Source organism: Aulonocara sp. 'chitande type north' Nkhata Bay, linkage group LG16 (genome assembly GCF_057382095.1).
Source record: "Aulonocara sp. 'chitande type north' Nkhata Bay isolate Kocher_YH1m ecotype deep benthic linkage group LG16, A_spYH_male_GT1.1, whole genome shotgun sequence".
Lineage (NCBI taxonomy): Eukaryota > Metazoa > Chordata > Actinopteri > Cichliformes > Cichlidae > Aulonocara > Aulonocara sp. 'chitande type north' Nkhata Bay.
In genome coordinates this window covers 24,878,936-25,453,954 of record NC_141359.1, presented here as the reverse complement: position 1 = coordinate 25,453,954, position 575,019 = coordinate 24,878,936, and the positions used below count along the sequence as shown (strand labels likewise).

Here is a 575,019-nt window from a genome sequence, read left to right as displayed (position 1 = left end):
GAACTAAAAGCCATCTTATTGTAATTTGTATCAAACTGGCAACTACCAAGGCATGTTTTTGTGTGGCGTAAACTGTTATCTTCCTTTCATTGTCATGATGTATATTTTAGCAGGTTACTCTCAAACTATTCACTATGATCTGTATTATCTGTGGCCTTGAAAAAAGAAGGTGATCTCTTTCCATTGGGGTAGTGCTGCAGAAAGACCCTGGTTAGACACATGATATGAGGTTTGGCACCAGAAGTCGCATTATGCCCTCTCATCTCCATACTCAAGGCCCTGGGAGTGATGCATTGATTTAGCCTTCAGTACTCCCTTGACTGCACCATGCTAATTCCAACTGCATAAACTCTTTGGAGAAATCCTACCCACAAGGCAGGACATGGAGCAGCCACTGAAACTCTCTGGGAAATGGCAGTTTAAGCTCATACACTCCAGAATCGTTTGCTACTGCTGCATGGAAGTCTATTCTGTTAGAGATGATATGAAGAAAAATGCCTTGATGACAGAAGTCAATTCAAATACATTCTGCTGCTGATTATTGACAGAGGGGGCTCAGATAATTTTCTAATAATAGGAGAACAATGTCTCAGATTACCAAAACTGAGTGTCCATGCTTGTAGGAGCGGCCAGTGAAAATCTCTCTGTGTTGTGGAGGTCACGGTGAAAACAACAGCAGTGCATATCCATGTGTAGCTTTGTCCGGTGTCTCCTTCCTCATATGGGCATGTTCAGTATGTGCCTTTGTCCTTGTGTCAGCAGGCAGGACATTCTAAATTATTTTGCTCAGCTGCCTCCCTGAACTCTTGCTACAGCACGTCAATACACACATCATGCAGACACCTGCACATACAGCTACATGGAGCACAGTTCATGTCCATCACACACTTGAATCCTTGACACATATCAAACCCTCAGAAAAAATAAGGTTAGCCAGATATGATTTTATCTATCTATCTATCTATCTATCTATCTATCTATCTATCTATCTATCTATCTATCTATCTATCTATCTATCTATCTATCTATCTATAAAATTTATGTATTTGAGTTTCTAAAAAGGATATATTCAGTATATTCATTTATCTCACAGAATAACATCAGTTTAAAAATTATAATGCTCATGCTTGAACACTTTTGAAGTATAAAAAGTTTATAAATTTAACATGCTCACACAGACACACAAAATGCACACACACACATAAGTGCGCACACGCACGCACGCACGCACGCTCGCGTGCACACACACACACACACACACACACACACACACACACACACACACACACACACACACACATACACACGCAAGCTGAAATTGTTCATTTCCCCAGGAATGAGGTTAGGGGTTTACATGGCATGTGACTGGCTGTTTTTTAACCTTCTGCCTACAGACTCTTATGTCATGTGTGATCACTTCAGCAATGTTGCTGGGCATTTATTTTTCTCTGCCATGAAACACTGACTCTGGAGAAACCAGCTGCATGCACCGGGGCATACAACTTGATGTAACAGTTTAAATTCCCCAGATCAGTGGTTTGGAGAGTTATTGACTGAGCTTTACTGCGATTGTTGTTTCACAATAACCATAGAACAGGTAGTGTCACATCTTCTAACAAATGTAACAATATATTGAGTTCTTCCACCAGCTCTCAAACAAAATATTTTCCTTGCTTCACACTGTGTTTATGTTCTCTATCATTACACAAATTAACCAAATTTGATTTGGGGCTCTTCATAGTGTAAACAACATAATTTGCAGAGCTACTGTACAATATCTCTGGGCTATCAGAGTCAGTGATTCTCATCTTCAATAGAGATTTTACACACACTTAAGATGCTGCGGCATTGAAACATTTGGCTATTATAGCGAGAAAGATGTGTAAATAGTGAAAAATTACAGACTTGATTTCCCACAATATTTCAAGATGTGTATCCAAGCCCCTTTATAGACTTATGCTAAAATCCTAATAGCGACAAGCTTGAAGTGAATAGAGCCCACAAGAGGATAAGCTACTAAATCTTGCAATAAAAGCAATGTGATTTACAGTAAATTCCGCAAGGCTGACAGTGCCAAAGCTGAGGGCATAAACACTCTTTTCAATGCTGCGCCTCAGTTCTGTCTGCTGTGAACTACAATCACACAGGCATGCTGCTCAGCAGCAGTGACTTTGATAAATCACCAGGAAGTCCCACTGTTGGCTTAAAACTAGAACTTGTTCAGTTGCAATTCTGCATTTGTCCTTCTTTAATGTGTATGGAAGTGGCTTTAGCAGTAATCTGTCAGTGATTGATTAGGTGTGGCCAAATCCCCTTTCCGTTCTCCTCTGTTGACTAACTGTTCAGCTACTGCAGTGTATTTACAGAAAGATGGCAATATTAAGGAAGAGACTGCCTTATTTACCTGCAGCATAAACAGAGTTACTTCCACTTGGGGGACTATACACTCAAGATGCCTACAAGTTAAAGAAGAAACAAAGAGTGACATGTGTTGTTGTTGCTAAATTTATGCACCAATAGATAAAGAAATAGGCTTATAGACCTATGACTCAGTTCCTTTGGGAAGCAATAGAGTCTGAAGCTGTCATTCATGCTTGTAACAGCAGAAAAAGTTCAAATTATATCTCAGTGCATCACAACCACGGTTTACCCTGTGTTATAAAAACAGAAGTGGAGCATGTATGCAAAGACTGAAATATATTTATTTTGTATGTGACTCGAGAGGTTGAAAAAGCAATTTAGACAGGGTGCTGGATATTGATCACACTTACCAGCAGATCCATTTTAATTAAATATTAAGAGAGTGTGAGGCATTGATAGCAACTGAGCCGCAACTGTTTCTCGCTTTTCTTTTGTCATCACTTAAAAAAAATAAAAAACATACAAACTAAAAAAGAATGCATTCTAATAGCATCCATGTAATTATTTTTGAAGTGTGAAAGCAAGGCTGTGTTATATCTGATGCATTTTGTATTCAATGAATACTTTAGTTATTTTTAAAAGAAGGTCTGAGTATGAACATCCGTGCATGAATTTTAATGGAGATACTTAAATGGTAATTATTCCACTCAGGCTCAAACGTAGGTAACAAATGGAATTCAATCAGTGTCCGTGCATAATGATGGTCATTAGGAGAAAGAAAATAATAATGACATCCTATCTGCATTAAACCTGCAGACACTTTACACAATGATCCTGCAGCCATTATTGATCTCCATGGAGATAAGCAATTGTCACTTTTCAACATTGTGCCTGAATGTTAAATACAGCTCATTTTGTTTTTCCTGCAAACTATTTCAGCCAACACTAAATTTTCATTTAATTTACTTCACTACTTGAAATCTGTGGTCTAGTTTCACATGATTGTAATTTGGGTTCATTGTCACTGCTGCCTCTCCAGTTCTCACTATTTTTTTCCCCTCCAATTCAAGGCTTACATGAAAAGAACATCACACCTGTATGTGGCTGTAGTCATATTTCATGATCTACTCTTGTGTGTTCACGAAATCTTAGTATGTTATATGCGATGCAATGCTGCTTTCACAAAATCAATGCACACATAGAAAATGCTGTAGCTCCCTCCTACTCACTGCTGAATTATGTTTTGCTAAGTAAAAGTGAAGACAAAATGCCAAATGGTTAAACCAGCAATCATTAGCGCTAAAATTGGGAGTTAAAAAAATGAAGCGAGAGCACATTTCCAGCATTTTATGTTTGCTTTTTTAATGTATACTCCCCACCCCCCCCACCCCCCCCCCCCCCAAAAAAAACAGTGCATAAAACACAATTAGTTGTAAGTAACTCATTATTAGTTGAAGATTGTAACAGTTGCTTACACATATTGTACAGTAGACAGCATGTATTGAGTCTTAGCCAAAACGGCCACTTGGTTGAATAATTAAATAAGAACTCCAATCAAATGATCCATGATTTGCATGCCTTCTGTTGCCAACTAGCTCCATCTGTTTGGTTTTCAGAGCTCTGACACAGTGGCTCGTGTGAGTGAAACAGCAATAATGTAATTGTGGATGTGACAGATACACCAGATGATGCAGGGACTGTTTGGAAGTCTGGTCCAAGGCATACTGTACAGCATGGTGTCATATGGTCTGCAAGAAAGCATGACAAAAACAGTTTCATGAAGACTCTCTACTGTCTACTGATCCTGATTAACTTTAGTGACTGGCTCATTCATTCAAATGTACAGTCCTAATATTGGAACTGCGCTTAAAGGCTCTCTTGAAGCATGCATTACAAAGTTACTGTATCTTAATTGAATAGCAGGCTTCAGAGCTTGGAGGGTGAAGGACAATAGGAGCAGGGCCAGTCTGGCTGGGTGCCAGTGGACAATGCAGAGCCGGCCTCAGCTCTCAGCAGCAGGCAGAACCCACGCTGAAGTCCACATCAGGAGAGACAGCCTCTGCTGCTTTGATGGATCTGTCATAGCAGCCGGTGTCTGCCCTCAGCTGGAGTTCAGGTATTCACCACCAATAACATGTTACTATAGTATGATAGGCTCTTATTCAGTATTCAGCATTTTTTTTTATTTATTTATTTGCACATATCATGATGTGTTTGGAGGACAGCGTGGCATCTCTGATTATATTATTATTAAGACATCCTGTTAGCGATCTTATTAGCAGTCCATTAAAACTGGTGTTCACTCAGTTTTAACCCAGTTTCATCTGAACATTAAGACGCTCTCGTGTCATAAATTACTGAAATCTACACTAGCATTTCTATAATTTTTCCGATAACACAACAATTAAACAAAGCTTTCACTGACAATAAACAACATTCAAGACTCTGTCAAAGACCTCAGTGATAAGATAGCCAATGAGGCAGAACTTTCTCCAGTTTTATTCTTTTTCCATTGAAGTGCATTTGCTTAATAAACCAGTAATGCCAAGGTCATTCAATTAATGTCTCTCCCTTTTTATCAGCTTCAGAGTAACTGAGTGCCACTTTGCCCACCACACTTAAGTGCTTTTGTGTCCAAGTAGAATGATCATACAGTGCAATTTTTCTTTATTCTGGCTGATGGAAATGGAGTGAAATAATTAAGATATCTGAATTGAAATTATGCTATTTTTCTCCTTTTGTACAAACTGGGTGTTATTTTCACAGCTATCATTTGTATTTGCCATGAAAACATTTGAATCAGGAGATACACAAAAATGAGATACAATGCCATGTTTTTTTAATATCTTATTTCATATATATATATATATTTTAGAAAATCATAGATGATATTAAAAATATGACAATAATTTCTCAGTCCACATGTTCAACCCTGTATGCTGACAATAGCTTTTGTAGATGTTTGTCATCCACTTTGCAGATTATGCTAGAAACATATGACATAACTAATTTGCAAGCTAAAGGTCACATAAGCAAATAAGCATTAGTTAAATATGGAATGGAAACCCAGATAATATTTTGAGGATGGTCTTTTTTATCTAGTAGTTATATACAAGTAGTTAGACAAATGTGTAAGGAGTGGTAGTTTTTAAAACTTTACACTCATACATTAGATCATACTCCATGCACTACAAATGATTATGCCATTTTTGAAAAAGCTCACAATATTCCAATTTATTTATTTATTTTTAAAAGCACTTTCTGTGACCCTGACACAATGAATAAAGACAATTTCTTTAACAGCACATTGTCACAAGAATAATATGCCAGGTTCACTGCAGAGTTGCACTTTTTTTCCCATTTTTGGATGCCTCTGTTAACTCTGAAAATGAAGATAAGGCTGAAGCACGTGATAATGAGGATTATACTCTTTGTGAAAAGTAATCAGTCAAATATTTCAGACATACTTGGTGTTTGAGAATGAGTAGTTTAATACTAGCTCAAAGGTCAAGAGTTTAAAACTGTCAAAAACTGCAACCCACATATGCACAACAAGTAATGTGACAATAAGTGTGATTTGTCATTATGCAGACAAAATTTAATTGGATCTATCTATCTATCTATCTATCTATCTATCTATCTATCTATCTATCTATCTATCTATCTATCTATCTATCTATCTATCTATCTATCTATCTATCTATCTATCTATCTATCTATCTATCTATCTATCTATCTATCTATCTATCTATCCATCCATCCATCTGTCTATCTGCCTGCCAGACCATATTCACAGCTGCCTACTATAGTGAAGACAAATGTAAGAGAAGCACATATTAGTGAAACACAGTGACCAGAGTTGGATTCATTTTGCAAGGCAATGCTTTTCCAAACAGCTCTAAGACTTCCTGATCAGCTGTAATCCCCAGCTTTCACACATAAGTCATTGAGAGCGATGGAGTCCCCTCTGTTTACTCACTCCAAACCAAATGATCTTTCACAAGTAGACCACTTCAGATGTGAAATGGAATTTGCCAGGGTGTTCTATCCCAGGTCCATTTCTCTGTACGCTTTACCAATTCCCAAATAGGGTTCGGTCGCTCACAGATAATGTCTGTGAGGATTGAGCCTGGCTCCTCTGTTGTTTTAATGGCCCACGGGGAAAGGTATTTGACGGAAGTAAAGAAGTTCTTTTGAGCACATACACTCCGTTGAATTTCATTTTGTTTTAGTTGCTGAAATGCTTTTGTTCATGGGACAGTAGGGAATGTCTATGATAGTGAGTGAGCTTATTATAATATAGCACTATTGTTCACACTGAGTAACTATATGTATATAAATATATATATATATATATATATATATACTTGCATATACTTGCATGTTAGAGTTTAGAGCGATTAGAACTGATGGCTTTATCTTCGCAGTCATTGACAGTGTTATTGCTGTGGTACATAGTTATGATAAATGGTTGTTTTAGGAGGGCTGCATTTACTTTGTGGAGTCATTATGAGAATATTATGTATGAGAAAACAGTCATTAATATTCATTATAATTGCAAACTACTGAGCTGAATGCTGATGGAGTCTGCTCAGTTGCCAACACGGTCCTGCTTTTTCACTCATTGCATTTGTACGGCATTCAGTGTAGGTGTCTGTAACATAATATGACTTTCCCCCCCCCCCGTAAGCTCATGACACCCTTGTGGGAAGTAGAAATTAATACAGTTATCATACCATTCTCTTGCAGTACACTGCAGTTCAGAAAGATGACATGAGATTATCAGAAAAAGATCAGTTTTTCTTTTTTTCGTAACTTGTTTTGTGATATATTTGACTGACTTTTGTGGAAATCAGTGCATTAGCTGCTTCATATTCTCCAAAGGATTCAGTGTTCCTATTCCAGTTGATAAGGGCTCCAATTTTGTTTGTGTCTGGTAATTGGAGCAATGTTGAAGCGAGGAGCACTGATACATTTCCCAGTCTATGTGTGAATGAGGCTGGCTATGGAAGGGAAAGGTCAGGCCCTGGACTTGCCTTCCTCCCTCAGGGCCCTGAGCAGTAGGGGCCGGAGAACACCACAAACAATTAAACATGTTGCTTCTCAGGGTAGAGCAGCCCGACTCCTGTTGGTTAGAGAAGTTTTTACCTCAGTGGGTTGTTGTTGGTCACTCTTCAGAGCAATAATCTGCAGGTCTGAGCAATCAATACAGCTACGACAGCTTCAGCCTCCATTAGTGCAGGTATCTCTTGAGTGCCTGTGCATGAGCAGAAGAGCACAGAATAGACATCAACAAGCACTTCCGTGCACGAAAACACATATACACATACAAACATATATTCAAGCTCATGCTCTGAATTGCTCTTCACACATGTACGCACACTCACACACAGACACTGATACAGGGATGCAAAGACCCTTCACAAATTCACATTACATTTATATTCAACTGCAGCATTTAATTCAATTTCCACAACATTTTGATGCAACGCATCAAACACATGCATGAGATGGGAGATTATTTAGATTTATATTTGTTTAGATTAGGTTTAGTTTAACATCATAAGATTTTCTCCATCATAATTCCTCTTCACTGCACTAGCTGAACTCGACCGTAACAATATGTTATCCTGAGCACAGAATGAAATTACTGATGCTGTCGTTTTCTTGGAGGGGCAGCCTTTTTTTCCTCTGGTGGAAGGAAAGACTGCGGTCGTCATTAATAGCTATATGAGTCAAACAACATGAGATTACATTATCACCCTTATTTAAACAAAAGCACCATCATTCTGTAACCAAGCCCTTATCAAATGGCTTTTGTTTGTTCTGCCCCACCCCTCATTCTGAAAAGATTTTCTGTAGTATCTAACTCAACACATTCCTATGATTTCCTGTGCACATTTACTACAAGACTCTTTATTTCATCAGTACTTTAAAAACTGAATAGAAAATCTAAGCGCATAAAAAGTACAAAATTAACCAAATCTAAAGACTGAAATAATAATAATGATGATAATAATTAAAGGGCCAATACAAAACCTTAAGCACTGGACCCAAGACCATGACAATTTTTGAAAACCATTATCTGTTCTCCTATTCCTGCTCTTGGCTGCTTTTTAGGTAGAACAATTATAGACTCAACAAGTGGAATGCCACTAGAATATCTCCATCAAAATCTAGTACAACAGTAACTTTACATTTATGCAAACACAGACATACCTTGCTAAATGCTTCCTAGTTGAAAATCACAAAAAAAAAGACATTTTTTCTTTAGTCCTTGAGGTGAGAGAAAATACAGGTTTCTTTGCCTTTAATTCTTGCTACTTGTAAGGTCCAAAGGTTAACTATTACAATAACATTATTACTGCAACAACAACAAAGAGTAAGAATAGGATGCACCACATGTTTCAATGGCAGACCTTGCTGATCACGTAAATAATATAAGCACAACGAAAAAATAATTAAAAAAAATATGTTTCCTTTATTTTGGGGGTCTTTCGTTTTCCTTTCATTAACAACACAGCATGCTAACGAACAGAAGAACACATTTTGGGCAAAATTCATTGCAGTTGATTGTTGGAGACAAATCCTGTATGTGGAAAAGTCTCAAGGTTGGTTTAACCCTTGTATGGTGTTCGGGTCTGTGAGACCCGTGTTCAGTTTTTTTCAAAAGAAAAATTAAACAATTAATTATTTTTTCACGTGTAAATGTGTTGTGTCTTTCCACTCACTCCACTTGATTATAACTGATTTATTTATAACATTTTATATAAAAGAAAAACGAGAAGCACATTAATTCATAAATGTGATCTAACAAAGGTAAAGGGAAAAAATTAACCATGTTTGCTGTTCATATGTCTTGTAATTGGGATGAAGTAAACATCTGTTGAGTAATTTAACATAAAATTGTTTGATAGTGTTAATTTGGAAAGCCAAAACTCTAGCGGGTCCACCAGACCCATGAACACTGGCTGAGTAACAAAAATACGAACACCACACAAGGGTTAAAAGAGAGATTTTTTTTTTCATTTGCATTCTTCTTTATACTTGGTGATGAAAAAAGCCCTTTAGTAAAGCGATCAACGATCTGGGTATATGCATCAGAATGACATGTTTACATAATGCAGAACAGATAATGATTAACAAGTGATTAATAGAGTCAATAGATCCAAACACACCTTACAAATCTATTTTGAGAGGACAGGTGTGACCGCAGATTTTAAGGAAGCCAGCTCTCTTTTTTGTCATTATATACTCATTGTCCAAGAATTAGCTTAAGGAAACTGTAGCTTTAAATGTCAAAAGACACATGGGGTAAAACCAATGTGATTGCTTTAAAAATTATTTGTGATTTGTGTCACTGTAGTTGTCTCTTTTTTGATTTCATTTAATTCTTAAGATACTGCAGTTTTTATTTTTCTCGCTTAAGACGAGTCAGCCTTTGTCTTTTGACTTTTTTCCCTTATCAGCTGTGTGTAGTCACAGTTCCCTGCAGGTTCAATTTCCCTTAATTGTTCAGTGACCTTTCTATATACCCTTAGCAATTAGCTGATGAGTTTGTCTGTACAGTGGGTCAGCATCACCGAGTTGTAATCAACACAAACGCAAGGAGGTTGGTCAGAAGAGAGATGAGCTTGGCATTCAATGGCTTGTACCTCACTATACTTTATTAATTACAAAACAATAATCAAATGGTTTTTGATGAAAGGGAGGTACATAACAAATGCTGACCAAAATGGCGGATAGAAAAAATACAAGCAGAATAATCAGAATTAACCCTACATGTCCCTGTAATTATTTGCCACTCCAAATGTGTGTATGATCAAGAATGCTTCAACTCATAATCATACACACTGATATCCATTACCATCAAGATTCTTGTAGCGAAAATACTTCAAAATGTTTTACATCTCTGGCCTCATGTTTAAAATCTCGACATAAGGAATCGTGCATTTACTTTCAGGTAAATAGTTGTGAAATGACACACAACCAAACTTTAAAAAAAAAGAAAGAAAGAAAAAAAGAACATCAGTTTTATAACTCAATTTCATCCAGTTTTTATTTATAAACCACCAAATCACAACAACATCGTCTCAAGGTGCTTTATAATGTAAGGTAAAGACCCTACATGATTCCCTGTATCACTTCTCGTGGCAGCACAGCTGAATGAGTGAAAGGGTGCTCCGCTGCCTGTCCAGTCAGTTGTGCAGAGGATGGTCACTTTATCTATGATAAATAACAATATTTTCAGCGACTTTCTCTCCACCACAGCTTCAAAAGTGTCCAGTTTGCAATCAAAGAGCTGCCTCACTCATTAGTTTATTCAGTCTGTTGGTGTCACCAGGTCAGATGCTACTCCCCCAACAGACCCCAGCACACGCCGCTCGCCACAACTGAGTGATGGAAAATCAACATTTTGCTGCACACACTGAATGATCTCTTTAGGAAATAGAACCTGCTCGTCCCCTTTATCTACACAGCTTCTTGATGTGAACGCCCAGTCGTCTCAGCATCCAGATCAACAAAAGGCTGAAGTGGCAACTGGGAGATATTTCTTCCCAGACCACTCCATTGTATAGTAAATAATAATACTAAAAACCATTTTACAGACAATTTTACTTTCTTGTACGGTAGTTGTAATTTATTGTTGTGTTCGATTTGTAGAGTTTCATCATAAATTTTCTTGTTGGTAGTTTGCTATGTCCTGAGGCCAACACACTGATCCCTGACAAAAACATACTACGAATAAGAAACACGTGCTCTGGAGTGATACTAGTACCAGTTTGGAGTTGAACCGGCTCATTCTCCATTTACTAGAGAGCCACCATGAAAGCACATCATTATTTCACCCTATATGTGTATTTGAAAGCTCGTTAGGTTATTGAAGCCCACTTTAGTTTATTTTATTTTCCCTTCTGTTAAATGTTTTAATATCACCAGTTGGCATTTATAAACGCTGTTGCAAAGGGTGCCTTCCATTTGCATAAACACCGACTGGTGATATTTAAACAAGACAATCCCGCTCCCAGTCCCTGACATAAGTGGTTCTTGGTTCTAGACCAACAAAGTGTTTGTGCCGCTCTCGAAATAGTTTTCCTGGCCCAGAGCCATCAAAATGTGAAGGACTGGTTCAAGAACAGGCTGTACTCATTATTGACTAATTCAGCATTTACCATTTTGTACAGTGATAGAATTGATTATTCAAATCAAGCCTTTGGCAGCAGAAGGAGAGTGGTCATGGTTTCCAGATTTCCTCTTTGGGGCTCTGGAATCTGGCACGTAGTGTCACCACATAGTACCTTACTCCTACTTGAAGGGCACCAAACACACACTGTTCTGGTTCTGGTGAGAGAGCAAGATACTCATTTATGTTTAACCATTGAAAATGGATTTTAAATGGATTTAACAAGGATGTACAGCTGTAGAAACTATTAACTGAGCTACTGTAACCAAGCCAAACTGCAGTACTGCAGCCAACATATAATTGTCTACATTCCATAAAATATCACTTACTAAATATATAATATAAAACTTTTGGTTATTAGACATGGGGAGATGTTTGTCAACGTGACACACTGTGATCAAGTACACCGATAGTTTTCCCACCACCTGAGTTGTGATATTCCTTTAAAGCTGCAATTATCAGAAGATTAACAAGTTCATGCTGCTACAACAGAATGCTGTGGGAATGGATTTTGGTTCCAAGAGAACTTGGCTGTTTGCCATCGCTGAAGGTGACAGAAATCTTGCCGATCTTGCACGACTCTGAAGGGGGATGGACAGAGCTGGCTGGGTGGAGCTTATGAATTTGAAAGTCATTACTGTTTGGGCTTCCACTCTGCCCTGACTGCCCCAGTCCACCAGATCAGCTTTACTCAGCAGATTCTTTTCCTGTGGGAAACAGAGGAGAGGCAGCAGACAGCTCAAAGTGCTCTAACCTAACACGTGGCTAAAGCTCCTACTGTCCTAACGCTAATTATTGATCAGATGATTAAGGCAGATGAAGAGATTTTTTTTTTTGAAAGCGAGAGCTGTGATTGTGCATCTCACAGTTGTCTAGAGCTGCAAAACATCAATACTTTCAATCAAGCCAGAGACCTCTTCTGTCAGTCACACTGAGTGAGATGATTACAACTGAGTCTTAAGACAATGAAGAACTTTATGGGGCTTCCTTAGGCACACTTTGACTCCTTGCAGGGATTCTAATGAACTCAGACCTGCTAAAGAGGTCTTCAAACCACTTCAAAGATCCTGAGATACTGGCCCAGCAGCACTACTTCCAAATTCACAAGCTCTCCTTTGAGGATATGCATTGCACACACACACTGAGCACGCACAAAGAGAAGAAGCAGCTAAACTGCATCCTTTCATGATTAAAAAAGAGAAATAGCACCAGTGTGTATTGAAACATAATGTGCTGACAACATTTGAAATACTAAGAAACAGAAATAAAAAAAATAAAATAGACAGAATGACTGAAATTGCACATTTGTAGAACGGTTAAAGCAACTACTATTGTTTTTCTATTTGCTAAAGTAATAAGTAGACAAACAGAGTATTGGGATTTCTTTTTCTATTCAAGCCCATGGCTGCTGTGCGTTCACTTGTTTTGACCTGAAATGGAATGTATCCAGGCAGTGGACAATTTAAAATAAGGTAAAAAATAAAACAAACAAACAAACAAAAACAATAAGGGTTAGGGGGGGAAATTGTTACATTTTTCCCTCTGGAAAGATATTAAATGATTATGCGTCACTGGAATCTCAAGTATTATAGGTTTGCTTTTCACTTTTTTTCTTTCTGGGAAGGAAAAATGTTTTTACCACTTCTCGGCGCAGAAACAAAGTCTATGCAATGATTTAAGAAATTTAAAACAGCATTCCTTTATTGCACACATTTTTAATTTACCATCATGCTGAGTAAAGACACCTGCAAGTTTTGTGTTGGGAATCTTTCTGTCTTTAACAGGCCACATGTAACAGCATTCATCCCTCTGTGGCTGACACCAGCCTTTCAGGGAGCAGGTGACTTGTTAGTACTCTAAGCAACAACGGGAACAGATGTGTCCCTGACAGTGGATGGATGGTCAGGGTCCATCTGGTCAGTGCAGCCCTGGACAGGAATGATGAATACAGCTTCATCAGTGAATAGCTGTCATCAATCGCATAGCGTAGCGATGGCCGGTGACAGCCACACGCCGGCCCTGGGCCCCAGGTGTGGTGAGGAGAGAGCTGGCTGGCTCTGGAATGCAGGTCAATCAGGCAAGTCTGAGCCAATGATACATATTGCAATGTAAAGTGCATGCATTACAAAGCGGATAAGTGCATTGCTTAGTTGGAGTGCAACGAATCTGCTAGTTCTTTGATGCATATAGGCAGACTGGGTCACAGATTTATTTCACCACAGGGCTGTTACTGAGCCATCGAGCTAAGGACGAGTACCAGGCGTCTAGACAAGTCATGGCTCTACATTGTCTTCCCTGGCGGTCCCAGATGAAATGTGCTGCATCCTTGTCTGCTTCAGCGCATAGACATGGAGAGGTACTAAAGCACTGACCTTGCTCCAGACCATTCTGAATATGTTATGGCTTTCGGTTCCCTTGAACTGTCACAACTTTAAATCGACCACTTCTAATGGTTTCATACACTGTATGGTAATATCCGAACAGAACTCGTACTGTACCTCCTTGCAGTGGTTTTAAAAAATAATTATGTAATAAATGATAGTTGTAAAAAAAATGTATCGAAAAATTGCAAACATACAGAGTGGATAATGTTTCCTACTTAAAGCACAAGGAAGTAAAGAATGAACACTGAACATAAAGAAAAGACCTGAAACAAATCCCTCTACACAGAAACTTGAATGCTCATTCATTTATTTATTTTTTTCAGTCACAGATTGATAGTTATCTTTACACAGCTGTCACTGATGTTAGATCTCAGTGTGAGGATATAAATAGCCTGGCCATGTGGCACACTGTCGAGGAGAGGGCCTAAACACAAGTGCACATATGAATGGCCTATTAGAGAGCAGAAGAGTAATACATATTTATTGGCACATTTCACCTTTACTCTTGCTGAACACAAGGCTCAGCTACTTCTAATGCCTTCACATGTGCTGAAAGGCTCAATCATTTTATCATAACCCAATTGACAGTTATACAGTTAAATCAATACAGACTTTAAAAAGCCTTTTTTCATATGTTGTTTGTTAATATTGAAACGTAAGCCTCTCTTGATCTTATGTATATGTGTATATGTATAAGGGCCTGGTTTGTTGATAATTGGGTTTTCTCAATTATCTAAGTATTTATTCATTTACCTAATGAGATTTGTGTTTAACACATGCACTGTCCGTTTTATTCCCAATGAAAATACTCAAAAACCACTTAACAGTAAAGCAATTGTCCGAAGCAACAGCACACTCTCTATTACATTACAGGGGGAACATATTTTCTCACAAATATAAGAATTTTACAATTAGAAACCAACAAAGCTGATATTAGCAGCAGTGACATAATTCATAGGATTTTCACCCAGGAGAACAGGGTTTGACTCCTATGGTGGTGGTTTTTCCACTTTTCAGCTACTTTAATGTTATTATAACATATACCAAATGAGGTCAGGTAACTGTTGCCCAATCCTGCTTTGAAATGCATGCTTGATGTTTTTTTTTAATCTTAACTGAATGATGTCAATATATAATACAGATGGCAAAATGCCTTAATAAATTACTGTTGTGTGATTACTAAATTATATAATGAAGACATTTGATTACAGTATAAAATACATTGCTTTGTAATGTTTTATGTCCATCGATAGATAGATAGATAGATAGATAGATAGATGTCTTCCTCTGTTTTTCCCTTCCCTCTTACAGATGCTGCAGATGACCATCTCAACAAGAATCACTCTCATGTTTAAAGCTACACTTTGCTTTGTGAGGCTCCTTGGAACTGACATTAATCCACTTTTTCTTCTATAGACTGACAAGAGCATGGAATGGAGGTGCCACACTTGCAGACAGTGGAGGGGGCAGTTCAGCTTTGACGGCCCTGCTAAAGTACTGCAGCTGCCTGTAACAGTCAGAGCGCTGCAAATTGGAAATCCAGAGGAGATCATCTGTAAAGAACACGTCTACCAGTGGTGTAGGATACAGCCATATCAGAGAGGGAAGATGAGAAAAAGGCACAGCAAAGCAAGCAGGCTGTTATAAAACAAATAAAAGCATTCCGCTCATTCTTGCAGAATAGAAAAATAATTTTGCACATAAGTGACATTGTGTCAAGACCAGCCATTCTTGCACTCATCAAGAATGTGCGGTTCACATCTTGCTGATCTTGACAAAGACATTTCTTACGTTCGCTGGAGTCTATAGTTTTGCCAGGATCCTCAAGTATTTATTGGAGCAAATAGAACATGTGGAGCAAATTGCATTACTTAAAGCAATTTGACCAGGTCAGATGCAAAGATTGACTACACGTATTAAAGTAATTCTTTTCTTTGGAAGGAACATATTGGCTTCTTAGCAGGAATGCTCGTTATGAGTTCATTCAATCACTGACCAGTACCTTGGGATTTCTGAGGCTTCACTTTTCTCTTACAGTATGTTATACAGCTTGTTGGCTTGATAACAGGGTCAAAAGTGTTGCTTATTCATACCTTACATCAGTAAAACACACTGCATGTTAGACTTGTTGAAAACAAAAGTGTAAAATTTTAAAAATTAAAAAAAAAATTTTTTTCATTCACTGATTTATAAAAATATTTAACAAACAACAATGAGAGTTTCTAACAATTTCCATTAAATATTTACTTTAAAAACAATTTAAAAAAGTTTTCAATAGAGGAAATCCTTTGTTTCTAGCAAATCTATTCTGTGGTTTGATTCCCTGTGTCTTGTGGACCACCAGCTACAGTGACAGCTTTCGTCTGTGATCTAGGTCGAGATCTTTGCTGTTGGGTAGAATCAGTTGAATCATTTGGATGCCTTGCTTATCTAATGGTTTGGTGATGGCAGAAGCCTTCAGCTTGCATTAAAGTAGACATCAGCCTACAAGAGAGACTGGCCCGGGAGAGAGAACTACAGTACAAACTAACAATGGCAGCTCCAGTTTTTTTATATTTATAGCGCCCAGCAGGTGTCAGCCACAGCAGTCTCTCTGCCCCCTTTGACACCCCATGGCTGCTGTGTTCCACCATATGAAAGAAAAGCGAGGGGGAGGGTGGGCAGCTGCCGCCTGGGATTAGGTACCTGAATCCAATCTTGAGGAGCATTGGGCTCCAGTGGCGTTAAAGTGTTTTCTGGAGAATTTCTCATGTTCCCCACTAGCTGATTATTTCCAGATTTTAGTTCTGCCTCAACGGAGATGAGCTCCACACAGTTTTGCCAGTTGTGGTTAAGATGTAGCTTGACACTCACAGGGCACAATCAGATGAGTTGTGTAATCCCACTTAAGGAAGAACGTCCCACATGCAAAAAAAAGAAAACAAATCCTAATATTAGTATTTGTCAACACACCTGAGTACATTAAATGTTAATATTACATTTGAGGTATATATGAAATAAGTTAGCTTTTTTTTTACCATTCATTTCTTCTCCAACCAAAACAAAAAACAAAAAACAAAGGCTTTCCTCTTCACCCCTCTTTGCCTTCGTCTTTCAGTGTCAGCACAGCTCTGTCTACTCTTGCTCATTAACCTTGCTTGTTCTTCCACTTCATAGCCCAGCTAATATGACCCCCCTCTCCCACCCCCTAACTCTTAGAAGACCCTCAAACCCTTTGAATAACCAAAGGAAAGGGGGTAGTTTTGCAGTATTTTGAAGCAACTTCTTTCTATGTTTTGTTTTAGTTTGATTTCATCCTGAAGTGTAATTACACAGGACCATTTCTGGGAATGTGTTTACATAGATTTGTTTAGCTAAAACTTGAATCATAAGACTGCATGTGCTGCGTGAACTGTATTTTGGCATTTCAATTACTGACATTATGGCAGATTGCATCCATTTGAAGAGGTATCTTTACATAGTATTTTTCAATACAACTGCAGACGTTTTCACGTGTTAAAGGATGAAAACCACAGCTATTAGCAATGTTAAGTGTCAAAGTGTTTGGAGTGTTAAAATTAGCTAGCAGAACTAGATTACCAAAATAGAAATACACAAATATCGATTAGAAGACATTTGCATTTTTGAAACCTTTTTGAAGCTTTTCAACTACATGATAACAAAATGTCTTATTTGAAGAGAGCTGAGCACATGTTGATGACAGTGCAGCCTTTTGTCATTTATCATTTTATCACTTACCATGTGGATTGACTTTATTATTTTACCGGTCTCATTTGATAATCAATCTTTCTAAAAATAGAAAGAAAGTAACAAATAATTTTAAGCAGAGGTTTATGGCCCTACATCTATCAGTTTACCTCAGAATATATTTTGATATATGACAAATAATTACATTTGACCTTGGTAACTTGCCGCATTGATCAAAAGTTCGTGACCATTCGAGTGAACTGTGACTATCATTATCATTTTCTAATTTCCCCAATAACAAAATGTCTGTTTTTCTAATTTTTATGTCTTTTTGTTTGTTTTATTTTGCATGAGCAAAATGTCCAACTAGGGTGAGCAGACAAAGAGTATAATGACACCTATAGGCAGTTAAACAGTTCTGTGTAATTGCCAAGCCAAGTGATTGTAAAGGAAACTCTAAGTAGGTGTAAAACGTCATTGCGCATGTGTTGGGTAGCATGGCAACTGCATAACCTAGACCTGGGACCTGTCATTACAATTAACCTCTTTCAGCTTTTTACATTTAGAAAATTTCTTATTGTGTAATAAGCTATAGCCCTTTCACCTTTTGAATTCATTAGCATGTCTTTCATTTTTACATTTGGTTTGTTAGATTTACATACATGCTGTTGAAAGATCAGACACCTGGAATAGAAAATGTGACATACTCATGACACAATTAAACCTTGTTAGACCTTGTAGCTTTAAATTATTTCCATTACCTGAGTGTGACTGAAAGCAGAATAACAAAAACATTTTTTATACACAATTAATTTGGCAAAAAACATTGGTGATGATTGCTATAAATCCTAATTATTAGTAATACAATTATTTTTCATGACATCCTGGAATCTTCCTGTCCTCACTTTAGTGTCAGCTTCAGCTACCTGCAATTTCAGCCAAACAGAGAAAGTAAAACAGGCAAAATACCTTACTGGCACTCAAATTAAATATAATTATTGTAGCAGTGGGAAAACATTATATTAGCCCTGTTTAGCCAAGGCCAATTTTGTCTTGTACTGCATTTACAATTCCTCTAGTTGCCAGTGTATTTTTGTATTTTTAATAAGTTTAATAATTTGTGATTTTAACATAAAACACAATCAGAAACCTTTAAACGCCTACAATTACTTTGGTCCAAGCCACAAACTAGAGAATGTGTTACAACACATCTATGGAATGAGCCATCGTTCTTGATGAGTGGTCACATTAATAAAATAGTTAGCCCCACTTGTACATTTCAAGTTGTACAATACATATTGCTGTAGTGTCTTACTTCTAATGAAATGAATTGAAGAAATGCTCAGTGATCTGTCCAAGTGCTAGACAGACCACCTTCGCATTCAACTGCCCAGTAAGGATAAGTTTAGCTCTAGCTTACTGGTTTTGTTTAGAAAATAGTTTTAAATCTACATCATTTGTATTCACATGCATTACTTCGCACTTACAGTTCATCATTCAAACATTGTATAAAATAACACTTAAAGAGCTCCCTGTCATTCTTTTAGAAATAGGAAAGCCTCGAGGAGCATTTGTGTTATTAAAGGAGCTTTTTTCACTTTGGGGTTTGCCTGAAGAACGTTTAAGTCTCAATTTAGAAGAAAATATTACTGCGGAGCCTTTTTAAAAGGGGACTCTTAATAATTGCCAAAGTACACTTGTGTTTCATGGGTTTTTTTTAATTAAATTTTTGCTTTAGGCATTGAAGTATAAATAAATACCACAGTAATAACTATAGTGTTGAACCTATATGCATAACTGCTGTTTTTGACCGACAGGTGCAATCAGTAAAAAATTTCAAAAAGGTGTGCAGTGGGCGCATCATCCACTGTAGACGTACACAATAAGCAACAAGTGAACACAGTAAAGGGCTGAGATTCATCAAGTGGACAGAAATATGACTTTTATCTGCAAAAAAGCAACTATTTGCAAACTATTTCAGCACACCAGCTTAAAAGGTGCTAAAATACTGATCGCTTACTTCACATACTTGCAAGAATTTATAGTCTCATCTCACAAAAAAAAACCCACTTTGAAGAAACATTAACAATACTATTTTCTTCACACAGCTGGCTGACACAGTCAGTTATTTTACATATTTGCTGTAGAGCTGAACACTAATTTGATATCGCAGCTTTAGCGTTAACCATTTGATTTCCATGTCATATGTTCTTTTCCATGAGCCGTTGACTCCCACACATTGCTTCATTTTCTGTTGGTAAGTGTGCAGAAGATTTAATTGTTTGTTTGTTTTTAGTTTTTTCTGTCACCCATTAAGGCATGTATATATTGCATCAGATGTTTGTAAGACAAGTGGTGGAGAAAATGGATGGATGAATGCTTGGTTTTAGTGCAATTTAATGTAATATAACTTCAATGGTTCATTAGATTGAATATGTGGTGTATACAAGAATAATATTGACCTCGAACAGTGAACACCTAATAAATTCCAACAAGCTAACATTTATTTCAGTGTCAAAAAGGATAAAATGGAAATTTAAAGCCTGTGATTGCATTTTCATAACACATATATTTTGTGAACTCTATGTCTTTTGGGATTTTTTTTACTCACTGTGAGTGTAAATCTAGTTTATATTAATTCAGACTGAGTGCTAAACCTCATCAGCACGATTGAAAGTTTCCGTAACGAACATGTTAACATGTAACTGTTGTCTTATAAAAGAAGTTCTCCTCTTTGAGGTGTCTAGTTAAATGACTTGTCTGAACAATGACAAAAGAATGTAATTAGTAGGTACTGATTTGTGAAAGTCATATTGATACAGATGACTGAGTCAGAAATAAGATTAAGGAGGCCAAGACATCTATACAGAGCTTTAATTCTTGGCTTTCATGAGCATTAACAATATGAATGCCAAGAATTTAAGCTCTTTGATGTCACTCTTCATTGCAAGGTGGTGGCACATTCAACACAGTGAAGCATCAGTGTTCTTGCTAATGATGACAGAGGAGGCCAGGATGCCAACAAGATCCAGGGGAATTCAACAAAAATCCCCATTAAAAGGTCTAATAATTAAAATATTGATTAATTAGTCTTACATTGATTTACAGTCACACTATATCAAACCTTGAGTCTCTAATTACCGTGCCATTATGCCACAGGCTGACCTTCTCATTTTTTGTCACATGTAATGAAAAAGAACATTTTTTTAACTGCCTTTTAAATTTTTGACCTGTAAAATTTTAATGGGGAGTACAGTGGGTGTCGAATCTGGATTGGCAGTAAAGTCATGGGTGGCTAATGTCTGTGAGTCTGGTTAAGTGGCTGTACACACCGGGAGCTGAAACACCTCTCTAGAGGGATTGGTCAGGGTTACTCTGTTTAAACAAAATTGCATCCACCAGTCTCTGCAAAGGCACAATGAATAATTACACCAAACTTGACTTTTCTAGTGTTTCAGTGCACTTTTTTCCCAAAGCATTAAAACATCTGTGAAATATTCCCCGAAATGTTTTTAAGAAGCATGGAAATGAAGTTATCAAAGTTCTTTGATACAAGCACTTTTTGTGGTTGGCATTTGGTGGTTAGTTAATGAAGAGGTGTTGAACAGGAATTGAATCCTATTTTCCACTCCATAAAGTCAGAAAATGGTACTTCAGACACTTAGGAATCCTAATTTTCCTCCTGAAATTGGAAATGTGTAGACATGAGAGTGAGGTGCAAATCATCAACAAAGTTTTGGTTGACCAGTGGAAGGGTGCAGTGCTGGATTCAACTATCCTCAGTTCCATCTATCTATCGGTATGGGACAAGTAATGCTACGCAAAGTAATTTTCCCCAATCGGTATAAAATATCAGTGAAGTTTTGCTTGTTTCAGAGTGTACTCCACAGATTTAGCATTGCACTCCCATAACATTTGTGGACTCGGGGTGGATTTTATATTTAATTAATGTAGGAGAAGTGGAGTCATTTTTTATTCCTCATATTGTTCCATTTTATCAAAACTCTGCCGCTGGACCACCAACAGTTTGAGGTGAGATGCATCACAGTTGTGTATTCCTAGTAGTTACTGATGGAGCCATAATGCTTTTATACACTGCGTTGAAGTGTTTTACAGTAGAAATGAGGTCCAGCTACAAAGGTCTGCTAAACTTCTAGCTAAATTTTTTTAAAGCCAAACTTTGACTTAAATCATTTACACAACATCCAATAATATTCAGAGTATTCAACATGAATATATTTGTCAAATGGGTGTTGTTGTTTAATACACCTTATTTCCTTTGACTTATGTTGGAGTTTCTCTGAAAAACTGCATTAAACTTCACAATGATTGTATTTTAAAAGTATATTTGGCATTTTTAGATTTTTACAGAGCAAAGCCATTTGAGAAAGAAGTAAAAAGGAATTACTTCAAGCGCCTCATGGTGGTAAGTGTTTGACACGTGAGTTCAAGACTAGAAGATCTTTTCAAAAAGCAAAAGGCTATAGCAACAATTGAACCACCATCAAAGCAGACAGCAAACCAAACATAGCGCAGAAGATAATCCTCACTCCAGTGAGCCATACAGGATTGCAAGACTTAAACGGAATCAAGGGGTGGTTGTTTATTTACCTTAATGTGACTTATCCACATGTTGTCAACTGTAAAAAAACAAAAAACAAAAACATAAATAAAAATTCTAGTCGTAACAGATTTTCATAACCACCCATTATGCTAATACATCAGGTCTCCCACCAACCTCCCATCCAACTTAAAATGCTTCAGAGCAGCCTGTTTATAAGAACCGCCAAAATACAGTTAGCTGTAACCTCAGATAAACAAAGCAAGAAAGGAAGATGGAAACATCTTTTTAATGTGACACACAAGATGTTCTCCTCTTTATAAAGGTTGATTTAAACAAACAACCAAAAAAAGTCAAATGACAAAACCCCTAAATCACATCAACTCCATAAAAAAAGACCGGGGTAACATAAATGATATTTTTTAAATATTTTAATGAGATGTGAACAGTCAGTAATACACCTCTATGATTTTGCTGAATCAGAACATATATCCTCCCTACCTTTGTTTGCACCCTGTATTTGCATTTCAAAGGGAGCCCCTGGGAAGCTGCTTTGCATATTTACATCTGATTAACAACTTTAAATTAACATGTCAAAATCTAAAGAAAAAAAATGTTCATCACTGACAGAAGACTGCACAGTTTTTGTACAAAATAATGGAACATAAGAATGAACACAAACTGTGATTATAGGCTGTATGGAATTAGTGTAAATGAAAACTAGAACTCCTAGCATTATATTAATTTTATATTTTTCTAGTAGAGTGTATACTTGAAAAAAAAGAAAAAGAAAAGAAAATCAGACAAGAGTATTGTGGATGTTGAAATTTTGAACACTGCATGAAAGCAAGTAAGCAAAATGAAGTATGAATAGAAGGATAATATTGCTTTCTTGTGCAGTTGTTTATAAACTACAAATTTAAAACTGTAACTGAACTATTAACTATTGGAAACTACAAATCATGTGGAAAGGACTTAACTGCTCCAAAGATGGCTCTAAAGCAATGCTTTAATTATTTAGCTATATGTTTTATTTCATGACGTATTCCTCCAACACTCATTCAGATTTCATGACCATTCCTTAGTGGTCCCATTATTATGTATTTTTTACACATCTGCCCATAATGGTGAATTAAAAGGAGGGTGAAAGAATGGTCAAGCCACCACATCATTAAAAGAAAACCTTCAAAATCTAGCATTCAGAGGAAAGAAAAACACAAAGTTCACAGTGTTAAGGTAAAGCTTGGTCGTGGTTAGGAAAAAACAGGTTTTAAATTTCTTTGTTCTACTGAGCTCTCTATAAGATATAAAATATGAACTAACTATGTGATTATTAATTGGACCCATTGTAATTTGAGGATTCTGGACTGCATATTGTTGGCAGCTCTCCATGGGGTCTATCTGTGCAGGAACGTGTCGAGGGGGTACCAGCCAGGATGCCTCAGCCATTTAGAGAGCAGCTTGCCACTTGCGCATCAGCATACAAATGAGTGGGGTTAAAAAGGCACGGCTCCTCTCAGAGACAGCCCTCCTTCTCCAGCTCAGCTCCAAAGGGTCTCCATGGACTAATTTCCAAAACCATCTCTTAATGTGGGCTTGTGTCAATCACCTGAACAGACAGCTTTATCCCCTGATATGGAGTAGTCACGGAGTAGAGCCTAGCAGACCAAAGAAATACAGTATTGCTTTACAGTAGCAGTCAAATAAAAAATAAAGAAAAATATTTAATGCCAAATAGATTATTATTAAAAAACTATGTAAAAAAATTGTAAGAATATGAGCTCTTACTGCATAGTGCATACTATCATGTTTACAACAACATTTGTATCATAACTGTCTTCTGTACTAATATACATTTAGTCATTTTTGTCATAACTGGCTGTGTGATAACATGGACACGCAGTGCATCACAGTACAAAAGAGCTATACATAGAAGTCGACAGCAGTAGGCTGAATAGAGATACAGTTATCTTCCCTGATTCACAAACAGCAACACATGCCACTTAACTCCTAAATACAACTTATCTCACACTTCATCTGAAACCCTTTCACGCTCTGGCTTCAGTGAACATTGAATAGCCGAGAAACCGTCCCTCATACCGAGTTTTGCTTTTTGTGTTACAATCCAAGATGACATACGACACGAGAAATGATGAGAAAACTGTGGGGAGGCTTACTGTAGATTGATTCTCCCATTGCTTCATTCTTTTCTAGTTAGTCTTTTATTGGCTACAAAGGTAGAGTCGTTGTGAAGCTGAGTGAGAGAGGAGTGAACCAGCCTGCCCTGCTTAATCCATGGGGCATTGAAGGAGGGTGATCACTTCTTAAGAGCACAAAGGCCTACAAGGAAATCAGTGCAGTCTATGAGATCCCAAAGCTGATTTAAAGGGGAGATGTCCCAGCTTGGGCTCCAGGCCTTTAGCAAGAATAAGGCCATCCGGTACAATAACAATCCAGGGCTCCAGAGGGTAGCACTATTCATGGTCAAATAAGAAGATTTCAGGTATGGATGGAAACCCTGTGTCCCTTATAGAAATAAAGATGTTTGCTTCTTAAGAAAAGAAAAGTAGATCTGAATGATTCACTTGCAGCATCACACACAGCATTCCCAGATTTGCTTAAATCTGCTGAAGTAATGTAGTTAGATTATATGGATTTGGGGTGTATACTGCATAATACAAATTCAATTACATGTACAGTATGTTCAGGCAAGAGGCAAATTATGTGTAGTCATTTCTCTCTTTCTTATAAGGCGGATCAGGTCTATCTTTATCCAAGCATCAAAATGAAAACTTACATCTTCCATTTAGCAACAGAAGATAAGGTTTTTCTTTGTCTGACTGTATGATTAAGTGAAATACATGGCCTTCAGATGTAAAAAGATTAGTGACACAACTGTTAGCTTTACTGCCAGCGGCAGTTTTAGGAGATAATCATTACTCTGGGTTTTCCTGAGGCATTCCTGTTTTTATTCCAAAGGCACTGATTGCACTTCGGAACGTTTATCTACCTGATGATGTGTATTCATTCACACAAAGTTAACATTATCCCTGGTTTGTCATCTATGTAATTTATTGAAACTAACCCATGTGGACAAAACCAGCTTTAAGGCAAACACACAACGAAGAGGACAAATTTAGTCCATTCTTTCACAGTTCTAAAGACCAAATTCAAAATTAATGAAGCAGATCTCTGATTTTTAGTCATTGTAAAAATGTCATTAATGTTATTATTCAGTCACCTCTGTGGTTCTGAATTTATATTATCGTCCCTTCATCTGTTGAATCTTGATAGTATGCATTTCCATTTTCGCCACACATCGTGGGACACTGAGAGCTGAGAGAGGGACACCCGGGATGCTCTGTATGGGAAAGGCATTAGTGAGATCAGTGCACTGCACAGGGTTTTCTTTTCTGTCTTTTATTCTACCCATGTAATCCAGAAATTTCTCTTTAACATGCTTTTGTTTGAATTCAATTTTGTTTGTCACAGTATTTGAAGTGGAAGCATTCACACTCCTTTACTTGTTGCATGCTTTCCCTTTCACACTTTTAGCACATAGTGGTAAATTGTAGAATGCACAATCTATATGATTAATGAAACTAGCATTTGGTGCTGTAAGAAAAATTTAGGAAAAGTATTTTTAAAAGCTATATAATCTCTTAAAACACTATTTAGTCACACATGTATTAAGACAGTAGCTTACACAAAAGTAATTTTTGAAAACATTTTCTGTATGAGAAGTGTTATGTGCTTAACATAACAATCCAAAAGCTGAAACCTTTAGAAACTCCAAGTGCAGCTGTTCAACACAACCTACTGCATCACCTTTAAACATCATTACTCGTCTGGCTCTCTACATGTCTCTTTATTACTTTACAGCTCACCATAGTTACCATCGGGACACTGTGTGGAGAACATCTAGTCCAAATGGCCTTATAAATTTGAATGAGGTAAATACTTATAGGTCAGGTGTTTGTTAAATGTTTCTCTTTTTGTTGAGTATGCATTTTTATCTTCTTTTTTTTTTATGTTTTCCAGGTTCTCCATCCTTTGTAAGTAGCAAGGTCACATTAATTTTAACTGTGAAGTGATGCACATTAGAAGAACTGAAAAGATTTTTTTCTTACAAATAAAGTATTTTTTAATATAAAAGGAAAAAAAATTATATCATCGGTGGAACTTCTTTGTAAGACACTTCACGGTGTCAAATGGACAATATTAGAAATGGATTATAGACTTTGTGCTAACAAAATTCTGGAATATACTCGGATATGCTGTAGGTTCACCTACTTTAGCTTTACTAAATAGCCCAAATCATTTTGTGACTCTGTAAGATGACCCCTTGAGCCAGTTTTTCACACTTTCAGGGTAAATCTCATTAAATCTTCTAAATATTAATTAATAAATTCTGCTCAGACAGGTGCAAAATTATTTGGAAGTTTGGTTGTTTTACTTCATTTGAAACATACATCGTCACCTTTTGAACAAATGAAAAAAAAAAGTTGTGTTTGTAACCTCAGAGAACAAGCATACAAGAAGATCTGCATTTGCAAAGTATGACTGATACTAACTGAAATTTGACATTTGGCACAATTTGCAATTTACATGTAAGTAGTGCTTACACTTTATCTTTGTCAAAAAGGCCCCTGTGCAGCCAAAAACAGACCTGCATTAACTATCATTCTGAGTTCTCACGAGAAGCATTTGGGGTTTTAAGCTGTACGTTAAATGTAATAAATGAATCATTATCTTTGTAATACGTAGGCGTGCAGATGTGCAATACATGCATTTATTCTGATTTGTTCTGACTCAAACATAACAAAATATCAGCAATGGGTAAAACACGAATATGTTCACATACCATTATAATTTAAGGGATCATTTAGAAGTCCCTGCACTATCCAGTTTCCAATGAGTGGTATTTAACTTTGACAATTATTAAAATATTCAGGAGTGCCAGAAATCTACATTAAACACTTTAAATTTGAGGACTAATTCCTTTGGCAGTGCTAAAACGGCGCTATCCTAACCTCAGCTTGCTTATTTCAACTCAACAACTGCTTCATACAGCAGATGTGAGCATGAGAAACAACCTGCTGTGGAAAAAAACACAAACAAAAAGCATTAAATTATTAATTTTGTGGCTCTCCAACACCTATAGAAAAGGTAAAGAGTACCCATAGATACTTGATTGGATAGAAAAACCCACATTTTGTTTGTTACAATCTCATAATCTGCACATCTCAGAAGGTAAATTTAACAGCATAAAGTCATGAATTTGTCATCTGCCATAAAAATGCTGACCAGGCGTACAATTTTCAAAGTTCTGTATCAAGTTATTTTTGGTGTGTACAATACAGAGCTGGAAGGGAACAGCGCCCTATACATGAAACAGCTTTGTAGCCATACATAACTCTTGATATAGCAGCACCAAGAACACAGTACGTTGTACATTAATTGACGTGAACATCTCTATTTCCATGTTTTAAATAACACACAGTAGCCAAAAATTTCAAAAGCAGAAAGTCATTCCCATTTATTGTCATAGTTAACATTCACAATACGTTGTATTTCTCATCATGTTCTTTGCTCAAACCTGCAGCCTTTGGGTCCATTTAACTTTCAGGTAAATTGTACTTTGAGAAACTAAAAACAAACTATTATAGACTAGACCTCCGTCAGTTACACTGAGGGACACACAAACATGTATTGGCAAAGATTATAGCCAGTAAATTTTTATTGCCATATTTCAGCCGTTGCAGAAATATGAGAGCAATTACTCCACCACCATGTGAATTGACCACCTCTGCAATCCATTACACATAAATGTGTTGTGATCCCTGTGTTCAACAGCCTGTTATGGACAGAGATGCATTCCTTTCCTTCTAGTGTGCAGACATGTCTGAGGTCATGGCCATTTTGTCCATATCCCATTTCTTGGTGTATCTTTAGCAAGCAAAGCAAACCATGTGCTGTAGCTCAGATTGAAGCCTTTCTCTGTTCTTGGTATATATGGGTCAAAGAGGAATCTTTTGAAAAACAGGAAGATAGGAAAACTGCCCAGCACTAAATGAAAGGGGTTTACAAAGCGGGAACTATTCTCTTAAATGTCTGACCAGAGCGAACTGATAGTCAGAAGAAATACTCTAAGTGCAAATATTGCTACACCTGCTACATCACTTTTGTACCTTCATACACACAGAAGCATCTGGAAGGCAATACTGGACTGAGATTCAATTAACTTGTGTTATAATAAGGGGCAAAGACTGGGAGTTAGCAGTACACAACTAAGGTCCAGAGGTATGATTGACGTTCGCCTTCATTCAACCTCAGCGTGAAAGGAAGCGCTAAGTAAACAAATAGCATGCAATCAAAACATTTTCTGTGTATCAAATTGCCCAAAAAACCCAAAGATTTTTTGGAAACATGAAATGATGTTTGCACAGGATTATAAGGTACCGTTGCTGTCTGCAAGATCAGAGCTGGAATGTGTATGCATTGTGGTTTGTTGATGAATTGAATAAGTCTGCGAGCTGTGCTGTAAATCTTTGAGTTGAAGGACGAACAGTATCTCATAAGAGTACTGGCCGCTATCTGAGGGAAGAGAAAGCCTCTAGGCGATGATAGAGAGGTAGAGGGGGCAGTCGAGGGGACAACTGGTAATTTCAACAGTATCTTATTTTGAATATATTTCTTTATGGGGAAAAAACATTGCCCCTGTTGTCTTCTCTTATGGCTTATTATTTGCTTTTAAAATCAAAATCTGGTGAGGTATAGTGAGAAATTATGATGGCCTGTCATAGAATATAACCCAGTGAATTGCTGCTGATTTACTGTATTGTTGATCATTTTTGTTACAATAAATAGTGTAATTTACTCAGGCAACAGTAAATGCTTACTTATCCAACTAATTACATCAATTTTCATAGTTGCAGATGAAAACAAGCTTTTAGTTCCGGGCTTTCCGAGGGTCGTGCTAAGACCCCGACTACTTAGTTGCAACCCTTGCTAAATGACTGACAGTGTCAAATCCTGTCTTGAAGTTTTTATGTTTCACTTCACTGCACATATGTCAGAGAATATTTTGATCTTAACACCACTGCTAAGAGGAAACACTTTGCACACAGCATAATGAAAACTTTTAACAAAGCATCACTTGAACAGTAATTCCAGTGAAATTTCAGTCAATAATATTATGACAGCATTGCTTTCACTACTAAAAGGGTAGTAAAAAGTAAAAGGCAGCCACTAAGTGTGTAAAATAGATTCAAACACTATACCTCCATGACTTTAGCTTTAACAATAAAGCTGTCAGTCAGGTAGTGCAGGTATGCAGTGTAGGTCATAGCTAATCAGTGGGTCTGTGTTACATATATCAGTGCTACTTTAATTGTCCCAAATTGCTGTAGAGCTTATGGGAGAGCACCTACCCCAGGAAGTATTGATCAGCTTTAAAGTGGTGATTAGTCAGCAAAGTCTCAGCGCTGCAGACTAAAGGAATGGCATCACCAATTTAAATAGCATGACTCCTATTTAAGGTTTTATTGGAATTTATTTAATCTATAGTCAGTTACATCTTCATTTTATTTGTTTGTCCCTGTACAGCTTTTTCCCATATTTTAGCTTGAATTCCAAGAATTAAATATGATATATCTACTGAATCAATTCTCCAATACCATCTGGCCACTGTTGCTAATTTTAATCAGAAGTCACATTTATATTTACATGTATCATTTTAATGCCACTGACATTTTACAGATTGTTTTCATTTTGTTTCCAGTTAGACTTTGATCTTGTGAAAATATTTTTATTTTTGTCTGCTTTATTTGCCTGTTCTTTAATAAATATTATTTGAAATTAATACAGACACTAAATGAGTGTACTTGCATCTCATTATTATGATAGTAAACATTGATGGCATTATCATAAGTGTCTGCCTGTACTGATTAATAACATTTTCTTCACAGTACTACTATTGTACTCTCTGGAAAATAAGTAAATGTATAGAATAAATTATTTGGGAGTTTATCTAATAAATTTGAAATTTATTAGATTATGTACTTGGACACTTTCTGCCCTCTTGTGGTGGTATTTTGTAGAAAAAGGACTCAAATCTTCATCAGTTAGAAGATCTGAGCTACTAAAAATTAAATAACTAGCAGTATTTCTACACATGAGTATGAATGTATATATATATATATTAGATGTATGAAAAATATAAAGAATTGAATAATTTTTTATCATGGAGTTTATATTTGTAAAAGGGGAATAAATACTGATGCATTACATAAAATCCATTTATAAATCCTATAGGCAGCTCTCTGTTTTATAGCACATGCACTGTTGTCCATTTAGTGTCAGTTTAATTTTTAGGTTCTTGTTTTGTCAAATTTGTGGTACACAACCCTGACTGTAAAACAAAAGATTTTAATAAAGACATCAAAGAAAAAGTATGAGCAGAATAGATTACCATAATTTAAAATCAACAACATGATATAGTAACACCAATCTTCCCTGACTCTGAGCCAGATTAAACAGAGAGTGAATCTGCTCACAAATGCCCAGCAAAAGGTCAGCACGGTATTGAATTTTTCAAAATACCTCCTGGCATTGCAAATATTTTTGACCACTGCGTAATACTTTGGGGAAGGATGAATCCCCACTCCTCCATGCCCCCATCTCTCCCTCTCTCTTACACACTCACACACTCACGCACATACACACGGATACCGCTACACAACGGCTGCCAGTCTGCACAGAAAAACACCGCTCTGGGTTATTCATCGATTGACCATTCAAATCCCAACATATGCTGCTCTGCCTCTATTCCACTGTGTTCTCAGAAATGGACGATTTCCTAATTCTTCCACAAGGCTTCCTACTCTGTTCAGGAGTCTCTCACACACCATGTAAATGAGAAAATGTAGGAAGGAATTTAAATTGATCCAGTACGTGTGCAAATGCGCTGGTGAACGTGTAAATGTGTATCTGTGTGTAGCACGGTGAACATTTTGGCCTATTTTGCAGAAAAAAATACTAGTACAATATATCATCCTAATTTGTGCCCTTGGAGTAAATTGTCCCGTGATATATATCACATGAATGGAATGAATGGAATGATAGCTAAAATAAGAAAGGGAACCTGAGAGTTTCGGTGTACTTTTTCAGTGTACAAAAATATTCACCCCAAGTGCTGCACGGTCAAGCATATCAGCTGTACTTTGCTTTTCATGTCTTTCTAGCTTTAGTCCAAAATGTTTTCCTCTCCAAGACCCCCTCCTGGTTTTACCCCTGTCGTTTTCCTTTTCTTACCCATCCTTTTGATCACCTAAAACATCAGCCCATCACCACCAGAAGCTGTGGTTTATGTCTCCCTGCTGTCCAAAGCTTGCTGTCTGCCTTCCAGTGAGAGCTCCTCCCTGCTGAGCAGCTGCCCGTTTGCCAAACTCAAGAGTTTGTGGGAAAAGTGAGCAGGTTTTACATGGAGGACTGCCTTAATGTTGTTCAGTTGGTGGGAAGCCACACAGGGCGCTGCACTTCAGATTCTCTGTTTGTTCAACTGTGCAGGGCCAAACTCAGTCCCGCTCTCCCTCCTGCTCTCCACCTCACTCCCTGTTCACGAGCACTTTGTTCTGTCCCGTTGTACGTTAATCACAAAGAGATTAATGTAGATTAATGAGATCTGGATAAAACAGCCAGAATGAAATGTTTCATGTCGTGATATATGATGGGATGTGTAGAGACACGAAACATTTTCATCTAAGTAAATGTTTCACATTTGGTGTACTTGGATAAGAAATACTTTTCATGTAAATACTTGACTTGCTGCATTGTTTCTGTTTTCTCTGAGCAGTAGAGGTATGCCTTTCAACTGGGGATTAGGAGGGGATGTGGCCTCTATAGGACTCCCTCAGAGCAAAGCCAGTCCTCCCATGTTAATTTCTCAAGGTCAAGAAGAACCTCTGCAATGTTTCAGCTTTGAAGGTGGACTGCATATACAATAACAGGAACCCTGCTGTATAGGAAAACAACAACAACAAAAAATGATTCAATACCACTATGTTCTTGTTTTTAAAGATCAAAAAGGCCACATTCAGAGGCGTTTCAGGCCTAAAAAGAAAGAAAAAAAAGATTTGTCTGCTGAACGCGAGTTCATATAGGACTTGGTGCTAAATGAAACTTCTGGCTTTGACATAATAAAAGTGGTAACTTTACTGTGCCGCAACATCTCTGTTCCGTTATGAAGAAGCATTAATATGACAATTTACCACACTGTTATTTTTCAGGAACAGAGCAATACACTGTCTATGTATAACTGGGCTACTTTACATTGTAATAAGGCAACAAAATTCAACACATTAAAGCACACTGTGTTCCCTTATGTATTTAAAAATAGGGCTTAGGAAAAAGCTACATAGTATGTGTCCCGCCTTTTGAGATTTAATGACTATCCTGTGACTCCACAGAGAATTACTGCCAGTAATTGATTATTAAAACTTGAAATTGCCAACCACATCCATTATTTGACAAGTGCATTTGTTATCCTTGTAATTAACAAAGCTTGGCACTTACCGTTTGCCAGTTCCAAGACCCCCAGAAAAATATATCAGAGGTTAGAAAGGCTACTTATAGAGCAAGCACTGTCTGAGCAATTATCTGAGACATAATACATTACCAAAGATGCTCAATACACCAAGAAATTGCGCCTCACACCACGGCACAAACCACGCTGTCAAATCTCACAGTCTGTAAGTATAGAAGATGCAAACTGGTATAGCAGCTACTGATTAACAACAAATTTATTCCCATTGTTGTTGCTGTGTTAATGTATACATTTAACAACCCACAAATTATAACTTATAAGTCTTATTAGTCTTAATTACTTGTTTGTTTGTTTTTTAATTAATTATCCAATGTTTGAGTCCAATGTTTGTTTTGTGAAATCATAATTCTAAACAAGAAATAAACAAAATACTGAATGACCTTTCAGACATACAAAGAACAAATACCATCTTAACAACTAATAATAAGTTAATAGAATTTAATCTAAAGCTGGTTACTATTTAAAACCATCTACATGAGCCAGTCTGCATACTCTCTAATAAACATATATAGCTTTATAGTTACCAGTCCTATCTTTTTGCATGACCCCAACAGCTTCTGATTTTATTTAAAATGACAATTATTTTATTTATTTTTACTAAGAATAATTTTCCTCTTCACAACATTAACATACAGAAAGAGCAAAAACACTAGAGACCAAATAACACTCAGTCTAAATATTGTAAATTATTCAATATAAGTAAAACAAGGAGTCCAACATATTTTAATATGTATTTTACCCTGTATCTGTAATAATGCCATATATTTCATAGTTTTTCTTTCAAAGTGACCCATAATTATTGCTGCTTAAGTCCACTGTAGCCACCATAGTGCTTCTGGATTTGCTTCTAGCTTTAGATATTTATGATGGGAATTCCTTTTGCAAAAGAACAGTTAAAGCCTCTAACTGTTACGCATCCCTGAAACAAAACTATTTTCATTTCATTTCATTTCGACTCTGCCTGGACTCAAAACCAAGCTGAGATAATGCCCTTTTGTTGATCAAGAGCAAAGCAAACAGCAAGGTCTTCATTTCATTGGAGATAATCAGTAACTGGCTGAAATCAGATAATTGAATCCAGACTTGGGGAATGCAACATGAGGGTCATTTAAGAACAGAGCAAAGTTGACAGTTCTCAAGTACAAAACCTGAAGTCATAAGAGTAAAAGTGCACGCAGGAGTAAATTCAGTGCAGTAGCATGAAGTGTTAGGAACACTGGTGGTTGTCCATGAGGGCCAAGACATGGCAGAGAGGTTTTCTTTACTGGGAGAGATGGTGTATCCACAGGCCGTTTGGGCAGGATAGAGGAGGATGAATTCATTAAAGGAAGCGCAGTCTCTCCCAGCTGCCATCTCTCCCCCTCCAGCCAGACTCCGATCAATGGCAGGAATACATCCAAAACAACATTTAGCACAAGACCTCGGAAGCAGGGGTGCATTTAAGACTTCTCTGTGTGCACTCATCTCCCTTGGATGTGCGCACTGTTTCAAAATGTGCTACTGAAGTAGAACAGGGGAGGTATGGGGGCAATGTGTTTGTATCACAACAGAGAAGATTGTTTAACACAGATGCTTCGAGACAATTTTGTTCTGTTTCATTTACTGCACAGCCGTCGCGATCCCTTATCCTTTGCTAAATTTTTCTAATTCTATTAATCCTTTAAAGTCAATTGTAGGTGACATAATTACCTCAAATACATTACTTGAAACTGATATTAATTCACTAACCACTGGTGTATAAAGGCAGTCAGTGGCATCCAGTCAGTGTAAAATTCATTGAATTATTGCAATATATATCAACATTTCGATATTTCTTCATGCATTTTATCATTATTAGCAGATTAATGCAATAACAGTTAATGATATTCAATAATTAAAGTGTCTTACTTCTATGTCTTAAGCAACTTTAATTTTACACAACCCCAAATAGCATCTTTATCACAAACTGTATATGTATTATGTAACTAGGATTGCACCTGACCTATTATTTCAAACATAAACTTCCACAAGCAAAAGTAAAATGCTTCTAGTACCATCTAGTGGTTGTAAAAATCAGCCAGTGCTGTTGAGAGAAAATAAATTACATATATATATATATATATTGCCCCAAAAGTTCAATAATTAATTCCAGACAGTATTAGCCTGATGAGAGCCATATGCAGACTATATAGTGTGGCTAAATTTAACTCTGAGCTGGATTCCATTAGAAAATCACGATGTACGTTGGCACAATAAAAATCTTTCTGACCAGAGCAGCACCCCTCTGTGTGCTGATGAGTCGGCTCAGGAGGAATCTTATACTTTGCTCAAGTTTAACTGCATTTATATGATAACCCTGTATGCCCTATATTACTCAAAAAGACAATAATATATTGTTCCAGTGTACTGTCATATGTTACTGCTATTTAAAGAAAGGGTGAGTTTGTTAGCATAGTGGTTCCTGCACACAATACCAGATCTTATCTTTACAGGTATATGCATAGCCAGCAATAAAAATTATGTACAGACCATGTATAAACATTAAGTGAATTTCTAAGCATCAATTCGACCTACTTTATGGTGGTTTAACAAGCCATGTGTTTGCCTTGCAGCCTGTTGTTAAAACAACCAAAACAATCATACAAAAATCACACCTTACAACAGACAGGTTTATATGAGTTTATTTACAAAACTGCATTTCAATGCACTGTTGTCCAGCCACTGTGATTTAAAATACCTTGTTCTTACATTGTTGCTGTTACAAAAAAAAAAAGATTGTATGAAGCTGAATGTCAATGTTAGAAGGACTAACATCATTTAAAAAAAAAAAAGTATCTGACACCGTATATCCACAGATGTGGCTATAACGTCAAAAAATACAATCAGCCCAGGTGTTGCAAATTGTCTGCCTGAATCTCGGGAAATTACAAAACCTAAATTTCAATTTACAGTGAATTCAAATATCAGTCATTTCTGATTACATGTAAAGAAAAAAAATCTTTAGCATTTATTTCATTGCTCTTACTTCAGGGGAACTTTTTCACTGATTCCATGGATACAAACAGTTCACTTAATCATAACTGTATCTATATAGTTTATGCAGTGCACAATGCAAAGTCAGTGAGGTTGGAACCTCTTCACCGGGGCATTACAGCTCTTTGCCAATCCCTTGTAAGGCATGCGCAGTGAAACTTGCTCAGAGGTAATTTTATCACTTCAAATTAAAAAAAGAAACAAACAAACAAAATGAGTAACTTTCTTAAAAAATACGAATACCTAGCAAAAAAAATAGCTTAGTATAATAATAGCTTAGTTGTTCCCAGACTTGACAGTGTAGAGCCATACTACAGGTTTCCACAAGCATGTCCTTGTAGGGATTCAGTCATCATTTACTTTTAACAGACCGTAAATGTCACATATTTACAGCACTTTTGCTCTATACATACTGCAGCACACGTTCTGCTGGATTATTTTCAATGAACACTCAAATTCCTGCTGCTGTATCTCAACTACTACCACCACATACTTACACCAATACATTAACGGGCCAAAACGTAATCCACATGATCTTCAGCACCAGTAGTTATTTATTTTATTGTGAAATTCACCTTTTTCTGAATAAGAAAAAATAAGGTTGAGTCATGTACCACATTATGAAAACAACTATTTATCTTTTTTTTTTCCAAGGCACAAAAACACCATTGTGTTTCTCCAGAAGAACCAGGAATTAAGGTGCATGTGGGACCTCAGCTGTCTTTTGGGTCCCTTGTTCACAGGGTTATCCGAGCACAGTGATGTCTGAGCTTGCATGGAAGCACCCCACGGTTTAGCTGGTAAAAATCCACCAACTGGATCAAGTCAGTGAACCGTGTTTGACCATCATCAAGACTGTAAAACAACTCTCCTTCATCGTCCACCTACAATGAAGCATACACACAGACATATACAAATCCATGTAGAAATGAATGACACACAAAAAACAGGTCACTTGGTGCAAATGAGTTTAAATATTTCAGATAATTTTTCAGAGATTAATGAAAAACGTGCAAAAATACTATGTACTATGCAAAAGTTATAGGTAATTCAGTTGTTCCAGGTATAATCAGGTATCTTATCTGATTAGTCCAAAATTTATTCTGCTGTGCTATTCTACAGAGGATGCTAGTTGTTAATGTCCAGGAAAACACCGAGACAGCCTGACTCATCAGAAGAACTGTGGCAAGTTTTTGAGGATGCTTAAAATAACCCACGTGCCGAGTACTTTGAAACGGCTGTAAGTTTACCAAGGTACACTGCGTTTCGAATGCAAATATATTCAATACAGTTATCTCCTTTCTGTTGTATGAAGGTCATGAATGAATAAAGGGAAAAATATTTTAGGGGTTCTTTTTTTGTAATCAAGAACCACTTTATTTTTGAACCTAAAACCTTTGCACAGTAATTTTCAAATGGTTAATTATACTCACTGGTAATATTTGAAAATGTTTAATTTTTTGCATATAGCACAGTGAAAGTACAAATGTCTTAGGGTTGCTCTGGCTGTCCCTCAGAAGAAACACTCTGAAACAAAGAGAATAAAAAGTATAGCAGTCATTATAAAGACTTACCAACATTAAACGGACGGAGTGAACTGCCTCATATGGTAAATTACATCACATTAGAGAATATTGTGTTGCTTTGCTTTAGTGCAAACATGCTCATGTTGATGAAAAAATTATATATATATATATCTGCAAATCAAGTTTAATGTCTTAAATGAGCCAAAGCACAAATAGAAGTGTATAACTGTTTACCCATCAATAAGACCCTGTTGAGCAATTAGACGGTGAGACTCTTCACGAGACAGTTTGCCATGAAACCACGGCTGAGCCACGTGGATAGCTGAAGCAGAGATGCTACGTCAGAAAATATCTTTCAGTTGTACATTAAAAAAGTGAAATTGATGTTTCACACACCTATGTTTAGCACAGAGCTCTGGGCTGTGGAAGGGCTCCCATGACCACTCAAGCGGTGGCAGCTTTTCCTCTGTGGGCGAAGAGAATTACAACTAATGAGTGAAAATAATGTTAATACATAGTTAATTTATGATGTTTCATTTTGCATAACATTCTAGCTCATTTGCAAGTTGCTTGAGGCATTAAGATTTTCTCACGCTTGACAGTCGCATTTACTTTTGGGAAATATTATTAAATTTAACATATTATTTGAATATATTCAATGAATAAAACAACAGAAAGATGTTTAAACTAAAGTGAAGCATTATTAGTTATTAGCCTAAATTTTATGCTTTCTTTCTGTTAATAGAACCAGATTAAGAGACATTAAGACTTACCCTCCACGACAAGCCTTCCTCTACAGCTACTGAGAGCACCTCAGATGGGTTCTCGATCACCCGACTCTTTTGGCCAGAAAAGTCCATAGCCACCAGAGAGTTCTCTGATATGCTTCTCTGAAATGGCACAGTTTGCACTGATGTGTATTTTAAAATATTAATACATTTTTTCAGGACTTTTCACACACCTGTATATGTGGTCATATAAAACTAAATTCAAGTCACGTGATGTGTAATTCAAAATACCCCAAATTCTTGCAATTATTTTGGTTCACTCTCTATTTTGTACTATGAAAAGGGAGTAGATTTACTTCTGCTGCCTTGTGGTATTGCATTGCCATCTAGTGTTTGAGTAACATGACTCCATCTTCATGTTTTCTAGATGATTCCAGACACACACACACACACACACACACACACACACGAACACACACACACACACACACACACACACACACACACACACACACACACACACACACACACACACAACTCAACTGAAAAGGGATTAGAGAGGTTTTGAAAGGAATTACACTTGGGCACAAGTTAGACATTAAGCTGCAATATAGTGAGTGTCTCTAAATAAAACTGCAAACACACCTAAGAAAATTCTTCTTCAGGATTACAAAGAAATACTAGATTCATCTCCATGCTGGCCAGTAAGTTTGCAATTTAAGTAGCTAAAACAAAATTATTACTTTTAAAGCCCCTCCTATTAACAGTGCTGCACTTGAAATGATATAAAGATAAATCCTATTACTTATAAATGTGCTAATCAGCATAAGAGCAGGGCTTTGTTTTTAACTCAGTGCAATGAAGCAGTAATCTAGTATTCTAGTTTGTCTAAATAGCCTGACATTGCATTTAAGATATTCATTTATTCTCCTGTCTTTCTAGCAAATCCTCTCAGTAAAGTTATTGGCAACACATGACACTCCAACACTAGAGAAGAGGTGACAAGTTGTTAAATCTGTGGACAGCTGATCACTATGTATTTTTAGAAAGCGAGTAGTTCATGAACATGTTCATTACCCATAAATAGACTGTGTCTGCTGTTGCAAAAATACTCTCAGCACAGTCTAAGGCTATTCTGGGACACCGCAGATTCCTCATTTGCTCCATACAATTATATTGCTACACCACTATTTGCTGGCTCATGTTACTTTTGTGTCTTTCAAGCTACACCAGACAGAGGGGCATCATTTTGAAGATTTATATTTCACCAAATGAATGTATGTCCAGTGCACTTTATTTTTTAGCTTTCGTAGAATCTGATAACTTTTTACCTGCTAAATATAATACTGTACTTCCTAACTGTTTGCTAATGTTATCTGTTTGTTTGAATTTTGTAGGCGTTAGATTCTGCGCTATCAGGATTGTGGGCTAGAGCAACAAAAGCATGAGCTTAACTTGGGCAAATAAAGCTTTTTAAAAGGTTCCTTATTATTGAAGAAAACTGAAAGTTTGTCAGTTATAGAAATACTTCACAGGAGTCACACTAAGAAAAGCAAAAGGTGTATAGGTGATGGCTAGATTCTACTTAAGTCTTGCTTTTGTGGATGGCGTTTTACTGTCAAGGGTTAATGGGACACAAAATTGAAGTGAACCATTATTATTTCACCCGCTGTTTGCTTACTGTGACAAGTCAAAACGTCTGCAGTGAAAAGGTCCATGTAGGGTTGCCACACTAACCCGCTGGTTCACACAATCATTCAAGTTGTTGCTAACCAAAATTGTGTTTAAAGTAGCTTTAAAAACAGGTAACTTGCCACATATGAGACAAAATAATAAAATATAAAGCTAGTATAATTACTAAAACAAGAAAAACATTAACTAACCATTGGTGAGGCTTTTTGCTTCTGGTGTGGCTGAATGAAATTTTGGTAAAGTTGCATCCCAAACTAAAACACAGGAAAAAAGAAGTGATTAAAATTGTGCAATTTAATCCAAACATTTGTTGTGTGTTAACCCATAATCCTTCCAGACCAATGGTGTAGTGATTACAAATGGCAGGTACAAGTAAATATGTTGCAATGCACTGTGTATATAATTTGTGGACTAGCAGGGGTGAGTAATGCTCTAAATTGTATCCAGATTATATCCAGACAATGAACACATGCTGCTTCTATCAAGAGTGGGAGTGATCTTCCAGCATCACTCAAAAGCTTCCCTTGACCTCCTCCCAAAGCTAAATCTGATTCAAACACTGACTCAGCATTCCTACTCTTAGATATCACCCAGAGTTATTTATCAGCAAGCCAACCTTTAACAAGCGCATGGCTGTAATCCAGCAGGTCCTGGTCTGCTCGTCATCTGCACAAAGCAGCTTCAAGTCCCGGGCAGAACTGCATTTTGTGGACTGAGGTGAGAAGTTGGAAGAAAACAAAACAGCCCTGTGAATCAGCGTGCATCTGCTCCTTCTATACAGTTTTGGCATGTCTCTGTTTTATAGTAACAACATCAGTTACAGTACTGCTCTTACCTTCACACAGAAGCCAAATTCTGTAGGTGCCCCGTGTAGTTTTTTGGCTGCCAAAACAGTGTAGACATCACTGTCACTGAAGTCAGCAAAGAACTGGAGATGTCTTGGTTCCTGTTAAACACAGAGAGGTCATAATAAGACAAAGGTACAGAACAGGTATGGACTGGAGGTGTGAAGTATAAAACAGCACATGAAACAATCTTAAGCCTTCATGTCTATACCTGGAACACAGGAACATCTCAGGTGAGTGCTGAGTGTATCTGTATTTGAACATTTCTGTGGTTTTTTTGATGTGATCACAAATGCAAAAAAAATGAAATACTAAAATAATTGAAAATTACAAAATAATTAAAAGTCTTAAAAAGGAAAAACTTGTATATATTTAAAAATATTCACATTTTAAATTCCATGTCAGCAACACGAGTTTGGAAACTGAGATCATATTTGAAAAGCAAAATGTTTTTTCCACTCTGTCTTAATACAGAAAGTCAGCTACTCAAAAGCTTGCATCTGTGCCATATTTTCAGTATCATAATGCACCAAATGCTTTTAGTGGGTGGCAAGTCTGGATTGCAAGAAGGCCAGTCTAGCCTCTGGATGCTTCATGGTCCACTCTTACTTAACCCTTGGATACACAACCTACCAATACCTACACTCTTCCACGAGTGGGGTCAAAAATGACCCCAAATAGAAACAATGCATTTTGCTATAAACTCGGTTGTGATTTGTTTTCAGTCAGTAGGCTCTGGTCCTCTTGTCATCAAAGTGCAAGAAACGGCGAATATCTTTAAATCTTTGAATTGACATAGTGGCCTTGTACAATGGGTTATGCAGAGGACTCCCAAAACCACACTGACTGGTACATCCCAGTTCTTCTCACTTCCTGCAAGAATGGTCAATCAAATGAAGGCCAGGAGCTTTTGTTTGATTACATTTTTCCACTCTTTTCCCCTGTCGGTTGCTACTCTTCGTGCCTCCGTGTTTGTGCATGTCAGCACCTCTTCTATTATATTATCAGACATGAACATCTTCCACGCATCTATTGGGGAGACAGTACTAGACCCAGATGCAAGCCCTGGCCTACTAATTCAGAATATTGTGGCTAGAGCAGTAAGAGGGGCTCATTCTGTTAGACTCAATATCCATTTCCTCTTCAGAGGACTCATCAGAGGACTCCTCTGTATCTGACTGGCCTTGTTCAGAGGGGGGGACAATAGTCTGGGTCCTCTATATCTGAGATGTCAGATTCTGAGTCAATGCCACAGATGGGCTCTTCATCCCATCTGTCCTGGATCATTTGTAGGGCAAGGTCCACAGGGATCCTAGCTGGCCTCATAGCAGCCATGTTACTTTAAATATAAAAAATAAAAAAAACATCAGAAAGGACAATGTTTGAAATGCACAGGAAACTATAAACAGAGCTGCACATAAATGGTCCTCAGGTGCGCATTTGCTGTCAAAATAAAAGACGCGTACCAGATAAGAAGTTGGAACACTCGTTTACGTACATTAGATGTTCTGGAGGAGGACGGACATTTGTTCAGAACTCTTAAAGATGTCGAAGAAGCAAGCTCGTAAGCAATTACTATCTCCACCACAAAAGAGGCACATATTCTCTGAATTTCCGGGAATACTTTTATTTTGACAGCGAATGCGCACCTGCGGACCACTTATGTGCAGCCCTGACTATAAATCATGTATGTTACTGTGTAAAAATTAATTCTTGATCCATCCATGTAAGTGGGACGGTTGGAGTTGCTAAGAATGAAAGTTTCATAAAAGATTCCATAGGAACTGCTTGGGGTCATTTTTGACCCCACTTGTGGAAGAGTGGGGTAGTGATACAAAAACTGCATTTTTTTTTTAATTAATGAAAAAATAAATAAAAATGCAAATGGCCTCATGTTACAAACATATTTTATGAGGAATACCTGGAATATGAATATATTACAACTTTGCATTTTAAAGATTTTGAAGAAAAACAACCCATGGGGTCATTTTTGTTTTTTATTCCTAGAGTTTCCAAGAGTAAACGTTCTTTGGGAGGTAGGGCCTTTAGTTATCAGACTCCACTCCTGAATCAGGTGACCCTGAATGACCTATTACTATGCTGTCATAGAATCCACATGCTGGGAACACTTCTTCTCATTTACCAAACAGATATTAACTTATTACATTGTTCTCCAGTAGTTTGAATTGTATGTTGTATCTATGATCTTCTTTGCAGTTGAGTTACATGGTTACCCATCCCTGAGCCTGCTTAGTTGTAGATTTTTTTCCAGTTAAACAGTAAAACAGAGTTCTTCCTCTTCACTGTTGCCAAGTGCTTGGTCATAGTGGATTTTGAGGAGTTCTCCTACAACATTGTAGGGTCTTTAATTTACAATATAAAGCTTCTCTGCAATATTGTTGTGGTGAACTGTCGTGTTGCTAGGGTTGATTTCAAAATGAGCTATTTTCCAAAGACAGGATTTAAGCAATTCATGTTATCTTTGGATTGCAATGTAATTAAAAGACCATAACATATTTGTTTTACAAGAGTAAACGATAAATGATATCTACATTTATGTCAAAGCATGCTTTGGATGATTGTATATGATGGGTAAACAGTACATTTTCATCTAATAATAACACATTATCAACCATTCTGGGTGTGGTTACTCTCTTAATGTAACCAAAAGATAAGGATAAATTTAGATATGTTGATAGCGGCTGTATTGAGATGGTATCAATAGCTATTTTGTTTCAAGGATAACTTTACAAAAAAAAAAAACCCTCACAGACTTTCATTGTCCTGCTTTCATGTGACTCACTATTCCTATGTCTTTTTTTTAATGTTACGCCACAGTCATTAGTGTCTGTGGTAACTGACTAGCAAACATCTGACCAAAACCAAAGAAGAAGAGTAAACACGATAGACTAAAAGTGGGCGCCTTGCCAAGGTCAACCTGCACTTAACAACAAAAGGTCTACTGTTGTAGAAAATGAAAGGAGTTGAAAAGTGGATGTGTTGGCGTGCCTGGTGGCTAGGTATAAGCTTCAATTGTCAGCAGCATTGTGAGTACAGTTTCTGCATGGCTGCTGGCACAGCAGCCATGCAGAAACTGCATGGCACAGCTGACCTAATGAAAATCCAGCTCAACCTGTTTCACTCTCCTCTCGCAACATGAGTGAGATGTAGCCAGAACATGAAGAGGTGGCCCAAAATGCACAAACAGAGGTCGTGTATCAATCCCTAGAAATTTAAACAACAGTATAGTTTTCCATTTGGAACAATGCATTTTTCATCCTATATCTTTCTTCTGTAAAGTACCCCTCGTCCAATGTACAGATGTGGATTTTTAGAAAATGAACTGGTGTAATGCAATAAGATTGGTTGTATGGAATAGCCCACTTAATAATATGTTTTTTTAAACAACCTGTGATTTTCCCATAATTCATAATACATTCTGTGGACAAGTTATTTTGTTCTACAAACCTTGGAAGTCCCCTTATTGGAGAAATAAAGCCCTGACCGCCGCAAAACAAAATAAGACTTCTTCCAAGACTTCCTGCTTTGCTCTTTGGCGTGAAGGTATCCATGGATCTCAGGACAAGTGCTGGAATTCAGAAAGGTCTGCGTTGGGTAGAGGAATATTTGTTCTTAGTTGGGTGTGTGCATTAAATAATCACAGTAACAATCTCCACTACAGGGCAGAGAGAGTGCAGTGCAAACATAAAGAACCTAAGAACCTGATACCTGTATAAGGTCACAGTGATCCACCATCCCATTGGTTTCACTCGATATGGAAACCATGTGATCTGGGAAAAAGTCCTATGAATATGAAAGAGACATCAGTTATTAACTTCTTCCACCCACATAATTTTGGGCTAGTACAAAGAGACTTGCTGTGTATGACTATAGATATATATACATAGAATTGTATAATTACTAACTCACCAGTGGTTTCCTAAAGAATTCATATTTAGCATAATTCTTCCTAAAATACAACCGGCTGTCTGTGTCCATCGCCCAGCTTGAAAGTACTTCCATAACGTACTCATGGTCTTCCAGAGCTCTTTCTAGTGAGAGCAAGAACAAAGAAATGACATGTTAACCTGTTTTGCTGTTGCTGTTTTTCCTGTTCTTTGTTTTCCCTCTTATTAAAATATACTATCTAGAATCAGGTCAAAGCAAGGTTGAGGACATGGAATTAAATGTTCTTGAAAAATAGAGTAATCTCTGAAAATGATTCCCCAGCAAAAGTTGCATTGAGGAAAAGAGTTTGATTATTAACCTTACATTAATGTGTAACCTCCAGCTATGGGCATGGCAAGAGGTACAAGAGGTACAACATAAACAGTTATTTCCTAGAACTTAATTATTTCCTAGAATTTTAACAGATTGTTGAATAACTGGAAGACATATTGCATTCAGCCAGCAGTGTAAGTTGAATAAATATCAGTGCAAGAAGGTTATCAGATGAATATACTTGTTACTGACAACAATCTTGATTTAATTCAGGTTAAAAAAAATGCTTAATAAACAAAACCCACACTCACTGACAACATCTACAGAACAGATTACCAAATGATGAAACAAATGATGAAACTAGTTTGTCTAAAAATGGCTAAATATGTGTTCTCATCTACAGCAAATTAGGTGTATCCCTGGCAAATTCACATGTACACGCACACATAGATGGATAATTGTATATTGTATACAAATACAGTATCTAACAGTAAATAATAAAGTACCGTGTTATATAAATAATTACAGTTACAGTCATAGTCCATGGTTACATAACATTATTTATTCTGTGTCCTTCTTTCTGACAGCTTATCATAACTAGTGTTGAGACATTCAGGAATTTGTTGTTGTTTGTTTGTTGTAGCTCTTCTTTTTGACATCATAAGCATCATTTAACCTTGGCCTCATTCCCCAGTCACCAGTTTCCCACTTGTCCTTCCTTAGACCACTCTGGGTAGTTATTGCACACTGCAAAGTGTAAAAACAAAGACCTCCTGCTTTGGATATGTCCGGGTCTAGTTACCTAGACATGGCAATTTAGCCTTTATAAAAAGGTCCACTTACAACAAAACATATCAACAGGTTCCAATGTTAGTGGTTTTAGTGGTACGGCTTATTGGTGTATTTTTTCATCCTTCATTGTTAGAACTAAAGTGCTGAGATCAAGCTGATATTTGTGAGTTTTAACTGCATTGAAAAGCACAACTGATTTTTTCAAAACCTTGAAACGGAGTGTTAAAAAGAAAAAGAATCATTTTGATAGGATTATTGCAAGACTTATGGGTAAACTTGACTGAAAATGTTGCAAATAATTTTTTGCCATCATTGTTTTTAAATTTAGTATGATGTAAATAACTGGGTAGCTGTTACAGCATCATCTTACCTATTCCTAGATGGGAGAGGTGTTCAAAAAGTGTCCAGGCGTGATCATCAATGCAGTGATTCTTCAAGACAAACAGCTGACATACATCCTGGGCAGTTACATCAGAAGGAACTTCTACAGCTTTGCTGGTATTATCTTCACTATAAACTTTAATTACCTGAAGCAGAAACATTAAATTAACAACCATTTCAGGCAAGCAGTGAGAGACGTTAGTGACTTTTAAAGATACATAAGTTATGTTTTCAGATTGGACATACTGTAAAGGATTGTGTTATAAGTACCATACAACCCAATCAGTTTCACCTTCGTATAGTAAACAGGTAGCTCATTTGCCTATTTGAACAACATAATAGGTAAGAAAAAAAAGACACAACACAAATGTCCTACAAGGCAGAAAACAGAATATAAAGACTCAAGCCTGCAGAGAAACACAAAGAACACAAGACACATTAAACAGGAACTTACCCGCTTGTTTGGAGCCAAGCATAGTATTGAGTTTGGGCTAGTTCTGTAGCCAAAACATGGCTGAGTACAAAGCATCGCAAATGAGAGCTTTTGTGAGAAATATAAACACTCTCATCAGACAGCGCAGCAAGTGTCAGCTGTCACAAGCAGCCTTTCTCTCGCTCTCTCCTTATCTTGCTCTGTGCCACAGTGAAGCTGAAATTAGGCAATTAGATAAAACTCCCTCTCAGCAGATTTCTTTTCTGAATCCACATATGTGTATCACTGGTGCTCGATACCAAATCACCTGCCTCCTTTTCTCACCACTAAGAGTCAGGAAGCCAGAGATCAATCTGCTTATTTACTAGAGGGTGGAGAGAGAGAGTCACATGGCTCCAACCCCCTTAGAATTGACATGCACACACCCAAGGCAAGCAGATCTCCTACATAATGCCCTGTGTGAGCCCAAGAGCAATTACAAAGGTGCTGGTTCAAGTCAGTCTAAAGCTGTCAGAGGCAGGTATGGAAAGTGTAGGAGCAAAGACCAAATGGCTGTCTCTTTTCTCTGAGTGAGGTCAATTGGTAGCTTAAACCTGGACAGGAAAAGCCTGACACCTTTTCTGTAGAGATAGGTCAGAGCTTTTCAACAGGGCTGAGTGAGGTTCAGCAAATGGGCCCTCCACCTATGACATCACCTCTTAGTGTAAACCACTTTGTAATCAATCAGGTCACGAAGTGAGTATAAGAGAACTATCTTTTAAGAATGGTTTATTTCATCACTCATTGTTTAATGTAGTCATTGCTGCATATTAGCACTACAGGTTTGTTTTCTAAAATGGTTTTTACCTGAATAAAAGGAAAAGAGAAGAATTGATAATAAAGTGCAAAATCATACGCAACAAATTGATTTGTTCATTGTAGTTCATATATATATATAGTTCACTGATTTTAATAAGATGTGCATTTACTGCACTGCTGGAGGTGACTGTATCAGGGGCTTTAGCTGAGTTGCTTCAAGGATGTGGCTTTCTGATAATTGGCCAAATCAAATCATCTGGGTATCAGATTTCACCGAGAACAGGGTAGGGTCTGTCAGAGGCGAAGGAGTCTTTGTGGGCCATTAGCATTGCAGATGTGCTTTATGTTTGCATTACTCAGCAGAAAGTTGCTTTCATGAACAGTTTAGGTTGGACGACAAGATGCAGTATATACAATGAGTAAATATACCCTTCAAAAGGGTAATTTTATCTGAACCATGAGACACAAAAAACAGTGGTTTTTTTTTAAATTTAAAACAGAAAATAATTCATTAAATAATAACTCGTGCATTTAGTTTGACTACTATAAACTAATTATGTTGCATGATTTGCCAGTACCGTTAATCATTAGTAAAGTGTTTCCAATACAAGACAAGGCCACACACCCTGCTGCAGGAGCCATTGATGCCTTTATCAGTAAACACAGAGTTGCAGCCATGAGCAGGTAACCTTGATGCAAAAGCCCACATGTTTTCATCTGGAAAACATTTATGTTTTCCTTCATGTCTGTCATGCCAATCAAGTACAACTTATGTGTTACAGTGTGCAAAAACAGAGAAAATTACCTGGAGAATATTTTTCTCCTATGGAAAATAAGAAAGTGCCACGACTGCCTAACTAAAAGTATCAATTTACTCAGTATAGCAAAAGTTATGGGTACAGTTATAAGGAGAGGAGATGCCAGTTAAAGTGATGCTATGAAAAGTGCAGCGATCAAAATATTTTCAGAAGTGCATTTACATGTGTGAAGACTTTGAGTTTGATCTTATATTTATCTGAATGAATTAAAGCTAAAAAAAACCTGATGCTGCCACACAAAAACTGCTATCATGGTTTCCCTATATATAGTTCTGATTTATAAAAGTTAAATCCACATAAATGTGAATAACGGTAATAATGGTCATTGCTACTAACTTCAACTGCCAGTAGTCTGTCTGATCAGTGCATGTGGTGCACTGAGACAGCTATTTTCTTTTCAAGTTGGAATAGTAAAATTTTCAATTCACTTAAAAAATCTGCATAGTAAGTCCAAATTAAGGCAACCTTACTATTTATACACGTATATGTATACTTACTTACACATATGAATAGGTGGTGAGCCACTACTGATCCACCAAATTACTGTTGAGGATACACTGGCACAATTTCCCAATATAAGCTGCATTTATCAAACTATGATGGCAACAAGGCTGTTGATTTCAAGAGTTGTATCACAAGGGTGAGAACACATCGTGCTGTGTCATAAAGGTCTGTGATGAAAAGTAAAAAAGAAAAAAAAAGAGTCTGGAACAGGAAGACTAAGTCCAGATACTGGGTATGCAGCACTAAATATAGTCTTATTGAACATAAACTTCTCTATTAGACCTTCTTATCTCAAGGACAGGACAGAGTGATCCATTTTACCAATTAGCCTTCTCTGGTTAAACCTTGAAGTGCACTCCCACAGCTGCAGCTATATCACTGAGTGGTGGTAAAAAGTTGGCCTCCAGCCTCGTCTATATAAGAAAACGACAGAGAATAGTTCTCTTAGCTATCCACTAAAATAAAACTTGAAAATAAAGAGTTTTAAATTATTATAAAACCTCCTTTCTGGTAGGTAAACCTGTTTACAACTGGATCATCACTTATAAGATTACATATCCAAAACGTTACTATTGTCCCGAGACCTAGAAGGAATTAGATCATTTGGAAAGTATTTTTTAGACCGGTGGAGTCAGTGTGCAACAATAAGGAGATGAATTAGAACACTAGCCAAATGTTATCAGCCAACACTGATAAGCCTGCTGGGAAGCTGTAGTTGCTACTTTGTAAATTACAGTGGCTGCTAGAGGACTGGGCTCAGGTATTTCACATTAAACTTAAAAATATGTAATTGTGGTTTTGCTTGTGAACAGTCTACATTTTAATTAGATACATCCTATAAGATACTGAAACACTTTGTACTGATGTCTAAATTAAAGTATGAACATCCCTGCTTTCCCTTGTTCAGCACTGATATTCCATATTAAAGAAAAGTGACACTTCACCAGATTCCATTTGTGATATGAAAGTGCAGGCTACTTTCTGCTTTTAATACATCTTAACATCTTCAAAAGGCTACTGTAGTATTGATGTATAATTAATAGCAAGAATGTGTTTTATGGTACAATTATTTTTTTTAACAAAGTACTGCAAATATCTCAATTTAAATAAGTAACAATAGCACAGCCGAAGCACTGTGAACACCATATGTGAGCAGAACATTTATGAAGATTAAATCTTTGAGAAGTTTTAAACATTGTAAGCCTTTACATAGTGGTCACGGGAGACCAGATCTAATCCAGCACCATCTGGAAAAACAGCTTAAATTTAGAACACTAAACAGAAACAAAAAGCAGCCCTTCGCTAACAGGGAGGGAGACAATACAAAAACAAATCCATATAAGATTCCTACCCGCTTCTGCAGACAAAGAGGTGTGATGGCAGGCAACGTGACTCTTCTTGCATGGAAATTCATGCTTCTGCCTTACCTGCACAATTAACTATGAAAAGAAATATCCATGCATAGTAATTGAAAGTAAGGCTAATGTATAAATTATAGTTGGATATAATATGATAGTATTAAAAATAGTTTATATATATTTCTTTTCTGAGCCGTTCCAGTGCTAACAGTGTGATTCATCAAATTGCAAGTGTTAGAAACCAAATGTTGTTTCCTCACCACAGCACAAACTCCTCCTCTGTCCTTGGGGATGTAAAATCTCTTTCCTTTTCTTTCCTTTTAGAAAGGGAGTTTCTCAAAGTAAAAAGTTTCTCATGGTGAACACAGTTAAAATATACAGCCCAAGGCCAAAGAAACGTTAAATATTTATTTTTAAAAAGAGCAATTTTAGCCTAGCGATAATGTAAAACCAAAACAAGAAGCTGAAGAATTTCCCAGAAAGCACATGTATCATATTTTTTCATTCTTACTTTGTAGCCAGACACTACACTGCTATTTTTAGTCTCTGATCCACTTTTTTTTTTATAGAGAACATTCACAAGCATGAATATATTCTTGCTAATTATCAATGTTCAGTTTCCTTCTGAGACAAGGAATTTGGAAATGAGTAGCTATCAAAACCACAAAACTACAAAAACAAGCTCATAAAAACTAGGTTAATGTAGATCCATAAAAGTACATCAGATCTCAAATTAGTTGTTTTCTCATTTTAAAATGTTGAAAACTGTTAAAATCTGTGAATAACATTTATAACCTGCCTGGTGACTTTAAATGACTCTGAATGTCACATTGTTATTGGTGTGAGACTGGCTGCTATAAGTAGTTAAGAAACTGCTGATCTACTGGGCTTTTACAAAAAAACCACAGCTAAAGTTTAGAGAGAGTGGTCCGATACGAAAATAGCCAGTGGGCAGAAGTTCTCCAGGAGAAAGTGCCTTGATGATATCAAAGATTAGAGGAGAGTGGCAGACTGCTTCAAGCAGACAGGAAAGCAAAGAATCACTGGTTATAAAACAAGTATGCAGAACAGCATCTCTGAATGCACAACAATGTTAAACCATAAGGCAGAGGGGCGCCAGCAGCAGAAGAGCACATCAAATGGCAAAGTGTCAGTAGTTCAGACTGCTGTAATGGCATGGGATACATTTCTTAACTTTGGGCAAGATAAGGATCATTGAAACTCATTTCATCAAACCCAACTGAGTATTTTGCTGACCGTGTCCATCCCTTTATGACCACAGTGATCACAATTCTTGAACGTGATAAATTCACTGTACTCAAATGTGACAAGATCTCAATCTAAAAGGCTAGATGTGAAGTCGACTAATCTGCAGCTTTCTAATGCTATTAAGTCAAAATATTACATTTTGAGGAATGTTTCTGGCATCTGTGCCATGAGTAATTCAGGCAGTTTTGAAGGCCAAAGCCTCCAACCCACTACAAGCAAGGTGTGCCTAAAAAAAAGTGGCCAGTGAGTACATAACTAGACTCTATTAGACTTTTCATTTCACAAATTACACCCACTATGATTTGTGCATTCATCTGAAAGGAGGAAACAGTTGCAAACTTCCAGGATGCTGGAATTCATTATCTGATAAAAGTCACACACATACTGATGTGTTATTGTTGGATATCTGGTCAACTTCAAGGTAATGTGTGGATTCATGATTAAATACAGTTTATGTTTCATTAAAAAAAAACCTCTGACCTTGAGACCCTGCCTGCCTACCTGGAGGGGCGATGACATTATGCCATCAGCCTTTTACAGCTAAGGGGTAAAACTGATAAAATACTTTTTTAAAATGGTAGTTTTAGGTATAGTTCTCTGCGTGACACAACCTGGGAGCTTCTCCTACACTGAGATAAAGCTGTGACTTCTTAAATCCTTGAAAAAGAATTTAATTTTCTGCATCTACAATAAATTTCTTGTATCTCTTCTCATCGCTATATTTCATCACATTTACCCTCATAGCATGAAACATGGCGGTTTGGCTAAAGTTACTGTACTCTCACGCTCTCACGAGAACACACAGGAAAAGAAGAACCGGCAACAACAGACTTCATGTTTATCTGGAAACACAGTACATTGACTTGTGAGAGCACAGACAAGCAGACGCTGCTAGTTATCACGCTGCTAAAATGAATTGGAATTAATGGACCCAGAATGATAACAGAGTCGCCACAACTCCCATAACAAAGCTAGCGCCAGACACATTGTCCTTGACCATAGCTGTTTCAGACAAGACCCCTTGCAGGCTCTGTCAGAGTAAGACAACAGCCAGCGATGCAGCAGGCCAGTGGTGCATATATGAAGGTATATAGTGCATGCTAACCTCTGGGAAGGGAGATTTTTAGTGCAAAGCAAGGACCCCGCTGTCCATGTTTCATCGCTATGTTACTTTGTTACTTGTTAGGTTGCAAGGAAAAAGGAACAGCTTCTGCTTTTTTACATTTTATTTTATTTTTTGGATCCATCCATCCATTCATTACCTTCTGTTTATCCAGTTCAGAGTTCTGGTGGGGCTGGAGCACATTGCAGCTGTCAGGGCGAGGGACAGGCAACACCCTCAACATGCTGCAAATCTATCACACATTCATGCTATGAACTATATGTCAGAAACTGCTGAGGCAGCATAGGAAATTTGCACACCATTATAAACATTAGTCCAAGAAATCACAAGGTAAACAATATTTTTGTATTACCTGTCACGGTTCTGGGTCAGTTTGACCCAGTATTTTGAGTTGTTATGTTTTTGGTGTGTTTTTGCATTTTGGATTCTTTTCTTATTATGATGATAATGATGATTATGACTCTATGTTTCGGTTATTCTTGTTTAGGGATTAGTTCGTAGGTTTTTGTGTTCTCATGTTTATTGCAGGTTTAGTTCAGTGTCTAGTCTGTCTCTCTGTCGTGTCTGCGTGTTTGTTTAGTGGTGTCTTGTTTCCTGTTTTACTCTGAAGGTTCATGTTCCCGTCTTATGTCAGTGTTTCTAGCTTTGTTCCCCCTGTCTCATTAGGTCTTATTCCTCCCAGCTGTGTTCCCCTTCTGTCTCTAATTCCTTGATGACTTCCTCAGTGTTTTTAAGCCCAGTGTGTCTTTGTGTCAGTGTCAGATCGTCTGTTATCCTCACCTTGTATTTTCGTAGTTTCCCTTATTGTGACACTGTGTTTCATAGCCTGCTTAGTTACTCTGTGTTTATAGTTTTTTCCATAGTTCCTTCACAGAGTGTCTTAGCCTTTTTAGTTTACACAGTGTTCTCTGTCTTCTTAGTTTTCCCAGTTTCAGTGTTCCCTAGTGTTTTTGTCATGCCTTCAGCCACAATAAAGGCTTGCCTTATTTTGGAAACCTAGTTCTGTCTCCACCGTGTCTGCTCTTGGGTCTACCTCATTCTTCACACCGGCGCACCCCGCCGTGACATTACCTCTGTAATTCATTCATTTACAACTCTATTTCCTTCTTGTGGAGTCATAATCAATTTTTTGCTTGTTTTTTAAAATACAATGAAAGCACAACAGCAGTGCTAAACAAAGCGATGTCAAGCATTGGGTCTTGCCACAATTCTGCAAAACCATTCAATTAAGAGAAAATGTGGTAAGTTAGAGAAGTACCACAATGGCGAGACTCAGTATCAGTTTCCTTGGCTGCCTGTTTTATAATCGAATGCCATCTCTAGAGGAATATTATTATCTTTAGATAATTATGATTGATAATAAAAATTACTACCCAGAAAGGCTCACTGGGAAGCCAAATGGACAATTTTGCGGGTGAATGGTGGATGAGGGGACAAGTGCAGCACAGTTGGAACAATGATGTCATTGGCTTTTTGAGTGCCTCTAAAAGGAGGTCACCATGCTGTGCCATTAGGACAGTGACATAAATACAGCTGTTCAGCCTAACATACTGTCTTTATCTTCCCAAGGATCCTGGTGAGACTAAGAATAAGCACATGGATATACTGCTGGTGTTACACTATTGGCCAAGTTTTAAATAATGAGGCCAGTGTAAGCAAAACCTAAGAACTGACACTTCTTTAAACATTTGGTTTCCAACAATTTCTCTCTACTCTTGAATCTATTTAATGCCAATGCGAGGATGTCCTTATAGCTTTGATGGAAAAATAAAAGAATGAAAATATGGTCTTGAAAATGACTACAACAGGTTCCCTTTAACTTGATTTGCAGAGAGCGAACTGTTTCTCTCTCTCGCTCTGATAAAATAATTTTATTTTCAGTCTAATAATGGCATCCTTCACTTTCATTAACATGTCTTTGAAACTCATATTGAGAACACCAGTGAACAGCTATCAAATTTAAATTCCTTATTTTTGAGTCAACTCCTGATCTTTTATCTGTTTAATGTGTCACATAATAATGAGGAAACAGGTTTCACCTGTCCATGAAACTGCTTAACTCAGTTGCCCAATTAATCTGAAAATAGGGAACTATGTAGAAAAAAATGGACTGAAACAGTTGACCCAGTAAAGCCTGAACTATGAAATAATTCCCAGAAACAAGTGTTTATTTGACCTTCGGACAATTTTGTAATAAATAAATAAATTAGTAATTTGAATATATGAGCTTGAATTTGTATCACATTTAATATGCTGATGACGTAGTCTCAAAAACTCATGCATCATTTACAATACTCTAGGCATTAAGTGCTTAATGCAGTGCAATGCCTGCACTTCAATCATATATTCACAGTTTTTTTTAAACAATTCACTTGCAGCACCATTGTCCCAATATTAACTCTAGACACTTAGCTTAAAAGACTAAACCATGCATTTCTGTGCATATATTTCATCAACGGCAACAGACACATAAACACATAGATAAAGGGCTCACACTTACCAGCAGCTATGCTGCTGATAGCTGCTGGTGAGTGCACAGTGCTATAATTTTTATGTTTTCCGATGAGTCATTGCTGTGAGGCGACCCCCGCTGCTACACACACACACACACACACACACACACACACACACACACACACACACACACACACACACCACAATGATAATGAGAAACAGTCAACTCCAGCTTAGAGTATAGGGGCTTTTGGTTGGCAAACCAAACTAATTTAACAGCCCTGGAAAATATATAGGCAAACTCACTTCACATTTGAGGCAGACCAATGATTGCTAGCTTCCCAAAGCAATGAATGTGCTCTTGTTTCTGAATGTGCCAGTGAGTTTTAAAAATGCATAGTCAACAACAAATCAATTTTTGCTTTGCTTGATAAAAAAAAAGTTTTCTGCTGAGTTGTATGAACTGACTAAAAAAGAGGAGAAAAGAAAGTCTTCATAAGCTATCAATTCCTTGCATCTGTACAATTTGTTGTAGCTTGTTTGTAGTGTTAACAAGGCAAAAATACTTTAATTATGGGGAAAAAATGGTCATTGTCTATACGTAGTCTCAGTAGTCATCCAAATAGCCTGTGAGACTAAAGTGGGGGAAAATCTGAGAGGAATAAACGTTAAAATTGCAGAAAAATACTTTAAGGATTTTTACTGACAGAAAAAAAAGTCCTGCCAGCATAATTCTGCTGTCCTACAATAAGCTGCAAATAAACTATGTACATCTATCTTGCTCACTATATAAAACAACTTAAATCCACAACTTAATGCACTACATTATAATGCAGCACTTCACATTACATTATTTTAGGCCATGGTTCTTTGCATAAGACTAACAACATTTTCAAACTAGTCAAGAATTCTATGCTACCAACACACAAGTTTTAACTACTGAGTTTTTCAGCATCAGTAGGTACTTCCTGATTTTCAGTGCAAAGTAATCACACACCCTGTGCTAAAACAAACAATAGCGCTGTTAGGCTCCAGACCTGATAATTGTAAACCATAAAAGTTCTTCTGAAAAATCTAAAGGTGATGTAAAACACCCATTGTCCATTTTGTGGTGGCTGCTGCTTTCAAATACTACGGTATAAAAACCTGAGATTGAAAACATAAAATCACAGACTTTGTGGCTTATCTAAGCATGCTGACACAGCATTTTTAACTCCTGACAGCAACTAATTTCCTTACTCACATAACCGGTTGGACCATTCATATGGTGCTAAGGTCAGATGACTTCAGCAAGCTAAATATTGCATTTTTTCAATTATTCAACTTTAACAAAATGTTGTGCAATTTTGTTTTCTGACATTTGATCCACTTAAAAATCAGCATTAAGTGAGTACGTGAAATAAAACATCTAAGTGGACATGACACAGGTCTTGTATCATGATAATCATGGACCAAAAACTGTCAATATGACACTAACCTGAGATGTACAGCTTTTGGTCCATGGTAATAAACATTCAGAAACAAGAGGGTTCAGGGTTGAGGTGAGAAGCTCAGGAAGAGGGGAAGAGAATGATGCCTCGCTCTCTTTAGTGCTCCTGAAGGACAAAAACAAAGAAACAAGAGACAGAAACAAACTTCAATGGCCTGTAAATGGTAAATGGCCTGTATTTATATAGCGCTTTACTAGTCCCTAAGGACCCCAAAGCGCTTTACATATCCAGTCATCCACCCATTCACGCACTGGTGATGGCAAGCTACATTGTAGCCACAGCCACCCTGGGGCGCACTGACAGAGGCGAGGCTGCCGGACACTGGCGCCACCGGGCCCTCTGACCACCACCAATGAAGCAAAACTGTGTAAATTTTCAGGCAACAAGCATATTTTGATGACTCAGCCATAATATAAAACAGCTTCACAGAAGAGTTGTATGAAGCACATGTTATCTGTCATATAACAGATGCTTCAACATTGTAATGAGTCATTTCTTGGGTGAAGGCATAGGGAGATCTGACCAAAACAAAAGGCATGGCTCCATTCTCCTCTAACAAACGTAATTCACATTTTTTACTACCGGGTGCCTGCTTTCACCACATCACCAAAACTCACATTCAAAGGTTTATTTCTAAGCCTTATGTGTACTGTTGACATCATTTTGAGGTCATAAAGGAGTGAAATATCCCCCACAAGAGGAAGAAACCCCCATAAAGAGACCACCCTTAGGACATATAACTCCACCCCACCTGTTTGAAGTAGTTCAGATTAAAGGATGTGACAAGACATGCATACAAAGAGTTCTTTTTTAATGACTAAATGCTATGATAAAGTAAGAATAAATTAGATTTCAGTATGGTTGCATGGTATGAGGTGTATTTTAACATACATTTCTTTAGTACAAAATAGTTAACAATTATTATGTTATCATCTTATCTCTCTTAAAGTTAATATTAAATGTTGCACTGCACTACACATTGCAGCTTTTAAACAGAGATCTACCTCTTCTGCAAATAAGACTGTGCTATTCTTGTGCAAGGCAGCTTACACTGTAAAGTGTAGAGTAGAATACACTTCTTGTGGTTTAGTGCAAATTAAACCAGCCTGATTAAATTTTATAAACAAACTTCTTGTCAAGCATAAAGGAAAATGAGACCTACCTGTTCCCCCTGCAGAGTTTAATGCTGATCTTCTGTTTATTTGGTGTTATTAAAGGCTCTTGCAACGGGAAGAGTTCTGCGCTGGGAAAGCCACTCACATTACCCTTGTCACTCTGAAAAATCTCTGCTTTCTGTCCGAGGCTTTGAGAAGTGTGTATCTCGTCCAGTGCCTTATTCATATCACTCATGTGGGCCAGCTAAATCCAAGGCATCATCTGGAGCAAATAGAAGAGACAAGCTTTTAGACTGGAGTATGTGCAGACCACAGTTGGAGCAAGCTGCCTGGCGGGGCTCATCTGCTCACAGCTCAGCAGAGCACACACATACATACACACAAGTCTCATCTGCTGCCCACAGGGCTGGCCCAGTGGGGCAAAACGATCCCTCCTACCCAAACATGATCCACCACATAAAGATATTTTTAACACAATGACTCCCGAAACAATCATCCTCGCTCTGATGCAGTCAAGTATTATCAATCATTAAAATTTGCTCTGCCACCTGTTTTTTGTTTTTTTCTTTTTATTGCTTGCCTTTGATAATGTTTATATGCACACTGGAAAGCAATAAATTACCACACAAAGCAGACTCTCACAAAAAGAGGTTGGTATTGAGTACAGGTGGGTTATGACTAGAGATGGCACGATACCACTTTTTTATGTCCGATACCGATATCATATATTTGGATATCTGCCGATACTGATATGAATCCGATATAGTGTGTTTTTAATCAATAAAACTGTTTTTTTAATATCTTGCTGCATTTTGTATAAGTTCAGACAAGTCTCGCACGCCACGGCCGCTCTATCACGCGACGCATACTGCTCCAACGTGCTGAGTTACGCCATGTCGCAAGTTTTGTGAGGTGCTTTCATGATATTTAATGGATCGGATTACATTTTTTATTTATCTCCAATATCTGATCCAGTAATTTAGGTCAGTATCGGACCGATACCGATATGTGATATCGGATCGGTCCATCTCTAGTTATGACTACTATAAAATGAACTGCTCTTTTGTTATGGACTTTGCACAAAGATTGCATAACATAGTACACTGCGGAATGCCTGTGGTTGTAAAGAGTAGCCAGCCCAACAGAATGGCTGTGTGGTTGGAAGTGTCATTCAGAGACTGGCTCTGTGTGGGGGATGGTGGGGATGATAACATCATTCTCAAAGGTAATGTGTAACAGAGTTTGACCAAGGGAGGACAGGCTACTGAAGGAACTTACTAACAGGCAGCATGGGGAAAGCAATAACTCACCACCCAAGGCTTACTTAATAATGTCAGAACCTAGTTTTGTTTTTTTAAAGGAAGAAATACAGAAAATGTAGAATATAGTATAATGCTCCACCTCAAAATGATAAGGGACCAAGGGGAAAGTTTTTACTAGACTGATTGTTTTACCTGTCTGGCTCCAATCTTACGATCTACCTCAGCATCCGTTACAATAACCCACTATACATGCTTGTTTTTTATATTATGCCAGTAGGCTATCACCATGGTGTCCTGTAGATACCCATTAATCGACTGCACTTATCTGAATGTTTGTATACCAATTTATTACAAGTGGCAACTTTATGAAAACATATAACATAAATGAACTTTATATGAACCCGCCCCCCACCCCGGCCTCACTGTGGTCATAAAGTGATGCCCAACAGATTCTTCTTCTGTTGGTGAGCTTGTGTGAATTAAAGTTGGTGCCATTCCCTTTAGCTGAAAGGAGTGGCACCAACTGAATTTGTGGTCTTGTCCAGGTGCTGTAGCCCATCGGCTTCACAGTTCATGTGTTGTGCACATTCAGAGATTCTCTTCTGCATACTGTGGTTGCAGCCAGTGGCTCTTTGAGTTACTGTTGCCTTCCTATCAGCTCAATGCAGTCTGGCCATTCTCCTCTGTCATCTCGTATCAACAGGGTGTTTTCTCCCAGAAAATGCTGCTCACTGGATATTTTTTCTTCTTCTAGCTATCACTAAACGCCTAGTAGCAGCAACCCCAGTTTGAAGTTTGCTCAGTTTGAACTGCACCAGGTCATCTTAACCATGTCTATACACCCAAATCTTGGAAGCTGTTGCCATATGATAGGCTGATTCTTCAGCCACTCCTACATTTGAGAGTGCTGCAGCCTACTTAAAATACAGAAAATCCTAATTTTAATTTTTACTATGATTAAAATATTTTTTCCTTAATAATATAATTTAAAAAACAAATGACACAGTCCGTTAGCTATAAATTGCTAATGCTACCAAGTCATATGTAAAGAGTTAAAACCAACATGTGACCCACCTACCACTGGGACACAAAAAAAATCAATACAATAGCAGTGAATTTAGCTCAAAGTGGTGAGCAATACCACAAAAAAAAAAAAAAATCCACCCCTATTACAAGTTTTAATTTGCTTTTTATATTAATAAACATGTTTCAATAAACACTTAACTGTACATACTTAGGAGTAATTTCAAACGGAGTTTCTGCTATTACTGCTGCCCACCAGGGGGCCCCAGCCCACACTTTGGAAGTCATTGAGATATTTGTATTACGCTGAACAGGTGTGCCTAACAAAGTGGCCGTTAGGCATATGTTCACATGGATTCTAGTAGTAAAATGCTTTTTTCTTAAATATTTGCTCTGATAGCGCTGGAGAAAATCATTAGCCACATAGTCCAAGGTTTAATTTCTAAAGAAATCGTATTTGTTAATTCTGAAGATCTTCTTCTTTTAAGTAAATAAGTATAATTGCTTTGTCCACAAAGCAACACTTCAAACTTATGGAGCAGGGTGATTCTTTCTGCTTTTCCTGCGCCCTGTACACTAGTATGAAGAGACATAAGTTTAGAAGGGTTACCTTTATACCTCCTTAAATGGGGCTGATAATGCAAGCATTCAAGCAGGTCCCAGTATCCCAGCAAGGAATGAAACTCACTGGACTCACATGTAAGAGAAGCTACAGGTAAAGTACAAGCTGCTTTAAGTCATGAAGTGGGATCCGGTTTTACCTGTTGTGAGCGAGTGACTGTTTTCAGTCGGATCCAATTTTGCTCTGCATCATGTGTGCAGAAATCAAAGCAATGATTATAATAATAAAGGCAACCGGCTTGATAAAAGCTTTATTCATAACACTGCTTGCCAATGACAATAAGTGTACTGTACACATCAGTGTCTTTCTGCATATAGATTAAACAAAACTCTGTAATACTTAAATATAGACAGGTCTGGTCTAAACATCCAGTATTATTTAGATAATACATTTTCTTAATACACCCAATAATATTACAACTCAGGAAATCACTAATAATTTATCGAATTGTTCTTATTTATCATCTCTGAGCACTCGAGTGAAAACAAAATAAAAATAGAATCATTAAAATGTGCAGCCGGGGTTATATCGCTTAATGATGTGAGAAAATAAACCAAAATTTAGCAATTGTTAATTAACAAAATATATGATTTTATGTATGCTGTTGGAAACTACTAAAGAAAAAAAAAAAAGGGGGGGGGGGGCTTTCTTCTTCTTTGTCCTGGGATAAAGGGCTCCAGAGAAGTCAAAGCAGGCAGGACAAGTTTCTCCTGAAAGAGAAAAATATGTTTCATTCAAGTGTTGTGGAAACATTCAAGAACTTCTATTGTCAAGTGTTGGTTTCTGCTTACTGTAAATGATATGCAGTCAGAAGAATTAAGGCACTGCTATGGACCGGACTCTCCCGTTTGAACATTGTCACTATTAGATGGCGGTTCACCCTCTTCGCTCTGTAAAGTAGAGCCATTGCTATCCACCTCGCTATGTTCACAGTCCTGTAATGCACAGAAAAGAAACAAACTGCAATCACTGGATTTCACTGCTATTTCAGACAATATAAAAGAGGTAAAAGACTGCAATATCTTTTAAGGTATTTCCTTAAGATGTGGGCTACAAGTGGGATTTGTTGTAGAGAGGGGAAAAGGATCATCCCTACACAGTATAATACAAAAAAAGTCATACCAGCCATTATGTCTTTTAAGTATAGCTATATACATCGTTGAAAAAAGAAAGCACACAACACTGCACCATTAAAATGTGGACTATTTCCTGAGGGTTTGAAATTGTTACATGCTTCACTGAGTTAATTAGAATTAACCTTGATTTTTCATCTACGCACAATAGTCCTTTTTATTTACTGCCTATTGAGAAAAGTTAAAGATTAAAAAGGAATTCACAACTTAACTCTGTTCAGGATGCATAATCTGATTTGTGAATTACCAGCAATATATCCAAACATTTCTATCATGTGGCATGCAAAAAAACAAATAAATGTATTAAATTTATTTACTTTGTTATTTGCCTAATAAATCTTTTTTTTTTTTTTTCAATTTTAAACTAAACTTGAAAGTTTTTGACAGATTTCTAGGATGTTTTCCTATTTTTATGAAAGGCAGAAAAATAAATTTGTTAGTTACATACTGGTTAGTATTAACTGATTATGTGTGCTTTTAATGTACTGGGAGTGACAAACAAACCAAATTCTATATTTGTTGCTCAGTTATTAGAAAATTGTTGTCTTAGGCCACAGTTACAAATCACACTGATCAAAACTCAGACAGCATGCGGTTATGAAACATGCAGTCTCATCATGTCCACAACATCCCGCACAAATAATTAAGAAACCGTAAAGTGGCTTGAATTGTTTAGTTATTCATTGCCAGTGGATTGCGCCACTCACTCATCCTCGTCTCGCTCACAGCTTCTCTTATCATTTCCTGAAATTAACTATTAACATACAAAATGCTACACCACAACCTTACTGATCTTTAATTTCAACAGGACAAGATAAACATTCAGTCAGGTAAAAACACGCAAATCCCTATGCTTTGCCTTTAAAGGCTTTGGGAATATAGCAGGTAATCTATATTAAAACCAAAATTGAGTTTTAAAAATGGGTCACATGAACTATATAACAGTATTCCATTATTCATCAGAGGTTATAATATTTCTGAGACTCCCCACGGGCCAAAGCGTAACAGCCTTGCACAATACCAAACCAAAAAGCCCAACAGCATTTGGAAAACAATATTGTTATAAGACGAATGTCTTGACACTCTTGTCTACATCTGTAAACCTCTTAATGGAAAACCAAGTGGATGTGTTAACCATCATAAAGGAGGCTATATGTAGTATAAACAAGCTACAAATAATAACTGTAGTCACGTAAGTAGATGATAAATTTATTTTACTTTAACTTTTTACTTACATATTTTAATGTCAGTGTGAAGCACTATGAACACTAACCTTGAGTTTAGATAACTGCTTTGACTCTGTGACAGATGAGAGACTTGGAGTTGGAGAGACAGGTGGTAACACGGGTGAGAGAGGTGGCTTTGGCCGATAGGTAACAGAATGACTCCTTTTCACAGCCGAGGACACTGCCTGAGCAAAGCGGGACGGGGTGGCAGGAGAATAAGGCCTGGGTGCTGCAAAGCTTCGAAATTTTTCCAAGCTTAGCCCAGTGCTTGGCTCTCTAGCTGGCAGACTACTTTGCCTTGTCATTCTCATGAGGGGCACATTCCTGTTGACCTGTTTAGGGGTCAGCTGAATATTAGCGGCCCCTGTTGTCTCCTCGTCACACTGCGCAGGAGGAGGAAGAGGAGGGGGTGGTAAGTTTGCTCTTTCTGCACTTCCTTGAACTTCCCTCAGGCCAGAGCTAGAGTTGGCGCCAAGACTCTTCTCTGCTGCTGAAGTTACATAATACCCAGGTGTTTTTTTGTGCTGTGACAAGCGGAAAGAGGCAGGCTTAGGTTTCGTTGCAGGTGGAATTTTCATTTCCTTGACCTCTGCTGGGGACCCAGCTGGAGATGCCCCAACTGAGGATGACACCTTGTCTGTGTTACATAAACTTGTCGGTGATGACAACTGAGTAGATTCAGGTATACCTCCATTAACAGTGTGTTGATTAGTAGCAGTGTTAGGCAGTCCATCTTCCCTGTGTAAAGTAGAATGCAGCTCACTTTTTTCCTTTGAGACTTCCTGTTCCATCTGTCTTGTGCTCTCATCTGAATGAGCAGAATCAGTATTGAGTACCTGTTGTGAGGCTTCAGTAGGCGTCTCCAGTGTCAATGCAACTTCAAAATATCTCAGTTTCTCCTGAGATTTCGGAGGCACAATAGTATACGTCGTCATCCCCACCTTGGGGATGTAGTCCCTTGTAAGTTCGTTGGAAGGCTTAGGCTTTGGCTCAGAGTCTGTGGCATACATAGGTGGCACTTTTGCTGTGACAGGGGCACTTGGTGTTGAATCTTGGCGTAATGAGGTCTCCGAGGTGGGGGGTAATGCTTGCTCAAGCTCAGGAGGTCCCAGATCCTCCGTCAAAGTGGCCATATCTTTTTTCCCGGGTGATTCACAGACGGGGGCAATTGCTGGTGAGGAATCTTCGTCCGCGTTGTTTGGCGGGGGCACGGGGAGCTGTGTGAAATTTGATTGCACTTGAGCATCTTCTCCAGTGGAGCATGATGTGCTGGTGGCCACCGAATTCTCCCTGAGGCTTTCAGCGTTTGCTTGAACAGAGGCCTGTGTCTCCGCATCCAGCATTACAGGCGGTGGGAGGCTGCTAGTTGTAGTACTGCATTCGGTTTCAACACTGTGAGTTGCAGACTCCTGACAGATGGAATTTTCAACTTGAAGTGGGACACAATCTGTAGAAAAGGGAGAATTTTTCATGTGAAACAGGCATTTTGACCTTCTTTAAGAGCAGACTTGCTTAATTAAGGCAAAATGTAGAAGAAAAAAAAAGTAGAAAACAATATTGCAGTGCAAACCCACTAGTATCTGCCAGTTCAGATGAGTCTGCGCCATCAGTTTTCCTCACAGTCTGAGTTACAGAATCATTCACTGTGCTCTGCTGTTGACTGGGAAAATAAAACAAAGAATTAAAGGTATTGCTAATGCAAACATGTCAGACTTGAGTTTCATTACTAGAGTTAATTTCGTACTTGCCATCTGAAGACAGATCAGGGGACTGATCTTCCACTGACATCATGCTCTGTATCTCAACATCTGGGGACGGGGAATGTGGCGAAACATCAGATGACGTGTTGAGGCTGTCGTCTACTCCTTGCATTTTACTAGCAGTTGCAGACATTACAGATGCAGTCATCTCCTCTTGCTCCCTTATTTCTTCCAGTCTGTGAGCAGCATCACCTGCTGGAAAGCATGATAAAATAAAAAGCAAGGTCAGTCAAAGGCCTATTCTAATACAGAAAGGACTCTAGTAGCGTATCCAACATCATATATTTATAAAACAATATTTGGCCAAAGGGATGTGTTGGCTGTAAATTACACACAATTTTTAATACAACTAATGCTATTATAAACTAAATCTGCCACAAGGAAGGTGCCAAGTTTCTAATTTAAATGGTTCTGATAAATAAACTCCACTGAACGATCCTTTACACTTCATTCTCCCTTCTCCAGTTCTTAATTTAGCGCTACGGGAAGCACTCGCACAGGGGCGCTGAGCTAAAGGAATTTCAAGGCCATTTAAACAAAGCTTACTGTTCTCACCCTCTGATCTCAGCAGCCACTGAGCCACACTAAGCTACGGAGCAGACGACCTCTCTCTGTGAAGTTAGCGCTGGGAAAGATCAAGAGCAACCAGTGGATGAAATGATAAAATGTTTAGAAGGAGAAAGCAGTGACTGTGCATTCTGTAGCTGTGAGTTATGACTGGGGGATAAGTGACGAGTGAAGGGATTTTGGATAATAATAAAAAAAGGAGTTCTGAGACTTTTTAACGTCAAAGTAAAAGTAAAGAAAACAAAAAGAATCACAAAACTTACTTTAATAAAAGCACACCACTAGATATCACCAAAATATGGAAGCTAGAAAACAAGCTGTGATCTTCGTTCTGTCTTTAACTGAAGAATATAAGCCAACCTTTTTTTCCCTCAACGTCAAATAACAATATTTTTAGGTTTTGCTTTAAATTGATCTATATACAGGACGGGCGGAGTTTCCCCTCACAGGACAAATACAGCAAAGGTTCACTGTGTCTACACAATCGCAGGAAAGTATTTCTCAACCAAGAGAAAAAATGTTAAAGAATTCAAAACCTGCAGAGATTTGGAAAATAAGAAAAAAGCTTCCTTGTGTATTTTCAAAATATACATGCTTTGATATTTTCAAAAAGGAATTTACAGGTGTTTGAGGACAAAATACTAAATATAGTCAGGAAAACAGGGAGAATAAGCTCAAGAGCAAAAACACTAAACCACAGTAGAAGGGCAGAGATTGTGCAAGCAACACCATACTGGCACAAACTCTTGTTCACAAATGAAAAATAAGACATGCCAAAAGAGCCACTTTTAGTGTGTAATTGTGCATGCTCTGAGCAGTGTATACAGAGGTTCTCGGGATGTAAAATGAAGCACTTTGCAATTAACACCACTAGGAGGCACACAAACCAAATGAACAAAAAACAAGCTTTAGCAAAATTCACTGTTGAGCCCTTCGCACACATGCCAAAATGTCACACATTTAATCCAAATCTACACTACAAAGTCACTTTTATTTATTTTTCATTATCACTCAATGTAATGTAAATAAAAGACCAAACCTTGCACATTTTCATCTGGAAAAACAGGTTCTTGAGCAACTGCACTTGGAGATGCAGGAGGAGGCGGCGCCTTGCGTTTGGTTCTCTTCAGTGAAGACTCTGCTGACGACCCATGACTCAGGCCACACACCTACATAAAAAACATTTTTATTTTAATCAGCGCTCAAAAATAAAAGACGTCGCCTTTTATCTTGTCAGTTTCGAATTTTGTCAGAGGTTTGCTCAGATATCAGACACACCATGTTAACAGTGGCCTCACCTGATCGCCGTGCAGTCGAACATTCGGTTCAGAGTAGAGCCTCTGGCGAGTCCTAGGGTCAGAGGTGCAGCTCTGAGATACGAGGATCGGAGGCTGGGGTGCACGCCTCTTCTTTGGCGCATCAGTCGAGATTGTCGGAGAGCCGAGCGGAGACGAGTTGGAGCTGGGCAAAGCCATACTGAGTGGTCGAGGCTTGCTCACGAGAACAGGAGAAGCTGGGGCACTGGCTGTCGTTGGCTTTAAAGAACAAACATCCAATCAGAACATGATAAGAAACCTGTTTCCAAACAACACAGTGAACATTAACTAATAGCAAACCAAAGTAAACAAACCTCCCTCTAAAGATTTCAATGTACTTTGTGATACAGCAACATCCCAATTAGTAAAATTAAGATACTTTTTCTAAGTCACATTTACCTGGTCAGATTTTTTCTTGCTTTTTCTGAACACGCCAAAGAGGCCTTTATTTTCCTTTTCTTTTTGAGTTTTATCTTTGCCCGGTGTGACTGTTCCTGAGAAACAAAGAACAACCCCCAAAAAACATGCTGTTATAAAAACAGAGAGACATGTGATGACTCTGTTGGTGGCGATCGTGTGGTGAAACTGAAATACCTGCATAACTCGGTGAGTCTGGACACACAGGCGTAGCAGGTTGTGCTGTCGAGTCAAAAAGCATGAGGTTTAGTGCAGAACGTGAAACACACAACAATGACACACAACAAGCAAGCTGGAAAGGTAGAGCAAGAAACACATGGGATAGCCAATATGCAAAACCAGTGAGTTTGGCCTTTTACTATAGTAGCACTCACCTTGTGTGTCTCTTGCATAAACCTCCCGTATTGCATAATCATTAAGAGAATTGGACAAGTTTAAAGGGGTCCTTGATTGGACATCTTTCAACAGGATTGTTGTCTCTACGTCAAATTCGCATTTCTCACAGATTGCTGGTAATAGTTCAGCAAGGGGGACTCGAGGATTTACTCGCAATATAGTTTTCTGGGTCTTTTTGTAGTTTATCACCATCCGAACAGTTGCCTGGAGAACACAGAAGGAGACAGGTTGATAATCTGTTGTGGTGTTTACTGTGTGTGAGACTATAACGTTCAATGTATTCATGTACCTCGGGCATCTGAGGACCTGTCTTCTTATTTTTATCCTCCCCTTTAGGTTTAAGTATGATCTTCTCTGCATCTAAAGTTCCTATGAGAGCACTGGGTTTGAGCTTGATGTTGTTCTTGTTGGAAGTAATCAGCTCTAAAGTGTGACTTGAGGGGTTCAAGCGATACTTTGCACAGAGTGTCACCAGAAGATCCATTAGGGGTTCGCTGAAAGATACACAGAAATAAATATGTATGATTAGTTCAACATAAGGAAAAGGAGACATATCATAAAGAAGCAAATGAAAGTTCATTTGAAAAAATGTGACATAAAGTCTCAAAAAAAAAGTAATGAAAACTATTTTTAAATCAATTTTTTTTCACTGTAAGTCCTTTAAATTGCTTTAAAAAAAAAATATCAGAAAAAACATTTAAATCCCTTATTGAAAAGGTTACTAAAATTTGAAGATGATCATCTAATAATCTGTTTACCACGGCAGATTCAAATCATCCATGTAAAAAAATAAACAAACAAACAACAAAACTTATGTCACGCAGTGACAGAACTGATTAAAAAGCTGCAAGAAACAGTGCAATGGAGAAATACAGGGATTTAAGTCAGCAACAGCCATGCAACATTGTAGCTTTACTGACACTGTCAATATTGTCACAATGTAACAATGTACCTTGAAAATAACCTCTGTTGTGTAGCAACTCTAAAGAGGCTTAGACACAGGAAAAAAAGGTCAATTTAATCTGATCACACTGGATTAGTTTCGGTCATTTCTCAACACACAGTGCGAAGTGCAAAAGATAACTCTGAAAGAATATTTATAAACTGTGTGCATTGTGAGAAAGATAGTGATAGCTTAAGTAAACGCTTGACTAAAAGTTTGACACACATGTGATTACAATCATGCAAGTCAGACTTAAGAGTCTGAATTTAGGTGTATTTAAATGCTGCATGGTGCTATTCAATACCAACTCATCCAGGACCACAAAACTACGCTTTTGAGGGAAAAAATATTACATTAAAGCAAAAAATTAATGAGGAAACACTGCATCTTAATTTAACTGGACAAAACCAGATCCTTTATATTTACATGAAGATTGTGTTTCTTTCTCGCAACCAAACTTTCAGTCACAGAGCTCACTTTTTAAAATAGTCAATGACGATTTGAATTTCCAATTTTTAGGAAAGGGTTAACACTCACTGAAGGATGTAAAAACCTTAAAAATATCATCATTTAATCATTTTACAAAATAGCCTTTTTTTGGTAAGTGGATTTGTATATTGCTTTTCTACTCTGACTGAGTACTTTTGTAATGTAGTACTTCTATTAACCGATTCAAAACATACAAAAAAACCACATTGTACAGTGTAATATTTTATGTCACATTTAACCATCACACACGCGCGCGCACACACACACACACACACACACACACACACACTGAGCTATTTAAGGGTCAGTCTCTTGCACAAGGACACTTTATAAACTGAAGGTGCCTGGGATCAAACCACCAGCCTTCAGTTTAGAAAACCTCACATACTTCCTGAGCTACAGCCTCACCAGAGAGTGCATTTCACTCTCTGTAATATGTATTCCTTTGATTTCTATTTGGTAGGCATTTGCACTCTTTTGACTTCATGGGTTTGGATCTCAAGGCAATACCTATTGAGTCAGTTTTTTATTGGGTTCTAGAAATTTGCAAGTTACAGCTTGCAATGCTGCCGTTTGTTTCTAATTAGATGATGTCATCTTGTTCCATGTATCTGCACAAAATCTCATCTCATTTTATTAGCTCAGCACGCATACGGCACATCATTTCGCAATTTTAATTGAATCTTTTTTACGAATTTCTCACATAATTGCCTACAGGCATTAGTAAACCACGCAGTATGCAAAAAAACAACACTCCAGTATATTGAGTTAATCCAGACTGATGTCTGAATAAAAATAAAGAGACACAAACATGCCGTCTAAAACCACAACCTGCAGCTATCCCACCTGTTTGACTCATAGACTTCATGCACTGACTTAGTTTACATCAGTGTCACGATTTAGTGCTTAATGTTTTGAGTATTAACACACACCACGTGGAAGCAAATAACAAAAATCATCCTTTACACGCACACTAAGTATATACAGATATAGATAAAGTGATCTGTACCTTCCATGAACTATGGCCGTTGTTTCCACTCCACCAGGCAGAACCACGGTCAGAGAGAGTTCTTTATCAATAAGGTTCTCCTTCTGGTCCATCTTTAAATAAGGGTTTCCTGGGTACCGCTGGGAGAAACCTGGGGACTCCAGCCTCTTTAATCCAGGCGGGGATGGTGCTTTGCTTTTGGTCGACACCCTGAAGTTGGACAAGAAACAGTAAATTATTTTCAGGATGGCTTCATTATTCATAAAAAGTCTGGCTTCTGCTCTGACAAAGCCAGACAAATGAACATTTTAGAGTTTACTGGGGTTGCTTTCCCTACTTGTGTGTGCATTATAAGAAATGTCATTAAATGGTTTCTGGGACTTCAGACAATATTCTGATTGAAAATCAAAATGCACTAGACAGAATGAAAGAAATCTTTCTTCCTCAGGTTTTCACTAAGCAATGAGGGTAATACATGAAAGAGATCAAGTTCACTTTGCAAACAAGTCACAAGACAACCAAGTGAACAGATTTACTCATTGAGCCTGAAGAAATGGCTCTGAATGGACAGACATGTGAGAGACTGATAAAAAGATCCAAGCTACAGAGCTCAATTTCAGTCACAGAAACCGTGCAAGGGAAAATGTAGTTTTATAGTGAAGTGCTGTTCCGTGTGTACAAGACTGTGCATTAGTGTACAGCACTTGGTACAGTTAGAAAATTTCTCTCCAATGTGTGCAAATATGACAAACACAATTTGAGTGTTTGTCAAGGCTCAACATTCCTGAAAACTATGTAAATAAAGTGTGGTAGAGAGCAGTAGCAGTTATCTGAGCTTTACAGGCTGATCTGGCTGCCACACATGCACACACCCACACACACCTTTTATTCAAAGACTTTCTGTCAGCTGGCCATCTGTTAGACATATTTAAAACATCTGTGACAAGTAGAATTTCAAATAATGACACCGTTTCCACAAAGCTTTTGACTATAAATTAAAATGTTTTGATTTGTCATTATAAGGTTTAAAGATTAACTGTTACACATTTTGTTTTGTATTGCCTTTTGTCTGAAGAGAAAAAAAAACCAAACAAACAGCGGATGCTGTCATAAGAAAGTCGAATAAACGGCACATCTAATCAGTGAGTCAGTCAAGATTCGCTAACTTTAGAAACTTCCAGGTGTCATTTTTTTTATTTAGTTGGCGTAAGCGTAGATTAACACAAAGTTCTGCAGACCAAGCGCTGTGAATTACAGCCTGCAAAGTCTTACGTGGGGGCACGTCTTATTCAAACAAAGGAATCCAAGCAATGCAAGGTCACTTGCTCCACTCAGCCGAGTCTACCAAAGGACTATTAGTATCGCTCTGGGGGTGGATGTCCTTAAACACTATGACATTTATATACACCACAAACACACACATTTATTTAAAAAAAAAAAAAAAAAAAAAAAAAAAAAATACAAGAGTAATGATACTCTTCAGACACTATAAATCATAAAGTAACATATAGGACTTTACTTATACTAAGTTGTATATTATGAAGTGCAGAATCTTTAGAATGAAATTTTAAAAAGAATACATTGAAAATGAAACATGCTAGTAAACAGCGCTGCAAACATATGCTACATGACTATGATTATGAGCCTACTGTTCTAAGACTGGGAAGCTGGAAAAATGCATCTGCAGCCAGGGGCTAAGAAAACTAATTTTTAATATAGTAGATACCAAGACCTCCAGGACTGATGACTGAAAATATTCAAAGTTTACAGAATCCTGCGTATGCCTGCTATGTAGTGTTGCTCAAATTCTCCAGTTATCAAAATTGCCACAATGCACTGTAAAAAGAAATCAGAAAGTGATGGTTACTGACAACATGGCTGATAGGATTTGCTTGCCTTCAAGCCTTCCAGGCAGGAAGATTCCTTTTCTTTTATATTATTCTTGGTTTTCAGCTGCAGTTGTGTTAGGTTTAGGAAAAGATCATGATTTGGGTTGAAACACACCCTTTAAACAATGTTTATCACCCCCCAGAGAGCCTGCCTGGCATGAAAGCCTTCAAGGCAAACTTCTCCCATGTGCAAAAACCCTACCATCACAGTGAGTGCTTTTGAAAACTGACAACACATTGCATGCTTTACTAGTGAATACTGCGCAGCATTTACAGCATTATTGTTTAATAGTTCCAAAAGCATACACTTGACAGGATGTATTACCTTTAAAACTGAAAGGAACAAATAAATTCTGAGTGAACAAAACAAGAAGGTCAACTGCAAACCTCACTCAAACCAACATCCATAATGTAATCCATTAGTTTGTGTGCAAAGTCCTTTTCTGACCTCTTGGAATTGCTAACCAGTTTCAAACTTGTAATTGACATCAAATACATTATTAAAATATAACCTTGAGATAATGCCAATCAAAGTCGTTATTTAGTCTTAGCATTGCTGTCAATGTACAGCGTGTATTATGAGGGAAAAAAAAAAAAAAGCTCCCTTGTGCATCATCACTAAACAGCTATTTTATGTCCTGTTAGATATCTCCACCACCGCTTTGCCTCTTAAATCTTCAGCTGATTCAGTTACTGTAACAGTTTGTACCTATATCAGACTCATTAAAACTTTGTCCATTAGAAAGTTGTGCACATATAGACTTTACATTAAGGCCAAACTTGTACTTAAGAGAATAACATAACAGTAAATCCTCTCAAATATAGTTTTAGAGCAGGGGTGGGCAACTCCAGGCCTCGAGGGCCGGTGTACTACAGGTTTTAGATGTGTCCTTGAACCAACACAGCTGATTTAAATGGCTAAATGACCTCCTCAACATTTCCTGAAGTTCTTCAGAGGACTGGTAATGAACTAATCATGTGATTCAGGTGTGCTGACCAAGCGTGATATCTAAAACCTGCAGGACACCGGCCCTCGAGGACTGGAGTTGCCCACCAGTGTTTTAGAGTCTTGAAATAAATATGTGATCTGCACTTCAACCAGACTTGAATACCATCGTCTAACTTGCTTTCACAATACACATCTGAAAATGTTAACATCTAAGTAGGCGAAGGGCCTTTTTAACAACACAGTGAAAGAGTTTGGCGATGCTGTGACATGAAGTTCTCTTGCTGTCCTGACTTTGCCTGTATTTCCACAACACACATTTAACTGCACTGAATTACATTGATGTCATAATGTTCACCAAATAAAATCTGGAAAAACCTGTTCCAGTGACTATGCAGCCTTTTAAAATCCATAGACCAGAGCACAGAAAGAAATCTTAAGTAAGAACCAAATTAGATTTACTTTTTTACACTTTTAGACCTCTTCTACTTTGAGAAAAGAAAAAGAAGGGTTTACTAAATTAAGTGTTTGACCTTTGACCAAAATTCCTATTAGAAAACAACAATGCATCAGTCTTATATTAGAATGAGTCAATTAAAAGCTACAATGTCTTCAAATGTTTTAATCACTGACTGTTTGGATTTTAACCAGACAAATCAATACAGTTCAAAGTTCAGAGGTGTAGTCTGCTGATTTCAAAGCTTTGTGTCGACACCATTTTTCTAAACACGCTTATCCTCCCCATCTTTGTGTGTTTGGTCACATTAGAATTGTGATTTTGTTGTGAGTAAATCTCCGATAATTGTACAAATTTGCCACGCACACCAGTTCCTCTGCATGTTTCTAAACTGACAGGTACATGCGTCGCAGTGGAGGCAAGCTGTCGCTTCTGCAGCACCTGGAGCAAAAGCATTTGTCACACTCCTTTTGCATGAATATTGCCATCTTTACTTTGAGTTTTGCAGGACGAAGAGCAGTAATGAACAGTGTTAGATGAAAAATAATAAGCAGGCTACAAAGATGGTCCCGGATCACCACGTATAACTCAGGAAATCCCTACAAATGACAATAGAAATTCTAGACAGACATTCACGCTGTTCTCTGCTCTGTGTACAAAGTGCTGATTCCATTAGTTGGGGTTACTCATTTGGCAAAACATTTGGAGGATAATCTAAACCTTTTTTAGATACCCTGTAAATGAACCCAATAGCAAGATAACTAGTTTTACTCATATGCTTTGTTCAGTGGAAAAAATGCATCATGTGATATTTGACTGAATGCGCCAAACAGAAGCAATTAATAAACCCCTATGGAAAAATACACAACAGCTTTGCATCGGTTCCAGAGTCAGCTCGGTTTATACAGCTGTGTCATCAGTGATCTTTATCATCACATATTAGGTAGGTGACAAACCCAAGACACACAAGCTGGTTGGTTTGTGCCATCCCAGCCTGTGTTGATGAGTGGCTGAATGAGACGGAGACATGTTGAAGCTTGACTGTGCTGTTTCATTTACAGGTTTCTCTGGGAGGTCCAGCACTCAAAAACAAGCCCATTTAGCATCTGAGAACAAGCCTAATGGACATGATCACAGACTACCAGGAAATAATAGAAACCTGTTGCTGCTGTGCCATGTCTTCTACTTTATCATAAGATAGTCTTGTAAACTTTAACAGCAAAAGCAAATGAACTGGAACATTCACTATGATGCCTTGCCTTCTTTCTCGATATAATGGCAACAAATTTGCAAACTGGAATGTGTGCAACATTAAAACAGATAAAGACAGACACGTGGCAAATTAAAATAAATAACAACACAAACTATCTTAATGAGGTGTAGGCCACCATCTGCCACTAATAACACAAACTAATTCTTCCTTGGCTTTGACTCTGAGTTTCTTGATCTCCACTGACAGGATATTCTGTCATTTGGTGTTGTGATGACGGTGTTGGTGAAGAAGAAGTTGAAAATCTCCCTATTGTTCAACTAGGTTTTTATCTGGGGATTTGGAGAGTCATAGCACATGATTCACTCATACTCATCAAATTATTCAGTGCCTGCCCGAGGGATGGACACGCACTCATCTTAGAAGAAATCACTCCCATTTGGCAGTCTTTCAATTATAATACAAAAAGGTAATCACTCAAAACTCCTTTTTTACTGACTTACAGTACAATACAGTCTTCAAGCATGATAAAGTCATCAAAACCCCTCAAAGGTTTCCAGTTCTATATGTCAATAACAGACATAAAAAGTTACGGTTAGAGGTCTTTTCGCCATGTTTCACACAAGATATCTGGTGCTAGATCACAGGAAAGATGCATAAATTTATATCTCCTTGATCAGATTTGGGAAAACAATAAAGAGAGATGTAGGCATAGAATAAAATCTTAATTAAATCTGTCATGCAAGTGCTTCTACAAATTGTTCTGCATGTCATATATGGAAAATATTTTTTAAAAGACAGACATCAGATAAGAAAGATCGTGTATATAGACACTTAGCTGTGCTTTACAATAAACAGCCAAACATGAAAAACATAATCTGACCATCAGCAGGAGCAAACCAAAGGATACCCAGATCCCCCACATAACATACATGCTAGGCCACACTTTTACCAGGAAAAAAAAAATGTAATTGCATATGTATATTTGTTTTCTACTAAAGTCAGTTAAATGGAAGAAGGATCAAATAGGACTAACTCTGAAGAAACTAAACCAAGAATAATCTAAAACACAAACACAAAAACATATAATGATAATGAAAATAATAATAAAAGACTACTGTGCTGTACTAGCAGCTGCTGGGTAGCTGGATGGCCCCTTAGGGAATGATGGGTTCATGCACGAGGAAGCAAACAGTTTCTCTTTTTTTTTTTTCTTCTTTTTCATAGAAGCCCTTTGGTCATACTATCAGACAACACCCTGATTATTTTAAGAAGCAAGAGCAACAATTCAATGCTCCAATGACCAAAACACCCCAGATCTCAACCAGCAGTAGCTTACTAGCAGTCAAAAGTACAGGCTCAAACATGCCACAATGCAGGAAGTCCCACACACCCTCAACTTCAAGTCAGAACACACATACTGCTAATAGTCTGAATGCAAAAACAGTGAGTACACAAAAGCCTTTCAGGGTCCTCTCCAACGCCCTAAGAACACTTAAGTAGCAGCAGTGTTACGGTGTACAGATAATCACACAGACGGAGCAATGAGAAGCAGAAATTAGAAGAGCAGGTGAGAGACCTGCTTTTCCTCTCAGTGTGCCAGCAGTTCATTCCAGGCTCTTACCTCTTCACCTAAAGTTGTTCCCGCTCAAATAACTTCCATTCTGCTGTGTGTCTCCCATGAGTAGTCAGACAGACTAAAATCTAACAGTATAGCTTTAAAGGGCCCACCTTAAAGCCACGCCCAAAGCTGTGACATCAGAAATCTGCCTCCTGTACCCAAATCCTATCAGCCCTCTTGCTGTGCCTCTGAGAGTTTTAGCACTCTCCCAGTGGCCATGAGCAGAAAGGTAAGCAGCTTTGCCTCCCTGGGCAGAATCCGTGGGCGGAGCCAATGGACAGTCTACTGGCACACGCTGCAGCATGTGTGCTCACAGTGCACTTGGTAAATATGCTGAATTGTCATGTGTTTTAATCATGAATGATCTACTCATGATGGCAATGATGCAATTATGGCAGTAAACAAACGAGAGAAGTCAAAGGGATTGCATGCTAATTTATTTTATCTTCTCACTGGGGCTTAAACCCATCCTGGAAATTTTCCTGCTCACTAACTTCCTCAGGTGGTGCTGCTGTGTTTACTTTTCATTAAGACATTGCCAACTCTTCAAAACCACACCTTACTTCTGCAGAACTGACTCACTCCCAAACCATGTTAGACGAGTTGACAGTTACGCAAAACAATAATGATAGTGCTACTTGATAATCAAAGGTATGAAAATAACATGTACTTTGTAACAGCATGTAGTTCCTCTTCATAAAACCGAGAAGCCCGGGATTTGGATTGCGTTGAAGCATTAAGTTCTGAAGTTTCACCTAATTTTCCTCACTTCAAGAAGAAAACTCTGAACACACACTAAGTATACAACACTAGAACTAACAATATTCTAAAATAAATAGAGATTTCCTGTGTTAATTTGCTCCAAACACTGTGACCGACTTGAAACTCTTTATTTTTAATTTTTTTTGCTTTATTTAGGAAACTGTACACTGTCTGGTACGGAATACATTTGATTTTCTATTGTGAAATGAGTGCTTATTGCCAGTGCTTTATCAGCAGGTCTACACTTTCACTTTAGAATGTGCAATCCACTCTACAAACACCACCACCAAATACCATCGAATGATAAGGAGGATAAAAGATGAATGGAGATGTTGGTATGTAGCAGACTGGAAGGACAGAGTTAGGGAGTTAGCAAAAAGATTAGTTGCTGCATCTGAGAATCTCAATCTAATTACATCATCAATCCATCAATACTCCTACACTTACATAACCCATATACAGTCACACAAGTGATTCTCTTTAAACCCTAACCTATTATGACAAACTTGTCCCATTTTCAAGATTTCCCACCCTCATTTCTGCCTTCTTTACTCTATGTTTTGTCTCCCAGTCACTCAAGGACAGCCTAATAGATGTTGGGGCTCCCCCACAGTCAAGCTGTCTGTTGACTGCCACTAAAATATTTCATTACTAGAGAAGGCAAACACAGTGGGCCACCTCTGCAGATGGCGGCTAGGTGACCTAGCCACCACATTCAGTGTCCTCGCCGTGAAGGAAAAATCCCTCCTTAGTGGGGTGGCAGCTCCCCCATGCTGGATTTTCAGCCAATTTGTTAAAGACGGTCTGATTTATTCCTGCGCACTGCAATCCTAATATAGCCAACCCCCATCTGTTACCTGCAATTTGTGACTTTGAGCTTCACCTTCCTGCACCACCCCATTTTTCAGCCCACATTAAACAGAATCCCTTATCTTCATCCGCTTCATCTCCCCTATTCCCCCTTCACAGAGAAATCATGACAACTGCATTCACCCATTCAAAAGACCACACCTACACTTACCTCCTTGCTCAAAATATATTTTTATCACTTGTATAACAATTTTTTTTATCGCAAAAAAAGTTATAGAGGCGCATAGCTGGAGAGACGGCGGTTCCCGAAGAAAGACAAAACACAGGGCCAGAGCCGCAGCTGGTAATTTGGTAAGAGGTCACTCACTGTAAACACAAGCTTTTTAAGGAGGGTCTGGAAAGGCCATTACTTCCTAAGCAACGTGGGATGGAAAGAAATTAGGAGGAAAAAGAGCACATGGACCCTATGAGAACTCGCCACCTCCTATGTGTATCGTTTATTACTGCAAGCAAAACAAAAACTTGTTCCCACAGCGCTTTTTTATATCACCTGATCTAACTCAAATTCTCCAGTGTCATTAACATAAATTTGCAAACTTCTAAAAATATCTAAAGACCGATCTTGTGACATTATTAGCATTTTGCTGTAGTGTATAATATCCGCTTGTCACAATCTGCCTTAGGCAGTTTGCATGTTCACCCTGTGCCTAATGCTACTGCAGAGCCAGAGTAAGCTTGCGGGTCAGTTAGATAATGACATCTGGGTCCATTCAGTGCGATTTCTCGACATAATTCCAGCGGTGAACTGGACCTGCTATGGTACATTACCCTCACTTTATCACTAAGCAGCTCAAATATTTTCACACCAAACATTGCACCATAACAAAGCCACGGCTATGTAAAGAAAAATATGTGTGCCAACCATAAAAGAAAGAACGCAGAGCTTTTTTTTCAGGCTGTCTGTGTTTAAATGAATATATTTCAATTTAATAAATCTGTCAGAAAGGTGAACATGAAAGAAGTCGACTGGGCTGCCAGGAATTCTTTTCAAGATACACATAATAGCCCCACTCTGGAAACTGCACAGAAAAGATAAGGCCCAGTAATTATTACTTCAGTCTCTGTAGATTTCACTAAACACAGATTTATTATTTTTGTTTTTTAAAGGGACACTTTAAATAAAGTTACTTAGCGAGAGAGCAAACATCCCCCTCGAGTCATAATTTCAGCTATCACACGGTGTCCTCTTTTCTGAAACAATGCAGCGTTGTTTTCAGTGGGGGGGATCTTTCAAAAGCACGGCATGCATTTGATTTTTTGCTGATCACATTAACTGAGACTCTTTACAGCATGGAGTAATACACTATGTCTAACTGCAGTTTTTACAAAACCATGCCACAAAAAGCACCACAGCTGGAACAGCCACACTGCCTGGATCCACACTCCAAAGTATTTCAACTTCCTGCTCAGTTTCAGTGTGAATGCCCTCGCTGAAACTGCTTACGTGCCTGTTTGTGTCACCCTGCGGTTCATTAAGTTGCTACACTGTATGTTAGCAGATGATAAGGCTCACAAGAATATCAATTCATTAGCAGTCTGACAACTAGTAAAATTCAACATAGGAACTGTGTAGTGCTTCAACGCGCATATGCATGACAAACATACTGTATGCACAGTGATAGTGCCCTCTAGAGAAATATATCATGGTGTACAACTTCATATTACACCTGCCTTTTATTGTCCTGATGCCAGTTTAAGCTTGTCACTGGGAGAATGTCTTGTTAAACAGATCTGCAGTAAACTTAACTCACGCCTGTTGTGATTTGCTGGCCTTTTTCTATATCTCATCTAAACAACACAAACACTGATAATGAAGGTCATGCAAATGAAGGGAAATTGTTCTTTGTGACATAAAATGTCTGAATGTTGTTGGAGATATGTAAAAGTTTCTATTGAGGCCACACAAAGGCCTGATTCATGCGAGGTCACCCTGAATGTTACACAGGCTGAGAGTGGGAGGCATCCAACTGTTATGCCCTGGAAAAGTGCATAACAGAAACAAAGAGGGGCTACATGCAGGCAAGATCTGTGCACTAAACTCACTTAAACAGGTTGGTGTGAACCTCAGCGTTTTAAAACTAGAAAAATATTTGGGTTTTTTTTTTTTTTTAAAGAGAAGAAGAAAAAATTTGAACTAATATTCTTGTCTGTTTATTAAGAAGTTTTGCTGGTATTTACGGTCAGTGCCTTGGATTCAGTCTGGTAACAAAGACGAGCCATTCTTCCCCATTTTCTGGATGATAGCCATTTTGACTGGTTTAGCCTCTTCAGTTTGAAAGCATCCATGAGATAAAACACCCAGTATTCAAACACACACTAACTCATTACCCGTAACAGCTTGTCGTTTTCTCATTTTCCTCTTGCTTCATTGCATCTAGTGGGTGGACATCTTTAAATCACACCCTTTGTCTTGCCGTTTGAGCACACAGAATCTGAGTGGGACTTCTGATGGCACCATGCTGTAGGCCAAATTATAGATTTTTCTAAAAGACGACAGACGTGTTGTCTCTAGGTATAATTTCAACAAAGAAAGGGGAAAGACTCTAGCCTATTTGAGGCCCTGTGTTTTCTGTACCTTTACTTTGGTCACTGTGTTTCAAATTCCACATGCCTGCATTCTTCAAGGGTCTCAGTTTGATCTGTCAGTCTTGTCATAGTTTTCATCTGTAACTCGTGTGAGCAGCTGTGCCCTATGACTGCCTGCACGTCAGGGAAACAGCTGTGGCGATTCCCAATACCTTAACTAATTCCACATTTTACCCCCGAGGGAAGCCAGCCATGTGAGATCATGGTTTAAGGTGTGTCCAATTAGTGGGGCCAGCTCCAAGCAGTCCACTGCTGGAGTAGGTAGGAATTAAAAAGCCTTCTTACTGGACATAATAGTGATGATTACAGTTAGAAATGGTTTTCAAAACTGTGTTACTGAAATGCTAAAAGAAGACACTAAGAACTGAAGGAGGAAAGAAACACTACCTATTGTCAAAATAACATGTGTATGTGCTAGCAACATCTCTGCTTGAAAACAAATGACACATAGGTTTTGAGGTCAGTGCAGTCACACATAAATCTTCATGTATGACTGCGTTTCAAAAAGCAAGAAGCAGTGGGTTAAGTCACCCCAATTCTAATAAGCCAGAAATAAGACAGGGAACACATGTCTTCATCTACACCCCAGCAGCTTATGGAGGAGTGTGGTTTACTTTTCCAAATAATACTCAAACCACAGAGAGATTTAGGTAGTCTGCTACTCCCCGTTGCCAGGGAGTGTGGCTGTGCTCTCAGATGACACAATACTTATGAAATATGAATAAAAGTCAGACTGAAAGAGCTGTGTTTTTTTTTTGCTTTTTTTCAGTGAACTATAATGTGCCGGAATGCTATTTTAACAAATGAGGAAATCACAGTATGCAGGGCAGGACTGGAAACTTTGTATAGCTATCGTGGAAGACTGAATTGGAAACTGTCATATGCTCAAATTCTCCATCTCACCTCTAATTTCAATCTGAAAATCTCGGCAGATCGCCTCTGAATGCCAAAAGAGTGAGGAGCGGCTATAAAAAAAAGCTCTGGAAACTCACTCTACCCTTTTAATGATTCCAACCACTGGAATACAAGCAGCTGACATCATCTCCAAGGCTATGAACCAAAAGCTGATGGGAAATTCCATCCTGTCATATATGCACAGCATTTTTTAACTGCAATTCAAACGTAACAAATCAGTGTTTGCATTACAGAATATCAGTTTCAACCCCAACACACACACACACACAGGAAAAAAAAAAAAAAAACCCCACAAAAAAAAATGCCTCCAGGCTCATCACAGAGACAGGGGGCAGAAGGTTTTGCCTGCAAAATAGTTCCCATGACCTCTGCATATGGTCAAGGCAATTTCTCAGTAAAACTCAGAGAGCAGGAAATGAAGAGAGTTCAAAGGTTGAAACATCTACAACAACTGACTCTGCTAAGATGTACTGAGTGATAGGAATGTTAGCTGAAAGTTTCTTATGCAGATGCATTAATTTACTGGTTGTTAAAAAACAGCTGGCCATGAGCAGCCAGTTGTTGTCAGAACCCCATTTGCTAGCGTTAGGTGGAAGGGTATCACTGTGATATTATATTTCTCCACAATGGGAAAACTGATACACAATTCCATGTCATTATTTCAGTCTTTCCTACTTCTGTTTTCTTTATTCATTATTTTTATTATTATTATTAGTTTTTTTTTGCAGATCAGCACCACGGAGATTGTTCAGTTAAAAAAAAACAAAAAAACAATAAAACATGATTAATGGGCATAACACTTCTGCTGGAACACGTTAGATCCTAATGATTTCTGTGTTGGCTGACAGATAAAAGTTATTACAGCTGGCAATCCAAATGACTGCTCTACATACCTCAAATCAGAGCTCCGTGGATGAGACTGGGATCCATGATCATCCATTACTAAATTCATTGGTTTGACAAACTCTCCCGGACTAGTCAAACACAAACAAAAAGCACAATTCATTTTTAGTGGGAGCAAGCATACTAAACGTTGTACCAGTTTGTCAAACCTGCTGCTTTCAAGTGATGCAATCGGGCAAATACTGAAATATGGGCGAATCCCACATGAGGTCATCAAATTATCATTCGCATCCAGTCGTTTTCCTCCTTTCTTTGTATACAGAAAATGGCATTATGATTTAAACTGATTACTAATCACGCCTTACCATGAATGCAGCTGGTTTTCTAAGCAGCTTCCAACTTCCATCGGTGTTCCCAAAAAAAAAAAAAAGTTAACCTTAGTTGTGGAGTCCTACTGTCTCGATAAGAGATCCATGACCCCGTTTTGCAGTGCGGTCGTTCATTTTTCTGCGGACCATCCTAGAGTAGTTTATCCTCCTCCGTCCCTCCCTATGAACCACATGCAGTCATATATGTGTGTCTATTGACACACTGCACAACTCTGCCAACTTTTCTGTGTACATGACGCTGCATCGCAACACTGAAGCGCAAAAACGGGGCGTTTCTCTCATTTGCTCCCTATTACTAATGTGGCTTTCAGAATATAACGGCAGCGCATTCAACTTACAACTTGGCATGAACACGTGAAAAAACAACCCAGCACGACCATCCCGTAATAAAATCCACAAGCGTAGCCCGTCAAAAGACTCAAGAAGCCTAGTTGTTTTTTTACTTCCTTTTAATAAACGCTTTATTTGTCTGCAGCGACATCATGAGGGTAAATGTGGAAGCCAACAATCCCCCATCCATGCATATAATAAAGTTAAAAGTTCCAGTCTGTTAAGTCTTAAAAATAAATAAATACATAAACACTGTAAAGCGTATCTTGGAAAATATATGGTGTGTTCAGTTTCTGAAAGATCTTGACTGCAAATAACATTAAATCACACCTGAAAAATAAATGAGAGTATTGTATTTAAATCTATGCATTTTCCAGGGCTCCTAAAAACAAACAAACAAAACAAAACAATATTTCATAGACGTTGCTTGTCTTCCTTTCTCCAGTCTTCCTGGAGCATTTGGGTGCAAAGTGTCTAAAACCTTTAGAATATCACTCCCCAGCATATGTAATCATTTAAATATTATTTTTTTCTGACTGATGAAGCATGGAGCTTCATCTGGAGCTTCATCAGTAGAAGCTCCATGCACACAAACTCAACAAAAAACATTACACATAATGCAAATGTCCATCAAGAATCAAGAATCCAGGATTCTTGATATACACTTAGAAAAGAGATCACAGGGCACTGCATCCATTAAACACACGAATAACAAACAACAGCACTAAAAAAGCCCATGTTGTTAGGAATGAAAGCAACAAGAGAAATAACAAAATAGAAAAAGATATACCACGCATTAATTATTTATGTCTTACTGATCGACCTACTTGATACCCACAGTAATTCCCACCATGATAATTTCTAGCATCTCTGTCCTTATTAGCTACTTGAGAAGATTCCCGTAACCACTTCAGTACAGTACTCCCTCCGGCACGCTGGGGCAGACACAGTCTCTTTCTCTCTCTCAGGATTTTCCAACAGGAATCTGTGCCAGAAGAAGCGTGAAGCATCATAATCGGACAGAAAGGCTTATTTTAAATCATTTTTAAAAGAAAAAGAAAAAAAGTTCTGCTTTTTCAAGTAATTTTCAAAGTGAAGTCTGCACCTGTTGAGGATGGAAAACTAATGGTGAGTTGAAATCACAGTGACTTTTTGTCCAAAAAAAACCAAAAAAAAAAAAAAAAACAACTTTCCAAGCGGTCTCCTGTAGTTAGACTCATAGAAGAACTCACCTGCTTCTTCAGATATTAGTGGGGCTGGCTCAGTGTCAGGAGTGCATGGGGAGATGAGAGTGGGACAGCTAAGCCTGAGCCAGTCTGTTTGGCCTGACAGCAGGTCAAGTGATTTATTTTACAGCTGTACAAAGGGTCTGCTTGCACCAATTACATCATGGCTAAAATAAAACAAACACATTATTTTTGTTAGAAATGAAGTAAGTTTCTTTTTGCTCTCTCTCCTTTTGCTGTCTTCCTAAAAGTCTTTCTCCTTCTGTAGTTTAAACCAAAAGATTACATAATCTGTCTGTACAGTAAACATTCCTTATATCAGCTTTTATGACAGTAACAGCTTTGGAAGGCCTGGGGGATGGAGGGGAGATGCTGAGAAGTCAGTGTTACATTTAAGAGACCCTTTCTTGGTATTTTAATCTAAATTTATTGTTCATATGTGCACATGATTTTTCAACCTTGGCAGTGCAGCAGTCTTCATAGCTACATACACATTATCGATATCAGTTTTTATGACAGTAAACGCATCGGAAGCTCTGTATAGAAAAACACGATGGGCAACAACTAGAGTGCAGATTGTGGTTCACAATATATTACAAAAGCAAATGGGCATGGCAGCATTTACTCATTTCATCTTAGATGACTTCCTGTTTGCCTCACTGTTCATGCCATTATTAGATTGTTGTCAGTTAGAGATGGGAGTGTCCTATTTGGTCTTATCCACACTGTATTGCAGTCTGGCAGTTTTTTCGTGAAAGCATTTAACATTTAAGCTGGAAGAATATATTATTTGAATGTAATGAAATTATATTAATCACTAACCTCATTGTAGTCATCTCCAGGTGTGCAGTATAATAGGTGAGGGTTGACCAAAACTAAATATTTAGAAGTTAAATTCTCATTCTGTGTGACAGTTTGTACAGTGTGAACTCTCATCCCCCAAACCACTGCCCTGTTGCACAAATATTTGCATATTTTATTTCTTTGCTTTGATGCATTGTTTAGCAAATGTGTTAAACGATGTAAACGTGAGCCAACAGATCTGCAATACAAACATCTTTAGGGGAAGTGTCTGAATCAGGGGCGTAATTTCCAGGGAGGTTATGATCTCCCCAATAAAATTATGAATTATCTTGTATAAATAGGCTGTTAATTTTCTTTACTCATTTCAGTTATTACCAGCAAAATAGTTGCATGTTTAAGCATCTGGGAATTTACCCAGATTTATTTAGACAGAGATTTTGACCCCCTGCCCCCCCAAATGTTCAGCACAAAGTTACGCCGATGGTTTGAAAAGTTTAACCCACACAGCCCCCAATTTTAAACCAAATCACTGATAACAAATCGATATTAGCAATATAGGACTAATACTTTATCCTACAAGTTTAGTATGTAGCCCAACTAAATAAAAATTTTAAGAAAAAGAGTAGATATTCTTCAAACATGCACTATGAAAAAAACCCGAATCAATATCTTAACTGGGGCAGCACGGTGGTTAGCACTGTTGCCGCACAGCAAGAAGGTGCTGAGTCAAGTTAGGTCTCCCCTGCATAATTGGTTTTCCCTGTGTCAGTTGCACGTACCGGGCTGTTGAAATCATGGACAAAGAGTATCCCACATTCTTGATTTTTAGTTCACAAACACTTGCTGTAATGACTAACTACTCCTGACATTTTCCTGACAATAGACTGAATGCAAAAACATTGGATAAACCTATTTTTCTGAATAGAAATTTATAATAAACTCTGAGTCAAATGGGTAATATTACATTCACAATACTTTCATTTTAATTTTCACTTAATGTCATTCATAATATATTTTAAAGATGTCTACAATATTTGTAATATAGAAGATATAAAATGATTCCATGAAAAGTACAATACCTTACAGTGTATACAGTGTATATAAGTATGACTAGGTCATTGAATCAGTGTCTGTTGTGAGTCTCAAGTAAGTTGCCTGCAATGATATTTAAGGTCCAGCAGGTGTCAGTATGGAGCAAAACTGTGTCGACACAGTTTGGGGAATGTGCTGAAACGCTTCACGAGGCCTCATCTACCCATCACTAGGAAACAGTTGTCAAGGTCCACCCTACTATATGCCACATTATGATAAACGCAAGAGTCCTACTTACCACTCTCTAAAGGGCTAAACTGAGAAGCTTTCCTGAAGAGATCTACAGTGCTTAGCTTCCTAATGCTCTCAGCCACCTTAGATGCCTCCTTCTGGTAGTGAAGCGCAGCTGTTTCTTATAAGCCCGCTAATTGTCAACTGGGAAGGTGTGGATGTTAGTGGTGCATTCCTGGACATCAGGTGAGATCCTACCCCAGAATCTACTTCACTACAAATTCATCTCATGTAAACAATAACGTGGCGCACAGCTTGACGTGAAAGGCACATACCTTTGACATTGCCTGACACACACACACACACATAAATGCAAAAAAGGAGTTTTGAAAAAATCTCCGTTTTCGGTGATTCGAAACGCCATTTAGGTGTGGACGAAACAGCTGCGTTTTCAAAAATACCCGTGTAGGTGTGGACGTAGTGTAAAAGAGTTAGTCGTTTATTTTCTTACTACCTGTCATTTATTGCAGATTACTTGTATTAGCTTAATTGTTTACTAAATGTTTGAGGTGTGAAATAAACCACTATGGAGAAAAATATGGATGTGTGTGGTTGGAGGATGTGTGTGTGCGTGCGTGCGCGCGGGGGGTGGGCTCGATCATTTTTCTTGTAAAACAAAGGGGGGCCTAGCAAAAAAAAGTTTGGGAACCTCTGGGTTAATTGGTTAATCCAAATTGCCCATAGGTGTGAATGGTTGTATGTCCCTGTGTGTTGGCCCTGCGACAGACTGGCGACCTGTCCAGAGTATACCCTGCCTCTCGCCCTATGACAGCTGGGATAGGCTCCAGCATCCCCCGCGACCGTGAAAAGGATAAGCGGAAGTGAATGGATGGAATATCTGAACTGTCACGTCTATTTTATTTACAGCCCATAGCCTATGGAATCATGGAAACCTTGAAACGAAACTGAAAAAAAATATTGTAACTGAAATAAATGTATTGAAAAATCTTGTATCGAAACCAAAAAAAAATTGATAGTGAAAAACAATTAATTGAAACTGTTTTCGCTTACAATTTTTTTTTCGGTTTCAATCCATTTTTCAGTGTCACTCTGCTGGCACTGTTTTGGCGTCCGGGTGCGCGCTGGGGGGGGATTCCGGCCCGCATGTATTTGCATACATTATAGAGGCCACTAGTGCTGACCAAGCTGCCATCTTTCTCTCTTCCCGTCTTTCAATGCCTGCTTCAATTTCAGCTTGACCCTCCAAACCGCAAGTAAGTAATAATTTTTTTGTCATCTTTCCTTGCTGTCCCACTGGACTGGACATTAGTTTAGTTTTTTTTTAGCTAGGTATGGTGAAGTTGTGGTAAAATGCTGGTATTAGCCTATTCATCGTAGCAAGCTACCCTGAAGCTAATATTTGCTAAATTTAGGGACACCCGTGCAGGGGCGGAGCGTGGGGGTGGCTTACTGGGCTTAAGCCCGGGTTGTTTTGTCAGAAGCCCGGGGTCTTTTGGAGTGTAATTTTTTCATAGATGCCTGGCTGACAACTGTATAAAACAAAAAGTACACACAATATTCGAAGCACATAGTGCACACTTGGGGGAATTTACGACTGTGCGTGAATCCCCCCTGATATTGGTATGATCCGAGCTCAGGCACTAAGCGACTGAGCGAGGGGGCGGGGCAGCTGCTGCCTGTGTGCGCTGTTGGAGAAACGGAGCCAGCCATACCAAGGAGAGCTTAAGTTTGACCAGTTACCAAAGCAAATCATTCGTACCGTACAAATAATGTAAATATGACGGTGCATCACGAAAGATTGATATCAAACTGATCACTTGACCAATATTACGTTACTTGCTCTTCAAGTGAATCAACAAATGGCGAAATGAAAAGCCGAACAAATGCTATTTTTTTTAGAGAGTCTTAGCTTACGTGTGTTTATTTCATATTTTCAGTTCTTACCCTCCCCGACTAATTCGGTTTCAGTTATGTACTGAAACATAAGAATGGACATTAGAGGGTTCTTTCAAAGAAAAAACTCAGGTAAATGTTATTTTATATATTATGCTTTGTATGTTGTTCAGTATATTTCTATGCAAAACAAGAGGGATTTCAGTACACAGCAGGATATTCACATTTGTAACCAGATATTTACACTTTAGGGAGAAAACATAAAACATTTTTACTGTACAACATCAATTTAGAGTAAACTTTTGTTTTAGATAAATATTGAAATATATTTTGAATTAGTTAAATGTCAGAATAAAGAGAGACAGAGCTTCTATTTTTTTATCACTTTCATCAAATTTAGGAGTACATGTACACTAAGTTTATTGTTAATTAATAAGAAAACTCCAGACGATTCCATTCTGAGCTGAAGAAGCTTCTGATAGGTTAGTAGAGTCCATGTGAGTAAATTGGTGGCACAGCTGTGGATGCATATAAGGCAAAACACAGAGCCTGTTTTTTTGACATGGGAAAATCAAGAGATGTCAACCAAAACACCAGGAAAATAATTGTGGAGCTCCATAAGTGTGGCTCAATTTGAATACAATTTGGTGCCATTTACAATTAAGAAATACAGATAGTTTCTCTCTTTACTCTTAAAGTTAACAAATATGTTTTTTATATTTATCAATCTAAAAAAATAAACATTTAGTCTGATTTGATGTTACAATTAAAAAGTGTTTGTGTTTTGATCTGAAGAGTTTGTAAATATCTGGTTTCAACTGTATATTTGATGATTGTCAGCACAAAGAGGGAGAGAGAGGAACAGAGAGGGAGAGAGAGGAGAATGAGGACAGAACAGAGATGGAACAAGAGCAGGTGAGACACACATGTTAGTCAAATGGTTGTTTACCAAAAGTATCACCGTATCATAGGTCCTCATGTATCTCGTACCTAGTGTTTCTTTTTAGGTTTGTTATTTTTCAAATTCTATATTTATTAAGTTATGCAGGCTTGTTTGCACAACAAGGCTAAATAATTATATAAACTTTTCTCAATCTAAATAGTGGACTTTGGTAGAATTAAAAAAATAAGTGTAGTGTGTTACACCCCTGAAAACAGGGGGAAAAGAATCACGAGAGTGATTATGACTTGCGTCTCTCATGCAGTAGTTTATTGCAGTCAAAATGAGCAGAAACGTTTCACATTCTGTACTGCTAAATGTCACATGGTGGAAGAAAAACACCAAACAATAAACCGAAACACCAAAGTGCTTATCATACATATACTTGAGCAGGCCTCCTGATAAAATGGCTGACAACCGCGGCGTTCTTAGCTCCTGCCGTTATCACAATGGCCATTACACAGTACAAAACACAGCTCAAAACCGCCACGTATATGTGCACAAAACTGCAATGTAATGCTTCTAACGCTTACAAAACAATGAACGGTTACCTCTTAAATATCTTAACAGTGTACACATTGGAAATATATCAACTTTTAAACACTTTTACCTGAAAACAGGGGGAAAAGAATCACGAGAGTGATTATGACTTGCGTCTCTCATGCAGTAGTTTATTGCAGTGAGGAGAACGCGCGAAAGCCCCCTAGTGGAGAATAGAGACACTACTAATCGAGCCCAGAAAAGGCTTACTAGCCGATCACTGATGTATAGATTGTAGTTCTCTTAAGTAACATGAAAGCCATTAATATAACATGAAAAATAATAAACTCTTAACCATTTTCTTACCATATTTACATTATTTCCGTCCTTATATTATTTCCGTCCTTATATCAACTGATATGAATTAGTATTAACTAAACAGTTTTATATGCAATACTCATTCAACCTGTCACACTCTCCCCCACTCAAAAAATGTCGTCCCGACATTATACCAACAAGATGCTTTTCAGTCTATATTCTCTTGTAGTCAGGACATCAACAGTAGAGTGAACCAATGTCCTCAATTCTGTAGGTTTAACACCTGTTTCACCACAGTCCATCACTGGTGAATGAAGACAAAGTCTATAACCAGTCCATATGTGAGTCTTCACAAAGTCTATTGTCTATGGTTATAATCCACAGATGGGGAAAAGTTCATGTCTTTTTCTTGATGACAGTCTGTAAGTACAGTTCTCAAGTCATCAGTGAAAAAGTGTCAACTTACATTTGCTGGAGTCCATACAAACCAATGGGCTGGGTGCAGTATGACTGCACAGCTGGAAACCATGGAACCAGGCCCGGGTACACAGGAAGCAGTTGCGGTGCTGGCTGAACACTGTAGCAAGATGGGGTGCCCAGTTGGTCATACGTCATCCGTCTTGGCGGGTGTCTCTCTCGCTGTGGCCGCTGAGGTGTCTCCTCCTCAAGTCTCTCGAGTACCACAGGTGGAGGAGGGGCAGGTATGTCACCTGCAGTGGGCTCTGCCTCCTCACAAGTTGTCTCCACGGCAGCTGGGTCAGGCGCCTCCAGATGGTCTCCAGCAAGGGGCTCTGGTGTTGGTGCAAGAGCAGGGACTGAAGCTGCGGGCTGAGACGTTGCTGTGAGAAGTTCTTGTTCTGATGGCTGGGACACAGGTTGAGGTGGTGTGTAATGACAGCGGTATTCATCAACACTGCCCTCATCATCAGAGTCTGGCACAACAGCGACAGGTTTATCAGTCTTTTTCTGTTCATGTCTTGTACGATTATCTTTTTCAGGCACTTTTTCAAAAGGTAAGTGGTCACATGACATAAGCAAGTTTCTGTGAAGCACTCTAGAGCGCCCTCTGCCTCTCTCCGGTCTTATCTCATAGATAGGGAGGTCAGGCCCCATTTGTCTGACTACTGTGTGAACAGTGTCCTCCCAATAGTCTCTCAGTTTCCCTGGGCCTCCTCTAGGTGTCAGGTTTTTGACCAGAACTCTCTCGCCAGGTTGTAACACAGAACTCCTTACTTTTGTGTCGTAGTGTCTTTTGCCCTTTTCAGCAGCTTTCTTTGCATTCTCATTTGCTATAGAGTATGCTTGTTCCATGCCCTTTCTCCATTTTTCAACATAGTCTCTGTGGTCACTAAAATCTGTTTCTGAGTACAGTCCAAAGAGCATATCTACTGGTAGCCTGGGTGACCGTCCAAACAGTAGGTAAAATGGGGAGTAGCCAGTGACTTCACAACGTGTGCAATTATATGCATACATTAACTTGTTGATAGATTCCTTCCAGTTTGACTTTTGTGTTTCAGTTAGCGTTCTAAGCATTTGCAACAATGTCCTGTTCATACGTTCAACTTGACCGTTCCCCATTGGGTGATAGGGTGTTGTCCTAGAACCGGCCATGCCACACAGTTTCTTGAGCTGACTGAATAGCTGATTTTCAAATTCACCTCCTTGGTCATGGTGAATGCGACAGGGGAAGCCAAACTTTAGGGCATAGTCATTGAATATCAGGTTTGCAGCAGTTTTGCCTGACTTTGAGGTGGTGGCATAGGCTTGGGCAAAACGTGTGAAGTGGTCAGTTATCACTAGAATATATTCATAACCGCCTTTGCATTTTTCAAGATGGAGAAAGTCTATACACACCAGCTCAAAGGGCTGCGTAGTTACAATGTTTGTTAAAGGAGCTCTTGTTTCATGGCTGGGCTTTTTCTGCTTTACACAGGAACAAACGTTGGTCACATAATGCTCGATGTCTGCCTGCATGTGTGGCCAAAAGAAGCGTTCACGTATCAAAGACACTGTGCGATCAACACCTTGATGGCCCATATTATTGTGCAGCTCTTCAAGTACAGTCTTTTTGAACTGATCTGGCAGGACTAGCTGTTTCCGGGCAGAAGTGAGCCTGTACAAGATGCCATTGTTATCTAGTCTTAACTTGCCCCACTCTCTGAACAAGCATTTTGTCTTAGGGTCAAATGTTCTTAGCTCTTTGGGCAGTGGTTTTGAATCTGTCTGTTTACACTGTAATACAGGGCTTATAACAGGATCAGACTTTTGCGCTTCATTAAGCTGTTCTTTTGGTATGGGTGTGAATGTTGCTTCTGCTGGCTCACCGTCTGCTGTGACTGACATTGCTGCAGCTGAGAGTGTCCATGCGGCAGGTGTGTCTTTCTGTACCTCAATGGCCTGGATAGCAGCTGCAATAGTGTCCGGTGGCACTTCCTCAGAGCAGTCTCTCATCAAGGTTTCGACATCAAGTGGCATTCTTGATAAAGCATCTGCATCACTGTTTTCCTTCCCTGGTTTGTACTTAATGGTGAAGTGAAAATCAGCGAGCTCAGCGACCCATCTTGATGTGGTGGCATTCAGTTTGGCTGTTGACAGAATGTACGTTAGCGGGTTGTTATCGCTATAGACAGTAAATGTTGGGGCATAGTACAAATAGTCTCTGAATTTGTCAGTGATAGCCCACTTCAATGCTAAAAATTCTAGTTTTCCTGCATGGAAGTGGTAGTTTTTTTCAGCCGCTGTTAGAGTACGGGAGCCATAAGCAATAACTCGCAGCTTACCATCTTGTCTCTGGTACAACACTGCGCCTAGCCCTTTGTGTGAGGCGTCTGTGTGTACGATGAACGGCTGTGTGAAATCTGGGAACCCCAGCACTGGTGGGTGGAGCAAACAGTCTATTAGTTCCTCAAGCGCACGTTGATGCTGGTCAGTCCACACGATTTGTTTTGAGGAGGGCACAACTTGACTGGTTCTCTTTGGTCTTGCCCTTGTCCCTTTTGTGGTGTCTGAGTTCTCTGTGGTTTTGTCAGCTTTTAACAGTTCATACAAACAACCTGCTTTTCTGGAGAAGTCTTTTATGTATTGTCTGTAGTAGGAGAGAAGGCCTAACATTTTTCTGAGCTGACCAACATTTTGTGGTTTTATACCTTTGAGTGCTTTGACTGCTTCAAAATCTGCAGGATCCACTTTACTGCCCTCTGCAGACACTATTCTGCCCAAATAGCGCACCTCAGACTTAAACATGTCACACTTACTTGGCTTAAGCTTTATACCAAAGCCTCTCAATCTCTGGAGCACTTTTCTCACGTCCTCCAAGTGATCTTTGAACGTTTTGCTGTAAACTAATGTGTCATCCAGATAGGGGATGCAGATGTTGTCGCGCAGCCCATCCAGGCACTCTTCCATACAGCGCTGAAATGCTGCAGGGGCATTCATAAGTCCAAAGGGGATGCGAATCCACTCATATAATCCCCAGGGGGTCACAAAAGCAGTGAGTGGACGACTTTCTTCTGACATGAACCCCTGGTGGTACGCTTTCCCCTGATCTAAAAGCGAAAACCAGGAGTTTCCACCCAAACTGTCCATAATGTCCTGGACGCGTGGGATGGGCTGGCGATCAGGATGGGTTTTCCGATTCAGGTCTCTGTAGTCTATGCACAGTCTTAAAGTACCATCTTTTTTTCTAACACAAACAACTGGTGAGGAGTATGACGAGTCTGACTTCCTGACCCAGCCTTGTGCTATTAAATCATGCAGGTAACTTTTCATCTCTTGGTAGAGCGGCCGTGGCACAGACAGGTATGTTCGTTTGACTGGTTCGTTGTCTTTGAGTGATATGGTCATTTTCAGTTTTTCAATACAGCCTATATCATTGTCTGTTTTAGAGAAAGACTGGCATTCCTCTCTGAGCATCTGTTTTGCTAATACTCTCTGCTCTTCACCCAGGTGGCTAAGATCTACAGGTGGGTCCCACTCTTCGCTAGCGCTACACTGGGCTTGTGTATTTGTCTGGTTAACAGTAGCTACAGATGTGGCTTTTTCAAACACCTGGGCAGGTAAAACAGCTGTAATAGTCTGAACCGAGCCAACTAATGTACGGCCTGGAATGACAATTTCATGGTCAGTTGGGTTAGAGACACCTAGTGTTATGACAGGTAAAGTACCCTTCTTAACTTTAACCAAAGTGTCAAAAAACTCAAGATTGTCTGGCCACTGGGGGTTTAAGTCTGGCTCAAATATCATGACCATATCTTGTTTAAATGGCCCTGCTGCTATACGACCCTCAACATGCATGTGGCTTTTTTTTGGTACAGTAATACAGTCTTTCTTTGTCATCACTTTGTACTCGTCAACTGCATCTGCACTAACAGCCTGTATAAAAGCTTTCACCTTGTGTCTTTTGAGGCTGGGAAATGCTTTTCTCACTGTGCTGTACAGTTTAGCTTGGTCAGTCTTATTCACAATGTATTCAATTACATTGTAGCCTATAATAGGGCATGTGAGCTGAAAGCCTTTCATTACCAACATGGGGATGGTCAATTTCTCAGTTTGTTCAGTTCCGGAAACAAGTTGGAAGGTTGTCTCAACCCACCCAAGATATGGCATGTTGGTCCCATTTGCTGCGGTCAGGGTGAGTTCAGATGTGTCCATAATATCTGCTACATCTCTCAGCTCTGTGTGTGGCAGATAGTCCTTTTTCCACTTCTCATCGATGATTGATACCTGTGAGCCTGAGTCCCATAGAGCTTGAAGCCTGTGGCCGTCCAGAAAACACTCAACCAGACATTGCCTGCCCACCAGAGATGTGACTTTGTGAGGGGAATAATTTACATGAGCTGGCGACAGTGGTACCTGGACAGTCTCATTTTCTTTCTTAGTCTTTAAGCCAGTGCATTGTCTCTTATGTTGTCTCCAGTGTTGTTTCTGGCATGTTCTTGAACAATAAAGTGCGTTTTTACATGCTGAACACTGTCTCATGCCTGACTTTTCTTGTTTACAGTTGGAGCAATGTTGGGACTTGTGGATGATGGGCATGGTTAACACTCGTCCCTCGGTGGTAACCATTGCTGGTTTAAATGTTTCTCTTTATATGGTCTCATACCTCTGCTTCTACATCCGGCCTGAAAGTGTTCTCTACTCCCACAGAGGTAGCAGTGGGTGCAGCGCTCGTTGACTCCATTCTGCTGGCAGATGTGGCACCTCCTCTCACGGCGGGCTGGACTACCTGTGTAGTGCTGTACAGGATACTGAGGGGGTGGTGGCCTTTGACGGGGGCCCTGGAAGCTATAATACTGCTGGTCCCTATCATACTGCATAACTGGTGGTGGGGCATATGACTGAGGACCAGCCACCGGCTGCTGTAGAGTCTCTTTAATCTGAGCTATCTCTGCACTGAGACCTTTCAGGGAGGCTACACCTGTCTTAAGCTCCGCTAACTCAGTTAAAAGCTCGGGTGGTATCTTAGCTTTAACTTCTTTCACAGGGTTCTTAGCTGGTGACACATCATCTGACTGCACTGCACTCACACTTGTAGCAGTCTGTGATGCTAAACATCTCTTCTTGTTTTTCCTTTCTGCCTCATTGGCACAAGCCATATTTAACCTCTCTAACAGGAGTTCATCAGGTGTCTTAGAGTCTAACAGGAGTGGCTGCATATCTATCCTGACACTGTCACTCTGGAAGCCTGTGAGTATGGTGTGCAAACACATACGCTGAACTAAAGCTGGGTCGTATTTGAGTCCTGACTCAGATTCTTGGGAAGCAAATAAGACTTTCTGCTTTAGATCCAAAACTCTCATCAGGAAGCTTTGAGCAGTCTCTTTTGGGGTCTGTACCTCAGAGGCAAGTTGTTTATACAGTTCGGTGGCGCTCTTCTCCTGGAAATGGGAGCGCAGTATGCGGCGTAGAGTCGGAAGGGTGAGTTGAGCTTTTCCCTCCAAATAGCTGCGTAGTTGTAGACCTGGCAAGATAGCTCTGATGACAGCATCTACAATGTCAAGCTCTGAGTAACCTCTGCTCAGTCCATTTTCGATCTGGTGAGCAAGACTGGAAAATGTCAGTTTGTCTTTTTGACCTGGTTCGCCAATCTGGCCTGATATTTTGAAATCTTTCTGCCAGTAAGGGCTTGGTCGTTGGGGGGTACTTGACACAGATGAGTTAGGGACAAAGCGATTACCTTGGGAGTGAGAAATAATTGCTGTGTTAACTGCATTAGCTGTCTCTGTTACCAGTGAGGTTGCAGTATTTGGTTGCTCTCTGTGTCCTGAATCACCCTCTTCATTTGCATTTGGTTCAGTCTCAACAATTGTCTCTTTCATTATTTCAGCAATCTTATCATTAAGCAACAACAGTTCTGACATTCCTTCATCCTCAAGTACTGTTATACCTTCTCTCTCAATGTGTATTTGGATGTGTGTTAGCAGTGACAGTCGTGTTTTTCTGCTAACATCTATTTTCTCTGCAATGCCAAGGAACTCGCAGATTGACACTAGTTGGTCTTTGGACAGAGTGTGCATTTCACGCACAACCTCTTCTCGCAGCTCCTCCACCGAAGACATTGTGGCAGTAGGCTGGAAGAATTTTGCATGTACGGGTGACGCTGAGCTGAGTCGCTTTTGCAGCCCCTGATGATCTCTGGCTGGCCTCAGGAAACATGCGCTAAAACACAGCTACCAGTTCGCCTCGACAGCAACACTTTCCTCGCTGCAGTCTGCCTGGGTTGTAGTGGGGGGATTTAGCTGGCTTGGACTACGATGTGCAGATTGTGGACACCGGACATCTAAGCAGCTATCCCAGCGGTGCCTCCAAATGTTACACCCCTGAAAACAGGGGGAAAAGAATCACGAGAGTGATTATGACTTGCGTCTCTCATGCAGTAGTTTATTGCAGTCAAAATGAGCAGAAACGTTTCACATTCTGTACTGCTAAATGTCACATGGTGGAAGAAAAACACCAAACAATAAACCGAAACACCAAAGTGCTTATCATACATATACTTGAGCAGGCCTCCTGATAAAATGGCTGACAACCGCGGCGTTCTTAGCTCCTGCCGTTATCACAATGGCCATTACACAGTACAAAACACAGCTCAAAACCGCCACGTATATGTGCACAAAACTGCAATGTAATGCTTCTAACGCTTACAAAACAATGAACGGTTACCTCTTAAATATCTTAACAGTGTACACATTGGAAATATATCAACTTTTAAACACTTTTACCTGAAAACAGGGGGAAAAGAATCACGAGAGTGATTATGACTTGCGTCTCTCATGCAGTAGTTTATTGCAGTGAGGAGAACGCGCGAAAGCCCCCTAGTGGAGAATAGAGACACTACTAATCGAGCCCAGAAAAGGCTTACTAGCCGATCACTGATGTATAGATTGTAGTTCTCTTAAGTAACATGAAAGCCATTAATATAACATGAAAAATAATAAACTCTTAACCATTTTCTTACCATATTTACATTATTTCCGTCCTTATATTATTTCCGTCCTTATATCAACTGATATGAATTAGTATTAACTAAACAGTTTTATATGCAATACTCATTCAACCTGTCACAAGTGCAGGTCTATGATGATTTTTAGTGCTACTATCATCTAGTTCTGATTCTGGTTCTGTCTTGGTTAAGTCCTCAGTAGTCCTGATTTTGAACTGTTGTAGTCCTGTTTTAATTCTGGATCAGTTCTGGGTCTGGTTGAATTGGGGTTTAGTCCTCGTGTCTTGATACAGCCCTGACCTTGTTCTGCCTTGCTGCCTAATTAAAAAACTAGTTTTAGGTGTCCTGCATATGATATATATTTTTCCCTATATGAAGTCATTCTTCTTTGAACAAAACTCAAAACAGAGCCAATTAATCTTTCAGTCATTTCTACCCCCCCCCCCAAAAAAAAAAAAAAATCCCACATGCATACTACCCTTTTTGGCTAAGCCCCGGGTGTTTCAAATGTCTGGCTCCGCCTCTGCACCCGTGTCTCTTTAGGAGTTGGAGGCCGGTGTTGAATGGCCCAAGATCTCATCAACAGGCAGTGTTGGATGCACGTATTTAAAATACAAAATATGAGTAAATGTATCCGTTACAGTTACTGTTCAATAGGTGATATTGAGAATACAGTTAGTTTGTTGAAATAAATGGATTACATGGTGGTATTTTCCTGTTTCATATGTTAGGCTATGGTCTCTCTATTTTTGGTAATTCCACGCTGGTGGAAACCCAAACAAAACTCGCAATAAGAGCCTCTAAAAAATATTATACACAATGATTTAATATGAAGGCAATAGCAGAGTGTTACAGGCATCGCCCTAAACAATGTAGCCTCATGGGCAGTGTAGTCCGTGCTGCAGGGAGAATGGACTGCCATACCCGTTATGTGTCTGTGAGCGAGGGAGGGAGAAAAAGGAAAAGTACGAGCTGTTACGGAGCAGAAACGGGAGCTGGAAGCATGTAAATATAATAATAACCACTGCAGCCAAAAAGAGTGCCTGACGAGCCCAGCTGTAAGTAAGCTGTTAAGACTCGACTGTACATCGTGTTCGTGTTTTGGTCCGAAACAATAAGCAGCCTTTCAACGCCTCTCTCTGTCTCTCGCTAGCAAACTTGACCCAGACAACAAAGTAAAGCTAGTTTTCAGCTAGGAGCCCGACACGGACCCGACATATTAGCCAGAGGTCCCTTTACTACGGTTCGGAGCCGCGGACCTGTTTTATATATGCGCTGAATAGTTTTCTACACGAGATCGCTGCAAAAAGTGCAGCCTTACCTAATGTCCACCCTACTGTTACTCATTTATATTAAGATTTTAACATCTAGTTGGTATTGGTATGGCGAGTAGCCTTCAGTAATAGTAATAAATCACACAGCAATAGTACATTCATGTAGTTGTAAAGTATTCAGAATACATTACTTCTATAATCTTTGGTAGAATACATTTTAAAATTAACCTTCCCAACACTGTCAACAGGTTAGCACCTCATACCACAGTGCACCAAAGCAGTCTCATGAGTGCTGGGAAGGACAAGCCCAGAGCCCAAAACAGACAGTGCAGGAGATGACAAGGTTAGTAATTGTATGGTGAAAATTATACTTCTAGTTATCTTGATTGGCAAAAGAAAAGTAAATACAAAATCTGCTTCTCACATATACGGCATATAGGGCATTTCCAAGATTTTTTTTTTTTTTTCCAAAACTTCTTCAATTTCTTTCATTACAGCTGTCCTGTGCCAGATGTTCTGTTGACCCACAGTGAGAGGAATCATTTCAGAAACACCAGGAAGACTGAAACTCGTCGCTGGGATCAAGCAGGGCTCGTGATCTTCACCAGCAGCTCCCTCACAAGAAGGATAAACCCAGCATTTCATGAACACTGATGGAGACCTTTGCTTTGTGTAATGTTAGAAGTACTCCGATAATCCTCAGAGGGTCTGGACTTTGACATAATATCATATCTTTAAGTCCTGTAGAAAGTTAAATATATGTTGTGCTCTCTGGTTACTCTGGTATGAATGACTCTGAATTACTTTATGATAAATAACACACTATTGTCAAAAAACAGGGAAAAAATTCCAGATCAAGTTTTTAGTTCAAATACAAGTAATAACCTTTGACTTTAATCAGGTTTTATTTAATTATGTCAGAAAAAACATCATGTGCTCTTCATGTAGCTGAGTACATTCAGTGTTTAAAACAGAAGTTGTGCAGGTCTGAGATCAGCAGTTTTCTGAAACACCAAACTGAGGTACTGTTAATGCTGATGTATAGTGACACAGTTACAGGGGTGATTAATCCTTTTGACTTTTTGTCTTTAAATTTATCAATAAAACAGCTGCAGCTTTCACTGACAGCACATGTGGTACTTTAACCTTTGTACTGTTTTCTTCAGTTAATTTTGGAGTTACTACAAAGATTGAAGACATAGGATGATCTGTCTGCTGTCACTGGGTGGTGCTGAGGTCTGAATCTGAGGATGGCTCCTGTAATCACAAACAGAACAGAATCATCACAAACTGAATGTTACGGTTCGGCGTTGGCAGTGTATTGTTTTAGGCGTTTTGTTTTGGCGTGACTGTTATGTGTTTCCTGTTTTACTTTGAAATTCTGTGTTATCTTAGTGTTCAGTTTACGTTTCCTTGTCTCGTCAGGTCTTATTTGCCCCAGCCGTGTATCCCTCCTGTGGTCCATTCCCTAATTGCTCCTTCTATGTATTTAAGCCCTGTGTTTCTGTATGTCATGGTCGCGATCCCCCCCCCCGTTGTAAATAGTTTGGCGCCTTGTGTTTGGTGATGTAAATAAATGTTGTATCTTGCTTTAAATCTCGTCTTGGGATTATTTTTGTGGAAGTTGCACGCCGGTTGCCTAGGCCGGGGTGTAACACTGAAATATAAAGTTTATCTCAAATCTGAAATAGAGCTGATCCTTCTCTGTCCTCACACACTCGGGATCTGAAGTTGTTCAGTCCTACAGTTCTGCCGACAGCTGTTTATTTTTTATTTGTTTTAAAGGCCTTATATACTAACACATTTTCTAATATCATGTTTACCTTTGAGTTGTTGATGCTTTATAAATGGACATCTGCAAAGATGAGATGATGGAGCAGGTTTCAGTCGAGGTTCAGTCTGCTGCTGCATCCTGGTCACAACATACGGAGGTGTTATCAGCTCAGTATTGAACAAGAAATATTAATGTTTCAAGTTATTTGTCCTAAAGCAGCGGTCTCCAACCTTTTTTGCGCCACGGACCAGTTTATGCCCGACAATATTTTCACGGACCGACCTTTTAAGGTGTCGCGGATAAATACAACAAAATAAAACCAATACCGGTACCGAAAAAAAGAAGATTTATTCATAACACACAAAAGACTCAGGAAAACCAAGTTAACGATAAAAACGATAACAAAATAACGCTGAAAACCCATAAAAACCCTGAAAACCATACATTTCACACCTGAGCCTCAACTCTCGCGGCCCGGTACTGGTCCGAGGCCCGGGGGTTGGGGACCGCTGTCCTAAAGGATGCAAGCTGTACAGAGTACTGCACATGTGACTTTGTGAACATAACTCATTAAAAATAATTCGGACAGTTTTTTAACCTGAATATTTGTATCAAACTCAGTAAAAAAAATGCTATAAAAAAAAAAATCAGTGTGTGATTCTTACTCTGAATCTGAATAAGTACGCGGGACCACTGCGTGCAGTAAGACCATCTCTTTTACTTCCTGTATTACCATTCCCCCGGCATGCATTGCCAGTGCGTAACATGTAATTACACAATCAAACAATGAACACATACTGCCCATACAACAAATGTACCAGAGACAATTATGAATACACCACATCTCCCCTTTTAAACAAAAACAGAATATTACTTTTCTCAGGACAGAACTTCCAACCAGACTACCTCTTGATTCTTTTTTTTTTTTCTCTTTTTCAAAGCCATACAAGAACATCTGGCAAACAATCTGCATTACATTTTTAACCTTTTCTTTTTCTTTTCTTTTTTTGACAACTCTCTTTAGATTTATTTTACTGTGCTCTACAAAACCATTATAACACAGTTATATAACAACAACTTTTTTTTTTTTTTTTTCCTCTTACAGATCTAACTTTTTAGGTTTGACTATTGGCCTCCCTGACTTGGTTCTGACCACATCAGTGTTAACAGGTGTAGCAGGGATCACACTGGGTGTTTGAGGCTTCTGCAACACAGGCACATTAGCAGGTTCATGCACAGGTGAACTTAAAGGAATCAAATACACACGATTACGCCTCACAGTCCCTTGTGGTAACTCCACTGTTTATGATCGGGGTGTAGAGTGATTTTGGATAAGAGTGCCTGTAGTTTTGACATCAGTCGCCCAAACTTGCTCTCCTGGGGACAGGCTGCATAAAGGTTTTGCGCGGTGGCGCCTGTTGAAGTTTGCTATCTCCATCATCCTCTTCTCCCTTTCCTTTTGAGTGAGCAGTGCGTTGTCCGGCAGTGTAGGCTCCAGCTGCGATGGAAGCATCGGCAGTGTGGTTCGCAGACGTCTGCCCATTAAAAGCTCTGCAGGGCTGTATCCGGACTGCAGTGGTGTAGCTCTATAGGCAAGAAGAGCTAGATAAGGATCAGCTGCTTTTTTCAGAAGATTTTTTACAGTCTGCACAGCACGTTCTGCTTCTCCATTACTTTGCGGAAACTTGGGACTGCTTGTGATGTGTTTAAAGCCGTATGCTGCTGCAAAGTCTGTAAAGATTTGACCTGAATACTGTGGCCCATTATCAGACATGAGGACCTCTGGGATGCCATGACGGGCAAAGAAAGATTTCAGGTGAGTAATGACATCGTTTGATTTTGTCCTGTTTAACAAAGCAATCTCAACAAATCTAGAGTGATAGTCAACAGCGATAAGGTAAGTTTTCCCTCCCAGCTCGAAAAGATCTGTGCCCACTCTCTGCCATGGGCGGGCAGGGTATTCTGTTGGCATGAGTGGCTCACTGTTATTGTGTCTTTCTTGAATACACGTTTTGCCCTTGAGCACAATCTCAGAGATTTGTTGACTCAGCCCGGGCCACCACACTGTTTGGTGTGCACGAGCTTTACATTTTACAACACCTTGGTGTCCTTCGTGTAGTTTTTCCAGCACCTCGTTTCTCATTGCTGAAGGAATGATAAGCCGTGTGTCTTTTAACAAAAGGCTGTCTTCAACAGTGAGCGTGGCTCGGTCAGGCCAGTAATTTCGCAGTAAAGGCTCTTGTTTTGCATGTTCTGGCCAGCCTTCGGTGCACATGTCCATGACGCGAGCACACACACTGTCGCTTTTCAGTTGTTCCTTCAGTGTTTGCATATATGATGAACTGACAGGCATGTTTGCTACAATACTGTCCACATATATGTCTGTGCTTTCCATTAGCTCTTTGTCTGACAGGTTCATTGGTTTTTTTTCTGAGGTGAGCGGGACAAAGTATCTGCTGTCCAGAGCGATTTCCCTGGGGCGTACTGCACAGTGTACGAGTAACGCATGAGTCTCATTCTGAATCGCTGGATCCTGGGTGGCAAGAGATCCAGAGCTTGTCCTCCCAGTAAGGAAACGAGAGGTTTGTGGTCCGTTTCAAGACAAAAATGTTTACCAATCAGGAAATCACGAAAACACTCACACGCCCATGTTGATGCCAGTGCCTCTTTTTCCACTTGTGCGTATCGTGGTTCAGTAGGAGAAAGGGACCTCGATGCATACGCTACTGGTCGCCATCCTTCTTCCCACAGCTGCAAAAGAACACCTCCGAGACCATAGGATGAAGCATCTGCTGATACTTTATTGTCTCTGTTGGGGTCATACATTGCGAGCACTGGGGGTGAGGTCAGGGCATCTCGTAATGTTTTGAAAGCTCTCGCTTGGTCAGTTCCCCAATACCATGCGTTCTTTTTGGAAAGAAGATCTCGCAGGGCTTTGTCTTTTTCAGCTAAATGGGGGATGAACTTGCCCACTTGATTCACCATGCCCAGAAAACTGTGCAACTCTGACACATTAGTTGGCTCTGTCATTTCTGTAATTGCCTCCGTTTTCTTCGGGTCAGGACTGATACCTGTATCCGCTATGATGTGACCCAAGAAAGCAACCTTGCTCTGGGAGAGCTCGCATTTTTCAACATTCAGCGTTATGCCTGCTTTTTCCAGTCTTTGCAGTGTAGCATGGCGACGGGAATCATGCTCCTGATGGTTACGTCCCCACACCAACACATCGTTAATGTGACACACCACTCCTTCGAGACCCTCGATGACCTCCGCCATCATGCGCTGAAAGTGTTCGGGCGCTGAGTTGATCCCAAACGGTAGGCGGTTAAAGTGGAACCGCCCAAAGGGTGTGATGAAGGTGGTGAGTTTGGCAGACTCATCGGACAGGGGAATCTGCCAGAAGCCCATGTTGGCATCCAGTTTGCTAAACACTTTGGCTCCTGCGAGCATTCCTAGACTTTGTTCAACCGATGGCAGCACATATTTTTCACTGCACACATACTCATTTAGTCCGGTAAAGTCTACGCAAAGTCTTAGCCTAGGGCTGTTTTTCTTTGGAACAACAACCATGCCGGCACACCAATCCGTTGGTTCCTCAACTCGGGTAATGACACCAAGCTCTTCCATTCATTGGAGTTCCTCCTTTACCCTTCCCATTAGAGGCAGAGGAATCCTTCGCGGAGTTTTGAGTGAGTACGGCACAGCATTCGGTTTGAGTTTAATGTGATAGGCCCGCTGCACTTTCCCTAGACCATTGCAAAGTTTAGGGTAAGTAGTCTTCAGAGTGTGCATTGAAACCGCGTCAACTCACACCAGCAGGCCAAGAGCTGTAATGGCGGGCAGGCCTAGCAGTGGAGTGCTCAGGTTTCTTACAACATAGACCTTCTCTGTTGTCTGTTTCGCTCCGTAGTTGAGCTGTAGCTTTGTAAAACCTGCAACGTCCAGTGGTGTTTTTCCAGGGCCTAACAAAGGTTTTTCTGGCTGCTGGAGAACTGGTCTGTGTTCGTTAGCAAAAATCTTTGATAAGTCCGAGTCAGCAATTACAGTCACATCTGCTCCAGTATCCAATTTGAAAGTGATTTTTGCATCTTTCACTTGTATGATGGCTGTCCACGCCTGGCCGTCACTTGAAACTGAGCCTAGGAAGAAACCTTGCTCCTCTTCCTCCTCAATACTTTGCACTGTCTTGCTTTGTCTGCAGAGTCGCTGGTAGTGACCTTTTTTTCCACATAAATGACATTTTGCATCATTTGCTGGGCACTCAGGTTTCGGATGTGGAGAGCCTCCGCACTTGTAGCATTTATTACTTTGTCTCTTGCTATATTGCTGTTGTGTTTTGACAGTTTTATTTTTGAACATGTTGAACTTTGTTTTGTCGTGCTTTTGTATCACTCTGTCAACTGTTTTTGCATTTACATGCATTACATTTGTTTCACTTCTCAAAGCTGACGGTTGCTTTTTGATTTCTTCTGACTGCCTGGCCATTTTTATAGCTTTATCCAAGTCCAAGTCTTTTTCCATCTGCATGCGCTCAGACAGCCTCGTGTCGGCCAAGCCCACTACTATTCTGTCTCTTATCAGTTCATCATGGAGCGGTCCGTAGTTACAGTGCTCTGCTAATGCATGCAAAGCAGTCACGAATGCATCAACAGTCTCATTCGGCTCTTGTTTGCGCATATTAAAACATGCGCGCTCATAAACAACATTTTTCCTGACAATGAAAAAGTTGTGGAAGCTATCTCTCACTTTAGCATAGTCCCGTTGGTCTACATCACTTAACTTTAGTCCTCTCAGGACGTCATCCGCTTCGTCTCCCATACAATATATGAGAGTGTTCACTTGGTTTTCCTCCGAGCTCGCAGACAGATTACTTGCCTGACGGAATCTCTCGAAGCGACGGACCCATCTTGTCCATTCGTGTGGTTTGGAAAAATCAAAGGGCTCCGGTGGTTGGATGCTAAACCTTCCCCTTCTCCTCACACTCAGCAGATGTATGGAGTCTTACAAGTCACACAGCACTTCTGACACCATGTGTGATTCTTACTCTGAATCTGAATAAGTACGTGGGACCACTGTGTGCGGTAAGACCATCTCTTTTACTTCCTGTATTACCATTCCCCCGGCATGCATTGCCAGTGCGTAACACGTAATTACACAATCAAACAATGAACACATACTGCCCATACAACAAATGTACCAGAGACAATTATGAATACACCACAATCAGATGAAAAATGTAACATTTTAACTTAAGCTGACAAGCGGAAGTAGTTGGTTTCAGTACATAAGTATCGGGCTTTGCTATTTAATCCATAGCTATTGACTAATGAGGGGTTACTGAAGGTTTTTAAAAGTTGGCGTTAATGTCCTTCCACATGTGGAAAGCGACAGAAAACATGCTGCTGTTTGCACATATTTAATAATCAGCTCTGCACAGGAGCAGAAGCAGAGTCCAGCCTGTTGCTCTTACAGTATAATACTCATAATAAAAGTACAGTAACCGTGGTTAGTCACTAAGCAGCCCGGTGCGTTTCTCTTGATTTCTTTAGTCATGGTAAATTCATTCACCTGCAGGGGTTAGCTAAACAAACTTTACAAAACAAGTTTCTCCGAAAGCCGAGTGCTCATTTTAGCTAGCTAAGGACCTAAATTATGGATTATCTTAAAAAACACATTTAATTTACCAAAAATATTGCGGTGGGGCCTCAGGTCCTCCTGTCCGGTAGTCCAATTTACTGAAGAACACCTCAGGCTGTCACTTTGAAATAGTCGGTAATGTAAACGCTGGACCTCTCAGCATCTGCCATTCCCAAACAGACACGTGCAAGTTTGTCCGTGACCGCAGCCGCGTCGTCAGTGTTTTCTCCAGTCATTGGGCAGCATTATAATATATGCAAATACATGCGGGTCGGAATCCCCGCCCTCCCAGCGCGCCCCCGGACGCCAAAACAGTGCCAGCAGAGTGAAACTGAAAAATGGTTTGAAACCGAAAAATGGATTGAAACTGAAAAAAAAAATTGTAAGCGAAAACAAAAAAAATTACAGTTTCAATTAATTGTTTTTCACTATCAATTTTTTTTCCGGTTTCAATACAACATTTTTCAGTACATTTATTTCAGTTACAATATTTTTTTTCAGTTTCAATATTTTTTTCGGTTTCGTTTCAAGTTGGCATCGTTCTGATTCCATAGAAGAGCAAAGACGTGGAGCCGTTACCGACATGGTGAGCTGAGCTCAGAGTGAATGAAAACATGATCCATAACAGCTGCGCTGTTCCTGTAATCACCACTAAAACCTTTACTGGGAAAATGTTAGCGGGAGTTATTCATCAAAGCACCTCATCAAGAAACGCTGAGACGAAGAAAAGCAAATTTTGTTGATGCTCCATCCACTGCCCTTTGTTTTTTACACAGCGAAAAATCTCCAGTAAGCCTCAAGATGTCGTATTAAAATATGCAGATGAACAAACAGGGGGGAGTCTAAAGGCATATTAATTTCAAAGCTTTCTTAACATTTTTCAGATTGAAAGTGAAATATATAATATATTTTTTAATGTATGAAATTTTATTAAATGGCATTAATATTTTAAAATATAAAAAAGAGGTTTATTAGGCTGGACACTGAATTATCATTAATATTAATTAATGTGTAAAACATCATAATGTCTGTTTTCAGCAACACAAAAAAAATTGCCTCCTATTAAGAGACAACAGAGAAAAGGTCAATTGTTTATGCCTTAGTTTAGATTATTTTATTTGACTTTGACTGTACTTGATATTATTTATAGATTTTTGCCTTTTCTGTTTTCTTTAAAAAATGTGATATGGGATGGGATGTACATTCAATCAAAGGGTTTAGTTTTTGCTTTTATTGTTGTTTTTTGACATATGTTGCATGCAGTTGAAATCTATCACAAACCACCTCTTATCTCATCTAAGTACAAAAACACACTTTGAGGTCATACAAAATTAAATATTAAAGATTGGTTACTGATAAACTAAAGAAGTGATACTGAAGCTTTGAAGTGGCTCATATCTTAAGCTGTGCATAATGAGCTGTACGCTGACAGAATGATGCATTCCTGTTTAGAGGTTACTCACTGCAGGCTGAGCTACAGGAAATCAAAGTTTATTTTATGTTTGCAGAAAATCATGTTTCTGCTTTTTAATTCCCTTTATACAGTATTGGTTTATTTATATAATACAGCAGCTGGATCTTTAGCTAGCAACTCACCATGCGACAAAATGCAACCAAACAGTTTGTCTACTTACTGATGTTTGTTAAGCTGATAGAAATGCTGAATTACCTGCCAGTTAAAAAGAAACATCACTCACTTCATGCTTCCACCTCTTCTGTAGAGTTAGCTAGATGCTGAAGTAGTGTAAACACAACTTACAGTCACCTGCACTTTCTTAAACGCTATAAATGATGCTCTTGAACCTAAAGTAACAAGTCCATTTTGAAAATGTAGTAGAAAGTACAGATATTTGTTTATAAAGGTAGGGAGTAAAATTAAAGAGTTATCAGAAAAATAAATACTCCAGTAATGTACAGATAAAAAAAAGTGTTTCTACTTCGTTATTTCTGCCCTCTGACAACAAAACACCACTTTCTACAGTACAATATTATTTATTCAAATACTGTTCGTGAGCGTATTGGATTACGGTGTGGTCAAACACTACCTGTTTATGCCCTGTCCTTATCTTCAACATCATGCTGCTCTGTTGTATCGTAATTGCTCCTTGGGGATAAATAAAGTCTTTCTGATTCTGACTACTTTTACAACATCAACAACAACAACAAAAAAAACCCTGTAGAATGAAGGAGGGCATCACATAAAAGCTTCCAGTTCATCAAATCTGACTGAGCAGTCCTTACCTTTAAAAACAATCACTTTTCTTCCTTGGTAAATGGTAAATGGCCTGCATTTGTATAGCGCTTTTCTAGTCCCTAAGGACCCCAAAGCGCTTCACACTACATTCAGTCATTCACCCATTCACACACACATTCACACACTGGCGATGGCAAGCTACATTGTAGCCACAGCTGCCCTGGGGCACACTGACAGAGGGGAGGCTGCCGGACACTGGCGCCACCGGGCCCTCTGACCACCACCAGTAGGCAAACATGGGGTTAGTATCTTGCCCAAGGATATTTGGCATGCAGCCAGGAGGCAGCCTGGGATCGAACCACCGACCTTCTGATTAGTGGCTGACCTGCTCTGCCACCTGAGCTACAGCCACCCATCCTTGCCTGTTCTGTATTATATGTTTCTTAATCTCTGGTGAAGTTATAGCACATTTTCTAAAAAAGTAACTTTTAGCTGCCCCCTTATTAATAGGGGGTCATCCCCTATATATGATGTGTTAGATTTTTACACCAGATGTAAACTGCTACACAATAGAGCTACTATCTGACTTTCTCCCAAGGAAATAAAGCAGCTGTACCTTTAGCTTACAGACAGATTGTGCAACACACTGAACAGAAACAGTGTGTGCGTTTTTTGATATTTGTTGAGCTGTTTGAAATTTGCTTCCGTGTTTAATTGCCACTTAAAAAAACATTACTCCCTTTTATCCTCTTGTGTGACCCTAGAGAGATGCGTAAGTGCCATGACCACAAGCTACTCAGATCAGTACTAAAACGCTGTTCTGGATCATTCCAGCCCACTTTAACCCCTGAATGTACTTCTATAAATGATGCATAAATTATGTGTGTGTGTGGGGGGGGGGGGTTGTTTGTTGGTTTTTTTCCCTTTTTCTTTTCTTCATTGAGATAACAACTGGTGATGGATACACTAGAGGCTGTCTTTTATACGTTGTGGCTTCCTCCATTTAGGTTCAAATTAGTGTGATGCTTGAAAGTGTCCAGTGAAGCGCAATTACTCCCAGCAAATGTCTTAAACCTAAAGTACAAAGTAACAAAGTATTTGTATTTCATTATTACCCATTTCTGCTCTTGGAGAAAGAGAGTACATTCAAACTCGAAGCTTTTTTTTTGTTGCCTTTCGTTTCACACACACATTAAACCACAAAGGTAAAACTGAGTAACGAGGACAATTGATAGACCATTGAGTTTGTGACAATTGCGATTGCATTTGTATCATGCTAAAGCCAGAGAGAGGAACCCAGACAGATAGTAAGCAATCTGTGGGGCTTTTTAGTTCAGCTCAATTGAACCTCAACTTCAGTTCAATTACATTTTATTTATATAGCACCAAATCACAACCCCAGCATTCATATTTAATAGTGCATAGGTATTTCTAACACATCGTACCAGTCAGACCTATTAGTAGATCTAATTTTACCACAGCTGAAAGGAACTTGACAGGTGCATGACAGCTCATAATACCCCCAGTTTTCCTCCAATCAAAGAAGAGAAACAAACCTACCTTCCTCTATTCTACATTAAAACAATTGGTCAGTAAAAATCTGTTGAATTGCAAGTGATTAGTGAGAGGCAAGCCATAACATAACAAGTTTTCATTTGCATCTTTTAGCCAAATAATGGATGTAAAGACAATATAACTCTGCTGTTTATGCTGTTCTGTTTATCATATATTTTCTAACCCTACAGACTTTTTTCTTGTTGGAAGCTAGCTGTTCATTCTGAAGGTGTAGCAAGATGCAAAATGTGGCACAGTTGTTTATGCCACCAAGTCCAGACAGCTTCCGTCCCTTTAGTCGCGAGTCCCTTAAAGCCATCGAAAAACGGATTGCTGAAGAGAATGCCAAGAAACCCAAACAAAAGAAGGAAGAATGCAAAAATAAAATTAAGCTTACACCCAGCCGTGACCTAAAGGAAGGCAAATCACTCCCCCTTGTATATGGGGACATTCCAGATGGCCTGGTGTCGATACCACTGGAGGACCTGGATCCCTACTACAATAATCAGAAGGTAGGTTTGTTTAACCTTGAGCACTAAGCTCAAAGTTTAGATCACTGCTCTGAACACAAGAGAATCAGGATTGGATTGTGCCTCATAAGGAAGAAGGCTATTGTGACAAAGAAAACATTTTTCCATTTAGATTAAGTCATCATTTGTGACACTGCATGCAGGTATTATTATGGTACTTTTGGCTTTAAAATGTAAAAATGATTTTAATGACATTTGTCATCAATATATAAAGGTGCTTATTAATTATTGCTGACATTTAGTAAGCAAGATATAACTACTCTTATATCTTAGTCAGCTGGCAGTAGTGTGCAAAAGTCTTGAACCACACTTGATTACCACTGCAAAGGAGGTAATGTTTTTGATATGTGCATGTGTCATTCTGTCTGTAAACACTTTTGATCTGACTCTGTTTTAATATTGATCTGAAGGTTAAAATAAAAATACTGCTTTAAAGAGCTATTTAAAATTCAAAACTACATTTCTTGCTGGCACTGATTGTATTGACAAAATATAGGTATACAGGGAATGATACTGTCATGGTCCTGGGTCATTTTGACCCAGTGTTCTTAGTTTTCCTGTGGTATTGTATTTTGTTCCTTATGTTCATTGGATTGTTTGGTTTGGTATTTGGATTCCCCCTGTGTCCATGCTTTTATTGTGGTGTTTGTTATGGTACCGTGTTCCCGTCCTTTGTGTTCTGTGTTCTCCTCATCCCCTTGTGTATTCATCCTTGTTCTCTGCCTCTCTCTCTCTCGGCCTCTTTCTCTGTGTACTGTGTTGTGTTTAAGGTCCACATCTTGGTGTCAGTATTTTCAGTTTCGTGTCCTCCCCGCTCGGTCATGAGTAATTGTCCTCAGCTGTGTTCCCCGTGTGTTCCCACTTCCCTCATTACCTTCTGTGTATTTATGTCAGAGTATCCCTTTGTTCCGTGTTGCGTTGTCCCTCTAGGTCAGGGGTGTCAAACTCAAATACACAGTGGGCCAAAATTCAAAACTGGAACAAAGTCGCGGGCTAACATTAATATTTATTGGAAAAAAAAAAATCTTCCTCTAGATATAAGAATGAATCTTTTCTTATGGACTCAAACACGTTTTGCTGAAAAACTGAATATGGAACAAGCAAAGCTTAATACTAAACAATATATATATTAACTGTATAATACCAGTAGGCCAGCTCTAATAGTAATTTGGTATGGCTTCGCGGGCCAAATGTAATTAGGGACAGAGTTTGACACCTATGCTCTAGGTTGTGTGCGTTCCCCTGTGACTTCCCAGCGCCTCAGCTTTAGTTTCTCCCAGTATAGTTTTGTATCACTTCTTATGTTCCTATTAATAAAGACCTGCCTTTTGAGTTTATCCCGCGTGTCTTGAGCCGTGCATTTGGGTCCTCTCTTGCCTTCACATAGCCGCCGCATGACAGATACATGGTAATATCACATTACTTTGACCTTATTTGACCTCTAATTAGAGGTCAGATGTTTGAACTTTCATAAAATGTTTGTATTAGCAAAATTTAGGAAAGGACACTAGTATATGGGGATTCTAAATTTCACATTACTCCATACTTTATGTGACCTCTGATCTCACTTTTATGTTTTCATCATTTTACATCATGTGATATAGAATGTATTATATTTATAAAGAAAGTATTGTCAGCGAAAGAAAATTAGTCTACATAGATTAAAAAAGAATAGAAAATAAGTATGCTTTACATTATGCCAAGTATATTAAAATGTGTTTCAACAGGGCAAATAACAAATGGCTGCACTATGTACTTGCTTTTACCACACTAAAAACATCTTAAAATACATTTAAAAAGAAGAAAGAAAATAAAATGAAGATGTACAAACATAATGCGGTTTCCTTAATAGTAAATAACTGCACAGAGCTGCCTTAGTGGAGGTTTGGACTTTTTGCTTTCAAGGAATCAGACTTTCTTGTCACTTGTAATTCTTGCAAGTGGTGTTGAGCAATAGTTCTCAAGGCTTCCTGAAAATTTTTCTTTGGTCATTGGCTGGTTTTACACTCATTTTCAAAAAAATCCAAACCTATATGGCCATGTATGAAAAACAGATTGCCCCCTAAACTTAATAACTGATGACAAAATTACCCCAAGAGCGCATCGATCATTCATGAAAGAGGTCACAAAAGACCCCAGAATACATCCAAAGAACCGCAAGTCTTATTTTCCCCACTTAAGGTCAGTGTTTATGACTCCACCATAAGAATAGAAAAAGAATAAAACAGAATAGCTCTTTATTGTCATTGTACATGTACAATGAATTTATGGGTGTTCCAAGCAAACTGTGCAAAAATTCAATATAAATAGTAAGGTGAGGAATAAATAACAAACAGGAGAGATACACACAATCAAGAGGAAAATATACAAACTAGAGGAATATATGCAGGGGTGTCTTCAAAATGCCTTGGAAATAGTGACAAGGTTTGAGTATAAAGTCCATGTGTAGGTGCCTTGAGTGATGGAGAGTTACTCAGACCGTGGCTCAGATTGCTTTCTTTTCATCATCACCCTTCATCTCCATTTGTCACGTCACATCTGCCCTTAACAAATAGGAAAAAATCCAGCCAGAATAAATCCTGACACAGGACCTGAGCAAAGCATCTGGTTGTTGACTTCATAAACAGCCATCTGTAAAACATGGTGAAGTCTCTGTCAGAGCTACATTTCAGCCAGTGGTGGTGGAGATCTTGTCAAATTTAATGTAATTATGAACACAGAAATGTGCTGACAGATTTTCTTATACCTTCCTATACCATCTGGAAAGCGCATGACTAGTAATCATTCACATTTTTCTGCATGACAATGATCCCAAACACACTAACAATGAAGTAAAAGCATACCCAGATTGGAAAACACACAGTGAAATACTATCAGGTCTCCTAGGAGCCCAAAGCTTAAGATTACTGAAGCAGTTTGGGATCATCTTGACAGAACAGGAAAAAAAGCAGCCAACATCCAAAGAAGAGCATTGGAAGCTCCCTCAAGAACTATGTCTGAAGACTACTTAAAGCAATTCCAATGAAAGCTTGCCTAAGACATTTCAAGCTGTAAAATAAAGGTGGTCATACCAAATATTGACAAACTCTGCACAAACTCTGTTTTTGCCTTATATATTGTATTTCTATATATGTTTGCAGATGTCTCAATAAATCTCTCAATATTTAAAAATTTTAAATATAAAAAGTGGCTCAACACTTTTGCAAGTATTATATGTTATATAGATGTAAATTATAATGATACAATGCAAGACAGCGAAAGAGTATCCATATGTATAAGAGTATAAAGATGTATAAATGTCTGTCTTTTCTCTCCCAGACTTTCATTGTATTAAACAAAGGAAAGGTCATTTTTCGCTTCAATGCCAGTCCAGCCTTGTACCTCCTGAGTGCCTTCAACCCTCTACGAAGGCTATCAATTCAGATTCTAGTACACTCATATCCTTTTATTGGGATATGAATCTGATACGCATGAATAATGTTGATGCTGAGCTGTCTGCTGATGTAAGCCCAGGGTTTTGATGCATTCTCAATCATCCAGGAAAGTAAATCTCCAAAAGTTGATTCATGGCCATTGATCAGTGGTCTTTGATCAGTGGGTTTTGGTCAGCGGTTGATGATCAATGGTCATGAGAATTTGCATAATTAAGATTACTGACCTCCAAGCCCATTGTTCCTTCAGTCATTATGCAAATGTGCTGTTTATAAGATTGGGGAAAACTGTAGTCAGCTTGGATGAGTGACGAAATGTTTCTCCCACAAAACGCTACGTCCAGATGAACAGAATCAACTTTTGGAGATAAGCCCAGGGTTACATGTTCACGTTGTTACTTTATTTATACGGGAAAAAAAATACTTTCACAACAAAATCTGTTACTTCCTTGACAACAGCCTGTAAATTGTTCAGCGTGGTGATCATGTGCACTATTCTCACTAACTGTGCATTTATGACACTGAGCGATCCCCCTGAGTGGGCAAAGAACGTGGAGTAAGTGTTCTACAAACATACATAACATACACACAGTGTAGATACTGTGAAGAGTAACTGGTGTTCCTTTTTCTAACAGGTACACATTTACAGCGATTTACACCTTTGAATCCCTCGTTAAAATTTTAGCTCGGGGGTTCTGTATAGGAAAGTTCACATTTCTAAGAGATCCCTGGAATTGGCTGGATTTCTCTGTCGTTGTCATGGCGTAAGTACAGGGCTTTTTCATTATTTTTGTAGTTTTTGTCACACATCTGGAATTGACTCGCCAAAGAAATAAATAATCAGGCTTTTATAAACAGAGACATTGCTTGTTGGTGTTATTTTTTGGTACTGACTGTAGCTTCATTATTACTGTTTTTGCATGGTTCTATGTTACACCTACTGTCATCTCTGTAAATTTTCTAAAATAATTATAATTGTTCTTGCAGGTATGTACCCCTGGGCAATGTTTCAGTCCTTCGGACATTCAGAGTACTAAGAGCTTTCAAAGCAGTTTCTGTCATTCCAGGTAAGCAGTTACCATTTTTGTTTTGTTCTTTTATGTTTTAATAATTATATATAATAATTAATTGGATCCCTTTTGGTGCGTGGATATTTTCCTCTCGCTTAACTGTGGACCTTTCTGTGAGCTACACAAGAAGAGCTAATTTTGTTTGCACAGTTATTCTGTGAACTGTGCAATTTTGTTTGTCCATGGAGCAAAATGCAAAACCATGTACTGCTCTACCACTTGGATCTCTAACTAGTTTATAGTATAATTTAGCCTCCACCCACTTTTCATATGGTTAAAGAAGCCATACTATTCCATAAAGGGTGGTCTTATTAGTGTCTTATTGGTGAAGGCATGTCTTCCATTTTACTGTTTTCTGGCTTATAGACACATTCAGATTTCTTAGATAAATCAATCTCGAGTTAGAAAATACATGTTAATAAATGATAAGTTGGCTTACATGACTTAGGATGCATGTCATCTTATGACTGGTTCTATAGATGGCAATAAAAAAGACAAAGAGTGCTCTCATTCTAAGTCCATGAATGCTCAAATGAAATCAAAGGAGCTTGCAAAGAAAAGCGTCTGTACTTCTTTAAGTTGCTTGAAGACGTTTCACCTCTCATCCGAGAAGCTTCTTCAGTTCTAAGGTCAAATGGTGGAGAGTCCCAGATATAAACCTAGTGGGAGTTTCCCCCCACAGAGGGACAAAAGGACCCCCTGATGATCCTCTAATCGCCTGAGCCAAGGTGTGAAACTGGGTGTGGGTCCCAATCAGCCAGAGTTTCGGGTGAGCTCATTGTGAAACCTGGCCCCACCTTATCATGCGAATTCCTGAGGTCAGATGTCCCAGTGGGCATTAAGGCATCTGGGAAGGGATCTCAAAACTGGATTATAGATGGCAGAGAGTTGGTGTCTTAACAATGTGGTGTATGCTGTACAGTGCAGCGAGGAATGCCCAGACCTCTACATTGGAGAGACCAAACAGCCACTTCACAAGCGCATGGGACAACACAGAAGAGCCACCTCCACAGGACAAGACTCAGCAGTCCATCTGCATCTTAAGGATAAAGGACACTCTTTCGAGGATGCCAATGTTCACATTTTGGACAGAGAGGACAGATGGTTTGAAAGAGGAGTGAAAGAAGCCATCTATGTCCACTGTGAGCGACCATCTTTGAATAGAGGCAGGGGTTTACGACACCAACTCTCTGCCATCTATAATCCAGTTTTGAGATCCCTTCCCAGACGCCTTAACGCCCACTCACATCCTGGGCCATCTGACCTCAGGAATTCGCATGATAAGTTGGGGCCAGGTTTCACAATGAGCTCACCCGAAACTCTGGCTTATTGGGACCCACGCCCAGTTTCACACCTTGGCTCAGGCGATTAGAGGATCATCAGGGGGTCCTTTTGTCCCTCTGTGGGGGGTTACTCCCACTAGGTTTATATCTGGGACTCTCCACCATTTGACCTTAGAACTGAAGAAGCTTCTCGGATGAGAGGTGAAACGTCTTCAAGCAACTTAAAGAAGTCCAGACGCTTTTCTTTGCAAGCTCCTTTGACTACGATGACCTGGATGACTGAGAACCTTCACAGACCTATAGCTCAAATGAAATATGCTATAAATACAGCTACAAAGCCTTCTAAAATTTCCAAAAATGGATTGAATAATGGCGGCACCATTGAACAAGGAAAAAGAATATATTGAATAAAGACGCCATTGTTGACAGTAAGTGTTTCTAAAGATAAAATCCACTGGCATCACTTTGTATTGTTTGCTTATACATGTTAATAATATTTACTGTTTCTTAACTGACTGTAATCAATTTTGTGTTTGACAGGCATAAAAGCCATCATTAGTGCATTGTTCCAGTCTGTGAAGAAACTCACTGATGTGATGAGTCTCACCGTTTTCTGCTTGAGCGTCTTTGCCCTAATAGGGTTACAACTGTTTATGGGCAATCTGAAAAATAAGTGCATACGAGAAGATTTTTCAAAAGGTTATTGGAATAACACAAATGCGACTGTGGACTTTGAAAACATGAGTGAGTATTTGATTTTCCTCTTTAATGCTTTTTTAACACTGTCACAGTACACACACACAAATATATTAGGGGTGCAACGATACACAAAATTCACGGTTCGGTTCGGTTCGATACTTTGGTGTCACGGTTCGATATTTTTTCGATACAAAAAAATGTTCATGCCTCTTTAATTTGTCATTTATTAAAATTATAAATATATATTTTAACTCAAAAGTACAGTTTTTAAATTTAACCCTAACCCTTGTGCGCGTTTTTTATTTTGACAGCGAATGCGCACCTGGGGACCACTTATGTGCAGCCCTGGTTATTTAGCTCGTCATATTGCAGCCACAGAAATTCTTTTGTCCATGAAACCATAAAGCTGCACTTTCTTTTTGCCTTATAGTCTCATTTGTCATAACTTCTCCGTTTTGTGGTAAGCTTTTCTTTGGCTGTCACTTCTTCACCCCGACCTGTCTTATTTGGCTCAGCAGAACTAAAATATATATACTGCTACTTTTACACACGGACTCACATAAGCTCAGCGATTCTCTGCGCGATCAACCTCTCACATGTTTAAGCTTGCTGCGGGAGATTTCACTTGTCATGTTTGCATAGTAAGCTAACGATTAATAAGACGATGTCAGAGGAATTGGTGCACAAATTATCATCACTCACAGATCAGTGCTGTCATTGCAAAGTGAAAGCAAAAAAACGCGCAAATTCAAACGCGATTTCAATATGTCACATATTGACAGTGGCTCACCGATGCCAATGACATAATTACCCAGCTACATTTCTGAAAGAATGCAAAAGCATTGACATATATTTTTCCTACAATAGCCCGACGGGCAGGGAAGAGATAGATTTTTGTAGCCCGACTGGAAAGATCGCTAGCTCCAGGACGTCAGGCTAGCGATTTTGCAAGCCCTGTATCTGATTGAGGAATCACTCATCTTTGGAAAAGAGAGTTTATTACAGAGAAATGTCTCTTTCCAAAATAAAAGCTATACTATCCGCTTCTTCTGGGCTATATTCTCAGCAGCATAAGGAGAATCACGTGCTAACAGCTGTCTAAATGACTCGGCTAAAGTTAGTAGCATGCTTGTTGTTTTTGTCTTTGCACTAGGATGATGTCGGCGTAAATGTGCAGTCATATTCGTTGTGTTCCCACTAGTGCTTTCAGGTTAATCTCGTTGAAATGACCTTAACGCCACAACACGGCAAATCTCCGTTAACGAGCTACCGCCGATCGCCCCGTGCATGGGGCTAGACGGCCAACACGTTAACGAGCTAACTGCGCTAACACACTAGTTCACACCAATGTAATTAAGCATTGCATGGCACATCCAACATACTGTTTTACTTTAGTCCATGACTCGCTTACCTTCAGGGTCATACGTCACATGAAAACCAAAATAATTCCAAACGCCAGATCTGAATGAGAGTGGGGGAGGTCCATCTTGCAAGGAGAGCTTAACTTCTGTCTCGCTAGCTTGCCCTGCGCTCTTCCTCCTGACTATGCTGTCTGTGTTGAGCGCTCAGTGGATCTGCGCTCGACAGTGCAGCCTAGGCGGAGTAGTCGAACGCAGATTCACTGAGCGCTCAACACAGACAGCATCGTCAGAAGGAAAGTTGATAAAATAAATTACAAATGTTGTATTGTTCGATACATATGCGTACCGAACCGAAAGCACTGTATCGAACGGTTCAATATCGATACGAATATCGTTGCACCCCTAATATATATATATATATATATATATATATAAAAACACCCAGCACGCCCCTGCGGGCGGTTCATCCTTCAAGCTCGGGTCCTCTACCAGAGGCCTGGGAGCTTGAGGGTCCTGCGCAGTATCTTAGCTGTTCCCAGGACTGCGCTCTTCTGGACAGAGATCTCCGATGTTGTTCCCGGGATCTGCTGGAGCCACTCGCCTAGCTTGGGAGTCACCGCACCTAGTGCTCCGATTACCACGGGGACCACCGTTACCTTCACCCTCCACATCCTCTCGAGCTCTTCTCTGAGCCCTTGGTATTTCTCCAGCTTCTCGTGTTCCTTCTTCCTGATATTGCTGTCATTCGGAACCGCTACATCAATCACTACGGCCGTCTTCTTCTGTTTGTCTACCACCACTATGTCCGGTTGGTTAGCCACCACCATTTTGTCTGTCTGTATCTGGAAGTCCCACAGGATCTTAGCTCGGTCATTCTCCACCACCCTTGGGGGCATCTCCCATTTTGACCTCGGGACTTCCAGGTTATACTCTGCACAGATGTTCCTGTGTGTATGTATATATGTATGTATGTATATATATATATATATATATATATATATATATATATATATATATATATATATATAAGAGAGAGAGAGAGTCAGTTTTAACAGGAGAAGGTGGCATGCTCCCCCCTGCCTGTTTATGTAAGAGACCATTCCACCATATGTGGGGGTATTTGTAGCTGATCAAGCGCTACGACAAAACTGGCTTACATAAGGACCGCTCCAGGAAAGAAAGACCAAGAGCTACCTCTGCTGCTGAGAGAAAATTCATCTGAGTCAAGCCTCAGAGTTGTGCTTATTTGTAGTATGCTTTCATTTCAGAGTGGAAAGAAACAATAATCTGCATATTTTTCAATAAAAAAAATTGGGGTGTTCTAAAACTTTTGAGTGGTAGTGTAGTAGTGGTGGGCAAGCAGAGGAAGATAGCTGTAGTGATAAATGTAGCTATACCGAGTGAGAGCAAAATCAGGAAGAAGAAAGCTTGAGGGTCCTGATCAGTATCTTTGCTGCTTCTAGGACTGCACTCTTCCCAGCAGAGACCTTGGATGTTGTTCCTGGGATCTGCTGGAGCCACTCACCTAGCTTGGTGGTCACTGTACCAAAATAGTTTGATAGTAATAGTGATAGATGTCTTCTTAATTCAAATAAATCGTGGGCCATAGAGTAAGAATGTCAAGGTCCTGGGTCTGCAACCCGGTATTTGTGTTCAGGCTCTGAATGAATATTCTTTGATTTAGTGTTATTCATGTTTTCCTTATTTGTCTCCATGTGTTATATACTTTTCTGTAGCCTTTAGTTTCCCTTTGTGCCACATTTAGTTACTTTCATCTCTGTGTTTCATGTTCCCTCTGTTCCCCTCATCAGTCATGTCTCTATGTCCCAGTGTCAAGTCTGGGTCTTTATGAATGTCTCATGTTTCCTGTTTTATTTTGATAGTTCCTTGTCCTGTGTGCAGTGTGTTCAGTTTTGCTTCCTTCCTGTGTCTTTATGTGTGATTCCCAGCTGTGCTCTCCTCCTGTGTTAGATTCCCTTGTTACTCCCGTATGTATTTAAGCCCAGTGTTTTCCTCAGTCTGTTGTCGTGTCATACCCTCTTTGCTGTGTGTTTTCTTCGTGCTCCTGGTTTTTTCATCCTTCTTCTCCAGTTTCCAGCTTCCTAGTTTTATAGCCTCCCAGTGTTTAGTTCTTAGTTTCCGTGTTCAAGTATTGGTTTGTTTTTTGTGAGTTTATTTCATGGATTATTTTTCCCAGTAAATAAAGGTGCCATTTCGAGTTTACTTTTCCATGTACGAGTCCTGCATTTGGGACGTTCATCCTGCTTGCCACACAGCTTACCATGACAAAGAAGCCAAAACGTCCCAATAGCTTGTTGTTGGGCTGTGTATGTTAAGCTCTTAATATGTATTTCACTCTTCTCTGATTCAATAAAACATTTGCAATACAAGAATGATGCACTCTTGTTGTCTTCTACATTGCATAATTGTAACCTAATTCTACTTCTGCTGTTTTATGTATTGTTTTGGACTTCTAACAAACCATTCTTGTCATAGTCTCCCCATGAATTGCATACAATAATAAATAACTGCTATTTTCCTTCTTTCCCCATCAGGTCTTTACTATTACCTGCCTGACAACAAAAATCATCCATTACTTTGTGGCAGCAGCATTGGAGCTGGGTAAGCAAGTTGGCTCTCCAGTTATAAGAGAACTGAATAAAATACAAAATGAACACAATCCTGGTACAGCCCCAGTTTTACAAAAATGTCAGTATTGTGTATGTGTAAAAAACAGACTGCAGTAAATTTCTAATGTAATAAAAATATATTTTATCTACAACAGAAAATAGAAAAAGTATCACTGTGTAACATCCCCTCATCTCTAACAATAATCAATAAATGTCTGGAAACTGAGAAGGCCAGCTGCTGAAATTCTGGAGAGGAATATTGTTTATAGTCTTTTTTTTGTTTTGTTTTGTTTGTTTGTTTTTTCATTTTAGGATGCACAGAATGTTTTCAATAGGTGAAAGGTCTAGACTGCAAGTAGGCTGTTTCAGCTGAAATATGCAAGGCCTTCCCTGAACATCATGCCATGTGGATGGGGGCATACACTGCTCATTTTCAAATTGTAAAACATTTTCTGGATCATGTTCACAGACAGCTTCTTCTTTTTTTTATTTGTGGATGACAATGATGTCTGGGAGTGTTTGCAGTGATTTCCATGGCAGAATCATGAATGCTTTTTTTTTTTTTTTTTTTTTTGCAATGCCTGAAGATCATGAGTTCTAATTTACGTTGTTTTATACCTTAAACACTTTAGATTGTCTGAATCTTTTGAGGGTTACGTAATGTGGATGATAAGATATTCAAAGTCTTTCAAGTCAATTTTAAGTAGAGGAACATTTTTCTGGCCAGGCAATGAATGCAGTACAATGAATGTAATTAAATCATTGTTTTGTTTTTATTTACATTTTGCACATTTTTTAAAATTATTTATTTATTTTTATTTTATTATTGTCTATTTATTGTTATGTTTTGTATTTGTTGTAACTTCTGCTATCTACTAGGTAGCAGGAGGGAAATAAATCTCATTCGGGACATCACCAAATGAAAAATACAACAACAAAGATATAGGATTGCTAGAATGCTAAATCAGCCAAAAATGGGACAACTTTCCTTTCCCAGAAATCCAGCAACTGGTCTGTTCAGCACCCAACTTTTATGGAATTAGTGTTGTTTCATGCATTCTTTCATAGTATTGCATTGACAATTCTTTCAGATCTTAACTGATCTTTTCTTGCAGGAAGTGTCCAGAGGGGTATATGTGCAAAAATGAGGGAAATAACCCAGACAATGGTTATACCAGCTTTGACACATTTGGCTGGGCCTTCCTTTCTCTTTTCAGACTGATGACACAGGATTGTTGGGAAAAGCTGTATCAGCAGGTAGGCTAAAAAGGGAAACTAAAAGACAATAAAAATGTAAAATGATTGTGTACAATTTTAGTAATGCTCATTTTGGTAAATTTTCAGTGTGTTTAACTTTTGCATTATTCAGGCTATTGGTCAGTTTTCTAATAAAATCCCTTGTTGTAATATAAAATTTTACATTTAACATTCAATTTATTTTATTTCTTTTGCTGATCACTTACCCCGTGAGAACATGTTTGGTTGGTTTTGATAAGACATTTAACCTGTAGGTTCAGATTACTTCTTCTCTAGCCATATAAAGAGGCGGGGCTTGCTGTGTTTGCAGGAAAAGCATTCATCCACCACCATATTTTCTTTAAAGATAATATTTAGAGGTTTCTGTATGACACTCTCACTTTTAGCACTTCTTACAATTAAGTAGCAAAATTGAGACTATTAACAAGCTCTCTAATGACAGTATTTCTCAGTCATGATATGAAACATAGGTTGACACAAAAGCTTTATACTAGCATGGTGGATGGATTTTATGAGAATGGCCTAGTGTGTCACTGTAAATAATTGTAATTGTCACTATAACTAACTGTATTTATTTAATAAGTTTTATATTTTGCTAAATTTCTTGTAGGTTTGTTACTCTTGAATATACTTCAGGTTAATATGGTTAATATAATTTTGGTAAATCGCAGCAAAAATTTCTGGCACAACTTCACCTACTTCCAAGGTGCATGGAGAGGATGAAAGAATTCACAATGCAGGAACTCCAGCAACACTTGAGGGAAGATGAACAACTTTAATAATTGACCAACGCGTTTCAGCTTGTGGCCTTCATCAGGGTCATAGTAAAACAAAAACAGAAAAAATTTCAAATTAACCAGTCAAAACTTCATAGATAGATCAGCTGACGTATTGGTTATTTGGTTAATTCGCACCCAAGTAAATACTGGACTAGATCATTAATGATGAGGAGGGGGGGAAGTGACAAAACCCCCACCTGTCTGAAAATAACACATGCATGAAATGCATAAGAAGGATACTATAAATATACACAAAAAAAGGGGGGGGGGGCAGTATTTAATTATAAAAGCACATTTGAATTAAAAAACAAGATTACATCATCACATGGGAACACATTTGTTAAAAGGTCCTCATTTATGTCTCTAAAATGCTAAAATCTCTAAAATGTAGGCTTAAAATATAGACTTAAGATGAGATGTCTAGAACACTACTCCTTCTACTCCAGCCAAAGAAGGCTTGGAACCAAGCTCAACTGGGTTTTTTATTCATTGTTATTTGTTCTAGGAAATTAAGCTCAAACATTATCTTGATCCATGCCCCATAAGTCAGGTAAGGAGATCCCAAAAGTGTTGCTTCTGTTCATCAGGATGTAGTGTTTTTAGTGGGAGAAACGTTTCACCAGTCATCATCAGTTTTGGTCAAGTTACTTGACAACAGTAATTAGTTACTAATTACTTATCCAAGAAAGTAATGTTGTTACTTTACTGATTACTTATTTTCAAAAGTAATTACTTACTTTAATACTTAGTTACTTAAAAAAAACATGATACACAACCTGATCACGTATTAATGCAATAGACCTTTCAGGCCAATTCAATTTTTTCTGCATAATCCATCATATAAAATTGAAAAAAAAAAGTATTTTTTTAAAAGTTGTTTAATTAGTTTTAATCTTTTAATTTTATGCACATTGCATCAAGCAAAAGTTAAATTATATGCAACAGTCTTTGACTTGAAGAAATTTCTTTAACATTTAAACCTATTTTGTGCATATTCCAGAATATAAAATACATTAATTCTTTGTGTTTATACTCACTCTTTCAAATAGATGCAAGTAAAGCACAGCAAAAAATAAATGAAATCAAAGATTCCACAGCACAAAGTCCTGTCATTCTGAAATTTATTTTCACCTGTTTACCTGAGGTGGGGCCGGTGGAAGTTTGCCCGGTGCCGCAGCGGTCATGTCACTGGGGGGGATCCCACATTCCCATGGCAGCATGCAAGGTGTTTGCTGAGATTTGAAGAATCAGAGTAACTTTTTTGGGAGCTCAAAAATTTGTGTCATCTTCTTTTGTATAATTAGATTTTTGGCCTTTTCGGGCTTTATTGACAGATACAGTGAAGAAATGACAGGAGAGCAGAGGGAGAGAGATGAAGACATATGTGGCAAAGACCTGCGGGTCAGATTCGAACCCAAGCTGGCCCAAGCCGCTCTCAGCCATATGGTCACCTGCTGAAAGCACTGAGCTAGCTAGCTAGCTTTTTCTGGTCTTGCCTCTGTCTTGTCATCAGCGTCTCCTTTTGTAGTCTGTCTAGTCTCCATGTTTTTGTTATCCTTTGCTATGTTCCTGTGTCTGTCTGGTCTCTCTGTGTTCTATTTGGTCTCATTCTATTTGCATTCATTCATTCATTTCCTGATTTATTTAGTGTCCTTCTTCAAGTATATTATGTTCAATTTCGCTTCCCCTCTGTCTCGTCAGTTAGATTCTGTTCAGCCTAGTTCCTTGTTATTTCCCATCTCTCTGATTACCTGCTGTGTGCAGACTCCCCTTTGAGGGACAGTGTAACAATAACCAAACTGTGTGCATCCCTCTTCCATTTCAGTTTCTGCTGGTCAGATTATGTGCTCTGAATTTAAGTTCTTATTGTAATAAGACTTTGGCAACGAAGCTGTTCGAGGTTTACACATTGTTTTCAGAGTCTTGCATTTTGGGTCTAATTCCTGCCTGCCACACATCTGAGACTTGATGATTACTTTATAAAAAATGAAAGTGACAAATTTACAGGCACCTCAAATTTGAGAGCTTCTAAAATAGAAAGTATTCACTGTGAAAGGGTAGAATTTTATAGCCACATATGCCAAGTATCAATACTGTATTTTAAGTAACTGTAAAAACACCAAATTCTTGTTTGTTTTTCCAGACTTTGCGGACATCTGGGAAGCCATATGTGATCTTTTTTATGCTTGTAATATTCCTTGGTTCCTTCTACTTGATCAACCTGATCCTGGGTGTTGTAGCTATGGCCTATGACGAGGAGAACCAGATTGTCAAAAAGGAAGCTCAGGAGAAGGAGGAGGAGTTTCAGGCCATGCTTGAACAGCTGAGAGAGCAATATAAGGAAGCTCAGGTACACTGACTAACTCCTTTATTTTTCCCAAGATATAATTTGGCAAGTAGCCTTCAGTAATAGTAATAAATCATACAGCAATAGTACATTCATGTAGTTGTAGAAAGCATGAAAGTATATTAAGTAATCGAAAGTATTCAGAATATGCTACTCTCATTTAGAAACATAACGGAATACGTTACAAAATTCGTTTTGGGGCATGTATTCTGTAATCTGTAGTGGAATAAAAGTAACCTTCCCAACACCGTTTAACACAAAGCCCGGGCTGACACAGGACCATTGCTCACGCTGCACAGCATAAAGGCCCTTTCGTTTGGATGCAACATGCGCTGCACTCACCGCTAACTAAGAGCAAAGGATCCAAATTTGTTGCGCTGGCTGCTACGCTCTGCTTGCATGTCGTTTTCTTACAGCCACTCCACATGTACTAGCCTGGTCCTGGTCGTTTCAAAAAATGTATCTCTCTGACTTTATATCCTCTACGAGAGTTTGTGTTGTATTATGTTCAAATGTTTAATAAAAGCATAGATCGCTCGGAGGTAAACAATCCCGTTACGAGAGAGACAGAGAGGGAGAGAGGGGGAGGGAGCAATACACACACGCACACACAATAACACACATGGAGGCAGCCTGGCGAGGGCTGTCGGATCATGACAGTACCCCTCCTTTAACGGGAGCCTCCCGGCGACTGACCAAACTTGTCCGGGTGCTGCCTGCGGAATTCATATCGTCATCGAGAATAGCGGATTGCGGCACCCAGCAACGCTGTTCCAGACCATACCCCTCCCAGTCCATCAAATATTGGAAGCCCCTACCGCGCCGCCTAGCGTCCATAATCCGGGCAGGTGGTGGGGAACCAGCAGGTGGGCACAACGGGCTGGTCTGGACTGGTTTCACCTGAAAAACATGAAACACATTATGAATCCGCATATTGTGGGGCAGAGACAACTTCAACGTCACAAGATTGAGGACCGAATGAACGGGGAAAGGCCCAATGAAGCGGGGACCCAGCTTTTTGGACTCAGTCCGAAGGGGAATGTACCTGGTTGAGAGCCATACCTTCTGGCCAACCTGGTAAGCGGGTGCCGGGGTGCGGCGACGGTCTGCCAAGCTCTTGTTCCGTTCCGCCATCCTCCAAGGGTGGAGAGCTAGGAACTTTGTTCTGAGCACAGATGGTACATGCAGCGACATACTCCTGGACGTCTTTCGCCAGAGCAGACCACCAGAACAAGAGTCTTAAGAACTTGATGGTACGTTTCTTACCCGGGTGGCAGGAGAACTTAGCTGTGTGTGCCCAATGAATGACCTTGCCACGGACAGCCGTGGGAACATACTGTCAGCCCACTGGGGTGAACTGGGATCAGGTTCCAGTTGCAGAGCCTCCCTGATCAACTTCTCAATCTCCCACGTCACCGCACCCACCACACAGCTGGCCGGGATGATAGTCCTCTCCTCCTCCTCCCCACTGGGAGCAAACTGGCGCGAGAGGGCATCTGGCTTTGTGTTACGTGACCCTGGCTTGTAAGTGATGACAAGATCAAAGTGAGTAAAAAACAAGGCCCACCTGGCTTGCCGGGCATTGAGGCGTTTGGCTGTCTGCAGGTACGACAGATTCTTGTCGTCCATCCAGACCAGCACCAGATGCACACTCCCCTCCAGCCAGTGGTGCCATTCTTCCAAGGCCAACTTGATCGCCAGCAGCTCCCTATCCCCGACATCATAATTACGCTCTGCCTGGGAAAGACGACGGGAGAAGAAGGCACAGGGATGAAGTTTACCTTCTGCTCGTTGGGAAAGGACTGCTCCCACAACAGAATCCGACGCGTCCACTTCCACAGTGAAGGGTCAAGATAAATCTGCTTGAATGAGAATGGGGGTTAACGAGAATAACAGTTTCAGTTGCACAAAAGTCTGTTGGGCCTGGGGTGACCACACAAACTGCTGTTTAGGAGACGTGAGAGTAGTCAACGGCAACACCACAGTACTCAAGTTACAAATGAACTTACGGTAGAAGTTAGCAAAGCCCAAGAATTTCTGGAGTGCCTTCCGGGTCTTAGGCTCCAGCCACTCCACCACTGCCTTGACCTTAGCAGGATCTGCTCTCAACTGTCCCCGGTCAATCACAAACCCCAGAAAAGACGCTGTTGGGACTTGAAATTCACATTTCTCACCTTTGACGAACAGGTGATTCTCCAAAAGCCGTTGAAGAAGCAGTCGGACGTGTTCAACATGCTCCTTACAAGTCTTGGAAAAAATGAGAATATAATCCAAGTACACAAAAGCAAAGTGGTTAATGAAATCCCAAAGCACGTCATTCACCATAGCCTGAAACACTGCTGGAGCATTGATTAGACCAAAAAGCATGACCAAATATTCGAAATGGCCCAAGTGCGTGTTGAATGCGGTCTTCCACTCGTCCCCTTCTCGAATACGAACCAAATAATAGGCATTGCGAAGGTCCAGCTTAGTAAAAATGGTGCCTCCCTGGAGCAACTCGAATGCGGATGCTAGCAGAGGGAGAGGATATTTGTTCTTGATGGTTATTTTGTTGAGACCACGGAAGTCAATGCAGGGGCAAAGGGATTTGTCTTTCTTTTCGACGAAAAAGAATCCTGCCCCAAGCGGGGAAGTGGACGGTCGAATTATGCCTGCCGAGAGTGAGTCCGTAATATAGCGCTCCATGGAGTGGCGCTAAGGCTTGGACAGGCTGTACCGGCAGCTGGTGGGCAGTGTAGCTCCTGGAAGCAAATCAATGCCACAATCATAAGGTCGGTGAGGCGGAAGCGACAAGGCCAAACTCTTGCTGAACACTTTAGCTAGACCATGATACTCAGCCAGAACAACAGAGAGATGAGGAGCACAGACAGAGTCCTTCGCCGTTGTCGGCGTCAGATTGGGAACAGCTGACCGTAAGCACTGCTTGAGACACCACTCACTTCATCCCCCCACACTACCCTGGGCCCAATCTATCTGAGGGTTATGACGTTGAAGTCACGGGTAACCTAACACCAATGGAGTATCAGGCGCCTTAAACAGAAACAAACTTATCTTTTCAACAAGATTACCAGAAAGAACCAGTGTGATTTCATGAGTGCGATGCATGACTTTGGCCAGCACTTCCCCATTGAGGGCAGACACATGTAAAGGAACATGCAGGGAAACAAGCGGGACCCCCAATTTCCTGGCTAAAGTTTCATCCATAAAGCTTTGTTCCGCACCTGAATCCACTAGTGCATTACAGGAATGAGTTATGGACCGAAAGATAAGTTTGGCGGGGCAGCTGAGGTGGGGTAACACATCTCCGGTCGCACCCATTAGTAACCCCGCCGCTACTGACGGGCCGAATCTTTCAGCCGGGATGGGCAAGAGTCTGCAAAGTGCCCCTTCTTTCCACATGCAAAGCACTCACCCATCTGGCGTTTCTTCCTCCACCCCGGCTTGCTGAATCTAGCTCGCCCTAGCTGCATTGGCTCCTCCTCCGTCTCCTCAAGCTCATGCTACCCTTCTCCTCCCCCATCGGAAGAAGCGCTCAGCCAACCACCTGGGCTTCCTATTGCCCTGCGGGCTTCCTCAGACCGCCCTCCGTATTCTCGCATGTGGTCATCAAGGCTGACACACATATTAATCAAAGCATCCAAAGATTTGGGTAATTCTTTGGTGGCCAACTCAAGTCTGAGTCCTTCATTGAGGCTATTGAGAAATGCCCCCGAAGTGCTTTTTCTTCCCAGCCAGTCTCCACAGCCAAGATCCAAAAATCCACAGAGAAATCCGCCACACTCTTTTTGCCCTGTTTTAATTAGAGATGGACCGATCCGATATTACGTATCGGTATCGGTCCGATACTGACCTAAATTACTGGATCGGATATCGGAGAAAAATAAAAAATTTAATCCGATCCATTAAATATCACGAAAGCACCTCACAAAACTTGCAACACGCCGTAACTCACCTCAGAACGTTAGCACGTCGGAGCAGTATGCATCACGTGATAGAGCGGCTGTGGCATGCGGGACCTGTCGGTGGTCTGGATAGCATGTGGAGCTTCGCTAGCAACCCGGCATTTCATCTCCGACAAAGTTATCCCCGAGAGAAGTAAAGCAAGTGTGTAAGTCCATCTCTGAATGTTTGTAAAGCATTCCTGCGTTAAGCTTACCAAACGATATATGGAGCGACTGCTTCTTCTGGCTGCTACTTCAATCATGAAACTGCTTAACGATCAGCTGATCGGCTTTTCTGTCGCGAGTCCGTCTCTCTGGTTTGTTTTTGGCCCACTTTGCACCAGAAAGAGGAAACCATCGGCTGAACAACAGCAGCACGTTTAAGCTTGATAAGCTGTTGTTAGAATTTATTTATTATTACTTTCTACTCGAGGATCTTTTTCTACGTAGCTGACGGCTGGTAACTGTGCAGGGGCGGATCTAGCAAAGTTTAGCCAGGGGGGCCGATAGGGCATGAACAGGGAAAAGGGGGCACAAAGACATACTTTTCTTTCTTATTCTCATTTAAAATGTCTAGCTTTTAATAAATAATTATCCGAATCTTACACCCAAAGTTTTAATTTGATGTAAAATGAATAGAAGTCCATTACTGTATATAGTGACTATTAAGTCTAATATATATACCCTAGTAAGCTATAGTACTTTTTCCTTTGGGAAGGTACCATCTGTGCAGTCTGCAATTTTGTTGAAGAAAGATGTTGAATCTATTTAATATTTCTTGAAAAATAATTGATTTCTGTGCATTTTTTTTCACACTGCATCAAATTAAGGTTGATTACGTTGATTAAGCATCATGAGGTGGAGCGTGAGGGGTGGTTCCCTATTTTTTATTTATTTATTTTTGTTGTTGCTGGGAGTTGGAACCCTATTAGTTAGGTTGCTTAATATTTACGCTAAGTACTCTTTAAAATACCAGAATAGGGAGGATGGTGTAGGTTTAAGTTTATTAGATTGATCAGTATTGCTGAACTATGAAATATTTTTTTTTTGCATATAGGTATAACAGAATAGCTTTAGTGTAGTTGTTGTTTTAAACTTGAGTATGAACTTATACAAAATGCAGCAAGATATTTAAAAAAAAAACAGTTTTGTTGATTAAAAAACATTATATCGGATTCATATCGGTATCGGCAGATATCCAAATTTATGATATCGGTATCGGACATAAAAAAGTGGTATCGTGCCATCTCTAGTTTTAATGAAAACAAATGGTGAGCAGCTGCATCCGGATTAGAACCTTTATCAAAAACACAGCGGAATTTGGTCCGAAAGTCAGGATAAGAAACATTGGGGTTGGAACACAGCACTGCCTGAGCCCACTTCAGTGCTCTCCCAGTCATGAGTTGTACCATAAGAGCAATTTTGGCACCGTCGGTAGCATAGGCTTGAGTCTGTTGGCGAAAACTCAAGTCGCACTGGGTTAAGAAGCCTCTGCACTTATCTAAATCCCCTGAAAATTTTTCAGGCACAGGTAAGGTGTGGTCACGCATGGGTGGAGGTGGAGAAGGAGGAGGGCAGGCGGCTGCCACGATTAAGGGGGGTAACTGAGGTACTGAGATACCAAAGCAGTTTAAAACTAGCTACTGGTAGATAGCAAATACCTTTCTGTGCCTTGCTCATGTTTTGAGCCATGTGCCTGTTCATCTTAGCCACTATGATGAACAGGAGCCTGACAGGAGCTTCCATACAGTACTAAGGCAGGTTACTGGCTGGTAGTTGATGGGACTGTTCCCATCTGGGGGTCCATGGGGGTCAGAACTGTCCAGCCTTCAGTTATCCATTCTGGGTGTCTGCCTGTGACTAGTAGCTGGTTCATTTGTGTTGGAAGATGTTCATGGTGTGCAGTCAGATTCTTCAGCCAGTAGGTGTGAATCATGTCAGGGCCTGGTGCTATCCAATTCTTCATACTAAAGAATCTTTCTTGTCTGCAACTGTGACGCTTAGTGACTAGCGGCTCTCAGAGCAGACCACTTCGAGCTGTATGTTTGACACGACGTGTGGCAGCAAGAAAGCCATTGCTAAGACATCAGAATAAGACAAAGAGGCTTGCCTGGGCCATGACATTGGACTACTGAAGGATGGAAAAAGGTATTATGGACTGAGGAATCACAATTTGAAATCTCAGATTCATCACACAGAATCATTGTATGCCATCGAGTAGGCGAAAGGATGATTCCACAGTATGTGGCATCAACTGTCAAAAATGGAGGAATAACTGCGAAGGTCTGGGCTGTTTTCCTGAATCCAGGGCCAGTGACTTGTACAGAGTGAGAGGCACCCTGAACCAAAACGGCTACCACAGCACTCTGCAGCGCCATTCAATACCCTCTGATATGCGCCTAAGTGTGAATTATACAATTATGCAAATCCAAGTTATGCCAGAAATACCGAACAAAACGATAAGCTTGAAAACATGCAGTGGCCACCACAGTCTCCAGCCTTGAAACCCATCGAGCTGGTTTGGGAAGAACTAGACACAAGAGTGAAAGCAAAGCAACCTACAAGTGCTGAATATTTATATATTATGTAATATATATGTTATATGTATATATATATATTAGGGGTGCAACGATACACAAAATTCACGGTTCGGTTCGATACTTTGGTGTCACGGTTCTATATTTTTTCGATACAAAAAAATGTTCATGCCTTTTTAATTTGTCATTTATTAAAATTATAAATATATATTTTAACTCAAACGTACAGTTTTTACATTTAATGTTGCTGAAACAACAAAGTAATTAAAAAAATAAATCTATCTGATCGAGAAATCACTCATCTTTGGAAAAGAGTTTATTACAGAGAAATGTCTCTTTCCAAAATAAAAGCTATACTATAAGCTTCTTCTGGGCTTTATTCTCAGCAGCATATTAAACATATCAGGTCCCCATAAGGAGAATCATGTGCTAACGGCTGTCTAAATGACTCGGGTAAAGTTTGTAGCATGCGTGCTTGTTGTTTTTGTCTGCTTCCACTTGTCTTTGCACTAGGATGCTGTCGGAGTAAATGTGCAGTCATATTCGTTGTGTTCCCACTATTGCTGTCAGCGTTAATCTCGTTGAAATGACGTTAAAGCCACAACACTGCAAATCTCCGTTAACGAGCTACCGCGGATCGCCCCGTGCATGGGGCTGGACGGCGTCAACACGTTAATGAGCTAACTGCGCTAACACACTAGTTCCCACCCATGTAACTGAGCATTGTGTGGCACATCCAACATACTGTTTTACTTTAGTCCATGACACGCTTACCTTCAGGGTCATACGTCACATGAACACCAAAATAGTTCCAAACGCCACATCTGAATGAGGGTGGGGGAGGTTCAATTTGCCATGTTGCAAGGAGAGCTTAACTTCTGTCTCGCTAGCTTGCCCTGCGCTCAGTGAATCTGCGTTCGACTACTCCGCCTAGGCTGCACTGTCGAACGCAGATCCACTGAGCGCTCAACACAGACAGCATCGTCAGAAGGAAAGTTTAAAGAAAGATAAAATAAATTAAAAATTTTGAATTGTTCGATACATATGCGTACCGAATCGAAAGCACTGTATCGAACGGTTCAATATCGATACGAGTATCGTTGCGCACCCCCCCCCCCGTGTACTATCATTGTCTTATCTTCCCACTTCTAGGCAGCAATAGCTGCTGCTGAAGAAGGAGCTACCGAGACCAGTGATAAAGTTGGTGGCAAAGAGAGTTTCTCTAAGACCTTCAAGATGAGCTCCAAAAGGGCAAAGGAGAGACGCAGCAGGCGAAAACAAAGAAAGGAAGAAGAGAAAGTGGCTGAGAGTAAGCCTCCTAAATCTGAGTCAAAAGACAATATACAGACGGCTTGCAGGAGGTCATCTACACATCAGGTAATTTCCTATGTGGTATGATGTGATATGAAAGTGTTATATAAGTGATCTTTTCAGTTCTAAAGTCCCTTTCACTTCTTCATTGGTTACTTTATTGCACTTTGTTACTGGTATTCATTACTGCATCTTCACTACATGCATTGTAAATTACAATATGACCTAATACCAAAAAGTTTGGACACCATTTAAAATGTAAATAAAAATAGAATTCAATGAATGTAAATCTCATGAACCAATATTTTTAGTCACAAAAGAAAACAGAAAACATACCAGATGGTTAAACAGAGATATTTTACAATGACTTTGACACTTTAATGTTGAAAATTAGGAATTTCCTGTTTCATCTACTGTCAGGTTTATTGTCTGGAAGCATTGTTACAACAAAAAAGTAAATTACCAAACACAAATTCCCTTACTCTGTGATGAGTTTTTAATCAGAAAGCCTTTATAACCCTTGTCAACAAGAAGATTCTCTGGCTTTTGTCACCTCTTGCTGGGCTCCTGACAGGCAGGAAAAGCAATTGGATTGATAATCTGACTATCCAGTTCTGAATTATGTGTAGCCATTTGAGATAACTTTTAAATTTTTTTCTCATTGCCCTTATCATCTTCTTTGTTTATGAAAATTTTTAAGTTTTTTATAATTGTATATGCCATCATCAGCATGTTCATCCAATAATTCATCACAATGATCATCATCACCACCTGCCGCATATTAATAATTTCCATGGTGAAGCCTAGGATGTGGGCTAATAATAGCAGCAGTTTTGAGGACAAACTGAGTCGGAGGGGCTAGTCACCAAAATGAAGAAAATGATATTTTCAATCAACTTTCATAGTGGACTGAGCAAATACAAGTTGTACGAGAAAAATAAGTAGTCAGTCTAATTGAAGTAGAATATAATTCTTGAGTTGCCTGATGGTACTCTAATTATAAGTTAATAATAAATAAATAAATTATTATAAATAATGAATAAATAATTTTCTTTAAATATCTAAATATTTTTCATTACAGCAACCTGGGTGATTCCATCTAATATTTTAAAACACTCTTTCTTAACCCTTTAAGACCTACCATAGGACGAACTCCGCCAGAGCTTATATTATATTTTACATGCTGTAGTGCAATTTTTGGGAGCATTTCAAGTTGCTATACATCAATACAATCATTATAGTCCAAATTCTTATAATATGTATGCATTAAGTGCATAGTAATTACATAAATTGCAAAAAAGTGCAATAAACTACAAAAAAATTGAAAATCATTTTTGTTTTTTTAACATATATTTCTAGTTAGAGAAATTTAAGAGGTTTATCCCTCAAAACTGTAAATACAAAAAAGTTGCACAAACTAGTTTCCCACCAAAGGAAATTTATTTTGAGTGTTTTCATAGTTTTATTTTTGAGATACACCAATTTTCATATACTACAGGAAAAACGAAAAAATATATTATAGTGCAAATTTGCAAAATTAACAGCATATGCATCAAAATAAACTATTTCCAGCAGTGAAATATGAGTCCTAAGCATCCCAGAAACGACACAGAAAGTCATGAAGTCAAACATAACTTTTAAAAACACAAGTATAAGCTCATGAGGCCACGATGGTAAAAAAAAAAAACTACATTTCCGCAAAATGACGTCACTTCCGGTTTCGGGCAGGTCATGGCGGTCATGTGATAGTTCGCGCTGATGGACGTAGGAAGTGTTACAAACAGCTGATCGGATCGGCAAAGCGTGTTTCTGGAATATTATGTTTTTGTTGCTACAAGCGCTTTTTATGCAGTTTTTGCAAAGCTATATGTGGAAGGAAACTGTGACCGAGGACAAGCTGATGGCATAAGATGTAAGTACAATTACTCCGGTTTCATATGCAAAAAAAATTATAGCGCTAGCTCACGTGGTTGCAGTGCTACCGGGATTTAAAAATAGTTACGCAAAATGGAGCGTGTCCGCTCCTACCGGTTCTAAAGGGTTAAAAACCACAACAACAAAAAAACTACCCCAGGCTAACAATAATAACAAATGAGAACCACCTCCAACACACAAATCAAAGACGGGTGCAAAATGTGTGTGGCCACAGGGTTAACCAATAAATAAAAATACCACCGACCCTCTCCCCAGACCTGCCTACTAAAATCTTAGCCTACTTAGCTTCTGGAGTGCACCAGGCGCACAAAGCACTGACAAGCCTACCCCCGACAGGGAACTAATCCCCACCCGGGATTACTCCAAAAATAAAAAAGGCAAAATAAAAAAATGAGTGCCTGAAGGAGTAGGTTACACTCAGCTAGACACTCCCCTGTGCTAACTGGAGAGAGAACGTAGTAGATATGATACAACTAAACAAGTGACCGGCAAACAACACACCAAAACTTAGTCGCTGTTCCTTCCATTCATTTCCCAGACAAGCCCCCACATTGTTACATCCCCACAAAGAGGTCTAGGGATGTGAGTGTGGGGACCAGTAACAAATGGGTCCGGAAATAGAATAAAAAGGAAAACAGACAGAGTTGCTCTATAATAATATAGTTTTATTACAAATAATATAGTTTTATTACAAATAACCTTAACTTAAAGAGCCAGCAACGCCATTCTACCAATAATGCCAAAGAAACAAAGGAAACAATCACAGCAACAAAAGAAAAAACTACCTAACAAATAAGGGACGCACTTTCCACACTTCCTATTTTACTCCTCGCCGCGGGGAGACACTCTCAGGGCCCACAAGCCTGTCTACTCACTAGTCGAAGGAGGCTGTCTGTACAAAACCTAGCAGAAAAAAGTGTAGAGCCACAGAGGGGAAAAACCACCTCACTCACAGTTCATCCCCTGCTTATATAGCCTCAGAGGTGACTGCTGACTGGGCCCAAGTGGCAAACGAGGCTAATCAAAAGCAGCTGTGTCCTGGGGAGAGAGGAGAGTGAGAGAGACAGAGGGGGTAGGAGTGGCAAGAGAGGAGGAGGTGGAGAGAGCGGGCAAACACCCAACCCCCACACTCCCATAGCCTCACAGGATGTAACACAGAGTTACCCCTACTAAATGTTACAGCAAATTGCCTATTGGTTAAATAACTCTTAATCCACTGAACAGCAGACCTTTCAAAACCAAAACAATTTAATTTATCCAATAAGATTTCATGATCAACTGCATCAAACGCTGCGCTCAGATCTAGCAACACTGTTCCAACAATCGTTTTATCTTCAATATCGCTTCTCCAAAAAGTCGATTCTGTTCATCTGGACGTAGCGTTTTCAGTGGGAGAAACATTTTGTCACTCAGCCAAGTGACCTCTTCAGTCTCAGCTGACTGCAGGTTTCCCCAATCTTATAAACAGTACATTTGCATAATGACTGAAACCAGCCCACTGAAGGAACAATGGGCTAGGAGGTCATTTCCTTCATCATAATTAATTCCTTCAATATCACTTATTAAGTCATCAGTTATGTGAGCCAAAGGTGTAGTTGTAGAATGTTCTTTTTTTATATGCATGATAAGCAGAATTTCATTCATTAGTCCCAAAAGGTTGATTCTGTTCATCTGGACGTAGCATTTTCAGTGGGAGAAATGAAAGTGACTTCTTGCCACAGCGCGAGCCATCAGACATAGATTGGACCCAAAAGACAGATTCAACAGAGATGCTCAAGATACGTGACATGACTTTTACTCACAAGACTTGAACAGCGGCAGTGCTTGTGAACATAAACAGCGACTATAAGGTTAAGTGACACTATTATGGTATTAAATATGTAGGTCAACACTAGTGCAGGGGCAGGTACTATATACAGGGGCAAGAGCAAAATACTACTAAGAACAGTGACAAACCCTGAGCTGTGACGATCATAAAATGCTATAACTATGAAGACTATACACAGGAACATGAGCTAGAGCCAGAGCTATGACATGGGCAAAAATACTACAACTATGCCATATACAGAAACGATGCTATCTACAAGAACAGGAACTAGACACTGATAACCGAGATGCAAGATAAATACTGTGAGTAACTGGGGTGGACATGAGCAAGTCAGCGGGGTCCTAGAGTTAGATGAGATGTCAAAGGGAATATAGGGTCAGGAATGTGAGTGGGAGGACCAGTGATCAGTCACTGCAACAACAGGAGAGGTGAGTTAGAAAAGAGTAAGGAAAAGACTGAAGAGGTAGATCCATTTGAGGATATTTCATGGCTTACATTGTCTGCAGATGGAGGTCTGTGAGAGGGGGAGGCAAGGTCATAAAAGTCTTGGTGAGTATGTGAATGATCCACTCCAGAAAGGTTCCAGTGGTGAGACAGGGAGGCAGGCCGATGAGAGTGGGCTATTTTCATTTATTGTGCAAATGTACTGTTTATACGGTTGGGGAAACCTGCAGTCAGCTGAGACTGAAGTAGTCACTTGAATGAGTGGGACACTGACAGTGATTTATGTTAGTGCTGTTGTTTATCAATGGCAAAATACAACACATTTTTTGTATGGTTACATTTCATATATAACAATCTATCCCCAGGCTGACACTACTGACACAGACTACAGGCAAAGTAATGGAGGAATAAGCCAGGAATATATGGACTTTCTTAAGAGCCGAGAGGCCAGACAGAGACCTCAAAGTCTCACTAGTGTAATTACGGACACAATAGAGGGTAGGTGTTTTTTTACAATTGCATGAATTGCCATTCTTGTCTTGACTACATCTACAATGTCATTGTAGCTTCACACAAAAAATTTTCATCACTTTGCCATCAGAACTTGAAGAGTCAAGGCAGAAATGTCCTACTTGGTGGTACGATTTTGCCTACACTTTCCTCATCTGGGAGTGGTGCCCAGGGTGGCTGAAATTCAAGAAAATCATTCATCTAATTGTGATGGACCCATTTATGGACCTATTCATTACTATTTGCATTGCACTCAACACATTGTTTATGGCCATGGAGCATTATCCAATGAGTGATGGGTTCCAAAGCATGCTTAATATCGGTAATAAGGTAAGTCAAATTAAGAGCTGATTATTTTTAATCAAATATAAATCAAATATAAATTTTATCAGTGTTCATTATTTGTGTGTGTGTGTGTGTGTGTGTGTGTGTGTGTGTGTGTGTGTGTGTGTGTGTGTGTGTGTGTGTGTGTGCATAAAGATATTCACCGGCATCTTCACAGCTGAAATGGTCTTCAAGGTTATTGCACTGGACCCATTCTATTACTTTCAGAAGAAATGTAATATCTTTGATGCGATCATTGTTAGTTTAAGCTTGATAGAGCTTTGTTTGGAAAAAATGAAGAATATGACTATCTTGAGATCATTCCGATTGGTAAGTCTATAAATGCACATCTACGATAACAAGCAGTAGTAAGTGAAACCTTTGGAATTGTTAGCATCTATGTATAAATTTTTCATAAATCAGCACAACTGGGAGCACCTGGCCAGCCTCCCTGGATCCTGTGACAGTTTTTGATTGGTTTTCATCCACTCAGCAACATGTCAATTATGTAGTTGGCTTTGGTCATGTTACCTAATGCTACAGTTAGACTACGGAAAATAGTCGTTGGAGACATGAACAAAATTATTGCAACTGGGTGTAATGAATTTGTAATCTCATGGCGATCAAATTCAGAACGAGAATACTCTACTAATCCCAAAGAAAATTATGTGGTCACAACTGATCCAAGACACTAAGAGAAGTAACCAAACAAAATTAAATAATACAATGTATTACAAAGTTGCAAAATATAACAAAATAGATTTTAATACAAATACCTCTAATTATAAATATCCCAGTATATTGCCTAAAATTAAATATATATAGTTGAGATTGAGGTTCCCTTCTAATCATATTGACTTTGTAATTTTTCTTTGTTGAGGATGTGATATTGAGGGTGTTCACCTATTGCAGTGTGTACTTGATTAAAATTATTTCTGCCTGTGGCTATGGCATTCTGTGGTGCATTTGGGCAAGCTAAATCTCTCAAGCTAGGCATACACTGTACGATTTTTTTCAGTCACGTTATTCAGCTCCTGCTCAAACTGTACGATTGACTCGCAGGGGTTAAAAGTTCGTAGGTCACGATGCAGGGTCTCACACTATACGGGCCAATGCTCTGATGCGACCTGAGTGCTCACACTGTGCGTCCCTAACATGAAGGTTATAACACAAAATCTGTCACTCGCTCTCTCTCTCTCCCTAACTGTCTTTCACTCATCCAACTAATTTTGTCAGGCCAAATCAAAACGGCTTAGATGAGCTTGCCAAAGTTCTACAAGTTGTGCTTTCATTGCTTGTGTCCAGATCACACGCTGCACTGCCGTGCTGCTCCGTCTTTTCACTTTCATTTCTGTGTTTGCGCGTGTGCAGTGTGAGAGGATGCATTGACCACCTCAAGACAGCTGATAGGATTTCAAACAGGTTTGATTTTCTTACGACCAAACGATTGATGATCGGGATCTGGTCGTGGGGTGTTAATCGCTTCTCGTTACACCATGTATACTACATGATGCACGACACACGATGAAGCCGAAACTCAGGCCGATCACCAAAACAGTCGCACGACTGAAAAATTGGCTCAAAATGGGCCAAAAATCACACAGTGTATGCCCAACATTACTGAATGTGCTCCTGTGAGTGGCAAGCAGGACATGGAGAGGGCGGGAGGCATTATCCAGTATTTCCTTTATCTTGGACAACATTTACCTCAGTGACACCACCTTTAGAGAGTCCACCCAGAAAGAGTGGCCTGATGGTGTTGAATGCACTGGTAAAGTTTAAAAAATAATATGACCCCAGGAATCCACACAGATACAAAGCTTCTCAAGAACACTAAACAGGTCACCTATTTCCAGCAAGCTTCTCTGTAACAGAATCTGCACACAGATTCTGCAGAAATGATAGAAAAGCTTTTCTATATAAAGGCAAGTAGCACAATCACAAAGGTAGGAGCCAAGCTATGTTAATTGTTTATCACAACTCAATTTCGCTGTGGGATGAATACAGTCTCTCTGATTCTGCCACTGAGCCACTCCCTTAAGTAGTGACTCCATCGAGTTCATCAAAGACAGCTTACCAGCGGATGTCCAGAAGGCAGGAACCTGAGCTGAGTCCCTCCACTACACAAAAACCAAGACACCAATACACACACAAACAGGGATAGAGGAGAGGTAGAAAGCATAAGAGGGAGAGACAGATGAAAACGTAAGGACAGAGGGACCATGAAACTGCAATTGTTGGGGTAAAGGTTGTTTCCCAACTTTTTAAACATAGTTCCAAAGGACTCACCTGCTTCTTCTTGCCACTATACATCATGGCCTGTATGTTCTGGTGTTTTGTGAGTTAGGTAATGACTTTTTTTGTTTTTGTTTACAGCTTAGAGTATTCAAGTTGGCGAAATCCTGGCCCACTCTAAATAAATTGATCAAAATAATTGGTAATTCATTGTGGGCTTTGGGCAACTTGACACTGGTCTTGGCCATTATCGTCTTCATCTTTGCTGTGGTGGGCATGCAGCTATTTGGAAAAAAATACAAGGACTGTGTGTGTAAAATTTCTGAGGACTGCACTCTTCCTCGTTGGCACATGAATGACTTCTTCCATTCATTCCTCATTGTTTTCCGGGTGCTTTGTGGAGAGTGGATAGAAACCATGTGGGACTGTATGACAGTGGTTAATGAACACATGTGCATCACTTTCTACATGATGATCCTGATTATAGGAAACCTTGTGGTAAAACTTTCAATGGTCAATTCATTAATTTAAACTCATTAAACTGATTAAAAATGTAATTCTTATTTAAGTAATTGTACATAGTGCAGTTTTACAGTAATATGTGTTTTGTTGTAATCAGTTTATAATAGTTTCAATATAAATTTTACCTGTCCATGTCATTACCTGGCAGGTCCTGAACCTCTTCTTGGCCCTGCTGCTGAGTTCATTCAGTACTGACAATCTAGCATGGGCAATGGATGACAAAGAAACAAACAATTTGCAAATTGCCATTACACGTATATACGAAAGCATTTCCTTCAGCACTAGCTGCAGCAGCGCCTGCCTTAGAGAGAAGAAACAAAAGAAGGATGAGGAAAAATCTCTGGATGAACTCCACAAACCTTTAGGGCCGAACAGTATCCTAAACCATGGCAATGGGGAGGTGATCGGCGTAGAAAAAACTGGGGACAAATACATGGTCAGCACCAAAAGCAATGATTCCCTAACATCTTTCATCAACAACCCTAGTGTGACTGTCACCATCTCTATGATTATGAAAGAACCCGATACTGAGGACTTCAACAGTGCTTCATCAGATGTAGCAGGATGTCCTGCGGTAAGGATGTTCTTGGTCTCAAAAATCTCTACAGATGCCTGATTTTTGTTTTAAACCAAGCCTTACAAAAGTTATTTATGACACGCAATGCAACCACATAGTGTAAGAGAACACTGTTGTTGGCGTAAGTTAGGTATTTCATTAGTAAAGGTGAAGGGATCAGCCTAAAATCTAGTCATGGCAATGACATGTATCATACACACTTGATTCAAAATCAACCAAAAAACATAAAATCCAATTAGGAAAAAAAAATTTTTTACTGTAAAAACCACTAACATGTTTATCAAACCACTTTCATAATTTGAAATGCAAATATAAATTGTAAATTTTAAACACTTATTCACAAATTGTGAAAATAGCAAAGTCATATACAAATAATTACCTAAAAATGCAGCCAGTGCCTCAGGTGTTTTTTGTACAACTATTTAAAATTACTACTAAAATGACAGAACAATCTGTCATTTTGTGAAACTAGTCTTACTCAATGGCTTTGTTATATCAGCTCATCCAAGATTTTCATCTACACTATTGATTTCATCCACAGATTATCATTGATGATGGACAGTTCAGCTGCTCAGATGCAAGCACAGTGGATGATGTACCAGCTGGAAAGAGAGGAAATTCTGCAGACTTTGAATTAGAAGATGATATAGATCCTAATGCTTGTTTCTCTGCTGGTGAAACTAACACCTGCTATAACTTTAGTTTTAATTTGAATCTGCATTTTCCATGTCTAAAACACCATTCTAACCATTTCTAACCATCCTAACCATTGTCTCTTTTCAGTCTGTGTGCAGGCGTTCCATTGCTGTCAAGTAAATGTAGATGTGGGCTGGGGTAAAATATGGTGGGCACTACGAAAAACCTGTTATCAGATAGTGGAGCACAACTGGTTTGAGAGCTTTATCATCTTCATGATCCTGCTTAGCAGTGGGGCCCTTGTAAGTATTTACATAAAAACATCTGGCATCTAATCAGGATCAGGCAGTTCTTAACTGTTCATTTTTAAAACGTTTTTCATTTAATATTACTAAATCAGTCTCTTTCGGTGATCTGTTCTCACGTCTGTTTTGGAGCAAATCCTAAGATATTGTCTGCAAAGTACTATTGATATTTTTAATGGAAATTTCATTATGTGCATGTTTGGCATTAATACACTTTCCATTTGTATTTACACTTACCTGTCTTTTTCCTCACATTTAGGCATTTGAAGATATCTACAATGAGCAGAGGAAGACTATTAAAACAGTTTTGGAGTTTGCAGACAAAATTTTCACTTGCATTTTTATTCTGGAGATGTTAGTGAAGTGGATGGCATATGGATTTGCTAAATATTTCTCAAATGCCTGGTGCTGGTTGGACTTCCTAATTGCTAATGTACATCGAAATGCTGCTTAGACAGAAACACACAGTTTAATATATCTTTGCTGCTTATAACGTATTTGTAATTGTATTTTTTCCAGATCTCACTTGCCGATCTAGTAGCCAACACATTAGATGCTAATAATTTCGGTCCCATGAAGTCTTTCAGAACCCTACGAGCTCTAAGGCCACTAAGAGCCCTGTCACGCTTTGAGGGCATAAGGGTAAGAGCTGTTGGAACCACCTATCCATTCAGAGTCACGTTGAACTATCTACCACTAATCCAGTACACTAGACTACAACCTAAATCTCTTAGGTACACTTTGTTAGTTCTGGGTGGGCCTTCTTTAGCCTTCAGAACTGCCTTTATTCACTTTGTCATAGATTAAACAAGGTGCTGAGACTTTGGGTCCATACTGATACGATAAAATCACACGGTTGCTGCAGATTTATTAGCTGCGTATCCAGAATACAAATCTATGGTTCAAACACATCCAAAACTTGCTCTGTTGGATTTAGATATGGTGACTGTGTAGATCAGTCTGAGATTATTTGAGGTTTGTGGGACATTATCTTGTTGGAAGCAGCCACAAGAAGATGAATACAGTGTGGACATAAAGGAATGGTCATGGTTGCTTATAATACTCAAGTGTGCTGCGGCATTTAGGCAATACTTAATTGGATGGATCGATTAATCAGTACTGAGAAGCCTAAAGTCTGTCGAGAAAATATAATAATAATAATAATAAATTTATTTATGAGCGCCTTTCAAGTCACCCAAGGACACTTTACAATAGGATAAAACAATTAGTAAAACAATGGCAGAATAAGAACAATAAAATAAAGCACAAGATAAAATGAACAAACAGTGTATTCACAGTGAATATGCAGATTTGAACAGATGAGTTTTGAGTTGGGATTTAAACTGGGGGAGAGAACCAATATTTCTTATTTCAGGGGGCAGAGAATTCCACAGCCTGGGAGCAGAGCAGCTGAAAGCTCTGCTTCCCATGGTGGTGAGGCGGAAGGAAGGTACAGTAAGCTGGACAGAAGAAGAAGAACGAAGTGAACGGGCAGAACAAGTGGTGGTTAACAGGTCAGAAAGGTAAGAAGGAGCGAGGTTATGAAGGGCCTTGAAGGTGAGCAGAAGAAGTTTGAAAATTATCCGGAATTTCACAGGGAGCCAGTGAAGTTCCTGAAGAACAGGGGTGATGTGCTGGTAGGAGGGGGTTCTGGTGATAATGCGAGCAGCAGAATTCTGAACCAGTTGAAGCTTATGGAGGGATTTTTGGGGGAGACCATGCAGAAGAGAATTGCAGTAGTCAATACGGGAGGTAACAAGACTATGTACAAGAATGGACGTAGACTGGGTGGAAAGAGAAGGAAGCAATCTGTTAATGTTACGTAGATGGAAGTAGGCAGAACGGGTGAGGTTATTGATGTGTGATTTATAAGAAAGTGTGCTGTCTAGGATGACACCAAGGCTCTTAACCTGAGGAGAAGGGAGAACTGTGGAGTTATCGATGGTGAGTGAGAAATGGTTTGCCTTCAAAAGGTTGGATTTGGTGCCAATAAGGAGGATCTCAGTTTTATCCTCATTGAGCTTTAGAAAATTAGAGGTAAACCAGGATTTTAACTCGGATAGACATTCTGTAAGGGAAGAAGGTGGGAAGGAGGAATCAGGTTTGCAAGAGAGATATAACTGGGTGTCATCAGCAAAACAGTGAAACTGAAGATCAAATTTGCGGAAGATGGTACCTAGAGGGAGGATGTATATTATAAAGAGAAGAGGGCCTAAAACTGAGCCTTGGGGTACACCAGAGGTGACGGGAAATAGACGAGAGCGGAATGATCTATGCACCACACCCTTGCACTACGACCACCAGACTGAACTACTGGTATAAGGAAGAATGAATCTAGGCTTTCAACTTCTTGTCCTATCATCCAAATGTCACAACAAAAATCAAGACTAATCGCAGCAGCTTTATCCAGTCTTCTTTAGTCCAATTTTGGTAAACCAATTTGAATTCTTGCTCAGTTTTCTTTGTTTAACTGAAGTAGTGGCATCTGATATAATCTTCAGCTTCTATAGCCCATCTGCTTCAAGGTTGGATGTGTTGTGTGTTAAAATATGCTCTTCTGTTCACCTTGTTTACAAAAACTGGTCATTTGAGTTACTATTGCTAACCTGTAAACTAAGCAGTCTCTGACCTTTAGCATCAAAAAGGCATCATTATCCAGAGAACTTCGGCTCACTGGATATTTTCTCTTTTTCAAAACATTATCTCTATTTTTTCTCTTATGAATCCTAGCAATGGCTGTAAGGTCATCAATTTCTGAATTTTTTTCTCAGCTAATCTCATCAAACAAGAGAAATCCCAAGATACTGTTCGAAACCATAAACTCTGTTGTTTCCCCCATGGTCCCCCCAGTAGCCATGTCTTCTGTATCTGACAGTAATGACTTTCTAAATTTGTTTGTGGATAAAGTTAATAATGTCCAAATGAGCGTTTGTCCTTCAATACCATCTGTTTGTGTCTCTGGTCCACCTCCCCCTCATTCACTGTCGGTGTTTAACCCAATGACCATACATGATCTTTCACTTCTGCTGGATAAAATGAAAATCACCACTTGTCCATATGACATTCTACCTGCTGGACTGTTTTCAAAATGTTCTCTCTGCCATTGGCCCCTCTGTTGTAGAGATATGCAACACCTCTCTTTTAACAGGTGTGGTGCCTAGGTTCTGTAAGTATGCTGTTGTTGAGCCAATATTAAAAAAACAGCAGTTCAAATCTAACACAGCTTAAGAATTACAGGCTTATCTCTAAGCTAAAATTGTGGCTCTGGAGTGGTTTCAGTCATACCTCTCCAATAGATCTTTTAACTTTTGTGCAAATCAGTTTATGTCACATCTGACGTGTGGAGTACCGCAGGGTTCAGTTCTGGGACCTATTCTTTTGCTCCTGTGCATGTTACCTCTAGGACTTATAATTAGGCAGTTCCCTGATGTGTCTTATCACTTCTAGACTGATGACATTCAGCTCTGCTGCTCTTTTAAGCCAATGGAAGTCCAAAAGTTGTTCTCTTTAATAAAATGTTTAGCTTCCATTGAACAATGGCTTTGTGACAACTACTTGCGGCTGCACTCAGAGAAGTCAGAAACGGTAATTATTGCTCCCGACAGCCAAATATCTGTAATCAAGCAGCATCTTGGTTCTCTTGGCTCCTCTGTTCAGCCAAGCCTCAGGTACCTCGATGTTATTTTTGATTCTGCGATGTTGCTAGAGCAACACTCTCAAGCAGCTAATTAGTAACTGCCTTTTTCAACTAAGGATTACAAGGACTACATTGATGTCCAAATCTGAATTGGAAATACTGATTCATGCTTTTATTTCATCTCACTTAGATTATTGTAACAGCCTTTTGTCTTTGTTTGAGCAAAAAGAATCCTAACCGTCTCCAATCAGTCCAGAATTCCGCTGCAAAGCTCTTAACAAAGACACAAAAATAGAGAGCACATTACACCGGTTTTATTCCCATTACACTGGCTTCCAATATATTTTAGAATTCACCTCAAAATTTTAGTACTGACTTTTAAAGCTCTCAGTCAATCCTGCCTACATCTTGGATCTTATAGAACCCCATGCTCTCCCTTGCAGCCTGAGATCATCAAAGGCTGTTAGTAGTTTTAAGACCAGAGGAGATTGATCTTTTAGAACAGCAGCCCCCAGGTTGTGGATTGCTTTGCCTCCATCTTAAAGTTGCCTTGATTTTATTTATTCTTTCAAACAGCAGCTAAAAGCTCAAAACCTCAGACTGGCTTTCTACTAGAGTTGTGCTGCAGACTCGATTGTGTTGTTTTATGTACATGTGTTTTATATTATTGTGAAGCACTTTGTGGTTCTTATCATATGAAGATGAGTAATCACAAATCTCAAATTATCGAGTTACCGCGGATTGCCCCGTGCATGGGACTGCACGGCATCAATGCATTAACTAGCTAACCGCACTAACCCATTGATGCCGTGCAGCCCCACGTCATCAATGATGTCGACAATAAAATTCATCTACATGGAATTTTATTGTTGACTTGTCATATACCAATACCACATAAATGGACAAGACAGCAGGGTAATATTCACAGGTTGTCAGACGTGAGCAGGTGAGGTACTGGAGCCTACAACAAGAGGTTAGCTCACAGAAAGTGGAGACAGGAGTTATTAAAGTAATCGTTAACTATTCGACCAATCTAAGAAAAATTGGCAGATTTGTCAACTACCAAAATAAACTTTAGTTGCAACCCAACGCAATGGCACTTAAAAATGTGTTTTTTCTTCCTTTTTTATTTATTAATTTATTTTTAACCATTACCACAGTGTACAATATCATGCATCAGTTTAGATTTCTGTGATCTCTGTCTGCTGTACAGATATGTTATGTGATTTGTGTATTGATGTGCAGGTGGTTGTCAATTCCCTAATGGCAGCCATTCCCTCCATCTTCAATGTGCTGCTGGTATGCCTCATCTTCTGGCTGATCTTCAGTATCATTGGAGTCAACTTATTTGCGGGAAAGTTCTACTATTGTGTCAACACAACCACAAATAAAAATTTCCTGGTATCAGAAGTGAAAAATATGACAGACTGTCGGCAAATGGAAAATGGAAGCGCTCGAGTGATGAATCTTAAGGTCAACTTTGATAATGTTGGCATGGGTTACCTTGCACTGTTGCAAGTAGTAAGTATTTTGTTGCAAATTTTGTAATAGAAGAACATGTTTTTCTACCGTTGTCACTTGCTGTATTTTTTTCTATAGGCTACATTTAAGGGTTGGATGGACATCATGTATGCCGCTGTTGATTCTCAAACCAAGGTGGTTATTTTTATATCTCACCATATAAATGCTTTAACCCCTGTAAAATGTCAATGTTTTATTAAAATCATATTACACTTTCTTTTGCTGAGGCAGTGACACATTTCTGATGAAAAATTTGTAACAATGTAAAATATATTTTTTGAAGTGAAGGGTTGGTCTAACATGAGCAAGAGTTAGCTTTATCTTAAAGATCTGGATGACCTCTACTGTAATTTCCTACTTCTAAATTCAGATAAAACAGGTTATTCTACGGCCCTAATAATCTTAGAAATATGGTGTCTAACCAAATGTTAACTCTGGATGGCATTACGGTGGCCTCCAATAACATTGTGAGGAATCTTGAAGTCATTTTTGGCCAGGTAATGCACATATTAAACAAATATGTAGGACTGCTTTCTTTCATTTGCGCAATATCTCTAAAAATTAGAAACATCCAAAACCAGTTTATGCAGTCATTACCTCTAGGATGTACCACTGTAATTTATTATCATTAGGATGTTCTAAAAACTCCCTGAAAAGCCTTTAGTTGATTCAAAATGCTGCAGCTCAAGTTTTTGACAGATACTGACAGGGACTAGGAAGACAGAATATTTTATGCACTGTACACACAGTGCTAAGTAAACAAATACCACCAAGGCAGAGTTTTCTGTAAAATTAAATCACTTAAGGCACACATCCGCTTGGCCAGAACAGTAATCTAAAGGATGTCTCTTTTTTAATGTCTTGTTTTTTTGTTATCATTGTAGCCAGAAGAACAACCAGACTATGAGATCAACCTATATATGTACTGTTATTTTGTTGTTTTCATCATATTTGGAGCATTTTTCACACTCAATCTTTTCACTGGTGTTGTTATTGACAACTTCAATCAGCAAAGGAAAAAGATAAGTATCAAACCTCTTTGTAAAAAGAAGAATTTGTATTTTCTCTTTTTTGATTTAAGTGATTTAATGTGCCTATCATGTTTTCTTTACTTAGGAGGTCAAGACATCTTTATGACTGAAGAACAAAAGAAATACTACAATGCCATGAAGAAACTGGCATCAAAGAAACCACAAAAACCGATCCCTAGACCATCAGTATGCGAGTCAAACTTTGACTGGATTCAATATGAATTTAAAATTGTATTGTTTTTCTTCTAAAATATATTCTTGTTTATTTTACCCATGTCTATCTGTTTCAGAACAAGATTCTAGGATATATTTTTGATTTTACAACCAAGAAATCTTTTGACATTGTGATTATGGTTCTAATATCACTTAATATGATTGCTATGATGATGGAAACTGCTGAACAATCAGACTACAAGAAAAACGTCCTCTACTATATAAATGTGGTATTCATTGTCGTCTTCACTGGAGAGTGCTTATTGAAGATGGTCTCGCTCCGGCACTACTTTTTCATGAATGGCTGGAATATATTTGATTTCATCGTTGTTATTCTGTCAATCATCGGTATGACTCACCTTCATTTACAGTTTCTCTCTGACAAGTTTTTAATATTGCAGTAATCTGTCATCCAGTGTTTAATCATTTCATTTCTTTCTTTAGGTTTGTTTCTTACTGAGATAATAGAAAAATACTTTCTTTCACCAACCTTGTTCAGAGTCATCCGACTGGCACGGATTGGCCGCATCCTCCGCCTTGTTAAAAAAGCCAAAAGAATCCGCACACTCTTGTTTGCCTTGATGATGTCACTTCCTGCCTTGTTCAACATTGGTCTCTTGCTCTTCTTGGTGATGTTCATCTATGCCATCATTGGCATGTCAAACTTTGCATATGTCAAGAAGGAAAGAGGTATTGATGATCTTTTCAATTTTGAGACTTTTGCAAACAGCATGATCTGTCTGTTCCAAATCACCACCTCAGCTGGATGGGATACCCTACTATATCCCATTCTCAACAAAAATGGAGATGACTGTGACCCTGAGATGGAGAATCCTGGTAGTACTTTTAAAGGAAACTGTGGAAATCCTACAGTGGGAATTATTTTCTTTGTGAGCTATATCATCATCTCTTTCCTTATTGTGGTGAATATGTACATTGCAGTCATCCTGGAAAACTTTGGTGTAGCTACTGAAGAGAGCGCTGACCCACTGAGTGAGGATGATTTTGAAATGTTTTATGAGGTCTGGGAAAGGTTTGATCCTCATGCAACACAGTTCATTGAGTATAAAATGCTTTCAGAATTTGCAGATAATCTGGAACCACCATTGCGCATAGCCAAGCCTAACAAGTTTGACCTGATCTCTATGGACTTACCCATTGTGAGTGGTGACCGCATTCACTGCCTAGACATCCTGTTTGCATTCACAAAGCGTGTTCTAGGTGAGGGTGGAGAAATGGACATTCTAAAGGAGCAAATGGAAGAGCGTTTCATGGCTTCGAATCTTTCAAAGGTGTCCTACGAACCCATCAGTACCACCATCCGGCGCAAACAGGAGGCTGTTTCAGTTGTTGTGATCCAGAGAGCATTTCGGAAGTATGTACGGGAAAGTCTAAGAAAAGACACAAGACTCCATGAGACATCAAGTAATAACAATCAAAAGGATGAAAAGCTCATTAACATGGAAAAGGATGACACAGACAAACTTTAAGAAAAACTTCCAGTGCCGATACAAGCAAACTGACACTTTCTGCGGCCTCTCAGCATTCATGTAGAAATAAAAATAGAAAATAGAAATAACAAATAGAAAAAACAAATAGGAAAAAGACAAAAGTGAAAAAGAATTTGTGAACAAAGATGTCAAAGAACAAGATATATAAAAGGAAATCTGTGCTACACCAAAGACACTGTAGTGAATGCAAAATGTTTACAACCTTTCACAGTGATCATGATATCCACTGGAGTCTCTTTTTTAATATGGATATCTGCTATTTCAAACTGACTGTAATTTTTTTTATCTTAGAGAATAGACAAGTGTCATTTAGGCTATAGTATGACTCACTTGGAAGGATTAAGGAGCAAGGACCCCTTACGTCTGCTAAAGATGGGCATCATTACTTAAAGTGTTATGAAACGCATATAAGTTAATCCTTTAACTTGTATTGAAGCTAATTTTGCTACCTGGTGTCTTTAATTCACTAGCTGTGACCTGACTAACCTAAATGGATCCTGACTTAGGTCTGACAGCATTCCCAATAGATAATTGCAGATGGCAGAGCAACAGTTAAGGCTAAGGTTTGGGGAAGGCTTCAGAGAAGAATGGTGGCTTTCCAGCCAGGCATTTCCCAATGTAATAATGAGAGACGAATGATGATGATGCACTACAAACAGCTTGTAGTGCAGGGCATATATAGTCGTATACAGAGAACTAGAAGGGGAGTGTTTGTCCCCACTTCAAAATGCAGATAAATTATCTCCAATTCACTAGCTGGGACTGCATCCTCATTTAGATATGACAGCATTTCTAGTGGAAATCAATTGAGGCTGCTGCTTGGGGAAGGCCCCAGAAGAGACTGGCTGCAGCTCCTGGGCTAGGCAGATCCCCAAAGAAGGAATTTCCAGGAAGCAGTGATGAAAATGTGTGTTGCAAATGTCAAAGATGGTTGCAAATATATGATTGGTAGATTGACCTCATGACCTCAAACTGGTGATTTGTGATTTCACTGACTGAAGTGGATCTAATGGCAGAAATGCAGAAAGAATAACTGGAGAAGAGATCCGAAGTATTCCCGATGATGAGAGAACTTAAAGTTGAAAGTAATGGATCAAAGGCTAGTAAATCCTTAGGGGTGAGTCTATCTTGAAATAGAATATGAAATCGGGATTACCTGGCTGGGTAGTTTACTTCATTTTGCATTAGGCACTGATGACTACTGTGTAGATTTCGTAAAATAATCAAGGTGACAATAAGCAGTTTTGTAAACACTGGTTGAATTTGGAAGAACAATTACTGGAGAACCACCTTCCATGACAACCCCATGATAACATCTATGATAACCCAGAGAAGTAGGAGAAGGGGTAGAGCTAAATGTCGTCAAGTGTGAAAGCTGATAATCATATAAGAAAATGATGCCAATTGATATGGCTAGCAGATATTGGTGTCCTAAAAAAAAAGGGGGGGGGGGGGTAGCTATTTGTTTACAAGAGGAGCAAGAAAATGCTCAAACCACTCAAGGAGGAAATTAATGCCACTGGGTTTTCCCATGGCCAGAGAAACCTGGAACCAGACGATGTTGAGGGTCAGTGGGGTTGTGTGGGCATGCTGGGCAGGAATGACGGTGTCTGTAGAATGAGCAGGAGTCCAGGTAGCGGCACAGACATAGAACTTGTGAAGTCATTGAAATAATTGCAAACTGTGCAGTCTCCTAGTTGAATGACGAGTCTACCCTTACTATCTATGCCAGGTGGCAAATGAATGCTCGCAAGAGATTGTGTGGGTTTGAATTTTTGGAGGAGCGGCTGGAGCTAAGGAGCTAAGGTGTGACCAGATGTGCAGCTTATGAGCTGTGAGCTATTTTGGACTGGGATGATATAAGGTAAAGCAGGATGTGAAGGTGCTCCACATATCAAACAAAAATGAGAATAAACAGCTTGTAGTACAGAAGGGTCATATATAGCCAAAGAACCAGAAAGGGCGTATTTCAGGTGTGACTCTGCTCCTGAAATTCTAAATAATTTTCTCCAACTGTTGTTATACCACTGACTGTTATATTACTCAAGCATTTATCACTAAATAAAAATCATGATTTGGTTAATTTTCTTTCTATATTTATTTTTCTTTTTTTTTACTCTTTCAAAATGGTTCTATCTTCAGGTATAGGCTTTCCACCAAAAATCACTACTTTAAAAGAAAACTAATGGCACAGTATGATTATGCATGGCAGAGTGCGTGCCATGATTTGTCCCAGTCCATCAGGTGCAAAAATGTCATGAGGAGGCTGTTTTTTTTACACGTTACAGAAACTTTCCTTGTAGTAAAAAAACAAATCCAAGCCGAATTTGTTGATTATCTTTGATTATCAGTGTCAGAGCAGAAACCCTAGAAAAATACTTTGCAAATTGTTAGATCATTTTTTAAATTGTTGACATTCCTGTGTTCCAGCTATCTAAAATTTAGACTATTGCTAAACATGTATACATTTTACCATTAAAGGTTCCATACAATATGAAGTAAATGTGTTTAACTGCAGTTTTTACAAAAGCATTCACTCCAGCTGGAAGAACCACATAAAATGTCAACATTCTGGCCAGTGTGAATGCCCTCACTGAAACTGTTTACATGCTTGTTTGTGTCATGTTGTGGTTCAGTAAGTTGGTACAATGTATGTTAGAAGATGATAAGCTTTACTACAATATTAGTTCACTCTAGCAATCTGACATTAGACAAAATTAAACACAGGAACCGGTGCTTCAATAGGAGTACGCATGGGTACATGACAAACATATGCATAGTAATAGTGCACTTTAGAGTAATTTGACAAGGTATGCAACTTTCCCATTTTATACCTGCTTTTTGTTGTCCTAGTACCAGTTTAAGTCTGTCACTGGCAAATAACTGTGTAAGCAGCTTATTAAACTAAACTCATGCTTGTTGGGATTTGTTGGGATTTTCTGTATCTCATAAAACAAGACTGATAATGCAGGAAACATAAATCAAGGCAGTCCATTTTTCTGTTACATAAAATGTCTGAATGTTGATGGAAAACTTGTAAAAGTTTCTATTAAGAATGCACAAAGGCCTAATTCATACAAGTTCATTTTTAATGTTACACAGGCTGAGAGTGGGAGTGGTCTAACTGTAGTATAACAGACACAAAGAAGCGCTATCCGGTAGTTAGGTGATGACGTGACGAATACTACTTCCGGGCCTAAAGTAGTCTGTGTTTAATATGGCTTTTGTGTTGTTAACATGTTTAATGTTATGTATTTTCTTCTATTTAATCTCAAAAAGCTCCTAAAACAGTCAGTGATCACTGTTGACCTCCCTCGGCTTTTATTACCGCTAATCATTTATTTAAGCTCAGTTTTTAAAACCTTAGGATGTAACTACAGCCCAGCCCATGCAATGACTAACCTCGTATTGTGGATGGATTATCTCAGTTGTTCTCCTGGCTGAAGTTTGGTCCTTTTACAGCATCCTGCCATGTAATTACATTTGTTCCTGACCACCGAGAACACTCACGTTAACTTTTATCGAGTGGAAAAAAAGTTAGCTTGTTTATATTATGCTAACATAGCTGTGTCGCTCACGTAGCACATCATTGTATACCAGCTAGCCAAACTTCAGTAACCCTACAAACGTCACTGCTGTTTAGTTTTCTGTCTTCATTTATGTTGGAAGTGATAACAGAGCTGTACGTTTTAATATTGTTTCCAAAACCCCGCAGTCAGGACATGCTATATTGTATTTAGATAGAAGCTAGCGAGCTAACTTCCTGCTAACTTCTAACTCCGTTAAATGTCATAAACTCCGTTTTCATGGATGCCTGGATGTTAAACTCAATTGTTACACCTGGTAGAGCAGAACGCTGATCATTTTATTAAAGATGAAAGACTTTAGACAGTTTTTCAACTCTCAGTAATGCAATAGTGATTGTTTGATATATGGACCTGCAGCGTAGTTTAGGCCCAGACACGGCTAGTGACGTCAGACTTAACGACAGGATAGCCAATATACAGGCAGGATCTACACACTACTGTAAAAGTTAAACAGGCTAGTTTGAACTTCAGTGTTGTATAAATAGACGATCATGAGGTGTTTAAGGACAAAAAAAAAACATACATGAATATTTACTGAAAGGTTTCACTGGTACATACAGTTATTGCATTGGAATCAGTCTGGTAACAAAGACAAGTCATTCTTCTGTTTCCTGGATGAACCAGAGATGCCTCTCTTCAGCTTTTCTCTTCCTGTTATCCCTCTGCTCCCAGACCACCAAAAAAACAAACCAAAAATAAGCAAAAAAACAATTTAAACATATCAAAAAATATTCAAGAAAATACAAATCACAAAAACACAATGTAAATATACAATATAGCATCCTCAGGTTTCCCAAAGAATAAAATAACTAAATGTGTATTATTAAAAATGAGGTCTCTCTCCTCTAAGTCCCTGTTAATCCATTATTTATTATTCGGTTAAATGATTTATTCTGCTTCATAGAATAAATCAATTATTAGAATAAATAGAATAAATCAATTTATTCTTCATAGAATAAATCAATAAGTCAACACCCCCAAGTCATGCAAATTACCAGAATCCTTGAAGCACAGGCGGAGGAGTAACGCACACGAGATAAGGGACTATTAAAATAAAACAGAAAGTAACTAATAGATATAAATTTGACACAAATAACAGGGAAACCAGATAGCGACACTAACAGCAACACCAACAGGACACACAGACACCAGACCGATATTGGGACATGACAGGAGACAGAAATGGTGGAGATAGTGGAGGGAAGACAAGGAAAAACTGATACTCAAGAAAAAAAATTGAGCAATTACTACAACCTCTGAGCTCAAAGGTCTTGATGCACGCTCAATCATCCAGGTAAGGAAATCCCAAAAAATTGATTCTGTTCATCTTGGATGTAACGTGGACACTCTTTCAATGATGAGGATGAAGACCCACAACCTCAACAATTAATCAACCATAGACTCAAACAGAGTTTTAATTGATTTGAAAGACTAACTCTTAGTCTTGTCCACCCTAATTGGAAAACTCAAAATCCATCTGATTTCTGATTTCAGATAAAATAATAATTGAAGATGATTTTAACCCATATAGATGCTGAAAGTAACATCCTCATAGCAGCATTTAATCTATTATTGGACTCAATTAACTTTTCTAAAAAAAAAAACTCCACCTAAACTTTAATCACACTCTGGATCTTCTTCTGTTATATAGTACAAAAACTGAACATTTAATAGTGTTCCCTAAAAACCATCTGATCATGTCTTAATAACATTTACATTTACAATAATGGATTACAGCAGTGGGGGGATACATTTCAGTAAACTAGATGCCTTTATGAAAGTCCATCCTTGTCAGGGTTGTGGGGGCTAGGCTAGGTGGTGGGATCAACCACAAATTTGATATAGCTGAGTGGTGGGATCAACCTTCTTGCTGTGAGGCAACAGTGCTAATCACCACACAACCATGCTTTCTCAAAATTTTCTTAATGAAAGTGCTTTACATGAATAAAACTGAATTTAGTTGAATTGAAGACCATTTTCTCTAGTTTAGCTTCTTCAGTCTCAAAACATACAGCCCAGTATTAAAACACACCATAGCTCACTATCAGTAACAGCTTGCTAGGCCTTAATGCTCATTTTTCTTATCCTGTATTGCATCTGCTTGGTGGATATTGTTAAATAATACCCAAAATTTTGCCTTTTGAGCACAGAGAATCTGTGTGGGATTTCTGATAGCAGCATGACATTTCTGGACAGTTAGCAGTATCATTCAATGACAGAATAGTGATGGTTACAGTTAGAAATACTTTTTTTTCTTAAATGCGTTATTTAATTGCTTATAGAAGACTGAAGCAAGAAAAAAATTATGCCTATCGTTAAATAGTATACGTGTATGTGTTAGCAACAACTGTGCTTGAAAACAGTCAGCCTGATCATTCTGGCATAGTTAGGATTTCGATAACAAATAACACAGTTCTCAGGGTTACATAAATCTTCACATATGACTGAGTTTGAAAAAGTGAGAGGCAGTCGCTTAAGTCTCCCCAAATATAAAAAGCCAGAAAAAAGAAACACATCTTCATCCACACCCCAGCAGGTTATAAAGTAATTTAATTTATTTTTCCAAATAATACTCAAACCACAGAAAGATATAGGTAGTCTGCTACTCTCTATTGTCAAGGAGTGTGGCTGTGATCTCAGATGACACAATACTTATGGAATATGAATAAAATTCAGACTGAGAGAGCTGTGTTTTGTTTTGGTGTATTTTGTCTTGTTTGTTTTTTTTTTTTTTGTTTTTTTGAGAATTATAATGTGCCTGAATGCTATTTTAACAAATGGAGAAATCACAGCGGGACTTGAAGTCAGGACTTGAAACTTTGTACAGCTATTGTGGAAGACTGAATTGGAAACTGTCATATACTCAAATTCTCCATCTCACTTCGAATTTCAATCTGAAAATCTCATGAGATGGCCTCTGAATGCCAAGAATATAAAGACCAACTATAAAAAGCTAATTTTTATGATTCCAACCACTGGATTACAAGCAGCTGACGCCATCTCCAAGGCTATAAACCAAAAGCTGATATGAAATTTTGTCCTATAATGTCTTAACAGCATCTTTAACTGCAATTTGGACAGAAAAAAAAAACATTTGTATTACAGAATATCAAATCAACAAACTTAATCCATGCACCATTTGCAAAAACAGCAACAAAGAGATGCACTGTAATTAAACGTTTTACTGATCACGCCTTGCTGGTTTTCTAAGCAGCTTCAAACTTCCATCAGTATTAAAAAAAAAAGTTAACCTTGGTTGTGGAGTCCTACTGTCTCGATAAATGATCCATAACTCCGTTTTGCAGTCCATCCTAGAGTAGTTTATCCTCCCCCCTCCCTCCCTATGAACTACATGCAGTCATATATGTGTGTCTATTGATACAGTGCACAACTCCGCCAACTTTTCTGCGTACATCTCTGACGCTGCATCGCAACACTGAAGCGCAAAAACGGGGCGTTTCTCTCATTTGCTCCCTAGTACTAATGTGGCTTTCAGAATATAACGCTAGCGTGTTCGAGTAAACTGACAACTTGACATTACCACGTAAAGTAACAACTTAGCTCAACCACTTATAAATAAAATCCACAAGCGACTGTGTCCATTTAGTGAAATAAAGCGCAGTCCGCCAAAAGACACAAGAAGCCTTGTTGTTGTTTTTTTTTTACTTCCTTTGAATAAACGCTTTATTTGTCTACAGCGACATCATGCGGGAATATGCGGAAGCCAACAATTTCCCTTCCATGTATATAATAAACACAAGTACCAAGAAAAGTCTGTAGTCTAAAAGAATCACAATAATAATGATAACTTAAATTAATTTATTAGAATAAAGTAAAACTAAAAGGATTTGAATACCTTAATATCACACTCATCCATGATGAGTATTCCCAAGAACAACAGTCGGCCACCTAGGTTGTGGCCACCATTAAAAATTCTCCCTTAAAGTTTTTTTTTCTTTTTATGACAAAAGTTTGAAAAAACTATATAACCTGATTTTTCACTAAAATGTAAATTCATGTTAATGGAGGGCCCTTCCTCTTCCACCCTACAGTCTGAAATATAAGGCAAAGCACCAATAACCTAGCAGCCAATAAACATATAACAGAAGTGAGGAAAGTGTGTCCGTATACATTAGGAAAACAAAAAAGTTGGGTTTTTTTAAGACATCTAAATATTTGACACATTATTTTCATACAGGTGGTACAGTGCTAGAGGCATTGGCATCTGCACAGTAGAACATCTCCACTCCATGTGAACAGCCTTGTGGGTAGATGCCAGTCATGATCAAACCAGTGATCATGATGAACAAGCCGATTATTATTAACACCGCGGGTATCACGTTTTCACCATCGAACCAGCGGCCAGAGGAAAGCTTAAGGAAGCAGGCAGATGGGATGATGAAGATCAGAGGTGTGGCACTCAGAGCACCCTGGATGGAAGAAGATAATATCAGTAAGATAAAGAGAAGAATGAATTAGCATACCTAAATAAATAATTTTATGTCAGTGCAGACTTACATTCAGTTCCAAAACAACTCCTAGACAGTCATAGGCCAAAGATACTGATGTGCAGACTGCAACTATGAGCATGGTTATGGCTGCATGTTTAGTTTTTGAAAGATCTCGGCTGCAAATGACATTAGATACTACCTGAAAAAGACATTTGTGAGAAAATGAATATATTTAAATATATATGCATTTTCTACAGCTGTTAAAAGATTTTTAAAAACTAAAACAAAATTACACTCAGGAAGCTGCTGAAGTATTTAAAAGACGTTGCTGTAGTCTTTTTATTTGAGAAGTTTTGCTGGAGCATTTGAGTGCAAAGTCTAAAACCGTTAGAATATCACTCCCCCACATATGTAATCATTTAACAGTTATTTTTTTCTGATTGGCCTGTCAAATAGTATTACTTACTTCTCGTGTCACAAAGCACTCCAGTGGGAATGTTGTTATTATACTGATGCCAAAACAGAAGCGACCAAATGTTGCCAGGTTATCATTTCTACAGTAGTTCTCAAATATGTCTCCTAAAAAGCATAAATTCTGATATAATTAAACATGTTTTTGTGGCATTTAAATTGCACAGACACCTGCTATACATTATGTACTACATGGTACCTTGTGTGTAGCCAGTGAAAGTTGTGTAGCCAGCAACGGCAAATCCAGCACTGATTATTAGTGCTGAGCCTACGGAGATGTGAGTGACTTGAGACCAGTTAGCAAGAGTGGGCTGCTCCAGTGAGCCATAGATAAGAAAGCTGTTGTGGTGGCATATGAAGGCTAAGGACAAAAACAGAGCAGAATATTGAAGTTCAGCTGACAAAAAACCACGCTGAAGAACAGTTTGAGGTGTTTCACACATGTGGTATTAATGGTAAACTGAGCATATTATTTATGTTACACTTTTACTTGTCCTAGCTTTCCAGCATATTAAAAAAAAAACATCAAAAGAGGCTGACAAGAATGCAGCTTTCCAGTAACAGCATTTTTTTTTCTTTTGTGGCTGAGTGTCTCAAAATAATAGGCTTGATCTTCTTACAGTAAAGCTGGGTTGCAGGTCAGAGCTATGATGGATTTTGAAATTCTGAGCCTTAGCACTTGGATACTGATGAATAAGCAGTAATGGCTTAGTTAATACATTTTGGTCCCTTTTGATCAGGAAAACATGGACATACATGAGGCTCACTTAGTGTTATTGCCATGTAATGTAATGGTCTAATGACCAACAATTTTACAAAAGGAAAAAAAAATGTTGCAAGAAGATAGTCAGCAATAAGCCATCATGTTTCCGGTTTCATAATTAGTCCATTATCTATAAGCCTTAACTTGTTTGGTCTCTAACACTTCCTGAAAAAAGTCTCAACCACCAATCAAACTCATGTTGGTGTTAAGCAAATGACACACTCTTTCATGAAATTCCTGATGTCATAAGGCTGGTGTGCATGCTGTGCTTTTATTGTACTATTTTCTTTTCTTGTCTTGTGGTAACATACAGTACTACTAAAAGTGTTCTAGAGATGTACAATATCAGTAGAAGCTCAATGCACACAAACTCACCAAAAGACATTACACCTACTGCCTGAATCGCATTCCACTTTGCAAATGCCCATGCATCATCTGTGGGGAGGCTAGAGGGTACATTTATATATTCAGTCATCAAAGAACACAAACATACATCAGTTTGTCTGTAAAATTGATAAATAGGTGATTTTAAAAAGAACCCCATGTTTCACACACAAGTGCAATAAAGCAAAAATCTACGTGGATTAGCAAACTAGAGTATTCATTCATACATTTGGGGTCCAAAGGTAGCTGCTCTGATGATTACAATGATGAGGATGATAACTGTCAGCACCATTGACAGGAAGGACACCTGGTAACACATGTGAATATTTTATAAGCTGCTTTAACATCACCACAATGCACTGGATGCTATAGAAAAACCAGACTTACCTTCCCAAGTCGCTCTATGTTTCGATAAAGCGAGAGGGGGAACGTGAAAACAACAGTTGATAATATGATCACAAAGTGACGCTCCGCGAGTATGTGATCTGGGCCAACTGTAACATAATAAATGTGAATACAATAAATGTCAGTGTTTATTTATTGCACGTTTTCTTATTTATAGGCAGAGATTTCACGTTTCACTACACCTCCAGGAATTCTTTGAAAGACTTTGGTCAGTGTGTCACCGATTGTGATGTTGTAGCTGATCATCGCTGAAGGAGAAAAGTTCATTTTATTATTGCAATTCATTTTTGTTAACCAAAAGTCAATAGATGAACAGTAACAGGAATACTGCACTAAACAAATACTTTTCAGAGCATTAGCCAGAACATGCTAAAAGGCTTGATTTAATACTGAACTTACCAATGAAAGGATAAAGAAACTGCAGTCCAGATAAAATTACAAATCCAGGGAAACCAAATGTGCTGTGTACAAGTGACTGATAACTGTTTGTCCCTGACAGGTTTCCTCCTTTTATAAGTAGAATGATTGAGTAATCTTCCATGAAAGACAAAGTAAAAAAATATGTTATTTGTATTGGTTGCTTTTGTTTTGACTCATGTTTCGTGTGTTTTTCCACCATAAAGATAAAAAATAAAATACATCTTTAGTAGGCTTACCTGTGATGAATCCAACAACTATCAAAAGAAGAAGGCCAAAGGGAAGCCCTGCCTGGTTCAATGCGTATGGTAAACCTGGTTAAATAAATAAATAAATAGGAAAATGTACTGCTGCAGCTGATAATGTGTATAATTTAAATTTACAATCTCCAGAAAGCAAAAACTGCAGAGTACAGAAGCAGCACAACATCTGCACTAGTTCTTAACAAACACATTTCAGTCTTTTTATTACTTATTTTAATGGGGTAAGCATAACAAAGAGTTAAATTTATGAAAGAGGGCAACAGGCGCTTGTCATATGATACAGCTGTGGGGCTTGAACAGTATGAAAGCTTCTCCTTGTTACACTGAAATGAGCAAAACTAACTGATTATTCAACAATATTTTTACAGAAATAACAGTTTGAAGTCTTTCAAAGGTTATCATCCAAGTAACTGTTTGCATATAATTTAGTTAGTGTGATAAAAGCTAAAGGCAACCCAATTAAATATTTACCTATTATTCCAGATCCTATAATAGAATTGATAAAATTAAAAGATGCAGATATCATTGAACTTCGCGACTTTCTGGCATCTTTTTGTAGAGGAATTAATGTGGTCCCTTCTTCAGAGTTTAACTGAAATGAATTTTTAAATGAAGAAAAAGAAGAAGAAGAGAAAATCAGTTAATAAGAAAGACTTTAGTCTGCTATTAAAATCCTGCAAGCATCATTTTAGACATACCTGCTGAGCCATTTTTGAACACCTGTTGTTGTCAGTCGTCTCATTCTCGCTTCTGTCTGTTTAGATGTTAACTCTCACATATTTGTGGGTGAAGTTTGTAAAAACGCCCCTCTGTTTCAGTTACTCGATTCAAAGCAAAAACGAAAATAACTCAACAGCGCCCTGGGTCGGTCGTTGGAATACGCTGCAAATTAAGCGTAAATGCAGTGATGCAGAATAGGGGGGGATTCAGTTATATTAATTTTGTCAATGAGCCAAACCTACGGTAACTCAGTTCTTAGGGGAGGAGTAGTTTGCACTTTGACACTTGTGCCGAAATATGTTTGGACGCATGCAAGGAAATTGCGAATTAAAGGATTTATTAAAGGATTAAAGGCTCTGTTAAAGCTCCCGTTGTTGAGAAAAAAAAAGATATACTGTACAGTACGTGTTTGTCTCACGTTGTGGGTTGTAAATATGAGATCAGGCGCTTTATTTCTCTTATATGCTAAACTACCCCCCAAACGATACTGAGGCCACCACAGCAGAATCAGACGTAAAGGAAAATGTGCTAGTAACGATAACTGGTACCCGTATTTATTTATTTATTTAATTACTTATTTCCAAGATTAAACAGGAATAACGAGTTTAATATTGTTGAAAGTCTGATGAAAAAAGCAGGTGTCAAATTTCGAGTAACAATTTTTTGTATTTAAACATTTATTTCTCCTTTGTTTTGTGTAGGTCCACGTTTTAACCACAATTCAGCCATTAGAAACACCCCATACTATACCACTATATGTATCCAGCAGAGGGTATCAGACTGACATACTGACTCTTAAAACTCCTGACTCACTCATCCACCCAACTTTATACAATAGATTCTTACAAGGAAAACGACGATGGTGCATATATAGTCTCCTGCTGTGCTACCATGAAGCGATAAAAACAGCTTTTTTGTGTGTTTTTTCAGCGATTACAGCATTTCGGACAGAACAAACCTGCCACCAATGACATCACGCCTCTTGGGCACAAAGAGAGTTGTAGAACACAATCAGATCTATTACTGTGGCTTAAGTTGTTACTTTCTGACTGAACTCCAGAATCTTATTCTGGACAATTACACGCAGTGATTTTCACCATAATAATATCTGGTGGTCTGCCCTTACTCGGTATTATGGAAGCTCCCCGGAATCGCTTTACTACAGTACTCCCTCCTGCGCGGAGGGGCGGACACGGTCTCGCTCTCTCTCTCTCTCTCTCTCTCTCTCTCTCTCTCTCTCTCTCTCAGGGTTTTCCTACCGGAATCGTGGAAATGACCAGGTCTGCGTCGGGAGAAGCGTCAAACACCATAATCGGATTGACAGCCGTATTTTAAATCATTCTAAAAAGTTTCATTTTTTCAAAATATTCTCCAGAGAAATCTCCACCTGGCAAGGATGGAAAACTAATGGTGAGTGGTAAACACAGCAACTTTTTATCCTAAATTTCCTAAAAAAAAAAAAAAAAAAAGAAGACGAAGAAGAAGAAAAAGTGTTTTTTTTTTTTTGTTTTTGTTATTGTTTTTCTTTAAGTGGTCCTAATTATGAGAATTGTTTTAAAAGTTATTTTATTTTGGTTAATCATATAGAGATGGTGGTGATTGAGAAGTCTTACAGTGTTACATTTAAGAGACTATCTATCTATCTATCTATCTATCTATCTATCTATCTATCTATCTATCTATCTATCTATCTATCTATCTATCTATCTATCTATCTATCTATCTATCTATCTATCTTGTTGCCTTTATCTAAATTGAAGGTTATCCATATATCTGCACAATATTTTTCAACCTTGGAAGTATGGCATAGTCTTTGTAGCTACATAAATGTTACTGATATCAGTTTTTATGGAAGCCCTGTGTAGGAAAAACATGATTGAGCTCTCAAGACAAGACAAGACAAGACAACAGATTGCGGTTTACAATATATTACAAACGTTAATGGCCATGGCAGCAATTATTAACCCACACTCCATTTTAGATGACTTCCTGTTTCCCCTACTGTAAACATCTTTATTAGATTGTTGTCAATTAGAGATGAGAGTGTTCTGTTCAGTCCTATCCGCACCGTATGGTAGTCTGACAGGTTGTTCATAAAAGCCTTTATTTCAGAGGTTGTTAACAGCTATTCTGCCAACGCCCTGGATATGCCAGACTGAATCTTGACTCCGTACCCCGTTGGAGACAGCAGCAGGCATTAGTTGTGAGCTAGAAATGTGAGTGTGTCACAAACCACCTCTTATCTCATCTAAGTACTAAGATGCACTTTGAGGTCATACAAATTAAGTTGCAGTAATGTACATAAAATATTAAAGCTTCTGTTTGACGCTGTGTTTAATAGGCTAGGTCAGTCATCTATTGAAACTTATTACCACGAGTCAGTCTAATGTTTGGCGACTAATCAACTCCAAATAAATTTTTTTGGCATTCTGTTCTGTTAGGGGAACAAATTTCTCTGTCTTAGGTCAGTACGCAAACGCCTGTAATGCAGACTGGTTACTGATAAACTTAAGTGGGCACACTGAAGCTTTGAAGTGGTAGTGGCTCATATCTCAAGTTATGTATAATGAGTTGGGAACAGACTGACACAATGATGCATGCCTCTTTAGAGGTTACTCACTGCAGGCTGAGGTACAGGAAATCAAGGTTTATTTTGTGTTTGCAGATAATCATGAGACTTTTGGAAAGTTTGTCTTACTGTTGCAGCTGTTTTTTAGTTTGTGTCAAATAACTAAAAAATGTATGGTACTGGTACTGAGTGATTTACTTTTATATTGTGAAAGAACATGTCTCAATGCTATAGTCTATGAGCTGTCAAAGGCTTAATAGCTTAATAATAACTTAGGGAGCTAGAATATGGTAGGGCTACATGGATACAATAAACAAAAAAATATCTTTATTTTCATCCCTTTCTTATGTATCTTACTAGTACAGGTTTGAAATCCACTTTGCATTCAGAACTGCCTTAATTTTACATGGCATATATATATATATATATATATATATATATATATATATATATATATATATATATATATGCCATGTAAAATTATGAGTTATCTTTCTCGAAATTTGACTTAGTTTTTTTAAATTTCGGCTTATTAACTTGAAATTTTGATTTATTAACTCGAAATTTTGAGAGAAGTAACTCGAAATTTCGATTTAGCTCTGCCAATCCGTAATCTACGTGGAATGCACACTCAGAACCAGATCACAAATTGGTGCTTTTGAGAGTACGTTTGCTGATAGTAACGCCATGTGATTCAGCTAATACCACAAGGATTTCATCATTCGTGAAGCCACGCTGAAAATAATCAGCAATTTGTGCATTCATGAGTGGCTGTAATACCAGTAGCTTAGCTGTAGCATTTGTAGCTGTGGGCTTCAGCTTCTGGGTAACAAGGAAATTATGTCATTCACGAAAGAAAGATGGAAACTTTTTTTCTGTTGTTTTTTAGTGGCGGAAATGGGCTTCCATAGTTTTGACATCATAGTGTCACACAGTTGTTGCAGATTTGTCAGCTGCTCATCCAGGATGCAAATCTCCCATTTCGCCACATCCTAAAGGTTCTCTGTTGGATTGAGAGGTGGTGACTGTGGAGGTCATTTGAGTGCAGTGAACTGATTGTCTTGTTCAAGTGACTAGTTTGAGGTTATTTGAGCTTTCTGACACTGCATTACCCTGCTGAAAGTAGGCAACAGAAGATGGGTCTACTGTGGTCACAAATGGATGGACATGGGTCATCATCAATGGTCAGGTAGCCCGTAGCCTATAAAACCATGCACATTTGGCCCAATATTAAGAAATACCATTGCATCACCATCTGCAGCCATAAACGTTAATACGAAGCAGGATGGATCAATGATTTTGTGTTGTTTATGCCAAAATCAAATGAGTGTCTAATGACTGTAGTTATTTAAGGAATAGTGAGGTTGTTGTTAGATTTCAGCATCACCTATACAGTATTTATAAATATTAGGAAGGTTTAGCTTAGTGTGATGGCCAGAACATAAGAGAAGTGCTCTTTGGGTCTTGTTTTGTGCTAAACATTTCCTCTTCAAGAAGGAACTTATCTTCACCATATAAAAGACAGTAGCAGAGAGTTGCCACTGGCCTGATGGTTTTATTTTGGAAACTCTGGCCTAAATTTCTTTTATGTTGAATTTGGATTTTGAGCTGACAGATGAAAACCACAGATGAACTTTAGTTCAACCTGAATTCTAATTCTGATGAACATCTGTTATTTAGTACAAGAGTAGAGAAAAACACATTTAAAATGTTGTATCTACTCTTGCCCACATATAGGCAGATGTTACATGAGTTATCTTCTACTCTATGACCTGTCTAGCTGATTTCCTTGAAAGTATAAAGCCAAGGTGGAATTCAGTGAGTGAATCTGATTAGCATCATCATCTTAAATTTAATTTGATGTCTGGTACCCTTGATGTGACCTAACACTGACCATGAACACTACAGCTGCTCTACACCAGTTCAACATAATGCATTACTGTAAAATTAACAACAGAGATGCAAACTAACCAGCATAGCCTGCATTAAATCCCATAGTATATTTTATTCAACCTTTGAATAACAGAAAGTTAATATACACTCAACAAAAATATAAACGCAACACCTTTGTTACTGCTCCCATTCCCCATGGGATGGACGTAGAGACCTAAAATTCAGTCCAGATACACAATATAACCATCCCTCCCAAACAGTGGTCACAAATCAGTCCAAATGTGTGGTAGTGGGCACATCTGCCATATTGAGATAATCCATCCCACCTCACAGGTGTGCCACATCAGGATGCTGATCTGACATCATGAGTAGTGCACAGGTGTACCTCAGACTGCCCACAACAAAAGGCCACCCTGGAATGTGCAGTTTTGTCTCACAGCAAAATGCCACAGATGCCACAAGCAATGAGGGAGCGTGCAATTGGCATGCTGACAGCAGGAATGTCAACCAGATCTGTCGCCCGTGCATTGAATGTTCATTTCTCAACCATAAGCCGTCTCCACAGGCGTTTCAGAGAATATGGCAGCACATCCAACCGGCCTCACAACCGCAGACCTCGTGTAACCACACCAGCCCAGGACCTCCACATCCAGCAGGTTCACCTCCAAGATCGTCTGAGACCAGCCACCCAGACAGCTGCTGGAACAATTGGTTTGCACAACCAAACAATTTCTGCACAAACTGTCAGAAACCGTCTCAGGGACGCTCAACTGCATGCCCGTCGTCCTCATCGGGGTCTTGACCTGACTCCAGCTCGTCGCCGTAACAGATTTGTGTGGGCAAATGCTCACATTCGATGGCGTCTGGCACGTTGGAGAGGTGTGCGCTTCACGGATGAATCATGGTTCACATTGTTCAGGGCAGATGGCAGCTGAGAATGTCCCAGTTCTTGCATGGCCAGCATACTCACCGGACATGTCACCCATTGAGCATGTTCGGGATGTGCTTGACCGGCGTATACGACAGCGTGTACCAGTTCCCACGAATATCCAACAACCTCGCACAGCCATTGAAGTGGAGTGGACCAACATTCCACAGGCCACAATTGACAATCTGATAGACTCCATGCGACGATGTGTTGCACTGCATGAGGCAAATGGTGGTCACACCAGATACTGACCGGTTCTGGGTCCCCAGACCCCCAATAGCGCAAAAAACTGCACATTCCAGGGTGGCCTTTTGTTGTGGGCAGTCTGAGGTACACCTGTGCACTACTCATGATGTCAGATCAGCATCCTGATGTGGCACACCTGTGAGGTGGGATGGATTATCTCAATATGGCAGATGTGCCCACTACCACACATTTGGACTGATTTGTGACCACTGTTTGGGAGGGATGGTTATATTGTGTATCTGGAATGAATTTTAGGTCTCTATGTCCATCCCATGGGGAATGGGAGCAGTAACAAAGGTGTTGCGTTTATATTTTTGTTGAGTGTACTTTAGTTTCCTTTGCAGGAAGTTTCCCAATGTGGAGAAAACATACTGAAACTTCAGCAACACACTGTGTACAGATCGAGTATTTAAAATGATTGAGGAAATTACAAGCTTTACATTTCCAATTCATCAAATGTCACTGAGCAGTCCTTACCTTTAAAAATAATCACATTTCTTCCTCTCCTGGTCTAGTCATTTTTACAACTTCATTATATCAGACAAGCTACTGCCCCTTGTTCACAAGGGGTTTGCTTGTATGTTTGATTTAGAAGATTTTTACACCAACTTTCCTGTGTCTCCTTCCAGTAATGAAGCAGGAGTCTTTTGCTTGTTTCACAAAGATTTCCTGAGAAATAAAGCAGTGTATCTTTAGCTAGCAGACACACTCTATGACATGCTGCACAGAAACAGCTTGTGTGTTTGTTGATGTTTGCTGCGCTGTTTGAATGTTTCATTTGAAATTTCCTGCCACTTAAAGAAACATTACTCGGTTTTATCTTCTACTGTGACACTAGAGAGATGCTTAAGTAACATGACTGCAACTTATTGGCATTGGCCCCAAAACACTGTTCTGGATCATTCCAGCCAACTTTAACCCTGAACATACTGCAATTGTGATACATTAATTTTTTAACCTTTTTCTTTATGTGCAATAAGCACCGGGAATGGATATACTAATAGGGTTTTCATGTATATTTTACTTTTTCCTCCATTTAGGTTCAAATCAGTTTAATGTTTGAAAGTGTGCAGTGAAGGGAAATAATAATGTTCCTCAAATTTCTCATTTGATTATTTTACGAAGTAGAGACAAGAGACATTTAAAATGTAGGGAGTAAAAGTAAAAAGTTCTCTCTTGATTATTATAATTACATCACACATGTATAACTCGATGATAGGAACAGCTGATTGACCACTGATTTAGGGATTGATTTCTTGCATGTGTTTGATCACTGCACAACATGTCGAAGTTGTCTTTGACACTGTTGCATTTGGATCATTCTGAAACTCTCTGGCAGGGAACCCAGAGAGAGATATGGCACAGTCTATGAGGCATTCATATTTAATAGTGCATAGGTCTTTGTAACACATCACATTAGTCAGGCCTATTAGTAAGATGGATCTTTTCCTCTCACTGCTCTGTCTCAGTGAGGGAAAAGCAGACTTTTTCCATTTTGAGGGATGGAAGAGGAGTTGAGTCTCACCTGGAATTGATCATTGTCATGTAAAATCTTAATTTTATCTACTGACGAGCAGGTAATTAGATCTAATTTTACCATAGCTGAAAGGAATTTATATGTATGACAGCCAACTCTAGGCTCATTATAGCTTCCTTTTTCCTCTGACCTAAGAGCAGAAACAAACACACTGTTCTTTCTTCTCGATTAAAAGTTATTAATGAGAGGCAGGTCATAACAAAATGAATTTTAAGTTGCATTTTTTTAGCCAAATAATGTTGGATGTAAGAAAAATATAACTCTGCTATTTAAACTGCTCCCTATATTGTGTCTTTCTAATGCCAGAGGCCTTTCTGTTGCTCGAGGCTAGCTGCTCACTCTGAAGGTGCAGCATGAAAAGATGGAACAGCTGCTTGTACCACCAGGTCCAGACAGCTTCCGTCCCTTTACCCATGAGTCACTTAAAGCCATCGAAAAACGGATTACTGAAGAGAATGCCAAGAAACCCAAGGGAGAGAAGAAAAAGCGCAAAAATGAAATTAAGCTCAGACCAAACCGTGACCTGGAGGCAGGCAAACCACTCCCCCTTGTATATGGAGACATTCCTCAAGGACTGGTGTCGATACCACTGGAGGACCTGGATCCCACCTACAGTAATCAGAAGGTAGGTTTGCTTAAATTTAAACTTGAACACTAAGCTCCAAGTTTAGATCTTTTCTCTGTAGTGTTCGAGTTTACATTAATTCATTATTTATGAAATTGCACGCAGCTATTAAAATTCCACTGTTGGTTTTAAATCTTAAATGAGAAGTCAATAAAAATGATTCATATGAAATTTGTCAGCAGTATATAAAGTTGTTAGCAAAATTCTCGAACCACCCTTAATTTCTTTATGTTTAAAATGCTTTAAAAATAAAGAAATGAGGAGTTTTGCACAGTGTTGTATGATGTTGTATACTTTTGTAAACTATAATGCAAGACAGTCAAAGAGTATCCACATAAGAGTATAAAGATGTATAAATGTCTGTCTGTCTTTTCTCTCCCAGACTTTCATTGTATTAAACAAAGGAAAGGTCATTTTTCGCTTCAATGCCAGTGCAGCCTTGTACCTCCTGAGTGCCTTCAACCCTCTACGAAGGCTATCAATTCAGATTCTGGTACACTCATATCCTTTCATTAAGATATGAATCTGATATGCATGAATAATGTTGATGTTGAGCTGACCTAAGCCCAGGATTACATGTTCACTTTGTTCCTTTATTTACATGAAAAAATTATTTTACTTTCACAACAAAATCTGTTACTTCCTTGACAACTGTGTGTAAATTGTTCAACGTGGTGATCATGTGCACTATTCTCACTAACTGTGCATTTATGACACTGAACCAACCACCTGACTGGGCAAAGAACGTGGAGTAAGTGTTCTACAAACATACATAACATACACACAGTGTAGATACTGTGAAGAGTAACTGGTGTTCCTTTTTCTAACAGGTACACATTTACAGCGATTTACACCTTTGAATCCCTCGTTAAAATTTTAGCTCGGGGGTTCTGTATAGGAAAGTTCACATTTCTAAGAGATCCCTGGAATTGGCTGGATTTCTCTGTCATTGTCATGGCGTAAGTACAGGGCTTTTTCATTATTTTTGTAGTTTTTGTCACACATTTGGAAAAGACTCACCAAAGAAAAAAATAATCAGGCTTTCATAAACAGAGACGTTGCTTGTTGGCGTTAATTTTTTGGTACTGACTGTAGCTTCATTATTGCTGTTTTGCATGACTCTATGTTACACCTATTGTCATCTCTGTAAATAATAATAATAATGGATTGCATTTATATAGCGCTTTTCAAGACCCTCAAAGCGCTTTACAATTCCACTATTCATTCACTCTCACATTCACACACTGGTGGAGGCAAACTACAGTTGTAGCCACAGCTGCCCTGGGGCAGACTGACAGAGGCGAGGCTGCCATATCGTGCCGTCAGCCCCTCTGAATTCTAAAATAATTATAATTTTTCTTGCAGGTATGTAACAGAGTTTGTATCCCTGGGCAATGTTTCAGTCCTTCGGACATTCAGAGTATTAAGAGCTTTCAAAGCAATTTCTGTCATTCCAGGTAAGCAGTTACCATATTTGTTTTGTTCTTTTATAGTTTAACAGTACGCTCATCCAATTGCCCACCCTTGAGCAGCTATGGACCCACCAGTGCCAAATTTATATTATCACACCTATTTCACAGAGTTGTTTCACCAGTATGAAAATGAACAATTCTTAACAATCCCAACCTATAAAATGTATGTCATCTTATAGGTGGTTCTGTAGATGGTAATGAAAAAAGAGAGAGAGAATCTGCTCTTATTCTAACTTATTTCCAAAAGATCAACAAGATGGATTAAATAGTGGTGGCACTGGGTTTAGACAAACAAACAAACAAAAAAATATACTAAAAAAAACATGGATGCGTTCTAAGTGGATTACCACTAAAGGAAAAGCTCACTGGTATCCCTTTGTATATTTACTGTCTCTCGACTGACTGCAAGTGATTTTGTGTTTACAGGCCTAAAGACCATTGTTGCTGCATTGTTCCAGTCAGTGAAGAAGCTTGCTGATGTGATGATTCTCACAGTTTTCTGCCTGAGTGTCTTTGCCCTAATAGGTTTACAACTGTTTATGGGCAATCTGAAAAATAAGTGCATACTAGAAGAATTTGTACAAAGCTATTGGAATAACACAAATGTGACTGTGGACTTTGAAAATAAAAGTAAGTATTTGATCCCAGAAAAAAAAAAAAATTTAAAAATTAACACTCAAATCTCAAATTAACACATAACAATTAAAAATTTAAATGAAAAGTGTATATTGCAACACAGAAGTCACAGCTAGTCGAGATAATTTACTCAATCACTGCTGTACATTGCAGAGCTGTACCCCATTTCTACTGTTGATACTTACATCAGTATTTGTGATTGACCTCCAACAAACCACTGCTATTAAATACTACTATTTTCTCTCTGTTCCAAACAGGTCTTTATTATTACCTTCCTTCGAATAGCAAAGATCCACTGCTTTGTGGAAACAGCAGTGGAGCTGGGTAAGCAAGCTTCCTCTCCAGTTACCAGAGTACTGAATAAGGTCCATATTAAACACAACCCCAATGCCAAAAAAGTTGAGACCATGTGTAAAATATAACTAATAACAGAATGTAACAATTTCCTCATATAACCAAATTTTATCAACATGGTTAACAGAAAACACATCTCAGCTTTAAAATGAGAAAATGTGCCATTTTAAGAAAAATTCTGGCTCATTTTGAATATAATGCGTTGTGGTGCCAGTTCCTTTAGAGCTTAACAGAGTCGATTTCTTGCAGGCATTGTCCAGAAGGGTACATATGCTACAAAGCAGGAAAGAACCCAGACTATGGTTACACCAGTTTTGACTCATTTGGTTGGGCCTTCCTGTCACTGTTCAGACTGATGACCCAGGATTATTGGGAAAACCTTTACCAGCAGGTACATTAAAAATGTTATTGTTGTCGGTGATCCTTGTTCTTCTTCACTGGCCAACTAGTCTGATAGCATTTGTTGTAGACAGACTGTTCATACATCAAAAGACAAGCTTGATTGTGCTCTCGGTGCTTCTATTAAGATTTTTGAAATTTTAGACTATTTCAGAAATATTCCAACCTCTTTACTTTCAATTTTTTGGCTGCACCAGAAGCAAACTACAATCAACAATGCCACTGCAGTTTCTCCAGAAATTGCGTTTAGTTAACTTTGTTTCTATGAAAACATCTTTGGTTGTTTTTAAAAACACTTTTAACCTCACGTGGTTCAGATTGTTCCATATTTTCTTCTCTGAGGACATGAAATGGCAGTGCCTGCTGTTTATGGGAAAAGCATTCTCCTACCACAGTATTATAGAGAGTATTCAGAGCTTTCTGTTTAAACAAACATCTAAATGCCGTGCAGGTGCATCTTGGTCAAAGGAAAACAAGAGTCCTACTGAGGCAAACATAGGCAAACATAGTTTCAATGGCTGCAAAAAAACATGTGGGTGTACTGCAAATAGGCTACTGCCTACATTGTACTATCAAGAAAAGCAAACAGTAATACAATAAGACTCCCATAAGCAGGTCTTTTAAGCACTCTGCACTAACTTTGACTAATAATAAGCCATCAAATGATCGCATTTCTTGAATGTGAAATGGAACAGAAACGGTTTTCTTTGTTTGATAGTTATATGTAAAGTCATATTAACATTTATCCATATACACATACAGATTTGACAATCCATCAAATAAAAAAGTACTTAATATATATTACTGAAGAAAAAAAATGTAGGTAATATGCAACTCTATTAAACTTTTGTCATATTCCCCTTCTCTCCATGAGACATGTGACAATAGCATCATGGATGATTTATAACACTAAACACTAGAGTCCAGTGTGTCACTGTAACTAATTTTGCAGTGTATTTATGTCATAACTTTTGTATTTTTTTTTTTTTTTTTTTACATGTACTACCAGATAATTTGGCTGATATAGTTTTGGTCTCAGGCAAATGAATATAAGAGCAATTATGTTTTGTTGCTACAGCATAATTACATAGATGGTAGAGTGGCTATTTCAGTTTTAGAGCAAGAAATAACATAAATGCAAAATGTGGAATTCAAAGTTTAAGGTTTTTACACACGCTGAATATGAAAACATGGAGTTTAGAGGAGTAAAATGGACAGGCGGGATTTGTAGTAAATTAGCTGACAAGTTATTAATCTTCGTTTTGTTGTTACTATTACTCTATAACAATGATGAATGAAAGAAAATCAATGTGAAGATCAATGAAAGACATCGACTTTAGATTTTGAAATTTGAAACGGTAATGAAAGTGATTTGTTTGAGGTTTTACCAAGCTCTACTGTGATTTTCTTTCATACCTAGAAAATTCAATTTTATTATGTGCAATCTTTAGATACACCTCTATTTGAAGGCCCTCTAACTTTTAAAATATCCACTGTATTAGGGTGGATTTTTGCATGTCTCCACACTTTAGCACAGTGTAGTCATGTCAGCCAAAGGCAGGTATATAAAAATATTGTGAAAAATTGTAAAAAGTTAGAATAAAAAAAGAAATACGGGAACCTAGTGTTTTATGTTAAGTATAAATACTTTATTTGAAAAAGTGCAAAATCTTGTTTGTTTTTTCGTTGCAGACTTTGCGTGTATCTGGGAAACCCTACATGATTTTTTTTTTGCTCATCATATTCCTTGGTTCCTTCTACCTGATCAACCTGATTTTGGCGGTTGTAGCCATGGCCTATGAGGAGCAGAACCAGGCCGCTGCAAAGGAAGCTCAGGAGAAGGAAGAGGAGTTTAAGGCCATGGTTGAGCAGCTGAGACAACAACAAGAGGAAGCTCAGGTACATTGATTGAGTCCTTAAATTTCTCTCAAGATATAATTTTAGTTAAGTCAAAATGCATCTTCTTTGAAGTACTGTAAATTCAATCAGAATAGAATAGAATAGAATAGAATAGAATAATAATTTAACTGTCCCACAAGGGGAAAGAAACATACACAATTTTTTTCATACATATTTATATCCAGGACAAATGTTACTATAAACAGAGTACTGTACAGTTATTAAATAAAATAAAATTAACTACAGATAAGAGGCAAAGCCAGGTTGTAGTGCAAATCGGTTGATTAAATTATTGCAGTTACAGAGCAGATGTAAACATCTATGATTGTTGGGAGCATTTTTGATTGTACAGTCTGACAGCTGCAGGGAGGAAGGACCTGCGGAAACGCTCCTTCTTGCATCTAGGATGTAGCAGTAGCAATCAGTTTTGCAATTTTGTATTTTATATAACTGTATACTGGTTGTGTAGTAATTTTATATAATATCTACACGTTTAAGTGGTAAGTGTGATTTATTATCTATATAGTCATTCGAGGGCTTTTCCCTTTTTTATTTAGGACACTTTTTTTCCTTTCTATGTTTATATTTTACCAGTAGAGAAATCCATCCACACATTCTCATGATCATTTATTCAGCTAAGGTCTCTGGATTTGGGCTCCTGTTTTATTTAAGACTTGCCTCTCTCTTGGGAGGTCTATGGGGGTTGCAAATCTATCACTATCAACAACACAACTATTTACACCTACAGCACATTTTAAATCTCAACCAATAACATTTGGAGGCAATTGGATTACCTGGAGGAAGCTTGCACAGGCAGACTGGCAGAATGCACACATGCAGAATGGGCCTAACTCTCCAGGAGGTTCACATCAAGAATCAGACATTTATCAGCCTGTTTACCATCAGTGTCTTATCTTCCCTCTTCTAGGCAGCACTAGCTGCTGCAGCAGCAGTGGGTGGGGAGGCCGGTGATAAAGTTGGTGGCACAGAGAGTTCCTCTGATGCCTCTAAGCTGAGCTCCAAAAGTGCAAAGGAGAGACGCAACAGGCGAAAGAAAAAAAAGGAGGAAGAAGGAAAAGAGACCGAGGGAAAACTTCCCAAATCTGAGTCACAGGACAGTATACAGAGGGCTCGCAGTCGCTTCTCTGTGGATGCAAACCTGCTCAAATATGACATGAAATGCTCATCTGCACATCAGGTATTTTTCTATGCCATGAAAGCGATATTATCTTTTCGGTTCTAAAGCTCCTTTCACATCTTCATGGTGTATTATATTTTATTACTATACGGTACTTTATTACTGTAGCTTTACTACACTTATTGTAAATTACTCTAGAATGAAACAATCCTAAACAGTTGGGACCCTATACAAAATGCAAATAAATACAGAATGCAATTTTTACAAATCTCACATTTTATTCACAATAGAACACAGGAAACATATCATCTGTTTAAACTGAGGCATTTTACTATTTAATGAAAATTACTGTCTCATTTTGATGGCAGCAACATGTTTCAAAACTGGAGGCAACAAAAACTTAAACCTGAACCTGTCCTACTTGTTTTTCGATATATTGCTGGCATTGAATTTCCGATTTAGCCATTATATTTCTTAAATGGCGCTTTTCCAGATCAGACTTTTGTTATGTTTTCGATCTTCTACTGTGAATACAATTTGGGTTTATGTGCTTTGCAAATTAGTGTATTCTATTATAAGTTACATTTGTTCCAACTCGGCTTGTACAAATCCATTTTTTTCATAATTTAAATTAATCTTTTTTTATTTATTTAAATTGCCAAATTATAGTGGCATTTAATGCAGTGTTCAATATGGTGAAATATTCATTGTTGACATTTTTCAATATAACTTTATTTCAAAATCATGTAAAAAGTACTGACAGTACCAGTTTTAAATTCACTCCAGTTTCAGTAATTTATTAAAAGACGACTCAAAATGACAGTCTGTGATCACTCTCTTTAATTTGAATGGCAGATATATATTCAGAAAGCTCTTTGTAAGCCTTGTCAGCGAGAAGATTGACTGACTTTTGTCAAACTCTTGCAGGGCTCAAAATGACTGAAAGGCAGGAGAAGCAAATGGACTGACAATGTGGCTACCAAATTTAAACTTACACATTGCAGCCATTTGATTTTTTAGGTTGTATGTGTATGTATTATAATTTTTTAGGATATTTAATATGGATTTACTAACTTTTCTAAACATTCATGAGCTGCTAACAAATTGTTTTGATTTCTTTTATCTCATGTCATTAATCTAAATGCAACCTTTTCTTTACTGCCATCACACTTTTATTGCCATCGGTTTCATCACTTTCATCATCATCTTCTGTCTTCATCAAATTCTTTAGTTCCTATCATATGCCATCATCAGGATATATTTTTTATGAGCAATTTCCTTCTTGCAACAATTCATCATGATCATCGTCATCATCCCCATAATCATCATGCTTTCCTTCTCCACTATCATGATCATTATCATGATCTTTACTGTTCTCATTAACAGTTTTAATTTTGCATTTTTATTGAAATCATCATCATCGTGAAGTTTTTCTCACCAAAGAAATCGTTCCTTTTTTTCTTCATTTGTACATATGAAGATCGTTGTCTCTCTCTTCTGTCCTCTTTTTGATTGTCATATATCACATCCATCGGAGACTATCTTTCTCTCCTAGTCTTTTCTGAGTTTTCATGGACCCCTCTTCTCACCCAGAAGGAATAGCAAGACCAGCCTTTTCAGTTTCCAAAGTCAAGCCCAGGATGTGGGCTCAGAAAATGAATTTGCTGATGATGAGAACAGCATTTTTGAGGACACCCTGAGTCGGAGGGGCTCTTTTTTTCTTCCCCAAAGGTGTGATCGACGCAGCAGCAGTATGAGCCAGTGCAGCTTCTTTTCACATCGCAGATTTCAGCCCCGTGAGATCAGGCACAGCTCTGTAGACTGCAATGGCGTTGTGTCTCTGGTGGGTAGGAATGCACTCCCTTCATCACCCGGGGGGCTCCTTCCACCTAAAGTGACGTTAGATATGGCCTCCACTGGAGACAATGTAAGAAAGGGTTCTGTAGCCCAGACAGCCCAATAACTTGCTTACTGTATTGCTCTGTTTTTGTTTGTTTATTTTGGCCTTTTCATCTTTCTGGCTCTTATACACACACATTTATTACACACATATGTCACAAACTATGCTTGTCAGTTTTTTGTTTTGTTTATTTCTCAGTTATTTTAGCAAGCTATGCAGCTTAGCATGTCAGAAAATATAAGTCACAACTTTTCTAAACTCAAATGAACCTTGGAATTTTAACTTAAACTTAAACTCTTCCTGAGTCTATCAATGATACAATAATGGACTCTTGGTTATTGAAATGGCTCAAGTGCTTTTGATTTATACTGCTGCTTTGTGCTTTTGGACAATGATAGGCAGAGCTGTAGCTTCTAACTATATGATCAATGTACCAATACTATGTCAGTTATTCCAGAGCTTTACTGTAAGATATTCTTTTTGGATAGTTTAAAGATATGCAGCTTTCAGTGGAACAGTTTCCTCTGCTTTTTTTTTTTTCATTTATTTAGTAAATGTTATGCGATGATAAATATTTATGCTTGTACTGTAAAATGCAACATATTTTTGTATGGTTACATTTTATGTGTAAAAATTGTTTCTATCCCTAGGCTGACACCACTGACACAGAATATAGACAGAGCATTGGAGGAATAAACCAGGGATATATGGACTACCTTCAGAGCCCAGAGGCCAGACAGAGAGCTCATAGTATTGCTAGTGTCATAACCACCACAATGGAGGGTAGGTGTTTTTCACCATGGCATGAATAGCCAATCCTGACTATATCTGTGGTGTTAAAAAAGTTAAATTGTACTTTCACACAAAATATGTTTTGCAATCAGAACTTGAAGAGTCACGGCAGAAGTGTCCTCCTTGCTGGTATGATTTTGCCCACACCTTCCTAATCTGGGAGTGTTGTCCAGGATGGCTGAAATTAAAAAAAATTGTCAAACTAATCGTGATGGACCCATTTATGGATCTATTCATCACCATCTGCATTGCACTAAACACATTGTTTATGGCCATGGAACATTATCCAATGAGTGATGGGTTCCAAAGCATGCTTGCTGTTGGCAATAAGGTTAGTTCAATTTAGAGAATATTTTTTAAATATAAATATCTATTGATTTTATTAATCTTCACTGGGGTTTTTCTTTGTATGCGTCTGTGTGTGTGTGTGTGTGTGTGTGTGTGTGTGTGTGTGTGTGTGTGTGTGTGTGTGTGTGTGTGTGTGTGTGTGTGTGTGTATAGATATTCACCGGCATCTTCACGGCTGAAATGGTCTTCAAGGTGATTGCACTGGATCCATACTATTACTTTCAGGAGAGATGGAATATCTTTGATGGGATCATTGTCAGTTTAAGCTTGATAGAGCTTTGTTTGGAAAGTTTGAAGAACATGTCTGTTTTGAGATCATTCCGATTGGTAAGTCTAAATATAATTTAAACTTGCATCAAGAAGCAAGCGAAACCTTTGGAATTATCTGTATCTTTGTATACATTTATTACAGTGTTTGCCTGTGTTTAGTATATTCAAACTTGCAGTCACTTAGCAAATAATACCAAAAGATCTGAGTTGGTTAGGAAATACCAAACCTGAAGAGCAGGTTTACTCTGCTATAATTAAATAAATAATCAAACAATATGTTACAAGATCCACTCATCCACTCAGCACCCTGCTGTTTATTTGGTTAGCTTTGGCTTTGTTACCTAATGCTATAATCAGACTATGAAAATAGTGGTCGGAGACTGTGGCATGATCGAAATTATTGCAAATAAGTGCAATGAACTTACTCATTGCCTTTGAAATGGTTAGTTCTATGCAATTACTGGGCAACCACAGATTTTTTTTCCCACTCTCAGCCAGAGGTTGTCATCCTATTTTTACTCTAGTGTGACTCAGCCATTAGATTTCACACCCCTGACATGCTGACAGAAAGAACATGCAGCACAGCATACAATGTAAAAATCCCAATGTATACCACTATAAAAACATTTGATAATAAAAATGAGGGAGCATTATAATTTGAGGCTGGTTTACTGTCACTATCTCTGGTTAAGCACTTAAAAAAAAAAAAAAGGAAAGACAAAACTTGGATCTACATAGTTCCTAAGGATTTATATGCTTCTATTTGTAACAAATGCAATAGCATGTATGTTGTGTTGTATTTTGAGTTAGGAAATAACTTCTGTTTCCTCTTTTTTTACAGCTTAGAGTATTCAAGTTGGCTAAATCCTGGCCCACTCTAAATAAACTGATCAAAATAATTGGTAATTCAGTGGGGGCTTTGGGCAACCTGACACTGGTCTTGGCCATTATCGTCTTCATCTTTGCTGTGGTGGGCATGCAGCTATTTGGAAAAAAATACAAGGACTGTGTGTGTAAAATTTCTGAGGACTGCACACTTCCTCGTTGGCACATGAATGACTTCTTCCATTCATTCCTCATTGTTTTCCGGGTGCTTTGTGGAGAGTGGATAGAAACCATGTGGGACTGTATGGAAGTGGCTGGGATTCCCAAGTGTCTCACTCTCTACATGATGGTCATGTTTATAGGAAACCTTGTGGTACATTACATTTTATGGTCAATTCATTAATTCATTAATCTGTTTAAAAATGTAATTCCCAATTTAGTAACCTGTTCATTATTCAGTTTTACAGTAATATGTGCTCTTTTGTTATTATCAGTTACAAATCTTATCTTGTATATCATTACCTTATAGGTATTGAACCTCTTCTTGGCTCTTTTGCTGAGTTCATTCAGTGCTGACAACCTGGCAAAGCAAGAAGATGACCCTGAGTCAAACAATTTGCAAATTGCCATGGCACGCATACACAAAGGCATTGCCTTCACAAAGTCGGTGCTTCGAAGCACCTGCAGCAGCGCCTGCCTCAGAGATAAGAAACAAAAGAAGGATGAGGAAAAATCTCTGGATGAACTCCACAAACCTTTAGGGTCAAACGGAATCTCCAATCATGGCAATGGAGAGGTGATTGGCGTGGACAAAACTGGGGACAAATACATAGTCAGCAGCAGGAGTGATGATTCCATAATGTCGTTCATCAACAACCCTAGTGTGACTGTCACTGTTCCTATTGCTATCGGAGAGTCTGACTTTGAAAATCTTAACACTGAGGACTTCAGCAGTGCATCATCAGATGCAGTAGGATGCCCTGCGGTAAGGATCCTGTTGGTCAAACTGCTCTCTCTAGATTCCTGATTTCTGTTTTAAAGCACATTTTTTAAATGACATTGCAAGTTAAATGTTTATGACATGTAATGCAATCACATAGGACTTTGGTTTAAAAGAACACTGTTGGTGAGGTAAATTAGATATTCATTACCATACAGCAAAGGACAGAATTGTTAGTCGTCTATAACTTTTCACAAATTTTTCCAAGTCCTGTTTAACAGAGAAAGGAATTTTAACACATCCTAGTGTTCATTTCCAAACATCCTAGTTTTTTTTTTATTCTTACATTATTTTACTTTGCACACAGAAACAAAATTATTTCACAAAAACTTAAAAATACCAGGTTCAAAATTCCAGAGTATTTGAAATTCTTCTCTTGCTACATCTGCCAAGCTTGTTCTGTACTGTGTGGCTCTCTTTGAATTTCTTGATGAAATTTCTTCCCTTCCTGACACTTGGAAATGCAGTGATCACTTTGTATATCCATCTCCTGAGCATGAACAATTGCTTTTCTCTAAACTCTTTTGTCTAAACTCATTTATTTTGTTTTTGGTAAGATGCTGTCTCAAGTGATGGCTCAAGCCCTACCTGAGGTTTTCATACTGTGTGTAAATTGGAAGATAACTTTCAGGTTTAATTGAATTTTACAAGCTTTGAACATGAAAAAAGCTCAAGCACCTTATTGCACAGCAGAGGTTTATAGTATGGCTCAATAAAAAAAGGTCAGTTTTTCAGGGCACTCATTATAGTGACACTGGTCATTTGGGGGGTTTTCCATTCTTGTATTGTATGCAAATAGAAGAAGTGAAGTGAAGTGAAGTGAAGTGAAGGACTTAGCCTACAATCTACAGTCATGGCAATGACATGTATCATGATACTTTCCCTAACTGCACATATACCATAGCCTTCTAACAAGAAGAGACCATATAGACGGGAAAATACCAGTGTGCACATTACATTATGAGCCATTTAAGTCTGAGTGCTAGGGAGCTTAATCCTCCTACTAAGAGGACGGTGTTTTGTGTTGTAGGAAAGGAATATATTGAGTCTCTATAATATTACTGTTGCATTGTTATTGCTGCTGTCCGTGAATGTATTTATTATTTGGATGGGTAACAGAAAAAAATAATATTTCTTGGCAGTATTTTAAAGGAAGGGTTGTATTGTTTCTGCTTACTTGTTGTTGCTTGATACAGATGCTGTAAGAACTCCTTACAATACATCAGACTCATCGAAGAGTGCCCTGCTTATGAGAAGAATCAAATAACCCTTTAACAGAGATTAAAGGGTTATAATTCTTTGATGACTTTAATTCACTCACTTGATTTGTTTTTTCTAATATGTTTCCCCCTCCCTCGTGTATGTTAATGATTAAACAATTATTTATTTAACAAAAAGTAAGTCAAAATATATATATAGAATTAGCATGTGACATGTACACCCCATGATTCAGTAACTTACTGAACCACTTTTAGCAGCAATAACTTGAAGTAACTGTTTTCTGTATGACTTGAGAAATTTTAGCCCACGTGTTTACAACATTGCTTTGAAGGCCTTCATTTATGAACACATTTTTATAGCCATTATGTTGTAGATCTGTTGATGTGGTTGGGACAATTTTCCTATTTGGGCCACGTTTTAGCTTTTGGACAGATGCACTCACATTTGACTGCAGAATACTTATAAAAAGTAGTTTATGTTGGACTCTATGACTCTTTGGCAGTTGGTATGATGTGTTTGCTTTTCACCAAACGTGGCACTGTGAATTATGAGCAAACATGTAGTTTGTTAAAATTCAGTTTTTCACGAGTTTTTCAAGCCATGCTGGCACGTTATTTTTAAAGACCAGAGGCTTTCTCATGGCAATCCTTCCAAACACGTCATAATTGTTTAGTCTTTATTTAATTGTACTTTCGTACTGTCAAACCTCTTGAGTTTTTTGTAGTTTCCCTGAGCATTGCATGGCCTGACTTTGGGGTGAATTTGCTGAGATGTCCACTCCTGGCAAGCTCAGCCAGGAGTGGATGGTTTAAAATGATTTCCACTTGTGGTTAAACTTTCTGACTGTAGAATGATGGACTTCATACTTGTTCAAAATGCTCTTATAATCCTTCCCAGATGTATGGGAAGTAAAGAATGCTTCTCTAACTTCACTGCTGATGCCTTTCCTCCTTGGCATTGTGTTAACACATACCTGAGTGCTCAGACCAGCAAACTGCCAAAACGTCTGCTTTTATAGATGTGCTCACACCCGGAAGTGTGTAATATATAACGTTTTGTAGTTCATCTGAGGTTGTATTAATTAATGTGTTATTATGTCCTGATACACATCACCTAAAAGGAGTACTTTCTTTTTACAGTGACTGTACTGATAGACTATAGCCCAGTGTACCACTAAACATAAAGGATATTTTTAATGATAAATATCCTGTAAGGTGTTAATATGGTGCCTATGATTTTTCAGGGTTAGTAAAACACAGTGGTAATTAGCCATTATTTCTGGATTTCAGCACACAATGAGTTAGCTTTGCTATAATACTGTTGATTATTCAAAATAGTTTGTATTTTAAAATCAGCCATATTGTGTTGATTTGTGACTCTTTGTTTTCCATAAATGTAACATTAAGCTCCCCTTTTCAGATTTACAGTTGTAGAATGGATGTACAAAGCATCATTATATTAACAGTAGGGCATACAATGTATCAGAGTAACATGCTTACATTATTCCCTGTTCTGCATTAGCTGGTCCCAGGGCAGCCAAGTGCTTCTGCATTCTCCAGGAAGACATTCAAGCTGTTTTCATACTAGCTATTAGGAGACACGCCCTGCAGATAGCTATACAACAACAGGCTAAAGGAGTGAACTTATGGCTACTGCAAAGCATTGCCAGGCTTTAAATTTACCAGTCTCTCTCACTATCTATCTATCTATCTATCTATCTATCTATCTATCTATCTATCTATCTATCTATCTATCTATCTATCTATCTATCTATCTATCTATCTATCTATCTATCTATCTGTCTGTCTGTCTGTCTGTCTGTCTGTCTGTCTGTCTATCTATCTATCTATCTATCTATCTATCTATCTATCTATCTATCTATCTATCTATCTGTGCTCTTCCTCCAGTAATATGGAACTGAGCAGGAAATGCAGACTTCTTGGTGCCTTTGCTCTTGAGAACCACTCAACTGTTCTTTGGAGTCAACGCACTAATAGTTTGTTGTTTTGGCTAAAGTTTTGCATGTGTTTGTGTGTGATCATATATCTGCTTTAATTTAACGATCATATGTTATAACTATTTCTGTGTGAAAATAGTGCTGCTCAATAGCTCTGTTGTATTTGTTCACCCAACACTTCTTTTTCATCCACATTCTCTCATAAACAGATCGTTGAAGATGATGATGATGGACAGTTCAGCTCTTCAGAGGGAAGCACAGTGGATGGTCTTCCAGCTGGAGAGGGAGCAATTTCCGTAGACTTTGAATTAGAAGACACTATGGAGCCCGATCCCTGTTTCCCTGCTGGTGAATTCACCACCTACCTAACCTTAAATGTAATTTGAATCTGCATTTTCTATGACTAAAACCCCATCTGCCCATTGTCTTTTTTCAGCCTGTGTGCAGACATTCCGTTGTTGTCAAGTAAATGTAGATGTGGGCTGGTGGAAGACATGGTGGACACTACGAAAAACCTGTTATCGGATAGTGGAGCACAACTGGTTTGAGAGCTTTATTATCTTCATGATCCTGCTTAGCAGTGGGGCCCTTGTAAGTATTTACATGAAGAAAGCAAATGTTGCATTTGGATGACTAATTTGGTTTCTTTTGTGGATTTATGTGAGATATTTTATCTAGGATCTCTCATCAAGCAATAGATTCTCAAACGGAAATTTCATTATGTGCACGTTTGGCATTACTAAAGGTTGTCTTTTTCCACACATTTAGGCATTTGAGGATATCTACATTGAGCAAAGGAAGACTATTAAAACAGTTTTGGAGTATGCAGACAAAATTTTCACTTACATCTTTATTCTGGAGATGTTACTGAAGTGGGTGGCATATGGATTTGCCAAGTATTTTACAAATGCCTGGTGCTGGTTGGACTTCCTAATTGTTGATGTAGGTTGAAACTCTGCTTACACAGTGCTGAATCTGTTCTTTGTTGTGTTGAGACGTAGAATGAAACTGCACTGTCTTTGATTAATGTGTGTAATATTTCTTCTTTGCTCATGACATGTGTTGCATGTGTTCTAGGTCTCACTGGTCAGTCTGGTAGCCAACGCATTAGGTGCTAATGAACTTGGTGCCATCAAGTCTCTGAGAACTCTAAGAGCTCTGAGGCCACTGAGAGCCCTGTCACGCTTTGAGGGCATGAGGGTAAGAGTTGTTGAAAGTACTTATCCATTCAGAGTCGTGCTGTCTAGCACTAGCTCAATATACTAGTGCAGAACACTTCCACTTCATTAGGTACAGCTTGTTAGCTCTAGATGGGCCACCTTTTTGCCATCAGAAATTGCTTAATTATTGTAGCACAGATTCAACAATAAAAAATACAATTTGTTGCATGCAACCATTCCTGTCTTCTCCCAATTCCCTTTCTCCTGCCTTCATTTGTCATCCTGGTAAGCTTAAGTATTTTGTTCTACAAGTTGAAAAAAAATCACTTTTTTCCTCAAATATACACCAGTGATGCAGAATTTTGATAAAAGGAATAGTTTGACATTGCGGGAATTTCTTGCTGAGAATACAACCCCATTATATAGTGCTTTTCATAAGTAAAAAAAAAATGCTGTTTTTAATATTGTAAATTTGTTTTCATTGACTCAAGAAATGTGTTTGTTTTTTACAGAGATAATACACAACATCTAATAATGAAAATAAATCAATTCAAAATCAAAAGTAATACAACACAAAAAATAAAATCCTGTAACTCGAAGGTACAAAGAACTTAAATAAATAAAAACAACAGCTGTGAAATAAATAAAGTCAAATAAAGTGCTACTCTAACTCTTAAGAAACAAAAAATAAATAAATACCAAAATATCAAATTATTCTTATATCACTTTTCTCTTGTGATATCTAACGGCATTAGAGTTTTTTGCCGTGCTATGCAAGCATGGTCTTATCAGGTTGATAACTTATGTAACTGAAGAGACAGCTTTGTTGGCTGCTGAAATCAATAAGGCAGGTATTGATTAGTTGCCTTCATATTGTGGTGGTCTAGATTTACAGCACTGCTACAGTGATCATCTTTCCTCACGTGGTAGCCAGAGTATTCCCTGATTTGCATGCACAAATTCTCATGTGCGTCAGTAGTGCCATAATAGCTTCCATGCCAGTATCGCTGTTTTGATATTGTTTGTTGCGTATGTAACATGATCTTCTTTATGTTTTATGTATTTTTCTTTTTACAGTAATCAAATTTTGCGGCATCCTCCTTTCTCTACCAGGTGTTCATTTCAATGTTTATCTAAAATTTAAAACTCATCTGCTGACTCCTCTCCTGATTCTGTTTCCACCTTTACCATGTAGTTGTGTTGGATCTTTGGCGTTAGTCATAGCTGTGATGAGGTGTGATGTCAATATGCATGTTGGCACACATTTGTTTTTCCCCATTGCCAGAGTATACAGTGTGGTACATCACTTTAAGATTCTGTGATCCCTGTCAGCTTTACAGATATGTCATGATTTGTGTGTGCAGGTGGTTGTCAATGCCCTATTGGGAGCCATTCCCTCTATCTTCAATGTGCTGCTGGTATGCCTCATCTTCTGGCTCATTTTCAGCATCATGGGGGTCAACTTATTTGCGGGAAAGTTCTACTATTGTGTCAACACAACCACAAATGAGCCGTTTACTGCATCAAAAGTGAAACATATGAAAGACTGTAATTTCACGGATTCTAAGGTGAAGACCGTCAAGGTCAACTTTGATAATGTTGGCATGGGTTACCTTGCACTGTTGGAAGTGGTAAGTAACTCAGTATTGTGTTTCATAATTAGTGTCAAATTTTGTGCCAGTTTTGTAATACAACAATATGTGTTTTTAATGCCACTTGCTGTATTCTTTTCTACAGGCTACATTTAAGGGTTGGATGGACATCATGTATGCTGCTGTTGATTCTCAAAGCAAGGTGGTGATTTTTTTAGTATTTCAGTGTTGAAATGCTTGAACTCCTATAAAATATCAATGTTTAATTAAATCATATTACACCTTCTTTTTTGTGGAGATGACACGTTGTTCACGAAAAACATATAACACTGTTAAATTAATTTTAGATTATCCTATTTTGTTTGGCCACGTTAAAGCTGTGGAACACTACACCTGATGCATACCAAACATTTCCTGCTGTTGCTGCTTAATCATGATCAAAATGCTTAAAATGTATTTACAGATCAGAATCTTGGTAAAGATAAAATAGTCCAGTTAGCTGTTAGTTCAAAGTTTGAAGGTGACAAACTGCATCAGGCTTTGAAGTCCTTTTTATTTGAACAAAATTATTTTGGGGGGCGGGCTTTACGGTAATCTAAATGCCACACAAGTAGGGCCACTCCTCATGAGGCACACATGAACTCAACCAGTACAGAAATTCAAAGGATGACTCTGTTTTAATGTCTCGTTTTTTCTGTCATCTATGTAGCCAGAAGAACAACCAGACTATGAGATCAACCTATATATGTACTGTTATTTTGTTGTTTTCATCATATTTGGAGCATTTTTCACACTCAATCTCTTCATTGGTGTCATTATAGACAACTTCAATCAGCAAAAGAAAAAGATAAGTATCAAATCTGCTTTTTAAACAAATTTGTGGTATTTTGGCTTCCAACATGTTGTTGTGATTCAACATGCCTATCATGCTTTCTTTACTTCGGAGGTCAAGACATCTTTATGACTGAAGAACAAAAGAAATACTACAATGCCATGAAAAAACTGGGGTCAAAAAAACCACAAAAACCGATCCCTAGACCATCGGTATGTAACTCAAGCCTTGACTGCATTCAGTATGAATTAAAACCCTCACTTTTATTTAATCCAAAATTTATTGTTGTTTATTTTTCCTATGCATGTCTGTTTTAGAACAAGATTCAAGGATACATCTTCGATTTTACCACCAAGCAATCATTTGATATTGTGATCATGGTTCTAATATCGCTTAATATGGTCACTATGATGGTGGAAACTGATGAACAATCAGACTACAAGAAAAACGTCCTCTACTATGTAAATGTGATATTCATTGTCGTCTTCACTGGAGAGTGCATATTAAAGATGCTCTCACTCCGGCACTACTTTTTCATGAATGGCTGGAATATATTTGATTTCATCGTTGTTATTCTGTCAATCATCGGTATGACTCACCTCCATTTACAGTTTCTCTCTGATACATTTTTAATATTGCAGTAATCTGTCATCCAGTGTTTAATCTTTTCATTTCTTTCTTTAGGTTTGTTTCTCTCCGAAATAATAGAAAAATACTTTCTTTCACCAACCTTGTTCAGAGTCATCCGACTGGCACGGATTGGCCGCGTCCTCCGCCTTATTAAAAGTGCCAAAGGAATACGCACACTCTTGTTTGCCTTGATGATGTCACTTCCCGCCTTGTTCAACATTGGTCTCTTGCTGTTCTTGGTGATGTTCATCTATGCGATCTTTGCCATGTCAAACTTTGCATATGTCAAGAAGGAAAGAGGTATTGACGATCTTTTCAATTTTGAGACTTTTGCAAACAGCATGATCTGTCTGTTCCAAATCACCACCTCAGGTGGATGGGATACCCTACTATATCCCATTCTCAACAAAAATGAAGATGACTGTGACCCTGAGATGGAGAATCCTGGTAGTAATTTTAAAGGAAACTGTGGAAATCCTACACTGGGAATTGCTTTCTTTGTGAGCTACATCATCATCTGTTTCCTTATTGTGGTGAATATGTACATTGCAGTCATCCTGGAAAACTTTGGTGTAGCTACTGAAGAGAGCGCTGACCCACTGAGTGAGGATGATTTTGAAACGTTTTATGAGGTCTGGGAAAGGTTTGATCCTCATGCAACACAGTTCATTGAGTATAAAATGCTTTCAGAATTTGCAGATAATCTGGAACCACCATTGCGCATAGCCAAGCCTAACAAGTTTGACCTGATCTCTATGGACTTACCGATGGTGAGTGGTGACCGCATTCACTGCCTAGACATCCTGTTTGCATTCACAAAGCGTGTTCTAGGTGAGGGTGGAGAAATGGACATTCTAAAGGAGCAAATGGAAGAGCGTTTCATGGCCTCAAATCCTTCCAAGTTGTCCTACGAACCCATCACTACCACCCTCCGTCGCAAACAGGAGGAGGTTTCAGCTGCTGTCATCCAGAGAGCATTCAGGCATTATACAAGGAAGTGTCCAGGAAAAGACAGAAGGTCCCATGACACATCCAATATTAACAATCAAAAGGATAAAAAGCTCATTAACAAGGGAAAGCATGACACAGACAAACTTAAAAACACGTCTAGTGCCAATAAAAGCAAACTGACACCTTCTGCTGCCTCTCAACCTTCATGTAACAGTGTGACAACAAATGGAAAAAACAAATATAAAAAAGACAAAAGTGAAAAGGAGGTTGTGAGCAAAGATGTCAAAGAACAAGATATGTAAAGGAAATCTGTGCTACACCAAAGACAATGTAGTGAATGCAAAATGTTTACAACCTTCCACAGTGACTAAGACATCCAGTGGATTCTCTTCTGTAGTATGGATATCTACTATGCCAAACTGACTGTGCTTGCTTGAGTCTAGAGGAGAGTTTCTAAAATAGAAAAGAGCCATTCAGGCTACAGTATGACAGTATGACTGTATGACTCACTTGGATGAATTGAAGAGCAAAGATCCATTATGTCTGCTTGTGAGGTGAGACGACATTACTTAGTGTTCTGAAAGGCATATTAGTTACTGCTTTACTTGTATTGCAGCTAGTTCTGCTACCCAGTGTCTTGAATTGTTGTTATATCACTGATTGGTGTATTACTCAACTTAATTTTTCAAGCAGGAAAAAAGGAGAGTTATATGCTATTGCTGAAAAAAAAAATCATAGTTTGGTTAATTGTCTTTTTATACATTTTTTTACTCTTCAGAAAGGGTTGTATCTTCAGGTATAGACTTTACACAGAAATGCACTGCTTTAAGGTTATTTTTGCTTGTCACTAATAGTACTTCAAATCCTAGAGACATTGTCAGTGATTATACATGCTAGAGTGTGCGCCATGATTTGTCCACCAGATGCAAAGAAGCCTTGATAAGGCTGCTTTTTTATTACAATACAGAAACTTACCCTTCAATCGAAACAAATCACAAAGAAGTTTGCTGATTATATTTGATTATCAGTGTCAGATCAGTAACCCTTGAAAAATACTTTGTACACTGTTAAATCATTTTTCAAATCATTCTCCATATGTTGTTGTATTTGGCCAACAGGGGTTTGATGCATCCAATAGGAGCTATAAGGTGAAAATTGCAATTGTTTATAAAAAACTTAAATATGGTTGGAAATTCTTATTTCTGAGACACATGGATACTGTTGTCATTATATGTCCCTTCTGTTAAGCTGTTTTTACATAATCTTCAATGGACATTTTGTAAATTATAACTGTAAAAGGGGTGGGGTGTTGTTTTATTTTATGTAAAAAGTTTTCTCAGAGTGCACCATTAAATCTTTTTATGTTTTTTGTCTAAGCCAAGTGAAATATGGCTCACAATATTCTGAATGACCTCAAGGATATGGCTTTTCACATCTCACATGTCCTAAGCTATTTCCTACTTCTGTTTACATTTTATATTGTGTTCATTTTTTCAGTTATTCACACATCCAATCACATCCATCCTAAACTGTTTCATAAACTTTTCTCGTTCTGTGTTATAAAAGTATAAATCCATTCATGTAATTACATTCTGCATGTAATTAAAACGTTCAACATAAAGGTATACTGTATGCATAATGCAAGAATGTTTTGATTACAAAGACTTTAACAACTCCCATCATTTATATGCATAATGCTTGTAGTGTATAAATTACCTGCATGCAAGACAATGCTATAACCTATTTCACTGAAAAGCTAAAGGAATAAAGATTACATTTAAGTCAAGTATGCCTACAACATTCATTTATTTTATCACGGAAAGTAAAGTATGAGCGGCATTATTTAATTCATGACTGCTTAAGTGGAGTGTGAGGGTGGAACTGGAAGGGGATTATGGGAAAAGCTATTCAGTGAGACGATTTGATTGCATTAGATTATAACATTTGTCTTCTTATCATTCACAGTATTTCCTGGAATAGCAGTGTACTACTTTCTGCCTTTTGTCCATTCAAATGTGTTTGTTAAGAACTACTTCCATCTTTATTTATTTTTGTTATGTGTAATATGCTTTGTTTACCCATCTACAGCCCTTATATTTTTGAGATTCTAGAATGACTTTTTCGTTGTACTCTAAAATTGGAGGGGGGGGGGGGACAATATGGCTGAGCCATATATAGCAATTCCTAAATAAAATGACCAGTAAGAACAGCAATGACCACAACAAGATGCATGTTTATCTTATGAGCAGAGAACATACACTTTGTTTGTTTTATGGGGGAATAAAACTGTCAGAATGAAAAAAAAATAAATGACTTAAAAAATATATTAAATTCCTTGTATTATGTAGCAAAAGTAATATTAAAACTATTTGTATGTAATAATTATTTTATATAATGTGATATAAATTGATATTTATCATTTATTTTGGTTCTGTATCCATTTGTGTTCATTCCTCTATTTATTTATTCACTATTCCCCCAAAATTTCTGTGTTCTTATTTTTTGCATCCAGCTATATTTACATTTGTATTATTTTCTGTCTTTATTTTCTTTCTTTGTAATTTAATAGTGCATGTTTCCACAACTCAAAAAACAAAACAAAACAAAAGTTCAGCTTAAAACGCTGACTTTAACTAATTTAATTGCATGTCAATTTTCCATAAATTGACTGGTATACATTAAGTTTATACATTCAGTTTATTTTAGGCACATTTTCTTTCATTATTAATTTCCATGATTAATTATTTGAATAAATAAAATGTCGATTTTGTATATTTCTGTTGCATTTTACTCAGAATTATTGCTTCGTGTTTATTGAGGGTGAGGAATCATTTTTGATTGCATTTATTTATGTACTTCTGTATTCATTTCTTGTCCTTCAATATGCAAATAAGGAGGGGGGCATGCAAGGTTGGTCATGGATTAAACCTTTTACTTGTTGACTGATCGACACATTAATGCATATTAACATGTCTCGTTCAAACGTAACCAGTTCACCAATCTCATGACACAAATGGTTTCCTTGTGCTAGTGAACTGAGGCACTTAAATAATCTAGCTGAAAACAATACTGTCTGTGAGAGGCTTTTTTTTTCATGTCTGGTGGTACAAGGCAGATTAATCATACTATATCTCAAAGAGATCTTGTTTAAATAAGTTTTAAATTTGTATTGTTGGGCTATATTTTATGTAAACATCTGAAAGTTGCAAAGTGAGAAAGTCAAACCACACCTACAGTGAGTGCTTACCTATCACAATTGAGTTAACAAAATCTTTAATGTTGAAATTTATGAAAGCCAGTTGCCTATTTTGGTTTAATTTTATTTGTATTTATTTACTGTTGTCACTGTCATCAGGCTTGCCAGTTGAATGAAGCTGATGAGTACTTTTCAGTTGCATGAGAGTATTTCATCTTGAAAAACTGCTCTAAAGTGCAATGATGATTCAAAGGCATTAAGCATCAGCTTTTACAGTAACAGGCTGTAGAACATTAACAGTGCTGACAATTACTGAACCACGATCAACATCTATGTTACTTGAGGACCGGTAAAATGGTGAAGCTATCATGATCTCTCGCAAATGCAAGATGTAATAAGAACTCTAACTGTAAATTGGACATCTTAATGTTTTGTATTTATTGGAATATTGAAAGCAATTGTGGATTTATGAATATCAGAAAACAATCTTGAGCGATCGAGTGGTTTGCAAAGCTTTTTTTTTTAAAGTTTTTTAGCCCGTTGTTGCCAAGAAGTAAGCTTCACAACTTAAAATATGTACACTACAAGTTGATGATATTTTCATTTAAATGCAGTTTCAGAAAACATCAATGAAAGAAACTAGAATCTGCTTTTTGAGAGTGCTTTGTGGCTTCTGCCGGAAACTATTAGCATCTTAAGTGTGTGGAACATTTTATTAATTATTAATGACAGTCCAAATATTCATTATAGTCCAACATTGATTTTGCCTACTGTGGCTGCCTAACCCTGTGGGAAGTAAACAAGAGGCTGATGGCAAAGTGCTGATTATTCCTGCCATTCTGTCTAATAATGATTATGTGATTATTACTTTGGGCCACACCCAGTAACTACACTATGGTAAAGATTTGGTTCCTTTTACACTCAAAATAATTGTTTAGTTCTTAATAGCTGTTTATAAATAAATTATTCCTAACGTTGCTCTCAGAACATCACAATTTTTTTAACTGTAAATGGCAAATGTCAAGATTCCTTTTCTTTAAAAAACAAACAAACATTTAACTTAATATGAAATGTATTTTATTAGAAAATGCCAGCTTAATATGAAATGTAGCCAAAGGTTGAAATTGGCATCTTCACTCACAGCAACAAGTGGAGTTAGGCCTTCAGTTTGCCTGTTTTAATGACCAGTAAATCAAGAGTGATTCTGCAGATTCTCCTTGCTGGTTGCCAAGCAACATGACATCAGCCTCCTTTGTTAAACCATATTATGGTGGAAGGTCGGAAGTCGATCTGGTGCCCCCACCCCTGGAGTCTCACAAGATGGGCTATAACACATGGGCATGTTTTACGTGAAAGGATGTATTGGGCTTAATATTTCGCCACTGGTATGCACAGAGGAGAGTAGTAAAAGAAAAAAAATCATTTGCGAGAGAAATTTGAGAATGCTACCCATTACAGCTTTGTAATTGTATTTTCTGTGGATAGATGGGAAGAAAATCCTATTAGATTATATAGTGGTGAGTTCCCCTTCCCCTCCCTCCACCTTCCCACTGCACTAATAGAACGACACACAGACAGGCAACCACACACGGACACTCACTGTTTATCTCAACCTCTAAATCGTACACACCTATATGCACACACAGACACACACTTTGTTTCCAGTGAATCACTCCCAACTCAGAATAACAACTATCACAGTTTACAGACAAAGTGTGCACCATTTCCTCCTTCATTTCCTTTTTAATTATTACAAGAACAAAATTACTGCAAATGTTGACTCACTGGACACTTTATTGGGAAGATGTTGCTAGCACTGGGTTGGACCTCTTTTTGGCTTTAGAACAGCCTTAATTCTTTATGGTGTCGATTCAACAAGGTGATGGCAACACCCCTCTGAGATTTTGGTACATTTATAAGATATTTATAAGATATTTACATTAATTAGTAGTAGAACAGATATACCTAATGTACTGTTTGGTTAATATAGGCCTATATACACACACATGTAAAATAAATGTAAGGCTCCATTTCTATTTATCACCTGTTTCGCCAGTCAGCGCTCTACCTGAAGGTGTATACAGGGAGTGCAGAATTATTAGGCAAGTTGTATTTTTGAGGAATAATTTTATTATTGAACAACAACCATGTTCTCAATGAACCCAAAAAACTCATTAATATCAAAGCTGAATGTTTTTGGAAGTAGTTTTTAGTTTGTTTTTAGTTTTAGCTATTTTAGGGGGATATCTGTGTGGGCAGGTGACTATTACTGTGCATAATTATTAGGCAACTTAGCAAAAAACAAATATATACCCATTTCAATTATTTATTTTTACCAGTGAAACCAATATAACATCTCCACATTCGCAAATATACATTTCTGACATTCAAAAACAAATCAGCGACCAATATAGCCACCTTTCTTTGCAAGGACACTCAAAAGCCTGCCATCCATGGATTCTGTCACTGTTTTGATCTGTTCACCATCAACATTACGTGCAGCAGCAACCACAGCCTCCCAGACACTGTTCAGAGAGGTGTACTGTTTTCCCTCCTTGTAAATCTCACATTTGATGATGGACCACAGGTTCTCAATGGGGTTCAGATCAGGTGAACAAGGTGGCCATGTCATTAGTTTTTCTTCTTTTATACCCTTTCTTGCCAGCCACGCTGTGGAGTACTTGGACGCGTGTGATGGAGCATTGTCCTGCATGAAAATCGTGTTTTTCTTGAAGGATGCAGACTTCTTCCTGTACCACTGCTTGAAGAAGGTGTCTTCCAGAAACTGGCAGTAGGACTGGGAGTTGAGCTTGACTCCATCCTCAACCCGAAAAGGCCCCACAAGCTCATCTTTGATGATACCAGCCCAAACCAGTACTCCACCTCCACCTTGCTGGTGTCTGAGTCGGACTGGAGCTCTCTGCCCTTTACCAATCCAGCCACGGGCCCATCCATCTGGCCCATCAAGACTCACTCTCATTTCATCAGTCCATAAAACCTTAGAAAAACCAGTCTTGAGATATTTCTTGGCCCAGTCTTGACATTTCAGCTTGTGTGTCTTGTTCAGTGGTGGTCGTCTTTCAGCCTTTCTTACCTTGGCCATGTCTCTGAGTATTGCACACCTTGTGCTTTTGGGCACTCCAGTGATGTTGCAGCTCTGAAATATGGCCAAACTGGTGGCAAGTGGCATCTTGGCAGCTGCACGCTTGACTTTTCTCAGTTCATGGGCAGTTATTTTGCGCCTTGGTTTTTCCACACGCTTCTTGCGACCCTGTTGACTATTTTGAATGAAACGCTTGATTGTTCGATGATCACGCTTCAGAAGCTTTTCAATTTTGAGACTGCTGCATCCCTCTGCAAGATATCTCACTATTTATGACTTTTCTGAGCCTGTCAAGTCCTTCTTTTGACCCATTTTGCCAAAGGAAAGGACGTTGCCTAATAATTATGCACACCTGATATAGGGTGTTGATGTCATTAGACCACACCCCTTCTCATTACAGAGATGCACATCACCTAATAGAATAGAATAGAATAGAATAGAATAGAATAGAATAGAATAGAATTCAACTTTATTGTCATTGCACAAGCACAGGTACAGGGCAACGAAATGCAGTTTGCATCCATCCAGAAGTGCTTTAGTGATATAGATATATTACAATATATATTAGCAATAATATAGATATGTGAGTATATTACAGAAATGGGTCTATTATGGTATGTTATAATGTACACGGTATGAAGTATGTTGTGAATATTCTATAACTATAAGTATGTACAGGCTGTAGTGAGTACAAGCTATGTACAGGCTATGAACAGGATATAAATATGAAAAACTATACAGAATATGAAATAAATAACTTTACAGAATCTGAGATACACAGCTATACAGAAATGGGAACTGTGCAAGTTGTAAACAGTTGTAGGATTAAAGATTATCGAATGTACAGAATGATTATTTACACAGAGCTATACAGTAGTGCAGTTAAGATAAGTGAGGGTGTAGATAGTTTCTACAGAGGCTATATAAAGTGCTAGTGGTTGTGAGTGGTGGTTCAGTCCATGTTATTATTGTGTGTTTGAGGGTACAGTTGTCCATTGTGGGTGTGTGTATGTTCAGTCCATGAGTTTAACGTGGGTCAGATGTCAGGAGGCAGAGTTCAGGAGTCTGACAGCTGTGGGGAAGAAGCTGTTCCGGTACCTGGTGGTCTTAGTACGGAGGCTCCTCAGAGGATGCGGGGGAGGGTTTGGTGGTCCTGTAGTCTGTAATGGTCTGGAGTCCTTGCCACATGCGTCGGGGGTTGGAGTTGGAGAAGTGTTCTTCTACCTTCTTTTTGTAATGGTGTTTGGCTTTTTTGATGCCCTTCTTTAATATGCTTAATTGGTAGTAGGCTTTCGAGCCTATACAGCTTGGAGTAAGACAACATGCATGAAGAGGATGATGTGGACAAAATACTCATTTGCCTAATAATTCTGCACTCCCTGTATGTGGTTACATAAACACAGAAATTGGTACAGTTATCCATCCATCCATCCATTCACTACCGCTTTTCCTTTTCAGGGTCGCGGGGGGCGCTGGAGCCAATCCCAGCTGTCGTAGGGCGAGAGGCGGGGTATACCCTGGACAGGTCGCCAGTCTGTCACAGGGCTAACACAAAAGGACAGACAACCATTCATACTCACATTCACTCGCACATTCACACCTAGTGACAATTTGGATTTTCCAATTAACCTATCCCCACAAACTGCATGTCTTTGGACGGTGGGAGGAAGCCGGAGTACCCGGAGGGAACCCACGCAAACACGGGGAGAACATGCAAACTCCACACAGAAAGACCCCGGCCTGATGGTGGAATTGAACTCAGGACCTTCTTGCTGTGCGGCAACAGTGCTAACCACCGTGCCACCGTGCTGCCTACTGGTACAGTTATCAAGCTACTATTAAATATTGGAATACAGTGGTTAATGCAACATTTTCTAAGAACCTCAGCTCACTAATGTCCATGAGAGTCCATGAGATAAGCACAAAACTTGTACGCTTATCTCAAAGGCACCTCACATAATCTTTGCGCTACTGCTATAAGGTATGATCAGCTCTAAGAGATTGTACCAAAGCACCATTTGCTCTACATCCTATGGTCAATGGAAAAGTAAAAGATCAACCCAAATGTTTATTCAGAACTTTCCAACTGGTCCTGTGCAAGCTATTCAGCAGTCTAAAAGTAACCTTCAGGAAATGTTCATTACTCACCCAAGGAACTAGTCCAACTGAAGACAGGAAGACTCTTAGTTTGTCCACCAAGCATCTCACCTTTGCAGGAGTTGGCAGATTTTAAAAGCAATTAGACACATGGAAGCATCTCTAGACACACTATTAAGTCCCTCTTACTTCTGAAACAAAACTTAAAGAAGAGCATGCCAGAACATACTTTTTATGCACCCACTTAAAGTTTTCAAATAACAAAGAACCTTAAGAGTTTCCCAGCCAAAGTTGGGCCAGGCGAAAGATACTTCCAAACATTTTGGCCTGGCTCCTAGACAGAGCAGCGTAATACAAGACAGTGCTTCATACTATAGCTGACAAGATGGTGAATGACAAATTTTGTTCTTTGAACATAATGTCCAAAATCCTGCCACATTTTCTTTATTCATCAAAGAAAGAACAAGCTTGATGTCAAACCCAGGCTGAATCACTTTCGCAATGTCTGTTCACCACATATGGACTCTCTCTCTCTGGGTTTCTCTGGAGTCTTGTCACTACACTTCCTGCTCTACTTTAAGTAAATGCCATACTTCTTCAGTAGTGCCCACACAGGTGAAGATGCCAACTACGACCACGTGTTTACAATATACTTGGATTCTGGGTCTATATTAAGGGTTTTTAAAGCAATATTTATGCTGGATTCTTAAAGATGACATTTTACAAGGTCCCCTGTATTCTTAATGATAGGTTCTGACACCTTAATATACACTACCAGTCAAAAGTTCGGACACACCTTCTCATTTAATGGTTTTTCTTACGTTCCATGACATATTGTAGATTCCATTCTCAGATCTCTTCTGCTTGTTGCTTTGCCTTAGTAGTGGTTTCTTAGCAGCTATTTGATCATGAAGGCCTGATTCAGTCTCCTCTGAATAGTTGATGTAGAGATGTGTCTGCTACTGAAACTCTGTGTGGCGTTTATCTGGGCTCTAATCTGAGGTGCTGTTAATTTGCAATTTCTGAGGCTGGTGACTCAGACAAATTTATCCTCAGCAGCAGAGCTTACTCTTTGTCTTCCTTTTCTGGGGCGGTCCTCATGTGAGTTTCGTCATAGCGCTCGATGGTTTGGTGACTGCACTTGGGGACACATTCAAAGTTTTAGCAATTTTCAAGAGTGACTGACATTCAGTTCTTAAAGTAATGATGGACTGTTGTTTCTTTTTACTTAGCTGATTGGTTCTTGCCATAATATGAATTCTAACAATTGTCAAATAGGGCTGTCAGCTGTGTACCAACCCAACTTCTGCACAACACAACTGATTGTCCCAGCCCCATTGAGAAGGCAAGAAAGTCCACAAATGAACCCTGATAAGGCACACCCATGAAGTGAAAATGATTTCAGATGACTACATCATGAAGCTCATTGACAGAAGGCCAAGGGTTTGCAGCACTGCCAACCAAGCAAAGGGTGGCTATTTTCAGGAATCTCAAATATAAAACATATTTAGAGTTATTTATCATTTTTTCTTTGCTACATAATTCCATATATCTTGCTTCATTTAATGTCTTCAGTATGTATCTAAAATGGAGAAAGTAGTAAAAATGAAAAAAAAAAAAGATATAATGAGAAGGGGTGTCCAAACTTTTGACTGGTCGTGTACAGTATATCAATAAGGACGTGTTTGGATGACCATTAGAACAGGTAGCCCTAGTAAGCTGTATAGGCAGAGATCACCCACACTAACCTTTGCCTTTGATGGCCACTCAAAGCAGGCTTCAATATCAATAATTTATTTCGTTTTCTACAATATGTCAACCACAAAACAACTGAGCTATGCCTTCCTGCTCAAATTAGACTGATCTTCAGGATTTTGAAATTTTGACATTTGTGGGATATATGTTAATATTTTCAAAAGCAATTCCTATATTTTTAGTACGCATGATATAGTATCTAAAGTAAAAGGATCAAACAACGCCTTCTGCTAGTTAATGTCTATATAATGAGAATACCAATAACATTTCTCAGACTGTTATTTTTTTAGTATTGTTGAAACATTTTCATATACATTTTCATATACATTTGTACAATGTTGCTCCAAACAACAATTGCATTAAACGTATTCAGGTCTAAAAATATTTTATTGCCTTTAAAATATACTGGGAAGCACCGTGTTGACGTCACCACTACCCTCAATCAGACTGCTACCTCAAGAAACATAACAGAACATAAAATACAATCTGTAGGCCAGAGTTCTATAACTCAAGCGGTGGAAAGAGTGCATGCATATAAGTGCAAAGCAATCATCAAATTTCAGGCAACTTTTTTTCTTAACACTTGTGGAAAAAGAAATAAAGGGCTCATTAGCAAGTGAGCTGCTTGTATTAGTGGGCATGGTGCTTTGATCAATAATGGTCTGTACAAACCACAATGGATACAGCCATTAGAATGCTATAGCAGCATATCCCAGGGGGTCCATATTCCGTCGTCTTTCACTAATAGGTTTTTAGATGCATTCTCTGGATGTGCAACAACACATGCAGTATTTATTGCTCTTTGCTAAGTACAACACCTCAACTTTCTACCATGTAAGTGCAATTACAATATTACTATCAATTCTATATGCTTTGTTTGGATTTATACAATAACAAAAGGTACTATTAATAACAATAGATGCTAAATTCTTGGTAAAATTGTTTAGCATTTGTGTTAAATAATCTCTGTGAATAAAACTGTGTGGTGCACTACACAGACATTTCCCATTGCTGCACATGCACAGAGCTCAATACCAACCTGATTTACTCTACCATTGATGTGTGCTGTAGAGAGTAATGATTATGTGCCAGAGTCAGTGCTAAACAGTATCTGACAAGGCATGGAAAGGTCTCTCTTGGAACAGTTGCACCCATGCTCCTGCCGTGGATTCAACACTGCATACTTACATACAGCTGATGAATAGTGTTGCATAACACTGGGCCACCAATTATCACTGTGTGCATGTGCGTGTTTTTATTGCAGAGAGTAAATGTTACCGGTGTGATTCTGCGTTGTGTCTGATAAAAAAGGTAAAAGAAAGAAAGACCTCCAAGTAAATAATTTGCCCACTCCAGCTCCTCTCCCACAGGGGAATTGTAGAAAAAGGGGCTGGCATTTATTTTTACATTAAACATAAAATATGCATTTACACGTAACATATTTGACATAAGATAAAACAAAAACAACATGAAATCTGACATACCTGATAAAAAAGGTAAAAGAAAGAAAGACCTCCAAGTAAATAATTTGCCCACTCCAGCTCCTACGACCAAATACAGACAGTGGGGAAGAGGATTAGCTCAACCCACCACAGCTCCCAAGCTAGCAAGGAATACATATTCATGCTATCATTTATGGCGCCTAAAACACATTTATGACACACACATACTACACACTTATAACATCTTACAAAAACAGGCTCAATAATGACAATAACTGAATTAAAATCGCAATCATAAACATCAGGGTGGTTAAATATGAATTATGTGTGCTTTAAGGTGCTGGAAAGAAATGACACCCACCTCTCCCACAGGGGAATTGTAGAAAAAGGGGAGAGGCAAAAGGGGTACACTGTATTTATAGTATTGCACCAAAGAAGAAGAAAAGAATGAGGAGGGACTCTAACTGATAATGAACACAACTACAGGCTTGGAGGTCCTAAAAGTCAGGTATAAAAGGAGAAGTTTGGGGGTTTAGAACACATTTTGTGTAATTATAACAATGTTATTTATGACTCTGTTACATAAACTTAGTAAAAATGTGCTAATGGGTGAGAAATTTTAGCATGAGCTGAACAATTATAGTTTATAATACACAAATAATAATAATACAATTGGTAAGACTTTAAGATTAGCCTTAATTGATGTAAAACTGTGAAGGAAAACTGTAAAGATCTAGCAAAAAGAAGGCCAGCCACACACAACACCCGCATTAACCTAAGCTGTAACATCAAAATGTAATTCAATCCATGGAGCTCGCACACATCATTTCCATGTATTCAAAGTAGGTTAAACTTATTTTACATTTCACATGCTCTATTTTTTTTTTTTCTTCAAACGCACAGCTTCGAAGGTGGGACCAACTAAATAAGTGGTGAAACTGGTATGTGATATTTTTAAAATTGCAGTTCAAAATATTTTGACACTTACTGGAACAAACTCAGCTTATGTTAATTTGCTTATACTAGTGGCAGCAGAATAGATCACTTTTTATAAAAGGGACGATTGCGCCACCTTGAGATACAAAAGGGGAAATACCGAGTCCAAAACGTGAAAATGGCGTTAACAGTGTGTTTTCATTACCCTGAGTATTGTCTGTAAGGCTTCATACACGCCCTAGATACCTTTGGTACTTTGCCAGTCGTCGCCCGAAAGACTTTTCTTAAAAATACTTTTTAAATTGCAAAACGGATATGAACAATGTAAGGCTTTTGATCTGTTTCTTACTTTAGAATGCTAAGGAAAAACAAGAAGCTGTGGACTAAAATAATGCCTGGCAGAAATAAAGTAGGGATTAATTACCTTTCATTTCGCCACGCTCCTAAGTTACCAGGCAACAGTAAATGCGTTAGTGCAAGATGGCGAAAACCCAAACTAACAGTACAATAACATCCTTTTTACCCTAAAATAAAGTGTAGTTCCCGATCATTTCCAACTGATATACTGAAGTCTGTTACTGTTGCCACTTGAAGCGAACATGGAGGATGAAGAGACAACCCTGGTAAGCAAATTCGATAAATGCTACACCGTCCAAGGCTTCAAATGAAAGTGAATGGCGTATTTAAGCTAAGATACGAAACATAAGTAACATGTATAACGTGTGGTTGACGTATATCTCTGTCCAAAAAGTTCAACAGTGATAACAGCATTTGCACCGGCTAACGTTTAATGCCGTTGCGCTTACTAGCTAACAGAGGAGCTATCTATTTTAGTTAGCATTTGATATTTGGTCTGCTAGTTGGAAAATGGTTTACAAACCGCTTTTGCTGACACCACGGTGTCCTCCGTATGCTTTTCCACAGGCTCTGATTAAGTACTATTGCTATGAGAAGTATTTCAATCACGCGGTGAACGCTGCAGCGGCTGCTCAAAAGAAGTACAGCAATGATGCTGTCTATACTTTCTTTCACGCATACGGTAACCTCATGCAAGGTAAGCTCGAAAAAAATCTAATTAAACGTTTTCAGGTCGGATTTGTTGCCTCTCATTAGTGCATTTCTGTCATTATTTGTTTACAGATCAAATTCAAGAAGCTAAGGTAGAACTGGACACTATAAGAGATCATCGAGAGCTCTCTCTCTGCACATTAATGGCTCTTGTATATGCAGAGAAAAAAAAGACAAACCCAGGTAAGACAACATTTTCACACCATCCATTTATTTTTCCATGGATTCTTGTGGAAATGGATTGCCAACAAGTGCTTCCAGTCTTATGTGTCTCTTTGTGTTCCCAGACAGAGAAGTTATTCAAGAACTTGATGCTAAGGTAAAAGAGGATCGTAAAAGTGCACCTCCCAAGAGTCTGTACTATGCTGGCACCTTTCTTTGGCTATTAGGGCGAAATGATAAGGCAAGAGAGTACACAGAGAGAATGATCAAACTTTCCAATGGCTCGAAAGAGGTGAGATCGACATATCTATTTATTTAGTTATTGTTTCAGTTTGAGAAATCAGCATTACTCTTCAATTTTTATAAAACATTTAAGCCTGATAAGTGTTTGCACGTTTGTCAAATGTGGACTGATACGTATTCTTTAGGGATTAATCCTCAAAGCCTGGATAGATGTGACATCTGGTAAAGATGCCTACGCCAGAAAGGCTGGGAAATACTTTGATGAGGGACTGAAAGAGAGAGCAGATGTTTTCGCCATGATGGGAAAGGTGACATGGGAAATACAGATCCACATTACATAGTCTTCCTTAACCACAGCTACATATGTTAGCATGTTATTGTTTCTCTAGTTGTTCTTACAGGCCCTGTAAATCTAACATTACTTATTGTATCATTATTTTAGTTATTCATTTGACAGATTGTTGTTTGTGATTACTCATTAGTAATGATTCTAGTGATTTTAACCACTCAGTGATGCTTCATGTATCCCAGGCACAATACTGTGAATATCACCAGATCTACTCTGGAGCATTGGAGATCATTAACCAAGTGATTGTGAGCTTCCCTGTGTTTTTACCTGCTCTCACCAAGAAAATGAAACTGCTGCTGAGCCTACAAGACTGGGACCAAACCATAGATGTAGCACACAGGTGATTAAGCTAGTTCAGAGCTTTCTCCCAAATCAAATGTAGGAATAGTCTTTCATTTTGTTTTGCAAGCTTATTTCTGCTCATTTCTTTTCTTTTTCTTAAAAAAAAATGGTATTATCTCTGTAAGATCAGGAAGTGCAATAAAATTTATAATCACCAGGCATATAAGAAAACACAGTTTGCCTTTACAAATGGCTCAGCATTCAAGTGCAAATGAAACACCAACGTGATGCCTCAAACCAGTGCACACTGACTAAGCCATTGTTTGTGCTTGCCCCCCACTCCCCACCCCCCCTGGACTTTAGCAAGTGGCACATAGTATAAAAAGTCCTTTGAGCCAAAGTGTTGGAAAGACATACAATTCCAAGGAGTTGCGGTTCAGGTTTACAGAACAGGAGGAAGAGTGATTTCTCAGGTTGCACCATGTTCTGAGCCTCTGTGGTGCCTTAACTGTGATGTTATGAAATGGGAGGGGTGCAAGCAGCAAACAGTATTCATTACATCCTTCAAACGCCTTCACAAGTCTTTTTATCTTTAATGTTATTTGCCTGGGAGCTCAACACACTACTGCAACAGTATCAGATATTCTATTACTACGAATAAAAGAAGTCCAACCTTATTAAGTGTAGGAGATGGACTTTATTCACATCTCCTTGTGTCATGTTTCAGGCTTTTACAGAAAGATAAAAATAACCTGGAGGCACTTCGGATGTTAGCCCTGCATTCTTTATGCCGAGACGGCAATATTATCGAGGTAGAACTTACACATTTTCACACATTCATACTTTCATTTCATATTGCAGAAATTGGACACAAATACAGATAAACTATTTGTTTTCATTAGTTTGTATAAATTGTTTTTATGTCCCCAGTCAGTAAAGCATCTTTCAAACCTCATCAGTAGCTTGGAGATTTTGGAGCCACGCAACCCTGAGCTTTTTTACCAAATGTCACTGGCCTTCACTCGGGTCGTAAGACAACTTTCAGCGTTCTTTCTAAAATCACAATGGTATAATTTAATTGAATTACAGCACTTTGTTGGCTTGTTCTTTAATTATTATCATTACAGTGTGGACGAAATGAGAAAGTGATTGAGCAGACTTTCAGAATGGTGGAAAGAGCCTTTTCTCTGGCACAAGGGGATTCTGACTTAGCCACAGAGCTGGGCTACCAGATGGTGCTTCAGGGCAGAATCAAGGAGGCAATGAAGTGGTATAAGACTCCTTTTACCAACAGGGATCACAGTAGTGTTTCTGCTTTGACTGGTAATGTGTTCAGATTATTTTTCTGTATGTTAATTTGGATCAGTATGTCACAGATTTCAAAAATATCTTTGGAAATAACTTTTCCCCCCTTAATTAGGTATGATTCATTGCCAGCTGATAGAGGGAAATCTTGAAGATGCAGAACAACAGTTGGAATTTCTGACAGAGTTTCAACAATCTATTGGAAAATCAGCGGTAGGATTTTTTTCTGCAGGAATACGCAAATTCTGGTCAAATGTTTTGGCTTCTGGCAGGATAAGCAACGGCGGCTTCATTGGGTCTTTCAGTGACTTTTCACTGTTTTCCAGAGTGACTGTTTAATTTCACAGTGATGCCTCTTATTCATCTTGTACTCTTGTCAGTTTTTTGCAGTACTTTCTGTTCATTTATATCTATTTCTCTTTCGTTCTTTAAAAAATATATATGTGTTAAAGGAATTATTATACCTACGTGCTGTGCTGGCAATGAAACGCCACCGGTCACAGGAAGAGGTCACCAACTTGCTGAATGATGCAGTGGATGCACACTTCTCCTCCTTACATGGGCTGCCTCTTGGAGTAGAGTACCTAGAGAAACTGAATCCTGACTTCCTGTTGGAGATTGTCAAAGAATATCTTGCCCTCTGCCCTGCCAAGGTACAGCTGGAAGAATCATAAGGGACAGGATGTTTGTGTGTCCTACAAATGTTTATGTGAATTCTTTGCCTCAAGTTTGTGCATTCCCAAAATAGATACATGGGTACAGATATGGATTCTAAGAATATAATAATGAGGCTTAAAATAAAAAAAAAAACAATACATTTAAAAACAAACTTTTTATTTTTTTGCCAAAGCCTCCTGCTCCAGGCCAACCTGCTGCTCCTCAGCTCCAGCACTGTGCTACTGTGTTGGATAAAGTAGTAAAAATTGTGCCAGGTCTCCTTCAAGCAGTGTTCTTGCTTGCCAAAGTTAAATATCAGTCAGGTGAGTACCGCAGTTAAAATATTTGTGTTTACTTTTCTTAGATAGCTTTTTAAATTACATTGCTTCTGTGTTCATTCAGGGGACATTGATGCTGCTCAGAGTACTTTACAACACTGCCTGGACCAGTGTCCTTCTCATGCAGATGCTCATCTGTTAATGGCACAGATCCATCTACTGCAGGGTAACGTGAGGCTGTGCTCTCAGTCCCTTGAACTCTGCCTCAGCCATAACTTTGAGGTAAAATCACCATCAACACCGCAGTTTTATTTGCAGCTAAATCTGTATAATACACTGTTTCAATGGCTTATTTGACCCGCTGCCAGATAATTAATGTTCTATTTTTATAATAACTTATATATTTATGAAGCAAGCCGTTGTCACTAGCAGTCATAGGATATGAAGTGTTGAAGTATTGCCTTGATTTTTTTTATGCATGCATAATGACAGTAAGGAGTCTTGAATTTTTTCCAATTCCAGATTCGAGACCACCCACTGTATCACCTGATCAAAGCTCAGACTAAGAAGAAAACAGGTGAGCTTACTGAGGCTATTCAGACATTGCAGATAGCCATGAATCTTCCAGGTGTCCGCAGAGCTGGATCCTCGTCCAAGTCCAAAAACAAGAAGTCAGAACTGAGCTCTGCGGACTGTGTCTCTGTCTTCTTGGAATTAGCTGAGGCCCTTTGGCTCAATGAAGAACAGGTAAAATAGTGTATTTTGACTGGCTAGTCAAAGCTGGTGCACTTACTTTGGGTTTCAACATACACCAAAAAATGGAAGAATTCAGTATAAGCTCATGAATGGATTTCATATTTCAGCATGAAGCAGCAAAAGTGATGCAGGATGCCATCAATGAGTTTTCAGGAACACCTGAGGAGCTACGAGTCACTATTGCTAATGCGGACCTGGCTTTGCTGCGTGGTGACACAGAACTGGCACTGAGTATGCTCAGAAATATTACCCCGGAGCAGCCCTATTACATCCAAGCTAAGGAGAAAATGGCAGACATATATCTGAACCACAGAAAAGAGAAACGCCTGTATGCAAGCTGTTACAGGTGAGCACTAAATCTGGACTCCAGTGAGCAAAATACAGAAATATTAGGCATTAGTTTAATATATGAAGACACATACTATCTGAAACACAATGTGAATTTTTAAAGAGAAATAGTTGAAGTAGTTTAAGTTGATTGATGACATAACCTTGTAATATCTTCCGAAAACAGCTGCTACCTGTCATCAAGTTAAGTCTGTAGTACAATTTATAACATCACAAGATTAAACTAAATGAAATAAAGGCAACCAAAGCCATTCAGCTGAAAGGAAATGAGCAGTTTCCTCAAGTCTTGAAACTGGTCTCAGATGATACTTATTATTGACAGCTGAGACTTAGTAAAGTGTGACTGAATCACAGACCAGCACAGACATCTGTCTGCATAATGAAGCACGCCATATGTGATATGATACCTCTATTTTTTCTCCAGAGAAATGATAGAAAAGCTGCCCAGCTCTCACACGTATGTCTTACTTGGTGATGCCTACATGAAGATTCAAGAAGTAAGTGCAAGATGTGTTTCATCTGTGTCTTTTGGACAATATAACAACCAACTCAAGTTTGGCTTTAAAATGCTTGTTCTTAATGTAATCGAGGTATTCGAGAACAACAAGAATAACAAAAAGGCTGATTGTGCACTTGCTGTGCAGTTTTGAGCATAATGATGAAACATAGTTTTACTAAAGCTTCATTGCTAAAGCTATAAAACCTAAAAACCTTGCTTGGTAGCCACTTTAAGGTGGTTTAGGAAAGGCCACGTCTCATGAAATGAGCTACTGAACCAAGAGTTTATCCCTTGAACAATATTGTGTACAGTTTGAATAACATTATTAAAATCACAGGACATCACATCTTTAAATACTTAAACAGGGAACTGACTCAGAGGCTGAGGGGGTGTAAATAGTCATCCTAAATAGTCATCCCTGTTGCTGGAAAGGAAATGTAATTCTCATTTTTGTAATGCTCAAATTTCATAATAATTTATCAAGTATTTTCAGACCACATGATTCATGTACATTCACTAGGGATCACTGGCAGCATAGAAAGTCATCTAATCATCTCCCTACTGTTTTTAACGTGAATATGGTGCACCGGATATTTGCAAGCTCACACGCACCTCCATCAAATAGCAGCTGAATTCAGTGTGTTATAATGTCTTCAAGGACATGTTCTCCATTATCACACACTAACCACTGATTAACAACAGCAGCGTAACTCTCACTTATCATTTAAAGTTAAACAACAACAGCTGGTCTCTTCATAAAGTTCTTCATTAAAGGTAGACAAAGGAAAAGAACAGACTATCCTAGTGACAGGTTAATCCTCTGCTCAACTGATTAGTAACCTACATAATTTTATAGGTGGCAGCTTAATCCTGCTATGATTACTTGTGTTACACATATTTTGGTTATGTTGATAAGTGAGATGACATCATTGAAGGTTAAAATGCAGATTCCCAACCTGGCTATCAGAAATTGTTTCTTGATTCAGTTTCCTTTAACAGCTCTTACTCATGCAACAGCTTCTAAAGTGTTTACCACGTGTTTATAGCCGTTTCTAATATTTACAAAAACTTAAAGCAACACTGCTTATCTGCATGTGTGTTTATCCTCAGCCGCAGAAAGCAATTGAGGCTTACGAGCAAGCGCTGAAGAAGAACCCTAAAGATGGTGCTTTAGCCAGCAAGATAGGAAAGGCTCTGGTGAAGACTCATCACTACATCAAGGTTTGTGTCATAAACTTATTTAAAAGATAAAATACAAGTCAAGTGGAGACAGTCTTTTGTTGACTCTAGTCTGCTTTTACACAGGCAATAAATTACTATGAAGAGGCCCTGAAGACTGAGCAACAGAACTTCCTGCGTTATGACCTGGCAGAGCTGCTGATGAAAATGAAGCAATATGAGCGCTGTGAAAGGGTCCTGCATGATGCTCTGGCCCATGAACAAGGTGCTTAAGACGTCACACTATTTTATATACAGTGAAGTCTTGACGTTAACAGTGAAATAAACAAGAGAGCCTAGTCATGATTATATTTTGTCCATAGCCATGACGATACAGGTAGTGTTGATTGTGGAAATTCCACACTGCTTAGATTTTATAGAACAAATCAAAACATTTCTCTGTTGGTTTTTTGAAAATGCTTTTACTAATTGTTGCCATTTTCATTATGCATTTTTTACACACAGTGAATCAACTACCTGTGCTCTCAGACGACTGCCGTTATCTGGTCCTGTTAGCCAAAGTCCAAAACAAAGTTGAGAAAACAGAGGAGTCTATACTTTCACTACAAAGAGTAAGTAGGCCCAGGCATTTGGCTTTCTCTTGGTCCTCTTTACACACAAAAACATCTTAACCATTGTAAGACTTGTCTCTTTTTTTTCGAATAATAATGATGATGCTGATTGATGTTATTTCCATAATGATGATGTTCTGTTCATAGGCTCGGGATGTACAGGCCAAAGTGCTGAAACGCATGCAGTTGGAGCAGCCTGATGCTGTCCCCATGCAGAAGCAACTTGCTGCTGAGATCTGTGCTGAGATCGCCAAACACTACACAAGTCAGAGGGGCTATGAGAGAGCAGTCAAATTCTACAAAGAGGCTCTTGTGTATTGTGAGACAGATCGCAAGGTCAGTGCAGCTGAATCAAAAACGTTCTGTGTACTTACTGCAGCTGTGGGTAACAAGCACTGGTGTCCTTTTGAGTCTTGCCCAAGTGTTTTAAAATTTTAAATTGTGATCTTAGTTGTTGGTAGGTTTATCTAGGCGAAATGACTCATTACAGTATATAGTCATTACTGTACCAGTAAGGTTGGTACATCGACTTCATTATTAGAATGTTTCCCCTGTTCTTAGGTGATGCTGGAGTTGGCATGCTTGTACCTTACTTTAGGTGAGACTGATGCATGCCAGGAGCAGTGCAGCGTCATTTTGAAGAATGACCAATTTAATGAAGATGCGACTCTGGTTTGTTCTGATCGTTTGCCACTACAGTTTTGACCATAACCTTTTTCTGAACCATAAATAACAACCTGTGTCTTAAATATGTTTGTCCTTAGATGTTGGCAGACATTATGCTTAGGAAGGAGAACAAGGAGAAAGCAGTTTTCCATTTTCAGCAACTGCTTGAACGCACACCAGGTATAACAGGGCCATCTTTCTCTTTTTTTTTTTTTTAAATCAAATGTGATTTGGCATTGTCTAAATGGAAGCCATAATATCTTGCATGTGTTGTTTTCAGACAACTACCACATTCTGTCACGTCTTATTGAATTGATGAGAAGGGCTGGGAAGCTGGAAGACGCCTCCAGATTTCTTGATATGGCAGAAAAACATTCTTCAAGGTCTCGATTTGACCCTGGGTTTAACTACTGCAGAGGACTTCATCTTTGGTAAGTTACAACAGTGTCTTCCAGAGATTACAGGAACATTTGTGTCAAACTCAATGACTAAACTTGTGCTTTTTGGTCAGGTACACAGGACAACCTAATGATGCTCTGCGACACTTTAATAAGGCACGAAAAGACAATGATTGGGGCCAAAATGCTGTATATAACATGATTGAAATCTACCTAAACCCTGACAATGACACGGTTGGAGGAGAGCTATTTGAGACATTAGATGGTGAAATTGGGTAAGTGGTCTTAATTAAGAAAATGTAATACATAAGGGAAGAAATACTAGACTATGCAGTGTAAGCTTCTGTTATAACAGATTTGCATTTGCTTGGTGTCGCTCTCCAGGAACTCTACAGAGAAGCAGGAGTCAGAGCAGCTTGCTGTGAGGACAGCTGAGAAGCTGCTGAAGGAGTTAAAGCCTCAGACTCAGAGTGGACACGTACAGCTCCGCATCCTGGAGAACTACTGCCTTATGGCGACTAAACAGAAGGCCAATATAGAGAAAGCCCTCAGTGTTTTCACAGATATTGCCAACAATGAGGTAAGTAAGTTCTAGGTCCAGCATGACTCTCTCGTAGACGTTATAGCCAAAGTAGAAGCTTTTCTTCCTTCTCTTTCTCCAGGCTCTCTTTTGTGCACATACACTGTACATTACACTGTATCCAACTAAGTATTCATTTAATATTTGCTTAATGTTAATGGATTGTCATCCATACATGTCATCTGTTGTATGGAACTATAAATGAAGCCATTGACAATTTGAGTGCAAACAATTAGAAGTGGCATAGTGGTGCAGTGTTGTCAGATTCATCTCGTCTCACCGATATTCCTGGTTTCCATTCAGAAAGATCATGTGCCAGCCTTGTTGGCAATGGCAACAGCTTACATGATGCTAAAGCAAACTCCTCGTGCCAGGAACCAGCTCAAACGTGTAGCTAAGATGAGTTGGAGCATTGCTGATGCAGATGAGTTTGAGAAAAGCTGGCTACTCCTGGCAGACATCTACATCCATTCAGGGAAGTACGAGATGGCCCTGGAACTCCTAAACAAATGCATCTCCCATAACAAGGTGAGCCTGAAAATGTCGTCACTATTGAAATATGAAATGAGGACAGTGCAGTTAACATATATATCTGTTTTTCTGTGTGCTTTTTTTCTTTGTTATGCAGAAACTGACTTAAGTAAATTTATAATTGCACAGTTATTTTATTTTATTTTTTTCTTCCCCAGTCATGCAGTAAAGCATATGAATATAGGGGCTATATAATGGAAAAAGAGCAGTCATTCCGCGATGCTGCATTGAACTATGAAATGGCTTGGAAACATGGAAATCAAACCAACCCAACTATTGGTATGTCAAAGTCGCACGTCTAGCTCTGTTACTAAGGACAAAGATTCAAAGGCTCACATTTCTAACATGTATGTCCATTTTTATTTCAGGGTACAAGCTTGCTTTTAACTACTTGAAAGCGAAGCGATATGTCGATGCCATAGACGTCTGTCATAAGGTGAGACACGTTTGGATGTTAATAGTTTATATCTTCAACATGTTTCTGTCCTGTTAATCTTGTTAATTTTTGTTCACAGGTTCTGGCTGCTCATCCAAATTATCCAAGAATAAGAAAGGACATCCTGGACAAAGCTCGGGCCTCCCTGAGATCTTAGTGTTGGACCTGTATTTTTTGTGATAGAGAAATATTTTCTGTAACTATTTGATTGAATCCACATGTATTGTTTTGAATTTTCTGTCAAGTTTTCTGACCATGTAAATAGTTGGTAGCTGACCATCAAAAGAGAGGGTGGGAAAAAGTGTAAAGATATTCAAGCACAACTTAAGGGATTTTTTTCCCCCATAGACAGAAAAAGAAAACTCCTGCAGTTTATAGTCTTTACGAAGTCTGTATGAAAGTATCTTTGAAGTTTATTAAGATGTAAATGTGCTTCTGCATCTGTTACAATCTATGATAACTGGATAACAATAGTGATTTACTGACTTATTTTCTCAAGCGTAAAACAGAAATGTAGACAACTGTCTTTGTCTTTTTCTCCAAATAAAGTTATTTCAGATATGGTGTTGCTGTGGCCTGGCTTTTATCCCCCTTCAAACTTTGATTTATTGTTCAGAAAGCATGGATACCTGCCTAATAGAATGAAAACACAATATGACTAGACGGTTTACATCACCGGTGCTGACACAGAAAAACAGTTACAAGCGTGACTAGAATAGGACACACGGTAAGCATTTTAATGGACATAATAAACTGGCTGCCTGCCGTGGGTAGCGAGCTGCGGAGAACACAGTCACTACAGATGGAGTCACTGTGCGAGTCAAAAAGCAGAAAGACTTCAAACTGGGCACCAGAGCAAGCTCCCTGCAGGCGGAATCCACGTCTTTACTCCTGCAAGCATCCAACTCTTTATGAACACAATCCGTTGTGGGAAACGTGGAACATTTCAAGGATTAGACAAGCTGCAGTGTGCGGTGGTGAGTTTCTAAGCTTTTTAGCCAACAACTTTTATTCGGAATACGGAAAGCTTTTAATAATTATTCGCGTCTTCGCTGGGAGGGATGCGTAACTTTTCCAGATTTTTGTGTACCATGTGCGTTATCCGTTCCTCTTGAGTTCATAAGTTTAAGCTCTATGGCCAATATGCGGCGTTTCTCAGAGACTTGATTGGATGCGGTGGGATATATCGCGTTCCTCCGTTATTTGTAACCCAGCAACTGTCCCAGTGAATGACCACTAGAACAAATCCTATTAATGACACCTTTAAGCAGCTCCGCGCAGAGGAGTCTCAAACATTTCTCGAGGAGCTCCAGACCACTTTAGCGTATTTATATAATAGTTTGTCGCGATAGCCCAAATGTTCCATTCAGCAGTGATTGTCAAATCTTTGATTTATTTAATTATTTATCTCTAAAGGTTTTAGCGAGTTTTCTTCTGTCGTAATGGCCTTTTTTTTTGTTTTTATTTCAGGTGTGGATTGTGTCCTGATGCACTATTTTGATACGCAGAAGTTTTCTCTGCGCAAGCGCACATGTACGTCATAGCCTTTTACCTGAGAGGAGCACACCTGGATCCAACGAGACGGAAGTTCACTGGCAATCTTTGAGCAAATCTTTTGACTTTTTTTTTTTTTTTGGGCTTCTCCAGGAAGAAAAGTTTTGTTTGACGTGAAAGCGATGGTTTCCAGCTAAAGCGAGATGGCGTTTGTTTAATTTTCAGAGAGCAGTTTAAAGGACGTTGTTAGCCTTAACTTGTTGGTCAGCGATTCATGGTGCGTTGTATTTTTTTGCTGAGGGAATCCAGACCCGAGGTTGTTTGCTGATTTCACCAGCCGGTTTTAAATATGTGATTTTTCAATGGAGCACAGGAAGCTTCACGCCTACCTTTTTATTACCAAAAGGTAAAATATACCTAAAGTATGCAGGCAGCACACACACACACACACACACACAGAACATTTCATTATGTTCTCTCTCTCTCTCTCTGTGTGTGTGTGTGTGTGTGTGTGTGTGTGTGTGTGTGTGTGTGTGTTGTTTTTTTCTTCAACCCTTTATGTCATAAATCCTGAAGCCACATAAATGCTGTTTACTCATCATTGTTCGGATTATGAATATTATTGTTTGTTACAGCTGAATCTCAATCCAAAGCCAGCCTGCTCTACATTCAAAAAGAATGCCAGTTCTTCGCAGACTACTCCGAAGGCGCCTGCACCCACTGAAACTTCTCATAGTGGCTCTTGTCTTTGTCACATTTGTGTTCTTCATACAATGGGAAGTCGGAAGCCAAAGCCAACAGGAGGACCCGTGGCTGAAGGAAATGGCAGTGAAGCGGGATGCCATGCTGGGAATGGTGATGGGAGCTGTCAATAACTTCAGGGATGCAATGCCAAAGATGCAGATCAGAGCCCCTGTACGTCATCAGGAGAAAGCAGACGGCACGTCTTGTCTGCCAGGTCACTACACTGCTGCTGAGCTCAGGCCAGCTCTGGAGCGGCCACCCCAGAACCCTCTTGCCCCCGGAGCTGCTGGGAAACCTTTCAACACTGACTCGCTGAGCCCCAATGAGCAAAAGGAGAAGGAGAGGGGTGAAGAGAAACACTGCTTTAACTTGTATGCAAGTGACCACATCTCTCTGAGCAGAGACCTGGGTGCAGACACAAGACCACCAGAGTATGTGTACACTCTCCAGGCTTCTGATGAACCTATGTAAAATAACAATTTTAAAAGATAGTGTTATTAAGGGACATATTAGATCAAACGTTGACTTTATTTTTAAAAAATCAAGTATTTATACTATCCTGTGGATATGAATTCAGTATTGATGCTACTCTTTCTGTCTAAAATATAGTTGCACTCTGAAAAATACCCATATAAATTATTTTAAAAGTAGTTTTCTTAATGCAACAGCGACCATCTAACCCCAACAAATTTTTCTCAATTTCTGTTTTTTGTAACTGGGGAAAATGTCAGGCAGAAACCACAGAGATGATTACTGTGAGAGAGACTTTGTTTCAGCATGCCTGGCCAATTATTGTGGTTAAAATTTCAGGAAGAAGCAACGTTTTGCTTGGCTTGTTGCAGTACATCCAAACACATGGAAATCCACATGGGCTTCTCATGTCAGTTTAGTCGATACAAGGCAGACGCATAAAGCCGGTCCATGTTCTGGCAATCTCCCTAGGCTGAATTACAAAGTTTGTCCTACTCTAATATGGCAGGTATTTCAAAGGTTGCCACACATGCAGTGTCACAGCTGAAATGGACTCCCCACAGGGGAGAGCTTGGAGATGTAATAACTATACTGTGCCACTCAGGAACTGTACAGGATAGTCAGATCTTTGTGCTCTTTTCCCTCCTTGTACAGATGCATTGAGCAAACCTTCAAGCGATGCCCCCCCTTGCCGACCACCAGTGTGATAATTGTGTTTCACAATGAGGCCTGGAGCACTCTGCTAAGGACGGTATACAGTGTCCTTCACACCTCCCCCGCCATTCTCCTCAAAGAGATCATCCTGGTGGATGACGCCAGCGTAGATGGTAAAACCTCAATGGGCTCCTTCATGACTGTCCTGCTAACTTTTGGGTTCAATTTCATGCAGCATGTTGGGTGGGCAACTCACTGTGTGCCATGAAACATGCAGAGGGGAGCTCCCTGCTTCTTCTTTTGTGGCACCTGATGTGGGTTAACAACAGGAAGCAAGGGGCCCCGCGGTGAATACTTTCCTAAGAGGAATTAGCAGTGGTTGAGCTTAGAGATGAGTCAGAGTTAACCATTATAAATGGGTCAGATGTAGGAAGGAAACGTAATCCTGGAAAGGACAGAGGTTTCAAAGAATGAAGTTCAGCTGACACCTAAGCTCAGCTATTTGCTGTGAGCAGGCAGATTGAGTCCTGCAGTGCAGCAGATTTCTTGAAAGCCAGCCCAGTTAAACATGGAAGGAACATAAATTTGTTCTTAATCTGTTTAAGTCTTCTTTTTCGGGCTAGGGTCTGTGAGATTAACTAGTAAGCAGTTAAGCAATTATTGTTATTTGATTTATTTTGGAGTATTTTGTGTTGCTTTTTATCTTGTATTCATCAAATTAAGCATCTCTGTATCTCCAACTCTAACGTCTAATTGATATCCCACGCTTTCAGATGAATTAAAGGACAAGCTGGATGATTATTTGAAGCAGCTGAACATTGTACGAGTCATGCGCCAGCGAGAGAGAAAAGGACTTATAACTGCTCGGCTCCTGGGTGCCTCCGTGGCGACCGGTGACACACTCACCTTTCTGGATGCTCATTGTTAGTCACCACCACTGACACTACTCACACATTTAAAAACTGGTTTGCACGCCCTTAAACACACACCCGCACAATTTGTAAACACTGCTTACTCCTTTATAAAGCCATTTCTCATGTGGATTTGTGTTCTAAACAAAGTAGTTTAGTGCTTTTTGCAGAGAAAGTAGTAAGTGATGCATTTCCCTATGTGGGTGTATTAACAGGTGAATGCTTTAATGGATGGCTGGAACCTCTGCTGGCTAGGATAGCGGAAAACTACACTGCAGTAGTGAGTCCTGATATTACTACTATTGATCTCAATACTTTTGAGTTCATGAAACCGTCCCCTTATGGCCAGAATCACAATCGGGGGAACTTTGATTGGAGTCTTTCATTTGGTTGGGAGAGCCTACCAGATCATGAGAAGCGAAGGAGGAAGGATGAAACGTATCCAATCAAGTGAGTCAAAGTTGTGCATGTATACTGGATATCGACTTCATCTGAAACCCAATCTTCTTTTGAAGCTTCTAAACATTTAACAAAATGCATCCACAGGACTCCCACGTTTGCTGGTGGGCTCTTCTCCATCTCCAAAGAATATTTCTACCGTATCGGAAGCTATGATGAAGAAATGGAAATCTGGGGTGGGGAGAATATCGAAATGTCCTTTAGGGTAAGGTATTACCAAGCTGTCATTATTTGTGCAAATATCTTTTACCCTTGGAGCCATTCAGTTATTCAAACTGCTGCATGGGCGTGTGCGTCTGTTTTGTCAATCATTAATTTGAAGGTATGGCAGTGTGGAGGACAGTTGGAGATAATTCCTTGTTCCATTGTTGGTCATGTTTTCCGCACCAAAAGTCCACACACCTTTCCTAAGGGCACACAAGTGATTGCTCGCAATCAGGTGAGACTGGCTGAAGTCTGGATGGATGACTACAAAGAGATCTTTTACCGACGTAACCAGCAAGCTGCGCAGATCGCAAAAGATGTACGTATAGCTTCTTACTCCCTTCCCCCCCCCCAGATGTTAGAATTACTTTACTTTTAGTTTAGTAGACACCCAAACCTTAAAACAGACAACTGGTATTTAGAGTTGAATACATTTTAAAATCATGATCTGGAACAGTCTTTAGGATCTCCATGAATGGCATCAACATGCTCATCCAGATGTTTCTGCTCCTGGTGAAAGGCTCGCATTTTCCTCCAGAATTTGATATTTATTTATTTATTTTGCATTTGAAGTCCTATTCTATTCTACTCTGTTATGTGATTCTTTGAATTTTCTTGTTTGTTTGTTTTTTAAAAAATGGCAGCAACTTGCAAATTGGTCTACAGCAGAAATTTTTCCATCTGCTTGTATCTAAGTGTTTTAAGGCCGCTCATTACTGTCCCAAAAACACATAAAGCTCTTGTCCAATGTTTTGCATAGAAGAGGCATTATGTCTGCTTATCAATAACTTCAGATACTCTGCAGAGAAAAACATACCTCTCTTACCAGGGCAACCACTGCAGAGTAAATTGAAATATTCCATAAAAGCTGTGGGTGTGTGGGTGCTATGGGGGATGTGGGGCACGTTTTGGGGGGTAAAAACCAACAGAGGAAAAAGAGGCCTAGAAGGAGTCATCTCTGGTAAATGACACTGTCTCTCAGGGTTTCCCAACATGTGGTCCCACAGGTCCTATAAACATTTCCCTCCGGGCGACACCTCACAGAGCAGGCCAGCCCTCACCCACTGGCTTCAGACAGACACGGCTTTGTCAACAGGATCACAGAATCCACTGTAGTTGCTATCAGTAAGCACTAGTGTGAGAAGCATCCTTGTCATTATAGTAAAGCCCTCATTATTTAGGTGAGTTAGGCGCCTGCAAATCCTTTGAAATGAGTCATTACTCTCCACTCGCCACTCCCAGTTTAAAAAGTGCAGTGATCAAATACTTGTCTGTAGTTAATTTATCAAATGAGTAATTATACTACCAAAATATACCTGCTGACTTAAGAAAAACAAGTATGATAACAATCAGCAATATTTTGATTTATTTTAAACAGAGTAATATTACTATGTTTTTGTATAAAGAAGTAATGTGTCTTTTCCTTAATGTAATTTTATAAAAGTATGTAGTGTGAAAATGCAGTATCTATACTATTAGCTGGTGTGAAATTTCAGACAGAGATTCACACAAGGCTTAGGTTTTAGCATCAGGTCAGATGTTCACTGAATATACTGCTTTTTGATACTGAGGAATGTTTTTGTCAGATATCTAACAGCAGGAATAGAAGCTAAATACAATATAAGAACCCAGTCTGGGGCATTGTTGCGTTGCAGCAAAACCAAGGTAGCATTAAATATGCCAGAAGTGTACTTTGACAGTTTAAAAAAAAGTTTTGCCTCTCTGTTATAACAGGGAGCTTTTGGCGATATCTCCAAACGTGTGGAACTCCGTGAAAAGCTGCAGTGCAAGAGCTTCTCCTGGTATTTGCAGAACGTTTATCCAGAAGTCTTCATGCCTGATCTCAACCCACTTCGCTTTGGCTCAGTAAGATCACACACCAGACCACCAGCTCTCCTTTTCAAACCTCACAGCACACTGTCTAGCCACTGTGGGTTTCCACTTAGGATCTCCAGAGGGTACTGAGCAGTTCCAATTTAACACCACTGAAAGCACTCTAGAGGCTAAAGTTGTTTGAACAGCTTGCACTGGATGTTAGTTTTTCATTTTGTTTCCTCTCATTGCTTTCCCCTTCCCTCCTCTTCTCTGTAGGTGAAAAATGTGGGCAAGGACTCATGTCTGGATGCTGGGGAGAACAATGAGGGTGGGAAACAGCTGATCATGTACCCATGTCATGGTCTAGGAGGAAACCAGGTCAGTGGGAACACGTCTGTTTTATCTCTTTTTGACAAGTTGAGCAGGTTTACTTAAAATACATTATTTGTTTCTATGCCGTAGTATTTCGAGTACTCCACACATCACGAGATTAGACACAACATTCAGAAGGAGCTGTGTTTGCACGGGGCGGAGGGGGCTGTGAAGCTGGAGGACTGCCAGTACAAAGGCAAAAAGACAGTGGTGGGAGCAGAGCAAAAATGGGAACTGAAAGATGTGAGTTTAGTCTTTTTAGTCTACACTAATTTCACAATCCCTGCATTATATTATTGTTAAAGTAATATGTGTGTGTATATATGCATTTTTAAATTTTCATATAGAACCAGTTATTCTACAATCCTGGATGGAACATGTGTCTGAGTGCCCATCACGAGCATCCTTCTCTGGCTCTTTGCAACCCTTCTGACAAATACCAGCATTGGTCCTTCGTCTGAGTGCACAAAATACCACTTTAGAAAAAGCTAATCTGTGTGAGGAACAAGCTAGGACAAAAAATACTATATGCAGTTTCCATGCTGATTTTTTTTTTCTTTTTTAATTATTTTTAGATAAATTATCACACTGATTTTTTTAATTTATTTTTATACAGAGATGAGCTGAAGGAAAGTTTGGGCTGAGTATATGAACAATGAAGATGCACTTTGCTGACAAGTGCCTCTTTTGTGTTTGACATGTTTTCACCACTCCAAGTCTTCACAACCAAAACACACAGTTTTGGGTATTTAAAGCTAACACTAGTAAGTTCCAGAGACAACTATCTATAGGAAAGCAATGGGAAGGAAAAATAACACGTGTTATAGGGTTAAGGTCTTGGGCACAAGATCAATTGGTTCATCAGGTCTCCGCAGCATTGAACTCTGTTCTTCTTAGAGGTAGTCCCTGATTTATCTTGTGATGCAGTGCAGAACAGACATCCAAAGCCTCCTATAGAAGTCGAACTGGATAAAGGGACACCAAAGGCAAAATGTGATTCACATCATTTTAATAGTAATTAAAATAGAAGAAACCTACTAAAAAATATTGTCATAGTGGGCTAAGAGGTGATTACTCATGACAATTTTACATTGCTTTGCAGTGACTCTTTTCTCCAATAGTTTAAGTGGACCCTAATCATGCCCGAAAACAGTCTCTCACTCTATAACTAAGCCAAGGATCCCCTCTATGTAGGGTGAAAAGGGTTTTTCTTTTAATCTGTCAACAAATATATGAATCTAAAATGAAGAAAAAATTGTGTATTGTGTATATCATAAAGATTCAAAATGACAAGTCAAAAACACATTTTAGGACAAGCAGTGAAAACATGACACTGACAAGAATGATGTACATTGTGCCTTTTTAAAAATGTGTTTTTTGGACTGAAAAATCTCCTATTCAGTACCGTCCAGTGCCTTGGATAATTTTTTGTTTGTTTCTGTTTTTTATTTCCCCTTGGACAGGAATGTGTGTCAGTGTTGTCAGCGCGGGTGATGGTTTATTGAGGTTAGGGTCAACAGATTTCTGTCAACAGTGTTTTGGTTCATTTTATTTTTTTTAATCAAAAGGGCCTTCAGAGCAGGACTGAACTTTATACACTTCAGTTGATTCTGAAAGTATCTCTATTATTGTTGTTATTATTGTTTTTGTTTTTTTTTAGTCTTCCATATTTTTTTTTATTTTTTGAGGGAAAGTAAGTTGGGTCTTAAACATGTATTTCAATCAGTTAATGCATAGGTTTTTGTTTTTTAGCATCATGTATGCAGTAATGAATACTGTCTTCTGAGATATATTATTTTTAACTGCAGCACAGTTTTCCTGTATTATTTAAGTTTGTGCTTTGGTGGGGTCTTTTTAGTTTTTATTTTTTTTTTAATTTATTTTTTTTTTAAGGAAACTGTGAATGGAAAATATTGTGCCCAAGGGAGTCCATTTTTACAGCAGGGGTTCTCAAATGAATTTCTGGTGCAGGCACTAGTGTTTAGATGGCTGTGGATTAATGTAAATTTGTTTTAGTGGCGGAAGAATGGATACAAATGTTCTGTGTTAGAGTGCCTTGGTCTAATGATTATATTTTGAACTCAATAAATTCAGTTGGGTCCCGCTTAGAGCTATTGCATTTCAGTTTTTCATTTAGCCTGCAGAGGGCGCTTTGAAACTAGAAATCCAACTTTGCCTCTGTTTCAGTAACCTCCTCACTTTGTGTGCTTGAATATGAAAATATATCAAGTGATTTAGATACAAAAGAAATTTTAATATTTATTTCAAGATCATGTCAAGTGAAGTTGTCTATCTACAGTTTGAAACCAAACACAATGAGAACGAAAAAATTACCATTTTGTGCAAAACATATGCATTTCACAGAATACGAAATCGAATTAAATAAATCAGGCACATGATGTTTTACAACTCACAACCAGCATGAAACAGAAGACTTTTTTTAAGATAGAGAAGCAATTTACTCAATACAGACTTTTAATAAACCACAATAAATACACATTTCATTATATCATTCGTAATAAATACTGGAACATAAAACCAAACACAGGATTCCCACATGGATGTCATCATATTAGCCTTCTCACACTGTATGCTTTGGCACAGTTAATCAGAACTATTGGCTTTGCCGATGCCACCGAATGCCTGAAAGCAGTCCGTATACTTCCTTCGTGGCACGTGGCGTGACAGGTCCCAGCTACTCGAGTGTCGCACAAAACCAGCCAAACTCTTGCGCCGAGTCTTCTGATTATAGTGATGTTGCGGATATTTGCAGCTTGGAAGTGGGACAAATATCAGTATTCATGCAGGAGCAGGGAGCTCAAGGTAACACCAGCATTACAGCAGCGCTGTTTACTGAAGTATTGCAGTCCTCCACTTGTTGAGCAGTCACTTCAATTTCCATCTTGTCTGTGATTTTAAAGGTTATTTATACATTTCTGGTAAATATTCTTTCCGTATCTGGTTGTCATTTTTGATGGCTTACAGGACCCCAGGAGCCCTACTGTGTACTATTTGAAAATAAGTTTTGATTGTCAACCTTGAACATGTTTACCCCTTATAGTTTTAATAACTGTATATTGTTAACCAAACAAACAATGCTTAAAATACAAATATAAAGCACTGTTAAAGTGATGAAATGCCCCATCGGCTGATTTTACTAAGGATTTTCTGTAGAAGAGAAAATCTGTTTAAACCATTAGTCATACAAAACAAAAATTAAAATCTTTATGGGATTTACGTAAATAAACATCTAAGTTGTTAGACAGTATAATGTTGAAATCCCATAAGCATTACTGGCACATTTCTAGAGGACATATTTTGTCCACTAGACCAGTTACTGTTCAAATTAATTCTATTTTACTGATAAATATTTCATAGTTTTTGGACATTTGTCAAAGTGTGACTTCATTAATATCCCTGTATTTAAAAAAAAAAAAAGTCTTCACATTAAAAATCTTCTTTTATAGTGACACATGCTAATTGTGTTATTCTAAGAGTAAACAGCGGGGAGAAAACTGAAGTCATTTCAAACCAACTGCATGCCACTGGACCCCAACACAGCCCCAACAAGGCTGTGAATTGATTTTGACATTTCCATTGATATCATATTCCAAACATACAAATAAGTTTTCAGGCTTTTTCATGCTTTCCAAAACCATAGAAAAGCATATAATTGTGACGAAAACAAGAAGAAAAATGTACATTATGTATACAACACTTTTTTTTTTTAAATATAAAACAATGGCATTTTTTCCCAAACATCACTGAGATTCCGAAAACGGCATGCGTATTGTTATCAAAACATTTACAATAAGTATACACATACTTCAAAAACAATAAATAAATTGACAATAAGCCTTTTTTTTTGCACATTTGACACATATAGCAGACATAGAAAAGTTCCATCTACAGTACAATATCTGCTTAAAACTAGAACTTTACATCTGAAATTACAGGATACATTGCACAGCGTGACATAAATTATGCTTTGATGTTTTTTTTGATACGTTCGATTTTGCAGTTAAGCACACGATGTACTGGAGACAGCGAAAAGCACCTCAAAGCCTTTTACATAATGAACTTGTGGCTTTATAGTTACAGCTGAAAATGCATTACGGCGCAGTGAATTGCTTTGAAATTTAAGGTCAGATAATCCAAAAAGGCCATGATCATGTTCCTCTTGAAGACGCAATACTACTTAAAGAATACTTAAAAAGGCGAGGCACACTAAATGGCTGTGACCTCAGGGCAGTGGTCTGGTAAAGGCAGGTTCTTAGTGTTGTTTGCTAGTAAGGTCAGGTCAGAATGTCCGTTGAGACTTGACTCTTGTGGTGGCTGCTCAGTTGTCATACATGAGTTGTGACTGCTGTAGGAACTCTGATTGTTATTGTTCAGGTAGTTTTGAAATGGAGCCTGGTTCTCGTTTTCTGCCTGGTCCTCAAACGCCGCTTTGGACAAAACTTTATTCTTCGGGTCAGGTGTATAACAGGTCAGCGGGGTGGTAGGGGCACCACCGCTCAGAGTAAAATGGTGATTGACTGCGTATTGTTCTTCAGCATGATTAGAGTAGTCTGTGTACTGCTCAGCAGTGACGCTGAAAGGTCTCTGGGCCACGTTCCCGTTGGTCGTACTAACTGGATCTTGGAATGCCAAGTTTTCCCCATAAGGTTCACTAGGCTGGCTGGTTTGGCCGTTGGAGATGGCGCTCGTGCCCCCCAGCTGATAGTACTCAGCCGGAGAGGAGTTCATTAAATAAGTGTTCCCATTAATGTGGTTGTCATGTCCCACAGAGCCATCACTGTAACACAGCACAGAGGATAAGGGCACAACTTCGGTATGAGAAACCGACGGTGTCGTCATGTCGTCTTCAAAATTCTCAGACTTCTCTTCATCATCGTCGTCCCCCTCCTCGTCCTCAGAGTCGCTGTTAGCCAAGCTTTGTGTGCTGGAATCAGACAGCCCGCTGCAAACGCTGCTACTGTCCTCCTCATCGTCCTCATCTTCGTCGTTTTCCTCTTCCTCCTCCTCCTCGTCCTCTTCATCTTCTTCCTCGTCTTCATCATCTAGTGTCTCCTCCATGTCGTCTGCAGCTTGAAGGTGCATGCTGGCCGCCTGTGGAACTGCATCTGACAGAGAGTACTCCAGCCTGTGCTGTGATTGAGCAAAAGGGTTTCCACTTCCCAGGTCGCTTGCTTCGCCGTGGTACCCGTTGGTTGGGGACGGCTGCTGCTGCTCACGACTCTTCTCCAGTTCGAGTTTCATTATAGTGTGCAAGAAATGCGTTCGGACGCGAATGGGATTGAACTCCACTCTTCCAGTTGAATTGCTGCAACCTTCTTTTGTGCAGCCACATGGAAATGACATACGATCCACCTGAAAGCAGAAAAGCAAAAAAAATGTACAGATTTTGTTTTAAAATAACACGTAAGCAAGTTCTTTCATGTAGTCTATAAATTATTCATGTAAGCACATTCTCTTTAAATGGGCCGCATGTTTTTTTTCTGTTTACAAGTCAGAAAATAGAACATGAGGCTATAGCATGTGTGTCATAGGATTTACCTGGCATTTGATCCCTGCAATGCTGCAGGCGCAGGTCTCAGGGTCACAGAAAACCCTGCAATCACAGCCACAGTCCTCTCTGGACATGCGAATAGCCCGAAGTTCATGTTTTTCTTCCACATCAATCTTCTTTACCCCAGAGGAGCGCAGCAGTGCCCGACGCTTTTTAGTGGTAAGAGGCTGCAGGAAGAAGTACTCGTCTACTTCTGTGTTGTCCAGATCAATGTCATCATCAGATATGTCCTCTGCTGTGAGTGTGTTGGCCTCTTCAGACTCCACTGTGCCATTCTTAGTCAGCTTTAAAAACAAAAAGGAAAAAATATTCAAGCACAAATAATAAGCTAAACATCAGCATCAACAATCTGGTTTATTTGAAACGATAAATCATTCAGGAAAAATTCATCACAAACAATGACATCTGCTGAATGTAGGTCATGAAATCCACAGTAAAAAAAAGATTTACAGGTAGGATTTTGTTCAGAAACGAATAAAAATGCTTTCACCTTAAGTTTGATTGAGTTGAGTTTCTCCTCCTTCAAGTGGTCTCTGAGCATGTCTCTGTGGATCCTCTTCTGCTCTAGGGCAAATTCACCCACGGAGTACTGCCTGATCCAGCTGTGCCTGCTGGACATGCCCAGTGTGCTGCCTCCCTGGCTGGGCACGCTGGTGAAGCCCTGCCGTCGGCTGAAGTAGTACACTGTCACATTCTCAAAATGCACCCTTCTCGTCCGCAAGCGCTTCTCCCTCTTTAATATTGAGTTAGCTGAAAAGGAAAACAGGAAGTCTGAACACAGTACAGTGTATGCATGCAATTCTTGTTTTTGTTGTAAAATGGTTTTGATAATTAACTTACGCCACGTGGAAAGGATTACAGCTCTACTTCAAGAGCTTATAACTGCTGATTTTTTCAAATATATTTTTACCATTTTTTCTGCTAGAGTAGAACTATTTTACATCCATGTAAAATAGCCTCTCTCTTTTATATGTCTACATCTATCTATTATATAGAGAGATATAGCTATAGATGGATATAGACATATAATGTCGTGAATTAGCACAGATTTTCATCATGTCTCTGTGCTTCCACTTGGCATGCAAGTCTTTAGTGTGTCTTTTTAAGGAGTGCTCTACAAGGGGGAGGTGCAGAGAAGAGGGCAACACTGGAGCATAAATAATCCCCTGCCTGGCCCAGAGATGGAGAGAGCTGGTTCACAGGAGCAGTGTTCCCAGTATTCACCCCCCTATCAGACAGACAGGACAAATAGAAACCATCTGGTTCCAACAGCTCTCCACCCCATGCAAAAGCAGACAATGCATTTCATTACACGTGTAGAGCTAAGAGAGCAAGACTGCTGAGAAGAGCAGAAGAAGCGAAGAGTAGCATTACCTATAAAAACAATAGATAAACAATTAAAAGATGTTAAGAGCTATGTAATCAGATTTCATATGATGAATATATTTCATATATGAAATTTGTCCTAACAGGTCTTCTTTTAAATGCCCCAGACTCTGATCTGACTGTTTCGTAGACACTCTAAAAGAAACAGACTACAGATGTTTTTCTTCTTCTCTGCCCAACACCACAGCAAAGGATGTAAAGCAAAGCCACTCAGGACTTAAGTGTTTCATCTGTCTGCCAAGCTACTCAATCACTACATGCATGTTACTTCACAAGAGCGCTGTCTCCCAGTGTGCAGCTCTCTTGTTGCTATTAGCTGACCTTCGAGGCCCCGGTTACCGGCGGCTGCGGTTGACACAGAGGCCAAGAAGAACCTCAAGAGATGCAGTACAAAACTTCTGTCTCTAAACTCCCTTACTGAGGAAACGGCCCCCGTCCCTATGTATGTCATTCATACACGCAAAAAGGCATCATCAAAAACTCTTATTTCACATTGTTTTCTTTCTACCTGGCTTACCTTTTATTTATTTATATAGCACCATAATCCCAACAACACACACATCAAAACGCTGTATATTGGAAGACCCAACAATAATAGTAACACCAAATTAACCAAGTAAGCAAACTGTGCAGAAACACAGGAACACAAACATGCTGCCCAAATGTGGCTCTTTTCTTTTTTAAGAATCACATTACTGAGATTTTTCAGCCAGCATCTGAATGTTTTCAATATCCCCCGAAGTATTAATGACCTAGTATTGTTTAATCTATTTCATTCACATTCCATCGCATGTCTTTAACCGTAAGATTCACATGTGCACCGTGTTCTTTATTAGAAGTGACTTCAGTATCCTTTGAAACCTGGAGAGGAGACGTGTCTTTTGTGATAGGTTTCTCTGAGACTGATTTCTTTTATTCAAAGTCGTTTTTGAGCCCAGACATACTGTGAGATCTTTTAACAAGGGGGCTCCTCTGAGTCACCTATAAAATCTCAGCTCAAAATTATATTTGCATTTCTTTAGTGGCTTCTTCATTTCACTTGTCTACTTGTATCTCACCCCTATCCTATTAATATTGGACTCTAAACTACAGCTGAGGAAACTCATTACTTGACTTACAGAAAAATAATCTGCAAATGTTTCAATGGATTCATCATAAAGAGGTAAATATTTTAAAGTGCATTTGATGATTTCATCTTTCTGTCTAGAAATGTGCTGGGGGGTTTGTTATTTACATATATTTTGAACTGAATATGTTTTGTTTTTGCTGATTTTATATTTTAAGAAAAGACTAATAAAGAGTTACACTGGGATCTAGAAATTGTTTTATCTATTTTAAAGACTAAACAATTAACTGATCAGTCAGCTGATTTCAAACAATTAATAATGCATAACCCACTATGCATGAGTCTGTTCTCAACGGGGCTGCTCTCATTAAAAACAAACAAACAAAACTAGATTGCAATAAGCAATCATTATTTAAAACAATAATCTTGTTTTTAGATACGTTAGATAGATATTGCATTTACATGTGCAGCACCAGTAATGTTGCACTCATGCAGCTTGATACAAAATCAGCTATTTCCTCTGGCTGGGCCAGTACACTGATGATGTTACTAATGAGGGAGGCTGCTTGTGCATGCTTCCCTTTTATTACAGCACCAGACTCTTTGCCTCCTCTCCTCTCTAATGCACAGCCATGACTGTAAATTCATATTACATTCCGCTATCGACAGACATGCACATTTGTCTTCTTTGAGCAGCATCCTGCAATAACTGTAGGCTGCAAAATAAGGCTGGCTCAGATTTTGCGTAAAAATCCCTTTCAGTCCTTTAGCTTTGTCTATCACGAGGCAAAATGAAAACATTAATCTTACTGTCACTGAATATAATGCACAAATTTAAAAGATGCAGGCACTCACAGGTGAAAGGGCCTGAAGCAGAGGGGTTGACACTGTCGCTGCTATCCCCACTCTCACTGTAGGAGACCTCATCATCAGACTCCCGCACGGAAGAGCACGGGGAGGAGGAGGCTTCCACCTCCTCAAATTTCCTCTTCAGTATTCCGCTCATGGCCCGCCGCATCTGCACCTGAAACCGACAGACAGCAGAGGGGCCACACATTATTTAACATCCAGTTCGGAGCCCTCATAATCTTCAACTCGCTCAATTAGCAACCAGCCAGACTCTCCCACCATCACTTTTACTCAAACATGCACAAAATCTCCACTGCCACTGTCTCAGCTCCCAGGCACTCTCCTGGCAATTGATCACTTGGCACAAAGGGGCAGAAAAAGAAAGACGAAAGCTGCGAATTATATACTATGTCTTCCTTACAGGAAGTTCATTCCACTCTCTTTGATTGAGAGGTTCAAAAAAAAGAGAAAATGGACCAGCTTGTCTAGCGTTTTTACTTCGCAGGTTGAAGTTATGTACAATATGCAAAATCTAAGGTGTCTGCAATTTAATTGCTGCTATAAAACACAGAAGTGATTAAAAATATATGCACTGGTCGAAAATGATGTCTTTCTCTTAAAAGAATACACTAAAATTTTCACTTACATGGGATGTGGAATTTTAATACAAGTGCAAACCCAAAGATGTTCATTTTCATGTACAAGTATGAGAACAATTTCATGTCTAGTTTCCAGTCCCCTCTGTACTATGGGCTAATCGTGCCGCTCTTGTTTTCCTCCATCACTTCTGTTTTCCCACACGTTCAGATTCACCTCATTCAAAAATGTCAACATCGGTACTCTGGTCCAGTAAGCTACCTTCTTCAAACAAAACTTAGTCCTTGGTCTATAAAGTCATTGTAATCTGTCACACTCCCTTTCAAGACGTCAATCGTGCATCACTCTTCCTCTCCTTTTCCACCTCATCTGATTGTCCACCATCAAAATCTAGACCCTGGGACATCCAGTCACTATCTCCAAAAACCCCCTGAAAACAATAAAAAAAAAACAAAAAAAAAACAACTTCAATTTTGCATGTTCCAATTTCCTGCATAAATTGTTCCTCTCTTCAAAATGCTCTGCCCTTATTTGGAAAAAAAAGAAGGCTTCCTGCAGAGGATAAAGAAAAGGCCTCAGGTGAATGCAGTTAGAGCCATCGCGAATTGGAGTGAAAATCTATACTGTGAAAAGCTGTAACTGCTGAAACAATGTTGAAAAATGCACTCTGTAATCATGCATCATAAAGCACCGCAAAGATATTAGCAACAATGGAATAATAGACATGATCACTGCAACAAATCTTCCAGAGAAAGCCGCCACAGCGCTGCTATGTAAACATATTTTAAACATGAGCTCTACAGTAATATTGGACAGCAATGTTGTGCACAGTTTGTTATCTGCGTGTAGGTTCAGCTGGCTGTTTGTGGTTAGCATGTCATGCTGTGTTGTAGTGTTGCAGACCACTTCAATGTCAACTGAGAGGGTCCATTAACTCCCCTGAGTGATGATGCAATTAGACAAATAAACAAGAACAAGCTCATCAGTCAAATAAAATAAAACTAATTATGATTACAGAAACTGGCTCTACGACACTGCAATAACTATCAGTTTCTCCTTTTTCCTTCTTTTTTTTTGATAAATATCCTGCCATTATTCTTTAGTGTGTAATTAATGACCTGCAACATTGTAGGACTTGTTTAGTGGTAATCAGTATTTACATGACATTGATTAGGAACGACATTTTAACATAGTAAATTACTTGTTTTCCCTGCTTTAACAGCAGTAGTTGGAACGTCTTGTCACATTTCAAAATAAGGCCAGTGAAATAGTGCTGCAGTAGCACAGCAAGGATTGCTATGACTGGCAGCTTTTCCCTTGCTGCCTTTCTCTCTGAGAACCTGGAATCAGTAAAGACAGTGTGCATCTTCACCCAGTCCCACTCCGTCTATCTGCCAGAGCAGCTTGTGGGGGAGTTCCATTCACAGACAGCCTCAGTGTTTCATCTGGGCTCTGCTATCAAATCATTACAGATGCAAATGCTGCCTGAGAGACATGCTGCCTGTGAAAGAGGTGCAACCCAGAGAGGACTAGCACTGCCAGCAAGAGGGTCATTGTTCCCGGGAGGATGTGCTTGTTCAGTGCAGTGACATGGCAACACCAGCATTTGGAGAACCTCCAGAGTCAACAGCTCTACCTACAACTAAGGAATGTGAGGCGTCCTCCATCTGGGAGAATGTGAAGAGGAGAGGAGTCAGTCAGGGTAACCTCACTGAAAAGATTTCTCACCAAAGAGAAATATATATTTATTTATTTTAAATAGAAATGGGAGCCTGTATCCTGAGCTTGTAGATTTAAAAAAAAAGAAAAAAAAAAGAAAAGTGAATGAATGGCTGACAGGAAACTCAAGATCAAAATACTCACTTTTATTACAAGAATAAGATTAACTGAAGACAGACTAGATTACACGAGCCTGCCCTGTGATATTTTACATTTTCATTAACAGAATCTGCTGGTCTCAAATCAAAAACAGCAAAGAAACTGGTTTATTTCACAATCCACTTAATTTGTCAGCCAACAGGAATGGAAATTTCCACCAGAAATGACCTGTGCAATTTTAGTCCATTTTCTACTGAGGGTCCTAATTAGACACTATTGTTGGAAACCTATTCGTATGCTTAGCCCATAGATAAGGCTGCACTAGGCTTTGATACCAAAAGTGGTTTCCATGGAGATTCTAATGTACTCTCACAACTAGTGCTTTCCCATATGGCAATGTTTCCAGTCTAACATACTGTGTACAATAAAACTCTGACGTTAGAGAATGAAGTTAATATTTAAGCAAATTCTGCTGATGCATTTATACACAGTTTCTCCTTCAGACGAGTGTATAATAGTTCATCTGGATTCAGCTGTGATAGCATGAAAAGTTAAAATCTTAACACTGCATACAAATGACATCATAAACCACAGAGCTGTGGGTAACATGGGGTGAACCTCTCTCATCGTGGCTAAATAAAAAACAGAGATGGTTGCTGCTCTCCAACAGCTCTTTCTTTGTCTTCACTGTTGCCTTACCACTAATCATGGCTGGGCAGCACACACTATGGTACAAGAGAGAAAATCCCAGAGAAAATAATGCAGCAAAAAAGCCAGCTTGGAAAGCCCCTCCCTGTGTTTGCCTCTGTCGGCACACACATCAACTGTGGAACCCAACTCTTATCCTTAATCAGCTGCGCGCACAGCACTGTAGCACACTTGCATTATGAATACAATTATTTACCCATCATCATTCACAAGGTTCCCACAATAACAATAAGCCGATTTGACAACGCAAAGCTCAAAACACTCATCCCAAGTGATGCCAATAAGCCTGTGGCATCTGGAGCAAGTCATGACACATCAATCCTACAGTGGCCACATTTCACTTCTGTGCATGGCCTGCCCCCTCACAGGAACAACTGACCTGTATCCACTGGCTGAGTGTGACTCCGTTCACCTCTTCTCACAGCAGTACAGCAGCACAGTCACAAATGTGGCTATTCAAAAAAAGTGAAACATGATGAATGAAGAGAGTCCCATTTTGTTTCAGTCCACTGACTTGCAACGACCCCTGAGCTCCACGGGCATGACAAAAAAGGGTGCAGGAGTGTGAGACAGACTGGTAATTTTCCTGTTCTGACTGCACTGTCGGTACCGTATGCTTTATTGTTGCAAGATGACAGTCTATCTCATTTTAACTGCCTCTCTCTCTCTCTCTCTTCTTCTCTTTCTCTGTCTCTTGCTGTCTTTTTTGGCCACACAAAGGCTCATTAGCTGCAGCCGGCTGAAAGGCAGGAGCCTGACTGGAGAAGAGTGGAGCAGAGCAGAGGCAGTCTGTGAGATCACATGGGTGGGATGTCTGAGAGAGAGAGAGGAGGGGGGAGGGAGGGAGGGGGAGAGAGTCAGGCGTGCCTCTGCTCCTGCTGTCTGCAGATATTTTTACCAACATGAGCTGGAGAGAGGAGGGGGCAGGGAGCAGGGAGTGAGGTGGGAGAAGTATGAGGGGTAAAAAGAGTAAAAAGGAGAATGAAAAAATATGGGAGAAATTTATAAGGGGGTGGGGGGGGGCTATGTGAAAGATGCTGGCCAGTGGGAAAATGGGATGGGGGGGGGGGGGGGGGGGGGGGAATGCAGAGAGCATATCGAGAAGGGAAGGGTGAGGGGGAGAAGGATAACAAGGAAGAGGTGGAGGGAGGGAGAGATGAAAAAGAAACAGAGTGAGGCAACAAAAAGGAAAAGAGGAAGTGTTCAATGCCAAGAACAACACAGCAGAGAAAGATGGGAAAAGAAAGCATTAAGCTACACAATCAAAATGTGCTGATTTGTAAAGACTATCCTGGATAAAGGTAGCAAAAATAGATCGTTATCTGTCTGCAAGTAGCTTGGAGCTATAAAGATGCTGTGTACCTGAAAGAGGCTGACAAGTGAGATCCACAGGAAACAAGATTTGTCAGTGCTGTAGAGAGCGTGCTCCTAACACTTCCTATGCCAGGAAGTTCTGCTGAAGAGTCAGTGAGGCCTCGGCTAGTGCAGTCGAGGAGCCAAAACATCATTCTCGCACTCAAAAGGATCGTATGTCAACATAAAAGTCCTGCACTTCCTCTTACGGGATAGTTTTAAGACAAGAGGCTTTTTTCCCTCCCAGATAATACAGTATCGAGATTGTAAAACAAACAGCTATTTCTGGACACAAACCCCACATACAGTGCAGTGGAAATAATAGTATGTTATAGACTCTGAAAATCTACAACCACAGGACAGACAAATGGTGGAAATATTGAGTTAGCAACATTGTTTGCATCATTGACAATATTAAAGAAATCCTCATACTCCTCAGCTTTTTTAAGCTATGAAGTGGATATTATTTAAATACTGAGTTAGTTTATACAGTTTCAATTAAACTTATTAGTTGATAATATCACGTCAGTGAGTTTCTGCTGTTTCTTTGATGTGAATTCAAGGAAACAGAACTAATCTGCTCCTGCAATTTTTTGTATCGTCATCTGTGTCCTCGCTGAACCTCAGCTTGACAGCACTGTGCTCCTCCTACTCTACAGATCTCTGTTGTCTCCTCACCTCTTTCTTCCATACTCTGCCACATTATTTTCATGCACATTCAAAGACCACAATTGGTATTTTATGACTTTTATAACTATAAACTCACATACTACTTAATAAGGAACACGTTTTGTTATTGTATAATGTTTTGGTGATGTTTTAAGACCTGATTGATGATTTTTCCCTTACCATATAACATGCTACACTATGGAAAACAGCAGTAGCTGCATTAGTAGTAGTATTAGAGTGATTACACTGAGGATTGATATTGACGGTCAAAATCTTTTTCTAGAATGGAAGTGGTCATTGAATTGGCTCTTTTTATTTATTTACACACATATATATATATATATATATATATATATATATATATATATATATATATATATATATATATATATATATATATATATATATATATATATATATATATATATATATATATATATATATATATATATATATATAGTTACTTACTGCAGAAAGGAAGCCAGAGGAAGAGTACCAACAGTGCAGACTTCAACAATGCACTCAGAGATTACAGTTCGCCATTATGGTTGAATTAGAAGGACCAAAGAACAAGCAAGCATTTTAACAACTGCACCAGTAAAAAGGTACAAGTAACACACAGACACAACAACAGGGTGACCTGTTCAATCTAATAAACCCAGTAAGACCACAGTCTGGTGAAAAAGCAATATTTCTAATTCTTAACTGCAGGACAACAATAAGAACGTTCATTCATTTTTAAATCTGTCATTTTATATTTTGCTGCCTTCATTTTCCTTGATTGAGATAAGTTTCTCATTTTTTAAAACATGGATCGCATCCATTGCATGGTTACTGTACTGAACTGGAAAACTGCATCTAACCGTATATGCTCTTCTTTGATATAAATGAGCATACTAATGGAAAGCCTGAACTACTTATCCTCATACTTTGTTAAATATAAAAATGATTGCTCTGCTAACGACTCTGAGAAAATAAATGTCAATGACTTGGCATATATTGTTATATTGATAGGTGGGCACATGAGAAACACTGATTTATGCCTGCTGGCATCGAATTCTGTGTTGCAAAGCAAGTCTTGAAAGCAAAGCTACTAAATGTACCATCTTTTCCATTGTAACTTAAAAAACATCGATATTAATATATTTCTGTAAAAGAGGCAAGTGGTGATATACCTACATCAGGTTTTATCTTATTCAAATCCAACATGAATTTTAAATAAATCACATTTACACCTTCGGTATTTATGTATATATATATATTTTTTTAAATTAAAGTTCTTTTACAATACCAGAGTATACTACTTCTACCAGTGGGTGTAATATCTATTTATTAATAATAAAGCAAGATTCCTCTCTTAAACAAAAGCTTTACAAAACCTTTGACATATTTCATTACAGTGGTTTACTCCATCAATTGATCCATTTTCTTCTGCTTATTCAATTTACGGTTGTGGGGGGTCTGGAGTCTGTCCCAGCTGTCACTGGACGAGCGGCGCAGTACATTCTTTACAGGTTGCCATTCTATCACAGGGCTAACACAGAAAGACAGAGAATCATTCATGCCTACGGCCACTTCAGAATCACCAATTAGCCTAAAAGTCATGTCTCTGGACTGTGGGAGGAAGCAGGAGTTCCCGGAGAGAACCCATGCGCACTCTACACAGAAAGCCTCAGCCACCCAGTCTATTCAAACCCTGAAATTCCTTGCTATGATGGGACCACTAGCCACCTCATTACTCTTCTATCATTGCTAGAATAAGTAACCTGAAAACACTGACACAGCAACTTATAAAAATCAGGACTTCTTCAACCTGGATGCCATGGATGTCTTATCTTTGCAGCATGTTTAGCTATATTTTCTACTTTACCAGCTTCTTTCTGAAAATGGGAACAAAGAAACTAACCAACCTATCCCATTTCCAAATTTTGTTTTTGTTTTGTCAGAACATAACATGTCATAACAAAATACAAGTAATATTTTGGCTGCAACAATAAAAATATGTCCTATTGTTATAATGCATACACATACAATTGTTAGTTTTAGCTGTTCTTATTATCACTTTCTACAGAACGTTTCATGAAATATGCCATTTACAGCCTTATCTATATTCCTTTAATGATTTACCCATGAGCATTATGGATACTGTATATGCTCTTCTATTACATAAAATAAGCCACAGAGTTGGCATTTGTTACACCATTGCACCAGTGGTGGTGACCTATATTTGCTATGACTCCAACAGCCTTTTTCATTTATCTAAATGTAGGAAACTGAAGAATAAAAGAAACTGAAAAAAAAATAAATAAATAAATAAATAAAATAATATATATATATATATATATATATATATATATATATATATATATATATATATATATATATATATATATATATATATATATATATATATATATATATATATATATAAATAAAAGAAAGGTTTAAAACAAATGAACTGCCTTAATGCAGCCCTGTTGTAATTATAGACAACATGAAAAGCTTCTACTGTAGTGAATTAAAAGTAAATCATGACATCTTAAAGTCCTGCTTTTTAAATTTAGCAGCTATAGTGGAGTAGGCAAATCACTGTTGCCAGGGCCTTGCAGACAAGACCTGGATATGCATGTTTTCAGTTAACATCCAACATTTAAAACTAACAATTACATAAATTCTTCAGTAATCTTACTAAAACATTTGGCTTTGAACTGTCTGTCTTCATGAAAACATATCAACAATTCATTGGCAACGGTGGCCATGAATCACAACGTTTATTTGAGGAAAATAGAGTGAACCAAGGATGAATTATTGCACCCACCTTGTTCATCACCTTCATCATAGTCATTATCCTTCTTGGCACCCAACAGAACTATTTCACAGTATGTTCAAATACATAAAGACCAGATGGTTGATTCTTCAGCCTGTCGAGATCAACAATGACCAAGTATCTCCCTCAGGTGTACCAGCAGGGCAGATCACAATGTTATCTACTGTCATTCACAACAAGCACTTCAGTGCTTCCATTTTGCTTTTCCAAAGGCAAACAACAATAAAAACAATATGTTGAGTAGATTCAAATTTTCAGTATAGCTTCATATCCAAGTAGTTAGCAGTTTGCCTCCAAAGCTAATACTGACAATTGATGTGAGGGTGCATAAGCAAGCACTACCACTGTTATGTGTTGCAAAAAGAATAAAGAATAAAGAATAGCAAGTCACCCTGTACGCAAGGTGTCCCTCAGGGTTCAATTCTAGGCCCCCTGTTATTTTCACTTTATATAAATGACTTGCCCAATGTGTGCAAAAATGCGGACACGATTATGTATGCTGATGATACGGTAATTTTTACACAAGCCAAAACTGCTGATGATGCAGCCCATCAGCTTTCATTGGCATTACATGATTTACAAAAATGGCTGAATGACACATGCCTGTGCCTTAATGTTAAAAAGACCATGTCAGTGTTTTTTAGTAAACCTAAAAGAAAAAAGTTTGCTTGGGTGCACAAGAACTAATTAATGTTGAGGAATTTAAGTATTTGGGAGTGCTACTAGACTCAAAATTATCCTTAAAACACGTTAAAAAAAGTGGTGAAAACTATAAATGTTAATATACAGAACTTTAGACATAACCACACATCATTAACAGACACAGCGATTACATTCCTGCACTCTATGATACCGGCTCATATTGAATACTGTATTACAAGTTGGTCTTATACGAGCTTTGCTGCTATTGGGCCAATCAAAGTATGCTACAAAAGAGCATTGAAAATATTAGATAAAAAAAAAAAAAAAAAACTTTTTCATATCACCATTGTCAAATTTTAGATAAATACAAGTTTCTAAATTTTACCAATTTCAAATTATTTAAGATTGCCTGTCTAATATACGAAGCTATACGTGGTCTGGCGCCTCCACCAATAAGTGATTTTATTAAACAAAAGTCTAACAGTGTTGCCGGGTCTCGACTGACTCGAGCCACTGTTGGAGGTGATTGTGAATTGACATTTAGACGGACCACCTTTTCACACAATGCTCTGTCATATCAGGGAGTGAGCTTCTGGAATAGTCTTCCACTGTCAGTGAGGGAAAGTACAAGTCACCCCTCTTTAAGAGTCACTTAAAAGGGCGGCTGAGGGACACACAAACATGTGATCATGTTTAATAATCATGCTTTATATTGGACGTGAAAAAGAGTTAGTGTATTACAAAAAGGGAAACAACTATTAGTGTAATGGGTCAGTGCAATATCAGGACAGTCAGGGCATGTGCAATACTGGGGTTTGTGCAATATAATTGATGTGTTTCCGTTATTGTTATCTATATTGTCCTCTGTGTCCACTCTTCTTGTCATTGTTTGTTCTAGTATAATGTGATCACCGCTTTTGTCCTTGTCACATGACCTGTAAATAGTGTCTCTGTATGTTTTTACTAACTTGTGTTTAACACCAACCTGCCAGAGGGTCTGCAGATGGAAATTAGTCCAAGGCTATAATCTGGCATATTTACATTTGTTAAAATGTTCATTAATATGTAGTGCCCCTCTTTCTAAATAAAATAAAATAAATAAATAAAATAAAAAGCGTAGAAAGAAAAGTATTTGCTAAGAAAAGACAAAATGAAAAAACACCAGATAAGGTAGGTACCCCACTCACATCTGCAAAGAATGCAAAGATCAACGCACCACGAAATATGCACATCGGCACTGATGGAATCACTGGAAAAGCACATCTTAATGGAGAATAGTTCATAAAGAAACAATACTGAATGATGGATGACTCCAACAGGCAGCAGCAGACAAGGCAGATCGATGTTACATCACCACCACATCTGCAGTGGAACCCATAGTTTCAACGCAGAATAAGTCTCTCTTAGTTGATTCGTGGAACAATTTGTATTAGCACAATACAGTGTACCACAACCGGTTGATTAAGGTTAGACTGTGATTGTCATTTTGACAGTCTTTTCTAACAACTTGACTTTTCTGCAACTTAACTACTTAACCACTGAGTGACATGCATATGTAAGTTGAAGGAGATAATTACCTCTATATGCAAAGAGCACACACCAAAGATTAATAAAGAAAAACTGAAACCAAGATCCAAAATGGTACACTGTTCATTTCTATGACTGCTCAGTGGGCACATACACTGAAAAGCTTTTTTAAGCTTTTTTGAGCTTTTATGTTTTGTGGTATACACAGAAATGTCCCGTGGCTGTTCTACTTACTTACAGTTTTACTGGAATCAAAATGATTACAGAGTGTAATCAGTGCAATAGCCAGTACAGGCCTTTTTTTATAATAGGAGTTGGCAGAAACCAAAAAGACAAGTGCAGATTGGATTGACAATAGTCAAGAAGCCAAAAATGTGATTCTTGTGAAATGGCCAGATAATAAAGTTATATAGGCTAAGGCTAATTTTGACAAAAAGCTGCTTTAATGACACATACACATACAAAGGTTGCCAAATGGGTTAATAGGGGAAAGGTTGGGTGAGTATAGACCGCATATACGCTAGGAAATCTTGCTTTCTTATTCCGTCTGCATCCATAAAATGCCCATGATATTCAATATGGCTGGTAGCATCACAGCCTACTAGAATTTCCGCAGTGATGAAGTCCACATTTATACAGCCCAGATGGCTTGGCAGATCGTTTTATTCATTTTTTTTCCTTTCCATCTTTCTTTCTTGATTATCAGATACATTTATTTTCATTGCAGCAAACTCTGTCTGGGTGACTGAGGGAGCATTCCAGCAGAACCAATTGAGGGGGATCACAAAGCACAGAAAAATCCCGAAACCACAAAAGATCCTCAGCCATGCAGGCAGTCTGATGTTGTGTTCGAAGTCATCTATCACTGGTGTCACACTCAACCATAAACGGCAACCTTGAAACAGAGAAAGAAAGCTTGGCAAAGAAAGAGAGAGGAATAAATAGATAGAGGCAGAAAGAGAGAGAGACCAGGTCTCAGCTGGACTCCCCTGAGGAGAGGCTGTGGCCTGGATGATTATACAGCTACAGATGATGTCAGTGGAGGATCCCTGCCACCGAGTGACACAAACGCAATGCTCACATATTCCTATTTTTTAAAACGTTTTCTAGATTAGAGAATACAGTAGAATATTTTTGTGTGGGGTGAAGTGTCGTTTGTCCTAAATAAACACCCTCAGTAATAAACATACTAATTTCCATTCTGTACTTGGAGACCACACAGTCACGGGGATCACACACCAAACATAATCAATACAGTGGGTGGTTAGAATAAAAAAAAAAAAAAAAGAACTAAATGTTAACAGAAAAAGAAAACAAGTCATTATAAGTTGTCTTTTTTATATAATGGAACTCTCTTAGATCATGGAGCTGTTTAACATATTAAAAAAATGATGTGCAAACGCTGCAGTCAAGCTTGAGCTTTGTTATATTTGCAGTTGGTCTGCCATGACACAGGTTAGGTGCAGAGCAGTAAGCAAACATCTCATAATTTTTCCATTGCGGTGCAATAAAGGTCAGGTGGACAAATTTTGCAAATAATTGATCCGTTGTCAAATAGAGTCGTTCGCATTCTCAATCATCTTTGAAAGACGTACACAAGAATGCACATGAGGTGGGGAGAAAAAAAATATCCCCAATTAAACACAAGGGAATTCGTTTAAGGAAATGTTGCGACATCTACAGATTTATGCAAATGAGACTTCGCATGCGCTCTGTACATTTGTTAACTTGCACTTGCCTCGGGCTGCAGACAGATCTGCTTCACACACATGAAAAAAAAAAAGGGGGGGGGGGGGGTGGAGTTAGAAGAAAGAGAGGGGAAAGGCAGGGTAAGGGGAGAGGGAGTGTAGCCCACTGCTCAGCACTCAGCACACGGAGGAGCTACAGCCTGGTGATGCCTGCTGCAGCCTCTGCAGCTACAGTACAACCCGATGTTGGGAATCATTGATCCGTTCTTCCTCCTTGTACAAGAATACAGGAAGCATGGATCCTGATTAAACGCATGGGTCGACAGAAAAGGGTGCTCTAATGTAGCACATTTAAATGCACCACTGTTCAGTCACAAAGAGGTGGAAATAATTGGCAGTCATACGAATGACTGTAATTATTATTGTTGCAAATTACTGTTGGGAATATTCTAGGTATAGCTTCATGGGAGCTTCACACCAAACAGTATTAACAGTGTTTTAATAAAGCAAAACTACAGGACTGAACTGAAATTGAATCTTTAAGAAAACATCTCACGATAACTCCTTTTGTTGTTGTTTAGTGTTAATGATCAAAACACAGCACAGCAGACAAGTATGAAGACGAAGACGCTCCACATTCAGACTGATGTTTTGATTTGCTGTAATTCAAGTCTCACACAGTGGAGGCACAATCAGGTACCCTCACCCTCACGTCAATCACAATGATGAGCTAAATTATTCATGCCTCTATATTTTATTTATGACTGTATTTTCCCATGCCTCCTGAAAGTTCGCAAAAGCCGGTTTGTTGGCAGACACAGAGCTGCCGAAGCATTTCATAGAGACAGGGCTGCTTTTATCTTTCACGCAGGCTGGGAAAGCTGTGGGATGTGGAGTTCATATTCTGTAGACAAGCCTTATCATTTATATATAGCCAGTATCATGTTGAGATCTTGAATATTTTTTTATATGCAAAACATTCACTGTTATCTGAGAAAAACGGTTAAGTAGGCCAGCTTTGAATGTGATTACTATATGCGGTGACTTTGAGTAAAAGAAAAAAAAAATGACACAAAATATCTCTTGATAGAAATATGTATTAATTAGCATCCAGGATACACACCTAATTAAATTATGTTTTAAGGTATTGTTAGTTAGGATTATAAATTCTTATATAACACATTTAATTTATAATATATAGTTCAAATAATATATCCTAGCCTTTACTGAGAGTAACTCCACTACAGACATCCATTCACAGATGCTGTCTTATGTACACCAGTTCAACTGTTATTAAACACAAATATCTAATCAGCCAATCACATGGCAGCAACTCACTGCATCATGCAGCAGAAGACACATCGTTTGCCATTCTTATCAGCTAAAAACAGGGAACTGAAGCTACAATTCAGACCAAAATTGGACAACAGAAGCTTGACTAAATGTTGCCTGGTCTGATGAGTCTCTGAAGAGTTCTGCTGCAATATTCAGATGGTAGTGGTGTAATGTGGGGGATATTTTTTTGGGCATACTTTGGCCCTCTTAGTACCAACTGAGCATTGTTTAAATGCCACAGCCTCTCTGAGTACTGTTGCTGACCATCCATCCCTTTATAACCACAGTGTACCCATCTAATGATAGCTGCTTTCAGCAGGATAAAGCACCATGAAGCTCAAATCATCTTATCACAGTCCCTCCAGCAGAGCATCTTTTGGATGTGATGGAACCATAGATTTGCGTCATGGACACGCAACCAATAAATCTATAGCAGCTCTCTATAGCAATGCTCTCATATCAGTATGGACCAAAATCTCTGAGGAAGTTTTCCAGCACTGTGCTGAACGCCACAAAGAATTCTGAAGAGGGTCCAGCTGGTACTAGCAAAGTGTACTTAACAAAGTGACTAGTGAATGTGTATTGCTAGTCACATGTAGTTCCCACCTTTTGACATAAAAACATTTATATTCTAGATTCTGCCATTCACAATTATAGGAACAGATAATATGCAAATGATTTAAACCAGCTTTATAAGCAAAAATAGCACAAAGACACCATATTGGGTTTTATATGTAAAATACATGCTCATGCAGTATGGTGGTGCAGTGGTTAGCACTAATGCCCTAGAAAAAGAAGATCCTGGGTTTGAATCAAGATGCCAGTTAGGGCATTTCTTCATGTTCTCCCTGTGCCTGTGCGAGTTCCTCAGCCAATCACACCACTCCAAACACATGCTTGTTAGGCTAATTGGTGATTCTGAATTGACCATAGGTGTGCATGCTTGTCGGTCTCTGTGTTAGCCTTACAACAGACTGGCAGCCTGTCCAGAGTGTACCCTGCCTCTTGCGCTGTGACAGGATTCGGTTCTACTGCAATCCTAAATTGTATAAGCAGAAGAAAATATTTGGATGGGTGCTCATTTTAAAATTGAAGCCAGCAACACATTTCTCACAAGTTGAGAAAGAGCCAACAAATCACACAGATACATACCTGATGTAACTATCAGTAAACAAAGCTTGTAACTACATCCTCAAAACACTCCAACAAGCAAAGAAATAAATATAAATATAAATATAAGTCATTCATTTAAAAATTATGGAGGCGCTCTCCCCACGAGAGGTTGGCAATATCCCATAGTTTAGAAGTCACTGCTGCTATGTGATGGTGCGTTAGTGCGTATAGGAGGGGCACTTTACTGTACACATATGTGATAGCACCAGGTAATGCTGAATTATATCAAGCACATATGCTGCCATCCAAATGTCTTATACAAGTAAGGCCTTGCTTATTTTAGTATGCGGGACAATACCAAAGCACATTGTGTGTCAAGGTGCTAATCCAGCCTGTCACCTGTCAGCCATTCACAATATTATGAAATGAAAACTGCTCCAAAGGACTGCTGAGCTTTCGAACAGCTGAAAAGCTATATCAAGCAAAAATAGGGAAACATTTTGCTTTTAAAAGTACAGGAATTGGTTTCTTCAGTTCAGAGAGATGATGCAACACAGACGCAAACATGCCAAAGTCTCAACTTTAAAAAACTTTTTCTTTTTTTCTTTTTTTATTAAACATCACCATTTCTTAATTTCTACATTTGCTACATTTTTCCACCATTTTCATGTAAACGTAGCCTCTTAATGATTTGGAAATGATTGTTTTCTCTTTTCAATTGTCGTTTTACATTAAAAAAACAGCATTTATTTTCAATTAAAACTGAAATATATCCTGTAGTAATAAAATGAAATGTAAAGTTAAAGCACATAATTACAGGCTCACTTAATTCACTTAATTCTGTTGAAATGGCTGCGTTCACACTGGATATATAAAAGCATTTATGCAATGGTTTACTTTTCACTAACAAATAAAACTCATTAAGCCAGAAAGATGCGTCTTCTTTTTTTTTTCTTGACATTCGATTAGCTGGCGACAGACAAAAGATTCCAAATAGGTGTCATGGCAACATCTCAAGAGAGCACAATCCTGAACCGTGAAAACTCGGCACAGCGCAGCCAGGAAGGAGCCAAAGACACACACAAAAAAATCACTTCAAAAGCTTCTAAATTGGAACCACAAACCCTGCTGAGGGACACAAAGCTGCTATGTAATCTAAAAGGTTGATATTAGTTCAGACTCCATTCTTTCTATACAAGCTGTCGATGTTATGATTTAAATTCTGTGTTTGTGAAGAAGAGAGGCATCAATTAACACGTGCAATTAATGAAAAACACATTGGGAGGTAGAATTACTGAGTAAGCCAATTGGTTTTTGTTGCCAGAAGGTAAACTGTGTATAACATACAATAAAGACACCAAAAAATGTTACATTTTCTAATTCCTGCAATGTACACACACCTTTTATATCTTCTGTTTGTGTGGCAACTAAGGAAAGGCTGTCTAGTGTGTCCGTATATGGTAAATGAGCTGCATCAAGATGTAGTTTATGTATAAAGTAATGTATTTATTTTGAGAGTGTTATTTTAAATTTAAATTTAGTGTTTAGCCTGATGGGAATGGGAGGGTGAAACAGATATTTTTCAGATATTTCGGAAACCTTGGAAAATAGAAAAAAAAAGAGAGAAAGAACTGCACATAGTCCAAAAATTACGATGTTAATGAAGAATGAACAGGAATGAGAGGACTGAAAAGCAAAATAATACATTTCGAATTTCAGCATATTCTTTGACTTTTGTTTAACAAATACTTTTTAAAAAACCAACAACCCACAAACTTGTTAATCCTCAATGCAACAGCTTAGAGTTTGACCCTTAACCCAACTCAGAACATCTCGCCTAACCTTAAGGTCAAATTTAAAGCCACAAATTCTTGCTGTTAAAAGGACACAAAATAGATTTAAACGTGCATGTGAACTTTGTGTGCAGACAGCTCACCCACACCAGCCTCCTGCTGAGAGACTCCTCTAAGTGCTGCTAAGCCATCACACCTTTCCTGCGAATCTTCAATGGACTACATTTACTGTTATCGAGCTTTAGCCATCTGTGCTACAGTATGTAATACCAGCATGGCTGAATCAGTTATTCAAATAAGCCAGCTTAATGATACAGCTTTCCACAAGTAAATACATCTACTTAATGTTTCAGTGTCCTTTCACTCTGTGCCACATGTACTAATTAAATTCTGTTCCTCTGAGGACTGGATGCTGATCGTCTGAAACAGATGGATTGAGGAAGAAAAATACACAGACACAAGAAGAGAGGCCCCATTCCCCAAACACACACTCGCACACATGCACACACACACTCACACAAAGCCCACCTCCTCACCTTTCAGATCTCAACCGCAAATATGAAAAATGGTTGCATGTACAGTACATGGCCGCATGCTTGGACACGGCTACAAACTTGGACTTAAGACTAAAAAAATACTGGCAGATGAACAATAAAGAAGGCTGTGCTGGATAATGATGCTGCCATGTTCAAGTCTGGTGTAAAACAAAAAATCTGACAGTTCAAATAAGAATAGATTTGCATTACATACAAATACATTAGAGCTGCATGGTGAGGTCTTTGTTTGCTCTTTTTGATTGGTGATTTATTGAGAAAAAATAAAGACGAAACATGAAAAATAGCATATTCTATAAAGAATATGTCCCCTTTTCATCACAGTGATATCAGAGGCATCTCTCTCTAGTATAAACCAAAGAGAATAGCGCAGCTGTCTGTATTCACTAAACACTGTTGTCTGCATCAACATCACATCATATCTTGTTATTAGAGGGTCTTTTGTGGCAGCATAGCAACAGTTGTGCGAGCTTTGAGCACCGTCTATTTCACAGGCACAAATCCAGTATGTTAATGTGTTGTGAAAACTGGCAATATGATGTTTCAAATAGCATAAGCAAGATTTTCTCTTACCTTTAACTAGAATATCAGACTGCAACGACCCGCTTCTGTTCTGTAAGGAATAAAGACGAGAGATGTGCATAGTATTTGATCCTCTGCAGCAAATCTAATCTGTCTTTAGGACAGCTAGAAAATCTATAGAGACTGTACAAAATGTGCCCTTAAGAAATATGTTTTTATGGAGTTTGCTGTATCATCTGATGTAAAGTGCATCACAATATTTACTATTTTTTTCTCCTTTCTTGTTGTTATCACACCAGCCGTACACAGGCTTCGCCAGGGAAACTTTGCCATATCAGCACTGACATATGAATGATTGACAGAGCTTTATCTAAATCTCTTTGTGAGCTACTCTTTCCTTTTATAGTTGGGAGGCAGAGGGGAGGTGGGGGTATCCCTGGGGAGGAAGGAGGGGAAGAGCCTGGCTGCCTCCCCTGCCTGTTCTGTACAAGGCTCTGCAGGGGACTAGACTCTCTTCCTCTAGCAGTCCACATGAGAGGACAGTTGGCCATATACCAGTCTGCCTGTGTTACCCACATGTGCTCACTCAAAAGTGACGCACAAAAAGGAGCTCATAGTATTTTTTTTTTTTATCTAAACACTGAGCTGAACTCTTTGTGCGCAAAACGTTTGAGCAATAAAATGGACACCAGTTTAATTTGAAGAAAAAGTATTAAATCGCTCCTAAATTTTAATGGCTATTTAGTTGTAGCAGATGTCCTAAGCAGAGTGACTGTTGAGCTGTGATGCCCAGTGTAGTTAAACAAATGTACCATCCAGTGCACTGACAAACAGCTGGCAAACGTAAAATCGTCAATTTACCTCAGGAAATAGTAAAAAGACGCGAGCAACAAATATAATCCGTCTGTCCGTAATTTCATCAAATATGCAAGTGTTCAAATATAGGCCTGTTACCTGTGATTGATAATACTCACCATTCATTTCGTTACTATCATCAGTATCCAGTCAGTCAATGACGCCCTTTTCTCAATGGATTTCACAGTTTTGCCCCCAGCACCATGTCACGGCTTTGCCTCTGCGGAAATCACCCACCAGTGTGAGACCGTTAAACCCGGCCCCGGATTCCCGAATGATACTGGAAGTATCGGCACAACTGAGGTGTACAGCGGTGCTTAGACAGGCACTCCTTCCGGCTGCTCGGAGAACAATGGTGCAGCATCAGACTCACAGCTTCGCGGCCAACGTGACTTACTCCGTCCAATCAAGGTTTTATAAACCAGGAATCAGCCGCAGAGCGCTGCTGCTGCCTGCCCACTGGAGCCTCAATGCAAATCGCCGTGTGTCACCAGTGGAAAGACTGTGGCCGTAAAAGGTGTGTTTGATGAGAAAAACATATCAGGAGATATTAGAGTGCTTATAATCCAGGCAGAGTTCCTGAAATGATGCTAAAACTGAAAGAAAAATAAATATAGCCTAAACACTTCTCACACTATTATCACCAATACGTGTACAACCATATAATATTTTACCATAAATGTAGTCTAGAAATATAGATGTACCTTTGCTAGGGTTAGAGTGACTTTTTAGCTTAATACAGCTGCAGCATTTGTGTAACATCCTTCATGTATTGCCTGTGGAATAATTATGGTTTTCAAACATGTCACACGTGGTAATGAAACTGATCGAGTTAAGAGGCTTATAAAAAGAAACAGCTGCCTTGACAAACACCCGTAGTCCAATGCATTTCAAATGTAATTAGTCTGTGCTTGGTTATGTAAGGTAAGACGGTCTAAAAGAAAAGGACGTCAAAACAAACAAAAAGGGGGTCTCTGACAGGTCAGCGCGGGATGCAGTTGAAAAGCTCTGTTAATTTTTATGTTAATTTATTAAAATAAATCAAATATTCATCATAAAGTCCTCATCATAGGCTCTCTTGAGGGTTGGGAGTAATATAAATCAGTCAAGCACACTGCCATCTTGTGGCAAAACTACTGTTTTTCAGTCTCAAGCAAAAAGAAGAAAAAAAAAAGGGGGGGGGGGGGGGGGGAGAAGTCACGTTCATTTACCAGCTGATCCAAAATGAGGTAGACCGGCCTCCATCAATACCATTACTATTAACCAGCACCCTAATTGTCATACATGAGTATTTGGTCATACATTTTTTTTACATTATACATTTTTGTGCTGCAGATTAATGGTTACCTTTATTTTATAATGTATCAATTTAGTAGAGGTTTCATAAATTATGCTCTACAAAGATTATCAATAGTTAGACATAAAGCTCACCAGTATTTATATGTAAAGCTCAACCTGTCGCTTCTTTATTTATTTATTTTGTTTGTTTGTTTTCCCCAGTATGAATAATCCAGATTAATCACCACGGCTGTAGATGTGCCAGCATTGGGCAATGAATAAATGTTTTCCCCTAACCTTATTTTACTGCACCATATATATATAATATGTGAAATGCAAATATAATTTTCCAACTTTGCTCCAGTCTCGTATGTTATTTCATATATTTTGGCTTCTACTTTGCTCTCTTCCAAGAGAGTGCCACTATACTTTCACTAAGCTCTAACATGGCAGTGTACCTGATATGACACCTTTCCAAGGTTTATATCCTGACCCTGTACAACATGTGGCACTGACAATAATGTATGATACCTTTAAACTGCTACAGGCTAAGTGTACCCGGACACTACTGTACCTGATACCTGTTATATAGACTAATATGATTGTATACTACAATAACCATAATTTTCTGGAGTAAACATAATTATATCCTTCCCATACACTAAGTATGTATGGCAAGTATGTTGTATGTATAGGAAGTGCTGGGTTTTGTATAAGGCTGGTTCTCCATCTGCCAAGATTAAGAGGAGAGAAAGTAACATTATTTCAGTGCTTTTGGTTCTGATTTATGCACATCAAGGAAAACTAAATGACAGCTTTTCAGAATTATACTTCAAACCTCCAGTGAAAGGCCTTTTTAAAACCAGACATTATGAGTCATTGTAAAATCACAGGCAGTACTAGAAAATTTACTTTGTTCTGTTGAATATCCCAGTCAGCCATGAAAGCGTGACAGTGAGCATCCATCCATCCATCCATCCATCCATCCATCCATCCATCCATCCACTTTCTTAACTGCTTATCCAACTAGATAATTGGTCAAGAGTGTACTCCCTCTAAATGCAGCTCAGCCATTATTAATCATTTTATGCACATTTGCTTGTCCTGCTGTGACAATACAGAATGTCTTCAGTGAAAAGGGCTATATTGTCAAAACTATTAATACACAAAGCTGGCACTCCCCACCTTTTCCACCCACTCGCTTCCTTAAACCTATCCCGTCAGTCCATTATCCCATTTGCTCTCCTGCTTCCACAGATGTCTGAATAATGCTGACCTGATTTAACAAGATCAGACCAAATCCCTGCTCTCCTCACAGAGAACAGCAGAGGATGCTAAAGAGCTCACTCTGGGATACATTTATGGTGTGCGTTAAATGGAGAAAACACAGGCACAAGGTTAGCAGACACAGTGCAGTGCAGCTGTCCACAGAAGTAGCCACGCTCTGATATCCTCTGATTCACATTATGTTGAAACAGGGACAACCCTGTTTGCTTATTTCAGAGTACACTCAAGTGTTTGCACAGATGCCACTTTTAATAAGGTGGTGTTAAAACACAGCCTATCCTCTCTGTAAGGAGTATTAAATGCACCGGCATTTCACATCGTCTGTCTTTGGTAGCAGCAAGCTGAAAAATATTCACAGGCTTTATATAGAAAACAGCACTACCCACTTAAACATTTATGTATATCACATTATGTTATGTTCATGGCTTTAGATTAATAAAATAGTCCCTGAGGGCCAAGCAGCTTTGATAAAAAATTAACCTATTACTACTTTATTACTACTGTTATGCTCTGGTAGCCAAAATACCCACAGGATTTGGTTAAAACAAGCAGTATGAATATGTCATCTTCTGCTTAAGAACTCTGTTACATGTTTTTTTTCTTCTGTTTTGGATCCATGTTTAGACGCAGTATTCAGTTACAGCCTTCCATATGACTCTCCTTCTTATATGTCAGCTACAAAATTGTGATAATAAACCAAGATGAAAGAGCTTGCGTATTTAAAATGCATCTACACCAAAAACAGCACAATTATTCACCATAAATGAGCCTTAATCACAGCACATTATTTAAAAAAGAAACACTGTCAGTACATTTAATGGGAGATAAAAATGACACTGATCCAACTTGTGTGACTTAAATGGATTCAGATGTGTTTCAAAAGTTTTTAAATTCCCATATATTACTACGAGCCCAGCTCTGTTTCAGCATGCTAATGAGCGTTTTTTGATCCTGTGAAATTAAGATGACTACTATGATTTGGTACTATATAAATAAAACCGAAATGAACTGAAATTAATATTGCCTGTTGTGTTATCACAAAATACAGTAATGAGAAATGTGAGTAGCATGAAATCACAGTTGAAAGGCAGTGTGTCATTCACCGATCCCCCTCATCAGCAAGGTTTACTCTAAAGGAAAGTGATCAGCTGCCTGTCAAAAGCACCAGTGTAACCTGATGGCTGTGAATGGACAAAGGACCAGGCTGCATGTGACACTCTGCTCTGACCTGTTCTGAATTATGCATTCCGCTCAGGTTAACAGCCGATATCCAGTGTCCTTCATTTAACATAACTCAGAGGATATATTTATCGTGAGTATTTTCCAGAAGGTTTTTTTTAAACATTTTTATTCTATATCAGAAATAGGAAGGTTTTAATGTGCGCATCTACATGCCCATTCATATTTCTGCCTTGTGTTATTCTATTTTGTCTGTGTTACTAGGATGTGATGATGTGCACATGTCTGTGCTTGTTTGGGTGTTTGCATGTGTGTATAAGGATATTTGTAGTACCAGAAACATTAACTGAAGCTTTCTTCAGAAAGCTCTAGAGAGCTTTTGTGCACAGTCTGCCAATTCTCTGCCTTTATAAAGCTGCTGATAGAAGCCCCTAAGGCTGCAAATAAAGTAGAACCCTGTCGAGTGTGGTGACCTGTGTCCACTCCCTCCTGCAGTTTGAGCACCTGGTGATACAATTGCACCACACTGGAAATTCAATCAAGAGATGGACCGGAGTGACTAGCAACCGCTTTCCTGTCTCTTTCTCTTGCTGGCCCGCTAATCGATCAATTATTTTAAAAGGGAACTTTAAACACGTCTGATTTAAAGAGACTTCAGTATTGGAAGGTGGACTGGGGAGAAGAACATCAACTTCACTTTCCCCAACTGTGAGTACAGTTATTGATTTATTTATGTGTGCCTATGAATGCAGTGAAGCTGATAATGGTGTCAGGTCATTCTATTGGTACTAATTACCACTTGGAATCAAAGGCTGATATAGTAAAACATTGCTAATACCATGCAGTCAGTGTTGGATTTATTGCTACTGCTGTACACCAGTTATTTTCAGTAATGAATGTGATTTAGTGAATGGGTAACCTTGACATACTGTGCTTAGTTGCATTAGATTTGTTTCTAATGTCATAGAAATCCACATGTGGGATCATTTAATTAAAATGATCATTTTAAATCTGAGATTTATGTAGCAGATGGTTAGGCTTGTAGCAAACTCAACTAAAAGGCACCACAGGTGCATTTCTGAGAACACACACACACACAAACACACTCACAAACACACACACAAGAATTTTCACTTGTTCCGTTCAGTTCCGCCTACAGTTTATAATATTTAAACCTTATATAAAGCTTCTGAATGCTACCTCATACAGAAAACTCCAAATAGCAAAGTGAGCACTAGCCAGGCTAACATAGGAGCAGTTAGATGCTAAGGAGTCAGATATTTTTCTCAGTACTCAGTGGATGTCCAAACAGAACTGTAGAGAAAGTGAAAGTGTGACATTTTTCAGTCGTGGATGCCATTTTTGCAGTTCTGATTATAGCTTTCTTACTGCCTCCATGTGACTAAAACATATCGAATGCTTCATAAACTGTTTGGATGTCATCTAAATGCCCCATGAATCCAAAATGTAACAAGATGCTCAGATGGTCAAAACTATTTAACTTTATAAGGTTTCCTTTGCTTTCAGCATGTGATGTCCTGTGCATGCCAATTAACACTGATGATAATTCAGTGCCACCTGACAGCCCTTATTATGATAGATTCCCAATACAAACATGGGAGCTCAATATCTTAAGAGGGCTGTGGTAAGATCCAACCCTGGATACTTTAGCCTTGTATACATATATCAGGAGTGTGTCTGCACAGTGAGCACAAATGTAGAGTAGTTCATTTTTTAATCTCTTTTAGTTTTGGCAATACCAAACAACGGGTCTGATGAATGTCCTACAGCTAACATGATTTTGTAAAATGTGAGTAATGGCAACTTCTCATTGCATGCTATTGTTCCCGGTAATTTTACACTGTGAGAAGAACAATGAGCATAATCACTCCAACATGAGCGATTCTAATAGATGAAGACAATCTAGCAGAGCACAAAAATGCATGATTAGCAGTGAGTGGGAGCCAGTCATGTCACATTCCAACACTGTGGACTCCTGATGAATTCGAATGACAGCACATCCGTCTATCTTTTACTAATTAATGTCTGCACGGTGCTAAATCCACATTTAGAGAACAGATGTGGGCCATGTCGAGTACTAGCCTCTTGGACTGACATTTTTCACATCTTTCAGGTCATCTAACAGCATGCTGCCAGTTCCTCTTTTATATAAATAACTGAACCAGATTAACACTATACTGTGTGTGGCTTGCTATTGTAGGAAGAAACTGTAGGATCTGAATTATTGCTAAAGCAGATTAGCTGAATTTATATAAATGTGGCTCATCTGTGTTGAGACTGGATGAGAACAGGCATGAGATTCAGTATAATAACTGATATATATGTGCAGACTTCCTGGTCCTGTAATAGAAGTTTGTTTCCAAAATCCTGCATACTTTAGTGGGTCAGTGTTGTATAACCAAAAGGGTGTTTATGGTTAGGGTTCAGTAACTAGCACCTTACAGTTATGAGAACAACATTTTTCCCAAGTTGATCTTATTCTCGCATTAGCTGTGCAGCTGTCTCTTTGTGTTTATTCTTAAGTATGTGGGAAAAGACTCCCAAGGCCACATGACCCTGAAAATGTCACGTGAATCAAATGTTGTAGTAACAGTGATTTACCACAAGATGGCTGGCAAGACCACACATGGATGGCAGAGATCTGTTATCATAGGTTTTTCCTGTTCTCCTCCACTGGATGATGCAATTTGGCCAAGTGTTTTTCCCCATAACTTTTAAAACATTGCAAAGCAATTACACCCACCCCGCCACACACGCACACAAACCCGCGGAGGCTTTGTTTTAACTGGTCGCCCCACTTTAACACAGCATGATGAATGAAAAAATAAATGACTGAAATGTATTAAATCCAAATAAAGATGATGTGCTTCTCAAGCAACATGAATAAAACATTGACTATGACTCGGCTGCAAATCTTCTGACTCTATTATTAAACTCCCTTGAGCTTGTTTTTTTTTTCTACTTTTAAGTTCAAGCTGATGTGTGTTTTGATTAAATAACTCTCGCTGCAGCAAAGATTAATTAAGCGTGATATATTTTTGCATAATGGACATTTGTGTTTTGTAAACATTTTCAGTTAATATAAATCACTGTGGAAAGTCAGGTAATTGATGCTGGGGAAGAAGCTGCCTCTTGACTTTCCCCCAAAACACTGCAGAGCAGAACTAAAGCTTGATACAGTCTGCTGGATATGGATTCACTGCCAACATGTTTATACTGCTCACTTGCCATCAGTTTAAAAAAAATTAGATTATCTCATAACTATATTGCATTATATTGTATGATATCATTTAGGATCTTGACTAGGCAGCACCACATTGCAGCAGTGCTGAAAAATCTAACTTCATTTCCAGTTCTTCCCATAAATACACACACACACACATATATCTATATACATATATATAGATATATGTGTATGTATATATATCTCTATCTATCTATCTATCTATATATATATATGGATATGTGTGTGTGTATATATATATATATACACACACACATATTGTAGCCAATAGAAAATATTTTTTTCCATTAAATTGTCAGATTGTTAAGTTTTGTAGGTCATCATTAGGTCTCAAAGGAAAATGCCTTTTAGGATTTTGTTAATGGGGAAAGAGTCAAACATGCTCAACAATATGACATATAGTATATTCGTGTGTAGCAAATTGGGATACATAATAATATCTCAATTTGTACAAAAAAATACTCATTCCGTGTTAAAAGAACCATGTTGAATCAAGGAAACGGTGTCGAAATCAGAGTATTTTCAGAGAAACCCTGCTGAAGAGACATAAGAAAGCCTTTTGGAACTCTTGTAGAAATGTCATCATTAACATTTAGATAAGAGCATCACTGCCCTCTGTAGCTATTTTACTCCCCAAGAGTCACTTCTTCACTCGGCCAACAAGTTTTGGAGAAATGCTGGGAACATTTTGGAATCAGCTCAGTTTTGGAGTGCCCAAGACTGTTGCTTCTTTAATGTGAGTGTAGCACATCATACTAAGTAAGAGCATGACTAACTAAGCAGGCTTCATCCAAGTGCTGGAGAGCTGCTGAATATATAGCCTACACGAATGGAAAGAGGGATTTTAAGCTGCTTGGCCTCGAAACAGCTTGCAGGAGAGAAATGTGACCAGTATGAGATGGAAAAATGGTGTGCAAATAGATTTCTGACTGATGAGTGTGGAAGGGTTGACAAGTGGAAAAGGGACAGAAGTCACAGAAGATGAATACCATTGTCAAAAAATGCCAACTTTTACATCTATTATCTGCGTGAGGAGACAGTGAATTATGTTTAGCCATATTCACTGATAAATGTGTAACCCGGTGGGGGAACTGTTTTTTTTTTTTAAACAAGACTTTCATTATGAAAGTAAACGTAAAAGCCAAGCAGTCTATTACTTTGTTTACTTCACACTGATTGCCACAGAATCTCTTCTCTCGATTCAGACCTATAGAGATTTGAACAAATTTGCAATATGAAGAAAATTGAATGCACTGAATATTTTATTGACAGCAATGTAGGTCACCCTTTTTTGAGTCATGGCGGTTAGTCTTTTGTCACTTGAGACAGTTATTTTTAGGTCTTTTTGAGTTTCTGTGGTGGCTATTGGTGCCGAGATTGGGTGTCAGGCATGACTATGTCATAGGACAAGCAGGGGCTAAATATATGTCCTGTTGCTATGAATGTTGCTTATGCATTTTTGCAAATTTAAATGTGTCATTGTCATCTTATTTCACACTTTTCATTCGTGAAAAGCATTTGGACATTTGCAGGTGAATCAGCCGGAATAAAATATCATGGTTTCCCTGAACAATTTTCAGCTCTGTTATCGAAACATGTCAACATTTGTCCGCCTGGATTGTTGTTTCCTTCAGGCAGGATTTGTCAAAATAGCATGTGAAGATCTTTACCACTGGATTTTTCTACTTCTGTTTTTCAGCTGTTCATCTGTGTTGGTTGCACCGAGCTTCAAAGGTTAAGGAACAAAGTCTTGTCAGATATGGGGAAAAGGTTGACAGAAACCTGATACCCTAATTGATGGACAGCAGTGAGTGGAGGCATTTAGGAACCATGTGCACCATTTGCCACAGTCCCACATTGTAGGAAACACATACTTGCTATTTGATTTTAATGATGTGTCTTCTCTGCAAAAAATGTCCCAGATCCAAAAAAGTTTGCCTCTGGTGTTGTAGTGTTTTTGTTTTTTTCAGGTTCTTCGACTTAAAAGTTAAGGGTCTCAGAGTGTGTGTGAAGCAAAATAGCACAGTCACGGTAATATTTTAAAACATTCTAAAGAGTAACCCTCAAAAGAAACCAGGTCACTTAATTGGTAATGCCTTATAATCCTCCTTTGGATACCACAGATCTAATGGGAAGAATTAGTATGTACTTCTCTTAGTCCTCTCTCTTTTGTTTGCTGTAATCTGCTGTCAGTCATAAACAAAGAGTTGTTACATTGCTGGTGCGTTTCTTAATAAAAGGTCGGGATTTATCAAAAATGTCTTTTAATTTGTGCCTCAATATTATCTTCCTTTTTTAAAACAATTGTAAAACTGCATTAAAGGGAAACTGGTGAGTCCTACTAGAGGTTATTGAAAGCTTTCTCCAGTTCATGGATGGTGGTGATCATGCCCCAAACATGTTGAAATATTTGTAATGCATTCCAGCCAGATATTAAGCCTCTGCATAGGGGAAGGCACAATAGAAAAGCTTTGTGCTGCAGTGTGTTTTTCTTCTGTTAATGTATTTATTTTTATTATCTAATTGGAGGAAAAGGTTTTGTAAATGGTAAATGGCCTGTATTTTTATAGCGCTTTACTAGTCCCTAAGGACCCCAAAGCGCTTTACACATCCAGTCATCCACCCATTCACACACACATTCACAACATGATCAAGACAGAGGCAGTTTTATAAAAATGGACCAAAAAAGAAAGAGAAAATATGTAGTAAGTGGCAGTTGTCTTGGTGAAATTGTCTTTCTGATGCCAGCTGTTAGAGGAGAATAACCAATAAAGTGCCTGGGTGTTGAAAGGAAGGCAGCGGTGACTCAAATAACCACTCATTAGGGCCAAGGTATGGAGAAGAGCATCTCTAAATGCGTTGACCCTTGAAGCAGCAAGAACAAGAAACTGAAGCTACAATTTGTACAGGCTCATCAAAATGAAGCAGTAGAAGATTGGAAAAATGCTGCCTGAATTTGGTTTAAACACTTAAATCCACCCTGGTTTCTATCAGTTGTTTGTAGTTAATAGTGTAATGGTGAGGATGATATTTTTTGTCATGCTTTGGGTCCCTTACTACCAACTGAGAATAATTTAAATGCCACATACATGTGCATCCCTTCATGTCCATCTTATGCTGGCTGCTTCCAGCAAGATAACATCTCATGTCCAAAATACAATTAATGTCAAACTAGTTTCTTGAACTTAACAGTGAGTTCACTGTATTCAAATGGCCTCCTCAGCCACCGGATCTCAATCCAATAGAGCCCCATAGGGATATAGTAGAACAGGTGACTGGCATCATGCATGTGCAGCTGACAAATCTGCAGCAACTGTGTGAACATGGACCAAAACCTCAGAGGAATGCTTTCAGCACTTTGTTGAATCTATGGCACAAAAAGCAAGGCAGTTCTGAGGGCTAAAAAGAGAGTCCACCTGGTACTAGTTTGTTTACCTAATAAAGTGACCATGTAATGGACATTGAATGAATGTCTTCTCAGATACAATTTTTCTCAATGTTAGCCCACTGAATTAATTTAACCTGTAAACATTTTAGTTTAGTCAACATCAGTTAAGTCAGTGACAGACTGATTGGTAGACCCAGTGCTGAAAGTCCCAAGACATCACAGCGAGCGCATGCACTGACATATCTGTGTGCCCATGAGCATGTGCGTGCACGTGCGCCTGCGAGTGTGTGTGTCTGCGCTTTTACTGGAGCGTGAACAACTCAAAGCTTTCCCTGTGCCATTTGCTCATGAGGAAACATCAGCCATGCTGCTTTATTAACATACATCCAATTATTATCACACACAAACACATATGGATGCACGGTGCACACACGTACACACACCCACACACACACACGTACACACACACACCTACACGTACACACACACACACACACACACACACGTACACACACCCACACACACACACGTACACACACCCACACACACACACCCACACACACACACACACACATTGTCCTTTGAAACATTATTCTTTGTTCTCAATGGCTGGCGCTCTGAAAGCTGGCTGCAGGGAAGACACTTGCCTCTGTGTATCACAGACCTCGGCCTTATGTAAAGTGTCTGTTTATTTTGCAGACATCCCAGCGTTTTCATTGTTTTTTAATGAGCGTGCGAACTCCCTCGGTGTCAACATGTAAGAAAGAAGGAATCCTTGGACATGTTTGGACAAACTAACATGACAGCATTTGGAGAGTCTGAAAGATGCTGCACGCAGTTTGATGTGCATTTTTCCTTAGCAGCTGCCTAAAGTTGTCCTTTGTTACTGTGAGACAACCAAATACAAAGCAGTTTAAATGTATCCATTCACTGTATTTTAGAAAGCAATATTTCTGCTCAGTAAGCTGAATGCAACTAATTTTAAAGCAAATTTAAAATTAGGTGTAGACAGTTATGCTTCGATTGTGCATGAAATGATGAGAACATGAATGAGGACAGAAAGCTGAAGCATAAATCATGCTTTCCTCTCTAAGAGATTCACACATGAGCTGCTTCTATTCCACCCATCAATATCCTCCAATGAGGCTTTTCCTAAAGGCCAGCTTTGGACAGCTGGGAATGAGAGATTGGAGCTTTCACAGAAATCCCTCTGTCTTCAGTGTCTTATGAGGCACAAACTCTAACAGCTCAGCCTGCTTCTGTGATGTACAGAAAACAATAACAGCTGTAAGACTGGAGGCACAAATCTGCAAACTCTTGGAGCATTGTGCACCTTTTAACAATACAATGTGTCTAAATCTGGAATTTTAAAACATTTTTTTTGTTTAAATGTTTTGTTTGAAAGGCAGGTTGGACCTTAAGCTGAGACACTAAAGACGGATACAGTAACATCTTTAACGGAGATCCCCGTACTTTCTCGGATAATTACTTATTTGAAGAGATTTGTATATTTTTATATTACAAAGTTGGAAAGGGAGCTGTTACATATCAAAATTTGCATTGGATATAGCCAGGCTTCATTTTGGTGGCACAAAGGGGATTTTTCTATATCTTTTTACCACTCCATAAATCCAAAAATACTGTCAACAGCCACTAAAAACTCAATTTTCTCCATGTTTTCAAGAATAAAACATTCTATAAATCAGACCAGACTAAGTGGCATATGGACAAGCCAGACTGTAAAAAAGTTCAGGACATAGAAAGCTGGAAAAAAAAAAGTTTGATAAAATAAACGCCTAGAAAAAAGCCCAAAAATGTTATTTTTCAAAAGACCTTTTTCTATATAAATGTATCTTTTTTTCAATTTCTGAGAATGGTCTCTATTTTATTTTCATTTATTTCTTAGCTGCTTATTGGATGTGTCATATAACATTTAAGGGTTTCTCTGTTTATAGCTGATGGCTGTAAATAAGTGTTTTATTTTGAGTGTTAACCAAAGGCTATCAATCCCTGCAACACATTATTGACATTACCAAGCTGCTTCTAGTTTAGATGATGCAACATGAAATTACTTGATTTAAATACTGCAATTAAGCTACTGCGATATTGCGCTTACAGTGAAAGTTAATGATATGTCTAGCCGATCCACAGCATTCAGTTTACGTTATATTTCACACTTTTTTTTGACTATGTGTGTGTTGCTGGTATTTAGCGATGTTGGAAACCACCTTTCTACAGCACCCAGTGACCCAACACCAAACTAAATATATCAGGGACAAACATAGAGTCTTGGAAGCTTTGCCTGCCCAATACTATAAACTACTTCAAGGTCCAAAATGAACATCTAATCTGTGCAGAGCAGCACTAAAATGTCAAAAAATAGACATGTTGGCATGGCAGGTAGAAAAGATGATCTTTATTTATGCACCGAGCAGAAGCTTTTGCATTATTTCATGAGAGTGGTAGCTGGAGAGATATGAGATCACAGTGTCAGCCTGAAAGTAAGCATAGAAATGTTGAAGACATTTAGGAAAGATTCATTTTGATCTGATGGAAGAAGCCTCACAAGGATCTCTGCTTTCTGTTTCTTCTGTCCATGACGCAGTAGCATGTTTGGTATTTCTTTACAAAAATTACAAAAATTCTACTTCAGCTTTTAAACTTTTTTGATGTGAGGTGGAGTTTTGTGTGAGAAGGTTTACTTGCTGTAGGTTTGAAGCAAAAGGATGGCAATGACTCGATTTCAGACTTGTTCTGCCCCATTTTCCAAAAAAGTAGCAGCTCCAGGGTCTTATTCAATTTGCAAAGTGTTTAAAAACCAAAGGAGAGGTATTTCTGAACCCTCTGGTGCCGTTTAACAGTTAACCACTATACCCTATCCTCCCTGCTGTAATTCTGTTGTCCCCCTTAAGAGCATATACATAAAGATAAAGAAGTATGCATATTCTTATCTGAAAGATAAAGATAAGATGAAAGATTGTTGTGTCCATTATAATTATCTACTCCTGTAGAGTGTTTCATCTGCTTTTTTGAAAAAGTAAAATTACAAATCTATGAATATCTTGTATGTGCTGTGTGTAAGTCTATGCAGGTCTGAGAATTAGAACTTGCCTTGTTTCCTAGAAAAAGCTCTTCAACCTCTGATTCATTGCTTCTCATTAACAATTCATGTATCACTCATTACAGCCATTAATGTGTCTGTTTTTAAAAAGCATTCGTGGGTTATCCAGGCATTTTATAGCCGTACCAGCACAGCACCATGAAAAAGTTCACTTCACATAATAATAATAATAATAAATAACAGTAGTGATAAGACACCAACAGTTGCACACTGCAGGTAGATCAGGGATAACATGACAGAAAATGAGTTTTGATCATTTACTTGTGGCTCATTCCCAAGTAATATAACTGTTTTTGATGATTTCCTTTTCTATAATGTGACAGCAAGTTAAAAATCTGATACATTTGGCTTGTTGCTTCTTGAATACTACATCATACTGCATACTAATGGCCCACACAGACTGGCAGAACTCATATAGGGCATGCTGCGTGGTTTGCTGCTGCATCTGCAAGCTGCTTTGCATCCTTCCTCTGGGTTCTACTTTTAATGCTGTGCTCGATTTAATCAATGTCATATCATTTTCATTGGGTTTACATAACGAAAATGACATTTTTGAATAAAGACCTTTGCTCTTGAATCTTGAACTGCTGATGGTAATAACAGACTGATTTTGACAGTAGTGTTCCTGACAGAACTAACTATGGTCACATGCTTTTCATATACACACACCAACCACTGTATTAGGTACACATCTTTAAGTGCTCGTTAGCACAAATATCTAATCAGAGAATCAGAATAGGGAAGAAATATGAATGTGGTATGGTTGTTGTTGGAAAACAGGTTGGTCTGAGTATTTCAGACTCCGCTGATCTACTAGGATTTTTTTGCAGTTTGCAGATTCTTAGCAGTTCTTTGGGCAAAAATGCATTTTTAATGCCAGAGATCAAAGGAGAATGGTCAGATTACTTTAAGCTGGTAGGAAAGCCAAAGTATCTGAAATAACCACTTGTTACAACCATTGTTTGCAAAGGAGCATTTCTGAATGCACATGCCCAGCCTTAAAACAGATGGACAGCAACAGAAGACCTTACTTTGTGCCACTTCTGTCACCTAAAAACAGGAAACAGAAATGTTGCCTGGTCAAATGTGTCTTGATTTTTCCTGTGATATTTGGATGATAGGGTCACAATTTGGCATAAGCATCAGGAAAGCATGGATCTAACCTTGCTTTTATCAATGATTCAACCTGCTGGTGTTGTAATGGTGTGGGGGATATTTTCTTGGCCTTTAGTAACAACTGAGCACCATTTAAACAACACAGCATACCAGAGTATTATTACTGCCTTTGGGATGTTGTGCAACAGGTGATTCATGGATGTGCAGTCAACAAATCTGCAGCAACTGTGTGATGCTATCATAGCAATATGGACCACTCTCTCCAAGGAATGTTTCCAGCACCTACCAGTTTATAACGTTTACTCAATTCAAATTTGCAACTAAGATATACTCGAGACTCTATTATAACTAGCTAATTTGGTGTTACTGTGTCACTGGTGATTTAGGCTCAGTACTGCGGTGCCTAGGAAGTCTCAGAGACATGATATCATGACTGCACACTAACTTGTTGAAAGGGAATAGAATAGAATAGAATAGAATTCAACTTTATTGTCATTGCACATGTCACAGGTACAAGGCAACGAAATGCAGTTTGCATCCATCCAGAAGTGCTTTAGCCATGATATAGATGTATTACAAATATATATTAGCAATAACATAGATGTGTGAGTATATTACAGAAATGGGTCTATTATGGTATGTTATAATGTACATGGTATGAAGTATGTTATGAATATGCTATAACTGTAAGTATGTACAGGCTGTAGTGAGTACAAGCTATGAACAGGATATAAATATGAAAAACTATACAGAAATATGAGCTATACAGCTATACAGAAATGTGAACTATGCAAGTTATAAACAGTTGTAGAATTAAAAATTATCGAATTGTACAGAATGATTATTTACACAGAATTATACAGTAGTGCAGTTAAGATAAGTGAAATATGTGGATAATTTCTGCAGAGGCTACATAAAGTGCTAGTGGTTGTGAGTGGTGGTTCAGTCCATCTTATTATTGTGTGTATGAGGGTACAGTTGTCCATTGTGTGTGTAGCTGGTTGTGGGTGTGTATATGTCCAGTCCATGTGTTAACGTGGGTCAGATGTCAGGAGGCAGAGTTCAGGAGTCTGACAGCTGTGGGGAAGAAGCTGTTCCGGTACCTGGAGGTCTTAGTACGGAGGCTCCTGTAGCGCCTCCCAGAGGGCAGGAGGGTGAAGAGTCCATGTGATGGGTGACTGGGGTCTTTGATGATTTTCCCAGCCCTTTTCAGACACCGCTTCCTGTAGATGTCCTACATCTACAGGAAGCACTCCTGCAAGCTCCTCAGAACACGCTCTGAGAACACGCCCGGGGATGCCATCAGGACCTGCAGCCTTGTGGACATTGATCTGAAAAAGTCAGATTAAAAAAAAACTGCAGTAATTTTTGTTTTCAGTTGCCAATGTTTCATAGTTTTTAAGGACAAACCAAAGGAAATACAAAGAGCTGGGTGGTGGGTGTGCTGTGCGCCTGGTATAAATTAAGTTGTGCAATGTTTTGTGGCCTGTAAGAGACCTTGGTTGTCAAAGATGAAAGTCTCTCTGATAAAAAACAAATATCTTGCTCTCATATTTGGCAGCCTCTGTCTGCCACCAATAAACAACGTGTGTCAAAGACACATTGTTTACATTGTTTTACTCCTGCACTACTCAGTCCAGATTGAAAAGAGTGCAATTTAAACATTATAATTTGCTGATTGGAATAATAAAGATCATTTTCCATCCCTCGTCATCACCATTCCTTATATTATAGCTTTTTGTAAACTAGCCATTTTATTTTTAAGTGTCCCTGATAGGCTGGACTAGTGTGTGGCTTCCATCAGCGTTACCAGGTGGCCTGCAGTCAAAAGAGTGATACTATCTGTGTGTAGCACAGGCAGCCACACACAGAGCAGCGACTATCGGGAGGTTCGCAAAGCTGCTGCTACTCTACATGACACCACAGTGTACAGGACTCTCAGAGCTCAGATGGTTTCTTAAAATATGGCCTATCAAACCTGACATCATCTTTTAGGCATTTTCTGCTTAAGGTCTGCATCCCTCATCGCAGCTTCTGCTTACTGCGCTATAACACGTGTCTTGTGATGACAGAGCAAATCAAAGCAAATCATTTAAAAAGGAAAAAGAAAAATCACAAAACACCGACAACTGGTGTACTTTTAGCCAGACAGCTACAGTAGTTTACATTCCTAATTTCGTGGCTATGGAGGCAGTCCTATTCATCACTCTAAATGGGAAGCTAGTTAAAAAAAAGAAAGGAAATCTGGACCAGGATAAAAGGCTTTTCTTTGTAAGTGTGTGAATCTTTTCATAGGCTCACTTCTAATGGCATCTGACGGAGATGTGGCTCATTGTCATGCACCCCATGGTGCCACCAGCCTGTGGTCGGCATGCAGCGCTCACTGATGTGAGCTACACCAAGACTGGAGAGAGGATCAAAATGAAAACACTGGTTTCAATATTCTTACAGAATACAGTGAAATAAGTGCCATCCAAATGATCCAAGTTATGGATGAAACCACATGGTACAGATGAGACGTATGCATATTTATCAGCAGCTGCGTAGCATAGAGCAATAAAAAAAAAAAGGAAATTCGTAGTAAATGTCATAATTCACTGCTACATATGCAGATATATTGTTGCAAATTTATGAGTCATAACATCTCTTAATTAGCAAGAGCAGATTTCTGCACATTTCTTGATGCAATCTATAAAATAAAAATAAAATCTATAAAATGGCAAAGGGCTGTTTGCAATACAATTATTGCAATAAAATCTGAAAGTGCTTTCTGTGCATTATATTTGCTTAGATTTGTCACACTATTTACCACACAGGAAACCGCTTTGATTGAGGATTTATGGTCACATTTTGTCACATTTGCTGTAGATATTTGTGTTCGTATTGTTAAATAAATAAAGCCGTCATCTGGCTATGACATTACGTTTTTACAGTCTTCAGATCATCTGAAACCAAAAAGCGCTTCAGTATAGGCGTCGCACAGTACATCAGACAGAAATGTCTGTCAGCCTTTGTGAGTGTGACATTTTCTTTGTTTCAGAAATCTAATTAAATTTTGCAATGTAAACAGCTCAGAGGCTTTTCCTCTGGGCCACTCACTTATTTAATCAGGCACTGTGACAAAAAGCTCAAAGATATTTACAGCAACAGCCTGGGTGAGTAGTTGCAAGAGCAGAGAGGTTTACAAATTCACACTTTAAAGCTCTCCACCAAACACTTGTGTTGGCGAGGTGCCACTTCTCAAGAGGAAGCAGCCAGTGGTTTAGTGCCTTGCTTAAGGGCATGTTGATGTAAGTCTTTCAGAAAGATGAGAGCGTTCACTTACTTGTCTGTCTTTGTTGCATGTAAATTATTCGTTTTTGTCAAGTCTGTGCAACATCCCAAGTTACTACTCACTTTCCCCATGTTCACGTATATATCTGTATACTTTGAGTTGATGCCCACGGACCTGGACAGTTGCACATGTCTTGTTTTGGCTATGCACCAGGGCAGACTGGATTAGACTGGATCAGATTTAAGATTTAATCTGTTGGTGCTATACTGAATAACACGGGAATTTGTAGCCTCATCTGCCACACTACTCAAAAACAAGTACCGTACAGCTGGAAATGGCTACGATCCCACCTGAATGATTTATTTTCACGGCGGAAGAAAAGTATGACCAGCAACAAACACTCACAGAATTTCTACATTTTTTCATTTGTTCAAAGTGTCTTCCAGCACTTGTTGTAAACACAGACATAGTAAATGCTGTCCATTTACTGTACAAAGTGTTTGTGAGGACTTTCTGTAGCAAAAGAGACTCTATCAATTTACACTGATCTATTTATTCTGGAGACACGTGGACTCGGTTTGAACTGTTCTACAGCCAAAAAAGTGTCCGTCTTTCTTTCTTTCTTCTTAACATGTAAAATCCTGTAGTTTCGGGTAAAAATCGCTTCTATTTGCCAGTGCTGTCAATTCTTCCTGTGCGCATGTGTGTGTGTGTGAGAGAGAGGTGGAGTTTAATATGCTTCCTTTCCTTTTCCTCTCACTGCATGACTTAACCCTGCTATGGATCACAGAGACATGACTTCAAGCTGAATAAATCAGGGTCATCGTGAAAAGAACAGGAGACCTTGAAATATCTCTCAGATTCTCTCGTAGCCCTTTCTCGCTCTTTTCAAGATCTGACAGTGAACATCTGGGAGTAGATGCAACTTTACTATCATATTAGCCGCACTGAAAAATTGATTTAAAAACACATTTATTTTGGACATTTCTTGTGTGATTTTGTGGAAGCAAGAACCAAGAGTGTCTCTTTAAAAAACAGCTGGTTGGAATTGCAGGTGTGAGTTACACATGCTGAGCATGAAGAGGGTCGTGATGGTCTCAAACTCTGACCCACCATCCACAAGTACCAGTCAGGCTGGCGCCACCGTCTGCAGCTTGGCCAAACGAGATGAGCTGGTGGGATGAGAGGTGTCTCCTGTCGTATTTATGGCCTCCTTAACCCTCCTTACCTTAACAAATAGCATTACATCACTGACCCTATTTCAGACCAACTGCAAAGCACAGCGCATGGCCAACACATTTCAACACCGTTTAACTGTCACTTGAATTTGCACCTGCCTGACATCCACTTTGCATCGCGCTGCGGGATTATCAGGAGCAGTGAATAATAAGAGATCCTCCACGTATTTGTTGTGGATTTGTCTGTGCATAATTCTGCGTATCATGACAGGCGGTGGCAGCTGCTGGAGTATGCAGTGCACTCTAATACAAAGTGATGATGATGATGAAACCAGGGTGACCTGATTTATTAGTACCCAAGCATCGGCAGGGGAGTCACAGGAAGTATTTCCATATGGATTTTTTTTTTGGGGGGGGGGGGGGGGACTTGACATGGGAGGCTTGGAGGCCTCACTCTCTAAAAAAACCCAAAAAAAAAAACCCAGGTCCATCCTTTGCATGTGGGCGGAGGGTCTAAAATAAAATCAGCTGTCACTATCTGCTTGTTGGACAGAAGTGAACACATAATACTGGAGCTGGTCTCCATCACTGACTGGGATTTGCTTTTGGGTTGGACAGACCCCGCATGCCGAGGGTGCAGTGGCCTTTCCTTTGGGATTTTACTTGCTGAGTTTTTATTTTATTGTGTTTATAATTCACCATCTTCCTTCTCTGGTAGGTAATGAGCAGTCTCGGGGAGGTATTTGTGTATGTGGAATGAATACATGATTGATTTTGACTTAAGAAATTCTGAATGCATAGAAACTTTTATGTGATACAGAACATTGTTACATTGTTGTCTTTTTGATACCTGCAGAGGAAACTATGGATTTGTGTTTGTTTGATTCAACACATCAATATTGCCTTCATGCTGAGCACCTTTTCACTCAAAATACAGGACACTGGGCCAAAATATAAATCAAACCGTGACTAAAATGCTGAATTAACGCTGAGGATTATTTTTTATTAGCTCGAGGAGAGTATACATTCATTACTTTAACTAATTCCAAAGAGACCAAACTCTGAGCTGCTAAGCTGTTTGTACCAAGGCCAACCCTCTAGGAGATATGTCGCCAGCTGAGTGATGAAAAAAGGGAATACTGACGAGTAGTTGGGCATACACTGATGTGTATATATGGTTTATCTTGATGTTTTTGTAAAGGAAAATCGCGTCCCCCATAGCTTTCCTCTATATTTCAAAGAGAAACACGACCCATCACACTTAAGTTTAAAATAGGCGTGATTTATTTTTGCACGGCGCCGAGATTACTTCACTTTCTTGTTATTTGAGCTCTCAGTCAGTGTCATGAGATAGCCTAAGCATGTTTTTTCTACAAATTTTTTGTTCCTATACCGTAGTGATTGAGAGTCAATGGGTCTATGGCCTTGGAGGTATTTCAGTGGGTTTTTTTGTTTGTTTTGTTCTGTTTTTTTTTTTTTTTCAGTTTAAATGCTATAAATTGAGATTTGAAGTAACAGTAATAGCCTAATTTAAAAGTATTTTTAATGCACTAGCTCATTTACATGTTAACATTCCTCCAAGGCTAAAATAGTAGACTGGTGAGCTACAGATCAAAAATAGTCAGCAGGGAAAATAAACAAATATGCTAATGGAAAAACTAGTCATTAAAAAATGCAATGATATTTAGTTATTTACTCACAGATTACCATATTAAAGAAGTTTGTCAGCCCACTATTGAGCTTGCATATCTGAATTCCTGTTCTCTGGAGCTTGGGACTTGAATAAGAGATACTTAGGAAATGTGTGGATATAGTTATTAGAATAGGATGCTTATACAATCATAATTCATAAAAGCAAAATCTTTGTGTTGTTAGTGTTATTTCAACTTCCATTGTTAGTAATTGGTCATTATATGAATATTTTGATGTTGTACTTTCAACTGTACAGCTATAAAAATGCAAAATCTATCCTTCTTATTTCCACATCCACAGAAATGAGGTGTGAATGCTTTCTATGTCCCAGACATAGAAGGGATGCTCTTTTCAGCAGCGTTGCTATGTTCAATTTATTATTTGGTTTCTGGAGGCTAATAACGTTCCCAATATAAAACATTTGTAAGTTACCAGGTTATACATAATAATAACTAACAGGGCTCCAGCGCACTCATGTTGCACTCCTGTTTTGACCTGATGAATAATGTAAGTGCTTTTAAAGGGGGGCAGTTCATTAATTAAAAGATACATTAACTTTTCTGCTTATGATCCTCTTAAAAATTCATTGAGATCTAAGTGACCATTTCAATGCACCACCATACACCTGAGGTACACTTCATTTCTGTTCCACTCAGGAGCCATGGGCCAACATGACAGCAAAGCATGATGATGAAATCCACTTTGTAGAGCTGTTTATTTCCTTTTAAATAAATCCTGCACATCCACCAACTTGATGTCAGGCAACAGGTGTGCAAATGTTTTAAAGGACGTCATTTGTGGGAGCACCACCTGCATCGTAGCAGTCCCCTGTTGTCGCCAAGAATATATTTACAAATGAATGATTTTATGTGCTTTCAGTTGGAAATACTTGTACAATATTTCCTAGAAGATCAATATATAATCCATTTATATACAACTTAAATTTGTATATTTATACCCAAACTCTTGTTCTTTATGCACAAATGACAGGACAATCATCAAAGCTTTAGATACTTTTAATAATGCTTTAACTGAATTTTTTGTAGCGTCACTGTGATGTCATGTTGTCCTTTAATAATTTGATGACAGCAAATAAAACACACAAATAGCAAATTCTTAAACAGTTGGCTTCTTGTGCCTTAGCTGCTGGCAGCAAAGTTTTAACCGGGGCAGGACTTCCTGTAAGATTTAAACCAGAGGAATCGGGATTCGCTCTGTGGACTCAGAGGTCATCCCACCGGTCAAGTGTGAGGCCATGTACCAGGCAACTGTCTCCAAGCGGGCAGACAACACCATCCCCAGCGGGGTACTTCAGCTTCTGCATGGACATGTATCAGCATGTAGCTATAGTACCTGACAGACCATGCGGTATGCGTAATTAGAAACTACGATTCTGTAGTCAGTTGTATTGCTTTTTTTGCTTTCTTGTTGGAGAGTCTCAAGCTGACTGTGCTGCACTGAGCTGGTATTCCCACCATTATCATTGGTGATGCCATGCCATATTAGTGAAAGACCAGTGCAAACATTTATAAATAGAGTGGAAACATGAGACTGCCATTGCAAGGCTTACTATAGAAAAAATGTTCAAGAAATGCAGTATTATTGTTTGCTTTACTTGGCAAAAGCTTTCACAAATTGTCATGCCATTCTAAAACAATTACATAAACAGAACATAAGTTTGTGCCCGCCTTTGCGTGTGTCTGCAGACACAAAAAGCAAACCGCATTAGCTACACCATGTTTGACGGCAGTCTGTGCTGCATGCATGCCAGACAGAATAACCCTATTAAGCAGCCGTTTGATTTCAGGTCATGTAGAAGTGGAGGCAGCTAACGATATTTCCTGCTTCATTAGGTCATGGAGGAGTTGGGGGTCTGTTCCCTGCCTGGGGGACTTGCAAGTGTGAGGAAACAATTTGAGACCCAGGAAACTGCATCATCACATAATGTAACCCAGTTTCATTTCCATCACAGAACCGTGCAGGTACACATTACGCAGAACAAAGCATTACTTTACTTTCATCAGGCTGATACAAAAAGCATGAAAGCAATGCCTATGATTAAATCATTAGAACATTTTCTCTGACCTGAGCTGTTTCCGTTTTCCATCTGCATCACTGCATGAGGAACTTTGCAAGTAAAAATTCAAAATTCAGACTGAATGTTAACAGTGAGGCTCTTAGTATCTCTTGTTGCACGAGTACCAAAGTGTGTGGGCTTAAGTTACAGACACTGCTTGACATTTTTAACAGCTTCCATGAAAACCTCCCGGGCATTTTCACTTATGCTGTAGCTCATTTTGCTAGATAGAAACTTAGAAACTTTGCAAAGCAATGGATTTTTTTTCTTCTTTTTTTTTGCTATAGAAGAGCATGAGCGAACAGCTTGGCACATTCTTTGTCATCTTGCCTCCATCTGTGATTCATCATTTGAAAGTGCAGTAAGCAATCTGGTCCAACATCTTCTCTGCATGGTATACAGTTGTGTGCTATTATGCTCTGGTTGGATGGAGTTGTAGTGGAATTAGAATGGAGTCAAGTCACATCTGTGGCCATGACAAGGACAAACATATATTCATGTAGATGTGTGTACATGTGGCATGCGCACAGTTTCACCTTGTTTGAATGCCATGCCCTTTCTCTTCACAGGAAATGTCCCATTCAGAGGTGACAGAGTCAAGTGACACCAGACAGGTCCTCCCAGGCAGTCAGCAGCTAAATTTCAATCAAGAAATGATGGTAAATAATAATTCCACTCACTGTTTTCTTGCAGGCAGTGCAATAAGGCTCGCTAATGATCTAAACTCATTGATTGCTTTGTTGAGTAAAAACTGTAACTAATAGAAATCAGTTTGACTGGTTTAATAAATGTGTGTTTAGTAGTCTTTAACAGCTTGAGCAGAGATTAAAAACATTATTTTTAGTGGAAAAATGTGCAGGATGTGAAGGATGATGCTCACTTATTACATTTCTGTCTATCTCTGTGCAGTTTCCCCCCTAATTTCTCTTTACCCGTTCCCATTTTAATTGCTCACAGGTGTCATATAGCGACAACAACTTGGCATCCACTTATGAAAACCATCAAAATGAAACAGGTAGTAATGCTTTTTCTATAGGCTTTTCTGTATCAGCTGTCACTACTGTGCTGATTAAAACCTTGCCTTTGTTGTTTTTGGCTGTGCTGACTTTTAGAAGAGGATTTTCCCAGGTACACAACAAAAGAACTGAGGGATCACTTTGAAAAAACAATAGAAGAGGCCGCGCCACAAAAACCAATTAAGGTAATGATTTGCACTTAACCATTAAGAACATGAAATTAAGGAATCTTTACTTTGGACTGTTTAATTGGAACTTGGAACTGTTACATTTTTTAAAGTTACATGAAGTTAAAGCTGTGTAATTCTACAGGTTGGGCTGTTTAATTGTCAAAAATACAATGGAAGCATTACTTTATATGTTTATTTATTTAAATGTAAACAAACAAACACCAATGACAGTAAGGCTCTGCAAGGGGTTGGAGGTATACAGTCTCACTCCCGCAACATACCACTGGAGTTTCTGCCTTTATTCTTTAAATGCTTAGAACTGATCTGCTGTCGAGAACTGCAGAAAATAAACATGATCTTGTATTCTTGACATATTAAATGAATAATGTGACAAGGCAATAAAAGTCTGCAGATTTTGGCCATTTGAATATTTTTAATATGAAGCAACAGCAGTAGGAAAAGTTCTGTTTGCATAATCAGTAAGCACTGAGGCAAATAACTGCTGTAGGAGATCTGCAGAAATGCTGCAGTCCTGCATACATCTCCATGTTTAAGTTGAAGGAACCAGAATCCAGTGTGGCAGTGACAGACTCTGTCACTACATTATAACACTACAGGGAGAGACAGTTGCTAAAAAAAATATTAGCAAAATAGAATATTTTTGGTCAAAATATTGATAATAGTACTGAGAAGGTGGTTGATTTAACATCTTTAGATATAGCATTAACTCTTCTTAGTGATTCCTATGCTTAAGGGAAAAAAAAAAGATGAACATCACACAGTTCCATTTATTTTAGTAAACTGTCAGTCTGCTGTGTAGTTTCACAACTCGGTCAAGGGTAATTTATATATACGAAATCATGCCAATTTAAAGGAAAGACTTACCCCCCTTGACCCTGACAATATGGGAACCCAGTCACTTTTTAGGTCCAATTGTCCCCTTGGTGCAGGGTGAGGAGAAATTTTTTCCAAGAGGCCATTCCCAGGTTCTCATGTGGCCCCTTGGAAAAAAATTATTGCTCACCATACCTTTAAAGAAATGTGTCAGTACAAAGTTGCTCTGAGTATTCATGTTTATAATATGATGATTTGTTCTTATCCTGATGGGAGTGGTCTATACCAGGATGGCAGTGTTCCCTTCCATATGTTCAAGAGGGGTCATACAGTGCTTTATTGAAATGCATGGATATGATGTAAATCATATATCTTGACCCAATTAAATAACAGAACACTGGCTCACCTAGATACTTTCTTTTCAGTAAATATGTCACTTATCTGTAATTCGTTGTAATTTGATGGATCATTTACCTGTTAATGTCATTTTTGTTCCTTGTAAAGACTGGACGTGACATCAGTCGATCAAAGTGGTCCTCAAGTGCGACTCAAAACAACATAGTGGCTAGTGAGGTGTGTGAAGCATCCCATACTGAAAAACTGCAAGACACAATGGTTGTAATGATGGATTATGAGGACTTTCCACCCCCACCAGCTGAGGATTCTGACTTCCTTCCACCCCCACCTCCAGACTTATTACAAATGCCACCAGACAGCGAAAATGTTCCAAAGTACCAATATGCACATGAACCAGCAAACCTATCCAAATACTCACTCAACAGAGAGGCTTACATCAAGCAGAGGAGTATGAATGAGCTGAAACGTCTTTACAAGCACATTCACCCTGAGGTTCGCAAGAATATTGAGAAAGAGTACTACATTGATTATAACGAAACCGAGAACAACCAGGTAGAGAGCCAGGAGTACATGTATGAAGATGATGTTGGCAGTCCTGATGATATTAATGATGAAGAATATGCAGAATGGGAGGAGATCCTTCCCGGGGACGTGCAGGCAATGCGTTGGAAGTTTGAAAACAAGCCACTGGATGCCATCAGAGATGAAATTCCAGATGACGATGAAGACAATAAGAAAATAACTCAGCAGGAAATCATTCTGGGAAAAGATGTAAGGCGAACAGCATGGATGTTTGAGACCAAGCCAATGGATGAGCTGGGCTCACAAAACACAAATTCCACAGAATACAGAAACAAATTTAATAAATTTGATAAAGGAGATGTCCGCGCTGCAGCTTGGTTGTTTGAAACTCAAACTATGGACACCCTAAACAAAATGCATAAAGAGGAGGATTTGACGAAGGAAATTGTATTCACAGAGGAGGATGGAAATGCTACCATTTACATGATTGACAATAAATTCATGGGAGTCCTTGGGCACACTGAGACCATTGATGAGAGCCACCTGCTGTGTCTGCGGTCAGTGTTAGAGGAGATTAATGGAGATGTGAAAACAGTAACAAGTACATTTGACACTCAGTTCAAATGTATTATTATGGGACAATCAAGTCAGATGCTGGAGATTAAGTCTGTGCGCAAAATTGAAACTGAATTGGAGAGCTCAATTGCTTCACGTTGGCTTTTTGATACCCAACCTCTGGACATCACAAACAGAGAAAATGCTCCTTTGAAACTTGTGTGTAGTCTTTCCATGGAGGACAGCAATAAAGGAGACTGGGGCAGGTGGCTGTTTGAGATAAAAACATTAAATTCTCTCAGTGAGTTGGAAAGCTCACAAATGGAAACGACAGAGATCATGGGAGCTGATGTGCGCAAACACTGCTTAGTGTTTGAAACACAGCCAATGGATTCTCTGAAAGATGACTCCAATGCCAGACCTCAGTCTATCGAGGAGATTATCGGGGGCAATGTTAGATCTGCAAGGCACTTTTTTGAAAGCAGCCCTCAAGCAGTCAGGAAGAACTGCCCCGAGGTTGGAAAACTTAAAAAGGCAGCAATAAGTGAAGAAATAAAAGGGGATGTGAGACACCAAAAGTGGCGCTTTGAGAGTCAACCTTTAGAGGACATAAGAGAAGCGAAGAAAGAGGTCACTCGAACAGTGAATGTCGAAGATGACCTCACACAGGAGGACGGCACAAGCTGCAGGGCAGATGTACGCAAGAACTGTTGGGTATTTGAAACCCAGCCAATGGATACTTTGAAAGATGATGCAAATGCACGTCCTTTGACTAAAGACGATGTCGTTGCAGGTAATGTCAAATCAACCAGACATTATTTTGAAACAATTCCAGCAGAAGAGTTAAAGGAGTTGGCAGAGGTGGGAAAACTGAAAAAGACTGTAGAACTTGATGAGGAGAAGGGTGATGTTAGACATCAGAAATGGCGATTTGAAAGCCAACCTCTGGAGCAGATTAGAGAGGAAAAGAAAGAAGTCGTCCGAACAATTGACCTGGAAGAAATTGATAAAGTGGATGTGTCAAGCTACAAGCAAATCTTTGAGAGCACAGATTTAAACAGCAGGAATGAGTCTCAAAAGATTCTAATAGAGGGAGTAACATCTGGCTCTGTGAAATCAAATACAGAATTGTTTGAATCTACTCCATTGTATGCCATGCAAGACAGCGCAGGTCACTTCCACGAGGTGAAAACAGTGCGTCGGGAGGAAGTTGTTAAAGGAGATGTAACAACATATAAATGGATGTTTGAAACAAAACCGATTGATCAGTTCGATGAAAGCATCGACAAATATCAAATTATCAAGGGCATATCCAAACAGGAAATTGAGTCGGGTGATGTTAAAACTGCAAAGTGGTTGTTTGAAACACAGCCTCTTGACGCTATCAAGTACTTCAGCAACATTGAAGATGAAGAAACTGTGGGTTCAAGTAAACATATTGATGTTGTGAAAGGTGATGTGAAAACCTGCAAGTGGCTATTTGAGACCAAACCAATGGACATCTTGTATGAAAGAGGGGAGGTAAAGGATGAAAACGAATCTGAAGAAATGTATAAGGGGGATGTTAAAACCTGCACTTGGCTTTTTGAGACGCAAGCACTTGATGCTATCCATGATGAGACAGAGACAGTTCTGAACACGCGCACTGTAAAACAAGAGGACATCAACGGAAAAGATGTAAGAATGGCTTGTTTTCTCTTTGAAACAGAGAAACTGGAGAACCTCACTGGAGAGGAGATGGGAGCTTTTAAACGTGTCACAGAGATAGACATTGCATCTGGAGATGTGTCTAGGATGAAGTACATTTTTGAGAATCAAACATCTGATATCACCACTTCTACATCTGAGGAAGTGATGCAAAAGCTCAAGAGAGTTCAGACCGAAGACATACAAAAAGGAAATGTTGTGAGCTGCAAATGGCTCTTTGAAAATCAATCCATTGATGCCATACACGACAGTCAAGCGCAGACGATGAGCAGCCACACAGTGAACGACGTACAAGGAGGAGATGTGGATAAGGGTCGTTTTATTTTTGAGACCTACTCCTTAGATAAAATTCAGGAGGTTTCCTCTGACGTGGACACAGAGCTGAAGAAAATCCAAAAAATTGTCTGTGATGAGGAGGAGAGGGGCAATGTAGGAAATTACACAATGATGTTTGAAACTCAGCCCCTTTATGCCATCCAGGACAAAGAGGGCCACTACCACGAGGTCACCACTGTCACAAGTGAGGAGGTGACACAGGGAAATGTTGTAGGAACGCGATGGTTGTTTGAAACAAAGCCCCTCGATGCTATCAAGGACACAGATGAGGTTTATATAATTAAATCCGTCACACAGCAGGATGTGCAAAAAGGAGATGTCGTCTCTGCTAAATGGAAATTTGAGACACAGCCTCTTGACAAGATTGCTGAAGAAAAGAAGCCTTTAATAAAAACAGTAGAGGACATTCAAGGGGGCGACGTAAGAATGAATAAGCATCGCTTTGAGTCTGACACTTTGTCACAGGGATGTGTTCGAACTGTTAATGTGAGTGAAATTCAAAAAGGTGACGTCAGAACTGCTAAGTGGAGATTTGAAACTCAGTCCATTGACAAAATCAGAAGTATGAGCTCTGAAAATTTGATTGAAACTGTTAAAAAGGAGGAGACTGCAAAGGGAGATGTTAAACATTCAGTCTGGCTGTTTGAGAAAAATCCTCTTGACCACATTAAAGAGGCAGATGAGGATGAGGAGGCAAACATGCCTCAAGAGGAGATCCCCAAAGCGGATGTAAAGACAACAACTTGGCTCTTTGAGACGACACCAATTGACGACTTTAATGAGACAAAAGTGGAAAGGACGGAAATCCTGGGCAAGAGCGTCAAGGGAACTCTCGAGGAACTTTATAGTCAGAAAATGGTGAAATCGAAGGGAATTCTCATTGAAACTGATGAAATTGGTGACGTTAGGATGGCAAAATACCAGCTAATGAACAAGCAGGCTCCTGAGATTCAACGAGAGGAAGTAATCAGGGGAGATCTGCAGACTATCATGATGAACCTACTGAACAGACAGGAAAGACAGGATCAGCAGATAGTCATAGATTCAGAAGAGAAAGGTAATGTCAGCTCAACGGTACAGCAATTATTTAGCCAAGAAAGAGTTAGCACTGTTGAAAAGGAGGAAATAATACGCGGTGACATCCAGGAGGCTATAAACAAACTTTTCAGTGAGGATGGATCAGCAAAACATGGAATACTCATCCAGGAGGATGAAAAAGGAGATGTACAGATGACATTATATTCGCTTCTAAATAAACAAGAAAACCTTTCTGCTGAAAAAGAGGACATTGTAAAAGGGGATATAAAGAGTGCTCTTCAAAGGCTGTCCAGCCCAGACAAGTCAGATCGGGCAGTGAAGATAAGGGTAGATGACACTGAAAAGGGAAATGTCAGCTTTTACTCTACGTGCATTGAATCTGGGGCTGTGGACTATCTTAAACAACTCCAGTTAGAGCCTGATGATACTCTGCCTGAAATAGCAAAAAAAGAAGTGATTGTTGGGGGTGACATCAAGGGCACAAAACTCATGCTTGGCTGTAATCAAACTCAAATTGAGCGTACAGTTGAGGATGTTATACCGGGTGATGTTCACAACACAGTCAAGGTTTTCATGTCAGAGCCAGCTGCCTCATTGGAAAGGATCCAAAAGGAGGAAATTGTGAAAGGTGACTTAAGAGCTGCTTTGAATTCATTGTCTGAATCAGTGAATCAGACAGTCATTGTAGAGAAAGAGGAGGTGGTGAAAGGCAACATACCGAAAGCTCTACGGTGTTTGGAAAGGGCTCAGAAGAGGCACAAGGAGGTGGAGAAGCCAGATATCATACCAGGAAATATCAAAGGGACTCTAAGATCTCTTGAGAAATCAGCAACATCAAGAGTTGAAACTGTTGTTGAGGATTTAGTTGCCGGAGATGTGAAGGCAACAATGAAATCTCTGGAACTGGCGAAGCAAGCAGTGAAGGAAATTGAAAAGGAAGAAATTGTGAGGGGTGATATTCAGACAGCAATGCAAAGTCTGCAAGATGCATCCAGTGAGATGAAAAAGTGTCAACAGGAAATAGATGTTCAGGGTGATGTCAGAGGGACGATTCAGCTCTTCATGGAGTCCCCACCTACACAGAGGGTGCAAAGAAGCTCAAGCCTTGAGGGTGATATAAAGGGTGATGTCAAGATGTCAATTAAGTCATTATATGAGACTCAGGAGCAAAGCCAGCTGGAGAAAGAAGAAGTGATAAAGGGGGATGTAAAAGGCACTATTAAATCACTGCTAGAAACAGCGCAGCGTGAAACTCCAAAAGTCCGTCTGGGAGCATATAGAAGAGTCAAGCAGAGCCCACCCATTAAAAATCTTAAAACTGATGCACAAAGAAACATACAGAAGATTAAAACGGTAAATGTTGTTGAAGCACCAAAAGAAAATCACACCATCTCCAATGAAACCATTACAAAAACATACACTATGGAGCAGTCGGCTCAGCAATCAACAACTGTTGTGGACCACAAAACTATTACCCAAAATCACGGCATCAAAACATTAAAGACAGAGTTTCGTAACCTTAAATCTAACCCAAAGGCCATGATAAAAGTTGGTAAAAACAAAGTCAAAACTGATGTTTACGTCTTAAAGCCAAAAGCACCAGAAGCTGATCTGCCTCTCCCACCGCCTCCACCGGTGATAGATACTGACCTTCCTCCTCCTCCTCCTAGTCCTCATCCTCCTTCCGCTGATACTGACATCGATCACCTCCCTCCTCCACCACCACCACCACCGCTAACTACTGAGCAGGACTTCCTCCCACCTCCTCCATCTCAACAAGAACTCGAGACCATGCCAGCACAACCAATTCATCCTTCACCAGCAAAGGCAAAAAAGATGACAGTCAAAAAAGTGAAAGCTCCCGTTTTGCATCCAGTGCCAAAGCTGGAACCTAAAGTAGAATTCAGCAAAACACAAGAGGTGGCAACAACTACTGAGAAACAAGTGGAAATGAGCCAAAACACATTAAAAACAACAACAACGCATACATCAAAAACTATTTCACATGAGATCCCTCCTCCTCCTCCAGAGTCACCACAGCCATTAAAGAAAATTTACATTGCTCCCATGAAATTTACTCCTCCGCCATCTCCTCCTCCTTTTATGAGAGGGAAAATGAGCAAATTTAACACACCGTTAATAAAAGCTGAAGAAAAGTACCGGAAGCTGAGGGAGGAAAACACACCACCAACCACTCCATCGCCCACTTTTATATATGACTCAGTCACCTCTGCTCTCCAAATGATTTCCACTGAAGATGCAGAGCAGTCAAATGGCATCAGCTCAGAAATCACACAGGGCAGCAATGCAAAGATACCAGTGAGTGTTCATTCAGAGTCACTGTCATGTAATCTATCTAAGCAGATCATAGCCACAAATTCAACACGGAGTAATGCAAGTGAGAATATCCTCACAGATTCCACAATTTTATCTTCTGCTCAACAGCAAATCGCCTCTAACGAGTCTTCCAAGGTTGTCTCTATTCAAAAGACCACATCCACTTCAGCTGTGAGACAACAGATGCATACAACTATGCAGAAAACTGTTTCCTCAAAACAGTCGGCTCAATCTGTCAAGGTGGAAAAAGTGCAGACAAAAGTAATTGACGTTGCAAAAACAGACAGCACAGCTAGTCGTACAAAGAAAGACTTGAAAAGTCAGAAAACAAAGGTGTCCAACAAATCTGAAGAAAAACAAGATGAGAAAACCACTGCCCAGAAACCTGACATAGAAACAATGCATGACCTGTCCAAAAAGGAAACCAAGGAATCCAAATCATTGGACTATATCAACAAGAGCAAAGCTGATCCTTCACCTTGTATGAAAGAAAGCATTCCTAATCAGCTAACGCAAACAGAAATGGCAGCTGCTAATGCAAATGTTAAAACAGGCAAGCCAAACCAGAAGGCGAAAAAGAGCAATAAACAAGAAAAGCAAGCAGAGGTAAAATCGTCCAGTGAGACTGAGAAACAGAGTGTTTCACAAGATTTCAAAGTGGAACCTGCTGAGGTGAAAGTGATCGATGAACCCAAAGACATAAAGACAGAGTTAAAGCAGGAGATTAAGAAAGTTACTCCCTCTCCTCCTCTTCCACATCCTCCCCCTGTTGGTGTTGCTCCACCTGCTGTTATTGTAAGTACTGACAACCAATCAGAAACCAACAACACAAATCCAGTGAAGAAGAAAAAGAAGTCAAAAAAGTCTAAAGGGGTTGCACAGTTAGGTCAAGGTAAAGATATTCTCACCGACTCAAAGACAGAAGTTATAGAAACCAAGAAAACAACATCTGAGAACACTCAGCAAATGCAAAAGACAACTGCAGTCACCCAGATTCACAAAGTAGAGCACATAGAAGTCAAGAGAAAAGTCGTTACCACAGACAGCACAGATGATCAGGATTCCACACAGCAAAAAACTGTTCAAAAGCATGTAGAAGGATCTCAAAAGACAGGTTTGACAGCTACTCAGCAGAGTGGGAAAGAACCACCAAAAGAAAGTATGGATGTGCCAATTACAGTGACTGGCGAGTCAGAACAAAATGAACCGATTAAGTCCACAATAGCACAAACAGAGGAATCTCAAAAGCAGGAGGTCCAAATGTTAATCTCTCACTTCACAGAGATACAAAAGGCTTCAGAAAAGACCGATGCAAAATCTGCAAAGAGTTTGCTCAATCAGGAAAGAAAATGTGAACTGGAGGGATCTGAAGATGCAAGGGATGCTCAAAAAAGTACAGATATTGTTTCCAATGTAAGGAGATTAGCAGAGGCCAAGCCAATAGATCTAGAAGATGAAACCAAGGACAGGCGTGAAAGTGAGCCGGCATCTGAGAGAGTGGTTTCTGGTGCAGCATCGCCAAAAATATCCAAGATCAGCATCGGTTCAGCCAAAGTTGAGAGCCAAACCAAAAAAGAATCCTCACATGAAAAAAAGAAAGAAGAAGTGGGTCTGTCCAAGTCCGTCGACCTTCGAGCTCCCTCACCCTCACTCAGGACACGTTCTCCGTCACCGATATTCATCACCATCGAGTCCAAACGGAGAACTGACTCGCCCCAGAGAGTGACGCCATCACCCACCCTCCTGCACAGGCCACCCACACCTCCCACACCGCCGCTACGCAGGTGTGACACTCCAACATCACGTATCACTAGAATCACACCTTCTCCAACTTTTGACAAAGCTGAAAATTTGGCTCGACTTAAAGACACAACAGCCAAGCTCTCGCGTGGCGTCACCCCACCACCACTATTGCCCAGCCCAATCCCAGAAAAGAAATCTGAGATTGTGGAGCCGCCTGCTTCGTTCCATCGACAAATCAAAACCGAGTTCCAGGTTATGGAGGCTTCAGGGATACCGATGGCAACGGAAAAGCCCCGAAAGAGTTTATCCGAGGAAGTTCTGCAGGCTTGTGTTAATAATACAGCAGTAGAGGATAAAGGTATCATTTCTCAAGGTTTGAGTGCAAATGAAATACAAAGTAAGTCTGAGACCCATATGCCATTGGGTCAAAATGACCCAGATCTTGGTGAAGCTTCAGAATTATCATCTGCATCTGTCAAAGAGAAGAAAGAGTTTTTTGAAGAGGCTCAAAAAGCAGGAGTTAATAAGATCTATGTGCGCAAGGAACCGATTGCTATTCCTGAGCGACTGGGCCCAGACGTCAGTGAGTGTGAAGCAGAAAATAAGAACAAAGAAAAGGATGAGCTTCCCAGGGCTGACTTGTCGAGTCTTGTAAACAAATTTGCATCACCAGAAGAGAAAACATATATCAGAAAAGAGCTTATCCCACTCACGGAGCGCCTTCACAATGACTCCAAAAGCAAAGATTGTGACAAAGAGAAAGCAGACGGCCTGGAACAGGAAATGCCAGCTTTTGACATCCAGGCTATTAAAAATGGTTTTGAACTCGGTGAGCAAAGTTCTTTATTCAGAGAAGAGATAAAGGATCAGGAGGAGCTTGTGTCAAGCCTGAGTGAAACAACAGCAGACACTTCAAAGCAAGAAAGTCCTCAAGAGACAAAGGGAGGCTCAAGGCAGAGCACTCCCCTCCCTGTGCAGAAAAATGAGGTAGGAACTGTGCCAGCCGAACCATCAGCCCTCTCTGAAACCGAATCAATCACAGAGCATTTCTCACATCTTGATGAATTTGGTAACAAGGTCACCGGAACAAGGACAGCTGTCACTGTGCACTCTGAGAGTGTGTCAACCCTACCCAAAGCTCCTTTCTCCTATGCTGATGCAGTGAAAAGAAAAGCTGCTGCAGCGAGGCGAACAGAAACATACGATGAAGATGCTACAGAGAAGTTGCTGAGGAATTTCCATAAAACATGGACGGAGAGCGAGACAGTCTTCAAGAGTCTTGGATACAGTGTTTCTGAGGAAACAACATCGCAAATTGTGTCGCACCAGACGAAGATTGCCTCATCTGGTAAAATAAATGTGTGGCATGAAACAGCAGAAACTAATGGCATGGATTACGGATGGCTTTTCTTTAAAAATCAATTTGTGCCGCTGTGTTGGAAAAGTATAATTTCTACCTGTTGTATTGTTTGGATTGTGCAGGCAGTTTACAGCCAAGCTGCACTGTGAAATGGTCCAAAATTTACTCTTTAGATTTGAGTTCATGTGCATCAATTCTAATCTTTTTTTGTGTGCATGGGCACCATAATTGCTTCTAACACAGGCAATGAGGTAGCATAGTTCATCAAAGTGGTTTAAAAAGTAGTGCAGATTGTTGCAACAGTGCAAATCTCATGTCCATGTAGACAAACAAATAGACCACATTTCTGAAACCCATCTGAGTGTGCTAACATGCTCAAAATAGCAATGCTGGCATGATGATGTTGTTTTATTTGTTTCATGCTAACAAGAGCAAAACAATAGTGCAGCTCAGGTTGACACAAATGTTTTTGGTATTGCATCTGCTTGATCATAAACCAAAAGATTATATGAAGTAAAAAATAAAGGCTTTTAAAGCTTTTCTCTAACTATGCTTAAGGACAGCTTAAGTGCTCTTTGTTATAACAGATTATCACACGGGGATGTATGTCAGTGTAAATCCATCCAATCTATTCAGTACAATAAATGCACTGAAAAATGTTGCAATGCAGTGCGCTTCACATTTAATCACTTCAAACATTAACATGACCAGGTTACATTAGGTCACATAAGCTTTAGAAAAACAAAACAAAAGTGTGTGTGTGTGTGTGTGTGTGTGTGTGTGTGTGTGTGTGTGTGTGTGTGTTTTTGAAACTGGAGCATTAATTAAATGTTCTGACAAAATAAAAAATTTGAAAATATAGATATAGTGTTCCCATATATGAGTTTAAGTAAACAAAAAAAAAATGTATCAACTGTGATACATTTGGGAATACAGGGTTAATCTGCAATAGAGATACATGGACATCTCTGACTGCTCAGGTGAATAACACTAAATCCTAACCAGTGTTGGTCAAGTTACTTGAAAAAAGTAATCAGTAACTAATTACCGATTACTTCGCCAAAAAGTAATCCCGTTACTTTGCTGATTACTTATTTTCAAAAGTAATTAATTACTTAAGTTACTTTTTAAAAACACGATTTACAACCTGAATAGGTGATAAAGCGATAGATCTTTCAGCCCAATTCTACTTTTTCTACATAATCCATCATACAAAATGTAATCAAATGGAAAAGTCTCTTTTTTTAAACTTGTTTTATTAGTTTTAATCTTTTAACTTTATGCATCAAGCAAAAATTAAATTATATGCAACATTCTCTGACTGGAAGAAATTTGTTTAATATTTTATATGTTTAACCTATTTTCTGCACATTCCAGCACATAAAATAATTTTTTTGTGTGTTTACACTCAGTCTTTCAAATAGATGCAAGTAAAACACAACAGAAAATAAATAAAATCAAAGACTAGCAGTCCTGTTGCTCTATTTTCACCTGTAAAGCAGGAGTGGGGTAGGCGGAGGTTTACCCTGGTGCAGGTGTGCCGCAGCGGTCAGTGGAAGAATCTCTGTGAGTTTCCCATTACATCGTTGTGCACTCGGTGCTTGCTTGGAAGTTTAGGGGTTTTTTTTCGCTGTAAAAAGAAGTTTTCTTCCCACGCACAACGGACACTAATGTTTTTGTCACTTTTTATGGAATCAAACTTAAAGTAAGGTCAGTACTTCCACGCTTTAAACGCTGCACGCTCATACTCTCTCCCGCACTCGATATATTATCCATTGTTAATCTGCACACAGCTGTTGTCACAAACGTCGCACTCGCTTACGTCACCGTCATGAGACGTTCTCGCAAAAAAAAAAAAAAATCACAGTTTTAGTAACGCAGCGTTCCTACGGGAAAGTAACGGTAATCTAATTACCGGTTTTGCAATAGTAATCCCTTACTTTACTCGTTACTTGAAAAAAGTAATCGGATTACAGTAACGCGTTACTGCCCATCTCTGATCCTAACAACCACTAAACCATTTGCTCATGTGACTACTATAAAAAAAAAAAAAACTACATTCAACATGTGACTACTCTTAAGAATCCAAAGATAATCTATTCTGCTGTTTTTGTATTAGTTTAACTGTAATAAAAATGTGCGATTATGAGGCAACCCAAAGACTGTTCACGATATAACCAATGTGAATTTTATCTCCTTGAAACAGGTTCGAGTTCCGAGGTCGGAGCTGTGCACGGTGTGCCGGAGGAGAGCCTATCCGATGGATGCTCTCATAGTGGACAAAAAAAAGTACCATAAGTCCTGTTTCTGCTGTGAGCACTGCAGGAACAAATTAAGGTAAAGGCTGCCATTCATTCAAATAAATGTTTATAGGGGCTTTCTGAGCACTGCAGTATTGGTAAACGCAATTGTGTTTTAATGACAACATAATGGTTGCCACCATGTCTACAACATACAGTATGTATAGTATCCAGTCTTCCTGTAAAGGAAAAATCAATAAAGTAGGACTTGTGGCTCTAAAATTACATTAAAATAATTGTTAAATAATTGATGTAGTGCATCTCTTAACAGAGGATTTTTCATTTGTTGTGTGTAGCCTAGGAAATTATGTCTCTCTCCATGGACATTTGTACTGCCTACCCCATTACAAACAACTCCTGAAGTCCAAAGGGAACTATGATGATGGACTCGGGCAGAGACTCCCCGCAGGACGTGGTGGACCTATCCCCTCAAATCAGAAACTTGAATGGAGATATTTTGAGAGCAGCATGAGTTCAGTAGAGAAAGCACACAGTGTTGAAAATGAAATGACAAAAATATTTAGTGAAAGCAAACCACACTGCAACAAAATATCTGTAGTTTGGCCCCCACAGGCCAATCCCCCAAAGAAAGCCTTTAAAATAGAGGAAGACATTCAGCTAACTAAACCACAGTGGCCCCCTCCAGAAAGCTCTCCAAAGTCACCCACACAGCAACACAGAAAGACTGTTCCCCGGAGTGTTCTTTGAAATAAAGTCACCCAAAGTTTAGTCTAATAAAACCAAAGAAGAGGCACAAAAGTCTAAATGGTGCAGTAAGAGGAAAGAACTGTCCCATAGGTATAATTAAGGAAGGGTTTGGTTGAAGGTTATGCAGCTAAGTGATTTAAAAGGGAACTTGATAAGTAGGAAAATGTGTATAATATAAATGTAAATGGTGTGGAAAGGCAGGTTGTAATAGTAAGTGCTCGAGAGATAGATGCAGACAAAGTGTGAAAAGCAGATGATGTTATGTGCCTTTATCTGTTGTTCTTTTCCCGTGTGTCATTTTTCATTCTTTGCAGTTCATTCACATGTTTTTTGTTTTCCTAATAATCTGATATACCGAACCACATCAATAACCAGTATCAATCGTGATATCAACCTAGTTTCAGTAAGTTATAAAGGATTATGGTTGATTGAATTATGATAAAAACATGACAAATTTAATATCTGCATTAAAATAACACCAAAACTGTGATTTTAAATTAACTTATGTGCTTAATTAGTCATTATTATTGGATTTTAAACTTTATAACTCTCACTGCTCTCAAACTTTTGTTTTTTGTTTTCAAATATAATTTGGCTCAGAACTTGTTTGTTTTCCACAGTCAGTTCATCTTGTTTCAAAATGAATTGGATTGTTGCATAGGTCTCGCCATTTTTTTATACTAAGCGCACTTGAGCTCTCTGAAACAATCACCCTCTTTGGACTCTGATTTTGTACCATTAACCTTTCAACCTATTCACATTTTTTGCATTTTTCTTTTCTTAGCACCTGGTGTGCAGACTACTAAAGTATATCAGAATTAATTTATTTATGATATTGCAAGTATATAATATAAACAAGCAAATTGGTTATTGTCATTTTTGTTTTGGACATTTGTATCCTATTTTGGAAAGCAAATATTTTGCAACAAGGGAATATTATTTTTTAGATTACATGATTGTATCTTGCTTTATACAAGAAAATGATGTCATGCTGTTTCACTTACTATATTGCTGATCTAAGAGCAATAAAATGTTGAATTTCATCTTTGCATTTGTCTCTTTCACATTCTAACACAAATCTAATTCTTGAATCAATGTGCTATATGTGAAATGCTACATGTCCAGAGTTCATCCATATCAAACACAAAGAGGCAGCAGTTTGTATTTCTCAGGTGTATGGATATAAAGCATCTACTGTAGACAGAGGAAGGCTAGTAGACTCCTCTTACACTGTCAGTATAATCTCCTTTTTAGCTAAGCTTACAAGGAGGGGATTTCAGAGCTCAAAGCACAGGTGTGTCTGGAGTGGACCAGACTACCACTATCATGTAGGGATAACTGGATACTTAAGACTGAAAAAAGGCAAATGAGAGGCAGTTTTAACACATGCAGTGTGATGTAGCAGCAATTGAAAAGAAAGTGTTTTACAATATTGTGAATTTTAAACAAACCCAAATGTGGTTCCTTAGTTCCTGGTTGTTCCCCGGTATACACGATGTGGACAAAAATGCTGGATCGTCTACACATTACACCTACAGGAGCTGCTCAGCCATGGAAACTCATGCCACAAAGCTCCCAGCACACAGTTTCTGTGCTAATGTTAATGTCAGAGGAAATCTGGAACTCTGCAGTTACTGAATTTGCAGAGCATTGGCACATGGTCTGCCACATCATGGCTGAGTTGCTGTGATTGCTAAATGATTCCACTTTGCAATAATAGCACTTTCATTTGATTACGGAATATCTGGGATGGGAGTGATTTAACAAATTCACTTGCTTCTACAATGGCATCATATTACAGTACCAGACGGGAAATTAGTGAGCTCTTTTGAATGACCTATTCTTTCGACAGTGCAGCCTAGGCGGAGTAGTCGAACGCAGATCCACTGAGCTCTCAACACAGACAGCATCGTCAGAAGGAAAGTTGATAAAATAAATTACAAATGTTGTATTGTTCGATACATATGCGTACCGAACCGAAAGCACTGTATCGAACGGTTCAATATCGATACGAATATCGTTGCACCCCTAATAAATATAGATAGATAGATAGATAAAAATTTATTTTATTAACTTTTCTTCTGACGATGCTGTCTGTGTTGAGAGCTCAGTGGATCTGCGTTAACTAGGCTGCACTGTCGAGCACAGATCCACTGAGCGCAGCGCAAGCTAGCAAGACAGAAGCTAAGCTCTCGTTGCAACATGGCAAATTGAACCTCCCCCACCCTCATTCAGATCTGGCGTTTGGAACTATTTTGGTTTTCATGTGAAGCATGACCCTGAAGGTAAGCGTGTCATGGACAAAAGTAAAACAGTATGTTGGATGTGCCACGCAATGCTCAATTACATGGGTGGGAACTACTGCGTTAGCGCAGTTAGCTCGTTAACGTGTTGACGCTGTCCAGCCCCATGCACGGGGCGATCCGTGGTTAATGGAGATTTGCCGTGTTGTGGCGTTAACGTCATTTCAGATTAACGCTGACAGCACTAGTGGGGAACACAATGAATATGACTGCACACTACTCCAACATCATCCTAGTGCAAAGACAAATCGAAGCAGACAAAAACAACAAGCACGCATGCTACAAACTTTACCCGAGTCATTTAGACAGCCGTTAGCACATGATTCTCCTTATGGGGACCTGATATGTTTAATATGCTGCTGAGAATAAAGCCCAGAAGAAGCTTATAGTATAGCTTTTATTTTGGAAAGAGCCATTTCTCTGTAATAAACTCTCTTTTCCAAAGATGAGTGATTTCTCGATCAGATAGATTTATTATTTTTATTACTTTGTTGTTTCAGCAACATTAAATTTAAAAACTGTACTTTTGAGTTAAAATATATATTTATCATTTTAATAAATGACAAATTAAAAAAGCATGAACATTTTTTTGTATTGAAAAAATATCAAACCGTGACACCAAAGTATCAAACCGAACCGAACCGAACCGTGAATGTTGTGTATCATTGCACCCCTATTAGTTAGTTAGTTAGTTAGTTAGTTATGGCAATGGATTGAAAATACACCCCACCCCAACCCTAACGGCTGCACCTCCCAAAGAATTTTGTCTGGGCTCTTATCTCACTTTTTTATTTCAAACAATCAACAGAAAATTTCACAGACATATTTTTACGTGAGGTTTTTAAGGCTGTAGTGTTAATTTTTAAGTAACACGAGCCCAGCCGCAGCAGCAACGCTAGGCTAACACTAACTAGCTAGCAAGATTATAAACCTGGTGCTAAACTAAGAGAAGCCACAAAATCAGTTTGAATAAGAGTAAACATTTACTCACCAAGTCAGTGTATCAGGTAAAGATCCACAGCAATGACAACAATAATATCTTGAGCTGACGCTTTTCCAGGTTTGCTCAACATATTCCATAAAAAATGATGGTAACAATGAACGTGCGGACTGATCCGAGAGGGAGGAGGGCGGTGGTGACATGGCATTTTCAAAACACATCTTTCATCCTTCCGCACTGAGAAGCAAAACTTCCATCTCACTTAGTTTTTCTAAGTTAAGACAACTCAAATAAATTGAGTTTATCAGCGTTTGCATAAAAAGTACTGTTAACTTATTTAAATCGAGTTCTAATAACAAATTGATAAAAACTGAGTTCAGCCTATTTAATATTTTTAATTAAACACAATATTACATTTTACAGTGTATTGGTAAAGGCAGACTGCAGAGCCAGGTGCTTGATTTTATATGCCCGTGGTAATGAGAGTGAAAACACCTGAATTCAAAGAGTCATTGGATGAAAACTTTTATCCATAGAGCTTAGGCCACAGTCCACTTTGGTTCCTATTAAACTGCCAAACCGCAAATTTTATTTTATTTAATAAAGAAAAGAAAGCATCTCTGGATAGAAAATGTATATTAAGAAAAAATTAAAAGTGCTAATATCCATCTAGTGTTTCAGCATTATTGCATATGGTGCACTTTATATCTAGGTACACATTTTCAACATTAACGAGGTGCTTATTGGCACGGATTTTAGAAATATACTGGCTCCTTTTTAGTCATTGCAAAGTGCTTCTTGACAGTCTAGTAGTAGTCAAATACTTTAAAAGAAAAAAGAATAGGGAAGATGGTTTAAATTTAATCTGGAACACTTAAAGTGTCGTTTTTGTGTATTAAGAATTTATCTGTTGATTATTGTTGAGGGAAAATGGTTATTCAAGTCACCACCTTGTAAGATTTATGCCTTTAAGGCAAAATAGGAATCCAGTTCTTTTTGTACTTGTAATAAGTACAACCTCTATACTTACTACCAAGAAACATTTGGCAGTAAGTAAAGTTATTAGGAGGTTAATAGAATCTTCTTAGTTACCTTATAGAATAATGTCACAACAACTACAGTACTAGACCTATTTGTTACTTCGGGTTCCGTGACTGGCTATGAGCCAGAACCCGAAGTAACATCCAGAGGACCTGCACAGTCATTCAATTAAAAAATAATATTAAATAAATAAAACTAATAAATAAAAAATACACACATCTTACTGATCTCTGCAGTCAGTAACATTACACATAAAGTGCAAACATAATAGCAATTGTATAAACACACACACAAACACGCCTTTAAAGTTTAAAGGCGTGAAATTGGACGGTCTAGTTCTGATTAGCGTCACCGCTGTCTCGGTGGAGTTTAATAAACTCGGCCGTCTGCTTCTTGCTATCTAAAATATAACCAGACACTGGTGTAAATTCTCGACTGTCTCATACTTCTGTTTAATAAGTTTTCTGTTTGACGTTTAGTCAGCTGTGTGAAAACCAAGGAGGAACCCACCCGGGGGATTAATAAAGTTTTATTTTATCTAATCTAATAACTTTAATCTCAGCCAAACCGATTTACTCACGAACAAACAAAACACTGAAAAAAGCCCAACAATAACATTTTTAGGTTGTCTAAGTGACTTATATATTACGTTTAACCCGAGCAGCGAAACTCCGCGGTGATCTGAAAATGATGTGCCGGGAGTTGTGCCGTTCTCGGCCGCATCAGTAACCCTCGAGCTCCCGGCTAGCTGTCGAGCTGGTGGGTAGCAGACGCCTCTGAAAACGTCGAAGCACTTTTGCAAATATGGGATATCTTGATAAACCGAGCAGATATTTGATGTTTACACAACTACTTTCTCGCCTGAAAATATGTTAAAAGTTTATTTTGTGACCCAGAAAGATTAGTATGAGTAATTTTAAAACTTAGTAGCGGCCGCCATTGCTGGAAACTGGAGTTTGGCTGGGCCGCGCTATGAATTCTGGGATATGGTAGTAATTTGGACAGCCTTCGGCGCGTCGCTGTGACGTAATCGGTCTACAAATGCGGCCTCAGGAGGATGCAGCCCATGAATTGTATAATATAATCGCAGTATAATCGCAGCCTTTGCGGTTAGAAAATTGCACTTGATCATGTCGCGATATTATCGCAAATGCGATATATCGTTCAGCCCTAATCTAAATGCTCTTTATGTGTGTAAAGAGTTTATCTTCTAACCAGGATTCAGTTCATTTTAATCCTTCAACTTAAACATGAAAATAACAATGTCTGCCTCAGTTTTACCATATCTAAATCATCAAACACCCCAAAAGTCCTAAAATGATCCTAAACCCATTTCAACTTAAACCTTAAATCCCCCCTTTATTTTGACACATTTCATGTGTCAAAATAATGTACAAAACTAAAAATGCTCAGTTTTCCCCACTCATGATCCAATCTATGTCATGAAAATGAACTTAAAACAGAACAGTCATCAGTCATGTGCTTAGCCTTAGTCCAGTCTTTACCTCAGTGTCCAGTTGGTCCAACCTTAGTTCAGTTCGTCCGTCCAGTCACCGTCCATTCATACGTATTCACACCAGGTATTTCCTCTTTCTTGCTGAGACAACAAGAAACTGTTCCTCTTTCACAGTTGCGAGTAAACATAACTAACCTCTCACCTATAAATGATTCTCTCTAACTAAGTGTGTGTGTGTATATGTCGTCCTCAAATGCTCTCTCATCTCACCCGTTGCACTTCTGACCTTCCACCAGACCAGAGGCTCATCAAATAGCCTCGTCTAACCTGCTCCTCAGAATAACTTAGACTCTGCTTTCATTAATGCAAACTTTCTGCAACTTAGTCTTTCTGAAAGACACACACTGTTTAAACCTCTGAATGCAATATCAATGCTGCAGATTATATTATTAATGCAATGGTGACGATGACGATTATTTAACAATAGCAGTAAAATAATTTCCCTGCTCCACACTCCCTCTCTCGACCTCTGGTACACCAGAGGTCGCAATACATTGTGTCCTCGCTCTGACCCTCTCTTGTGGTCCATCCGGCCTCGGGCCTCCAGGATCCTCACCCCCTGTGGTCGCCGAGATCTTCTGCAAAGGAAACAAAACACCTTTTCCTGCATCTCCCTAACTTATCATAGTTGGGACTCTTTAATCAAAAGCCTTATCCTAATTATGTTCTTGACTTATAGACTTGTATTTATATATATTCTTCAACGTTACTCATCATTTTACCACTCTCTTAAAACGCTGACACTAACTTCATTTTAAAACCTGTTTTTGATATAGCCTTTTTATTTCATTTTGCTCCTTTTAATGTAACAATACCTTATAATTCTAGTTTATCAGACTTAATCAAAACCTATGCTTTCCTTCCTTTGGTCCTTCTTTAAATCAGAACATTTTGTCTTCTGAAAGTTTTATTTCTGCTTCTGCCAACATGTTTAGTTAACGAGCTCGACTGGACAGAAACAATCACAACTGCTGAACCTGCACTGTGCTCATGGTTAAAATTCCACAACATTTTGTCTTCTGAATATTGTATTTTTGCTTCAAAACTGCTTCTAGCACAACAAGAGTCAGCAGAGGCTGGAATGACAACAACAACAACAATCTTGTGCTTAACATAAAACAAAAAATAACACAAGTAACAAAAACAACACAAGTAACTTAAAAAAGCTTCAGTCCACATTTCAGTTAGTTGAGCAAAAATCACAAAAAAATGTTGAGATCTCCTGCCTTTTCTTAGCCCTGTTGTGTGATCTGCTGAGGTGAGACTTCAATGCCCCTCGTGTCCTGAACGAACAGACGCAGTCACTGTAAACACAGGGCAAATGAAATCCTCTTCTATGTCGTAGCTGGTGATGTCTTAAGAGTACTTCTTGGCTTGAACAGACAAAAGAGCAGAACTGGCACTGCATACAAAAGCTATAATGAGAAGAGAGGAGAGGACAGTGTCAACAATTCAAAAGAAACCTGAATTAATCTCAAATTACCAAAGTTACATTACCTGATAATGTGTTTGGGGCGGGGGGCAGGCACTCCTGTTCTGATTCCTCTCCTTACCAACTCCTCATCAGTCCCTCATAAATCAGGACAAGCAGTGGTCTGGAGTTGGCTTTTAATTCTCTAAATAAATAAAAATAGCAATTAGTTTTAAAATAAAATACCAGCTTCCTGACATTACTTAAGAATTTTTTTGGCTCACTAAAGTGAGCTGATTCTGCCTTGTAAAATGCCATGTGAAACACAGTAAAACAAATAATTTACAAAACATACATTACATCAAATGTTTAATTTATTTAATTTATTATTAACAAATTGTATTCTACATGGAATGCACCAACAGTATACTGGGATGTATTATGTAAGCCAAGGATAATTTTGTGTGATTGGTTTTACAACTTAGAATGACAAACATTGGATTGAGAGTATGAGTGGGATAAAACTCCTGAAGCATCTGTTTAAATTATCAGTGCATTTATTAATGGTGCTCCATAAATAAACCAAAACAATGTTGTTTTGTGCATAACAAAAAGCTCACAATTGTGCAGTCAAAATGTAAAATAAAAGATGCTGAGCATAATAACAAAGACAGATTTTGCAGCTGCTCTGTTTCCAAGTTCTACTGCGCAACTGACAGCCTGGAGTTTGAAATTCTCTTTGTAACCGTGTCTCTTACAGGTGCCATTTATGGTCCTTACACACATAATATGGTAATATTACGTTGAAGCAGAGTACGTATCACTCTGCGAGGCTCCTCGGTAGCCGTAATGCTCCAACAATCCATCAAGCAGTGCAGCTTCATAGCTTACCAAAGTCGTACCAAAACATTTTTTGACATATTTTTTTAAGCTGTGTACCACATAAAATTGGTTCGAGGTCAGTAAGCACAACCAGAATTCATACATAAGGCAGACTGTCGATTTTTGAGATGAAAGGATTTTAGGCCGTGCGTCAACGCGTTAGCCCGGTTAGCTCACTAACGCCACCCAGCCCCACGCACGGGGTGATCCGCGGTAACTAGTTAACGGAGATTTGCCCCGTTAATGCAGTTATGGCATTAACTTTACGCTGACAGCACTAAAATAGTCATCTTCAAATGTTTTCTTTTTACCGACCAGCTCCTCTTTGATAGCTGCCGTGTCCATCTTGTCGTTGCCTGCAGGTGAAGCGATGGGGGAGGGGGAGTTGTGTTCAGTGAAGGAGAGAGGCGGAGTAACACAGCGTAGAGACAAAAGTGGACGAAAGAGAGGCAAACTTGCGGCTCCACGAGTATAATGATAATGTAGACTATATCGATATAAACTATATTGTCACATCTCATATTTCATTTAGTGGAGCTCGCTGGCCATGAGGACTCCACCACCCCGTTCACACAGAAACTAAAGCACACATTTTATTGGCTAGATGTGATTCGAACAAATTAAACAACATGGCAGCAGGCGCCCCCGAACTTTATTTTATTTTATTTAAATAGCGGCGGGGGGTTGCTGCCGTTGGTCATGAGTGAGCCAGCCTATTTTGTTTCGTTCGGTGGTATGGCGGCCACAGACTGCACTTCATGAAATACGCATAGGGGGTGTCGCGGAGGCTTGTCAGATATGAGCGCGCCTCTTTAGTAGCGAAGTTTGTCGGATTTTCATTGGTTTGTGACATGGAATCTTAAATGATATAGTAAACACATACCCATAAGCCACAAGGCTTCTTAGCCAAGAAAGTAATGCTATGCTAAGTTTCGGAAAAATACGAAGAACTTCAGTTGTGATATTTCTAACAGACAAATTGAGACTGTTCAAACATATACTGTCTGATATAATAAAAGAAACATTACTTGCCTTTAGAAACTTGAGATGAACGATCTATCCAGCTCCTAGCCTCACGTTCTCATTAAGGCAGACGGGCAGGTGGCTTTCAGTCCTTGCAAAAGCGCAAAGTAGACCCCGTAGCATCCAAAAATATGAGATGCGCATGCGTACTCAGGCACAGAAAGGCGCCAACAGCTTCAACTCATGTAAAACTTGAATTCATTCATTTTGCCAGCAATAAATTTCATCTGAGACCAACTTTTGCTCCAAAACGTTAAATGATTAGTTGAAACCCTTAATGTATTTGAGTTTATGGGCCAACTGAACTTTTATTGTTGAATTGTGAAAGAAATGACTGTAAGCTCAACAACTGCAAGTTTGATTTTTTACAGTGTGGCGAGGTAACATATATTGCTCGCATATCGTTGTCATTGCCAATAAGTTAGTCTTTTGGACTGATAATGAACCTTTTCCCAGGGTTACCTGTTGTGTTATTGTGTTTGAGGGTGATCTCGCTAACCTTGTATTTGTTGTTATATTGTTACCTGTGTTTGCCCCCTGCTTTATCTAAACATCATGGCAATAAAAACAAAACAACAAAAGCACACAAACCTTAAGTGTATCTTTAGAAAGACACAAACTGAAACACAAAATACCTCAGTACTCACTTCATTCACTCAGCTGTTTTATCTGCGGGATGAACGTGTTGTCTGGTTTGAAACAGTTTGCAGGAGTTGACGATGAATTCTCCCACAGCGTCAATCTACCTTGCTACTACAGTAGTATCTCTGAGCAGCCCTCACTCTCTCCCTTAGAGCGGATTGGTGAGGCTTGTATCGGATTGCGCTCTGATTGGTCGTTCGCTTCTCATAGAGCGGTACGTCAGTCCAGTTGCACCACCGCCGTCATGTTTCACCCCCCTCCTCAGTCGAACAACGGTGCTTTTTAGGATGCTGGAGCAACGCGGTATCATATCATCAGGACCACAAGTCTGAGTGGGATGGAGACAGTGAGTGAGGTATGTACAACGAGGACGGTTTTCCTCTTTTCCGTGCCAATAAGCAGTGAAAGATTACGCTTTTCTTCTCTTGTGGGATGCATTACGCAGGGATGGTTCTACTTTTTAAAATTTCTGCAGTATGAGTGGATTCATCCGTCCTCGCATCATCTGTCCTTCCACATTTCCGAGCGCTCATCCGCAGGTTTTCGGGTGTCCCCTCTATTGTTGAGCTTTGGTCTTTGCTTTAGTACGTTCGGGTTATCGGGATACCCGCCTGGGTCTTTAGGGATGCCGTTTGGCGACTTCGGTGCAATCCCAGCTGAGCACTCCCTGATCTCCGTCCTCTTTGGCACGGCTGTCACCTCTGCACTCACCGTTAGAAATGCGTAGTTTGTCCGGGGCAATGAGGACACCAGGTAGCCAAGTTACAATGCACCTGAATCAAAGTTTAAACGGATGCATTTATTCAATTTTTATGCGATTTTTTTTCTCGACGCTCGCTTGCAAAGAAAATAGATCTTGTAAGAAAATATTAAAATTTTAAAGATGGGCTATATTTGTCGTGACTGATGAATAATATAAGCTTTAGGAAATCGTTTAGATATATGGAAAGAAAAACGTTCTGCTGGATATTTTGCCCAAAATATATAAACCTTTAAATAAATGAAATAAAAGTCGTCTTGTATAATTGTTAGTGTTGTATCATAATTGTTATTTATTATCTGTTGGTAGTAAGTGATGCTCAGTGGATCACACTTTGGTGTCCAGTGGCAACATCTCCAAAAAGAAGAAAATGGATGCTCTTAAATTTCCCTCACATCACCTTGTGAAAAGACCTCTTTTTAGTGAATTCACATAAGCTGTGTGAGCTTCCTTAAACCTTAATACCTATGCTTAATTTGAGGCTTTACTTAGTCTCCATGGTAATATTGAAATATCATTTTATCACTTATGTAGCAAACAGTCTGATGAGAATAATAGGAAGGCTTAAAGTTTAGAGCCAAGAGACTGCAAGCTCTTCCTAAGAGTTGTGTTTCTTGCTGCATCTGCTGGGTCATTTTAGATCACTAGCTGGATCAAACGCTAATCCTCTTTGTGATGCAGCCATATGATGGTTTCCATTGCATGTCCATCTGCCCATACAGCCATTAACGCTCACTGCCAGACTGCCTCTGCATCTAGCAGCGTCTTGTTGTTTACGTTGTATGCAGCTGATCATGTGCCTATACTTGCTCATATAGGTTCGTGTACGTGTCTGTGCTCTGCTTACTCTGACTGCTTTCACTAATCACATTTCTGCAAGGTGTAATTAGTCGCGGGAATCTAAAGCTTTAATCCTTGGTTAAAGTACTGTATCTTTGCTTAGTCAGTGGTGCTTCCCGTGTTACACTGGGCTTACAATCAGCATTTATTTAGAGCACGTGAGTGCATTTTACATCGAGGCTGTTCGAAATAAATGGCAGCATACAAAAGAGATAATGTCAAGCTGACTCTATTATTGAATAGAAATCATCTGTAAAAATAAGGGCATTGTCATATATTAGATTAGTGATTCTCAGTGGTTGGAGAAATAGGTATAGTTTAGATAAATGCATTGTATATAAGAAATCTAATTATACATAAAAAGCTATCATGTTTATTATGTTGATCTGTGTAAAAAATCACAGTTCTATTCTTGCACGGTAAATTTTAGCCATTCAAAGGGCAACTGAATGAAGTCAGGACAATAGCTCTGTATTTACCCATCCAAAACAGCCAGGACTTAGGCTGGCTAATAATAGGCTGACATGTGCACAGCTTATTTTCTTGCTGTATTTGTGCCAGCTCTTTCTCTTCCCTAAAAGCACAGATTGACAGACTCTTTACCAAGAAATGTACATTTCCTGGCGTATTTGAGAATAGCTCATTCAATAGGAAACAGCAGTTTTTCCCCATAGTCCAATTAAAACACAAATAATAGTAAAGTAATGATCCAAGGAGTAAACAGTAACATGGCCACAACCAAAGCAGCCCCATAACATTTAGGAAAAGGTGCTGTAAAGAAATCAGTGGCTACCACAGGACCACAATCTATGGATCTACAGTAATTTCTTGAGTGTCACTCACTCTGCTACTGTAAATCAGGATGATATACCTGCTTATACAGAGCAAAGTTATGGTTTCATGTACCTAGTATGTTTCTGAGAGTGGCTCTTCCCTATCTTCCTAAGAAATGTAATGCTTTTTTGTTGAGATGTTAAACCAATAACATGAATCTTTTACAGTGTGAGAATCTTAGTGGGTGTTTTGTGTGTAAAAGTGAGCCATTAGTCTATTAATGACCCTTAGTGAAATTGCACCATGTAAGGAGCATGGAATTGACTGATTGAATTAATGAAAGCAACCACAAGAAGCTTGTGTTTTGAAGTGGTGATCATTTGCACATACTGTGACAACAGTCATAATGATAACAATCAGGGATCACCGTGGTACCATTCTAGTACTGCGAACTGCTTCTTTACTGACGTGTGTCTTTTGTTCTAAAATATTCTGGTTCTGACAGTTTGGCTTTTTGCCACTTTGTTGCTGTTTGACTGTGATGACACAGTGTTATCACTGTTGTGCATGTTTTGGGTGGATAGGACTGTTTAAACGTCGCTTCTGGGTCTTAAAAGTGGAAATGCCTAAAAGCTTCTCCTGGACTCCTGTAGTAGCAAAAAAACCCTTTCAGTCGTATAGACGTTTATGGCAAACTCCATTAATAATCATCAAATTGTGTGTTTATAAAATTTTTAACATATTTAATGGATCTGTTGATATATTTATTATCATGGATTAAATTTGTTCTTCAGCTCTGAAAATTTCAGTGCTCCCTATAATGCTATCTGGCATACTCTAAAATAGTGTTAAATTTTGATTCTACTTTGATGGCCTTTAATTCGAGAATGTTATTGGATGGCAAATAAATTGAGAACATGCTGCGTTGGCAGCAGTAATCTTTTTTAGGGGTGGACCTTTATTGGCTGTACATCATTATCAGCCAATGATCACTTTCCTGACTGCCAAAAAAACTGGCAACTATCACTGGTTGTGCATTGTATCTCATCAGTTTGCAGTCTGGGGTCGAGATCATAAATGTGCATGATAGAATTTCACTATGCTGTCATGAAGGACTGAAAGACTTTAAAACAAGGCAAGTTTATTTGTATACAGTGGGGCAAAAAAGTATTTAGTCAGCCACCGATTGTGCAAGTTCCCCCACCTAAAATGATGACAGAGGTCAGTAATTTGCACCAGAGGTACACTTCAACTGTGAGAGACAGAATGTGAAAAAAAAAAATCCATGAATCCACATGGTAGGATTTGTAAAGAATTTATTCGTAAATCAGGGTGGAAAATAAGTATTTGGTCAATAACAAAAATACAACTCAATACTTTGTAACATAACCTTTGTTGGCAATAACAGAGGTCAAACGTTTACTATAGGTCTTTACCAGGTTTGCACACACAGTAGCTGGTATTTTGGCCCATTCCTCCATGCAGATCTTCTCGAGAGCAGTGATGTTTTGGGGCTGTCGCCGAGCAACACGGACTTTCAACTCCCACCACAGATTTTCTATGGGGTTGAGGTCTGGAGACTGGCTAGGCCACTCCAGGACTTTCAAATGCTTCTTACGGAGCCACTCCTTTGTTGCCCGGGCGGTGTGTTTTGGATCATTGTCATGTTGGAAGACCCAGCCTCGTTTCATCTTCAAAGTTCTCACTGATGGAAGGAGGTTTTGGCTCAAAATCTCACGATACATGGCCCCATTCATTCTGTCCTTAACACGGATCAGTCGTCCTGTCCCCTTGGCAGAAAAACAGCCCCATAGCATGATGTTTCCACCCCCATGCTTCACAGTAGGTATGGTGTTCTTGGGATGCAACTCAGTATTCTTCTTCCTCCAAACACGACGAGTTGGGTTTATACCAAAAAGTTCTACTTTGGTTCCATCTGACCACATGACATTCTCCCAATCCTCTGCTGTATCATCCATGTGCTCTCTGGCAAACTTCAGACGGGCCTGGACATGCACTGGCTTCAGCAGCGGAACACGTCTGGCACTGCGGGATTTGATTCCCTGCCGTTGTAGTGTGTTACTGATGGTGACCTTTGTTACTTTGGTCCCAGCTCTCTGCAGGTCATTCACCAGGTCCCCCCGTGTGGTTCTGGGATCTTTGCTCACCGTTCTCATGATCATTTTGACCCCACGGGATGAGATCTTGCGTGGAGCCCCAGATCGAGGGAGATTATCAGTGGTCTTGTATGTCTTCCATTTTCTGATGATTGCTCCCACAGTTGATTTTTTCACACCAAGCTGCTTGCCTATTGTAGATTCACTCTTCCCAGTCTGGTGCAGGTCTACAATACTTTTGCTGGTGTCCTTCGAAAGCTCTTTGGTCTTGGCCATGGCGGAGTTTGGAGTCTGACTGTTTGAGGCTGTGGACAGGTGTCTTTTATACAGATGATGAGTTCAAACAGGTGCCATTCGTACAGGTAACGAGTGGGGGACAGAAAAGCTTCTTACAGAAGATGTTACAGGTCTGTGAGAGCCAGAGATTTTCCTTGTTTGAGGTGACCAAATACTTATTTTCCACCCTGATTTACGAATAAATTCTTTACAAATCCTACCATGTGGATTCATGGATTTTTTTTTTTTCACATTCTGTCTCTCACAGTTGAAGTGTACCTCTGGTGCAAATTACTGACCTCTGTCATCATTTTAAGTGGGGGAACTTGCACAATCGGTGGCTGACTAAATACTTTTTTGCCCCACTGTAGCACAATTCAACAACAAGGTGATTCAAAGTGCTTTACAGAGACATTAGAAACAAAAACAAATAAAAAGCATGATTTAAAATTGATTAAAACAAGCAAACAAACAAACTAATTAACAAACAAACAAAACAGTATATAAAATCAAAACAGATAAAATCAGAACAATGGATAAAATCAGTAGTTAAATGCAAGTTTTGAATACAGTTGTATTTCATAATGACTGGAACAAAATGGAAGATACAGAACAAGAAGACCAAAACAACCACATAAAAACCCAAAAACTAAACACACGCAAAAACATCAGTATCAACCAGGGATGCAGATTGTGAAATTCTGGGATATAAAAATCTGGCTGCTATCCAATGCCAGTACTGATATTTAATTTAGCCTCTTTACTTTGTTTTGTTTTTTTCCTTTTTGTGTGTTTTCCCCCCAAGGAAACAAAGAAATATTTTTTATTAAAAAAAAAAAAATAGCTGTGATGTGTCTTAAGGTTCTTTATCACACTTAAAAAAATGTAACCGGCAAAAAAAATGATATAATCAACATTATTGGCCACTGAGTTCAGTTAATGTCATTTTTTTTCCCAGGTATACCAATATATCAGTCAACCGGGCCAGTGTCAAGTGATACTGATATTTGGATCTTGTATTAAATTAAAAAATGTCAAATAAATTGTTTTAGCTCAAACCTGCATCCATCGATATCAAATGTGAAATGTGATATACTCTCAGTCAATCCAGAGAATATCTAACGTGACAGATCACCTCCAAATCAGATTTACATATTTCTTCCTCTGGTTTGTAGTGGAATTTATCCATGCAGATGATTTTGTTGAGAATGGCCAAGTTTTGGAATCTAAAATCCCAAAAAGCAAATAAAAAAAAAAAACCAAAAAAAAAACCTGTAACAATCCAAAAAAAATAAAATAAAATTAGGGATATTTTCTTTCTACCCAACATCATCTGTCAGCCAGAAGAGTGCAGTTAGCTGTCATGGCATCACTAACATCTTGTCAGTGGGAGGAATTTGTTTCTGCACAGTAATTCAATTGGTGTGTGGTCTTCCAGGGGAAAAATCTGTTCCTTTAAAGTTTTTATAACATTATCAGTTCTCAGACATATCGAGAAGTACTTGCTTTATTGATGATCAGACAGGGAGCTGCTGCAAGATTAAACAGAAACCAAATCAATCAGCGCAGTAAGAGGCACACAAAATATTTAAATAAGTTCTACAGTTTTATTTTGAAAGTGTCAGGAAAATCCAACCAATAATTTAAATCAGCAAGGCTGTTATGGGGTCTAATATTTAATGATTTGAGGTACGGAAGATCCTAAATTGAAGTCACTGTCTAATATTTAATGATTTGAGGTACTGGATTGTACGGAAGCTGAAAACCTTCAAGAGGTTGTCGCACATCAAGTTAGGCTGAGAGGGAAAAGAAAAATATGAGCCTGGAAAAAAGAGGCTTCATAATGCACAGGATCAGTACCTTTTGAGGTCCAACTTTAAGAAAGGAGAGCTCAGGGAGAAAAGTGAGGGATGGGTCAAAGGATGAAGCAGAGTTTGCATTGATGTGAAGAGATCTGTAGAGAAGGATGGATGAAGGGAAAGGCTGTATGGGTGAAAGAGAAGAATGGGAAGCCCTCCAGTACCTGAATGCTTACAGCACATATTTGCAAAGTGCACAATTTGAAGTACTTTGCAAGTATTTTTCCCTTAACATTCCCAGTAGCCTGTCCTCTTGGGAAAACACCAAAATCATTCAGAAAAGTTGACCTGTTTAAACTCAGTTTGTTAGATGACATTAATAACTGTTTTCAAGAACCCCAGAAGATTTACAGCACTTAACATCCCAATCGCAGAAGCCATGTAATCACTCCCTCCAGTAGTAATGCTTTTACTTTAGCTGTTCAAATACCTCATGTTCAGAGTAATGAATTAAAATGTCTAAATCCCAAAACTGTAACATTTTATATGTCCTATTTTTGTGTCTATCCTGATCCATACAGTTATATCAGCTAAAGTAGTTATTCTGCTACTTTTACCACAATAAAATTAATCCTAGGGAAACAACTATATTAACCATAATAATTGTCTTGTATACAATTCCTTCTTTGCAGCAATCTGACTATGATTTCTTACTTTGTAAGACACAGCCTGATACGGTTTCTGTTATGCATGAAAACAACGCTAACATGCATCCATCTATGGTTCGTTTTTTGGCATTGTACTGTGACCACTAGATAACGTTAGGGTCTCGGCCATGTTTGCTGCGTTTTGGTGGAAGAAGTGTGCAGTACGAAGTGATTTAGCAAGTGAGTGATGACACAAAGGTTAGAAAATTATATTTTTACCCAGTGTATCAAACCTAATGTATGCACGGTAAAACCCATTCTCAGATGCTAATCACGACTAAAAACTACTGACATTTACAGGAGGTTTAATGCCAGCAGTGTCAGCTTTGCCTCCTCTAGCCAGTGTTGGCAACTTAGCAACTTTGTCGCTATATTTAGCGAGTTTTCAGACCCCCTTAGCGACTGTTTTTCTAAAAAGCGACTAGCAACAAATCTGGCGACTTTTTTCTGGTGTTATTGGAGACTTATTTATGATGACTTTTTGATGTGAAAACAAGTATCACTCTTCTCAACAAGCAGCGGGTGCTGCCGTGGGCACCTTGCCCGTGCCAAAACCCTCATGGGCAGAGGATAGTCCTCTTTCTTTCTCTCCTACAACATAAGTTACAATTACATTAGACAGGCCAATTATGCAAATTAGGCAATGACACCATTTTGCGACTTTTAGGACAACCAATAGCGATTTTTCTTACTGTGGAGTTGGCAACACTGCCTCTAGCTGATACACAACTTCACACAGCTCCCTGCAGACAGGCAAGTAGCATTAAGGTAGTGACTAGCAACTATGGTTAATAACAAAAACAATAAAATGAACATGGGAGCTAGGCAGCATGTGCCCTGGCTCTCTACAACTTTATAACAGATAGGGTTAATTCACATGGTAAACCCATTATTTGTTAATAAAATGTGTTGTTTTTCAAATGCTGAAGCTGAGAAAAGTCTAACATTAACTAGACAGAAAAAGTAGCTGTGTAGCTTAAAAACGCTAATTTGATTAGCAATAAAAATGTGGAGGCAAGTCCACCAGAAGCACTGCAACACCTCAGACAAACTAAGTAGAAATGTTCTTTGTTTTTTGGCACAACCTTTTTTTTAAGACAAACTTAAAATATTTTCATATTTACACCTTACATTTTTGTTAATATTTATTTTTATATATAGAATTATGCTGTCACTGATATCTTTGTTGTATTGTATTAAATATATTTTTTTAAATGCCTCTTAATTTTATGTCTTTTTTTTTTTTTGCCTCGGTGGTATAGAAAAATGGCATGGAGTATTTTCAGGTCAGTGTTTGCTTATGACTTTTCTAACAGCTAGCAAATACTATTTGTTTTTCGCGGTTGATGAGATACTTTGTCTTTAGCAAAACAAATCCTACTTATCACCGGAAAATTCCAGCCCAGAGGCAGTGCGGTAGCAGCAATGAAACATAGATTTAGAGGATACAAATTTAAATGCTGATGGTGTTGTTTTTCAGTGGCAATTACAAAGAACAAACAAAATAGATTTCAGAATAAAAAGTTATAGCAAAAATGCTGTTCAATGTCTTTTTAATGCTACAGCTAAACTAGATAAATGCATCACGCAGAAATGTGCCTTAACTTCGTCGGACATTTAAATTTAAATTTTTACATTTTAATATAAAACTCCATTATCTTCACTGGACTTTGACTTGTTTTCTGTCTCCAACATAATTGTATTTTATGGTCCTTTATCACATATAGCACTCTCCTGCTTTTCAGCGTCTTGTTAGTGTGTCTCTGCATCCGAATGTTCCCAGCTTTAATCATTCTGATCCTCCTACAGACCTACTGTAATTACTTTTTGTTTTCAATCTTTCAACAAGACTCTGGAGGAGCCTCTGTGTTTTTTCCCTCTCATTAGTGATATTCTTCTCATTTATGAGAATGCATCAAGAATAAAAAAGCCCGTCATGATTTGGAATGCAATTCTAGATATTTCCTGTTACTTACATTTTGGATTTGTTTTGTGCTAAAGTTGCACAAATTCCTTAATGACAATATTGGTTGATTTCGTCAAGCTATTTATACAGTAAATTCTGATCTTGCCTTGTTTAGCATACCACATAAAACTTGTGGCGTTAGAATAAATCTGATCAGCGTTTCTTTTACTCTGTTTCATAAGTACAAATACTGAGATAGAAGAATTGTATTTTACTGAGAGGTACATAGGAACAATTCCAGGCAGTGACTGGTTTTGAGCTACCTTATTAGAGGAATGAGCCTGAACTGGGGCCTGTTCTTGTGTGACTTGATTTCCCCAGTGACCAGCAGACCAAACCATTTTTATTGCCGTGACAAAAAGAGCCATGAACAAGTTCTTTAGGAACCATGACCCTCAAATGACAAAGAAGAAAAGTTCCAAAATCAGCTTTAGCAGTGCTTCTGCAAGTCATATAGCTAGCAAGATTGTTTTAAGGAGCAGAGCATGAGAAGCATTAACAGTATTTTTAGGCTTACATTAACTGGTGTGCAAATGTTTGTTTTTGGGTGTAGTAATCTAAATCTATTTGCTGGCAGCACATAAAATAAAAACAAAAGCCAAACTAATACAGCCAAGGGAGAAAATACCAGAGCAGAATTAGATTCCTATTGATTTATTAATAATTTCTCATTACTGCCTAAGAAAAAAACATAATGATAAGGTGTGTTATTAATACAAATTAATACTTACTACTATAAATACTAATAGTGCTACTAATATGTTCCACTACTGTTTGTTGCTCATGGATATTTCCACTACAGTCCATATGCATTAAGATGCTCTGTAGTCAACCATAACTAAGCAGTGTTGTAATCCTTCAGCATATATTCTCTGACTGCCAGTCAGTCTCAGCCACGTCCCGGCAGAGCAGCTTCATCGTCTTTAACAGTTTCTGAATTTGTTTCAAATCGGATTTATTTTCCTCATGCTTCAGCAGTTCACAATCCCTACAAATTTATTCTGAAGTAACAAATTACTATGCACAGAGAGCAATTTTTTTTCCTCTCTACAAATAACCCAAATGACCCTTGGAGGGATTGAATAGCCATCCTTATCTACCTTAGACTCTTGAAAGGATAATAGAATGGATACACTACTCAGTGTTCCTTTATCCAGGATACTGTCATAGGAATTTTGTATTCCTTATCAGACAGTTTGTCCAATTCCAGTCTTCAGAGATGTGCCCTTTATACAGAGTAGTATAAAGTGGAAAGCAAAGGTTTTGAAGGTCAGATTACTGATTACCGTTGACGATGACGTATAGTTAGTTAGATATTTCTGTCCCTACAAACATCTTCACGGTGAATTGAGAGTTTGTGTATAATTTGATAATCATTCTATGGACTTATGACTGATTTTTTAGGAATACTTTATAATTCTAATAGTGAGGAGAGCTATGCAGGCAAAATTTCATCCACCTCCGTACTCAGTTAGTGGAGTAAATTTGGTCTGTTTACCAACAGAAACCAGCCACTCCAGACTTATGTTCCTTTATTTAAACTCCAATTGAAGGGACACACTCACACAACGCTCAGTGTGATGTGATTGTGCCCAAATCAGCCAGTTAAACATTTACACTCATTACATCCTTTCTAGGGATAATCTCTGGACCTCATCTTGATTTTGCTGGTTCGGTTTACCCTAATTCACCTTACAGAGTAGAATAACAACACAGATTAAACACAAGATAAAGACTGCCTGTGACAGTCACTGTAGGGAGGGAACCCAAATGCAGGACAGACAGGAGGCAGGGTAGAAGTCCAGAATCCAATCTTTCATCTAAAAAACAAACAATTATTATACCTACAGTTCAAATGAAGAACAGGCAAAAGTCAGCGTCAATAAAACAGTTCACACAGTCATAAGCGAAGAGATAATACGTCAGGGAAAACAAAACAACGAAAACATGGAGGTATGTAAAGAACACAAGGAATAGAAGTAAAGTCTGGATAACTTGACTAAAGAAGGAAGGAGATAATCTGTTTAGTTTTAAGTGAACAACAAGATGTATATATATTTACCAGACATCTTGCTACTGGGTTGGAACCCCTTTTGTCTTTGTAGCTGCCCTAAATATTCATGTCATAGATTTAAGGTGCTGGAAGCATTACACAGAGAATATGGTTCATATTGAGATCATAGCATCACACGATTGCTGTAGATTTGCACAATATCTGTGCTGCATATCTATGATGAAAATTTCCCGTTCCACCACATCCCAAAGGTGCTGAAGTGGATTGAGATCTATTGACCGTGGAGATCATTTTATTACAGTGAATTCATTGTAAGTTTGAGAGGATCTGAGTTGTGACATGGCACATTACCATGCTGGAAGCAGCCATCAGAAGATGGGTACACTGTGGTCATAAAGACATGAACACGGTCAGTAACAATACTCAGGTAGGCTGTGGTTTTTAAACTCAAATTCTAGCCCTAAAATCTGAACGTTGTAGTAGTCCATCTACTGCAAGGTTCAACCTGTGCATTTAAAAGATGGTCATCAGCATACTTGGTTGTAACAAGTCATTATTTCAGTTACTTTTGCCTTTCTGGCAGCTTGACGTGCTCCTCTGGCATCACGATACACTTTCACCTTGAGAGCTGCTGCTCGCTGGATATTTTTCTCTTTCTCAGACCAATCTCGGTAAACTCTAGAGATGGTTGTCTGGGGAAATCCCAGTAGATGAGCAGTTCTGAAATATTCAGACCTACCCGCCTGGCACCAACAGCCGTGTCATTTATTATTCTTCATTCTGATACTCAACTTGAACTTCAGCAGCTTATTTTGTCCTTGTCTGTATTGTCTAAATGCATTGAGTTGTTGCCATGTGATTGGTTAACCAGATATTTGTGTAAATGAGCAGATGAACAGGTGTATCTAACAAGGTACATCGAGTGTATACTGAGGGGGGTTGATAGGCTAATTGAACACAGGTGTGACTAATCAGGGCAGGGCATACAATCACAAAGGAGGGGGAAAACTAACAAAGACAGGAAGTTAAAGTGACGGAATACACAAAGGCCAAGAATAACAAAATTAAAGAAATTACTCAAAACCAAGACAATATCGTTCCATCAGAGCTAAAACTGCTCATGTGTAGATTGGGTGATTGGTAATAATAATCTGACCTTCCACCAATCAACAAAAGACTGATGTATGCATGCTACTAAGTTTCCCCAAAGTAACTCTGTTCCTCCTCTTAACCTAAAAGTAACCTATTCTAATAGTGTGACTTCCTGAATTACATTTTCTCATTCATTAAAGAATCCAAAATATTCTCTGCTGCCTTTTCACAGGATCACAGCTTTGTACTGTTGCCAAAAGCCAAGAACAAAAAACACCACAGCACATTGTTGCATTGTCAAGTCAGCCAACATTTGAACTGTGATTGTATAACAGCTGGTTGCATAACACCAGAAAGAGTTCAAACTTCATGTCGATAGATTTAATTGGTGTTTTTGCTGCTGTTTTCCAAAAATATAAATGTTCCAACCTTATATTTAAAGTTATGAGATACCAAAATAGATGCTCTCAGCGGTGTTTGAATTTCATTGGAAATAATGAAGTCTGTCAATCTGTGAAGATAAATTATTTACAGATAAAATGTGAAAATCACAGATTGCTTTGACTGGCTGTGCTTGTCCAAGTTACACAATAAAGGCCTGGCATAAGTGTAAATAAATAATAGCAACATATGATATAATGATAAGTTAACAGCCAGGTAAATGTTCTCTGCTCATTTATACATTTTAGCTGATTCAAGGTATAAGCGCGAGCAGGTTAAAACAAAATGATCCAGTTTGAGAAATTCTCCAGGCACTGAAAGCTCAAAGTGGCAAAGATCTGTTTGGTTGTTGACCTTGACTGAAGAGCATTTGTGTCTTAAAACATGAACTGAATTCTGACAGCAGCCTTGCTTTATCCATATTTATATTGGTGTCATTCAGGGCCCTGTGTGCCAACATGGCAAGCAGACAAAAGAAAGCTGCCCACAAGTGAACAACGCAGAGCCTTTCAGAGAGTGAATAGGTGGTTTCTGGAGGTCTCAACTAGTTAATATTCCAACTATATACAGTATTAATTCAGCTATATAGTGAAATACCGCAGTAAACTAGAAATAATTGATCCAGAGCTGCTACTACAAGAACTATGAGCTGCCTGTGATCTCAGTGCCATTCTTCCCTCTCAGGGCACAGAGTAATGGAACAGCCTGTGAAGGTGACACTAAACCTGCACCTTTCACCAATCAGTGTGCAGCCTGCTTGGAACTGATATTTCCAAGAATCCCCAGACAATTAATGAAGTGGAGCCTTGATGGTGACTGCAGACCTCTTAAGTCCCACATCATACAGTATAATGTGCTTTGTTGTACAAGTTGAGGTGTGTCATAAACATATATATATCCTAAAGCTTTAGGGCTGTCATTGTAGTGGTTGCTTGAAAAGGGGGCTTCTAGCTTTGAGTTAAAGAGAGCAATTTTAGTCAAAGGAATCAAGCATATGATCTTTCCCTTCAAGTTTTTCAAGCACTTCTTCTTCCAGCATGCCTGTGGAGAACTGCAAGGAAGCTAGTGTTGTTGTTGTTTTTTTAGCTTTTCCTTCATACAAACATTTTCCTTCATCAACTCAGTAATTGTAGATGATACATTTTTGAACAAGGTAATGACGCCCCCCGAGTTTTTGTAAAAGTCACTTATTCAGGAGGCATTCTCCCTCGGAGGGCAGATAGGTGGGGAACATGTATTCGGTGATATTATTTTATATTCAGTGACAGTAATAAGAGGTGTTGCATTTGAAAAAAAAGGAATGAATCCCCGACAAATTAAATAGGCTTCTTCAAATAATGGGGTTGAAATCGTCTGTTATCACTTTGCTGGGGAGATATTGGATGATAGTGTCATGTGGGGAAAACTCTGTTATGTTTTCTATCTGCTTACAGCAAGTTGAACCATACTAGACCAGGATTAAATATCTGCTCCTGAAGGATATTTGAAAGCTGAAATGAGGTACAGAAAATATGCCAGGACTGAAAGGAAGAATATGAAACAGAAAGAAAAAAAATATTATTATTATTATTTTAAACTCTAGCCTCCAGCCAAATGAAAATTTCTTTTGTAAACAGGATATTTTTGAGTTGAATATAGCTTTGCAGCTGTGGTGGGGCATGATTGCCTGGCCAGCCTGGGGTGCTGTAAAAGGCTTTCCTCCAGCCCAGTCACTTACTGTAGGCAGCAGGAAAAACAACTTTGACAGATCAAAGAAGTATTCATTAACATATTCAGCACATTAAAATAGAAAAAGCATGTGTAAGTCTCAGACCACTTGGCAAAGTCACTTTAAAAGCTGTTTGACATAGTCAAAGTCATATAAACAAAGTGGGTAAACTGTATTAAAATACACATTTTTTCCCTCAGTCACACAAACAAAAATCAAATTTGCCCTTACTTACAAGAAAAAAGTGACATGACAGTCTTTAAACAAGTGTTCAAATAAATGTATATCTCATGAGTCCAAAACATATCCCAGTCAAAACAGTCAAATCCTTGGGGGGTTCGACTGTTTTTGGGAACTTTTGTTTATATTTGAATATTTTCTGGTTGAATTTTCAGTTTGATTCGTAATATGTTTATATTATCATCTTTATGTTTGTCTTTAGCATTCCTATTTGCAGTCACTATTTTTTTTAACGAGAGTATTAGTTCCCTGAAGTTTTCCCTTCATGTCTGCCTTTCGTTTTCATTTCATCATGTGAAGTTTACTATAGTGTTTGAGTCCCTTTTTAGCTGTTTCCTGATTTAGTTTGGCGGTTAGTTGTCTCGTGTGTTATGCATTTAGTATTACTTCTCCACTTCGTTATCCTAATTAGTTTAGCCCGTGCCTAGTTCCCCAGCTGTGTCTAATTCCCTCATTAGCCCTCAGTGTGTCTGTGTGTGTCTATATAGCCCTAGTTTCCCTTTGTCTCAGTATTATTTTCCCTCTATTAACACATTCTTCTGTTTTCCTGCCATTGAGTGTGTGGATCTCGGGTTTCTGTTTATGCTCTTTACCATTACACATAAAGAAAGGTTGTTTTTTTTTTTTTGTGTGTGTGTTTCATGACACTGAGGCAGAACAAGTCAATTGTTATGTAAGTGGAAATGCCAGTCTTTCAGGTTGCCGAATGCTGTTAATAAATAATGCTTAGTATATGGTCTTTAAGAAAACAAAGTTGTTTCCCTGCAGAAATATTCAGTGGGTCATAGTGGGTCAGGGTCATATTTGTTTATTATTATTTTTTACTGATCAGAAGTTAAGATTTCATTGTTTTTATTTTGAAGCTTCTGGGCCTGTCATTAAAAACCCCTAAGATTTACAGCTGACAAGTCTCACTTTAGTGTTTATGTAATGAGAGTTAGACCTTTTCAGCTGTCTTAAACAATAACAACACCAGCGATAACAATAAAAATAGTCATTTTACTTCAGTGTTTTAGGCAGTGTAGTTAGCAGTGGTGCCAGCTGTGCATTGAGAATTTCAATGTCATCCCAGTGCATTCAGGGGATTTAGTCATAGGCACATCAAAGCAAAAAATATTATGTTGTGTGAAGCAGTAGCTGAGAAGCACCCAAAAGTCACCTTGGTTGGAAAATAAAACACTTTCTGAGCAACTGAATAGCTCCAGCTTATTAGCTTACTAGTTTGCATTAGTTTATTTCTTCATGCTTATGTAAAATATACACGACGTATCATGAAAATATGCTTATATAAGTTGTATAGTAGAGGTAGCTGTTTTCTTCTGTGTTGTGTATGTATTGTAAGCCGCAATACTTACACACAAGAAACGAATGAGGCCAGTCCAGAGCCACAGCTATGAAGATTGACTCAACTATTTATACACTGACTTCTTAAACCATAGAGCAGAATTCACAACATGCTATTAATTGTGTGATAAATCCATAAACATGACAATTTTACATTTAATTAGACGTTACAGTAATATTCTTTCAGGGACTAGTGCGCTCTTGTTAACCTTCTTTTTATCCCTTTTCCATCCATTTGCTTTGGAGGTTTTATTAAGTGTCAGGGGTATGAAACTAGAGGTCATCACTTTAATTTGTACGCTAAGGTTTGGGCTGTTTTTTTTTTTTTTGTTTTTTTTATGGGGGGGGGGAGGGTGTTAATGTAAGGTTTTTATATTGGGTTTATATAATTCTGTTGTTTCCAAAACACAAGTCATGACCAGTCGATCTGTGCAAAATGTTATCAAGCAGCAATGAGACTAGTTTCCTTGTTTAGTCTGGTAGCTCCATTTGAAATCCTCCAAATATATCCTGCTCCGTATTTCGTGGGGGCTTTTTAAATTTTTATAGAATAGGTAGAAACCACCATAAAAAGAGAACTTACTAACAGGACCAACTGATACTGTAAAAACATGTTCATGAAGTTAGCAGCCAATCAAAAGCAATCTGGCTTAAACGGACTAAGAAGGAACTTAAAAAAAAAAAAAAAAAAAAGCTTGTTTGATGTATTGGGTGAATTTAGGGGCTACACATGGCTCAGTGTAAGATTATAAGATTAATTTGAACTGTGAGGCATTCAGATCTACTCTAAGAGAGCCCAAGAATAAAAAATGTGGTGCTGAACATGAGCAAAACGGTTCCATTTAATGAACAGTAAGCTTTGATACATACTTGAAATAAGTATTAGTAGCCATACAGTAAAAATTGTTCTCCTAAGGGCCACATGGAGAACATGTTGCCCAGCTCACCTATAATAAGCACATCCCCAGGGATAATATTATGGAAAGAAATATGCATTCACCTGCCACTGCCTCCTCATTAGCCAGGCCCTGTCTGCCCACGAGGTTATGCTGCTATGTAGCGCTGGGTCGAGGGAAGGAAAAGCAAAAGCCTTGAAGCGAGTCAGAGTGAACGTTAAGAAATACTGCAAACAAATTGTTTTGTTTTTTTTAACAATCTAATAAATTATACCTCAATTAAAAGCCAGGGATTTGGAAAATAATTCATTTTAAATGAAAGGTTGGAGCAGCCAAGAGAAGTACTAATGAATTAAAATTAATTACAGTGCATTTACTAATCTGAAAAATGAAGGCTGTTTAATTTTTTTTCTGGTGCTGTGCTGTATTTCTTAATGCTTTGTATTTGTTTGTCAGAGCACATTTCACCAGCTTCTTTGGATTAAAATTGACAAAACGTGGGCGTACGTAGCCCACATTATGTTCCTCCTTGTTTCAGGGCACATTTTCTTGTGAATGTCCCCTCACTAATGATGTCTGACAGGGACAGGTTGAAAGATAAAGGTTAATCACTCTGTGTCCAAGTGCTTAAAGACCCAAATCCTTTCTGCAGTGCCATCCTTTGTATTTCAGGAGAGTACCTGCCGTACCTCCCCATTTCCCTGCGTAATTGGTTTGTAGAAGGGGAAACGTTTCACGACAAAGTGTAGATAGAGAATGTTTTGATGTGTTTGTAATGACTTCAGAGTTGCAGAGGGTTTGCTCTCTAGAATAACAACTCATTTCTAATTTCTTATTCAATCATTTTTCAAACAGGCCTGCAACTACTGGGACTAATTATGGATTGGTTGCTGTCCTTTTGGATTTCACTGCTGAAAGCTGTCATCTTCCTTTTGGTGGACAAGAGTATATTAAACCTAAGATGTTAAATCTTACATTTGTTTGTTACACCTCTATAAATTATGGCAAATATGGGAGAAGACTGCAGCGGACAGTGAAATAGAATATTTCTCATATAGCATGAAGGAATCTAGAAAGCAAGTATATGAAATGGGTTTTTTTTTTAACTGGATCAGTGGTGGAAAATGACTCAACTCTACACCCCCCTTTTTTTTTTTTTCAGAATTCATTCAAAATAGAGCATTCATTCAATAACACAGTGTAAATGATTTTTAACTTGTTGGATCCTTGGACTAGTTGGACCACGCATTCCCTCAACCTGACATTAGCAATCAGGCTGAGACATCATAGCAAGTTCACAACTAGCTTTCTAAGTTAAACCATGTTGTTTTTCTGCACCTTCACTTAAAAGGGGTGGCATTGGCACCATTTGACTAATCACAATTCTGGATAGTGAATACTGCTGATTTTTCAGAGGAAGCTGAAACTACTGAGAGAAAAAAATATAAAGGGGATAAACACACATTACACATGGAAATAAACACTTGCTACAGACTAAACAGCGGTGTAAGTGTCTGTGTTTGACTGTGTGTAAGAAGAAAAGGCTGGAAAAAATGCTGACAGACAAGTTGACAGATTTTTCAATATGATGAGTCTATCATTAATGCACGGATGAATTATAATCAGTATTTCATTGAACTGATCTTTAAAAGACAGTTTTCCTTTCTATCCTTTCAGCTGCATCCTCGGTGGTGTTTTAATGATCTGTGAGCAAAGAAGGAATAAATGTAAAAAAATAGAATTCCAATGTAAGATTGGTCTACCTGTATATTTGGAACGAGCTGAACAAGTGCAAATTGGTGCTCTGTTCTTAATGCTTATAAAACAGATGACAGCCAACAGGGAGGGGAAAAAAGGAATAAATATGCATTTAAGAATCTAATTCATTACTGATGTTCATTTAAGAAAGACAAAGAGTTGAGATACTATTAAAAATTTCAGACCCTGGTAGGGGGATCTTACAGAAATGCTATTCCCCAAAGAACTAATTGGTCAGTAGGCAGCGATTTCACATCGGTTGATCTCTAATCTGGAGCAGGTTATGTCTGCAGCGTAGGTTACCATGGCGATGTACCCTGGTAAGAAGTGAACGGCCTTCATAGTACAGAAATGTTAACCCTGAAGTTACCTGGATGAGACACAATCCTGCTTCATAGTACACGCTCAGATGGGCCAAACCAACTGATATCTCCAGCTGAGTTTTCCCTGATACCTTCAGGGACGTCTTGGAAAACAGAGGTCAGGGGCCATCACATCAGCAAATAGCATTCTCCCAAACATTCAGGTATTGTTCCCTTGGAGTTTTTCTACATCAGCTAGCTCAGCGAAGAGTAATGTGATTTCACAGTAATTTACAGAGCTTTTGTTGACTCTCTCAAGTGCACTGACTTGTGAAGCGCTAAATTTAAATAATCACAAAACAGAAAAGCAGTCTATCAGCAATGTGTTTTTCAGATTTTTATAAAATGGCTGTAAAAAGTGCTAAACTGTTCAAACAGCAAACATCTACTGTATATAGTAATTCATGCGATGCAGAAATACTTCCAGGTATCAGCTGAAGGTTAAAAATAAATTACTGGTCCTTTCATACAGAGTTTCAGTTATTGGGTTTGATTGATAGTGTCAGTACTCTTGCTGCAATCCATCATATGGATTGCACATAGTTTTGTTGCTCACATTATATGCCATGCATCCAGTAATGCCTCTGTGTGATTTATTGCTCTTATGTAAGGTCTGTCAGGAGATCCTTAGTTTTATTTGAAGTGGAAACAATGAGCATATACTGAAATTTAGAAAAGAGTTTCTACCTTTAAATCTTAGACTGTATATAAAAACGTTAGTTCAGTGGTGCTGGGAGTGTGGTGTACTTTATTTTAAGAATTAAGAGGTGAACAAAGTGTCAGTGTTCAGTTTGCAACTGGCCTGTTTTTGACAGTTTCACTGTAGTTTGGCCTTGAAAAATCATGAAAAATCATGAAAAAACAGTCCCCTCAAAACACGAGCTGATTTTCTTTTTCTTCTTTTATTTGTATTTGCCTATTCTGTGCGAGCATTTACTTACTTTTTTCCATTTCGCAGCCCAAACACACCGCTTTTAATGAAACGTGTGACATACAAGGGTGGAGAACTGACAGTCTGATGTTGAACTGTCCCAGAAAACGCTGCTGTTATTAATCTCTATTTCACACATTGCCGCATACACAGCAGAGCATATATTTGCTATTTTTCACACCACATATAGAAACACTGCATTCAGTATGAGCTTCGATTTAGCGTGGTGTGTTGTTGTGAAGATTTTCTGATGCGTCTTGCACATTCTCTTCACTGTAATCTGTCTCATCGCTGAATTACAGTAAAACTGCCAAGACATAATTACAGACAGTAACTATGATGAATCCAACTCTGTAATTACTCTGCAGTTCAATTTCACTCATCACTGACTGTCACTACCAATTACTATCCTCATTTTGAGACATTTAGACATTTGCACAATCATAACTTACTTTAGAATTGTTTTGTCAACTCATGTTTTCTTTTTTTTGAAACAGAAGTCATGCCGAGTGCAGATTCATCTGTAGATGTCATAATGGGTTTATAAATAGCGAAATTTGAAGTCATCTGTTTAAATAATATACATTTTTGCTAAATAGAAGTAGATCCAATTTAAAAACTAAAGTAAATTTAACACTATGATGAAGTTCTCTTTCTTGTATTTATTTTTTGTTGTATCACTGTGTATTTTCTGTCACGGGCAGAGCTTGTAAGCAATGAGGGCACCAGTGTTTGAGGAGATCCACCTCAATCAGAAGGGAGGTCATGTTCCTGTTGACGGTGATGATCAAACTCCAGGAAGCCCAGACAGAGAGGGGTGTTGTGGCTTTCTTTTGAGCACATTGACCCTTCTTGGATAACCCTGTCACGTCATGATAAAATGCAGTTTTTTACTAGAGGATTGTTCGCAGAGCTTTTACTACAAAAACAGATACATGGGACACATTGATCCATCTTTGTGAAGGAGGCTGTTTGGTCTGTGGTAAAAGTAACTGACAGCCTTGGTTTTGGAGCCTGTAGCAGAGTTTACAGTATGAGTACAGGAGTTTTAGTTTGATGTTTATGCTTAGTAAAAGAATGGAAGAAGGGTGGTGTGTCTATTCACATGTAGGTGGGCTAAGTTGGGTAGTTCAGGCTGTAGAGCAGCTGCTGATTGGAAGGTTGGTGGTTCGATTCCTGGCTCCCCCAGTTTGCATACCAAATATCCTTGGGCAAGATACTAACCCCGACTTGCTCTCCGATGCATCCATCGGAGTATGAATGCAAATGAATGACAGAAAGCACTGTAAGTATAGATAACAGTGCTTGTGTGAATGGGTGTGTATGGGTGAATGCAGCGTGTTGTATAGACCGCTTTGAGTACTCCAGGAGAGTAGAAAACGCTATATAAGAATCAGTCCATTTACCAAGTTGTTGACACGTTAACATCAGAAGAAACAAAACCAAAAGCATCAATATAGCAACATTAAACATCGTGATGGGACTACTTAGGCTGTGGTGGAGTTTCCCTACTACATGCAGCAGTGCCTTAATTCTTCATATCATCAATTCAACAAGGTGCTGGAAGCATTCCTCAGAGATTTGGGGCCATATGACATGATGGCATCACACAGTTGTTGCAGATTTCTCAGCTGAATATCCATGACAAAGCTCTGCCGTTTCACCAAATCACATCCCAAAGGATCTCTATTGGAATGAGATCTGGTGACTGTAGAGGCCATCTGAGTACAATGAACTCACTGTCATGTTCAACAAACCACTTTGAGATCATCTGAGCTTTGTGACTTGGTGCATTATCTTGCTGGAAGCAGCCATCAGAAGATGCGTACGCTGTGGCCGTAAAGGCATGGACATGGTCTAATATAAGGCTGTGGTGCTCAGCTGGTTCTAACGGGCCCAAAGCATGCCAAGAAAATGTCCCCCATGCCATTACAGCACCAGCCAGAACAGCTAATAGCAGGCAGCATGGATCCATGCTTTTCACTTTAATGTGAAAGTCTCCATTGAATAGACGTATGTGTTAATGTGCAGTTGAACATGTGTACCTAATGAAGTGGCAGCTGTAAATGCCAATGGGGTATAAAGCATTGAGTTTATGACAGCCAAAGTTGATAAGACTACCAGTAACGCTTTAATCTTTAATAAATTCATTGGTAAATGCATATTCTGCATATAGAAGCTTATATTGCAAACTATGACATTCCATAAAATTAACAAAATACCAACATATTGAAACTCAGACGGTCATAAACAGACGAGATATGAAGATAGATTGCTCTTTGTTAGTGGCACTGTTGTGTCTCAGGGGCTGGGTGGAAACAGAACAGCTTTGTTCTCAGTGGTTCATCATTTACATATTTGATTGGGAGTCCTACATATGTAGCTGCTAGAGATTTACCCCTTTTCTGAGGAATAATTGGAGCTAGAAAGTAGATTCTAAAAAAGTAATAGTAATAACTGTAAGGTTTAGGAAATCAGGAGTTCAGTACTCCAGCACAAAGAGTTCAGTTCAAGGGATAAAATGTTTCCCATCTGACTGATGTCTGTGCTGACCCAGTTGCTGTACAAACAAGAGTCTTTGTACCTGAGCCTATTTGTTTCATTTTTTCTAACTCTGCCTGTTCCTCCCTATCTCATTCTCAGTTTGCACTGGTCACAGATTCTCCTGGCACTAGGCAGTTGAACTTGAAATGAACTTTATTTGCAGCACTTAGAGTTGTTATGCACTTTGCTATTATGCATTTTTCTCTGTCACGGCGAGAGCCGAGGCGGAGGCATGTGACAAGTGTTTGTTTGATTGTGTGTCAAACTGCCAAACCATGAGGAAGAACTCATAAAACTTTAGTGGAGATTTGAGTGTTTTTCTCAAAATTTGGAAATTGCATACCGGCCTTCATACAGCTCTCTTGGTGCCTTGCTTTTAATTATTGTATCATGCAGTCCATCTGTTTTCCTGCATGCTTTGATCCATATGTTTTATATTATAAATTGTCCCATTATGTAACCTAACTAGAACTTACTTGAAGTAGGTTTGTTCAAAATTCCTTAAACCTTTACCTCAGTCAAGATTGTACAGTATATATGTATTAGATTAGTATTAGCATATAATTGTATTTTTGAATACAATCTAAGTAATGCAGCATATGCCTGGTCTTAGAGGCACACAGTCTCTAGAGGATCTTAAATTCTCTGTGCTCAGAAGTGAATTCTAGCCATCCCCGTGGGCAAGCTCAGATTTGCAGCCAAACTGCCTGACTGAAACAAATGGCAATGTTTATTGTTAAGAATAAAGGATTTTTAGAAAAAAAAATGGACAAACACCACAAAGTCATATAGAGAAACTAAATATGTTTGCAAGGAAAATAATTGTAGATAAACAATTCAAACATATTTTATCTGCAAGATTTGGGTCTTGATGTACTGCCGCAAAGTCTGGCCTTTCTACACAAGCCAGCAGCATTGTCTTTTATACCCTACATAAAAACACATTTCTCTGAACCTGAAGCTGGCGAGTGATGAATGGCAGGCTGTTGTTGTGTTCTGCATGTTATTCTCTTGGCAGTGGGACTGTAGCCTCTCACTTTTGAAAAGTATTAGACTTTCTTAACCCTGCTGTGATGGATATGAATTTCTTTTCACCTTTGAGTCAGATATCCATCACATCCAGCTTTTTGGAACTATATAGAAATCTCTTTTTTTTTTTTTAAAGTAAAACATAGAGTGTGCACATTAAACAAGTAGAGATTTTGGCAAATTTAGGTTTTCTTTCTCAGAGTATAATGCATTTTCTCTTTTGAATTTGATGCATCTCAAATGTCAGGGTATGCATACCTACACGTAAACTAAGGTGTGCACAGCAGCTACTTCTTCTCTTGATATAAGTAAGATAGTTGTCTTTTTCTTCTCAGTCTTGAAAATATGAATCAATAGAGACTGAAGACTGGAAAAATGGGAAACAGTGAGGCTCTGTTAAGAAAAAATAAATAAATCTGTGATCCACAAACAAGCTATTAAATGTTTTTGAAGTTTAAATATGCTGGCAAACAGATGTCTTAACCTAACCTTTGGACAGTGCCTGGCTACCACTTCAGTCCATTAGCGTGTCAATTCAAAGCAAAGTAGCAAAGTTGAGGCAAGCTAATTGTCTGATAATAGCCTTCATAACGATCGGTTAGAAAATGAGTAAGTCAGCACTCGTACATTTGGCCTTATTTCCCAAGAGGTTACCACTGAAGAAAAAGAATAAGCATGCACCTTAAAATGTCTCTCTTTTATAGTTATGAAAGGTAGTTTTAAATTGCAATAGGCTAGCTAGGGAATATTACAAATGAGTATAGTGGCACAGTATAGTCCAACACTATCAGGAAGAGATTGAAATATGACAAATATAATGGAGAAGTTAAATAGAAAAGATTCACCTATTGGTGTGTGTGTGATACTGCAATTTCTGATATCGATCTGATGCCAAGTAAATACTTTCAGAGGATATTTATGAGGGGAATCATTATCAAATTTGAACATATCTTAATGATCAGTAAATTACTGTGATTTTTACTTTCCAGTATAAGATTTTAAGACAAAGCACACTTTTCAGCTATTTTGAAACTGGGTTTTTTGGAGACCGGGAATGTACGTGCCTGTTCTGTCTGAGAGATTTACCTCCTCCTCTCATCATTAGTTTTGATGCTCGTTCTGAGACAAAGCTCTTTCTTTTTTTTGTAGTCTTTCAAATCTTTTTACTAGTTGATGGTGTTACCGCAGTGGAGAATTTCCTGTCAACACGTGTCACCGTTTTATGTGTTTTTATTTACATCTGTAAAGTTACTTTCTGATTCTTTCATGCTAATACTGCTCCAGTATCAATACCAGCATTGTTATTGATTCTGTCAATATTTGGACCAGTCTGCTCCTAAAAGGTGATTTTAGGAAAGGTCTGTGTTAGATCAGGATTAGTCCTAGGTGCTCTCTATCATCGCACACCTGCAGACACTGTAGATGCTTTATTGTTCTTATTAACAAACATTTTCTTGCATAGCTTTTTTCAAAAAATAGTTATAAAGTTCCTTGTAGCATACAATAAGCTAGGTCACAATCAAAAATCAGAAAGAAATCAGAAATATAGTCAAAGCAGCAACAAATCTGAGCATAAAAACTGAAAGGAGGAAATAATGTGGCAAGCAAGATGAACAAATACTGTAAAAATAAACAAGAATGGATATTAAATTTACTAAAGTTTGGAGGACAAAGCTGTGGGACTTAACAGAAAATGTCAGATTATTATTTATTTTTTTAGACATTGGGCTTGCGTTACATTGAGGCAACAAGGTAGCAGAGCAGGTTGTGGGTTGTTCTCAGACTCCTCCAGTCAGGAAACAACTGGAGGGGTCTGTATCCTTGGGCAAGATAATGAACCTCGAGTTTTCCTCTGACACATCCATGAGATTGCAAACATTAGACAGCGCTTAGAAATAAAAGCACTGTATGAGTGTGTATTTGTGACTGGGTGAATAAAACTTGCAGTAGAAAGTGCTTTGAGTGTTCAACTGAATAGAAAGGTGCTATATAAGTACCAGTCCATTTAACATTTATCACGCTGTGGAAATAGTTATGAAGGTCTCACCTGAGCCAGGCAGCAGCTCAGTTCACAAGGCGTGACTACAGTAATAATGTAAGGTCATGTAAAGCTTTACAAGTTGTTAAAAAAGATTTAAAATCAATTCTATATATAAAAGGATGCTAGTGCACTGTAGCAAGGATAATAGCGATTTGGTCTGAATTCATCTGGCAGCTGAGATTTGAAGGAGGTGGAAGTGGAGATGGCCTTTTACTTTAGACATGTGTACCAGGAACTATATAGTCCAAATGTGAGGAAATGAAGGCATGGATGACTTTTTCAAGATTAATAGTATTTCTTAGCAGGGAAAAGTGAGATTGCATTTATGTTGCTAGGCGTGAGCGGGACATAATAGCTGCATATCATCTGCATAACAGTGGAAATTACCACTTTATTTACACATTAGCTGACCCAGCAGAGGCATACTGTATGGATGGAGGATAAAATGGTAGCAAGAATTGATCCCAGAGAAATGTGAAGGGGTTCTCAGGATGAGGAGAATTCACAAAAAACACAAAAGGATGTTTTTGATATGTAGGAATGAAAGCAGGCGAGAGCTGTGTCCTTGGCACCAACAACACATTGCATTGCCTTCAAGGCAGTTATTGTACTACTTTCTACCAGTAAATCATTGGGTTCCTCTTTGACAGGCTGCTGTAAGGTCTGTACCTTGAAATCTAATGTGTTATGAATTGACTCTATACAAATAAAATTACATTGAATCAAAAGATGAACTCAAGCTTCAGTTCAATCGAAATTCCTTGAAGTTACACATTAAGTGCCATTTGCCTCTTGGTGCAGCAGTGGGGCAAATCATGCAGTCATCATAAAGAGCTTCTTGAGGTCATATCCTTGAGACCTTTCACAGAGTTTAATGTGAATAGTGTTTGGGAGCAGCTGTTGGCTCCGCACATTTACATTTTCATTTTTGCTGTCCGTTTCCGTGTCCTTGATGCCTTTTACCACAGCCCAAAATGTGGTATTATGGTAATTTACTTTCTCTATTTGCACACCACTTAACAGACTGGGGCTCCCAGCCAAAATGGCTTAGTAGAAGCATATATTATTACTGTGTATACACTTTTGACTTTACTGTGGTCACAAACAAACCTGATCTGCTAAAAAGCAACGTCAGAGGGTGCATACACAGACTATGCACCAAGATCACGGTTTCTGTCACTTTTAATTTGAGCCGTAGGTTTTGTGCACATTTGTGGCTTGACATTTTAGGTGAAAGAACATAACACAAGAATTTGGTGCATCGTTTACAGTGTCTTTCTCGACTTTTCCTTTCATTCATCATCTTCGACTGCAGTGCCCATTGGATGAAATACAAATCCTTGAAGAACACTTCAAACAGTGCAATCTGCTCTCTGAAGCTGCAGGTTTAAAGCACTTTGTGCATCACAGAGGAGCATGATGGCACCAGGTTCACTTTCAATTGTGTCTTTCCTTATGATAAGAGGTGGCACACTTCCACCGATGCCTCACAATCTGACATCATTTCCGTTTTAGCGCAGTGAGTAAGCCATTTGAAGTGAATGTCACCGTGAAGTGCTTTGAATATTAGGCGTTCATTTTATTCTAGTCCCTGAAGAGATCCCATGTGGACACGTGGCCGACTGGTTCAAGTACATGTATTTCTGTGGCATGCCTGGAATTATGATTTCTTTCTCAGTAGCTACCGCCATCTGCTTGGAAAAACAAATCAAAACTCCTGAGAACTATCGTTAATGAGGTTTTCACTTGAGCAAGTCCATTTGTGAAGTTCTGTCTCAAAACTGTGTTTGTAAATGATGGACTTGGGTGGGTGATACTTATTTTTAGACATTGCAATAGAAAGCAACGAGAGTCACATTACAGGGAGTGCAGAATTATTAGGCAAGTTGTATTTTTGAGGAATAATTTTATTATTGAACAACAACCATGTTCTCAATGAACCCAAAAAACTCATTAACATCAAAGCTGAATGTTTTTGGAAGTAGTTTTTAGAAGTTTTAGCTATTTTAGGGGGATATCTGTGTGTGCAGGTGACTATTACTGTGCATAATTATTAGGCAACTTAACAAAAAACAAATATATACCCATTTCAATTATTTATTTTTACCAGTGAAACCAATATAACATCTCCACATTCACAAATATACATTTCTGACATTCAAAAACAAAACAAAAACAAATCAGAGACCAATATAGCCACCTTTCTTTGCAAGGACACTCAAAAGCCTGCCATCCATGGATTCTGTCAGTGTTTTGATCTGTTCACCATCAACATTGCGTGCAGCAGCAACCACAGCCTCCCACACACTGTTCAGAGAGGTGTACTGTTTTCCCTCCTTGTAAATCTCACATTTGATGATGGACCACAGGTTCTCAATGGGGTTCAGATCAGGTGAACAAGGTGGCCATGTCATTAGTTTTTCTTCTTTTATACCCTTTCTTGCCAGCCACGCTGTGGAGTACTTGGACGCGTGTGATGGAGCATTGTCCTGCATGAAAATCATGTTTTTCTTGAAGGATGCAGACTTCTTCCTGTACCACTGCTTGAAGAAGGTGTCTTCCAGAAACTGGCAGTAGGACTGGGAGTTGAGCTTGACTCCATCCTCAACCCGAAAAGGCCCCACAAGCTCATCTTTGATGATACCAGCCCAAACCAGTACTCCACCTCCACCTTGCTGGCGTCTGAGTCGGACTGGAGCTCTCTGCCCTTTACCAATCCAGCCACGGGCCCATCCATCTGGCCCATCAAGACTCACTCTCATTTCATCAGTCCATAAAACCTTAGAAAAACCAGTCTTGAGATATTTCTTGGCCCAGTCTTGACATTTCAGCTTGTGTGTCTTGTTCAGTGGTGGTCGTCTTTCAGCCTTTCTTACCTTGGCCATGTCTCTGAGTATTGCACACCTTGTGCTTTTGGGCACTCCAGTGATGTTGCAGCTCTGAAATATGGCCAAACTGGTGGCAAGTGGCATCTTGGCAGCTGCACGCTTGACTTTTCTCAGTTCATGGGCAGTTATTTTGCGCCTTGGTTTTTCCACACGCTTCTTGCGACCCTGTTGACTATTTTGAATGAAACGCTTGATTGTTCGATGATCACGCTTCAGAAGCTTTGCAATTTTGAGACTGCTGCATCCCTCTGCAAGATATCTCACTATTTTTGACTTTTCTGAGCCTGTCAAGTCCTTCTTTTGACCCATTTTGCCAAAGGAAAGGACGTCGCCTAATAATTATGCACACCTGTTGATGTCATTAGACCACACCCCTTCTCATTACAGAGATGCACATCACCTAATATGCTTAATTGGTAGTAGGCTTTCGAGCCTATACTGTCACGGGTTGCTCTGAGGATCCACTCGCAGGACTCCGGCTGTGTTGTAACAGAGACAGTTTATTCACAAAAATCTTCACCAAGTGTATTTACAGGCAGTGCGAGGACAGTGCTATATACAAGATGTGCGAGGATGGGTTCCAGGGCTCCAGGGAAAACAAGGGGATCACACACACGCTCACGCCAACCTCTCTCCGCTAGTGACCAGCCACCTCTTACACGCTCCACACGGGGAAACACGGGGACGGGTCCGGGGAATCTAGAACAGAGAGACAAATGTTACTTTCTGAGGCGGAAGTGTGGGAAACTAGGGCTCGACGTGTACTGACAGGAGTCTTCACAACAATCCAGCGTTGAACAGCTGATCTCCTCCTTCTGATATACCAGCTGGTCTGATGAGGCCCAGGTGTGCATGATCCGGGAGGGCGTGGGCCGAGGGCGTGAACCCGCCATGAGTTCCGCCCCGGCAAAACAGGGGAGGGGGAGAGAGATTGCTGATCAGTGCCTTGCCGACCCCACAGGTCGTGACATATACAGCTTGGAGTAAGACAACATGCATGAAGAGGATGATGTGGACAGAATACTCATTTGCCTAATAATTCTGCACTCCCTGTAATTTGGAGGTTGACTGAAAGTTCCCTCTTTTACGTCACATGGAGATGACATGATGTTTCAGAGTAGGTCATGCCTTTTTCTCTTTAGAGACACTGCCTTCTTTTTGGTTTCCAGATCCTGTACAGGAGCCCCAGGGCTGAATCTTTCCATCATTCTCATTTCCTGCTTCCAGTCGTCACAAGGCTCAGCTGGCTCTCAAGCTTGCGCAGACACACAGCCAAATTGGATGATGCAACCATTCAACAAAGAAGCTTAAAATCCATTTATAACATCTTTGTTATACTATATGAAAAGTATGCAGAAAAAGATCCCAATTCAGAAAGAGTATTAGCTAGATGTTTACTATACTTTCTCATGTGCCGCTCTTTCTCTAAGAATTAAAAAAGGCAAAGGTTCTGAGCTTGTGACAGATTTACTTTAATCACTTTTGACTCAGCTTTAGCTTCAACACAGAAACTGATCAGAAATCTATTGTGAGTGCTGAACAGGCTATAGTCTAGGAGAAGTACGTTTAAGTATTGGGCTTGGCAAAGGAAGACAGTGCTTTGGTTCTGGGTGTTGATTCTGGGTCCAAACGTAATGAATGTGAATACATATTTCATGACTGCGCTTGGGGAATGAGGGAGAGGAGAGGGTCAGTGAATTGAAGAAAACCTTTTTAAGGGGAAACTCATGCTCAATCACAACGTTGTTATCACAAAAGAAACTTGTGTGATTTCTGTCTGTGTGTGGGTGCATATGGTAATAAAAACACTATTTCCATGTTGCCTGTGTGTCCATGTGTGGGTGTGCTGAAATACATCAAATTTAGTATTCGCAGTGCAACGCTTTGCTCAGCTGTCTAACATAAGTGCAGCTTATCACAGGTGTAACGTGTTAAATGCTTGGTGATCCTCCTCACATTACCACAGCTAAGAAGGAGGGGTATAATAGGATTCAGATGTAGGTGTCTTTGGGGTTGATGGAGAAGCTGCAATCTGTCAGATAATGACACGAAAATGCCAGACTCCATAATGATTCATCATTAATGCTGATGTTCCCACAGAAGGGAAACGCTGTGGTGAGGGGAAGGTCACTGCGTAGCTATTTACATTAAATGTGACCTTGTGTTTTGAAGTGGACAAGAGGAAAATCTTTAGAGTGCATTAATGGCATGTAGAAATGATCAGCTCTGCATAATGGAAACTTAATTACTTCCTGTCACATGTGCAGCTCCCACAGCTGCTTTTACTCTATCAATACACCAAAGTCTGGATTGATACCAGACAATTATAGACCCCCATTAACCTGAGAGTGAGAGCGTCATTCGGAGTCTGTTTGGTGTACCACTTTGCGCAACCAATAATGTTTTCCTTTTACTAACCCCTGCGTACAATCAAGTAATTAAAGAATCCACCTAGGTCAGGTACCAAAAAAATACTATCAGGGTTTTTCATTGACTTTGATGTTCTACATAAGTGTAAAATAACATCCTATGTCTCCTGTGTTGGGATTGCTAAGGAATGGATATGATAGCAAGTTCAGCAACTGAATGCTAACACCTACAGAGGAGGATGATTATGCAAGAGTTTGCTAAACATTCCCATAAAACACACAGGTTAGCTGAGCATGAGTTTAGCCTTTTTTTTAAGACAGTGTTATCTTTTATGTTGGTGTAAAGTTTACGAACAACTCAAAATTAGCTATGTGCTTGTGTTTCCTATGCTGGTTAGCCATGTGGAGCTGTTAAGGCCCAGTTGTAACCTGAGTTTGGTCAATAATATGAAGTTCAACTAAAGAGCCTGTTCAGATAAATCATGAATTAGAAATACATCAGAATAATTTAGTTTATTTTAAGTTCATATTATGCCTTCTAGGAAATACTATTATTTCTAATGGGGCAATTAAATGGGGGCAGGTAAATAAATAGTCGTAAAATATGATTGAGTAGGGATGTAAAGAAAACATCCCTATTGCTCACTGGAATTATGATGTCAGTGCACACCTGCCTGATGAGTTCATGGTGTCAGGCTATAAATTTAATACAGCATCTGTTCATTTTGTAAATTATAGTCCTTGTTAAAGATAAGTCCATACGGTACCTTGTGGAAGTGCCTGTCCCTGAAAATGCCAAGATGGCACCAGCCAAAAATGTTTAGCTCTAGGCTTCGAAATCGCACCAGAGGATGTTGTCACACTGGCTGCATCCATCTTTTAGATACAGTCTATAGGGTATAGAGTCTCCAAACTATGGATTCAGAGAACGTCTACATCCCTAACTGCCTCATAACTTACAAAATGTACTGTGACATTATATTCAAGCAACCTTGAATATAATATCTGTGGTGAAAAAACATCTGCCATTAGCAGCACTCTACTTTAGCAATCTGTTAAACTTACTGGATCTTTCAGTGTAATAGAGGAGTACCAAGTGAACCTCCTGGGTTGATACACCGTGTCAAAAAACATTTGCCTCCTGGAAGCGTTCTAGGAGAAATCTCTTATAACTCTAAGAGTGATGATCTATGGCCGATTCTCCTCTCTTCGGGGGCTTACAGGGAATACTTTTTTATATACAGCAGAAAAGGACACAGTTCAACTTGTCTTCTGAACTAAGATGATCCGGGTCGCTCAGCAGTTCAGTGGCAGTCTGGATATATAAGCCACCTGGTCAGAGTATTTGTATGAGTGCTATACTGTACACAAAGTGTGCTTAAGGCAGATCCCTTCATGTAAAACTGATTAACTTGATATTTTGGTATTTCCGCACATAGTGAAGAAAACAACTAGAATATCGTTAGCTTCATAGCATAAGTGCCTAAGTCATTGACTTAGTCAAATGACTTAGGCAATTATGCTATGAAGCTAACGATATGAAGTTTGTCATAGAAAAAACATTTGGTAATGAACCAGATTCAACACTTGTCCAAACCGATGACAGCTCATTTTTATCATTGCTATGACAAGCCAGAATGTCCACTCTGGTTTCTTTATGCTTTAAAATTACTAGCTCATTTATCACATACATTTATAGGCTACCAGCTGACTGGTAATACAGTCATATCTTGTGCAACAGCCACTATGACCTGACAGACCAGATTTCACTTGACACAGAGTTCATTAATATTTCTAGGTCTCCAATTTCCAGATAGTTTTGGAAGAGTCAGTTTGGATTTGGCTTGTCATTAAGAAAATAATGACAGATTATATTCTCGTGTAATGTTGCCTGGTGAACTATTACAAGTGGGAAAGAGAGACTGCTGCTAGTACTGCTTGGCTACAAGTGCAGAGAAAGCTACAGAGGTTAATGACGGTGAAGAATTTGATTGGATTCTATATGATTAAAAACTTTGTCGACTGTTGCTATTAGCTGCTTTCTCTGCTTAACTAAATAACCTCTGTTGACTTTAACAGGATTAACCATGTTTTTTTTTTTAAAGGTATACCTTACCACAAATCAGATTAACTAAATGACTCCCGTAGACCACAGGAAACAGTTAGCCAGCAGCTAGTATTACATCACAGCCAAAGCGAAGGTTGTTAATGTTTTCATGCTGTCACTCTTTCACAAGCACAAGCCACATAGGCAGGCACACGATTCCTTTGCAGGTTTGATTTGGTAGAGAGAAAAAAGTACTTTTTTTTTTTTAAGGTGAACGGTCCGTCTCTGAGTTCTCAAAGTAGGACATTTCCTACCATGAAATGATGTAGCTTTTACTGTCTTTTACTGACTAATAGTCACTACATTGACATGAATGTTTTGCCCTTTTCATATTTTAGATGTAATGTAATGAACATACATTTTGTTTTAAATATACAGTTGGTCTGTAGATTATTGGACCAAGATAGTTTTTGAAATGTTGCTGCTGTACACTACCACAGTGAATTTTAAATCAAGTAATTAAGATGTGATTGAAGTGCAGACTGTCAGCTTTAATTTGAGGAGGTAGGCATATCATTATCATTGTCAAAGGGTGCAATTAAGAGACACCTTCATGAAATGTAATACATAGGATTTACAACAAGGTGCAAATTAATTACATTCAAGAACCAAAAGGTCCAGGGTCATCGGCTATATAACTGTATATAGCTATATATCATTTTATATTCCACGCACAAATAGTACATTCACAGAGAAATGTAGCCACAGTTATACGAGTGCAGAAGCATCTGTCTTAGATTGCAGGACAAACAGGACATTTCCTGTAGGTGTATCAGTGAACTCACCACACACTAGAACAGTTGACTGTGAGCAAACATTACGCTACAATTTTGTCGGGGCCAACAAATTAGGGGCTTAACTGTGTGTGTTTTTCCTTTAGTTTGATCACACACGGTGCTAACATGTGTGAACATGCAACTTTACCTTCTGCTAGTATAGGCAGGCACAGCAGTTCCATACACATTAATACAATTATACATGACCACAATCTCTTCCAAGTTGGCCCAGTTAAGGCACTTATTCTCCACGCTGCACTCTGACAGTTACCGCACTACCTGCTACTTGCAGTTTAATTTCCTTCACCCACACAACCTTTTGCATAATTTACTTTCAGGTGTGGTTTTAAGAGCCATTCGTGTTCATTCAGTGTTGTGTTTCGAAGGTTTGGAGTGGCAGGTGGTTAACTCAAGGACAGTCTGTAGCAAGCTGCAGAGATTTGTTCCAGCCTGTCACCTAACACCGTTTTGACTGAAATGAAATAATATCCACCATTATATGCGATTAACTGTTACATAATAAAGTTCGGGTAGTCATTTGTTATATAACATATTTTGTATATAGTAAAGCAAAATTTGTATTTCTCAGACAGAGAAAAATTGTAGTTAAGGTTCATTTTGGGGGCAAAGTCATTCAGAGATAAATTCTGCAATCCTTGAAGAAAAACATATTTTTTTCACCTCGTGCAATTCAGTTATTTTGAAAAGATGGTTTGAGATTGCAGAGTCATCCAGTCGATGTATGAAGAACCGATTTTATTGTGTGAATACAGAGTGCAGAGTTGATTCAGAGGCTTTGACCTCTTCTCACACAGCGGAGAAACATTTCTAAAGCCAATACACAATATATCACTTGTGTTGTCATTATTATTTGATAATGTCTATTTTGTGCAGTCATTCAACTGGAGTCTCCAAAACAATGACTACAACCTTGAGAGAAGTGTTGCAAAATTTATTATAATCCAAAACAGTCACAATACTCCGGCAAGGGTGTTAAACTGGTCGGCTACGGTGTGTGTGAATCGGATTGACAATGCATTGCTAATCAAAGAGAGAAAAATAGATTGAGCCACTGTAACTAATTCATAGCAACAATGCAAAGACCATCAATGTGGGCGGCAGCAACACAATGCAGAAAGTAGCAGCAGAATGCAAAACATCGTTCAAAAGCAGACACAATAAAACAGCCAGCTAAACTGACAGGATTAAATCTTAAAGATCTCTGCGTTTGTGCTGATAGCACACGCAGAGCCCAGATAACACTTTACATAATTAGCATCACCTAAGCTTCAGCTTTGTGCTCACTGGTTGTGGGTAAGAAACATCTCTTACTTTAGGACTGAAGTGCATCTGACATGATACAAGTTCTTGGGTCACAAGTATCAAAAAATGTTTTTGATTAACATATTTTTAACAAGTTTAAGAACAATTGAAATAGAGGGGGAAAAGTATCTATCATGTGCTGACCTACATTGAAACAGTGGCAGTAAAACTCAGCAGCCAACTTTGAGTCCCACCTTTGTTTGTGCAAATGAATCAAACTAAAAGCCAACTGTGTTCATAAGGAAAACGTATGGCAGCCTAAAGGCTTTAATAATAGTAAACATGGAATAATTTTGAACAGCTAATCTGCCCGTGCGCTGCATTTTATTTTAATTATTTATTTTTTTAAATGGATTGGATTCCATAGCTAGGAAGACTAAAGAGCAGCCTTTAATATGTACACACCAATGCTAGCTCAGTTCAAGAAAATTAAGAGGATAAAGCTCCAGGTAATACATGCCGGCAATGACGCACATATTAATACTTGTGAAATAAAACCTGCACAGCGAGGGATTGTCTCTGGGTAAATCTATCTCAGATGTCCTTGTTCATTCGGACTGATGGGGGAAAAAAACATACAAAGTTATATAACGAGTTATCGCATGCACTTGGCAGGGATGGCAAGGCACCTGTGCAGTCTGCCCAACTAAAGTCTATGTGTGGGAAACACAACCTTTAGTTCTCATCAGAGCTAAAATTCACCCCACTCACTTTTTATACTGAACTATGTGCTTTGCAGTCAAGCCCCCGTTTCAGGCAGCGCAGAAAATTGCTTGTGAATTTGTTAACACCGATAATAAACATTAACCTCCTAGGATTTGGCGTCCACATATGTGGACATCACATTTTGGGTTATTTAGACCAAAATACTCAATTTTGCTCTACAAGGGCCTGATATCCACTTACAAGGACATTATACTGCTACTGTTCTATCGAAATTTTAAATGAATATCCTCATATGTGGCTCTCATTTTTCTTAGAAACAGAAATCAGGTAAAAAAAAAAAAAATCTGGTAATTCTTTATTTTTTCGTTTAACGGTTCCCATTATGCTTAAATATCAAAGAGAAATTAAAAATGCATGCCGTGGAAGAGTTTGGGTCTCATGGTAGAACTTTGCCTAAAAAATGATGAAAATCGAAGATATTTTCACAAATTTTACAAAATGTCATATATATCTGGAGAACACCTTTGACAGTATTCAAAATGAATAATAATTTCAAAAAAAGGATTTCTCCTGTGATTTTCTAACAGACATTGAAAATGATACTGTATGCTTTTATTTGGTTTATTCACCCTGTGGGAAGATTGTGGCTTTGAAATGAAGAGAATCTCAGCACCCTTTGCTCTGTCCTTTTGATGCTAAACATGCAGTGACAGCCACTATAGAAGTGACCCACCGTTCTTCCATCTAGCCCTCATTATTCGCGCCATGGCTGCTGCGCCTGCATCCTGTTTCATCTCATTCTGTCTTAAACTTAGGTCTACAGCATGAAACCAGCACCTTGTGTTATGTGTAGCGCGCATAAAAATGTATGGGCTCACGTGTAGTTTCAGGACATCAGAGGTGTCATCAAAAGAGATTACAGGCAGACTTTTTTAAATTTATTTTTTATTTTTGGATATTTGCTCTTCATGTTAAAATCAGGTTGTTAAAAAGTTTACAGGGATCTCAGCATCTTACCAGGGACTGGCTGCTTAGAAAGTGAAGCTGTTCTCTGAATTTGATATTCCATTCATCCCATAAACTAAGCATCATCTTTACTTTTTCATGCAGTTCAGCTTTGACATTTTCATTTTGCAAGTAATCCATCTCAAGTCTCAGTTGGCAAAAGATTTTGTCCAACGAGAACGTTTGAAGAAGGCGAAATGACAGTCGGTTATGTGGCTTCATGTAATAATACGACATGTTTTGCACTTTTAGTCATGACTAATTCACAGGCTCAATGAGCCCCTCAGAGTTTCCCACACATCAAAGTAGAAACAGGCCTAAGAGTGCTTTGCATGTCTTTATTTATTTTATAATTTTCTCATTTGAGTCTCACGCTGTCCTCACTATTTCCTGCACTGCCCGCGATGCGGACGGGCATGATGAGGTAAAATACCTTCAAATGGGTCAGCAGAGAGACCAATCAGCCGCAGCACCATCTGTTCCTCTAATGACTACCTGGCTGCTCTGTGATGTGACACGGTTGGCTGGAGAGGCTCCATAGAAAACGTTCTGTCATTAAGCCTCTGCATTTCCACCAACTCTGCACAACTGATGACACCTGATCAGGCCTGTCTCACTTTTTAACATACAAAATTACAGCCTCAGTTCCTACTGCTGCCGTGCCCCTTCATCACTGGGGACAAAAGGAGTCAGTGATTATTCCAGCGTGTATACAGTGAAACACAATGAACAGTATCTCCCTTTGTTCTCACTTTGTTAAAACTGGAATAGATCCCAGAAAGACGCTGTCGTTTCTTACGCTCTGTCTGAAAATATTTTCAGTAACAACTAAGGATCTGCTTCAGGATTTTGGTAATGCTGTTCTTTGACTGAGTAACACAATGTTCTTATTGTTTAAACTAGGATAAAATGAAACAACCTCCAACTATCTTAAAAGGTTTAGATAAATTAAAACATACTTGTCAAAGCTGAAAGACTACGCAAACTATTTAATTATTAACAGATACGTTAAAGGTAAATATTCTAAAAGATTTAGGACTCCTGTTTTTCGATTTATTGTCGATAAAGAACGAAATGTTAAATTGTCCATATACATACATGCTTTCAAGAAATCTACCACTTTGGTATCAAGTTTGTCTCATCTTGTGCTTTAGTTTTACAACCTGGCAGCATTTTATATTGACTATAGTGGTACAGCTACTATATTAAGGTGTAGATAGGCAGCTGCAGTAGCTTTAGCAGTAAAATATCATCTCTACAGAGTTTTAGTATTTACAAAAGTTTCAACTGAAGGTTTTTAAAAACAAACTGATTAATGGGATTGAAAAATAATGAATTAATCAAATAGTTTGTGGCCTTTTAAACGACAATAAGCAAAGATGAGATCATGAATGAGATCCTCTTTCCTTTCTTTACTATATAAATTAAAAATTTCAGATTAATTAAGATTTTGTTCAGAGACACAAACCTAACTTTTGTGGTCTCAGCACCCAGTACACAAGTTGAGACCAAGATTGGACAAATGTCAGCGCTATATCAGAAAGAGCATCTGGTGCATCTGAGCCAAACCAAGCTCTGGAAACAAGGCAGAATACTGGTCTTAGTGTTACCCTTAGCTAATGTGTTTTTGTCTTCCCAGCAAGAAGTCAGATTCCAGTTAAGTTGATCTGCACTGACATTATGCCTCGTAATCAAGGAGAAACAAACCCCAGGACTGCCTGCAGCCTTTAGCTTTATATGGATATGGTAAGACATTAAGTGTGAAAGAATCATTATAATTCACACAAACAAGTAAACTATGATTTTCAACTATATAATCCACAGCACTTCCCAGGGTTCCTGATTTACCTCAGCTGTATGACTGACAGTGATTGATTGAATAGTAGAGAAGTTCAGGTAATTTAATGGCTAGTAGACAATGCCATTTGTTCATCCAGAAGTACAGTACATCCAGAAGTACAGTACAAATGAATGAGTTTCCGGTTTATGAGGACATGGCAGGTCAGCCGATGTGTGTAAGCCTGTGTGCCAGGACAGCCTAGATGTGATTTTTCCCCTGGCTGTGAGTTAATGCCAAAAATCCAGGGCACTCTCTGTAGCACTGAGCACTCAAAGTTTTGTTAGCTTGACAATGTGCAGTTATACAGGTAGTGCAGAATTATTAGGCAAATGAGTATTTTGTCCACATTATCCTCTTCATGCATGTTGTCTTACTCCAAGCTGTATAGGCTCGAAAGCCTACTACCAATTAAGCATATTAGGTGATGTGCATCTCTGTAATGAGAAGGGGTGTGGTCTAATGACATCAACACCCTATATCAGGTGTGCATAATTATTAGGCAATGTCCTTTCCTTTGGCAAAATGGGTCAAAAGAAGGACTTGACAGGCACAGAAAAGTCAAAAATAGTGAGATATCTTGCAGAGGGATGCAGCAGTCTCAAAATTGCAAAGCTTCTGAAGCGTGATCATCGAACAATCAAGCGTTTCATTCAAAATAGTCAACAGGGTCGCAAGAAGCGTGTGGAAAAACCAAGGCACAAAATAACTGCCCATGAACTGAGAAAAGTCAAGCGTGCAGCTGCCAAGATGCCACTTGCCACCAGTTTGGCCATATTTCAGAGCTGCAACATCACTGGAGTGCCCAAAAGCACAAGGTGTGCAATACTCAGAGACATGGCCAAGGTAAGAAAGGCTGAAAGACGACCACCACTGAACAAGACACACAAGCTGAAACGTCAAGACTGGGCCAAGAAATATCTCAAGACTGGTTTTTCTAAGGTTTTATGGACTGATGAAATGAGAGTGAGTCTTGATGGGCCAGATGGATGGGCCCGTGGCTGGATTGGTAAAGGGCAGAGAGCTCCAGTCCGACTCAGACGCCAGCAAGGTGGAGGTGGAGTACTGGTTTGGGCTGGTATCATCAAAGATGAGCTTGTGGGGCCTTTTCGGGTTGAGGATGGAGTCAAGCTCAACTCCCAGTCCTACTGCCAGTTTCTGGAAGACACCTTCTTCAAGCAGTGGTACAGGAAGAAGTCTGCATCCTTCAAGAAAAACACGATTTTCATGCAGGACAATGCTCCATCACACGCGTCCAAGTACTCCACAGCGTGGCTGGCAAGAAAGGGTATAAAAGAAGAAAAACTAATGACATGGCCTCCTTGTTCACCTGATCTGAACCCCATTGAGAACCTGTGGTCCATCATCAAATGTGAGATTTACAAGGAGGGAAAACAGTACACCTCTCTGAACAGTGTCTGGGAGGCTGTGGTTGCTGCTGCACGCAATGTTGACGGTGAACAGATCAAAACACTGACAGAATCCATGGATGGCAGGCTTTTGAGTGTCCTTGCAAAGAAAGGTGGCTGATTTGTTTTTGTTTTGTTTTTGAATGTCAGAAATGTATATTTGTGAATGTGGAGATGTTATATTGGTTTCACTGGTAAAAATAAATAATTGAAATGGGTATATATTTGTTTTTTGTTAAGTTGCCTAATAATTATGCACAGTAATAGTCACCTGCACACACAGATATCCCCCTAAAATAGCTAAAACTAAAAACTACTTCCAAAAACATTCAGCTTTGATATTAATGAGTTTTTTGGGTTCATTGAGAACATGGTTGTTGTTCAATAATAAAATTATTCCTCAAAAATACAACTTGCCTAATAATTCTGCACTCCCTTTATATTTGGGGCATTATATTTCTAGTTCATGATCTTTTAGAGCCAGTCAGTCATGTTTGGGATAAATTACAACACTTAAAAAATATCAGCTCTGCTTTAATCTCATGTTTAAGAAACAAAGTGTTTGTATTTTGTTTTGCATAAAAGAATGAAAGTAACTTACAGTAAAATGTCTTAAATAAGTTGAAAGTCTTTTCTATTTTCCTGAAACATCACAATTATTATACTAAAGTATGAACCACATAAAAATGTTGATATATGTGAAAATGTGAAAGAGTCACTGTCATGAATAAATTATATTATGAAATGTTTAGGTCTTATAAGACTGTAGACATGGAAATGTTTTGTACCTTCCTTTTTATATATTGGACCAGATTTTATTATAATTTGGTAAAAGACATGTAATAGATATAGTTCATGTAGTTCCAAGTATTCATGTGATAACTGACTGAAATTAAAGCTGTCACTGGATACTGAGGCTCACCGAGGTTAAGTATCTCATTCAGTACACTTGTATTTGGAATAGATGGAGACATTTGTCACATTCAGAATTTAAACTAAATAGATATTTATAGGAAATTACAAGATGGGTAAATTCTTCAAATGAGGGAAAATCGCAAGTCTGTTGCCGATATGTTGCTGTCTATATGCACTGAAATTTGCATTAAACAGAAGTTCACATTGACTACTTACATTTAGAAACTAATTAGAGGAGAAACTTGAAACATAAATTAAAAAAATTAGCCCCACAAATAGTGATTCAGTTACTGCATGATGGCAGTTTAACCAGAAAATGACATAGGCACTCAGCAAGCTTGCTTTTATAGGAATATAACCAGAATGCAGCCCGAGGGCAACCAGCTGAGTCAACTTCCATATTGTAATAAGATGTATCACAGATGAGTTAAGCTCAATGTGCAGACTGACCCAGATTGATTGCAACGTGTCTGTCTGTGTTTATATATTAGATGGCAATTACTTGTAACCCTTCATCAGTCTGCCTCAGAGTAATTGATTGCAGTCCATGTGAGTCAGAATCCATTTGTTGAGTGATAGGCTGTTGCATCTTTAACCTCTGGGTGACCAGTTGGTCACCATATCTACTTACAGTCAGTCGTTGAATGTAAAAAAAAAAAAAAAAAAAAAGTAAATGCAGTCACTGGACAGGAAGATATTTTTCCCAGTTGCAGGGAAGTTGCCATCCTGTTTTTACTGTAATATGACTAAGCCTTAAAAAAAAAAAAAATACTGAGGTGGTTTTGTACTGTCACATGTCAGATGTAGGAGTTTGAAATCCATAAACCTACTTTTTTCCTTGGTGTCTGTTTAACATAGCATTCCCTTTAGCACAACTAACATTCATCGGTCACTCGATTGAAGTGATATTAGATGTGAATATCAAATATTTAAACATTCAAAAGTGTCATCCCACCTAGTGACTTCATAGTGTACTGGTTTACCTGTTCACCGAACAAGCAAAAGGTCCCTGGTGTGCTTTTGGGAGGAGGCACAAATTCCTTGGGGATTGTGTCAGGAAGGGCAAATCTGCTGAATCGAACATGTGGCTCTATGTGCTACAGTGACCAGGTATGAATACGGGAGCAGCTGAAAGTAGCTGTGAGCAAAATGGTCACACCTGCACGTTTTGTATAAAATTTGAGGAATCCATCCGTTTTTCATTTTTAAGAAAAAAAGACTTGAGCGGCAGATCTGGATTTGGGTTGAATAAGTAAAAGACATCACTGTGTAATTAGGAGTAAGTCAGTAATTAATACTTTCTATTTGGGATAGAAATGCATAACTCAATCCACATGATATCTGAGGAATCAAGCTACCAGTCCAGCAACAGTTTGGAGAAAACAGCTTCCCGTTTTCACAGAGCGTCCTAAAGGTCATTTATACACATACAACAAAGAAAGTGCTTCCTGGACTTGCTGAAATACATATTTAATAAAAGCTCCGTAAGATAAAAACTGAACCAGCAGCCCTTTATACTAATAAAAGTACTATTCAGCATTTATAATCACACATAGTCACACATAAGTTGCTCATAGCACAGCTTCAGTAGTGAAGGTGATATACAGTAGGTATGGCATTTTTCAAGAAAAGGAATGCCTCTTCCCTTTTCTACTAAACATGTAGAAAAGTGTGGAGTGAGTTCAGTGTGGAGTGTCTCCACGCCCTATAGACCAGTTTACTTTTAGAGCTGTCTGTTGCACAGCACACAAAAACAGCTTGTCCAAACACAAAATGGCCACCACAGGAGGGCCCCTCACTCATTTCAGTTTATTGAAAATTGCAAGAGCCTTAGGCAGTAAGAGGGAAGTATAAAGGGAAGACTCAAAGGAAAGCAAATGCATGCAAATTTTGGTTGTGTAAAGATGCTAACATACTAAAGTGTAGAGCCATTGTACTGTATGAGTAATTTAATATAAATTAATTCTTTTTTTTTAGCACTGAGCGGTCTCAGTAATCAGGGTTTTATTTATCTCTGCTGCTGAGATTAAAGAACTTCCAAGGAGCTTATAAATTATTGAATTACTCGGGTCCTAAACAGCAGTGGTGCACGCTATGCCCTTATCTAATCTAATCATTTTTCACCCGTAAACAAATCTGTAGATATTAGTACAATCAGATCAGCAATCTCATGTATACGCTACAATTATTTATTGCATATTGTACCTTCACTACACCACGTCAGAATAATTAAGTTGCTGGCTATCACAACATTAAATCAGCAGCTCTTGAGCATATGTTTGCAGGATGAGCAGATACAGACACATTATCAAGTTCTATAGAAACAGTAGTTCACAAAGTGGCTGATCTGATTGATGCAGAGCAGCCGACCCCATTGATGTACCATTTCACAACGACAGTCTAATGGGATCATGTTAATTAACAATATCATTATTCTATATTGCATTTCCCTCAGATCAGTAAAGTGCAATAAACTGTTTTATCTATTGTCATAGTCTTCCAGCCGCCTGTGATAAATTGAGAAATTAGTGCGGGTTATTCATTTTATTTAGTTTCTTGACAGTTTCCATGGAATCCAGAGAAACGCTGCATGCTATTTCTTACAAATCTTGACATTTCCACGGCACCACTTTCCTGTGCTGCGGCATTAAATGCCCATCAAACTAACAGCCTGTAAAAACATTTCTGGGATGAATTACAGGTGTAAAAGTGAGCTGTGAATTTAGAAAGCTTTCTGCAAGTCATTGTTTGCTCTAAGTTTTGAAAGTTGTTTCAAATATTGATGAGGTGGTTGACAGATTAAAACTGGCAAGGAGCTGCACCACGACAGCATGTCCTTTCCAAGCTGTAAAGCAGACCATTTTATATTCTGTGTGTTGCATGCTGCACTGGGTGCCTTTTGTTGAAGGGAACCAACAAAGGTGGGCAGTGGCCAGCATTTGTTTTGAGAGAAAACAGAAGCCCCCAGTTGATTTTTTGTGTTTGCTCTGCCTTTAAAATATTCAACTCAACCTCATTGCTAACACCCGATAGCAGAGAAGAGTCCCAGAAGTACCCACTGAGTCGGAAACTTTAAATCTTCATCCCACCTGTCGTTCCTGTGTCAGCGCTATTACGCTTCTTGCACTGAGTACATGCCTGCCTGTCAAGTCAGGGTGAAACTTGGAAATGAATCTTATTGTTTCCGACACCGCTAATGGTTTATTTACAGCCCCAGCAATAGTTTCTGTGTCTGAAGGTGGATCCCTTGGAAAGCTTCATGTTCCGGCTTGTTAATAGGTACATTTGTGTCCCAGAGGAGTGGAGATGCTCGAGGACAACCTCATGCAAGCAAACAATTAGTTGCACTGGAATTAACTGTTATGCAAAATATAACAAAAACAAAAGCGCAGCACAAGACAGAAAAAAAAAAAACATGGTTATGTTTCCTGGAAACTGTATTTATATATTTCTACTTAGCTCGGGTTTTTTAAGTATGTTTTGAGGCAGTATAATTGCTGCTTGGATAATATTCAGTGGAGCCTTTTTTTCCAATGCTTGTCGTTTTTCTCATGAAATTCACTTGAACAGTATCCACTTCATATACCTAATGTTGTACACATAATGTCTTATGGTGTACTAAAAGTGTTCAGTGTTCAGGGCCAACTCTGAACACTATATGATTTGGCAAGTATAAAAAAGAAATATCGATTTCCTCGTCTTCAATTCAGGGTCACGGAGGGGGCTAGAGGCTAACCTAGCAGTCACAGGGTCAGAGACAGGGTACACCATGGCAGTTCATCAGACTATTGCAGAGCTAACACAGAGACAGAACCATTCCCAGTCATATTCACACCTATGGCCGATTTAGAAACATCAGTTAGCTTAACCCCATGCACCCATGCATGTTTTGGGGCTATGGGAGGAAGCCAAAGTAGCAACAGACACAAGGAGACCATGCAAACGTCAGCCATGGATTTGAACCCAAGATCTTCTTGCTGTAAAGTAATGATGCTAACAGCTGCACCACAATGCCACCCCATCATGCAATAATGGCAAACAATACGGGAATATAATTAAGGGCACAGGGTTACTTGCAGTTACTATGATTGCTCTGTTTGTCTCGCAGCACATAGTCGTGTGAAAAAGAAAGTTTTCAAGGTGCCAGGGTCCTGTGGCTCCTCTACCACCAGGGTTGAAAGTTGATATTTAGAGTTTGTCAAATGTGGTGCTGTATTATGGCCAGACGTCTCCACTTTGGTATCGTGTGTCCAAACGACATTGTTGCAGAAGTCATTTGGTTTGTTCAGATGCAGCTTTGTAAACTTAAGCCACGCTTCTGTGTTCTTTATGGAGAAAAGAGGCATTGTTCTCACAACCCTTGCAAACATAGAATACTTGTTCAGTATCTTTTCAGATTTTATTGTCCTGAATTTTAACATTTACTATGTAACTCTTGAGCTTTTTTGCAGACTGAGCATTGCATGTTCTGACCTTGGGGTGAATTTGCTGAGACGTCCACTGCTGGGAAGATTGGCTGCAGTTTTCAATGGCTTCCACTTGTGAATCTTGCTCACTGTGAAATGATGGACTTTAAATTGTTTGGAAATGACCTTATAACCCTTCCCAGATTGATAGGCAGCCACAGTTGTTTCACGAACATCTTTGTTGATGTCTTTTGTCCTTGGCATTGCGTTAGTACACACGTAAATGCTCCAAACCAGCACAGACAACTGACAAAACATCTGCTTTTGTAAAGATGATCACACTTGCTGATGGCCAATTAATTTTGAGTAGTTTTAATTCTCAAGATTGGACAGACGTAGACAAAATAAGGTATCTGGTTAAGTCAGCCACCGTGAATGTTGCCGGCTTAAACAGGCTGGTAATTTCACCTGGAGCAAGCCAGTGGAATGGTAGCTTAATAACGCAGATGGGGAAAAACACATATCCGCCTGTCTGTTTTGTGTCTTCTGCCTCTCAAATTTTAAAACAAGCTCTCATTTACATTGTATATTTAATCATCATCAGTTAGTCTTATTAGTATTTGTTAATATAAGATAAGATAAGATAAGATAACCTTTATTAGTCCCACACGTGGGAAATTTGTTTTGTCACAGCAGGAAGTGGACAGTGCAAAAGTTATGACGCAAAAATTAGAATACAATAAGAATAAATACATTACACAACAATATATTCATTTACTTCAAGTTAAGAATATACCCATACGATATCATCTCTCCTCTTCTGAATAAAGTAACAGTGAATCCTGTTTATGTTTTGAATTTATCAAAAGTTTTCATTCAGCTTAATGTTGCATCACTTATTTGATTGCCTGTATAGATTTCCCCCCAGTGTTTGGCTTGCTATAATAGCAGAACACAATTTAGATGAAGCCCTAAGCATAAAATATGCAAATGACAGCATCCCACTAATATTTCAGTCAGGAAGCAATAAAGGCGAGAGTCTGTGGGAAATAGAGAATCTGATTGTTGTGTTCATCTGAGTTTAAATCCTCTCCCTCTATGTATTATTTGCTATATGCATGTATATACTTTATTTGACCAAAAAAAAAGTTTTTTTTAGGTTAAAAATCAGTTCCTGACACCTCATTTAGCAGTTATTGCACTGAGGTTGACCCGCAGGAGCTCATCAGCTTGCTTAGCCTCAGGTGAAACTGATTTTTTGGCTTTCACACTATAGATTTATTTAACAGATAAGGGACACAGAGACCAGGTCAGTTCAGTGACTGAGTCTTGGTTGCTGCTCTCTAATCTCAATTTGAAATGATTTGAGCTCTGTGACATGGCGTATTATCCTGCTGATAGTAGCCATCATAAAATGGGTACACTGTGTGCATAAAGGGATGGACAGGGCCGGCAACAATACTCACGTAAGTTGTAGTAAGAGGCCCAGAGTGTGCCAGGAAAATATCCCCCACACCATTAAAAGTCTGAACCCCTGACCAATGCCAAGTTCTGCTCCACCATCGGAATGTTAGAGCAGAAATCATAGCTCATCAGACCAGGCAACATTCTTCTAACTCTTTAAAACCAAGTGATATTTGATACATGAGTTTTTGTGAGTTTTTTAAGACTTCTACATGATCACCGATTTTTTTTTTTGCCCCAAAAAACCCCCCAAAAAAGTAACAAATACTATAAAAATGTAAACTCACATATTCAAATTAATATTTATTTATTTGTTTCATTTAATCAGAAGGTTGAATAAATACACACTTTTTTCAAAAGAAAATAAATATTGAAATCTCTGGCAATTATTTCATGGTTCAGGCTTTAAAGGGCTCATCTTCTGTTGTCCATTTTTGTAGAGCCTGTTTAAACTGTTTCCTTTCTCAGCTGACAGGAGAGGCACTCGGTGTGGTCTTCTGTGGTCAGAGTAGTCCTTCCTATCAGAACAAAGCAGCCTGGCCATTCTCCTCTGCCATTAACAGGGAGAGCACTTTCATCTACAGAACTGCTGCGTACTGGATATTTTTTTAAGGCTATTCTCTGTGAACCCCAGAGGTGGTTGTGTGGGGAAATCCCAGATCTGCGGTTTCTGAAATTGGATATTTGCATTAACTCACATATGAATAATTGTACACAGCAAATTCAAAAGTGTTAAATTTTTTGGTGCTAATAGTCTCCTTGCAAAAGTAGAGTTAATTTTACTCTAAGTAGAGTCACATTCTTTTAATGTAACTCTGAGGTGTAAAATGATAGTAGTTAAAATCGAGTGTTAAAAATGAGTGTTTCTATGTCAAATCTGGAGGTGTTACAATGGAAACATTAACTCTTGACCTCTTAACTCTGAACTCCTACAGGGGCTATGACACCAACAGAGTAAATTCACAGACTCCGCCCCCAGCACCTCCAATCGAAGCTGAAGTGAAGCCGTTTCAGAACATTTTGCTCTACATATTTGAGTTGTTTGCCATGCTTGGTAAGTCATTTTTTCAAAGATTGTTTCAATTATTATGAGCTTTTACTTCTGTGGCTCTTTGGAGTTGAGACAAAGCTGTGTGAAAGGCATTAGCCATGTTGCTCGCTGATAGCATAATATTCTGTTTTAGCTAGCTGAAAGGTATTGTTTGCGGGCAAATACCACAGCCTTGAAAAAAAGCTTGCATGTGAATTTTCAGTCAAACTTTTGGTCAAATACACCTAAAACAATGTCTAGAATGTGAAATGTTGGTATAATGGTGCTGCTTGAAGCCTGAAAACGATCGCCCATAAAAACGAGCAAACAGCAGTAGCAGACGTCCTGACTGGGTTCTACGTTAGCATAGATCCCTCCAGAGTTTTGTGCACACGGTTTAGGTAAAAATGAAAAAGGTTGAGGTTTTACATTTAGTTCAGTATTACCTGTTGCCTGTGTCCTTGTCTTTTGGGAAAATACTTTACACAAGTAATGGCTCAAAGAGGATTCCTTTTTTATTTTTTACTGTGCTGCAATTGTTTACTGGCTTATTTGTGCCATTAATTAGTGTCAACTAATTTTTATTCAATCTCCGCACAGGATATGCTTGTGAAGATGGAATATGGGGGAGAGCAGAAGTGCGTTGAAGTTCCACAAAGGGATGAATGAAGGACATGCATATTGTATTGAAGAAATAAGTGATGAGAATGCTGTTATTTGCATTTACCATGTCAGACCTTTTGATAAACAAAATTCTAATGAAAGTGAGAACATGTATACTGTTACATCTTTCAGAAAATGTTTTGAAATTGTGGTGCACAGTTCAGAATAAATGTTTTTCAAAAACCATTGCATCTTTTTAGTAAATGTTTATTTCCAAAAGAAATTTCTAGAAGTTCAGAACAGTAAAATTCCCGCTTTTTAGAATGAATTAGAAGATAACTCTTACGTAGTTAAACTAAAATACTCTTTGAGAGTTAATATATAAACTCTTAACACCAAGTGTTAAATTATCAACTCCAGACAGATTTGGTGTTTAACACTAAATCAGAGTTAACGTACCAACTCTCCAAAAAGAGTTAAATTAACACTCTCTGGTGTGGACCCATATAGACACTTTAATAGTGTTGAAATCAAATCCGACAGTGTTAATTTGGACATGCTGGATTTGCTGTGTAAACAAACAGATGAGTGCAAATTAGAGCATGCAACTTTCCCAATGTATTTCTTCTGTTATCTTATCTTATATTAAGAGAAGGTGAACCCAAAGTGACATTTTATTTTTAAAGAAAAGTTTTTCTGTGCCACTGTTGCAGCACGTTTTTAATTACAAAGTTTAATTTTCAAAGCTTTTTAATTTCAAAATCATATTTTATAACTCTTTTATTTCATAGTAGAAGATCAATTCTAGTTATGTGATTTCATTTCGTATCAAACTTGCTGTTCAGAATGATCCGTGATGAGTGATTACAACTTCATAATGTATGCACTTTATCTGTTAGCATCAAAACAGGAAAGCTAGCTTAGCAAAGCAAAAAGAACTGGCTCTACATATTCAGTGGTTTTATTTAAAGCCTGTTGTCATCGCTGTTGCCACATTATTCAGTAGAGGTCTGTGTTTTCTCCCTTGATATACTAAAGCCATCTGTGTTTCCAGAAGAGCAGCTCTTACAGTACACAACAGTTTTCTGCAATGTAACATTTATAGAGACGGAGTGATGAAAAAGCTTTATAGGCTCATTCATGTTTAAGGGTTCCAGTGTTATAGTTGACAAAAAGTCTTTTCAGCGGAGCTTTTTGCTTGATTTATGTTTAATAAAACCAGAAAAAAGGCTCATAAAATGTGGAGGTTCAATTGGGGAAAACATAAATAGTCCTGAAACGAGTGCATGGTCACTCTTCCATTTTTTCCAAGGATGATGAAGTCTCAGTTACAAGCAAGCAAATGTGGCTTTTGCCAATAAACTGCTGGGCGGGAAGATTTAAGGTTTTACCACTTGCTGTGCTACAATAGTCGTATTATTTTTTTCTCACATCTCCGCTTCATCAGGCGGTCCTGTCACCAGAATTTCATTAGCTGTATCATTTAATTTGTTACTAGCCAGGTCAGGACAAGGAGAGTCCAACCTTCATAAAACCAACAATAAATAAGAAGCAGGAGCATGTTCTTATTAAAATGTAAAGCATGTATTATAATATTATTATGTCCAAAGTCCTGCCATTAGAATGACATATCATTAAAAGCATAACTAGCAATTTTCGAAAGTGTCAAGTCAAATGAAACCCAAAGTAATCAATTTAAATTTTTGGCACAGGCCCTCCTTAATACTCCAGCTTTGTACGAACCAGTTAATTCAATCTGGCAATCTATTAGCTCTGAGACGTCGGTATTGGAAAAACACTTTAGAGACCTGTCTACAGATGGTCACGGGGCCATGAATCAAAACATTTTTGTTGTGTGCAGAGGAGTGCGTAATAGCCCTTTTTAGAAACTAGTCCACCAAACAGTCAACCTAGACGCTCGCAGAAAGAAATGTCGTGTTGATGAATGAATGTCTTTGTGCCCTGCTCCTCATACAATTTTACTGGTTGCGATATAATAAATCACGATAAATTGAATCTCTTCTGGTAGTATAGGCTAATTATGCCCCCCGCCACCCTCTCCGTTCCCCTCCCTGTTGTGTTTCTGTCGTGCTTCGTGTCCTAAAGGTTCAGTGCCTAAACACGAAGCTGTGTGCACCTGTTCCTTCCTTATAGACCATTTTATTTTACCATCTTGCTGCCAACTGGGCCAATCTGTTCACACAGAATGGGAAATTTCATTTGTGACAGTGTGACATCCTATGCTATGGAGAATGCTTGAAATAATAGCGCTGCAAAGGTCTGGGAACGCACTTGGAGGCTCTGCTCTGTGCTATAGCAAGAGAAACAAAAGCAGAGACACCCACATATGGCTTCACTCATATGGATAAACTGTATCAATCTAAAAGATGGTGCTCATCATCTTCAATATTACTTTTCTTCATATTGTTGGTACAGTGATTGGATCCTGATCTCACCCATGATTAAAATCCATTTTTCATTATCTTTAGACCTGATACCTTGTCGGACACCTTGTCTCAAACTTGGCAGGTGCTTTTAGGCCTAAAATGCTGCTTTAGACTAGTCCAATTTTAGTCAGTTAGATCAGTTGATTATACACTATACTGTATCATACCTGCAGGAGATGCTCATATATGGAAACCAATGCCATGAAACTCCCAGCACAGGTTTTTCTGTGCTGATGTTAACATCAGAGGAGATTTGAATCAGCCTTACTAGGCAAATGAGTATTTTGTCCACATCATCCTCTTCATGCATGTTGTCTTACTCCAAGCTGTATAGGCTCGAAAGCCTACTACCAACTAAGCATATTAGGTGATGTGCATCTCTGTAATGAGAAGGGGTGTGGTCTAATGACATCAACACCCTATATCAGGTGTGCATAATTATTAGGCGACGTCCTTTGGCAAAATGGGTCAAAAGAAGGACTTGACAGGCTCAGAAAAGTCATAAATAGTGAGATATCTTGCAGAGGGATGCAGCAGTCTCAAAATTGCAAAGCTTCTGAAGCGTGATCTTCGAACAATCAAGCGTTTCATTCAAAATAGTCAACAGGGTCGCGAGAAGCGTGTGGAAAAACCAAGGCACAAAATAACTGCCCATGAACTGAGAAAAGTCAAGCGTGCAGCTGCCAAGATGCCACTTGCCACCAGTTTGGCCATATTTCAGAGCTGCAACATCACTGGAGTGCCCAAAAGCACAAGGTGTGCAATACTCAGACACATGGCCAAGGTAAGAAAGGCTGAAAGACGACCACCACTGAACAAGACACACAAGCTGAAACGTCAAGACTGGGCCAAGAAATATCTCAAGACTGGTTTTTCTAAGGTTTTATGGACTGATGAAATGAGAGTGAGTCTTGATGGGCCAGATGGATGGGCCCGTGGCTGGATTGGTAAAGGGCAGAGAGCTCCAGTCCGACTCAGACGCCAGCAAGGTGGAGGTGGAGTACTGGTTTGGGCTGGTATCATCAAAGATGAGCTTGTGGGGCCTTTTCGGGTTGAGGATGGAGTCAAGCTCAACTCCCAGTCCTACTGCCAGTTTCTGGAAGACACCTTCTTCAAGCAGTGGTACAGGAAGAAGTCTGCATCCTTCAAGAAAAACATGATTTTCATGCAGGACAATGCTCCATCACACGCGTCCAAGTACTCCACAGCGTGGCTGGCAAGAAAGGGTATAAAGGAAGAAAAACTAATGACATGGCCTCCTTGTTCACCTGATCTGAACCCCATTGAGAACCTGTGGTCCATCATCAAATGTGAGATTTACAAGGAGGGAAAACAGTACACCTCTCTGAACAGTGTCTGGGAGGCTGTGGTTGCTGCTGCACGCAATGTTGACGGTGAACAGATCAAAAAAATCGATTGTGCATGTTCCCCCACCTAAAATGATGACAGAGATCAGTAATTTGCACCAGAGGTACACTTCAACTGTGAGAGACAGAATGTGAAAAAAAAAATCCATGAATTCACATGGTAGGATTTGTAAAGAATTTATTCGTAAATCAGGGTGGAAAATAAGTATTTGGTCAATAACAAAAATACAACTCAATACTTTGTAACATAACCTTTGTTGGCAATAACAGAGGTCAAACGTTTACTATAGGTCTTTACCAGGTTTGCACACACAGTAGCTGGTATTTTGGCCCATTCCTCCATGCAGATCTTCTCGAGAGCAGTGATGTTTTGGGGCTGTCGCCGAGCAACACGGACTTTCAACTCCCGCCACAGATTTTCTATGGGGTTGAGGTCTGGAGACTGGCTAGGCCACTCCAGGACTTTCAAATGCTTCTTACGGAGCCACTCCTTTGTTGCCCGGGCGGTGTGTTTTGGATCATTGTCATGTTGGAAGACCCAGCCTCGTTTCATCTTCAAAGTTCTCACTGATGGAAGGAGGTTTTGGCTCAAAATCTCACGATACATGGCCCCATTCATTCTGTCCTTAACACGGATCAGTCGTCCTGTCCCCTTGGCAGAAAAACAGCCCCATAGCATGATGTTTCCACCCCCATGCTTCACAGTAGGTATGGTGTTCTTGGGATGCAACTCAGTATTCTTCGTCCTCCAAACACGACGAGTTGAGTTTATACCAAAAAGTTCTACTTTGGTTTCATCTGACCACATGACATTCTCCCAATCCTCTGCTGTATCATCCATGTGCTCTCTGGCAAACTTCAGACGGGCCTGGACATGCACTGGCTTCAGCAGCGGAACACGTCTGGCACTGGGGGATTTGATTCCCTGCCGTTGTAGTGTGTTACTGATGGTGACCTTTGTTACTTTGGTCCCAGCTCTCTGCAGGTCATTCACCAGGTCCCCCCGTGTGGTTCTGGGATCTTTGCTCACCGGTCTCATGATCATTTTGACCCCACGGGATGAGATCTTGCGTGGAGCCCCAGATCGAGGGAGATTATCAGTGGTCTTGTATGTCTTCCATTTTCTGATGATTGCTCCCACAGTTGATTTTTTCACACCAAGCTGCTTGCCTATTGTAGATTCACTCTTCCCAGTCTGGTGCAGGTCTACAATACTTTTCCTGGTGTCCTTCGAAAGCTCTTTGGTCTTGGCCATGGCGGAGTTTGGAGTCTGACTGTTTGAGGCTGTGGACAGGTGTCTTTTATACAGATGATGAGTTCAAACAGGTGCCATTCATACAGGTAACGAGTGGGGGACAGAAAAGCTTCTTACAGAAGACGTTACAGGTCTGTGAGAGCCAGAGATTTTCCTTGTTTGAGGTGACCAAATACTTATTCTCCACCCTGATTTACGAATAAATTCTTTACAAATCCTACCATGTGGATTCATGGATTTTTTTTTTCACATTCTGTCTCTCACAGTTGAAGTGTACCTCTGGTGCAAATTACTGACCTCTGTCATCATTTTAAGTGGGGGAACTTGCACAATCGGTGGCTGACTAAATACTTTTTTGCTCCACTGTATTTGTTTTTTGTTAAGTTGCCTAATAATTATGCACAGTAATAGTCACCTGCACACACAGATATCCCCCTAAAATAGCTAAAACTAAAAACAAACTAAAAACTACTTCCAAAAACATTCAGCTTTGATGTTAATGAGTTTTTTGGGTTCATTGAGAACATGGTTGTTGTTCAATAATAAAATTATTCCTCAAAAATACAACTTGCCTAATAATTCTGCACTCCCTGTAGTCTTTCTTTAGGCTGTCTGCCGCTTCGTGGCTGATTTGCTGTGGTTTCTACTGTAAAGCCTCCTTGTTTCCAATAAAACCGCTGACTGCTGATCACAGAGGGAAGAAGGGAAGACTTTTGAACTAACTGTTACAGTACCATGATCGAATTCATGTAGCTCTTTAGACTGAGCTATTCTTTCACAAAATGCTTGTAGAGGCCGACTGCACGGCCAGGTGCTTGATTTTATATGCGTGTGGTAATGGGACTGAACGCACCTGAACTGAAAGATTATCACGTGTGGTCCCATGTCTTTGTGTATGTGGTATATATAGTGTACTTGCATGCCTGGCAATTTTTTGTGGCCAGGTGGACCCATCCGCAGTGGTTTTACATTACAATGCATGCTCACACGGAGCAGGCTTCAAATGGACTTCAAAGAAGTAAAACTGGAGTCACTACTCAGCCATCATGTCTCCAGCTGATTGTATGCATGTTCAGAGCATGTTCACTCCCCCAATTGTCCCGATTACTTCACCTGTGTCTCGTGAACATCACCCGTTGGCCTTTCCCAGATCAGCTCTTTGAGTATAAATAGTCCTGTCTCTCCCTTACTCTTCTGTATCGCATAAATGTAACGCATTACTGTAATAAATTCAGTCATTATATTACATTTGCAATTATGTGGTTACCTGCATAGCAAAAGTTCTTCAGTTATCTGCTTGCTGGGCAGAAAGAAAAACAACAAACTTGTGAATTACACTCTCTAACAACACTCTCTGAAAGAATTACTTTTTTAAATTAAATATCCAAACAGCAGGGGTCATCCATCCCTCTGTGTTCACCTTGAGAAGCTTCTATGTTTTAGATTTGTTACTTTTGCTGTGCATTTGGGCTATGTTACAATCTAAATAAAAGCATTAGATCCTCTCCAGGGTCAACCTTGATATGATCACTTCCTCGAGCAACCATTTGAGAAACATAATTGTAGGACAATCTGTCAATATATGTTAAAGTTACAAGTGGATACTTAAGTTTGTTAATATGACTTTTAAGCATCATGTCACAACAGTCTTATAACAGTCTCTGGGGTTTATTGAGTAGAAAAGCACACTATATATACTGCATTTTACTCTTACTCTTCTTTAAAATATTTATTTTATTAAATATTTATCTTACCACTTTGGCTTATGAAAGCAAAATGTTCTCTAGAAACTGTTGCTGAAGAAGTTGCAGTAGAGCAGAAAGCATATAATTGCCCTGGGTCTCATTAAGATCGTTAAGATTAGATTGTGCTTTGGTTGGATTGTGTTTAACAATCAGGCCTAACATCTGCATGCCTATCACCTGTGCAGCAGTTTACTACAGGCTAAGAAAACTGGCTGTTTGTACATATATATTTTTTAATCTCAGCCACAAAGGTGGATTAAATGATGCACAATCATCCCAACCATCATCAGCACACAAGTGATTTATCAGTTGGTTAAAACACTATCAAACCGTAGAGCAACAAGGCATTATAAAATTCAGTCTCTTTTGTTTTGCCATTCAGAATCCTAAATTCATGCCTGACTCTTTCACTAGTATTAAAAAGCAATTTCTCCCGTATCAGTCTGACTCAGGGACAGATTTACTAGTCATTTAATCTCATCCTGTGCAGGTATGTAAGAGATGCAGACCAGCTTAGACATTTTTATTCTGAAAAGCCGTTGGAGGTTATGCTTTACAGTGAAATGAACAATCACATAATCACTGCCTCATTTGTCTGGTAGACTTTGCTTCAGTCTGGAGAATAAAATTTTAAGGTATCAGACTCAGGTGTCAGCTTTCTATCAGCCTGCTGTTATATATATTATGCATCTGAGCAAGTCTACATGGGCCTTGTGTTTGTGCAGCTCTTTGTTTTCACTGCGCCATTAGCCCCAGAGTAAACAGCCATTCCTCGTTCCTGGCCTTGTTATACTGTCTTCCCTGTGCATGACCCTCATCCCTCCTCTGGGACGAGAACATATTGACGCCTCTGTGTATTTCTCGTGTCTGAGTAAAGTGTTATTAAAGGGAACAACTGTTTACCACTGTAAATCCAATGAGATATAACAGCGATTTCACAAGAGGACCAGGCCAATATTGTGAGAAATAAGTTTGGCTGGAAGACACAAGGGGAAAGTGAGGAGTAAACACATTTTTTAAAATGGCCTCGAAGTGATGATCTGCCCCTATAAAGTAGGGATGTCAACACAGCCGTGTATTGGCGATAACTGTGTTATTGTGTCAATAAAGTGCATATTGTAAATAACTGTGCAGTTGTTCTTTTGAACAACTACGATTGCAACCTCTTTTGCCACCTGCATGCACCTGTACTTTGAGCATAAATTTAATTAGTTTGCTGAAAACAATATACAGAATAAACAGCATTATAAATGAATTTTACTTTTTTATCATTGCATTTTGGGTTGTTGTTTTTTTTGTAAAAGTCTTGTTTATATCATAAACATTCATTTTTGACCATAATATCCAATTCGTGACACTGTTTGTCTACAGTTTGTTTTCCCTCACACAGAGCTTAAACAAAAAAAATTGTTATTGATTCATTTATAGCGCCGATTTCTCACAGGCTTATCTTCCTTAAAGCACTAATTCATCTGATAGATTATTTTCTACAAAGGAAAATACATTGTTTTGCAAGTGTGGTCTTTGTTGTGGCTCAGTTGTCTTTTAGTCTAACAGAGTCCTTTTGTATGAGGGTATAGACTGCAGGTAATTACGCTCTAATGGAATTAAAGTCATGTCATTATGGCTATATTTGTCTGCTCAGGCTGCTGTTACAGGCATGGCGCTTTAAGGATGAAGCCTGATGGGAAATGTATTCGGGATGTGTGTAGCGGGACCGCCCGTGTGGGTGTGTGAAGAGAGAGAGAAAAAGGGATGTAAAGAAAAGTAGTAAAAGAAATATAAAAGCAGCCAGAGTGTGTCGGTGATGCTCGCTGTGAGTAAACTGTTTTCAGCCCACTATACGCGGTGTTCGTGCCTTGGAGAAGAAATAAAGTTCAGTGAAGCAGTTTTCCCACGCCTCTTTCCATCTTTTCACTAGTGGAGTTGACCTGTACAGTAAGCAAGCTGCCGGTAGATTGTCTGCCAAAAACTGATTTCCGGTATTTGCCAAAAAGTGATTGCTCGTATTTGAACTGCTATAAGCAACTTGTTGGGCTATAATATGTGAAACATGTGTCAAATGCATCCCTCATGGATGACACAAAGTCACACTGAGCCACAAACAACATTCGTGTAACAAGGCGTAATCAGTTTTTGGCAGTGACTTAAAACCTTTATTTATGCAGTTTAAAAAAATCTCATTAACATTAAAAATAAAGACGTGGAGGTCCCTCCGGTCCGCTGACCTCCGGCTGAGCGGGACCCTCCTCGGCCGGCAGCGAGAACTCCTCCTCGGCCGGCAGCGAGAGCTCCGGCAGCGAGAGCTCCTCCTCGGCCGGCAGCGAGAGCTCCGGCAGCGAGAGCTCCTCCTCGGCCGGCAGCGAGAGCTCCGGCAGCGAGAGCTCCTCAGCTGGCAGTGCGGGCTCCTCCGGCTCGCTGAGCTCCTGCTCGGGCATGATGAGCTCCTCCGGCTCGCTGAGCTCCTCAGCTGGCGGTGCGGGCTCCTCCGGCTCGCTGAGCTCCTGCTCGGGCATGATGAGCTCCTCAGCTGGCGGTGCGGGCTCCTCCGGCTCGCTGAGCTCCTGCTCGGGCATGCTGAGCTCCTCCGGCTCGCTGAGCTCCTCAGCTGGCGGTGCGGGCTCCTCCGGCTCGCTGAGCTCCTGCTCGGGCATGCTGAGCTCCTCCGGCTCGCTGAGCTCCTGCTGCTGCTGGCCGAAGTCTGTGGATTCCCGAGCTTGCACTACCCCCCGGCACTACCCCCCGGCCTTTGCACCCCGGCAGGGTGCAAAGGCAGGCGGAAACTCCCTTGAGCTGGCCGAGGTAGGGATTTCCCTCCAGGATCGCCTCGATGGCTTTTAACCCCACCACCTGAGGAGGAGAGTGGAGGTGGAGGGTCGAAAGCAGGAAGTCCAAGACGACTGGATTAAGGTCGTCAACCAGCCAGGGAGATTTAAAAAGCGTCTCCTGCAGCCGCCTCTCCACGGCGCGACGCAAACCCTCCGCGGGCTTCTCCCACCATGACTCACAGAGTCTGTAAACCCTGTCCATAACCTCCCTCCTGAGCCTCTCCTCCGAGACCGCTGGGTCCATGCGTGGCGGGATCATTCTGTCACGGTCTGGCTGGCAGACCGTGGGGATGTGTGGGGAAAGAGGACCCAGGCGCGGTACTCTGTGTATAAACAGTGCGTTTATTTACAGTGATGGAAACAATAACAGTAAATCCCCGTGCTCTCCCGTGACTCCCGTGTCGTGTCTTCCCAAAAGTCCGTGCTCCGTGTTCTCCACTGCCGTGTGTCCACACACACCCCGTGCCTGCTGCCCTCCGAGGTTCCACGCTCCTCCTGAGGGGAAAATGACAGAGGCAGCCGTCAAGACACTTAATTCCAGTAGGCATACACTCAGACTTTAGCTAAGCAGAAGACTAACGTGGAGTCTCATGGAATGATCCCGCGTCGGTGGGAGCTCCAAGACTCTCCTAAGTAGCTCCCCCGACGAGCCCTGATCAGCGGCAGGTGTGTGGCTTCGGGTGTGGCCAGTCCTTCCGCAGGGCCACACCCCTCAGGCCTGCAGGTGGCTGAGCTCCATCCTCCAAGCATCCCCGCAGACATAAACACACACACTCACATCTACAATCATGGAGGAGAGCAGCAGCAATACCAAAATACATATAATAATCATAATAATAATATGATACATGACTGCTCAGGGATCCTGGGTCGCCCAGTCCCAGGACCCTGACAAAAAATGTCTTTTGTAAGAGTAAGTTGGCCAAGAGCACAGCAGAAATGGCAGCAAATATTACAATAGTTCTGTAAAAATATTTTAAGTGGGGATAAAGGACCGGATTGGTTATAATGTAAGTACAATAACACAGAGTTGTAAAGATACTTGAAAAAACAGATAATTTTTTAACTCTATATATAACCCCTTTGTAAACGCTGTTCACCGAAGTCTATTTACCAACATACGTAAAGATATTACACATAAAAAATACACGGAAACATTGGAAATCACTTTTTGGAACAAAACACCTGGCTACGAGCAAGTCACGGAGCCTTCAAGTAACTGCCAGAGGTTTCCTTACTACGGTTCGGGGCCGCGGATCTGGCGCCGTAACACTGCTTTCCAGCTTTGAAGATGGGTATATAGGGCTTTACTGCATTTTGGCCATTCTCCTGTGAAATGCGTAGTGTGATCTACCTTGAACAAAAAGAAAAGTCAGCGAGAGCTTCAAAAAGCTGTGAGACATGATCTACATGTTAACATATCCTTTATAGGGAGCTCAGCCACCTGCGCAAAAGGACAGCCAAATTCCATCTCAGCGTCCACGCAGCAGAATGACTGCTCAGAAAATAAACAAGCGAAAGACATCTGTGGCAGGAAGACTGTATAGCTGTGCAGCACAGAACAAAACAGGGGAGGGGGCATCCCAGGGGAGGGTCCTATCATGGCACAGTGTTTCCTTTGTGTCACCATATCGCGCTGCAGAATCCTGCCAACCCCAGAGCTCTTTTGAGCCCCAGAAGAAGAGAGATTGTAAAGCATACTTTTGCTTTTTGGTTGAGTTTTTTTCTGTTTTGTTTTTTTTTAAAGGGCATTTTTCTACTCTTGTGAAATGTCAACCTCCACACTGGGATGATGTACTGAATGCTGAAAATGCTGTCTTTTAGATTATTGCACAAGATCTGTTGCTCAGTGATATGCAGGCACGAGTATTTAATTCAGGTTACAGTAATAAAGTGAATGAAAGGTGTTATTGTTTTGTCTGCTTAGACAAAAAAAGTGATCGGATGTCCTGAAGTAAATGTTTAAAGTTGTATTTTTTTGGCGTTTTCAGTCTTCATTCTTAAGTGTAGTGCAGAGAGTAGACAGTAAAGTGGGGAGAAGGGAAATAGTCTCTGCCTCTGCAGTTATCTTTGATATGTGGGTCACCCACTCAACCATGTAAGCCGTATTGGTGCCCGTGAAGTAAAATTTTATACAGGTGTGCTGTACCTAAGGACAGATTCATATATGTTTTTTTTTTTCTTCCATCTCAGTTCACTTGATATTTCTACCATACTGTCACCTCACATCCTCACAGCAGGAGGGTTCTTTTCAACAAACGCTGTATGTGGCAGGCTGAGGCATAGACCCAATGTGCAGGACTTGAAGCAGAACTGAACTGAAAAAAGCAGCTTTATTGCTGGACTTAAAGGAAAATTACAAACTAGGAAATTTGGAATGGAATAAATAATCAACTAGGAGATTTAAACATGAGGGAGACACGCAAAATGATGGAGATTGCGACAATGTACAGAAGGAAACAGGGCTTAAATACACACAAGGAATTCAGGGAGATTAAATACACCAGGGAACACAGATGAACTAAATCTGACTAACAAAACTGAACACGACACACACAGGACAAGTGATTGTCACGCAAAACGAAAAAAGAAAACAGGAATTCACTAGCACTGAGACACGGACACAGTGAGATGACAGAGGCGAGACAAAGAGGCGAGACAAAGAGACTCGCGGGAGACAGAGACGAACACAGAGGAAGCAGATTGACAGAGACGCGACTGTAGAAACAGGACGTAAACAAACTCTAAGACCACAGGGATTTGACACAAGAAGCTGGGGAACACTGAGGGAGGAAACTAATACAACTTAGAATAGAATGCTAAATCCAATATTAACATGTGAAAAAAACTAATATTCAAACCAAGAATAACACGATATCCCATTAACCCTTAGAAGCTCCATCACAATTTAGAACAACTTAGCAACATTGGGCAAACAGGCCATTATGACATTTCTTGAAATTCCAGCTGAGGCTTTTGCTTGTGGAGTTTGCTTGGTCTTCTCATCACTGTGTGGGTTTCCTAAGGGTATCTTGACTTCCTCACACAGTCCAAACACATGTTTGGTTAATTAGTTATTTTAAATTGGCCATAACTATGAGCTGGGTAAAGAACTTGGAGTGCATAGTATAACGTCCTGTATGTATGATTTAAAAAATGTGAGTTGTAATCTAAAGTACTTTCAGTCCTTTCAGTGGTGAGTAAGACTAGAAAAGAGCTGTATAAACAACCCATACTTGTCAGCTGGAGATGTACTAAGAATATCTACCATCCATCCACCTTCCTCCACTTCTCAGGGGGACTAGAGCTTTAGTGTCAGTGGATAAGCTGCTACTGTGTAATAATCGAATAGTGTTAAACTATACTGTTGTACATTTTGCTTTTATCACACTTTTGTATTCTTAGTGCAAAGCCTTTCTTTGTAGGAGAGTTTTCCAGTTAGTCATTACAATGACCAGACTCATGTTGGCGAGGTCCCCTCATGAAGCTGAAACATCTCTGACCTAGCCTTGGGCTGTTTGTGGTGTGTTTGTGGGTGCATTGTCCTCCTGGGGAAAGTTGCTGCCCTGGAGCTTAGTCTGCAACATTTTTAAGTGGATGCTGAGTATTAAAGAAACACCTACATAATGACTGCCAGGTCCCAAGGTTTCCCAGCAGAGCACTGCATTGTGACAAAGTGTTATTCAGTTCATCTGCCTGTGGTTTTAAGGTCGTACTTGATCAGTAATAGTTACGTTTGGCCTGAGTAATAAAAGAGATCTGAACACTTTTACTAATGTGCTAAACAAATATACATGAAATTCAAAATGTGACAGTCACACAATCACAACATTTCACCCGATCTATACCAAGCCTGATACCCAGCATTCACAAAACCCTCACACTCATGTGGGTTCCCACTGAATAATAAGTGAGTTTTAACAATGCAGAAAATAAACGTGCCTGACAATGATTTGCTTTTTCCAGACGGCAGATGATTCGCAATTTATCCCACATATTTGCTGCGGTGATATTATTTTATTAGATATTGAGTTCATCCAAGTACTTTTCTTTCGTCCTCCAACTTGATTTACAAAGATACAAATTAGAAATCATCTAGTGAGTGATTTTGAGCGGCTTAGCAGCATTTCCTCATTTATTTGAATTGTTCTTGATAACTAAGTCTGCGCTGTGGGAAATGCTTCTACTGAGTTCAGCTGATTGAAACAAACTTCATTTAAAGATTTTCAGGGACACATGCTTTTTTTTATACTCATGTTTTCTTTCTCTCGCTCTCTTTCAGATGTAAATGGAACAGCAGCAGTGTCACCAAGAGGGAGGCGGACGTCCAAACAGTTTTAAAGTGCTTTAAAATCCAAAAAAGATCCTTTCTGTCTGAAGTAATCCATTACTGACCATTAATGTCAAACCGCATGCTGGAGCAGCTTAATGCTGCCTCGCCAGGTGAAACGTCACTAATGGAAAGAAAGCCTTATGAGATCCTACTCATTAAAACACACCTAAATGCAGCATAATGCCTTCCAAAGTGTCATGTTTATACCTGTTGACAGTGGTCTGCTGGGCGAGCGCTCTGTGGTACTTGAGCATAACTCGCCCAACGTCCACGTACGTTGGCCACATGTCAGTGCCTATACGGAAGACTGTGAAACCTCATAAAAACATCACCTTCAACAACATCCGCACCCGCCCCCTTAACCCACACGCCTTTGAGTTTGTCATCAATGAGCCCAAGAAATGCGAAAGCGTCACGCCCTTTCTGGTCATTCTCATCAGCACCACCCACAAAGAGTTTGATGCGAGGCAGGCCATCAGAGAGACCTGGGGCGATGAGTCGACCTTCGGCGACGTCCGCATCCTTACGATCTTTCTGCTGGGCAGGAACACGGACCCTGTGCTGAACCAGATGGTGGAACAGGAGAGTCAAATCTTCCATGACATCGTGGTGGAGGACTTTATCGATTCCTACCACAATCTAACCCTCAAGACCATGATGGGAATGCGCTGGGTGGCGACTTTCTGCCCCAAAGCACAGTATGTCATGAAGACAGACAGTGACATCTTTGTCAACATGGACAATCTAATCTACAAGCTCCTGAAACCCAACACCAAACCAAGGAGGAGATATTTCACTGGCTACGTAATAAATGGTGGTCCCATTAGAGATATGCGTAGCAAGTGGTACATGCCCAGAGACTTGTATCCTGAAAGCAAATACCCACCTTTCTGCTCGGGCACCGGCTACGTGTTCTCAGCAGATGTAGCTGAGCTAATCTACAAGACTTCATTACACACAAGACTGTTGCACCTGGAGGATGTCTATGTGGGACTGTGTTTGCGAAAGCTGGGCATACACCCTTATCAGAACAGTGGTTTTAATCACTGGAAAATGGCTTACAGCCTCTGCAGATACAGGCGGGTTATCACCGTCCACCAGATCTCCCCGGAGGAGATGCACCGTATTTGGAATGACATGTCCAGCAAGAAACACTTGAGATGTTAGGGGACACGAGAGACACTTACAAAACAAAAAAAACCACGTTATTTTTCCCTTTTTCTTTGCCTTTTTCACCATTTAAAGTATTATCACCGAATGATGTAAACACCGAGAGGGCTGCTGCGAGTCTATTTCAAGACAGACGTTTCCATTAACATCCATCTACGTCTATATCTCACCTCATGATTGTTAATGAATGCACGAGGCTTGTAAAGTGTGTATTCTCATGCATAATTAAAATGGGGTGTTGTTAGTGAAAGTAATTTGTTCATATACTCCAGGTCCAATTTATGTAGACTATTCTTTAAAGGCATTAAGTCAATCAGCGTTAAGCATTAATTAGTGTGGCCTAACAGTTTGAGTCGGCAACATTTTCTATGCTAAAGTGTCCTTGAGCATGACACTGAATTTCTACCAGCTGCTGACCGAGCAAGCCTGACCTTCTCTAAGGATTGCAAGCCAAAAGAAAAAAATGTGGAAATCAATAAAGTATCTACTTACCATAGATTAGATCCCTGTATGATGCACTTCAAAAATGTTTCTTAGAATTGAGAGAAGAGTTCTTTTACAATAAGAATGCAAATGTAACTCTAATTAGAAAAAAAGCGAAACCAGGTCGCATGCTGTGCTCTCACTTTTAAATCATACAAAGCTGAAAACAGGCTGCAGTCAATTATCAATCATCTAACAGAAGCTGAAAGGATAATTTGGCATGAAAACAATTTATAAGGCCAAATGTTTGGGTTTTAATCAGCCCGCACAGTTAATCAGTCTTTTTTCTCGAATTTTCCTGATGTTTTTGTTTACATTTTGTCCTCATTTCACCACCTTTTTCTCTGAGAAAGCTGTTTGTATATTTCAGTTTTTAGATGCATTTTGTTGTTTTCTCACTCTGACATTTTCACTCTTGAGGTAATTATGTGTTTCAGCTATCAGCTTCTCATTACTGCAGCTGCTGCTCTTGGTTATGTACGCTGTATATCATCAGCTATTTCGGCTCATCAGCCTCTTCCACACATCAAGAGAAATGCAGCATCATGTCGTACAAGTGTCAGTTTAATTGTAACTAAGACCATTACCGACTTGATGAATTATCATATGTATCTGGCGTATCAGTAATTATGGAAGAACTGCTTCTGACATCATCGAGAACATTGTCTCTTGAACAACGTGGTGTTCACAGCCAAATTTCCTTTTCCTTTTATTTTTCTTTCAAAGGTTTTGTAGTATTATAAGCTAATGTGGCATTTACTGTGAAACCATCTATCCCATAAGGGGTTATTGTTATATATTGTATGTTTTTTATATTAAAAAACAAATACTTGAATAATTAAAGTTATAATACTGCTTTTACTCAGTGCCTTCTTCCAGTTTCATCAGTTGGTGGGTGGTGAAGGGTTGCAGCTTTATTGGCTTTTTTTGTGGGGGGGTTTTGTTTAGAGATTTTGTATTGTGGAGGGCAGTTTGCTTTTTTTAATTTCAATTATTTACTAGACTTGTATAAAAAGAGGAAAGAGAGTGAAAAAGAAAAGAAAAAGAGTGGGTAGGTTACATCATAGTCTATACCCCTTCCTCTTTCAATCTTCAGCCCAACCTTCTCTCAATGTAAGCAAAGTTGAGATTATTTGGGAATTTTTTTTTTTAAATAGCAGGGAAAAAAAACTTCCTTATTCTAACCAGTTACAGGCCTAATCTATACCAAAGCTCTCACCAAAGAACAAGCCTGGAATCCATACACCCACAGCACACTTGCTAGTACCGCCTTTTGTCTTCAGAACTGCTTTAAATCTTTTGTGGCTCAGATTCAACAAGATGCTGAAAACATTCCTCAGAGATTTTGGTCCATAATAACATCATAGCATCACACAGTTGATGCAGAATATTCAGTGGCACATCCACGACGTGAATCTCCCATTTCACCACATCTCAAAGGTTCTCTATTTGACTGAGATCTGGTGACTTTGGGGGCCATTTCAGTAAAGTGAACTCATTGTCATGTTCAACAAATCAGTTTGATATGATACAAGCTTTGTGCATTGTGGTCATAAAGAGATGGACATGGTCAGGAAATAGCATAGCTGGTACTAAAGGGCCGGCAAATGTTGTAGCAGAAATTGAGACTTACTGGATCCATTAACGTCACACAATATAGTCTTCTGCTGATTTAGTCCATCTGATTCAAAGTCCAACATTAAGAGACGCTCCTCTCCGTACCTTGGTTTTAACCAGCGGTTATTTGACTTACTGTTGCCGTTCTTTTAGCTTAAAGCAGTTTTGCCACTCTCTTCTGGTTATTAAGGCATTTTTATCCAGAAAACTGCAGCTCACTGGATATTTTCTCTTTTTGAGACTGTGCTCTCTAAGCCCTAGAGATGGTTGTGCAAGAACAATCCCAGTAGATCAGCAGTTTCTGAAATACTCGGGCCATCTCACTTATAAATTCACATTCTGATGCTCATAACTGCTGCTGACATGCAACTGACTGATTAGATGTTTGAGTGAGAAGTTGAATAGGTCTACCTAACAAAGTGGCCTGTGAGTGTGTAATTTATGTGTATGCAAGAACTGTTTTTAACATGTCTACATTAAGGTTTTTTTTTTTTATTATTTAGCTAGAAAACCAGACAGATCACTATATGATGTCAGATATTCTGTAGTATAGGTTTGTAACATTAACAGAAATAAACAACTGGTCATACCGTACCACATTATGCCACAGTAACTTATACTTTTTGTGTATTAAAATGTAAAACTGTGCATTTTATATTTATGAATTCAGACTTGTACTTTAAAAAGCATATTTGCAGAAATATGGTAAGTTATTCAAATCCTTTGCAATCACAAACAAACATCGATTGAAGTGTAGGAGGTTCATTCTAATAGCAGCTGACAGATTTTTTTTTTAAATAAAATACTTCACACACTTGTTTTTAAATCATAGCAATTCTTTATTGGTTGCTCTTAATCCGAAACTTGACATCAGCTGATTACAGAAGGAACAGGGGTAATATGTTGAAATGGTACACAGAACTGTACATAGAAAACACAATAAATTACTTCATAAAATAAAGAATTTAGTAGAAGTTAATATTGACCACCTCAATACCTAAAAAATAATTTAGAGCTACTGGACTTGTTTGGACAAACAAATGGCTCGTCACCTTTTCGGCAGTTGCCGTTTGGTTTCATCTTCAAATGCATCGTCATCCAGTACACTTTAGTAACTATGATGTTTCGGGGAACGAAAAAGTTTTGTAGTGCAGCAGGACAGAGCAAGGAAATTCAACCATTGTGTTTTGCTGATTAGCATCTGAAAACCCATCAACAAGAACAGATTATATGACTGCAGGTCCTGTTACGGTGTGTTCGTCTGACGACAGAAGCACATAAATTAACTTGTCTCCCGGGGCTAAGCATCTGTTTGTCAGGTCCACGCATTCAGCCCAAAAGTGCATTTTAGCTTGCCTCATTAAGTTAAGATACTTCACTTGAATTGTGTCATTGCTGAAATAATACACTGGTGGAATGGCAATCAGCAGGTTCCCCCTCTTTGTGCGGTCTCATTTATCGACTACTTTCTTAGGCACAGAAAAATGAACAAGGCACCTCTAGCATTTTGAAGCATTAAAACTGTTGAGAGCAGCAAATTATACACAGTAGCATCCAGGTCTCCTTTTTTTTTCCTGCACACTCAAGCAAATGGTTGTTAATGTGAAACAGGTCTTAATATGGAAATACAATTCATTCTCTTTTGACATTCATTATGTTCTTATGAAAATGTGCTTTTTCCCATAAATTAACGTATTCGTACATTCTGACACAGACCTCAGGGAAACTTCTCGAATGAGTGCGTTTGTGAGATGTGAGTCAAAGCAAATTTGTTTTCACTGTGGCAACAAATCAGCATGGGAAGAAAAAACCCTTCTCATTTCAATAAATAATGAGAGCTTTGCTGAACACAGAGGTAATATGATGTAAAACAAAAACGAGTTCAAGAAATAAATAAATAGAACATTCAAAGCTACATCTTAATCACCTTCTTTTGCCACCTGAGTACACCTTTAGGTTCCTCGGCTGTGCGCTGGGCAGTGGAATGTCGTTAAGTTTAAAGATAGGACAGTAAGCAGGGAAGCCGGCGCTAACGAGGGTGGTGGAAGAGATGGGCATCGGGGAAGCTGAGGCGGAGTCAGGAAGTGAGGAAGGGAAGATATTGCAGGAAGTGGTGGAGTGTTCCTCAGTCTGTCTGCCCTGAACTGTCTTCCCTGTCTCACCTGCTGCAGTCACGAAGAGAGCATCAACTAACACTGAGCTGCGCAAAGCCGATCAACTTCACTTCATCAGGGATCTCCGTGTCATCGCAGCTGGAAGCCTGCATGGGAAAGAAGACAGTCAGAGGATCATCAACAGAAGCAGGGAGCTGAAACTACTGAAACTGAGTTTAATATGGAACCAAATCTGAGACTCATTTTCAAAATGAGAAAAAAAATGACATAATTTCCCTCACCGGATACAAGCTACGTTTTAAACTGGTAGTAATGGTTATTATTAAGAACTCGTCAGCTTCTTAATTATTTTTTGTCCACATAGCATGCAGTCATGTGGAAAATAATTTTTTCACAGAGCGCGATGCAAAAACTAAGGACACCCACACTGCTTCCATAGGAACTAAGAGGGTAAGTAGAAGCCAGGGGCTGTTAATCAAATTTACTTGATAAATAGAGCTTCAGTTTGCAGGTCTGAAACGTTCAGGTGTGCATTAACACAATGCCAAGGAGGAAAGATATCAGCAATGGTCTTAGGGAAGCAAGTGTGCCTACCCATTAATCTAGGAGTGATTATAAGGCCATTTCAAAGCAATTTGAAGCCCATCATTCTACAGTGAGAAAGATTTTTATGTCCCAGAAAACTCACCCCAAGGTCAGCAATGCTCAGAGAAACTGCAAAAACCCCATGAACTACATCTTACCTCAACAGACTTCAGTCAGCATGTTAAATGTTAAACTTCATGATAGCAAAATTAGAAAAACACTGAACAAGCATGGCCTCTTTGGAAGGGTTGTAAGGGAAAAAGCCCCTTCTCTCTAAAAAGAACATGGCAGCACAGTTTAGGTTTGCACATCTGAACAAACCGCTAGACTTTGGAACAACGTTGTTTGGACAGATGAGACGAGAGAGAGAAGATTGGCCATAATGGACGACCCCACGTTTGGCGAGTACATCAGCACAAACACCTCATACCAACAGTCAAGCACCGCGGAGGAGGGGTGATAATTTGGGTTCATTTTGCAGCCAATCATTGATTCGACCTCTGTACCAAAGAGTCAAAATTTATGCAGATAATTTATGGTGTGGGTGGCATTAAAGCAACTTTATGACTGAACTGAACAAGAGATCAGAATAGACTCATGAACTCACAACGACTGACTGTATTAATAACTGTGCCTCCATGGTGATTACACAACTGCAGAGCCCTCAGAGAGTGTATGGGTGGCTTTGCCAGATAAGGTGCAAATTGGTGGAGCCCATCGGGTGTTGGGTCACCAGTTTAAGCTCTCCATGAGGATGGTTGATTCATTTTCTCTGAGCAGTGATACAAATTACTATGCAAAATATATTAAAGTAATGCTTCAGTCAAGGACATCTGTGCAGCCTAAAATGGAGGTGACTGCAAATGACTGAGAAGAGACGGTTGCTAACCTTGTAGGTTAGCAAAGTTAGCATTAGTCATTCACTGGTGTGGGCTTTTCTCTAATAATTCAAGTTCTAAGCAGCAAAGTCACCAACATTGACATTTTCTACTCAGGAGGCAGGCTCCTGAGCTACTCTATTAAAATTCCTACCAACTATATATAAAAACTAACACCTGACAATGCTTAGCAATGAAATATAAAGTTTTCTTCCATAACACAGAAATTTTAAAGTTTCACGAACTTACAGAAAACACCTAATACAGCAGAATTTTCTCACTGCTTGTATCAGCAGTCATAAAAAAATCTTATTAGAATTACTGGCTTGTGCAAATGGTTGTTTATAATTATAAGAGTGAACAAGAAATATAAGCTAGTCACATCTGACCAATTCCTAATAGTCCTTGTTTTTTACAGGAACATTACGATATGAAATGTTAGGTTAACAAAGATGTTGTTAATCCCATTAATTAAAGTTTTCAACCTAATGGCACACAAGTATTGCTCTCTTTAATAACATGTGTTTACCCACTATTTTGTGCAAAAATAGCTGCTGTAAAAACAATAGTCTATCAGTTATTATCATTGCTGTGGCTGCTGCATGATATCAGATTAAAGCAGTACTGCTAAGCAGTTTGTGTAGCTAGGGTAAACTATATCAGTGATGTGGACTCTGTTATTTACATATCATCTGGTGCGTTGTGTGTTTCATGGTTTCGTTTCGTTTGTCCAATTAAGGTAAGTCTCAAAGCTGCAGAGAATAAAATTATGTGTTAGTCTGTGGAAGGCTCTTTCGTGCTGCTACACAACAGTGCTCCTGAGGCCAGTAAACATATATATAGTTTTAGAATCTAGCATAAAAAACCCTGACTGACCTCCACTGGCCATGCACAACTTCTGAGATCATTTGTGAGCTTGATTGGAAGCGAGACAACCGACATCAGAGCCAACCTCATTAAAGCTGAGGTGGGAAAATGGGCTCAAACCCCTGGCAACCCATTGTACCTTTCTGAAAAACAATGATTACACAAAACACCATCCTCCAATAATTCACCATATTTCTTTAACTTGCAGCAGCTTGTCTCACCTCTGTTTTAGGCTGCACAGATCCCCTTTACTGAAGCAATATTTGAATTCATTCTGCATGTTAATTTGTGTCACTGCTCAGAGAAAATACATTTTCCTTTTTTTGAACCAGCCATCCTCGTGAAAAGCTTAACCTCGTGACCCAACATCCAATGTCCTTCACCAATTTGCACCTTATCTGAGAAAACCACCCATACACTCTCGGGCTCTGCAGTTGTGTAATCACCATGGAGGCACTGTTATTAAAACAGTCCGTTTTTGTGAGCTCATGAGTCTATTCTGATCTCTTGTTCAGTTCAGTCATAAAGCAGCTATAGTGCCACCCACACCATAAATTGTCTTCATAAAGTGTTATGAATTGTTCCCCTTGCAGGGGTAATTATTCTCACTCTCTGGGTTTTGTGACACCACCCTCGTAACTCGTAATTCGTTCAGAAAGGCGGAGTTGAGCTGCAGTGAGAATTTAGCACACGTGGAAATGAAAGCATGCCCATATATCTACATGGCATGCCCAGTACAGCCCTCACTCTGGCTCTCCAGAGATTTGTCCACCTGCTGATAAGGCAAATGGCAGAAATGTCACACTGTAAAATACTGCAACCCAAAGCACAGATGTTGTTTACCCACAACTACACAAAGGTCAATAAAACATAATTTACATATTTTTTTGTCAAATACAAAGAAACTGGCATTATTTCCTTTCTTAATATCACATTCTAATATGTCACACTGCACAAAGGGACTTCTTAAAAGCACATATGGTGTATTCAGATAGCGCAACAAAGATGCACCGTCGTCAAAGAAAATAAAATCACCTAAAGACTCACAATAATCCACAATGTGAAGCGCACAAATAAAAAATCATTCTGATAAAAACAAATTGTGTTTGACTACTCAAATCATGACACTCCTCTCCACAGACAATACAGACTTGATACAAAATTTTATAGTAACCACAAAAGGGAAGATGTGGAGGTCGTATTTTCCTCATTAAGAACTCATTAATGTGGATTCGTTACACAACGGTAACAATACATCACAAAATAAAATCAATGCTGTATTGGATTTTTGTCACAATTGAGATAATAAAACAAAACCTAATGTAGTTATATTATTAAAGTTGAACTGATAAACATTGACTATTGATCTGTTAAGGCTGTTTTTATTTGCATTTGAATGTTTGTTTTTAGTACATCGTATATTTTGTTTTACAATGATGTTGCTATAATGCTATATATTGCCCATTGCACAATCCAGTACTTTACAGTACATATACATGCTCAGTGCTGCTCAGTAATTCAAACAGTCAATCACTTGGCAGCAATTAAATCTACTTAGACTGATGCATGTAAGCCTAAATGGTCAAGATGACCTGCTGATATTCAATCTGAGCATCAGAATCAGAGGAGAAAGGCAATTTAAGTGACTTTGCAGATGGTAAGCTTATCGGTATTTCAGAAACTGCAGATCTACTCAGATTTCCCTGCACAACCTTTTCCAGGATTTACAGAGAATGAGCCAAAGAAAAGAGAAAATATCCAGTGAGCGGCAATTCTCTGTCTTGTTGATGGTTCAGAGAAGAATGGCCAGACTGCTTCAAGCTGATAGGAAGGCAACAGTAACTCAAATAACCACCACAACCAAGGTATGTAAAAGAGCACCTCTGAACATGTCCGACCTCAAAGTAGAGGCGCTATAGTAGCAAGAGAGCACGCCTTGGTGTCACTCATGTTAGTTAAAATTACATAATAGAAAAGAAGACTAAAGAACGGTCTCAATTTCTGTTGCAACTTTCAGATGGTAGGGTGAGAATTTGGTGTGAACGATATAAAAGCAAAGACCAATCCTTCTATCAAGAGTTCAGGTTGGTGGTGATATATTGGTGTGGGCGATATTTTCATGAGCCCGTTAGTACCGACTGAGTGTCGTTTAAACGCCACAGCCTTACTATTGTTTCTGACCACGTCTTTATGACCACCTTCTGATGGCTGCTTCCAGCAGGATCATACACCATGCCACAAAGTTCAAATGATTTCAAATTGGTTTCTTGACATGACAATGAGCTCACTGTACTCAAATGGCCTCAAATAGTCACCAGATTTGAATCCACTACAGCATCGTTGGGATGTGGTGGAACGGGAGAGTCCTATCGTGGATTTGCAGCAGAAAAAAATGAATCAACTATGTGATGCCATCATGTCGATATGAAGAAAAGAAACTGGAGCCAGCACAGAACTAGCATGGTGTAGCTAACAAAGTGTGCAGAGTGTAAAATAAATGTGAAAATGTATGTTATATTTAGCCTGAATGAACTTTATCCCTATAACAAAATATCCAAACATTTCAAGTCCAGATTTAGAGAAAAAGGGTAAATAATTTTAATGTCTTCTGTAACATCAATCCTCTAACCTTCTCCTTCACTTCTTCTAAAATAATTTCTTAACATCATCAACTGAACATCTTTTAGTTTTACGCAGAGTTTATGTCTAATAACTCCAGTTCTCGCTAAAGCTTTCCCCAGCAAGCTCTTTATGGTTGGACATCACAAGCCAAGACAAAGCCAGGGCAGCTGTCATGAACCATCAATCATGTGGAAACTCACCAGCTTAAAGGTCAGTACTTTGTAGGTAATTGGGTCATCTACAATCTTTTGAAGGTTAGCAGCAACTGTAATAGAGGAAATAATTGTGTTCAGTAATAACAAACACGTTTTATACTGAGGAAATTTTAGGACAAGCTCCTGCTCCCACAATGAAAGAGCAGTCTAGTGTAAATATGAAGACTAGAAAACCAGTTTTAGTTATTCCAAGATCCAATTTAAATGTAATTCATCCTGGTAATAGGTTTTCTATTAACAAATTATTTCAAGATGATGTTTTCCAGTAAGCAGGCTATGTATTCAAACAACACAATTTATGAGAATAAAGAGGCACAGCATTACCAATAACAACGTCGTGCCCATTGACCAGTCCAGCTGAGAACAGTTCCTGGGAAACCCCATCAGCAGTGTCTTGTGAGAGAATAACATGACAAATATTGGACCTCATACATGCCACTTAGCAGGTGATTGTGTTAGAGACTGAATCAGATGCTGTCCAGAGCCCAGTGCCATTACCCATTATACAGAGAACAATTCAGTCATCTAATGTGGTGATATTATCACATAGGGAACAGCATATTCCTAATTAATTGAGGCTGAGCTCTTACCTCGCCCAGGAGTAAATTCAAACCGGATGTCATTCAGCTCCTTTTTGGAGTTCCTGGAAAAAGAGACAAGGGGATGTGATTGCAGAGCAGTACCTGAAATGGTAGATTTAAATTTGTTGCAGAGCAGAGCGAAGACATGACCTGAGCAGCACAATGTTAGAAACAAGCAGGATGAAAGCAGAAATGAAAATGCCTCCAGTGATCTAAGAGAAGTGATCAAACAGTGAAGAGATAACTCCCCCCAGGTTTCAAGAGTAGACAGTTCAGAAGTAGAAACAGCAAGCAGAAAGTTAGAGCGCATCTCATCTTCTAGAATGACCGTCCTGCTATGAGCTGGGGTGAAACTGCAGCGAACGCAGTCATCGTTTCTTCACACTCTAGTTACAAGCAGTCCATTAGGAGAACATAACCTCATCAGGACACCTCCTTATATGAACCCACCTCGGAAAAACAAGACGACGACCTACCGGGGTCACAGATATACTAGTGTTCTGTTATTCTTATTCACTGCTTCTCGGGTAACAGTCATTTCATCTGTCTGTCGGGCTTTTCATACCATGTGCAAAATAAATAAATAAATGTGCTCTTCATGCAGTGGCCGTGCAGATCTGTATTTCACCCTCCCCATTTGTGTCGTCATTTGTAACGACTGCAGCGATTGTGTTAAAACCATATTTGCCCCCCCATCAAACAATATTTAGTTTACTAAGGAGAGCTGCAAACTAATAACCCAAAGCCTGCAAGGCACTTCACACAGACGCAACTGCACCGTTTTATGCATATTTAACAAGCCTCGCTCTCTGCATGTCAAAAACCAAACACACACTCCCAATTTTTTCAGCTTTTTAAGCCGAAAATTGTCTCTCTCTCCCTGTGTGATGTCAGTGTCACTGCTGCTCTGCAACACTCTGTTTCATCCACTCCACCAATTTCTCTGCATATCATATTTCACTATATTCCTCTTCTGTAAGTCACAAGCGCTTGCTGGTCACGAATGATGTCTGTTTGTCTCTACCTTTGTGCAGTACATACTATGAGTTTTTTTTCTCATTTAAAAAAACCTAACGAGAGTGGTAAGAGTCAAATGAAAAAAGTGAACTTGTGGGCTGCAGAATCAAAACAATGACGTGATGTTAAAACACTGCAAGCAGGGAAAACTTCTTTCTCATAATCACAGTGATAGCAAAACCCCCCACTTTAGCAGCCTACACAATTAAAGGTGTCAATAAATGATGCTAATCACACTGAGGCAGTTTGCATAATAACAGCGAATGAACAGCCTAGGAAAAGCAGCAGCTATTACATAAAATTATTAATTTATTAATGTGTTTCTTTGTTAGAAGCTAAATTACCAAAATCTTCCTTAGAAGCATAATTTGGTGAAAGTAGGACAGTCGCATAATACGAATCATCTCTTCCTTATCAGGTTTTAAAATTCTGTAAATACAACCTCAGATGAATTACAGGACACAACATTTTTCACTGTGGCCTTATTTATCTAACACAAATTAACCCAAGATTTAGAAGCAGTTTGTGAAAAACTAAGAGGGAGACTAACAGCCATGTCGGGATAAACAAATGCACTTAATTGATCATCAGCAAATATGAACACCGCTATACAAGCAGACGTTTTGCCTCTTCATTGATGTGGAGCATTCAGGTGTCCCAGGAATCTTCCCCCCAGTGGATTGTGCAATGCTCACAGAATATGCAAAAATCCCAAGAGCTACATCTCAGTTTCTACAGGCCTCATGTAAATTGTTAAAAGTTAATGCTCATGACAGTAAAATTAGAAAAAAGACTGAATTTGTCTCTAAAAATAGCATGCCAGGACAGCTTAGGTTTGCAAAACTGCATCTGAGCAAAGCACAAGATTTCTTGAAAAAATGTCCTTTGGACTGATCAAACCAAAGTGAAGATGTTTAGCCATAATGCACAGCGTCATAGAGAGAAACCCAAACACAGAATATCAGCAAAAAACCCTCATACCAGCACGGTGGCAGGGGAGTGTTGATTTGGGTTCGTTTTGCAGACGAGGGATCTGGGGACTTTGCAATTACTGAGTTAAAGCTTGGCTGAAACTAGAAATTCAACAGATTCCAAGCACAGCAGAAAATCTACAACAGAGCAGCTTAAAAAGAACAGGACGAAGGTGTTTCCATGATCCAGTCAAAGCCCAAACCTCAGCTCAACTGAAATACTGTAGTTCAGCGGTCCCCAACCTTTTTTGCGCCGACAATATTTTCACAGACCAGGCCGAACATTAAGGTGTCGCAGAAAAATACAACAAAATAAAACTAGTACCGGTACCGAAAAAAAGAAGATTTATTCGTAACACACGTGAAAAGACCCAGGAAAACCAAGTTAATGAAAAAAACGATAACAAAATAACGCTAAAAACCGCTAAAAGCCCTGAAAACCATACATTTCACACCCAAGTCTCAACTCTCGCGGCCCAGTACCGGGCCCGGGGGTTGGGGACCGCTGCTGTAGTTGACTGTTGAGAGAGCTGTACGTAAACAAATGCCAGCAAACCTCAATGTTTGTAAAGGGTAGTGGGATAAAATTCCTCATCAACAGTATTAGAAACTGAAGTTGTTGCTGCTAAAGCAACTGAATCATAGGATGCATTTAGTTTTTTGCAAACTGCTTCTGTAATTTGTCTTAGTGTAATCTGTCATGTGTTGTTGTTCATCTGAGGTTGTATTTACTCAATTTTAAGACTATTTACTTAATGACTATTATATCCTGATATGTAAAACCTTAGAACTTTGAAACTTTGAAATTTGCAGAAAACCTTTGTATTTCCTAATTTATGCATGATCACAGTTTAACATATGTCTGTGATTATTGTAAATGTAAATACATATATTATATTAGAGAATACAGTTCTAAAATACAACTATAATTTTGAGGAAGTATAGCCTCAACTGTAGACTGTAGTAAAATGTAAACAAACATCCAGCTAGTTTGACTGCATTGATAAAATGTGCCTTTCAGCCTCTTGCAGCATCAGCTTGCATTCATTTGCATCCCATGCATTAGAAATCTGTCTTTAAAATGCATATGTGACATGGGAGCGGCTCTCTTCTGATAAAGGCACGGCCTGACAGCACTACCTCTCAAAACAACTGCATGTAGGGGAAGATTAATATGGTATGTAGTCTGGTTTAATAACTCAGCCAGCTAGTCCACAACCCCGATTTTAGATTAGATCAGAGCCATAAGTCAACACACACACACAAACAGGTCAAGACATATCCATAATGAGTTTGTTTGTGGCAAGAGCATAAGAAATGGGGAGAGTCAGGATTTACTAGCACTTAACTGTGAGTCAGATTAACTTTTTTAAAAACATTTTGCTGTTGAAAAAGAAAAAAAATTCTGGTGGAGCAGATGGATGTAAGCATCTCTTTTCCCAGGGTGGAAGCTGAGAGTGTACATTGCCAAGGCTGATGAGGGAACGTGTATTTCAGATGATTATAAACATGCCCAAAAAAATCGGACTTAAATCTGCTTCCTCTGTAGAAAGCCCGCGGAGAGTGTTTAGAAAATGTTCTGTCTACTGACTCCACCTGGATCATTCGGGATTATCCCTGTATAGCAGACTGAGGATGGAGATACCCCTCTGAAGATTCACACAGTAAAGTTTGCATTTCATCAACAACACTTTTATGTGACAACACTGTGAGCTAAGTTACACACGTGACTGTAAAAAAACAAAAAGAACAAGTGAGAGTACCCATTTCTTCCCAAAAAAAAACAACATACCTGAGGTACAATCATAACATGCACGGACTGCTTATCCACTAATAAGTAGATCATATTGTTTTAATGAACATTTTATTTTACATAATGGAGACAGGCAGAGAAATCTCCGGTGCAATCCATTAAAAATGTCTTCAGGTTTCACCAGTGCACTGCAGCATTGTCGGCTGTCACTGAGGTTTCTGATAATGAAGCCAGCTGGAATTTTTAGATAAGAAAATGCAAATGTAACGCACGCCATGAAGCCATGGCCAACAAACAAAAGTCCCACTATGCTGAAAGTAAATCATTTTTACAGAACAGATAAACTAAATTTTGTAGGAAACTGACTCTTTGAGGAAAGATTGCATATTAATAGAAGAAGAAAGAGGACAAACGAGGAAGTAGTTCAGTTAAATTCATTGAAATGATTATCTGAATTTGTAAATTGTCCTTTAAAAATCATCTAATCTTTTAATATTTATTAAGCTACAACAGGGGTGTCAAACATCAAGCCCACTGTATGGCTTTGGAAAAAAAACTAATTTTTCTTCCAAATTTATGGACTAAAAAAAACTGTATTTTCAACAGTAAACGTCGCCAAAGACACCACAGTAAGTAATAGATTAAACAAAATAAAAACTAAATATACTTTTATTGTTAGTATTCCATTAAAATAACAGAAAAAAATATTATTTTGGGTTTTTTTTTTTTTACAAATCACTATAAAGGTTTTAGCTGTTGTTTGAGCTACAGTTCAAACTGTATTTTTTATTTTTAATTTTTAAATTACACAACAAGCTGCCAGTACTTCCTTGAAATAATAATTCTTAATGTGTAAGCCTGTCCACGCTCAGAGTAGGGTAACAGCAATACCCTGTAAGCCTTTTAACTGCTAAGGTGTAAAAACTGAGACATAAGGCAATTAACAATTAAGAGGTTTCTCAATAGTTTTACTGGTCCAACCAACTTGAGATCAAATTGAGGCACACTGCAAAACGAATTTGATACCTCTGAACTACAGTAAGCTAGTCTTTATGTCAGCACACGCCAGCTGAATAGTTCAACTTATTGTATTTTCCAAAAAAAAACCCCACAAATTACAATTGTGGAGAATATGGCTTCTAATAGTTAAAGACTTTTCAATGAAAACGAGTGAACGCTTTAGAAACACTGATTCACAGAACTGCGGTTCCATATGTAACAAACCCAACAAACCAATTTTCTTGACTAAACAAGATGTGGCTAACTTGTGAAATTGGTAACCAGATTTATCTATCATTAGTAAATTATGATTTCATAATGTGTGTTAGATTAGTCAAGTTGAAGCTATGACCCCTAAAATACACAGAGTATGCCTTTAATGTTCCAGCTCTGACACTGTTTTGTTCCATCCTTGGCTCTATTTCAAACCAGGAGCATTTATGTTGAACATTGACTGGTTTCTCTATGCTATTTCCTTGTCTTAGCTCCAATCCAATGCATTTGTGTCCATATTTGCCTGTATGTATAGTTATGCAGACCATCATCTACATATTGTAGGTGTTAGCTATAACCAGGGGCAATTTCACAAATAACGGCTCTGCAGGCTACTCTTGTTTGTGCTGTTGTTGGTCCTTTAGCTATTCATGGAAAAAAAAAAAAAAGTTCTTGCAAAGAGCTGAAGCAAAACTAGTGTTAGAAACAATTCTAGTTTCCATTACAGACGCTTTCTGTGCTCTTCATGCTGAAGTTATTAGGTCAATGGTGCACTGCCTTGCACATGAAACATTTGTTTAAGTTAAATTAATCTCAAAAGGGTTACAAATCTGCATGCAATCCATGAGCTATTCAGTGCATTTAGAAAAAAATATCAGAACACAGAAACACAAAGGATGCTCAGGTGTCCCAGTTTTCCACTTGCAATTAAATATAGCTTCATGTATCTTTTTGTGAATTTGTGATTCTATGTCAAGTTATCAGCATTAGAAGCGACACGTGCACTTGATGATATGCGACTGTCAGGTGATACGTGCATATTTAACCATCTGTAAGTGAAATATCACAAATATTTTTAGATACTTGTAGAAGAGTGAAAATGATCAGATTTAAAGAACCTGAATTTAAGAGGCTTTGTGTAAATTATGATTATTTATTTAATTTTTGATGTATTTTTAAAAATATATCTACATGTCTTCTATTTACTGTGTACATGTGTGGACTGAAGCATGCATTTGTAAGTACTCAAAATTATCCACAGACACTTGTACACATTTGTAAATCTTAGTTTATGCTTGTGGATCTTATCATACACATTTGTGAACCTATTGAGACAAATTTGACTCCACGGGTTTGAGACACAAACACAGCCTTGCAACTGTGCCAAATCACATATACAAATCTATGAGCTGCAGCGACCCTTTGGGAAAGGAAAGATATTTTTTTTGCAGTTCTCCTATTCCCGGTGAACTCAACTGTTGTAGCCCAATTTCCAACAAATCAACATTCGACCTGTGCACACTGTCATCCACATCAAGCTACGTGCTGTTGGTTTTTTGAAGGACTGAAAACAAGTTCATTTGCATAGGCTGCATAAACCTTTATGCAGGAAAACACCTTCACAAATGGACATAAATGCAGTACCATAAATCCTGCATCTGTTTCACCCTGACAAACACAGGGCACTTGCAGTAAAAATAATGTTTCCTGCGTTGACAAGTACAGAGAAATGCTGCAGTAAAGCAGGAACTAATAAAATCCTGCTCTACTGCCTAATAAAATCAATTTTGAGGAATGAAAGGATTTCTTTCATGTCAAAAAAGGGTTAAAATGTGTAATTTTGATTAAAAGATGTTTTTATTGGCTGGTGATGGCAGGAGAAAGACTTTAATTAACTATAAATAGTAGTCAGTCTATCAAGGAAATTTTTCTTTATACCAAATTGCAAAGTTTCTTATGACAAACTCTTCAGGAAATTAATTGTGAACTTGGCTATTAACAGCTCATTTTGTTATTAATGAGTCTGTCATTTATAAGTAAAAAGAAAAGTAAAAATGTGAATCCAGAGTAACCGCTTCATATTTTGTCTCAACAACATCTAAAACACAAAAACATATAATTAACCAGAACTGGTGAGAAATCATGGCCTTATTAATGTGCCAGCGACTTCCACTACTAGCAGCTTGCCTGTGCAGATGGTGAGGTGGATAAATCTTCCAAATGTTAGCGAGACAGAAAGGTTTATTTGCTTCACAAACAACTGTCAAGAAGCTCGCAAGCAATAAACCCATATCTCCAGGCTTAGTCTGACAGAAGCACACACACTACATTTATGTTTCTCTGAAATTTAATATCAAGATGATATTTCAGAAGCTAAGGTGACATTTGTCAACTTCTAGCTACCTTTTATAAACAAGAGTCTTAAGAAAACACAAGGAAATGTCACCTCTTGGCTAAATCAATTTGCATCTGTTCTATTTTGGCTTTTTAAGCTCCAGTGACATTGCACCAAAAGTGGTTCCCCTTTAAACTGCTGACATTGCTATTCTCAGGAGTTCTCAATGACACTGCAAAAAGAGAAAAAAGAAAACCCAGAAAGAGTGAACCAATCACAGCGCTTCTGTTCCTACACCTCTGCTACTGAGGGGATCCTATTACCATGAACTCATGCTAATTAGCTGAGAAGGGAGACCAATTAATTGTTTACTTTTGTCTTTGCAATGCAATTACTTTGATGTATTCACCATCTGAAAACCTTTAAACTTCTCCTAATTGATGAGGGTTTTTTTATGTAGCTTCTCAAAGACTTCGTAAAATAATGCACAAGTAACAACATTCAATATGATTTAGGCTCCCAAAATGACAAAAAGAACAAAGATGAAATTGTCTAATTACTCATTATAGACAACAATTTTTAAAAGATGCATTTGCTACACAGTGGCAGCTCATAAATGACATTAACGTCAGGTCAAGAACCTTTATTCATAATTAGTTTTACTGATTTTTAGTCAGAGTTGGAACTACTCAATTCATTAGTAAATCTGAGTTGTTCATTGCTAGTGAAACCTCAGTAATAATTCAGTTCAGGTTTTAAATTCAACTTTTAAAAACATAGTAAAAAAACAAACATTAAATATTGTGACAAATTCCAGCTAAAGCCTTTATTTAATCGGCCCTCTTAAATTCACTGCTTCTTATGCAGCCTCTTCCTATTTGCGAAAGCCAGAAATATATCTTTCTGCCCCCACAACTCAGGAGCACAGCCAAAGAAAATCCCAAAATATGCAGTCTTTCATCCTATAAAGCCCCACTGATTCACTTTAAAACATACCAGCCAAAAGCTTCTTAACAATGAAAAAGTCAAATAATTCCTAAAGAAACATTTTCTCAGCCAGCACCAAATTGCTTGCAATTGAAATCAGAAAATGCATGTTCAGTAGGACATTAAATATCTAGAAATGACAAATTCTGGTATTCCACTGTTACATCTGCTGTCTGAAACATCAGAAATGATCAAAACACAGCATTTTAAACCTTAAATGTAGATAAAGACACAGAAATATTATAATATATGAGTAACTGAAAGAAGAGGGAGCTTTTCAGTACCTTTTTCTGACAAATGATATCAAACATGTGGATTTACATTTTAGGTATCACATCTATATCTCTACTACACAAATTCACCTAAAAAGACAATGATACCAAGCGCAGTGAATGCTCTTCTCTGTGGACACAATGTCATTTGCTGGCTGAGGAAAAATGGCGTACTACTAAAAACACATGTAACTTCCTTAAAGTTGATTTAAAGCTAAATTCATGTTTAAAGCTGTGAAATGGAAGAGCAGAAAAAGCCAAAACCATCAAATCTCTGCACGTTTTCACCACCAGGTTAGAATAGTCAATTTTCACCAATGAACAGGTAGCCGTCACCTGTTGCATGCAAGATATTGTTTTCTTGGTAAGCACAGAATAAAATTGACACCTGGGGAGAGACCTTCAGGTGTCTATTCAAGCAAGAGCGTGCTCAGCACCGGGCTCATCGGGGAGCTAGAGGGAGACTTTCAGCTGTCCAAAAATGCATATTGGTCCGTCCGATTCAGCATCCATTCTCTCTACTTCTTTTCTCTGTTTGTTTCATTCTGAGTAATACAGACCAAGATATAAACAATGCATTTCCGTACACCACACAGGTAATTGAACTCCCACCTGCTGCCAAAATTATGTGACCAAATCGCAAGCCTGCCCTAAGTCACGGGAATATTTCCATAAACAGCAATGTCTTGAATAATGCAGCAAAAAGAGTGAGGTGCTATAAGCGCAGGGAGGAAGGAGGAAAGCAGATTGTGGAGCACCGCGAGAGGCAATGATGTGTAACACCCCTCCCTCTGACTACAGCGGTAAGACAACATGAGATAAGGGGATCAGCGGTGATGCCAAATCCCTTCTGTGGCAGCAAAAGATCATTAGGTCTATTAGAAGCCTGCATTGTTTAAACTCAGAGATAACAAACTTGCACATTTCTTTGCTTTTACTGCTTTTAGAAAAATAGATCTCACTGACGATTTTTTCATGTGTGTATGTGTGTCTCTCAGTCTCACCTTAGCCGTAGTACCATGTTCACAGCACCTTGAATGAAGGGTGTATTCTCATACGGTTCAACCTGCATGAGAAAATATCTGGTGATGAAGCAGATTAAACATCAGACTGGCAAAAGCATTCACTGTGAAAAAGAGGAGTGAGAGTCACATAAAGCATGCACGAGAGAGCATGAAATTCTGCAAACTTCAAGATGAACATAAACAAGAAATGTGTGCACACACTATGTGATTTCTTTTTTTTTTTTTTTACTGGAAAATGTCTTAAATTCATTGCAGCAGCAGGGAAAGTCTTAAGGGAGAAGAAAAGGAACAAGACATGAAGGTTTACTGTGTAAGGGTCTATCACTGTCATCAAAACCGTATTACGAATGGGCTTTTTATATGGCAAGGATGAGATATTATGGAAAGGAAATGACTGCTAAGAAGCTGTCAGAGTTAATACCTGACTGGGACACAAGACTACACCTCAAACTGCTTTGGCTCATTTTCAGACTGACAAAAGCCAAAGAAAATGGGATACAATGGCAGTGAGTTTTCAGATGAGATACACCCAGTCACTGAGCTAGCACTGTCAGACAACCATTTACTCTGAGTTATTACTGCTGAGAGCATCCCTCCAGGAGACCGACCGTCTCCATGTACGCAAGCACACACACACACACACACACACACACACACACAAATATACGCCCACTGACACGTCCACAGACAGACACGCTCTAAGTGTGCACGTGCAGAAATGAACACAAACACACACAATCACAGTGGAATCAAGGTCATTGAATCATGCCAAATTGGTGCTGCTGCCGAATCCCTCACCTGGGGATGCTGAATAGACAAGCCTTCAATAGGGACATTGTTGGCATCCTCCTCATTCTAGGAGGAACAAAATGTGAGGCATAATTGTGCAAATGCTATTACATCCTTGGTAAATATCAAATCAGAGCTCATCGTATAAAGACAACAGAGGAAAGTCAATTCAAACCAATCAATGAGGAGCATTTTGTTCTCTTCATGGGACAGGTTAAATCAAATTCGTGGCATTTTTTAATGAAACTGCATAAAAATGCGAGCAGAGAAATAAACATTAATTAAGTGAGTTCATGATTCTTACACAAGCAGCAGCTCAAGTAGGACAGTCAAGTGAATTTAAAAATAAAAATACCCCTTTGGCAACTTATCGAATTGTAAAGCAGCAGAAGGATATGGCCGGTTTGTCTATGACTCTTTTTAGATATTCTAAGATATTTTGCAAGTTCAAATTGGTGTAGGAGAGGAATATCTAACTTACATCTTTGGCGTCATCTTTGACCCTTCGTGACTGGAGGGGGGAAAAAAACATTTTCATATATTTACTGTCAGACACACGGTAATAATCATCTTATATGTTCTGTTTTAGTTTGTCAAAGAGCAAAAAATTTATATAAGCCATACACTGCTCACAGACTGTATGTGTATATATCAATCCATCCACATATGCCTACACCTTTCTTTTTACACTGAAAAGCAGCCCGAAGTTTGCAAAAAACAAACCAAAGCACATCCGTGTTGAAAAGAAGAATATATATATATATATATATATACCTTAAAAACAACCCTTTTCGTAAATCATTACTGCCGGTAGAGTATTATTTATTGCATCATACATTAAAGCTGGGAGTCTTTATCAAAGGGCTCTTTGATCATAGTTGTCTAGTTCCTCCTGCCTCAAATCCTTACAGCTATCTTCCAGCTCATTACAGCGACCTCATGACAGGCTCTCTCAGAGATAAGCCATCTGCTATCCAAAAAAACTAACCAATCAGGAAGGGGCGGAATGCACAGTGTCTAAGACAGAAGGGAAAGTTGCATAATGGTTTGATCTGCGGGTTGGACATGACATGCAACACCGTAATAACTCATATTCGGAATTTATGTGCAGAAGTTATAGTTCTGTTACAGTTTCAGACTGAAACGAGAAAATATCTTGGCTCTTTTGATGATGATTTTTACTGATGATGATCATAAAAGAGTAAACACATTGATTAATGCCTCCCTCTGTGGAGTCTCACCTACCCTGCCCTGATTTACCGCTGCTCTGCCTTCCTCGCTGCGCTCGTCCATTTCGTCGTCACTCCACTCCCAGTCTCCATTCTCTGTTTTGTGCAAGTGGCCACTGGAGCCGGGGACTCTCCTGACCTGCAGCATTACGACATCCAGCACACGATGTTAATTAAATTATTTGTGCTCCTTTGACTTCATGTGTCTGTACATTGTGCTTTACCCATGAGTCCATTAGCTTTTACAGACCTTTAAATAAGAGCACTGACCTCAGTGATTTACATAACGTGGCTGCGCATTTGGGACATGAAAGGTGAACGTACAAAGCCACATTCAAGTCATTTAGTCTGTTAAGTATGTTTGGTACTGCAGTGGCAAAGGTACTGCTTGGTTCTGAAAAGATCTTTATTATGCAACCAAAAAAGGAGTTTAAAGTTTAGAAGTTTTTCTTGTTAGGACAAACTTCACAAAATCAAACATCCTTTTTTCCTGTGATTTAGATATTAGAAAAGATACTAGTCAAAAAAAAGAAATACAACTGCTGCGAAAAAGTTTTCAATCTTTGCATTACATCGTCATTTTGAAACCCAAACATATGCTGCCCGATTGGTTTTAGTCAACTGCATGATTTTTAAATTGTTTATGGAAGACAAATCAACTTGCACACAGCAGAATTGCTTCAGTTTACAGCATTTTCAAGCCAGTGGTCTGAAAGCACACAAAACAGTGTATGTGCAACATTGTTATCAGTGTCTTCATGCCACGACTGACTGAATCTGACCGAGTCTGGGCTATTGGCAAGTTGGATACTGGCATGTGTGTCTGAGCTGCTGCACACTTCCACGGTGTCCACGAGAGCATTGTCTCTGATGCGACTGTTCTTGGCAGAACTGAACAGAGGTACCAAAATGCGGTCCTCCAACTTGTACTTGTGCCATTCTTGCAGCAGCACCCCACCCTGCAGTTGTTTCAGCAAGACAGTGCCTACCCCCCACACTGCCAGAGTAGCTCGAGCTTTTCTGGATCAGGAGCACATCCAGCTACTTCCTTGGCCAGCATTTATTCCTGATATGTCTCCTACTAAAAATGCCTGGAACTTGCTGGGTGGGCATGTTCATCAGAGGCAGCCACAATCAATGACCACTGCACAGCTGCAGTATGCACTCATCCAGGACTGGAGAGCAATTCTTCAACAACAGAGCCAGACACTTGTACAGACCATGTGCAGACAAGTGAATGCTTCCATCACGCCCAGAGGAGGCCCAAAAACGCATACTAAATGTCTTGTTTATGCATATGGTAATGTAGTTCAAACATAATCTTGCATTTCTTTTTTTGACTAGTATATAACATCTATAGTCACAAATAAACTCATGTTTCCAAATAGATGCAAAACCCATTTAGTTAACTGAGATAAAAAATAAAAACAAACTTAAACAATTTAGTGTACTTACAAAACTAAATTAAAATTTACAGAAAATATCTTTATTTTTAGTCTTACATTTGTCAACATAAACACAAGGAAGCACTGTTGCATATGTTTCTGGAGACCGGCTTGTCATGACTGTGAGTCAGCAGCCTTCATACACGTGCTGTATTATACCATCTGATAAATGTGACTAAAAACTAAATATATATATTGACTAAACCTACACTGAACTAGAAAGAAAGAACTTTTCACCAGTTGCTTATACCATTTCAGTAGGTATAATTAGGCATAGCACAATAAATACAAGAGAAAAAATAAATGACTTAACTATGGTAGTTATAGTAGTTATAGTTAAGTAGTTATACAACTGAAAATGTATCAAGTATAACAAGACAAAAACAGTAAGTATGGCAAATCAAAGCCTAAATACATAAAGCCTATAATTTGTTGCATTTCTACAGTTAAAGCATGTAAGAGAAGCAACATGCGAGATGAGACACAAGGGCACCACAGTGTTACAGAAGGGAGCACACAAAACTGTAAGCCACTGGCAGCAGAGTCATAAAAATTCCCCAGCTCTAGATGGGGTCAAAGTTAAAGAAGCACTACCCTTGTGGTGGTGTCAGGTTTATTTTCCAAACCTGACACAGAACCAAGACTCCCCCAGTTCTGCTCAGGGTCCTTGAGCAAAACAGACACAGATCAATGCACTGGGCAGCCATACATGAAACCCAGCTGACATTCACTCACAGAAAGAAGAATACTGAGAAATGAACCAAAAATGTAGGCTAAAAATAAGATTGAACAGAAACATTGTATGTTCAGAATCTAAAAATGCTGGCGGTCGCTCATAACGGCGTTTTCAGACACGGCGACACACTCTGGTACAAAGCTGTGTTTTGTTTTGTTTTGCTCTTTTAGAAATCAGGCTGCAGAAAGCATTCAAGCAGAAGTCAATCAGTACTGCATCATCATTTGTGCACCAGACCATACATCTGAACTTGATATCAATCCCAATCTTATCACATGTTACTTTTTGTTATGCAACAAATCAATGATTCAAGCACACATTCGTTTTATCTGGCCTTTGAACTAATATAAAGCCTGCTAGTTTCTCTTTTAGACACTCAATACTGGGTGTAAGGGTGCCCTCTGCTGTTTTTTGGACCCACAAACACCTTCATTTTAAATGGCCGGCTATGATCCTGTATAACATTTCTATTTAAAATAAAGCAAAATCCCTCGCAAATGCCTGTTTGTATGTTCTGTAAGAGTCAGTTTCTCCTATTTCTCATTTCCGCAAGTCATTTCTGAATCCTAGTTCTATTTGTTAGATAAAGGAGTAATGTTCTAGCTCCATTATCATCTTAAATTACTTTGCTGGTGACAGAATCTGCCATCTCCCTTTCATTCACTGGAGCAGGTTAATGGAGAAGCCAGGTTTCTTTTAAGAGTCAAAGAGTAGCTGTGTGGCTTTAGGTCGACTTGTTTCATCAGAGAAGAATCCCACATTTGCTGACAGTAAAATACCACATAGGAGAAAAACATTAGAAAAAGAGCAACTGGTTACTAAGGCGTGAAGAGAAGGGAAAAATACAGATCAAAGAGAGGTGCACTGAGAACACGATCTAGACGATTTGAGAGTCTTGAGATAAGATCTAACAAAACCAGGGCCACAAGGTCGCAACATCCTGCAATGACAGTGTTTCTATAATACTGTTGTGTCTGCAAGCTTTGGGTAATGTTGCTGAGTTTATAATGTAGATGACTCTGCAGGTCAAATCGGGACAAAGCAACAAGGACACTGGCTCTGCAGCCCACACATTTCCCAAAGCAAAGCTATCAAGTGTATCAGACACTACCTGTAAACCCTGCATGCTGTCTGTTTTGTACTTTTAAGAGGAATACACATGTAAAAAATGCATTCATTGCACTACACAGTTGTTGTGCATCACCACTTTGTGATTAAAAGGCTCCACAGAATCCATTTTATACTCTCTGAAAGTGATACCATTTCACACTGGCACAAATATTGCTGTGCAAGTTCAAAGTAATGTGGCTCCAATTGCAAAGCTTGCATAATTTGTGTATCAGTGACCATAAATACAGCCTAAATTAGAAGGTGATGGCTGTAATAAACTTAACTGTCAAACTCTGATATACTGCAGCACTTGTTTATATCCATTTAGCATTCTTTGTTATGACTTCCACATACCACCCACCATAGTCATCTCCCTTTCTATTGATGCCAAGCTATGTTTGTGCGTAAATACGACGTCATACACAGAAATGACCATGTTATCTACGATGTCCTTCCTTTACCATGTCAGTGAATTTCCACCTCTACGCTCACTTGCACTCTGCCTTCTGGCAATTGGCCCGTGTTCCCACTTCTGTCCTGGCCATCCAGGCGTAATGTTATGTGGAGTCAATATCAGCTGTGTCCAAAAGCTGCACTTCCTCTCAGTAAACTGTGACCAGTGGGAAACAGAGCAAGCGAACTGAGCAATAATCTGCTCCTTTCTGTTACCTAACCACAACAATTAATTTCACCCTGTTTGTCTCCGGCGTGACACATGCAAAGAGCTTCACATGAAACCACTGACACACAGCTGTACCGTCTGACTGTTACGTGGCAGTTGCCCATATTTTTACATAATCTACACAACAGGGTGTAAAGTGTTTGAGGTGCTGAAGAAAGTCGCAGAGCATCGCATGTGTTGACTGGAAATGCAGCACTCTGCTGGAGACAGACACTTCAGTCAGTTCCTCCTTGCTGCCATAATTCGCTCATGTTGAGTCAATAGCTGAGTTATTTATTAGAATGTTTACCCAAACATACCTTCTTCGCTCTCTGAGAAATCTTTGGTGCATGACTCAAAAGCTTCTCCACCAGATATTCTTTGTTCTGTGAAAAAAATGGTCAAAATATAACTAAGTTAGACGGATGGAAATCCAAAGGCTGGACGACACGTGAGAAGTACAGTATTGAGCAAAAGTCTTGACACACCTTTTATTTCTTTATATTTTGCAAGGAAAATGAGAAATAAGTGCTGTGATTTATTGAAACATTTGCAAACATGCAAGAAAATACTGTATATAAGGCAAAAACAGAAGGACATTGCTGAAGGACATTTAAAGCTTTTCCTTGGATCCATGACTGACAAGGTTTCATTGTGTGTTTTCTATTCAGTTATGCTTTTACTGCTTTGGCAGTGTGTTTGGGACTATTGTCGTTCTGAAAAAAAAGCTTTTGTCAAACGGACACTTTCCAGATGGCAAGGCATGGTGGATACAAATCTTACGATACTTTCCTACATATACAGTTCAACCATTTTCGATAAGATCCTCAACACCACTGGCTGAACGCACGATAAGAGCTTCCACTGTGTTTAAGTGTTAAGTGGCTTAACAAAAGAAAATCATCTGAAAATCATCTGAAAATGGTCAGGTAAAAAACTGGACCAAAGATTAGTGAAAAAACCGCCATGTCTAAAGAAAGAAAGAACTTCAGAGAGCTGGAGAACTATCGCTCAAGTTTAAAACGTATTCGAAGGTCTGGCTCTGTGAAAGCAAAACATAAAAAATGGAGGGGTGGCTAGAGACTTTTGCACAGTACTATAAATGGATTTATTAAGTCCCTGGTATAAATTGGTTACTGGCTATGCAGAAACAGCAAGATGAGGCTGCAGTACTTTTCACAAAATTAAAATGACCTTAAAAAGACTATTTCTCTAACTGCTAATCTACTTGGAAAAAAAGGATTTTGTAATCTTATAACTTTGTTATAAAGATTTTGGCTACTCACCATTTAACTACTTAACTAATCACTATTATAGTAAAAAAAATTCAGGAATACACAGTGCTTATTATAAGAGAACAACATTTAAATAATACTACTATTTCTCATATATATTAAATAATAGTAGCTAGGTTATGTTTTATGTCATTGCTGATTCATCCAAGTAAGTATAAACATCAAAAACGCATAAAAAAGCATTCACTGCGTGTATATCTGACTCATCGCTGGCATAAATCCAAACGGACAGCAATAATAACAAAAGATAGTGAGATGAGACAAATACCTTGGCCTTTTGGAAGAATTTGCACTTCAAAAGCTCTGCGGCTGTAGGCCTAGAGATACAACAAACAAAGAAAAAAGAAAGCATCATTACAGTTACTGAATGTTAGTCACGATTGGGTCATTTCACTGACCAATAATTGCATCAGCTCTCTCCATTGATATATTTGCCTGATACATAAACATGTTGCTAACCTTTTGACAGGATCCTTCTGAAGGCACATAGATATTAGCTTTCTAAATGATTTGCCATATTTTTTTAAAGTTTCCTTGTCCTCAACACCTGTCTCTAGAGAGGGTGGATCATTCTGAAGGGTAAGCATTAAAACCTGAAAAGACAACAGAAGTGGTCATAACTGCCAACACATTTCACCACCAGTACAAAATCTGTAGATGAGGAAAAGAAACTAAGAGCAGGAAACTGTGGGAAATGTTGTGGAACATAAAGATGAGTATCTCTTAGATGAAACGCTCTTAGACGAAATGATGAATTTTACGCTGCCACATAAAATTCATCATTACTAAGAAAACCTCAAAGACGTTTATTTAGGAGAAGGTTTATCAAGGTTTATGGCCAGTTTCCTTTTCTTTTTTCTTTGCCAGCACCAGTATATGTTACAAGACTGATTAAATAACACTGAATGAACACATACTTTCATGGGAGGGTAGCGGTGATAGGGGGCAGAGCCTGTTGCCAATTCAATCGCTGTAATTCCAAAACTCCATATATCTGCTTTAAAATCATAGCCCCGAACCTGCAGACACAGAATTACAGTACCGTATAATACCAAAGTAATGCTTAAGGCTTCATGTTAAGGCAATGCTGCTATTGGTTGTCATGTCAAAAATAACAGCATTCCATTACAAAAAGGGCTAGCATTAAGCAGAGACAAGATCAGGCAAATACATTTTACATAATAATAATAATAATAATAATAACTTTTTTGTATAGCAGTTTTTATGTGTTTTAACAGTCTGGATGAAGACACACATTTATATTTAAGTGTAAATATCCCAACATACAGTACAAAAAACAACACATTCACACTAAGGTTCTTACATTTGTCTATATAGCTAAAAATCATGGGAGGATGATTATGGAAAAGCTGACCTATTATAAAGAGTGTTCTTATGTGCTTACACCTGTCCTTATAGCTCACTGGGTTAAGCAGGTGACCCATATGGCAATAGACCAGCGGTCCCCAACCTTTTTTGTGCTATGGACCGGTTCAATGCCCGACAATATTTTCACAGACCGGCCATTAAGGTCTCGGATAAATACAACAACAAAAAAAAATGATACAACCAAGACATATACTGTGGTATTTTGTAAATAATCGACACGCATTCAAAGTGTAATTGTGTAACTTTATTAGCAGCGTCCTCTTGAAACACGTCCTCCTGCCCCTTAATGCTCTCTGATCGTTATGGCAACGCGTAAATATTGCTTTCAAAATAAGACACACAAGTACAACACGAGAAAAGACCACTGCAATAGACTATTGCAGAAGGCTAGGTCTGAATCTGTCCTAGGCCATTTACTGCTCATCTTCCCTCACCTTCCAGTCTAATATCATAATCATAATAAAGGCTAAAAAAAAGGTTTTCAGTAGAAGTTGAAAAAAAACCCCACTTAATCAGCTGACCTGCAAGGCTGTTTCAAAGTGTATGTGTTCCAACCTTAAAAGCTGGATTTAAAATAACAGTTAATAGGCCTTAATAAAAAAACAAGGTCTCAGCAGATCTGTGATATGTGCACGACCCTGACCATACTCTGCCTCTCACCCTATTACAGCTAGAATAGGCTCCAGCCCCCCAGCAACCCTGAATTGGATAACCAGAAGAAGATGGATGAATGATCAGTGAAGGGAAGCAAGCACAGGGTTGATGTGCAAGTGCTTGTTAGCAGCCTAGCTGCTGCTTTTATGTTTGTGGAGTGTTGAAGGGAGGAAACAAAGGCAGACTGAATGAATCAAAAGTGAGCAGTCTGATGAAAAGATCTAAAAGCAAAATACAAGAACCAAATAAAAAGCCCAGAAAGCAACGCAACACAACCCAAAAGAGTACATGAAAATACTGTACTATGAGGACTTTCTCAGCGGCTTAATGGACTGACATCTATACTAACTCTGGAGAAAATAACTTATGTATTAAGAAACAAACTGGATATGTTTTGGGCCATATGGACAAAATTCTAGAACATTACCGGGCCGCGTTTGTTACCGGCCGCAAGAGTTGAGGCTCGGATGTAAAATTTATGGTTTTCAGGGTTTATAAGTCTGTTCCCCTGGGTCTTTTCCCGTGTTGTACTTGTGTGTCTTATTTTGAAAGAAATATTTACGCATTGCCATAACGATCAGAGAGCATTAAGGGGCAGGAGGATGTGTTTCAAGAAGACGCTGTTAATAAAGTTACACAATTACACTGTGAATTCGTGTCAATTATTTACAAAATACCACAGTTTTTGTCTTGGTTGTATCATTTTTTTTGTTGTATTAATCCAAGACCTTAATGGCCGGTCTGTGAAAATATTGTCAGTCATTAAACCGGTCCGTAGCACAAAAAAGGTTGGGGACCGCTGGTCTATTGCCATATGGGTCACCTGCTTAACCCAGTGAGCTATGAGGACAGGTGTAAGCACACAAGAACACTCTTTATAATAAGTCAGCTTTTCCATAATCATCCTCCCATGATTTTTAGCTATATTGACAAATGTAATTTGTGCTAATTTGATATGTCTGTCTGACCCCCCCATTATGATTTTCTTTATTTTTGTTTCAATCATTATGTCTTTTGTCATTATTTTATCTCTTATTCTCTTATTTTATCACAGCGTATTATGTAAAACTTGTTATAACCAATAAATAAATATGTAAAACAAAAAGAAAACAATTGTCTATTGATGCACATGGGGTGTTTAGGGAAGTGAACAACAACTGGAGCAAACTAGACACAGATGTAGACAATCAAGGCAATGAAACTGGGGAGGAAGTAAAACAAGACAAAACGTAAGGGACAACTAAAAAAGTAAAACAGGAACTGAAGCATAACACCAGCTAAAACAAAGAAATGCTGATATATGAAAGAACTAACATAGGGCAACACAGACATGAAGATATAAAGGAAGGCACAGAACACAACAACATTGAGGGAAGATAACAACCAACCCAAACTAACAAAGCTAAGTTTAAAGAAAATCCACTCTGGGACAAAACATCAAGAGCTCAAAAATAACAGAAAATATTGCACAAGGTAAAGGGATGAAAAATATGGAATCAAACCCTAAACCTATAATCAAAAACCAAGGATAGTGAAACCAAACAGAAAACAGTTAATAAAAGACTAGAATACAAAAACCCAAAACAGACCAGTTGCATTTTTTTCCAGTACATAACATAAAAGTTTTCATCAGCTCTTGCCTCGACAGAAACAGACTCACCTGTTCCATCACCTCTGGTGCCATCCAGCATGGTGTGCCAACAAAGGTCTTTCGAACTTTGTTTCTAGTCATGTCACCCCCTGTAGCTAGAAATGCACTCACTCCAAAATCTGTAAAAACAAAAGAAAAGCATCAGAACAACAGAGAAGATTTTAGAACAACAACACATGGTAATTGGCTCATTTAAAAATCTGGGTCAAAACCCTGTGTGACTGCTGCAGGGTAAAGAGTAAATATTGAACATCAAATACATCAGAATTGTTCATTTTCATTTTAGCTTGTTTACTGCGTCACAGTATGAAAAGCTGATCTCCTCTGGAATGAGTGCTGCATGCATGCCTATGTAATGAGCTGGTCAAAGCGGGTAGATTCAAAATTTGTGCGCATACTGTGATTTCGGTCTCTGAGTGCCTTGGAAAGTGCCTACAAATAAAATGTTATTATCATTATTATTATTATTATTATTATTATTATTATTGACAAATCTGCAGTGACTGTATGGTGATATTATGTCAGCATTATTTTTGAATCTATTCCAGAATTTAGGTGCTACTGAGTGGAAAAGTACATCCAACCCAGTACTAGCAAGGTGAATCCAATTAATAACAATTAATAACATAATAACATGGCTAGTGAGTGTAAGCTTTGCAACAAGTCTGTTTAAAAACAAGAACAACAGGCAACATAGTGTGAATCCAGTATCAGCCAAAATAATGCATTCACATCAGGACCCTGAAACTAATTAACTCAACGAGTTACACTTGTGCTTATCCTGCTGTGCTTATTTGGTAACCTGCAGATATTTTGTTTTTATTTTATTACAGAGTCAACTGCTTTTTCTAATTCCTGTAATTGTTTTTATTAAAGGCTATAATCAGTCACTTCAATTAAATATAACAGACAGCATTAAAAAGCTGACAGCTTCAATGGAGTAACTGATTAAGCTGACACACAATAATTAGGAAAGAATTATGATTCTCGAATTAAAAAAAAGAAAACGTAAACATACATTATTGCTCTCTGTTAATTATTACAACCTATGAAATCAATTCCACCATCTTACCACAAATACAGTGCATGCATTTAGTGTGAAAATAACCAAAAAAAGAGGTTTAAGAGAGTGTTACACAGTATTCAACAAACCTGCAATCTGAACAGATCCGTCTTCCCCCAGTAGTATGTTCCCAGCTTTCACATCCCTGAGGTCAACAAAACATTAATGCAGTCAAACAACAAAGTCATGTGGAGCAGCATTGATTCTTCCACTCCTGTTAACGTGTCGCCCTAACCATCACCATATAGAACTATGCCCATGGGGGTCGTAGAGGGTTAAGTCTGACTCACGTTGACCTTGATAACCAGAAAGTGTACAGATCACGGCTGAGCTACAATCCAATGAATGAACGTATTTGTGTTCATTTTCAACATTACCACTTGGTTTTTTAGATAGCGGATCATATTTTCAATCAAACAATGTTGATTAAACAGAGGAAAAAGATATAAACCAATACCTGTGAATTTGTCCGTTTCTGTGTAGATAGTCCAGACCCTCCAGAACTTCGTTTAAAATAGTGGCAATGATAGGCTCTTCTAAAGCTCGATTTTTATCATCTTCTTTGCTTATGTGCTTAATTATATCGAGCATAGATCCTAAAAAGATGCCAGCCAAGAAAAGAAAACATGGTTAATTTTTAGAAAATAATGGGAAACAAAAATCTGTTGAGTGATTAATTTATGTTACATTTCAGTGTTTGTGTATTTGTATATTTTGGTATTTTTAGATTTGTTTTATTGCAGGGAGCAGCTTATTGTATTGTCTTTACAGCTGAAATTACTTAATTCAGTGATTTAAACCTATGGTTTCCTAGTTAGTTACCACTGTTGGGTGTTACTGCGATCACATTACATTGATTTCAGTTCGTGTGCTGGAAAATGTCAGAGTGGTTTACTGCGAAGATATGGACATTACTTTTATTTTTATTGTACAAAAGAGCAAGAGTACAATGGTAAAGTGCAAGCTCTGTACAGAAAAGAAACAACCACATTGTACTGGTAACTTTGGCTCCTAATAGCACTGCACGGACAGTCTGCTAACACAAAACTAGCCAAGAACCCAGAGCGATGATAAACCTGAGTGTATGCAGAACCCAGCCCAGCAGCCAGAGCCTGACCTTCAACAGGTATTAAAGGCAGTGATGAGCAGTCAGGCTCACTTCCTACCTGTGCACATTTGTAAAGCAGAATCACTGTTACGTTTTCAGCTTTCCGTTGTGTTGTCAGATTTTTGTTCATAATTAAACACTAAAAGAAACCTAGGGATTTGTGTTGGTGTACAGGATTGGATCCTTAGGTTTATATTGTTAAATGGTAATTATATAACATTATGTTTCAGGTAATTTTACAAAGTAATGAGAAAGTATGGTAACGAGTTATTACTTTCTGTGGAGAGTAATTAAGTTACGTGCTGCTTTATTTTTTTGGGAGTAACAACCCCGACACTGGTCTACAATTGTTGTCCCAGAGATTGTGATTGCCTGTCTGTGAAAAGCGCTTAATAAATAAAGTTTACTTACTTACTTAGTTTACTTACAGAGATATATAACGGTTACAAAATTAAATAAAAACGACGAGCAAATGTCGTTAATTTTAGTCTTCATGAGTGTGGTCAAATTTGTATTGTGAGGACAATATCTACAAGTGTTCCAACTATAAAGCAAAACTTAATTAAACCTTACCAATTACAAATGATTATACCTGAACTAATAAAAACTGAACTGAGCAAAAACTACTGGAGTCTAAGCAAAACTAAACTGACCTGATAAAAAAAAATTTTTATTAATTATAATGGATTATTATACTGAAACTGGCTTTATAATAAGTTTTGAAATTTCTCAGATGTAACGCTTTTTGTCAACTAGGCATTAACACAGGTTGATACACTGCTGTTCTTTAATCAGATTAAACACAGACCGGTGTAAGGGCATTTAAGACTTATGTTATCACATGAATGGCATGAATGCATCACTAAGCCACCCGTGTCAGGTGAAGCTTACCCCCACTCAGAAGCTTCATGACTAACCAGAGTTCATCCTTCACAACAAAGGAGGTGTAGTATGTGACAACATTGGGATGGTTGCACTGACTCATGGCTTGAATTTCTTTCTATTGGTAGAAGCAAATGACAGGATATTTCACATACAGGACATCTCATTTATTCAGGGCACTTGCTTTATCTTAATAATCTGCAACGAGCTGCATAAACAACAGGAAAGTTAGAAGATTTCTATGCAAACTGCATTAATAGATAAATGAGAACCATAACAATATGTAAAAGAAGTTAAGTAGTACTACAGGAATCGGGTGTGGTGTAAAAAAAACAAAACACTGGGTTGAGAAAACAGCCCGTATTTATTGTACTCACCAATAGTTCATCCATGCTGGTCTGGCATTTTTCCAGGTTAATTCTCTTTATGGCTACACGCTCCTGTCTGGGGGTACAGAGGGCTGCCTGCACAACAGCTGTGGCCCCGCTGCCTGAGAATTAGAGCCACAATGAAGCTATGACAAAGTAAACAGGAGCCAAGTGGGAATTGCATTACGCACAGCTGGAAGACTAAATTCAGCATCAGTTTGTAGCTTTATGGATTTGTCTGGCTCACAGATTCCCAGCTTTTCTGTTTTAGCAAATAACAGAACTTCTATTTTTTTCTTCTTTTTTTTTTTTTTTATCAATATGATGAGTCGTTTACTCGACTCATTACAAATCAGGCCACGCTGTGTAGTAGCAGAGCTGTTCACACCAAGATGCTGTGACACATGACATATTGCTTACAAACTGTTAGAAGCAGATACACCAGAGAACACATCACAAATTGTGACTGTCTACAAGTTGAGGTGTGTGTGTCGGTCTCACTTACTCATCACTGTCAGCTGCACATAGCGGAGGCGCTACTTCTTATCACTCATGATTTGACTTGTCAGCTCATGTGCACAGTGCATGCAGCTGCCAAAAATATGCATATGGCTTCCCTCTGCTTTTCTTCTATGCATTTAAGGTTAGCAGTATTATGTCTCAGGTGATATAACTCAGCATTAGGTGATTCATGCAATAAAATAAGTTAGGTTTAAGTTTTAAATGTCTTTGTAAAATAAACACTAACTGATATATTAACAATAAGTTAATGCAGATACCTGCTGGTTTTTCTGCAGGATAACAACAACATGGAATATTATAACACCAATGCTTCACACTGCAGCTACATATAAGCTATGCTTACAAACTGAGTCATGTGTCTCAATTAATCAATAACGCATTAGTCCACAACAGAAAAGTTGTGTTAATCATTTGAATCGATAAATGTAAAAAATGTTAAAGTTTTTTTCTCTAATTAATATGAGTATAAACTGGATTTCTTGAATTTTTGGACTTAAGTTAACTTTAAACAATCAAAATAATAATTAGAAAACACAGCGGCGGAGTGACTTTTTAGGGCAAGCTTTATTGTTTTAAAAGTAACAATTCCTCTATTGCCATAGTTTTTAATGATCGCCATTACTGCTATTATTAGCTGTATGAATACTAAGTAGCTGTATATTTAGCTCGTCATGTGGACATAATAAGTTATTTGCCACCACAGACGGCACGACGTGGCCTTCACAGATCCGCAGCATCTGTGATTTAAGCAGCTGCTAATAAACTGGACACGTGCCATAAAATCAGCACAGCTGGAGTCAAGCTCGGTGATCGGAGCCCGCCGGAGAGCCACTTATTGAACGTGACAGTTTCACGCGCGTGCAGCGGCCCAGATTTTTTACCCGACTCCGCTTCGTGAGCTGTGAACCGGTAGTCCCTGTCTGTGTCTGGTAACATCCGCATTGCAAAGCGTTGCGGGAGGCTGCTGCATATGAAAAAGCCGGTAGGCCCTCGTCGTCATTCACCTCCGATAACCCGCCGCGGGCTGGGTTTCCACGATAGTTACACGGCGTTCAGTACATCCCCGGACACTAACCTATGACTTCCTGCAGCTCGTAGGACTCCCGGGTAATTGGCCAGCTGGTTGTCAGCGGTGGTTGCGGGTGGTGGACAGGAGCTGTACAGTCGCCTTGATCCGCCATGATGAAGATGATGATGCTGCGCTTGTTAGCAGCCTCTCTCTCAGACTGACGGGCAGCGAGAGAGGAAGAGAGAGAGAGAGAGTCAAATTTGACCTCACCTCCTCAGTGTTAGTGTCAGCTGGCAGCTGCAGGAGAGGAAGAGCCGCCTCTACCGCAGAGCGAGCACAACCCGGAAAATAACGGATCGCGTGCGCGCGCGCTCGAGACAGTGACTAGTGATTAAGATGCTTTATTATACACCTAATTTAAAACCTCTGCTAGAAGAGTGGTTACATTACATATATTAAGGAAATTGAGTTTGAGTTAAAATAGCAATGAATGTGTTAAAATACTGACGTGAGGATGACGTCGCGTGTGTGTAACTTCAGTAATATGTCCAGAATATGTCACATGCAGTCAGAACTGCTGGTGACGATCATACTACTGTCCAGCAGATGGCGCCATCAGACTGTTTATTGATCTGTGTGCGTCCACTACCCACTACGATAGCGTCACACAGTTGCTGCAGATTTGTTGGCTGCACATCCATGATGTGAATCTTCTCTTCCACCACACCCCAAAGGTGCCCTATTGGATTGATCTGGCCCCAGACAGAATCTGATGGCTCTTACATGCTGTGGAGACACTTTGCTGGGACAGCGTGGATCCACTTCTCACTCAAAAGCAATTCAAAGCTGTTCTAACATATGTAATGGTAATTTTTCTTTTTAATTTTTTTTACCCACTATCCCTCCTTCTTTGTCTTTGTCTCTAACTCATAGATAATTTTTGTTGGTCACCCCCAACAAAAAATCTTAGCATCTTCAAAATCTCCAGCTCCTGTTGGTCTCCATTTCCAAACCATACATCAAAGAAAGTCTCACTACCATCCTGTAAATCTCCCATTTCACTTTTGCTGCTCTCATTGTGATGCTCATTTCCAACCACTCCACCTTGCTTGCACTCTCTTCTTTACTTCTGTCCACTATCTTTTCCTTGGCTGATTGACCACCAAAATGAATTTGCTTTAAGTATGTCTTTGTCTTTTTGGCCTTACCTTTTTTTTCTTTTTTGTTATTGGAATCAGGGTTACTACACGAAATCTGTCAGTAGGTGGCAGAGTTTACCAAGCACAGCGGTAAACGGTGGAGCATGCTCCACTGTGTCAATGTTTATTGTCTTTTTTTTTCTTTCTAAAAGTCATTAAAGATCAGTTTGAGTTTGACAGTAAAAATCTGTATCTTCAGTATCTGAAGGTGAGTCATCACCAGGTCGGCAGGTTACTACAGGATTCTCCAACAATAAAAGCATCACACCTATAAAACAGGAGTATAAATAAAGCAAACGCCATTCTGTATTTTATGAAAGGGGAATCAGTTATACTGTGTTAGGCTGAGTGTTACCCCAGTGCTTTACCTTGATGACGCCGTGGTATAGCCCCGGCATGTGCGCTGACTGTTTTGCATGACATGTCAGCGCACCAATCAGTTGCAGAGGAGCTGATTGAGTCTACTTCCCTACACTGGAATAGCTGAGGGGAAACGGACGGACGGCGATCGCACACGGATATCTCATCATCAGCAGAGCCTGTGCCGTCAGATCGCATCTGAGAGACCTCCTAGATACAGCGGGCCATCATTTCTCTTTCGACCCGGTCACAGTGTCTGCTGCAGGGAGATGGCCGGTATTCTGGCGTGGTTTTGGAATGAGAGATTCTGGCTCCCTCACAATGTAACCTGGGCTGACTTAAAAAACACAGATGAGGCAACGTTTCCGCAAGCCGAGGATCTCTATCTGGCTTGTCCTTTAGCATTCTGCATCTTTATGATACGACTGGTTTTCGAAAGGTGGGTCGACGCGCACATGCGTTAATCCAGGTGGCTGTGATACGGTCTTCTATTGTCGAAATATTCCGGCGAACGATGCAGCACACCCCGCTGTCCATGTGTGTCAGTCTGGTACCTAAACAATGGCATCTTGTCTGGTTAGCCCACAAATCACTAGGGTGATCATCTTTCTTTCTGCAGGGCCGCAGCGTTACGCGCTGTCTGCATTTGATGCATCTGTCGAGGCACACACACATGCACACGCTGTGCGGCCAAGTTACCATACCTGGCCAATCCACTCACCGTCCTCTTAGCCCAAACCATAATTTCTGCAAACCATCGTTCTAAAAACCGTTTCCTTTAACCTATCTTATCGGTAGGGGGTTGTGTTTTGGGTTTTTTTTCACTGCTCTATTTGTGATGTTTTGCATGTTGCATGATCATGTGTCTGACCGTTAAGCCACGATGGTGTCATCACAGCAATGCTTGTCATGAGAGTTTCTTTACAAAGTAGTGAGTGAGGCCTTACATTTCCACACTAAGCCCTCATTTACGCTCAGTAACAAAGTTAAAATGATCCGATGATGTTTGACTTGCTGGTTTTTCGTTCATGAAATATATGTCTGTGTAAGGGGAGTTTTTAATATCAGTATTATTATTTTTGTTCATGTAGACAGCCACGTGTTAACTTTAGCAGCTGACTGTCAACTCTTGTGTACTTTCTCACCACATCTTGACAAACAAGTCACACTGTGGCGTCATTTACTGTTTCTTCATCAATACTACGTGGATACTACACTTCAGCAGTTCAACACATAGGTGTTTTTCCCCTCTGTGTTAAACCGTTTGTGGTCAAAAGATCTTTACAGTACACTGTTATTCAGCACCTGCAGAGAAAGAGTATGCATTACTGACTGCTCCAGTGTCCTTAATTTAAAGAATAAAAGAAAAGAGACTGAGCCCTTTAATATGTAAATGGTGTCATGATCTGTTTTTTGCAGGTTTATTGCCAGACCATGTGCCATGGGCCTGAAGATCCAGACTAACGGGCCGCAAAAAGCACAACCCAATGCCATCCTGGAAAAGGTCTTCACTGCTATAACCAAGGTTGTCCACGTTTTCATTTTTTTCTAATTATCATTCAGTTATAGCTTAATAACTGAACTACATCTAACCTATGGAGTGTTTATATTTTCTTGACAGCACCCAGATGAGAAGAGGCTGGAGGGTCTCTCCAAGCAGCTCGACTGGGATGTGCGGACCATCCAGCGCTGGTTCAGACAACGACGCAACCAAGAGAAGCCCAGCACTCTCGCCAGATTCTGTGAGAGCATGTAAGACAAACTATAATCAAGACATTCCTCACTTAGCTGCACGCCATGTTTCCTCTGCACGTTTCTTTTTCTCTGTAAACATCAGAGTTTGTGCACTGGTGCTTAACTTTTGGTCACAGTTGTTGTGAGTGTAGTCATTTGAATGGGCTGCGCTGTTTTACCACTTATCAACAACACATCTGTGACAGCAGTAAAAGCAGGCACGGTTAATGATTTTAAAAATCGAGCTTGTTTCATGTCTCTGCAAGTTCATTTTCATACGGTATGGAACTGAAGGTAAATTGTGTGGGTGCACATACTCATAAAAAACAAATTAGGGAAATGGAGGCAGGAATGTAAAGGGGAAATTTGAGGGCTGTAGTGACAGATGCTCATTAAAATCTTCACCTTGTTGGAGTTTTTTTTTTTTCTTTGACAATCAATGTCAAATTTAAAGATATGAGATTTGAGAAATGACACAGAGGACAGCAGAGAACCAAAATAATAACTCGATCTGAAACAAAATTGTCCTGTCCAACTTGAGAATTAATCGGACAAGCATAGAACAAGATAGGAGAAGAGATTTGAATTTAATTGAATTTAAGATAAACTCCTGATACTGTTCAAGTTGTAAGCCAATCAACCTTTCTTTTGGATCTCACTGTCATCTCATGGAGTAATTATTTCAAATAAATCAAGACTAGAACAGCAAGGGAAGAAAAAGAGCATTTTAAAATCTTAAATTGGGATCCTGCTAAGATGAGAGGGAGGCTCTTTCTCAAGAGCTGAGCTGAGGTATGCACAGGAGAAACACACTGGACACAGGCGATATATTATGTTAAATTTCCCTCTCTTCCAGTTAGTGTTATGTTGAGTCTTCAACTGATAATCAGTCAGCGATCATTTATTTCAGCTTTGTGGTCAAATTCAAGCAGAAATGCTGGTGTGGTCCTTTGAAAGCTTATAAGAGGGCTGCTTCAGTTTTGGTTAGTCAGTGCTGTGTCTTACACGGCTTATGAAGATTGCAACATAAATGCTGGTGCTGCTGTTGGATAATAGTCCCAATGCGAACCAGCAAACCCACTCAGTCTGTAATAGAGAACTGGCTAATCTGCAGTAAAGCATTTGCCATCAGGGAAATGGTAGTTACTTGGCGTGTGATGTTAAAGGCCAACGAGCGAGTGTCGCTGTCAGAGCAGGGTCATGTCTGACACCGGTAGAGCAAATCTGGCAGTTTGAGACACGGGGAGCCTCACATCTTATGATCTGCCTGAGGCTGCTGTTCACTCAGGAGACCACTGTCGGCTGATTAGACTACTGGACTCCTGTTACAAGCTCAAAGAAGAATCTGAACACAAAAAAAAAAATAAAATGAAAAGAGAGATTCGATTTGTGTCTGTATGAAATATGTAAGGGCTTTTTGTACATGCTTTGCTGGCATTCGTTCGTTAAAAGCAACACCCGTGCCGAAACTGTTATCTGCACTCGGCATAATTGATAGCAGACAACACGGGGCTTTGCAATAGTTTGTCCAGGTTGTGAGTCTCAGTTGCCCACAGTGCAGTCCTCCAAACAGGCCGGCTTCAGTGCTTCTAGCAGTGATTGTGCTCTAATTAGGCCCTCATGCACAGCTGTTACAGACTGATAGGATTCTTTGTCTCGCAGTTGTCATGATGGCCGAATTTGTGTCTGTTCTTTTCATTATGCAGACTGGGAGCATGTAGTAGACACATTTGGTCTGAAAATAATGAAGGCTCTGCATGGACTTTGTCTCCCAGCTTTTGTTACCCAGACAGACTGCAAAAAAAAGAGAGAAAAAGTCATCCAGTCAAGTGCAAGTGTACTATTTTTTTTCTTAGCAACAAACCTGCAATAACTTTGTTTATATAGAAAGGAAGAAAATCCATAAAGAAATGAAAACTCACTCAGACTAAGAGGCTTCACAGTAAATTAAGATTTTGCAGTGTACTTGGGGAGTAGAGCCCTTCCTCTTTTCAGTTCTTGGTCGTTACAGGCTGAGGCAGGAGCTCGCTTTGATGTGCTCAACAGCTCCAGTTGTCTGATCTCATCTTGCTCCATTCTTCTTCATCGTTGCGTTCACTGAGAATAAAGAAATTATCATAAAGGATAAAATTACCCACTTTTTTCCTTTGTTTTAAAGACAGTGACAAAGAATGTCTGTTACTAGAGTTAATACTATTAAATAATGATGATTTTTAACCTTATATTATCTATGTCAGGTGTCCCTTAATATTTGATGCATAATTAAATGGACTGCTACTAAATCCAAGTAATTATTTATTTTTTTTTGCTTTCCATATTACAACCAATTGAAGTGGATTATTCACGGAGTATTCTTTGGAAATGCACAAATTCCTCCTACCACGTGGTACATAGGAGTGCAGTTTTTTCATCTCAGCACAGAAACTAAAAACAGAAGAAAAGGGCAAACACGTTCTTCCAAATTAAATTCAAATATTTGAATTTAAATCTCATCTTTTCTTATTTTACTAAAGGACAAGTACACTCAATAAAGGATTGTTTGCCCTTGTAAACATGAAGCATTATTTTTGATTAAAATACATCTGAAATATATAAACTCAAAGGTTTACTTATTCAAATAATTAATCACTGAGGAAAATATGCTTGGTTTAAACTGAATGTATATCAGCCAAGTTTCTTTTGAACACATCCCATTAAATTCAACTTTTTACATTGTGCTTATGCAACAAAATTACATAGAAATGTAGTCAGACTACCTAAAGTCAGCATTTCAAACCATGTTCCAAAGGCAGAATCTGGATATCACCCAAACCGAATTTTCAACAGCAGTCCCTTGATTGATACCCTAATGGTTCAAGCATCCCCTAAGATTGCATGCTATTGTTTCAAATACTACAAAAAAGCAATTCCCTAAAGCAAAATACAAAAGAAAGCAAATCACATGAGCATCTGTATCCTGATTTCATGTGCAGAAATGGCAAGCTGAGGTGGTTATTGCAGTTCTGTCTAGTTTTTGACCAGCACTGACTATTGTAGAGAAAGTTTTAAAATCCAACTCTGCTTTCAGGGGTTTCAGATAGCTCTGTCTTTAACTGAAAATGCAGTTTCAGCAAAGGACATCCATCTTTTCTACATAGTTTAGTTTTCAGTTAATTTTCACGTGGGTATTATTGGTGACGATGCCTCATCTAAAGCTACTTTCACAAGGGGTTCGATTTGGCTGAGTTTTTACACCAGATGCCCTTCCTGACAGTTCCTGGAAGCAAACCGGGGCTTTTTTTGATTGTTAGGAGAATGTGTAAACTACTACATATTCCTCATCTAACAGTTTAAAAACTGTTAGATGAGGAATTAACCAAAATCATTTTCAGATGGATAAACAATACAAACGTGCAAGAATGCATGCACTGAGTGCACGTTGAAACCAGGAGTCAGAGAGAGAGAGATGCAAAGCATAATGACCGCACCAATATAATTGCAAATAAATGAATCAAAGGTAAAGCACATTAAAGCAAGATTAAAACCAAATAAATCAAAGTAATAAGAAAAGAAGCAATCGCAAGACTGTCCAATTTACATCTAAAATGTCAATAACATTTCAAAATGTTTCCTAACTTTTAACTGGATTAAAAGTAGATTATCGAAAATGAATTGATGCATTTAAACTCTCCAGAAATATATCATTATCAGCAGCTGAGACTACTAGCATCCTCATTACTGCTTTCCCTCTAACAACACGTAGGTGTGGGAGTCTCATACACTTCAGAAGCAGTTTGCCAGACTCCAAGCTGACAAGTAATAACTATGATTGTGCTCAGCAGATGCTTTTAGGGCAGCTGAGAGATGGGTCATTTACATGTGCATATCAAAGAAGACAGCTACACACGTTATCCCTCAGCCTGCTCGCCATGTTCCGGCACCACGTTAAAACAAACTGGCACTTAACAAGCTTTTTCATTTCAGTAATTTTTAAAATCGTGTCTATGTAATTAAACCAAAGTAGACAAATATACATAGGTAGGCGGTGCACCTATTACTACCTGAATAATATCAGAGCTGTTACTGCTGATCTAACGGCAATGAGGGGACAAAGCTTCCTGACTGGTGAGTTTTGATAAAGCTGGAGACTCATGCCTAATTGTTATGTTGAACAGTATGAATGCAGACAATTGCAGCGAGCTGGTGCTCAGGCTTCCCACCTGGAGAAGTGACAAAGGTAAATTAAATGAGCCAGTACGATCTGCTTTTTATGATTTTATTCCAACACTAGGCGCTACCTTCAGAATAAAAGCAGCCTCATTACTGAGTTTTTAATCAAATCAAAGTCACCCCTGCAATTATTTCCTCCCTCAAGCAATGTCCTGTCTAAACAGGTGCATTTGAGCTCTCCGTGATTAGTTGAGCTGTCTAAATTTGAAATCCAGCCTTTCATCATACGTAATAAAACAATTTATTAAAGCGTGATTAAGCACTTATAAAAAGACGGTGTTTGTATCCGAGCATTACCTTAAGCATATGTGCTGTATGAACTATAGTTTTTATGCCTAAATTTGCATAAGAATAATCCTATTAACCACAGCTGATACACAGTATTGTTTAGTTAAAAGTATAATTGGCTAATAGCTTTTCCATCGAGTGCACCAAATACACAGCAGCTCTTAGATAATTAAATTTTAAAAGGTGCCAGTTTGCTCAACTGTCATCATCAATTTGAAAAAGTGTAACTCATAATGACAAAACTCAATCGGTGCCTGACGACAGGAAAAAATAAACTATTCAAAGGAAGCATTTGTGAGTCATTGTGATTGCACATATATAGCAGTGATTCAGTAGCACTTGTAAAAGACTCTTGCAGGCTTCATCAACCAGTTGCCATGCAACAGTCTTTACTGTGTTTCAGGTAGACTCGTCCAGCTGATTTGCTCTTACAATACTGTTGATCAGACACAAAAAGCAGTTAATGATGGCTTCCACAAGCAGCACATCAATGTGGTAATAATTCCTCTAGTATTCATCGCGAGTAACAGCTCGTTCCTGCACAAAGGAGCCGATGTGGATTTACCTTGTTCTCTTTTTTTGAGCGTTTATGAATCGTGGAGTTTCAGGGCCTGCAGCTGTCCAAAGGTGTTTGATTTGAGGTCAAACAACCACACCACGCAAGCTTTAAAGTATGCAAATGCTTGTTTCACATGACAGGATCCACATCGTCTGTCAGTTAATGTTTTCTTCCGTGTCATAGAAGTCAAGCTCTGCTTTGTTCCTCTAGTTTGATTCGTGGAGTTATACAACTGTATTCAAAAGAGTTTATGCAATCTAAAAATGCAGAGACATACCTTTACACTCAGGCATCTATAGTAACTTATAGTAATCAGCTGAACACAATAACTAGTGTTTGTGTTATTAGACTGACTGTCTATTGGGCTCACGAGATGAGTGAGTCAGTCTAGTTCATATGAGGGTGAAAGTTCATCCATAGTTGTGCGCATGTGTGTGTAACAGATAAAAGATCTGTATATCTAGAATAAAGCACTTTGTGAATGTAAATTGTGGTGTAAAAAGTCAAGAAATACTAGAAATCCCCTGCATCAATCTCAATCCATTTGCCAGCTCTTGCCTTACTTTTTTATTTAAGTTAACCAAATATTACTGCTGTTCTAAAAAAAAACTGTGGAAATCGCTGTCCAGCTGTCACCCGTTTGGTGTGCGGAGATGCATTAAAAAGGATACTATAAGATAACAGTGACATCTCAGAGGAATGAAATATTTAATGAAGTCATCACAGTTTCTCCTTGTGGGCTAATTTGTCTCCATTTAGAGACACGAATGAAATAATTGGCGTAATGCAGCTTGCACAACTATGGAAGCTGCATTGGATAGGGGGCTTGCTAAGGGGCCAATCTTGAATCATTCCTCCCAATTGATGACTGGGATAAGTAGGAGGTATTTTATAAGCACATCTTTGATCACTGATGTGTCAGCTGAAGCAGTTTCCTTCTTGTAAGCTTGAAGTCAGACCTCGTGATGACTTTCCCGATTATTGTGTAGCTGTGGTTACTGTAATTTATGTGCAGGGTTACATAAAGCAGAGAAGGGTTGGGAATGGACAGAGTGAGTGTTTTTTTCCCCCCTCCAGACCTCACAAGGGAAGTCAGTGACGTCTTATTTTCATTGATTTGCCCTAGACTGCAGAGTTGAATAAGAAGACCTTACGCCACTTCCAGTTCCTAATTACAGGCATAACAGCCACAATGTGAGCCACAGCGTGTTGCACCAAGGGATTAAACAAAGTAAATAGCATACAGCACAAGTGGTATTACATCAGATTCTGGAAAACATTTTGGGATGCAGGTCATTATTCTCCTCAAAATGGTCTCAGAATGTGTTTTGTTTGGATTCGGTAGAAAACAGAAATCAATGTGCAAAAAAAAGATAAATATTAACAGCTGCAAATATGTGTGCACTGCAGAGCTAGAGGAGGCTGTCTTTAATACTAGTGTTGCTCCAGACTAGACCAAAACTGAAATCCACTGCTGTTAAACACATTTTTTTAAGGTTACACCCCCAAAAGAAAAACTAAAGATTTTTGTGATCAGATGAGTCTATAGTCATGATCTTTTCATTTGTTTCAGGTGGAGATTTACATTCTACTTATACATATTTACCTACGGAGTACGATTCCTTAAAAAGGTAAGTTTTACTTAAAGAGTTTCTGTAACAGGAGCTGGATTTAATATGGATCTGTGAGATGTGAAGCTATTTTCTAAACCACTTAAAGTATAGCGGTACATGATAAAATTGAATTAAAGTGACTAATTTTATAAAGACAAAAAAAGGAAAAGGGAAGGCAGTAGAGGAATAAAAATGACCTCTAATCAGTCAGGGGGTTTTCTGTGTTACTATAGTGACATGTAGTTTTTAACAGCTGGAAGCCAATGTTCAAAGGAGCTTCTGTTGTGTGTCGTGTTATCCCGTGTAAGAAGAGCCACCTACTTATACAAAAACAAGGACTTGAAATAACTGAGATGATGACATTTAAAGTGGTCATCACTGCTATTTAATTAATTAAGTGACTTTGTGAATTGTGGCTTTCCTACGGTGAGTAGTGTAAGTGTGTTATCAATAAAGCATGGCTTTTTTTTTTTTTAAATGCCCCTTTTATGACATATACCATTTAACCAGATGTTTAGCTTAACTTTTAGGGTTACCACACCTAAAACTATACCCGTGTAATGATAATATTCATATTGACCATTTTTCATGTCCTGTTAAAAGATATTTTTACCTTCATGAATATGTATGCATGTATGCAGCGCCTTAAGCCTACTATGTGTAGTTTAGGGGTTGAAATGGTGTTTCCTCTTTAAAAAGCCTGAAATTCCAGCAGACACATCAATAAGCCACACTTTGTAGAGTTCATACATTTATGGTAACAAGCCAGTTAAGCAAATTTGACTGAAATATGTGACCGAGATAGGTTTAATAGAGTTCATGCATAAATTCATGAAAATCCGTATATTAACACAATCACAGCAGTGGCTGAGACAGAGCAGGATAAATCTCTCACAGACACAAGTTGCATGACGAAGCACTTTGTGAAAATAGTTAAGTCCCTGGCAGCCGCTGCTGCAGGCTCCAGCCTCTGCGGGATTTATTAATAGAGCGGGTCTGGAGAGGAGTGCAGGAGACGTAAACTCAGCCCCAGTGATGGGTCACTGTTTGCTTATAACACATTTTTTTAGCATCTCAGTTGCCGTCACTCTTCTCATCTTTACGTCACTACTCGAGATTTTTGTCTTATGGTGGTGTGAGCAGAACATAGCAATTTAGCATTTATTCAGTTTTATATAAGCCAAAGAATTACTGCTATCATTGCCCCTCAACAAGTCAGTCAAAGTTTAATAATATTTTTTATTATATTGTTTGATTTTCTTTGTCTAAGGTATAAACATACTGTTCTCATCTCTTGTAGACTCCATGGCTATGGAACACTAAAGAGTGCTGGTACAACTACCCTTACCAGGTAAACATTTACTCTGCAATGTTTACCCATCCTTTGCGATCATGTTACAGCATTCCTGGATTTACTACCTATCAAATATTTAGTTTAACTCTGCTGCTTTGTGTGTTTATGCAGCCACTGACTGTGGACATCCATTATTACTATATACTGGAGCTGTCTTTCTATCTGTCGTTGCTGTTTTCCCAATTCACAGACATCAGGAGGAAGGTAATTATGAGCACATGTCATAAAAAAAACACACATCATGCATGTCCAGTGGCACAAATCATCATTTGTTTGTTAGAAGGCAAAAGAGAACAAGGTTATTTACTTACTTATTTGTTTTGAATCTAGAAAAACGTGTTGTTCTTATGCAAGTGTAAGTAGCACTATCACAGAAAAGACATCCCGATCCTTTTGTGATTAATGTTTAGTCTGTTTTAATCAGTTTGATTGTATCATCACTGTATAAATTAACTAAACTTTAACACGAAGCCGAAACACTTTATTCTGACTAGTTTACAAAAACTTTGATTAACTACATTTAAATAATCCCTTCAGCCAATGACTGAACTTAAAGGTGACTTTATTAGGTACACATTCCTAGTACCAGGTTGGACCTCCTTTTGCTTTCAGTGCTGCCTTAAGTCTTCTTGGCAAAGATTCAGCAACATGCTGGAAACGTTCCTCAGAGAGTCTGGTCGATAGTGACATGACAGCATCGCACAGTTGCCGCAGGTTTGTCAGCTGCACATTCATTCATGTGAATATCCCATTCCACAACATTCCAAAGATGCTCTATTGGATTGGGATCCAGTCACTGTGGAGGCCATTTAAGTATATTGAACTCCTCCACACCATTACACCTCCACCAGAAGCAGTCTGAATCATAAATAAAATGCAGGACTGATCCATGCTTTCATGTTGATTATGCCAAATCTTGACCCTATGGTCCAAATGTTGTAGCAGGAAGTAATTTTGGTGAGGCCGTGTGAGTTGTCTCCTGTTCTTAGCTGACAGAAGAGGCACCCAGTGTGGTCTTCTGCTGCTGTAGCCCATCTGACTCAAGGTTCAACGTCTTACATGTTCAGACATGGCCTTCTGTATACCTTGGTTGTAGCCAGTGATTATTTGAGTTTCTTTTGCCTTCCTATCAGCTTGAAGCTGTCTGGTCATTTTCCTCTGACCCCTGGCATCAACAAAGCACTGGATATCTTTTTTTTTTTTTTTTTTTTTTTGTCCAGCGTGTCTGGCACCTACAACTATGTCTGGAACCACAACCATTGTTCAAAGTCACGCTTAAATGCATTGAGTTGCTGCCATGTGATTGGCTAATTAGATAGTTACATTAACGAGTAGTTGAACAGATGTACCTAATAAAGTAACCACTGAGGGTATAATGTGTCACATTTGACAAAATGATTTGTGTTGATGTGTGTGCTGAGATATATGCACCTACTGGCAGTCAAGACAGTAGTTAAAAAGGAAAAGGAAAAAATCTTTTTCTTCCCAGTGTTGCAATAAATCACTATAACCGAAGATCCGTATATTATTAAAAACACTGTTATAGGCTACATATTTTGCTTATCTGCAAGCAGGTAAATAAGTCTTTTTTTCTCATATTTTCGAGGTTGACTTTTTTCTAATGCAGTGGACTTTCTTGTACACAAATTAATAAATGTATATTTGTTATGATTTATATAAAATCATAACAAATATGTCTTATAGTTAATATGTAAAATAAATGCTTAAGCTAATTTAGGTTCAAACTGCTATTTTACTCAGCTAAAGCAGTTTTTTTTACCTGCTTTTTTGTTTATCAAGTGTGTGTACTTAATAGGTAAATATATAATCCTTTATTTTATTAGCGTCTTATATTTTAGCATTGTTCACAAAAACACAAAAAGGATGAAATTAAATTTTCTGTTTAACTATTAGGACCAAGTTTTTGGTTAAACCCTAGAGCCAGCTTCAATACACTTCTGTATACTACTCTGAGATTACTGCAGTCACACAGAGCATATGTCTTGTGGTTTTATTGTGAAAGGTTTTTGCACGTACATAGAACAAATCAGGTTTCTGGCACAGATCGCACAGCTACAACAGTGAAACTGCATGCACAGCACCAGGACTCTGGAGGCAGCTCACCTAATGTAAAATCTGCTTTCACAAATAATCAGGTCTATTAAAGTGTACCTATGCTCATTTCCAGCTCCACTTTTCTAGACTTAACTCTACTAAAGCTGATAGCAATCTTTGCTCTTCAAAATAATCCTTCTCCTGGATTATAGTGCAACCCCTCAGTTCACCCATTGTCTGAAACGAGCCATTTTAGCTGATATGTCTGTGGAGCTACATTTAAGCCAACTTTTTTCCTTTGTTCTGATTGGCTAGCTCTCATAAACAGGAGGGGTGTATAGCACCTCGCTTTGATATCATACAGATTCATCAGTAGAAAAAACTGTCTGAAACAGAGCGTTTAAAGCGATCAGAAATTGGTTTAGGCTTATAGGGTGTGAATGCATGTACGCTGAGTGATTTAAAACTTGTATATATCAGTCACTGTAGCTTTATTTGTACGACAGATAACAAAGAAAAAGATAATAGTAAAAAAAAAATCCCTTTATTCTCTGCTGTGCATTCTTTTAAAGAACCAACTTGGTCTGTGTCTAAGCTGAAAGTCAGTCCATGGAAGCATTCAGTCATCTTCATCCCACTTCATCTTTTTTTTTTATGAAAATGGCCACACTTTTGGCTCATTAAGCATCAATTTGCATGCCTTCCAGCCATGATCGTACTCCTGTCTCCACTCCATCCCAGCTCTGCCCTCTATTCAAACACACTCCGCTCACTGCACTCACAGCAGCAAGCAGCAGCCCTCACGATGCCATGCTGTGTATGCCTTCACTCTGTCATCTCTTTGTTGACTGTTGGCATGTTGTCTGTTTTTGTTTCTCCTTTCAGTTTTTTTCATGCACAGCACTACGCTGAGGAGGTCCTCTGCATCCCCTGCCAATTTCAGTATGTTCCCCCTGCACACTCTTGCCTTGCTTTCACTCTTGCATCATTACTCTTCCTGCTCATCTTCTCTCCTCATTCACTTGCCACTTTGGACTGGTTCTGGGTGCTTTAAGCTGCCATCCTCAGATGATTCAGTAGCTAAAGATTTGTTAGAGGAATGCCCCCCTTGTCCCCGGTCCTGCCGCTTAGTCATCTGGAGCTCTATTCAAAGCTAGAAAACCTAACGGCTCATACCAATATCGTTAGTTGTGTAGTTACAGCAGGGATTGTATTGAAGAAACATAGCTTTTAGCTCACTTTCAACTCTAAAACCTCATTCAACACTTAAATGTTTTAAAACTGCAGCCCTGATATGTTTAAGGAAGATAAAGAAGCACACAGGGCCCAGTTCCTCCAACACTACACCACACTGTAAAAAGAAAGATCTTGCAAACTGTTTTCTCAGTGGGATCTTCCCTTTTAGAGACACAGCTGTGCCTGAGATAGTAGGATGTGTGAATATCTAGTTTGGTTTTTTTTAAACACACTACTGCAGAAACTGTTGATAAATGCTTGGGCGCTGGGGGTGTATTTGCTATTTTTGTTTGCATAAATTGTAATATGTGCAGCATGCAGTAACATTTTAAAACTTCTTTCTATAGTTATGTGACATTTTGCTGGATGCTGTTTCCCCAGGATTTCCTGATCATGTTCCTGCACCATGTGGCAACAATCTCTCTGATTGTATTCTCCTATGTGAACAACATGGCACGAGTGGGAACTCTGGTCATGTGTCTGCACGATGCAGCTGACGTGTTGATAGAGGTGAGGATCCGGGGAGAGACTTAAACACTGTGGATGGATAGATGGGTGTGTGGGTAGAGTGATTTAAACACAGTCTACACAGTATGAACAACACACCATACCATGTAACAACAACTCTATGCATATACTATATGAACAAAAGTACTGGGTTGCCTACACATTACACCTACAGGAGCTGCTCAGCCATAGAAACCTATGCCACAAACGGTACATAGTTTTTGTGTGAAACAGTGGCAAAGTTTATGCATTGTGCATCTCAGCAGTCCCACTCTGTAACTTTATGTCATTAGCCACTTTGTGGCTTTGTTCCTGAACACTTCCACTTTGCAAGTATGCCATTTACAGTTGATTGTTGAGAGTTTGCTTGTGAAATTTCTTCTGAGAGCAAAGAAATTTCACCGTGCCACAATCAGTGAGGTCTTTATAACGATCCACTCTTTCACCAATATTTGTAAAGGCAGACTGCATGTCTAGGTACTTGATTTTATACACCTGTGGCAATGAAACTGAAAATGTCTGAATTCAAAGATGAAGAGGTGTGGTCCAATACTTTTGTCCATACAGTGTAGATTAGATCTAAATTGCATTGCATTGAAGGTATTGTGGTCGTTTTTGTTCTTTAGCACATTCAACTTGAAATACAAAGCTGGCTACTAAACTAAAAAGTCAAAAGAATGAATGAAAAAACTACAGTTGTTGTTTGGAGTTTACATAGACTCATCATTGGCATGAATGTTGTAGTAATTTTGGGCTTTTAATGATTTCTTTGATCTCTTTTCTTTCTGGGGTGGAATGATTGTAAAGCATACATATTTAATGACGTTAAAGAACCAATAACTGGGTGCACAAGTTTTCATTTATTTTGGATCTTCTCTCATCCACACAGGGTCAAACTTATTCATATATTATTCACTGATATTTGGGTAAATGTCCCCATAGCAAGATGCATCTCAGCTAAACACTTTTGGTAGCCAGCAACAAACTTCAGGCATAATTCTGGCCAATATTTGACCAATCATCGTAGCAAAACTGGTAGAGTTCTTTTCAATTGGTCGGGTTTCTTTTAAGTGTAGTCCACTCATTTTCAATAGGGTTGAGGTCGGGGCTTTAGGAAAGCTATTGAAAGCCAGATCCACCCATCATTCCACCCTGGAATAAGAACAGTTCAAAGAATATGGTTAAGATGTAGCCACAGAGATCCCAAATATAAAGGTCTTGGATATTACATGACCACTGTGGTTCATTTCATGGTTTATGTACAAATTCACTGAGTTTGGTAACAATTCCCATTTTGACCAGTGTCCATCAGTATTAAATGAAGAGCAGGATTAGGTTTAGAGGACCACATTGTTTTTTAAGAGAAATGAACATATGTGGTTTGCCAAAATCAACACCTGGTTTAAATGGTAAAACACAAGAAGAAAAAATGCCTGACACACCAAAACCTGAGTGAAGCAATGACCTGGTATGACCTATTGATAACAAGTTTATTAATTTAAAGAAAAAGTCCTGCACACCAGGTCAAAAGCACTCAAAGAGGTAAGTCTAGAGCAAGCACAGAGAAAACACTTTAGTGCTTCAGCTATGGCTCCCTTACATTTGTCAGCAGAACTGGCATGCCAGCATTAATCAATACTTTTACTGCTGACCGAACTAAAAGGGTGAATGTAGGGGCACACAGGAGCAATGTGCATGCATCCAAACACGTTTGAAGGGATTTCTTTCTTCTGCAAGACAACAACCCCACGCATCCAGTGAAAACAACCTGAAAGAGCCTTTCAGAGTAAAGAATAGCCTTGCCAGTCATCTCATCTCACCTGATCTTGTGATCAGTCACCTGATCTCTACCTTTAGTAGACCCCACAACAAGCAAGAGCTGAAGGGATGGGAGAGCGTCACCGGGGACGTGGCTGTATATATGTATGGGCTAATGGCTGATTTTTTTCATTTTTTTTATTTTTTAATTTCCACAAATGTTGAACATGAGGATTTTGTTTGGCTTCATGTTTATCTGCACATTAGTACCCTAATCTAACTACACTATGTGCAAAACAGGCTTCACCTCCCACACAGCTCTTTCAGCATTGATGTAACCTACACACATTTAACACACTTTAATGTAGTGTTTTTTTAATTCAAACTGGAAACACGAGTTTTTTCCATTTTTTTTATGTTATTTACATTAATTTCTGTTTCTTTTTTAACCCCAGGCTGCCAAGATGGCCAACTATGCCAAATGTCAGATACTGTGCAACTTGCTATTTGCAATGTTTGCTATTCTCTTCATAAGCTCCAGGCTGGGAGTTTACCCCATCTGGTGAGTGTTATTTGCTTCTTTGTTGTGTACCATAGTTAGCATCCTTCTAAAGCCAGGCTTCAGGGCAGGTGTGTTAGCCTTTTGCGTTTGCATGCATGTGCTCACACGACTTGCGGAACGTTTTTTTTTTTTTAAGCAGATGCCTGAGTTGCTCTGCTTATTTTGGCAATTCATCTCTGAAAATTTAGCCATCAAGATCTCATTGGCTTTTTTTTTTCTTCTTTTTCTGCACAACAGTTTGCAGTTCAGACAGAATCTCTTTGAATTTGTGTTGCTAAGTAATAGTTACTATGGATACCACAGCTTTAAACTCTCAAAGAAAGCCAAACCTATCAGTAAATGAAAAGCAGATCATTATGGTTATTGGTTTATCTTTGAAAACTGTGTCTAGAGTTTGATGGGATTGTTAAAAACATCAAAGTGATTTCCACTCAAAAAGAGCTTTCATCGTTTTGTGACACTGCTTTTTAGGTGTTTTACCTTTAATTTATTCATCATTATAAAGCGGAGTTAATCCATCCAAATTTCTCTAACAGAGAGAAGAGAAGATTAATTAAATGTTTAAAAGATTTAATTACTCTCTAAAAGCTTGAATTAATTTCTTCAATAACTTTGTGAATGGCAGTTATTATTTGCCTTTTTTGACTGATATTTGCAGTCATAAATAAATAAATTCAAAATAAAAACTAAAATAAAATAAATACGTTTATTTTAGTCGTGCGCACGGAAGTCATTCCACAGTCATCTGTAGCCACAGCGTTATCACACCTTTCACAAGTGAAGAGAGACGTAATTTCGTTTTCCAGTCAGGCAGCTGCAGCCGTCTTCTTTTCTTTGAGATACCATCGATTCTTGTTCAGCACAAAAATGCTGTTTTGAGTTTATAGAATCAAGATTGTCTTCGATAATTAGGGGCTTTCTGGTGAAGTGCTTTGAGAAATATTTGTCAGTAAAGTCTTTTTTTTTCCAGAAAGAAGCTTTTAGCCGGCACCCCCACATCCTCTGCCCTCTGTTCATACTGTAATATAATGCTCCCATATGCTACATTTTAGTCAGCCCCCACCACACCCGTAGTAAAGTTGTCATTACTGTAAAGCTGTTGCCATGGCTTCAGTATCTGGAGGATGATTCACAGAACGAATTGGAAGAATTGTTCCAGGGTTAAATTTAGACCCTTAAAATTTCAATCGTGTGTCATGTGAAGTTAGGCAACACACTGATTTTTCTTACAGTGCCAACTTCAATTAAATTGTAAATTATTGCTCTACTCATATTGAACTATAAATAAAACACTCACATTTCTGTCTCCCTTTTCATGAAACACCTGGATTTTAACAATATGTTTGGAGCAGAGCTTTCTTCCTTTGGCTTTGTGTACTCGCCCCCAGGACACGCCCTAATTCACCAAATGAGGGGGTGTGCTTTAGTTCTTTATGTCAAGTTAATTTTCTCTGTCTCCCTCTGTTGCTATGGAAGGATTTTAAACACCACCTTGTTTGAGAGTTGGGAGATTATAGGGCCCTACCCATCCTGGTGGGTCTTCAACCTGCTTCTGATCATGCTGCAGCTGCTCCACTCCTTCTGGTCCTACCTCATAGTGAAGACAGCATGCAGAGCCATCTCCAAAGGAAAGGTGAGTCACTAAACCCAGTTCTTTTGCAAAATCCTTACCTTTGTATCTAGGTTGCTGTGCTGCTAGTGCATCTATAAATAGTGTATGGTGTTCTGATGGGCCATTTTTTGACTTTCTCTTTCTGTTTTCTATGCTAACCTGCAACATTCAAGGTGGGAAAGTGGAATCCGTTACATGTAAGTACATGACATTTTGTACAACTTTTAGTTTTTCCTCATATTTCTTGCAGCTAATGTGGTTACTGGCTGAAAGCTTCTTATTCATGCTATTCATGGTCCCTGAGGTGGAAAACTCCCTAGCTTTTCCTGTACCACCCTTTTGCAACTTCCTAAGAAATATCTGAACCTCTAGAGGATGGATTCACTCATAATTGTGGACAGACATTTGGGTTCCCTAGACAATCGATCCAATTAGGTTTGGTGGTCATTTAAGTCATTTAACTTTTTAACTGGTGCCGTTGTCATCAAAGCACCAAAAGTAGGAAGAGCTTAGTAAATTGTGTTGTTTTAGCGATTCCCGTCCACTCGAATAAATTAGCTAAACTTTAACATGAATCTCTTTCTGTGTTCACTATCTTCTAGTGGATTCGAAAACCTTGCCATGTCAGATTGGCGAGTGTTTCTATTGTTAAGAAGCATGAAAGGCCTCTGTTGAATCACTTTTTAAGAACATTAAGTCCATCATGTCAACAGGTTTTTAAGCTTTTTCAGTAAATCTCACAGCACATGGTCCCTATTGTGTCAAGATCACTGAGACCGACAACAGATAAATTGGTGCTGGCAGTCTAAGGAGCTTGGAAAGAAAAGCGTCTGGACTTCTTTAAGTTTCTTGAAGACGTTTCACCTCTCATCCAAGAAGCTTCTTCAGTTCTAAGGTCAAATGGTGGGGAGTCCCAGATTTAAACCCAGTGGGAGTTTCCCCCCAAAGGACAAAGGACTCCCTGATGATCCTCTACCTAATCACATGAGCCAAGGTGTGAAAGTGGGTGTGGGTCACAATCAACCAGGGTTTCAGGTGAGCTCATTGTGAAACCTGGCCCCACCCTATCACGTGATTTCCTGAGGTCAGATGGCCCAGGATGTGAGTGGGCGTTAAGGTGTCTGGGAAGGGATCTCAAAACTGGATTATAGATGGCAGAACGTTGGTGTCGTAAACCCCCGCCTCTGTTCAAAGATGGTCGCTCACAGTGGACATAGATGGCTTCTTTCACTCCTTTTCAAACCATCTGTCCTCTCTGTCCAAAATGTGAACATTGGCATCCTCGAAAGAGTGACCTTTGGCCTTTAGATGCAGATGGACAGCTGAGTCTTGTCCCGTGGAGGTGGCTCTTCTGTTGTGCCATTCGCTTGTGAAGTGGCTGTTTGGTCTCTCCGATGTAGAGGTCTGGGTGAAGCGTCTTCAAGCAACTCAAATAAGTCCAGACGCTTTTCTTTCCAAGCTCCTTAGACTACGATGACCTGGATGACTGAGAACCTTCACAGACACATTGGTGCTGGCAGTTTAGCTGTTGAGCTCTCACTTTACATAACGTAAGGTCGGCAGTTTGAATCCCATCCTTTAAAGATTTGGCGTTTGTGTTACTTTATTTGCTGCTCACCTTGATTCTCCCATCAAAATGTTAAAATGTCCAAGGCTTTCCTTTATCACCAGTGACAAAACTGATGACGTTCCTGTTAGCCTCAGCTTTAACGTGGCAAATTAAGGTCTGTTACAGTTTTTGGATTTAAAATGTAATACAGTAATAATTTTTTTCCCTTTACTAAAATATAATACTCATATTTGAATACATCTGAACAGCTTTAGTCAATCAAATCTATCCAATAGATCTCCTCTGGTAGAAGCTCTTAACTTTGCCACTGCTATATGCTGTTCTAAAGTCAAAGTTCAGAATTACTTTTAAGCAGTTGTGCTGCTAGTCTGTGGATGTCATCAGAAAACTTTATTAAAGCCAGAAGGAATTAGTTTTTTACAGATGTTCGCTTAAAATATACATATAAAAGACAGAAAATTGAAACTCTGTAAAATCTGAATACTTTATTAAAAATATGTAAAATATAAAATAATGAGGACAAAATAGGGTACTCAAAGTGCAATGATAAATTAAGTTTATTAAAACAATACTATGTATATGCAAATAGTCTGGGTGTCATAAGGAGGAGTTATAAAGTGGGCTGGCCAGCCTGAGATGGAGAGGGGTGTGAAGGATTGTCCAATATTGCTGGTAACTTGGACAAGCATCCTCCTCTCTGAAACCCAGGATGGCACCAGCCACTACAGACTTATCAGACTTATAAAACATCCTGAGCACCATCTAGCAGATGTTCAAGGAGATGGTTTTGACCTTTCTTGTAGAGGGCTTCTGTGTTTTTAATAAAATCCAGTTTACTGTCAGTGTGAGCACCAAGGTAAACCTCGCTGGTATTCTCATCCTCCTCATGTCCACAACCATGTCTCATGATAATTAATAGATTGTTTCATCTTTAAAAATGAAAATCAAAAATGTTGTTATTTAAAAAAATGTGATCAGCCAGCAGACCATCTTATTTCATCCTTTGACATCCTGAGAAAATTAAACAGCGCTCTAAACATTTTAAAAAGGCACAATTATTTTATTGACTCTTGAGGAAAAGAACTGTAATAAGTATATACTGCCATTAAACTCCAGCACAGCAGCTTTTCCTACCACATGCAAAGAGTTGATATTCAGGCACCGAGGTAACTATCTAAAGGATGAGGCTAAAAGATTTCCTGACACACAGCATCACAGTTGGTTCATAAACAGTAATCATGAATTGTAATACGCTGTGAATCAGTTTTTTAATCCCTGTAAATTTTGTGATGCAGGTGTGCGCTGCAGGAGTTTAAAATTCCGGGTTGCTACGAAGGAAAAAACAGAAGAGAAAATGGTTTAACTCATATGACAGTGCACTTGACTAAATTTGAATCTATGAATAATAATGTATATTTTGAATAAAAGCTTGCAAAACATTAAAGTAGGTTGTTTTAAAAAACAAAAAATCAGTATTGTCCGTGTATTTTCTCTAAATCAGTGTGGCAGATTATCTCAGAAATGATATGATAGTCATATTAATACGGTAATAAGCATGGTAAATGTGTGTTTTGAACTGGTAGAAGCAATCAAACCAGAGGTCTCCGTATTTCATGTTTGCGAATAGATGTTATAGCTTCTTCTTCTTTTTCTATTTTTTGCCTGATATTGATTGGCAGCTCCCGTTTCACATGCAAAAGCCATTTATAACACCGTTATGCTTGGCTGCCTCAGATAATGAAACAGATAAGAATTTTAATGAGGAAAAAAAGGTAATCTCCAGCCGCCCCTTTCTTTTCCGCAGGTGTCTAAAGACGACCGCAGCGACATAGAGTCCAGCTCCGATGAGGATGACAGCCCACCGCCAAATCAGAAGCACCACACCAGCGCCACCAATGGGACAAACAAAAGTCATGGCACCAACGGCTACCTGATAGGAGCCCCGTATCCCGACGAGCACTGATATCACAAGAGTGGAGCCACGCTACAGACACCATCAATTCTTCTGTGTGTGAGAGCGTACGAGAGGGTGTGAGAGAGAGTGTGTGTGGTGGGTACATGAACAACATCGCCTGTCTGGAAGTTCTGGATAGATTTAGCTAAATGCAGTTTTGTTATTGATTCTTCACTAATTTCCTTCGACAGTTTACTCTCCTCATCTATATATTTACATCAAACTGCACTCAGTGAAATATCAAAGCACTCCTATTGATACAACCCACTCTCTGTTTAACCAGTGAATGAAAGCCTTTCACTCTATGGTGTAAGCATGCTACTCTAACATACAGTGGTCTGGCATACTGGGGGTGTGTTTTCTCCTATGTTTGTGTCATTCTATGTTATTTATTTATAATTTTTTTATAAATAAGTTTGCAGACTGTAGTTGGACATTTATTCTACATCTACGACATTCTTTGATGTCAGTGTTAAAGATGACATACTCCTGAACGAGTAACAGTAACGAGTATTAGCAAAATGCTAAAGACCTGGGTTTACTTTTAATGCTACACCTCCAAAGATATGCCACAACTCACAAATGGATAGTTATGTGACATTCACTTACACTTTAAAATTCATTCTCCACTCAAACTGTATATGAGATGTCAATAACAGTATTATGTGTGTGCATCAGACATGGCTAGATGCTGTATTCCCTGTTGAAGCATTTTGTTAATTATTCTGGTACATTTCTGGTAAGCGTTACATTAAAGGCCATTTGTCCTCTTTTGAGGCAGACAAGAATTGTTTGAATAGTTCAATAAAAAAAAACCCAAAAAAACATGAAGATTGCAAATATGTGCGAGTGTGTTGAATAAGCTTAATCGTGGAGGTAGCATGGCTCATAACTGCAGTGTACACAGTTTGACTGTGACAATTCAAAATGCCTGCTGTGAAAAGAGGCTACTGTGAGACACATTAGCCTCAGTAACACATAGACAGCATTCAACCTCCTCCCATTGCTTCTCTGTGCACGGTTGCTTAATACCTCAAATTTATACTACTGTAGATCTGCTGGAGCGTTAGGGTGAGGTTAGGAACTCAAATGCTGGACACAGAGGTTGACAAGGTCAACACAACAACAAAAATATTGATTGGGATTCTCAGAAGGAGATAATACACATTGAAATGTTACTTTTGAATAAATATTTTAAGGACATAAGTTATTAAGTAGTTAGAGCTGAATAATGTGCAGATTTGATACAAAAGGTAAGAACAAAATTGAAATGTAAAGAAAAAAACAGAAGCACAAGAAACAAACATATGGAGCACAAATATATTATCTTACGAGGTAAAGAAAAGCCTCTGTGGACACATACAGACCCACCAATAAATGGGGCAGACACTCACAAAATAGGTAAGTATTTAAGTAAAGTTTATTTACAGAGTGCTTTTCACAGACACAAAGTGGTTTCCAACACAAAAAGTAAAAACTAGAAAATGGGGAAAAGAAAAGCAGTAAGCTAAACTAAAAGAAAACAAGAGAAGCATTCATAGTAAAGCAGATAGTAACTGAAAGACAAATAAGTAATACCTGGCCTTGAAGAATACCAAGAAGCAGGATGACAGAGGTGGAGGAAACCAGAAAGGAATAAAAAGAGAAGCACAGCCAAACGAACCCATTTAACACAAAATATAGAGTGAAAAAATCCAGGACTAGGACAATATCTAATACCCCAGAATCCTAATCATTAAAAATAATGCAGTCTAAATAGGTTTTACATTAAACAACTAATACTCCATTAGCAATTTCAAAGTCAAATTAAACTTTGTCATCTCTGCCATATACAGTACAGTATATAGAGAGACCAGATGACGAGGCTCCAGTTCCATTCAGTGCAAAAGACAATAAATATAATAAGAGTAATAAATATACAGTTCAAGACTAAGGTAATAGGATCAATAACAATTTACAATTTGAATGATTTTAAGTGACCAGTGTAGCAGCTTGTAATCATGAGCAGGATAGACAACTGATGGGTCTGACTTGGCTCAGTTCAGTTTTATGGGATGCCAGCTGGTTGTGTGTTTGGATCACTTATGCAGGCCAAACTTACCAGATTTAATTTGCTGTTCAACCTTCAAAGGAAGGTATGTTTCATACCAAGTAGCCAAAAAAAGTAGAAACTGCTAATTACTAACATTTTAAACTGTTATTACCAAATAGACATGAAATAAAACCACACAAGTCCTTATAGAATAATTATTACCAAAACATCACAACCTAACAACCTAAAAGTATTAACTTTACTTACTTTCTTTAACTTTCTCTAAAGGGTTATTAGGAAACTCAGCCGGTTTAATTAGCTTGAACATTATATAAAGTAGTTCTATTTGGTCGTATCCTTTTATTTATTTATGTTTGCTAAAAGCGTGGACAGACCTTTTTGTGGTGTTTATATATTCCCCCGTCCTGAATCGGTTGCACATAAACCTGCTGCCTTCCAGCTTGAGTTTAAGCTTGCAGCTTCTTCCGGGGTTTTTTTCACCCCTCTCATTGGAATTTTCCTTTGGCGCAATGCATAAAGCTCAGGTGGTTTGCGCATGAGTAACTTTGGGAGGAGGGTGGTCAAAGTTCCAGGTACAAAGTCAACAAACAGCCACAGTCTTAAGATGAAGGAACCTACCACCACCTGCTCTGTGAGTATATATATTTTGACTGATCGCACAACTTCCACATTCAAATCAAATGTGTCAGGTACTCACGGTGTATTATTTATCACTTTTCAGTATCACCAGCTCTATCAAAATGCGAAACAATATTCAAAAAATGGGGAATACTTCTGCAAAGAGCTCATGTCCGTTTTCCAGCAAAGGTACGCTGACTGTGGTTAGAAAACACCTGAGTCGCTTTAGGAGTTACTGTTTGACCCAGTTTTATTTCTTCTTCTTCCTTGCTGCAATCTTTTTCCTGTTCCAGGGCAGAGTTGGAGCTTACTTACTCCAAAGGCCTACAAAAACTCGCGGGCAAACTCATCAGGGCCTCCAAAGGAATGTCAAACAAGTAAGGGTGACACTGTCTTTTGTCAGTTTTGTGTTTAACATGACCTCTTCCTGGGACTGATTGCCATGCACCGTACAGGAATAATAGTGTGATGAGCAAAAACATGCAGCCACCAAGTTAGATGTGATCAAAACACAGGCAGGTGTCAGGCTAATTAGCCCACAGCTCTAACCTTTTCATGCTGGCTCCCCACTCAGTTCCACCCACAGTGCCTGGTGTCATGTGTCAGATGAGATGTACTCAAGAGCAGACGCCCACAGGTAGTTTTCAACCTGAGTTCAGCTCGAGTCTGCGCCAGTCGAATGATTAAACAAATGTTATCTTGAGCTGGAGTTTAAATGCAGATTTATGTCTTCATTTCAGATCAGTAGGAAATGCATTTCAGCAGGAAGCAATTCTGGAAATACGACAAGTCTTAGACGAGCATAATAAGAGGAAGAGGCCTGTATGTAATTCAGTCTTTCCTTTTATCAAAATCTCTCTGCTACAGTTTCCAGTGATAGCACAATATGCCACTCTTTTCTAGCTTGACAGTGCCATTGAAAGAACCGGAAAGCTTGTTACTGCTAACTGGAGTGAGCAACTGAAGGTAAGGGCGTGTTGTAAACATATACAGGGACAGAAATTGGCTTTGGTGGAGCTGCTGAATCATAAATCCATAAAATGACTGTATCTGCAAAAATATGTTGACATGTACAGTCAGAGAATTGCTATAATGTGGATACCTGCAAGAATGCATTAGAATGTATGCAGAACTCACAGGTCTGATATAAGCTTCAATAATATATGTGTTTGAACAGTTGCATGCCATTAAAAGGAGGGTCATGCTGAGGAATTATGATACTTTACGATTTGGTTTGATGGCACATTATAAAGTCTGGAATTGTGACCAACCATAACCATTCCTCCCTTTCAAAATGGGTAGATTTATCTTTAGTCACTGTCATGTTTGGCCTTATCAACCATAATGATCATGCATAAAACGACTCTGTTGTGACCGTTTCCAGGAACTGTTTGGCTGCAATGCAAATCTGATATAAAGCTTTTTTTTAACACGTGACACATTCGTTGAAAATGTTTTGAAAAATAACAAAATAAAATAATAAAATAAAATAATAAAGTGTTTTTGTAGCTATGAGTGTAAAATTTCATATCTACAAAAATAAACTCACAAGAAGCCAAGATAAATGATTTATCTTTCAAATTCAGTCTATCCCTTTTGACACACAACATCACAAAGTAGTTGTAATGTTATTTAAAGTTCATACTAATATATTCATTTGATTTCTTCTTTCTAAACTAGATCAAAAAGAAATTAATTGGACTAACAAGAGAACACGAGGATCTGTTCAACTTTGTTGAAAACAACAAACACATCTCCACTGAGAAAGAAAAACAGAAGGTACAGAATGTGTCATACTGTTTTCATCACTGCAGTCTTTTTCACCACGGGGGGGATACTTACTGGAAAAAGCTGTCAGCATGGTTGCTAAAGTTTTCTCTCTGTTCTTGACTCCAGATGCTTAACAGGCTGACTAAGTCAGCAGAGATGCAGGCGCGGGTGGATGAGGAGTACTTTAATATCAACATGGAGGGTCATCAGATGAGACTCAAGTGGGAAAACACATTGAAAAACTGCTACCAGGTGGAGAAAATAGTTTCCTACTTGTCATTTTGTGGGCATTTAGCTGTTCCTCTTATTAAGAGTGGCTCTTTATGAGATAACGGGGCTCAGTGACGTAGTCAAGAGTTTTTCATTAGTGTGAAAGATTTCACTTCTGATTGGTTCCAGGAAACTCTGAAAGCACAGCTTATCTCCCAGGACAGTATGTTCTGTATTTTGAGCACAAAAACCAGACGTGAATCCAGTTGAGAACCTCTGGGAAATTATGTATTGATGCCTTAATGCTGGGGATCTTCCAGGACACCATCCACAGTCTCATCAGAATGGAGTCATAAGCATTACTGAGCCACAGTGTGACTCCGGTTGGATCGGCCTGTAATATCAGGTTTTAACTTTGCCAGTTGGTGTAATCTTCAAGGATGGTTGATGATTATGAGTTCTACTAACCGTGGTTATGTCATTTTGTTCTCAGTGAATTATGCAACATACATTTCAGTAGCGAATTTTTAGCTTACATTTCTTTCATCAAAATCCACTCTGTGCAGCAGTAGACATTGAATGTATTTTCAGAGATTCCCACATTTATTTAGTGTACACGTTGTTTAATAAGGACACAGTACCAGAACTTGAGGCTGCTGGCTTAAGCCTGTGATCTTTCTTTTACTCTGCACATGGTCTTTCCACACATTATGACCTGAATCACTTGGTACATTTATTGAATTTATGGGTTAGATGGCAATCATCTAACTCAAGTGCATATATTTGCTGTTATGTGCTCCATGGTTTAAATGGCCAGGAGATTATCTAAACAAGGACTTTCTCACTTTCTGCTCTTTCAGATCATACAGGAGCTGGAGAAGCAACGGATTGAACTTCTAGGCAACATCCTAAAAAGATATAACCTCCAAATGTACAGCTTTGGACAGACCCTCAAACATGTGAGACATCCTGACCACCATCGTCCAGTAAACGTTGAATCACTGGTACATTAAGGATATTATATCACCTATGCATACTTGTGCTACCTCTAGGGCCAAACACAGATAGAACAGGCGGTCCAAAGGGTGGACACTGATAAAGACATACAAGCCCTGGTGGAAGAGAACAGAAACACCACTGAAGATCACAACGTCGAGTTTTTGATGGCTGATTATTTCGTAAGTCTTTGGTGTCTGAGAATCTGCTGTTGCATTTCAAACCGAAGTATGTTTTCCTGCAGGCGGTCATCTCTGCAGGGGGCATCTTTTTATGTTAGTGTGTGCGTGCTGCAGATAAAAAAGTTACTGGTAGGGCCTGACAGAAATCCTGTACCGTGATCTACTCTATATTTACTGTTACATAAATATAGCTATACATATATACAACATATACGTTTTTTAAAGATGTGGCTTCTATGGGAATATGATGGTAACCTGATTTCTGATTTAATAAAATGTAGTTACTGTATAGGGACATGTACGATTGGGGTGCAACATGCAGCATGTCTGAAAAGTTTTCGGGACGAATTCAAAGTTAACATGCTACTTTTATTCCCTGTAGATTTAACCATCGATGGTAGATTTAAAAAAATGTTTCTGATTTAATAAGTGACCAGATATCTATGCTCAGGAGGAAGACAGCAAATCATTCATGGACAAAGACAGAAGAAGAGAGGCAATCAAGCTTAAACTTCAGCGCCTCGACGAGAATATTACGAAAACAAAGAAAGACTGTGAAGGCAAGCTGTGTTACGCAACTTTTAAAATAAGAAGTAAAATCATTTGCTGTTTTTCTGTCATTCTAATTCTTACAATGTGTCGCAGGAATTGAAAAACTTATGAAAACATACTCTGAAAATCCATCTTTTTCCAACCAAAAGAACCTTGAGGAAACCGAGCAGCAGCTTGATGAGGTAAATAGTGGACAGTAATGCCAGAGTGGATGTGGATTTATACTGCTGTGTGCTGTTTGATGTTTTCTTCAAACAGACCATGAATCCAGGGTTCCCAATTGCTCACTAATGTCAACTCATGTATAGAATACTCTAAAACTGGATCTCCTGGAGGCTACTCATTACAAACTCTCTACATCGCTGTCTAAATTAGAAGGGAAACCAAAGTCCCATCACCGGTTCAGCAACAGTATTCTGAAATGGAAGGACAAGGTAAGATTTCCATTATGCAGCCGCCTTTTGTTGGCACAAAGGATTTGTAGCTAAAATGTGACTGGACTGAATCCTCAGCTTAATAGGAACAGACTTGATAGAGGGTTAACTTTAATCTCTTACTCTGCATACCCCATACATATCTATCAGTAACATATTTAAAGCAGATTAACTGGAACTATAGTGGAATATTGGTTTTACTGGACAGATGGTGCAAGTAAGAAACAGGATCTTTTTGATTTTCCCAGAAATAAAAGCACAGTGTGCACAAGATTCTTCCCAGTATCTGCTACCTTGCATCTTCAGTACTCCATCACCCTTCCTGTCATTCACACACATGTATTCTGTTTTGCTTCTACAGGCTTTCGTTCCTCTCCTTCAATACTTCCACCTGCTAGCTTGTTGATTAGAGTTATTTTACACTTAATATTTAGCATCAACTGGTGAATCAGGTTGCTGGGGCAACAGGCCTGTCGTAGCTGGTAGTTTGGTATCGCATCAATAAATATACTTATGTTTGGTTCACATGTAGAGGCAAAATGTTTTTACTTGAGATAAAATATTTGCCTGTTTTTTTCTGAATGAACAAGATTATTTTTATTCTATATTATTAGGGATCCTGTCCTTTCCTGTATCTCGTGAGTCACTGCATAAACAGCATGAATGCATTTCTGATGAATCATCTTACATTCAAAATCGGCTCATAACATTACCACCTGCAGTACATAAAGACACAAACTGTCTCGATGCAAAGCAAATTACAGCTAAATTACACTAAATTGGTAGGTAGGACAGTTTGCTTGCAGGAAAATGAGCAAATGAGAACTTCTCTTGTTATTTCAAGTTATCTTATTAAATTGGAAAAACACCAGAAATAAAAAGACTGGAATATCAAAAAGGCGAATTTTTTATTTTATATTACATCGTTGTACAGTTCTGTGTTTACGCTTCTGTAAAGACAAATGCTGTAGTTGAAACCCTTTCTTCTGTTCAAGGACTGTGAACATAGTCTAGTTCAGCTGGCTCGTCCAGTCAGACTCAGGAGGACACCCTTCAGATCCCGGCAGTCACTGAGAGCTTCCATCATTTACAAAGGACCACCTCTGTTTGTGGCACAGCAGTCTGTGGATCCTTCAAAAAATGCCACTGACCAGGTCAGTTCTACAAGCCCAACACAGGAAAGTCAAACTGCAGAGAGTGGCAGCACTGTTAATGGAGTCTTGGAGCCTCACACGGAAGAGGACAAAGGACAAGGTAATTCATTTACAGAGCACAGATACAACTGTTTGTTTAAAATTACAACATCTGGAAATTCAGGAAATTAAAGCACTAAAAACAGTTATTTTTAGCAGATAAAACAACCCCAGAGTTGTGCAGTATAGGAAAATGCAAGGCCATTTACAACTTCACCCCTGAGCACGACGATGAACTGGCTCTGAACGAAGGTAAGTGACACTAAACCTGAGTTTACTAAAAACATTTGCGTTTCTTTAAAGCAAAGATTTAAAGTTTAACTGAAAAAAATCATGTTTCACAGGAGATTTACTAGACATTTATTCCAAGGAAGAAAACGGCTGGTGGTTTGGCATGCTGAACGGGCAGACGGGCCATTTCCCATCAACCTATGTTGAAGAGCTACCTCGGTTAAGCAGCATTAAATCATCTGATGCCTGACCGACCCTGAATCAAATTCTAACCACAGCGATGCCAAACATTCATTAGAAACTTAGTCTGAAAGGAACAATATCTGTGTATGCACCGATTTTAATTTGGTTAATTATTCAACATTTGTCACATTCAGTTCTTGTATATTTATGAAGTGAGATGTACATTCAGCATCTTAACACTGCCTCCTGGGTATTTTGTAATGCTCCTAGGATTAAAGTTGAACATGACACTAATATCAAATAACAAGTTTTTTCATAATTTATATTACACTCGATACAAGGTCGACTAACACGAGGCTTTAATAAAGAAGTGCTTTATTACATCATTGATGTCTGTAGCACGCGTAAAAAAAGAGATTTGTAACAAACAAATAAAATAAAACTGTTTACATCAATGTTTAAGTGGTCAGTTCCTTATTATTCAGGATTAAAAGGTAAGCAGTTGTCCAAATGTCAATTCACTCGCTGGGCCCACGTCCTCATTTTAGGTTTGACAGCGTTATCATAGATAAAGGTGAACGGCTTGGACATTCATTGAGCTGCGGTTTGAGCAAGGCCTCGAAGGGGACTGGCGTGGTCCCGCTCCTTAAATTCATATACTTATCTCCAACAAGAACTCGTCTGAAATGATGCCAAAAAAAGAAACTTAATCTTTTTAATAAGAAGAATTCACACGTGTTAGCTACTGAGTACAAAAGAGTATTTGAAATTCAAATCTAAGAGTCCTGAAGTTGACTTTTTATTTAAAGATTTGTAATCCTCCACTGATTACTCCATTGAATCCACTGTGCTTTCTTTAGTCCAAATTGCAGGGAGAATGTCACTGCGTGCTTTTCATCCTTCCCTGCGTTCAATTTTAGCGACGCGTCTGAGAGATAAACTCCTTCCTCACATTTGCCAGGAATGCTGGTAAATTATTGGTCTCCTGAAGTCGCTTTTCCAAGGCTGGCAAACACTTGAGCACGGGGTCACTGGAGACAACTGTAAAACAGAAAAAAAAACAATGACTGATTACAGTGGATGCAATAAAAGAGTGAGCCACAAAATATCAGGTTAAGTGTTCCAATGTTTCTCTCTGGTCTTATTTGAACCAATTTTACAAACACATTAAATATCAGTGTGTTTTTTTGGTCTTCCTATAGCTTTTTAAATAATAATAAAAAGCTCATATCTATATTTGTGAATCTGTTTGAAATTAATACACAGAAATACTATTACATTACACAGGGTTGTGGGAAAAAAAAGTAGAGGTATTTAACTTACTCTGGTATGATCCGCTTTCATTAATCCCCATCGTGATGACATAGGCGCTGTCTGGATCAGAGGGGTTGATGTTTCGAAAAACAAACTGCAACTTTTCACCTTTAAAAGTTCAAAACAAAGTTCTTGAGTCGTATCAGAAGCGGCGTGTGTCACAAGGTGAAATCGCAACAACCAGCTGACCATCATTAAGTTGCACAACACTTTTTCAGTAACAGTACACATGTCCAGAGTTTCTTCACGATCTGATTATATTCACTCTGAGCTGTGCATGTCTTTATCGTTAATGATGATTCATACAAGCATAAATATCAATCAGTTCACCATGGTAACAGGAATATGCAGAGCAGAGCCTTCATTTTAATCCACCGAAGGTAAAAATATTACTTTACGATTATAGTCTTTCTATTCAATGCATTCAACTCAACCATCAATTAACAATTAAGCAGTTTGTAGGTCAGAATTACTCTAGTTTGGATATGTGCATGCAGACAGCTTCAGAAACATAATGAATGTGGTTCCACTGTTTTAACTAGTACTCATGTACTGAGTATTTATTCCATTCCGACAAAAAAAATCAAAATAATTATAATATTGATTATCACTTCTGAATAGCTAGAGCTTTTATCCTTATGGTTGTTTTATTTTAGAAAGTATCATAACCATATCAGTCATGATCAGCCTAAAAGGAACAGCAAGACCAAAACCTCTTGCACAAAAATCTGTTACAGATAACATAAACAAGAGTCGACAAACATATGTGTATCAAAAATGCATGGTTTTTGCATACCTTTAACCAGCTGTGTTTTGCCGAGGATTGTTCGTACCTCCAACCCCAGATGATCCTGAAAGACGAGTCTGGCTTTTTGGAGATTCTTCAGTCTGTCTTTGTTTGCTTTGTATTGAGATTCAATCACTGAAATGTAGGCAGAAAAAATAAGTGTACTATACAATACAGTCACAGTTTAATATTTAATTTATACGTTACAGCATCAGTGTCACAATCACACAATCTTACGTTCTTTTCTCTTGGTTTGTTCTTCTTTAAGCTTCTCAATCTTCTGGATAATGTCCTCTTTCTGCATATCCTTCTCCTGAATCTCAGATATCACTTCAGATATTGCCTGTCGTTTCTCTTTTAAAGCCACTTTTTTCCGTTCGAGGTCTACGAGGCAAACATTGTGTCAGTACACAAGTTGTGTCAGTACAACTAAGTCCAGAGATAAAGTGAAGATGCGGAAGCAGCATTACACACCACCATTTTCACATGTACACTTGAACTCAGCAGTATGACCTACATTTAAGGTACATGCTAATACTGTGTGCCTAATTTACTGAAACTCACCTTTTTTGAATGTCTGTATTGTTTCAAACAATATGTCATCATCCTTACACTTCTTTAAACACGTATCTGCAACAGAAAACATTTATTATCAGCCATATCAGACAACTCTAATCAAGTAAGAAAATATGTATAATGTTGTAATCCACTGTGCTGGACGATACTCAGACTGTCTTAAAACACTCCAAAAACACAACTTTGGACCTAGTTGTTATTAAACCTGTAAGACTAAATGTTACTCATAATTAATATTCTTTCTTTGACATGTTTGCCTTTATTGGATAGTGAAGCAGTGAAGATAGGAAAGTGAGGGAAAAAAGGGGACAATAGGGTGTCTTAAAAACTAAAAAGTCCATGTGCAATTTATTTTCTATTGAAATAAAGGATATTAATAATGAAAACAAGCTGAACAGATGTTTGTATATGTAGTTCAACATTAAAAATAAATTTTAAAAAACTTACCAATTGCTGACTTCACAAACTGCCTGTGGGATTGGGCCAACTCTGCCGTTGTGTCTATTATGTCTGTGTATGTTTTAAGCTCCTTGTTGTGGATCTCCTCCATTGCACTTGTAAACCTATCGCTCATGTTTGGGTCAGTGATGGACATCACGGTGCTTTGTTATGAATCTGTGGTAAAACACAAGCACAATTTTCACTGCAGAGCCAGACAACTGTAGTGGTCGGTCAACACTGGCGCAGAACAGAATACAGAAAAAGCTGCTCAGAGTAATTTATTTGTCCAGGATATGAGTGTCGCCCACAATCAAAGACATTATCACATAATGATGAAGATGAAATAGTAATAAAAATCTATAAAGAACATTAGAAAAAGAACATCATAAATAAACAGCAACAAGTAACAAAGTTGTGAATAAGACATGAAATTAATTGCAGTTAATTGGTTTTGATTTAGCGTACAAAGCAGTCAAATAAACTTTTAATTGAATTTTTTATTTTATTGTGAGTTAACTATTTTAATGCTGAACGCGCTCTCAATGCTGCTGTTTATTTCTAACATGAAGTCTGTACATTAGAGCTCTGAAACTTGGAAATGGATGGATGGAAATGGATGGAAACGAACATTAAGGGTTACTCTGTGTGCTCAGCTCTGACACTTTCCTGTAGCCTAAAACGAAGATGAGACCTTGCTTTGTGAGCAGATTAAAATGAAATTGATCTAATCGATTGAACAGGTATTTTTGGTATTCTCTGTATTCTTTGCTCTGTTTACAAAGCTGTGTAAACAGCTTCCAGCAAGGTAAAACAGCCTTAGCAGCAGATTAAAGATAAAGTATAAAAACATTTCTTGCATCATGTATGCATGTAAATCACAGAATCTGATGTACAGCTACTGCTTAACAACTTGCACACATTCCCCCAGCAGAGAATCTACACGGCTTTTAAGACATGCTGTAAATAAAAGAATCTGAGAAAATGTGGCACTTTCGGCCAAAACATCGCTTCGTAATAAACCCCTCAGGCGGCTGTGTGTAATCTAGCAGTGTATTCTTGGTAAATTGTTAATTTTATAGTTGTTAGTGCTCTAGTAAACTTTTTTTTCCTTTGGCTTAACCAATGTACAATGACCCAGACGTTATGGAGATAAAAGCAAGATTAAAAAGTACAACAGTACAGAATAGGCTGTGCTGTACTGTGTTGTATTTACATTAATATTTTAAAAGACTTATAGTTATGCACTGTGGCTGTTATTTCCAGCAAACAATGACACCAAAACATTTCAAAGCATATCAAAGAGTACAGCTGAAACCATCGTCAGTTAAAACAGTTTTAAATGTTTACTGGCATAATTAGTTATTTAATTAGTTCACAATTGACCTGTCGCTAGTAACAGCTGGCTTTATTATTTAAATACAACATCCATCCATCCATCCATCCATTCGCTACCGCTTATCCTTTTCAGGGTCGCGGGGGGTGCTGGAGCCAATCCCAGCTGTCATAGGGCGAGAGGCGGGGTACACCATGGACAGGTCGCCAGTCTGTCGCAGGGCTAACACACAAGGACAGACAACCATTCACGCCTATGGGCAATTTGGATTATCCAATTAACCTATCCCCACAAACTGCATGTCTTTGGACGGTGGGAGGAAGCCGGAGTACCCGGAGGGAACCCACGCAGACACGGGGAGAACATGCAAACTCCACACAGAAAGACCCCGGCCTGATGGTGGAATTGAACTCAGGACCTTCTTGCTGTGCGGCAACAGTGCTAACCACCGTGCCACCGTGCTGCCCACAAAAATACAACATTATTTGTGCATATCGGACAACCGGTGACGTAACATCTACACCAAAACCTACTAACAACATTAGCATGCCAATGCTAACGTTAGCCGGGGGAACATTAGCGGTTAGTTCGTCATCGATTAGCTTGCAAATGAAACCAAAGGATATTTTACAAATGTGGCTTAAACTAGTCAGTCCATTAACGTTTCCGTGTAACACTCACATGTTTTGAAGAGAACTCTAGATTTACGTCTTGCTGTTGCGCAGGTCGTTATTTTCAAAAATCCGCGGTCTAAACGTAGGGGGCGGGCACTCAACGACAACCGGAAATTACGTTAATCATTCATATTATTTCCTCTGCTTTCAAATGAGCTAAACACTGTTATGTTTTTAAACCGAGAAAACATGGTTTAAAAATATTAAATAGCCCACTCCTCTTGCTAAATTTATATTTATAATGATATATATAATGTTTTCAGGATGTTTTTTGCTGAAACGATATCCCACCTTGTGGTCAGTATGTGGAAGTTCAGATGGATCCGAAATTCCGTCCAAACTATATAAAACAACATTATACTTTTTTCAGTATTTGTGCTCTGATTAGAATGGGAAGATAGCTGAATGCTAACAGATGTACTCAGTGAACTCTACTGTGCCAGATGCCAGATGGGCTGTGTTTTTCTCTTGCAGCATTATAGGAAGTTCATTTTGTTGCTACGTTCACTGAGAATGAGAATATTAATGAGGCTGAAAGGATCCAGCAGGTTACGTGTAACTGTCTTTCTTCGTGTGTACAATGGCTAATATTTAACAATTGTAAAAGCAATGTTCTGTGAAAAATCTAATGTCTACATGCTCAGGGTGTAAACAGTTTTGTAACATGTCTTAAAATGCTGAGCCCTAATGGCAACATTATTTTATGTTGGGTTCAAAGCAAAGATGTTGCAGTTGTTGCCATGGCTTCATTTAATGATTTATGATACCAGGTTGATATAAAGTTCCTGAGGTAGGAAAGGACTCACGGTGCTTTAGCTGGCATTGAAGAAGAAGCTGTTGCAGTTGTGTACATAGATAGGGAACCACATGGATTTTGTCTACAGCTTTGGTGTGCAGGTTATACAGTACCTGCAGAACAACTACTGGCAATACCATGACTTCATTGATTTTGTGTCAGTAGTGGGTGACCCTCGTAATATTTTCTCTGTTTATTTCCCTCTCTGGTTCCATCTCAGTCACAATGTTGGCACCAAGATGATTTGGGTGGCTGTCATTGGAGACTGGTTCAACCTTATTTTTAAATGGTAAACCTACTCTTAGGTTAGCATTTGTATCTTTATTTTATGTATTTCTGAACTTTATTCTTATATTTTCTTTTGCAGGATTTTATTTGGGCACCGACCATACTGGTGGGTGCAAGAAACACCCTTCTACCACAATGATTCAAAACCACATTTGGACCAGTTTCATATAACTTGTGAAACAGGGCCAGGTTAGTATGCATGTACGAGTCAGGACTTAAAACTATTAAAGTGTAGAAAACTTTATTTAATGTTTTTCTGAACAGGCAGTCCATCTGGTCATGCCATGGGCTCATCATGCGTGTGGTATGTGATGATCACTTCTGCTTTAAATTTTGCTCGGCCTTCCCACGCCTCATCTGTACACAGCTTTCAAAGGTGAGAGGTTATATACATCTTTACAATTAAATTAGTTGTCTTGTCTTTTTTTAATATGTATTATTCCTACAGGTTTTGTCTTCTGAGGTCCTTTTTGTGGATGACTTTCTGGGTCATTCAGATAAGTGTTTGCATCTCCAGGATTTTTATTGCAACACACTTTCCACATCAAGTTATCCTCGGTGTTTTCACTGGTGTGTTCCACTCTGCTGTCAAAAAAATATCTGATATATCTGTTGTTTTGTGTTCGGACTAAAGACCTTTTTTCTTTCTTTAATGTGTAGGCATGCTGATTGCTGAGGCCTTTGATCACATCCCCTCAGTCTACAATGCAAGCTTGAAAGTTTACCTCCAAACCAACATTTTTCTTTTCTCTTTCGCTGTTTGCTTTTATTTGCTCTTTAAACTGTTGGATATCGATCCCATGTGGTCAGTCAGCAAAGCCAAGAAGTGGTGCGCTAACCCAGACTGGATCCATCTCGACACAACGCCTTTTGCCGGTCTGGTTAGAAACCTGGGAGCCTTGTTTGGGCTGGGCCTGGCAGTGAACTCTGAGATGTTCGTTCAGAGCTGCAAAGGGAAGAACGGCTGCAAAAGTATGTTTAAACTCATGTGCGTGACTGCAACGCTCACATTTCTGCAACTGTACAACTTTATTAAAATGCCCACTCACAATGAGGCTCTGTTTTATATACTGTCGTTCTGTAAAAGTGCTTCAATACCTCTCGGTGTGGTTGCTGTTATTCCTTACTGTGTTAATTTGCTCATCAGAGAGCATGAAGAGAGGAAGCTAGCTTAGACTGTGGAGCAGCTTTCAAGTTTTACAATATTACCCCCAACACTTATTGATCAAGGATATCAGCAAGGTTGAATGGTAGTGTTGGCAAACAAGTGTAAATATGTATGTGTATTATGGAGGTAATCACACGAGACTGAAACAGTGTATGTTTAAAAAAGTTGCATTTGTGGGTTTGAATAGCATGTTTTGAAATTTCCATTTGCTTGATCTGTTGCTTACCTGAGTCCATTCTATGGTGTTTGTTTTATATGTAAATCACAATAACTGTAAAGACTGTTCAATTTCTTATTAAAGAGTTTCTTTGGGACATTATACAACCCTGGAATCATTCGGGAGATGCTTTTGCCTCAAGTGTTTTCCCATTTTTTCCTTACGAATATCCATCCTTTTTAGGGTTTACGTCCGTGTTTAAGAGGTTACACACAAATTAGAGCACAAATGGTTTTTGAAAACTTCATTTTGACAGTTTACATCACAACAGCCTGAAACAAAATCAGACCTCCAGATTTTATTGTGACCTGTTAGCCCATCAGTTCTGTGTAAAAGTCAGCTAGATAACAAGTAAGATCCCTTACCACTGCAGCTCAGATGAAAGAACAGGTGAAATTTTAGATTGTCAGAAATGACAGTTTATCGATATTTATATCATGTCAGAAATGTCAGTTATAAAAGTATCATTTTTAGTTTTTAAGCACTTTAAATGTATGGACATACAGCTTGCTCTGCATGCATTGAATAATCTCTTGTAGCTCTCTTCAGGAAAACTTAGATATTAATCAGCCAAAATAAGTGAAGCAGAACAGAAGCTGTGATGTAACTAGATTAGGCAGATTAGGTAAACTCCCCAGCAGAACGTATTTCCACGTTTTTCTCCACCATCCCGGGTTGCTTAGCATCCAGCGGCACCTGAGGCTGGCTCTGAATTATGTAACTGTCCTAAGTGCGTAGGCTCCTCATTAAGCCCAGCTCGAAGAAAAATCTGTGTGCCTGGGTGCTTTATTATCAACTGGTACTGAGGGTGCAGCAACAGAGAACCACTCAGCAGCCTGAACTCTGTCCACTCCAGCTCCAGCATAGTTAATATAAATATTTATGAAAACTAATTTGCCTGAGAAAAGAATTTTCTTTCAATACAGCTACAATTTAAAGGAGAACTTGCTTTAGGTATAAAGACCTCTGTTATTGGTTATGTTTAAATATAAAATGAAAAAAAAAAAAGATTTCAGCACCCATGAGCAAAATATTTCCTCCTTACAGATAAAGTACTCTTTCTGACCTCAAAAGGTCCAAAGGTCCCAATTAAATGGTGGTTAGCGCTGCTGTGTCACAGCAAGACCGTCCTGGGTTCAAATACGTTTGCCAGATGGGGCCTTCTTTCTGGGTTAGGTTAACTGGCAATGAATTGGCTGTAGGTGATAATGGTTGTTTATCTCTCTGTATTAGCCCTGTAGTAGACCTATAACACATTCACTGTGTGCCCTGCCTTTTGCTCTCTGGGAGCTAGGATGGACTCCATGCTACCATCACATGAACTAGCTGAGTAGAAGAAAATAGATGCTTAAATATCCATAATAACTTCTATATGTGAAGTTTAAAACAATATAGTAAGATGTATTGTTTTAAACTGAAGAGAAATGTTGATATTTTGGTAAGAAAAAGCCGTACCAAAACATTAGAAATAGATTACTTTAATGATTGTATTATTATACAATTTTAAAATATATATATATATATATTTTTTAAAAAAAAACAATAACTGTGGTTCAGTGATACAAACGTGGCTTAATACATGCAAAAGTCTTTATCCTCATCTTCTTCATTTATAAACACTCATTACAGGCAAATAAATATACAAAAAAGAGCTTTATCGTCACATAATTAATTGATAACAAAAACAGATTCTTGTGCGGTTTAGATCATTCCATTTGGTGTTATTTGGCAAAGTTTAGATGTGGAGTCGGTGGTATCCCAGTACTTATGGACAGATTTTATGGAGTTAAGTATATTAAACGTTTATGTGTCCTTCATAGTTTGGGGAAACCTGGAGATGAGTATCACTATTTATTTGAATATAGACAGAAATATCTGCCTGTATATTTTAGGTTAAGACCAAATGCTTATGAGATGGAGTTAATTAGCATTAAGGATATAATTGTACAGAGTAAACTGACAAATTTTGTAAAGAAATTGTATCTGTATTTGGACATGGGAGATTTGCTGATAGATGTGTTGATTTTAATGATGATGATGATGATGATGTGTACTGAAGAAAAGAAAATTTGTAGATTTTCTTTTTTTATCCTGGGAGGAGTTTTATGAAAACGAAGTAAAGTTGTGCATTTAAATGAGCAGGATATGAGGGACGATTTTCCAAATGGTTCAAGTTTGCAACTAAACGGTTCTGTAAATACAACAAGCTCAAATAATTCTAGCTGATCGGAGCACCTGTTGTGACCAGTTTGTAATAGGCGCCCCTCTTGGCCATGAGTTTATCATGTGTGCCTTGCTCGATGACAGCTCCATGAGACATCACAGCTATGATGTCTGCAGTCTGGATGGTTGACAGCCGGTGAGCGATGACGATGCAGGTTCGTCCTTTTCTTGCCTCATCCAGAGCAGTCTGCACGGTCTGCAGGACAAAAAATCTCTGTCATCAGCGAGTTCCTTTTGTGTGTCATGGATATATGATATGGATGTTTTGTCAAACTTTCATTTAAAAGACTAGATTAGAGGACTTAAAAGATACCTTTTCACTTTCAGTATCCAGGGCAGACGTGGCCTCATCTAACAGCAGGATCTTGGGGTTCCTGACAATAGCACGTGCAATAGCGATGCGTTGTTTCTGTCCTCTTGACAGCTGCGAGCCCTGGGCACCAACCTGAGTCTCATATTTCTACCAGTTTGAAAGAGAGAGAAAAGCAGCAAGTTATACTCTAAGTTCACCACAAGTCATCTTTAAAATGTGTGTTTGTTTGATTTTTTTTAGGATAGTAAACCTATACTAAGTGCATTTAGCATCTGGAAAACGCTTGTCTGCACATTCTGCCAGTTACCTTCTAAAAGGAACTACAGGCAATCAACGTCACATTCAATTTAGCTTTAATTCTGAATTTATGCTTAGTTCGCTTACTCAGCTTTCTTTTTAATCAAAAAATGACTGACCGGACAACATTTCAAGTCATTTCAGTCCTACTCACATCAGGAAGCGTCATCACAAAGTCGTGAAGATAAGCTTTCTTAGAAGCTTCAATAATCTCCTCCATGCTGACACTGCGGGTGTTATCTCCATATTGTATGTTCTCAGCTATACTGCAGTCAAACAAAACTGGCTCCTGGGACACTATCCCAATCTGAGATCTTAGGAAAGGCACATTGACTGAATGAGATGGGACGCCATCAATCACCTGAAAAGAAAAGGTGACACAGTTACAACAGAGCGAATGGTTTTGCTCACACTGAATACATTTTGTGTATCTGAAATTAACATTTAAATCAGTCAACACACACCACTTGCCCTTCATCAGGGTCATAGAACCTCTCCAGCAGTTGAACGCTTGTGCTTTTCCCGCAGCCGCTGCTCCCAACAAACGCCAAAGTCTGCCCGGGCTTCACAGACACACGGAGGCCCTTCAACACCTGGGTGTCCGGTCGTGTCGGATAGGTAAATTTGCAATTAAGGAAATTTATTTCTCCTCTGAAGTTTTTCTAAAGATGGATGACAAGATTCACAAAAGTAACACGGGCTACATCTTAAAACTCATGAACCATTTCAATGTACAGTTATTGACATTCACCAACCCATATCTCTCCATCTGACTGGCTTATGCTGATTTTAGGAACTCTGTCCAACAATTTGAAAAACTGGGCAGCAGCAGTTTTGGCTTTGGCATAATCTGGAGTGAACGAGGAAGCTCTGCCCAGTGCTGTCCCACTGATCACGACTGCTGAAATCACCCTGGGGAAACACATGACCACAGTGTTGATGTTTGGCAATCACATCACAAAGTTGAACATGTCAAAAAGCAAGATTTTTACCAACCTAAAAACAAACATATATTGCAGACCCTCAGCCCTGACCAGGAAGCCTCCGTATCTAAATGAAGCAGCATAAGCCAAAAAGATGACACACTGAGCAAAGCCAAAACAGAGCCCATAGATGTTGGCTTTCTTCTTGGCAGACTTATAAGGCAATTCAAGTTTCTGCTCATACGAATCCACAAATGAGCTCTCTTTGGCCAAACCTGCAATGGTTCTGATGTTGGCAAGAGCCTCACTGGATACCTGTGGGAGAGAAATCACTTAACCGCAAGAAATTCAAAGCTGCCTGTGTACTGGTGTGATATTAAAATGGAAGATGAGCTTACCTGACCTGCTTCTTCCATTGCCTTCTTATCTTCATTTGCAAAACCTGTCAGCATCTTGGCTTGGAATACCCCAGACAGCCCAATGAGCGGCAGGAAGCACAAAATTACCAATGTTAATTTCCAGCTGAAGTAGAAGGCAATGATGAAAGAGACTCCTATGCTGGTCACTGAGTTAACAATCATGCCAATCTGGGATCCCGTTGCCTACAGAAATTATTCAAGCATGTTAAAAAATATTAAAAAACAAGATTTTAATTGTAAAACCAAACTGTGAAAACAATCCTGTAGTTTCCTACTTACCCCCTGAACCATGGATGCATCTGTGGCCAGTCTGGTGGTCAGAGCTCCAGGACTGTTTATAGGGTTATCAAACCAGCCAATCTCTTGTTTCAACATGGCCTGGAAGCCCACTTTTCTCAGGCGGCGCGTCAGAAGCTCTCCAGATTTAGCAAAAGAATATCCCTGTAATATTAAATGTGCACTGTAAAAAAGCCATAAAATACAGTATTGACCCTCTAACCACACATTGATTCTTACCATTACTCTGTACTCAGTTCATTTTAAAATTGATTTATACAGCGCCTAATCAGAACAACAGTCGCCTCAAGGCATTTTATATTGTAAGATAACCCCTAACCCTATTTTATCCAATCTGCTAACCTTCTTCAGAAAAATTATGGCCCTTTTTCCCTTCCCATGGCCCTTTAACATAAACCAGTGACACACTCCGGGGCCTGATCAACCCTGGCAGGGCCTCTTTGGATGACGGTGTCTAGTGATAATGGCCGAAACACCCGATGAATCCAAGGTCCACTACTGACGATGTGTCCCAAATTTTAATATGATAATTTAGATCAGATCTCTAATCCCTAAACCTAACCAAGGAAAAATGGCAGATTATCTTGGGTAAAAGAACGAAAGTTGAGGCACACAACAATGTGTGCCGCTGGTAAAGTTTCTGTGCTGCTTTTCCTCATAACAGCCATCCCCCAAGATTTTCTCCATTTAAAGCAATGCATTGTCAGGGATTGTAACATCTAGTCCTTTTAATGAACCCGATTTATGATGACAATGTCAGACCTTTGGATCTTGTACTGTGGTTTGAATGGTGTTTGTGTGTTTTCTGTTGGAGAGGAAAGCAAATGTCCCCTCACTGGTACATTAAAGATTTACTCTGCTCCACTCTAATTTAATAACGCTACCAACAGTTTTGTTTTGTTTTTGGTATTTATATTGCCTTTGCTTCTGTGCAGTAAAGAAACCACAGTATAATTAAAACCCACGTTGCCAAGCCCCACCTGTTTTAGCTATCTTGACTCTGTTATGACTGCTTTCATGGCACGCGCAGGCAATTCAGTCATCAGATAGCCACACACATGTAGAACATGTGCAGAAAGGCAGGCGTTGTTCACATGTCGCCTGTATAATTCTTCATTTTTGTCATACCTATCACATTATTGCAGTTCATCTTCTTCTAGAGACATAAACAATTTCTCCACAACTGCTATTCTAGATTATGTTTTGTTTTTAATATGTCTAAAATTGCAACAGCATACCTGTAAAAACTGTGAAATGAAACTAGCCACGGCCACGATGCAGAACAGAACACATATCCCATTGATCTGTTTCCTCTGTTCATTCAAGTCCTGAATTGCAAAAGTCTGTAAAAACAAATACCGGTGAAATATTTTAGCCCATGCTCAAACCAGCTGTACATGTAAAAGATGACATGCGTTCTTCATGAGAACAGCTCTTACCCCAAGAATCTGGCTGAACAAGATGGCATATATGGGGTTGACAGAGCCATTGACCGCAGCTCCCAGTGAGCCAAGCAGCATGTAGGGCCATTCCTGCTGATTGTACTTAAGGATACGTGCAACTGGAGCAGGCTCTACATGTTCTTCCACATCATTTTGTTGCTGTTAAAAGATATGTGTAAGGACCATTGTTTTTCATAGAACAGTTATTAATTGTCTTGGCATATTACATAGCACGAGAGGAATCTCTGTACATTTTCTGATTTGATATTCGTGTCCGTAGCAATCTTGAGGCTGCCTGATAGTGCATCAGGGACAAAGTCATTTGACAACTGGCTCCAAGATCGCAGCCGCAGAGAGCTCCTGCAGGTGTAATATAGAGAATATCAAAGTATTTTCTTACTGATGATCTTTTCCCATGATCTCCTTCAAGTGGACTTACTGTACCTTTTACTGGATCTACGGCTTCCACGGCTAAACCCCCCTGCTTTTAGATCAAAGTCTTCTTCAGGAGCTTCACTGATCACATCTGGAAGTAAAACAATCAAGCATTAAAGTTTCCTTTGAGATTTGACAAACACAAGAAATAACTATAACATACTTTAAAGGATTTCCCCTTTGAAATGCATTTATTGTTTGGCCTTGACTGAAGCCATTAATTCAGCATAAGCATAGGTCCAGTTCTTTTGTGGCATTTAAGCTGCCAAGACAGCACCACAGCACCAAAGCTGTAAGTGTCATGAACAACCTAAGGCCCAAACCTTTTGCTATGTTGCTATGTGACTGAGAGCTTTGAAATGTGCTCTTTCAACCAGGCAGGAAGGTCTTATTTGCATGCGATAGTGTGGAACAGCACAATAGGAGGTGTACATGGTGTAAAGGGTGCAGAACTTTTAATTATGCGTCATCACAATGTAAAGCAACTACACTCTCTAACTGTATCAGACAAACAACAGGCAGCCAACTTGTTATCCTGAATTTCCAACCGTGCATGACAATCTCTGTCTAGTCCAGGTAAATATGTCTTCAACAGGGAAAAACATACAAAATGAATTTGAGAAATCACCAAAGGTTGGAACATATTCTCTATCAGATTAAATTTAGTTCTAAATTTAAATGTTTAAATTTAATTTAAATGTTCTACATCATATTCTGGACATATTTGGGCATTTGATTTTGTTTAACATTTGAAGATTATACCATAAATTTTGATCCACGCATTTTCATTTTCTTGTACCAAAAGTCCAAATCTAGTAATTGACAGACCACATGAATCCTACCACTAGTTGTGTTGGTTTGGCCTTGGCTTTGCAGGGTGACCAGAGTGAAGTAGACGCCTTGCTTCCCCAGTAACTCGCTGTGTGTTCCTCTCTCCACAGCCTGCCCGTGCTCAAATCCTATAATAACATCTGCATTTCTAATCGTGGAAAGACGATGAGCTATAGAAATCGTCGTCCTGCCTGTGCGCACCTGCAGATATGGTTGTTATTAGGGTGTCAGTCCCCTAAACAAGATGCTAATGAAGTCAAAATGTATGAAATATAAAAAATGGCTCACGTTATCCAGTGCTTCCTGGACTACAGCTTCACTTTCATTGTCCAGGGCAGATGTGGCCATATCCAGCAAGAGGATCTTGGGGTTTCGGATGAGCGCACGAGCTATGGCAATACGCTGCTTCTGCCCTCCGCTCATCTGGCCTCCACCTTCACCCACCATAGTTTCAAATTTCTGGAGTATAAGAGTAAAATTACAGCACATGACTGTAAAACTGCTGTAACTTCTGCAATTGTGCTGTATATCATTTTTAAATGTACCTGTGGTAACTCCATAATAAAATTGTAGGCATTAGCCTCTTTTGCCGCCTGGATAATGTCGTCCACGGTTACTCCAGGTCGACCAAATCGGATGTTCTCTGCAATGGTGGTAGCAAACAGCACTGGCTCCTGCTCAACAATCCCAATTAGAGATCGTAGCCACTGGATGTTCAAAGTACGGATGTCATGACCGTCCAAAGTCACCTAAGAAGGATATTTTATTACAAGACGTTACAACAAAGCCCCCAAACATCTCATTGCCTGTGTCTGAAAAGTTTCTCAGATAGTTACCGTTCCTTCCTTTGGGTCATAAAACCTTTGAATGAGCTGGACTGTGGTGCTCTTTCCAGATCCACTTGGTCCAACAAATGCGGTGGTTTCTCCTGCTCTGATCTGCATGCTCAGATTATCTAAAATCTCAAAAAGGTTGTTGACTTTCAGTGCGTGTAAAACTGAAACATGACAGAACAAATATCAAGCAAAGAATGTTACCTTGACGTCAGGCCGGGATGGGTAGTAGAAAGTGATATTGTGGAACTCAATATCACCTTTTACTTTGTCTAATTTGTGACCTTCTTCTGATAGACAATCAATTTCCGGTTCCTGTGAAAGTAGCAACAAATAAACTTTATTCATTATTTTAACATTGACTAATTTGGTTCTTCTGGTTATGTAAGTTAGCTGGTTTTACCCGGTCAATTGTCTCAAAGATACTCTTTGCAGCAGCGCGACCAGAAGCGAAGGCCTCCAGGCACGGTGAGGCCTGGCCAAGGTTCATTGCTGCCATGAGTACACCAAAGAAAACCTAAAACAAACACAGCAGCATTAAAAGTCAGCAGTTTTCCATCTTTGTATTCTACAGAGTATTACCATTTAGAATTTAATATTTCATACCTGAATAAGAGTACCAGCCGTCATCTCCTTAGTGTCGATGACCAGTTTAGATCCGTACCAAAAGGCCAGACCATAGCAGAGGAAAATGATGCACCACAGGTATCCCTGAAACACTCCTATGATTGTTCCTTTTTTAACTCCCCAATTTTGAGCTTCCACAAGGTTTCTGTCATACCTGTGCAAAATTTGTATTTTAGCATCATTACAAATAAAAGTATTAGCATTTATATTGTACTACAAAATACCTTTCAGCTTCTTTTTCCTCCCCTCCAAAAGCTGCTACCGTTCTGATGGATGACAGGACCTCATCAGCCACGGCCCCTGCCTTTGCATAGGCTTTAAGCTCTCGTCCTGTCAGTCTGGCCACAGCCTGCAGGAACCAGGAAGAAAAATGCACAAAATAAAAACATATCAAAGCTTAAACATAACAGGAAAAAAGGTATCTATCCACCAACTGCCAACTGACTATCAAACGCTTACCATAGCCATCAGTCCAGCACCTATACCTATCAGAGGGCTCACTGCTATGACCACCAGAGTCAGCTTCCACCCACCAATGAACCCAACCATGAAGCCAAAAACAAATGTAGAGATCCTCTCAATAAATATAGACACCTGATCAGCAATGGCACTGTTAATCTTGTTGATATCGCTATAAAAAGAAAAAAGCAACAGAATGTGTAAAAACATGTTGAGCAAAACAGTGATAACAGGCTGATCAGCAGGCAGAGAGAGACACAACGTACTCAGATATCCTCGTGTTTAGTTCACCCACAGAGTTGCAGTCGAACCATCCAATCTCCATTCGCATTACTTTTCTGAAATAAGTCTTTCGAATTCTCTGTGTTTGCTTTGCAGCCGCCGTCACCCAGAATGCAATCTAAAATGTGATTTTTTAAAAAAGACATCACATTATACAGACACAAGCCATGCATTTTCAGAAAGGATTTAAACAAACTCCATATTTTTATTCTTTAATTCAGGATTACTCCTTATTCTGGTTCTTGGTGCAGCTCATCAGTTTGTCCACTACCTGAAACAAACCTTTCCCTTTCAGGAAACTTTTCTTCTGATTGGCTGCCCTTTATATTGAGAAGGTGTGAGCAGCACATGGAGGGGGGATGCTGTTCTTACACAGCCATGAGCCTGAGATGACCGTGTTAAAAATACCCTCTCTCATTAACAGCACAAAGGCCAACAGCTGATAGTAAATGGTCTTAAATTGAGTGCTAAGTGGATGTTTGAAATTATTCACCAGAAGCGACAAAAAAGAATCAAAAATTAAAGCTGAGTATGTAACATGCATACTTACCTGAAAGTAACTAACAATCAGAACACCGAATCCAATCCCAACATAGTAATACGCAAACAAGGTCATCTGTGCTTCAATATCCACCCTACCAAGAGAACAAAAATGAGTAGCAGTAACAACAATAACTCTTTACTGTAGCAACAATCTCATCTGGAATAAACAAATGACTTACCCGCAGTAGAGTGTGGTGTTTTCATCCGTTTCATACACGGTGTCGTTAACCCAGTAAATAGTATTGTTGTTGCAAGTCTTGTTGGGATCTTTCAGCTCTTGGACCTCGCGCTCATAATCCACAAATGTGTTTGTCATCATGCCATAAACGAGGAGCATGAGCGGTGAGGCTGCGCCGTGTACAAGGGCACACACACTCCCCACCACCATCATCACGATGTCTTTCCAAGTGGCAAATCGGAACTGAAAATGGGAAATTGTGGATTTGTGCTTGTGGGAATAAAGAATGTTTCGTGCTTATCTACCTTTTTTTTTTTGATCATTCAAGAGCAAAGGTAAGGAAAAGAACAAGCTTTTATAGAGTCATGGAAAAAATATTTACCAGCTGAAAGTATCCAACACTCAGAGCATTTTCTTTTTTCTTCTCTTCCCTGTAAAACATGTAAATAACCTATGACTGTAAATGACAGAAAAACTGCAAACACATAGCATGTTAATGTCTCCCAACCCAAACTTACCCATTTTGACTGTCATCTGAAAAGAAGGGAAATTATAATTAGAGTAATTGCTTAGCTTTTTTAAGCAAAACTATTAGTAAGATATATGTAATGATATTTAGTCCTTTTTTTTCCCACTAAAAGTAACTCACTCACCTTCTTTATCTGCATGTGGGGGTGATGTAAGACTGACCTTCTTCTTCATTTTTGTCGCTCTGACTCAGGCAGTTGTATACTTACTTTCTGTGGATAGAAAAGTTAAACATTGGAATAAATATCAGTGTAACTTAATATACTTTAAATGTAATGTAAATGAGGCAAGTTACACTGTATTTTATTGGCACAAACAGACAGGAAAAAGGATGACATGATCTGCTGAGAATTCAATAATTTCAGACAAGCTGATAGCATGTGGGTTGAATTAACTTCTTTTTATCGTGCTGTCTTGTTCATTGTTTTCAATTTTTATCCAGCTGCTTGGACATACGAAGGACAAGGGAAATATTTCAGCAGCACATTACTCTGCACAGGTCAGGATACCAATATAAATGATAAAAGATTAAAACACAACAAACAACATGAATAAGTATTAATGGGTTTAATAAACCACTCTGGGTCTTAAATCAGTGTATCAGAATCCACATACCTGGACTTCTTGGTGAATCTCTGCTTTCTTACGAAACCCACCAACAACGCTGAGGTTCTTCAGAGGAATGTCCTATCTCACACTCAGGTTAACCTATGCCTCCCCTTTTATACTATCTACTCCTCCATTAGACTGATAAACGTCAGCAATATTTGCTGACATTTGCAAGTCTTTGCAAGACAAATTTTAACTAAGTGAAGTCAGTTTATGCCTCCTGCCTCTAGGCTGATTCCTTTATTTTAAGAACAAATTCTAACATTTTCAGAAATTATAAGGTTATGAAAGAAAAAGAAAAGAAAACATCCTTTAAGGCAAATGTATTAACTTGTTATCAGAAGTGATTGTAAAAAGGGTTTAATGACCGCGGGGACATTCATTATGAGTAGGAGTTCAGTCTGTAATTTGTGTCTTTGTGAAATTTTGATCCCCACCTTTCATTAGCAGTCATTAAAAAAATTCTTTACAAAACTTTTATTATTTGCAAATTTCAATGAACAAGTGAGAGCGAAGAAATAAGCTAATTACAAACTCTTCTACTGCTAATTCTAAAGCTGGTTATGCTTATATGAATTACATCATTAGAATACATTTAAATGTTTGTTAGCCACCTGTCTCCTTTACATAACTGCAACTGTTTTGGTAGCAGTGTGAGCTTCCTCAATTTAGATTTTTAAAAGTGTTGATACGTCATAACAAACACAATTCTATCTCAGGTTGGAAGAACAAATCCTTGTAAATAAGCAGAATCTCAGGGAAGGAGTGAGGATATAGGGGTTAGCGTTTGTGGGATGGTGATGAAGGGCCTGGTTTTGGAATTTGCTCCTGCTTTACAGCAGCTTATTGTTCACAACACCGGTGATTGATAATAGCACAGGTAGGACAGGGCTCCACTCCGTCAGAGCTCCTGTGTTCTTACACTCTTACCCAACTTACACTTACAGCTACTATTCTTAAACGTTTAAATACTTTAAATAATGTAATTGTTAGTGTAAAACATAATGATGAAATGATAAATACTTAAATAGACAGTAATATGGGGCTGAGGCTCCTGGACAAGACTATGAAATAATGGAAATTTACCATCAGATAAAAATACCTAAATACAGAAAATTTCTGTATTTTTACGAGATAAGACATTAAAATACACTTGTTTTAGCTTTATATTTACATGAAATCTTGTGAATTTAAACAGGCTTTGTTAATAAAATATAGCTACACGTGTAAAAACAATGAAATCACCCCATAATGTGGTCAAACACTCATCTAGTAAAATCAGTGGAGCCTGAAATTTCAAAAACGTATTGTTATTAGTTGAGCTTTATTGTGTAATTGTTTTTAAAGAATTGTGTTAAAACTTTTATTCCATAATTAATGTAAAAATATATATATCTACACATTAAACAAAAGTCAAAATACTTTTATTAAACTAGTAACTGGGTTTAAAAATACAGCATTTACTGTTCATTTTGGATTATATGAACAGTATAATAGGTTTTTATGTGTGTTCAAACAAAAAGTTAATGGATTTACCCTCTTACAAATATCCAGAAAATGTTATTATAATTACAGTATACTGTTATTTACAAAGCTTATCGAGTAATTACTTATGGATGTCAATATTGAAAGAGCTGAGCTTAATGAAACACTAACTTTACTTTGTGTAATAATGCCTTAACACTACTGCAATATGACATTAATACTGTTGAGTTTGCTTTAGCTGTCCTTAAAAACATTTGACAGTTTAAAGAAATCTGCAGCTGTAAAACCACTTGACCACTTGAATGATGATATTGTGTTTTATAACATCAGCTTTGTACCATAAGGACACGCTTCGTTCCTGTGCCTCAACATTTAATTCTGGTAGCAAACAGAAAACGACAGAAAACTTCTCACAATAATACAAATGTATTAGGTTGTTATCATAAGTGATTGTAAAAAGGGTTTAATGACCGTGGGGACATTCATTATGGGTAAGAGTTCAGTCTGTAATTTACAACATCATTGTGTAATTTTGATCCCTGTCCTTTATTAACAGTCATTAAAATTGTCTTCACAAAACTTTTATTATTCATAAACTTCAATGTACAAGTGAGAGCGAATGAAAAAGCCAAGCACTAAATGTTCTAGTGCTAATTTTTAAAGCTGATTATACTAATTTTTTTTTATTGTTGATTGTTCTCAACACAGGTGAATGATAAAAGCACAGGAAGGTCGGGGCTGTCAGAGCTCCAGTGATTAATCTTACATGAACACCTGCTATCAAATATTCTTAAATAATTACTGTACTTTAGATTTAAATGTTTACAATGATAAGTCTTAAACAGTTAGGACACACTTACTTCCTGTCCCCCAACACTTCATTTTGTTAACAAATAGACCACATCAGAAAACTTTTATAATAATGTGCTATAAAAAACAAAACTGTTCTTTTTAAATAGCTTTTAATGAACCATAACAAACACACAGAATTGAAATGAAAAACCCTAAATTTAGAGTCACACTGAACATGGCAAGTTTCCCTGGTGCTGCAGACACTTCAAAGGTGTTTGGACACCTGTTATTTTTCAATCTAGGTGCAACTGACAACAGGTACAGTTAAGATTTGCTGTGAAAAAGTGCAGGTGTAGTCTAGCTCTACCAGGATAACACATAGGTGCAAGGTGATTTTCTCTGTCTAAAAGCACAGAGAAAATCTAATACATGAGGAATGGAAGACAGGAAAGAACTGAAGAAAGGCATCAACTAAGCTTTGGGACCAATGTCTTTGTGCAAAGAGGAAGACAACAAACAATGCCAGTCCTTTTAGTGAAACCTGTGCTCACAGTCCAACACCATGCAAATTGACCAACATTCCTCAGAGAATACCAGAACTGGCTGGCATGCCAGTCTCTTCACAAATGAGAAGAGGTTCACATATTTCTTAGGGGAAGATGACCGCCAGCCATCTGCTCAAAGTGTTCTTCTTCCCTTTATCATCTTTCCTTTTATCTTGAAGGCAGCTGTTGAATTAAATATAAACATAAAGAGACAAATGACTGCTTAAAAAAGAAGTGAGAATCGTTTTAAACAGGAATAATAATGATGATGCAGTAAAAATGATTAGAATTAACACTGAAAGACTACATGGAGGGAACACTGAAGGAAAAACTTAGTTTATTATCAAGACTGCATTAACTAGTGCTTTTCAAAAGTATCTATAAAGGTTTCCCTGCAAAGTTTTACATTATGACACAAAAGATGCAACTGAAGGTGACAGTGAGCAAGTACCAATCACCAATAGCAAAGCTATTGGTGATTGGTACTGCTATTACTTAGATTTGCTAAGACCACCCTCACCTTAATATCATTTACTAATATATGAAGATTGAAAACAATTATACCCTTGTTCAAACTCCTACATTATACAACATATCTGAATGAACAAACTCATGTAAAATTACAGAAACTTTATTTCTTTTTCTTTTTGTCTTATTTTGCCATTTTACACTCAGTGCATCAAATTTAGATATGCATTTACGGCATAAAACTGGAAATTAACACCTTTATCTTCTAAATAAACATAAAATATTTGGGAAATTATTTTAAACATTTTTTCTTATTTTTACAGTCTTTTTGTGTGTGATAATGTTTTAAAAATCCGTAAAAATGTAAAACAAACAAACAAACAAACATATATATTCTATATATTCATAGTACAGTTTTTTGTGGTATTTTATATTAGACATTAGTCGATATACAGACAGTTTTTTTGTAATTTTATTGATATTTCACACATTCAAAAATAACAAGACATTTCTGTAAAGTGTCAACATTCAGGTAAATTTGGGGGGGGGGGGGTCTTAACACTGTTTAGGTTAGCTTAGCACAGACTGGAAACCAGCCTACTGTGGCTTGAACGGTAATAAAATGCACCTCCAAAACCTCCCAAAGCTCAGTAATTAACATATCGTTGCTTGACTGGTAGCTACAGTATGTTAGAGCTGGAGGCGGGCTGTGGTTATCACATTACTTCTGAAATGGGAACTGTGAATTTCCGTGGTCCCACTGGTTTCCTGGCAGTGAGACACGAAAGCAACAGTGTAGACTTTGATAGACTGATTATGGTCATTCTCTCCATATAAAATAAAGAAACGGAATGGGTTTGTGTTTCTTCAGGTCCAAGCTCTACACATCAAGAACCAGTAAAGATACAGTTGAAGACAAAAAAAGATTAAAAAATAAATAAATAAATAAATGAAATAAGTGTAATAAAAATTGAGCGAGAAATTTAGTGTCCAGGGGTTGGCGCTCTTCATTCAATTTTCAGTGGAAAAAAAACACAGAGCTCCGGCTGAAGTTGCCAGTTCAGTAATTTTTCCGCTGAACTGGCTGTGCTGCTTCTTACCCCCGCGTTCTCTCCCTTTTGGTGCATTTTGTCACGCAGCCATGGCAACCCTTAGAGTCAACCACTATCCCCGGAAGTTTCGGAGAACTGGCAACAAATTAAATAGAGGAGAGAGAAAAATGAGCTTCTTACTTCTTTTCGGTGGAGGTTCATGCCTCGCTGCGCTGCAGGTCTCATTTCATGTACTGACTTTGGAAAACACGGAAGTGAGTTGTTTTTTTATATCTTTTTTTTTTTTTTTTACTTACACTCCATATATGAAGTTTATCAATCTTTCCGCGCCTTGAAATTTTATATTTTATATAACAGGCGGGAAAGTGAACTAAAGGTGACGAATTTAAAGTTAATGCGATAAAAGGCTTGGCTCAGTGTTACACCCAGTAACTTCAGTTACTCGTTTATTCTGATCAGTTCAAAGGTGTGAGGCGCATTCACCCCACCACAGGTAAGGCTTTTGAATCTACCTGCAGCTGAGGAGGATAATCAACTGATTTCATAATCAATGAAGTGTGTGGGTCAAGATGAGTATTATTAAGAGAAATCTTACTGAGGAAAAAGTATCAAATACCCCCCAGGTCCCGGCTTCTAAACTGTGATTATTTCCTGTTTTCCTTCTTTCTTTTTTCTTTTTTTTTTTGTTTTGTTTTGTGAAATTAACTAATTTGAATTTTATTTCTTGTTCTTGACTCTGTGTGAGAATATCACTGTGGAACAACATTAAGAGAGATTTTTTGTTATTCCTCCAGTGTTTTACAGATATGTTAGATCCAAAAATCTAACATAAAGATGAATCCAGATTTTCAAAATTAATTAGCTTGTGCGACTCCTGCATAGCCCACAGGGCATTCCTGCCACACCCAGCTCCAGTCACCCAGGCTGATCCCACCTCCATCCCCACCTTAGTACATTGTTCCACCGGATAAACCTGTCAACTAGTACATTTACTCAAGCATTTCTCCTACTTCCTCATCTTGACTCAGGGGAACATATTTTAAAATCGGTATTTTCAACTTGGAAAAATAAAAATAAATCTGAACCTAAATTGTTGTAATTATGATACACAAATTTCGGCCTTTTACTTTAAGTACTTTACCTAACCTAACCATTCACTAGTTTAAAGACCAGGAGGATCCACAAAAACACAGGGGGGAAACACAGATAACTGGCAACGGTGCATTAGAGCCAGCATAAAATCTGTGTCAGATCAAACATGTGGATCGATCTCCTATGGTTAACCTTTGGGGAAAGAAGGAGAGCACCCAAAAGTAGCTTTAAATGTATGTTCGTGCTAATTTCTTTTATAGTGTAATATTTCTAAATTTACTCACAATAATTTAAATACTTCTTCATCCGCTAGACGAGAGTGTAAAACTTCCCGTGGCCATTTCCTTTGTCTCATTTCTCAAATGACAGTAAAAGTCGTCAAAGTAATATGTGAAATTCTTCACAGCCTTGTGTTATCTCTCATTCTTTGCATTTTGCAGATGTTTAGTTTATCTTTATATTTCCGTCTGCAGTCTCACCAGTTGCTGATTGTGTTTGTAGTCAAAACAGATGATTTAATTTTTCATTCTAACAGGTTCCCTCACAGTGGCGCCATTGTGTATATATGTAAGGCCTTCATGCTACATGCTGTCACCATCTATAATGCATGATATCAGTCTGGGAGAGAAGCATCTGCCAGATGTTATTGTCATCACTTTAATCATCGGGCATTTTTAAATAATTTCACAAATAAAGTATTTCTCATTTACTAAAAAAACCCCAAACCCAAAAAGTTTAGTCTTTTTGGTTGTCTGTGAAGTCTGCCAAGCCCACAGGCATCACGTCATGAGCGTTGTAAAGCATGTTTACGGAGCTTGAGTGTGTCAAGTCACAGCAGGTTGTTAACCTGTAGTAGCATGCTCAGATGGTTTACAGATGTAAAACTATGCATGACAAATAGGAGTGTGAATGTGTGCGCAAAGTCAAGACAACATATTACAGGAATATGCAGAAGAGTAGGTGTAAGGTCATTTCCTTCATTGAAGAAAAGAGCATTAGGTGTACGGTTGGCCAAACAGGAGTGACAGGATGATCCGTAAATCACAGCATGGTTTCGTTACTGTCTATTCCTCACATCCAATGCAAATACAAGTGCTGGTTTTCTTTACAAAGTAGATTCAGATAAGACGAGTATTTGTACAAAAGAGCAGCCGGTTAACCAAAGAAGAATGATGGAGTAGGCATTCAAATATGACAGGTCTTTTAAGTAATTAAAATAAGGAAAACAAGTCAAGACTTTAGAGTCATACCTTATTAGAAACCCTGTCATTCTAATAAGGTATGTAATCATATTGGCCAACCGGACTGGCACAATTCAGAACCGTGTCATTGATCTCAATGATTTAATCATCAGATGAAGCTGTCATTTATCAGCAGCCTACACTCGTAGTTTTGACCCCCTCACACAGCCGCTAAGGGTTTTGGCTCAACCTCCTATGTTATTGCACATCAACACCTATTTGTTATAATCGTTTAACCATGACCTATAATATATATGTATAAAAGTTCCCGAAGTTATTTGAATATAACCTAATAATAATGTTCCACCTTCTTCTTGACCTTAGAAAAATGTTTCTGTACATCCTCGGGCTGGTGGCTGTTTGGTTCGTTTATCGCTGGTACAGAGAAACCAAAAGAGTCTCCAACAAGGAGGACAAGTATGTGTACATCACAGGTTGCGACTCCGGGTTTGGTAATCTCCTGGCGAGACACCTGGACAAGCTGGGCTTCCGCGTGATTGCAGGCTGTTACACCGGGAAGGGTGAGGATGAGCTGAAGAAGGTCTCCTCCGACAAACTGACCACCATCCACCTGGACGTCGCCGACTCTGAGAGTGTGAGCAAAGTGGCAGCTTTCATCAAGACTCTGGTTGGACAGAAGGGTGAGTGGCTCAGTGTAAATTCTCCCATTTTTAACTGATGAACTTAAATGTCAAATATTTGGATTACATGCCAGGAAAAACCAGGATTAGTTAAAGTGGCTGTTAAGGCAATTCATCTGTTTTCACAGTCATTTCTTTATTTTTATTGCAAAAGCAGTCCATCACAGTAATTTTTAATCGCTTTAGATAGGCGTGAGTAGAATAAATATACTAATGAAAGAATTATTCAGTATTGATTTCTTGAATAAAATGTGAACAAGACTGAAACTTAATGTAAAGGCCTTCCTTTTTCACAGTGAGGACTGTGTCAGTCTGTATACTCCTATCTGTTGTCAGTATAGTCAATAACCCAGCTACCCACCCACCCACCCACTCACTCTGTTTATTCCAGCATGAAGGAAAATAAAACAAACCCTGAACAACTGAACTGTAAGAACAATGAAGCAAAGAGAACATCTCATTATGTTAGTGTTTTTATTCATCTTTAGGCACGAAAAAAATATTTTTGAACTTCATTTTTTTTTTAAAAGCATGTACTTTTCAAAGAATTTTTTACATGTCAATTTCGGTGGACAACATATGTTTTGACTTGTGAATTTGACAAACAAATAAATAATATACATTGTGTGTTGTATTTATGTGCAAGTATACCACCAACGCTGACACAAAGACAAGAAAACAGCCTTTGAATAGCTGTCCACTGTAGTGACCACTATGCGTAAAAGGGTTAATGTATTTAATGACTCAGTGTTTGGATTTGAAGTGTGCCTGCAGGAAGAGCCAGCCTGTTTAACTCATTTCCAGTCATTTTAGGGTTTGGGGCTTGTTTTAATGGTTGATGGCCGCCCCTCCCTGAGCCTGGTTCTGCCGGAGGTTTCTTCCTGTTAAAATGGAGTTTTTCCTTCCCCCTGTCACCAAAGCGCTTGCTCATAGGGGGTCATATGATTGTTGGGTTTTTCTCTGTATCTATTATAGGATCTACTGTACAATATAAAGCACCTTGTGGCAACTGTTGTTGTGATTTGGGGCTATATGAATTGAATTGAATTGAATATCAGACCTGGGAAATGAAAACAAAGTTCTGAGCCCAATTTTTAAACTGGCTTTGAGAAGTTAATGTTATGCAGTGGAAAGTGAAGTGTATCTGCAAATCATTTGACTTTATTGTAGTAGATGCTTAGCTGCTCATATCAGTGATTTTTCAAAGTGTGGATTCATGGAATTGAGTCTAGATTAGAAACCGGCAGAGCATGTTTATCACTTTAAAGTGGGCCTACATGACATAAAATGAGAAGCAAATACACAATGTTCTTAAGAGTGGTTTGCTATGATTTCACAATCAGTCTGGGTTAATGACCCAGAAACAATATCTCCCAGCAATAACACAAAGAATTTAAAAAGTTATGACATTTGAGTTTTCCCAAGGGCCACAGTTGGGGAATATTTTTGACATCTACTCTCTCCAACAGCAGTTTGTAAGGAGATAAAGTTACGTTGAGTATAAATTAGTTAATCTTACTGTTCCAGCCCTCAACAACAGTCCCAATTCTCATGTGGCCCTGTTTTTATGGTATACTATATTTCAACATTAATGATTATAACACGCAGTCCAAAGCAGGGATTTGTGTGTCCGTACTGTGGCTCTCATTGTGCTTCTTGTTGTTGGGTTTGTGTTACTTCAGGCCTCTGGGCTGTCGTGAACAACGCTGGAATCTCAGTGCCGTCCGGTCCCAACGACTGGCTCACCGTAGAAGATTTCAAACCTATGATAGCGGTCAATCTGCTCGGTGTCATCGATGTGACCCTGAGTGTCCTCCCCCTCATCAAGAAGGCCAAAGGCAGGGTGATAAACATCGCCAGTGTGTGTGGTCGAATCAGCCCATTCGGCGGACCTTACTGTGTGTCCAAGTATGGAGTGGAGTCCTTCAATGACAGCCTCCGGTGAGAGCACATCTGACTTTTCAAGCCTGTACATGCGTACCCTGTGAGTCTGCTGACTTGCAGCATCTCATTTTGTGTTTCAGTATCGACATGACACCATTTGGAGTCAAGGTGTTATGCATTGAGCCCGGGTTCTTTAAAACAAACGTGACTGACACAGCTATGTTGAAGAATAACTTCATGAAGCTCTGGGAAAGATTACCTCAGGAAGTGAAAGATGACTACGGGCATGGTTTCTTGGACACAAGTGAGATGCTTTATTTCATTTAACAGATAACACTTACTCGGATGCATTATGTTTTCAAGCTGTTCATCCATTGCACTCCTTTCCATCTTCAGCCTGACATTGTATCTACTTTAATCTCTTCATTTCATGTGACTGTGCAGAATCAATATGCAGCAGACAAGATTTCGTGCACCAGAAGCTTTCTGGACTCTTTTCAGCTGCATTAATCTTGCCTATGATCCCGACTGATGATCATTAGTCCTTTAATTGAATTGAATCATTTTTACAGAACTCATGTGTGAAACATTTCTCTTTTTAGCGCTTGAGCAGTTGGACGAGAGGTACAGGCAGATTGTAGACGGGGACCTGATGAAGGTGGTCGGCTGTATGGAGCACGCCATCTCTGCCCTTTATCCACGCACTCGCTACTCCCCCGGGTGGGACGCCAAGTTCCTCTGGTTGCCGATGTCGTACATGCCGAGCTGGCTCTCAGACACGTATTTAATTAAAAGTAAACCCAGACCCAAAATATCTGCGCTGTAGTTTCTGTCACGTCAGTCAGTGAAGCATTTTGGGCTAATCTGAAGATTATATGGGCGTGTGTTTATTTTCTTACGATAATTATGACTCTAGACATTATTACATCTATTTAATTGATTAATAGAGCTGCACTCAGAAGAGTACATGTCAGGTAATGAAGAAACCTTTGAGCACTGACAATTAACTTTGTGTCAAGTCATGTAATAATCTTGAATGCTGTGTCATCTCACCTTTGCTAGTAAAGCAAAAAATCCTAACATGTATTCGTCCTACATATCGAAGAGTGTGCTCTGTAACCTTTAGTCAGAGATTTTGTGCTTTCACAATTGATTTCAGTTGAAAGGGGAGTGCTGTTATCAGAACCAGGGCTCATGGACTCTGAGTGTATTACACAAGCCCAAGCGTGTAACCTTTTAGACCCTCCTGTTAAATCGGACTATGACTCTGCAGACTTGTTACATAACTTCACCTTCAGCACCAGGTTTTGATGTAGAAAGCACCTTTCAGTTAATTTATATTCCCAGGGGTGAAGCAGCAGAAACATCTACAGCTGTAACCATGGTATGTTTGTATTATTTTTATGATTATTATTTGTTCTACTATTGTACATTTAGTGGTGCTTAAATTTGTGCTGTTGGGCTCTTGGTACCCATTGTGATCACCTAGCTCAGCTAACGTCTGAATAAGTTATTGGCTGTTTATTTATTTTACACTAAGTTAATTAGCAGACTTGACAGGAGTGGCTCGATTGAAACCTTTTGTTATTTTTGTATGCGTTTTTTGGGTTTTTTGGGGGGGTTTTTGTTACATTTTACTTTCAGTAGATAGCCTAATGAGATCTGATGCCATCTGGTGGATGAATGAAAATTGTCATGTTTTTAAAAATCTGTTTACCCATAGTGTAGTTTCTAACATGCAGATAGTTTGGCTTTGAGTTTTCACAGGGTTATGTTAATGAAACACAATTGGTGCACAAATAAAATAAAATGTATTGAGAAAATGCCCAAAATCGTACACATTTTTTTCCAACTGCATACTTCCTTATTCCCGCATGTTCGTGTGAGAAACAAAGAGGACTGGATTAAGATCTTTTAATAAAATCTCTCACACCACAATGTAAAAGAACATTGGAATAATTCTTTACAGTTTTATTGTTCAAGTATATCGCTGAGTGTCTATAAAAAGTAATGATCCAGTTTTTGGTAAGTCTTTTATAATCGTGAGCTCTAAGCAGCATTTTCCTGTAGTTTGAGCTAACAGATGTCAGATAAATGGGCTGTAGTTCTAGTGCTTATCAGTTCAGTTTGAGTTCTCAAAGCACTCTCTCACTTCAAGCTTCATTCACTCACACATATACACTTTTTTTTTTTTAATGCATAACATTCATGCACACACATCAGGGGCAAGTCAGGATTTAGTATCTTGCCCAACGATACTCCAGCATGCAGACCAGGGGGGCTAAGGATCAAACCACCAGCCTCCTGAATAATAGATGAACTGCTGTACCTCCTGAGCCACATCCGCTCCCTCATATATTCCCCTCTCAAATGAGTTCTAGGATAACATAATGTTACCATATGAAATCTGGTAAAGCAGAAGTAAAAAGTAACACATGAAAGGTCAGTAAACCTGTGCTCACAAATATGCTGATTAAATCTCCAAAAGTTGATTCTGTTCATCTGGACGTAGCGTTTTGTGGGAGAAGCGTTTCGACTGCAGGTTTCCCCGATCTTATAAACAGTACATTTGCATAATGACTGAAACCGGCCCACTGAAGGAACAATGGGCTGGGAGGTCAGTTCCTTAATCTTAGTTATGCAAATCCTCATGACCATTGATCAACAACCACCGACCAAAACCCACTGATCAAAGACAACTGATCAATGGCCATGAGTATCGTTCACAGAGAGTTGGGGAATGGCTGCAATCACAGCATTGTAAGATGGCGAAAGATGTACCCTTAGGCCCCCTCCTCGATTCAGAGATGGTCTTTCCCTTTTCACATAAATGGCCTCCTTGACTCCGCGCTCAAACCAGCGTTCCTCTCTGTCCAGGATGTGCACATCCTCATCCTTGAAAGAGTGTCCACTGGCCTGTAGGTGTAAATAGACTGCAGAATCCTGGCCTGACGAGGTAGTTCTTCTGTGTTGTGCCATCCGCTTCGCCAGAGGTTGTTTGGTTTCCCCGATGTATAAATCCTGGCAATCCTCCTGGCACTTAACAGTGTACACTATGTTACTCTGTTTGTGTCGGGGGACCCGATCCTTGGGGTGGATCAATTTTTGGCGCAGCGTGTTTTGGGGTTTAAAAGCCACAGAAACCTGGTGTTTAAAAAAATGCGTCTCAACTACTCCGATACTCCTGACACATATGGGATCACTACAGGTTTTCGCTTGGGGAGCGGTTGTCCTTCACTCCTGGATCGGCTGGGGCTTTCTTTAGGTGCCTTTCCAGCTTTTCAGTCATTATGCAAATGTACTGTTTATAAGATGAGGAAACCTGCAGTCAGCTGAGACTGAAGAAGTCACTTGGATGAGTGACGAAACGTTTCTCCCACAAAACGTTACGTCCAGATGAACAGAATCAATTTTTGGAGATTTACTTACCTGGATGATTGAGAATGCATCAAGACATAACCAGTTGAGCCACAAGGGGGAGCTGAAGCTAAATAATAGCAGTGGCGCCCTGGTTTGCTAATGTGGTTACAGGCTTTAACACTGAGACAAGTTTTAAATCTTTTATTTAAGTGTTAAATTGCTTTATTCTTCGATGTCCAGAACTTTTATGTGATGCTCTGCTTTATGAAAAATAAAACGAGGCTAAACAAACATTAAGAGGCCGTGTGTATAATTCAGGTTTCATTACTGCTGCTTAAATGTTTTGAAATGCATCCCAAGTTTCTCCCACCAGGTATTTACAGACCGTCTAGCAGCTTATTTGGCAGGGGTAAGACGATTTCTCTGTTTTTGTATAAATTAATTACTTTATCCAGAGATTAAAATAAAGTAGAGGATGGCATTATGAATGTGTGAAGTCTTTCATTTTAGTTGTAATTTTTGTGTCTTAGGTAATCCTGTCACACCTGGCCCTAACCTGTGTTTTCCTTCTGGCCACGCTCGCTGCCGTCCGCTGGTACATCAGAGATTCCTACAAGGTTGATGGTTTCAGCCAGAAACATGTGCTCATCACAGGCTGTGACAGCGGCTTTGGGAATCTTCTGGCCAAACAGCTGGACCGAAAAGGTTTCCAAGTCATGGCCGCCTGCCTCACAGAGAAAGGTGCTGCAGACTTGGCAGCGGCTGCCTCCCCCAGACTGAAGGCCTTCCTGCTGGATGTTACGGACAGCGCGAGCATCAGGAAGGCGGTGGAGTCTGTGAGCAGAGAGGTCGGAGAGCGAGGTGAGCCGGGCGGACAGCAGGGGGTGCACACTGATAGGGTGCCAGTCAGAGTGAAGCACTGGGAGAGATAAAGCCAAGCTGGTCCATCCCGTCATCAACCCATCATCCTCCTACTGATACATGTAACACATCTTGCCTTTTAAGGGAGAAACCTGCTTCTGACATAAATCAAGACTGTAGACTGAGATCTGACTACCAACTGTGGGACAGCATGTGCTGAAAACAAATGTTATTACTGATGGGCAAAAAGTAATTCCATCATTTGATTTTATCTATGAAAAAGTTTTTACTGAAAAAAATAAAGGTGGCAAATGTGTAAAACAAATGCCATAGATCAGTTTGTCAGGCCCATGCTCTATGTAAGTGGCTCCTAACCTTTTTATCTTATAGATCATTAGAAAAGAACCCATATGTCTGTTTTCACCTGCTTCTCAGATGTTCAGTGTGTCAATGACAGATTTTCACCACATAGATTTTCAAATTTTTCGAAACCCAGGGGGCAAAAACATCTGATTTTCCACAAGAACCAAACAAATTTTACATAAGTTGAGAAAAAATACTATTTTGTATGCAAAAGATGTCCAAAGTCATCTCTGCAATGAGTCTACTCCAGCAAATAGGAATTATAGACCTGGCTTCATCCAACATTCAGATGCATATTAGCACACACACAAGGAAGTTTCATGCCATACTTACAAAATGCCTACAGAAAAGGATACAAACCAAAATTTGGCCAACCTGTGTATGTGGAGCATCTCATACTCTTCTCTAGGGTTGAACATAGGTAGCAGATTGATCAACTTGTACTAAAACCTTGCACAGCAGGTCAGTGTTTGACATCTGGAGATGCAGAGAAGCATCTGCATGGGCTGTAAGCAGTTTAATCTGTCAAGATTACAAAGCAAAAGATTTAAAAGATGAAGGTCATGAGCTGTTTTCTGGTGGTCGTTATTGTGTATCCTGCAGGTCTGTGGGGTCTGGTGAATAATGCAGGAAGATCGACACCCATCGGCCCAACAGAATGGATGAAGTTAGAGGATTTCACAAAGGTTTTGGATGTGAATCTGTTAGGAGTGGTTGACGTAACCCTCCAGTTTCTGCCTCTCTTAAAGAAAGCTCGGGGCAGAGTGGTGAATGTAGCCAGTATTCTGGGACGACTGTCTCTCACTGGTGGAGGATACTGCCTGTCCAAATGGGGAGTGGAAGCCTTTTCTGACAGCCTCAGGTATGAACATGTGGTTAAAAACATACTGCTGAGGTGGGGGTTTTTAAGTCATAATTAAAAAAAAAGAAAAAAAAAAGAAAGGATTAACACTTGGGTAGGCAAGATGGTTTTGGTGACATTGGACCAATAAAATAATGTGAGTGTCCTGATGCTTTGGTAACTCCACACTACAGTTAGTTACGCATCTTTTAAGGGGAGATCAGGAGACTACTATAAAGCGATGTTAGCAGTAGTTGAAAGAGCTGAAATCTTCAATTCACTTTTATTCAGTTTTATTTATATAATATCAAATCATCTCAATGCACTTCATAATCCCCCAAAATACAGAGAAAACGCAAACAATAAGAAGCCCCCTATGAGCAAGTACTTGGCGACAGTGGGGAAGGAGAAACTCATTTTTAACAGCAAGAAACCTCCAGCAGAACCAGGCTTTAAGAAACACTTCCAAAGCTTTTGAATTCATGCCTATTTTCAAATAACAAATATTTGATATTTGTTATCTGTTAATGGACCTTTTGTCCAAAAATGGACCCATTGACCTCTGCCTATAAAAAAAAAAAATACATACACATAAAAATACACATAAAAATATAGTAAAGCAGAAATGACATCTACCACAGTCTAATGAAAGTATCAAAGGATTGAAAATACTCACATATTAACTATGCCGCAGCATAGTACTGATGGAGAAGTGCTCAGTAAAATTCTTTCACTTGCTTTCAAGAGACACGCTGTCTGCTTTGTCTAACCAGGAGGGAAATGCAGCACTTTGGTATTAATGTGAGCATCATCGAGCCCGGTTTCTTCAAGACTAACGTGACCCGCATTGATCTTATTGACGCTAACCTGAGGAGACTGTGGTCCCGCCTCCCTCAAGATGTGAAAGACTCATATGGAGCTACATACTTTGATGAGTGTGAGTAAAAGTGCACTTTGTTTAAATCAGCTACAGATCAACTAAACAGATGCTCTGTAAGATCACTTTTATCTGATTATTGATCTCTCAGATGTGAAAGCTCAGACCTTCTCCATGGGACTCTTGTGCAGTCCGGATATCTCTAAGGTGACGAGGTGCATGGAGCACGCGCTGACCGCTCGCTTCCCACGCACACGTTACGCAGCAGGCTGGGACGCAAAGCTTTTCTGGATCCCTTTGTCCTACCTCCCTTCATTCATTGCAGACTTTATAGTCAATTTGATTCTCCCTTCTCCTAAACAAAAGATGTAAATAGCAGACAGCCTTTAACATCGCTGTAAAACTTTGTATGACTGTGTCATTACTTCTCTCCTGTGTATATGTTGACCATGTTCACCCTAAGCTAAAGCTGATTGAGATTTTCCCACACAGCATCTCTAGGGGTTAGAAAAGATGATTCAAAAAAAGATAAAACAGTAGCTCAAATAACCACTTGTTAAAACCAAGATATACAGAAGAGCATCTCTGAACACACAACACATCAAACACTGAAGGAGATGAGCTAGAGCAGCAGATGACCCCACCGGGTCCCATTCCCATCGGCTAAGAAGAGGAAGCTAAGGTTACAATGTGCACGGGCTCACCAAAATTAAACAATACAAGACTGGCCTGTTGAGTCTTGATTTCTGCTGTGACATTCAGTTAATCGGGTCAGAATACGACATAATTAATATTAAATCGTGGATCCGTCCTGTCTTGTATCAGTGTTTCATGGTGGAGGTGGTGGTGTAATGGTGTGGATCTAAAGGACCTAAAGTGTGCCACATATTTAAGCTCATATGTTTGAAATTGTTTAAACACCACAGCCTATGGTGGTGACTTCCAGCAGGACAACACTAACTCATTTAGGATGTTGTGGTAGGGGAGATTCACACCATTAATGTGCAACTGACAAATCTGCAGCAACTGTGTGATGCTATCATGTCAATAAGAACCAAAATCTCTGAGGAATGTTTCCAGCATCTTGCTGAATCTGTGCTGTGAAGAATTAAGGCAGCTCTCAAGGCAGAAAGGGGCAAACATGGATGAACATGACCCTAAATCTTTGTCTCCCTCTATGCATTTGTTTGGTGTCCAAGGCGTAGCCCCCAGACCTCTCTAAGATCTATAGATGGACCGTAACAATAAAGTGATGAAAAAGAGACCAAGTTACAAAATAAGAAATTTATTCATGCACGTCTCAGCAGCAGAAATTGAATCCATTTGGACATTTCCTCACAGATAACATTTTTTATTTGTCCTCATTATGATACAACATAGATCAATCTGTAAAGAACTTATTAGAAAATGTCTACATCTGTATTCTTGGGTTGTATATTGCTCTTTAAGATGATCAACTACATATCCACGCAATAGACTTGGGCACATTCAAGTACTGTTCCAAACTAATTTGGCCATTATTCATTTCAGTAATATCACTAAAAAACAATCGTATCAATTCAAAAGTCGCAAAGGTGATGTAAGGTAAAAATGAGTTTGATTAAGAAGGATAAAAGTATGCTTCGCACACGTATTTAAGCCTATGCATCTGTTTATATTGGAGCACATACTGAAGAGATATAAAATCGAATCTGTCTTGCTTCAATTAAGCCGTGAAATGAGGTATATATTCAGTGGTGAAACAGATATTATTACCCATCGCATTTCTCCAATTTCCTTTGATCATTTTGTACATTCACAATGCAGCTCGCCTTTTATATGTGTTATTTTCTTCACGCCGAACTATTTAGGATCTATTCCAGAATATTTCTGAAAAAAAATCTTACTGTCCAAATTTACAAATATACAACATATTTATTAACATTTCTATCAGCAGCTTCAGTGCAAAGATATACATATCGTACATCAGGATAAAGAAACAAAAAACATTAACACAAAATTGGCATAAGAAATGTCAGAAGGCATAGTCACGGAAGACGTTTTTCTTTGTTCTATAGAAATGTACTTCTCTCCTAAAACGATTTGAGTTTTGTACACAGGCTGCATAAAAAAATAAATTCTGTGCAAAGTGTGTTTCATTTTTCAATTCCCGTCCGCAAGAGAGGGGTTATACGTCACTGTCCTCTTTAACGAGGTTGGCCGTGTCTTTGAAGCTGTCCTCGGTAGGCGAGAAGGTGTTGGGGCGATCCCTCTTCTGAGGTTTGGCAGGGGGGGCAAACGGAGATGGCTCAGGGGCAGAAGAGTCCCCGCTGCTTCCTACGGGCTTTTCATCCCTCATCTGTAAAACAGCACAGACGGTAAAAAAGAGAAGCCCCTCCCCACCCCAACTTTCTGTTTAATTTCTGATATCTTAGAAAATGGCCGGACATACCTCTGAATATGAAGGGTTTTCAAATGTGGTGCTTGGCTTTAATTTTCGTTTGAATAAGCTCCACTTTGACTCCTGCAAACAAAACACAGTCACTGAGGTGGCTCCATGCACGGGTGCTTTAAAAGTATTTAAAGTAGATTTCTTTTGACTTTGTGCACGTATGATATTCACATGGACAGGTTGGGTGCTGACGGTAGACGTGTTTACCACGCCTACGCTCGGGTCTCCACGGTAAGTCGGGTTTACAAAGTTGTTCTCCCGCTGATCACTGCTCACATTCACAGTCACCTGTTTTAAAGCAAAAATGTAGCAGTTTATGATTATAAATCAGATTAATTAAAGGTTCATAAAACACAATCTAAAAAAAATACACAGCGATGTCTTTGTGGTTTGTTTTTTCCTCCTTTGTGTAACATAATAGAGGCACCAGATTAGTGTTATTTTGGCAGCACAGGATCTCCAGTAGTTCCTCTTTATATTGTTCATTTCTATTTCATAATAAATGTATAGTATACACTTTGTATAATAGTCATAAGGAGATACTAACCCAGCCTCAGAGGGTCAAGGCTTAATGTGGTGGGATGTAAGTATATTATCTGCTTCTATTGTTAATTTGTGAACCTCTTTCTTTTTTTTTTAATTTATTATTTTACTTGGTTGTTAGTCAAAATGATTTTAGAGCCAATTTCAATTCCTATTCGTTTTCTTTAATTAATTTCTACAAGCTGTGTAGGTCTGAAAGTCCCTGCTCTAACCTGTAAAGTGCAAAAGATATTCATTTGTGAGTACCTGCGTGGCATGAATAACAGCAGGGTCCCCAGACACGTGACCAGTGGCATACAGTGGGTTCTCAAATGTAATCGGCTGCCTCCCAGGCTCCATGGCAAAATGATCATCCTATGGGGATATTATAATGGTGAGATTGTTGATATAGTTATTACTGAACTTTTAAATATTTGTTAAGCTCTCAAACAAGCACTTCTTGAAGTTGTACGCGAAGATGTTCAAAAACGCTGATTTTGTACTTTTAGTGATCCTGGAAATGATTAGCTGCTTGTATGCATTTATCCAAGACTCACCATCTGCATGCCTGTGTCAATGAATGACACTCCAACGTGTGAGGGTCCGAGATCCACATTATCACCCGACCGAAACGTCACCCCATTCCCAGTGTCAGCGGATTTCACCAAGCTGCTGAGGCTGAACAAAAACAAAACACAAACACCTGAACTTTGGTCTGAAATCTATACCGTGAGCTCCATCACAGTTTTAACTGAAAAAAACTGAACCGAAAAGAAGTGGTAGAAACCTGGGTAGTTTGGGCATGGAGGGGATGAAAGAGCCTGTTCGTTTGTAGTTGAGGAAAACTCCAACAGCCAAACCTCCAGTAATCAGGATGATAATGACTGCCAATAAAATAGCTACAGCTAAAGGAAAAAGGGGGTAAATATGCAGATTCATGATACAGGACATTCGCAGTGAGATGCAGATCATTAACGTGACTAATAACATTTTGCTGACAAGCCCATTAGCGTTTGTGACTTTTAGCAGACCTGTTAGTTTATGTTAAACATTGGTCAAACTAATGTGTTAATTAGCTAGCTATTAAAAACTCTGAGATTTCATCCACTCAACAAATTCTGCAAATGCTGAGCCAGAATGTTCCCACCTTAAAATTTTAGGCAAATAAGCAGTAAATAAATGTGACGTCTTCAGCATGCATGCAGGAAATATTGCTTTAAGTAGAGCTTGACTGATATAGGATATAGGATACAGGACTGATGCTGATATTTGGTGATTTAAAAAGCAGCCAATATTTTTCTGTGTGAAACATTTATGTGTAGTTATTTATGAGCTCTTACTAAGATAATATGACAATGCAGTTTATAAATAAACTTCTTTTCATCTCTCAACAAGTCGCAGATTACTCTTTGCGATCTGCTCAGATCAGCTGGTTGTTGCTTGTCGCTTTCCAAACAGTGAGTTAGCGACAAAAGTCGCAGAGTGCCCTCTGGTGGACAAAGTATACCACTCGTAACGTAGTTAAATCAGAATCAGAATACTTTATTAATCCCTAAGGATATTGAAAGGTCCCGTCTCTTCTTTAAATATTTCTTCTTTCTAATGCCAATAACAATATAGTGGCAAATAGCTGCTACTGGCTAACAATAACACTGGGTCTAGTTTCAATACTAAGACATTAAAAAATGTTAGTTAGCTTATAAGTAAACGACCATACCTGTTCCTGCTGGGGCACCCCTCGACTTTCCCATCTCACAGTAGCTGCCCACATAGCCATAAGGACATCTGCACAGAATCATGATCAAATGCGATAACAATCTTTAGCCGCAGGAAAACCTCACTGGTAAAACAACCCGAAGTGTGCTGGAAAATTCCAAAGATATGAGGTATCACTGACAGCGATGGGTAAAAATGGCCGTGGCACATGAACTCACTTGCACTTGGGCAGGCCCCCTTCATCAGTGTAGCAGGTTCCACCATTCATGCATCTACATGCAAGCGGCATTGCAACAGGAGCCTCAATGGCTGCAGGAGCAAAAGCCAGGCGTACCAGAGAGTCAACAACAATGAAACAATATCACAGCACAGTCTCTCAAAACCACACAGGAGCAGCCAAGCACGAGTGGAGGATGGATGTATTGATGCGAAACCCCAGCTTATGTGAGGGTGCAGACAGTACATGCACTGCAGTTGTTGTTATTTACCTGCGTCACATTCGTTGGAGTCAAACTCCACCGGGGAGGAGCCTTGCGGGCAGGCACAGGTGTATCCACCAGGTCGAAGAAGACACAGGTGACTGCACACATTCTTACAAGGGTTGGAAACTAATGACATCAGAGAGCGAAAGCAACACAGTGAGCAAAATAAAAGTATTTTGGGAAATATCTTAAGCTGGCAACACATTTCAAGACATATTACCACTTCACTAGTCCTCATCTACAAGAGAAAACACTTAAAACTAAGCCCTTTATAATTACATTGGTCCCTGTGTCTGTGCTTAACTACATAAAAATAAGTTTAATGTATTGTGCTTCCTGCCTGAAAATTAACAAATTGCAAAGATTTGGTCTAACTCTGTGACTTCAAATGATTTCTACAGAAACTCAATTTATCTGGATCTCAGTTTTATACTCGCAAGTATGCCTATTGTCAGTGAGGGTTTAGGTTTTTCAAGCTTTATATTAGTATTCTTGGATTGTTTGCCTTTATTTATTCGATAGAACAGCATACAGTGGGGCAAAAAAGTATTTAGTCAGCCACTGATTGTGCAAGTTCCCCCACCTAAAATGATGACAGAGGTCAGTAATTTGCACCAGAGGTACACTTCAACTGTGAGAGACAGAATGTGAAAAAAAAATCCATGAATCCACATGGTAGGATTTGTAAAGAATTTATTCGTAAATCAGGGTGGAAAATAAGTATTTGGTCAATAACAAAAATACAACTCAATACTTTGTAACATAACCTTTGTTGGCAATAACAGAGGTCAAACGTTTACTATAGGTCTTTACCAGGTTTGCACACACAGTAGCTGGTATTTTGGCCCATTCCTCCATGCAGATCTTCTCGAGAGCAGTGATGTTTTGGGGCTGTCGCCGAGCAACACGGACTTTCAACTCCCGCCACAGATTTTCTATGGGGTTGAGGTCTGGAGACTGGCTAGGCCACTCCAGGACTTTCAAATGCTTCTTACGGAGCCACTCCTTTGTTGCCCGGGCGGTGTGTTTTGGATCATTGTCATGTTGGAAGACCCAGCCTCGTTTCATCTTCAAAGTTCTCACTGATGGAAGGAGGTTTTGGCTCAAAATCTCACGATACATGGCCCCATTCATTCTGTCCTTAACACGGATCAGTCGTCCTGTCCCCTTGGCAGAAAAACAGCCCCATAGCATGATGTTTCCACCCCCATGCTTCACAGTAGGTATGGTGTTCTTGGGATGCAACTCAGTATTCTTCTTCCTCCAAACACGACGAGTTGAGTTTATACCAAAAAGTTCTACTTTGGTTTCATCTGACCACATGACATTCTCCCAATCCTCTGCTGTATCATCCATGTGCTCTCTGGCAAACTTCAGACGGGCCTGGACATGCACTGGCTTCAGCAGCGGAACACGTCTGGCACTGCGGGATTTGATTCCCTGCCGTTGTAGTGTGTTACTGATGGTGACCTTTGTTACTTTGGTCCCAGCTCTCTGCAGGTCATTCACCAGGTCCCCCCGTGTGGTTCTGGGATCTTTGCTCACCGTTCTCATGATCATTTTGACCCCACGGGATGAGATCTTGCGTGGAGCCCCAGATCGAGGGAGATTATCAGTGGTCTTGTATGTCTTCCATTTTCTGATGATTGCTCCCACAGTTGATTTTTTCACACCAAGCTGCTTGCCTATTGTAGATTCACTCTTCCCAGTCTGGTGCAGGTCTACAATACTTTTCCTGGTGTCCGTCGAAAGCTCTTTGGTCTTGGCCATGGCGGAGTTTGGAGTCTGACTGTTTGAGGCTGTGGACAGGTGTCTTGTATACAGATGATGAGTTCAAACAGGTGCCATTCATACAGGTAACGAGTGGGGGACAGAAAAGCTTCTTACAGAAGACGTTACAGGTCTGTGAGAGCCAGAGATTTTCCTTGTTTGAGGTGACCAAATACTTATTTTCCACCCTAATTTACGAATAAATTCTTTACAAATCCTACCATGTGAATTCATGGATTTTTTTTTCACATTCTGTCTCTCACAGTTGAAGTGTACCTCTGGTGCAAATTACTGACCTCTGTCATCATTTTAAGTGGGGGAACTTGCACAATCGGTGGCTGACTAAATACTTTTTTGCCCCACTGTAGATTAGACAGAAAAGTGGGGAGCGATCATGTGGGGGATAACACGCGCTGCAATACTGCCACACCCGAAAGCCATTGCCTGCTGTTTCTTAGTTGTTATAGGAGGGTCGCCAGCTAATGCAGGTCACCTGTGTCTTGCAGGCTATAAAAGCTGGCCCAGATAAACTTATTGGTGATCGTTATGTCTTGGTTTGATTATGTTTAATAAATGATTTTATATTTAAGTCAACTTCTTGTGCAGACTCCTTCCTGGCCACCTACTCTGATCCAGTTTGTGACAAATGGGAGCTCATTCAGGATCTTTACATTGTGACTAATATCTTAGGGATATCCACGTAAGATAATAGTTGGTTACTTTAGTTTATTTATTCTGTGGTTAATGTAGGAAGAGAGCAGTAAAAGGTTCTATCTCAAATTTAAATCCAGGCCACTGAAGCATTAAAGCATGTGCTAACATACTTAGCCAGGTGAGCCAAGCTAGCACCCAGCCCTACGTGCTTATTGTGTAGCTTTGCATGATTCACAGTCAGAGTTGTGAGTTTAAGATTTGGGATATCCCCCCTGATGTCCTTTAGATACGGTAATATCTTCCACTCATAAAAATGTTTTTGTTCATAAGCGAAACATTTCTAGATGTAGAAAAAAAATTACAACATTTAGAGTCTCTTGGAGTTTTTTTCATACTGTTTGAAATAGGTTTGAAATTCTGTTCAAAGAATGAATTAAAGAGAACTTAAACTATCAACGTTGAATCCAATAGTCTCTGAATGCCAACACTTCACTTAGACTAGTAAGTGAATGAAAGTAACCATGACTTATTTGGCATCAATAGTAAGTTGCATGTAATTACACTAACATTCTTAATATCCAACAGAAGAGTGAAACCTTTACAATTGTTACATAATTGACATGATATATATTAGATAAATGAGTTCTGACCTGACTGATTGTGTCGGTGCTCCTGGTAAATTCGGATTTGTGTCAGCCAAGGGTTTATGGTGAGAACTTTCACTTTGTTTCCTCTCCCGAACTTGTTTATCCTCCACACTTCACCTTTGTCTTTTGTTGTCCAGTACACATGTCCCTCAAAGACATCCAGACTGTAGGGATGTCCAATGTCTGGGAAAAATAAGAAAGAACACAAACTATAACTTACGCTGAATCTGTCAGGGTTTTATCTGTTTAAATGGTTTCCGCAGATATTAGTGCACTGACCTCCTGATATGACGATTCTCCTGTCTGTGCCATCAGGCTTCATGGATTCAATTATGTTTTCTTTGGAGTCACACCAATAAATTCTGTTTCCATTCAGATAGTCCACAGTCAAACCAGTAGGCCAGCCCAGGTCCTCCTCCTGTACCAACACCTGTCTGTGCTGACCATCCATCCATGCGGACTCTATCCTGGGGTTCCTGCCCCAGTCTGTCCAGTACATCATCCTGTCCAGAAGCAATCACAGAAATAACCCATTTTTTCTCCAAACACTTTAAGCTTAAATCTTTATAAACAAATGTTGTATACATCCTCATACCCGAGTGATGGGTTCACAACAATGGCAGCTGGCTGGTTGAGATCAGTGTGGATTAACCACTTCCTGTACCGCCCATCAAGTTTAGCCACTTCAATTCGATTGGTCCCAGCATCCGTCCAGTAAATGTGCCTGTGAACAGTGATTTAAAAAACTGAGTAGAGATCATCATCTACAGCATAAAAGTAAAGCCTCATTCCTGATTAATTACCTGCCAACCCAGTCCACAGCGATACCATCAGGATTGGCAATGTAGCGCAGATTCAGGTCCACTTCTTTCACCGGGTTGTTGCCGTAATCATTGAATGTGGTCATATAGGCACGTTTGATAGAGCCAAACTGAGATCCCCGACCCAGAACTGTCCAGTACACAATACCTGCACACCAGAGGAAGACCTATTTTACTCATATACCCTGCATGCCACAATATTTTAAAGCTATACCGTAGCAGTCTTACTCAGGCCTTGACCATCTGGATCCCACAGGTAGTCTAAGGCTTGGATGTGCTCAGTGTTGTCTACATAGTCTGAATACTGCTCAGAGGACAGGTTATACCGACGAATGCGAACGTTGTCTGGCAAAAGCATCACTGGTGGGTTTCCTATACAGACAGTGAGGTGTTGTAAGTGAGGTTGGGAATCATAAGAATTAAACTAAAAGGTTTATAAAGAGCATTATCCTTTACCTTGAGCAGCACACTCAGTCCCATGGGGCTCGCCAAAAGAAAGAAAGCCGTCAGCACAGAAACACTCATAGCTGCCCTTTGTGTTTTTGCAGTCCTGTGGACACGTCCCATACACCTCACACTCATTCACATCTGAAGAACAACAAAAGACAACACAAACTGAATGCTATAAAACACGTCTGTGGGAGTGTAACTAGTTTTAATACACCACTGACTAACGTGTGTGTTGTTTACCTTCACAGTTGTGTCTTTCTGTTGATTTGGGCTTATATCCAGGTCTGCAGGAGCAGAGGAACCCTCCTCCTGTCAGGTCTGTACAGTTGTGTTCACAGATGTTGGCACTGCATGAGTGCCCACTGGTTTGGTCTGAGAAAAGTGGATTTAATGAAAACATGCTCTGAATGTAAAGCTGGACACTCACAAATGTTAACTGCGTGTTAACCATTATATCATGCAGTCACTTTTTCTTACCAAGTCAAGAAAAGTGAAGTTAAAATATGTATTCTGTCACAGTCCCAGAGTTTGGGGTTTGATTTCTACATTTTCTTTTTCTAGTAGTACGTTGTCATTTTTGGGATTCAGCATTTGGATTCATGTTCCCACTGTTTTTGTAGTGTGATGAGCTTCAGTTTTATAGTCTAAGTTCTACTTCTTGTCTGGTTTTATGGAGCTGTGGATGGCTGATCTTTGATTTACTTACTTTTCTGACTTGCGTTACTTCTCATCTCCGCTTCCCTTTTCGGCCCATTCTGTTTAAATAGTCTTGCCTCCCTCTTTGTCCTTATGACATAATTTTTCTACCTTCTCCACTTTTTCCATTTTATGTTCAGTCATGTTTCTTTCAGCTATGTTTACTTCTATGTTCTGGAGTGTTTAGTGGAGGTTTCAGACTTTGTACTTTCCCAAGTAAAGCGCTACATTTTGTTGTGAGGTCAGCCTGTAGTGTCCTGCATCTGGATCAGTCTGTTTGCCTACACTGTTCAACAGCCCCCAGACTACAATGAGAAATCAGACAGCTTCTGCTACAGATATATTTATATGTTGAATCTGTTTACACATACGGTACTGGATTAAGTCAGTTTAGATTAGAAATTTAAGGGGTCTTTTTGTACTTATTTATCCACTCTGACTCTGTTATTAATTTGCTCTTTGCTGATATTACTTACGACAGCCAAGTTCATCAGATTGATCTCCACAGTCGTCATAATCGTCACAGGCGTACTGAAGAGGGATACACTGTCCGTTACTGCATTTGTACTCATCATCTGTACAAGGTCCATGCGTTGGCTTTTGACCTAAAAGAGGAGAAACATGGTGATTCTCAACAGAAGCTGTAAAGATATTCAGCTCTGTTCAAGTATAGTAGTAAAGAGTAAAAAAATGTGTACTTACAGTTTTCCTGCCTCTCATCAGAGCCGTCACCGCAGTCATCGACTGAGTTACACAGCTCGTGGCTGTAGATGCAGCGGTTATTGTCACAGTGAAAACGAAATGGAGCCTCACATTGGATGTCCACTGTGGACGAACAGAGTAAACCTACTTTAGCAGATTCAACCATTCAAATGAGCAGCACGCTGTACAAAAAAGTGTACACGAGTTAGCGTGCTGTTAGATTTGGCTTTGTGTGCGGTGGACTTGAGGGACTGTGGGTGTTTTAATAACTTCTTACAGCAGAGATGAAGCTCCTCGTCTGAGTTGTCTCCGCAGTCATTGTCTCCATCACATTTCCAGTGAGGCGGGACACAAATGTGGTTCTTGCATTCAAACATGAATTGGGGGCAGTATGTGCCATTGGGATAGCGGGTTGCTGAAAGTCAGAAGCAGTCTATTAAACTAAATCTGTGACTTTCACACAAGAAAATCAATAACCAAACTCACAATCATCTCTCCTAATGACGCCTCAACAATCAGGAAGCAAATATAAAGAATCCAGTTATGTTATCAAAGAGTGGACACAGAAAACCAAATGATGAGAGACACTCACGGCATGACGTCTCATCCGTGTAGTCCAGACAATCAGCATTCCCATCGCATTTGAAACGTTCGGCGATACAGTGTCCACTGCCGCACTGGAAGTAGCCAGGATGACAGGTCCGCAACTCTGCAAATAGGGAATAGCATAGTCAGGTGACAACAGCTAAACTGCATATAGCAGGTTCATCAGCTACACAGTTTCTAGACTGATCAACCTCATAGTTAACCTACAGGTTACATCTACAAACAGCCTTAAATGATTAGTCAAATTATAAAGCTCAGCCTTAATGATGCAGTTACAATGCATAACCTAAATGTGTGGATGAGGCAAAAACAGTGGCATTAGGTCCTGAATTTAAAACACTTAATACTTATTAGTTAATGTGTATTTGAGACATTTTACGAGTTTTTAAGGAACCCCTGACAACCTTTTATTTCACACATATATTCATCAAGAATAAGTTTCTAAAGCAACGACCCGTCTGTCCAACGCTCACTGTAGAAACTCTCATTTGTAGCAGACTGAATAAACTCTTTTTGAAAAACGGACTGTTGGTGGTCCTGTCTGTCTGTGCTTCAAAACTGAAGGTTTTATTGCTTCTTTGTTTAGTGCGGCCCTCTGTTACTCACAAACAGGCCGACCCTGAGCCAAAACAAAGAGCCTCCACTTACCACAGTCCCTTTCATCCGAGTTGTCCTCGCAGTCGTTGTCATGGTCACAGACCCAACGGTCGGGAATGCAGCGCAGATTATCGCAGCGATACTCGCTCTCCGTGCATGCGCGTGGTGCTGGGAGAAAACATGGAAACACAAATTAAACAAGGTGGAATCCAAGAAATGCACAAATATGACTTCTGAGAGAAAATGATGAAAACTACATCAGAGGCTCTTATGTATGTCGCAAACTTTTCAACATAAAATGTTTAATGTATGATTTGCTTCCATATCCAAATATTAAATACTGGATCTTATGTTAACTACAGAAGTACACGCACACATTACTCTGCACTGAGCTCATGAGTTCAAGAAGACAAACTCTCTTGGCGTGGGCAACCAGCACAGCAACACTGTGCTGCTCTGATTAAACACCATTGCTTCCCCTTTGAGTAGCAACATTATCCCTGTTACCTGGCATATTCTCAGACATGTTTAAATTCTTCAGGGCAAAAGGTGACAGACTCCTTCACTCCCTCTTTCTCAAACACTGAGGACAGCCTGTTTCTCCAGCAGTTGATAAGACTTCCTCTCTCACCGCTCCGCTGTCGGCAGAAGTCTCGAGCCTCTTACGAAAACCTCCCCAAATGTCTGAATAAATGATAGCGAGGCTATTCTTTGGGATCAACATCCTGCTTTTATTTGCGCTACACTAAAACCCCACAATAAAAATAGTTAAAGAGACAGCTGTCGGAACAGCCGACACCAAAACACAACCAAACCGCTTTCACACATGAAGTCTGGACAGTTTGGCGGGAAATGTCACGCACATATCAGGAGATCTATTTTCTCACTGTTTACTTGGACTGTGCCATGTCAAAACATCTACGATGGTACTGATGTACATTTTTCTGTGATATAAAAGTGACAGCATAACTTCACTTTCAATGACACAAGCTAAGAGATGTCTGACAGCGAGAGCCACGCGCCAGCATCCAATGACCTAAAAGGGGAGCTACTTCAACAACCTCCAGCTTATCACAATACTTTGTGAAATATGTTAGAAAATTGTTCCTGCTAAAGGTGGAAACAATAAACTTGTTTTACTACTTGAGGAAAAATACCTCGTCATTACTATTGCACTATAACGCTGCTGCCGTTGGCACCTCGTTTTAATAGATTTACACTTCAAATTAGGTGGCGTGGCATCATTCAGAGCAGCTTACGGAAAAGGATGGAACTTTGTTTTGCTTTTATTTGTCAGGGATCATGCACATTACTGATCTAAAAAACAAACAAACATGCCTTGTACCTGATTTAGCTATTAGCTTGGCCTAGAGCAGATGCACACAACAACAAAAAATAATCTTTACTTTATTTTTAAACATTTTTTATACATGAAATCTCTTTGTTTATTTCTTTTGGCTCCTGAAGCTTCTTATTGATATCAGCTATAAGTGCATTGCATTGCATTTCCAAGCAACAACCTAACAACTGACTAAATTATGTAGCAGTTATCAGAAGTATCATATCACTTCAATTTAATGACAACAATAATTCATTTCAGTTATTGTTTTATATCCACAGAAGTTGAATTATTCATGATTATAAACCACAGCCCTCTTTGCTTGTGTATGTGCATCCCAATAACCAGACTATCCCATTAAAATATAAGTACAGTATAAAAATCCAGATTAAAGGTTATTAAAAAGTGCTGCATTTAAATAATGCTGACTTTTTTTCTACATGATGAAAAAAAAAATCTACATATCTTTTCCTGTACCATTGTCAACATCCTTTGTCCAATATATCCACTGTCTGTCCTCAGCACATCTCTAAACCGTCTCTCTTTGTCTCCAAACCACTCAAACTGAACGTGATCTGATATTTTTAGAAATAGTTCAAAGCGTTTATCTGTGAGGGCCAAGGTGACTCACTGCAGCTGCGCTCGTCTGAACTGTCCCCACAGTCGTCGTCCCCATCACACCTCCATCTCAGTGGGATACAGCGGTGGTTGTCACAGCGAAAGTCTCCGTTAGGATCACAGCTCAGTTCATCTGAAGAGAAGACCAGGGCGCTTTAAAGCAATAATGGCTGTTATACACCAATATTTTTTTTTAAAACTCAAAACAATTGGCTTAACTTTTTCAAACCTCCAGTAGAGGTACAAAAGTCTTGTAGAAGCAAGCACAAGAAAACATCTACTACTGTATTTTTATATAGGGATAGTAGAATTTTTTTAAACTAAAATACACTAAAGTATTATCGTATTTAAAATATTTATACAGACAGGATATTTAAAAAAATCTACTAAATACATTACAGTGTGACAAATTTGTCCTGAAATGTCAATTAAAACTTTAAAAACACAAATATAAATTTGCTGTCAGTATACAGCATACATTACATTAGACACGCGTATTTAAACTAATTGCAAATAAGAAACAGTAAACTGAGTGCATTCTTTGTTTAGCATTATTTATTATAAACGTTCTCCGGCACTAGCCTGTCACTATGTCGGCACCAGTCTATGATGTATTAACCATTAAAGTATTCTCACTGTTGAGAAAATCTTATGTGCAGCAGTAAGAGATGAGAAAATATGAGGCTTTATCAGCAGGCACACTGAATTTCTAGACATTTAGGTAATGATAAAATGTCAGTTTGAAATAAAAGAGATCTTTCTTTTTAATTAAACTGCAAAGTGGTAGAAGGAGGGGAGCAGCCTGCCAAAGACAGATGGGTGACCTCTATCCATGCCAGTGTATGTCTGTGGAGGATAAGGCTGCAGGAGATGAGAAGCACAGAAGGGAGAGGAGTGCAGCAGAGCTGGTCTGAGCCATCGCTACCACACAGTGCTGGGGGTCAAAGATAGCGCGGTGTTAGCTAGTCCTGCCCTCTTAGCCCCTCCACCTGGCCCATCTGGTACATTCTTACAGAAAGATTAGCACAGATCTCCACTCCTGCGCAGGCATGGCACTAATGGAGTGAGGGCCTCTGATAAGAGACGGGAGGGCCGCGGCGAGTGTGTTTGGATCGTAGCAAGTACAAAGAGCCTTGTGTGAACCCTGCCCCCACGCAAGGACAGAGCACCAACACACACATATGAGCACGTACAAGTGGACTCAAACCAGTGGACAGCTCATAAATCTGCCGTGCTCCCTGGGAGAGGTAAAAGGTGGGGGAGGGTAAGTGGTGAGATGCTCTCCATCAGCATCAGCACCTCCCACTATCACACCGTGTAATGTTCCACAGGAGGCTGAGGCGTTGGCTAATTGCCCTTCACTCGCTCCTTCAGCTAATTTCTTGTTTTGAATCTATTTTGAAATCCCTAAAAAATCTTACCTTGGATGTAAAAAAAGAAACATCAGGCAGTAACGCTTTAAACGAAGGCATGAAGTGTGCGTTTAAGAAAAACAACATTTTCAGATTGCTGCCGCTACAAAACTGGACTAAAACTCACCACAGCCCTGTTCATCACTGTTGTCTCTGCAGTCATTGTGGCCGTTGCAAACAGACCAAAGCGGCACGCAGCGGTAGTTCGTCCTGCAGGCAAACTCTGTATGGTTGTCACATCGATATCCTGGTCCCACTTTGGAGAAAACAGTTCAATAATTAATATATTTTTTTAAATACTAATATCTATGGATACTTAACTTATTTTAAAGGGTAACATTTCTATAAAATTATTACAGATTTAAGTTCTTTAATGTTTAGTTGATATGCTGTAATTTACTTACTGCATTCTTCCAGCGGTTCGTCAGAATTGTCACCACAATCATCATCTACATCACATTTCCAGCTCTGTGGGATGCAGCGTCCGTTGCGGCACTTAAACTGTCCAGGGCGACAGGTCCTGGAGGAGCAGTGTGCAGGGTCCTCATCGGACTGATCGCCACAGTCGTCCTCACCATCACACTGCCACGACTCAGGGATGCAGCGCTTGTTTGCACACTGCCACTGGTGTGACTCACACATGTGTGTAGCTACAAAGTATACAAATGTGTACTTTTAAAATCATTAGGACATGGGAAGCAGGTAGGAAGACATAAAAGCCTCAAAAAATGAATAAAAAACCTACCACAGAGCACAGCGTCTTCATCTGATCCGTCGTGACAGTCCTGGTTGGCGTTACACAAAAAGTGCGGACTGGTGCAGTTTCCATCGTTGCACTGAAACTGACCAAGCCTGCAGTGTCGAGACGGACAGGTGGAGGGCTCGTCTGAGCCGTCCCTGCAGTCCGCCTGACCATCGCATTTCCACCAAATAGGAATGCACCTGTTGAAGCAGAAGTGAGCATTATGTAAAGCTTTAAACTGCTTACTTATCCCATGTGTTGAATAACAAAGTCCAGTCCTTTACCCATTCAAATGTATTGAATTTCCTACATATAGACTCTGATTTTGAGGAAGGCTGAAAAAATACATCTCCAAACTTTCACATTTTCAAATACAAGGGCAGCTATATAAATACACAAAACCTCGGCAAAAGTATTTAAGACCTGTGAGCATGTATTTTACACAAACACTAGGTGGCACTATTCTTCAAAGGCAGTCTTAAAAAAGTGAATGTATTCAAGTTTTTGAACTGGTGGATGAGAAACTGGAAAGATGAAGAATTTTGGGGAGAATCCCCCAAAAAAGAATAAAAATGCATAAAGTCATATGAAGGCTGTAAGCAGCAGGGACATTTTTGGGTAAAAACATGGTTATAAATAATCTTGTCCTCCCTATTTCCAATAATGTATCACAGTCAATTCAAAAATTATATTTAAAAAATGTAGCAAATAATAAAAAAAAGACCAGAAAACATGCCAAAGATTAAAGAAGCTTTAACAAACCGTTCATTGTTAGCACATCTGTATTGGGTGCTGGTGCACATGGGAAGGCATCGGGTCACACCTCCTATTTGAATTGTCAGGAAATGGTCTGGGCACTCACAGGTGTGTTCTCGCCCCCCGTGACGGATCAAGCACAGGTGTGAACAGCCTCCATTGTTCACCGCACAGGGGTTGTTTACTGTTAGAGGAAGAGCAACACTCATTAAAACACTTTGGTCTCTAGAAAAACAGAGACCAGGTACGGTTTAGTCCTTGGTGAATACCTGCAACAGGATTCACTCACCAATAGGCTGCCTGTAAGGATGGTACACGTGGATGTCAAATGGTCTGTGTGTGGTGTTAACAAGTACTTGACGGCCGGAGCCGTCGTATTTGTTGCCTTTCTCCACCGTGCGCGTGTTCCAGTCAGTCCAATATACAGTGTCCTCAAACACAGTCAGGGCAAACGGGTGAGGCAAGTCTCCGTCGTACACCGTGTGTCTGTGCTGACCATCCAAGTCAGAGTATCTGACAGAAGAAATACATTCACAGAGTTACTGGCTTCCTCTTACGGCAGGGTAAAAGAATCTGCCTGTTTTCAGGTGCACTTACTCAATGTAGTTGAGGTGAGCATCGGACCAGTAGAGCCTGTCATTTGTGTAGTCGATTGTAATACCGTTGGGCCACTCGATCTTTGTGGTGATGATGGCCGATTTGTTGGTTCCATCCATTCCAACACGACCTATAAAGGCTTTGTCACCCCAGTCTGTCCAGTACACAAATCTATCAGGGGGATAAGACATATACATTATTTAACCTCTTGAGGCCCTATATACCTTGTATATAATGTTTTGCACTTTGCCAAAAAATGTAGACTGTTTTGTGTTGTGCTGTAAAATGACCCCACTACCCCGACGTGAAGCTGTATTTTAAACAAGCAAAACAAAAAAACAAAGGATGTAACAACTATATAACCAGGTACGAACTTCTTGTTCAAAACAGAAGCTGAATTTATAGACTTATAAAGTGCAACTAATCACAAATAGCTAGCTGAAATTAAAAATACAACCCAAGCAAAAGCTCAGGTTGCAGGAAGTCAGGGAAATACTCGCTTAGCATTGAGAGTAAGTGTTTTAACCGCAATTGATGGTTATTTAAGTGCTGTGCTACATGTTTTGGCAGCAGGATAACAATGAAACAATAAATGATAATTAAAAGCAACAATAATATTAAGATACAAATAAAACATTTCAAAAAATTCTACAGTTTGGGGATTACTTAATGTTTTCCAGGTACCACAATAACAGTTATTTGCTTACTGAATGCTTCTAATCAGATCACTAATATCTACACTGTGAAAACTTTGGACATGAGTAATCTGGTCCTTGTTACACATCAAAACTAAAGGTAGAGTCTTCAGATAGTATAATTAAAATCAATAAATTCTGATAAATTGCCTCTGGCTTTACACAAAAACAAAAGGTTGTCCACATTTGTGAACAAAGGTGCAAGGAACAAAGTCTTTATAATTTTAAGTGGGCTTGAAAAGAGAAGATCTTCAGTTTTGCTTATAATTTTTTTTTTTTTTAAATCTGTAAAAACACACCAGAACTTTGTCTGCTTCTATACTAAGCATAGTGAAAAGAGCCTTAATGGAGACATATGAGGGAAAGTAAGAGGGAAAAAATTTAATAAATTTCTTTAATTTGTTAAGTTTACTGATATTTCAGAAAATCTGCCAACATGGGTTTGGGCCTGAATCAGAATGACCCTTTAGAGTGTGACACGTCAATAAGCATAAATCTGTACCAGATGGTTATTTCTGACCATCTGATAAGCAAACATATTTATTATATTTGGATTCCTCACCCATATTTGGGATGCAACACAACGCCTCTGGGGTTTTCAAAGCAGTAGGTGTTATTGGCATCCACGCAGTGTTCGGCTAGTTTCTTGACAAAGCGGCCATCCAGTTCAGACACTTTGAGACAATCCAGGAAGCTGTCCACCCAGTACAGTTTCCTGGCTACCCAGTCAACTGCGAGGCCCTCCCCATGCAGAACTCCATTAACCACCACCTCTCTGTTACTGCCATTGTTATGCATCCTTTCTATCACTCTGCGGCTCACATCAATCCAATAGAGACGCTTGTCGACGCGATCAAAGTCCGTGGCCACCACACTGGTCAGACCCTGCAGAATGAGAGAATAGGCCACCCCATCTGTTGACAGATTCCTCAGGTAGTAGCGGTTGCTGAAGATCAGGTACGGTGAAATGTTGCTGTTCTGACGGCAGCTGCGCCCATCCGGCTCTCTGAGGAAACCTGGAGCACACTTGCACATGTGGGAACCAACTGTGTTTTCACACAGTTGACTGCACACGCTGGGGGTCTCTGTACACTCGTCGACATCGTCGCACGTTTTGCTGTCAGACATGAGGCGGTAGCCAGGACGACAGGTGCATATAAAGCTAGTAGGTGTGTCGGTGCAATTGTGATCGCAGTGGTGAATGGATGGGTCTGTGCACTCATTGATACCTACAGTTAGAGAAGTAAAAGAGCCCAAAAATTAAAGTAATAAAAAAAAACATTTAACCTTTTAACTTGCTATTAATAAACAATTACCAATTACTATATTATAGTGCTAGATCTATAATCAGTTTGCTAAATTAACATTCTTGGATGTATTTGTTTGTTACAGATAAGTGTAACAATTTTGCAAAAGTGGATACAAGAGGGAGAATTTGCATATTTGTCTCTCTGAAGCTATTCATTTGAAAAATCCTATAGATATAGAATCATCATTTCTATATTAAGAAACAGTTGTTTTACTCCAGAACTTCAGCCACTGGATACATTTAGAACTTCTTCAGATCTTCTTTACTCCAAGTAAAACAAAATAACTGCAATGACGCAATTACCCTTTTGCCACCATAACACTTACAACTATGCTTGAACATTTAACTTTCATCCAGTGACTGTCATTCAAACTCAAAGTCAAATCTCATTTACACTCGGCTCATGTTTGCACACCCTGTCCTCAATTTTTATTATTATTATCATTATTATTATTATGGTAACAGGCATACATTAAGAGTCAGATAACTGTGTGTCACACAACCAGGTCCTTTAGAATCACCAACTGACCTGATAAGCAGGTCTTTGGACAGGTTCAGACCAGGCGGCTGATACACTGCTGTGCTTTTAAGCCGTTTGCTAGATTGGCTACCTCGTGTAACTACTCTAACTACACTATCAAGTACTTAAGGTTGGGTTGGTAAGTGTTCTCTGTGTTCTCTTTTAGTTTAGTCTATGATATGGACTCATACAACGCTTTTTTTTTTTATTCAAAGCACTTTTCAATGTACACATTTTTAACACTCACACACATGCAAACCTGGACAGATACATCGTGGGATACTTGGGATACTCTTCCCCAAGGATGCTTCAACATACAGATGCAAGAGGTGAGGACTGAACCACGAACCTTCTGAATAGTCAACAGCCCTCTCTAAATCCAAGCCTAGGTAAGAATTGTGCAACCAGCAAGGAGTGTAAAATGTCTATAAGTGTGGCTGAACAAATAGTATGACTTCTCTATAACTGAACATGTATGATTTCACACTAGTACAATTCAAAAAGGCAAGTCTAGTTTATATAAATATGTTTTCTTGCCTTTCCCAACAGCCAGATTGAAAATGGCTGCCGTCTTGTGTTTTTGAAAGACTAATGAGGTTTATCAAAGGAGATAATCATAAAAGAGTTTACATACCATATTTGGTGCTTGTATGCACCTGTGAACAATTTCCCTGTAATGTTAAATTATCTGAGGCTCTATTGTTTTACAAAGGTAGGAAAGCTTCAGTTGAGTCTGTTGCTGAGCATTCTTCTCAGTGAGGCTCACATCTCATCAGAGCGAGGAAATGCTGTCAAAATACTTTTCACTCACCGCATCCTTTCTCGTCGCTGTTGTCAGAGCAGTCATCACTCCTGTCACACACCTGGCTCAAGGAGATACAGTGACCATTCTCACATTTGAACTCCCCCGGGGGGCAGGTGGGTGCTGGCGTGTGGCACATGTGCTCCAGCTCATCGGACTCATCCCCGCAGTCGTTGTCGCCGTCGCAGACAAAGTCACGTGACACACAGCGGCCGTTCTGGCAGGTGAACTGATGTTGCTGGCAAGGTTGGTACGTGCAGCCCTGCTCATCGCTGCTGTCTCCACAGTCGTTACGACGGTCGCACCTGATTTGAAGAGCAAAGAAAATGAACTCAAATTTCCAGTCAGACTCATCACAGATGATATCCCAGCGTTCCTTCTAACCTGTAAGAGCTGCGTATGCAGAGACCATTATTACAGGTGAACTCGTTGATGCCGCAGGACCTGCGCGTGCAGTTTTGACGCTCATCTAAAGCATCCGCACAGTCCGCATCGCCATCACACACCCAGTCACGGGGAATGCATTTCCTCTGAGGTGGCCTGTTGTTCACACATGTGAACTCTGCACTTGAACACGTTCGATTGGCTGAAAAAGACAAACAAAACAGGCAGGGGCTTTACAAGAAGTTAAATATTGAATGCGGTGACCCAGCGTCAACCTACATATTTTGTGAATCCAAAAACATTCCAAACTGTATTTCAAAACATGCGGCTATGACCACAAATTCTTTATCCGTCTCATGTGATCACTTCACATTGTTTGAAGTGAGTCTCCTACAGCGCTGAAGTCTTTAGCTTCAGGCATCTTATTTTTGGAGCGCATGTCGGTGAAATATAAGAATCTTGATCCACCTTGAGCCAGGAAGCCAAAGAAAGGAGACATGCACAAAGTAGCGAGTGAAGCAGGAGAAATTAGGAATGTCATCTCCTTGGACTGGAGACCTTCTACAGGGCACTTAGATGCTGGCAGCTCACTTCCATTGTCCCTACAAACAACACTCACCCAGTGGTGTGTACCTAAATCAGTATCCCGAATAACAACAGGAAGCAGGAGGGGGCAATCGAGAAGTGGTGGAGAACAAGAGGATGGTCTTCGAGGCGGGATGGGGCGGTAAAGAAGTGAGAAGACGTAGTAAAATAATTAAGCAGAATTACCAACTCGTGGCTTAATACCTCTGCAGTCAATAGGATTTGCTCTTTAACTGAGTCAACGGTGTAGGGACGAGCCTTCCATTTTCATTTTGAGTTATTGTGTAAAGTTATGTTCAATAGCGTGTGTTTTAAAGCATTACATCACACCAGAGTTGACCTTTAACCTCTTGGATATTAAATCTTATTTAATCATTTTATCTTGTTAAACATTTCTGTGAACTTTTGCTCGAGTGGCTGAGTGTGTCCCAAGATTTTTGTGATACTGTAGTTGGGTGAATATAAAGTCAGGTCCAAGATTTGGTTTTTTTAGATCGTGGTGACCTTTGACCTTTGAAAAGCAAATTTTAACTCTAACCACCAATTTTTCCAAATTTGTACCAAGTTGGACATTCTCTCAAGGCACTCGGGCAAGCTCACACTCGTGATCGTGGCAAAATTTAGTCGAGATTTCAGGTTATTATCTCATAATTTTACTCATGGATACCCAGTTATTTTTTAACTGCTGGACAGCTGCCATAGTTACTAGTGCCAGTCTTCTTCTTCGTGTTCTTTTGGATGCTCCCTTTAGGGGCTGCCATAGTGAATCATCTGCCTCCAGGTGACCCTATCCGATTATTTCTCATTAGCTTATTGGATATAGCAAAGATGACCAACTGTCCTCAATGACCCATGCACGGACCAGCACTTGTATCCATGCTGGTTACAAACACAAAAAGGACAAATAGAAAAAAGAGTGAATGAAAAAGGGGGAAAGGATATAGGACTAAAGGACACATACCACAGTTATGTCTCTGATCTTCATCACTCATGTCACCACAATCATTGTCCCCATCACAGATCCAGGACGAGGCAATGCACCGGCCATCATCGCAGCGAAACTGGTCTGTGTTGCAGGTTCGGATCAATGTGGCTGCAGGCACAAATCACACACATTAAAATGTATATAATACACCAACATGAACACAGTGTGGCGACTTTATAACATATGCCAACTCGTTTCTATCCAATGTAAATATGTTCACTCCCTGTTTTTTTATTTTTGTAATTGCCAATTATCTCAGGTACTTCCCCCATCTGCTTTTCCACTAATAAAGAAGGCACAATACAACACTGGCAAAGCTTTCAAAATAGTCATGGCAACTCCACATTCCCATGCATGGTGAGCTATCTAAACAAAAGCCAAAGTGAGGCTCTGTAACCCCTGGTGGACAAAAGGAGGGGGAGGTGCTGTTTGTCAGAGGACATTGAGGGGCGTCACCACACAGGAATGCAGCACACAATAGGAGGCCTGACTGACCACATCATCAACAAAGAAATACACCACTGACTTGCAGTCCCCGCTACATCACTCACGGAGCTCTCTCACACAGCACACAGATGCAGATTGGCGGAGAGGCATAAACACACAATAACAGAGCAGCTGATGACGGGGAAGGGGGCAGACACACAAAGCCAAAAGGCCCATTTTGGTGGTGAGAGAGTTTTTTTTGCAACACTCACTACAGGAGAGGGGTTCATCAGAGCCGTCACTGCAGTCAGCCCCTCCATCACAGTACCAGTGGGCGGGGATGCAGCGGCCACTCGAGCAACGGAACTCGCTCTGGGAACATGTGGATTGAGCTACGGAGAGGATGCAGAAAGTCATGAAATCTCTTTTTATTTCTAATATCATTCTGGCTCATAATGAATCTTTTTGAGGATTAATATACAGTATGCTGATTTGTAGAATCTGGGAGCTGAAAAGTAAAGATCAAATCATTATGTGACAACCTACTAGAATAATTACTTATTCATATTTTTTAAATTGTTTTCTCACATTGTATTACAGAAAAATGGTTGCAAATAAAAAACTTAAATATCTGAAAAACCAATAAGTGTCTGAAGTAACATTATGATGCCACTTGTACAATTTTGTGTCAAACAGCAAACCTACATAATATTCATTATCTAATTGCAGTACCTGAATTCTCTATCCGCTTCCTAGACCATACAGCATTTTACCTCTTTAGGGTTGTAATAATGTAATACAATATGTCAGATGTTATTAAATCATTACGTTGCCTAGCAACCACCCAGCAACGAACTAAAATGACCCATTTTTAGCACATAAACAACATCTGCCTCTCCTATTTTTTATTTCATTCATTCTTTTCCTTTTCTTAATGTGATTAAGTATATCATTTTGCCAACACCACAAACATGCCGATGGAAATGTACTAGTAATAAAAACACAGGAGAATAGCAGAATGAATGAATGAATGAATACATAACATAAAATCCCAATACATCAAATTATAGCTACGTACAATGTAACGCTCCACCTGTCCGGTCCAAGTCCATTTACTTATCCTTACAGAAACTGTGGGCTGGTACCAAAGTTTAAAATAACAATTTGCCTGATGGCACATGCTGACAATTATATTTCTTTAGGTTACTTATACTCACTCTTTTCTTCGTTGTTCCACGGGAAACAAAGGAACGTAATTATAAATGAATAAATGTTTTTTCACTTGTTTTTCTTCATAAATTAAATAAATGTTATTAATAACACCCATGTCTTTTCTCCTACTTTGGCAGAGATTTTTAGCAACAGCAACAGTTACCTGATGCAGTTATGCATCAGGAAAAAATAACAACTTGATCCTGATATTGTTGTTGAACTTACCACAGTGTGTAGGACTCTCATCACTCATATCCCCACAGTCGTTGTCTCCATCACACAGATACGAGCGTGGGATGCAAATGTTGGTAGACTGACATTTTGTTTGCTCTGGCTGGCAGGTTCTCTCCGCTGAGATGATCGCAAATGAAAGCACATTTAATGCAAAAACAACTTCCAGTACTTTCCTCTATGTGGCACACTAAGGATACTCACGGCAGTTTCGTTCATCAGAGGTGCCATTGTCGTAGCAGTTGTTGATACCATTGCAAACATAGTCCTTTGCAATACAGCGTCCGTTGTTACAAGCAAACTCTGTGTTTGGGTCACAAGGTCTGAACAGACAGCCCACTTCATCGCTATTGTCCCTGCAGTCATCATAATGGTCGCAGCGGTAGTGGTAGGGCACGCATCGCCCATTGCCACAAGTAAAGACCGTAGGCTCACAAGTGTGGAAGGCTGCCAAACAGAATCGAGATGAGATCAGAGCTCTGGCCAGAAGAGTGAGATTGAAGGAAATGGGGGCTTGTACACTCGACCATTAAAAGCTCATTTTACCTGACAAGGCAATAAAGGATGACAGCAACTGTGGGACTGCATGCAAAGACAAGTATATTGATTCATGTGTTAGTACTGATTTGTGTTATTGCTCAAGACGGTCATTGGAAAAATAATCATAAATATGCAGGAATACACACCAGCGTAGCTGAGGATTGTTTTATGTCCTTGGAAATAAAATTTTAAAGCAGAAAAAGAGCATTTGTTAGAATTAGTAACTTTAAATGATTAAGAGTTGCATTTAACAGAGAGGAGAAGGACCTCAGGAGGGCTCTATAAGGACTGCTGTGAGAGTGAGATTGTTGGTAACCCAATAAAACTCGTGACAAATTTAGGATTACCGTGAACACCTACCACAGACTCTTTCTAACTCGTCACTTCCATCTCCACAATCGTCGTCATTGTCACATTTCCACTGGGCTCGAATACAGCGGCCATTCATGCAGGCAAACTGCCCTGGCTGGCAGCGAGTCCCATTATCAGGGATACAGTGTTTGTTGTCGGCGAGGTACCAGCGGCCCTCTGATGGACACCGACACTCAGCTCCATTAGGTCCTAACGTGACAAAATTGCAGAACAGTTTGTGTTATTCCTTCTCAATTAAGGCACTAGAAGAAAAACATGCTCGAGACAAAGGGGTTTCTTGTACCTGGAGTACAGATGTGGCTGCAACCTCCATTAAACTGCTGGCAGGGACTGTCACACTGCTGCTGCTTTCTGCCAGCTAAAACGTGGATGTCCATTGGTCGAGATGGAAGGTTCTGGATCATAACCCTCTGGTCAGAACCATCGTGTTTGTTGGCTCGGTAGATGCTGCGGGTGTTCCAGTCAGTCCAGTAGATGAACTGGCCAAACATGGTCATAGCAAAAGGGTAGATGGCTGTGCTGACAATAACTTCACGGTTGGAACCAGTAAGAGAGGATCGCTCAATCTTCTGTCTGATGGCAGAGCAAACAGATTATAATGGCAGTTGCTGCAGATTAACAAGACAACAAGATAAAATAAGATTTTTTCAGCTCTTACAAGCTGGCATCTGCCCAATAAAGCCTCTCTTCTTCATAGTCCAGGGTCAGGCCATTGGGCCACACAAGACTACTGTTCACGATCTCTATTCTGAAGTTTCCACCTAAGGTGGCACGCTCAATCTTTGCATGGGTTCCCCAGTCTGTCCAATACATGTATCTGTTGAAAGAGAAAGATTCATTTATAAATGTGCCGTTTAGTCTTACGAACGAAGATAGAGTGCTGTGTAAATCTTACCCCCTGCAGGGATCTAACATGATGGCCCTTGGCCTGGACACATGAGCAATTATAGTTCTTTGGGAGCCATCAACAGACATAGAGCTAATGCTCTGGTTGACATAGTCACTGTAGTAAATTCTTCTGTTTATCCAGTCATAAGCAATGCCATCAGGAGCACCAAGATCTGTCAAACCACAGAGATCACAACGCCATGAGCAACGCATCAACACAACTAAACTTACCAACATGAGTGTAAAACATACCTGAAGCCACCACTACAGGAGCCGAGATGGGAGAGGACAGGCTGATGTAGCTGATCTTGCTTGATCCTGCACCGGAGCTCTGGGTAAAGTAAATCCTTCTGTCCACGATGTCAAAATCCAGTGCCACAGAAGTACGAGGCACATTGACGACAGGGAAGGGCAGCGCATGGTCATCCGGATCGAGTCGCAGACTCCGGACAGTGCTCTCCGTAGTATAGATAAGGTAATCGTCCCTTGACACCACACAGCTTTCTCCATCTGCTCCAAGATTCCCAAAAGCACAGCTGCATTTTTTATTCTGACTGCCTGCATTAGAACCTGGGAGAGCAAAGCAGAAGTGGGCACAGCCTCCATTGGCTTCCAGGCAGGGGTTGTAGTTAAGCGCTTGTGCACTACTGGGCTGGGTTCGCTGGTCAAAGATGGTAATGTCCCTCAGCATATTGATATTGTCTCTAATGACAGCTGGCTGCTCTGTGTTTCCTGGCACTTTGCTTGCTTGGAACACCTTCTTCAGGTTTCTGTCCACCCACAGGATGTTATTCTCAAACACTGTAATCCCGTAAGGAGTTGGGTAGCGGCTGCCATACCTGACTATTTCTGTCTCTCCTCCTTGGGGGCTGACTCGAGCAATCATATCCAGAGAGTCATCGACCCAGTAAACATAACCAGTTTGAAAGTCCAGAGCGAGGCCTCGAGGCGTGATGATCCCTGAAGATACTAAAACCGTGCGATTGGTTCCATCCAAGAGCGCGCGCTCAATTTTTGGGTTCTGACCATAATCAGCCCAAAATAAGTATCTGTTTCTGGGGTCTACAATGATGTGGCGTGGCATGTCCACCTGGGTCTTGAGCAGCACCCTACGGAAAGTTGTGTTCAGGTGGAGCACCTCAACATACGTCTCAGTCAGGAAGGCATTGGTGAAATACAAATTCCCTTAAGAGACAAAACCAGTAAAGTGTGCATTTAATATAGTATCAACTCCAGTCATGTTAAGATAGTTTTGAAAGAAACTGGTCGGTCATGCTTGGTGTAGCAGTATAAGTTACTGGGATGATTGTGTTATCAGTACAACATGGTAACTGGACTAGCATTTATAGTCTTTTTCTAGTCTCGGCTCTTTCACATGTTTTCTGCCGTTCATTTTCTTGAGTGTAACCAGCATTTTGCAGCTTGTTGTAAATCCTGTGTATTTACAATTACTAACCTACCTCCTTGACTGCTCTCGATTAGGTAAGATGTTGTGAAGTTGTTTTTCTTTATCACAGAAGTAACTGTGATATTGTGCATGTTAGTTGTCTTCTGTGGTCTCTCAGGCCTTTTTGTGTTGCTGAGTTGGCCAGTGCATTCACTCTTCAACACTCTGAATCAACTGAATCAACTTCAGATATTATCTCTGCTTCATTTGTCATGAAATAACAAGGCAATGGGCCTCATTTGACCGTGAAGCTACTTGTCAGTCAATTGTCAAAATTATTTTTGAGCCTCTGAAAATAGAAGACTGTGGGTAGAAATGGCCACAATTCCTAAACAGTCATTGCAAAAATTCAGCAAAGCTCCTTGAATTAAAGCTGAAAGTCTGCATTTCAGTGAAGTCTTCACTGTTTTATTTAAAGTCCACTGTGATGGAAACTGAGAGGAAAATAACAGACAGTGTGACTGTCTACAAACTACTACAACTCCATAAGAAGGGACTGTGATCTATTTGTAATGTATTGTACATATATTTATTACTCTCAGATTTAGCCATTCTTATATTTTGCTTGTTTTATGTTATTGTATTTTTAATGCTTTACAGTTATTGTATTTTTTTTCTCTGTTGCTTGTGAAGCTCGCACACAAGAATTTCACTCACATGTACTGTACCAGTGTACCTGCACATGTGATGTGACAATAAAAGTGATGTGATGTGATTTGATGTGATTTGATTTGATGTGCTAGAAGTTAAATGAATCTCACTGCTGCAGAGTATTGCTTAATGCTAAACAATAAATGACCTCTATAGGAATTAAAGATGCTAAAGCCTAGGTACAGAATACATCCTGTAACACAGATTAGTTTGCTGTAAACCCATCTGCACATTACTTGTGTGGTAAACAAAACATGTGCTTAAATGAATGAACGGCATACCTGCCACCCAGTCGACACCAATGCCTCGTATCCCGTTGCGTCCGATTCCAGATGTCACAATGCTACGTAATCCTGAGCCATCTGGCTTGATTCGTCTGACCCCGTTCTGTATCGCCACAGTGCTGCTGAAGTCACACCAGTAGATGAAACCAGAAGCCATGTGGACATCAATGTGTAAAGCATTACGGCCTGTAAGAGGATAACCCAGTCATTAGAGGTCATTACTGTCTCTTCAGAGGGAATGAATGCAAACAAACAACAACAGATCACTAATTTATTTAGTTGATTACAACAAAGACTAACCCACATTTTAAAAACGTTATTACTAATTTTATTATAACCTGCATAGTTAATTATGTATGCAACAGTATTACAATCTCTGACCTCTTCCAGCTACTGGCACCATGGCCTCAGAGTGGTCTGACCCTTCTAGACTGAAGCCTTTAATAGCAGACAGAGTAGAGATGACGACGTAAGACTGGTAGGGAGAGCAGGTCCTGTTGTCGGCATTAACTTTAAAACCTGTGGCACATGCACAGGTGAACAGACTCTGTGGCCGAGGCAGACAGAGCTGTTCGCACGCTCCCACGTTGTTTGTGCAGCCATTAGATGTACCTGCAGAGGCTGAGAGCGTAAACAGAATCCAGTGAGACTAAAGAGCAACAGCAAAGATAATATAGGCAGTGAACTGAGGCAGATCTGTGTGTTACTCACTCTCTCGAAAATGAACTTTCAGAACTCTGAGTCCAGACACGTTGTCTCGCATCACGACCTTGTTGGCTCCTGTGGACTTGTCCACACGCTCTATCACCTCAAAGTTGCGGTCAGTGTAATAGAGGTAGTTCTGATAGACAGCCACACCCCAGGGGTGCGACAGGCCTGTCACTATGGTGATGCGGTTGCTTCCGTCGGGATCGCCACGTTCAATCTGCGGCATTTTAGGGAAACCAAAACAAATTAGTGCTTTAAATAAATTGCAAATAATTATCAGGATTAAAGCACCTTAGAGAGAGCTAAGTAAAAACCCACCACGCCAGTGCTTGTTACAGCCCAGTATAACTTGTTCTCTCGGATGTCCACAGTAATGAACTCAATGTGATCAAGATTGTTTGTGAACAGGGTGACGGGGTTCAAGCCATCCATGTCTGCAGATGCCACCTTGGCAGGGATGCCACTCTCGGTTCCCTGGTCTGTCCAGTACAGTTTGCTTAAGAACATGACAGACAGTGTCAGCGTCTGCCTTTGCAATTTAATCACAGATGCAATACACATGCATATCACATTTAAAATTTTTTAAAAGTTCTAGCAAAACAGAGAAGCACACTGTTATCGCTAAATGTATACTGTTTAAATATGAGGCGCAACAATATCAGCATCTACAGCAATAACACACTTTCTAAGCTGAATGAACTATCTTCCATTTGAGAACTCATGCCGATGAAGTCATAGAGCAGAAACTTAATGAGCACATAGTGTCTTCATGCGGGAGTAAAAAATCTTAGAAATATCTTGTGCTTGACTGCACACTGCTGGGGTTTTAGAGTGCAGTGTAGTATTCAGTAACACAAGTTGAGATCTCTCTAGAGGCCGAGCAGATGGCAATGAGGAGGCTGTTAGAGCTCAGTAGCTGTGTGGTTAAGCGATCTGTGCCAGGACTGTGTTAAATAGGGCTTACCCACGTGCTGGGTCCACGGCAATGCCAACAGGACTACCAGCGCCAGTTGGGGAGCCGTTATTCGTGATTAGGGTTTTCCGGTACTGTACCTCCCCTCTCAGCTTTAAGACCTTTGCCAAACACAAAGAGGTGCAATTATTGTGCTGCACAACTGCATTGCAACACTAGTTTTTTTTTTACTGAACATGGCATTATTCGTTTCACCTCAATAGACTGTGTAGCTGGATTGGTGTAGTACAGATTCTCTGTTATCCAGTCCAAGGCCAGCCCAACCGGGGAGCCAAGAATGGCTGCAGGGGCAAACTCTGTCCTGTTAGTGCCATCTGACTTCACCCTGTGGATCTCACCCTGAAGGAGGACAAAGACAGACATATTAACCTCAGCATGAGTCTGTATTATGTCTTCTTAGCAAGTTTATTGGCTTTCTTTTTTTTTTACAATGAACCCTTATGACATGCACAGGATGTCTCTACACAACACTTGAGTTCCTTATTTACTTTTGGGAAAAGGCATAAAGAACTATAAAGCTGTATAGTATTTCTGCACAGTCACTTACTGGGTGCTCCACCCAGTAGATGGTCTGTTCATTGTCATCAAAATCGACATCGTAGCCATTTTGAAGCCCAGCGACAGGAACCATGGCATCATTACTCTTGTCATCCAGGTTCAGGGAAATGCCATAGATGATGCTGTCTCTCACAACGACCAGGAACGGATCCTCAACTAAAGATGGAGTAAAAAAAGCAAAAAACATTAAAAAGACATTAAACGTTTTTTTTCTACAGTATGACAGCAAACCCAAAGCAAAAAAAAAGAAGAATACTTTTAAAATTATTAAACAAATTCCAAGACAGAGCTCAAAAGATTTGCCCCCAGGATGCTTTCAGTGCATGATATCTGGTGCAAATTACACATCCCTAGACATCCCTAAAAAACCCTTATCTATAAAGAGGATTGACTGGTGAAAGCTGGTTGCACAATCTGATTTGCTTTGTCATCACAGATTAAAATCAATGAATGGTTGTAGGGCATTTTCATTCTTGGATAATCGCTGGCCTCAGGGGGAGACTGTGTCCTGTTTGGTTTGAATGGGTTGAAACCTGAGATGAGTTAAGCTGGTGACCTAACTAAGACTCCTTGAACACTGAATTAAAGGTCCCTTGTCTTTTTAAGACCTTGAAAGACACGCATATGATTCTTAATATTTATAACTGGAACAGCAGTTTACAGGAGAATCTAAATGGGAGACTGTTGACAAGTATCTGGATTGTTCAGGTTAGTGTTTTCAAAGATTTATTCTCTTACCAGCATTGAGATAGCTGCAGATAAAGCAATGAAAGCGCCATCCTTTCTGCTGTAGCAATAACCACAGCTGATGAAGACCTGAGTATTTCAACATATCTGCTACATCTGATCTGACTTCCTTTTTCATCAAACTGAGTGATGAGTGTTTTCCTCCATGTGGCAGGGCGCATACCTCTGGTGCAGGTGATTTGGTCCGCTGCCAGCATCCAGCCTGAGGGGCAGGCACACGAGTAATACCTCGGTCCCACAGCAGACAGGAGGCAGATATGAGTGCAGGAGCTCCTCAAGCAGTGATTTTCCCCTGCAAGTTGTCAAACAACACATGCACACAGACAGAATCCAAAAAGTCAGGTTCTCTCATCATGTGGCCAACAAAATGGTCAGCATCAGCGGATAAAGATGAAGCAAAGACTAGATCAGGTTCAGTCTATTCATCATACCTGCTGGCTGCCTGGCTGGGTGCACTGCCACCAGACCCATGGGCTGAGGGAGGTTGAACAGCATCACTGTCTGGTTCTCCCCATGCCACTTATGAGCTCGCATCACACGGTTGATGTATCTGTCGGTCCAATACACAAAATCCTCAAAAATGGTAATTGCGTGGGGGTGTTGCAGTACCTTTTCATAGAGAGTAGCAAAAGAAAAAAAGTGTGTCTCACACATGCTATTCAGAAGAAAACTGATTATTAACATAAACGTTATCATTATAGATGTATCACTAGCATAAAGTCTGCTATCTCATACACTCACCAGGTCACTGGCCAAGACTTGCTTCCTGTTGTTGCCGTTATAATCGCAGAAGTCAATGAAATCCAAGTAGGCATCGGCAAAGTACAACAAATTGTTTGGGTAGTCTATGGTTAGACCATTAGGCCAGTACAGTTTGCTGCTTATGATAACAGTTCTTTGCTTTCCATCCATGCTGGCCCTCTCGATGCGGGGGTTCCTCCCCCAGTCGGTCCAGAACATCAGGTGAGCACTAAATCAAAAAACTCTCTCTTAATATCAACTTCTTTGGCGATGAGAAGCTGTGACCATAAAATACAGATTAAAACACACAGATCCAAATTCTTCTCACCTGTCTCTCGGGTCCAGCACTAGACCTCGGGGGTTGGTTACATTTTCACTCACTAACACAGTTCGGTGGGTGCCGTCCAGTTTAGACACTTCAATTGTCTCCAGGACGTAGTCAGTCCAGTACAAGTTCCTCCCCACCCAGTCCACTACAAGGCTCTCTGTCACAGTCACTCCACTGTCGAATATCTGTGCATTAGAGACTCATTCTTAGTTAATGTGCTTGACGGTCAAATCTGACTTCATTCAAAGCTGTTTGCAAACTACACTCACCACGACTCTGTCGCTGCCATTTTTGTGAGCACTCCAGATTCTGTCCTGGCTCGTATCAGACCAGTAAACCCGCTCAGTGACTGAGTCAAAATCTAGGGCGACAATGTTGCGTCCATCTCGAACAAGTGACCGGACTACGTTGGGTTGGGTGGTAATGTCATCTTGTACAATTTGATTCCGACTTGCCACCAACAGGAAAGCCTGACGAGAATCTATAAACATGAATCAAAATCCCTGTTATCTATTTTTCAGTTTCCATTCTTGTGCTAATAAGAGGACTTATCAGCTTTTGTGTGCAGACCAAAACCATACAAAAGACGGTTAAATAGCCCCTACTCAAATGACAATCCTTTGGGAAGGAGCTTTTGTCCAAATAAGGTCCTATTGTATTGCAAAGTCTTTCAGCGGGTTATCTGTTGGGAAGAGGAGCTCATGTCAGGCACGCTCCCCATACACAGCCCTTTGTTTGTGATTATGTCCTAATTACACTGGTGATGGGCAGTGAGTGACATACATGTTATTTGCCTTATCCTATGAAATCAGAGCAGCAAAGAGAGACAGGACAGAAGAAAAAGAGTGTCAGTCTTGCAGTCTAGGGTCTAAGCTCCCCTTTTGATGTGCCTCCTTACAAGAAGAAGCACAGTGGAGAAAGTATGTGCTGTATAGGCAAATGACTACAAGGCTGATGATCTGCCTTTTTCCTACTTTTATCCATCATGAGATTATGGATAGTTTTTAAATGAGTTGTATTCAGTGCACAGAAGGTTTGAGCTGTATCCATCCTCACCTGATGCCTTGCAGGTACGCTGGTCTGCTTCAAGAGTGTAACCATCCTGGCAGTGGCAGCGGAAAGAGCCTCTCTCATTAAAGCAGTGCTGGCTACATAGTCCAGGGGGATTACACTCATCAATGTCCTCACAAGTTTTGGAGTCATTGCTAAGCTGATAACCCACAGGGCATGTGCACTGGGCCCCAAATGGACCTTGGATACATCCATGGGTGCAGCCAGCATTGTTGTCTGAGCAGCTCTCCTGATCTGAGTTAAAAGCAGGGAAAAGACAATTAAGTACTGGGGAAAAAAAGTCAATTAGGCCTTTAATAAATATGCAGCAATCTAATAATAAATTTTAAAAAAAGCAGTCACTACATTAATTAGGTATCCTCAGAAATATTATTCTGAGCCAGAACTATTTTTATGCCTGTTTGTGGTACATAATGAATAAACATCTATATAACTATTAAAACACTAAATAGAAATGCTGCATCTGTTGAAACATGAATCAAAACTACAACTGCAGAATTTCTAGCAGTGATTGAGAGTTTGCTTGTTCCTACCTGGCAAAGGTTCATCTGAAAGTTGTGAGAAGGGCAAGAAGGGAAAATCACAGATCATTTTCAAGTTAATACAGGACAAATCACATACATGCTTGATTTTAAAATGAGAATACAAAGACAAACCGATGGCATTCAACACAAAATTTCTGTGAATTTAAGGCCCTCCTGCTTATAGAAAACAAGAACCAGAAAATTGTCAAATTAAACTAAATCAGCTGAGAGATTGATCCTGTTTCGCCATGTGATGTGAAAATGTAATTGAATTTGGTGAGGCCAGACTCAAAAATAAAACAATTAAGTGCTGATATCCAAAGATTACGGTCTAAGCTGAAGAAAGCAGAGAACAGACTTACTGCAAAGGGGAGACTCGTCAGCACCATTGGGGCAATCAGCAGTGTTGTCACACACTGTGGTGAGGTTTATGCACACACTGTGACCGGGACACTGCCACTGCCAGCTTGGACACCGGAAAGGTGGTGTGGGACAGTCTCTTTCATCACTCATGTCTCTGCAGTCGTTGTCCCCATCGCAAATCCAACTGCGGAGCACGCAGTTTCCGTTATCGCAACGGAACAGCGAGGAAGGGCAGGTGCGAGGTGGGCAGGCGTGGTGCTCATCACTGCCATCCTCGCAGTCTGGATGACCGTCACACTCCCATGAAGATGGGATGCAGCTTCCGTCTGATTGACACTGAAACTCACTCTCGTGGTGGCACATCCCTGGGGGCCTGGTAGCTGAAAAAAATTTAAATACATTAGCAAGCTAAATAACTATGCAGGACTTTGCTAGTATAACCTCTGACCACTGGAAGCATTTAAATACTTACGACAGTTCTGCTCATCTGAACGATCGCTGCAGTCAAAGACTCCATCACATCGGTAGTAGGAGTTGATACACTGGTGACCCCTGGAGCACTTAAACTCATTCATAGTGCAGTTGTATACTGAAAAAAATCCAGCCACATACATTAATGCTGATATTTTATATTTCTGAGCTTAGCTATTATGCATATAGATCAATAAATTAAGAAGCTTGGGAAATGTTTGTTGAATATTAAAGAGGATACTGTAATGCATGAATGACCGAACAAATTAATTAATTCCTTATAGGGAAATGGGCTGTATGAATAAGACACCAGTTCATAACAACTTCTCAAAGTAAGAGACCAAGCTGCAGCAAGTCTACAATTAGATCTTCAGAAGTCAAAGTGATCTAGTGAGCAACTAATATTATTAGTTTTATAACTGCAGGCAAAATGAAATTAAACTGATTTTATCAAACACGCACATGTGCTCTAAACACAATGCTTGGCACACTGCAAGTAAGCACCACACTAAACCAGCAAAGTTTATGGGGCTAGCAACTCTGTGTATAATCTAGAACGCTACTTACTGCATCCCTGCTCATCCGCCCCATCCACACAGTCCCTGTCTCCATCACAGACATAGTTAGGATCTATACAGCGGTGGTCTGGACACTGAAACTGTCCCGGATGGCACGTGTTTCCCAGATCTGTCAACGCAAAATGTTAGAAAAAAACATGAGCCTGTGAGTTCATCTCCTTCATTAGTGGGCAATGCATATAATAGTGTACAAGTCTTAGCTTAAAACGATGTTATTTTTAAGAGGAAAAACAACCATGCTTCTTCAAAATCTAATCAGTGGCAACGTGCAGCGAGTCCACAAAAGAGTCAGTGTTCTCCAAAGAAATAAACAGGATCTTATTAGGGAACTTGGGTCTGGTAGGGAGTTGATGTGCATGTTGCCTGAGGAGTTAAATCATTAAAATAATATTTATAAAATATTAATCTTCACTAGCCTACTGACTAGCTTTAACACACTCACACACACATATATATATGTAACGAAAGTTTTTTCAGAGGACTCTATGCAATCCTGTGAAAAACTAATACAACCTCACTGGTTCTATATATATTAAGAGCAAATAGCAAGCAGGTGCTGCTAATCTAATGCACGTAATTAACTGATTATTAGTGAGTATCAAAGGTTTTGCCAGATTGCTCATCTGTTGCTGCATCTGCTCATCTGTTAACACAATGCTGCAATCTGCCCAGGAGTGGAAATCTCATCAAATTCACCCTAAGGTGAGATCATAGAAAACTTAGAGAAATACAAACGCCCTCCCCAAAAAACAATAATTACATCTCAGACTCTACAGGCCTCACTTAGCAATTTAAATGTTATATTTCTTGAGAGTATCGTTAGAAAAAGACTGCACGAGTGTGGCTTGTATGGGTTCCCAGGAGAAAGCCTCTCCTTTTAAAAAATGAACGTGGCAGCATGGTTTAGGTTTGCAAAATTGCATTTAAACACACCAAAGATTTTTGGAACCACATCAAAGATTTTTGGAACATTTGTCAGATAGATGAAACCACAGTGTAGATGTTTGGCCACAATGCACAGAACCATATTTGGGCAAACCAAACACAGGATACCAGTACAGACATCTCCAGCTATCAAGCATGGTGGAGGAAGGGTTATGAATTGGGCTTGTTTTACAGCCACAGCTCTCACCATCTTTTGGTCATCGACTTGACTACAACACCTCTGAAAATCAAAGTATTCTAGAGTCAAATGTGACAGCTGTCTGACAGCAAAAGCTTAGCTGAAATCGAGTCATGCTACAAATCAATCAAGCAGCAGATTTACAACAGCATGGCTAAAAAAGAATCAAGCTGTTGCAATGGCCCAGTCACAGTCCAGGCTTCTACCTGACTGAAATGTTGTGATTGAACCTTAAGAAAGCTGTGCATAAACAAATGCCTGCAACCCCCAGTGAAATAAAGCAACGATGTAAAGAAGAGTGGGCAAAATTCCACCACAATTAGATGAGAAACTGATAAATTCATACAAAAATCAGTTACTTTCCCGTGTGTATTGTGTTGAGATACCATGATAAATCTCTAAGCAAATCCTATTTATGTTAAAGTGTTAGCTTCTTTAACAGCACTTACGGCAATCAACTTCATCCGAACCGTCGACACAGTCATTATCAGTGTCGCAACGCCAGGTGTGTGGGATGCAGCGGTGGTTGGCGCAGGTAAACTGATTGGCAGGGCACGTTCCAGGCACGTGTGTTGGGCAGTTGATTTCATCGCTGTTATCAAAACAGTCATTTTGCCCATCACAGCGCCATCCTGCAGGCACACAGCGCTGATTGGCACAGGTGAACGCAGAGGGGGAACAAGTGGTGTCTAAAACAAAAGAAAAGGTATCATCTTTAATTTAAACCATATTAACATAAGCTGAGTAAAAACCCAAAGGCAAGATTTTTTGTAGGGTTTATGTGGGATTATATAATCAACTAAATTAAAGAAAAAAAAATGCATTACTATTAATGCCACAGTTGACTTCATCACTGTTGTCATGGCAATCATCAACACCATCGCATCTGTAGCTGTTTGGGATGCATTTGCCGTTGCCACAGGAGAAAGAGTTGGCCCCGCACTGCAGTGTGGGGGGCTCATTGGAAAGGTCCTCCACACAAGCCCGTTGGTCTGGCGACAGCTTCATGCCATATGGGCAGCCACACATCCTCTGCGAGTCTGGGGCTGGGAAGCAGAAGTGGCTGCAGTCTCCATTAGGATTTGCCGGCCTGTTGCAGAGGTTGGAACCTGAGAAGAGGAGTGGAGGCTAATTAACAGGAATATGACTGACAATTGCAGGCTGAGGCTACGCATGGCAAGCGGAGTGAGAAGAACAGTGAATAAAGGTACTCACCAATCTGAGAGTTGGAGTTGAAAGATTTGACATGCATGATGCCGCTAATGCCTCTTCTGATAATGACCATCTCCCCACCGTCGGTCTTGCGCACACGTACAATGCTTCCCATGCGCCAGTCAGTGAAATATGCATAGCCTTTAAGGGACAGGAGAAATGGAGCACAGCCACAGTTACTTCATCTTTCACCAACATCTGCTAACAACAATTGTCCATTTAACATGATCATCACCAAAGCAAGACATGACAGTTTTTAGTAATCAAAACTCACTCATCATTTAGATCGAATGTATGATATTGTACTAGATAACAGGGTAACTTAAAGCTGATGCCTAACCTTCAAAAATGGTGAGACCAAATGGATGGGAGATCTGGGATATGCGGTCCAAAGAAAGTCTGTTCCGTCCATCAAAGTTGCTGTGCTCTATTTTGTCAAAGAAGGCATCCACCCAATACAGACGCATAGAACTGTGAGGACAGCAAAGCAAAGAAATATCAATTTACAATCAACAGCCACATTGAAGCTAAGAGTGGTTCATAGGAGCAACAGTTTATGGGTAAAAAAGAGTAATGGTATATTGTTCACCTCCAGTCGATAGCTAGGCCATTTGGCCAACCAAGAGTAGTGTTTACAATAGACAGCGCATGTGACCCATCACCCCAAGCTCTCATAATCTTCGCTGGCCGGTACCAGTCAGTCCAAAAAATATACCTGATGAAGAAAATGAATAGCACAACATATTTAATTCAGAAACTCTCCCACTTAAGCAAAACCATTAAACTGCATGACATGTTTATCTGAACTTTTGTCAGCGCAGAGCATTTTTGTTTATTTGTTTGTTTTTTTAAGCCAACTTCTTAGTCTTCATTACAATACTGCCTTTCACATAATCAGCTAATCTCAGCTATTTGGCACAGGGGCCTTATGACTTTGAGGCCAAAGGAAATAACAGCTTGTCCTAAATAATCATTCTTTTTAATCAAGGCAGAGTTTAATTTGTGGATACTTTATGAATGGGTGACCAGGGACCGCACTTTGCATGGGACTGCATGGCATTTTTATGCCTCCTAGCTGTATGAGCTGTATATAATTTAATCTTTAATTTCACATGGGGGACAATATGACATGAAGAGACACAGCAAATGTGAACTCTACAGATATGGTGCGAATTTATGTGAACAGCAGCTGAATGCAGTTTTTACAGTTACTAGTATAGAAAAAGGCAATATATTAGTGCAAGAACATTAGAGCATAAGGTTAGATGGACAAACTTGTAGTTTTACATTTTCCTTCAGTCCACTGTAAAGCCCTGGCAAAGAGAAGATGGAGGCATTTCCCAATCATGTTCACATATGGCTTCTTCTTTGCATCATAGAGTTTTAACCTGCATCTGTGGCTGGTACAGTGAACTGTGTTCACAGACAGTGATTTATGGAAGTTTTTCAGAGCCATGCAATGATTTCCATGATAGAATCATGCCTGTTTTTAGCACAGTGCCACTTGAGAGTCCAAAGTTATCAGGGTTATTAGCTATTTTTGGCCTTGTGCACATAAATTTCTTCACATTCTCAGAATGTTTTGATGCTATTATGCACTATAAATGATGAGATATTCAAAGTCTTCACAATGTACCTGGTGCATGTAATGGTGAGCATGAATTTGCTTTAAGGAAAAACAGACAGAAAAATACTAACAATTCGTTGATGTTAAAGTGATTTACCCAATAAGAGGATGCACTACAATGGCTCTGGGGTTATTGAGGTTACGAATGATGGCCCTCCTGGACTTATCAGCTAGCTTCATGACGGATATGCTTCTATATCGGGGGTCAGTCCAGTAGAGGTTCTTTGAAATCCAGTCGTAAGCCAGGTCCTCCACTCCGTCTACTCTGTTGGCTGCCAGTACCTCCCTGCCTGTGCAGATCAAAGCAGTCAGAGCACCGTTTAACATAGAGATGAAAGAGGAACACATTTAAATAAATAGGCTGTCAGCTTCCATTTTCCTCTTCCGGACCGGACAGAAAAAACTAGAGCAACTCCAAAAACAACACCCCTGATCAGAGCAGTGCTGTTTCTTTCTTTCTTTCTTCCTCTGTGTGTGTGTGTGTGTGTGTGTGTGTGTGTGTGTGTGTGTGTGTGTGTGTGTGTGTGTGTGTGTGTGTGTGTGACATAGTAGCTACTTTCACTTCATAACAAGAAATTCTTGGTCCTTATTATTTCTATTTTCAGGTCTTTAGGCTGATATCAGTTATATGAAATATGATCTATTTTACACGATCTGTGCTCCTGTCAGTTCCCTCCCCCATAGCAGCAGCCATATCTTTAGTTTAAATTCAGCTAGACAAGATGCTCACCTGTCCCATCCACCTTCTGTTTATAGATAATATCTTTGGCTGTGTCTGAGAAGAAGATGGCATCATCCTCAGCACTAAAATCCACTCCAACAAAGTAGGAGGGGGATCCAGTAACAGGGAGAATGATGTCCTCTTGAGTAGAGAGGTTGAAAGGGATCCCTCTTATAGCCAGCTGGCTGGAGAACAGCAGAAACTGTCTCACGGCTGTGGGTTTGACATCAGCAGACAAGATTAAAGAAAACGGACATTAGTGACACAGAGCTGAGTAGAAAACAGTATAAAACTCATGTTGATTTCTGTATACACACTATTTTTGGCATTTTAAACCAAGAAACATACTAAAGTCTGCAAAAAAAACCCAAACTTGCAACAATTAAACACAGAAATAATCTCTTACCTAAACATCGCTTGCCATCAGCATGCAGGTCGTAGCCCATGCGACATTTGCAGCGGTAACCCAGTCCTCCATTGTCACTCCTGTGGCTCAGGACACAAATCTGCTCACATCCACCTCTGTCTACACTGCAAGGGTTTGGCACTGGACACAAAAGAAAGCAATCCAGGTTACTGGAAAACTTATATAATCTCGGTAGACTTATACTTTACATTAGTAGGAACCATGAGAAGTATGAGCAGCATCAGGACCATCATAATGAAGATTTGTTTCTCTGATGGTCTTACCTTGTGGCTGCTTCAGCTGATGTATCACTGCTACTCCATGTGGGGTCTGAGATGTTCTGTAAACCACTTCAGAGCTTCTATCTGTAAACTTGTTGGCTTTCATCACAGCCATCTTGGTCCAGTCCGTGAAATAGACATTGTGCTCAAACAGACTGATGCCAAATGGATGAGGGATCACAGTACCTCCGTGAACCACTGTTTTTCTATCAGAAAAAACATTAGGGATGTTTATTTATTAGAATATATAAATGAAAAATCTTACTACTTGTTGCATTTGATTAAGTATTTACCTATGCAAGCCGTCATAGGTTGCAGTTTCAATGTAGTCATAGCGGCTATCAACCCAGTAGACGCGCTTAGCTTCTATGTCTAGTGTGATACCAGCTGGCCAGCCCAATTTACTGCTAATGATACCATAGCGGTTGGTTCCATCCATGAAGGCCCGCTCCAGGCCCGGTTGTCCATTCAGTGACTCCCAATCTGAGAAGAACATATACCTATGAAAGGAGGGGAATATATTGAAGTGGGATTATTAGATCACAGCTTCTACATATAAAAAGTACAGCACATGTATTGTCTAACAGAAACTCCTACAAAATCTTTAAAGGATTTTCCTCTTTTAATTAAATCCAGCATGTACAGAATAGCTATATGTCTCCAACGTGGGTGGCTGTACATTAATTTAGGATAAGCAATTTCTCTGTAACCACCTGGCTCTCCTTCCCCCATGAACTAAACTATTGGATTACAATAAGGGTCATCACTTATATTGCTCCTCACTAATCCACCCAGGGCAATCTGCTAATCTCACCTGCCTCCCCCCCCTCCACCCCATTATTCCATGCCAATGGAGCACGACAGATACTGAATGTGGGGATTGGGAATGGAAACAGATGAATGGAAACTGGGAGATGTGCTTACCCGACAGTGGGGTCCACCGCCAGTCCTCTAGGGTTTCCGAGGTTTTCAGTGATGAGTGTGACCCGGTTACTTCCATCAAAGTCCACCATGTCAATCCTGTTGACGCTGGCCTCCACTACATACAGTTTATTGTTCACCCAATCCACTGCCAAATTCTCAGGGTAGTCAACTGATACATTTAAAACCACCTGCATGTTGGAACCGGCCATATCCACGGAAAACACCTGTACACAAAAGATGCCATTGTTTTCAGAATATTAGTCTTTAGGTGGTCACGCTTTAAGAAAAAAAATATAGGAACATTTTACAGGCTTCATTCATCTGCTTTCTAGTGAATCTAAATATAATGCTTATCCAGTCTCATTAAAGTAAACCCTAATATTAGCTTTATTTTTTATTTATGTATGTATTTTTAAGACCATAGGCCCAAGATTTTGTCTGTCACCACTGAAATTAAAGCCAGTATGAATGTGGATTGCATACTGGCATACAGTTATAGCTTAAAGCTTTGACAAGTAAGTATTTAAGTGCAATATAGAACAGTCAAGAGTCAAGGAAGCATCAGACAGTGTGTTTGCTTATTTAAGTTTTCTGGCTTTTGACATTTCTGTCAAGTTTCTGTCTCCCATTACTATGAATTCAACAGATTTTTGGAAAACTTGACAGTGTGCAGGTGGTTAGACGGGCACTGCTTTTAGCAGCTCTGCTTCATTTGAAACAAGATCCACACGTCTTAAAAGCAGGATTTCAACTGACCTGTTTAAAGAGAAACTGAAGATGTGGAAATAGCCTGGTAGTTTAACCTTTCCGGTTGCATTCACATGCCCTGTTTGTGCTCTCCCTACTTTTAATCGGACATGCTGCCATGGAGGTGGCTAATATTCACAGATGCCCAGTCAGCGGTAAAGTCATGTGAGAAAGTTTTCACAGGACTCTGTGTAATACTGTGAAAAACTAAGTACACTTTTGCTGCTTACATAGGAATCAAGAGGGTAAGCAACAGCCAGGTGCTGCTAATCTAATGATTATCTGATCATCAGCACGTGTGAGCGCTTCTATAACAGCAGAAGCTTTTTCAGTTTGCTGGTCTGCAGCATTCAGGTGTGTGTTAACACAATACCACAATCTTCATGAGAGCGAATGCCAGCAAATTTACCCCAAGGTCAAACAGAACAATACTCAAGAGCTAAATCTCAGACTCTACAGGCCTCAGTTAGCATGTTAAATTTAAAGTTTATGACAGCATAAACAGAAAAACACTGAACAAGTATCAAGGCTCATTTGGAAGGGTTGCCTGGAAAAAACCTCTTCCCTTGAAACACAGTAGCATCACTGTTCGCAAAGCTCCATCTGGAAACCAAAGCGGAGATTTTGGCCATAATATACAGCACTGAAAACACAGCACGTCATGTTATTGCTACAACAGGAGGCTCTACAAGCTATTTAATCATGGCATAGAGCCCTGTGAAACTCAACTTTTTCAAACAAATAATTGTTCTAGCTTTAGAGGTGATAAGTAACAGAGAAAAGAAATATTTAAAAAACTGTACTTAAATAAAATTAGAATTTCAAATGAATTAATTTGAAGTTATTAATCCCCTAAATTCATCTAACAGCTGTAGGTAGTGGTTACTTTAAAACAAAGAACAACTTTAAAACCTATTGTGACATAATGACTGTATAATTAAGCTACTTAAGCAATCTGACACCATATTTAATGAGTAAACCATGGTTTTTACTAAGGTACCTGGGTTTTTCCTGCAATGGAAACACAGTAAAGGAAAAATGCCTTCAAAAGAAATATATACAGTTATTTCTGAGCATTTGATCAGCAAAAATCTCTATTAGGTTTGAGGAAATGAAACCCTGTCTGCCACAATGTGCGTAACTCCAATCATGCTGTGACTAAATCCTTTCTGGGAAACACTGTGCAGGAAAAACTAGCTGCAATGTTAAAATGCGGGTCATACCAGTACTAAAACCCAGTGGTATAATGTAAAAGGTTGCATACTGGCAAAGCCTATTTTGGTATGTAATAAATACTTTATACACTTTATTTCTTTTTAGTTTACTTAAGTATGGTTTGAAATCTAACAATTTCACTTTATTTTGTATTGCTACTTTACTTTAGTAAAAGTACTTCCTCAAGCACAGTGTCACCCTTTCAGCTAATTGGCTACAGTTTAAAGCAGAGACAAGCCAAGACATAATCTGAACAAAGACATTTTACCCGGCCAAAGAATCCACATTAATGGACAGTGTCACTGAAAACAAATACTGCGTGATTAGATCCTACAGGATTGAATTACAAAAATTGCACTGTGGTATGTGAACATCATACCAGCCTATCAGACAGGTTTCAAGATTAGGCCATTTGGATTCCACTCCATATCTACTTCCCCTTCATTATGACCCAGCCACAATGGGGCCAACAGCTATCCCATTATTATAGTATCAACACTGCTGATATCTTATAGGATGACTGAAAGAATTTGGTCCTGGCCAGCGCGAGTCTAACTCGAGCATTTGCACAAACAAGAAATTGGTCTTACATTCTAAAAGATGAATGACTAACACAGAAGTAAAAGCTCAAACAAAACAATGAATGTGACAGTTCTTTATAAAACACCTTATTCTGGATGGTATCCGTCCAGAAGATCATATTAAGATTGTAGTGAAAATCGACTCCCACTGCAATCCCTCTGTTCTGTGAATTAACTAAAGTGCGCAGATTGTTGCCATGGATGTCACCTATCAGCAGGTCTCTGCCATTAGAAAATATCAAGGAAGGGACTCCAGCTGCAAGGGAAACAAAATACAAAACCTTAGAAAAGAACGCAGCCAAATTTTTTACACAGGTTTCTCACTAAAGCCAAAGGCACAGAGGTCAGCCTCTCGGACAACACTCTTTCTATGTTACACAAAGGCTAGAGACAAACTAAAACAACATTTACTATGCAACAATGCACCACAAAGAAACTCGCACAATGTGTTCAGTAGCTGCCAAAAAGGAGAGGTGTCTATGCTAATAGACCTCATTTGGCTAGATCATTCGAACCTTCAAAATGTGAACATTTGTTATGTATGTTAAACTGTTTAAACAGAGAGAAAGTGACACTTACTAGAGGAATCAGCTCTGCAGTATCTGTGCTGCTCCAGGATGTAGCCCTCTCGACAGCTGCAACGATGGGAGCCGATCCGGTCCTCACACAGCTGGTCGCACACGCCCCACATAGAACAGTCGTCAAAATCTTTAAACAGAAATCAGTATCAGCAAGTGAGGACTAAACTCTTGTTGTTTTATTTGAATACACAAACACACCCGCGAGCCGAATCTCAGCCTGGTCTGTTGCGCTTGCAGCTGCGATCAGAAGCTTACATACACTAATCATGGACATGTATTTTGTAGTTATTTTAGGTTTTTAATAATTTCTTTGAATTGTTCTTCAAACATGCTGGTATGATTATAGCAAATACATCTTTATGGATTCTAAAGAATTAGACAAGAATTAGATGCATATAGTTGAATTTATTCTGAAATTTCTCTAATCCACACAAGGTCAAAAGTATGCATACAGGCTCAAATATACACATACATTCACTTAGATTGTTTAATAAGTGGTGCTTAAGGTTCTACAATGTATTTTAATTTGACAAGTCTATTAAGTTCGTGGTTGTGATCAGGACTTCTAAACAAGTTGCAAGATCATCCGTTTGAACGACTGTATATAAGCACAAAAGACTGAGACAAAGAAAAAGATTGAGGTATTTGGCCACAATGAGAAGAGGAGAAGTAAATGCGAGGCTTTCCAACCCAAGACAACTGTATCAGTTGTCAAGCATGGTGGTGGTAGCATCATCCTCAAGGACTGTTTAGCTGTCAGTGGTACTGATACACTGCACAAAGTGGATGGAATAAAAAAGGAGGACAACCTCCAAATTCTTGAACCTCACCTCAGATAAACATCTAGATGGTTAAAATTTGGACACAGTTGGGTGTTCCAACAGGACAATGACCCTAAACACGCATCAAAACTGGTTTTTGGAAAGGATAAAGCAGACTAACATTAACACTCTGGAATGGTCTTCCCTATTGAAAGTTTATGGGCTACACTTAAAATCTGAGTCTTTGCTAGGAAACCAACCAGTTTAAATGTATTCTACCATTTCTGCGAAGAAGAGTGGTCAAATTACACAAAAAGCTTATTGATGGTAACAGACACTTATTTATAATATAAGGGTTACAAAGCCATTTCTAAGGCTTTGGGACTCCATTGAACCACAGTGAGAGCCACTATAAACAACTGGAAAAAACCTGGAACAGTGGTGAGCCTTCCCAGAAGTTACCAGCCTACCAAAAGTACTCCAAGAGCGCAGCAAGAACTCATCCAAGAGGTCACAAAAGAACCCAGAACAACATTAAAGAACCACAGGCTTCACATGTCACAAGTTAAGGTCAGAGCTCAAGATTCAACAATAAGAAAGAGACTGGGCAAAACTGGCATCCATGGGAGAAAGAATAAACCCACTCCTCTCACATTTGTCATAAAAACATCTTGACAAGACAAAAGCTTTTAGGAAAATACTCTGTGGATCGACGAAACAAACGCCGAACTTTTTGGAAGGTGTGTGTCACATTACGTCTGGCATAAAACTAACACAGCATTTCAGAAAGGGAACATCATACCAACAGCGAAATATGGTGGTGGTAATATGATGGTCTGGGGCTGTTTTGCTGCCTCTGGACCTGGAATACTTGCTGTGGTAATTGCAACCATGAATTCTGCTGTCTACCAAAACATCCTGAAGGAGAATGTCTGTCCATCTGTTCGTGAACCCAAGCTGATGCACAGGACAATGTTCCAAAACACACCAGCACCTCTGAATGGCTTAAGAAAAACAACATGAAGACTTTAAAGGGGCCTAGTTGAAGTCCAAACCTGAATCCAACTGAGATGCTATGGCATGACCTTAAAAAGGTGGTTCATGCTCAAAAATCCTCCAACCTGGCTGAATTAAAACAATTCTGCTAAGAAGACTGAGCCAAAATTCCTCCCTGGTGCTATAAAAGACTCATTGCCAATTATCGCAAATGCTTGATTGCAGTTGTCGCTGCTAAGGGTGGCCCAACCAGTTATTAGGATTAGGGGGCAATTACTTTTTCACACAGGGCCATGTAGGTTTGGATTTTTTCCCCTTAATAATAAACACCTTAATTTAGAAACTGCATTTTGTTTTTGCTTGTGTTGTGTTTGTCTGATATTTAAATTTGTTTGATGATCTGAAACATTTAAGTGTGTCAAACAGAAAAAAACATTGGAAATCAGAAACTCAAAAACGTTTTCACACCACTGTGTATATTTGAGCCTGTGTGCATACTTTTCACCCTGTGTGGATGAGAGAAAATCCAAAATAAATGAAAACTTGTGCACCCAATCTTTGGTTTTTGAAGTTGTTAAAGATGTATTCCATATAATCATATCACCCTGAAAAAAACAACAGTTCAAAATATACTCATACTTCTACCGTCACATGACTTGGTGCATCAAGATGTCAACATAAACTACACATGTTTGGCTTTTAGAAACATAGCAAAAGAAACATATTTCTGTCATAGTGAAAAGCATTTAAAAAATCCCAACTCACCCATACCACTGTTTAGTCAAAGATGTTAGTGATAGCTACAGTATCTACCTATACATGTGCGACTGTTGTTGCTGTTGACAATGTATCCAGAAGGACAGGAACAAGTTCCACCACCAGGAGAAGCATGACAGTGATGCTCACAGCTCAGGGAGGCACATCTCCAAATACCTGACCAAAAAAGAAACCTGACTGCTGATATATTCTTCAGTGACACCGTTTGTGAGATTAGATTTCCTAATGTGTACTCAATAGTACACAACACTGGTTGTGTTGATACTAACTGCAGTTGCGTCCAGCAGTGGTGTTCGTTTCATCCTCTCCATCTGGACAGTTAGGCGTCCCATCGCAAAGCTTGTCCAAGGGGATGCACAGGCCAGAAGATGGACATGGCCATTCTCCTGGGTAACACTCCCGTTGTACATTATCTGTAGATAAAAAAAAGAAATTCATCCACTTTGCAGGATTATGCACAGAAAGGGAAAGCAACAATAAAAAACAGAGCTGGAAAAAGTTTTAAAGGTGGTACAGTTGTTGGGAATAGAACAGATATTCAGTGGTTCTGATCTAAAGAAAACTGTGGCTGGGTCATTGTCCGGGAAATGGCTGTCACTTTAAATTGACGTAAAGGAGTGGAGTTTTGAGGGGGGTCACATGGGGGCTCAGAGAGCTTCTGCAGCCCATCCTTTAAAAACACACACTCTTCACAGCCATGTGGAGGAATTCTAAAGCACTTTGGGGGGCTGCACAATCTTGTGCCACAAAGAGGCATTTGAATACCACACTTAAGGGAGCACAGGCATAGTATCACTCTAAGCCAAACCAACCATGGTGACTAAAGATGAATCAGGTTTACACAGCTCCAGTTCTTACCCTTTTCAATGCTATTTGTCCAGCTAAAGTACCAACGCTTCTCATTCTAATTTTACAGATAAATCAGATAAACGTTGAATGATTTTTTTAGCTACTGTATACATACCACAGCCTTTTTCATCTGCATTATCTTCACAGTCATCCTCTCCATCACAAAGCCAGACTTGATGGATGCAGCGGCCACTGGGACAGGTGAAGTAGTTGCCTCTACATGTAGGATATGCTGCAGAGCAAGGGGGGGAATAAGACATTTGTTTATCTGCACCAAAATAACTGTAATTAGTGACGGTGACAGTGACGGGAGCCACATACTGCAGTTAAGCTCATCGCTTCGGTCTCCACAGTCATCGTCGTGGTCACAGACGTAGCGTTGAGGGACACACATCCCATTATGACATGAAAACAGGCCCACATTGCAGCGCTGTGCTAAAGAAATCACAGCAGAAAGAGAACAAAAAAGGGCTTGATTTGTTGATTTTGTCATCTTTCTGGTTGTATTTTTGGAAGACCCCAAAACGTCTTTCACTTCATGCATTAGCACCAAAATTTATTGTCTCCTTACTGCAGTTTGCCTCATCAGAGCCATCACGGCAGTCGAGTATCTGGTCACATCTTTGGGTCCGGTTGTAGCAGGCCCCATTGGCACACCTCAGCTGTGTACACTCGGGATAATCTGTAAGATTAACCCATCATCAGGCAAATGTTATGCATTTAAATCAACCTGACAACTGTGCTCTTTTCAGCCTTTAACACGTGAAAAGCTCTGTGAATAGGAGGGATAAGAGACTAACATTTAACAGCACCACCACAGCACCAGCAGTTGCCACAGCATTCTTTATGCAACTGTGAGATTACCACCGTGTGCAGTGCTGCGAGTCTACCATGTCGGCACAATAATGGCATAGCAGCTGAACTTCAGCTTGACTAATCCACCAAAGAATCTGCAATCAACCTCTGACAACAAGAAGCATATTGTGGTCCATTCTGTCAGTCAGCGAGCCTCTTAATCTTAACAAATTGATTAAAATGCCACAGGAGCCTGAGATAAAAAAAAAAAAAAAAGTGGGGGGAACCACCTTGGAGAAGACTTACGGCAATTTCTCTCATCGGAACCGTCTGAGCAGTCTGCCAGACGGTCACATTGGTACTCTCCTGGGATGCACGCACCATTACTGCAGCTGAACTGGCCACTGGTGCATGTCCTTCCAGCTAGGAAGAGATAAAAAAAGTTTGTATTCATCTATGTGCAGTTCAAATTTCATTTTATTGTAGATAAAGGGACTTAAAAGTCATCACCGTACCTTACTTCAGTCCCACAGACTATGTGGGGGGTCATTGTTAATCATTTCAATGTCCAATCCCACATGGCCATAGTTTATGTTTGCAAGAATTCAAATTATTTCAAATATTTCATTCTAAGTATTTTTTAATAAGTTTACTTAATCACTGAACAGCTCCCTTTATAATCTGATAATGATGTAATATACTCACGGCAGTGCTGCCTCTCATCTGAGCCATCCTCGCAGTCTTCCTCATCGTCACACACCCATAGGTTTGGGATACACTCGCCGTCACTCAGACACTGGAAATGGTTGCTATCACACGTTACCTGAGCTGTGAGACAGAGCATTTCATTACTTACGCCTCCTGAATGAAATCCAAAAGTACAAATCTTACTGCTGATCAAGTGTATTTTTTTATTACTTATACTTTACTTGTGCTTAGCTACAACCACACTAACGTTACTAATTACTGTACACACAGAAACACTTTATTGCAATATATTTTCATCGATAGCAGGATTTAGTTCCTTCCACTACCGAAAGCACTCACATCTAACAAGCATCGTACATGAAATATTAAAACCTTTGCAGGCATCATATTGGCAAAAAATGCAATTTAATAAGTAACTCACGGCAGTCGTGCTCATCAGAGTCATCGACGCAGTCTGACGTCCCGTCACAGTGCCAGTCACCGGGGATACATCGACCTGTCCCGCAGCGGAACTGCCCCAATTCACATCCTGCATGCAATCACAGCTTGAGTTCAACTTAAGCTTTTTTTCCCCAAAATGTGCATTCTATGTTAAATTTCAATTTTAGTTCTATTCCTGTTCCTGTCATCCTGTCCAAAACAAAACATAAATAAATACAAATAAATTATGAATCAATTGTCTTTTATATATGCATTGAAAAACAGGCCATGGGGAGGGAGGGTAGGTGTTCTCTGATATAGTCTGTTGCAAACAGCATTGATGAGCCTTGGAGACAAACGTGCCAGCCATCCAACCGACAGTTACACAACCTTCACTGCGCTCTTCCCAAGCTTCCTTTTGATGTTCTCACTGAGGGGCAATGGTAGAGATAAGGTACCATGGCTCTACCTTCCCTGACGTTTACCAGGAGAGATTGATTCAAGCAGCATAGTTCAGAGGCAGAGCACTCCATCAGACCCCGTTCAAATAGGAATGTGCAATTTTGATGGGCTCTTTGACAGCCTGATTTATGGTGCATGCTTTTCCTGTCCAGTCAGAAATGTAATTAGAATAAATACTGGTACTGGGTGGTACCGCAGCCATTTCAACCCAAATTCTTTATGAGAGGAAGTGTGAGGTGGTGATTGGTGGTGCATGCTCAGGGTTGGGGGTCTGTCTCTGTCCTGTCTTATCCAGCATTTTGAAAACAACGTTCCCCTTTGATCAAATACCTTCTTGAGAATTTTTAAAAATCGAGAGTTTTTATCTAAAATCTAGGGCTTTAGTAAGCTATATCATGCCTTTACAATTTCACAATAATGGTTTTGGCCACAAGGAAACATTTTTATGGTGCAATTCAGCTTTAACTGAGTGAAAAGGTGTCTGCAAGGTCAGAAAAGCCAGCGGGCAGTTGAGTGATGGTACTAAACGCTATTTAAAGGAAACACAGACTATATTTAGCGCCAAGAGTTTATCATTGCTTTGAGTTATGGACTATTTTAATGATAGATTGCTTCTAAAGCAGTTGTGTGGTCACTGCCGGTGCTTCTGCACTAAAATAGTTGTGTAGGTTGCCTTCTTGTCTCCAATTAACTGCTTTACAAACAACTCAACAAAAAAAAAGGGCCACATTTTTAACTCTGCCAGCAGCTATCCAGGAAGCAAACCTTTTTTCCTGCTCAGTTTACTAATGATAAAATTGCTCACAAACTTGCTCAAAGGAGGTCGTTGTTACAAGTCAATAATCCTGGAGGTTTCAACTATAGCACGGAAGAAGCGTTGGATGCAGGACACAAGTAGCAAAAAGACTAAATCTATTAAACAAAAACAGCATATATACGCTGATAAAAAGAAGTGTTGTCTGTGCAGGACAACTAGGAGTTTCAAAAAGAGAAAAAAGAATGACAAATAATAACAAAAATATATTGATTGCTATTGACTGTGAAACTGGACGCAATCTTATCAATGTAAACATCTAAAAGAAAGTGATTTTTCCAGAAAAAATGTTTCATTAAGACTTACATAAGAATATAATCGTGATTTGTAAGTAAGTACACTTTAAGGTGACAATTTTTATTGTGACATGATGCTTCACTCGGGAACTTTTAAGCAAGTAGCATGCTGCTTACCCATTGATGCTTGCCAATTAGTTATCTAATGATATTACATGTAACAATGCTTAACTCAGGGAGGGCAAACACTTCTTTTATAGCCTTCTGCTTTGACTACATCTTGCTGGCACTACATTACATCATTTATCTGAAATCAGTTTTCATGCTGAAGATTTACTTGCAATGAAGTTTTTTAACATTTATGTATTTCTCCTTATTTACTTAAAGAGAGAAGTATTTGGAGTACTTCTTCTACCACTGAAATAAATCTAGAGGTGTATAGACGCTATAAATGCACACAGTGACACCTTAAAGGCCAGTATGCCAGGAAGAAACCAATCTACTGGATGCTTTCAAATGCAGCCAGTATTTCCTGACAGCATTACTTCTGGGAATGGTGACAGATACCGTGCACTGATGCCGAACCTTTAACGGCACTATCTTGTGTTAGGTTTCTTCTTACATTCACAATAGAACATTTTTCCAAATCCTTAAATTATGTTGTTAAACTGAGAAAGTCAGTCAAAATTAAGCAAGGACAAAGCAAAGGTCTTATTAAGAATGCTTTTTTTAAGTGAGTGTGTGTGTGTGGGGGCGGTGATGATGAGTGTTTTCTAATGAGAGTTTTAGCTGAGGCTTTTCTGTAATGTTGTTGTTTTCCTTTCCCCTTCCTTCTGGCTTTGTCTTTTCTAATTAGCAACTTAAACCCACAGAAGGAAAGAGCACTGCTCTGTCTGAGGATGAGGATAAGAACGCCCGACAAAGAAGCGCACGAGTGGAATTTTCCTCCGAATGAAGTCCTCCAAACGCCATAAATCCCTCTGTGAAATTACAATGGCACAACAGAGGTGTGAGCAGTAATGCAAACTCGTAACTCTGAAGTGTCGTCCTAAAAAAAAAGTAGAGGAAAGTAAGCCTTACAAGCTGCTGAACCAGAGAAGAACATACTATATGCCACCTTCTGACAAAAAGAAAAAAACTTGTCTGTCCACTGCTGTTGTGAAACATCTCTTTCTTGTCACATGGGGTATGTCAAAAGAAGTCTTCACGCTTTCATCAGTGCCGTCTTGTTTTGGTGCAGCCCTCTGCACTCAATGGATGTGAGCGGAGAAAAGTTGAGAAAACGTCTGCTGGCAGCATGAAACGCTGTCAGAGCGAAGTGCTGCTGCCCATTTCATATGGAAATCAATGCAGCAGAATGCAGTCAATTGCCAAACAAGTGACTTTGGCTCTTAGTGCTACACTCAAAAACGTCTAAAAAAAAACAAAAAACGAGGCAGCTTTGGCAGTGGCATGGGAACAAAAGGAAGGCATAAATAGGGCGAGGAATAAAGCCTTGGTCTGGTTGGAATCGAGGAATGCTCAGCTTTTTGATGCATGGACCAACAAAACAGTAAGTGAAAGGAATCATAAATTAAGTTGTCACAACCCAATAACACAGCTACTGGACATCTTACTTCTCCTCTACGCTGTGTGTCACAGCTCACGAAGCAGCTGGTTGGAGGCTAAACTCCATCCTTGGTGTCTTTAACGTGGACTTTAACGGGGGAGCTACCAAAAGGATTTGCTCTCAATTTGTGTCAACTGTGCTCCAGTTTCTCCCGCAGTGTTACTGTAGCATGCAGACTTAGGCTCCTACACCGGAAAGACGCTTGGCCACGGGCACAAGGTTTAAGGTGCACGTGCTGGCTGAGCTTGAAAAGTCTCGAAAAGTTTCAACAAGAAGGAAAACATTTTTATTGACGTCATTACAGACTGGAACTAAAAATAGGTTTCAGTCTGTAATCTGTCTTGCAATTTGCATGTTGTTTACTAGTATATTTAAATAAAAGCAATTTATAGAGCTATTAAAATTTGCACTATGCGCCTAATAGGCTATTAAGATTCCCTGGTAAATGATAATTGGAGATAACAGCTCAACTTGCTGACAAAACACATCCAAAACAGCAGAAATGGCAGATAATAGTTAATAAACCAACACCATGAAATCTTCTCAAACAGTCACGTTAGCTATTAATGCCAGTGTAAGCATTCAGTAGTAGTATCAAGCTCAAGGCCTGGATAATGTTTTCCAGAAGGTCCTGGAAGAAACAGTTATCAAACTAAAGGATTTTTGTGGAGGATCAGGAAGAGATTAGAAAGTACCCTGCCCCCCTCACAGTAAAACAAGCCATCACCAATCTTATATTCTAAGTGACAAGGCAGGCCAGGGAAGCCAGGGAGGCAATGTCCAGCAATATGGTTTAACACGGAGTGGTCATTCATAAATTCAGGTTAAAGATAAATAAATAATATTTAAGCAGTCAACTAATCCAAGCTAATGATCGACATGCACAAGCTGACTAAGTGTGCTGGACGTCTGCTATTTTTCTCAAGTCATCATTTTGTGCCCTTCAGCTGTCATCAGCAAAATTCATCTTCAAGTTGCATGCAACTGCCAAGATTCAAAGGAAATGCCAAGTGATTTTTTTTAAAATGCTACAGTCTCAGTTATACGGTACAGTTATATTGTCTTTGTTTTTTGTTGGGTTTTTTACATAGACAGGCCCGATTTTCTGCCTTTTAGCCAGTGAGGAAATAGGTCTAGGATATTTCATAACAGTAAATAAAAAAGCTGTAGCATTGACCTCACTTTAGGTTTATTTAAAAAACAAAAAAACTTGAAACTGTTTCTCTCTTGGTTAGAAATGATTCCTTTCTGCAGCAGCTGCACTGTAATTAGTTGCTTGATTCACAGTAAGGAGCTTACATACTAAGGGTTGAGCAAAAAGAAAGCAGATTACAATTTGAGAAGTAAGATCTTAGCCGTGTTCCTAACACAACAGACAAGCATGAGACTGTCACGTATAAAGAGCAGTGTGTGAGCTTTTTTTTCATGTGTGTGTGTGTGTGTGTGTGTGTGTGTGTCTCTCTCTCTCTCTCTTGCATTAGAAAATAAAGCTGGAATCTGAGCCGAATCGGTGGGTTTGCAGCGTAAAATCTGCTCCACTGAATGAGACTTGTACCAGTGGCCCACAGTCCTCGCAGATTGCCTGTAAGTCACATGCTCTTTTCCGTTACCTAGCAACAGTAAAGCTCAGGCAAAAGTTCCTCAAGATAACTTCCAATCGGTGTGAGGAAGGCTTTGTGCTCAACCTTTAAAGTAATACTATGTGTAAAAGCATTTAGCGCCACAGACAGAATTACTTTACCTGGTGGCTAAATTAAAAATAAATAAATAAATAAAAATACAGTATCATCCTGAGTGCAGGCACTAAACCAAAGGCTTTTGAATTAACAATACTATTTCCACCTTCTTTTGCTCTTTAAATTCCATCAAATATGATTGATTTTCAGTTTTCTCATATTTTTTTCCTATGTGCAACAAGTGCAGTGCAGCGCAGCAGTTATGCAGTTCCTCAATGAGTCATTCAGCTAACATCCTGTGTGGACAGAGAAAAAAAAGTTTTAAAAAATCACAGTACTTACCTTCAGAGTGGTGCCATGTAACACAGCATATAAGGACAAAAAGGAATTTAAGTAGCAGTGCTCTCCACATCCTGGCTGGTCCGTCCAGCTCCGCTGTGCAGATGGAGGAGCTGTAAGGACTGGGGCTGGGATGCTGTTGCTTTCCTCTGTCTTTCTTGGCCCGCTAGTTGATGAAAAGGGGCGTGCACAAAGGCCAGGACAGCCGCTCCCCCAACCCAGCCTCGGCCCTCACGATAAATCCCTCTGGGCTCTGGAATCTGCATAATGCCGAGTAAGGTCCGACTCGTCCCAGTGCCAGTGATTTTTCACTCTCAGCGGGCTATCACTTTGATTTAGGGATTGAAATGGGTGCCTACTGGTTCTTGGGGGGAAAAATAAAGAGTGGGCGACTAAATAAAAAAGCATGCAACTACAACAAGGCCTTCTAGGGCGTCCAAGAAGGCCCAGGCAGAGAACTTAATCCCAGTATGGTTGGTTAGAGCCCGAGCAAGGGCCATGTTTCTGGCACATATGACGACAAACATGCACTTTGTTAAGAGTCTTTGTAACGGTGCTTTGCAAAAGGAGGTCAAACGATTATTAGATTATCTAATGGTAAACTAACGGAATTATGGTGTAATGATCTCCCTAAAATAAAAATATACAAATTTAGCGCCACGGAAAAATGCAATCATCAAATAAATAAATAAATAAATAAAAAATATAAACTGCTACTACTAAAATAATAATAATATTTTTTTTTAAAAAAAGAAAACCTACTGTTAACCAAGTTGGCGGCCGATAATAAGCTCAACATCGCCCTCATGCGGCCGAATAGTGGGACTCGATAAATCAGAAGAAAGGGCGGTTCAAAGATGGTTGCCATTAGCGACGGTGCAACCGAAACTACCGAGACTTTTAAAAGATATTTTCAACGAAAAGTGGAAGTTAGGTACGGAAAAAATGTGACTGAAAATCTGTATTATATGAACTCGACATGGCAGTTTCACAGAGCAATGCAGAGGAAAACATGAAGATGGAGGGCAGCGAGGTGAAGGTGTGTTTAAAAAAGCAAAACAAAAAAGTTAGTTCAAACTAATACTAAGTTTACTTTCTCGACAATTCTTAACTTTAAGTACTGCTGTATTACTTAAATGCTTTAAATGAGGAATAAATTTAAGCTAAGTGAGCTAAGTGTGTGAATAAACTGGAAACATGCTAAAAAAGAATAATAAGAGATGGGTAACATAAAAAGTATAAGCTAGCGATCTTTTAAGATGCGCAGAGTATCTAAAACCGTTAATTACCTAAAAGTGTTTAGTCGCAGAAGTACATTTAGCCCAATAGTGTACTTAAAGAAAATTATGAGCAATTGCTCTACAACAATAGCACTGTACTTAGTACATTTAACCGCTATAGTTAATAGTCAGACCTGGGGTGTCAAACGTAAGGCCAGAATCAGCCCGGCGAAGGCTCCAATATTGTTAGGTGTCTTTTACAACTTTGCCTTATTATAAATATCTCATCCCATGGCCATTCACGTAACAGCAAAGTAATTATCTTATAGACTGAAATTTTATACATTTACTTCTTACAATTGAAGCCCAAAGAGTCATGCTGACAGATTATCTTTCAATTACTACGCATGTAGTAGAAAAACTGAGACATACTGTTGAAATTTCTCTTCTTTGTCTTGTATTAAGATATCTCATTGATTAAATGTGTAGTAAATTTCTTTTTACATTGACTAAAATTGGAGTTTCACTGGCTGAGATCAAAGTGGGCTGTTTGTGGCCAACGATGTAAAATGACTTTGACATCCCTGAGTTAAATACACTCACCAGCTGACTTGTCCCCATTTAAAATGGTCAAGACAATCTGCTTCAGTGTTTTAATATGCTCTGCATTCAGAGATGCTTTTCCACAAGTCATCTGGTTATTTGAACTACTTAAATTGCTGAATCATGAATTGAACTACTTAAAATACTTAAATTGCTTTTCGTCCCCATTTTGATGCTGAGTTTTAACTAAGGAGAAGGTTGAATTAACCATGTCTACATGCCTAAACACACAGGCTCAGGATGGACAGCTGCCTGCCTTGTCAGATTGGTGTGAGAGAAGTTATTGCCATGTTTTAACATTAGGTTTCTTCCCTTTGTTCACAGCATATGGACTGCATTCAGAAGTCACCTGGGAAACTTCAAAGTCTTCCCACGGAGGATCTAACAGAGGAAAAGATGTTGAGGTCCAGAGTAGATGAGCAGTCAAGTTTGATCTGCATTCTGAAAAACAGAGCCGACGAGGTGTTTCTCCGATATCAAGCCCTGCAGAAAATCAATGCAGAGCATGAGGACCAAGTGGCACGCTGTCAGAAAGAACTGGAAGAGGAAAGGAACAAATCAAAGATACTGGAGAAAAGATTTATGGATTTAGCTGCCAACAATCAAGCAATTATTGCTTTCATGGAGGAGTATAAAAATCATAACAGCCAGTTAAAACTCGAAAACGAAAAGCTGCAGTCAGAGAATGAATCGCTTTTCTCACAGAGGTTACATGACAGCCAAGTGTTAGTGCAAAAACTGGAGGAAGAAGTTAAACGGCAGATAGAGAAATATGCACACAAGAGAAAGGAATATCGGTAATTAACTCTAATTAACTCTAATGCTTGAATCTATTGAGATTCAATCTCAGACTTTTGAAAAACAAGAATTATTGAACAGTAATAAAAATCATTAAATATATAGTTGTTAATTTCTTTTGAATTGTTTTACACTAAAACTTAAGGGAGAAATTAGCTGGATGCCAGATGGAACTCCTGGGACAAGGAAATCTGCATATAGCCAGGGAAACATCACTAATCAATGAGCTACAGGATGCACACCAGCAGCACAAAGAGGCTGTGGACAACTGCAAAGGTGCGTAGAAAACTTTAGGTCTATCTCTACAGTTTACAAAATAATGTCTTTCTTTCTGCAAACAGAACTGAAGCTGCAGCTACAAGAGGCTGAAGAACAGCGAGCTTTGAATGAAATCAAAATGAGAGAAAGGATAACAAGTCTCATGAAGGAGAAGGACAAGTTTTTGTGTCTTTCTATGGAAAGAGGCAAAGTGATACAGGTCAATAAAAAAACAGCATTGTTCTAACTAATAAACACACACAAATGCTCATGAATGAATGAATGGCTTCATTAACATACAAACTGCTCTTAAATGCAGGAGAAACAGGAGGAAATCCAGAACCTGGAGACAAAATGCAAAGAAGAGAAGAAAGTGCAACTGGAGGCATTGGAGAGGTACTAACAGTGCTCACGTTACATTGCTCTAAGACTTTAAAGTTTAACTGACTTTCTTATTTTCTCCTCTACTCCTGTCCTCGTGTCTTAGCCCTTCCCACTAGAGAAGTATCAGTTTTGCCTCAAGCCATCACTTTAAAGTGTCAAATGAGAATGTTTAACATCTGCACTATAAATTTTGTTATGCTACTTACAGCACTGCAGGACTAAGACTTTATGATCTCCAGTGTTGCAGTCCTCATGCTATTCTTTTATATTGATCGATTCTTTTAATTTACAACATGACAAGGTATATCTAAGTTCCTTAATCACAGTGACAGTGAAGGCCAGAAAGTTTGATCATCTTAAATAAATGAAAAAAGTTATAAATACAGACAATTAGTTTAGGGACTCCTTCCTCTGTGATTTGTCTATTCCAGTTGTGTGCTTCACCTTTTATACACTGAAGGTAAAAATGCATCCTTCATTTTTACTTCTGTAAGCGAGCCTCTCTCTTCTTAACACACTTTAGGAATTGCGACATCCTTCAACATGGCATACTAAGATTTATTTCCAGGATCACGCACAGAAAGACTGAAGCACAAATGAGAGCGATCTTCTGTTTGTTCTCGACTTTCAGATTTGCACGTGAAGTAGAAGCTGTTAACAAAGATGCAAGAGTGAAGTCCCTCCAGTCTGCTCTCGATCAATCTGTGAGAAAGTTCGAGAAGCTAAAAGAGGTGCATTGAAATAGGCAGTCTGCAAAATTTCATGGTCGCCCAAACTGAGGCTGAGAACATGTTCCAAATGTTTCATTTTCACAGGATTTCGACGCTTTCAAGGAACACAGTGACAGCCTCCTCACACAGGAAAGGGAGCTGAATAGGAAGCTGCGCCACATAATTGGATAAACATCTGGTATGTTTTCTAATCAGTATGATGGTTTTTATTTATTGTGAACAAGTATGCATGTTTGTGGACAATTTCGAGGGAAGGGTGGGGAAAAAAAAAAAAGAAAAGAAGCCATGGATACAACACAAATTTACTTTTTTTTTTTTTTTTTTAATTTAATCTTCCAGAGAAATGGAACCACAACAAACATACTTAGCATGACACGTTAGAAGTTCCTCAAATAGAAATTACACTGTACAAATGTTCATCTCAAAACTTTCCGGCCTCAGAAAGATATCGTTTACGCATGTTCCTCGGCCAGTTTCTCAGCCTTTTGGACTACTTCTTCAATGGGGCCCACCATGTAGAAAGCCTGTTCTGGCAAGGCATCATATTCACCTTGAAGAGAAAAAAAAAAAACAACAATAACCATTACTATAAAAAGCACACCAAGTTGATGCCATTTAAAAAATGTCTTTATATCAGTGGTGCACTTTACCTCCTAGAATGCTCTTAAAGCCTTTGATTGTTTCCTTCAGAGGGACCAGCTTGCCCAAATGACCGGTAAAGACTTCAGCTACCTGGAAGGGCTGAGACAGGAAACGCTGGATCTTGCGTGCACGTGCTACAGTTAACTTGTCCTCCTCAGACAATTCATCCATACCAAGGATAGCAATGATGTCCTGTAATGACTTATAGTCCTACAAAAAAAAAAAAAAAGAAAGAAAGAAAGAAAGAAACAGTCATTAGTTTTTGCCTTTTGTATTGATTGTTTGTTATTAATAAATTGTTATGGCATACAGCTTACCTGAAGAATTTTCTGCACACCACGGGCAACATCGTAGTGTTCAGAACCAACAATATTGGGGTCCATGATGCGGGAAGTTGAATCTAGGGGATCCACAGCAGGATAGATACCAAGCTCGGCGATAGCGCGGGACAGCACGGTTGTCGCATCCAAGTGAGCAAAAGTGGTAGCTGGAGCGGGGTCAGTCAAGTCATCAGCAGGCACATAAATAGCCTGCAATACAAATCAGTTTAAATAAACCAGAAAACAAGAGCATGCTGACATGTAATTAGGATTAGCATCCTGGGAATTCTTACTTGTACTGAGGTGATGGAGCCTTTCTTAGTGGTGGTGATTCTCTCCTGCATTGTACCCATATCAGTGGCCAGTGTTGGCTGGTAACCCACGGCAGAAGGGATACGACCCAACAGAGCAGACACCTAAAGGATAATGATATAAATATTAAAGTGAGATGACATAACTATTAGGTCTAACAAAAAGTATTTTTTATTTATTCCATTTCAAACCTCTGATCCAGCCTGGGTAAACCTAAAGATGTTGTCAATAAAGAGGAGCACGTCCTGTCCCTCCTGATCGCGGAAGTATTCTGCAACAGTCAAACCGGTCAGGGCAACTCTCGCACGAGCACCTGGAGGCTCGTTCATCTGACCGTACACCAGTGCCACCTGAGAAACACGATGCAAGAGTCCCAGGAAACTTAACTGAAATCCAACAGCAGAGCTAAAAACCAAACTTTTACTGCTACAATACAATGACTACGTATGTTTTAACAGCTAACTTGTTAAAAGGCTCTGACCTTTGAGGTCGTGTCCTTCAGGTTAATGACACCAGACTCAATCATCTCATGGTACAAGTCATTTCCTTCGCGGGTTCTCTCGCCCACTCCAGCAAACACAGAGTAACCACCGTGAGCCTTCGCCACATTGTTGATCAGCTCCATAATCAACACAGTCTTGCCAACACCAGCACCACCAAACAGACCTTTAAGGAATGACGCATACACAATAATAAATTAACAAGGAATTCTTGTGTGAAAAAATAAATGTGGATTTTATAAAAAAAAAAAAAAAAAAAAAAAAAAAAATCAACAAACCGATCTTTCCACCCTTGGCGTAGGGTGCCAGCAGATCTACCACTTTGATGCCAGTCACCAGGATCTCCTGCTCCACACTCATGTCAGTGAACTCAGGGGCTTCAGCATGAATAGGAGCAGTCCTGCCAAGTAATGTTTGTTATTGTAAACATGCTTACAATTGAATAAGACAGGTGCCATGTGTGCTTTATCATCTGTCAAACCCATTAATAGTAAAGACACATTTTAACTCTTATTTGAGTAAAACAGACAAAAGCTGAGATATTCACAGAGGGTGGGAAAGTTTAAATCCTTTCAATACTCACTGCTTTGTACTAATTGGACCCCTCTCATCAATGGGTTCTCCGATGACATTCATAATCCTGCCCAAGGTCTCGGGGCCCACGGGAATCCGAATGGGAGCTCCAGTGTCAAGAACCTTCTGACCACGGACCAGACCCTCAGTACCGTCCATGGCGATGGTTCTGACTGTGTTTTCACCTGAATGAATGTACAAAGAAAGACATTAAAGGACAAATATTCACTCTGGAGCGTTGAGCTGGCTCGTTTCAGCACACTCACCGAGATGCTGTGCCACCTCCAGCACCAGCCGGCTCTCGCGGCCTGCCACCTCCAGGGCATTGAGAATGGGAGGCAGGCCCTCATCAAACTGGACATCCACCACAGCACCAATCACAGCTACTATCCGGCCATTGGCCAGCGAAGCCTGAGCAGCTGGGGCAGCATAACCCCTGCCTGAAAGGACAGTGAAATGAATGGCAGCACATGACAGCAACAGTTCATGCTTCCCAGAGAGACCGTGCATACTAAATTAACCTATGCAAGTGAACTGAAGTACATCTAGAGGGCAGGCAGATTAACTGCCTGCCTATAAAATACTGCCACATTTTTAGGTTTTCTTAAATGCACTTCCGTATTCTGTTGTAACTGAAGCACACAGACTAACTAAAACTTTGGAACAGCGAGAGCACAGGGTCTGTGGCAAAACAATGACCCGCTTACGAAGGTCATTCATGGAAGACAGCGAAGTAAAACATATCAGGAGTAAAGACAAATACCTGAAGCAAAAACATGCCTAAATAACTGGTTCGCTCATATTTTAGATCCTTTGTTTGGCTAAAATACCCACTGATCTTCAATGAATGGAGCCTTAATGGTACAGGCCTGTTCCGCCGGGTTCGCATCTACTGGCTGTAGTAACAAGCGACACATAATGCTGACAGTCGGCCACAGTTTTAAACTTTACTTACTGGAATAGAGAGCCGCATTTCTCCCGGGGATTGTCTTCAGAGAGCTGAAGCCAGGCTTCAGAGCCTGCAGAGCCCCGCTGCAGCACCGTCCCAAGGCACCCAACATGGTTAAGATGGCTGAAGGTGACGGCGCACTCTGCTTATGGCAGATCTCTAACCGCTGAACCGGGCCCTTCTGAGCATGTGCGGTATGAGTTGATTTTATGCCTTCATACACCGCTAGAGGGCAGAGCCGACATTTCCAATAACATACAGTCGCGATACAGGTAAAGGGAATTAGTCCTTCACAGGCCAACTACTCCCTGTATATAGATTTACTCCAACTGAAAGGTTTGGACTGGATTTTTAACTGGGAGTTTAATTAAAGGGGGAGTTATTGGTCAGCAGATTTTTTTTAAAATTTTATTTATGTATTTATTAATTGGGGTCAACTGTAAATAAAAAAGGCTCAGGAATGCTGATTATGGCTGCAAGTTAGTTTGCCAGCTTAATATTAGGAGTTTAGTTTTATTCACTCACAAAAATGATTCTTCACCCTCTCAAGCATTAATTATAATAATATTGAAGCAATAATTTTGAATGAAGTGCAACTGAAACATATCAAATCAAAGGTTTATTTATTCAAACAATTCATCAAGGAAAAGGTTATTTGTATAAACTATCCATTAAATTTAACTTGTGTAATAAAATTACATGTTAATAAATTAGATAAATTCAGCATTTTGTGAAAATTCATGATGAGATGAGTACGAAGGAACACCTCAAATCTTATCTGTTGGGGGACTGCTGTTGCTCACTTGGTTAAGTGGATAACCTGAATGCTGAAAAGCTGCAGCGGCTTGGGATCATGGTGATTTCCTCCATGTCATTCTTTCTCACCCTGCCTTTATGTCTGGCTTTAATGTCTGTCTTTGCCTATCAAATGAAGGCGAAGATGGCCCCTACAACTCTTCAGGTCAGATTGTGCTTGCATACATAGGTTGGGATAGTGTATTTTGAAAGAGATACTGTAGTAGTAATGCATATAACTAATTTTACAGCTTATAAAAACACACTGTGTGATGCAGAGATGCTTTATGAAGCCAACAGCCGAGACTGAACATATGACAGTGCTGCGAAATGTGGAACTTGTTTCTGCCAATGAAAATAAGTTGGAGTTTTTATGCCATCTATAAGTTCAAAAGTTTGGAATTATTTGAAATTAAATTTTAAATTTATTAGCCCTGCGACAGACTGGTGACCTCTCCAGGGTGTACCCTGTCTCTCGCCACAAGACAGCTGGGATAGGCTCCAGCCCCCCTTCGACCCTGAAAAAAAATAAGCGGCAGAGAATGGATAGATGGATGGAATTTAGATTTACTCAAGAAAATTCAGACCTCTGGGAAAATCTTGACTCGTGGATGGCAAAAAAAAATTTGGTTCTGGTAAAAAAAAAAGGTTTGTTTCGGACCTTTCCATTTGGACTTTGGGTGCTCTTCCTTTGCACATCTGGTCAACAAGTTTAGGTTAACTGATGATTTTACATTGGTGGTACATGTGAATATGAAAGTGAATAGTTGTCTTTCTCAGTGAGCCCTATAACAGACAGGCAAACATATCCAGGGTGCACCCTTCCTTTCTCGCCAGGCCATTTGGTGACATTCATTGGATAAGCAGTTGCAGATCAGAAATATCGACCGAATTCTTTGTAATCCATTTTGACCACACCTGAACTTTACAGTCATACACCCTACATACGAAGTATACTGATAGGCTGTCCTTTGTCATAATCCAAAGATGCAGTGTGTGTGTTTTTTTCCAAACCATCATTCAGTGTTGCATTCCTTTGTGTCAGAAAGTCTCCTCTAATTACTCCTAGCCTGCAGGTCTGTAATACAGAGCCTCTTCACTTTAAGCACAGCAGGCAGAATGCTCTGTGAATCCTCAAGAACCGTCCTCATCTCTAAACCACACCAGGAGCACAATGAAAGGTCACCTCTGCTTCTGCAATATCATAAGGTCATATTTCATGGTCTGGAAGGTGAAATACCACCTGCAGTTTCCTTTTATTTATTTTCTGAAAATTGAAGTGCCTGTCACTCACTTGGAGGTTTTAAGCTTTATTTGAAGCTTCTGAATAGCATAGCATAGCATCTTTATTTATAACGCACTTTACATCCAACAATGTTGACCAAAGTGCTACAAATATAAAACAGAGAGGAAACAGTTTAAATTACATATAAAATATCTTAAAATTAAAAATAATATAATTAATAAGAAACATATTAAGAGACATCAACAAGTCCTGCTGTGCTAAAAGCCAAGGTAAATAAATATGTTTTAAGACGTGATTTAAAAACAGATAAGGAAGGTGCCTGTCTAACATGTAAAGGCAACTCATTCCACAATTTTGGTGCTGCCACAGCAAATGCCCGATCCCCTCTGAGCTTACGATTAGTCCTGGGCACGCTCAGGAGGAGCTGGTCTCCCGACCTGAGGGACCGGGAAGGTATGTATGGATGAAGAAGCTCAGAGAGGTACACAGGGGCAGCATTGGACAAACATTTAAAAACAAATAAAAGCAGAGTTAAGCAGAATCTTTCTATCTTTCTTTGTGGAGAATACTTGGATCAAAATTCTATTTGATTGCCACCTTTTTGCACCTCTTCACTGGTTTTCATTGCTTGGCATTTAAGCGAACATAAATCTTGGACCTTTTAACCCATTTTTCCACAGGCAGCACTGTTATGGTCATTCCAAAGCCCCAGTGAGACCGAAGGTGACAAGGAATTTGGCTTTAGAGCCTTTAAATTTTGAACCTCCCACACCCTTATGGAATTTAATTACAAAAACATCACTAAAACCATTCCAATTTTACGAGCTCACAGCAAATACAAAGAATTAAGCATCTAACATAACGCTATTTAACTATAGTGAGTTTAATGACATTAATGATTATAGAAGAATCTAAATGCAGCTAATTAAACTCTGTAACTATAATGATTTCAATCCATTACTTAACATGATGAATATAATTCTGTGTTATTCTGTAGTTCAATTTGTAGTCATTAAAATACCAAGTTCACCAAACATGCACTACATTGCTTCACTCTTTCAAACATATCTCAGCGATCTCTTTGCCTCAGGCAAGCGCAGGAGTGTTGGCCTTGCTCCATTGGATCTGGTCTGTCGGTGCCTCCTTATAAAGGAGGAGTGAATGTCTGAGGGTCTCTTAGTCTCTTCTCCCAGCAGAACTGACGCTACTGCTGCTTCACAATCAATGAAGTGCAACCCACGGTGCTAGTTGTCCTCTGCTGGTCCTCTGCCCACCCTGCTGCCTTTTTTAATTCTGCATTTTTCACGACTCCGAAAACAGGACTGACTGCAGCAATTGCACAGGAAGCTGGCTTGTAAGTCAATGTGAAGAAAGTCTCTTAATACTTTTAAAGATCTACTACCTTTCTAAATGTCACATTTAAGAGTTTGATTTCTCCAAAAAACAACCTGCTACACTCTGATTTGATGTGAAGACCTCTTTTGTACAGTGTAATTTTGACTTTAATTTGTCGTTGCTGTATTCTCTAAGGGGCAAGGATGTTTCTTACACCACTGCTGCTGGCCACAGCACTCTCCAGCATATGGGCCCAAGACTTTTACCAAGCGAGGAAAACCATCAAGAATTCTGGAGCCAAACCTCTTGCTGCAAATATCTACAATGATCAAGGTAAGAAATAAATGAATAAAGAAGACAGTTTTTAAAGTGATGCATTAATATTTCTTCATTCTCAAAACTTAAGCAGTATATTTCAACAAAATAAGAAACACAAATTCATAACCCCAACTGATTTTGCAAAACTTTTTACATCTTCTCAATATAAATTTTTGGATTTGTTACAAAAATTGCAGCATTTTCTCATCAAATTGATTGAGATGCAGTCAATCAGTTAATCAGATAACTTGTTCTGTGTGGTCACAGCCATCCTTGATGAAGACTGTAGCCTGGAACTTGCCTTCCTGTTGGACAGCTCTGAGAGTGCAAAAGACAATCATGAGGATGAAAAGCAGTTTGCCATGAACATGGTGGACAGACTCCGAGGTGTCCGGCTGCAGACTGGACGCAGCTTGAGTTTGAGAGTTGCTCTGCTGCAGTACAGCAGCCACGTTATCACAGAGCAGACCTTCAGAGATTGGAGAGGAGCAGAGAATTTCAAGACCCAAATAGCCCCAATAGTCTACATTGGGCATGGCACCTACACCACGTACGCCATCACCAACATGACCAAGATTTACCTGGAAGAATCCAGCCCCCACAGCATCAAAGTAGCAGTGCTGCTTACAGATGGTGTTTCCCACCCAAGGAACCCTGACATTTTCTCTGCTGTTGCTGAAGCCAAAAACCAGGGCATCAAGTTCTTCACTTTGGGCATCACCCGAGCAGCCAATGAGCCGGCCAATGTTGCTAATCTCCGCCTCCTTGCCAGCTCCCCTGCTTCTGTCTTTCTCCGTAATTTACAGGATAATAACATAGTCGAAAAAATCTCCACTGAAATTGTGAGTATTTAGCATTAAAGCTCATCTCTCAGTAGACAAAACAAAAAAGAAAAGTGATGTATTTGCTTTGAATGGGAGTTGGTACATTGATATGCAAGCTTCATGAAATCTTATAGAGATGAAGTGATGACAGTGCTGTGGAAAAAACAAATGAAAGATGTTCATGTCCGTTATGGATTTATGCCTTTCTCCCGAACCTTTAAAAAGACACACAAAGGAAAAGCCCCCAGGATTTTCTTTTCCGTCTGGTAATCTCTAATTGTATTACTGTTGATATTAAACTGCCTTAACAATTAAAATTAATAATTGGGTTAAGGCGGTTAGATTTCCTGTGGAATAATACATGGTGTGCATATATCCATTTCCATTGCATCTGACCACTTTATTTATTACACACACTCATTCACTCATTGTAACTCATCATTTTAAAGGACTTTAAAAGTTAATAGATAATGCAAAGTTAAGATTTGTATACCAAAATCTCATTATTTCCTAAATTTTTATCAAAACCAATGCATGTAGACACGTAAGTTATGCTGAATCAAGACAACACATCTTGGCAATAACAGAAGAAACCTAATAAGTGTCTGAAGTATGTTTGTACAACTGACAACAAGTCCATTTCTATTTTCTTTGCAGATTGGCTTAGCTGATGAAGATGTAAGTACAAGTTACAAATATTAACTCACACGAACTGTAGATATTTGATATTCAATAAAATGTCATTAAGTAGCTAAATTATTTAATTTAATTGACTGTTAAAAAATGGCTTTTATCACAGTTTAATAATCGTATCTCTGCTCTTTGAAGTGCCCAGTGGCTCAGAGATGTGCTTGTGACAAAGGAGAGAGAGGACCCAGTGGGCCTGCAGTAAGTATGAAAATACACCACTCATCGGTGAGAAGGATTTCAGAAACATTTTATATGAACCTGATATTTTAGTTATGATTGCTGTGTCGTTTTTGTTCAGACGGGATAATTGCTTGCTTTTTAAATGCAGCTTAGAGGCATTTGCACAAACAAAGAGGATGGGTGGTTCAATCCCACCATCTTAAAGAAGATTAATGAAAAAGGACCAGAGACTTTCATCTTCTATTTGAAGAGAAATATATTTACTTACCCTCATCTAGTTATTATACTAATGTGACATCGGATGTGACCCATGGAAGACAGAAGCATCATATTTAGAGCTTCCTGTAAAACTGATTCTTTGGCCATAGTAAATCTCACTAATCTTGCCATGGTCAATGGGACGAGGATAGAAGAATACTTACACAAGATGATCTGAGCTGTTCTACACACATACTCACATATTTTACTCATAACAACTTTAGTTTAAGCCCTTCTCCTGCTCAGATAACGTGGTCAAGTTATCGGCAGACAGTCATATTACTGACTGACAACTACTGTGAGACCAGGTGCTTTCACCACAGAGAGATTCTTCACATTCTTACACTCAGACTAAGAGGTTCTCATAATTGCTCTTATTGGTAAAATTACCACAAACTAGGGATTTCTGATGAATAATAACTGACACACACTATCCAGGTGCAGCTCAAAACAATGACCTATGGCCATGTGGACAAGATGTTTCATGTTTCATATTTTCAGCGATCATACAGATCTGTCAGAAAGGTCCCTGACCTTTTTCCACACGGTTACTCGGCAACAACTTGGTTGAGGTTAAAGGTCATAGTGTTATCTGCTGAAGTCATTTTGTGCACAGCAACAAGAATGCAAAATTTACAAAACAAATTATCAAATCTCTATCTTGATTTTGTTGCATTTTCCAGGGAAAGAAAGGTCGCCCTGGTGATGATGGAGCCCCGGGGCCTAAAGGGCAAAAGGTGTGTGCCCTTTGATAGATATGTGGACTGCTCTGAATGTTAAGCTCTTAGCTTGCAGAAATATTCATGAGATACTTAATACTTCCGTCTTTTGCAAAAAGACGTTAGGCTTCCCTGAACTTACAAAACTCGTGCTTTTAATTCACTTCTTCGCTTGTGTCCAGTGGAGTACCACAAGGTTCAATATTAGGTCCGATTTTATTTTCCTCATATTCATATTACCTTGTATTTAAAAATATGTGAATAACAATCTGTTGTTGCTCTTCCTTACCTCTAATATACTGGTGACAGCAGGTAAGAAATTAGGTTCATAAGGGTAACTTTAGTGCCTATGATGATAAACATGCATTTTGTATAATAGCAGACATTTTTTCCATGACTATAAATGCTTGCAGAGCTTTCAACCCATGTTTACGTCTTGTAATTAAGAGCTACTTTGTAATTAAAATGTTTAAGAACTACATTTACATCTCTCCAACATTGCTTTACATGCTAGTATTGATTTACATTGTAACTATGAAATGTCTGTGTTGTCTTTCTTAATCTTAACTTTTATTTACTGGCTTCCATTAAGTATAGTGACTATGAGGTCTTTCTAAATTATTTCAGAATTATTATCTGAATTGCTTTAACACACTAATAATGTACAAGTATCCATTTTTGTTTCTAAACCTGTTTCTAATCCCACCTAAGGGTGAAGCAGGATTAAGTGGAGTACCCGGGCGAGAGGGTCCAGAGGTAAATGACACTATTTGTGATCAGCATCGTCATTGTTTCTGAAACTTGTTCACACATGGCGTCTCAATCATGTTTATTTGCAGGGAAAACCAGGTTACAGAGGAGATAAGGTATGAAATTTAGATTAGTAACAGTGGTGGGATGTTTTGGAGCGAATTGAAGCCTGAACTGTTTTTGTAATTTCTGCGCAGGGTGAGAGGGGTGAATGTGGCACTCCAGGAATCAAAGGAGACAGGGTATGACATTGCTCTTGGTATTAAACATTCTAACATTAACTAACATTTTCAATTTAATGGATTTTACTAATTGTGTATATGGTAATTGGGTTTATGGTCTGTTTCCTATGGTTGTTTAATGTGTTTCAGGGTCCTGAGGGGTCAATAGGAGAAAGAGGACCCCGAGGCCTGCAGGTTAGTATGAATTCATGTGTCTTAACATAAATTTAATAAGCAACTTAATAAGCAGACAAAACAGAGCAGCAAAGTGTTATACCTCAGAATCAGTGGGTACTGTCTTCATCACTGTTTTTCATCAGTTTTTAGTTGCAACTCATATTTTCTCCTGTCTTTGTCATCTTGTTCAGTAGTAGCCTTCATGCCTTAGTGTCACCTGTTTGTTTTCTTCCCCTAATTTTATCATGAAGCATCATTTTTTTGTGTTGTTTTGTTTGTACTTGCTGCTTTTGTTTCCCTGTGATCATCTGGCATCACAGGTTTGTGGTGTGGTTGATTTTTCACACCTGAGCTTTGTTTCACTTGTGTCTTGTTTTGTAAATGATGCTTTGTGTGTTTTAAAAAGGATAGACCATTAGGAATTATTGAAGATGATTTGTTGAAATATAGCATTTAGTTGAGCTATTTGGCAATTAGTTAATGATAACCCATCGTAACAGAATGCCTGCAGTGATAGGAATAAAGACAGGATCTCCTGGAGTCTAGACACTGGTGCCGGCGAAGATGAAGATGGAGATTTGGATAGAGCTGTGAGTGACCAGGTTCAGCAGAGATAGGGACAGGGAAGCAGGCAGATGAGTGATTACAGATTTTCCTTATTAAACTTACACATAAGCTTCATTTGAAATCCTGTCAGTTTCTTTTTTCTGGTGCTTAACCATTTCATGTCCTGCATTCTTTTGGATTATTACCTTTGAATTTGTTTTGTTATGCACTTTAGCAATTAGCATTTAGTAATGCTGTTTTTTGCTCCATTTACTAAACAGTTCAAATGTTTGTGTCAACATTTGAACTGCACACCCACAATATTGTGATATTTCAAGTGATGATCAGTCACCGTATGCTGTTCTTATCCAGGGTTTACCAGGACCGCATGGAGACAGGGGACCTGAGGGCCCCCAGGGAAAGCAGGTCTGCCACTTTCTGACAACTTTTACTTATCCTACCATGCACATCTGCTGTGACCTTTGCATTTCCTCTTATGTTGAGTATAAACAAGAGGTTAGAGTTTTTCTACCTCGGTAATAACTCTATAACACAGAAACCGGTTGTCTTCTAATAGACCCCTGCGTGAAGACTTGGCAATGAGCCAATGTCTTCCCCATCATTACTTCCATTCAGGAGCTCAGGGAAAAAAACATAATGAAAAAGTCTCACTCTAGGCTCTCCCAATGGCCCATATCCTGTGTCTAAATACAGATTATGGGGTGCCCACACCATCTTCAGCTTTTCCAACAAGGCTTGCACTTAATAACACACATGGAAAGTCTGTGTATGCTCAGTGTCTCACCATGTGAGGACCTGTATGCATTTGGAAAGATTACAAGGAGTCTTGGTGGTCCCTATGCAATTTGTGCAAGCACACAAGCAAGTCGAGTAGCTGTAAGACAAGTCTTTGTATTAATTCCTTGTATCAGTTCAGATTAAAACTGTAGACAGAGACTTTATTAAACAGTCTAAGTGATTACATGATTTTGAGCTTATTCTTCTTATCTTTAGATAACAGCTACCATTACCCCAACTTTGAGATTCACCTTTGATGTAGTAATGACCTTTGGGCCTTCTTAACCTTATACACAGGAAAAAATAAAACATTTCAGTCCTTTTTCCATCTTTTTCATACAATGAAACCAAGCTACTAAAGGTTTAAATTAAGTGGTAACAAACGATGAGAGATATAAACATTGTCGTTCAGTACGTCTATATGCTAATGCTTGCAAGTCCAACATACAGTTGTTTAAATAATATGTTTGTGAATACAGGGTGAACGGGGCCCATCCGGCCCTCCAGGAATTCAAGGGGAGACTGGTATTGGGCTTCCTGGACCAAAAGCAAGTCATGTTATGAACTTTCCTCTGAATATTGATCGTCGTGATTGTGTTTGGGTGACTAATTTGCACTAATATTTCTCTTCAGGGTGACATGGGATTCCAGGGCAGACCAGGTCCTCATGGTCCTCCAGGAGTGGGTGAACCCGGCCTTCCTGTAAGTTCAGAAGCATCAGAGTCTGTGCTACAGTTTTATAGCTGTGAAGTCAGTGTTGGTGTTAGTGGGAGATCTGCTCTTTGAAGAAAGTCTGTATTTTGACTTACAGCTAGCTATATTGTACGCTGATTATCTTTACAGGGGGCGCAAGGACCACAAGGTGTTCAAGGGGGAAAAGGACCCCAAGGTGAAGGGTTTCCTGGGCCAAAGGTATTTCTTTAAATCTATCATTAGAGAATAAAAAATTTGGGGTTGTGTTTAAAAGGCAGGCGAGTGAAAGACAAATGATATTTTTGAAAAAATATTAAACATTATTAGTGTATCCTCCACCAAGGCAAATGTCCTACATTGCATTTAAGATAAGATATAATTTATTAATCGCAGATTTTGGAGGAAAAACAAACCTGAACCAAAGCCCATTTTAATAGGTTCTTTCTTCAGCCATGCTCCACTTCTCCCCAATTTTTGATAAATGTGACACTGGTAGTTTTGCATAATCTTGCAAATAGAGGAGGAAAACACTATTTTGAAACCATAAGAAATATGGCAAAATATTGATCTGAACTAATCTGAGAGTGCTTCACCTCTATATCACGACACTGAAAACACACCTCTGATCTCACACTACTAGACAAAATGAGTGCTGCAGATAATCTGCCTTCATTATAATGATCTTTAAACTAACTACTTTCATCATTACCAACTTCAAAATCTATTACAGTAAATATTCCATGAATCATTTGCTGTATCTGAAGGTTACAAAGACATAAATTGTGATTAAATAAGCTCCTCAGCGAGCATTACTAAAAGAAACAAAGAGTGTATGATTCAGTCTCAGGTAACTAGTTGATACACATCTGTCAAAATCAGCCTCTGTTCCAGCTCACTGACTCACAATACAGGCGTTCACTCAAGCGTGTATACACACTCTGTTGTTAAGCCTAAAAACTATGTTTTCCCCATGCTGCCACATGCTGCATTTAAAAACACACAGCAGACGTCTCATTCAAATAGAGATAGCTGGGATTCAACCAAGGGCTTAGCAAGACATGTTAATACTAATGACAGCAGGTCTTACTGTGTAGCAGCAAAGAAAACAACCTAACCACAGCGAAGTAAAAACAGTATAATAACCGAGTAAGAGTAAAAACCTAAAATAATGTTAGCAACACTCTCTTTATAAAGTTGTTGAAGTTTCTGTGTAAAGAATTCTAAAAGCAGTTTTATTTGTTGAGGGAATTAACACTGAAATGTCCTCAAGCAGTTTTAATCGCTTTCAGACTTTCTGGTGATTATACTTTTTACTATACCATCCTATTGAGAAAAAACCTCCTCTCCATTCAGATTTTTTAAATGAACAAACACTAGTTTAGATAAAAGTATTGTACACTCAAAAATTGTCAGAAAGACAAACAAACAAAAATATGTCATTCCTGGGTCATGGGATCATTGTGAATCACTCAGCAACAGGAGCAAACATGCCCTCCTGCCATGCTTTACTGAAACAGTGGGATTTGGCTGTGACCCAATCTTGACTAATGGAATTAACCTGACTTTGGTCTACAGGGGGATCGAGGGCTGCCAGGGCCCAGGGGACCGTGGGGACAGCAGGGTGTAGGCATCAAAGGAGAAAAGGTGGGTTGTAAATGAAGTTAATTAAGAAAATTCAGTGCAACAACAAAGACTGTTCACAACAAAGGCTCTAATGAAATCCACAAGGGGAAACTCTAGAAGTCCTTTAGGCTACAATTATAAAAATGTTGTGACTGAGTGAGGCAAAATACAGGAGTGCGTTAGATTAAACATCTGGTTACTGTGGGAATGTTAACGGTAGTGCATACAGCAGGGCTGCACTATATACTATACAGTTAGGTAGCTATAACACAATCTTTCATTGGCTGCTTGTGAGTTAAACATTTATTAACCTGAAAAAAGGTTGATAAACACAACAAATGTGAAAATACAGTATATGAAGATAAAATGAGTCTGGGAACTTACTGTACATAACCATATTCTGTATGTGTGTACAGGATATGATGAAGTGTAATCTATAAAATAAAAATGAGTTTTTGTTTGCATTGCTGTTGATCTTTACAGTCTTTCTCACGATATGAGTTTCCTATACACTATAATACTAATTCTAGCATTTTCAGGAACAAACTAAAACCCACCGGGAGGCTGAGACTGGGCCTGCATACTTTTGTGCAACAATAGTGATTCCCTGAAATCAAAATCAACTTTAAATCTTTATTAATGAAAGGGAAACCAAAAGGACACAAATTTAATGCAAAGTGCACAAAAAAATCTCAGGGATCACAAAAGAGGAAAGGGATCCATTCACCCTCTCTTCTACAGCTAACACTGGGTGAACACATGAATGTTAACAGTAAGTATTTATGATTATGATGGTTTATTCCCAGGGAGAACTGGGCCAACCAGGATTGCCAGGGCCAACTGGACCAATAGCAGTGGGCATACAGGGAGAAAAGGTCAGGGCGACATCTTTATCTAAATGCTATTTGATTGCCTTTATTTGTTCTGACACATATGCTGAGGAATTGGAATGCAGTAGCACCACACATTAAAATAACCCTAGAATCATTATTATTATTGTACAGGGAAATGAAGGACCAAGAGGCCCTCCAGGAGTCAGAGGTCTTCCAGGAGAAGGTCTACCTGGGCCCAAGGTTTGTTAAAAAACCCTTAAGATGCATATTCAGATTATTCGGGTTTACTTGTTTACTTTAGTCACGCAGACAAGATAAGAACTTGATTCCCGGTCAGTCTAGAACTAACTTTACCCTGTCCTGTTATATCAGGACAAAATAATTTAGCTGCTTGCCATAGTTATCAAACAGAGACAGCAGAAAATTAAAACTACTACAAATGAATAAAATAAAAGGTAAAATATTTCAAATTTAGAATTATTATTAAATCTGAAATATTAAGTTTTCAGATTTAAGTTTAATTAAACGTGGTAGGATATGACTAGAATATGACTTCTCTTCAAAGGGAGACCAAGGTTTACCAGGAGAGCATGGAGCTCCAGGAGAGACAGGTGTTGGTGAACCTGGGCCAAAGGTAAGATAAGACATTTCCTGAACAAAGTGTGTCAGGCTAATCCTGGTCTAGCAGCATAAAACAGTACTGAATACAGCAAAAGCTGGATGTGAAAACATTCTGCTGTTACAGGGAGAACCTGGAGCGGCAGGAGTGAGTGGCCTGCCTGGTCTGCCAGGAGAAGATGGAGCTCCAGGGCAGAAGGTAAAGCAGTATCTGACTGATCATTTTAACAATGGTTATGAAAAAAAGTCTTATTATTTATTGAATAAACCCATTCGTTCTTTTAGGGTGAGCCTGGTTTGCCTGGTTTAAGAGGTTCTGAGGGGCCACAAGGAGTTGGCACTCAAGGCGAGAAGGTATGTTTATAATTCAGTAGTCTTGTGTATCCCACAGTTTTCTTAATGCTACTCACAAAATATATTTGGTATTCACTCCCAGGGTGACCAGGGTGTTAGGGGCATCCGTGGGTTACATGGACCTCCTGGGGTCTCAGGACCATCTGGACCAAAAGTAAGAATTTCACAGAACATGATGATAATATCTTACTGTGGTACAAAGCGTCCGTGATAGTGTATACACATTAACCCAAACTTTGAACGAAGCCAAAAAAATGAGTCTTCTACCAGTTGTTGGCAGCACACTTGTTGTTAAAATAAAGACAAGTGTGAATAGGATCTTAAGTTCCTCAACAACTTCCTTCCAGGGCGAACGCGGGATACCAGGCCAGCAGGGCATGCCAGGGCAACAGGGACGGTCCATAGCAGGTGCAAAGGTAAATAAATTTTCTCTTTACACTGATCTAGGTAAGCATCCACCAGTGTAGTCTGATGCAACATAATGCATCAAAAAAACTGTTGCTGTAGTCAGACTTAACTGTCTCGCGTTCAGGGTGATATTGGTCCCGCTGGCCCACCTGGTCCTATTGGAGAAACAGGCCATGGACTACCTGGTCCAAAGGTAAATGCAGTCCTAATTTATTAGACGCACTGATTAAAACACAAAGGTTTGGGCCTCATTGTTGAATTTGTTGTACCAGGGTGATCGCGGCTATCCAGGTTTACCAGGTCCTGCTGGCCCAAAAGGCCAAGGCATCCCTGGCCCTATGGTTAGTATCAACTGCCAAGACATGACAAATTTCTAAATGTTTTTCCTGCAACTCTGTAATTAGTTAATGTTGTGCAAGGTTGCTAAAACTGGAATAATCTCTGTACTTTATCCAGGGTGCTCCAGGCCAGCCAGGACTACCAGGTGAGCCCGGCCCAGAAGGAGTGGGATTTCCTGGACCTAAGGTTTGTACCTACATGCTACGTGATTCTGGGATAATCTAGTTAGTCTGTTATTATAGTTTTTGCATCGCTGTTTTTTGGGAGGTGGGTTTGATATGTATAAGGATGCCTGTTTTATACTATCATGTCTTTTTCAGGGAGACATTGGGTTTAGAGGATTGCCAGGTTTGCCTGGTCCGCCAGGAGAAGGCTTACAGGGACCACTAGTAAGAGCGATTACAGTTTGATCTAATTGTTTTTAATTCTACATGCTAATTCTAATGTTGACAAATTATAATATTGAAAGTTGTATTTTGAACATATTTAATGTATGTGCTGCTTTGTGTAGAATATGGATTCACTAATATACTTGAAATTCTATGTGTTAAGGGCAATGTTGGAAGGCCAGGTCCTCCAGGCCCAACTGGACCTCAAGGAGAAGGTATTCAAGGTCCAAAGGTAAGTTTTTTATATGTTTTGTATATTCATTCATTCATTTTTGTATATGAAAGAGTGAAGCGGCATTTTATTGGTGCTGACATGTTTCACAAGTGAACTGCCTGGCAAACCGGCCGCAGGATAAACACAAAAATAATTTATGACCTTTCTTGAGTTTGGATCTCTTCTGTATGATTCAGTGAATAACACAGTCTAATTTCAGGGTGAGCCAGGATCGCAAGGCATGACTGGGCCTAGAGGGCCTCGGGGAGATGGGCCTCCTGGAGAAAAAGTGATGAATTTACATGCTGCTTTCAAATATTTTATTGATGTCGGATTACTTGGTCTCTGACTGATAATTTATTCTTCTGTTATGATAGGGTGATCGTGGACTACAGGGTGAGAGGGGGATAAAGGGTACAAAAGGAGACATGGGAGATCCTGGAGTCCCTGGTGAAATGGTAAAATAGACCAAAATAACAACGAGTAAATAAATTACTCATATATGTGTTTTTAACAGCACAAAACTGAAACGTGAATGTTGTTTTTCATCCTTTTTCAAATTACAGGGAAGGCCTGGAGAAAAGGGAGAACCAAGCCTCACTGTAAGTTCAGTAATTCAACATTTTTTTGGGGCCATTCAAAAAAGTAAAAACATTTTCCACTGACATATGTTTTCCATATTTTTCAGAGAGAAGAAATTATTAAGCTGATCAAAGAAATCTGTGGTAAGATTGAGCCTTGTCTATTTTAATAATGATTAATAAACAATTGTGTAGAAACAGACAATGTGGCAAAGTAAAATCTGCAATTAAATCTTTTAAATCTGTGTGCAGAGGAGCTTTGAATTCATTACTGTCATGCTGGTATTTTATTAGTTTGCCAAAGCAGCAGCCAAAAAATATATGATTATGCCATTTGTTTGTCTGTATTTTTGAATGTCTGCATTCTAAACCATAGACTTTAAATGCCTTTACAATGCAACACGGAGCACTGACATTGGCACTGATGGAGGATGTGCTCAGTATGTGCCCCTCTAGTTTAAACTTAGTCAAACATCTATGGATGTTTTGAACAAGAAATTAAAATGTTTTGATGACAGGTTAAAGTACTTAATACTATTCTGTTTAGTAAGCAAAGTGCATGTAAAGACTGCAGTGCTTAACAAATGCATTAGATCATCTGTATACAGTATACATGCACTAGTGAGATAAAACAGAAAATGCTAGAATTGCACTCGCAAAACCTGGAGTGAAGACTTCTTAAACAGGGTTTTAGTAAATTAAAAACTATAATTAGCCATGGTATCTTCAGAATAAATTGGAATAAAAATATTCCACTGACACTTCAAATCCACGAGAACTTGTATTAGCTGAGGCAAGAACTAGCTAGTGGCCTAGTCGACACCTACTTGTCATAAAGTTGCCTGACCCTAGCTTGTTTATCATTTTAATAGCTAAAAGAGGAAAATTAGCTTTAAAGACCAAAATCTGTTTGTACCAGACTGTCAACATGCATATTTTTGTTGTAAAGTTGGTTATTTTGAAATTTGAGTCTGTAGGGACTGACTCAGTTATGGAGCCAGCCTCAAGTGGCCACTGGATGAACTGCAGGTGCCATCATAGCAACCAGCTGCAGAAGCAACACTCCTAGGTTTAAGAGGGTTTATTGTTATTGCAGATTGTGCCAGTATGAGTAGCCGCTGATGGTCTGCCTTTGCCCATAAACTGCACATGTGCAATAAAGCAGTCATGTACTAACTGCACTTTATACCTTTTCAGGATGTGGCATCAAGTGCAAGGAAAGGCCAATGGAACTTGTCTTCGTCATTGACAGCTCAGAGAGTGTTGGGCCTGAGAACTTTGAGATCATCAAAGATTTCGTCACAAGGTTAGTGGATCGGACCACAGTTGGCCGCAACGCCACCAGAATTGGCCTGGTCCTCTACAGTCTGGATGTTCATTTAGAATTCAACTTGGCTCGCTACATCAGCAAGCAGGACATCAAGCAGACGATCAGAAAAATGCTTTACATGGGAGAGGGCACTTACACTGGCACTGCAATTAGAAAGGCGACTCAGGAGGCTTTCTTCAGCGCCCGCCCCGGTGTCAGAAAAGTAGCCATCGTCATCACTGATGGTCAAACTGACAAACGAGAGCCTGTCAAGCTTGATGTAGCTGTGCGGGAGGCTCACGCTGCAAACATTGAGATGTACGCCCTGGGAATTGTCAATTCCTCTGATCCAACCCAGGCTGAGTTCTTACAGGAACTCAATCTTATAGCCTCAGACCCAGACAGTGAACACGTGTACCTCATTGATGACTTCAACACGCTAACAGGTGAAAGTCAAAGCCAGATACTTTAAATATCGTGAGGAGATTTAAAATGCCTAATAATCCCACTTTTTCTTTCATTTTTCCACAGCACTGGAGTCCAAACTTGTCAGCCAGTTCTGTGAAGATGAAAATGGTGCCTTTATTTACAATCACATTACCAATGGACACCGGAATGGTAACAATGGGCTTAGTGTTAGTGGAAATAATGGAGCAACTACTAATAACTATAATAGCTATGGCAACAATGGTTACATTTTTGGAAACAATGGATATGGGAACAGTTATGAAGAAGAAATCCAAAACCATAGACACACCAACAGCCGTGGCCGTGGAGACACTTTCACACTGCCCATCAGTGCCGATCCTCTTCCTGTTCAGGTCTCGTCTTCACTGTTTTAATTACATAATACTTTGTTACTTACAGTAAATGTATTTATTGCAATATTGAAACACTGTGCTGCTGTTTCACACAGGTAACAGAGGATGATGATGGTGAAGATTTAGATTTAAGGGCTCACGTGCGGGGTGACAAGCATCTGTCTAGAGTCAACAAAACAACATTTATATCACCTGGTAGAGAAAGTTCTGTGTCCAAAACAACTGTTGTATCATCTTCATCATCATCTGTATCTGGAATATCTTCATCAACACTGACTTCAAGTTCCTCCTCAAACTCAAATCAGTTACAGCCTGTGGTGATTCCAGTTCAGCCTGGAGGTGAGTACCACACTCCTGTACTGGATATGTCACAGAAAGAAAAACATAAAAACTAAATGAAAATTACCTGCTGAGGCAAATCAATACACTGTGTTAATAAAAAAAAAGGTTGTAAGCAGTGTGGGGTTGTAGTACATGGAAATTCTCCAAAGTAGAGTCGTGAAAAGGGAAGATTTCAGGGGACTCTGTGCAGTATTGCAGTCTAACTTGTAAAAGTTTAGTAGCAATAACTTAAAGCAGCTGTTTTCTGTATAACTTTATTAGTCTCTCACATCATTTTGGAATTTTGGCCCAACTGTTACAGTTTTTCTTTAGTATGTTAAATTTGCAGAAATTCATTTGTACACATCTCTTTTAAGGTCCTGTCACAGCATTTCAGTTGAGGGTCAAGATCTTCATTTCCATTGGGCCATTAAAAGACATTGGTTCTTTTCTTTTTAGCCTTTTTTTTTTTTTTGTAGCTTTGCTGATGAGCTTGGTATCAATGTCTTGTTGCAAGAACTAATTTTGACTATACACTTTAAGAAACCTTGAATCTATCAGCGTTAGCTCTGTCGGGAAAGGGCTAAGTCTATTCTTCTAGCACATAAATGTTTTTTTTAGTAAACATGTGTCTCACATACCATTCCCTCGTCTAGATCCCCGCTGTGACCTCAGCTTGGACCAAGGCACCTGCCGAGACTATATCATACGCTGGTATTATGACAAGCAGGCCAATGCTTGTGCACAGTTCTGGTACGGAGGCTGTGGTGGAAATGGCAACCGTTACGAAACAGAAGATGAATGCAAGAAGACTTGCGTTCTGCTCAGAAGAGGTAAAATCTGTAGATTTTAAACAGTAAATGTGCATTTTTGTTTATTGGTGTTTCTTCTGTGAGTATCATTTTGTCACTTCATTGTCCATTTCAGGTGGATAAAAGGAGGAAACAGCATCACTAGGAGTCCAGCTCTACAACCTTCAGCTTTCCTCATTTTAATGAGATGCCTTGTGACTCTTGTGTCACAGTTGGCCTTAGACACAAAAATATTTTTAATAAATAGAAAGACAGCTGACATGTTCCTGGTTTAACAGAAACAAAATCAGATTGACTTTTATTTTATTAAAAAGCCTTTCTTACCTCGGCGATATTGTATTGTCCTTCCTAGGCTTAAACTTCTATGGATTATTCTTATACCTCACCCAGACATGCAGTTTATATATGCTGAATATATTTAGAGTAAAACAGCATTAGTGAAATGTTTTATATGATGCTGATATATGTGTTTTGAGTACTTTTGTGTTTTCCTGTTGGTTTTTCCTGATTCTATTGCAATGTGTCCACATGGGTAAAACTGGCAGCTGTAATAAAGTAACAAAGGTGTTTTACTACATGTGTCCTGCTTCCAGAGGTCTGCTGCAGATCAGATCTTCTTCTTGATGCATTCTCAATCATCCAGGAAAGTAAATCTACAAAAGTTGATTCTGTTCATCTGGACGTAGCGTTTTGTGGGAGAAAGGTTTCGTCACTCATCCAAGTGGCTTCTTCAGTCTCAGCTGACTGCAGGTTTCCCCAATCTTATAAACAGTACATTTGCATAATGACTGAAACCAGCCCACTGAAGTAACAATGGGCTGGGAGGTCAGTTCTTTAATCTTAATTATGCAAATCCTCATGACATTCTCATGAATTTTCTAAACACCAGGTCTCTGTGGCTTTTAAACCCCAAAACACGCTGCGCCAAAAATTGGTCCACCCCAAGGATCGGGTCCCCCAACACAAACAGAGTAACATAGTGTACGCTGTTAAGTGCCAGGAGGATTGCCAGGATTTATACATCGGGGAAATCAAACAACCTCTGGCGAAGCGGATGGCACAACACAGAAGAACTACCTCGTCAGGCCAGGATTCTGCAGTCTATTTACACCTACAGGCCAGTGGACACTCTTTCAATGATGAGGATGTACACATCCTGGACAGGGAGGAACACTGGTTTGAGCGCGGAGTCAAGGAGGCCATTTACGTGAAAAGGGAAAGACCATCTCTGATACTCTGTATATCTTTCGCCATCTTACAATGCTGTGATTGCAGCCATTCCCCAACTCTCTGTGAACGATACTCATGGCCATTGATCAGTTGTCTTTGATCAGTGGGTTTTGGTCAGTGGTTGTTGATCAATGGTCATGAGAATTGGCATAATTAAGATTAAGGAACTGACCTCCCAGCCCATTGTTCCTTCAGTGGGCTGGTTTCAGTCATTATGCAAATGTACTGTTTATAAGATCAGGGAAACCTGCAGTCAGCTGAGACTGAAGAAGTCACTTGGATGAGTGACGAAACCTTTCTCCCACAAAAAACTACGTCCAGATGAACAGAATTAACTTTTGGAGATCAGATCTTCTTGTAAAGATTGAGGTTTTCTGCAGTTTATTCATTTAAGTTATGTTGATTTGAGCAGTGTGTATATCTCAGGTGATTTTTAAAAACATTTTAATAATAAAATCAAAAAGGATGATTGTTTGCTTTGCATCTATTAACTTAAGCACTACAATTGTTTCCACTAATTCCATTTATGTTGATGTGTCTGCAGTAAAATAGGATAATGTCAGTTAGTGGAAACTGGTATAACTACCAATTGTATTTTGCCAGTTTGTGGATTCTGTACTGCCGTTTTATAAAATCCTAATCAGTAAAATTGAAAATCCAGAGCATATGATACCATAAACACACACGCAAATAGTATAGGTTTTCAAAAGTTTTCACAAAAATATTATCCCAATTTAAAATGTAAGCAACTCAACATTATAATTACATTATAATTTCAATATAAAGCTTTGTTGTTTTCCCCTGGTGTTGGTTGTTGTTTGTTTTGTTTTGTTTTGTTTTAATTAGCACAGTCCTCCTTATCATACCTGCTTATAATAAAGCCCTGATTAGTAATCCAGCTAGGCTTAAATTTGAAGCATTTGGCACTATGGTTGAAATAAAACAAATATGGAGAAGAATTGGGGCCATTTTTGTCTGAAAATGGTTAGGGATCAAGTATTCGCCTTAAGCACGGATACACATTTTTGACCTTTCGGCTTGCCGTCTGTTGCCGTGGTGATTATGACGCTGGGATGGCTTTTTGAGATTAGCCTCTTTAGCTGGAATATCGACTGCAGAAGTACATCAAGCTTTACCGCAACGAGCTGTGGGGGTGATAACCTGCAGCCATGGCGTCTGTTTTAGATGCTCTGTGGGAAGACCGAGATGTTAGGTTTGACATCACTGTACAGTAAGTTAATTTGTCACCGCCCGTAGAGGCTAACTGGTTAATGAAGATTAGCTAAGCTAATTGCCTAGCGTCATTATTTACACCGACACTGTGATGCGAGGTTTTCCTGATAAATATATTAAGTTTAAAGTGTTTTCGTTTTTGCGGTGGCTTTATATCGCACGCACTGAGTGCCAATATTGTAATCCATGCTGTTCATAGGCAGATGAAAACACGTCCTGGAGAGGTGCTCATAGACTGCCTGGACTCAATTGAAGATACGAAAGGAAACAACGGAGACCGAGGTGCTTTTGCTACCTTAGAGACTGCAAATATCTAGACCAGATTTTTTATAGTTTAATTTTTTTCTTTCTTTTCATTTTGAGTTTTTGACCTCAATTCCATTTCAGTGAGTTGTCCAGCGAGGGTTTACTCGTTACATTTGAGTTTTTTATTGCTTAACATTTTTAGTTTTCAGTCTAACGATGATAACCTTGATGCTGAGAGCTACTAACAAAAATAATAACGGATCATGGTGTTCACTTTTTTCCAGGACGGCTCTTGGTGACAAATTTGAGAATCATTTGGCACTCGTTGGCTCTGCCAAGAGTCAATTTGTGTAAGTACACCTGGATGCCTCCATTATTTGACTTTGTGTTGTATGCATTTTTTTTTAAATCTATTTGAATTGTTTAGTTAAAAGTTTAGAAAGGATGAAGGGAGGGTCGCTATGAAGAGGATATAGAGTAGAAACACAGTTGGTCCAGATGACATACAGTGGGATGCAAAAGTTTGGGCAACCTTGTTAATAGTCATTATTTTCCTGCATAAATCGTTGGTTGTTACAATAAAAAATGTCAGTTAAATATATCATATAGGAGACACACACAGTGATATTTGAGAAGTGAAATTAAGTTTATTGGATTTACAGGAAGTGTGCAATAATTATTTAAACAAAATCAGGCAGGGGCATAAATTTGGGCACTGTTGGTAAATGGCCTGTATTTGTATAGCGCTTTTCTAGTCCCTAAGGACCCCAAAGGGCTTTACACAATCAGTCATCCACACACACTAGTGATGGCAAGCTACATTGTAGCCACAGCCACCCTGGGGCACACTGACAGAGGCGAGGCTGCCGGACACTGGCACCACCGGGCCTTCTGACCACCACCAGTAGGCAACGGGTGAAGTGTCTTGCCCAAGGACACAACGACCAAGACTGTCCAAGCCGGGGCTTGAACCAGCAACCTTCCGATTACAAGGCGAACTCCCAACTCTTGAGCCACGATCGCCCCGCCGTCATTTTATTGATTCCAAAACCTTTATAACTAATTATTGGAACTAAAATCGGCTTGGTAAGCTCAGTGACCCCTGACCTACATACACAGGTGAATCCAATAATGAGAAAGAGTATTTAAGGGGGTCAATTGTAAGTTTCACTGCTCTTTTAATTTTCTCTGAAGAGTAGCAACATGGGGGTTTCAAAACAACTCTCAAATGACCTGAAGACAAAGATTGTTCACCATCATGGTTTAGGGGAAGGATACAGAAAGCTGTCTCAGAGATGTAAGCTGTCTGTTTCCACAGTTAGGAACATATTGAGAAAATGGAAGACCACAGGCTCAGTTCAAGTTAAGGCTCGAAGTGGCAGACCAAGAAAAATCTCGGAAAGACAGAAGCGACGAATGGTGAGAACAGTCAGAGTCAACCCACAGACCAGCACCAAAGACCTACACCTACAACATCCTCTTGCAGCAGATGGAGTCACTGTGCATCGTTCAACCATTCGGCGCATTTTACACAGAGAGTGATGCAGAGGAAGCCTTTTCTCCGCCCACAGCACAAACTGAGCCGCTTGAGGTATGCTAAAGCACATTTGGACAAGCCAGCTTTATTCTGGAATAAGGTGCTGTGGACTGATGAAGCGAAAATTGAGTTATTTGGGCATAACAAGGGGCTGGGAATCTTGTTAAAGTTGGATTCCTCTCAGTATCAGCAGATTCTGGAGACCAATGTCCAGGAATCAGTGACAAAGCTGAAGCTGCGCCGGATCTTTCAGCAAGACAACGACCCGAAACACTGCTCAAAATCCTACGGGAAGCGTTTAGAGGCTGTAATTTCTGCAAAAGGCGGATCTACTAAATATTGATTTCATTTCTTTTTTTGTGGCGCCCAAATTTATGCACCTGCCTGATTTTGTTTAAACGATTATTGCACACTTTCTGTAAATCCAATAAACTTAGTTTCACTTCTCAAATATCACTGTGTGTGTCTCCTATATGATATATTTAACTGGCATTTTTTATCGTAACAACCAACGATTTATACAGGAAAATAATGACTATTAACAAGGTTGCCCAAACTTTTGCATCTCACTGTACCTGTGGAGGTATGGAGATGTCTCGTAGAGAGGGGAGTGAACTTTTTCACCAGATTTAAAACAATCATGGCAGATGGAGAAGAAGTGTACTGATAGAGATTTTTAAGAAAAAGGGTGACGTGCAGAGCTGTTATAACTACAGAAAGATAAAGTTTAGGATCCATACTATGAAGCTATGGGAAAGAGCTGTTGAAGCGGTTACAATCAGTGACCTGCAGTATGGCTTCATGCTCAGAAAGAACAATAGTGATGTGATGTTAGCTTTGAGAGTGTTGATGGAGAAGGTCAATATAAGTTGTTCTTTGTTGTTTTGGATCAAGAGAAAATATATGATAGGTTGGCCAGAGAAGAACTGTGCTACTGCTTATAGGAAGTCAGGATTGACAAAGTACGAGGACAGTGAGACAGTGGTGAGTTGTACGTTACGAGTCAGAGATTGTATATGTGTGGGAATGAAAAAGGTGACAGGTTTAACAGTGAAGCAGCAGTAGTGAACGTGGATAAGTTTAACTACCTGGGGTCAACCATCCATAGTGATGTACGTTCCACAGGAGAGGAGAAGAAGAGAGTGCAGAAGAGTGAAAGGGAAGGTTTGCAAGATGTCAGTGAGACCTGATATGATTTATGGTTTAGAGACACAGGCAGTGACAAACAGACAGGGGGCTGAAGTTTTTCTTTTTTGTTTCAGCTGTAGGTTACAACACCATCATTAACATCACAACAAGGACAGCCAACTCAGTAAGTAAACTCGTTTTACCTGTGCATTTTGTTTCTGTTTTTAAACTATTTGTTCAGAATGTTTTTACACTTCCTCACATCAAAAATATTTAATTTCATTAACACTTCTTAACTGATGCACCTTAAGTGTGCCAACAGGTTTTTTTTTTATCCATTATTCACATAAAGTGGACAAATGTCAAACCTGTAGGACAAATTACGGCAGCATTGTTTTTTTGTTGTTGTTGTTTTTTGGGGTTTTTTTTGACGTGCTAAGAATTAAAGTGTATAAAAGTGTTGGTAATTTAGGAAGTAATTACTCTCTTCCAGAAATTAAGAGGTCAAACTGAAGCTCTCTACATCTTGACCAAGTCCAACAACACGAGATTTGAGTTTATTTTTACAAATGTGGTTCCAGGAAGTCCGAGGCTTTTCACCTCTGTCATCGCTGTCCACAGGTAAAACAGCACTGAGGGAGTTTTTAAATTATCTATCAAACATACATCTTTCTCATTGTTTTAAAATGTGACTTGTGTTGTTACAGAGCCTATGAGACTTCCAAAATGTACCGGGACCTGAAACTGCGAGCTGCACTGATTCAAAATAAGCAGCTTAGACTCCTGCCCCGCGAGCAAGTGTATGATAAAATTAATGGAGTCTGGAATTTATCCAGCGATCAGGTACTAGTGTGACTTTTAAAATATTTGTTTAGTGTTTCTCAGATAATATGCATGCACAGACTAAAATTGAACAAGTTACCACACTGTTTTAAAGAAGTATTTACAGGCGATTGAGATGTTTTTGTGAAGAGCTGTTTGATTGATTTTATTTAATTCCAATACATATCCCAAACCAATAAATATCACAGACAAACACATGTAAGCATATTAAGATGCGCATGATAGTGTGCGTGCAGTAAGTACCAGAAACGCAAAGATCAACTTATTTCCATTGTTTGTTTGTTTTAAGCGGTTCACATTTAAATTATGACAGTTAAAAAAATGTGAAAACATATTATAGAAAATAATCTCTAAATATGTGAAAGTGAGTTTCCTTTGATGACGCTGTTTTAGGGTAACCTTGGAACCTTTTTCATTACCAATGTTCGGATTGTGTGGCACGCAAACATGAATGAGAGCTTCAACGTCAGCATTCCTTACCTCCAGATTGTAAGTACAGTCAAGGTCCTTCTAGAAGCAATTGTTACCACTTGGCAAACATCTTGGCAAAAACTACAGTGTAGGCAATTGTTTCTGCAGTTAATTTAAAGTATCTTTCTAAATAAATAGGAGAAGAACTGTTTGATTATCATGTCAGTGATCACTGAGATACAATAAATACAGAATCGCAACTGAAATCTGATTAAATCTGCTTTAAAAGTTTGACGCTCTGATTGTTAGATTTCTGTTACACACATTACACAACATTATAGTTTAATTCCTAGTTCAACCCAGTTTGCCTACATCTTATCAGAGCATATCATGTGAATGGACACAGTCAGCCAGGAACAAATAATAAGTACACTTATCTGTATCTTTACCTTCGTTAGGCGTGGATATGATTGCCACCACATGATTAAAATTGTCCTGAACACGATTGGCTCACATATTTCCCAAATAGAACTATATGATTTTTATTCAGGGAAATGTTTCTCTCATAAAATGTTTCTAGTAAAGCTCGAACAATCAGTCATTGTCTGTAAATGCATTTTATGTGTTTACGATTATAAAACACACTCAGTAGCCACTTTGTTAGGTACATCTCATCAAGTGTAGTCCATAAGAGCACATTTGGGTTGTGGTGGAACTGGAGATTCTCATCACGGACATGCCGCTGACAAATTTGCTGCAACTGTGTGATGATGTTGTGTCAATATAAACCAAAATCTGTGAGCAATGTTTCCATCATCATATTGAATCTATGCTACAAAGAATTAAAGCAGTTTCCACCGGTACTTGCAAGATATACCTAATAAAGTGGTCTGCCACATAAATCAGAAGTCTTATTATTTGTTTCTCTTATGAAATAATGTGTCCTGTTCAATGCAGATCAGGATGGTGTATAACATATTTTATTTCCTCTCAAGTGGTCTATCAGAATAAGAGACTCAAAGTTTGGCCTGGCGCTGGTGATAGAGAGCTCACGCCAGGTAACTTCTATGCAATGTCATTTACAGTCTTCTGATATAATTCTATTATTGGGACTTTCTTCTTTAGTTTTTGGTCTTCTAATATACCAAAATATCCACTTTGTGATTTTTAGAGTGGTGGGTACGTGCTTGGGTTTAAGATTGACCCAGTGGAAAAACTCCAAGATGCACTCAAAGAAATCAACTCCTTGCATAAAGTGTACTCTGCTAACCCCATCTTTGGAGTGGATTATGAAATGGAAGAAAAGGTAGGCATACATACACAATATAAGAATCACAAACTCAAAAATAGCCTGCAAGTCTATTTTTGAGTTCACAGCTGTTAAGGAGATATTTTAATGTAGCTGGCTTTCCCGGCTCTTCAGCTGATCGTGTTGTCATAGCACTGTTTGTCCTAACAACGATTTCAGCCGCAGCCTTTGGAAGAGCTCACAGTGGAACAGCCTCCCGATGACGTGGAAATCGAGCCCGATGAGCAGACCGATGCATTTACTGTGAGTGTGCCTGCTGGCAACCCTTACACTCATCACTCGTCTGGGAATCAAAGGTTTAGCTTTCACACTCTCAGAATAGCTATTAGCTAATATCCTCCAGCATAATGAACAAACATGAATTTATGTTGCCTGGCGCTCGTGTCTGGGAGTCATCAACTATTTACTACAAGCAGAATGCTTTATTTTAATTTACATTAGCTTTTTTAACTACATGTGTTCATGTGTTTGGTTGCAGGCCTACTTTGCAGATGGCAATAAGGTAAAATTTCAATATATATATAATAATACAATCATCACAGCTTGCTATAAAACTTAAAAAGTGCTATAAACCTGATTTCTGTTTTGTTTTCCCAAAGCAACAAGACCGTGAGCCAGTTTTCTCTGAGGAGCTCGGTCTCGCCATTGAAAAGCTAAAGGACGGCTTCACTCTTCAAGGGCTGTGGGAAGTAATGAGCTGAGATAACATCAAACACATGTACATATTTTATGTAGTTGTTCTGCTTGTATAGACAATATTGCTTATAGCTCTGGTTAAAAGATGTACAGTTTTGCTGAGTGCAGTTTCCTAAAAAAGAAAAGTAAATTGTGACGTTTACTATATAAAACATTTTCTTGTAGTGAACTTGAATGTAATATAAATAAAGATATTCAAACAGATGGTGGAAAGTAAATTTTTTGATGTCTTTATATCTTTTGTAGCTACTGTGTGTGTAAGGGACACAATGGTCTGAGAACAGGCCTTGAGCTCTTGTGGCTGCAGCTGTTCGCTGACCCCCGGCTGCTTGTTTGGTAACTCCTGTGGAAATGCCTCACACACTGACACAGGCTTGCACACTGTAGCGTAGAAGTCATTACTATCACTGAATTCTGACTCACTCCACATGTAGACGTCCCTGCTCACAGCTGTGGTATAGATGCCAGCTGTTTGTGTAAACCTGCAGAGCACTGGATTGCACTGTGGTGCCACTTTGTTTAAAAGGTGTTTTGTGTGGATGATTTTTTTTTTTTTTTTTTTTTTAATTTAGTCAAAAGTGAATAAAATAAGGAGATGATGTGTTTTTCTGTTTGGTACAACAATGTTGTTACTAATCTTTCGGGGTGACGAGGCACATCAGTTGCTTTTACTCCATGACAGCTGTGTGAGCGCACTGCTTTGGCCAACCTGAATTCTTCATGGATGGGGTGTTTGGCTATATTTAGAGGGGCACAGTTATATTGAACTGGCTTCAGACCTGCCTGTCTATAGTTCTGTCTTCACCAGCAAGGACGGTCAGTTTTCCCTTACTTCAATCTACTTCCTGTCCCACAAGAATGGATCCCCAAGGTTTGAGGGAAGATCTTCGTCTGTTTCAGAGCACTTTGCTCCAGGATGGGCTCAAGGAGCTTCTCAATGAGAATAAATTGATTGACTGTATCCTAAAGGTCGGAGACAGAAGCATCCCCTGCCATCGGCTCATTATGGCAGCATGCAGTCCTTATTTCCGGGAGCTCTACTTTTCAGAGGACGGTAAGGAATCAAGCCAAAAAGAGGTTGTTCTTGAGAACCTTGACCCCAATATTATGGAGGTGATTGTGAATTACATGTACTCAGCAGAGATTGACATCAACGATGACAACGTGCAGGATATTCTGACTGCTGCCAATCGCTTCCAGATTCCCTCAGTGTTCACAGTTTGTGTGAATTATCTCCAGAAAAGGCTGAACAAGAAAAGCTGCCTTGCCATCTACAGACTGGGACTGATGCTGAATTGTGCCAGATTGGCAATGGCGGCTCGAGATTACGTCGCAGATCACTTTGAAACCATAGCCAAGGATGATGATTTCTTGGGGCTTGCTCCACCTGAACTCTTTGCCATTATCGGAGCAGATGCGCTCAATGTGGAAAAGGAAGAAGCGGTGTTCGAGTGTCTCATGAGGTGGATCAGAAAGGACAAGGACAAGCGTGTGAAGTCTTTGGTGGAGGCCTTTGACTTCATCCGTTTCCGACTGCTGCCGGAGAAGTACTTCAAGGAGAAAGTGGAGAAAGATGACCTCGTCAAGGCTGATCCTGAGCTCCAGAAAAAAATCAAAATCATCAAGGAAGCCTTTGCGGGGAAGCTACCTGAGAAGAAAAAGGGGCAAGATGCAGAGGAAGGAGAGGAGGGGAAGCTGCCTGGTTACCTGAATGATAACCGCAGATATGGCATGTATGGCAGAGATGTGGTTCTGATGATTAACGACACAGCTGCGGTGGCCTACGATGTCCAGGAAAATGAATGTTTTCTGGCAGCAATGGCTGAGCAAATCCCCAAAAACCACGTCAGTCTGACAACAAAGAAGAACAACCTGTATGTGCTGGGAGGACTGTTTGTGGATGAGGACGAGAAAGAGAATACCCTGCAGTGTTACTTCTACCAGGTAGAAAGTGCTCCTTTAATTCATATTAAAGCAACAATTTGAATCTTTTTCTTAATCTGAAATCATTGTTTGCAGTTGGACAGTCTTGCTGCTGAATGGATCGCTCTGCCACCCATGGCCTCCCCCAGGTGTCTCTTTGCTATGGGTGAATTTGAGAATCTCATCTTTGCTGTAGCAGGAAAAGACTTACAGACCAACGAGTCTCACGACACCGTTATGTGCTATGACACCGAGTAAGTTCAGCACATTTTACTAAAGCCTTGCTTCACGGTTCTGCATTGAACATTTCCTATTCCCTTATTATCTGCGTCAACAGAAAAATGAAATGGACAGAAACAAAAAAGTTGCCCTTAAAAATCCACGGCCACTGTGTGGTCTCTGAGAACGGGCTGGTATACTGCATTGGAGGAAAAACCGATGAGAAGTAAGGCTGCAAATACCCCAAATATTTACACGTTAAGTCAAACCACGATTTTCACATGTTATTAACTCTTCCCTGGAATCGTTTCTGTCTGTTAATAAAGTAAAGCAATCAATAAGATGTTTGCATACAACCACAAGAAGTCAGAGTGGAAAGAGGTCGCTGCCATGAAGACACCCAGATCCATGTTTGGCGCTGTTATCCACAAAGGAAGGATCATTGTTGCTGGAGGTGTCAATGAAGAAGGCCTGACAGCTGTGTGTGAAGCCTACGACTTTGGGACCAACAAGTAGGTGCTGCTAATATAAACCATACAAGTTCCCTTTTTTAAACCAGATTTAGATTTTCTGATTTGTAGAAGATGTAGATACTGTTAAAAACATAAAAATAGATTCACTAAAAACTGTTTTCACACTACCATTAAAAGGTTTTACACAACCCCCCATTTTTTTCTGTTTTTAAATCAAACATGAGCAGCCAATGTCCAGGAGACAATATTAAACAGTACAAAGGTGAGCGGTAATCCAACTGGAGTAATCTAACTGGAGTAGATAATGATTATTGACAAACTAAAGATTCAGGGCAAAGTCAAAAACTGAAAAGCCCTTCATTTTCATGGAGAAATGGGGCCTGTCATTAAATTAAATTCAGTTGTATTTATATAGTGCTAATTCACAACAACCGTCCCTTCGAGGTGTCTCTTGTAGATTAAGAAAATGATGAAGTTACAATAAAGTAATTTAAGCCTTGTTCACACAACAGAGGCAATGCTGGAGAAACCTGTGTTACTACACCCTCTGATGCCCTGCAGAGGCATTACCTCTGCAGGAAGTAGAACTTTATTTTGATATTAGAATGATTAGAAACATTAGACTGCAAGATAATAACCCCTAAACATTAAAAGAACTGCATGGTTGACTAAAAATGATGGACAACCAGCAATATCTCTGAAAATAACCCCCCTTGGAAGTGTTCTTTTATGAACTGGACAGAAAGATGAAAGGATTTGGTTTCCCTGGGACAAACTGCAGTAGGGTCTTTAATGCTCTTGGCAGATTGTTGTGGAGCTTACCCCAGCTGTCACTCGTTGAGAGGTGGGTGCACCCTGGATAAGTCACCTATTTATCACAGGGCTAATACAGAGAGACAAACTTTTCAGAATACATCTACAACCAATTTAGAATCACCAACTAACCTAACATGCATGTTTCTGGGCTGTGTGAGGAAGCAAGGACTTTGCAGACATGACACGAGTGGTATCTGAAAAAAGCGTTTTGATGAGAGAAAAGGCATTCTGTAAGGCCTACAAAGCTCATTTTTAAATAGATCTTTCAGGAAATTAAAAGCACACAGGAATTGCTTCATGTTACATTTATGTGCATCTTCTTGCAGGTGGACACCATTTACAGATTTTCCACAGGAGAGGAGCTCAATCAACCTGGTGAGCTGTGGCGGACTGCTGTATGCTGTAGGAGGCTTTGCTATGGTGGAGAATGAGAACAAAGAGTGTACACCCTCTGAAGTCATTGACATCTGGCAGTATGTTTTTTATTTTACTTTTGCATTATGTATTACAGTTTTCTACATGATATTTATTTTATTTCGGGGGGATAAAATATTTTAATTCATTTATACTTATTTTGACTCTTTTTTTTTTTTTAATAGATATGAAGATGACAAGAAACAGTGGACTGGCATGATCAAAGAGATGCGTTATGCAGCCGGAGCCTCGTGTGTCTCTATGCGCCTGAATGCAGCCAGAATGCCCAAACTGTAACAACACATCATGCATGTTCACTGTTACTGATGCAGGATAGAGAATACTCTGTACATGTTTTTATTCAGCAGGTTATTTTTCTCATTTTCACACATGCCTGCCCTTCTTTAATAAAATGTACCATCATGTTATAAAGTTTTAATGACCGAGTGCTACTTTAGGCTGCCAGCATGTGATTAGAGTCCACACAGAAAAATGGTTTCATTACTCTACGCGTACCTGATTTCAGTTCTCATACATAGTGTCCATGTTGAAAGAAATCTCCGTCCCGGGTTTCTCCGTGGATCGGGTTTCCTCCGAGGCGTGAGCACCGATAAGCAGAGTTTTGTCCTTTCCTTATAAGATTCCTAATTATTCAAAGTAACGCTCAGGTATGCCGTTCAGCTGGGTTAGTTACGACGTCGGGAGCAGTTAGGAGAACAAAATGATACAGAGACTGTTCAGGTTGCTCTCCCACAATCAACTCAAAGGTTTATTCAGTATACAACAGTTTATATAGAGGAAAAAAAGGTTCGTGTGTCAGCAGGTTCTCAGTTCAAACCGGTACAGACCAAATAAGGAAACGTCTTCCTGCCTTCTGAGCAAAGAAGTATCCTTTGTGTAGTTTATCAGTTCAGCTACAATTTATGATCATCCCAGCAAAATACACTCCTAGACATAGAATACAGAGTTCTTTCATTAGTGAATTCTGAAACAAACCACCTGGCCTTTAACAAGCTCTTTTCTAAAGGATAAGGAAGGGAGGATGGGAGTAAGGAAGTGGTCTCGTCTCTGTGGTATTTTCGACCTTGGGGTACCAGCCTGTGAGTCTTACACATTAATTCTTGGGTCACAGAGAAAGAGAAAAACAACTAGTAAATGGGCCTTATTGAGTAACAGTTTTCCTGTATAATATCACTATAAAACAATATCCTGTAAATGCTACCATGGTATCAAAATATCACAACACATGTGTACCTCCAAACCTTCTCTAGCAGAGCTTCTACTTTTAGAAGTCTTGCACAAAATCCTTTCTCTAGATTTCTATTTTGGGTAAAAGGAAGAAGCAGCAAGGGGCAAAATCTGGTTCTGTGACACTGGAACACATTATTTGTGCATTAGTCTTTGATGTGACTCTTCCACTGAAAGCTGCTGTTTGTTGCCTCATCATCCTCAACATTTGCAGAGAGCCCATGAAAGCACATAGAGGAATAAAAAAAGGATAGCTGTGCTGAAAGTGATCTTGAAGAGTAGATCAGTGTTTAAACTTTTTTAAGTGAATCTCATTTTAATTGTGGATGATTAAATTATGTACTAGTGCATTTTACTGTGCTCATGGACCACAATCTGAGAACCCTCGCTCTATAGCACATCTGAGAATTCCCCAACACATGGTTTTCTTTTATAGTATTGAAATCAGTCACAAATATACCATGGCTCTTTGGTATTTTAGACACGGTGTTTTAAGAGGTCAACATCATGTATGCAGAAAAATAAAAGCAACTTTAAAAAAAAAAAATCTAAATACTGTTGGATGTGTGATCCCCTGATAGCAAAAACTCAGGATTCCACTCTTGTGTGGCCCTGTGCAATCTGACACGTGTCAGCATAAACATATAATGATGCATTAAAACACTAGTTCTAAGTAACAGATATGCAATGATGTTTAAAAGCTGGACAGTCATTTTTTGCAAAAGTTCACTGATCTAAATATTGAAAATATAAAGCACAAATACAATTTTTCAGATTTTATTTAGAAAAAATCTTATTAATTACAAAAGCACATAATACACAATCTCATTTAAGGTGAATGAGGTAGACTCATGTCAACTTTAGACTATAATTAAATATGTGGGGATTTTCTGTGCTGCGTGTTCAGTCACAGAAACTCCGACTTCGGTGCTGAAAGCAACATTTCAATCATGATTTTATAAATAAGGGCTTTCAGGAGGAACGCTATCTGAATATCTTCTTTTTTAGATATTCCTTCCAGGCATCCTGTGTTGAAAGCTCCATAGAGTTCCATTCAAAGTGAGGGATCTGCGAAACCGAAACATCACCAATTACTGCACAGCAGGTGTATTGTAATATTGCTAGTATTTAAACTGGATGCAGTTAGAGAACGACATTTAACATCAACCAGAGTAAAACTGTCTCACCTGAACAACACGGTATCCCAGAATTTCAAGGTGTCTCTTTCTCATCAGGGCTTCACCTTTCATGTGATGAGTGTTTTTGCAGAAGTACTTTGAATCAAGAAAGTCCACAGCGACACTGAGAAAAAGGCAAAGTGAGGATGTCAACATACTAAGTATCCTTGATCTGTGTAAATACAAGTACATATAAGGATCTCCATACCGCTGAGCTCCAGTTGGAAGCTCATCCCTGATGTTTTCCAGTGAGCTTGTGTCCCAGTGAACTTTTCCTCTGTCTGAGATCTGCAGTGTGCTTGGCTCGATGTAGGACAGCGGCTTCAAGTGTTTGTCCAGTTTGCATTCAAAGTCTGAAAAAGACAAAGTGACGTGTCGCGTTTTTAAAAATGAGACTGCGTGACAACATCATGTGCAGAGCTCCTCGAGAAAGAAGGAAATCTGGATCAGGATTTGTTTATGGTATTTTCCTGAGAAAGTAGTTATCAACTTGCGAAGTTAACCCTCCCCCATGTTCATAAGAAAGGGGTGGCACTGGCAGCATCGGACCAATCACAATTACTGGCGAGTGTACTGGCAACAGAACAACTGATTATTAACCCTTAAGTTATCTGGATATGACAAAATCCTCCTTTGTAGTAACAGACCCTGTGGTGCTGATTGAAGACTGCTTCCTACCATGTGTCATATGCATGTCGTTTCAGGACCAGAAATTTAATATAACTATATGAAAGGCTTTTAATTAGGAGTTAAACTGATAATATTTGAACTGAATCAGTCCATTCAATACATTTAAAGACTTTTACAAAAGAAAAACAGTGTAAGAAAATACGGTCACCTCATATTACTCACCTATGGTGTAAAAATATGGCGTAACAACTGCCATTTGAACACAATTAAGGCCTCCAAGAACTTCACCCAGCATTTTGTGGATCTGCTGCTGCACAGGACTCACAGAGCCATTCCCTAAAAACAAACAACTCCCATGTAACTGATATAGCATTAAGTTGCAGCAGTTTTAAACCAAGCCTACATAAAAAGAGAAAATTTGATTTCAGGGCATCCTCTTACCTTTCCTATGCAACTGCTGGCAGTAGCGCTCATGAAACCAAGGCACCTGGTACTCCGGACACTCGAGACACACGGCACGGTTGAGCTCCATGAGCCGCAGTCGTGTCCGCATGTTGAGCGCATCGGGCAGGGCTGGAGGAAGCAATATAAACACTTATATTAGTCCCATCAGATTTCACTATGGAAGCTGTGGCACAGATGCTCAAATTTAAGGAAACTGGCAGCTTACTTTCCAATTGTGAATCCAGCTTTCCCAGAAAGTCTATGCTGAAAATTGCTCTGATCAGTTCCTCGGGAAAATGGTCAGCTACAGCCAAGGAGTATGCCAGGAGGACCAGCAGATGTGGGTCAAAGGAGCCTACAAGTACATACAGTGAGTGTAAGCCTAAAAATAAGAAAGAAAAATTATCTGCAATCACACATAATAACTTACTGAGATGAGGAGTGAAGCGTTTAATACAAGCATCATACAGATCGTCTACTTGCGGAGGGTCATAGTTAAGGACAGAAAAGGGGAGGAGTGTGGCGTATGTTGCTGAGTAGTGAATCTTAAAAAAAGAGACATGAAGAATAGAGGATGTCAGTATGCAGTATTTAACATAGTGATCCAATGAATGTCTCTTGAAGCACCTTATGGATGTGTTCAACAGTCACACTGGCGATTCGGTCCATCAGAGGAGGGCTGAGATGATTTATCCTGGTTAGGAAGAAGGCCAGTTCGGAGACGTTGGTCCAGTTTATTTGGTCGATCATCCTCTGCAGCGTGATCATGGTTTCGTCCAGCAGCATTTCCTCAAACCACTCCCCCGAGACGTACTTGAGCTCGTCCAGCAGTAAGTCCAGCCGGTCGGCTGTTTGCAGCCTCTCGTGCCCGCAGCGGTTCAACGTCTGCAGCAGACGCACGTACTTGCTGTGAGTGTTGTGGCGGTAGGACTGATCGTTGCGCACCCACTTGGCCACGGCAAAAGAAATGGTGTTAAGCTCGCTGAGATTACACTGCTCCACTACCGCGTCTACCCGAGAGACCACGGCCTCCTCGAGTCGCGGACAGGGCAGCATGGAGAGCACACGGGTCAGCATGGTCACTTCGTACGGGAAGACGCTGTGCTCCAAAAACCTGAGAGACAGAAGGGCGTCAGTCTGCATTTTATCCAAATAAACTGTGAAGCAGCAGTTGCGCCTTTGGCAGACACTTACTTGATCAAAATGTTTCTCAGTGTGGCGAAGAGCTCGGGGTTTTGATACTGCAACAGAAAAAGGGCTTGTGTGATTCTGGCCACCTCCACTGACTTGTAGAGGTGAAGGTTTCTCTGGATTACCGATGCAATTCTGAAAAATGATTAGTTATAGTTACTGATTATCTCTACTGTCAGGCTACAAAGGCTCTGATCCAGGAACTGATTATAAGGCACACCACACACAAGGTGAAGACAACACCAGGCATACTGTAACAGGTGGTAACACATAAACAACTCACTTGTTCATTAAGCTATGGTTCCTGCTCTGAATCTCTTCTAGTGCTTCAGCTACAGCCAGTGCCTGCTGTGCATTGAGCTCATCCGCCAACAAGAGGGCAGTGTTCTCCAACCTGTAAAGAATCAAAGTGGATATCAGGTCAGTGGGAACTGCTTTAAAGAGATTTCCCCTCATATCACGCTACTGATAATGAAACAAACCTTTCTCTGATCTCTGGAGTAGCCATAGGGGCCAGAGCAACAAACAGTTTGGTGAAGGAGAAAGGATCGATGCTCGAGTCGATCAGCTCGGTCAGCTTTTGTTTAGCAGCTAGCCTGAAGTCACAGTTGTTGAACTGCAGTGACTGATACAGCCCTAGGATGATGCTGAGATTCTCTGCATCCAGTCTGGGGATGTTACGCAGGAAGATCTCATTGCACCTCTCTAGCAGCGGTCTGTGAATGTACTTGATGTTGCGCAGAAACTGCACCATTCGTCGCGGGATGTTATAATTCGAGGGATCCGTGGTGTGCAGCAGGTGATCGGCTCTGCTGATGAGAGCGTCCCGCAGCTGGGGAGACACCAGGGATGACACGCTGATCATCAGAGCAGTCAGGATCCTGAAACATAATAAAGCGGGGGGGAGTGACGACACAACAAGAGGTGGTTATATTCAAAACACTGATAAATCATGGGTCGCCCAACAAACCTGGCATCATCAATAGTTGGCAGCCTCTCATTCACAATGCTGGTTATGCGGCCCATTAGAGGACTGTGCTGAAGGTGCTGATCATTTAAGCAGACAGCAAATTTGGACAGAGAAGCCATTGGAAACCTGCAAAAAAGTAAATCATGACTGTGTTTTAACCATTACACAATTTTCTTTTTTTTAAATTAGCCAACATTTTCTTACCGGTCTATTCTTAGCCATGCTTCTGAAACCAGTTGCTGAATAAGAGAGTCATGTGGCTCCATATTCAGCCTATTAGAAGGAAAGCATGCATGTTAACCTTTGCAGTCATATAAACTGAATACACTGGATAATGTGTGACCATGTACCTAAGAAAAGCGTAGAGGATATCGATCAACATGAAGTCATCCATGAGATCTATTTTGTTTTCTGCCAAAACCCGAAGAGTCAGGAACTGTTGGTGACTCTTGATGAGGTCCACAGTCCGGAGCATCTCCGGTCTCTCCTTCTGAAATTGCCACAGCAACCGCACAGCATAGTTCACGTGGTCCACTGTGAGCTTAGCCTTGTTCTTGCCCACTACATCAAACACATGGTTTTCAGCAGAGCACACCTGCAGCTGCTCCAGCACCTGGTCTCTGGTCACCGCCCCTCCATGAAGGAGCCTACGGAGGCAGGAGTTCACAGATCGGAGGCGAAACATCATCGCAGGCTTGGGCTCAGCTCTTCATTGTACCTGTGTCCACTGCTCTGACCTCCTCAAAGTGAGCTGAGATCAAACCCCACACAGTTACAGTCTGGAGGGATGAAAACAACCTGCATGACATGGTCTGCGAAAACACAAAAACATTTCAAACTATACTCAGAAACAAACACTGACTCGGGATGAGGGGCTGACCTCTTTAACCAAGAAGCTGGTGAAGAAACTGTCCGCTCGGAGGCTTTCTACTGGTAACCACTGGACTGAAGTGGAGGCTGCTGCCTCACGTGTTTAAAGAAGCAATCACCTAAACCCCCCAACAACCTCGGACTTGCCCTTACAGCTGCATTCTTGCCTAGATTTCTGTGTATAATCGAGATTCGTGCATCACATATCTTAATACAAAAAGGTAATAAAAACGGCTCAAAGTCAAATTTACCCTACATGTGTGCGCTGAAGTTTTACTTCCGTAGCAGTGACATAAGGCAATGAGTGTTTATTAAACCCTGGATTAGGGCTTTCAGGCAGTGGCTCGTTCAGGTTTATATATTTAAATGATTTCGTGCAAATCAATCAATCAATCAATAGAAAAAGGTAAAATATGATAAAACATATTTTGTTTTATTTTATGAAAGTTTGTTTCTGGTGATGGAAAAAAAACTTTACCCAGGCAAAGCTTTGTCGAAGTTTTGACTTAATGTGTCAAAATCCTTGTTACTTTTGAGTGAATTAAACTGTTGAAATGCTTAAATGCTCAAAATTTATAGTTATCCAATCGAAATTTGAAGATGCTAAACCGTAATTGTGTCTTATGAATAAAATAAACAGTAGCAGAAAGAGCTTCTAAATTGTTAATTATTTGTTAGTCATTCAAAATGTTACTTGTTTACAGTAACCAAAACATTGAACCGACCGTATAACAAAGTAGCTCAAATAAAGTAGAATTGCTCAGTAACATAAAATACAATATAACAAGACAAAATTGCGCAATAAACTATGGATATGAAGTGGTCGCAATTTTTAGCAACATGAAACGGCAAATGTAACTGGTTTTATGTCATTGCAGGAAAGTGACTCGGCAGCCCAATCGAGCATTTGCGCCTGCCAGGCCAGTTTCAGGGTAAAAATGGCCCCACGCCCTGACCGGTGCACGGCTCTGGAAACACATTGACGTCCTCGCCGCGCCATCTTTAGAAAACACTGAGCCCAGCACTGAATGAAACTTCATTTTGCTTGTTTGGGAGAGCTGCTCGCCTTACGGTGCGGTATATTCGGTTTTCCAGGTGATGTACTGTTGCGTCAGTCTTACTTTTATGCGCCGTTTAAACTTGCTGAAAATGTACCGCTCACTTCTTGCAGTAAATTCTATGTACATGTCTGCGGCTAACGATAGGTGACTTGCTAATGCTAATGCTAACGCTAGGCCTGCCGTTAAAAAGATACGGTGGGGGGGCGTGTGAAACTGTAACGTGAAGGTCCACGTTAGTGAGTGTGTGTAAGCGTCGGTATTTGTTATTTTTAAGCATGAAAACGTGTGTCTGCTGTCCGCTCAACCAGTCGACCGATACTTAATCGCGCGGTTAGCTAGCCGAGGCTAATTTGCAGATAATGCAGCTGCTATAAGTCGCATGGGAACTGTATCGGTACTTTGTTTGTATTGATATCATGCAGGCGAACAGAACTTAAGTGAACTTTTATGTTACATTTAAAGAAGCCACCCGTGTGTTTAATTTCTGCTCCTGAATGAAGTTACTGGTAAGGTCTTAATGGTCAGAGTGGGGGTTGTTCGATGTTCTGTCATCCTTGTGTTCATACCTTGTTTCTCATTTTCAGGTGATCATGGGGATCAAGGTACAGCGCCCTCGCTGCTTCCTTGACATTGGAATCAGCAATGTACTTGGTAAGAAGGAAAAAATTCTGGCTGCTTTTTGGTACTTTAAGCCTTGTGTGGTTTACCAAGAAAACACACGTGGTTTATTTTCTTTCGGTCTTCTTTAAGTTTGTGGGGGGTTTGCCTGTACTGAATAGAACAGGGCAAACAGGAGGGTGGGAAGAGAGTGAGGGGACAGACAGCAAGCTGTTAAACCCAAGTCCCCTGCAGTGAGGACTATAGATGGGTTGCACGATCAACCAAGTGAGCAAAACATCACAGTTAATTCATAGTCTGAAGATGAGGTTAATGCTGACCAAAACAAGCTAGTCAGCAGCTGGCAAAGGGAAAAATATGGATGTCAAAAAATGTGACAAGTGAAGGCAATAATCTTTAGCTTTGTTCAACAGTACTCTGTAATCTGCCCTTAAAGACATGAATGGGGTAGTAAAATGTTTCAGTATATGAACACTACACACTGTTTATTAAATTGGCTGAAAATAGCCTCAGTGTAGTCTGGAACTACATCAATGCCAGTTTATATTATATTGTCAGATGAAAGCTCCATCAGGGTTCAACTTGCACACATCTACACAGTCCTTTTATTAACATTATTTCCATTTTTTGTTCAGATCCTGAACTCTAGACCAGGAAAAACTTCTTTTAGAAGCGCTAGTGGATTTTATTTTATTTTTTTGTGCATTTTCTGCAAGAAAGTGAGCAGTCTTGTGTCATCACAAATCTTACCATCCTTACTATTAATCAAGGCATTTGATGTGTACTAGTAAATTTAAAAATTAATTACTTTTTGTGCACCTATAACACCTGTTCTTTTGTTAAAAAAAAAAAAAAAAAAAAAGGTGTTTGTATAGATTAAATTATAATGATGAAACTCAGACTGACAGTGCAGTGAATGGATACATAACCTCGTCTGTTTTGTTTTTCTCTTCTTCTTGTTTGGTTAAAGAGATTATTGTGTTGTGTGATGATTAACTCGGTGATTCACGCTTCTTGTAACCACTGATCAGTGTGCTCCATTGTACTTTACACAGAAGTAAATTTCTCTGATCTCACTGTCTCCTCACAGTTGGCAGAATCGTGGTGGAGCTGTTTGCAGACATCTGTCCCAAAACTTGTGAAAACTTCAGATGTCTCTGCACAGGTGAAGGAATTTACTCAATAAAACTATTCCACAAATGATGACAATTAACAGCACAGGTTATTAATCAGATATGTGGTTTGGTCCAGGTGAGAAAGGCATTGGGAAGGGAACTCAGAAACCGCTCCACTACAAAGGATGCCTTTTTCATCGAATTGTAAAAGACTTCATGATTCAAGGAGGAGACTTCAGCGAAGGTGAGTTTACAGGACTTGTAAATTTTATATTCGACATGGAAGGATGGTGTTACTTATGAGTCAACAGATTTTTTTCATGGTTCATGGTTTTTTTGTTGTGTTTTTTTTTTTTTTTTTTTTTTTTAATCATAGGTAATGGAAGAGGAGGCGAATCCATTTACGGAGGCTTTTTTGAAGGTAAAGAGGCCACTGTGAATGCCATCAGTTATTATCCAAACTGACATTGGCTTCAAGATGTCAGTACAATCTTCTCCTTTTCCCCCCCAGACGAAAGCTTTGCAGTCAAACACAACAAGGAGTACCTGCTGTCAATGGCCAATCGGGGTAAAGATACAAATGGATCCCAGTTTTTCATGTAAGCAACATCTGTTCCTACCTGTAATTGACATCGTGCATTATTAGTTGCATTTCTGAACTTTGAAAGTGATTAGATGCTGCTTTTTTTTTTTTTCCCCTTGAATGTCCTGCTTTCACATCTCAGAACAACAAAACCTTCTCCACATCTCGACGGGTAAGTGCCTCCCAACTACATTTTGAATTATTAATTAATCCCATTATGCACAATGCATGCAGCATGTAATGAGGCATTGCTACCACTTTATTTTCTCAGTGTGCATGTGGTTTTTGGTCACGTGATCTCTGGCCAAGAAGTCATTCAAACCATGGAGAGCCAGAAGACGGACCCCAACAGCCGACCGTACGCTGAGGTGAAAGTTTTGAACTGTGGAGAGCTCATCCCCAAATCTAAAGGTGTGTTTAAATAAAGTATATTCAAAGTTTTTTGTTTGTTTGGTTTTTTTTTTTAAATGAGTTTCAGTCATCATAATAATGCTGTTTATGTTGTTGCAGCAAAAAAAGATGCAAAAAAGAAGAAGAGGGCCTCATCAAGCTCCAGCAGTAGCTCCAGTGACTCGGAGAGCTCCTCAGAGTCGTCCTCCGAGAGCGAAGAGTCAGAAAAAGAATCCAAGAAGCGGAAAAAGAAGGCAAAGAAGCAAAAAGAGAAACAGAAGGAGGACAAGAAGAAGTACTTCATTTATTTTCACCTATTCACTGTCTGCTGTGTAAATGGCACCAAGTGTCTTGCTACTGACCCACAAAATCTTTACAGATCAGAAGCTGAAAGTGCTGAAGAGAAGGAACAAGATGAGTTGGTTACATCTACAGTGCGTCCTGAAGAAATCCCACCCATCCCTGAAAATCGATTCCTTATGAGGATAAGTCCCCAGATAGCCCAGAAGCCAAAAGAGGAGGTTAACAAGGATCAGCGAAATAAAGACGAAAGACCAAGAGAAAGGTGTGTTTGAGAGTCAGCCAATATCACAAATATCAAAAAGTAATACAGTTTGTTCATTTTCACGCCTTCTCTCACCTACAGTACTGGTGCAGCTTACAACTCTCAATCAACATATCACAGAAGACTCGTGATGACTCGATCTGGCAGGAAGATAAAAGGCAGGGGTCCAAGGGTAGGTGGACCAAACGTTTTGCACACTTTACGTCATACAGCACGATTTATTTATAACAAGCTTTGTTTTGTTTTTACTTATGCACAGGCATGTTGAAGATGCTGATTTATGTTTCTCCCATCTAGAGATACCGGACCCCATCACGCTCTCGTTCAAGGTCTAGAGATCGTTTTCGGCGCAGTGAAACTCCCCCACACTGGCGACAGGAGATGCAGCGTCAGAGGATGAGGGCAGTCACAGGAGAGCGATGGATTAAGGGTGACAGGTAAGATGATATCACCTAAAGTCAAAGATGTTGTAGAAGTTCCCTGTAGGCAGGACTTGTTTTTTGTTTTTTGTTTTTGTTTTTTGTTTTTTACTTAATCCACTTTAAAGCACTTGAGAAGAAATTTTTGTTGGGCTCCATATTTCAGATTTAAAAATCATACATTGCAGTGTGCATGTATGATTTTTGTTATTTTTTTTACGGTCTTTGCATTGCTTTATATTAAAAAATATAAAGCAATTGAAAGGGCAGTAAAAAGGTTGTGAACACTGCAAATGGATCCTGACAATCAGCAGCTTTAGCTCCATTTCCTCCTAAGCTGGTAAATATTGACACCTCTGCTGTGCACCTAGCAGAGATGAAGTGTTTGTCATAAAACGGAGAACCTGCTGAGCCTCGAGCCTTGTACCTGAGATGACCACAGACAAGCTGTTGGTAAACTGCAGTGACCACTGAAAAAGCATGAATATTTAAACTGTTGGAATATTATTCCCAACATGTATGATTTCATTTCTATAACACTTTTTAAAACTTTTAAGGGCCTAAACCATTTCTTTTGAGTTACAGTACCTTTGAAACTCTTAATACATAAAGATGTGACAGACTTTTTTTTTTTTTTAGTTAATAAATGAGCCATGTGAGTGGCTTTTTTTCCCCCTCAGAAATGACAACTCAATTTGACCACTCTCAAAACCCTTAATCAGAATTACTTTGCAGGGCAGGGAGAGTCCTGCTAAATCATTTTTGTTTCAGATATGCACATGTTGTCTTGAGGTGGCTTCCATCACTCTGACTCGTCCTATGAGTTTTGTCTGTTAGAAAAATTAAATATTTTCAATCCCAAATGCATACTCAATATGATTATTATTGACATACACAACATAGAGTTACATGTGGTATATGGTGCATACTTAATAAAATTCCCATATCATATGATATCCCAGTTTCAGACTGAAGAAGTCACTTAGCTGAGTGAGATGTTTCTCCCACTAAAAATGATGCATCCAGATGAAATTACCTGGATTACTGAGCAGGCATCAACATTATATCACATGGTGCATGTACACTCACTGGCCACTTCTTTAAGTACACCTTGCTAGTACTGTTGTACCCCTTTTTACTTTCAGAACTGTATTAGTTCTTCTGCAAGGTGCAGGTCACATTCCTCAGACATTTTGGTTCATATTGACATGACGGCATCACACAGTAGCTGATTTTCCAGCCTTACGCCCATGATGAACTTTCATCACGTCCCAAAAGTGAGATCTGGTGACTATTTGAGTACAGTGAACTCATGATTTGCTGATTGAGCTTTGTGACATGGCATGTTATTGTGTTGGAACAACCATCAGAACATGGGGTACACTGTGCTCATAAAACGACAGGCATGGTTAACAATAATAAGGTGAGCTAAATACACTCAATTGCTGTTATGTGATTGACAGATTATATATTAGCAGCTAAACAGGTGTACTTAATAAAGTGGCAGGTGAGTGGATGTGCACTTGATTATATAACAAAACAACAGAAAAGTTACTTTTTTAAAATATTTTTTTGTCTGCCAAATTGATGTTTTGTCTAACTCCTAAAGTTTATTATTGTTATTATTCTTTTTCTACTATTTCTTTTACAGAGGTGACATGAATGAGGGTCAGGATGAGGCTGCTAAAGCACAGAAAAGAGAAAGACGGACTTCAAGTTCAAAAGCTGAACATACAACTGAGGGTAAAAAAGACAAGAAAACTCGATCTCATAGATCTAAAAGTAAGGAGGAGGATACTGTAGCGAAGGATGAGAAGCATGATAAACAGAAGGCAAAGAAAAAGGATAAATCCCATAGTCGCAGTAAAAGCCGAGAAAAGAAAAGGTCAAAAAGCAGAGAGAAGAGTCACAAGCACAGAAGTGACGAGAGGAGAGGTCGCTCAAGGAGCAAAGATAGAAATGTTCATAAGAAAGAAAAGGAGGCAGAATCTGATCACAGTAAAGATAGAAATAAGGGTCATGAGTCTGACAAAAAGCATAAAGAAGACACAAAAGGTAGAAATGGTGAGAGAACCAGGACAAAGTCCAGAAGTAAAGAGAGAGCTGCCAAAAAGGATGAGCACAGATCAAGCAGCAGAAACAAAGACAGAGGTAGGACTTCAGCATCAAAAGAGAGAGAAGAAAAAAGAGAGAGGGGCAGAGAGAGGGGCAGAGAGCGCAGCAGAGAGCGCAGCAGGAGTCGGGAAAGAAGACACAACAGTGATAGGGAGAGTAAGAGACAAGGAACATCCCGGGATAAAGAACATCGAACAAGAAGCCCAGACAGAAGTAAGGCTAGGGACTCGCACAGAGGCAGGCGCTCGAGAAGCAGGAGTGGCAGGCGAGACCGAAGCAGGGATCGATCCTCTCATAGAAAAGTCAGAGACAGAGAGGCTGCCGGCCAGAGGAGGAGACGCAGTAGCAGCAGCTCTGAGAGTGACAGAGAAGAGAAAAAGAAGAGTCATAGGAGCCCAGATTCTAAAAGAAGAGACAAGTCCAAAGACCGAAGGAGCCCGGCCAGCCAAAGACCAGACAGTACGAAAGGCAAAGATAGAAATGATAGCAAGAGGAATCGGTCGGGGTCTAGCTCCAGCTCTGACAGCAACTAAACGCGCAATGTTCTTATTTTCTACAGCGTATATGTAGTACGCAGCGTCAGCTTTCCATCTACAGTGGGGCACAATCACAGTCCTCATACAGTACAAAATAAACAGTTCTGCCAAAGATAACATGACTGTAAAAGGTTCCTCAAAGCTAATTGACTGTTAAATAACTGTGGTATTCAGATAACAGACTGTAGAAAAGACCTTAAATAAAAAGGCTCATACCTGAAGGTGCAAACTGTAGCATCCTCAACCTTTGGCTGAAGTTTGGACTTTATGGGGATTGTGGGTTTGTCCACCACTGAGTGTGTAACACAGTTAACTGGTAGCTGACATTTTGGAGCCATTCTAGAAACAAAGGATTTGTAACTACAAAGTGTGTGTACTGCACAGGCAGGGCTGTAAACGTACCAGGTATTCTTCTAAATTTTACATTATTTAATCGCGTGAAGTCAGATTGGAGGCAAGTTTTCTTTTTGTTGTTGTTTTTCTGAATTTTACATCATGTGGTAAATTCTGTAATTCTGTCTTGACTTAAAATTTTCTCTGATTTTAGTTTGTTTTAAAAAAAAATTTAAAGAGGGGGAGAAAAAGATTTTGAAGGTATCCTCGAGTTATTTTAATGTCAATCAGCCTGGAAGAAAACACTCGTCTTGCATGCTCATCTTTGTCATTGTGTGTCAGATTATGTACACCCATGATGTTTCTTTTGTTTGTTTGTTTTAACCATTTACTGTAATTCTGTTGAAAGAGAAAATGTTAATGCCAAGCTGTTAAGTATAAGATAAAAGCAGTTTGTTTCTGTTCTGTTTGGTTCAAACTGATTTTAAGAACTGCTGGAGTGTTTGAAGAATTAAAAGGCTCTGTTTGATTTTAATTCATTGTTTTTTGTTTTTATTCGTTAAGTGATACCGTTATTAGTGAGTCATTAGTGGTTGTATCACTCTGTCGTTGCAGTGGAAATCCGTTCCCAGGTTATTTTTAGTTTGGATGAGTCATCTTTCCATCATTTCAAATAACAAATTCTGAGTGATGTTCTTTTACTCCCTTCAAAGCAAGGGAGTATGAATTCTGTTTGTCTTAGTCTAGTGTCCAGTTTTCAAGATATCATTTTCAAATTTTGTGTGATTGTTGTTGCCATAACGGCTAAAGCTGATGTAATTTTTTTCCCCTAAAATGTATAATCTTCAACCTTCAATATATAGTAGGCTTTGGGGAACATGAGTACCGAGATTGGCCAAGCACCCTTATTCTTAGCACCCAAGGTTAAAGTTGACCTTAAAAAAACAAATTCTAGAAACCATATCAAGTACTATATAAAAGGGCATACAGAGGGCTGTGTAACACACTTTTTGTATTATAATACAATGCCCCACAACCTCACATTGATACATTCATGCAACGTGAAACTTCGAGTATCTTAAAATCTCAAGTTTTATAGTTTATATAGCTAAAGTTTGAAGCAGAATTGGCTGAAATTATATGGGTAAAGATTATAAAATGCACTTTTAGTATATAGTGCTTGAAGGTCAAAGTTCAGGATCATACTAATTATGAAAAAGCTTAAGTTTCCTTTGGATCATCTCCAAACTTCAGAGCAATATATTAGTTATCGGGGTGCATAAGCACGTTCCTTGTTTGAGCTCTTTAAAACGTTGTTTAAGTAGAACATGACTTCACAATGACACAAAGATGAATGTACTACACTACATTTCTATATTAACGATGCTGACATCAGCATAAAGCAGCAATGTTTTAGTGTAGCCCTTTCCCTTCAAGGCAGTGGTCATGTGGTTCCCACAGTTTGTGTCGTGGCCCCCTAGTGGGATATGAAAGTACTGCAAGTAGGGCACAAGAGGTTGTGGGAAGTCTGGGGCCTATCTCGGCTGTCATAGAGCAAGACAGGCACACGCTGGACAGATTGTCAGTCCATCACATGGTTACCTGTGCTCAGATGAGCTAGTGGATTCAAGCCAAGGACCTTCTTGCATTGAGACACCAAAGTGAATTACTCTTCTGTTCCTCAATATATTAGTTATATATTAGTTTAACATTGCCATTAAATATTCACATTTTAAAAATACAGGACCAGCAAAACAGTGGTATGAGAACATATTCATTTCTGATCACTGACTGTAGATAAAAGTTATTATACTGTTATTGTTTCTGATCTATTTCTGAACTTCAACTCTGCTTGTATTTTGTCAAAAAAAATAAAGGGGAGCAGTGGCTAACAGCCAGTAAATAAACTCATCAGAAGATCAAAATTGACCAATGAAAAAACAAAGAGAATATATTAAACTTGGACAATGAACAAAATTGTCTTTAAAGTTGAGGTTGAGACACAGAAGATTTCTATATTTTGAAATAAGCCATGGCAGTCTCAACCTTGGTAATGATGGCTTTTTACCACTGGTCTCATTGTTTAGTGGATGTTTACCATGACTAAAACCTTCAAAACATTACGGTTTATTAAATACAACATGGGCTCCCTGGCCGCAGGGAGAGTAAGGAGGCACAATCAGTATCAAGATGTTTTTAGCATGTTTGAAAGCAGGTTCAAAAACCTCTGAGCAGATTAACTCTTGAGTTTTTAGTCCCAGAAAACCTGAGTATGTTGTCTCTGAGTTCAGCTCGTTACTAGGATTCACCATGGCAACAGATAAATAAAGATCAGAGCCTCTATTTAAAATCCAGTGGACTAATACGAATCTTAGTGTGGTCCGTGACATTTATATTAAAGAACCGGATGGAAGAAAAGAGCTTTGTCTACTTAGTGATAATCACAGACAGCTTCAAATACACAGTGCAGTTTACACTCATCATGATAATTTGGGACTTTTACTGATTTCTTTGAACTGTTCTTTTTACAGGTTGAAATGATCGTGCAGCACACATCTTTAATAACCTTAAAAAAAACAAGAACTGAGTACACAAGTTTGAATTTAATTTAGATTTGTCTAAACCACACAGGGTCAAAATTATACATGCACCCCAGCTAATCTTTCTTAAATGTCCCTTAGCAAGTTGCACCTCAAACAGACCTCAAGCTGCAGCTCTACAAGCTGAAGTTCGTTTAAAATGGTTGGTTTCCTGGCATAAATTTGTTTTTTTAAGCATAGTTCACAGATTTTCAATAGGATTCTGGTCCAGACTTTCAGAAAGCTATCCCAGAAGCTTAATGCCAGCCTGCTTTATTCCTTCCAACACTGGTTTTTATGTGTGTTTGGGATCATTGTCCTGCTGGAACACCCAGTTGTGTCCAAGTTTCAATGGTCTAGCTCTGAATTTGAGATAAAGTTGAAGAATTTGTCAATAATCGTCCTTCATTATTCTATCCACATTGTGCAATGTACCAGCACCACTGACAGCAAAACAGCCAGAGCACGATGGTACCACCGCCATGCTTGACAACTGGTACAGTGTTTTTAGGTTTTACTCCTCGAAACATACCTCTTGTCATCTCATTCTTTGTTTCATCTGACTGTAAAACTTTATTCTAGAAGGCATTTGGCTTTTCGTGTGGGCAACTGCAAATTTCAGTTCAGTTTGAAGGTGTTGGAGATGTTTGGAGCTTTTTTTCTTGCTTTTCACCCTCTCATTTCACAGGAATGTAAAGCTGTCTTCGTTGTGGACATTTCAAGCAGTTTCTAGGCATCAGTATTGGTGGTTACTGGGTTGATGCTGAGCATTTTAACAGATTTCATCTAATCTGAGGTAACAGTGTGGTTCTTCACGCAGACCATGGCATTGTGTGCTATATCTGAAGAGCTTGCACTTGCGTACAGTTGTTTGAACTGATGATCCTGGAATCTGCAGTTGTTTAGGAATGGATTGGAGCTCCTTGGACTTGCCATTGTTCTGAGTATTGGTCAATCCAATAAGTGCTGTCAAACAAATCCTTTCTATGTTGGCAAAGAGAAACTTCCAGTTTTAATCAAACATGTTCACTAATGAACGGTCTTGTGAAGTTAAAATACATTGTAGAACCTTCAACAGCACTTATTAAAAGATTTAAGTGATTGTATGTATATACTTGAATCTTCATTTTTTTCCCTGTCCAAATCTGACAGGGACAAAATGCAGGTGACATTAGGGCGTTCGGGATGTGGATGTGAGACCGAGTGTTTCGGCTGATTCGGGTGTAGGAGGGGTTTGTGAGTTTGTTCATGAAACCTGATAGCAAGCAGGTTAGGTTCACACAGCCTGACTCAGGAACAGTGTTTCCCTCATATCAGAGTTAACAAACTCACACTTACTGAACCTGCTTTCTGGAAGTGCACTCAAACTGGATGTAACCTATCACCATGTGAATCCAAGTCTTCTCTTGGCATCCTGAATATCTACAGCTTGGTGAAGCTTTTTGATGTTCTGGGTGGCCAATGACACGTATTTGGGCATCTGAGCTCCAGTGCGGTCCTGAACAAGGTAACTTGGCCTGACTCCACTAAAAACAGGACCGGACCCACCTCCGATCCCTTCCCTCGCAGCTTTACAAAGTGGAAACACGTTTCGCTGAGCCTCTGCTGCAGCATTGATGATTTGCTGTGAATACTGCTGGAAGCGGTTTTCCTCTTCAGCGATGAGTTCTGCATTCTTCACTTCAAACTCATGTTCCTGTTGTCTCAGCTGCTGAAGTCTGGCACCTTTTTCAGCCTGTATTTGCAAGGCAAAGGCAAACGAGTTTCAGTGAAGAAGGTGCAAAGTTTCTGATTAAAACTTAAGTTTTGGCCGACATTACCATTTGCGCAGCATTGAAGTCTTGCACCTCTCTTTCTTCTTCTCTGATTTTCTTAACCTTTAGTTGCTGCTTCTCAGTAAATATTCTGTCAGCCTCTTTCTTGGCCTGCAGTGCTTCTTGGGCCTTCTTCCTCTCTATTTTGTCCTTCTCCTCCTTCTCTTGTCTCTGGTAAAACAGTTTGCATTACACACATGATTACATTTTGTCAGCAACAATATGGATTTCTCTACACAGAAAAGACACATTGGAGGATATATATACACTGTGATGGTATATTGAAATAAATAGAGCTTGTGTACCACTTTGGAATATTTAAACATCTGCAACTCAGGGATCTTCTAACCCTAACCCATGTAGTTTACGAGCACCCAAAGCTGTTGAGCTCATAAATAAAGCTCTTAAGAAGACATGGGAAAGTGATTTAAGTCTGAAACAGGATGAAAAAGAATGGAAAATAATGTGTACGAGCAGTAAAAGGTATTTAAGGTACGACTCATTCAATTTAAGATCATGCATTGCCTTACTTTCTGTATACTGTTGAATACCATTATAAATGTGTCCATTAAAAATAAAGAATGCATTTACAACGAGACATTTATGTGATGAGATGTGTTGGGGCAGGAGAGAGGATTGTGGTTTTTTTCTTGTAAGTTTAAATAAAAACTGTTAATTAGGGGGGATGGCACGACATTAAGAAAAATTGGACTTAGAGGAAACACACTGGATGTTTCATGCTCGGTTTGAGATACCATTAGCTCTCTGTGTACACTGATGGACTTCAACATTGCAGCTTTCTTCTCATCCTCCTCCAGTTGCTGCTGCGCCTGTTTTGCCTCGCTCTCTGCGACAGCCTTTGCGATCTTCTGCTCCTCGCTGACAGCTTGCTCCTGCTGTGTGACCGTCAGTTTGTTTATGATCCTGTCTCTACGTGTCTGGGCCTCTCTAGAGAAGAAAATGCATACGAGTATCCATTATATTTAAGAAGATGTAGCACTGGAGATACTTTGATCCAGAGCTATTTATTGATATATACTGTTTTACTCTGTCTTACCTAAGCAGCTCTTTTTCTTTTTCTTTGCGTAACTTGATGATTTTTTGCTTAGTAGAGAGAAACAGTTTCCTTTGCTCCTCTTCAGCTTCCCGTTTCTGAGCATCCGTGGCTCTTACGAGGTCTCTGTTGGTGATATGCTCCTGTAAAATGCATTAAATAAACTTAATGTCCAGTGAACTAAATACTAGATAAGATTCAGATAAGAGCCTACCTGGCGAGCTTGCATGAGGCTTCTTTTCTGATTTGCTTGTCTTTCTGCCTCCATCCTTCGCTCCAGCTGATGCAGCGCTTGGAGACGCTGGATTTCGTCTCCATCCTTCTTGCTCTCCAGCTTCTGTCGCTCTCTCAGCAGCTCATTTTCTTTTATTCTGAGGAAAAGTAATCATATAATTGTCATTGTCCTGGGGTAGTGGTGTTTTGGGGATTTAAAATTCTTAACACATACAGCTGGAGCCTGATTGTTAGGTCTTACTGGTTTCTCAGGTCTTCTGCAGCAACCTGTCTCACAAGCTTCCTCTGCATTGCCTTCTCCTGCTCCTGTTTCGAGGCTTCATCCTCTCTAGTCTGTACCATATGCAGAAATGCTTTGTCCACATCTATATTGGCACTCTTTCTTCTTTGTTTAAGCTCAATCTGAGCATCCCTCTCCTTCAGCACCTCTGTCAGCAGGAGTGCACTCTGTGGAGGAAGTGTTAATCATTTGTTAGGTGAAATTGTGCAGTTTTATACACAAGTGGCATAATAATGCACAAGCGAGACTAACATGTAGTCCTTTGACTCTGTCGGTTTGACAGTAGAGCTGAGTCTTGGCTTTTTCAATAATCTCCTTCCGCCTCTGCTCCTGGTATTTTGCTTCTTCTAAATCAGCCAGTCTCATTTGCTCCTCCTCAATTTCCTTTCGAATCTTCTTTTCCTGCAGCCTTTTCAGCCTTTGTCCCTGTGACAAGACATAAGTGTACGTAAGATGCAGTGTGTTTTTGTCTTTGTGTTCCAGCTCTTTTCAACCTAGCAAGTGCACATGACTTTATTAGTATAAATCTAATCTTAGGAAATGTCTCTCAACATGGAACTTACATGGAGGGTATCAGGCCAAAGTTTCACCACCTCCTGTGACTGCAGGTGTAGGTTCTCTCGCTGTTTAGCTGCCTCTCTTATTCTCTTCTCTTCTTTATTAACCCCACACAGTTCATCTTGAATCCTCAGCCATTCAGTCTTACGTAAGACAGTAACATGTCGGAGGTCTGGTGGCTGCATAGCTCTAATGGCTTCATCTGCTGACACATTAATAAAGAAATTACCACTGGAACATGTGCTACAGCAACCACTGATCACACCAAGGTTCCTACTACGTCCCTAGAAGATATTATACTCATATAGAGAAAAAAACCACAACACCCCACTTGTAAAATAACTGACTTTCATAGTTGTACTTCTTGGTTGAAGTGAAGTGAAGCAGGATCTTGGAAAGACTTTCAAAATTTAAAATCAAAAGCACTTATAGGCTAATAGCCTCGACAAACAAATAGCTTAAATAAATGAGCATTACATTCGGCTCCATCTAGAGTTTTTGGTTCAATAATGGCTTAAAACGGCTCTGGTAGCAAAGGTTAACTATATAACTACACATAATAAACTTTGAAATATCTGTTTGGCTCTCACCATTCTTACTAGCTCCTCTACGACGGCCGTACAGAACCACCGCTGCCATTCCTATCGGATGGAGTGGCTACTATTATAGAAAATAATGTCAAACACAAAAAACAAAGTAAAGGTTCTCTTTTATTTTATTATAGTTGAAAGCTGGCGTTCATCAGACTGCCCGCTCTACGTAGCCTGAGTTTGTTGCGTCGTATCCAGGCAATGACGGAACCAATCAGAATCATCCTCTGAATACTGATAGGCAGAGCCCTCGGAGGGTCAGCGGGGCTCAGGAGAGAAAGCTCTGTTTTTCTCAAATTAGTAGGCAATAAATCCATTGATCTACAACAGTATTTTATACCGCAGTCAAGTGTATATATACACACTCGTATACACTCTGAATTCATTATGTAAAAAACTAGGGAAAATGAATGGCGTGACACACGTTTTTTTGTGATCTTTCCATAGTTATACACAATTTCTGCATGGGGATGCATGTTCAGTTATCTCACTGACACCAAGAGGAGAAAAGTGGTTGTCTAAACTTAGAAAGAACAATCTTGTCTATGGTTTAAAACAACATCAAATATGTAAATTAATTTTTTCTAAGCACCACATTTGTACTTTGTACAAATTTGTTTTTTTTTTTTCTTACAAACATAGACCAGAACGCTGTGAAGTACAATGTTTGGTTTATTAAAAACAACAAGCAGGTAAAGTTTTTCTCATTGCAGTCTTCAGGCTGAGTCCACCTGTGATTCACGTGCTGACAGTTAGGGCTCAGTTTTTACTACTTTTACTACTCTGATGTGTCAAAATATGCCCACTGACAAAGCCTGTAGTTATGAAAAAATGTTAAAAGAGTAACTGAAAGTAATAGATGAATGGTTCATAAAGTTTTTATTTACAGTATACTAATTAAACATGATGGGAAATCTGATGACAAAGATGGAGTCTCTGATTTGGACAGTGATTCTGGTTTGTAATAGGACTCCTGGCAATTTCAGATTAAATAATTTTGTTGTCTTTACGCTTGTTTAAGATCTTGGTCAATGAAATCCATTGTAAAATCTGGTCCTTTAGGCATATGCAGCTGTGTAACCATGACAGATGTGCTAAATTTACTGAGCCAGCAGTGAAACATGGCCTGTCTAATGAGTCAGGTGATGAACAGTGTCTGTTGAATTAAGACTCGCCTGACCTGACTTACTGTTAAATGGGGAGAGTTATGGACCAATTTGATCTTTAGGTGATTACATCTCTCAGATCCTTTACTTTGCTACTTATGTTTCAGCTGTTATAGTTTATACTCAGTTATTTGATAGAGTTTTGAAGGTTATTCTGAACTGTGTTTCATACAAGGCTATGCTGGTAAACTCTGAGAAACAAAATATGGATCTAGAAATAAGCATAATCAACACCTCATGATTAGAATTTGTTTTCAATTTGTAGCAGAGTTTCACTGAACGTCGGAGACAGGCTAAGAATAATATTTTTCTACTGTTTGTACTTAGTAAAGGTAAAGTACTTCATAGTACTTACAAACTAAAGATGTATCCCTTTCCAGCTATGAATGCGGTTTATGTGTTTACTTTTATTTGCAATCTTTCAGTTTCATTTTTTCTAATTTGTACAGCATACAATTCATATATTATCCCTGGTATAACTAAAAACTATGCATCGTTTAGAGTCTCGAGTTAGGGATTGGTGTATGGATAAGCTACACTGAGTAACCTTAATATCATCTGATAGTTGCTATACTGCTTGTATTACATTTAATAAGCCATTGCTGCTCTATTGAACTTACAATATTTTACCTTTTTATATATTATTTTTTATTTCAGTTTACACTCATTTCCCTTCAGTATATGTATCTGTTTAGATTAGTTTGATACTTATTGATATATTTTTGTCCTATTCTGTTTTATTCAGCAACATATCATTCTACTTATTGGCACTATTTCTTATATGTATTGTGTGTTTGTCTTAGTTTTTAACTGCTCTAACAAAAGCATTTTCCATCTTTGCCATAAAGGAAACATATCCTATCCCATCATATAAAATAAAAGCTAGCAATCAGTTAAAGAAAATCTCAAGTTGACAAATAAAAGTATGTACAAAATAAAACACCCTATCCAAATAAAATCCAAGTCAATAGAAATTTTTAAATGAGGATTTCATTTATCAAGGGAAAAAAGTTTACAAGCCTGGCCCTATATGAAAAGGAATAATGAATTAACTGTGATAAACCAGTGATTTTGGAAAGTTAAGCTTCATTAGCTAATACGAAGCCTTATTGCTGCCAGACTTGTTGAATCCAGAAATCACTTAAATAGAACCTGCCTGACAACGTGAAGAAGGCTAAAAGCTCTCAAAATCTAAAGAAACAGCTGAGAAACAAAGTCATTGACATCTATCCGTCTGAAAATGGAAATGAAAATTACTCCAAATGACTGCGTTCTGCTGTTTCAGGTGCTTCCATGACATGACTCCAGAAGGACATAAAATAACTCAACTGCAGGCCTCACCTGCCTCAGTTAAAGTCGGCATTCATTATTTAATAATAAGAAAGAGACTGGGTAAAAAATATCATCCATGGGAGAACTCCAAAGAGAAACTCACAGCTGAGCAAAAAGAACACAAAGGCTCATCTCACATTCACCAAAAGAAACCTTATATAATATGAGTTTAATTTATATGAAGCTTTGAGTCCCGTTAAATCTGACATAAAACGAATACAGCATTTCAATTAAAAACAAAACAAAACATCACATCAGCATGGTGGTGGTAGTGTGATAGCCTGTGGCAGGACAGTGATATGAAGCACACCAGCTAGTCCACTGAATGTCCCCAAAAAATAAAAGGAAGGTTAGATGGAAGATTGAGATGCTTTGACCTGACCTTAAACTGGCTATTCACACCAAACGTCTCCCACTGTGGCTCAGTTAAAGCATTTCTGCAAAGAAGAGTGGGCCAAAATTCCTCCATGTGAAATGTGAAAGACTCATTGCCAGTTATCACAAAAGCTTGATCGCAGTTCTTGCTGCAGAAGTGGCACAAGTAGTTATCGGGTTTAGGAATAGCTTTTTTCACTTAATAGTTTGAATTATGGTTTAAAAACTGCTTTTTGTATTTACATGTATGTGT

At 39.2% G+C, this 575,019-nt stretch overlaps 28 protein-coding genes and 2 long non-coding RNA genes across 62 annotated transcripts; 16 read left to right on the top strand and 14 right to left on the bottom strand.

Annotated features, from left to right (window-relative positions):
* Nucleotides 1-35,433: 35,433 nt before the first annotated feature.
* On the bottom strand, nucleotides 35,434-57,684 carry grb14 (growth factor receptor-bound protein 14). 3 transcript variants are annotated; one of them, XM_086266812.1, is made up of 14 exons: nucleotides 57,390-57,684; nucleotides 56,215-56,332; nucleotides 45,970-46,126; nucleotides 44,517-44,638; nucleotides 44,316-44,390; nucleotides 44,055-44,192; nucleotides 40,577-40,687; nucleotides 40,358-40,453; nucleotides 39,933-39,995; nucleotides 38,095-38,211; nucleotides 37,718-37,787; nucleotides 37,556-37,643; nucleotides 37,229-37,322; nucleotides 35,434-36,679 (listed from the first exon to the last, which is right to left on the bottom strand). In XM_086266812.1, the coding sequence occupies exons 1-14, from the start codon at nucleotides 57,575-57,577 to the stop codon at nucleotides 36,533-36,535; spliced, it is 1,584 nt and encodes a 527-aa protein (XP_086122938.1). In that variant the 5' UTR covers nucleotides 57,578-57,684; the 3' UTR covers nucleotides 35,434-36,532. The 3 variants fall into 3 exon arrangements, with proteins under 3 accessions (XP_086122938.1, XP_086122940.1, XP_086122939.1); XM_086266814.1 differs by lacking the exons at nucleotides 56,215-56,332; nucleotides 57,390-57,684 and adding an exon at nucleotides 49,885-50,323; XM_086266813.1 differs by lacking the exons at nucleotides 56,215-56,332; nucleotides 57,390-57,684 and adding an exon at nucleotides 46,435-49,719.
* A 2,800-nt stretch (nucleotides 57,685-60,484) lies between these two features.
* cobll1b (cordon-bleu WH2 repeat protein-like 1b) lies at nucleotides 60,485-82,387 on the bottom strand. 4 transcript variants are annotated; one of them, XM_086265724.1, is made up of 14 exons: nucleotides 81,949-82,387; nucleotides 81,634-81,714; nucleotides 69,506-69,694; nucleotides 67,354-67,558; nucleotides 67,043-67,268; nucleotides 66,846-66,890; nucleotides 66,651-66,745; nucleotides 66,234-66,470; nucleotides 65,975-66,104; nucleotides 64,353-64,563; nucleotides 64,183-64,268; nucleotides 62,656-64,055; nucleotides 61,041-61,184; nucleotides 60,485-60,959 (listed from the first exon to the last, which is right to left on the bottom strand). In XM_086265724.1, exons 1-13 carry the CDS (start codon nucleotides 81,987-81,989, stop codon nucleotides 61,077-61,079), a joined length of 3,054 nt encoding a protein of 1,017 aa, XP_086121850.1. In that variant the 5' UTR covers nucleotides 81,990-82,387; the 3' UTR covers nucleotides 60,485-60,959; nucleotides 61,041-61,076. The 4 variants fall into 4 exon arrangements, with proteins under 4 accessions (XP_086121850.1, XP_086121848.1, XP_086121849.1 ...); XM_086265722.1 differs by lacking the exon at nucleotides 81,949-82,387 and having other exon boundaries at nucleotides 81,634-81,872; XM_086265723.1 differs by lacking the exon at nucleotides 81,949-82,387 and having other exon boundaries at nucleotides 64,353-64,560; nucleotides 81,634-81,872.
* Nucleotides 82,388-85,607: 3,220 nt separating this feature from the next.
* LOC147311646 (sodium channel protein type 2 subunit alpha-like) lies at nucleotides 85,608-150,950 on the top strand. The gene is made up of 25 exons (XM_086265726.1): nucleotides 85,608-85,841; nucleotides 109,313-109,633; nucleotides 112,970-113,090; nucleotides 113,551-113,638; nucleotides 113,718-113,846; nucleotides 114,070-114,149; nucleotides 115,976-116,179; nucleotides 120,051-120,117; nucleotides 121,241-121,382; nucleotides 124,305-124,511; nucleotides 132,139-132,363; nucleotides 136,870-137,002; nucleotides 137,106-137,344; nucleotides 137,495-137,668; nucleotides 139,715-140,071; nucleotides 140,244-140,669; nucleotides 141,214-141,346; nucleotides 141,456-141,610; nucleotides 141,873-142,046; nucleotides 142,133-142,255; nucleotides 146,496-146,771; nucleotides 146,850-146,906; nucleotides 147,656-147,988; nucleotides 148,093-148,363; nucleotides 148,460-150,950. Exons 2-25 carry the CDS (start codon nucleotides 109,361-109,363, stop codon nucleotides 149,503-149,505), a joined length of 5,433 nt encoding a protein of 1,810 aa, XP_086121852.1. The 5' UTR covers nucleotides 85,608-85,841; nucleotides 109,313-109,360; the 3' UTR covers nucleotides 149,506-150,950.
* On the bottom strand, nucleotides 111,976-117,691 carry LOC147311647 (uncharacterized). Its single transcript, XR_015125292.1, has 3 exons — nucleotides 117,546-117,691; nucleotides 116,043-116,097; nucleotides 111,976-112,282 (listed from the first exon to the last, which is right to left on the bottom strand). It is a non-coding gene; the product is annotated as an uncharacterized LOC147311647 (long non-coding RNA).
* A 5,528-nt stretch (nucleotides 150,951-156,478) lies between the features above and the next one.
* slc38a11 (solute carrier family 38 member 11) lies at nucleotides 156,479-161,092 on the bottom strand. 3 transcript variants are annotated; one of them, XM_086267585.1, is made up of 12 exons: nucleotides 160,966-161,092; nucleotides 160,739-160,859; nucleotides 160,244-160,318; nucleotides 159,987-160,121; nucleotides 159,770-159,835; nucleotides 159,570-159,676; nucleotides 159,410-159,489; nucleotides 159,174-159,244; nucleotides 158,235-158,396; nucleotides 158,031-158,143; nucleotides 157,632-157,763; nucleotides 156,479-157,543 (listed from the first exon to the last, which is right to left on the bottom strand). In XM_086267585.1, exons 1-12 carry the CDS (start codon nucleotides 160,975-160,977, stop codon nucleotides 157,304-157,306), a joined length of 1,314 nt encoding a protein of 437 aa, XP_086123711.1. In that variant the 5' UTR covers nucleotides 160,978-161,092; the 3' UTR covers nucleotides 156,479-157,303. The 3 variants fall into 3 exon arrangements, with proteins under 3 accessions (XP_086123711.1, XP_086123713.1, XP_086123712.1); XM_086267587.1 differs by lacking the exon at nucleotides 159,987-160,121; XM_086267586.1 differs by lacking the exon at nucleotides 160,739-160,859 and having other exon boundaries at nucleotides 159,987-160,318; nucleotides 160,966-161,048.
* A 1,168-nt stretch (nucleotides 161,093-162,260) lies between these two features.
* On the top strand, nucleotides 162,261-188,545 carry LOC147311644 (sodium channel protein type 2 subunit alpha-like). 2 transcript variants are annotated; one of them, XM_086267451.1, is made up of 26 exons: nucleotides 162,261-162,397; nucleotides 168,467-168,785; nucleotides 169,168-169,288; nucleotides 169,449-169,536; nucleotides 169,616-169,744; nucleotides 170,151-170,242; nucleotides 170,684-170,887; nucleotides 171,151-171,217; nucleotides 171,497-171,638; nucleotides 173,339-173,545; nucleotides 174,474-174,743; nucleotides 177,234-177,366; nucleotides 177,468-177,706; nucleotides 177,877-178,050; nucleotides 178,835-179,191; nucleotides 179,348-179,803; nucleotides 183,206-183,344; nucleotides 183,433-183,587; nucleotides 183,765-183,938; nucleotides 184,074-184,196; nucleotides 185,521-185,787; nucleotides 185,894-185,950; nucleotides 186,458-186,595; nucleotides 186,688-186,792; nucleotides 186,898-187,168; nucleotides 187,265-188,545. In XM_086267451.1, exons 2-26 carry the CDS (start codon nucleotides 168,522-168,524, stop codon nucleotides 188,461-188,463), a joined length of 5,571 nt encoding a protein of 1,856 aa, XP_086123577.1. In that variant the 5' UTR covers nucleotides 162,261-162,397; nucleotides 168,467-168,521; the 3' UTR covers nucleotides 188,464-188,545. The 2 variants fall into 2 exon arrangements, 1 of the variants encoding a protein (XP_086123577.1); XR_015125458.1 differs by lacking the exon at nucleotides 187,265-188,545 and having other exon boundaries at nucleotides 186,570-186,595; nucleotides 186,898-187,036.
* Nucleotides 188,546-201,125: 12,580 nt separating this feature from the next.
* On the top strand, nucleotides 201,126-211,602 carry ttc21b (tetratricopeptide repeat domain 21B). Its single transcript, XM_086267178.1, has 29 exons — nucleotides 201,126-201,313; nucleotides 201,615-201,744; nucleotides 201,831-201,941; nucleotides 202,046-202,212; nucleotides 202,349-202,471; nucleotides 202,695-202,852; nucleotides 203,522-203,606; nucleotides 203,725-203,823; nucleotides 203,922-204,117; nucleotides 204,215-204,312; nucleotides 204,552-204,752; nucleotides 204,950-205,079; nucleotides 205,159-205,316; nucleotides 205,557-205,781; nucleotides 205,898-206,136; nucleotides 206,563-206,635; nucleotides 207,748-207,858; nucleotides 207,943-208,081; nucleotides 208,321-208,427; nucleotides 208,575-208,763; nucleotides 208,989-209,099; nucleotides 209,192-209,273; nucleotides 209,374-209,524; nucleotides 209,605-209,766; nucleotides 209,876-210,071; nucleotides 210,375-210,599; nucleotides 210,761-210,881; nucleotides 210,971-211,038; nucleotides 211,118-211,602. Exons 1-29 carry the CDS (start codon nucleotides 201,290-201,292, stop codon nucleotides 211,193-211,195), a joined length of 3,957 nt encoding a protein of 1,318 aa, XP_086123304.1. The 5' UTR covers nucleotides 201,126-201,289; the 3' UTR covers nucleotides 211,196-211,602.
* A 263-nt stretch (nucleotides 211,603-211,865) lies between these two features.
* Nucleotides 211,866-220,791, top strand: galnt3 (UDP-N-acetyl-alpha-D-galactosamine:polypeptide N-acetylgalactosaminyltransferase 3 (GalNAc-T3)). The gene is made up of 12 exons (XM_086266011.1): nucleotides 211,866-212,015; nucleotides 212,509-212,938; nucleotides 213,168-213,707; nucleotides 214,402-214,574; nucleotides 215,175-215,324; nucleotides 215,528-215,762; nucleotides 215,859-215,976; nucleotides 216,094-216,294; nucleotides 217,710-217,841; nucleotides 218,067-218,168; nucleotides 218,253-218,405; nucleotides 218,510-220,791. Exons 3-12 carry the CDS (start codon nucleotides 213,211-213,213, stop codon nucleotides 218,621-218,623), a joined length of 1,875 nt encoding a protein of 624 aa, XP_086122137.1. The 5' UTR covers nucleotides 211,866-212,015; nucleotides 212,509-212,938; nucleotides 213,168-213,210; the 3' UTR covers nucleotides 218,624-220,791.
* On the bottom strand, nucleotides 220,044-245,419 carry csrnp3 (cysteine-serine-rich nuclear protein 3). 2 transcript variants are annotated; one of them, XM_086266012.1, is made up of 6 exons: nucleotides 245,156-245,419; nucleotides 244,233-244,272; nucleotides 227,042-227,210; nucleotides 224,225-224,484; nucleotides 223,722-224,018; nucleotides 220,044-223,535 (listed from the first exon to the last, which is right to left on the bottom strand). In XM_086266012.1, exons 3-6 carry the CDS (start codon nucleotides 227,202-227,204, stop codon nucleotides 222,390-222,392), a joined length of 1,866 nt encoding a protein of 621 aa, XP_086122138.1. In that variant the 5' UTR covers nucleotides 227,205-227,210; nucleotides 244,233-244,272; nucleotides 245,156-245,419; the 3' UTR covers nucleotides 220,044-222,389. The 2 variants fall into 2 exon arrangements, with proteins under 2 accessions (XP_086122138.1, XP_086122139.1); XM_086266013.1 differs by lacking the exons at nucleotides 244,233-244,272; nucleotides 245,156-245,419 and adding an exon at nucleotides 230,538-230,889.
* Nucleotides 245,420-260,181: 14,762 nt separating this feature from the next.
* LOC147311638 (uncharacterized) lies at nucleotides 260,182-292,832 on the bottom strand. 4 transcript variants are annotated; one of them, XR_015125330.1, is made up of 4 exons: nucleotides 292,638-292,832; nucleotides 268,428-268,526; nucleotides 261,972-262,074; nucleotides 260,182-261,001 (listed from the first exon to the last, which is right to left on the bottom strand). XR_015125330.1 is itself a non-coding variant. In XM_086266312.1 (3 exons), exons 1-3 carry the CDS (start codon nucleotides 292,640-292,642, stop codon nucleotides 260,783-260,785), a joined length of 327 nt encoding a protein of 108 aa, XP_086122438.1. In that variant the 5' UTR covers nucleotides 292,643-292,832; the 3' UTR covers nucleotides 260,182-260,782. The 4 variants fall into 4 exon arrangements, 1 of the variants encoding a protein (XP_086122438.1); XR_015125329.1 differs by lacking the exon at nucleotides 292,638-292,832 and adding an exon at nucleotides 288,664-288,731; XR_015125328.1 differs by lacking the exon at nucleotides 292,638-292,832 and having other exon boundaries at nucleotides 268,428-276,180.
* xirp2b (xin actin binding repeat containing 2b) lies at nucleotides 264,673-283,917 on the top strand. Its single transcript, XM_086266307.1, has 9 exons — nucleotides 264,673-264,836; nucleotides 266,958-267,120; nucleotides 267,668-267,796; nucleotides 268,461-268,550; nucleotides 268,849-268,906; nucleotides 269,004-269,092; nucleotides 270,416-279,854; nucleotides 282,073-282,203; nucleotides 282,463-283,917. Exons 2-8 carry the CDS (start codon nucleotides 267,070-267,072, stop codon nucleotides 282,162-282,164), a joined length of 9,948 nt encoding a protein of 3,315 aa, XP_086122433.1. The 5' UTR covers nucleotides 264,673-264,836; nucleotides 266,958-267,069; the 3' UTR covers nucleotides 282,165-282,203; nucleotides 282,463-283,917.
* On the bottom strand, nucleotides 288,783-292,608 carry LOC147311639 (uncharacterized). The gene is made up of 3 exons (XR_015125331.1): nucleotides 292,000-292,608; nucleotides 290,172-290,290; nucleotides 288,783-290,089 (listed from the first exon to the last, which is right to left on the bottom strand). It is a non-coding gene; the product is annotated as an uncharacterized LOC147311639 (long non-coding RNA).
* b3galt1b (UDP-Gal:betaGlcNAc beta 1,3-galactosyltransferase, polypeptide 1b) lies at nucleotides 292,831-357,597 on the top strand. Its single transcript, XM_086266311.1, has 2 exons — nucleotides 292,831-292,987; nucleotides 354,994-357,597. Exon 2 carries the CDS (start codon nucleotides 355,225-355,227, stop codon nucleotides 356,209-356,211), a length of 987 nt encoding a protein of 328 aa, XP_086122437.1. The 5' UTR covers nucleotides 292,831-292,987; nucleotides 354,994-355,224; the 3' UTR covers nucleotides 356,212-357,597.
* Nucleotides 357,598-359,112: 1,515 nt separating this feature from the next.
* stk39 (serine threonine kinase 39) lies at nucleotides 359,113-391,800 on the bottom strand. Of its 2 annotated transcripts, XM_086266309.1 has the most exons (18): nucleotides 391,507-391,799; nucleotides 389,919-390,031; nucleotides 389,551-389,659; nucleotides 388,009-388,147; nucleotides 387,641-387,696; nucleotides 386,498-386,607; nucleotides 383,712-383,813; nucleotides 383,254-383,387; nucleotides 383,063-383,111; nucleotides 381,820-381,885; nucleotides 377,564-377,686; nucleotides 376,800-376,829; nucleotides 376,328-376,384; nucleotides 375,509-375,570; nucleotides 366,186-366,238; nucleotides 365,920-365,988; nucleotides 365,581-365,645; nucleotides 359,113-360,574 (listed from the first exon to the last, which is right to left on the bottom strand). In XM_086266309.1, exons 1-18 carry the CDS (start codon nucleotides 391,610-391,612, stop codon nucleotides 360,500-360,502), a joined length of 1,518 nt encoding a protein of 505 aa, XP_086122435.1. In that variant the 5' UTR covers nucleotides 391,613-391,799; the 3' UTR covers nucleotides 359,113-360,499. The 2 variants fall into 2 exon arrangements, with proteins under 2 accessions (XP_086122435.1, XP_086122436.1); XM_086266310.1 differs by lacking the exons at nucleotides 376,328-376,384; nucleotides 376,800-376,829 and having other exon boundaries at nucleotides 391,507-391,800.
* A 1,297-nt stretch (nucleotides 391,801-393,097) lies between these two features.
* On the top strand, nucleotides 393,098-414,827 carry cers6 (ceramide synthase 6). The gene is made up of 11 exons (XM_086265576.1): nucleotides 393,098-393,438; nucleotides 394,419-394,524; nucleotides 394,621-394,751; nucleotides 401,363-401,420; nucleotides 402,703-402,753; nucleotides 402,868-402,960; nucleotides 406,429-406,557; nucleotides 408,768-408,874; nucleotides 410,351-410,507; nucleotides 410,660-410,683; nucleotides 413,861-414,827. Exons 1-11 carry the CDS (start codon nucleotides 393,269-393,271, stop codon nucleotides 414,017-414,019), a joined length of 1,185 nt encoding a protein of 394 aa, XP_086121702.1. The 5' UTR covers nucleotides 393,098-393,268; the 3' UTR covers nucleotides 414,020-414,827.
* Nucleotides 414,828-416,475: 1,648 nt separating this feature from the next.
* On the top strand, nucleotides 416,476-422,871 carry nostrin (nitric oxide synthase trafficking). Of its 3 annotated transcripts, none has more exons than XM_086265574.1 (16): nucleotides 416,476-416,694; nucleotides 416,785-416,870; nucleotides 416,975-417,058; nucleotides 417,256-417,318; nucleotides 417,422-417,503; nucleotides 417,585-417,647; nucleotides 418,362-418,460; nucleotides 418,578-418,703; nucleotides 419,522-419,620; nucleotides 419,714-419,839; nucleotides 420,291-420,399; nucleotides 420,485-420,573; nucleotides 420,700-420,825; nucleotides 421,821-422,079; nucleotides 422,178-422,270; nucleotides 422,363-422,871. In XM_086265574.1, the coding sequence occupies exons 1-16, from the start codon at nucleotides 416,599-416,601 to the stop codon at nucleotides 422,497-422,499; spliced, it is 1,737 nt and encodes a 578-aa protein (XP_086121700.1). In that variant the 5' UTR covers nucleotides 416,476-416,598; the 3' UTR covers nucleotides 422,500-422,871. The 3 variants fall into 3 exon arrangements, with proteins under 3 accessions (XP_086121700.1, XP_086121699.1, XP_086121701.1); XM_086265573.1 differs by having other exon boundaries at nucleotides 422,175-422,270; XM_086265575.1 differs by lacking the exon at nucleotides 417,256-417,318 and having other exon boundaries at nucleotides 422,175-422,270.
* On the bottom strand, nucleotides 422,787-427,705 carry spc25 (SPC25 component of NDC80 kinetochore complex). 2 transcript variants are annotated; one of them, XM_086265582.1, is made up of 7 exons: nucleotides 427,565-427,705; nucleotides 425,557-425,724; nucleotides 425,098-425,163; nucleotides 424,771-424,917; nucleotides 424,543-424,668; nucleotides 423,756-423,854; nucleotides 422,787-423,473 (listed from the first exon to the last, which is right to left on the bottom strand). In XM_086265582.1, exons 2-7 carry the CDS (start codon nucleotides 425,702-425,704, stop codon nucleotides 423,349-423,351), a joined length of 711 nt encoding a protein of 236 aa, XP_086121708.1. In that variant the 5' UTR covers nucleotides 425,705-425,724; nucleotides 427,565-427,705; the 3' UTR covers nucleotides 422,787-423,348. The 2 variants fall into 2 exon arrangements, with proteins under 2 accessions (XP_086121708.1, XP_086121709.1); XM_086265583.1 differs by having other exon boundaries at nucleotides 424,580-424,668.
* LOC147311632 (glucose-6-phosphatase 2-like) lies at nucleotides 427,347-430,118 on the top strand. Of its 4 annotated transcripts, none has more exons than XM_086265578.1 (6): nucleotides 427,347-427,854; nucleotides 428,574-428,642; nucleotides 428,721-428,830; nucleotides 428,906-429,017; nucleotides 429,090-429,211; nucleotides 429,302-430,118. In XM_086265578.1, the coding sequence occupies exons 1-6, from the start codon at nucleotides 427,799-427,801 to the stop codon at nucleotides 429,814-429,816; spliced, it is 984 nt and encodes a 327-aa protein (XP_086121704.1). In that variant the 5' UTR covers nucleotides 427,347-427,798; the 3' UTR covers nucleotides 429,817-430,118. The 4 variants fall into 4 exon arrangements, with proteins under 4 accessions (XP_086121704.1, XP_086121706.1, XP_086121705.1 ...); XM_086265580.1 differs by having other exon boundaries at nucleotides 427,347-427,858; XM_086265579.1 differs by having other exon boundaries at nucleotides 427,347-428,112.
* Nucleotides 430,119-431,495: 1,377 nt separating this feature from the next.
* On the bottom strand, nucleotides 431,496-441,348 carry abcb11a (ATP-binding cassette, sub-family B (MDR/TAP), member 11a). Its single transcript, XM_086266398.1, has 28 exons — nucleotides 441,272-441,348; nucleotides 440,782-440,868; nucleotides 440,647-440,662; nucleotides 440,511-440,559; nucleotides 440,130-440,371; nucleotides 439,958-440,042; nucleotides 439,392-439,525; nucleotides 439,126-439,297; nucleotides 438,891-439,015; nucleotides 438,646-438,820; nucleotides 438,443-438,556; nucleotides 438,244-438,354; nucleotides 438,043-438,168; nucleotides 437,752-437,955; nucleotides 437,495-437,665; nucleotides 437,218-437,407; nucleotides 436,385-436,466; nucleotides 436,192-436,300; nucleotides 435,938-436,099; nucleotides 435,737-435,841; nucleotides 434,481-434,642; nucleotides 434,181-434,384; nucleotides 433,856-434,097; nucleotides 433,615-433,771; nucleotides 433,324-433,521; nucleotides 433,014-433,220; nucleotides 432,563-432,709; nucleotides 431,496-432,445 (listed from the first exon to the last, which is right to left on the bottom strand). Exons 2-28 carry the CDS (start codon nucleotides 440,828-440,830, stop codon nucleotides 432,245-432,247), a joined length of 3,939 nt encoding a protein of 1,312 aa, XP_086122524.1. The 5' UTR covers nucleotides 440,831-440,868; nucleotides 441,272-441,348; the 3' UTR covers nucleotides 431,496-432,244.
* A 4,377-nt stretch (nucleotides 441,349-445,725) lies between these two features.
* On the top strand, nucleotides 445,726-451,291 carry dhrs9 (dehydrogenase/reductase (SDR family) member 9). Of its 2 annotated transcripts, XM_086266090.1 has the most exons (6): nucleotides 445,792-445,861; nucleotides 446,067-446,100; nucleotides 448,265-448,581; nucleotides 450,264-450,522; nucleotides 450,606-450,769; nucleotides 451,068-451,291. In XM_086266090.1, exons 1-6 carry the CDS (start codon nucleotides 445,807-445,809, stop codon nucleotides 451,289-451,291), a joined length of 1,053 nt encoding a protein of 350 aa, XP_086122216.1. In that variant the 5' UTR covers nucleotides 445,792-445,806. The 2 variants fall into 2 exon arrangements, with proteins under 2 accessions (XP_086122215.1, XP_086122216.1); XM_086266089.1 differs by lacking the exon at nucleotides 446,067-446,100 and having other exon boundaries at nucleotides 445,726-445,861.
* Nucleotides 451,292-451,726: 435 nt separating this feature from the next.
* On the top strand, nucleotides 451,727-458,898 carry LOC147311629 (retinol dehydrogenase 7-like). Its single transcript, XM_086266085.1, has 6 exons — nucleotides 451,727-451,849; nucleotides 454,199-454,234; nucleotides 454,356-454,686; nucleotides 455,653-455,911; nucleotides 456,664-456,827; nucleotides 456,919-458,898. Exons 1-6 carry the CDS (start codon nucleotides 451,727-451,729, stop codon nucleotides 457,137-457,139), a joined length of 1,134 nt encoding a protein of 377 aa, XP_086122211.1. The 3' UTR covers nucleotides 457,140-458,898.
* Nucleotides 458,026-513,432, bottom strand: lrp2a (low density lipoprotein receptor-related protein 2a). Of its 2 annotated transcripts, XM_086266092.1 has the most exons (81): nucleotides 512,582-513,432; nucleotides 507,444-507,551; nucleotides 507,020-507,142; nucleotides 506,621-506,737; nucleotides 506,091-506,201; nucleotides 505,841-505,954; nucleotides 505,635-505,751; nucleotides 504,940-505,083; nucleotides 504,707-504,826; nucleotides 502,135-502,263; nucleotides 501,642-501,811; nucleotides 499,013-499,236; nucleotides 498,382-498,588; nucleotides 498,092-498,294; nucleotides 497,808-497,948; nucleotides 497,411-497,614; nucleotides 496,778-496,970; nucleotides 495,643-495,768; nucleotides 495,394-495,524; nucleotides 495,057-495,194; nucleotides 494,669-494,950; nucleotides 494,291-494,530; nucleotides 492,708-492,827; nucleotides 492,142-492,258; nucleotides 491,669-492,049; nucleotides 491,316-491,330; nucleotides 490,768-491,016; nucleotides 489,981-490,192; nucleotides 489,712-489,896; nucleotides 489,384-489,612; nucleotides 489,074-489,251; nucleotides 488,806-488,934; nucleotides 487,885-488,051; nucleotides 487,533-487,676; nucleotides 487,329-487,438; nucleotides 486,683-486,860; nucleotides 486,368-486,581; nucleotides 486,038-486,277; nucleotides 485,654-485,842; nucleotides 483,527-484,459; nucleotides 483,282-483,447; nucleotides 483,045-483,203; nucleotides 482,670-482,959; nucleotides 482,375-482,575; nucleotides 482,161-482,187; nucleotides 482,021-482,056; nucleotides 481,679-481,921; nucleotides 481,469-481,594; nucleotides 480,304-480,423; nucleotides 479,582-479,713; nucleotides 478,036-478,237; nucleotides 477,661-477,956; nucleotides 475,583-476,249; nucleotides 474,326-474,496; nucleotides 474,018-474,241; nucleotides 473,735-473,912; nucleotides 472,976-473,172; nucleotides 472,635-472,880; nucleotides 472,358-472,486; nucleotides 470,832-470,951; nucleotides 468,913-469,029; nucleotides 468,251-468,367; nucleotides 467,936-468,073; nucleotides 467,659-467,781; nucleotides 467,433-467,561; nucleotides 466,501-466,632; nucleotides 466,267-466,398; nucleotides 466,039-466,182; nucleotides 465,793-465,958; nucleotides 465,585-465,713; nucleotides 465,269-465,492; nucleotides 464,993-465,172; nucleotides 461,925-462,044; nucleotides 461,655-461,745; nucleotides 461,438-461,505; nucleotides 460,508-460,625; nucleotides 460,278-460,398; nucleotides 459,988-460,095; nucleotides 459,370-459,486; nucleotides 459,199-459,270; nucleotides 458,026-459,105 (listed from the first exon to the last, which is right to left on the bottom strand). In XM_086266092.1, exons 1-81 carry the CDS (start codon nucleotides 512,649-512,651, stop codon nucleotides 458,935-458,937), a joined length of 14,049 nt encoding a protein of 4,682 aa, XP_086122218.1. In that variant the 5' UTR covers nucleotides 512,652-513,432; the 3' UTR covers nucleotides 458,026-458,934. The 2 variants fall into 2 exon arrangements, with proteins under 2 accessions (XP_086122218.1, XP_086122219.1); XM_086266093.1 differs by lacking the exons at nucleotides 482,021-482,056; nucleotides 482,161-482,187; nucleotides 491,316-491,330.
* LOC147311627 (coiled-coil domain-containing protein 89) lies at nucleotides 512,034-517,525 on the top strand. 3 transcript variants are annotated; one of them, XM_086266088.1, is made up of 8 exons: nucleotides 512,034-512,147; nucleotides 514,726-515,198; nucleotides 515,345-515,475; nucleotides 515,541-515,677; nucleotides 515,777-515,853; nucleotides 516,473-516,572; nucleotides 516,657-516,750; nucleotides 517,263-517,525. In XM_086266088.1, the coding sequence occupies exons 1-7, from the start codon at nucleotides 512,106-512,108 to the stop codon at nucleotides 516,741-516,743; spliced, it is 1,047 nt and encodes a 348-aa protein (XP_086122214.1). In that variant the 5' UTR covers nucleotides 512,034-512,105; the 3' UTR covers nucleotides 516,744-516,750; nucleotides 517,263-517,525. The 3 variants fall into 3 exon arrangements, with proteins under 3 accessions (XP_086122214.1, XP_086122212.1, XP_086122213.1); XM_086266086.1 differs by lacking the exon at nucleotides 512,034-512,147 and adding an exon at nucleotides 513,432-513,644; XM_086266087.1 differs by lacking the exon at nucleotides 512,034-512,147 and adding an exon at nucleotides 513,434-513,617.
* Nucleotides 516,874-520,034, bottom strand: LOC147311626 (ATP synthase F(1) complex catalytic subunit beta, mitochondrial-like). Its single transcript, XM_086266084.1, has 10 exons — nucleotides 519,875-520,034; nucleotides 519,186-519,359; nucleotides 518,930-519,104; nucleotides 518,625-518,746; nucleotides 518,328-518,512; nucleotides 518,038-518,196; nucleotides 517,828-517,950; nucleotides 517,532-517,744; nucleotides 517,223-517,424; nucleotides 516,874-517,122 (listed from the first exon to the last, which is right to left on the bottom strand). Exons 1-10 carry the CDS (start codon nucleotides 519,978-519,980, stop codon nucleotides 517,025-517,027), a joined length of 1,557 nt encoding a protein of 518 aa, XP_086122210.1. The 5' UTR covers nucleotides 519,981-520,034; the 3' UTR covers nucleotides 516,874-517,024.
* A 659-nt stretch (nucleotides 520,035-520,693) lies between these two features.
* LOC147311625 (uncharacterized) lies at nucleotides 520,694-540,183 on the top strand. 3 transcript variants are annotated; one of them, XR_015125540.1, is made up of 38 exons: nucleotides 520,694-523,263; nucleotides 523,440-523,577; nucleotides 523,830-524,404; nucleotides 525,044-525,064; nucleotides 525,215-525,274; nucleotides 526,198-526,251; nucleotides 526,945-526,989; nucleotides 527,073-527,099; nucleotides 527,181-527,225; nucleotides 527,355-527,399; nucleotides 527,882-527,971; nucleotides 528,300-528,353; nucleotides 529,205-529,273; nucleotides 529,359-529,427; nucleotides 529,569-529,637; nucleotides 530,994-531,062; nucleotides 531,848-531,916; nucleotides 532,046-532,114; nucleotides 532,440-532,508; nucleotides 532,620-532,691; nucleotides 532,778-532,846; nucleotides 532,929-533,000; nucleotides 533,194-533,262; nucleotides 533,379-533,447; nucleotides 533,527-533,595; nucleotides 533,711-533,779; nucleotides 533,914-533,982; nucleotides 534,146-534,214; nucleotides 534,417-534,485; nucleotides 534,574-534,654; nucleotides 534,763-534,798; nucleotides 534,885-534,921; nucleotides 535,975-536,532; nucleotides 536,618-536,907; nucleotides 537,003-537,246; nucleotides 537,885-538,061; nucleotides 538,156-538,790; nucleotides 538,930-540,183. XR_015125540.1 is itself a non-coding variant. In XM_086267953.1 (37 exons), the coding sequence occupies exons 2-37, from the start codon at nucleotides 523,448-523,450 to the stop codon at nucleotides 538,161-538,163; spliced, it is 3,756 nt and encodes a 1,251-aa protein (XP_086124079.1). In that variant the 5' UTR covers nucleotides 520,694-523,263; nucleotides 523,440-523,447; the 3' UTR covers nucleotides 538,164-540,183. The 3 variants fall into 3 exon arrangements, 2 of the variants coding, with proteins under 2 accessions (XP_086124079.1, XP_086124080.1); XM_086267953.1 differs by having other exon boundaries at nucleotides 538,156-540,183; XM_086267954.1 differs by lacking the exon at nucleotides 527,882-527,971 and having other exon boundaries at nucleotides 538,156-540,183.
* Nucleotides 540,184-540,318: 135 nt separating this feature from the next.
* bbs5 (Bardet-Biedl syndrome 5) lies at nucleotides 540,319-546,877 on the top strand. Its single transcript, XM_086267957.1, has 12 exons — nucleotides 540,319-540,501; nucleotides 540,703-540,785; nucleotides 541,034-541,099; nucleotides 543,549-543,598; nucleotides 543,908-544,035; nucleotides 544,122-544,257; nucleotides 544,651-544,746; nucleotides 545,664-545,726; nucleotides 545,840-545,974; nucleotides 546,137-546,220; nucleotides 546,456-546,479; nucleotides 546,577-546,877. The coding sequence occupies exons 1-12, from the start codon at nucleotides 540,440-540,442 to the stop codon at nucleotides 546,676-546,678; spliced, it is 1,029 nt and encodes a 342-aa protein (XP_086124083.1). The 5' UTR covers nucleotides 540,319-540,439; the 3' UTR covers nucleotides 546,679-546,877.
* A 515-nt stretch (nucleotides 546,878-547,392) lies between these two features.
* Nucleotides 547,393-550,957, top strand: klhl41a (kelch-like family member 41a). Of its 2 annotated transcripts, XM_086267956.1 has the most exons (7): nucleotides 547,393-547,727; nucleotides 547,815-548,617; nucleotides 548,693-548,850; nucleotides 548,934-549,041; nucleotides 549,142-549,327; nucleotides 550,431-550,577; nucleotides 550,704-550,957. In XM_086267956.1, the coding sequence occupies exons 1-7, from the start codon at nucleotides 547,532-547,534 to the stop codon at nucleotides 550,813-550,815; spliced, it is 1,710 nt and encodes a 569-aa protein (XP_086124082.1). In that variant the 5' UTR covers nucleotides 547,393-547,531; the 3' UTR covers nucleotides 550,816-550,957. The 2 variants fall into 2 exon arrangements, with proteins under 2 accessions (XP_086124082.1, XP_086124081.1); XM_086267955.1 differs by having other exon boundaries at nucleotides 547,393-548,617.
* A 1,575-nt stretch (nucleotides 550,958-552,532) lies between these two features.
* Nucleotides 552,533-557,320, bottom strand: fastkd1 (FAST kinase domains 1). 4 transcript variants are annotated; one of them, XM_086266409.1, is made up of 16 exons: nucleotides 557,060-557,320; nucleotides 556,775-556,958; nucleotides 556,530-556,669; nucleotides 556,384-556,452; nucleotides 556,180-556,305; nucleotides 555,692-556,090; nucleotides 555,493-555,603; nucleotides 555,213-555,344; nucleotides 554,646-555,132; nucleotides 554,449-554,563; nucleotides 554,245-554,373; nucleotides 554,016-554,147; nucleotides 553,797-553,910; nucleotides 553,153-553,297; nucleotides 552,954-553,068; nucleotides 552,533-552,834 (listed from the first exon to the last, which is right to left on the bottom strand). In XM_086266409.1, exons 2-16 carry the CDS (start codon nucleotides 556,865-556,867, stop codon nucleotides 552,751-552,753), a joined length of 2,391 nt encoding a protein of 796 aa, XP_086122535.1. In that variant the 5' UTR covers nucleotides 556,868-556,958; nucleotides 557,060-557,320; the 3' UTR covers nucleotides 552,533-552,750. The 4 variants fall into 4 exon arrangements, with proteins under 4 accessions (XP_086122535.1, XP_086122534.1, XP_086122533.1 ...); XM_086266408.1 differs by having other exon boundaries at nucleotides 556,530-556,958; nucleotides 557,042-557,320; XM_086266407.1 differs by having other exon boundaries at nucleotides 556,530-556,991.
* Nucleotides 557,321-557,971: 651 nt separating this feature from the next.
* Nucleotides 557,972-565,319, top strand: ppig (peptidylprolyl isomerase G (cyclophilin G)). 3 transcript variants are annotated; one of them, XM_086266676.1, is made up of 13 exons: nucleotides 557,972-558,121; nucleotides 558,695-558,761; nucleotides 559,819-559,893; nucleotides 559,980-560,087; nucleotides 560,220-560,264; nucleotides 560,355-560,442; nucleotides 560,569-560,598; nucleotides 560,698-560,837; nucleotides 560,937-561,111; nucleotides 561,196-561,381; nucleotides 561,463-561,553; nucleotides 561,679-561,818; nucleotides 563,452-565,319. In XM_086266676.1, the coding sequence occupies exons 2-13, from the start codon at nucleotides 558,701-558,703 to the stop codon at nucleotides 564,446-564,448; spliced, it is 2,136 nt and encodes a 711-aa protein (XP_086122802.1). In that variant the 5' UTR covers nucleotides 557,972-558,121; nucleotides 558,695-558,700; the 3' UTR covers nucleotides 564,449-565,319. The 3 variants fall into 3 exon arrangements, with proteins under 3 accessions (XP_086122802.1, XP_086122801.1, XP_086122800.1); XM_086266675.1 differs by having other exon boundaries at nucleotides 557,995-558,144; XM_086266674.1 differs by lacking the exon at nucleotides 557,972-558,121 and adding an exon at nucleotides 558,322-558,616.
* A 1,963-nt stretch (nucleotides 565,320-567,282) lies between these two features.
* cfap210 (cilia and flagella associated protein 210) lies at nucleotides 567,283-572,054 on the bottom strand. Of its 2 annotated transcripts, none has more exons than XM_086266500.1 (9): nucleotides 571,894-572,054; nucleotides 571,309-571,508; nucleotides 570,998-571,171; nucleotides 570,707-570,912; nucleotides 570,446-570,602; nucleotides 570,235-570,374; nucleotides 569,933-570,125; nucleotides 569,184-569,348; nucleotides 567,283-569,098 (listed from the first exon to the last, which is right to left on the bottom strand). In XM_086266500.1, the coding sequence occupies exons 1-9, from the start codon at nucleotides 571,940-571,942 to the stop codon at nucleotides 568,745-568,747; spliced, it is 1,638 nt and encodes a 545-aa protein (XP_086122626.1). In that variant the 5' UTR covers nucleotides 571,943-572,054; the 3' UTR covers nucleotides 567,283-568,744. The 2 variants fall into 2 exon arrangements, with proteins under 2 accessions (XP_086122626.1, XP_086122627.1); XM_086266501.1 differs by having other exon boundaries at nucleotides 571,309-571,505.
* Between the last annotated feature and the right edge of the window lie 2,965 nt (nucleotides 572,055-575,019).

Coding starts and splice junctions, on each gene's coding strand:
- grb14 (XM_086266812.1), bottom strand. CDS start 57,577: ATGAGTGATATGAATAAGGCACTGGACGAGATACACACTTCTCAAAGC. Junction 40,688..44,054: donor CCAATAAGGGGACTTCCAAG/GTTTGTAGAACA, acceptor TGTGTTTAACAG/GAACCAAGACATCTCCAGTT. Junction 37,788..38,094: donor AGGAAGGCTTGTCGTGGAGG/GTAAGTCTTAAT, acceptor CTTCGCCCACAG/AGGAAAAGCTGCCACCGCTT.
- cobll1b (XM_086265722.1), bottom strand. CDS start 81,857: ATGACCTCATGTGGGATTCGCCCATATTTCAGTATTTGCCCGATTGCA. Junction 69,695..81,633: donor CCACGGAGCTCTGATTTGAG/GTATGTAGAGCA, acceptor GTCCAACTTCAG/GGTGTCGACCAAAAGCAAAG. Junction 66,891..67,042: donor TTATGCAAGAGACACACAAG/GTGAGTGCTACT, acceptor TTGACTCGACAG/CACAACCTGCTACGCCTGTG.
- LOC147311646 (XM_086265726.1), top strand. CDS start 109,361: ATGCAAAATGTGGCACAGTTGTTTATGCCACCAAGTCCAGACAGCTTC. Junction 113,847..114,069: donor TTCTCTGTCGTTGTCATGGC/GTAAGTACAGGG, acceptor TTGTTCTTGCAG/GTATGTACCCCTGGGCAATG. Junction 120,118..121,240: donor GGCAGCAGCATTGGAGCTGG/GTAAGCAAGTTG, acceptor CTTTTCTTGCAG/GAAGTGTCCAGAGGGGTATA.
- slc38a11 (XM_086267585.1), bottom strand. Junction 159,836..159,986: donor GTTTCTTTATCCTTTCATTG/GTAAGTTCAGTA, acceptor TTTCTCCTTCAG/CGATGATCAGCTACAACATC. Junction 158,144..158,234: donor TTTCACTGGCTACACACAAG/GTACCATGTAGT, acceptor TATGCTTTTTAG/GAGACATATTTGAGAACTAC.
- LOC147311644 (XM_086267451.1), top strand. CDS start 168,522: ATGGAACAGCTGCTTGTACCACCAGGTCCAGACAGCTTCCGTCCCTTT. Junction 169,745..170,150: donor TTCTCTGTCATTGTCATGGC/GTAAGTACAGGG, acceptor TTTTTCTTGCAG/GTATGTAACAGAGTTTGTAT. Junction 171,639..173,338: donor GGGAAAACCTTTACCAGCAG/GTACATTAAAAA, acceptor TTTTCGTTGCAG/ACTTTGCGTGTATCTGGGAA.
- ttc21b (XM_086267178.1), top strand. CDS start 201,290: ATGGAGGATGAAGAGACAACCCTG. Junction 201,745..201,830: donor ATACGGTAACCTCATGCAAG/GTAAGCTCGAAA, acceptor ATTTGTTTACAG/ATCAAATTCAAGAAGCTAAG. Junction 209,767..209,875: donor ACATTAGATGGTGAAATTGG/GTAAGTGGTCTT, acceptor GTCGCTCTCCAG/GAACTCTACAGAGAAGCAGG.
- galnt3 (XM_086266011.1), top strand. CDS start 213,211: ATGCCAGTTCTTCGCAGACTACTCCGAAGGCGCCTGCACCCACTGAAA. Junction 213,708..214,401: donor GCAGACACAAGACCACCAGA/GTATGTGTACAC, acceptor CTCCTTGTACAG/ATGCATTGAGCAAACCTTCA. Junction 214,575..215,174: donor GGATGACGCCAGCGTAGATG/GTAAAACCTCAA, acceptor CCACGCTTTCAG/ATGAATTAAAGGACAAGCTG.
- csrnp3 (XM_086266012.1), bottom strand. CDS start 227,204: ATGCGGCGGGCCATGAGCGGAATACTGAAGAGGAAATTTGAGGAGGTG. Junction 224,019..224,224: donor TCAACTCAATCAAACTTAAG/GTGAAAGCATTT, acceptor TTGTTTTTAAAG/CTGACTAAGAATGGCACAGT. Junction 223,536..223,721: donor TTGCAGGGATCAAATGCCAG/GTAAATCCTATG, acceptor TTCTGCTTTCAG/GTGGATCGTATGTCATTTCC.
- xirp2b (XM_086266307.1), top strand. CDS start 267,070: ATGTACCAGGCAACTGTCTCCAAGCGGGCAGACAACACCATCCCCAGC. Junction 268,907..269,003: donor AAACCATCAAAATGAAACAG/GTAGTAATGCTT, acceptor GCTGACTTTTAG/AAGAGGATTTTCCCAGGTAC. Junction 279,855..282,072: donor GACGAAGATTGCCTCATCTG/GTAAAATAAATG, acceptor TCCTTGAAACAG/GTTCGAGTTCCGAGGTCGGA.
- LOC147311638 (XM_086266312.1), bottom strand. Junction 261,002..261,971: donor TCCGTCAGATGCCATTAGAA/GTGAGCCTATGA, acceptor TGACTTTTTCAG/ATCAATGTCCACAAGGCTGC.
- b3galt1b (XM_086266311.1), top strand. CDS start 355,225: ATGCCTTCCAAAGTGTCATGTTTATACCTGTTGACAGTGGTCTGCTGG.
- stk39 (XM_086266309.1), bottom strand. CDS start 391,612: ATGGCGGATCAAGGCGACTGTACAGCTCCTGTCCACCACCCGCAACCA. Junction 389,660..389,918: donor CCAGCATGGATGAACTATTG/GTGAGTACAATA, acceptor TTCTACCAATAG/AAAGAAATTCAAGCCATGAG. Junction 383,112..383,253: donor CAGAAGGATCCTGTCAAAAG/GTTAGCAACATG, acceptor TTGTATCTCTAG/GCCTACAGCCGCAGAGCTTT.
- cers6 (XM_086265576.1), top strand. CDS start 393,269: ATGGCCGGTATTCTGGCGTGGTTTTGGAATGAGAGATTCTGGCTCCCT. Junction 402,961..406,428: donor TCACAGACATCAGGAGGAAG/GTAATTATGAGC, acceptor CTGTTTCCCCAG/GATTTCCTGATCATGTTCCT. Junction 406,558..408,767: donor CAGCTGACGTGTTGATAGAG/GTGAGGATCCGG, acceptor TTTTAACCCCAG/GCTGCCAAGATGGCCAACTA.
- nostrin (XM_086265573.1), top strand. CDS start 416,599: ATGAGTAACTTTGGGAGGAGGGTGGTCAAAGTTCCAGGTACAAAGTCA. Junction 417,648..418,361: donor ACTGGAGTGAGCAACTGAAG/GTAAGGGCGTGT, acceptor TTTCTAAACTAG/ATCAAAAAGAAATTAATTGG. Junction 419,621..419,713: donor TTGGACAGACCCTCAAACAT/GTGAGACATCCT, acceptor TGCTACCTCTAG/GGCCAAACACAGATAGAACA.
- spc25 (XM_086265582.1), bottom strand. CDS start 425,704: ATGTCCATCACTGACCCAAACATGAGCGATAGGTTTACAAGTGCAATG. Junction 425,164..425,556: donor GTTTGTGAAGTCAGCAATTG/GTAAGTTTTTTA, acceptor TTTCTGTTGCAG/ATACGTGTTTAAAGAAGTGT. Junction 424,918..425,097: donor AATACAGACATTCAAAAAAG/GTGAGTTTCAGT, acceptor TTTGCCTCGTAG/ACCTCGAACGGAAAAAAGTG.
- LOC147311632 (XM_086265577.1), top strand. CDS start 428,425: ATGGATTTTGTCTACAGCTTTGGTGTGCAGGTTATACAGTACCTGCAG. Junction 428,643..428,720: donor TTCAACCTTATTTTTAAATG/GTAAACCTACTC, acceptor TTTCTTTTGCAG/GATTTTATTTGGGCACCGAC. Junction 429,018..429,089: donor TCTGTACACAGCTTTCAAAG/GTGAGAGGTTAT, acceptor TTATTCCTACAG/GTTTTGTCTTCTGAGGTCCT.
- abcb11a (XM_086266398.1), bottom strand. CDS start 440,830: ATGAAGAAGAAGGTCAGTCTTACATCACCCCCACATGCAGATAAAGAA. Junction 439,526..439,957: donor TGATTGTTAGTTACTTTCAG/GTAAGTATGCAT, acceptor ATCACATTTTAG/ATTGCATTCTGGGTGACGGC. Junction 432,446..432,562: donor TGGATACTGAAAGTGAAAAG/GTATCTTTTAAG, acceptor TTTGTCCTGCAG/ACCGTGCAGACTGCTCTGGA.
- dhrs9 (XM_086266090.1), top strand. CDS start 445,807: ATGCCTCGCTGCGCTGCAGGTCTCATTTCATGTACTGACTTTGGAAAA. Junction 445,862..446,066: donor TGACTTTGGAAAACACGGAA/GTGAGTTGTTTT, acceptor TATTCTGATCAG/TTCAAAGGTGTGAGGCGCAT. Junction 450,770..451,067: donor GCATGGTTTCTTGGACACAA/GTGAGATGCTTT, acceptor TTCTCTTTTTAG/CGCTTGAGCAGTTGGACGAG.
- LOC147311629 (XM_086266085.1), top strand. CDS start 451,727: ATGACTCTGCAGACTTGTTACATAACTTCACCTTCAGCACCAGGTTTT. Junction 451,850..454,198: donor CATCTACAGCTGTAACCATG/GTATGTTTGTAT, acceptor TTCTCCCACCAG/GTATTTACAGACCGTCTAGC. Junction 454,687..455,652: donor CAGAGAGGTCGGAGAGCGAG/GTGAGCCGGGCG, acceptor TGTATCCTGCAG/GTCTGTGGGGTCTGGTGAAT.
- lrp2a (XM_086266092.1), bottom strand. CDS start 512,651: ATGTGGAGAGCACTGCTACTTAAATTCCTTTTTGTCCTTATATGCTGT. Junction 506,738..507,019: donor AGATGAGAGGCAGCACTGCC/GTGAGTATATTA, acceptor ATCTCTTCCTAG/CTGGAAGGACATGCACCAGT. Junction 481,922..482,020: donor ATCCTTTATTGCCTTGTCAG/GTAAAATGAGCT, acceptor TCTGTTTGGCAG/CCTTCCACACTTGTGAGCCT.
- LOC147311627 (XM_086266086.1), top strand. CDS start 513,558: ATGGCAGTTTCACAGAGCAATGCAGAGGAAAACATGAAGATGGAGGGC. Junction 515,678..515,776: donor AAAGAGGCAAAGTGATACAG/GTCAATAAAAAA, acceptor TCTTAAATGCAG/GAGAAACAGGAGGAAATCCA. Junction 516,573..516,656: donor AGTTCGAGAAGCTAAAAGAG/GTGCATTGAAAT, acceptor TCATTTTCACAG/GATTTCGACGCTTTCAAGGA.
- LOC147311626 (XM_086266084.1), bottom strand. CDS start 519,980: ATGTTGGGTGCCTTGGGACGGTGCTGCAGCGGGGCTCTGCAGGCTCTG. Junction 519,105..519,185: donor GGAGGTGGCACAGCATCTCG/GTGAGTGTGCTG, acceptor ACATTCATTCAG/GTGAAAACACAGTCAGAACC. Junction 517,951..518,037: donor TTACCCAGGCTGGATCAGAG/GTTTGAAATGGA, acceptor ATTATCCTTTAG/GTGTCTGCTCTGTTGGGTCG.
- LOC147311625 (XM_086267953.1), top strand. CDS start 523,448: ATGTTTCTTACACCACTGCTGCTGGCCACAGCACTCTCCAGCATATGG. Junction 526,990..527,072: donor CCGGGCGAGAGGGTCCAGAG/GTAAATGACACT, acceptor GTTTATTTGCAG/GGAAAACCAGGTTACAGAGG. Junction 536,533..536,617: donor TGACTTCAACACGCTAACAG/GTGAAAGTCAAA, acceptor ATTTTTCCACAG/CACTGGAGTCCAAACTTGTC.
- bbs5 (XM_086267957.1), top strand. CDS start 540,440: ATGGCGTCTGTTTTAGATGCTCTGTGGGAAGACCGAGATGTTAGGTTT. Junction 545,727..545,839: donor TGATAGAGAGCTCACGCCAG/GTAACTTCTATG, acceptor TGTGATTTTTAG/AGTGGTGGGTACGTGCTTGG. Junction 546,221..546,455: donor AGCAGACCGATGCATTTACT/GTGAGTGTGCCT, acceptor GTTTGGTTGCAG/GCCTACTTTGCAGATGGCAA.
- klhl41a (XM_086267955.1), top strand. CDS start 547,532: ATGGATCCCCAAGGTTTGAGGGAAGATCTTCGTCTGTTTCAGAGCACT. Junction 548,851..548,933: donor GTTATGTGCTATGACACCGA/GTAAGTTCAGCA, acceptor CTGCGTCAACAG/AAAAATGAAATGGACAGAAA. Junction 549,328..550,430: donor TACGACTTTGGGACCAACAA/GTAGGTGCTGCT, acceptor ATCTTCTTGCAG/GTGGACACCATTTACAGATT.
- fastkd1 (XM_086266408.1), bottom strand. CDS start 556,867: ATGATGTTTCGCCTCCGATCTGTGAACTCCTGCCTCCGTAGGCTCCTT. Junction 553,298..553,796: donor GCCATATTTTTACACCATAG/GTGAGTAATATG, acceptor TGTCTTTTTCAG/ACTTTGAATGCAAACTGGAC. Junction 553,069..553,152: donor CTTCCAACTGGAGCTCAGCG/GTATGGAGATCC, acceptor CCTTTTTCTCAG/TGTCGCTGTGGACTTTCTTG.
- ppig (XM_086266674.1), top strand. Junction 560,088..560,219: donor AGGAGGAGACTTCAGCGAAG/GTGAGTTTACAG, acceptor TTTTAATCATAG/GTAATGGAAGAGGAGGCGAA. Junction 561,819..563,451: donor CGATGGATTAAGGGTGACAG/GTAAGATGATAT, acceptor TTTCTTTTACAG/AGGTGACATGAATGAGGGTC.
- cfap210 (XM_086266500.1), bottom strand. CDS start 571,942: ATGGCAGCGGTGGTTCTGTACGGCCGTCGTAGAGGAGCTAGTAAGAAT. Junction 571,509..571,893: donor TAGAGGAGCTAGTAAGAATG/GTGAGAGCCAAA, acceptor TTAATGTGTCAG/CAGATGAAGCCATTAGAGCT. Junction 570,375..570,445: donor GCCTCATGCAAGCTCGCCAG/GTAGGCTCTTAT, acceptor TGCATTTTACAG/GAGCATATCACCAACAGAGA.